At 39.5% G+C, this 540,926-nt stretch overlaps 5 protein-coding genes across 17 annotated transcripts; 1 reads left to right on the forward strand and 4 right to left on the reverse strand.

Annotated features, from left to right (window-relative positions):
- Nucleotides 1-119,042: 119,042 nt before the first annotated feature.
- On the reverse strand, nucleotides 119,043-257,851 carry TTC7B (tetratricopeptide repeat domain 7B). Of its 4 annotated transcripts, XM_057413371.1 has the most exons (23): nucleotides 257,649-257,851; nucleotides 240,817-240,971; nucleotides 239,503-239,671; nucleotides 227,074-227,204; nucleotides 224,848-224,969; nucleotides 224,441-224,464; nucleotides 210,724-210,802; nucleotides 209,582-209,754; nucleotides 204,982-205,045; nucleotides 199,744-199,881; nucleotides 196,526-196,609; nucleotides 195,356-195,460; nucleotides 193,900-194,017; nucleotides 193,650-193,707; nucleotides 191,747-191,819; nucleotides 190,301-190,461; nucleotides 174,119-174,235; nucleotides 169,353-169,450; nucleotides 166,160-166,324; nucleotides 164,322-164,372; nucleotides 158,080-158,220; nucleotides 151,254-151,456; nucleotides 119,043-120,043 (listed from the first exon to the last, which is right to left on the reverse strand). In XM_057413371.1, the coding sequence occupies exons 1-23, from the start codon at nucleotides 257,767-257,769 to the stop codon at nucleotides 119,822-119,824; spliced, it is 2,772 nt and encodes a 923-aa protein (XP_057269354.1). In that variant the 5' UTR covers nucleotides 257,770-257,851; the 3' UTR covers nucleotides 119,043-119,821. The 4 variants fall into 4 exon arrangements, with proteins under 4 accessions (XP_057269354.1, XP_057269355.1, XP_057269356.1 ...); XM_057413372.1 differs by lacking the exon at nucleotides 224,441-224,464; XM_057413373.1 differs by lacking the exons at nucleotides 164,322-164,372; nucleotides 166,160-166,324.
- On the forward strand, nucleotides 227,344-411,497 carry DGLUCY (D-glutamate cyclase). 4 transcript variants are annotated; one of them, XM_057413385.1, is made up of 13 exons: nucleotides 227,344-227,349; nucleotides 384,220-384,331; nucleotides 387,486-387,639; nucleotides 388,334-388,532; nucleotides 390,194-390,344; nucleotides 391,620-391,742; nucleotides 393,649-393,846; nucleotides 395,932-396,192; nucleotides 396,644-396,743; nucleotides 398,387-398,535; nucleotides 403,110-403,229; nucleotides 404,371-404,522; nucleotides 411,350-411,497. In XM_057413385.1, exons 2-13 carry the CDS (start codon nucleotides 384,229-384,231, stop codon nucleotides 411,491-411,493), a joined length of 1,854 nt encoding a protein of 617 aa, XP_057269368.1. In that variant the 5' UTR covers nucleotides 227,344-227,349; nucleotides 384,220-384,228; the 3' UTR covers nucleotides 411,494-411,497. The 4 variants fall into 4 exon arrangements, with proteins under 4 accessions (XP_057269368.1, XP_057269366.1, XP_057269367.1 ...); XM_057413383.1 differs by lacking the exon at nucleotides 227,344-227,349 and adding an exon at nucleotides 362,981-363,227; XM_057413384.1 differs by lacking the exon at nucleotides 227,344-227,349 and adding an exon at nucleotides 376,897-376,947.
- RPS6KA5 (ribosomal protein S6 kinase A5) lies at nucleotides 273,242-359,043 on the reverse strand. Of its 6 annotated transcripts, XM_057413379.1 has the most exons (18): nucleotides 359,027-359,043; nucleotides 358,484-358,737; nucleotides 346,690-346,761; nucleotides 334,819-335,037; nucleotides 329,960-330,075; nucleotides 329,360-329,467; nucleotides 303,976-304,059; nucleotides 300,697-300,800; nucleotides 292,052-292,202; nucleotides 290,691-290,852; nucleotides 289,335-289,460; nucleotides 288,502-288,635; nucleotides 282,380-282,473; nucleotides 279,921-280,091; nucleotides 276,507-276,698; nucleotides 275,734-275,893; nucleotides 274,625-274,788; nucleotides 273,242-273,637 (listed from the first exon to the last, which is right to left on the reverse strand). In XM_057413379.1, exons 2-18 carry the CDS (start codon nucleotides 358,554-358,556, stop codon nucleotides 273,398-273,400), a joined length of 2,370 nt encoding a protein of 789 aa, XP_057269362.1. In that variant the 5' UTR covers nucleotides 358,557-358,737; nucleotides 359,027-359,043; the 3' UTR covers nucleotides 273,242-273,397. The 6 variants fall into 6 exon arrangements, with proteins under 6 accessions (XP_057269362.1, XP_057269360.1, XP_057269359.1 ...); XM_057413377.1 differs by lacking the exons at nucleotides 358,484-358,737; nucleotides 359,027-359,043 and adding an exon at nucleotides 348,032-348,129; XM_057413376.1 differs by lacking the exons at nucleotides 346,690-346,761; nucleotides 359,027-359,043 and having other exon boundaries at nucleotides 358,484-358,601.
- A 4,055-nt stretch (nucleotides 411,498-415,552) lies between the features above and the next one.
- On the reverse strand, nucleotides 415,553-416,987 carry GPR68 (G protein-coupled receptor 68). Its single transcript, XM_057413340.1, has one exon. The coding sequence runs from the start codon at nucleotides 416,903-416,905 to the stop codon at nucleotides 415,829-415,831; it is 1,077 nt and encodes a 358-aa protein (XP_057269323.1). The 5' UTR covers nucleotides 416,906-416,987; the 3' UTR covers nucleotides 415,553-415,828.
- Nucleotides 416,988-444,483: 27,496 nt separating this feature from the next.
- Nucleotides 444,484-539,803, reverse strand: CCDC88C (coiled-coil domain containing 88C). Of its 2 annotated transcripts, XM_057413304.1 has the most exons (31): nucleotides 539,447-539,803; nucleotides 539,261-539,361; nucleotides 530,849-530,957; nucleotides 500,053-500,122; nucleotides 490,169-490,227; nucleotides 488,442-488,525; nucleotides 487,652-487,792; nucleotides 486,825-487,009; nucleotides 486,164-486,245; nucleotides 485,556-485,714; nucleotides 479,439-479,585; nucleotides 478,957-479,101; nucleotides 476,077-476,258; nucleotides 472,501-472,638; nucleotides 470,071-471,141; nucleotides 467,613-467,740; nucleotides 466,587-466,728; nucleotides 465,798-465,986; nucleotides 465,264-465,425; nucleotides 463,895-464,172; nucleotides 459,273-459,416; nucleotides 458,499-458,685; nucleotides 458,127-458,272; nucleotides 456,388-456,477; nucleotides 455,346-455,587; nucleotides 451,486-451,668; nucleotides 451,018-451,086; nucleotides 450,298-450,366; nucleotides 449,210-449,511; nucleotides 448,001-448,216; nucleotides 444,484-446,788 (listed from the first exon to the last, which is right to left on the reverse strand). In XM_057413304.1, the coding sequence occupies exons 1-31, from the start codon at nucleotides 539,504-539,506 to the stop codon at nucleotides 445,778-445,780; spliced, it is 6,291 nt and encodes a 2,096-aa protein (XP_057269287.1). In that variant the 5' UTR covers nucleotides 539,507-539,803; the 3' UTR covers nucleotides 444,484-445,777. The 2 variants fall into 2 exon arrangements, with proteins under 2 accessions (XP_057269287.1, XP_057269288.1); XM_057413305.1 differs by lacking the exon at nucleotides 448,001-448,216 and having other exon boundaries at nucleotides 539,447-539,802.
- Nucleotides 539,804-540,926: the final 1,123 nt, after the last annotated feature.

A 540,926-nucleotide genomic window follows, 5' to 3' on the forward strand; every position in this document is an offset into this window, starting at 1 on the left:
AAACTGGAGAGCTCTGAGCATGCATGTCAATACTGGGGAAATGTGTAGGTTGCTTATGTTTTTTTAACAGGTTATAGAAACTAGTTGGAGAACTTAAACAGCATGGACTTTATTGATACGATTCAAACATGCAGAAAATGCATTTCTCTGCCCACCCACAGAAAGAAAACAAAAGGGTATTTCTTTTACAATATGCTTTGAAAAAAGAAAAAAGCCCATTTCCAAAAAAGGCTTTATGTCTTGGCTTCTCAAACACTTGCATGAATTTCGTGGGGTGGAGAAGAGGACTAGGGTTAATTTGAAAACCATCTTGTTACTTCTGCTTTGCATGCACTAGCAGTGCTTAGTCATTCCAGGTCTCTGAGTAGGTGTTCTCTGATCCTTCAGCTTCCCCATGAATGAGTGGCAAAGCAGCCATGTGCACTCTTCTTTGTCTGAAAGAAGAATGCCTTTTTTAATTTTTTTTTTTTTTTAAATAGCAGAGCCTCCATGTGGCAGGCTTCTATGCTTGGGAGGGAGGGACAGACTACAGCTTAATTACTTGACTGTAAGTTTGTTTCCAAATGTAACTGGAGTTGCAAACCTTAATTGCTTAATTGCCATTGGTTTTGGAGAGTGTTGATGCTATCTCTTGAAAAAGATGCAAGTCTCCGTTCATCCTGTCTAACTGAGGTGCCTGTTAAGAACTTGGTTGCTTAAAATACGGCTTTGCTCAGTGGGGGTTAAGAGATACTTCCAGAAGGCAATTGAGACTATTTGCCTTCAGTGACTATATATTTTATTTATTTATTTTTTCTGGGAAGGGGTGGGAGGAGTTCTGGGTGACTAGGGACCCAGACACCTTAACAAAGTGCCTAAAAGTTAGATGGGCTGAATGTAGGCAATTCTTTAGATCTCTAGTTGTTGCAAAGGCTTTTTTGCTGTGGCTGCATATGCTGTCCTAGCAAATCTGGCCAGGATGATGGGAATGTCTGACTACCGTTTGAAAGTAGAGTCTTGCATGGCAGCTGCAAACCGCTACTTTGGTAGTGCTTGAGAATGGCTGCACTGATTCTGTAGACCAGCTTTTAAAGAGAATGTGCTAAAGCGACAGGCAAGGTAGGAGCAATGGTTGCTGCTCTGAACTAATTACTTCTTCTGCCTGAGTGTGCAGAGAGATCTGTCTAGTAGGTAAATGTTTCTTACCATCTTATCCGTCATTCACTCACGGTTGGTAGGGTAGTTCATTTAAGAACAGCTGCTTTTAGCTTATTCAGTGTGCTCTGTGCTTGCTAGCAAAGGGGCCTCATTGCTGCAAGAGGTTCTTGGCTTGATTAGAAGTTGTCTGGCAGTGTGCAGTGTTGGTATGCCCTGTAACTGAATCTGCCTGGAGGTATCTAATTATTAACTGACTTCAGTACCACATCAACCTCGAGTAGATGTATCCTCTGTACAGGACTTTAGCTTTGTTCCCTTCTGCATAGTGAATATGTAGAGAAATGAAATGGTGTCATCAAGGACTTCTTTTCTTTTTTTTTTTTTTGTTTGTTTGTTTGTTTGTTGTGTGTGTGTGTTGTTTTTTTTTCCTCCTGTGAGTGTGTGTGTGTGGCTTTTGCTTTTTCCAAATGTGAAAGTGTGGGCTGGATACACTTGGTGCATGGCTTAGAAACATGGGACTGGAAAGAACTTCCTGGGTCATCAGATCCAGTCCCCTGCTATTGCGGGCAACCGTGTCACATAATCCTTTTAATAAACTGATCAAGCTTAACCACCTGCTTGTAAGTGGCTTGTTTTCATGGAAGTTCTGTAACTCATGTTGCTTTCAACTGATGCAAGTAATATATGAAATATGAAGTTAATCAAAAGGTCCTCCGGCTTAGCTTTAGGTTTATCATTACACTTATTTATCTGACTTGAACCTGTTATTCTTTGCACAACACTCAGGAAAGTGTTGAATCTTTACACCCCCTTGCTATGAATAAGAGTTGGTGTGCTTGCTTATTTTTTTTAATGGAAAAGATGGATGTCTGGCTTGTTGAAATTTGTTAGATATGTTAATTGTCAAGGCAAGAAGCAATTGAGTTACTTGTATTTGATACATAAATTTAAGGCTAGAGTATACATAACCATTTTTAAAACACATCAACTTGCAGTGTAGTTTTATATTTAATACTGAAATTGTACTGCTAAAATTTAAACTGCTGTTAATCATATTCCTCTTCTGATCATAATGAAAAAATAAAGGGTAAGAAAATGCTTAACATAGATTATTCATTATCATGCTTATTTTATTAATAATTCAGGCTCTGAAACATCTCCAGGTATGGGGCATTTATTTTGTTTGCTGGGGGTGGGGGGAGGAGGAGGGTGTGTGTGAGGGAGTAGGTTACTGATCTGGTAGAAGACTCTTACTCACCAACCATTTGTCACAAGTGTGCAGCTTCAGAAACACAGATGCTGTCAAAAACTGATGAAGAAATTACACTACACTTCTGATGTGTTAGATGCATGTGTGGGCAGCGTACAGTGCTGGCACTGCCAGGTCCCCACCCTGCCCAGGTGAGTGGGGAGGGGGGAATGAGCCTGTACCTTCATCCCTGCACTGAGTACATGTGATGTGAATGGAGATCTGTGCTCCAGTGTGATGCCATCCTAAACTAAAATTGCAGTCTTGGGGTTTAGAAGCAACAGAGTTAATACAGCTTGCTTTTTACCGGCCATGAAACTTAAGAGGAACGCTGTCTTACTGCAATCTAAGTAGTTTTTTTTTTGGTGTTGGTTTTGTTTTTTTGTTTTTTTTTTTTTGGGGGGGGGTAGGGGTTTTTGGTTTGTTTGCAAAATTTAGTTACTGAGTGAAATCTGTCAGAAAGGACTGTAGCAGGGCTGCAACATGACTTTTGACCATAGACGTCTAGCCACCAAGTGAAGATGGGCAATGAAGGCTGATGCCATGTTTCTACTGACTGATATTTATTGTAAATTGTATACTTGCATATAGAGCAGAGGGACCATTAAAATCAGTACGACAAACACGTAAAATTGGGGGGGGGGGGGTGTTCACATAACAGCAGTGCAATTCCAAGCTATTGAAGGTGTGGTTTGGGGTTTTGTTTTGGGTTTTGTTGTGTTTTTTTTTTTGTTTTAGGTTTTTGTTTGTTGTTTTGTTGTTTTTTTGGTTGTGTGTTGGCTTTTTTTTGCTTGTTTTTTTTTTAATCCGAATAAAGATTTTTTCTTTTTTTTTTGAGTAATATATCAGATGATGAATTGTGTATGGATCTGGAGCTCCAAAGATTCCAACATATTATTTGCTATAGAAAATTTGTATGAAGGCTTAAGTACTTAAATCATGTTTTCTAAGAACCCCTATCAGTGGGTATCCTAGGAAAACATTGAGAAGATAGAAGCTTCATCGACTGGGAAATCTTGTACAGATCTCCTCCAAAGAGCCACTTTCAGTTGCCTCATAAGCCAGCATCTGCAGAAATACTGAAGGAATTACTCATAGTGCAGCCTTTTCCTGGCAAAGACATCTTCTAAGATAATTAGTGGTAGAAATACAACATGAAAACTAGGCTAATCACCTAAAAAGTAATCAAAATGTTTTCTGATTTTTTTTTAATTATTTCTAGATCTCTATGATGTATTTGAGAAATAGATTCTTGAACAGAAGTTCTACTTGCCCTACCAGTTGCAGCACATAAAATGAGCACAGTATTTGTGCAGAAACCAACAGCAACTGAGAAATCCATAAAAATTATTAAATAGCATTCCCCATTTTACTAGTTTGCAGTGGGGTCAGCAATAGTAATGCTGACAGCATAGTAAGTATTCTGAAATGGGATAGGATAAGAGCAAAAAGAATACCTGTGATAGGACTGCTTTGTAGTCTTGTCTCATGGAGTCTTTGTTGTCCATAAAGCTATAAATATTTGACTGTGAGCTTCCTGGGCATTGAGATTTTCTAGCAGCAGTCCTACCACTCAGTGTGTCTGCTTTTCCTCACCTGTTCCTGCTCTGTGATAACTCTATGTTTACCTGACAATATGCAACCTGGAAAAGTTAGTTGTAAGCCTGCTGCAGTTCAGAATTTGCCAAACATACCCTGCTTATTCTGAGAGTTCTTTACAAGTACACTAAAAAGAGTAACTTCCTCCAGACATGCTGGTAGGAGGCAAAATGTAACCATGATTTCAAATAGGTTTTTACCGAGTCTCTTTCATTAATTATTTTAGCCCAGAGTATTTAGCTCCCTAGGAATCTGCGTGCTACATCACCAAAACTAGTTTCTGAAGGACTTTGACATAAAATTTGAAGGATATTTTCTAATTACTTGTTTGTTTCTTTAGATATTAGTAAAATAAAAATTCCTACACACATACACCAGATGCTCTGGCAGGTAATCAGTGTGCATGATTCTGTCCATCCTACGTAGCTGAAATAAAAGTAGATTCAATCAGTAAATCAAGTCAACATATACAATATGTTTTCACTACAGAAGAAGATAACTTGCTCTACACCACAGTTACGAAAACATAGCTAAAGTGTGAAAATTGCCTTGCTGATTTATTTTCCATCATATTAATTTGTAGAGGAAGGTAGATAATTGCTTCACTAACTTCGGTTATTATTCTTTTCTATCTTAAACACTTGCAGATACGGAAAATATTATAGCAAAAGAATGGTCCTCGGGCTGCAAAGCTAAGCACTCAAAATTTACAAAAATACCCAATTAAGGTTGTCCATTAAACTTCAGTTCGGCCTATTCCAAATGTGATTGCAAAACATTATGCAACTGTCTTGTTCATACTACACTGCCCACAGCATCTTTTGCATCAGTGTATTGAATATTTCATTGTAGCTTTCTTTTTGAACGCATTTTATTCCATACTCTAGTCATTACCCCCTACCCAGCTCTTGTTCCAAAGACTGAATTACTAGTTTCTTCAATTTTCCAATGGCACTTAAGTATCTGAGTACTTCACAAATACTGCTTTCTTTTTAGGACACACAGTGAAGTGAGGGCATGCTTTATGCTCATCAAACAGAAGGAGCTGAAGTGCAGTCACTAAAGTTCAAAGCAGTATTTCTAAGAGCTCAATCTTAGACATTTTTATTTGTCAGAATCATAATCATGCTTTACATGTGGTATAAAGACACCTCATTGGTAGCAGTATCCTTTGTGCCTGGAAATCAGTCTGAGGGTCAGGCAGTTGTTGACTGATGTGCTTAGAGGAAGTGACCACCTATAGACAGCTGAGCCCAAGCAGTCAACCCACCCCATGCAAGGATTTCATGCAGAAACCAAAAGTGCTTGTTTTCCAGGGCAGCAGTAGCATACCTAGTCCAGCAGGTAAGCTTCTCTTCTTCCAGCCCCTATATCACTCATTATACTTTGCCTAATTTCTGCAACAGAATAGATGAACTGTGCAGTGTTTTTTCATTGCACCATGCTGATTCACAACCAGAGCAACTCCCCTTGTGCAGAAGGAGAGAGGGAGCTGAAATAAAAGTCATTTTGTGCTAGGACCACAAAACAGGGAGGTAAAAGTGAAGTAGAGGAATAAAAGTTGCAAAGAAACTCAATTTGGCACTTTCTGACTTTGAGACATCACTGTGCTTTCGCTGCTGTTTCATTTCTATACTTTAGTACTATGACAGTGAACGCAGAACTATGGCCCCAGCACAGGAAACTCCATTGTCTGGTGTCACAGTGACACTGTCACCATCTGAGCCCCTGCCTTTGGGTTCAGCACAGACCATGATCTCCCAAGGTAACAGGTGGATAGCAAGCAAAACTTCCTCAGCCAACCCAAAATGGGAAAGGAATACTTTGCCCATGGGTTTGCAGGGGAAAGGTGGTTTTGGGGACTGTGGGAGCAGCTCAGGGCTCTGCAGGAGGCTGTGCTTTGGTGGTCCTGGGCTCTGCCATCCATTTACTGTAACCATGACCCCATACCTCTCATCTTTTCTATTTTATTCTCTACCCTTATCAGGCCAAGGTTGTGCTCAGACTTATCTAGGTTTCTTTTTCCCAAGGCCCTTACCCCTTTTTCATCTTGTTGTGGAGTAACTCTGGTGGGCAGCTCAGCCCCACCAGCTGCTGGCTCATTCCCCTCCCTGGTGGGATAGCGAGAAAATCAGAAGGGCAAAAGTACAAAAACTTGTGGGTTGAGATAAAGACAGTTTAATCGGGAAAGTAAAAGCCATACATGCAAGCAAAGCAAACTAAGGAATTTCATTCATCACTCTCCATCAGCAGGCAGGTGTTCAGCCATCTCCAGAACAGCAGGGCTCCATCACACACAATGGTTATTTGGGAAGACAAATGCCATAACTCTGAATGTTCCCCCTTCCTTTGTCTTCCCCCAGCTTTATATACAGAGCATGACATCCTATGGTATGGACTATCCCTTGGGTGAGTTGGGGTCAGCTGTCCTAGCTGTGTCACCTCCAAATTTCTTCTGCACCCCCAGCCTACTCACTGATGGGGTGGTGAGAGAGGCAGGAAAGGCCTTGACTCTCTGTAAGGACTTCTCAGATACAGCTAAAACATTCCTGTGTTATCACCACTGTTTGTGTCACAAATCCAAAACCCAGCACCATACAAGCTGCTATGAAGAAAATGAACTCTTTCCCAGTCCAAACCAGTACATCAGCCCTTCTATTTCTGTCTCTGATCAGGGGTGCTAATGACATATTCTTCCAGATCTCTATTCCCACAAGTACCCACTAACTTTTTGTTGGTGCTGATTTCTCACCAATTTTCTTCTCTGTGTTGCCTAAGACAGGTTGATCGCTGAAGTCAGGGTGCAGAAGAAAGCCTTCCTGTGCTCTGCTCAGGCCCCAGGTTGTAAATGCAAATTTGGACCTTGGCTTGCTTGCAGCAGCAGAGAGATATGATTGCAAAAAAACCCATAAAAAGCAGGTTGCCCCAAGTGTCGGGTTGGAGGTACCTGATATGGGAGAAGGTAAGCTGCTGGATTTCTGCCTTGGCTAGGAATGCAGCTGTGAGGGTGCACTGCACTGCCTCACTGCTTTCCTGAAATCCTACTTTCATCTCAGAAGAATTACTATATCTTAAAATATCTAGTGCACCACTCCCTCCTATACACAGATACACACAGGTGTACTCGCATCCAAGGAGAGCTTTGCTGTCCTTTTCTGAGCAGAATTATGTTAGATGTAAGCCTAAGCAGTCACTTCACCCACCACTGACATCCGACCATCCTGAGCCTAAAATGTGGTAGATTTTTAAGTGATTGTTTTTGCACATGGGTTGTTTCCAGTGGAGATCGATGCATCATGTTTTGAACCTGCAGCAATAGTGTGATGCAGGATGTATGTAGTTCTGAGATAGTGAGGAAACTGGTACCAGCGAGAGACCCTCCCAAGACACTGGGGTCCCTCCTAGCCCTCTTCTTCCTCCAGTTCTCCTCTCGCTCTCCCCTTCTAACCTAATCTCCATCTCTTCTTAGACTTCATGAGGCACAGTTTACTTATTCTACAAAAAGCACCTTACTGAACCTAATTCTGTTAATAGGCAGCTTTAGATTAGGAGATCAGTTACTATTTGCTAAACTACTGCAGGAGTACTTACACACAAGCCCCACAAATAGGAAGCTCTCAATTGCAGAAGTATGCCTGCAGAAAAAGTCATATAAAGTTTGATTGCGCTGATATTAAATTATTATGGTAGTTTGAAGTTTTATGAAGCAATAGTTATAATAATGTAGTTTTAATATTCTGTACTTAGACACATCAGAGCTGCTTCCATACAGTACGTAGTTACTATCTGGGGAAAAATAACCTTCCTTCTCTGAGGTGGCAAAAATTTTCTTTGTATCAAAGCTATTACCATTAGTGAATATACATAAATGAAAAAGGTAAAATCTAAGAAAATATATATAGCAAGGTACTTTTTTTTTTAGGCTTTTGCAGTACATTGCTTACTATGAAATAATGGAATGTAGTTTAGCACTTCTTGTTTTACCAGGTTAGGGAAGAATTCAGATTCTTATTCATGATTAATGAATGCAAGTATCTTCACATGCCGGTGACTTCACACTGCCAGTCAAATGATGATATTAATTCAAGGATGAGGTATGAAACTAATCTGCTAGCGGATTGTTAATTACTGAAGCAATACTGAATCTCACATGTAGCTTTAATTCCTAAGCTATTACCCAGAGGTTATAGAATCTACTTGTAAGGCAATGTGGGTATTTTTAGTGATTTACAACTTGTAAGGCATTGTCTTGATCAAATTCCAGATTAAATTAATATTAACAGGTAATACAAAAGCAATTGGAGTAGGCATTAAGGTCATGTGGCTGAACTGGTGAGAAAATGTAACCATTGTTTTTTTACGACTGTTGCTGGCTGCACACTGTTGACTGCTAGTTTTGGAATTTATTTCTTCAGTCTTACTTTATTAGATTGGCAAAGTCTTTTTACATGCAGATTTTCTAATGAGTTAAGTATAGTTCCTTCTGAGTGAATAGGTTGCTGTCAAATGTTTCAGCCTGGGATTTGACCCATATTGCAAATTTATCACCTTACAGCAAATTTTATCCTGACTTTATGTTTTCAAATACAGAATCTCCATCACCTTTTTCAATGAAAATCAGTGTAAACATCACTTTACAATCGCTGTGTTCTATTCCTGCACTATGAACTCAGTGCCCATGAACTCTGGCAATAAGCAGGGTTAGCTGAACAAGGCAGATTTATCATTAGCTCAGAATTTCTTTGATTCTGGAGATGTAGGTCACACCAACTTTTACAAACAGAGATTTTGTAGATTCATTTAATTTTTATTATACCCTTTGCAAGAAACAAAAACGTTTAAAAGGAAAAAGGCAGGAAAGCTGGACTGATGGACTTTGGGAAGAATAAAAGATGAGTGCGTTTGATGATGAGGCATTTCTATAGCGCCAGCTCTGGGAGAATCGCTTCAGGGAGAGGAGTGGGGGCAGAAGTGTTTGAGGGGAGATCTAAGATAAGAAAAGGTGAAACATGCAAATGGCTTTGGGAATCCAGCCTGCTAAAATTATAGCAGCACTGCTGCAGTAGCAAAGCCACCAAGGCCTGCATTAAGCTCCCAGACACTCTGCATGGGTTGGGGGGGGGGGGGGGGGGAAGTCCCAGCACGGGAGAAGAATCAGGAGGGACCTCTTTAATGTGAACACTGGAGGAAAAGTACTGAAAGGTGAGAACCAGAATTACTGCTGGGAAAGCTGTTCCCCTGTACAAGCTCTTTTCTATGCCATGCTTTTCCCACTTGTCTGGAACACAAGCAGCTGAGGACCACATGGTTGCTGTCGCTAGACATCACTGTGGTCAACCCTGGGATCGTGCCTTATACTCTGCCAGTCTCGAGGCTTTAACTACTTCACTCTGGGATGCTGAAAGGCACCTCCATTGTGAGGGAAATCAGTGATCCGAGCCTGCCTGCAGCAAGGGCTGCACTGGCAGGGCCACCCATGATGGTCACATGGTTGTTTGTGATACGGGGGACAGATTCTCTCCATCCCTGCACAACTTCCCACCTTGCAGAGAGTGAGTGCCCACCACTTGGTGTAAAGGAAAACAACATGGACAAGCAAGTACATCTCTTGTTTCTTGTCCTCCCTGGAGACAGGAAAGCTCCATCTCAAATCTTTGCACCAGCAATGCTGTGTTCAGGATAGTGAAGCTGCCAGTGGACCTAAGGCTGGTGCCCAGGACTGTGCAAAACACCCATCATCAAACAGACTTGGGACCCTACTGCACACAGGTCCCAAGAGGGCAGGGACTATGCTGGATGTAAACGTTGAAGCCAAGGAGCTCACAGGCATGTCCAAGAACTCTGAAAATAATGTTCAGCACCATTGCCTTTAGGCAGAAGCTGAGCAACAATTTAGGGGACTGTGACTTGGGAGAAGTGGGACACAATCCTTTTGTGTTTCCAGTTCCAGCAGTGACTTTAGCTGTGGCTTGGCTTGAGTAAGAGTCTTTAAAGCTGATCTTGTTTCCTATGCTGCAGTCCAAGCTGGGTACTGTTCCTGTGCAGCAACCCAGCTGTTACCAAGCTGGGTACTGTTTTTTTAGGGTGTTTTTTTCTGTCCAATTATTGCCCATATGCAGTTCTCCTCAATTTCTAAAATATTAGCAGGACATACTTTCAAACTGAAGCCTTACACATGACTAAGCTTGAATATGGACTATTTGATTGGCATCTGTCAGGTGAGAGCTTTTAAGCATACCTGGAACAGTTGTGAATGGTTTAAAATACATTAAAATATTTTCTAGCTCCTTGCTTTAACCTTTAGCCCTTATTTTTTATTTCATCACATAGTTTTAAAACTAGTGAGATAGAGACTACAGAGAAGGTATAGTAAGTCCTAAGTTAAGAGTGGCAAAATCATATGCAAACACTTTCCTCATTTTCAACAGTTTAGCATATGGTTTAGAAAAAGGAATATGGTGCAGAGCCATCCAGCACAAGTTCATCAGTTCAGATGCAACCTGCAAGAAGTCAACAGAAGTTATTGCTGCCAATTGCCTGCTTGGCAGTCTGCAGAGGAGTGTTGCTTGTGTCTTTACCCTATGTAAGTACTTGTGATTGCTGATTTCCCCTTCACAGGTGCTGGTATGATGGGGGAAAATACTCAGTCTCCCAGCCTTGTGGTACTCCAACTGCTAAATAGATGTCCTTGTGTTCAGCGGGCTGAGCAGGCACAGTTCTGAAGCTTGAATAGGTGCCTGTGCAGGCCACCCTGCAAGTAGACCAAGGCTCAGTGTCACAGTGGTGACCACGGGCTGCTAGACCAGCAGGGGCTGATGGCTGCTAAGTGTCCTCATTGTCACCCTTTGGAGGGGACCAGGGCTCATTGCTGTGGAAGGCATGTGCTGGCCTCGCTGAGACTTGGGCTCAGGTACCTGCTGGATATCCACCACTTCCCAGGCAGGTTCTGCAGCCCATGCTGAGTGCTCTGCTGTTCCGCTGGTGCTGGCAATTGATGAACCCAGTTTAAACCAGCTGGGAGAGTCCTACACAATGCTTCGCTGCTGCGCATTACATCCTCAAAGTTTACTCTGGTGCTCCACAGGGCTGGGCTGAAAAAAGCGATTTGTTGTAATTATTGACATAATTATTGGAGCCAACAGGCTGGTATGAGATCCCTGCTCTCTACTTCATATTGCCATTCACAAGGAAGTCAGCTGCAGAGCTGGTTCCTTCCCACCCAGGTGAAACCTCCCTGTGCCCATGGGAGCAGAGCAGCTGCCAGGCCAGATCCTGTGCTGCCAGCCAGGAGCCAACCTGAGCCTGGCACTTGCAGCTCACTGGCAGATTATGCCCCCGACCACCCAGCCCAGATAAACGTGATGGGACATTTGCATTTCAGCAGGGACTGGAGGAAACTGGTCTCAGCTCAGCAGCTTCAGTTGCTGCCACCAGGGATGTAAATACAGGTAAGGAAACATCTTACAAATGGATGAGGGCAGTACATAGTGATCTGCGTTAAATGCTGGCAGCCAACACCCCGACAACTTTTAGCAAACTCTCATTTAAACTTTGTCAGTGGTCTGTATGTTGTTAATCAAATGAACACCCCCATTTCCGTCTCACCCCAAAATGTAGAATGTTTGAAATTCAGAGTCAGAGAGGGAAATTTCACACCTTTAAACCTTTCTACCCCCCAAGTTGTTTATAGCATGCCAAGCATACTATTTCTTTTTCATTTATTTTTCTCTTTCTGGATCAATATGAACATCTTTAATACTTTTTATGATTGGTCTCTATAAATATTATCAGGAAAACTGTCATGGTTTAAGGCCAGCTGGCAACCCAGAACCACACAGCTGCTCGCTTACTTCCCCACTTCCTCCCTACACTCCCAGAGAGATGGGGAGGAGAATCAAAAGAATGTAACTCCCACGGGTTGAGATAAGAACAGTTCAGTAATTAAGGTATAACACAAATCACTACTGCTACCACCAATAATAATGATGATAAGGGAAATAACAAGGGAAGAGAATACAACCGCTCACCACCTGCCGATCAGTACCCAGCCTGACCCGAGCAGTGATCTACCCCTTCCAGGTAACTACCCTCAGTTTATATAGTGGGCATGACATGCTGTGGTATGGAATACCTCTTTGGCTAGTTTGGGCAGGTGTCCTGTCTCTGCTTCCTCCTGGCTTCCTCTCCTCCCTGGCAGAGCATGAGGCTCAGGAAGTCCTTGGTCAGAGTAAGCATTACTGAGCAGTAACTAAAAACATCAGTGTTATCAGTGCTGTTCCCAGGCTGAAAGTCAAAACCACAGCACTGCACCAGCTACTAAGAAGGAGAAAAAATGACTGCTACTGCTGAACCCAGGACAAAAACAAATAGAAAAGAAGGGTCATTTAAGTCAAAGGACAGTTCCGGAAGGACAAATGGGTAGGAAGGGGCCAGGGGAAACCTATCTTGGAAAATGAAGGTTTCCTGGCATCAGAAGAGTGTAGCTGTGGAGTCCCCACTCTGTAACTAACCATGTGTGGCTGCTCCATTCCTGGAAGTGTTCAAGGCCAGGCTGGATGAGGTTGGTCTAGTGGAAGGTGTCTTTGCCCATGGCATGAGGGTTGAAACTAGATGATCTTTAAGGTCTCTTCCAATCCAAACCGTTCTATGATTCTATGGGAGAAAAAGAATTGCCTAACTTTTGCTCAAGCCTTACCAATGGGAAAAGACAACGTGATTACCTGAATCTCCCAAAAGCCAAACCTAATCCTGTCTCCCGTCTTCATAATGGCACTTGCAGTGGGGCTAAATAGCCAGGACTCTTTATTATAGTATATTTCAGGAAGAGTTTTATGGCAAAACTGATGTTTTCCCCACCATCCAATCTCTCTGTTCCTCACTGAAGAGCTTTCCCATTTTTTGGTTTGCATTTTGCTGCAGTTTCTAAATATTGTTTAGCAATTACAGATCCTGCTCATTATGCCCACAGCAAACTAAGCAAAAGAAGAGCTTTCAATCAAATCCATTGAATTTTGGGTATGTTGTGCAGCTCCCTTGTGTTTTTTTCCAGTTTAAAACCTCTGAAAGTTTTGCAGCAATGCTGTTTAGTGAACTGCCTGCCTGCCTGCATATAAACAACATTACCACATTATTTCCATATGTCCAAATTATTAACTCAGCTTCTGCCCATCATTTTATAATTTTTTAGATAACTAACAAAGTTTGTTCAGTGTTTACTCAGGGCAATAAGCTCAAGAGCTAATGCTCAAAGAGGAAGACATATTGGGAAATAAGCTCAATAAGGATTTATGAGCCTCTTTCTGGTGAGGTTGAAGCCTGGTCTGAGGCAATAGTGACAGGTATGTTATCAAGTATTTCATTTTTTGTTGGAACAAGTTTGATAGTGACAGTTGACTTCTCCCAGGGCAAGTGGCCTCTTATTACCTTCACTGTCAGCCTTGTTGGATGTCTTGAAGGACAAGCTGAGAACTAGCTGGGAACTGGACAGCAAAAGACTCATGCATAGGGATGGGCCCTGTGCCATGGATAGGTAGGGTAAATAAACATGGTGTTACCACATCCAAGCTCTATCTGTTACTGGGTAATTAGAAAATTTTGATCTTCATGGGTGCACAAACTCTGTTATCCTTCCAGTCATCCTCTGAATTATTCACAACTCATTTAAAAAGATAAGGGAATGAAATACAGGATGTATGCAAATAAATCATAGTGAGGTCTTGCCAGTATGGTCTAGAATGAAACCAGCTTCTATTACAAGCTCTTTTTCTCACATGTTCCTAACTTAGAAAACAAAAATAGAAACAGCAACTTTGAAGCAAATATATTTGGTTTGGCTATTTTTCAAGATTACTATTTAGGGGAAGCCTGACTATCACCTTTTTGCCTTCACCCAAAAGTTTTGGGGGTTTGTTTGTTTCTTTTTCCTTTAAAAAGAAAACAAAGAAGTTAAACACAATCTTCAAGTTGTCAAATGCTGGGATATGCAGAAGAGAACTTCCTAATTGCTTCATTGTCTGACACTGCATTTTGTATTTCTCTTTGTGGGTTTAATGTAAAGTTAAATAAAATAATATCTGTAGCTCAATTCCTATCTTACAGACTATCTACGGGGGCCACGTTTTCAAAGCCAGCAGTGGCTCGGTTGAAAAGAGAACAGGAGCTGCAGAAAGGGGAATAGTTTTGGAAACAAAAACTGTCTTCTTTTTTGAGTAGTCAAGGCTTCCCCTGATGAATAGAGGAGGTGTCACTCTCCCACCAATTTGCCCCTCTGAGTGATGTTGCTGAGATGGCACTGGTTGTGCGTCTTGAGCTGTAAAAATTTTCTGCAGTGCAACAGTTTGAAATTGTTTATGTTTTCTCAACTTGATTAGGTAATATACAGTGCCATGCTGAAAAAAGGGGAATTTTGCATTCACAGGGAATAAAACGATCCATTAGAACAATACATGCATTAATGTAGAATTTCAATGAATATTTAATATTACAAGAATGACACTTTGAGTTACAATTTACTTATACATGCAATTCCATTGACTTTAATTGAAGGAAGGGTTTGCTACTTGTCTTTTCTTTAACAAATTGTTCATTAAATGGTTGTGAGTTCTCTACTGAGCCGTGTGACACTTGACCAGTATCTTCATTGCTCGTTTACGATTTCTGCTGAAAGTCTCCATTAGAGTTGCAATTTTGCCTTATGTTATCAAAAGTACTAATGGAATTACCCTCTTTTGGGCCACTTTTTACTTTGCAACAAGAGTTTCCATGTTTTGTTTCAATTTTATTTCTGCTCCTTCAGGCCTGTTTTTTAATGAGTTTCTCTGTGTGAGATGCAAGGGCTTAAGTGTCTGGATGCTGCAGGCAATACAGTGCGATTCTGTACATCCAGTGCTTACTTAGATGGTGTTAGAGGATGTGAGGTCATAGACCAAATGCATTTAACAAACTTTCTGTGTAATAATCTGCTCCTGTTACAAAGCCATCAAACTTCACATTACTTAAAACTGATTCTCTAAAGGTTTATATATTCCATTTTGTGATTTTCTGCTCCCCCTTGTCTCGCAGTGAAATGCATACAGCATCTTGTTGCTAGTAAGAAATCTGTTAATTAAAACAAGAAAAACAATTGGAATTGGGTGCTATAAAAGTGGTCATAATGTGAAAGAAGGATTAGGGTCTGGGATTTGGCTCAGGACTTAAAGACAGTTCACAAAGCTCTGTGGATACTTTAGAAAATTCCTAGGGATCAGCAGTATTTGTAGGCAACAAGATCGGTGGCTTTGATATCTGTACATATTTGATGATATGAAAATATTGTAAAATCATTTTACATGGTTTGATCCTCATGGCACTGATGATGATACTTTAATTGATGGCTTGAGTGGGTGCACCCTTTTTAACCTGGTAAAATAGTAAAGGCATTCATCAGTGTTTGGGCCAGCTCTTACTGTATCCCCTTTACTCTGATTTATGTTAACAGCTGATGTGGACACTGAGAACTTGGAGTTTCTCTTATGGGGTTGATGTTACCAGATGTGCAGTGACCCTGTAAGATGCTGGAAGATTCCTAATGAAGTCAGCAAGAGGCAGAGTGTCAGCTCCTGGGTGGCTTGATGCTTTGCAGAAACAAATTAGGTCCTATCTGCTTCTCTGCACTTTTGCTGAAAATGCTCGCTCTTTCATGCTGGGTAGTTATTGCTCTGTTTTATTATTGTTTATGACAAAGCAATACAGTAATCAAAGTCAGTCTTTTTATAATCATATTGGAGTAGTGATTTAGTGGGACATCATATATTTCTGGGGGGATTTTACGAAGCTTGTTTTAGTCAACTGGAATGGGAACACTCAAAGTGGTGCAGGCCCTGTACCCAGTTACAAATCATTGGAACAAATACACAACATCATATATATAATAGATTTGGACAGTTTCTTTATTTGGAATAAAATAGTAAACAATTGCTCCAATTAGAATGATGTTCGTCCAGACCATCTTTGTTGGTCTTGAAAAGAAAATACTGTGCTCTTCTTGCTGCTCTTTTCTGGGCATTTCTTTCTTTCCTCACACTTCTTTAATCTCCTGGCTTGCTTGCTTTCACAGGTACTGCAAGCCATGCAGTTTAAGAAAATACCTACAAATTGTTGTATTTGTTAGTATATATATGTATTCAAACAAAATAAAGGGCACTGTTTAAAGATAGACCCTGCTGACATTACAGTGGAGGTCTTTCTGAGGGCCTGAAAACCTGTCAAGTGTATGGGGCAAACAGAAGGACCCGCACCTTTTTTCTCCACTCTTTATTCATATAGCAAGCATCAGGGTTTTTGCTCTGTGTCTATCAATCTCCTCCTGCACATGAACACAACGTGCAAGACCACAACAGGAAAAGATGGCATGCTCTTGAAACTGAAGACAGGTCTTTAAGAAGATAACAGCCCATGAAGATGTTGCCTTTCTGGCAGCCAGTGTGATCCTTAGCATGAATAGTTGGTTCCTGGTGCCTCTTTCAAATTCCTCCTGCTTGCAGCAATTGCTTCTGCTGCCAGTTCCCTGGTGTCTAGCTGTTTGAGCTGCAGCTGCAGTGGAGGTCCTTGCTCTGTTGGTCAGTGTGGATTGCAGGTTACAGCCCTGCAGAAAGAGCAATCCCAGAAGTTTCCTGGGAGGTACACAAACTGAAGGGCTGACAACATTTGTCAGGAGAGGGCATGGGCCTGGGAGGTGCCTTACAGGTGCTTCATCCTGATTATTTCAAGGTAAATCATGGCAGAGTTCAGATTTAATTTTGGGTTGGTTTTTTTTGGTTGGTTGGTTGTTGGTCTGTTTTTTTATTTTTTCCCACACATCATACTTAAATTTAAAGCTTATTGCTAACTGTACTTGTTTCTCCTATGTAGAAGCGGAGACAAACATTAATGTTCCCTGAAACATCGGGTGATGATCTGCAAAGACCCATAAGCTGTACAAATAATAGCTATAAACCTCCTAAGACTCTTGGCAATATTTTAACTAGTCATCCTTCTTCAGGCTAGAGAAAAAAAACTGCCTCACCCTGTGTCTGCACACATAGCACTAGTATGATTCATCATGCTTCCCTTCTTTCTCAGAAGCTGCCTTCACAGCCATTCGATCCTCATATGTTCTCTCACAAAACTGAACTGGGAATCTTTTCAGAATTACAGAGCAAAATGTTCACACCATAACCAGGAGATGGAAGAAGCTGGGTTTTTTTCAGGCACTTGGGCACATGCATTTTTTGTCCTGCAATATATTTCCAGCTTCAGTGGTGGATATGGTACTCACAAAAGGGTTAATGACTTCTCTGCAGTTGCTAGGTAATGCTGTCTTGTCACTGGGACCACTTCTGAGTTAGTGACAGCTTTTCTGATGATGTAATGCTTAAATAGTAATTGTGGAGTGCATGAAATTAGCTTTTTATTTTTCATGTTTCCTTTAGAAAGCTAGGAAATGAAACATAAAAGCCTGCAGCATTATGATATTATGGCTGCATGGATAAATCAACCAAAACCCAGAAAACACGGAAGCTGAACATTAGTCTAAGGAGAGAGCTTCAGCTCTGAAAAGAGTGAGCTCTCTTGCTAATGTATTGTAATACAGATTTTGGTAGAAAGTACTGTTGCTTTAAAGTTCTTGGACCAATGCAGACTGAAATGATGGGTCCAAGTGAGATGGGTCACTACAACAATAGATACAGGAATGTCAAACAGGCTATATTGCAGTTAAAAATTCCTTTGCTTGCTTCCTTTTTCTTTTTCTTTTTTTTTTTCTTATTTCTGTCTAAGTCAGCAATTAGACACACTCTTATAAAACAGCAAGCACTGTTTGGGTTCAAATTACTTTTGGACACAGACCAAACTGCTCAAACTCACATGCAGACCAAGGTGCAGCCAGAACCCACGTAGTCAGGTCAGTTCCAGAGGTGAATTCTTTGGATATCAGATCTGAAGTAATGGCTGATTTGTTCCAGGAAAACACATTGAAATGAATACAAGTATTCAATAATAATTTCATTCTCACTTCTGCTCATTTCATTCAGCCAAATGGTCCAACCGCAGACCCAACCTTTCCTAGTCTGGGAAATATTGGAGAAGGGAGCTGAGACTGTCTTAAACACTTAAAATCTTCAGAGCTTGCAAGGCATGCCCCAGTTGTGTTTCCTCTCTCTGTCTCCTGGGATCCTCTCTTCCAAACTCCCTGCCCAACCACAACTTCGTGTGGACCAGGGCTGATTTGCCCTAAGGTTTCACAGCCCCAGCCAAGGTTGCTTTAAAGTGAGCACAGCGCACTCAGGCTCAGCAAGTGATCCCAGCTCAGCATGCCAATGCCTTCTTTCACATGGCCTTTTAATTTCCTCCATGAACATCTCAGACCATGAAATAGCACTGGGAGGCTGGGGACTTGGGGTGATTACAAAGTGTCTATCTTTTCATGCAAGCAGGGCAAGTCCATTCGTGGATGCCATCCTGAAGGCAGGATCTTACCCTAGCTTTGAAAGCAAGCACATAATGGAGAAGTGGATATTCATATAGCTGGCACCATACAACTAGAGAGAGAAAGGCATGGGTAAACACCATGTTCCTTTTTTAATCCCTTTGCATGATCATTTATGAAACCTTTGGTAACTAGGAGAAACTGCACATTCACTCAAACCTCTGTGGTTGTGCTGAGCTCAGCTGATGTGCCTGGATGCTGCTGACAGTGGCTGCCTTAACCAGCAACAGTGGCAACCCTGCATCTTTGTAATTCCCATTTGTCGAATTGAAAGGTCCTGTTTCAGGCTTTCCCTTATGTATACTCCTACAGTGCTGTGTTAAGTGGGCACATGAAAGGAGACCAGTTACTCTCTAAGATGTGTGTGGGATTCAGTGCCAGGAGAGAATGAGAAGTCTGCCTGCTTCAGCACCCAGCTTTTTTATGCTGCCAACAAAACCAGCAAGAATAACATGTGCAGGCTGAAAAGAAAAGGGAATTAATTGTATCCCTTCTCTGTGTTTTGGGACATACAGTAATAGTAATGGTGGATACTACATAGAAAACAATACACAGGATGAGGTCATAGCTCATTCTTGTAGTCAGGTTCATTACAAGCATTATTTACCAGAACCACACTGTAGAGAAACTGCAGGGCAAGTCTCTCCTATGACAGATCATTCAAATGCTTGTGGCAAGCACAGTGACTGCTGATATGAAAAAGTGATAGCAGGAAAATAACTGAGTACAGATTGTGAACCACTGTAGATAGAATAAATTATACTAAGCCGAGTTTTCGCCTGTATGTAGGTAGCTATACTATAATAAGGATGGTGAAGTGTAACCGTAGCTGGGAATGGCATTCAGTCTCATTTTATTGCGTTTGATTAGATAGGAGTTTTCATCCTACTCACTCATTTGTCTCATCTCAGAAAATATAATCCCCTGACAGAAATACCTGCTATTTAATGCATCATCCCAGCCAAAGGAGCATGCACCCTTGAAGTTGTCCTGTTTTGCACTCGTGTTTCTCCACACACAGAGCAGGTGGTGGGTGAATGCCTGTTGCAGTGCCAAATAGTATCTGTGGGTACTGCATCCATTATGGAGGGCTGACAGATGTGTGCATGTGAGGTGAAGTCTGGTCTACTGATTTGCTCATTTCTCCATTTCTGAGCCCATTGTTACAGCAGTGCTGTGTCTAATGAATGGGAAGCGTTTGAGAGAGTTACAGGAACACTGAACTCATTCATGGAGGAAGGTTTAGCTCCACAAATCAAGGCTTTCAGAGATAATCCCAAGATCTGTCATTGTCTTCCACTAAAGTAACAAATTCACAGCAAAGACTAATACAGGATGGTAAGAGACCGCACTACGTCACTACTGAAACTGAACTATAACTTTGGTACTCTTCAATAAAACATTTCCCCCTAAGGATCAGTGCTGTCTGCAAATATAAGTTTACACTTATAACCGTGCTGACTGAGCTTCCTGCCTGTGATACTGGCAATCCCTACTACCTCTGCCTTCCAGACGAAGGACATAGCATGCCAGCAGTCCACTTGTCCTCTCCCAAGTATAAATCTTGGCACAAAATGTGGCCCAAAGTCATTTGCCTGGTCTGCGGTCTCAGCCACAGATAACTACAATCACCTGAGTACCACCTGAAGCAGGCCTGGCAGTGCTGCTCACAGGGACTTGTATGCGGCTTCTGCACTTGGATCTTCACAAGCCAGCAGCTTTCCTCTGAAGTTTTCTTTGGTTTGGGAGATGCAGAACATTGTCCTCATTCACTGGCTTTGCTGGAGCAGACTCAGTCTTTGCTTCAGCTAGCACAACAAACGTATGGGTCAAAATCAAATGAATAAATACGTATTTCTCAGTCTCCATTTCCTATGTTTATCTGAGCTTAGGTCAGCGTATATTAAAGATCTTTCCCCACACATCGTAGCTTCTGCATGAATCCACGAATCTTTCTCCTTCTTGCAATCATTTCCTTTGCCCATGGCTTATTCTGCAAGTGTCAAGGTCTCAGCTAGTAAAAAAGCCTTCTCCAAAGCTTTCCTTTTCTCCTTACATGCACCCCGCTAGGTTAATGAGTTCCAGCACCAACCTTTGGCTTCTGTGTTCAGCTACCAGCAGTTTCTGACCTCTGCTGCAGTCAAAATGTCCAGCAGCCCTCAAAGAGCACCCTGCACAGGAGGGTGGAGTGCAGCAGGGCTGTGTGGGGAGCTGGGAGATCTGTGTATCTGAGACCAGTGAGTCAGAGATATCCATGGTTCCGGGCAGAAACAGGAGATTCAGTGTCTTCATCTTCCTTTGCCTAGTGCTGTGCAGGCCTAATTCTAAACTGGGGATGTTTATTTTGTCCTCCTCCCAGTTCATCAAAAGCCTTACCAAAACCCTCTTATGGTAGCTTTATCTGCAGGATGGGGCTCCTAACAAGGTATTTCTATTTCACGCATGCCCTGGGGTGTTCTCATCAAATGGCTGCAAAGGTTTGTTTCTGCCTCTGCCCTCCTCAATACATCTGCAGTTTGGAAAGCAGTTTTCATCTTGCTGATTCTGCCCAACTGTTTATTATGCTGGATTTCTAAGGCACTTATGCTTGGCTTGCTGGTTCCTTAGAAAGGGAATGGTGCCTATTGTAGTTAACCCTGTAAAATGCCTAATGAATAATTAAATAGCGTGTTGTCTGTAATTCAGCTTTGTCAGTTTGGTCAGTCAATTGCTGGTTGCTGCTCCTATCAGACAAAAACCTCACTGTGAAGCTTGCTTAAAATTCAGCATTGCTAATTAACATTGTTCTGAATGTTATTCTGAGTGCCACTTCTTCAGGCAATTCAAGAGGGCAATGTAAAACTTCAGTGTCTCTATGGAGACCATCTATAATTTAAAAGACAGAAACAACAGTTTAATGCCTTGTAATACTTTAAAAAATCACCAGTGGCTCTTTCCAAAATGCCCCCAAAATACAAATAGAAAAAGTATTGTGCTCTACTAGTATACGAAGCCTATTTGTTGAAGATCAGTGAATTGTGATAGAGATGATTCAGTGAAACTAGTCGAAGGCTACATTAAAGCACCAGGATCAGTCTCAGGGGTTTAAATTAAGTACTGAATAAATATTTAAAATGCAAGAGATCAAATCATTAGGAACATTTGCCAGCTGTAGGAAGGTAAAAGCATTTTGCTGGGTTTGTGCACAGAAAGACCAAGAAATGAATTTAACAGCCCTGCTAACCATCTGGCTCACAGGATGATAAGCCGTGACTGATCTTGATTGCCAGGGCAGAAGCGAAGTGGGTCTTGCACTGAGCATCTTGCCTCCAGCAACGTCTTATATCCAATGCTTCAGAGAAAAACAACATTGAGCATGGCAGAAAGACAGGGCCTCCTGTAAATAACCAGCAATCACACAGGTGAGCTCCGATGAATGAATAATGCAAGATGTATGTACAAGGCTGTGCCTCTTCCTGTATAGAAGTGTTATCATAGAATCATAGAATTATAGAATCATAGAGTGGTTTGGGTTGGAAGGGGCCTTAAAGGTCATTTAGTTCCAAGCCCCCTGCCATGGACAATGATACCTTTCACTAGACCAGGTTGCTCCAAGCTCTGTCCAACCTGGCCTTGAGCACTGCCCCCTGCTCTCAGGGCATCCACAGTTTCTCTGGGAAACTTGTTCCAGTGTCTCACTGACCTCATAGTGAAGAATTTTTTCCTAATGTTTAATCTAAATCTATCCTCTTTCAGCTTAAAGCTATTCCCCCTTGTCCTGTCACTACATGTCCTTCTAAAATGGCTTACCAAAGCCTTATAATCAGCCTTATGGCTGATCAAAATGCAGTGCTGAAGCTGGTATTACTGCAGCACACTGGGGAAAGAGCTGACTGCTTGCAGCAGGGCACTGGGATAAAGACACCTCCTGGAGCTCTTCAGGCTTGCGGACATAACTCACTGATGCTTTGGAAACTCTAAAATCATGGACAGAGAACAGTGCTGGGTACGATGTGGGAAAATTATGCAGAGAGGAAAAGCCATGTTCCCTGTGACTGAGGCACAGAGTAAAGGTGAAAGATGACGAGGCAGAAGAGAAGGTCTCAGCAGGTATGAAAAGAGCCCTCTCCTGGCCCAGACTTACTCTTTTCAATTGGCAGCTTTGGGGAGCTTCCTTGTTTGGTGACATGTCATGAAAACAGCAAGGAGCTGGGAAAGGAAAACCAGGAAAGGAGGAAGAGATAGGGAAGAGCCTGGGCACAGCCCTTGTCAGAGTTGCATTGGAGGCACCATAAATGAGGAGGAATAAGCCTCATCCCATGATGAATGAAAAACACAGCAACTTGCAAGGCCCACTGTACAAGGAGCTTTTGCACAGGCTTTGTGAAAAAATGCTGTGTGCCCTGAATTTTGCAGGTAAAGGGGAACACAACGAGTACAAATCTCACCATGCAATCTGTGGGAAGAGGTGGGATAAAAGGAAGGCTACCCTGCCTGAAAAGAGTAAGAAGCTAAAGAAAACTTCTAAACCTGAGGTCTTTACTGCTCAAATTTCTCTATACCTTTTTCAAGGTTGCCTTGCAGTTGAGAGCTTCTGCTCTCCTGGTGTGAAATATCCTAAAATAAGTAACACTATCTTCTCCAGTGGTGCATTATAATCAGAGTAGGAGTTTTTAAAAAGCCAAGGGGAAATGTGTAGTCTAATTTCTAGCTGAGTTGATCAGTTTTCTTACATTTTTAAAAGTATTTTAATATAGTAGGTTTTCTTATTATACTTTGTTAGATTGCAGGAAATATTTACTACTCAAAATTGTTAAGGAATATATTTTACCTTATTCATTGTCTTATTTCCTTTGCCCCTTCAGCAATTATGTTCATTAGTATCTGTAAAAATAGAGATGCTATGATTATAATTCTGTGTTTACTTCGTTTAATTGAAGTCTGAGATTTTCTTCCTGGAGTACAATATCTACTTGGTGCTTTTTTTCTACATTAGATACATGTTAACTACACAAGTGGATAATAACAGTGGAGAGGGATTTCGTACTTTAATGCCAATAATTCTAATTTTTTTTTCTTACCATGCACTCACTGTTCCAGCTAATGTCATTGGAAGGACACATATAGGAAAAGTGTGATCAGACAATTAAATGCGCTTCATATTTCATGTGCAGCAATATTTTTCTTGAAGAAACACATACTTTTTGCACACCAGCTTTAGTTTTCAGTTGTTTTTTTGTGATTTATTGTCTTGCAACATCTTCCTTTGGAGCACTATATGCAGACATGGGACGAAAGAAATGCTTTGGTCATGGCAGTTTCCAGAGGTCTTTCTTTGCATATGATTAAGGATGGCTCATTCTGCTGCTTCCCTCACCAGCTCAATGCTCAGTTAACTAGCTTTTGCTTTCTTTTTCAGATGTATTTTCTTGCTGCCCCAATATGCACTCATTGCTACATGTGACTAGTTAACAGAGCCTTCCGCAGTCATCTTGAAATACTGAAATCCCACTCCTTCCAGGTGATAGGGTGCTGGCGCAACCAATGAGCTGTACACATTACACCTGTTAATTATGGTTAATAACAGGGTGCAATTCTGCAATCAAATGTCCCTCTGCCCCAGCAAAGGTTAAACCAATAGTCCATGGCTGCAAAACTGTAGGTTTGAGTCTTCCATCACAACTGTTTGTGAGTTAAAGGTGGTGAATAGCTGGAAGCTCCATACTTCTTTCTCCCTACTAAACAAGCACGTGTATCAGGGGCACGTCTGGTCATACCAAGCCAAACAACAGTAGAGGTGGATCAAGGCAGGTATATTTTGTCCAGTCTTACCCCCAAATACCAATCTTTCTTAATTAACCATTTAACATTAACATTTAACCTTGTCATCACAGCCACATTTCTGTTGAACTTTTTTCTTTTCTGGGGCACCAGCACTACCTGATTGCAAAAAGAAAAAAAAAATAAAAAAAAGAAAAAAAGAAAAGAAAGCAAAGAGATACTGCATCAAAAATGATACCTCCTTGTACCCCAGCTCCAGCAAGGGAATTTCATGGATCAATGCAGCTGGAATCAGCTGGAGTTTGTACCACAAAGGCATCTTGTCGCCTGGAGCCAAAGAAACCCCACCTCTCTTATCAGACATGCATCCATTTTGAAAACAAAAAATTAGGTTGCCCCTTCATTCTGCTTACTTTCTGTCTGATGGTGTAAATAGATATACAGCATATCTTTAAAGTCTGCATGATGCCTTCTGACCAACTGGATTGGGTCAGATATCTGCTTTAGACCTCTCTTTTAATATCACCTGAAGTCTCTTCCACTTCAGACTAGGTCAGCTATTATTGTGTTAAGAATATTAGAAGTGTTTTCAAAAATGTTGTAAATTAAACCCTACCATTTCTTATGAGTCTCTTCCTTTCCAATGACATTGTTTGGGCAATACATCATAAAAAACTCCTCGCTACAGTGATGTATGGCACTAATCTATCATGCAAGCACTGTCTTTTTGGTGATATATTAGAACAATTAGAAACATCACTGATGGAGATATATATTATACAGCTAACAACTGGCTAGCAGCAGCATATATATGGGGATTTAGATGGGTTCAATGTATTAAATCAAAAGTACATGGAATTAATTCTAAAATAATAATAGCTGAATGCTGTTAAGAATGGTGTGGAGTCATATACTAATAGGTATAACGAGAGCTTCTGCAAGACATTTCAATTAAAAAAAAATGCAATTTTAGTGAAGTGGTGGAAGGTGCCCTTCTGCCACCCACATTGTTTTCCTGTTCCAGAATGGGCCAGAAAGGAAAGAAAAAGGCAGAATGAAAAGATACAGGGCAATAGTCCAAAGGCATTACTGCCTCCCACAGCTTTGATGGGAAATAGGAAAAATAATAAAAGCAAGTGAAAATTTAAATGGAGAAAAGCGGTACCATTCTTTTCAGATTGCTGATAGCTTTCTGTCTTTTTAATATCCCCAACTTTGAAGTTAAAACAGGGTCTCTGACAAACCAAAGTGATGTGGACCATGGATGTGGGCACTAATAAAAAGAATGAAAGGGAAGCATGACTCTCTGTGATTCATTAGTTTCTAGAAATTATGTGGCTTTGTCCTGGAGCATTTGTTAAATTCTCTGTCTTTTTCAAGAGTGATTTCCATTGCACAAATGAAAATATGGAGTCACATCTGCTGAGGAGAAACTGTGTTGACAGAACCTTTTGCAGACTATTTCCACTTGCGCCGGAACATACACTGCACCTGCAGTTTCTGGATGCTCAGTTCTTCCTGAGCCCCTCATCTTCTGCAAATATTCAGGAAATAATTAAGGGGTCAGGGAGAGTCTGTTGCATTCTTCTATATGGGTCCTTTTTGCCTCCAACTGCAAGCTAAGAGCAAAAGCTGTGCTACTAACCTGCTCTGATTTCTTTGTGGGGATGTTTTTGGTTTTGTAGGGGTTCTCAATGACCTGAAAGATTTTTTTATTTTTTCATCTCCTTCTCATTTCTCATGGTAAGAATGCTTTACATGGTCAGTTATTTCATCTCATAATACACCTCTGAGCCATAGAAAAAATAACTTGTTTTTCAGAAGCTTGTTACAGCAAAGTATGACAACTGTTTTATCCAAGCTCAAGGAGCATATTGGTGTCAGAGCTGAGATTCCTAGACTTAAAACCCTATTTAACTTCCAGAACTTCCAGAAGTCCTTCACATTTGTTAACTGTTTTTATCAGACTGATTCCTTGTATTACAACAGTACTAGCTTAACCAAACTTTCAGGCCCACTATCAGCACAGCAGATTCAGCTCACTAATATACAATATAAATCACTTATTCCCAATCTATCTTTATTCCTAAAAACCAAAGTGGACAACTATCCCACAAAGAAGCATTCTGTGGACAGGGTTTGGAAAGGATAATCCAAACTCTAGAGTAATCTCAAAGTGCAGAGGTACCCTGCACCTTTGGTCTGCAAAATGAGAAAACTACCTATTAATAGACTGAAATGAGCATACGTTGTGGTTCAGTGATGAAGCTGAAAATTGTTCAGCTATATTAACAGAAGGAGAGAGATAACGGGAGCAGGAGACGTAGGTTCAGCAGCATGGGGAAACCACTTGGTAGCATTTTGTAATGACGGGGAAGAGAGGGAGTGTGCTTCCGATGACTGAAGAATCATTTTACAAAGACCTTTCCCTGTCTACAGCTTTGAGTACATCCTGCACTCCACCAAGGCATTCAGCATTGCCAGGCATTGCGTTATCACATGCCCTATAACTTCCAATAATTAATTTCCCTTTCCACTGAAATAATATGTTACGTCAATGAATATCATTGACACAGTGAGGTGTCAGGGAACGTCCTGGTTCTGCTGCTAGTGATGCAATGCAGGACAGACAGAAAATAAACTGCTTAGTAGTTTAAAGATATTGCCTGGAAACATGATGTAGATGTAAAAATTCAGTAATACAAGGCACCACAAACTCATCTGTTCTTTTTGCAGTTCAAGCAGTATTTTTTCTTGTGGCTTTCAGCAAGTCCCTCAGTTTTTCTAAGCCCAGTCCATAAAATCATCCTTACAGTCTTTTGTCATGTGCCGTATAAGGGAGCACAAAAGATTGATTCATTCTTTTTGAAAATTGCTGTGAAGACGAAAAGTGCAGTATAAATTCTGCCTATTGTTCCAGTGGCCTCTGGATTTCAAAGGCTGCCAGGGTTAAAATGGTAGGAGACTGATTTAAGTGGAAATCAAGACACAGTGTGGCTGATGCAGGAGTCAGATAGAACATGTTCACCAGCAGCAGCCTGAGTGGGAATGATGCATGGAGGAATGATACATAAAGCTCTTCAACACCATAAAGGTGCACATAAAAAAATTTCATTACTGCCTTTTGGACTCTCTAGCCACTGTTCCTACAACTCTGTTGGGCTCTGGCAGTAATGAGAAACATGTTAATGAAACAGAACTGTATCTGGGCCATCTGGGAAGGATATTGTGTCAGGTTGTATGATGAGATACACAGACATCCTTTGGAGTTTGCCAAGAGTGAGACAATAATATGTATGCTTAGAATAAAAGCCCTGCCTTTGGAAGCAGATAGCAATATATCAGAATGGTAAAGATGTGGAAAGAGAAGCTCACGCTGTGACACACAGAGGCTCTGTCAGAACTCATGAAAGAAGCTAGCAAAGACTCCATCAATGGCTTTCATAAAACCTGTCAAGGTAAGAAAGAGACAAGTATCAAAGTAACAGATACCAGTGTGCCTGTTTTAGTCAGAGCCAGAGCAGAAACCCAGGGATCTACCCCACAAGGGCAGCGCAGCTGCTTGTTGCTGTGGATGGGAAAACCAGTGCAGGAAGAGTCCAGAAGCTTTCACTCAGGTTTTCTCTTTAAGAAATGGAACAGCGAAATTAAAGGGGTTAATTAATAACCTTGAAAATCCACCATTAATTAAAAACCAGCACTGACTCATTGAAGACAAGGCATATTGGGCACTCACAGAGTGGATGATGATACCTGAGACAGAGACCTAGTCTCACCTAATTGAACTCACTGCTGAACTGGGCATCCTCCACAGCAGCACTGAAATGGGTCTGGGAGTGGGAAGGGCTCCAGGTGGTGTGCTCGCCACCATCACCTGTAAGAGAGTTGAAAGCCACTGGCAAAGCTGGGGCAATCTGAAAGCAGCAGCTGACCAGTGAAATCTGTGGAAAGGGACACATGGATAAAGCAAAAGATGTTCTAACTCATGCGTTACTGCGTCATGGCTGTGTCTGTTGAGGTAGCCTGTGACAGGGCCCAATGCTCTAGGTGCCATACATACCCATTGTAAGAGGCTGGCCCCACAGGTTGGAGCTAGATGCAGTTTTGTCCAACAGCCTAGGTCTATGTCAGACCTGAGGCCCAGGATAAGATGGAAACAACAGAAAAACATGCTGAAAAATGCCATCCAAAGAGTGAGAAGCTGCAAATAAATCAGTGTGTTATTTTACTCTGTGGTTTCCTGGTGAGTCCATGCTGTTGTGCAATGACAGAGTGTATGGGAGCAGCCTTCCCAACATACACAAGAACAAAGTGGTGCAGGACAGTCTTGTAACCTATCAAGGTTCCACTGTGCTCCCTTCAACAACTCTCTCCCTCCACACATTTAGAGGACCAATAATAATTAACTAAAACATTGCCCTTCTACACTGCCTTACAGTCATAGCATTTTATAAACATTACCAAACAAAGCTTCCCAGCCCTCCTGGGAGGTAACAGTGATTGTGAGCCATGTTTTACGGCTGGATAAGCAAAGGCCGGGGGAGATGAAAGACTGATTGCACCCAGCCTGGCCTGAGCAGGCCAGGGGAGAGGCAGAGGCCAGGAAACCTTCCCTTTTCTCTTGCATGGCATTTCCCAGCACAGCTGTCTCTCCAGTAAAAAGCCCAGCAGCTCTGGGGTATCTGCCTGTCCCTGTGACATGAGGGCTTCCCTGGAGAGATCGGACTGTGTGTCTCATCACATAAGTGCCTGCAGGAAAAGGACTGCTCACTGGGACAGAGAAAAAGGCACATGCTTACTGAGAACCAATTTGCTCTACACTAATAGGGAATTTTTGGGGCTGAGGACTGGTACCCAGGACTCTCTGTGTCAACTTCTTCCCTGCCAGGGAGATGGTACAACTTGGGGGTAGCTGAAATGAACAGTCTGTAAGTAAGTGGACCAAACGTTTTAGCATCTAAAAAAGGGATTTGATCAGGGTCAAGAGACTCATAATCAAGCTGTCTTATTAGATTGCTAGCTCCAATTTTGGGCTCAGATGTTGCAGCATATAAAAACTGACATATTACAGAAAAGCTGCCTTTGGGCTCTCTAGTGTCCACTGTCAGCAGTGCACACAGTCATTTGCACGTTTCCTTGGGGCTTTCAGGGTAAACGCTGCTTTTATGTAACATACGTACACACGTGTACATACATACAGAAGGGTATGGGAGCAGTTTCACTGAATTCTGTGCGGAGAAATTAGTCTACCTGAATGCCATGTCGAATTTCATTGCACTCGTTATCACTGCACATCTGGCACAGCTGTGCCCCTCTCTGGGAGATTGACAGTCTGTGCCTCCTTCAGTAGCTATGTGGAAAAGGCTTTCTGTTTGCAATGCTGCCTTCTGCACCCCTCTCCTTCTAAGAAGCTTTAGATCATATAATACATACCTCTGTTTCACTTGCCCCTGCTTTTTCTTCCAGCAAGAAAAATGATCATGAACACTTTTCCTTCCTCTGAGCAAAGCCTCCTCCATGTATAGTGAAAATAAATATTCAGACAAGACAATCAGCTCAGAAAATATCTAGGAAAGCATTCACGCTATTTTAAAAACTCCTTGCCCAATGCTGTAATTGCAATTGCCACTGAAAAACCTATAAAGGAAATAAACAAATATGTTCTCTCAATTCAGAATCAGAAGAAAGCAATAGTAATGCTTGCTATACTGTAACCACTTCAAAATCCAGAAATAAACCAGCCAAAATTGTTTTCCTAGTTATCTTTTATTACTTTCCCTAGGCCTTTTCCATAAGGTACCTAGTAGAAATGAAAGCAGTAGTTTTATATAGATAAATCCATAGCACTGAAAAGAGACTGATCTCTTTTCTCTATGTGCTCAAATGCTGCACCAGCCTATATAGTGTTTGAAAACCATGTGGGAAGGAGATCATTCTCTCTTAAATTCAATAGGGTTTTAGAATAACATTTATTCATTTTTGTAGAGTTTTTCCATATGGGATTTCAGAGCCTTTTACACAAGAAGGTGCCCCCTTTTCTCCTCTCTCTCTTTTCTGCGTGTTCTTTCACCAGCACAAAGCTGAAATGAACAATAGTAGACGCTTGGCTTTACATCCTGCAACATCCAGAACTCTGAAGAACAAAGAATAAATACCCAGCCAAAAGGGCTAAAGATAGCAAGTTCAGTGTGATTGGTAACTCTGGCTCCAGGGGAAAGCTGTGGTGCTGGTGGAAGAAGGTTCATTTTAGGAGCCAAAGAAACCACATACTGAAAACTGGTTCTGATGTGGGCTGGCTATAAAATCCCAACTGAGTCACTGCCTCTCCAAGCTGCATTTTATACAGCTGTAAAATGGGGTTTTGGCCCAGAAGCCTGGGTAATAGATTTATAAGCCATTTTAAAGGACTGCAAAGAATATAAACAAATAACTGCTTTTTTCATGTGGGAGGGCAAGAGCAAAGACAGAAGGGAAAAAAAGCAAATACACTGAGTGGGAGTGTGGGGACAGGAGTTGGGACAACTTATAACTGGGTTTCCATCTCATTCTGGTAAACAACTTACAGCTGGGTGAATCTTCTTTTTGGTCACTCTCTGCCTGATGAGCATTTCCTCTTACTGTGTCCCTAGCCCCTGATACGTGCTGGAGGCTGCCCCTTGCAGCCCTGCCTGCCACCACCACCTCCCTTGTGGTGCTTGCTCCTACCTCAAGGAACTGAGCCTTCTTGGCTGTCCCCCATTTTTCTCCATGAGGGTAGCTGGGGTGACCATGACTTCACATCCTTCTGCCACTGCATCATCCTGCCTTCCCTTGGTCTGAAAACTGGTCTGGGGAAACATGTCTTCTTCCCCAGCTGGTTTGTTATTCAAGGGAAAGGGGAGCTGTTTTTTTTCCTCAGCCTCAGATGTCCTTCTGGAGACTCAAGTGCAAAGTGGAGGCCACCTGTGAGACTTGGGAGAACAGCGAAGGGGAGCAGGGCAGGTTAGAACCCTGTGCAAAGCCATAAGGGAAAGACAAGGTCTTACTTTTGCCCCCTTCTCACTAAATCTCTGAGAGACCATGTCCTTGCTTGCCGCTATAATCACTGATTACACACCATTTGCCTGTTGTATAAAAGCTGCTTACTTAATTAATATAATTTTAAAGGGCAGTCTTGGCATGAGTGACACAAGCTGTTTTGAACTCCAGTAAACACATTTAGTATGTGATCATCATAAGCAACTCTGCAGCCTTTCTATGATGAGCAGACAGAAAGCACTATGAGTTAATGAACTGTGTTTTAACCATCTGATGCTGGTCAAAGCTTTGATCAGGTTTAAGGTGGGGTGGAAGAGGTGAAGCAGAGTGCTACTCCATGCTCTCCAGTACCACTGAAACTGTTAATCAGCCTGCTCTGCAGTCTACTGCAGTTTGCTTTATTAAAGCTCCCTGCTGCCTGTACACGTTCACTGGCACAGACATTGAGAGGCAAGCAAACACTTACCCAAGTGCAGAGTACTCACTGCTGCATTGCAGAGTTTACTGGCATAAAATGACAGGGGTAGGTAATTGCAGGTGGAAGCTTGGGTTCTCCCTCAGCCTGCTGGCATCCACAATCTTGTGGATTTCTCCAACAGGGGATATGTAGAGGGTTGGGGCAAAATATTTTTTAGGTCTCTCTTTCCAGCTCCTAAATCTCTGGATAGCTGACATTGCTTATACTAGTCTCAAGTGTGGTCTGTGCTGTTTAATGTGGTTTTTATTCACAGTTATTTTATAAAACTAAAAGTTCATTTCCTTTGAGGTACTCAGCATAGTTTTATTTATTATTATTATAAACTAACCTTGCCTCTGTCCAGAAGTCCTCTGTAAGGCTGAGAATGCTGTTTTGCTACTGAAGTATTCAAAGTAAATTCAGCTCCCTTTTCAAGGAGCTTGCAGCCTGTGTATTAGAGGCTTTCTGGTTTTCCTATAGGTTGTCTCACATAGAAGCTTGAGCAGGGTGAAGTCACTTTTGCAGGAAACTGCACGTGATAAATTCCGTGTCCGTTTCCCCCCCCCCAGTAATCCTATCTGCAGGGTTATGCTTTTTTATTTTTTTCTTATGCCAGCACAGAAATATTTGATTATTCAATTTATTTATGGAGGATTGATACCAGATAGGTGGTCTGTTTTGTAATATCTGTAACCACATTGGATTTGTTGTTTTCAACAGACAGGGTTTTTTTCTGGAAGAAAGCTGGTATTTGCTTAAGAATTGCTAGACAGTTTCTAATCTACTGCTGTAAATATGCATGTGGAAATCTAATGACGGTTATTTTGGCATTTGTGAGCAGATGATTCAGGATTTCTTACATACCTGAGGAATACAATGGGAAATAGCTGCTTGCTTTTTTTTTTTTTTGATGGAACAAGGATGGCTCAGATTTCTTGTCCCTGTATGTTTCCTAGTGCTACAATACTGCAGTCTCTGCCTTACTCAGCTTATGTCTAATTGCAGAGTGTTTAGCAAAAGAATTCATGTGAGAGTTTTAGATTTGAAGTTAACCATCCATTGTACTTGGCTTTGTTAACAGATGTCAGCTGAACAGCAGAATCAATCTAAGAGAGAGAAATTCATTCTGAGGCCTATATGAAGATGGGTTTGCATCAAGAATTTGTAGCTTGGGAGAGTTTAGGGAAAAGAGAATATTTTTAGCTGTTTTTCATCAAAAAGCCAGGATGTTTCAGTGCAAGTGTGACATCTGTGGCAGCACTGGTTATTGACAGTCTTCTGGGACAAGCTGGCCAGCAGGACTGGGTATCGTGGGAATTAAAGCTCCATGTTCATACGGCAGCTTAACTGCCAAGTGTACATGTTCCAAGGGAAAAACAAAATTTACCTAAAAAGAGCTACTGGAGCTTGATTTCTGGAGTTGTTTAAGATCCCTTGACTCCCATAGAGATTGGTGAGAGCCTTGGGTACCAGGTACCTCCAAAACCAAAGTCTCATAATCCTGATGAAGATCATAAAAGAGAAACCAAACATGATTTCATTATTATTTTAACCTCCAACATCCCAGTTTCTATGCCAATAAAATGAGGATGAAATTTTACTACTTTTAAGGAGTTTTAAGTGTTAATAAATAATAATCTTAGGCATCCTGCAAAGAAGACGTTGGGAAGTGACAGAGTTGTTATGCTGTTAAATAGCTCAAAAATGGCCATTTTCTCTCAAGTCCTACTTTAATTCACTTCCTCCAGTGACACTTTCAGTGTTAATCCACCACACAGAAGTGTTGCAGTTTTAATTAAAAAGGAAATCTCTATCTCACTAAGCCTAGTCTGCCATCTGATCATGCAGTATGGTTTACTGGCAGTATTATCTGTCTAATTTACTTCATAAAAACGTGACTTAAGCAAATCAGAACACATTGGCGGCCCTCAATAAATAATGCTGCTCTAACCAAAATCAGCTATGTTTTAAGCAAAACTGTGCTGCGAGAAGGGAGATGTGAGCACATCACGCATGGTGCTTCATATGAGGGTTACAGGGACACAGAGAGCTCAGTGGGATACTTCATTAAAATGAAATCTCTAAATTGAGTTTGGAGCAGCTTCTGAAAGTATATGTTCCAGTTCAACCACAAGATATGAATTTGAGGCAGGATTTCCTGGATGAAATCATTTGGCTTCTGGTATAATGAAGGCTAGTGGTCCCTACTGGCCTTTAAAATCTAAGATCTCAAGTACTGGAAGTGATTATGTCTCCGGTCACTCAGAACTCTTTAAATCAAACAGTGAAGTGAATTGCAAAACTATGAACTGTCCTGAGGGCCTGTATGGGGCAAATATTCACAGTAGGCTTACTAATATCCCCAAATCCCATCAAGCACAAGTCCAGGACTCTGGAAAAAATCTCCTGTTAGCTGTTCTTAAGTAATGCAGTTGTCCCAGGACAATACAAGGGTGAAGAGCAATAAAACCAGTCTTGCGGTTTGGCTCTCAACAGCACTGGCACATCAAGGTAGCAAACATGATCCAGGAGTTATTGAACAAGAACAGAGCCAGCCCTACAACAATTGTGTTTCACATTACTGTCAGATTTTCAAAACATTGTGGGAGGAAAGCAGTGGGGGAAGGAAGAGGAGAGAGAACTGAATCTTGTATTCCTTATTATAAGAGGAAGGAGAAAGGCACAAGATTTGTGTCACACTGTAAGCTGTTTACCTTAGAGAAAGGTGAACTATGCCTGGCAGAAACTAAATGTTAATGTGTCAAATCATGTCCAAAAGCACACAAAGCTCATGGGACAGCTTATGATACTGTCATGGTTTAAGCCCAGCCGTAAATCAGAACCACGCAGCTGCTCGCTCACTCCGCCCCTTCCTCCTCCCACTCCCAGAGGGATGGGGAGGAGAATCAAAAGACTGTAACTCCCACGGGTTGAGATAAGAACAGTCCAGTAACTAAGGTATAACACAAATCACTACTGCTACCACCAATAATAATAATGATAAGGGAAATAACAAGGGAAGAGAATACAACCGCTCACCACCTGCCGATCAGTACCCAGCCTGACCCAAGCAGTGCTCTAGCCCTTCCAGGTAACTGCCCCCAGTTTATATAGTGGGCATGACATGCTGTGGTATGGAATACCTCTTTGGCTAGTTTGGGCAGGTGTCCTGTCTCTGCTTCCTCCTGGCTTCCCCTCCTCCCTGGCAGAGCATGAGGCTCACAAAGTCCTTGGTCAGAGTAAATATTACTGAGCAGTAACTAAAAACATCGGTGTTATCAGCGCTGTTCCCAGGCTTAAAGTCAAAACCACAGCACTGTACCAGCTACTAAGAAGGAGAAAAATGACTGCTACTGCTGAACCCAGGACAGACACCTTCTGAAAACAAGATCTAATTTAACTTATTTGCATATCCTTATGCCCAATGCTGCAAATTAGCATCAGTGGGTTAACGTACTGCTACCATTAGGCTCCCTTGAGGTTACCAGAAGACTGTTTTCAGCAAACTGTGAGCACTGAATTGAAGTGTCTGGTCAGGGGAAAACAAATCAAACTATGTTGTCTTAATTGTGACCTACTTTGGGATGCAGCACAGTGGCAGCAGCCCTTGCTAAAGAGAAACAGTATATTGATTTTACTGAGAACCTCATCAATCACTGATTTCAGTGACCCACGGATCATTAATCTCATTAAAAAGTTCAGCCTCATGGCAGAAGTAGTAGGAGGCACACCGAAAGTGTGTAAATTAGACATACTTTCACAAATTTGAATGGCCCTGGATGGCAACCCTGAGGAGAACTCCATTTCTAGATTGGGCAAATTTCACTGACTCTAGTTGAACTTCAGCCATTTACTCTGTGTCACATATTGTCTTTAAGGCCTGTGGAAACTGCCCAGAAGCTATCTATCTGGCCTATTACTGAGCCAAGTTTATAATACTCAACTCAGGGAAGGAAGAGCTGAGTCAATGGGCATGGTACATCACCTCTTAAGTCTGTGATCTTTTTGACAACAAATCTCTCTGCTGTCTGAGCTCTTTAGATGAGGTCATTGGTAAAGAGTCTGGGAAACAATATCTGAGAATACACAGACAACCTTGATTTTCTGTGAATCCAAGGAGTTTGTGTTGTTTTGAGGATGATGACAAATAGTAAAGGAAGTCAGTGGTTCATGTTGGTCCTTTTAACTAAGGCAGAATCTATTGCATCACTGAGTTGAAGGTTTTGTTGTCTTCCCTATTGGCTGTCATATAAAAAAGATGAAGGGTTCTTTTTGTTAGATGCTGGACTTTTGGAGGGGAAATTGCTTAATACTCCCTAGACTATTTCTCATCAGTACACCTGTTCAGCATGTGGCCAAACCAGAAAGATGCTATTCTGCAAGTTGGGATGAGCTGATTCAATGGCCACTGGATGAGAAGGTTCTGCTGTCCCCTACTTTCTTACATTTCCAGCTGTGCACAATTGCTGTTCACCTTATGTCAGCACTGGTGCTTGTCAGACCCACCTGCGATTTACCACATTTGCTAATCCAGAACAAACCTAACCCAGCAAAATGAAAATGGATAGTTTTCTCCTGGCTTGAGGAGATGCTTGAGCTCCTTAATGAATGTTGAAGCTTATATGAGGTGGAGGGGTAAGTAAATGGTTGGGAATGGGAACGCAAAAGGGAAAGAAACCTGAGGAGGTGGCTGGGTTGCAAGCATAAGCTTGGCATCTCACCTGCTCATGGAATCAGAAGTTATGAGAATTGGGTTGAGATTCCATCAGTATATGGATCAATAACTCATTTCCACTGTTTAGAGTCAGTAGAGAGTCCCAGTTTTCCAGTAACAAGATGCAAACCAGTGGAGTTTAAAGCTAGTCAAAATATCATTAGTCAATAAAAGAAATTGGTTGCCATATGCCTGATTAGTTCCTCTCTTCTTTCATGGCTTTATTGGCATGCTCAGGGTAAGTGGAGGGGCCCCAAACATGCTTCTCACATTGCCCCTCATTCTGGTAGCTCTCTTGCCTAAGTTATGTTTACTGGAGAGTAAGAGTAAATTGTTATGTTTAGTTACAACTATGTTTAAAAATGATACTATGTGTGATTTGGGCATTCTTCCAAATGGATAAAGATGGGCAGCTCAAGGGTTGGGAGAAAAGATTCATCTCACCCATGCCTTGAGTACCATTCACATACAAACACACACATGACAAGCCTTTTCCACCAGCAGCCTCCTATCCTTGTTTGCCAACAATGACATTCAGGCCCAGAGAACACATCCATATAACAACTTATGTCACAGCTTGGCTGGCAGCTAAGAGCCAGGCATATAATTAGGGCAACAGCAGTGCACAAACACCATCTGGCCAAAATCAGCTCTAACAGGCATCTGTGTGTAGCTTTCCATAGCCTTAGTTTGAACTGGCTTTGCCTTCACCCCAGTGTGTGAGTTTTCTGTGGTGGGACTCTAACATCGTGAGCTAAGGAAGCAATGGCAGTAGACACAGTCATAGCAGAAGCAGGCAGTGTGTTTCTGCAGCAGCCTCTGCATTCATTTATTGGGCTTAGTCACTTTATGAGGAGGACGCTGGTGTGGTCTTCTGCTGTACATGAGACAAGTACATTCTGACCCTGATGCTGGGGTGGTGTGGGTATGCTCACCCCCAGTTGCAAAGAGCAGTGGAGACTGGTAAAATGCCAGGTTTGTTCCCAGAGCACAACAATGTTGTTATGGTTTACATGTTCCTGAGGGACACAGGCCAAATCATATTGGGCAGCCAGGGGACCAGGGCTTGCTACAGGGATGAGCTTGAAAGGTAGTGTAAACAGGCTTTTTGTCTCCTCTTAACAGGGAGCCAGCGCATAATGCTGCATTTGAAAACAGTACATAAACGCAAGGCTTAATCATGGCTGCAGGGAAGCATACCATATCATTGCTTCCTAGACTGTTGAGTTAAATGTGCAATGCTTAATGTTAATATTAACCTATATACTGAATGGTTTAGAAAGTACCTATTTGTACTGAGCTCTCCCAGCTGAAACACTTCAACTGCAGAGTTCTCTGTGCAAAACTTGTTATTCTGAAACTTGGTTTCCCAATTAGCTGGAAAGAGCCTGATTGTTTTCATCCTTTGGATCACATTTTAACTCCTGTAATAGCTTTACCTGTGATAGATTGATGAGCAGAGATTTCTTTAACAATGCTGTGATTACAGTCTGATTACGCTTTCTGCGTGAATGAAACCTTTGATGTAATTGGGAAATTTATGGAGAATTTATGGAGAGCCTTTAAGAACTTCATTAACAATTCAGCTGGGTTGTCTCTTTTGACTGGTACAGCTTGTATCTGTCACAGGAGGGTATTTCATTGAGCCATACACTTTATTAAATGTAAATATGTAAATGTAAACTTAGACCAAACTGTAAGTCATGAGTCTGCTTACACCCCGGCATGAACTCAGGGTTTCTGTTATGTAGTTCTGCCAGCTCCAGCTGGACATGACTAACCCCTGGCAACCCTATACATCGTTAGACATGTCTGCCTCATCCCTTCCTGATTAAAGAGTAGGTTATGTGATCCCAGGTTATTGCCAGCAACTTGGACAGAAACTGCATAGCTCACAGGTACAGCATGACTTAGCCTGAGGTCAGACTGGTGCTTTCACCTTGATATTGTTGGCTTTGTCTATAGCTTGCAGAGCTTGCAGAATATCTGCTCTGCCTTCACAGGTTTCCTGGGTTCAGCAGTAGCAGTCATTTTTTCTCCTTCTTAGTAGCTGGTGCAGTGCTGTGGTTTTGATTTTCAGCCTGGGAACAGCGCTGATAACACTGATGTTTTTAGTTGTTGCTCAGTAATGTTTACTCTGACCAAGGACTTTGTGAGCCTCATGCTCTGCAAGGAAGGGGGGGAAGCCAGGAGGAAGCAGAGACAGGACACCTGCCCCAAACTAGCCAAAGAGGTATTCCATACCACAGCACGTCAGGCCCAGGATGCAAGCTGGGGGCAGTTACCTGGAAGGGCTAGAGCACTGCTTGGGTCAGGTTGGGTATCAGTAGACAGGTTGTATTGTACTCTCTTCCCTTGTTATTTCCCTTATCATTATTATTATTGGTGGTAGCAGTAGTGATTTGTGTTATACCTTAGTTGCTGGACTGCTCTTATCTCAACCCGTGGGAGTTACATTCATTCAGTTCTCCTCCCCATCCCTCTAGGAGCAGGGGCAGGGGAAGGGGGTAGTGAGACAGAGACTGCATGGTTCTGATTTACAGCTGGGCTTAAACTATGACAACAGGCAATACACAATGGAGATAAAGAGGTTCAGAAAAATGTGCTTTATGCTGAAAGACTGAGAAAGTTGAGGTTGTTTTGTTTAGAGAAATGTTAACTGAAGAAGAAAGGACAACTGTTTTCAACTATATAAAAGGTCACTGCAGAGAGGAAGGGATAACCTGTTTATTATATGTGCTATGAACAAGACAGGAAGTAAGGTGCTTGGATTGCAGTAGGGTATATCAAGAGAAAGATTCCCTCTCAGTAAGGAGGTGAAGGTCAGAAATCAGTTATCAGGAGGGCTTGGCATTTCTACCATTTCACCAAATACCTGTCATAGGCAGGGGCAAGGGCATTGGCATAGCAGACAAGAGACAGGCTGGGTGTGAAGGGAGAAGTAGAGCCTCAGTACCCATGAACAGACCTCATGTCACCATTAGCAACAGCGAAGCAGCTCACATCACTTTGCCCCCTCCATTAGTGGGGTTGCGTGAACATCTTCCACAGGTATAACTCATTCAGACTAATTTTCTAAGTACAGTTATTAAATTGCAGAGCTGAGAGAGCACAGGTAATCTAATTCTTCGTTATCTATTCTGCCCACTGGACCACAAATACCACCATTCTCCTGAAACGTTATATTAAGCCAGGCTAGTAGTGACTTTTCAACATGTGTTCAACACAGGGGTGTTGGTAGCAGCAACTCCAAGGCTGAGGGGACCATGGGAGTCCTTAATTAGGAGGTGTGGATTTTTCTGGGGAAAGTGATTTGGTGGCCTAGAAAGGTATTCTTAGTGTCCTCCCATGGATGCAACTGCGAGCAATAAATGATCTTTGTGCCAATATTTTTGTAGCAGGTCATATTTTTGTGGTGTCAAGCATGCTGCTGTATTTTCTGCAATAAAGCTCACCTAATCAAAACAAGTCAGAGCTTATCTAAGCCCCTAGCCAGAGATATCTCTGTGGTGGCTACAGAACTGGGTTTCCTAGCAACCTAAAAGGCATTAGACAGGGCTTTGTCGACATTTATCTGTAACACACAAAGCCTCCCGTTCGAATAATGTTATGGGTGTGACATCAATTGACAAAAGCCAGGAAATTCAGAGCTGGGGCTGGTTTTCTATCCTTGCTGCTCATCACACTGAAAAACAAAAGGCACAGTCATGTGGGTGATGAACAGAGCAAACCAACATTTATGTTTCCTGGCTTTTGTCCAAAATGAGATGCCATTTAAATGAGGTGGTTGATATTAATTTCCTTTGCTTAGGATAGATTTAATTCTTACTGTAGGTAGCATGTTGGCAAGTGCTCTTAGCTTCCCCACGACCTACTTTCTCCTTAGGAGGGGCTGGCTTGCATGAAGAAAGAGATACCCCAGCCCCTCTGTGATCTTTGGTTTCTTCACAGTGAAACCAGTTTTCAGACCCATGCCTTCAAAGGCAAAGGCTGTGAGCATGCTCTACCAGGGCCACCACTGCATCCTTTGGCAGAAAAGATGCTCCATCACTATTAGCCCAGGGTGGAGATGGAGAGGACGTACAGGTTAAAGACGTTTCATCCTTCTACCAGTGCTCAACTTTATAAATAGAAAGATGCCTTTTATAGTTTTCAAGGAATTCTTGGTATGGATCTTGGAATGGATCTTGTTATCAAGCATTATGAAAACAATAGGTCAGGAGAAAAAAGCATTAATGTAGGTGGGTTTTTTTTTCCCAGACTAAAAATATACTGAGGATTTATGAATGGTCTTAAAAGTGATACTTCAACGATGTCTTTTCTTTCTCCATTTATAGCAATATAAGTGTTTAAAATCTTACAGCTTGCACTTTGTGGAGGAGACTGATGGAGGAAAGGATGGAAGAACTACCATTGCTGCTGATTGCCACTTCAAATCCTTGGGGGAAAAGTCCTCTGGGAGTGAATGGGAACTGATCACCTCTCTATAGGCTTCTTGAATCATCCTGAAGAATTTAACAGAAAATAATTCTTTTGCTTCAAATTACTATAACGTGTCTTAAAAGTGCTAGAAAATGTATGTGTTTATTTTCACATCATTTGGGGTAAATTAACTTAATCTGACTTCTGTGCAACTCTGAATGTATACCAGCTCAGTCTCTACCTACATATCTTTTCATATGTGTATTTGCAGTGCTTTAGTGGTTTCATCTCTGAGTCTTTCACACAAAAACAACAGCCCCTTTTTACATTTGTTTGAGGTCTGACAGGAAGGGCTTATCTCCATGTAAATTCTTCCAGCCTAGCTGTGAAACCTCTGAAATGGTTTTTAAAGAAAGTTCTGATGAAACTTAGCTATAGTTGAGTACTCCGGTGTTGCAAGGGAAAATCCCCTGAATTGCTGTCAGTGGGTGAGCAGCCAGGCTTTCATCCCCTTCATTCTTCACTGTAATCTTCATTTACATAAGAGTTGGTGTTTTGCTCCCCACTCATGGATGCCATACTGTTTGAACTCCAAGGGGCTAATGGAATAAAGGCACATATATAGACCTCTCTGCTGACCACAGCCAGCATTTCCTTAGCAAGCTTATCATGAATATATACGGTAGGTATACCACAATGGAGAAGAATTTCTGTGCACAAGCTTTTGAACGAAACAGAAGCAGAACGAGATTCTTGCACTTTTTGCCAACATCACCCTTACTGTCTATCCATTTGTTCTGCATTTGGCCTTCCTACCAGCAAAGACTCTATTATGTGAGTGAAGGAAAGACAATGGCAGCCCACTACGCTGCAAATGCACACATCATTGTTCCACAGGCTCCCTATAGAAATCCCTGCATTTGCATGATCTGTTTCCAAAATTTGGTGGTTGATTTTTCTTTTTTCTGAAGGCGGAGGGTAAGAGGAAGAGGGACAAGGTCTCACAGCTCTATGCAGATTAGTGGTATGTTCATGTCCATACATTGAGGTGGATAAAACAGCCATATTTTCCCAAAAAGTGCTTATTTGTAATGCATGCATGAACTTGCTCAAGAAGCTTAAAATATTTAGTGTACATTGAGATGACTGGAGAGTGGAGGGCGGGGGGAGGATACAAAAGTAGCGGAGATAATTGAATACACTTAGCAACCCTAGCAGCTTTACATAGCTGTATCATATTGGATGGATAACACAGCTGGGACAATGCGATTCGAGTTTCAAAATATCTAGGGGTTTCTGTCTTTATTTAACAATAATAGCAAAGTTTAGCATTAAACATTTTTAGCTCTGTTACAATATATACTTCTAAATGCATGACAAATTAATGTAAAATAGAGAACATTTTCCCTTTGTCATTTTTTCAGGACTCAGGTAAGCAGCAAGGGTCTCTGAAACACAGAAAACAAAATTACCTCAGATTTGACAGTGTTTAAAATGCCAAATGAGATCTAGGAGACAGGTATGCTATCACACAGGTTCATATGACCTCTAAAACTGGTAAAGTCCTTCAGCATTGGAGAATATCTTGCTAGATCAAATCGTATGTTTCCAGCTTTATTCCAACTGAGCTGAAATCTGTACCTTTGCCCTTGTTCTGGCTAGGACCAGGACCTCAAACTCACAGTCTGCAGCAAAGCATCCATTTCAGCTCAGACCTAATTAACTGTTTAATTAGAACAGCACTGGGGAAACTCTGCTGTTTGGTTTCCCTTTTTCTCTGGTGCCTGATGACATTTGTGGCAGGCCACGGTTCAGCACAAAGCATTCAGGAGGGTTGAGCCTTCTGATACACAGCAGGTTCAAGGTGAAAGTCTCCTCTGCTGGGGCATTTCTTCTCTCTTCTGAGATAATTGACCTTAATGCCACCACAAAGCTCTGCACCAGGTTGTACCACTCTCACCACAGTCTTTTCTTAGCTGGTGCTGGTGACTAGTGCCTGGCTGTTTGATTTGGAAGAGCAATATGAAGGTCACTGAGGAAGGTAATACAGTCCTGTTGATTGAACATATGGATAAGGGCATCACAAAAAAACTTAATCTACTTTGATGGGGATGTGATAAATCAGGTTTTTGTGTGCAGTTGGCAAGCAGTACTTCGGAGTGTTACTTCATCAGATAATCCAGACAGCAGAGTAATTATATATTCCTCTGGTCCCCTAATATGGCTTTAATCTAAGGATTAGGTCATTTTCATATTTGTAGGGTTTTATAAAATAACATTGAATATAACTCTTATTTATTTCCTACCTGTTTCCTGGGTTTTATTCATGAAATACTTATTCCTGTAACCAAGCAGAGGGTCCTGGTTTAACATCAAATGAACTCTAAAAAATTAACTCTATCCCAGCTGAAACCAGGACACAAAGGTAGTTTAAGGGGAAGATACCTGATATTCCAAAGGGTCATGAGCGCCATTAAAGAGGACATTGGTGAGGTCTCCTCCAGAATAGTATGCCCAGGTCTGGCCATCCCCTGCTCCAGAGAAATTAACTCCAGTAGAAACAAATGCAAAGAATATATGGAATATGGACAACCTATCTGACAAGAAGGAATTAGATGTGTGAGTAATTATTTGGCAATGTGAAAAGGTAAGAGAAAAGTCTTGCTTTCTTGTGGATAGCAATTGTTTTAAACCAATCAATGTTCAGGCTGTTAACACAGGGGGTTTTGAACTCTCTCTGCTTGTGCTGCATAGTCCTGACACCTCCCTTGTCTCAATGCTTATGCTTAGACAACTCATGGTTCGGGTATCTTTTCTGAGTTAATTTTCAGCTAGATGAGTTTTCCAAGACTGGCTGACCATGAGGTCAGCAATAGTGTGAGCACTGGGGCAAAATGGAGAAAGAAATCTGACTACCTTGTCAAGATGCAGGCTGTACCCATGCCCCTGCCTGGAGAGAGGTGAGAGAATGCCTGTTTGGCAGCAGGTCACACATAGAATCAGCTTAAGCTAAGCATGAAACCAGAATGGAGAGGTTAACATCATCCAGGGAGAACTATTTAAGCTATGGTACAAGGCTGGCACAAGAACAGGTGGACATATGGCTATGAATTAAATTAGGCTGGAAATTAAACGACTTCTACCATGGGAGGAATGGGGTTTCAAAATAGCCTTCCAATGGGAGTAGGGGGGTTCAGAAAAAGTCAAACAAGTGTGATATCAAGCTTAAGGAGATTTTCATCACACAGTTGCTGTGATCGTGAAGAACCAAGGCTGAAGAGCCAGGAAGTATATTTCCCCCTGTCTCCCCTGCTTGTTTTCATTTTGATTTTCTCTGTTACTCTCCTTACTCCTTCTCTTTTTTCCTGTTCTTTTTTCTACTTGGATGACAGGCCAGAAAATCCTCTCTCTGCATTTTATCTGTTACTTTTACATCCATTTGACAGAACAAAGCAAAGGCAAATCCCGTTCTGGTACATTTCTGTGGGCCTATTGAAATCCACAGACAGAGCCAGTGTGGTGCTGACCCTTTGGGCCCAAGAGTTGGGGCTGTGGGAGACCATGGTTCCCTGATGACACAGCAGAGTCCTTGTCCTCTCAGTGCTCCTTGCTGCTGTGCCACAGACACTCTTGTGCCTTAGCAGGCCGCTCAGCAGCAAAGCACTTGATTTCTGTGTGGGGAAGCTGATGACACAGTATCTACCTGAGAAGGTTGTTGAGAGGTCAGATTCATTTAGAGGATGAGATGCCCTGAGATGTCCAAACACCTGCATAAACTACTGTTTCTGTGGAGCCAAAAGGTCCATAACACATGTACAGCTGTAATGAACATTGCTGTAATGAAGATTACTGTAAACATGATGTTCTGTTTAATTGCAAATGAAGAGGCTGACTAGGTAGCACTTGCTAGTGAAAACAGGAGATGCCCTCAGAGCCTGGTGCCGGGACCTGCAGGGCAGCTGTGCCTTGCCCTTCCATTGGCACCAGCTGTGAGTACCCACAATTTCTGGAGTCTGGTCCTTCTCTATGCTACAGGGCTGGTCTGAGAAGAAGCAGCACAGTGTCAGGCTTCCTCTCCCATATCAGTGGTGCTGTCAGAGCGTGCAATTTGATCCTGCACCTCTAGACTCCAAAGCTGAGCTTTAACGTATAACAAATACTAAGATGGGCTCTTTGGCAGAGGGTATAACGTTTCCTGGCAACAGGTTGCTTCAATTGCACTGGTTCCCGCTTGCAGTCACTGTATTTTGCAGCTTGCAAACAAATGTCTTGCTTTTCACAATATGCTGTACTATACAAAGTAAGCATGTCTTGCAAGAAGTTGATCAATTAATACAAAACCAAGTAATATAGATGCTAAGTAGACCAAGTCAATTTTTTTCTTCTGTTGCACTATTGCAGCAGATGTTTAGGTCACAGGCAGTCACCTAAAAAGTTGCCACAGATTAATTAGTTGGCATTAGTGCCTTCATTTCACTGAAAGAAAATTTCTGCTTTTCACAGTTCAGGCTGTAATTCCTCAGCCATATTATCAGCTAGTTACCATGGTCTTTCTCTCACCCTGGCCATGGGACCCTGCCTCCTCCCTCAAACACTTCCAGTACTAACCAGCTCTGGTGCCCAGCTACTTCAGCATACTAAGCTGACAGAAAGGTACTCACCTTTTTTTTATGAGGCCAAAGGGGGCATGTTTAAAGTCATGGGAGCTGCTGAAAGAGCATCCAAGCCTGAGAAACCTGCAGTTGGATGGATTCAGGCTGATGAAAAGCAGCAGCATCCGTGTGTTTCTCACAGTTTGTTTGGAACACTTTTAAGAAGCTCTGTGGCTTAATTCAGTTGGGGTGTGATCCTGCTCGAACTTTCCTTAATTGCCATAGTGATGAATTTAACTCCTTTCAGTGAAATCCAGCCATTAGAGATGATCTGCACCTATGTATATACCCATTAAAATGCAATATTAACAACTGAGTGAAGGGAAACATTAGAACTACTGCAGTTTTCTTCTCTTGATCAGTGTTATGTGGGTTTCCCTTGCTGGAAAAATAAGTTAATACTCATTAAGATGAAAGCAGAATAAGAAGTGGAAGTTTCCAAAGCATCTGTCACTTGTGTTCGTGCAAATTACGATGTCTCATCTACAGGAAAACCTGGACCTTTCTTTCTTTCCTGTAAATTTTAGATTCCACAATTGGCACTGTGGCACAAGATCATAGAATCATAGAATCGTTAGGGTTGGAAGGGATCTTAAGATCATCTAGTTCCAATCCCCTGCCGTGGGCAGGGACACCCTATGCTAAATCATATCACCCAAGGCCTCATCCAACCTGGTCTTGAACACTGCCAGGGATGGGGCATTCACAACCTCCCTGGGCAACCTATTCCAGTGCCTCACCACCCTAACAGGAAAGAATTTCCTTCTTATATCCAACCTAAACTTCCCCTGTTTAAGTTTTAACCCGTTACCCCTTGTCCGGATGCACACTGTTATGTTATTCAAAGCCTTTTCTGCCCCCCCCCCCAAAGTTTCTGATGAGTCTTAAAAACGTTTTATTTACAGCTAATGAACATAGAAACTTGTTTGTCTGATTGAAATAGAAATAAAAGCCATCCAGTCCATTTTTATGCCTGTATTCTGTGCATACAGAACTCCCTGCTGACTGCTTTTCTGGGTTATTCTTGTAACATCACCCATTGCTATTTGGACGGATTTTGTTGTTTTTTCCCTCACACACATGCACACGTGGAACTTGTGTTTGTTTTGGCCAGAGAATCTCTCTGCTCAACTCATCACTGGTCCCAGAGGTTGACCCAGTGTGTTGGGTGGCTGTGCCTTTACCAGGTGTTTCACTCTACTAAGGATTTTAACTGAGCCTGAAGGAAATGTTCTTAGTGCTTTAATCAGATCTACGATTTTGGAATAAACATATTAATGCCTTCTGGTATCAGTTCTCTTGCAGCAGTGGATAAAGCATCAGATCTTAGAGAAACACTTATGAGTTACTTCTCATAAAAATCTGAGCCTACAAGTAATGAAGTTCTCCCTTTTCTGGAATATCCTCCATTATCATAATCCAGATGTATCAGTACAACCTGCAGGATATATCCATGCACATAAAAAATTTTGCATGGTGCCAAAATATCTCTGTAGTTGGAGGGATCATGTAATAAAAAAGAAGAAATTGTCCAGCATGGTAGAAATCATCTGCTTAAAATGAATCATGATTGAACATACTGCCTGAGGAATGGAAGAAGCTCAAAAAGTCATCAGAGCCCATGTTCTTGGTGCACAAGAATGTGGGGAAGAATTTAGCAAATGTGGTAGCTCAGTTTGCTGAGTGAAGCTGTTGATATGTTTGTCTGCAGACCTTGTTTCTGCTCCATCCTGCTATCATGTTCATGGCTGTTCTGCCTTTGCAGGCTTCCCCTCACCTTCTGGGGTCTTCTCCAGACATAGCCAGTGCTGCCTCAAAACCTGACTGCCCAGCCACTCAGTTGACTGTTGTTTGAAGCATCAGTGTGGAGTGCCTTTTCAGAAACCATCTTCTGGGCTTCTTATATGAGGTTACTGTTTCAGTTTTATTAATGTGAGACCAGAATGAGCTGTGGATCTGTAGATGGTGTCCTGTGCTCCCCTGACTATTTCCTTATTGGATTGTAGCTTCACAAGTACAGTTTCATTTGAGAGACCTGCAGTGGAATTTGACTTCTCAATTTTTCCTGTTTACATGATACTGCTAATGAGTGCTGGACAGAATCATCTTTTTCTTCTCTGCATTCCCAGTATCAGACACTTATAGATGCATAGAAGCCACTTTGGTCTATCTTTTCTGTACAAGTTCTACAGGACTTCAGAAGAACACATGTGTGCTGTACAAATTTTACAGTATTATGTTTTGTTTTGGAGCCTTAGTGTTAAAATGGAATACAGTAAAGTTTTTAAAAAAAAGGTAATATTTTTCCTACCATGTCAATAATCACTCACACTAGAAGAGAAAGGAATTTTTTTTTCACTTAAAATCAGTGAATCACTTAGGTTGGAAAAGATCTTTAATATCATGGAGTCCAACCGTTAACCTGACACTGCCAAGTCCACCACTAAACCATGTCCCTAAGCACCATATCTACACCTCTTTTAAGTATCTCCAGGGATGGTGACTCCACCACTTCCCTGAGCAGCTTGTTCCACTGCTTGGCAGCTCTTTTGGTGAAATTTTTCCTAATATCCAATCTAAACCTCCTGTGGCGCAGCTGGAAGCCAAGCCATGAGCAGCCAGTTTCTCCAGGAAAATGCTGGGGGAAACAGTGTCAAAGGCTTTACTAAAATCTAGGTAGACAACATCCACAGCCTTTCCATCATGGACTAAACAGGTCACCTTGTCATAGAAGGAGATCAGGTTAGTCAAACAGGATCTGCCTTTCATAAACCCATGCTGACTGGGCCTGATCACTTGCTTGTCCTGTACTTGCTGTGTGATGATCAAGATGATCTGCTCCATAACATTCCCTGGCACTGAGGTCAGGCTGACAGACCTATAGTTTTCAGATCTTCCTTCCAGCTCTTTTTGTAGATGAACATCACATTTGCTAACTTCCAGTGAACTGGGACCTCCCCAGATAACCAGGACTGCATATAAATGATGGAAAGTGGTTTGGCTGGCTTCTGTCAGCTCCCTCAGTCTTCTTGGGTGGATCCCATCAGGCCCTATAGATCTGTGTGTGTCTTAGTGGTGTAGCACGTCACTAACTATTTCCCCTTGGATTATGGGGGCTTCATTCTGCTCCCCATCTTCCAGCTCAGGGGACAGGATACCCAGAGAAAGACTGGTCTTCCTATTAAAGACTGAGGCAAAGAGGTATAAAGTACCTCAGCCTTTTCCTCATCCTTTGTCACTATGTTCCCCCCTGCATCCAACAAAGGATGGATATTTTCCTTAGCCTTTTGGTGTTGCTGGTGTATTTATGGAAACATTTTTTATTGTCTTTTACAGCAGTAGCAAGATAAAGTTCTAGTGGAGCTTTGGCCCTTCTTATTTTCTCCCTGCATAACCTCATGACATCTTTGTAGAGTCCTCCGCAGTTGCTGCCCCTTCTTCCAAAGATGACAAATTTTCCTTTTTTCTCTGAGTTGCAGCCAAACCTCTCTGTTCAGCCAGGCCAGCCTTCTTCCCCACCAGCTCATCTCTTGACACATGGGGACAGCCTGAAAATCTAACTTTTTTACTCTGGTGTAGCTGCTTGGCTTCTTTTTCAGCTAGCTGATACGTGGTACAGGCATATGCAAACGCATATGAAGAAATTTTCTATTCCTTCTGATGAGGTTGGTACCATGTTTTGGCAACTAACTAGCACTGAAGAGTCAAACTATTGAAATAACTAGTTTTGATTGATTCCCATAGTTCTATAATTCTAGATTCTGAAACTTCACAGACTGAAGACAGACTTGAGCATAATGTTAGAGTACCTGTTCGATCTTCTATCTTGCCCTAACCATTGACTTTTTTCTTACTATATTTAGTCTCCAGTTCAAGTATATACCCACACACTATAACATTGAATCAGTTCCTTAAGGAGAAGACACATTTTCGGAGCTGGAATCAAGTCAGTGTGACTAGAGGTGCTTGAATATATGCTGCATTTGGATTTCATCTATTTTTGCTTTTTACATCCCTTTCCCTTACAGGTTTCTAGCCTGTTCACTCACGCAGGTTGAATATTTTCAGTAGCTGTTTGGAAAACAGGGTAACTTAGATGGGCTGCAGCAGACCTAAGGTTTAGATTCAAGAACTTTCTAGTGTGTTTACCTACTGAAAGCAAGGAGCAAAACAGCAGGGATTAATTTATTCAGTGGTGACTGTAAACATATTTTCCTCTTTGCCTATAGTTACCCAATTCATTCAGAAACCACAGAAGCAGGAATTTCTAATGATAAAAGCTGTGTTAGGTCCCCTAGGTCTCTTCTGTGCAAACAGCAGGGCAGAAATGAGGAAAAATTGATACTTGCATGAGTACTTCAGGTACTGGCTACCACATACACTTCGGACTTAAATAAACACAGTTTTTTTATTGCTGTAGAGTCTGACTTTGAATGTCCTTGAGGTCTGGTATTGTGCGTTCTGGCAAACAAGTAGAGAAATGAGCCAGATACATCAATTTAGTCATATAGGGAGGTTTCCAGTAAAATTCTGCATAATGGGGTAGTGACAGTGTACTTAGTAAAGCCACATGCTTTTTAAAAATAGGGCTATTGATTTTGTTAGTGTGTGTATGAAATGTTAGCACATTCATTAAAACAGCAGCCTTCCGAACACTGCTGTAGAACAACCAGCAGGCCTAGAGTCGATATGCATCTGAATACTGGCTCTCTTTCAAAGGGCAACTTAAAATTAGGGCATTGACTTTTCGTGTTATAAAGAAAAGATTTTAAAGGGAGCATTTATCAAATAGAGTTAAGAAATATTTACCAAATACAGGTGGGCTGCAGATTCTGTTTGAGCAGGCAGAGATGTGTGCATATAACCATGTACAGCACTACCAAAACAACACAATATATGTTTATACATCTAAATTAACAACTAGGGTAGTGATCTAGTCTAGATACATGAGAATAAAGAGGAAGACATTTGTCGAAGGAAACTTTCAGTTCTAAACTCCTGTGTGGGTATATTGAAACATCACTGAGTAGGAATGTAATGTGTTATAGTGATTAAGTAAATACTGTGTCTGCGTCCTTATAATGTAATTTTTGTACAGTGCTGTGAACAGAGCAACACATTAGGACAAATATGTCCTTTGTTGGCAGTAGGTTTACAGAAACAAAATACAGCTTATTGTGTCTTTTGAAAAACAGCAAAGATGACATAGTTAAAAACTTTTTTTTTTCTCTTTGTAAGAATGAGAGATGAGGGAAAGAATATGAAGGTCATTCCACTTTCATAGATTTACTATGAATTTGTGACTTACCTGTTTTTACTTTTCCCTTTTGTGTCTGTTCATGCAACCTTTCAAACTTTCATGGCTGCTGATAAAAGGTTGTGCAGAATGGGCTTAGTACCTGTTGTGCACCTCTGTATTCTTAATGTAAATCCACAAGGATGATTTATGTCTCTGGAGAACAAATGTACCCACTATCAGGGCACTGCTTATTTCCTCCACTAAACCAATTAGATTTATCTAATATCTGTAGGTTTTATTTGGTTGATTGGTTGGTTGGTTTTTTCTCTTTTGGCAGGGTTTCTTTTAACCCACATAGGATCACTTCATTGCTCTGCTGTCAACTACCTACCTGTGATGGTGTGGGTGCAGAGAAGAGGAGGTTGAGACGTCTGATTACACTGCTTTAGTTGCCAGAAAGAAATGGCCATAGGAACAAAGTCAAAACCACTTCCTGAAGCACACTATTTCTCTTTCTTACTTGAAAGGGACACAAGAACTTCAAGGGCCCTAACTTTCACCTTAGGTGAAAGACAATAGGCATTTTCACAGTTATATAGAAATTTTAGTTTTGTTGATTAACACCTCAGAGATGTGTCCATTACTGCTGTGGTTGCAGGACAGTTTGGTGAGGTGCCTGGCGCTGGGGTGTTCTGCTATGTCCACAGTGGTGGTTCCCATCTGGCCCAGGGGCATCTTCTCTGAGCTGGGATTGCTGCTATGTGTACTGAAATCAGTGAAATCTTCACAAAATTCCATGGTAATCTATTCCTGCTTCCCAGCCACATGCTGAAAGCACTGAACTGCATTTTCCCTTTTTTCTGTATTTTCCTTACTTTCTCTTTTGTAATGCAGAGCTGCAGTCTAATAGGATGACTTCATTGTTTTCATTGTTTACAGTTCTTGTTAATTTTTAACCTGCTTGCCATTGTGACTTGTTTGGTGAGGTCTGGGTTTTGCAAACTTCTCTTAAGTCTCGGCAGTCACACAATGGAAAGTGCTTTTGTGGTGTTATTGTGTGGCAAGCAGTTAGAGTAAACAAGTGTCTCAGAGAAACTCTGTTTCTAATGAAAACAAAATGTAAAAAAGACCCATCTCTATTATTCCCTCCCTTCATAGTTAGGACTGGATGCCTCTTTCCAGTGGATATTGTATTTTGAAACAGGTTCAAGTGTTCGTAACAATGAGAATTCCCTTATTTTATTTTTATTTTCTTTTAGGTTGAATACATTATCACTGCAAATGAATTTTACTTTTGTCTCAAAATGCATATCCCAAAGATCTTTATTTCATGCTCCAAAAAGTGAAGCTATGGTTTTGGAGTGTCAGCCTGTGTAAAGCATAGTTTTAGTAGTTTTATTGCTCCTTACAGATTATGACCTCTCTGAAGTCCCTCTGAACTCCTGAATCTCCTCCTACTATTAACACTGTGACCAAAGAGTGGCTCTGGGGTCTAAGGGGTCACCCAGGGATCCTTATCATTGTATGATGTATTTATCTTCTTTTCTTCTTTGATGAATGCCGAGCAATAATTATAAACTTAACAGGAGGATTGGTTTTCATCTGTAGTTGAGTCACTCCAAAATAAATCCAAGATAAAGTAATGAACCCAATGAGGGAATGGAGTATCAAGGAGGAAATGTGAGGGGCACAGTGGGTTTCTCAGTCCTCTTTGTTGTCATACCACCAAAAAAGCACTGTTGCAACCAGTGAAATTAATTCTCGACTTCTTTTCCTCTTAAACCACCAGTTCAGTGGCTTTAAATGAATCTCTATGAGCTGTAATTCACAGGTGGCAGCAGATTCAGGGTGAATTTAAAACATTGGTTTGAGAAATTTGGCCCCTGCAGCAGAAAAGTTCCTAAACTGTGAAGTGTCTAAAATTTGGACTCATATCTATGTCTGATTTTATAAAATGAGACTAACATTCTTTACCATGTTTTCAAAATACTTTGGATCAAGGCTTGCCATGGATGTGCCAGGTCTTAAATTAGACTTATTTAGGTAACCCTTCTCCTCCTTAACTTTCTTCTTCTTCCTCTAGTTTTGGGCACCTTGTAGCTACCAGTGACCCAGCTAGGGTCTGCCATGTGAATGCTCTGATAAATCCCAAGTGTAGACACTGTTTGGAAATTTACCAAATTGACAAGCTCAGATGATTTATAGAAAGCTAGAATTTTATGTCCTTCTTTCTTTCAAAACAATCAGGTCCTTTTTGGAGCATGAGAAACAAAAACAGCAGCGCTAGTTAATCCCCAAACTTCCCTTTGGCTATGTCTCCCTGTAAGTAAAATGCAGTTCCCCAGAACTGCTTTTGCAGAAGGAAAATGTTCTCAGGTGTCCATGCAGATAATATGAAAAAATGTTTTTTGAAACATTTGCAGGCAAAAAACCTCAGAGGATCTCCTTGCTGCTCTGGTTGCTGGACACTTCCCATGTGGAAAGATAGCAAAATGCAGTCCTGGCTACCCTCAGCCTACGTAGCAGAACCTGGGCCCATTTTTAGGGTGGGTGTAACATCCCCAGCTGGCATGACTGTGCCAAGGGCCACTGTTCACTCTTTGCCTTCTGTACGGACAGACACTGCAGTGAGGGTGAAGTGATCTATGCACATCCAGCAGGGATGGTTGGGCATGAGGCTGAAATGGAAGGGATGATAGAAACGTGCCCAGAAATCAAGAGAAGTTCTGTATATTAAGAACCTGATTTGTTAATTACCTCCAGATTATGTATATTCAAAAATGGGCTCCTTCCTGACTACGAAATTATCTATTTGAAGTCTAAATGGATTTAAGATTAAACAAAAAAATAGATCTCTGGATTTAAAAAAATCCATTTTAATTGGATGTTTCAGCCGTTTGGAATTTAAAGAAACTGAAATTCTCTAAAGCGAAACGGCAGACATATTGTTTGAAATTTGATGACAAATTTGTCCTTAATTTTATTCAATTATATTAAGAAGTCTTTCTGTTACAAAGTATTAAAAAGCACTGCTAAGTCCAGAGAGGTGCTAGTAAAATCTTTTTTTCTGTCATGCAGAGCCCTGTACAGAATTGTGTGGGCTTAAATAAAATGTATCTTGATAGTTTACCTTAAAACTCTCTGTCCTTTCCCTCGGTTCAGCTGAATCCTATGAAATAGATATGCAGCTTGGAGAAGCTCTTCACACCCCCACAAATGCTAAAAATGGCCCTGATACAACATGTATTTATGTAACAAAATCATCTGCATTAATATCTTCCTTTCTTTTCTGCAAGAAGCACAGGACGGGCCCAGGCTGACACATTTTCATAAAGCCCCTTCCATTCTTCTCCTTGCATTTGGGGCTGTAAGTATAAGCCATGTTTTCCCTTGAAACACAGGACACTAAATAAGCAGGAATATGATGTGACTATTAATAGAGTGTTCGGCTGCAAACCCGCAGCCCAAGCTTTTGGGCTCTCTCCCTTTGAATATTCAGTACCCTGTTATGGATCAAAATTGCTTGGTAACAAGAGTTCTGGTCACTGTTGTTATCCTGATCTTCCAAACTAAAGGAGACAAATGTTTTAGTTTAAAACCAAAACATTTTAAAACCAAAACATTTCCTCTACTTTTACTGAAAATCCGAGATACTGGCTGGCTGATGGGATCGAGTGTGATATGTCAAGCCTCTAACCTCTTCTGCCTCACATCTGGCAGAACAAAGAGAAAAATGTTCCTACTTGGTAGCTGTTTGCTGTCCCATTTGTCACCATCATATACAGGTGGACTTCTACTTCCTAGATCACAGCTTGTCCCCAGGCATCTTGGCAGGTCTGTAGCCTGTAAAGTGGGCTGAGGTGCTACATGAAGAAAGAGAGGGGTTTTATCTTGGCCTCCCAGGGCTGGGTCCTGCAAGCCATGCGGTCAGGAAGGGGAAGAAGAGGGAATTACAGATACTGTTGCTGCCAATACGGTCAGATAAAGTCTTGGAACTCTTCTGTAATGAGCAAAATACCAGGGAAATTCGACACCAAACAAGCCTCCCTGTTTTTCATATGGAGACTTATGAGCTAGCTCTGCTGCTCCCTTATGGATACTGACAGCCAGTGGTTCTGCAGTCTTCCTTGAACCACTGCTGGCGATGATGGCTCCCATCTGTGAGCCAGCTCCTTGGTAGGGTGTGTTATTCCCAAGGGGCTGTCCCAAAGAATGACCTCCTAAGCCTGTTAAACCAATACGTGCTGCCCCAACCTGCTGCATGTTGTGGAAATGAATCCTGACCAGCAGTGAGAATCAAACCAATATTCTCAGCAGCAGCTGTGAAGTCAATAAGCTCCCTGTCCTCCTTTCTCTCCACTCACCCCATCTCTCCCTTTGGTGTTGAAAGAAGGCAGAGACATGCTGAGAGAAGCAGTGCAATGCTCTGTTTGCAGGATAATATGCAGACCACATGTATGCATTAAATGCTGTATGGAGTTATAATGAGCCAGGAGCATTTAAATGCAAGCCAAGGGGAATTTGCTATTCTGTGTGGGCAGATTTCAATTGTAAGGTTGGCAGCTCTGGTATCCTGTTCTCTAATGCCATGGGATGAGAAAAAATAGGCTTTTCTTTCAGAGCAGTTGATTATTGAATCCGCACCAGCTGTTCACCCTAATCCAAGATTTCTGTGCTCACTCCTTGTAATAGAGGCATCCCTCACCCGACCATCCATCCATCCATCTCCCTGTTCTCATTTTCATGGCTCTTTTGTAATCTTTCAGAAAGGTGGATAGCAGATATCAGCAATCTAAAGCAACATAAGCATCAGTACCAGGCAAGGGTTATAACTAATTAATGAGAGAAGAAATGCACCCCCGGCCACATATTGAAACTCAAATTGTATTTCACATCCAGTGCAAGATGGCAAAAAAGCCATCATGAGCCAGGAGGCAGAGAACCATTTTTTAACAGTGACACCTGACTCTGTGCCCAGCAAACCGTGTGGGACCAGAACTGGAGTGAGCGGCTGTCCCTCCCACTGTGCTGCTAGCTCAGGAGCCTGCAGCCAGGCATGCAGCACCATGCTGCAGGATGGAAGGAGGAAAATTATCCTCCTTTTTTTCCCCTTTTGGTTAACTATTTTTTTCCCCCATAATAAGGAGGAGGAAAGGGTGAGATAAGAAGCGAGCTCCTTCTAGGTGCTTCTCACTCAGCCTGCAATGTTATGTAAGGCTGGCACAGCTAATGCCTGCTCTGCTTCGCCATCAGCCTGGCTGTTTCATCCCCACTACACAATTATTTCATCAGTCTCTCCTACTAGACATCACAGTGTTATTGTGATAAGTCACATTTATTAGGATAGTGGCTAAAATAAAATTAGCAAGTACAGGGGCCCAGTTGCACAAGGGACTGGGTGAACACAGCTCCAACAGGTCGCTGCCCCAGAAACATTCAGATCTCCTGGAGGAGGACAAGGGACAAGGGGGTGACACACAGGAGCCAAAAGAGGAGTTTGAAAGCAGCAGGAGAAACGCTGTATCCATGAAGTGCTTTGGCAGGGGAAGTGGGTGGGAGTAAGCTGACTAGGAATGAAAAGCAGCAGGAGAAAGAACATTGCAGGGCAAATAAGGTAGAGGAAAGGTAAAACAGTAAGTGACAAGCTGAAGAGCAGAGGTTGATGGTGGGAAAAAAAGGTTGCTCAAAAAGGCAGCTAGTACAGCAGATCCTCCATGCCTGCATGTCTCCTGCCCATTTTGTCTGCTGATAATGCTGCTGCACATTTTGGCCCTTTGTCCAATTCCCTTACAGTGCTTCAGAGTCTGAAAGAGGCCTACTTGTCCTGGGCTCAGAGGATTACCCCACACTTTGTGAAAGGGCAGCCTGTAGCATCCTTTCTGGAAATCTCGGTTGAGTTTCAGAGATTGAGTGTAATGCTAGAACCATGCGAACTGAAAAGCTGCATTAGCGCTGAAGATTGTAGTTCAGGTTTGGAAAACACAGATCTAGGATGCTCTGGGACATGATGGGGAAAGTGAATTGCTTGACCTGAGAAGGGGTAGAGAATTTGCATTCCTGTATGTGTCCTGGATTCAGCATATAGGCATACAGATGGAAAAATGAGCCCTTTAACTAACAACTTGAGTTCCAGTAGCCAGAGATACCAAACGGTGTGTGTGACATAGCTAACAATTTAAATTAGTGTATCTGGACAAATTACAGATAAATATTCATAAAAGATTGGTTTGGCAACTCGTTAACTCGCAAATGTTAATATGAAAAGAGGTCTGAATGTGATTCTTGCATGACTAGAGAGAGGAATAATGACTTGCAATAATGTGACCTTTTCCTTCGCAAATGGCATTGACGACGTTTCTCATGGACTACTGGATAATGTTTGAGTGTCCACATTTTCAGCAAAATATTGAAAAAATGATGAAGTTGCAGAAAAGAGTTCCAAAAAGGCTATGGGAAAATTAGAATTATAATTTGAGATAATACTTTCTAGTAAAAGACTCAGAGTGCTTAGCTTATTACATTTATCAAAAAGAATATTGAGAAGTGGCTCGATTACAGTGCAAGTAATAGAGTGGGGAAAATACCAGGTATTAAAAAAATCTTTAATTTAGTGGAGAAAGGCATAGTGAGAAACAATAGCTGCAAACTGAAACTGACCAGACAAATTTAAATGAGGCATTAGGGATAACTTGTTTTTTAACAGTAGGAATGATTTCTGACTGAGCAAATTTTAAGTGCCAAATTCTTCACCTCTGGATGTGTCAGATGAGGACTAACTCCTTTGTGAAAGTTTCAGTTAAACCCGCATTTTTTGTGATTCACGGCAGATGATATTGGATGGAAGCTGATGGTTTGTGGTATAATCTGGTGGTACTTTTTTCCCCTAGAACTCAATGAACAGCCTGTTTATCTGCAAGACCTCAAAGCTTTTTATGCTACCCCCTTGATCTGATCAATTCCTTCTTTACTAGCTACTAGGTAGAAAGCTGATGGATCTGTAGACATTTGCATAGCAGTTAGCTCAAATCCTGGAGATCCTCCAATTCACATGCTAAATAGCTGTAATTAAGATTTAAAACACAGCCTCAGTTTCAATCAAGACTGACTTCCAAGGGTATTTCTGGGGACTGACAGCAATGGGAAGGCATATATGAAGGTTCTACAGGTTGGGTGAAAACTGATCAGAAGTGAAGTGATGATTTGACAAAATGGAAAGCTGCTTAAATCTGGCACTCAGTGGGTACCTAAAATGGTTAACACTGACACAGTTCTTTTCAAGCACTGTCAGAGGGTGGCTGATACAGTGCTGGGAACTGCTTGGTGTAAAGTAGATGCCACCTGGACTCTTCTGGATTAAACAAGTATTACATGAAGCCTGCAATCATGACTGGATTCAGTAATTTAGTCGCTTCAAGTCATACAGTCCTAAAACATCTGCCACTGGGCTGTGCTGGTAAGCACCAGCAGGAGCTCTAATCCAAACGCTCCAAACACATTTGTACGGACCAGTGTGAGTCTCGTTGTGGACACTCCCTGAGTAGTCTAACAAGGGAGCTGGTTGGCATGAACCTTGGTGTCAACAACAAATAAGGGCAAATATGTCATAAATTTAGAGCCAGAGATTTTAATAGTTACAGGACTTTATAGGACTGCTGAAAATGAAACGCAGCTGCCAAGCTGTTTTTCTCAGCAACTTCTACCACCCCATGGGTCCTGTGAAAAAAAAGGGAAAGAACACCCCATTTGAGCAAAAGCCTGGTAGGTGAATCAGTGCAGAGCCCTTTAACACTGTGGCCCAGCCCCACTTGTGGCAAATTTACCCCATGATGAATCAGTGCTAAAATTGTCACATCTCAGAAGCCTGTCTTTCTGTGCACAGCCTGCTCCTTTCTCACGCTTTCAAATGCACAGCCAGCCTGTTTTGTACACAGCTGCCACGGTGTGATTTGCTTTGTGTTTATGCCTCAAGCTTTGCCTCTCTGTTTTTTCATCCTCAGCCTCAGTCTAGTTTATATCATCCTAGCTGGAATGCATACAAGAGAAACATCCCCTTCAGCCACGTGTGAGGGCATCAGGGCTGCAGTAACACCATAGAATTGGACCTGATTTTTCTGATTGACTCCGGGCACTGTTGTGGGTTGAGGGGGTGCTCTCATACTTGCCAGCTCAGCTATTCTTGCCTGGCACCCCATCAGGTATGGCTGTGCTGTGGGTCCCAGGGTGTTGGTCTCTGGCAGCGCTGCCACTGCATCCTGTCCATCATCCAGGGAAGGTGTTGATGCAGCATGGCAGGGGACAGACAGCTTGGCAGACACACTGTGGCACCTGGCCCTGGCACCCTGCAGCTCCCAGTTCTTTTTTGCACAGGCATCACAGGTTCTGATCTGAACCTGGAGCCATGGTGCAGATGCTGTGTGGTAACATGGGTGTAAATCAGGAGCAGTGGTTTTGAAGTGGGTGATGCAGTATTGGTGTGACGTGGCAGTACAGAGGCTGCTTTACTTCGAGAGAAGGGGAGAGGGGGAGAAAGGCAGGGAGCACTAAGGTAACCACAGAAACATGGTATCCTTGGATATCCTTGGATATTAGCAGTCGTGACCTACTTCTGGGTATTCACTCACTTTTTTAGAGATGTTGACAAAGGAGGAGTAAGATGGAGGGCTTAAAGCTCTAGGGAGAAAAAGGATTTTTCCATCATTTTCTAGGATCGGAATTATCCATTATAATATTCAGCTACTGTAAATCTTTAACAGTTTTATTCCCGTGCACATCATACTGTTTTCATTCCTTTGTATACAATAGAAAGTATTTTAATAATACATTACTGGAATATGATTGACAGAGCTGTATTGTTATGTGTAAGGTGTAGATTGGACTGACTGACTGGGGTGTCATTGTGCATGTATAATCTTTCTGCTGTCAGTGGTATTAATCTTGGTCTGTGTTTGATTTAGATCAGAGAGAAACTCTTCTTCACACATAGTACCTGAGCCTGCAGGGCTCCTGGGGACCCTGCTGCAGCACAGGAGAGATCTCAACTAATATCAGAGAAATCACACTGTTTTAAATGCAGGAAAAAACAGGCCCTGGGTTTCAACTGAGTCTATTTTATGCCAGATTAAACACCTCTTTCGGGCCAAAAAACAAATGACAAGGAAAATGACTGTGGAATTCACAGTCATTCCTAAACTATCAAAGGGGAGGGCTTTATTGATAAACAAAACCAGATGGGAAGACAAGAATGTTGCCTGCTTTTGAACATTAAATGTCCATTTTAAAGAGCAGAAAGTACATAATTTAGGGCTTCAACTGAACAATCATTAAAACTTTCACTTCGGTGGGCCACAAGCCATTGTAGTGCAAAAAATCTGTACCTGGTGTGTTAATAAAGGCAGAAATTGAGGTTTAAATCTATAATTTTAGTTTCTAGTCTTTTTTCACTTTTGACAATTCTGTACCAAAACCCCATACAAGTTAATGAATCAAGGCTTGTTGAAGTGTTTTTAATATTTTTCTCTCAGCTGCAGTTCCTTCCTGTATACACAATTTCAGACATTAAGACTACACTGGCAAAATGAAACTGAAAGAGAATAATCTGAAAGTCAGTGGTAGTGAAAGTGTAGCTTTCCAGGTTGACTTTTTATTAACTGTTAAGTGAAGACCAGATTAGCTAACAATGCTAACATAATGATGCCTGAATTCTTCTCCAATATTGGGTACGTGCACAGCTGCTTTCTCTACAAATTGAAATCAACAGGTATTTTATAGCTGTATCTCATGCAGAACTTGAATCTCAACAGCAGGATACTGACTAGCTGCAGGGCTTAAAGAAGTTCTGTATAGCCCTTCATCCAAATGAGACATGGCTCAAGACATGCTGTTGATTCTTTTTGCCTCACTCTTCACTGGCAAAGGCTCTGACCACACCACCCAAGTCTTGGAAGGCAGATGCAGGGACTGTGAGAATGAAGACCTTGGGCCCACTGTGGGAGAGGATCTGGTTCGAGACCATCTTAGGAACCTGAACATGCACAAGTCCATGGGACCTGATGAAATCCATCCATGGGTCCTGAAGGAGCTGGCAAATGAAGTTGCTAAGCCACTGTCCATCATATTTGAGAAATCATGGCAGTCAGGTGAAGGTCCTGATGACTGGAAAAAGGGAAAAGTAACCCCCATTTTCAAGAAGGGGAAAATGGATGACCCAGGGAATTACAGACCAGTCAGTCTCACCTCTGTGCCTGGCAAAATCTAAGAGCAGGTTCTCCTGGAAGGCATGCTAAGGCACATGAAAAACAACAAGGTGGTTGGTGACAGCCAGCATGGCTTCACTAAGGGGAAATCCTGCCTGACCAATTTGGTGGCCTTCCATGATGGGGCTACAGAACTGATGGACAGGGGTAGAGCAGTTGATGTCATGTACCTGGGCTTGTGTAAAGCGTTCGACATTGTCCCACATGACATCCTTGTCTCTAAGTTGGAGAGACATCAATTTGATGGATGGACCACTCGGTGGATAAAGAACTGGCTGGATGGCCTCACGCAAAGAGTTGTGGTCAATGGCTCAATGTCCATCTGGAGACCAGTAACGAGTGGTGACCCTCAGGGATAGGTGTTGGGACCGGTCTTGTTCAACATCTTTGTCGCTGACATGGACAGTGGGATTGAGCGCGTCCTCAGCAAGTTTGCCAATGACACCAAGCTGTGTGGTTTGGTTGATACCCTGGAGGGAAGGAATGCCATCCAGAGGGACCTTGACACGCTTGTGAGGTGGGCTGATGCCAACCTCATGAGGTTTAGCCATGCCAAGTGCAAGGTCCTACACCTGGGTCGGAGCAATCCCAGGCACAGCTACAGGTTGGTCAGAGAAGAGATTCAGAGCAGCCCTGCAGAGAAGGACTTGGGGGTGTTGGTTGATGAGAAAATGAACATGAGGTAGGAGTGTGCGCTTGCAGCCCAGAAAGCCAACCGTATCCTGGGCTGCATCAAGAGGAGCATGACCAGCAGGTTGAAGGAGGTGATCCTGCCCCTCTGCTCTCGTGAGACCTCACCTGGAGTATTGTGTGCAGTTCTGGTGTCCTCAACATAAAAAGGACATGGAACTGTTGGAACAAGTCCAGAGGAGGGCCACGAGGATGATCAGGGGACTGGAGCACCTCCTGTATGAAGATTGGCTGAGAAAGTTGGGGCTGTTCAGCCTGGAGAAGAGAAAGCTGCGTGGAGACTTCACAGCAGCCTTCCAGTATCAGAAGGGGGCCTATAGGGATGATGGGGAGGGACTCTTCATTAGAGACTGTAGTGATAGGAGAAGGGTAAGGGGTTAAAACTTAAACAGGGGAAGTTTAGATTGGATATAAGGAGGAAATTCTTTACTGTAAGTGTGGTGAGGCACTGGAATAGGTTGCCCAGGGAGGTTGTGAATGCTTCATTGCTGGCAGTGTTCAAGGCCAGTTTGGACAGAGCCTTGGCTGATGCGGTTTAGTGTGAGGTTTCCCTACCCATGACAGGGGTTTGGAACTAGATGATCTTAAGGTCCTTTCCAACCCTAACTTTTCTATGATTCTAAGTGCTCAGGATTGATGATTCCCACTTTGTGGGTTGAAAACTTGTATTAATGGAGGTTAGATAATTTACCTAGTGCCACACAATAATTCCTTTAGCAGGACTGCTTAGAAAGTCATGAATTCCCAGTCTGCAAAGTACAAGACTGAATCCTTCTTGAACTGATGACAGAAATAGTGAAAACTTTTGAGTCAATGCTGGTAAGAGCAAGGCTTCATAGTCATCTGGTTCCTGCTGATGATTTAAGCATTGTCTCATGTAGACTAGCTTTGATAAGACTTAAGAATGTCTGTATTTAATCTTGGATCAACTGAGAAAGAGTCTTACCACTGACACCAATGGGTTATGATTAATGAAACTACATCTCTGCCAGTTGCTTTTAGCAGGATCCTTGTCTATGTTACACGGTAGAGCCTCACATACACAGTGCTGCCTTGGCAGAAAACATCAGATGAACCTCAGGTGGAAATAGCAAACCTGGGGCATGTGTTGCACCCTTCCTGCCTCCCATCATCCCCCACCATCAGCACAGCTATCCTGGGGAGGGTGTTAAGCAGGCACAAAGCAGCAGACATGGAGTGGGGGAATGTGTCAGTGGACTGTGGATAATGCAGAGTGCAATGTGCAGTTTTGCAGTGCTGTCTAATACCCATGTCCTTGGGGAAGTAGACTTTCTTATTTTTAAAAAGGGCTTGTGCAGCAGGTTCATGAAGGTTGTTTCAGAAAAAGCTGGTCTCAACAACCTAGTAGCCTTATGACAGACTCAGAGGTATTTCTTAAGCTGTTAGCTTAATTTATTGTGTTTTTACTGGTTAATCTGAGGGTTCATTTTTTGAGAGAAGATCTTTTTTTTTTCCTGTTATACTCAAAATTGAGTGTTTTCCAATTAGAAATACATGACACAGATTGACTTTCTGGTCATATTTGTAATACCTCCCCTGCACCATACTATACTCTGTCTTCTAGTTCTATTCATTGGATAGTATTTTCGACAAGCCTGTAAATTTCTTCATTCATTTAGAGTTACCTAGTCTTTCTTTACTCTAAAGCTGAACTTAAATGAGATATAATTTACATAACAAGTCACTCAGAGCCTATTGTATGTCAAATAAAAAAACCTGCCATATTTTACCCTTTCCAGCTGATAAGTAGAAAGGAAAAAATATGTTGAAAGGGATATACCCATTTTTAAGGGATTTTGACAGCATTTTTTATTTTTATTTTTATTTTTTTTGATTTTATTAATTTAGTGAAATGCCCTTATCATAAACTAGGATATTCAAACACAAAAAGATCCTGAAATATTAGACTACTATCTGGGCTTTATTCTCAAAAAGAAGCAGAATTACTAGGCAAATGGCTTGTAGGAAGAAGCTACAAGAAAAAGACAAAACTAGTAAGAAATGCATGGTGGACTAGAGACCCAGGAAGCTGGTTCTTGCATTCCATACATGAGCAATTCCACTGACTTTAAGTAAAACATTGTAATACTAGATCCTTTAATTCTTATTTATCTACTTGAAGTTGAAGATGGGGCTTGCTGCATGGTATTCACAGTGAGGAGTGCTTTGAAAACCTGAGTTGTAGGTAATTAGTAGAATCTGAGCTTATAATTACCATCAAATACCTGAAGCTCTATGGAACATTTGGGCAGCAGTAAAGCCTTATAACCTATGAAATGCACAACTGAGGTCATGACTACCCAAGGATATTAAATATCCAAGCAATTTTCTAAGCCTAGGAGTCGGTTTTGGTGTACAGGTCACATTTCAAAGCAGCAGTAATCTGCCTATGGCAGTTTCACCTACCTCCAGTATTATATTCTGTCTCAAGCCACAGCATGCATTCTTTTCACTGATAAAAAGGCTCCTGATCTTCAGCTGAACAGTGACAGTCTCTCACTGGACAGTGACACTGATGTGCTGCAGTCAAGATGACAAGGAAATATTTGTGGTGAAGACAAAGATGTACATACAAGTTTAACTTTGAAGACAATGTGTCTTCTGTGTCTTGACCTCACCTGTGAGTCCTCATGGACAGGAGGGTCTTAAATCCTCTAGCGTCTAGGGCTGATGAGTCTGTCCATGGCATCTATCAACAGTAGCCAATTCTTCCTGGCATCCCCATGAGAAAATTAGCCCTATATTTGCAGCTTTTTGCCAGTGATGGGATCAGTGGGACCACTGGGTATCCCACTGGGGAAAATCTAAGAATAACATTATCCTTATAAAGTCAAACATCATCCAGAGCCTTTCAGAAGCAGTAGAAGGGACATGATACATTCAGCAGATGACATGGCAACTTGAAAGTGCATGGACAGCATATGCACAGTGCCACTAGATGGTATAAATACTTCTCTTAGCACTCCATGCCAGGCTCCCTGTCGATACAAGCTGTTCACACAAGATTCAGGCTAAACCTATCCATAGACAGAAGAAACCCAAAAGGTTATGTTTGGGCCATATCCCCACCTCTGCTAAGTGAGAACAGCACACACATTAGCACTGAGTCCAGCACCACATCTCACTGCATTGGGAAGTACACAACATGAGGGGAAACAAGCTGTGCCTGCACAATGAGACTCAGCAGGAATCCCCATCAGTTAAAAGGCCTTAATGCCAACTACTATCCCCAGGCATGGCCTAAATAATAATAAAAAAAAAAGATGTTATAAAAGTGCCTGCAACAGGACCAAAGTCATAGGGGAGATCCTGCAGTCAGAGGGTCCAGCTACATATGACTCCATGCTGGCCTGGAAAGCCATCTTCTTCCCTGTCAGCTCAGCAAAGTAGAGAGTATTTCTGCCATGTATTGCAATGCTCACTGACAACACTGCAGCAACACATTATGCAGGCAAAGATGAGTAAGAACATGCTGGAAGTGCCAGGCAGCTATAGAGATTTGGAGTGTCTATCATTTTATCCCTGTCATGGGATGCAGGTTGCATCACCCAGAAATTGTAACTGTCTCAAAGGACTGGCTGCATAATGAGCCAGTACATGGACACTGCTCTTTGGATATTGCCACCTCTTCCTAAAAATCCCTGGTTTTCCAATACCATTATTTGGTATTTGAAATCTATTTCTCCATATATTGTATGGAGAAAGCAAGCACAGCTTGCTTCCCCTTATGGTGTGTACTTCCTAGTGCAGTGAGATGTGATGCTGGACTCAGTGCTAATGTATGTGGTGTCCTCACATAGGTGGGGATATATTATATGAAGAAACAACTTCTCTTTTTTTTCAGTATGCTCTTAGTAGTATGACAGCTGCAGTACCTCTGCTGTTGGGCTACCTGATCATTTCTAAAATGGAAAAAGGAAGGGCTTGCATTCACAAAGCCCATCATTGTGCTGTGGATCTCAGCAAAGAGTGAATGGGAAAGGGGCATTACTATAGCAACACATAATGTGAGCATACAACCATAGCTTCTAGAAGCTCCTAGAAATTGCATAGGTCTCATTTTCCTTTGGACAGCTCTTCTTTTTCCTAAAAGAGATTTTGTGGGAAGTTGGCTGTAGGGAATGTACATCTGGTTTACCTGCTACTGGTAACAGAAACAGTGACTAGAGGCATTTGCAGATGATTACGCTTTGAAAAACTGGGTTTTGCACAGCTTAGGAGGCTATATGGTAACTTGGATGCTGAAAATGCTCTGGGTGAGCTTGCATATGTTACTTAACCACTATACAGATACACTAGTAAAACACATCTTTTCCTTATAAGGTTTTTGTTAGAATAAGAATAGAAAAGATTGTAAACTACTCAATGTGATGTGGTGGACAATATACATGTAAGAGAGATATTTTTCAGTTGATAAAGCGTGGGTCTTAGATGATGTTATTTGGTATGCTTAGTCAAACACTGAAATAATCAGTGAGCTGATTAAAAGTGTTCTGTATAAACTTATTGAGGATGTAGGAAGTTGTCTTAACCATGCTTGTTTTGGAGAGTATCTTGGTAGAAAAGGACCTTCCAGATCAGAACCAGAAGCTTTCTGTACAGCAGCCAGGTCCCAGTCTCTATTCCTGTGCTACATTTATGTCTTGCTGTAGTCTGGTTCCTTGTGTGCCAGGATTTTCAGAAGTGACTATGCATCTTGGATCCTTCAATTTCTAGAGAGCTCTGAGGTTCCCTGCTGGTGCCCAGATACTCCTGTCACAGGCTGCAGGTACAGAAGAGCAGGAGATACAGACCCAGAAACAGTCTCAGAGTTCAGTCTCTTTTCTTCCTAGAGCTGCAAATGTGCAGTGCAGGAAATGAGTACAAGCCACTCCACATTTCTGTATGTTTCTCCTCGTATGCATCCAGCTCTACAGAGCCTAGGAATACATACACACACATATATACATATATATATATGGGGTGCTAGAATACATAAAAATCTGCATTCTGCGTTTTTTGAAATCCCATAACATATAAAATACAGATATGTCTATAGCAAACAGACCTATTTATCCTTGGTAATCGTGTTCACTTCATCCCTACGTATTGAAGGACTTTAAGGAGTAAACAATGTGCCCGTGTAAATACATGCCCACCAGCTTGATGAACTGTTTTGACAAACATGGTTTGACTTTTGAAGAGTACAATACAGAAAGGAATAACAGATAAATGATCAATTGCCTTTTGGTTTTAGGAATAAGGATTTTAACCCTTCAACAAAGTTAGTGTTAATCAGTACTCTGCTTCTGGGACTATACCCATTCAAAGATCAGTTCCCTTAGGGGAAGCCATAGGGAAATGCATTAAATGGCTATGGAATAATCTGCCAGTAGGTGAGGTTTCTTATACTCCTACTTAGCATTTAGCCTAGACTAAAAACATCGGACTGTATTGTGCTTTAAAATGGTTTTAATCCTGTCTAATACAATTCTGGACATTTTTTTTTCATTCATATCAGAATGTAAGTCATCTTCTCTGTCCTTTCAGGATGAAAAGTGTAACTCTGGCATTACAGTAATGACACTACCTGGTCTCCAGAAAATGTGGGGCATTGCACTGAACTCAACCGCTCATTCTTGCTATGCCATGTTCTTCCCACGCAAAGAAACTAAAGCACAGAGCCTGGCTGCACAACTGTTTGCTGCAGAGAGCAACAACTAGTCGTGACATTAGAGTGGGACCATGAGTGGCCAGTCTAGAAAAGAATTGAAGCAGTGCTATTGCCACGGGCCCAGAGTCCTGGTCCACTCCCATCCCATGTGTAGGCAGTTATCATGGAGTTACCAGGGCAGGAGAAGTCTGCAGGATACCTGGCCCTGCCATACTCTGTCGGAAACACGTCAGTCTCAAATGGCTTTAGTCACCTCACCAGGCACTGGGAGAAACAGGTATTACTATCCCTTTACCAGGTAAAGAGACCAACAGACAGAAGTCCAAAGAGTCAGATATTCTCCAATGAAGTCCCCCTTCTTCTGCTGTATTTTATTATGGTCTATTAGTTTTGTATTGAATTCTTGTTCTGAATGAAAAGTCTTTCCTGGAAATGAAGTAAAAAAAACAAGGCCAAAATGGGCTCCCTTTGTCTACAGCTATTATTGTTGATGCAATGCCTCCTTACAGCAGTATCCTTGGACTATGATTCCTATAAACCCGGGCCTGATGTATGTGTAACCAGACCTACATAGTCCTGTGCTGTCCAATGTACTCTGCTGGCTCCTAAAGAGATTAATAGTCCCTGGATAATGACTGAAGAGAAATACAGAGAATATGTACACTGATATATTTAATGTAGAAATATAAGATAAAAGCACAAATATAAACCTTTCCCTTTTCATTCTTTTTTCTCTCTTTTATACCAAGCCTTGTTGAGATTGGTCTTCTTTTAAATATTTTTAGAAATAGTGAAGTAACTGATGTGATGTGTTGTAATCCCAGTAGAGGCCTCACCACTGTACCCTCAGGCATTGCTCTGCTATTTCAGGCTCTGAAAGAGTGCAATGTAATAGACTGAGAAGATCAGAAAGCTTTGTCTTTGTCCTGACTTGATGTCTGAGTCCTCTAGGATCTGCTCAAATGCCCTGGGATTTCTGCTTAGTTCTTTTAAGAGTTATTACAGTGCTGTAAGAGAAGACCCTTGAGCTGGGACCGTGCTTCATCTCCAGAGGCAAAGAAGCTTTAGGGTAATAATTTCATTGCTTAGCGATTTGGGGGAAGTTTAAGGCATCATTATGCCTGAGGATTTCATGTTGTATCAGGGACCAGAAGAGTCGCTGGCATACATCACAGCAGTTTCCACAGCCCAAATCAGCCCACAGCCTCCAGAGCAGTATACACTATAGAGTCTTTTCTGCTCTTGGTGTTTTTCCTTTCAACCCTACTGTCTTTGTTAGGCCTCATAAAACATCAGCCTTGGAGCCACAGCAGGGATTGTTCTTGTTTCTTAGTTACTCAGCTCTGGCTCACATGTGCCTGCAGAAATGTACTCTAGGACCAGACCTCGGGCAGAATCTGCCACTGTTTGGCTGGATTTCCAATGATTTTCAAATTGTGACTGATGCAAACTCACTAAAGAAAAAAGCCAAAGGGATCTAATGTAACATGAATAATTAGTTACAGTCATAACAGAACAATTGTTACGCAGTGTGTGTGGCTGTGCATCTGTTTCTATCTTTAGGTCATCAAACCAACATTAGAAACAGAAATTATATAACAAATAGGTAATGAATTTAATAAAAATTTCTCAAGCATAGTCATTCAGATTTTAAATGAATTTCCATAAATTATGCGCATGCCTTTCCTCCCATCATCAATGAATATTTAAGGAAAAGGTTAATGGTCAAAAGCATTCACAAAAATAGCTCGTTTTAATTAAGTGATGCAGAATATTCACAGAAGTGCATTTCCTATTCAAAACTGTCAAAACCAGACCGGAAACCTTTCTTTAGTAACTTTGCCCTCTCTGGCAGGACATGGAGACCTTCCACCTGACCTCTGTGTGCCACCAAAGCTCTTGAGCTTTCTACATGCAGGAATAGGCCTTTCTACTCATTTTCTCTTTGAAATTCTGCTTGATGCTACTCCACATCCACAAGAATCTGAGTATTTTTAAATATTGTCCTCTACCTTCTTATCTGTCTGACATTTGGCATCAATGCCCCTTTGTTGAGCAAGATGATTTAAGAAGCTGAAGCAATTGGCCAAAGCAGTGGCCGAAGGGAAAACATGACTGGGGACTTGATTTCTGTGAGCAAGAATATGTACTGTAAGCAGAGGGAAAATTCAAACTAATGGTTACCTGTGGCAGAAAGCCAGGAGCATGCGGAAGCATTTTAGTGCAAGAAAACTAAGAAAACTGCCTTTTTATTAAATCTTACTGTAGCTGTGGATTTTGTGGACGTCCTTTGTAACTGAACAGGGATCTGTAAAACCCAGTTGCCATGCACAACGTGCAACCAAAAGGCATAATAGTTCTTATCTTGTCAAAAAACACAGGTAGGTGTTAAAAAGCTGGTATTTAGCTGATATGTCTGCACCAAAATAAATAAAAAACAAAACAGGGGAGACTGAGAGAAGAGAATATGGAAAGGGTAAAGCCAAGGCAGAGGAATCAGTGGGGCTGGGATGGGAGGTTGGTGGCAATGCCTGTAGGTGTCTCTGGAGTGGTTGTCTGCCCTGTGGACTTAGGTACTCTCAGAGTTGCTGGGCTGAAAAAGTAAATGGAGGAAGGTGGAAAAGCATTCTTGATCCACCTCAAAAAAACCTGTGAAGCAGTGCTTTGCTTCTTCAGACCATGCATCATACCAGAGGCAGGGGACCAGTGTGTAAGTGCCACAGAGCAGACAAACATGTCTTTGCCTCACTGCCCTCTGTGTTTGCTTAAGACAGAGGAGGGAGCCCTTCTGGAGGTGCTTTTAACACAGGTTTTAATAACTCATTTCATATGAATTTCCTGCTAATGTGAGAGGAAAGAGGAGCTGGGCCAGGCTGTGCTGGGGAGACTCGTCAGTATAGAAATCGCATACGCCCAGTCATCTATTTAAGAAACGAGTGAGTGCCGGGGTGGGAGCGCAGTGACAGAGCAGGCAGCAGCAGCAGCAGCAGCAGAAGAAGAGGTTACCTGCCACAGCCTCCATCCCCACAAACCACCCCCATCTGCCACCCTCTGCCATCAGAGGCTAAGAGGCACCTCTGGAGAGCCACTGCTGGGTGGACCCACTCACCCCTCTTCTCCACCAGGCTGTGGGAGAAGCCTGCCATAGCACACTGAAGCACACTGGGGACAGTGTGGGGTATATGGGGCATGGGGACAGCTTCCTTCCCTGGGAGAAAAGTTGATTTACAGTTGTGACCTGGAACAAGGTTTGCAATGGGGTCATTTTGGCATTGTGTGGTGCCCAGTCAGCCACCAAATTGGTAGAACAGACAGAAGAGGTAGGCTGACCAATTTGGTGGCCTTCTGTGATGGGGCAACAGAACTGATGGACAGGGGTAGAGCAGTTGATGTCATATACCTGGACTTGTGTAAAGCGTTCGATACTGTCCCACACAACATCCTTGTCTCTAAATTGGAGAGACATCAATTTGATGGATGGACCCCTTGGTGGATAAAGAACTGGCTGGATGGCCTCACGCAAAGAGTTGTGGTCAATGGCTCAATGTCCATCTGGAGACCAGTAACGAGTGGTGACCCTCAGGGATAGGTGTTGGGACCGGTCTTGTTTAACATCTTCGTCACTGACATGGACAGTGGGATTGAGTGCGCCCTCAGCAAGTTTGCCAATGACACCAAGCTGTGTGGTTCGGTTGATACGCTGGAGGGAAGGAATGCCATCCAGAGGGACCTTGACATGCTTGTGAGGTGGGCTGATGCCAACCTCATGAAGTTTAACCATGCCAAGTGCAAGGTCCTACACCTGGGTCGGAGCAATCCCAGGCACAGCTACAGGTTGGTCAGAGAAGAGATTCAGAGCAGCCCTGCAGAGAAGGACTTGGGGGTGTTAGTTGATGAGAAAGTGAACATGAGGTAGGAGTGTGCGCTTGCAGCCCAGAAAGCCAACCGTATCCTGGGCTGCATCAAGAGGAGCATGACCAGCAGGTCGAAGGAGGTGATCCTGCCCCTCTACTCTGCTCTCGTGAGACCTCACTTGGAGTATTGTGTGCAGTTCTGGTGTCCTCAACATAAAAAGGACATGGAACTGTTGGAACAAGTCCAGAGAAGGGCCACGAGGATGATCAGGGGACTGGAGCACCTCCTGTATGAAGATTGGCTGAGAAAGTTGGGGCTGTTCAGCCTGGAGAAGAGAAGGCTGCGTGGAGACCTCATAGCAGCCTTCCAGTATCAGAAGGGGGCCTATAAGGATGCTGGGGAGGGACTCTTCATTAGGGACTCTAGTGACAGGACAAGAGGCAATGGGTTAAAACATAAACAGGAGAAGTTTAGATTGGATATAAGGAAGAAGTTCTTTCCTGTTAGGGTGGTGAGGCACTGGAATGGGTTGCCCAGGGAGGTTGTGCGTGCTCCATCCCTGGCAGTGCTCAAGACCAGGTTGGACAGAGTCTTGGGTGATATGGTTTAGTGTGAGGTGTCCCTGCCCATGGCAGGGGGGTTGGAACTTGATGATCTTAAGGTCCTTTCCATCCCTTAACTATTCTATGATTCTATGATTCTATGCTGATCGCTCACATGGAGCCTGAGAGCCAGGGCTGGGGCTGCATTTTTCTTCAGCACAGCTGGTTGCACAAGGTGCTTCACTAATAGAAACTCCATTGCCAGTTTGTGCAGCTAGGCAGCAGCAGGTTTCAGCAGTCTGCCAGGTCTCACAGGGTGGTGTGGCACACTGGCATGGTGCAAGGCCCAGGGAGCCACAACAGCTGGTGGCTTCCCCATCTCTGCTGGGAGACCAGCGCTGGAACATGTCTAGCCATAGGGTTGCAGGTCTCAGGCAGCAGCTCATCGGCAGGGTGTATGCAGTTCGTAACCCCTCTGGGTTCAGTGTTACTGTAAATACAGTAATCGAAGGTGCAGAGCCCCTTTTTCTTCCTTCCTGCACCTTGTAAGGTAAAATGAAGCAGGCACTTATGCCAAATACTGGCTTAAATTAAAAGTAATGAAAACATCTGATTATTAATATAAAATTGTTATATATGATCAGGTAGGTCTGGGCCAGTCTTATAGAAAATGCTACTGAACTTGTACCTGATTAATGGATAGTCACTTAAAATTGGTTTAGATTGTTAGTTTTCCTCTTCCAAAACTGTCTTCCAGAGATCACTTAGGAATCTGGAGCAGAAGGCAAGAAGTGACCATGTCTGGATGGTTTAGTTATGATACGGCCTGCCTGGGGATGCTCAAGACACTTTAAGACAAAATGGATTTTAATGTTAGTAATGCATATGATTTATTATACTCTGCCTCAAAAATCCTTTGAGTCAAGTTATTCATACCTAGATGTTGAAACATGGTAAGATTAACATTGTGTCTCATGTATACAAATATTGCAGATTTGAAGGATTAATTACTTTTTTTTTTTCCTGAAGAGAAATAACATGTGAGCAAGAACAACTTTCAGAAGAGAGTTTGTGTTTTGCAAAGAATCATGTGAATCTAGTCTCAAAAATGGCACTGGCTGCAGCGGGCCATCAGTTCAGAGGCATAAAACAACTAAATACAGAAAACAAACAAAACCAAACTCAAAACTTTCCTGACTAGCAACAAAAGGACTTCATCAATGTGAAGGAAGTTATGGTTAAGAAATTTTTCAGAAAGTCTGCTCAGGAGGGCGCCACTCAAGTACTTCTGGCTGTAGGCTAAGTGTGAGAGCCCTAAGGGTTTATTTGAAGTAACAGTCTCAAGAATAATACCATTGCTTCCCAGAAGGATAACATTGAATGTAATAATTAACCCATCTATAACCAGTATTTCTCTCCTAATAGAGGAAGGGGGTGGAGAACAGCCTGTCAGAGTGTTTGTTTGCTTTGTTGTTGGCAACGTACCCTTGCAATGGGTACATCTAGAGACAGTACAGGATAGCACTAACTGCAGAGCAGCTGGAAGGAGGGAAAAAAATCACTTGATGGAAAGCTGGGAACATTTATAGCCAAATGGTATTTTTGAATGGAGCTAGGAGGAAAATTTTCTTGCCTTTTTACCTATAAATAAATTACTAGTAATAGATTCAAGTGCTGGTGGTACAGCGCAGTCCCTTTTTCTGCCTCTCAGAAGGATAACCTGGCTATATGGAGGACTACCACTGTCCTGTATTTTGTTTTAGGCAGAGAGTCTCAACAGTTGCTCAGAAAACAAGTTTAGATTGAATAAAATACAGTGAGTACATATTTTGGTCTCAGAGACCAAATTCAGTCATTGAGAATTCAGTTGCCTGTATGCAAACCTCCAAACAGATAAACTCCAAAAGTTGCTGCCATTGATTGTTCCTCCTGAACTCCATGGAGGGGCTTCACTTTCTTAGGATGGGCTCAGCTCTTCCTGGAAATCAAACATTGTTGAAATGCTACTAATTTTGCTAGTGCTCTTGCAAACCCCTGCTCAAATTCTCCCTTGCTTAAGTACCCCAAGAGCTGGTATTTTTCTGGAGTCAGATAAGGATGAAGCCTTGTTTCTTGACTTTGATAAGAAGGGCTGACAGTTAAACAAAACTTACTGATTCAGCTCACCCAAGTATCTCCCAAGAGGAGTTGCCACACCCTTAACAACATATCAGTGTGGTGGTGTGCTCCTTGAGGAGCTGAATGCATCCTAGAGGGAAAAAGCCCTTCATTTTTCTGCTTGCATCTATGTAACTTTCATGGGGATTTTTCTTAAGCTGACTGCTGGTTTTGGTCACACTCTGTCACAAAAAGAAAGGTTTGTCTTTGTTGCTGCTGAATATAGATGTCTTTCCTTTGGCCTGTGTGCTGGTTATTGGGCCTCCATAGCAGAAGAGAGAAAGGGGGAGGGAAGGGGAGCAAACCTTCAGTACTACCAGCTTTGCTTGCTGATGCCCAGTATGCTGGAAAGACTGGAGCCACTGCAATAGGCCACTTTATGTCACCAGCGGTTGCTACATGAGCTATGGATGCTGGAACACTGTAATGCCACAGTGACACCTCTTCTGCAACCAGTGGTGTCTTTAAGCCATCTTCAGTCAATTCTGCAAGCAGGGGCTTATTTTATACAAAACCAAGTTTGTTGTTTTCTTTGTAAGACCTGCCAGACTGACCTTCTGGCATGATACACTTTGCAGCATATCTCTGTTACAAGTCCCCCCTTCAAACATGGTAAAGATTCTTTCCACTCTGGTACCTGAAAACATACAGTTACTTGAAAGTGGGGTGACAGCTCCATGCCTTGCAGCGAAACCTGTGTAAGGTTCTGTGCTCTTGCCGTCAACAAAATTAAGTAGACTTCTGATACTCTTTTCCACATTGAATCAGTCTGTATTATTCTAACCACTGTATGTTATCAGTGCTTCTCAACAATGTACTGAGCAAGATAGAAAGTCTTTTTATACAAGAAAAGATGTTTAACTGATTATTTTTGTAGTTTTGTAGCTTAATTCTACATACCTGAAAAAGGTGTGAGCAAACAGGATCTAATCTGCAACTGCTCTGGTATCTTTTGTCTTTGGTTTTAAATGCAAGCCCATAATTAGAAGGAGGACTGAAATCTGAGCTTTGATTATTAAAGGGCCCTTGGGAGTCAATACGGATAGCCAACTAAATGTGGTTTGCTCCAAAGAGCATGAGGCAAAAGCCTAACCTCTGTATACAAAGAGAGGGATCTGAACATCAGGGCAATTTGTTCTGAGTATGGCACCAAAAAAGAATGCAGTTTGGAATCTGTGATTTTGTGAAGAATCAGGAAAGAAAAAAAAAAAAAGAAACATGGTAAATATGCTTGATGAAGAGATTCCTAGTGATAAACTGGATGTGTTCTTAACATTATGAATCTGTGGACTACTAACCTGAATGTGACCTGGATGGAATTGCATCACCTGTGCTAATTGGGAGACAAGATTAAATAGCTCTAATAAGCTCATTGGCCTTTACAAATGTTGTGATAGCTGGTTGGTGTTGTTCCTGTCATGAATAGGACAGGCAAAGGAGTGCCCAGTTCCAGAACAGCAGAACTCGTCTGCCTCAGGAGCAGCCAGCAACTGTTATCAGATTGTACCCTGACTTTAAATATTTTATTATGACTCTTTTGTACTTCCATGAAAATAATTGTAAGATTATGGACTATGGTCAAAATTGGCAAATAGGCATTATTCACTGAAGGAGGTGTGATTCAGCTGCCATTAAGATGTGGTGGACAGTTAACTGAACTGAACTTTTGTCTAATGCCAAGAGCTGGTATCTAACATTTAAATGTTTTACCATTAAAAAAAATACACCAAAACAACAACAATAAAATCAAAAACCAAAAACCCATGCAAGCAGTTCTTAGATTAAGGAAAAAACCACAGATATTTGGCATTTGCAGCACAAGCACCTTGGTGAAATACAGTTGCCAGTTTTCCTTGTTTAGACTTTCTTGTCTTTTATACGTAAAACAGAAGGCACAAAAACCTCTTGTGATGAAAGAATGACTCTGCGCATTCTGAACTTTCCTATTTGGCAAAGATGTGATTTAAATACGTGAGGAAAAACAGAAGCAGAGCAATAGAGCTGTAAAGTGGCAGGGGCAGGGGATGATTAGGACTCACTGAAGCCAGAATGTCCTGGTTTGTGAGACTAAATCTTCTCTGATAGCAAGCCAAAGATGAAATTTTTAAACTTAGATTTCTGAAAATTACTAAAGAATCAGTTTCTCTGCCAAGCTTGAGAAAGAAGTTGAAAATTAATTTGGATATGAAAGCATAGCTTACAAGAAGTCTGCTTTTAGAAGTGGCTATAGTATCTTTGATCAGAAAATCACTTTCTAATTCCTGAGCCTTCTGCTATATATAGATTTCTAAGAGGATGACTTTTTCAGATGCACTCAGCAAAGCCATCCATGAAGTTAATGAGAATGCAATGTTGGTGAATTTTGCCTTTTTTAAGACAAAGATTTAGCTTTCATAATCATGGAGGAAAAAAATGGAGAAAGGAAGGATGAAAGCTCAGAACCCAGGAAATAACATAAAAATATTATTTTTATTTGTCAGATTTTATGATTTTAAGGTAAACTGTGTGATTTGTAGACAGCCCAGTTCATGATTAATTCTCCTCTCCCCCTGCCTATCTCAGAATCAAATGTAATATCGGGAATTGAGAATTGACTGTTTCAACCAGAAAATTGTGGTAATTTTGGTGCCCTTAGAGCTAGTGCAAACCACTGTTTTGTTTCTTTTTCTGAAAAATATTCATAATAGTTGAGAACAATATAGCTTGAGTTTTAGTGGGATGGTAACAACACTGGCATAAAATCATAGAATAGTTAGGGTTACATCACTGAAGCTCAGCACAAGAGTGCCATTTTACCCAAGCCCCTTCATCAAACTCTGTCAATTTTTGCTTTTGCTGTTATAGGACACATTTGGCAAGCTAATAAACTTGGGTGTTAGCTAGATTTCCTAAGTAAAAGAAGGTTGAGACAGGTGTCTGTCTTTTGATTCACCCTGTCTAGCTTTTTAATCCATGTCCAACTGTAGCCAGTGTGACATAGTTGACTTTAAATTTAAATACTGTAAAATCTCTGCATGATTTTTAATGCATAGGGAGGGGAGAAACACTGATAACATCTCCACTGAGAAGGATTGCATTGTAAAGCCTCCAATTTTATACACCAGAGAAGTTACACAGGAAAAAGCAACCATGAACTTCCTGCAATTGATGCCAGCTTTGCTCAGTTTGTGCCCTTTAGGTGTAATATATACCAACCACGAGGCACAAATCCCTATGAAATTGTGCTTTCTTATTTCTTGTGTTATAGAATTACTCTCTTAGTTTTGAGTGGTAAAGCAAAATTCACATCTGTGTGTTCTCCTCTAACAAAGGAGTTGCTCAGATAATGTTTGCAAAGTTGTGTTTGAAGAGTAGTTGGTACTGTAAATGGAGAAGGACATGGGCAAGAATGCCAGCAGAGGCAGGAGCCTGGGCTGGAGGGGGGCTGGGAGCATGCTGAAGGACCTTGTTGAAAAAAGTTGGGAGAGCATGGAGAAGGAGAGGCAGGAAAATGAAGTAAAGACTTTAATGACATAAGGAATAAATGTAGATGCCCAAGGAAAGAAACAAAATTTTCTGTGAAGAGACAGAGTTTATGAAATCCTTTAGATGTGTGTTCTCCACAAAATTTTCCAGGTCAACCTCTTACACCTTTTACCCAGCAGCTGGGAATCCACAGTATGTCTTTCCTGGGTGGATTCCCTGCATCTGAACAAGGGCTGAGCTTCAAATTAAGCACTCCTTGGTGGGAGAACTAACAAAATCTAAGAGGGGATTGACAGGAACTGTTAGTGCATTGGTGTGGGTTTGCTTTGAGCAGGTGATTTATATCTAGTCACTGGATGGCTTGGACATCTTTCTGCCTCTCATCTTTCATCTTGGACATCTTTTCATCTCACATTTATGAAGTCTTTCTCTGCAGTAGTGCCTAAAGTAGCTGTGAGAATACATGTACTTCACTCATTTTTCCCACTAATACCAGACCATCCACACCCAGACATGTTCATCCAAGGAATAAATAAAAAATTAATAATAATAATAAAAATATTTATACCTATCACACTGGGGTTGTCTTATGCTGCTACAGTAATCATCAAACTCTCAAGGACGCCGAACTGGGTTGATAAGAGTGAGTGAACTTTATTTACCAGTTATTTCAGAGGAAGTCTGGTCTTGCTCAGCCTCCAGACATGGTGTGGAATCAGAAGCTTGGCAAAACATTAGTTTTTTTACGTTTACTTAGGTTTCTGGTTTTGTTTGGGTTTTTTTTGTTGTTGGTGGTGGTGGTGGTGTTTTTTTTATGTTTGCTTGGGTTTTTTTGTTTGTGTGGGTTTGTTTTTTTTTTTTGGTGGTGGTGTTCATGCTTTCCTTCTTGTCCCAGGTAAACTATTCCCCATACCATAAAGCCCCTTGAGATACGTCAGGGTGAAGACAGTGCTGGTAGGAAGCAGCAGAGCAGCTGCTTGTGGTGCCTCCCTCCATCCTTTCCATCCCCATCAGCCTTCACAGGCAGCTGCCATGCTTTCCCTACAGCCCCACACCAGGGTGAACCTGGGGCATCTGAGAGCTCTGGTGCCTGTGGGCCTCCAGGAGAAATCATGGTGGGACACATGGGAGGCTGAGGGGTGACAGCAGCACATGTCAGGCACTGCTCTGGGCCCTGGGTCACCTGTGGCCTGGCAGCACCTCGCAGAGGCTCAGTGAGATGCCTTGTAGGAAATGCTGCTTCCCCACCCAGCGTTGCCACAGTGATGGGGAAACAGGCCTGTTTCATGCTCTTTTCTTGGCACCAGTGTCTGAAGGGAGTGGCCAATGTGTGGTTCATAAGTCAGCCCTGCTCCACATGCTGTCACTGTAATCATGCATACACATGCGTATAAAAATAGATATACACACACTTTCTTCTTTTTTTTTTTTTTTTTTTTATAGAAAGCCCTCACAGAATCTGTTTGAGGCAGCAACTTAGAGACATAAACCAGAAAATCAAGGGAGCAGCTTAGGTAAGGGAAATCCTAATTCTGGAAAAAACTACCAGTCTATTGTTCACTGTTCAGTCTGAGGTGGCATTTGGTTCTTTCCACTGCTGCAAGATGTGCCACAGGCATGGGAGAAGCCAGATGGTCAATGCAGCAGTGTTGGATGGGGAGGCAGCTCCAAGGTGAAGGGGTCTCCATGGAGCTCCCAGGAGCTCCTTAGCCACGTGCAGGAAAGTGCCTCTGGAAAGAGGCGGGGGCTCGTTAGGTGAAACACAGGACATCTTAGTGTGCCAGTGATCCTACACTCCTTGTGGTTGGCCTTGCAATTTTCATTCCACCTTTCAGCTGGCAGGAGATGCATCTCACCTGAGTGAAGACAAAGCACTAAGAGTGACCTGCTCTAGCACATTGGCTACAGGAAACTGCATTTGAACCATTAGTGTTTGTGGCCTATTGTGGCCCTTCTACTTGCTTTTGCAGAATTAATATAGTGAGATCTTGCTGGTTTTCTAGTTAATTCTCTTCTTGTATATCAGAAGACACATACGAAAGTGACTCTGCAGTAATAAAGTGAGTTGTGCTTCAGTAGGAAGGATATGGGAATAATACCTATTCTGCAATGTAGGGATATTTTCTCTTTTGTAATGCTGTGCTAAGGTACAGTGTTGCTTTAGACCGAGATACTCCAAGGACTTTTCAGAATACAGTGAATTGTGTATTCCAAGATTGGTTTTTATTTCTTCTTTAATCAGGTGATAAACTGTAGATGCGTTTAATTTTGCATTTGTTCCAGCATAAATCAAGAGCATTCTGTTGAAGCTGCCAGAATTTTACTGATATAAAACTCTCCAGACTTTCTGACCTCCAAATAGGTACCAACCTTTGCAATTTCTGTTGGATAACATTCGCCTTAGACAAGGCTTTTGACAGACATCACCGTGGTTTTGTTGTTTAATATGGCTCGGTAGACCAGTTCCAAGTAACTTACTATAGGATTATGGACTACTTGTAGATTTGAAAGCCACTAAAATAAAACCATAAAGTAGTGCCATCATTGGTCCTATGATAGCAATAGTCAATACCACAGAAATGAGATGCATTTAAGATTAGGACAAAAGAAACTGTACAAATTGCAGAATAAAATCTTCTTTTTCCCCCCCTGTTGTTTTTCTTCCTTACAACATACCTCCGAGATACATTCCGGGAAGAGAGGATTTCTTTCTGGTAGAACTCTGCAGCTGTTTCAGTTTCTAGATGAAGAAATCAGAAATGCAAAAGGGAATTACTCTACTGGAATTTGGCCAGAATTGCAGCGAAGTCAGATGGTAGAATAAGATTAAAAATCAGCAAATTAAGACAAAAAGGAAATTTAAGGGAAATTTAGCTACTTTGGATTTGCTCAGTGCACTATGCTTCTCTGACATTGCTGATGTCTCTGAACTGTAGAAGATATGTGTTCATGGAATCCCCTTTATAGCAAAGAGAATTTGGGGCCCTACTGTTCTGCCCTTATATTTGGTCTCACTGTATCAGGGATGCTTTCTTAGTGTTGTAACTGTCAGAGTCACTTCTGTGGGAGTGTGTGAAATACCATATAAATATGTCAGTTCATATTTAGACTACTACTATAATTCATTTTGCATGCCCTTGTGATCACTTGCACGAGACATTTGTTATTTCTCCCAACTACCTGAGCAGCACTTGTCACTTCATTGGCTGCTCTGTTTCCTATGTAGGGTCGGGTGAGGTTTTGGCTTCTACATTAGAATTGCCAAAGAATAGGACAGTGTGTTTCCTTTTTCTTCCTCTCCTCCCATTTTCCCATTTTGGAATAGCGCTGTTTCCAAAGTGGCGTTTATCTGATAAGCAGCAAACGTCAGGCCTGAAACCTAACACTGTCTTTTTATCAGTGTATCACCCAGAATGCATAAACTGTTTGACAGGCACTCTGTGATTTCAGGTTCACTGTGCCATATACTCATCCTGCTAGGGACAGATGCTATGGATGTGTGAGCAGAGTGAGCCCTTACTTGGTTGGGTAACACAGTTAGGAATTTCTTGGGTCATCTTGGTGGAAAGGCAGAGATGGGAACAAAGCTGAGGACTTGGCAAGGCTGAGTTGGGATCTGCAGAGCTGGAAGTTGATACCTGCTGTACTGGCAGTTAAGGACATTAGGGGTCTGGGCAAAGCATTCAGAAGACAGATCCTGGCCAAAACATAGCCACATAAGCCCAGCATAACTCCAGTGATTTTGGAGGCAATAGTTCCTTGAGTCTGAATAATGACTTGTATCAACTGCATCCTAGGGGAAAACATGATTCTCTGTCACTGTGCTGAGCTCCCATTGCAGAACTTTGCCAAACTTGGTGTTATACTTTTCTTCTTTTCTCTCTGGAGCTTGTTTTCATGTTATGTGCAGAATGATCTAAATTTACTGGGGCTTTATTACCTGCTTCAGGAAGAAACACCTCCTTTTTCTCACTGAATCTGCAAGTTAAGTATCAGTGAACTCCAAGCAGCCAGGGCAAGCTGCATACACTGGAGGCTCACATAGTCAGTATGCTAGTGTATCTAAGAATTAAAAGATATAGTTATGCCAGTTACTGTTCCCTGCAGAATTTTCATTTCAGTCTAATGCTGTGACACACATAAACTAAGCTGCTTCATAGACTCACTTTGCATCTTTCTCTTCTGGGTTTTCAATTTTGCTTTGACATAGTCTTTTCATTGTTAAATATTTATCATGGGGAGGGTGGAAACATTTTAATCATTCAGACTTTCATTAAGAATCTTTAAGTTTCAAACCAAATGCATGTTTACTTGCTTGGAAACTCGTTTGTTGCCACCCAGACTGCTTGTAGCCCTCTGAGGGCAGCTTTTTATGTCCCAAAGCTATGTTTTCTCAGCAAACTGCCCTGGTCCTGGACATGGTCCTGCGTATAAGCCAGGAGGGGCCTGAGTGTTATCAAACATTTCCCAGATTCCCTCTAGAATGACAAAATATGGGGTTGTAGTGCTTTTTTTCCTGATTTTATTTTTGTTTTTTTAAATGTCTGCAGTATTGTCAGCTTGAAGGCTGACAGTACAGTAACAAATAAGAACAAGGAAGTGGAAGTGATCAGTTTAGTTTTGTGTTCTAGACATAATAGAAAAACAAAACAAAGTAAGCAGTATATACAGCTAAGCTTGTTAAAGTAACTATAAAACATACACAAACCTGTGTCCTGTGGAATTTATGATATAAAAACATTGCAAGTAAATTGGATGTTTAAATCTAGTGATTGTGATTTGGAGTATTTAAGGGAAAATAACTTATATGACACCATATGTGAATAAATATGTATATTCCAGTAGTCTGATATCTTATGGTTTGAGAGGCAAAACATTTTGATAATTTTATATTCACTATACCCTGTTAAACTGAAAGGCATCCTCACTTGATGTTTTTCTTGTTGCGATTCAAGCTGGTTTATTTTCTTGCTGCAACAGGAAAACCTCCCTGCAACACATGCACACCTCATTCACTTATCTAATTTACTACCTGAGTAGTCTAATTTGTCAGGGTGAGACAACTCTGGCACATTCATCACCACTGATCCACTATTGAACTGTTGCACTGAAAGTTGACTAATATTTTGTGATGCTCTGTTGTTTTCAGTAATGGTAAAGAGATTTCTATGGCAGATTGTCATTTCTGTTTTCTCAATGTAATTAGTCTCCATCCCCTTAGACGCAACATATAAAAACATAATGTTTGATTTTTAGAAATGTTCAAGTTGGTATTTCATTTGGACTACATGTGGAAGCAAAACAACTGGATATCTTGAAATCAGATATTTCAAAACAGTGAATGAACCGTTCTGAAGAGATCATCAAGTTGCTGTATATAATATAGCATATCAGAAAGACAGTGCCTTGAACAGAAAAAAAATCCAGTTAAAAGCTGCCTCAGATTAAGATCCTGGTGAAGGATTTCTCAGCTACAAGGCAGTGTGGCAGTCTCCTTGGGTCACACACTGATTCTCTAAAACTGCACTCTCCAGTCCTATAAAATGTCAGTCAATTTTTACCCTTTTACTGGTGTGTCCAACTTTACAGAGCAGCATGGAGCTTTAGACATTAATTCTGAACCTGAATGATATAAACTAGCTGTCAGTGGCCTAAAGGAGAGGGGCTAATTATGAAAGATTCCTTTCTGAAAGAAGGGTTCCTTACTCAGTTTCAGAAAAGAAGCTCATCTCAACTGGCACTACCATGACCTCTGTGCACAGTCATGCTGCTTAGCACTCCTCTTGCTCACACATTATCTCTATGGCAGAGCAAGCGGATATGCATAAACAGCATTTATAATTGCAAAGTGTTTACTGGAGATTTGGCTTCCATTGATGCTTTGTCTTGTGTCTCTCAAGAGTTCCTATTCGTTGCCTTTCTCATTTCCCATGCCTCTTTGAAGAACTGTCCCAGATAAAAATTCCCTCTTGGTATCCGAATTCTGTGGGATCTCATCACCTCCTTCCTGTCTTCCCCTTCCTCTGACAGCAGCTGCCTCTGGTATAGACAGATACGGTATGGGCAATTCCCATATTTAAGTGGCATTATTAAGCGTAAACTCTTTCACAGTAAACAAACCACAGAGGCCAAGATGGAGAGGGAATATGGCCTCCTCTGCTGCAGGCACAGCATGCTGTTGTAACAGGAGATCATTCATGTTTGAGAATCTTCCAATCCAGTAGGCTGCTGACTTGGCCTCCTTACAGAAAGAAATACTGAACTTTTTCTGGGTATTAATTATTCACCACTGCAGAATGATTTAAAACACATGGGAATTCTCTCAGCAAGCAGTCCCTAGTAAATATGTGCTCTGTGAAATCCTGAATTGGTTGTGTTGATGGTAATATCTGTAGAGATTTCAAAGCGGCTAGAATCTAATCTGGACTTCTCAGTTTAGTCAAGATGGCATGGTCATCAGCTTCTCCATTAAGTGTGATCGTGTTTCTATAGGGCTTGTTGTATGTCTCAACTCCTGTAAGCATTCATAAGGCTCCCATCACTACTGCATGCAAATGTGAACTAGACCTTACATAAATCAACTTAGTGGATCTATTCCTGATTTATAATGGCATCAATTAAATCAGAACTGAATCTTAAAAAAACCTCTGCAGAGTGCTTTGAGTGATATTCAGAGTCTTGTAAGAGAGACACAAAGAAAGGCACTTCTTGCTGCAAGTTGAACAGATTTACTGAACTGTTGCAATGGAAACACAAACATCTTACAACTGGGATACATTTCCTCAGACTCACTCCAGTCCTGGGTACAGAACAAGGTGAGCTAAGTAACATGAATGAAATATTTTATTTAGTCTTCTGACTTGCTGCCACAGAGAGAATTACTAGTGAGTGTTGAGTGACAGTTCTCCTCAAAGGATTGTCTTGAGAACTTTTTAACATTGATAAAATGGCAACTAACATTTCAGAGCTGTTACAACACCGCACCTGCAGAAAGGCCACTCCCTGGGAATCAGTCCAACACAGAGAGTGGGAGCTATGAGAACACAGGAGAAAAAAGCCCTGCGGAGTGAAGCAGCAAGGACTAATGAGAAATCCTAAATATTTATACATGTGGAGTAGTCCTATCTCCCCGGTGCCAAAACCAGTGTTTCCACTACAGGCCAGTCAGGATTTGCTCTGACCCTGCTCTATGGCTGCCCCGGCATTTCCTGCAAGAACAAAGGTGAATCTGTGTAAGAAGAAGTTAAAGAAGTGGGGGGCTGCACAAGATGAGTCCAAATCTGCTGTTGAAGCAAACCTCTCCTTCCCTAAGCCCTCAGCTTTTTTCTCCTAATTCACCAGCTGTTCATAGCTGCCTGAGCTGCCAGTTCCCTTGCTCAGCACTGCTGCTGCCACTTGTACGGTGAAGCAATGTAGATCTCGCCTGCATATTTAAAATTTTAAATTCTGTATTTAAAATGGCATGCAAGACACACACAGAGTGCTGAGTGCTTGTACATGCTGAGGTTCTGGCTTTTCACGTTCACAGCTACAAAATCAATAGGCATGGTGTCCCAGATGATTTGCAGGGTGGTTTTATCTTGCTTTCCTGGCTACCTTTCTTACCAGTTTAATTGGAAGAAAGCTTTTTTGTTTTGTTTAATTTCCTACTGTAAACTGTGATAGTAGGTCTCTGTGTGTTTTGCTGTAGATAGGGATGTTCCAGAACCAATGGTCTTCAAACCTTAAATACATCCATTACTGTGTAATTCACCTACCATTTATCTGTGGTAGGTGAATTCAACCTGCTTCGGACCTTTATCAAGGAACTGGAAATTAAAAATCTATCCAAGAGTCTAGGTCTCAAAGGTTTTATTTTGGTTTCATTTTGTTGTTTGTTTGTTTTTTTTTTTTATTTAATGATGTATTCTTGGTTCATGTGTTGATATTATTTATGAAAATAAGGAAATTTCCAAGCCAGCAAATTTTGAACTATTGATGAAGAAAAGCCAAAAAAGGTCTGAATACAGTATAATAGTAGCCTAAAATCTGCTAGCTAAATGCAGATCACTGTCTTCTACAATGAAACAGAGAAAGGAGCTTCAAAAGCAGCTAAAGCTATTGAAACTGATGTTGCAGTACTGAGGCCTGTGGACGATGTCAACTGTATCAGTCATTTCTGCTGTGAAAACATCGGTCAGTCCACAAGCACAGACATCCAAGCATGTTTCATCTGACAAGTTGTCGGTGCGCTCCTTCAGAAAATGTCCTCACTTCAGTTGGACTTGACTGCACAGTCCTGGTAGTTACAAGTTTCTCAAAACCACTGGAAATGTATTGTCTCTGTTCTGCATCATCGCTTTGAAGGTTCCTGGTGCATAGAAGTAAGTCTTTCTGCAGCAAGCTGAAATGAATTCTGTTATCCTAAAATGTCTGTTGACTGAGCTAATAGCAGGTTGCTCTTCTGAAAGGTAACAAATGGCATAAAGGGGCTGTGACCTGTTACATTGGTAACAAACCTGACTTGCGGTACTTCCAGGTTACTCTCTGGAGGCTGTTGCACAGCCTGTTAAGTCACCCGGGTTGCTACTGATGTGTGAGAGAGCTGGTTTCCCTTTGTTAAGTCTTTGCAGCTACCTGAGTACTCACAGACCTGTCTCTCAGCTGCTGTAGTGTCTTTTGGGGCTTTGCACAATGGATTATCTAAAATGCATTTCTGGCCACGCTTTAAGCAATAAACTACTTTCTTTATGAGATTAGTGATGGGCTATTCTTAATAAATAATTATTCGACAATAAGTTACAATGTGTGGGCAAATGCAGTGCATGTTATCATTACTTGTGTCTGAAGTTTGGGTGCTGAAAGGAAGAATTTGGAGAAAATCTGATAGTAAGCAGGATGGACTAAGATTGATTATTGGTAAAAAACCCCAAGGAACTAGAAAGAGAACTGCTCTAAAAGTTTTTGGAGCAACTTGCTTCTAAAAAATGAGCAAATAAATCAATGTAGACAGCAGCAAGCTGAGGAAAAATAGGTTTTGGGGAGATTTTTCTAACTTACAACATTCTACTAACCACAAAGTGCAAATTTTTAATCTTGAGAACAGGCCTTATATAAAGCTAGTCCAGGTGACTGTTAGCAGAATAGTTACCTGGGACTCCAGTCTGGAAGATGGAGTAATACAACATGATGGAGTAATCTGATTATGACCTGAAAATAAGCAGGTAGACCAATGAGGCTATGAAGGATGAACCCATTCATGTTTAGATCAGGATTATGTAGCAAGACAGTGTTGAGTGACGTGGTAACTGACCCATGCTTCATAAAAAGTTGTTGATAATAGCACTGCATTAGATGAAACCAATTAAGAAAGTGATGAGTCAGACAGAGTTTAGGGAGTTATGACTGGGTCATCTGTTCATGCTCATGATAATGAAATACCAGGTGTGTTTTCAGTAGCATCTTTCATTACAAGAGTAACATCTCTTTAAATGTATTCCTTATTCTGAGTGGGAAATTGCGGTGACTAGCTCTGGAAGGAGAAATGGTTCTGTGTGCCAAGTGCAGTGCAGTGAGGCACTACCCATTAGATAAGCAAGCTGAAAAACTATGTGTGTGTACATAATAGTACTGTAGACTACCTTACAGTATACCAGCGAAGCATGCTGTTGGATTTAGCTGTTATTTACAAATCTAATTCCTTTTTAGTCCTGTAAAAGCACAAAATACCTTAATGCTATAGGGATGCTTTTAACATGTACCAACTGGAATTGTGTAAGGAAGATAAAATGTACAGCTAAAAGAAATAGTTCAGACAGACTGATAAACAGTAGATACTAAACCTTCCATGCTGGATTCTCCTAGGAACTGTACCACCTACCCCAGCTATTCCCCATCCATAATCTTTTGCTCAGCTCTAGGTCATTTTACAGTCATTCTGCTTCAGACAGACCTTTCTGCAAACAAATAAAATATCACAAGATACCTTTAATACTGCACAGGGGAATAAGACAGGGAAGAAGGAAGTTTCTCCTTTCTGAAAATAATGGATCAAAATGGATTGGTGCTATTGGGTTAGGGGTCTGATCTTGATGGTTTAAGCAAAATTATTCAGATCTATAGATAAATGAGTTGTGAGTGGTTAAATCAGCCACTGAGAGAAACTACTGAATCCTCTTTCCTTTGATTCAGTTCAACATGCTTTTAAGGGACAACGTCATTCAAAAAAACCCCAGCTACTATACAATATAGCCATGCTATGTGAGGTATATATTATCTCTGATCATATCATCCAATCTGGACAGATTTTATCTGGTTGATTCTTTCTGCAAAATCGTTCCCAAGAAATGTCATCTGATGAGTTTAGATTTTTTTTTTTAATTTATTTTTTTATTCCTTGTACTGACTCAGTTTCCTCCAGGTTGGCTTCTTAGTCAACCAGTAATCACTGCCTGAATAGCTGCAGTTCATTGTTAATGATGACTGGTTAATCATACAACTGCAATTCTGGGCCCTCACTAAATATGTTTGGATGTTTGTAATAGGAGTACTTGAATATCTGTGTGTCTCAAGCATATACGGTCATTCTTCTTTTAGTGCTAGTAAGTACCATGTGACCTAACCTTGTCTGAGCAGTAGGAACAATGCGCATTCATTGGAATTTCACAATTCCCTCAAACAAACCTGCCAGTAAACTACGCATTGTGTTACTAACTGTCACTGAATAGAATGGAAATGTAACATGCTTCGTGTGTGTCCAGCAAGCCCATGCCAGAAGGCTTTAGAAATGATGACTAGTTCCTTCTTGATTTGCTATAAGAAGTGTGACTTCTTAACTCTTCTGTAGATGAGGTATGGAATGGGAGAACCTTGTTGACAGGTTTTGAAAGAAGAGAAACATAAAAATGACAGTCTATCCAAGTTAGCATCCTATTTTTGACAAACTCATGTATCAGTTATTTTGGGTAAAAGTTCAGGTGTGAGAAGTGCACTGTAGGCAGATAGGAGTTTAATTTGAATATGGTTTTGTAGTAGTTAGTTATTGGCATCAAAGGCAAACCATGAATTTAATAAAAATACAGAATGTCTCTAGCTTTACATATTAGACATAATTTGATACCGGTTTTATATTTAACATCAAGTGTAAATATATTTAATATATTTAACATTAATGTGGCTTTTAAAATAGAAATTCTGAAAGATGTCTCCAGGAGTTTTGCAGAGTGCTGAACCATTGACTGTGTAGGCAAGGGAGGCCGCCTGGAAGGCAGAGGGAGAAGTGACTGACTTCAGAAGTGGGGATGGTTCTATGCATTCCTGTCTAAGCTAAACAGGGGAGACCTTCACTGAGCAATGGGTTTTAAAAAAGTGAATTGAAGAAGTCCTTCCAGTTGCAAATCACAAATGAAAACTGACACTAATGCTGCATATTCAGAAAGCTGGCACTGGTGAGAGACTTACATTGCCTGTTCTCAAATGAAAGAGGTCACTCCTTTACTCATTTGTTTGGTGTTTGTCATAATAACTGTAATTATGAGGCACTACTGTGATAATTTAATGTAATTTAGCACATAATTAGTGAACAAAAATCCTACACAATCATTCTTTCATGGAGCCATGCTGCTACTAATAAATAGTGGCATTCAGTGACATCTTTCCTGTCAATGTGCTCATCAGGCTTATGTAGCCTGTAGTATTTTTACTTGTCAACATTTTTTTGAAAACGAGCACAAGTATCACAGCAGAATTACTGAAATGAGAGCTGCAAAAAATACTCTGCCCTTTAGCAAAGAATGCTAACTTATTCATCACCCAGTGAGTACAGCTGAAAGAAGAGTGTCCTATGAAAGCTTTATTGTCCTTTCCACGCTCCACTGATGCTCAATAAGGTCATCATTGCTGATTCCAGGGAAAAATACTTCTACCGATGGGAGGGGGAAAAGTGATTTTAATAGGCTTTTCTGGTGCAGACTCCTCTCAGTTTATCTCTAACACAAGAAACTCTCTGATGTTTTCTCTTTGTGTAGAAGAGGAAAGGCTTGAACTGAGGTGTTTTGTGACTACTCTGCATGCCTGCCACAGAAATTTTGGACAATGCAATTGACATGCTACAATCACAAAGCTGAATTAAAAGAACCAAAAAGCCTCTCTTCCAAAACCCTAATCGCTAGTTTGACTGTATAAGCAATACTTCGTGTACTTCTCAAGGGATCAAGTATCTGAAGCTACTAGTTTTCCAGTCCCACAGCTTATCTTAGAAGAGTGACTTGATGCTTTTAAATCAGATTTTATAATACAAAGACTTCATTAAAATCATATTTAGCCCGGAGAAGGCTGGGGGTGAATCTTATCAGGGTGTATAGCTACCTGATGGAAGGGAATGAAGAGAAGGGAACCAGGCTCCTTGAGTAGTTCTCACTGACAGAACAACAGGCAATGGACACAAACAGAAATGCATGAGATGGTTTCACCCAGGAAAACAAATTTTTACTGTGAGAGTGGTCAAACACCAGGACAGATTGCTCAGAGAAGTTGTTAATCCTGCAGCTGTAGAGATATTCAAAACCCAAGTGGACACAGTCCTGGACAGCTGGCAGTAGCTGACCCAGCTTGAGCAGGGAGGTTGGTCTTGATGATCTCAAGAGGTTCCTTCCAACCTCAACCATTCTGTAATTCTCTGATAAGGTTTTTTGGTTTTGTTTGTTTATTTGTTTGTTTCTGAAACAAAGCTTCCCAAGCTGTCACCCAGCTTTTTACTTAAAGAACACACTTTATGGGATTGAGTTGAAAACTCAGTCGGGTTAGGATTTAAGATGATAAAATTTTGCATGCTGTATCATCTACCTTAGTCCAGCTACACCACAGTGATTTTCACTGGCAAGACTGTCCCTTCAGCAGTCATTTTCAATAGCATGCCAGAAACAGACCTTAATTGTCACCCTAGATTTTTGGCTTGTAGTGCTTTGTATGTTATAACACTGTAATTGCAAGAAATTCTGTAAGAATTAAACCTAGCAGTATTTCTGAGAGAGGGCAATCGTTCTTTATTTCTGTTTCACGTAGGGACAGAGTTGAATCAAGCAGCTTTCGTGTCACTGTGGATGAATGTTGGTTTTGTGTGGGACCTCCTGTCTCTTAACATAATCTAGAAATGACAATGATCTCTGGAAATCTGTAGCTGCATGGAGCATCTGCAGCTGAAGTAAATATGAGGAGAAAGGTGAAAGGTATCCCAGTAGGGTTCCCCTAACCAGAAGTTGATTGCCTTAAAAAAGAATGGGAGAGCACAATATTTGCCTCTGCAATGTTAGCCTGCCTGAGAGCTGGAAGAGTGTGAGCTGGTAGTCCCCCTTTTCCACAAATCTCTTTTCATCAGCTCTATTCAAAATCTTTCATTCTAAAGCTTAACCCTCATGGTCCTGCCCTTTCTATATCAGCCTATTGTATGGGGATGTGGTTAATCCCCAAGCCCTTGACCTTTAGTGATTTGTACTGCTGTCAAGTTACATTATACAGCTTTCCAAACTGTTCTGCACTAGAGAAGAAAATGTCCTCAGCAGGGTTCTTTTGTTTAAGCTACCATGCAATAGGTACCGGTTTTATAATGCAAACATTTTCTTATTTTTCTTCTGCGGAGAAAAACCTCCCCCTTCCCTCCCCCCTTCCTCTTCTCCAGAAGAGTTTCAGTATGAAAAGCAGAACTCAGAAGCTAGAGAAGGTGTAGGGGAGCTGTCTGTAATTTGCAAAGCAGTGAAGATTATGTTATTCCTGCTGGGGCTGAAGCTGAGAGGAAAATGTGAGCTTAGTATTAATACATGGGAGGATGATGGCTTGATTTTTCAAAGAGAAGCATAATTTCTGAACCAGCCTAAAGTTTTGACGAAAAATGTGTTGCCGGAATCTAGGAGCATGTGGACCTCAGCTCTAATCTTCATGGGTTTGAGTGAATAAGTCTATGGAAAGGTGTAGCAACTAGAGGGTGTTCTCCCTTTACCCAAATAAAGACAGCAGATGTATCATATATATAGTCTCCCAACCTTGAAGTTCCTTCATTCAGTGATTTAACCTTAGATTAGCAAGAACAATTTTTTCTTTCTGCCAGTTAAATTCTTGTCTTTTTGTGGATTTCAGCATGTGTCTCAGCTGGACTAATGGGAGTTTTGAAATGGACTAAAAATAGCAGCTCATTTCACAACCGCTAGTGATGACTCTCAGCCATCAGCGTAAGCTGCCTTTTGATATGGAGCTGATAGAAGAATAAGGACTTGGATGTATTAGAAATTCCCATGAAAGAGGTTAAAGACAGATTTTGCTTCTGAGATTCACCATGTTCTGCTTAAGAACACCATTCTCATGCCAGAGAGAGATTTCATACTAAATCATAGAATCATAGAATGTTTAGGGTTGGAAAGTACTTTAAGATCCTGCCCTCCCTTAAGAGCCCCCCTGCCATCAACAGGGATACAGGGTTCTGCCTGTCTCTAGACCATGTCGCCCAAGTTTCTGTCCAACCTGGCCTTGAACACTGCCAGGAATGGAACGTTCACCACTTCTTTGGGCAACCTGTTCCAGTGCCTCACCACTGACTGATGGTCTGATTTTGTGAACGAAGATTTGGGAAGGGTTTTACCCACGCTTACTACAAGTGCGCTGATGACTTAAAAGGCCAATGTGGGACAGGCAAATCCGGTTGCAAAAAGCACCTGCCATTTCATCCCTCACCTGTCGCTACAGGGCTTTGCAAGTGTGAGTAAACCCTTTGGGCCTGACAATGGATGTTTCAGGTGAGGCACAGTGTGAGCGGAACTGGCCCTCCCTTTACACCTGAGCGATGTCTGCCAGGGCCTAGCGAGCTTGAACGGTGACAGCAAAGTCCTCAGGTCGTAGATTTGGTTAGAGTATCCTTCTCTTAGGTGGATGGCCTTACAAGGCTAAATGAGCTCCATCTGCCCAGGTTTGCAGTTAGAGTTGTCCTTCTCCTAGGATGGTTGCCTGAAGGCTAGTGAGCCCATCCTGCCCTTGGACACACTTTGTGTGACCCTTCAGTTGAGACCTATCTGGCATGGGATACCCTACCAGAGGCATATGCCACCACCAGCATAGCTCTCAACCTCACAGGAGCACGCAAGCTCTTTCACCACAACAAGGGTGCGTCTGTGCCTCACCACCCTCACAGTAAAGAACTTCTTCCCTATATCTAACCTGAACTTCCCCTGCTAAAGTTTAAACTCATTACCCCTTGTCCTGTAGCTAAAGTTCCTTACAAAGAGTCTCTCCCTGGCATCTTTGTAGACCACCTTCAGATACTGGAAGGCTGCTATGAGGTCTCCACGCAGCCTTCTCTCCCCCAGGCTGAGCAGCCCCAACTTTCTGAGCCTGTCTTCATGCAAGAGGTACTCCAGCCTCCTTATCATCCTTGTGGCCCTCCTCTGAACTTACTCCAACAGTTCCATGTCCTACTTATGTTGAGGACACCAGAACTGCACACAATACTCCCAAGTGAGGTCTCACAAGAGCAGAGTAGAGGGGCAGGATCACCTCCTTCGACCTGCTGGTCACGCTCCTTTTGATGCAGCCCAGGATCCGGTTGGCTTTCTGGGCTGCGAGCACACACTGAAGCCAGCTCATGTTCAGTTTCTCATCAACCAACACCCCCAAGTCCTTCTCTGCAGGGCTGCTCTGAATCTCTTCTCTGCCCAACCTGTAGCTGTGCCTGGGGTTGCTCCGACCCAGGTGTAGGACCTTGCACTTAGCATGGTTAAACTTCATGATGTTGGCATCAGCCCACCTCACAAGCATGTCAAGGTCCCTCTGGATGACATTCCTTCCCTCCAGCGTATCAACCAAACCACACAGCTTGGTGTCATTGCCAAACTTGCTGAGGGCACACTCAATCCCACTGTCCATGTCACCGACAAAGATGTTGAACAGGATCTGTCCCTTTAAGAATGAATTCTCACATCAGCTTGTCAATAGAAGCATTTACCTTACATGGTAAAGGAGATTAATACCAGATAGTTAAAGAGGACTGCATCCTGTAACAATAATCTTAGCCTTACATGGACAGTGACGACCTTTAGACTAAGGAGCGCAACTCAGGAAAGAAATCTTTGATTTACAGTGGGTATTTCACTGAAAATTGTATCTCAAAAGCTGTTGAAACCACACATAGATATTTGTAAAGAGGAACCTAGGTGCAAACCATGAATGCACCATTGCATAAAGCCATAGGCTGATGATGTCTGGAGTAGCATCTGCTTGCAGGTGTAGTTATTCAATCTGGCAAGGGGAACTGTGGGACTCGGGCACACTAACAAGGGTAACTGGGGTGACCATACATGAGCAACAGCTCTCTGCATGAAGAATCAAACAGCCTCCAGTTCTTTTTGTTGTAAAAGAGATGACTGGGTGGAGTAGATAGATTTGATGTTATCACAGGTGTTGTGGAGAAAGTGAGTGGAAAATGATTATTCATTAGCCTTAGCAATACAAGTTATCTAATGATGTGATCCATTGGCAGATATAAAACAGCTAAATGAAGTCTGTTTTCCCCGCACAATAGTTCCGATATTAAAACCACGAGACTCATTGCTGTGAACTGTTGTGGAGGGCAAAAGTTCAGAAAATAATTAGACAACTTCAGGAAGGGTAGGTCTGTCAGAGCCTATCAGGTATCAAAGCCTGGCAACAGCCTCTAGCTTAGAAAGTTCCTAAACTGCTTACCGCTGAAGCTGAAAGGCTGTTGCAGCAAAGGGATTGCTCTGTCCACACCTTGGTTTGTTTTTTCCTGAGCATCCTCTTCTGACAATTGCTGGGGACTGTAAGGAATAGGTGGTAGGCAGACCTATAGTCAGACCCTATCTATAATTATCTATGCAGCTTACTGCCCGTGGTGTTAAGCATGTCTATAGGTGTTACAGTCCTGATAGCCTGGACAGAAATGCACAGCAACAACAGCATGGAATCTTCAGTGAAACACGCCCATGATTCGCACTTTACTATTGTAACAAAGGTCTTGCTGTGATTCTGCACAGTGCCACAGCTGAACCCTGTGGTTCATGTTTCACTGTGATTTGTCTCTACACTGATGTGTTTTGTAATTGTACTGCAGGGATTTCTAACCAGTGAAAATATAGTTTTCCTGTGTTCTCTATTGCTGCAGGCCTACTCACCAATAGAGGTTTTACCAGTTCCCAAGTTCCTAAAAACACACTTCCTTTCATTGATTTTTTTAACAGCTGGGACCTCTGATTCAGCACCTCTTCCAATCCCTGGCTTCCTCAGCTCCATTTGTGTCAAATAAATATGGTTTTCAGAAAGGAAAGACCTGCCTGGCAAAGGAAGAGGTGGGACAAAGGGGGAGAAGGACAAGAAAGGGGAGAAGCCCTTAGCTAAGGACAGATAGAGCTTTTCTGGGGCTCTTGCCCAAGATAAATTCTGTGTTCCTTTGCAGGGAGAGAAGCAAGCAGGAAGCCACATAGCCTGCAGCATCAAGAATGAAAATGTGATTAAAACAAGGCTGAACCAGGCTGGCATGATCACAGCTGAGAGTCCTTTTTAGGAGCTGCAGCTGTACCCCAGACTTCCACATCATGAATGCATTCCTATGCATTTTCTCTGGTGCTTATAGAAGGGTGCGTTAGCTGAGCTCAGCAGGAGCTGGAGGTCTGAAGGGAGTAGCTGCCTCTAAGAGACCTGGCTCGCAGTGCTGGCCAGACCCTGGATTTGGCAGGAGCCATCCTACCCTTGAAAGGGAGGCTTCTCTTACTTCCAGGGCCTGTTCCTAAACCAAGCTGAGTCTCAAGATGGTGATAACCATCTTAAAAAAACTGATGACGGGTTTTCTTAAAAACCCTGGACTGTGACAGTGAGATAGTGACCAATCTGTGACCCAGCAGTGTGGAAGATTAGGAAGGCTGGATGCTGTCCATTTGCTTAGAAGCATGGAAGATCCTACTGAGCGTTCAGGTGGACTTGTAACCCCACTCTGTTGTCACTGCTGAGCATGGTAACCTGCAGTCCAGGGGATGCCGGCTGTCAGCAGTGTGAGATACCTGCAGTCAGCCCATGGGCAGTACACTGCTGAAGTGAGAAACGAATCTGGATAAGTCACAGGGTTGCAGTGGCTGGTCCTGGGCTCCTGTGGGCATTTTCAATGGAGTTGTCATGCCGCAGCATGGCATGACACTTGCATTCAAAATCACACTTGATGTACAGTCTCATTTCTGTGTGTGTACACACCCAGAGAGCTGCAGGAATACCTTGTTGCTGAGTGTGCAGAGTTGCTTGGGTTTGCAAAATGATATCAACTGACAGAGCAAATTATTAATGGAACAGGCTCTGGCAGGGGCAGGGAGGTTTGGAAAGCTCATCAGGATATTCATCCACCCAGCTCCAGCCACATTACCTCCTTGCACCTCACGTCTGTGGTTCCAAGCTAATTTATAATCCATTGCAATAGCTCTCAGTCTCTCATGCGCTTTGAGTCTGCAAATCAGTCTGCCTGTCTAGAGCCGTATCAAATGTTTCCAAGCGGCTCCACTCTTTCACCCCTGTCAACCATGTTGACTAGATGAGTAGGCTCGGGAGTTGGGCAGGACCAGCAGACGTGACCTTCTCTGAATCAGCTGCAGACAGGCTCCATCTAAGGTGACTGGAGACACTCTCCAGCAAAGCTTGCCATAGTAATTTAAGACTTTACCATCTGCAGCTCCCCCTTTTTTAGGACTTGCTATTTCATAGTGTAAGAGAAGTACTTGATCCCACCTTAACTTGCTTGTTCTGCATTCCCCTCACCAACTTGAGCCAGCTCTGAAAGCCAGAGCAGTGGTCATACTGACACAGGGCCACTTCTGCTGTCCCTGCCATAGGGTGAGTGCTTAGTTTGCCACAAGATTTCCTCCAGTTTTCCATGATGGGCAGAAAATCATATCACCTATTCAGATGTGGTCTTTGCTGAGAAATAGGTGACTTCCATCTTGTTTGTTTTTCACAGTAATTAACAGAAACAAGATCCTTTTGGTTTGCTTTGGGGGCTACAATAGGAAACATCAACTCTAGCTGCTGGCTGCAGATGAATTATTATTTTTTTTTTTATCCCCTGGAATATGTAAAGTGAGGTAAAGCAGCACATTTTGTAAATTAATCTCAATTTTACTACATTTCTTCAGTAGGAAGGAACCCTGAAAAAGCCTTTTAAAACAGAAAAGTATTTTGTTGAGATGCTTTCAAATATTCTTTTCAGTTGAACCAATTTTCCTTGCAGTTTTGAAGGCTCAAACAAAATATTCTGGCTCTTGTTTCTTTGAATAAAAAAGAATTCCCCACTCTGATTTGCACAAAATGTGTTTTGTCATTGTGGTTGACCTGAATTACCAACATAGATTCGATTTCATTAATATTTTTTAACATGAAGGAGCAAAAACATCAGCCATAACTGATGTTATGAACACCTTAGAGTTCATCTTGCCTGTTTCTCCCGCAGTAGAAACGATGCTGTCCTTTGCTTCATTACACCCTATTTATACAGAGTCTTCTTGTGTTGCCCTGGCAGTTTGTCTACCTCCTCTTGGCAGTCCTCACCTCTCCAGGCCTTTCTGTTGTATCCTTGTGCTCTATGTAGGTCACTACTGCTCTTGCCTGAAGTCTCTCCTTGTTGTTTCTGAAATGCAATGCTTTGTTAGCCACTCTCCAGTCTTCTGACATTACTGACTTCTGCAGTCAGCTTGCAGACATCTCTGCTAGTGGCTGTCTTCCTCCTTTTGCTGTTTGCCCTGCAGAAATGGTACCAAATGCATCCATGAGTCAGAAACTCTGGGGAATGCCTATTAGTGTGCACTGGGTTTCTCTTGAGTGTGTTTCACACACTGAATCTTACGGAACCTCATTATGTTTTTTCTGTAGTTAGACACTTGGCATAGCTAATATTTGAGGAGGACAGATATAAAGTTTGAACATATTTTTAAAATCCCTTAAATTATTGTATTTTGGGTTAGAGGGAGGAGATTTGCAAATAAGAAGCAGCTCTACACTTACAGTTCAGATGGCTCTTATTTTATACTCCAAGAAAAAGAAAACTAAATGAAGAGGAAGAGAATTATGTGTAAGTCTATGCAGCTGTCTGCCCCCTTCAACAGGAGTACTGGAAATGAACAAGGCATGGCGGCTGGGAAGACACATTTCAAAGGCAGGAGACAGGGAGAACAAAGCATACGTGTTCCAGAGCTCTGCACACCATCACCAACAAATAAGCTTGGCAGCATCTTCGTTTTCTGTAGGAGTGTGCTCTATACAGCTAATCCCCTCGTCCTGAGTTGCCATCTGGAGTATGCCATGAGCAGGTCTGTGTAACAGAGGTGTTGCAAGTCTGCGACAAACTGGGCAGCATACTGAGGGCCTGCCAGCAGCCATGGACTGTTCTTGCTCAGTCACACTTGTAGTCTAATACACAAAATGTACCCACTGAAGGGCAACTGCCTCTTGTGAGGTCTCCGGGATACAAAAGCCTGCAACACATCAGCAGTATTTCCTTTCCACAATTTGGGAGTGGGATGTCCCTCAGCATACCACTTGGAGCACCATTCCTGTGTCAGGGAGACTTTCTGAGAGTAGAAATTGACAGCAAACAAAAACCACTGAAGCCCAATGAGAGCATGCTTGGCTCCTGCTGTGCTGGAAATGGCCTTTCTCTAGTCTGAATGCCAGGCAAAGGCCATGTGGCAGCCAGGAGCTGTTGACTGCCCTGTAACCCACCCATAGTGTTCATTGCTTCTCATCACACACGACCTCTGTTAACTGTTCATCCCAGCCAGCAGCATCTTAGCATCCCCAGTTGCCCCATATGCTGGCACAGGGCAGCTGCCAGAGACCCAGCAGCTCAGCTGGAGAGCCCCTTGGCAACCCCATCTTTGCCGCACCTCTCCCCTGGGGAACTCTGCACTGTCCCCCACTCTTCAGCAGCCACAAGTGTCTTGATGGGGTGATGGGGAGCCTCTGTATGGTTTTTACAGCTATTGCTGTTTCTACTTTTGCAGGATGATATGTTTTTTTCATCTCTTCTGTCCTTTCCCAGCTTCATCAGCATCCTAATTGTGCTCAGCTCCCTTTTATGGCAGGCATGTGTAGGCAAGTGCAAGTTTCCAGACTCCTGGCAGAGCTTTTTATTGGAAAAGAAAAAAAAATGCTCAAAAAGCTCAGCCAAGCCAAGATGGCTATAACTGTGCAGGACTATTTGTCTCCTGTTTTTAGGCCTGCAGTCTGTACTGGGCAGTGAGAGCAGACACAGCTCCTGAAATGGGGGTGCTTTCCACCCAGTCATCTCAAAGCTGTCTGCTGAAGAGAGGTAGACTTTCACTAATCACACTTCAGGGATACAGTGAAGGAAGAATGAAGACATGACATGATCTCCTACCTGCCCTGCCTTGCTCCTGTCTCACCTGGCAGCTGCAATTTCTCACCACCTTGAGACTAGGGCCCTTTTGTCACACAAGAAGTAAGAAATCATCCATTAATCCTCTTCATGTTTTTTCCCCAGGAGCTGCTGTATTTGTTCAGGCACCAATGCATTTGCTTAGAAAGGTGAGTGCTACCCATCAGCAGCAGCCACCCTTTCTCTCCCCTTTTCTGGAAGGCTTTCCCAGCAGAGAGGTGGCAGCAGCCTCCTTCTTGATGTCCATTGCTGGTAAACTGACAGATGGGTCACCCACCATTCCAAGAAAAAAGCACTGAGCCCCTTTGTTGACATTAACCTCAATAATGAAAGGTGAAACTTCTATTTGTAAAGAAAAAGAGAAAAAAAGTCAAAGGTGTGCGTCATGTGTCCCCCTGCTCCTCGCTCCAATGCTTTGATCCATTTTGGGCTTTGGGCCAAAAGCTCATTGAAAGGAAAATACAGCCAAGTATTACTCTGAAAGAGAGGAAAAAATGGCTCATCCATTAAAAGAAAGACAAACAGTGTCAGTTACTGGTTGCTAATTTGCTCTCCCCAGCAGACCTGCTTCTTTTTAACCTGAAGAGTGTTTTGCCATGGAGGGATGCTGAGTCAGCCCTACCCTGTCTTACCCTGGGCTTCTCCCTTTCTCGGCATGAACCCAGGGCAGGCATCTGCCATACCTTTTGACCTCTGAAGTGATGGATGGACATTGCTTGGGGAAGAGACACCTCACCAATGTGCATATTGCACCTGCAGTCTCCTGCAACAGCTGGAATATGGTGAATGCATTACAGATGCATCCTATAACAGCAGTATGGTGGCAAATAGGTAAATTCAAAAGAGAGAAATCAGTCTGAACTATAATTTGGTTATTCTATTAGTCTGGACTAAAGGTGGCTCAGTGGAGACCTTACCACTCTCTACCTGAAAGGAGACCTTAGCAAGGTGGGTGTTGGTCTCTTCTCCCAGGTAACAAGCAATAGGACAAAAGGCCTCAAGTTGTGTCACGGGAGGTTTAGATTGGATATTAAGAAAACTTTCTTCACTGAAAGGGTTGTCATTCATGGGAACAGGCTGCCCAGGGAAGTGGTTGAGTCGCCATCCCTGGATGTATTTAAAAGACACTTAGATGTGGGCCGTAGGGACATGATTTAGTGGTGGATTTGGCAGTGTCAGGTTAATGGTTGAACTCAATGATCTTAAACATCTTTTCCTACCTAAACAATTCTATGATTCTGTAAGAGCCAAGTAAAGAAAAATAAGTCATTTCTTCAAGTTTTTTTTTTAAAAAAACATATTTCAGGACAACACTTATTGTATCAGTGCTACCAACCTAATAAACTGGTCAGGGCAAGGACTGTAGAGAAAACTAGATGAAGATGCAAATGTTGCATGACAACAAGGAAATTGGTTTTGTCCCAGAGTCATTCAAAAAGCTTTTGAGCACAACCTACTGAAGATGTTTAGTTGCTATGAGCACTAGGGAAACGCTAGGAAAGTGGACAAAAGACGACTTTTTTACTGATAATTAAAGAGTATAAATGAGACGTCAATTCATGAACTTGAGTCCAGGCCAAACAATGGAATAGCTGAATGGGATTCTTTATTAAAAAATGAAGGGAGAGAGGGCTAATAAATGGGTTAATAAAGCTCATTGTCAAACTGGAGACCCTTTCTTTGTTGAGATAATAAGTAAGGTAAAAATACATACACGTTTAAATTCAGTTTTCAGCCAGGCATTTTCTTTGTGAAAACACACTGTTTTGATTAAAAAAACCCCAAATGATACATAATTCAAAGTTTGAGCATATTCAGTGGCTGGAAAGTGACTCGCTACCAGAGCTCCCGTGTAACCATAACTGGGGAATTGTTTCAGCAGGCACATTTCCAGCGGGGTCTTGCATGCAATTGCAATGGTAATCTTGGCTCTTATCAATAGTCTGAATGACAACACATGAATCCTGCAATGATTGCATTTGCAGGTGATACAAAAGTTGGAGCCTGGTGAACAAGGAGGTCTGCTTACTGATACAGCACAGCTAAGACTGCTCAGTGGGATGGGCACAATGTGAAATGTCTGCTTGGCAAACGCACTGAAGGCCCTGCCTCACTGTGGGAGCTGCTGGGATCTTTGTCTCTCTGGTGAAATCAGGCTTTCTATCTACAGGTACTTCCATGAGGAATATGCCATGGTAGGGTTCCTCAGGCTGGCAGGGGAGAGCAGAGCAACCTCTCCTCTAATGGGAGGATGGTCCATCTCAACAAATTCAGCCTGGAAGAAAAGCCCAGATTTTTTATGGTTAGAGGAACGTCTCCTCGCCTCAGTTTGCCAGAGGCTGTGGTCACTGGACACTCAATGTTGGGAATAGGATGTTTCTTGAAATGCTGGGTTCATGTTCAAGTGGGGTTGATTCAGGGAAGGCCTGTGGTCTCTGCTGGTAGTTTTCATGCCCTTTTCATTTAAGGACTCCAAAATTTTTTGCCCCTAAAAATGTAGATCCCTTAGGAATGTCATTTCTAGATTGTAGTGCTTTTGTTATTGAAGCTGTATATTGAAGTTGGCCTGTTTAGTCAACTTTCTGATATTTTAGAAGACAGCCTGCATGGGAATTGTAGGCCAGCTGTCACAGGGTAACCCTGGCAGTCCTGTCTAGCTCATCCAAAAACTGGTGCTTGTACCAACTTATTCTCAAGAGAAACATTTATCCCCTAATATGGCTTTAGTCAGCAGTCTCCCTTACTTCAGCAGTTGCTATCATTGGAAGGAGGTCTGCTTTAAAAAGTACTATTTGAGTCTTAGGGAAATTGAGCAGGGGTCAGCTCTCACTGTCCTGAGTAGGAAGCTGCACTCCCACTTTCTTGACTCTTTCTGGAAGATCTCGACAGTCCTCCCCCTCCTGCCTTTCTGTCACTGAGCTGCCTGGGAAGTGAAACCTGCCCTGGCTCCCTCAAGAGCCTCTGAAACACTCTCAAAAATGGCCTCTCCCAAACCTCAGCTGCAGGGTGTCACGAGGATTTTTTTTAACCTTGGCTGCTCTCATCTTCATGCCCATCCCTTACTATGTGGTTCCTGGAATTATGCAACATTAAGTGCCTCCAGCTGGGGGACACTGGGCTGAGGGCTTGAAGGGTGGTGCAAAATACTCCACAGCTGTGGCCTGCCATTAGCACCTCTTCCTACTGGGTCACCACCCTGAGAAATGCACACTTTGTTAGCTTTAAGTATTATTGTTTTTGCTGCAAGTTGAGTGTTACTGCTTAGTAAATTGATGTGTAATGCAAGGCAACTATGATTTAATCCCATATTGCAAATGGGGAAAGTTTAATCCTGTTCCTGTAAGTGATGCTACAGAGGGATGTGGCAAAGAGCTGTGTGAAGAAGTGGGCTAGTTCTGGGGCCAGCTTACCAAGGAGGAAATGGCTGAGGATACTTTCATCTTAGCATAGCTGCGTGTGTGCGTGCTTCATAAGCAGTGCTTGAGGCAGCGCTTCCTCCCACCAGCGCAAGGAGGAAGGAAACTCCAATGTGATAACATACAGTGGAAGGTAGTGCTGGCTCGCAAGCCACAGGGAGGATGTGACTCCACATGTGTCACTGGAGTTGGGGCAGGAGCTGTGCCAGGGAAGTTTCCAGCAGTGATAGCTACTGTGCTAGCAGAGAGAGGGCCTCTGCAGCTTGGATGCCATGTCTGGCTAAGGAGAGACCCTGAACAAGGAAAAAGGGCTTGACTGACCTGGTAGAAACAAAAACACTGCTTGCACTATCCTGTCGAGGTAGGGTGGAAAAACAGGAGGGAGAGCTGATTTAGAAACCTGCACACTGGCTGCCAGACCCAGTTCCCTGTGTGTTATCCTTCATTCAGGGTTCCCAAAGCTGTCTGCAGTTCTTGATTAAACTGGTGCCTTCCAGAAGTATGTAGGCAGTAATAAGAACGAGTATCATGTGATTATATACCTTACGTATATATTTTTTAATAATCTAAAACAATGTTAATTTTTATACCCATTGAAATACTGCTGGCTCTCTAACCTGATGTGAGGAGGGAACAAAATTGGATTCTTGTTTTCTGCATTTGCAAAACGTGTTTATCCAAGGCTAGTAGAGAGCTGTGCTAACACCAGCTGCAGTTGTTGATTCTTATTTTGTTAAGGGTGGCCTTGTGCCTCCCATCCTAAGCCCCCCACATGGGCAGCTGATGGCCCTAGTGCTCCAGCCTCTCAGCCACACAGTGGACAACAGGCAGCTCTGGAAAATGGGGTGGCACTAGCAAAAGCTGGCAGATCCTTGCTGCACACATGGCAATGTTGCATCCTCTGGGCTCATCGTGGCTGCTCCAGACAGGTTGCCCAAGTGCCCACACAGTGCAGCAATTCACCCTGCTGCAGCTGAGGCAATGTTCCCCTGCACTGTTTGGTGGATTCATTTTTATTTTCACTGTGACAGCTTTTATATGGAGAAGCCAAACTCTTCTGCTAGCTAAACCTTTATATTATTCTATTGCACTGCAATAGAAAAGTAGAAGGACTACTATTGTCTGCAAACGCCTATACCTACAGTTAATGTATTATTAGAGAATGAAAGAGGAGGCTCCCAATTCTTATTTTTAAGCAAAAATGATATTATGATAAGCTCTTTAGCATGCTGAAGGATTGGGTGTAATGTAGGTACTGCGAAAAAGTACAGGGGACGCTTGTAGTCCTTCTTCTGAAACCTAGTCTTTAATTCATTTCCATGTGGTTGTTCTGCCAAGCAGGACACAGTATCTCTGTGAGCAGTGAGCACAGAGAGCCGTCACTGAGCGTCACCAAGCATAGGCAATGGCTACTGTGCACATGTCAGCTGGATGCCTCTGCAAGGTGGTCACAAAAACTTTGCATTCCCTATGTTGTCTACTCTAGAAACAGATAGATATGAGCAAGCTAGAAAAGATGTAAAAGACAAAATCTCAGACCATGTGTTACCATAGTTGTAAGTGGAAATATTCCTGCTGTTTTGGAGAGATTTCCCCTAAGCAAAATTTGTTTGTGACCAGATAGTAGCTTGCCTGTGAGCCCAGGTAATCTATTTTGAAACTGCATTTCTGATGAGACCTTATTATGTTGCCAAATGACAGTGAGCTGGTCTTCCAGGGCAGCCTTGGGCAGCCTTAGGCAGCCAGGCACCACTCTCAGCAGTTAGATGATTTTCCTGGTCGTGTCATGAGTGCAGGGTCCAGTGACCCTTTAACAGGGCACCAAGGGCAGAGGGGAGGAAGAAGGTTGATGGTATTTGTGGATGCAGGTGGAAATGGAACAGGATGTGCCGGGATGCGATGTTGCATTGATGCAAATCCCTGGCCACCAGGGAGCCCTGGGTTTCTAAGACTTTTTATTGAGATGATGTGACATGTCCCAGAAGACTTCACATAGAAAACTGAGATGTATTTGTGGTTTCCTCCTCCTGTTTCTATGAGCCCATTCTTTATTTTCACCACTATGGAGAAGTTAATCACAGGCATGCAGCAGAAATGATTGCAGTGTGTAATAGGTGCCAGGGAGAAGGTCAGGCTAGGCACCCAGACCATGACAGGAGAGGGCAAGGCTCATGGCTTGCTGCTGCCTCCCCCTGACCTGAAGACCTGATGGCAGAAAAGTGACCTGCAGGAGCCAGGTTTGGGATAAGGATGCCAGTGAATGATCCCCACTGACAACACATCAGTGTTTCCATAACCTGAACCTGTAATGGCTTGGACACCATACAAATTGATGACAGGCACCATGGCTGTACTCCAACATGAAGGAGAATTAATAGTGGAGTTGCTCTTACTGCAGTAAGTCTAAAAGCAGTATTTTTGTGGATGCCTGGACATATGTGGTACTGCATTTCCCTTCTTGCAATGAAGGACGGACCTAAAAATAAAATCCAAATTCAGCCGAGAGTGGATTCCTCCAGAATATTGCTTTCAGCCATACTGCTCTGAATTGGACAACATCTGGAAAAGCTTCTGTGTCCCTTGACTAGCTAGAGAAGAAAATATGCTTGATCTTGGCAAATATCCCAAGTCTCTTCAAAGCACAGACTGCTTCTCTCCATTTTGACCTCATTGCTGTTGGACTCTTATGCCAGCCAGAGTTTAGAAGCTCTCACTTATTGCAACAAACTGAAAATGTTTGGTAGCTGAGTTCAGGACATGCAGGAATAAGGTGGTTTATTCTTTCTCCAGAAAGGCAAAGAAGAGAGGCTTTTTCCAGCCAGGCATTGCTCACAAATGGTATGAAGAATAGATTTCATCAGCTTCAGCTCACACAGACTGCCCTTCTTAGGAGGGAAAACATCATTCTGTACCAAGTAAATTGGCATTTTGCTCTGGGGGTCAGGAGGTCTGTCTGCTGTGTACACAACTGGGCTGCTGTAGGAGCTTTCAGTAACAACATGCCACCTAATTTGCCCTCCCAGAGAACTCAGCTCCCCTGGGTTGAAACACTTGGGTTAGTCATCATTACCTTATTAGCCCACTCTTCCATGACGTAGTGTGCAAGTACATTTTTAACTACCATTGTAGTGCTTCGTGGTATTTATTCCATTGAAAGGCAAAGGAGCAACATCTGTTTTGAAAGCAAGTGCAAGTGTGGGTAAAAAGTGCCTCCTCTATCCATGCACAGTAAAGGAGCAGCTGCAGCTGCTGTGGTCTGGAGCTGGCTGTTGGGCTGGGCAGAGGGAGGAATCTTTCAGTCCACTTGTAGGGCACAGGAAGGGCACATCCAGCCCCTTTGGGAACAGACATGAGCAGGGTGTCTGTCTCCCTGTCTGTCAACATGGCCTTGCCAGTGCTGGAGACAGACAAGACAAGAGACTCTGCATTTGACTGTGGTTACTCAGTAGGATGATTTGCCCAGTTTCCCACTAACCTCCTGCTTGTGTCCTGATAAGGACAAGAATTTGATTTCCTGGCTGTTTCCTAAACAGTTCCCAGCCAGAAGGGGTGAATCACAACACCACTGTCCTGCAGCCAAACTGGTGCTGAGTTGATCACTCGTCACCAACAGCATGCCCATGGAGCAGGCTGACTCCTTCACTCCCTCTCTTAACATCCCCCAGACTCCGGGCTGGTGCAGTCCCTGCCTTATTGCTGACCTGGTCAGGAAACCTGCAGAAGGCAATTCAAAGTACCTGGGTCCTCCAAATTCGTCACACTTTTCACTACATGATAGGGAGTGCTAGCTCATACAAGTTGCATACCTACATCAAAACAAAGTGAAGAACCTTTTTCACATCAAAAAGGCTACCCATTTTGTCTGACATGGCCTCCCCTTAGATATACAGGCTTTCAAATGTAGGGTTTTTTAATTTAAACTTGATTTTGAGAAAGAACAAGATGAGCTCCACCGCGATAGCTCTAGAATATTACACAGCATTAATCTCACCAGTGAGTGGGAGCAAAACACTGAGGGATGTGCAGCCTGAGAAAACTTGAGCAGGCTTAGTAAGTAGCGGGAACAGATAAAAGCTGACAGCTTGGGAAGATGTTTGGAAGAGAAATATCAACATAAAGAAGGCAGACAGGAGAGAACCCAGGCTACTTCCAGGGCAGACCTTCCAGTGAGGGCCAGCAACTCTGTGCTGCTGGATGTGAAATTGTTTTATAGGCTTCTCTCATTTCCAGGCTCTTGGAAAACTATTGTCTAGTGCCTGACCTTACGGGAAGTGCAACAGCTGAACACAGGGAGCACATTCAAGAAAAAATTGAAAAGCAAAAACTTAAATTCAGAGGTTGGCTTTTCCTATTTTTAGCTTGTCTGCAAATTATCTGGAGATGTATGAAACTTATTTTGGAAGTTCCAAGAAGCAGAGGGTGTTGCCAGTTCTTGCAGCATGAAAAACCAAATGTACTGCATTTCTCGTGACAGATGATGTGCTGCAAAAGATACCTAAGTAGGCAGCGTTGTTAAGGGAGGCTGGTTTGAGATGGTTGCATTAAAGCTGAAGCAAGTGCTTCTCTATGTTAAAAAGAGACACAGAGAGAGGGGCTGAGACTAAACATATGCATAGTTCTGTGGCTGGGGTCATAGGTTGTGTAACTGCTCAGAAAGTAATGAATTAGGCTGCAACTGTATGGGCTGGTTGCATTTCCAAACCCTCCCATACAAGGGAGGTTGCACTCTCATTGGCAAAGATGATTTGGCAGCAGGAGTCTTGTCGCTGGAGGTTTACCTATGTTACAGGCAGGCTAGGTCAAAACACTGCCCAGGACCTGCGGTCTCATCCTGACACCATTAAGCACTGCTCTTTTCTCTGGCCTGACCCATCAGTCTGAGCTCCTCAAAGAGCAATCCTGAAGCTTTCATTGAACTCCCACTTCCATTTGAAGTCCAGATCACCCTGGAAGGGGAACAATGGTCTAAGCCCAACCTGTGGCTGCCCTGAGTCTCTCCTCTGTGCCTTATTACATGGACAGGAGGAACTCGATTTTGTTTTCCTCTGAACCACTGTTGCTCAGACTCCCACTGAGCTACTCCTGATGGAGAGCTAACACTGGACCTCACCAAACACAGGTATGCCTGGTACACAAAGGCTTCTTCTTTCTTTCAGCTGCATTTAGTGCTAAGGGCTCATTAGCTCCCCAGTACATTTTCTTCTTCCTGGTCAAAGAAGGAATCCATTCCCTTGTGTGAGCTCAGGATCCTAAAGGTAAAGTCACTCCAGAAGGTCATAGCTGAGGAATTTGTGTTCTATTCAGCCCGGAGGTTGTTGTATGCTATGCTCAGGCACTAGTTACTGACAAGACTATGTGTATGTAACACATCTTGTTTCTAATCACTCAAACAGGTATTTTTCTAGCCTTGGCACTGGCAGCCAAAATGTGATTAAAATCCAGTGAGTTTCCCCTTCTCCTTAGTACTGAGCATTCCGACCAGGCCCGGCCAGGGCTGCAACCTGAGCAGTAGCCTGGGCAATAAATTCTGCAGAGGAGGATGCAAACCTCCGGGAACGGCCTGTTTCCTTGGAAGGTCTGCGGAGCCTGTTGCATCACTTCAGCAAGGAAAAGGCAGTGCTGCCCCACAATGGACAAATGGGAGGCTGTATCCCGAGTTTTCTTTCAGAATCAGATGCCCAGCTTCAAGGGAGGACGGGCTAAAAAAGAGACAGATACGTCTCTGCTGATCCTTCCTGCAGTCTCTTGAAATGCCTTAAGTCAGTGCATTAGGGCTTCTGCTGATCGTCCGTGAGGTCAAGCAGGAATTGCTCAGCTCCTTGATGCAGACCTTGAATATGGGGGAGTTTGTTGTTCTGTTATTCCTGTCTTTCAGTGATGCAGAGGAGTGTGGCATCAGCAAGTGACAGCATGCAGAGGGGCTGGGTTGTGCTCCCAGCAGTGTGCCTGTTAATACCCGTGGGGTTTTGATGATGTGCAGGAGGAATTGTATTTTCCAGACTAGGTTGATGGAAACCATTCCATCTTCCCTGACTGCCTTCCTGCCTGCCTGCCTTCATGCCTGCCTACTTCCTTTCCTCTTGGGGAGGGTGTCTTTTATTTCCTGTGATCACTGGCAATTGACAGGAACAAGTTCCCAGGCTGCCACAAAGGACTTGAACATGGGCAAGGCCCATGGGGCTCCCTCATGTGCTTCCTGCATGCAATATGGGTTTGACTTTCATCAGCCTTCTGTAGACTTGGGAAGTGAGTTGCGATGCCCCCATGACCCCTTGCTAGTCTCTTAGCTGGTCTCAGCTAAGAGGAGTCCAAGCTTGTATCCCAGGTGGATGCTAATATATTCAGGAGGGCTTGCTCCTTTGGCAGATGTTCTGCATTTCACCACTTCAGAGACTCAGCCGTTAGCAGAGACAGCAACATGCATATTCAGGACTTCCTTCAATGTCAGCCATTGCAGAGAACCTCTGCTGCTTGAAATTCTGAGCGGCTGCTGGTAGGACACCTTGGCACACTGCAAGTGTGGGAGCTCCCTTGCTGGCCTCTTGAATCTCACTCCATTTATTAGAAGGGCTGATTTCTCTGATCCCTGCTCTGGGAGACTTTTCACTAGTGAAATGATGGTGAATTTACAGTTCATCAGGCTTCTAGTTTGAGCTGAGGAAACAGGAAGTATTTAGCAGGTAAGGGCTTGAGAGCTCTGCTAATAGCTGTGAAATGGGAGTTCGTGCATGTGCAAGAAATAGTTGATACAGCTGAAGTACCATCTTTGTGATTTGGGCTTTTATTTACTCAGGCTTCTCAGCTTGTAATTTCACCTTTACCAAGTGCTGGAGGCGTGTGGTGGAGTAAGGAGCCTGGAGCATGTAGTCAATTTATAAATCCAGATGCTGTTGGCATCTCATGGGTGAAGACTTTCTCAGTCTCGCTGGAAGAGATAACTGGAATCACTGCAGTGTTACTCTTTCAGGCTGCTCCAGACTTCTGAGCACATTAGAAACTACCAGAAGACAGTTCCTGGAACTATCATAATATGGCATCATAAATTGTTGCTGGAGCTGTTAGCTGAGACCTGGGCAAAAGCTGAACTTTTTATTTCCGCCTGAGGTTACGTTCATTTGTGGGTATTTTATTCATCCGATCTAGAAGGCTGAAGGGCTTCACTGTGTCACAGTGGTTTCTTTAGGGTGCTGCCTAGTTACTGCACTTCTCAAGATTATCAGGCTTGCTTTTCCTGGCAGGGGTCAGCCAGCTGCCAAGTGTGCCAGCCAAGCCATGTCAGCCAAGAAGAACATAGCTGTGTTTTGTAGAACATCATATAAGTGTACGTACGGACTGACACCCAGAAAGTCTTTCACAATAGCAGGGTCAGCTCACATTAATAAGTGTTCCTGGTGCATTGTCTCACTGCAGATTCACTATGTGGGACAGTCCTGCTACACAACACTTTGCAGCTCTGGTGGTAGATGTGTACAGTCTTCAGCCATTGCACCAGTAAAAGGACTGTAAGAGCTTTGTTGCTAAGGGATGGCCTCAGCATGAGTTTTGATTATGAATACTGTGCATCTATCGGACACAGTGATCTGTACAGAGCAGTGACAATCACAAGTCGTCACCAGCTGTGGCTGCCAGTGCATTGCAACTCTCCAGCAGCCTGTCTGCCTCCAGCCCTGGAGCAGGAAGCTTGGAGTAGAGTAAGGTGGCTCAGCTTAGCAGGTACCTCCCTTTGGGGGCATCAGTGAGACCTCAGCCAAGCATTTTCTGCGTTTCCACACTGGGGTGATGGATGTGGGCTACCTTTTGCTATACCTGGCATTATCTTGTGAAACCTCTCAAGCAGGTCAGCTTGTGGATTTGAGGACTGAGAATGTCAGTGCCATTTCCGCTCCCCACCCAGTATTTAGGGTTTAGTTAACAAATCCTCATCTCCCTTGATGGTAAGCTGGAGTTAACACAAGCACCAGCGAGCCACCCAGAAGAACACACCATGAACTCTAATTGAATGTAGGTGACCATTCAGCAGAGCAACCTGCACTTCCAGGGGTCAGCAGGCTTAAAGCACTAAAAATCCCAGTGCATCTCCTGGTCAGTACGGAAGTTTGTGTGTCACATAAATTGTGCACCAAATATAGGCAGTGGTGCTCAGGTTGGCCATGTTAGATTTCTGATTCCTGCCCCTGAAGCTTCAGCACTGCTTTGCTGCAATCCCCTCAGGCTTTGTGTGCAAATGTGCTCAGACCATAACTAACATGGGACACCAGCACAGCAATAGCAGCTCACAGGCATGGCTGCAGTGACCTTTGTCAGCCCCACTGGAGCCTCTAGCCAGGCTACAACAGCCCAGAAGTTACAGCTTCCACCCAGTCAATAGGATAGTCCAGGTCTTGTCTTGTCTTGTCTAACCTAAGCTGGGAGTGTTTGGACTCATGGCTCCCACATCATAGAGGAAGGCAATCAGCAGGGTGAGGAGAATTAAGGAGAAAGCATCCCCCTTTTGAAGCTATCTGTCCTGCAAGGAGGAAGGCAGGGTTCACAAAGGCTACACAGCATACAGAGTAAGGCCCTCACCAACAGCCTAGCAAGTGAAGCTTGGCAAGTTCACAGTCCCTGACTTGCAGAATACCTACACTTTTTTCCTTTTTTGTAAGTCAATGAGTAAGATTAAGCTCTAAAAGTCACGGTCACTGATTGATACGGCAGTAAAAGCTGCAAAAGGTTCAGAAGACTTGAATTTTATCAAATGAGGAATACTGGCAATTTCAGGACCATCCAATACAACTCTGATACTGGCCAAAGCAAAGCTTAAGAGCCAAGCTGAACCTGCATGCTGCAGCTCTGGGCATAGCACCATACCATGTAATTTTTCTTGCCTCTCTTCTTGCAAGCTATTTATACCACCCCCTCTCCATGTAGGCTGCAGCTGCCGCTGTGCCTGAGCATCTCAGGCAGAGTGAGCTGCTCTCTGAAGGATGCTTTCTTCTAGGAATCAGGACACAAAAGCCGCTGAAGTGTATTGTTCAGCATGTCCCAGTGAAACAGGAAATTCAGGATGGAGAGCAGGATGGAGGCAGTGGTTGTCACTGATCCATGTTGCTCTTTGCACAGGACGGAGGCTGAAGCATCTGAACATGAGAAGAGCATTGATATATGCCTAGTGGGGAGCAGAATATAAAGGAAGCAGAATCTACATCTGCTTTTGAACTGTTTACAAAAAAGCTAACTCACACTTCCTGCAAGATGGTGGAAAGCCCAGCATTCCTGGAGCATGTGCAAATCTCAGGAGAACTCATTAGCTGACTGATGGCTGTCCACACTAAATTAGTGGGAATGGACTTGAGCTGACACTGAATACTTCTGAAAATGTATTATTTTCTCACCTTTGATTAGAGCCTTTTAGCATGTAGCTACTGGGTGGGTTAAGTACATCTGGTGCCTCATTTCCCAGATAGAGTGAGGCTGTCTGGGCAAAGCCCTTGCTTGCCATGTGTTCATTCACAAGGCTGTGTCCTTTCTGTTAGACCTCTGGGCATTACAAGAACATGGGCTTGTTGTGCACCAGGATTACCATTTGGAGAGCACCACTAGTGTAGGCAAGGCTTGGCACAGGTCTCCTCTCTTTCAAACAGGGGTAAGATCCACCAGTGGCCTTGCTTTCTAAACAGAGATAAGACTGCATCCCAAATACCACAGTGTACCACACCCAGCAAAAACCCTGTTAGAAATATCTGTGAAGGCTGATACTGACAGAAATATCTCATGGGCATTGCTAGACTGCTGGGATTGCCGGTCCATTCTGTGCCACAGCCTTATGTTAGTTACTATTGGCCTAATTTGGGCCTATGGGGGGAGAATGATTAAAAAACTACAACCCACGATATGCAGCACTGAACGTTTGGTGGTGATAATGGCCAAGAATCACAAACTTTGGCCATTTTGGGGCCAGGAGAGGAAATAGTTGTGCAACAGCATCACCTCCTATCCAAATTCTCTATAAAACGGGAATCAAGGTCTGAGATAAGAATCACAGCGTGAGGCTGATGCGCATGGAGGTATGTTGGCCATGAGAGTTGTTTTGAGTCTTCTCAGTTGTGACCTATATAATACGTACTTCCTTCTCTCTGTAATTCTAACAAGGCTGGGAGCTATGTGTCTAGGCTACTGTTAAGGCACCAGCTTACGAATTCTCATTTGCATTTCTAAGCTACAGTGAGCAAAGTCCGCATTACTTCTGAACAAGAACATCCACATAAGCATGTAGTATATTTTTATCTATGTTACAGACTATCAGCATCACGTTTGTAATGATTGCATTTTAACTTTCCTGACCATCATTATTCCCACCCAGATCCTATTTTTCAAACTAAATGCTACAAGAGACATTGGTAGCATAATACCTCAGGCTACTATTCACAGCAAAGGCATCTCAGCTGGGAACAGAAAGCAAACGTGCTCTTTCCTAGTGTTTTTCTTAGGGAAAGTGTGGTCCTCTGCAGCCAAGACAGGAAAACTACCTTGCAAGTACATGTGGGTGGCACCTAGCTGGGAGCTGCCAGATCAACTAACTTGCCCCCTGCACCCTGTATCAGCCTTTATTTTGATGAAAACAGAGAGGAGAAACAATATAGCAGGTTCTCAATAGGCATAATCCCACCTACCTAATTGCTAGCTAGTTCTGAAATGGGCTCACATCACCTTCCCACTTTTACAGCCTCCTCTGCAGTAAAATAACAACCCAAAAGTATGAGCACATTGAGTTCCTTTGACTTGCCCTGTAGCCCCACAATCACCAGACATAACAGGAGCAAAGCAAATGTAGGTGCAAGGTCTCCTGCTCAATAGCAGCTGCTGTTGGTTTGGGTCAGGCATAAGCTGAAGTTGCACCATAACCTGACACGCCATAACATGTTTTGGATAGGCCTTTCTGTTGCTGAAGCTCAGCCTTGCAGATCCTTCAGGTGAAGCCTCTAACGCAAAGGAGCAATGAAGAACATGCCAGAGCTCTCTGACAGTAGAAGATGGAAACAACAAAGGTTTGTCTGCATCTGCCGGTGGGCCTCTCCAGGGCTTTCCATAAGCCAGAGGAGCTTGTGCCTACTCTCTTTTTTATTTTTAATCTCTGAGATGCTGGTGCTGGCTGACTCAGTGCCCATCATGAAGCAACTGTGTTGTGATTTACTGCTTCATGCGGTGCTGCCACTCCATGCAGCTCCTCTCTGGAGAGTCAGGGGTGGTGGGCAGGAGCACCTGCCCTAGAAACCTGGCTTCCTGCAGGCTGGCCACCACTGTGGGGAAGTACCACAGAAGCACGGCAATATGATCCACAAGGAGGACTTGCTCCTGAAGCACACATGCGGGAAGAAGTGATTTTAGCCTGAGACTGGGCAGGTCCTACGTCAGTGAAGGCAGTTGCTGGATGCTTCATTGATTGGACCTGCCCCGCAGGTTGCAGGCTTCCCATTCCAGCACCCAGGAGTTTGTTGCCCATAATATTTGCTTGCAAGATTAAAAATGAGAAAGAAAAAACCCCAAGCCTTCTGGAAAAAAACTTAAACCAAAAAAAAATCCTCAGTCAGAAGATTGTTCTACTCCAGATAAAGAGCTATTTTTGCAAGGCAGTCAAAAGGAAAGCAAATTGTTATGTTTTATGGCCTCTGTTGCCCCCTCCAGTCCTACATTAGTAGTTGGTGCTGTTTGGAAAACAACAGTCCTGGGAAAACCTGCCCTAACAGTAACATCTGAGGCTCATTATTTGATATACATCTGACACGAACTGGAAGCGAAAATTGAGATCAGCATTTCCTTTCCTGGCACTGCCAACTTTGTATTGGAAAACCAAAGCCTGTTTATAGAGGAGACAGCTTAATAGGAGCTGAAGTGAACTCACAGAGGAATTTGGAGTCCTCTCAAAACTTTCTGCCCTAAGTGTAAAACACACCTATAACCTGGTCAGTTACCTGTATGCACGTGTGTAGAAACATGACACTTAAAAAAAGTGTAAGCATGTTCATTTCTCTTTGGTGGCAAGCCCATGGGCACACACGATGATGTTTGATCCTCAGCTGTACCAGTGGGAGGGAGCCCCAGCTTTACTGTCCTTGCAGAGGAGGAGGGGCTCAGCTATAGAAACAAACGGAAAAGCACTGTCTCCACACCTTTTTAAAGCCACATCACTGTGGTAATAACCAACAAATCCGATCGTTACTTTATTTACTTGACATCTGGTTCTTTTTTCAAGCCTTATAGATGGGGGGCCTTCAGTAATTTCATGCTGAGGAGTGGCACTTTCTTGGGGAGGCAGTTTTAGAGGCAGAGAGGGAGCCAAGAGCTAGTCGCTACTCCAGGGCAGATGGGGGGAGCAGGCTGTAGAGATACATACCTGGAAGAAGCAAAGGTGACCTCTCTGTTACAGAGATGCCCGTCGCGTGTAGAGACAGAAAGGAAAAGAATTCAGCACACCAGTGACACGATTGACGCTTTAATGTCCAAAACAGGTTTTTACACTCAGTTCCTCCAGGTAAGTTTTCTAAGTGAAGGCGCATTTAGAAAGGCAAAAGCATTCTCCCTCTGTCCTGGGTTCAGCAGTAGCAGTCATTTTTCTCCTTCTTGGTAGCTGATGCAGTGCAGTGTTTTGACTTTCGGCTCAGGAACAGAGCTGATAACAAGGATGTTTTGGTTTGGCCAAGGACTTTGTGAGCCTCATGCTCTGCCAGGGAGGAGGGGAAGCCAGGAGGAAGCAGAGACAGGACACCTGACCCAAACTGACCAAAGAGCTATTCCATACCACAGCACTTCATGCCCAGGATGTAACTGGGAGTGAGCCAGAAGGGCTGGGAGACTGCAGGGTTGGAGGAGGTATCAGTTGGTGCTTGGTCGGGCTTGGGGGGCGAGTTATTGGTTGGCTGGTGGTGAGGTGCTGTATTCTCTTCCCTTGTTATTTCCTTTATCATTATTAATATTGGTGATAGCAGCAGTGATTTGAGTTATACCCTAGTTATTAAACTGTTCTTATCTCAACCCATGGGAGTTGCATTCTTTTCGATTCTCCTGTCCATCCCTCCGGGAGTAGGGGGAGGGAAAGAAGGGGGGGGAGTGAACGAGTTACCTGACTGGGTTTAAACCACGACACCCTCCTACCTTCAGGAGCTTTGCTGTGTACTCCTGCCATGCTTTACAGGCTGCATCCAGATCACACATCAGATGTTGTACTCTGAAAATGTCCTGCTAAAGATGACAGTACAGTGGTGTCTGGGTGCTTGTCCATCCCATGACTGAGTATGTAACAGGAGCCTTTTTAAAGGATTTAGAAATGAGAGTTTTCTGTCTTTGAAATAACAATTAGACAAACCAGGTACTCGGGCTACAAAAGTGCTTTAAACTGGGAACTAGAAAGGCCAGGTGACCAGGGTGGTAGCAAACCAGCATATCAGGACCATGCATACCTCAAACTGGAAGAACAAAGTCAGACCAACACCCACTCACCATGCACTCTTTTTCCCAGGAATGTTTGGTGTTGCATTTCTTTCCAATGCTCTTCAGGCTCGATCTCACTGTCGCACCTCTTCAAGCCACTTGCTGGCTTTGCAAGTATGAGAGACTCCTGTCAAGTTCCATATAATCAGCACTGACAACCACGCAGGCCAGAAACTGAATATTCATTACCTATCTTCCTTATTGTCCATGAGTAAGATTCTTACCAGCTAGTTTTTTGTGACAATAATAGCTGCATGTGGAAATGCAATACATTGCAGCATAGCCCACCAGTGGGAACTGGAAGGTAATTTGGAGATGATGAGGTTAAATAGATGAAGTAATGGAGGAGTGTACTTTGCTGAAAGCATATTTTAGCATACAAGGTTTCTAACTTGATGCCAGAGGACAGAGAGGATGATTGCCAGATTGATAGTTAAGAAAAATGTCATTTTAACTGACAACTGAACAAACAAAAAATTAATGAGGTAAATCTGGAACTCCAGAATACCCAGGCTTATATTGTCATTCCTGAGTAGAACAGTCTATTCACGAAAAAGTGAGTTTTCAAGGAAAATCATAGTATTTTTAAAAACAGCCTTTGATGTTTAAAATGCATACAATGTGACAATAGTTTTCAAACATACAGTCGGATTATTTCTGCTTGGATTGGTTCTCTTGTTCCTGTGATTTGCTATCAATCATGAAAGCAAAAAAAGGAAGAATTTGTGGAGTAAAATTGGTTATCTGCACCAAAATTAGACATGAACTTTAACCAATTACTTGAATGATACGTTTTCTTGTAAGCACTACAGAGTCAGACCTCTTATCATGTGCAACAGACTGTTGTTACACTGTAGCATGTGCTTAATACACCAAATATTAATCATTTTGAGTAGCACAAGCACACTGCAGAGTAAAGGAAGTCTCTAAAACCTGCTATTCCAGAGAAGCGGATCCGATTCTGGTTGAAAGGCTGGAGCTCTCAAGCTTGTGCAACTTGTCATTACAGTGATACAGTTAGAGTACTTGGCAACACAATTTAATAACCATTTTAAACTGAGGCAGTACAGGCTGCTGTGTGGATGAGAAGTCCTGTCTTCTTTTTTGCATGTCAGTGTTTCTACTTGTGCAGTAAATCAGATGAAAGAACTACCTGAAGCCATGACTAGGCTTCTACCCAAAGCTTTGTAAAACCCTGGGACAAGGGAGCAAGTGAGCAAGGGATCAGCCCCTGATTTATCTCACTATTCATCTGAAGAGCTATTATTTCTGAGCCAGGCTGGTGCAGTAAGAGCACACATAGATCTGCGTATCCACATAGAGGTTTGGTTAGCCACAAAGTCCAGAAGCAATCCTCATGCAGATGACACTGACCCACTGGAACCAAGAATGCTGCTTCCCAGGTGCAGGCTATTCACACTGGCATTGCTTGCCTCACTCCTGTGACTGAGACACCAGAGCAGTCTGACAGCATACTGCAAAAGGCAGATCTTTCTGTGTGTCAGCCAAAACAGATGTAAATATTCCTGGCCTTCTTACTTGATTTAAAAACAAGGAAAAAACATAGCTGTAAAACCTAGTAGCTTTCTTTCTTTGTTGAAAACTATGTTTAAATAAGTGTTGCTGTTTAACTCATATGCTGCAAGGATGCTCCCTTCTGCCTGAAAATTCCTGAATGTAGGGTCTTACAGCGATAATCCAGTTTTAAAAATAGGTAGCTGGGGCTATTCCCAAGAGGAAGAAGCTTGTGGATTTACAAGGAAACTGATTCCAGTGTAAGAAAAAGGAAGCAGATATTCAAGCTCACCTGATATGCACAACAGCGATGACACTTCCCCACTGCTGAAAGACAAGGCACAGTTAGATTGCCAACCTTTCCACTTTGGGAGTTTACCTAAAGAGGCCAGAACTTTAGATGAAATGAGACAAATCAAAGCTAAATTCTGTTAAAAAAAAATTCCAACTCTCTACTTTTGTCTGAAGCTCTCCTAAGAAAGGCCACCATCTCAGATCTAGGTGCAAACTGCCTTGTTAGAACAGCTTTGATATTATGATAAAAGGTAAATAAAAATGGTGAAAGAGCATGCCTGGAAAATGTGTAACAAACTTGTGTAGCTGAAGCAGAAAGTCTTGTGAGGAACTGAATTAAACAAATAAAGGGTTTGCAGTATCTTGTGGTATACCGGGTATTGTACAGTTGGTGCTGAAAAAGAGCAGGTGCTGTCCCAGCTCATTTATGACCTAGGACTAGAAAAGAGAGAAGAGCTGGGGGGGTTGAGGTGGGGAGAGAACAAAAACCCCAAGGACAGTAGGAAGAACACATGCAAAACAGAGGCTTTAAAGGGGAAGGAAAACTTTGATGGCTTCACAGTGAGCAAGATGACACAATTTCTATTAGCTTTTAAACAGATTTGAAAACACTACCTATTACAGGGGTCTGGCTCATTTTACAGAGAACATACAGTCCAAGCAGTAAGCAGTTACAATTTTAAAGTAGTCTCAGCCTAACTGGCACATGAAATGCCAGTGGGAAAAAGCAAGAGGCAAAACTGTAGAGCTCCCTCAAGTTTATGTCTTCTGTCATTTGAAGATACCCACTGGAGCACACAGAGCCTATATCACAGTGAGGACTGCCATGAATTTGAGGTGAGTTAAGCTCTCTGGTGAGTGACAAAGTAAAACATTTGCTGTTATTTTTCTGAATCATCTGTTATCTTGTGCTAAGCACTTTAAAACTGCTTCTTGTGACAAATTAGGCAAATACCAAGGAGCACCCAGTCTAATGGCAAACCTGGAACTCTTCCCAGGCTCCGTATGAGCCAGGCGTTGTAAATGAGCACACACTAGACTACTGTTGCTCAGGCATCCTGAATAGTCATTGCAACAAATCACTCTTCACCATGCATTCCAGAGCAACTCTGGCAAATATTTGTCTACTAAACATTCGGTCCTATTACTACTGATATGGCGGTAACCTGTTACCAGCCAACTTTTCCTTCAAGGGACATAAAATGCAGAAGATGTTGAGGAAGAAATCCTGAAGAATAGTGTGTAAATATTTAATATGCTTTTCCTAAGCACTACCAAGGTATATGTAAATGACCATGTATTATGTAGAGGCCAAGTAATCTGCCTTCATTCAGAGCTGGAGTGGAAGGAATAAAAAAGGAGAGTTGAAGATTGAAGGAAACCTGAAATGTAAGATAACAATACCATTGGCAAGGAATATAGCAGCTTCTTTTCATTCAGGCCATTTCATTCTGGTGTCATTCCAGTTGAGGCCAGCCAGCCACAGGCCACACATCATAAAAATATGTTCACAAGCAATCTATTTCCCCCCTGGGTTCTTAACCAGCACACAGGAAAGGTTCCATTTAAAAATCATTTTATTATTAACATAATCTTCCCATTTAGCCAAGTGTGGGTTACGTATAAGGAATGTTGGTAAATATTCCATTTGAGGCTTCTTTTTACATATCTCCATTGATAAATAAACTCTGAATTCACATAAAAAAGTTAAACTTAAATAACTAATATATTTTTTGTAACAGGCATACATTGGTAAAATATAAATATTCTTGTACTCAGCTTTTGCTCTAAATAGAGATAACAATTAGCTACACATCACAGTTATTAACAGCTGAAAACGAGAACTCAACTGATTTGCTGGCCTGGACTAAAATAGAGATGGAAACAGAAATTTCATATTTTGACTTTGGGCCAAAAGAGGTTGAGAGGCAGGAAGAAAACAGCTTTATTAACAGCCTTGTTAAAAATAGCCTGCTCTGCCACTGAATTCTAACTTATTCTACATTTGGTAGTTGATTCCATTATAACTTTATGTAACACTCAAGTATCACTGACAAAATATGGCACATCATCCATGAACAATATAACAATGTTTTAAAACTACCAGGGCAAAAACATAAGCAGTATGAGTGATTTGGTTCTGGCTAGTCATTTTGTCCTCTCAGCCTAATGTTAATATATTGCATCACATTACTGTTTTGGCCGCTCTCCCTCAAAAGACTGGAATTTGTTACCTGTAGCTCTAAAGTTTTTCAAACTAACCAGTTACCAGGCAGCTTGATACAATGAGTTTCCTCACCTGGAAGTCAGACCAAAATCGGTTGATCAAGGTGCCCTCTCAAAGGACTCTCGGAATAATGGTAAAAGGGACCACAGGGCTGCTAGCTTCAAGCTCTAGTGCTGTCAGGAAGCATTCGGTTGCGGCATCATCATTGCCTTGAGCCTGCAGCACCTCCCCCAGGCCATTCCAGACCTCATGGGCTGTGGAATTCACCTGGACGGCATCTCTGAGAATCTTCTCTGCCAAGCTATAGCGCCCAAGCTGGTGAAGTATCAGAGCCTGCAAGAAAGCAAAGGAAAAATGGTTGAGATTGGCCACTAGGAGTTTCCAGAAGCTCAAATGATATGTCACAACATAAATAAGTGTGGTAGTTCTTGGGTTCAAAGTGTTAAGGGCTATATAACAATTTTTATTTTTTAGTTTTTATTAGAGAAATAACCTGAAGCAGGACTGGAGAAGGCTACTGCACACCAAGGAGTCAAGTGCCTTTGCATAGGAAACAAAGACACGGAAATTAAAAAACCTGAGTTGAACAATAAAAACCCACCCAACCACCAAAAAACAGTAAGTACTTGAGATTCCCATGTCAGAAGGCCTACTAAAGCATGTGCCCTGATGTGTTTGTGTCCTGCCTGCATATCTCAGCACCCAGTTCATGTCTTATAACATCTGAGATTGTCCACACGACATCATCAGCTTTCAGAGACTGCAGTAACAGAACCAAGTGGGCAACACCCATTGCATTTGATTCAACCTCCGAAACAGGAAACGTGCTGGGACTAATATTGCACCAGCAGTCTATAAAGGTCCAGCAGGCAGATAACTTCCTAAGAAGCTTCCTAGACACAGATTCTCTGTCTTCCTCTGTGGGATGGGATCCAATTCAACACCACATGATCCAAGAGGATGTCCAAACCCACTAGGATATGGGCTGAATGAGGCAGTGGAAATCTCCATCCAGCATATTCAGCTATGTGGAATGACCCTGTGAGAAAGATTTTTTCCAGGATTATAATAATGATGTTATGCATTTTTACCTTGTAATTCCATATTGCAAAATGCTTATGGACCACAAATCTTTGTTTTATAGAGAGTTCTGATTACATGCTTACAGATTCCCTCTCAGCCCCCACTCCTTGGACCATTTCTCTCTGTACCTCTGTCCCTCAAAGTATTACCAACCTAAATGCCGATGATTAGAAAACAGCGAAATTCTATGCAACCCATGAATTATTCACCATACATTTCTGGAATTCTGCCAGAAATGACTTTCCAGGCTGACTTTCAGCATGGACTGACTGCTAGCTCCATCCTATAGAGAAAGAGAGCAGACCACACTATGAAGAATAGTTAGGGTTGGAAAGGACCTCAAGATCATCAAGTTCCAACCCTGCCATGGGGGCTGGAACCATCTCACCCAAGGCTCTGTACAATCCGGCCTTGAACATCGCCAGGGATGGAGCATTCACAGCTGCCTTGGGCAACCCATTCCAGTGCCTCACCACCCTCACAGTAAAGAACTTCTTCCTTATATCCAATCTGAACTTCTTCCTTATATCCAGTCTAACCTTCCCCTGTTTAAGTTTGAACTCGTTACCCCTCATCCTATCACTACAGTCCCCAGTGAATAGTCCCTCCCCAGCATCCCTATAGGCCCCCTTCAGATACTGGAAGGCTGCTATGAGGTCTCCACGCAGCCTTCTCTTCTCCAGGCTGAAAAACCCCAACTTTCTCAGCCTATCTTCATACAGGAGGCGCTCCAGTTCCCTGATCATCCTCGTGGCCCTTCTCTGGACTTGTTCCAACAGTTCCGTGTCCTTTTTATGTTGAGGACACCAGAACTGCACACAATACTCCAGGTGAGGTCTCACAAGAGCAGAGTAGAGGGGCAGGATCACCTCCTTCGACCTGCTGGTCACGCTCCTTTTGATGCAGCCCAGGATACAGTTGGCTTTCTGGGCTGCAAGCTCACACTAAACCCAGCTCATGTTCATTTTCTCATCAACCAACACCCCCAAGTCCTTCTCCACAGGGCTGCTCTGAATCTCTTCTCTGTCTAACCTGTAGCTGAGCTGCCAAGTGAGTCAGCATTTCCAGAGCAAGTTAACAGTACTTCCAATCCAAAAAATCAGGTAACTTGCAGGGTCACTGATTTTTCCCTACAGGAAAGTGATTGTCAGTGACTAGTAGGTATCAGATGTGAAACTACAAAAAATGAAGCAAAGACGTGGAATATATAAAGGTGGTGTGGCTGCATGCACCTAACTTTAGTAAAATTAAAATGTTCTTAATTTTTGAGACAAGATTCTCCAATTAATTTTCAAAAATCTTCTTTTTTTTTTCCTGTGTGCATTTGTACATTTTATACTAATGAAACATGAGTTCTCTGAATATTAGTACTACTTTTTTTCCAGCAAATAAACCAGTCAATTTTCCCCTTTTGCTAAAGATACAAGCTGTTCTTTTCAAGTTTAGAGGAAACAACCAAATTTTGCAGACATAAGCTTGTTGATGGAAACAGAAACATGTTATGTCACATCTGCCCTATTCTGTACAGAAAAAAGTGCAGCTGAGATTTTACAGGTGATAGAACTAGAGCAAATACTAGCTGTTTGTTTGCTGTTACTTTTTTCTAAGAATGTAAGACATTTAGCACTAGTGAAGGAACCACTCTTGCATGAGCAATCAGGTCCCATCCTGTACCCTCATGTTTTGAAGGCACAGCTTTTTAGAGCGAGAATCTCTCAAAAGTCAAGTCTTTCACTGGTGTCTCGGGCTTGGATGGTATGAAGACTCCTGCCGTGGGTAGCAGTGCTAGCGCAACGAGCTTTGCTTCCCAAGAACCAATGGAGAGAAAACAGGACTTGTTTCATGCAGAGCATCAAAAGGACATTGATATTTGACCACTTATCTGTGGGCTGAGCTCAAACAAGCAGTCTAGAGAAAGAAGCCATAATACCCTCTGATTCATTAACTCTCTCAAAATGGTGGCCAGATGTCATGTATTTTGAGCGTCTAGTTTGTAATTCCCTTCCTGGAAGACTTCATTAAAATTCTGAGACATAGAACATTTAAAATTGTTTTCAGTCCTTGCCTGACTTTGCTCTATTAAGCATTACACTACAGACCACAGGCAGAAGGAGCATGCATGCCTACTGAACAGCAACATCCTTTAGTTTAGACTTCACACCATCACCCATTCAAGAAAATTGACCTCCAGTTTACCAGCTGTCAGCATATGCTTGATCTCTGTACTGGACCCTTCAGGAACAACAAAACAAAAAGCCCCCAACCATTAAAAACCAAAACATAAAAGAAAAAAATCCCTACATTCCACCCCCTTCCCAAGCAAAACTCCTCTAAGATTTCCCAGAAATCAATACAAATTATCCTAGTCCTTCACTGAGTATTTTCCTTTGCTTCCTAACTAGAAACAAAATCTTAAAGCTACCAGTTCTGGTGTTTACCTATTTAGCAGCAGATGCACAGACAACATTTATCTGCAGAATAATGTCAGGTCTCTCTATGGCTGGATATGGGCTTGAACAACACATCAACTGTGCAGAAACACAGAGGGGTATCTAAGTGACATATGGCTCACACCTTCAGACTTGCCATGTTAATTTAAATTAAAGGGAATGCCTTTTTTGCATATCCTTCTTATAAACAGGCAAGCAAACTTTAAAAGAAAAAAATAGGGAATTTAGAACCTGAATCAATTAGGAAAACTGCTTTATTATCATTTGAGTAAACAATAAGAAAGGTTACTAGGAAAATACCCACTCTACAAAAGATGATGAAAACAGTAAGTTCCTAAGGAATCACACAAATCTAAGGCAATCTATTTGTTCTTTGTACATTTTTAAAATGCCACAATATTTGACAAAGGTGTTTAAGACAACTGTTGGCATCCCGCTAGGATAATCTCCACTAGTTCTTTCACATGAAGACCAACAAATTTACGCCATTTGCTTCTAACAATTATAAAAGCGTCTAAGGTGTGTTGAACTCTTCATTTTGCAGCCCAGTACAAGTTTTGTTTATTACTTTACCATGTGCTTGGTTTGCTGTGAATTTTGGGGTTCTTTTGGGTTTGTTTTTTTTTTTTTTGGCAAAGCACTGATTTCCCCTAAATGTGTTATGACTTCCAGCTTTAGTCTGCTCAGGATGTCTTTATGTTGTAAACTCTCTCAGCAAATCTTACTTTTCTTTTAGACAGTTCTACATTGCAGAGGTTGATTTTGTAACTCAAAAAGCTCTAGTAGAAAGCTCTAATCAGAAGTGGCACAGGCAGAAAAGTAAGAGAATCTCTGAAGAGACTTCTGTGTCATCATCACAAGAAGTGAAAGCAGTGCTTCATCTCTCCGACTCACTGGTATTAATATTTGCATAATCAACAGTACTCAGATTTGTGGAGCTCAGATGCTGGCTGCTCAAGGAAAGGTCAACAGCCCTTCTACAGTGCCCAGGCCATCATCAGGGCTCAGCAGTGAGTAACAGGGAGTTTTCAATTTTGACAGCCTACGGGGGCTGGCTTTCTGTAAAAAGAGTACTCCTGTGTGCTGCCTGCGACAGGGAGGTTCTGTAGTCACTACAAACAAGGTTCTACATAAGCTTCACATCAGAACAGAACAAAACCCTCTAGGAATTAATAAAAAGAGGGGGAAAGTGCTTCCGACTTTCTTCTCTACCACAGGTTATTTTCAAGGTCTTGATGATTCTTTCCTCATTCAGTCTGGAGTCACATGCCTCCCTGCAGTTGGGCAGTGAGTTTACATGTTTCCTTGCTCAATCATCACCCTTGCTCTCCATTTTATACTGCCCCATACATACAAACTGCTATTCTTTGCTTATTTTGCCAAAGCATCTGCCCAAGGATTATTTTTATAATGCTAAGCCAAGCAAGGCCCAACCCCTGACTGAAGGCCCTTGGCACTGTTGTCAAAACAGAAGTAATTTGTTATTTATTACTCAATATCTCCTAGGTACCTACACAAATACAGCCCAGAAAAACAGCTATTGAGTCTGAACAGACAGATATATCTTACTGTACCATCCAAAACATCTGGTTGAATAACCTTCATTTATACTTAGCTTGCATGAGTCAAGGAATAGGGATTATATCTTCTGTATTTTGGATACTGTCTTGGGACTAATCATGTTTAGTGTTTAAATTAATAACACATCACAAGAATTATGAGCGTAATGATAGAATAGGAAAACAAAAAGAGGATACAATACAGAAAGCAACAGGCTGATCATGAGAACTAGGAAAACAGAAATATGGCAGAAGCCAGCAAACCAAGGTGGAAAATACCACAATGGTAACACAGTTCTGCAGCATGGTAGAAGCCTGTCAACCAAGCAGCTTGGGACAAATACTTGGGTATATGAGGCAGCCACAGGATGACAGCGTGAAAAGGTGCCAGTGTGAAAGACTAGAAGTGACATAAGAAGTTGTTTCCAACAGGGAGGAAGACAACAGTGACTTTAGCAGCTGTGCTGGACACAGCTACAGCAGGGCCTCCTCTGGCACCTTGTGTAGTCTCCTCTATTCAACAGAGGTCATTCAAAATGGAACAGAAAATTACTGTTGAGATGATCAATTAAAAAAATCCTAATTTACAACAGGAGACTAACAGACTTAGTTTGTTTAACCTAGCAAATCAAAAACTGAGAGGAGATGAAGTTACTTGCTATAAAAAGAGTAGAGAGAAGAGAATAGAGAAAACCTATTTTAGTTAGAGAATAATGTTGGCACAAGAATACATACGTATAAATTGGCTGTAAGTTTACAAAAAAAAAAAAAAGGTGAAAGCATTGCTGGCAATTGGAGCAGAGAGATTTTGGCACAGCTTAGCAGGGCTCAAAACGGTGTTAAAGACTACGTCCCACAGGAAAAGCTTGAATGCTTTGATGGCTATGAGGAGAAGATTTCTCTAAAGGGTCCAGGGAGCTTCCACTACTCCTGTTCCAATACCAGGTTCTCCCTCAACTGCATTGAGAGTGATAATATTTTCATGTCTATATAATATTACTACTTGATGCTTCTGTTGCAAGAACAACTTTCTTTTGATTCCTTGGGTTACACTAAAGAAACAGGTGCAGAGAAATGTCCAACTAATGAATAAAAAGATTAAAAAGCAAAATTATGGTAGGTATCCATCTTATTTCTGAAAGAAGAAAACTAGCATAACAAAATTAATGGATTTGGAAATCTTCAAATCTACAAGGCCTTTTTTAAAAAAGCAAACAAGCCAAATCCCTCACCATATTCAAAGTCTTTTGGGCACAAAAAGATGCATAATGGAATTTTCAAATGCATTAAGATATCATGTTTAATCAGAATTCACTTCAAGAGGACCTAAATCCTTACTCCACCTAGGTAACTTCCAATATGCCATTACATATCTATTTGTATCCTAGATAAACAAGATATCTTTAAAATTTGATCTATGCTGATAGCACAATAAAACCAGTAATTACCATTAATACCTTCTTCAATAAGCCAGAATTATATTTTGCTATGTATCGGACATGTCAAAATTGTATTTTGGCATAGTTGTTTTTCCCTTCTACATGTTATTTTTCATTAGCTATAGGTAAGCATTTTTAAAAAGGAAAGCATTCAAATGGATCCTAATTTCCAAATGCAGCTTTACATAGTCTCCAATAACCCTCAGTTACCAAATACTTCATTATTTATTAATAAAATATGATCTCTTAGAATCTGAACAACGTGATAGAGTAAGCAATTGTATAAAGCCATAAATGCTTAAATGAGTGTGCGGCATAGCCTTCATTGAAAAGAAGTCTTTTCTGCAACAGGCTTTCCCTCTTTTCAAATTAACTTGTCATAATTATTAACCAAAAAGTCAATGGAAAACACACATCTAGAAAAACAAACATGGGACAGAAATGGAAAACTACTTAAATAACTAATTTCTGATTTTGAAAGCATGATAAAACCTCGCCATTTAGAGGAGTCCAGTAAGGTCATTTTTTTTTTTAGTTGCTTTCAGACAAATGAGAAGTTAACATTCAAATTTTTTTCCAGGGAATGAACTTCTAAAAAAATTAAAGCCACAACTGTCACCCAATTGTATGTTTCACCAACCCAGAGCTTTATTGTGCTAAACAAGATTTGCAATAACTGCCAAAAAAAGAGAGGTAACACTACAAAGACCCCTGTAGTTTCTTCAGTGTGACTAAAAAGTTTCTGCTCATGAGGTGGTTTTCTTAATGTTTAATTGTCTGAATATTCTCCAACCCCTCCTAAAAAATAAACAGTTCTCAATCTCAACAGAAGCACCACTTGAGATTTTTACCTTTATTCATTTGATTTCAAGTGGAATAATTTTATTTTCTCTAAGAAATATATATATATTATAGGCTGGAGATATTCTCAAAACCAATGCAATGAGTACAATTGATTTCAAAGTGGAAAAAATATAATGGGAACTTGAATCATGAGTGCATTTGCACTTTACTTTCTCCAGGGGATGCCGAGCTCTCAGCACTGAACTCTCGTAACTCTGCAGAGAAGTAAACTGGCAACTGAGAGAAGGGGACAGTATGAGAAAAAGGAATGTGGCTTACCTAACATGCAAAAAACTGTCAGAGACGCTCACCATGTTAAAAAATTGCAGCCTGTTGACCTGCAGAAGACTCAACAATGGAGATTTCATATTTGAGATTGAGATACTAATATTATTTTTTCCTAGTAGGTCTACTACATGACCGGTAGGGCTTCTGAATTTGTATAATGCAGACCTTTTTTAGCTAAAAAATGTACCAGAGCTAAAAGTTGCCCTTGCAAAAACAAGAGCTAGAAGAAAACATTATAAGCATATGAAAATAAAAAATGGACTGATCTTGCTTTTAATGATGAAAGCAGAGAGACAGAACAACAACAGAAACACCACTTGGCTGGTTCACTGATGATCTGCTCAAGCCAAATAAGCTAGTAGCTGCAAATGTATAATTGGATATAGAGCTATATAGATGTGGAAAATAGTGGTTTTTTTTGAGTTACTACAAAAAGGCCTAAAGAACTCAGTATTACCCCCAGTAATTTTTCAGGTTCCTGTTTAATTTTTTTTAAACAAGTCACAACCTGCCTAAAAGAGAATCAACTTTCTACTGTGGTATGCAGAAAGATGTGATAGAACAACCCATCTTACCTAAAAAACTTGAAAATCAAGGATTATGACCATAACCAGTTATGAAACTTAATATGCAATGTATGCATTGCAAATCCACAGGCACTGTAATTTTAGCATCTCAAAACTGCCCCTTGTTACATGCTGCTTTTTCAGCCTATTTTGCATGTGTTAAGGTGGTTGCTATTTTCAAGCAAATCTATCAAACTTGAAGGTTTACCAGAGACATGACACTGTTATGCTATAATAATGAAGCAGAAGTGCTAGAAAGGCAAATAAGAATTTATCATGACATATGGAAAAATAAGTAAAATTCTGCAGCTGATACTTCCCATCCTCTGTGATAAAAATACGTATTTTAAATGTATTCTATAATCAATATTTTACACTTATGTAAAGTGAAGTAGCACAGTATTTATATACTATGCTCTCCTATTTTTGTTTTAGCTGATGAATTTCTGTTGAAACACGTCCCTCTAATGGAAGTATGACTTTGCACAATAAATCATTTATTAACTCCTTCTTTCAAAGGCATGTATACCAAGAACAGTTGCATGTTTAGTCATTGTAAGTAACTATTCTTTGCAAGTGAGAAAAAATTGTGACATAGTGCCATTCCAAAAAAAAAAAGATGAATAAACATAATTCTGTGCCTGTAATTACAGACACAGATGCATTCTAATGCAAGGATTTTGAAGGGTGTTCATATTATAAGGTTTAAAACCAACTGGATTGACTACCAACATTTGTAAGTAAAGATAATTTTCTGTAAAGAAAGAAATCCATATTTTTTTTTAATTGGAAAAGAAACTGTATGCATGTAACTTGTTTCCAAAATGCAGAATACAAACCGATTTATCTTGCTTTCTCTAATAACACAATTCTTTTGACTCATAAAAAGTGTGTTTCTTCAAATATTTTCACAATAAAACTTCCTAGCAGCTCAGTATGGATTTTTTTAAATGAGGACAACCAGCTAATACTACTACAGCTGATCACTCACTAAACCAAACCAAAGCAACTGATAGGTGGTGACCTTGGTGGGGGGGTTGGGACAGATGATCTTCAGAGGTTCCTTCCAACCCTAACAATACTGTGATTCTGTGATGAATTAATATGAACCAGCACCTGCAAGTGATAAAAAAGCCAGCGCTTTTGTTCATTGCCCGTCCCAAACCACTGCCCGTTCTGTGTGTCCCTTCCTGCCTGTCCCCCCACTTGCCTCCCTCACTCCCAGCACCCTGTGTCAGTGCTGAAGCAAGCTCTCAGCCCCAGTTTGTTATTTCTTTACCCTTCCCCCAATGCCAACATGCCCCCTGAGGTATCCAATTGCTTCCCCTGCTGCAAAACACTCGTTGCTAGGAGAAAACCTACTGCTTGGCAACAGGCTTTTAAAACAACAACTTTGGCTTTGTTACTCACTGAACTTTACATTGCCAGCATGAAATAACGAACCTGTGTCCTTGTTAGCACATCTGTGTATTTATAACCCCTTGAAAATGACTGACCCCTTACAAAAGGGATGTGCTTGCCTTTTAGTTTGTTACCGTTCACAGCTGATAATGCAGAAAGGTTCAAAACAAACGTTTTGGGTTCTTTTTTAACTTGCTGGTTGTAGCCTTCCACTGAAGTGGAAGCTCCTGGGCAGGAGCTTGTTAGGACAACATGATCTTGCAATAGTCTGCTGTAATTTTGATTTACACTTTATGTGAACATTCTAACCGCTTATAAAAACATTCCATGACCATCACACTATATTGTGAGAACTAATTTGACTAGCAAGCATGTTGGAAACAAAACATCTTACTAATGGAGTGAAACAGCAAGTGACTTCAGAGATTATCTAACTTTTCACCTCCATCTGAAAATTACAAGTCCCCATTTTTCATTAATGACAGTTTTTCCTAAAAAATCACAATGAACACACTGGTGATATGTGGCTGCTGGAAACAGTAATTAGAAAAATTGATCAAATGTTCTAATGAAGAAATCAATCTGAAGTCAGTGGAATAGCTTGTGCATTAAAGAAAAATTAGAGCTGTAGATCCAGTACTAGGTTCTGTAGTTCAAATTTGTAACTAGTAGAACTGTCAGGCTTCAAATTGAGTACTTAGGAGATCTTTAGCTAGATTGTCACTAGTGCACTTGCAGTCCATACTTACACACATTCAATGCTACACAAACTAGAACTTGTCTGAACTTCTGAGACTATGGAAAAGGAATCAGAAGTGAATGATACACTTCTGAAGTACTTTTTTTGCATTTAGGCATGTGCATTTCTCTCAGATATTCTGACAAATGCTGTATTAAATACTCAGAGCTAGAATGGCAGTATAAAAGATGACCAGTACTTTCATTACCAAAATAAAACAGAAATTCAAAGATTAAAGCACATTATTCATATTTTTATTCCTTCTGCCCTTAGCCAAAGAGACTTTTGCATATACATGTATATGCTATAACTACAGTTAATGTCACTGTTTCAGAAGTGTTGACACAACAGCAGCGCATTCTACACTGGGATTGCAGTAACCTCTAAGAAGAGGAGGTTATTTTTAATATAGGATTAATAACTATATTTTTATAGCATCCCAGGAAACGGACCGTTTCCTCCCCCCCAAAAAAGCAGATGTGAACTGCCATCTGCTCCTCAGCCTCAACACATTAAAATGGGAAAAGCTCTCCTCACAGAAGTTTGCAGAAACCTCCCTGCATGAGAGAGAATGCACCCTCTTTCTCCCTTCCACGGACTCTGAAATGAAAGGCAGAAGTTGTAGGTAGCCTGCTAACCTGTCAGTCTGACAGGACAGCTGCCAGCAGGCCTGTCTTTAAGGGAAGGCTATTTTGAGCATGAAGTGAAGACATACCTCCCATCTGTGCACCATCAGGCAGAGATCAGAAGAGCCAAACCCTAACCACTGGTTAAGAAAGGACTTTTAACACTTTCAGAAAAACAAAACAAAACACTTCTTTATATACCAACTTAGCTTTCACAAAACCTGAAGTTAAATATAACAAAAATTAAGGAAAAAAGTGGTGGACAATTAAAGAGAGAAATCCAAACAGCAATATTTGAAAAAACATGGCAGTCAGGTGAAGTACCTGACAACTGGACAAAGGGAAATATAACCCCCATTTTCAAGAAGGGGAAAATGGATGACCCAGGAAACTACAGACCAGTCAGTCTCACCTCTGTGCCTGGCAAAATCTTGGAGCAAATTCTCCTGGAAGGCATGCTGAGGCACATGAGAAACAACAAAATGGTTGGTGACAGCCAGCATGGATTCACTAAGTGACAGATCACTGGAACAGGTTGCCCAGGGGGGTTGTGGAGTTCCCTATATTAGAGATATTCAAGGCCCGCCTGGACAAGTTCCTGTGTGATGTTCTCTAGGTTGCCCTGCTCTTGCAGGGGCGTTGGACTAGATGATCTTTTGAGGTCCCTTCCAACCCTTGGGATTCTGTGATTCTGTGACATCCTGCCTGACCAATTTGGTGGCCTTCTATGATGGGGCTACAGAACTGATGGACAGGGGCAGAGCAGTTGATGTCATCTACCTGTTCTTGTGCAAAGCGTTAGAGACTGTCCCACACAACATCCTTGTCTCTAGACTGGAGAGACACAAAATTGATGGATGGACCACTCGGTGGATAAAGAACTGGCTGGATGGCTGCATGCAAAGAGTTGTGGTCAATGGCTCAATGTCCGGCTGGAGACCAGTAACGAGTGGTGACCCTCAGGGATCAGTGTTGGGACTGGTCTTGTTTAACATCTTTGTCGCTGACATGGACAGTGGGATTGAGTGCGCCCTCAGCAAGTTTGCCGATGACACCAAGCTGTGTGGTTTGGTTGATACGCTGGAGGGAAGGAATGCCATCCAGAGGGACCTTGACATGCTTGTGAGGTGGGCTGATGCCAACCTCATGAAGTTCAACAAGGCAAAGTGCCAGGTCCTACACCTGGGCACTCCTTGGCACAGGGCAATCCCAGGCATGGCTACAGGTTGGGCAGAGAAGAGATTCAGAGCAGCCCTGCAGAGAAGGACTTGGGGGTGCTGAGCCGACAGTGTGCGCTTGCAGCCCAGAAAGCCAACCGTATCCTGGGCTGCATCAAAAGGAGTGTGACCAGCAGGTCGAAGGAGGTGATCCTGCCCCTCTACTCTGCTCTTGTGAGACCTCACCTGGAGTATTGTGTGCAGTTCTGGTGTCCTCAACATAAAAAGGACATGGAACTGTTGGAACAAGTCCAGAGAAGGGCCACGAGCATGGGGGACTGGAGCACCTCCTGTATGAAGACAGGCTGAGAAATTGGGGTTTTTCAGCCTGGAGAAGAGAATGCTGCGTGGAGACCTCATAGCAGCCTTCCAGTATCTGAAGGGGGCCTATAGGGATGCTGGGGAGGGACTATTCACTAGGGACTGTAGTGATAGGACATGGGGTAACGGGTTCAAACTTAAACAGGGGAAGTTCAGGTTAGATGTAAGGAAGAATCTTTACTGTGAGGGTGGTGAGGCACTGGAACAGGTAGCCCAAAGAAGTGGTAAATGCTCCATCCATGGCAGTGTTCAAGGCCAGGCTGGATAGAGCCTTGGGTGACGTAGTCTAGTGTGAGGTGCTCCTGCCCACGGCAAGGGGTTGGAACTAGATGATCTTAAGTTCCTTTCCAACCATAACTATTCTATGACAACAATTTTGGAAAACAAAACAAAACCAAGCCAATATTAAAAACAATTTACACCCCCGCTTAAATTAAGGTAACCCCCCCTAACATTTATGTACCTCAGAAAATCAGCTTTTACTAATATTGATCTGGAAGCAAACAGATAAATACAATTAAGTATCACCTACCTTCTACTATTCAACTCCGTATAAGCCTATCAGGTTTTCTCACAACTATGTTTTTGGGAATCATTGTTAATTTTTTATTTAAAACTTGTAAAAAATAAGGCATTTTCCATTTAATTAACATCAGCTCAGAAGAGCCCTCTTAGGTGATTCATTTTGCTCCCTTGTTGTTACAGAAAACCTAAGCACAGCATTTCTTGTTCCACAGTGTTTAGACTATAAGTGCTAGGAGTCTCTCCAAATCATCTACCCAAATTTTTCCCTAGCCAGTTTGTTTTCATTTGTTCCAGTGCTAAAGTCACCTAGACTTTTTTGATTATGCATATTCCTCTCATGTCTACAAGGAGCATATATTATTATTAGTTTCCTGCTCCTCCCAGGAAACGCTCCAGAGACCTTCCAGTGCTACAGTTCAGTCACCTCAGTGTTCACTGTGTATAAAGATAACACTGACACAAAGCTACGGGCCAGTTTTGTCATCCAGTCACTTTACTTGGAATTACAAGAAAATCACAGGGCAAGCATGGGAGGAATCCCTAAGTGAAACCTATGCTTTAGTTCCCACTGAGGGCATACATGCCCTATTGTCCAGCCTCAGCTGGTTTTACAGGGAATGGCAGTCTCCATATTCTGGGGACAGGAAGTAACCAGTGGAGCATGAACGCCACCATCTTCCATAAGGGAAGGAGAAATCTGTAGGCTTACAAGATTAATGGTGAGACTGCACTGTTGACAAGATGATAGCATTGGTAACTGCAGCAACATGGTATATTCTGTTGGGCTCGGCCAACTCATGAACAATGAAGATGTAGCTCTTGTAGAAAAATGGAGCTATAGCTCAGATTAACTAGTATCTCAGCTTTTTGTCCTCCCCTGTAATTTCTATACCCAAGTCATCTTCTTGCATTTTGTATTTGTTAAAATCATCATATTTCTTTTTCTGAAGGCTCTGCAAGTCTTACTTTTAATCAAACTGACACCTTGCTCCTGCAACTGCTCTTCCCAAGTAGAGGTAGCATATTAACTACCCTACAATCTTTTGTTAACTTAGGTTTCACTAAATATTACTGGTCTAATGAGATTTGCTATTTCATCTACTAGTTCTTCCAGAATTGTGGCAAATTGCCCCATACTCTTCCACCAGCATGTCCTTGACACCATTTCCATAACTGCATTTCCACTACTAATTTCATCTTTGCCATCTGCAATAAACATTACACTCCTGTTACAGATTGAGGCAAAACATGAGTTTAATGTCGTTATAGTTTAAAATGGTTACCTGTCATTGCACTGAATGACACAGCATGTGAAATCATATGCTGTGGTTGGTTTATGGCTCATGAATTCCAAACTGCATAATAAATTAGCGCATAATGTTGGAATATGCAGAAAAAGCATAATTCCAAACACCATTTCTCTCTCAGTCCTTTCCTTTGGCTTACTACTGTCAGCTGACAAGCAGCTGAAGCAGATTTGAATCCTGCTTCCCAGAATGTCAGAATCTTGTCCATTTCAGTCACTTTCTAGTTCACTGGAGCACAGTTGGCAGCAAGAACACAAGGATGTCAGAAAAGACACTCCCACACAAAGCTAGGATTTGATCAGAATAAGCAAACTAGAAGCTAATGCTCACTGAGTGAAGAGCTCAAATACCGAGTGTCAGCTTCCATTTTCAAGGGTAAGAACTGCAGCAACAGCATGGGTTTGGTGTGGAAGGTGGGAATTCCAGAACGTAAGGTGCTCACTGAGTCTACAGCACAATACAAACATTTTCTACTAGCTATTGTGTTAAACATTCACAGATTTTATATTCAGCAAAAATATTCATATATAAATGTTACGTTAAATCAAATCTAATGCACATGACAGAAAAACTGCACCTACTAATAAAACCTCTTCAAATTTTAAGAAGCTTAGGGTTTGATTCTGCAGCAGTGAGATGAGTTTGGATGCCCAGGCTAAAGCTACATCATTTATTTTCAACAAAGATCACCAGCTGCTCACGCTACCTTACAGGAAGTTAAGTTTGACACATCAGTTATTTTAACAGATCTGACAGCATTCCATACTGTTTTAGACTTTATATTAAGAACAGTTATTTCTGGCAGATGTAACCTACCAAATTCTGGCTAGGCATTCAATTAACATGACAAAGCATCAGCACACTGCAATTGTGTCATAGCATTTCATTGCCCTCTGGTAAGTCTTTGGGTCCATGACCCTCATAATGCCATCTGTTCTGATGCCATTGTGGTTATCACTTTTTCAAATGGTCATAAATTAAAAACCAGACAGAATCTCAAAGAAGCAATTGTCAGCTGTCAGGACAAACTGTAACAAGGACCATGAAAAAAAAAGGAAATTGAAACACCTCTGCAGCTAATAAAGGTTCACTTGTCTTTAACATTTGTAACCACATCTGCCTTAATTTGTTACATCCCCCCTTTAGCAAAAAATGGTCTCGTTTTTAACTGAGAGAATATACTTTTTTAACTAAGTATTTATTTTAAATTACTTATTTAAAGGTAGCAAAACTAACTTACCAGCAGAGAATGGAAATAGCAGTCCTCTTTTTCAGTAGGTAAGATCACCTCTGACAGAAAGCAAGTATTTTTCCAAAGTGCTAACACAATCTTTGTCCATGTAGATTTAGAGTTCAGAAACTATTTTCACACAGTGTATTGTACAGAAGAAATCTTGAATCATAGAATCAGCAAGGTCGGAAAAGACCTTCAAGATCATCAAGTCCAACTGTTCTCCAGCATTCACAAGCCCTCCACTAAACCATCTGCATGATTTTTTAAAAATGTCTATTTCCATAGCCCTTTACTGATAAGGTCTTTATAATGCAATTCACTACTTGGTCTAAGTATGTTATGCTAACTAAAGTAATGTAGCAGAATACAGCATGTATGTTCTGGAATAAAGTTAACTTTTAACAGCTACCTCCAAAAGCACTGACTGTAATAAAGCCTGGTTTGGTTTTCTAATGACTGTGTCTTTTATCCCTGCAGCAGAGAATTTACAAATTCTCCCTCAAGTGTATTTGCTAGTATCTACTAAAAACCTGAAATAATGAAACAGCCTCAGTAGTCTGTGCTCCTGCCTCTGTTTTTGTTATACTTGCCCAAGCCCAGATGACCCTTTTTTATTATTAGCATTTTTATTTTTATATCATTCCTTCTTCCATCCAGATGAAACTGGCTAAAGAATTGAAAAGTTATGAAGGCAAAGCTGACAAACACACACACAAACAATGATTTCCTAATTTCCTAAGGATGTGGTCTTAAACAGCAAGCTCAAGATGTGTGATCTAAACAGTGTACCAGTAGTGGCTCAGGGAGATTGAACACACTGTGCTGCAATGAATTATTTCACCAGCATCACTGATTAAAAAGACTAATCAAGGAATTAAAACCCAGAAAGAAATTTATCTCGAATGTTAATTTTAGATATATTCATAAAGGAAACATTCCTAACTTCATTTATGAAGTTTAGTTCCTGGAATAAAAAGGAAGCATTTAAGAACTCTGGGATTTTTCATCAAAGTATTAAAAAAAAACCAAAAACCAAAAATGCAAAGGATCAACTGCCTGTAGCCTAATAGGCCTACTACACCACGCTATATTGCTCAAGTATTCTGGGTAGTGTCTTTCCTTGCAGTGCTTAGTTTTTAACAGTGTGAACAATGTTCATGTTTTTATGTTTCTGCCAAGTAAGTGCTTTGCTAATGAATTACTTTGCTTGGTTCATCTGAGCAGTACTAAAAGACTGAAGATTCCTTCCAGGTCAAATGTTTTATGTGAAGATACGTGGCTCTTGAGCATGAACTCTCCATTTTTCTATTCTATTCTATTTTCATTTCTCCATTTTTCAACTATTCTATGATTCTATGATTTTTACATCTCACTATTTTGCTAATACTTACTTTTCCCTTCAGTTCTATGTCAGTTCTTAAGAAAGAAAAGCTGGTTCTAAAAGCATCATTAAATTCAATGTAAGGGCAATTTCTTGAAAGCTAGATTTCTTGAATCACCACAACAGTACCTATTATAATGCAGGATCTCTCAGATTTGTGTGAAAAAGCCACATGTATAAACTACATATTTCAGGTCAGAGCTTAGCAGAAAGAAGCTGTAATGCATTGTTATGTGCAGAGCTTTTCCAGTTTCCCAGACTCTGATAAGTGCATCTTAGTACAAAACTACATTCAACTTCAACATCTGGAAAATAACAAGTATTTATAGCCATTCTGACAAAGTTCAAGGTATTAAACTACCCTCTCTTGTATACCTCCCACTAATCACATTGTGGGAGTACAGAGTTACAGTTTGCTACATCTTACCGAAGTGAACTCCTTCCCCAGAAGGTAATAGCCCTCTTCAGGAAAATGCTGACCTGAGAAGTCTTACTCAGAACTGTATTTATTGCATATAATGCTAATTACATGAGCACTCAAACAACATAACAGCAAAAGGAAATTTATTAAATTAGTTCTCCAAATCTAACTCATGCTACACATGAGTAAATATGCAAGAATTATATATGCACTCACCAATTCATGTTAGGGGCTATAATATCCTCCAGCTTCCCCCCACAACATAAACTAAGACTTAGATCTTTTTTAGTTCAAACCCAGGTAGGAGTCTGATTTGTAAGACAGGACAATGCATCAAAGCATAGACCTGGACAGAAGACCCAAGAAAAACTAAAAACCCATTATACTGAAAGGAGCATTCCTTTTCCCTTCAGATCTCTATCCACAGACTTCATATTTACTGCTGGTTTGAAGTTAGCTTTTCTAGAATTTTGAACTTTCTACTGAGTAATAATGTAAGGAGCAAAGATCTATGGAATTAGTTTACCTTTATTACCTATAAAAGTATATTACTATAAAACAGTGCTAAGCCTAACTAAGCTCTCAAAACCAGATAAAAAAGGAATCACAGGAACAAAGTACTGATGCCATAGATACTTCTGAAAGTCCGCTCTCCAAACAGCCATCTTCATCAACTTTATCAGCTGCAATGACTTAGGAAATATATTCATTGAGCAGATCAAAGACAGCATTGACAAAATCTTCCAGAAAGGAAGATAGTGGGTGGAAAGAGAGATGTAAGTAAATGAACTGATTTATTATTTAAAAGTATTGAAAGTTCTGCAGTGAATTTGAGACAAGGGCTTCATTTTACTTGGTTGAGCTTAAATGGCTATCAATGAACTGCCACATATTCGTTCACTTAAACTGCACACAAAGGCAATAACTGTCAGAAATGTAATTTTCAATGTTAAATGATAGAGCTGTTTTAATCATATACATTTTAATAGGAGGTCCATCAGTGACAGTACTAAATTTAAGTATCATAAGGGAAAACCCTCCTAAATTCTGCCAGTCATTTGCAAGTCAAAACCCAAAAAAGACATCCCACAGGTTCCCTTCAGCAGGCAGTTGGAAAATTGATGCTGCTGCCCTAACAAGATCGACTAATACATTTGAGAACCCTGTGGGGAAAACGATTTTCTTTCGAGTGCAAAAGCACTGGGAAGAATAAATACATGAATTAAATGCGAGTCCCATAAATGTGATGCTCAGAATGAAAAATCAGGAGGCTTGTATTGTATTGTATTTAAAGCTAGGGAAGTTGCAGCACCTATGCCTCAGTTTCTCCCTTTCTCGACTGGGAATAAATAATACGTACTTCAGAGCTAAACATATTTCAAAATTAACATGTTCACCACTCAAAGTTGTTATGAAAATAAACCGTAAAAACCTTTTTAAAATATCTAGACTTTCAATTTAGAAAAAGAGATTTCAGTCCTTGTCTTACTATCTGCTACACCATCTTAAGTTGCTACACTACCTGCAGCTGCTCAACTTAACCACTTACCTTTTATTCCTCTAAACTTGCTTAATGCTTAAAAATATAAGGAGAGCTGAAACTAAAAAATGCAGCTATATGGCCAAATATAAAACAGTGAATTTAGGATATAAATCCACTCTTGCTTCAACAATGTAAAAATTCATAGTACGGAGGTTAAAAAAAAAAGACTGTAACTGACAGTATTTTTTTCAAATGCCTAGAGCTGTTTGCAAAGTCAGTGTTTTATTAAAATGCACAGGCAAAATTTGTACATATGTGATTATCTGTGGAAACTAAAAAGCTCTTATCTTTTGTCTGTCTATAAATTCCATGCATATTAATACCAGAATTAAAAAGGTGCAGATCAACACTGCACTGCTGATAGAAAAAGTGACGAAAGCCCAAAACAGCTTCCTGTTTTCAAGTTTAGCATTTCTAAGTCTCACTCATTATGTATTTTTCCACTCATATCAGTTTAGCTAAGTAACTTACCGAGATAGAAGCAGCACTAAAAGCACTAATAACTGTAAATCTGCATTCACTATTTTTCATGTAGAGTGAACTTATATTAAACACACAGTTGGTATGTTTACTTACAGACTGTGAGAGTACTGGAAAGAGTCTAGTTTTAGAAAACATTCATTCTTGTGCTTTTACACATAGATAACTGGATAAAGCAAATACACTGTACAGCACAGCCTCTGATATAGGTGTACCCAGCACCCAGGTTAAGCATGGTCAGGTTCAGTGAGCCTGCAGGGCTGACCAGACTGTTCAATCATTACCCAATTAAGTTAACATAAATGGAAACTCAGACCATAGTCTCACAATGCCAAAGTTACAGCATCAATACCAGTTTACCGAGACACTGGCTTATAAAATTAGTGTTGATGTTAACATTACATCACATCATACCAACACCATGGAAAGATCCTTTATGCTCAGCAGAACATCAGACTAAAAAGACATCCAGACTTTCTAAGTAGAAGTAAAAGCATTTTATTTTCCAAGACAATATAAAACTAAAACCAGAGATATCAAGATAATCAAGTTGTGAGAACTGGATTATCTCCATCCTAGAACAGAAAGATGAAAGAAACCTAGCAAGTTAATAGGGGAAGCATTTTTTACTACCAAAAAGTAGTATACTCTTTGTATTTCAGAAAGAAAATTATTATTTCAGTTTTCTTTAATTACATGCAAAGCCTTAGAACAAATGTTGAAAAAAGGAATGGTTAGCAGTATAGTAAGAGAAAGGTAGAATAAAACACAGTGTGTGTTTATCACTGGTGAGACACTAAGATACACTGTACAGTATTTCATTAGATGGATTAATTCCACTGAAAAAAAAAATAAGAAAAAAAAGTTGTAGAACTAGTATGTCTGGATTTTAGTAAAGTTTCAATAAACTGGATATAGGAAAACAAACCAAATTAGAGACAGCATAGAGCAGCACAAGAATATGAACATGAGTTAAGAAGTATCTTGCAGTAGGTCTATCCCACCAATAGGGATGGAGGACGTAAGTAGACCTCAGGGTTTAGCCTCAGGCCATATTTTAGTTAAATTTATTGTCTAATCACATTGGTATCAAGAGTGCTGATGAAATTTGATTGCACTGAAGTTCACTACAGAACCAGGCCATCCAAAGTCTTTTAGTAAAGACTTTCTAGTCCACAGCTTTGACCACAACGGTTTTACTTAATAGATCATCCTCATCTCCTATTCCTTAACTCTAGTTACAGAAGACAGAAGTCCATTTTATTCAGAGAAAATATGTCTTTTTTAGTGAGATGCAGTACACAAGGTGGCCAAACAGCATTCTCCTCTCCTCTACTGAGAAATTAAGAAATGGCAGCTTTCTGAAGAATAGTGGCTGCACACAACTTTCTTCATACCATTTGTTGATATTCATTGAAAAAATATCCTCTAAGTGAAGAATAATGGAAAAATAACAAACAATCATTGGAAAGAAACACAGTTTTCAAAGTCACACAAAACACACTTCAGATTTGCTATGAATTAAAGCTCACTGAAATAATTGTTTTCTCTGTTAGTTTGATCATCTAGATTTAGAAAATGCCCTGACATAAAAAATAGCCTGGCACTAACCTTAAAGGCCATTTCTTTAACTCCATTTAAAACCAGTTAGCTACCAAAACCCACAGTCTATGCTTAAAGAAAATGAATCTTGGAGAAATTACATTATGCTATTTGCACATAGTAAGTTGATTGAATCCTTCCAAAGTGCAAGGTTCAATTAATCTTTAAACTGAAGATTCATGAGGAGGGGAAGGGCTGCTAAGTACAATACTGGCTAGCAGGAAAGTAAAGCTTCAGTAAATGGAAGAGGTCTTCAAATGAAATTTAAAATGAGATGAACTGGAGAGATAAGGGGACATAAAAAGATTGTTCCAGACTGGGGATTTGCAGAAAAAACGCTGGTAGAGCAGACAACTTATCTGGGGAACACAGCTGTTTGACATAACCCTGGCAAAGCAAGCATTAAAACCATCTCCTCAGGGACAGTCGCTTCCAGATCTCTAGTTTTGCATTAACATAGGCCACTTTCTGCATGATGAGGACAAGATAAAGCACAATTTTAAGAACAAGTTGTTTATAGTTCATAATCAGAAAAAAGGAATCATAATTGATTAGGTCACTTCTGGTCCTCTCTAGAGCACTCTGTTGTATGCCAAAGCAAGTCAAGCTCCCCTGTGACAGATGTAAAGCAAATGCAAAAGGTAATTTCACTGCAAGAGATTTACAGCAAAATACATTTACTGATAACTCCTGTGCAATTTTATAATAATATGCTACTATAAGAGACTGATAAAGAGCTAGGTCTCAGACATATAGCTATAGTGCAGCAAGTTTCTGGCACACATTTACTAACAACTACTACTAAACCACATAGAATGGTTCACCTCATTCAGAGTCCTGTTGATGGTAGCATTTAGTTATATTTTACCAGTATGCAAAGTTATGCAGCATAAGAAAGAAAAAAAAAAAAAAAAGACTACATGTGCAGAAGACTTCACGCCTCAGATGTTTCCTGGGGAGTTAATGAGTTCCTACATACAGAATTCTGCAACAGAATCTTTCTCAGGAAAAGGAAAATAAAATTCCTTTCATTCATTTAAAGTTGAGGATGGCTGCTCTCTCCAGCCTTTCCCACATTCTTTATATTTCCCCCGAACTAAATGTTTAAAAATATTTATTAATTATATGAAATTCAATTATAAATCATTAGATTCCAGATGTTGCCTACAAGCAAAAGCCCTTAGAGACAACATGAAAAGATAGCCATGCATACCAGGTGCCACATAGCTTTGATTGCTGTTTAAATTCTCAGCTCTAGCTAAAAAGTAATACTGCAATAAATTCAATGAGCACAAAAATGCACAGGAAAGCAAAACAATTATAATTAGCTCAGTGCATACTGCAGCAGAATGACCTAATTTAAAAAGTGTTTTGCAAAGCAATTCTCATATTGAAAGGCAAGTACATAGAGCAAAACAAAAATTGTAGTTTTGAGATCCATGCAAGAAAGCACCAGAAAGTACTCACAAAGGGAGAAAGCAGGGAATAGCACACATTTTCCATTTCTGACAGGCTTCTCTCATTTTCCTCGTTTGTATTTTATTTTTAAACAAGAAGAACTTCAATATCAAGAGCAACTGTTAGCACTTTACTGACATAAGGCCTCCTGGCCATCTGAAGTACTGGGACTAAGACTACTGACATTTTCATTCTGTTACCTTACTCTTGCTTGTTAGTATATTTCCCCTAGTAAAAATCTGCATGTTTTTTTCCCTCCATTCTCTTCTAGACGGCCAGTTACCCAGCAAAAGGCATGGAGGAAAAGGTAATAATTACTTTGGATATCAACAAAAACCAAGTGAGGATGACTTTAACATAGTCAACTCTTTACAAAGTAAAAGGATATGGAAAGACTATGGGAAGACTTTTAATAGCAATTACCCTCTCTAACACCTACAAAAGAGCCTGGAAACATAAAATTATGCTGTGATCAGACGCTTTTACTAGTTTGCTGGTCTAGTCATCATCTCTACTTAGTACTATACTTTCCACCGGAATCATAAATAATTCTTTAAATAATATTAGACACATTTGTCTATAGAAGTCTCAATGCAAATCATTAAGGAATACTTGAACCTCCCATGAGAAAACCATCAAGAGAGACAGAAGCCTAAAGATTTAATTTTTTGAAAACTCCAACTGAGACTTTTCAAGTTGCATTGTTTTGCCACCAGCACATCTATATGGACATTCCCCAGCCATATTGCATAAACAGACTGCATGAGGAGCATGACTGGAAATATTTTGGAATCAACTGGCCATGCACCCAGTTGCATTATTTCTGCATGCTTAATAGAAAAATAATGATTAGAGCACTCAAGTATTAAAAATTTTAACAGCCAAATCAAGCATATAAAAACATCGGACTGGCAACAATAAAAAAAAGGCATTGTTATTGACCAGCTATCAAAGTATGGGCAATTTTATTGAACTGTGGGATACTGCAATGCCTGCAAGAGAATGACCAGTTTATAACATCTAGATTGCATGGCACATGGTTTGGCTACGCCTCACTTTTACAGTGGAAAGATGGGAAGATGTACCCAAAATATTAAGGCAGGTTTGTAGCAGAGAATATGTATAAATACATATATATTTATTATACATGCATGTAAGACAAGTGAATACAGTTGAGAAAGATACTAAACTTTCACACCTGCCTTCCATGACTGCTACGGGTAATGTACCATGGAAATGAGGGAAGAAAGAACAAAATCTGTACTTCATAGATTTTTACCACTGATAAAAATAAGGAAAGTCTTGTATAACAGGAAGACTATAATGAAATTTTGTCCGCAAACAAGTGTTCCCATCATGCTGTCTAACAGAAACCATTACCTCTATCCATAAACTTCTCTTGCTTGCATTCTGAGAACTGCAGGATTACTGAGGTAGGAAGGGACCTCTGAAGCCTGCTCCAAGTCTGAAGCCTACATCCAAACTTGAAGCAGAGTCATACAGAGTGGATGGCCAAGGGCTGTGTCCTGTCAGTTTGATTATCTCTAAGGGTGCAAGACTCCATAAACTCTCTGGGCAAGTGGAAGGAGCTTACACATATATATGAAACACAGTTATCATCACACAAAAGGTATGTGATTGTTCTCCTGTTCCCCAGCTCTCTGCTTGTCAATTACTTGAAACAGAGTTGTAGGGCAGGGAATCCCTCCGCAGGTGCTTTGTTACCACATCGAGCAAAACCAAATTCCTGATCCAGACTGGGCTGTTGTGATCTTTGGATTTTATTCCATGAACTTGAAATCATACTTGGTTGTTACCTACGAAATTATATTTAATCTGTACTTGCTGTACGTGAAACAAATTGATAATAACTCAGTTTTAATAATAGAACACAGTTCAAAGAGTCTATGCTATAAATCATTAATCGAAGCTTGAGATGAACAGTACTTGTACTTTGAAAAGTGGAGACAAAGATTCTTAAAATCTCTCAAGCAAAGAGAAGTAACTTTGGAGTAATACTGCACACTGTAGACTGACTTGCTGCAACAGCAAATTGTGATGAATTATCTGATGGGTGGAATTTTACCAGGTCCACACAAAAACATTGGAATGAATCGTGACCTACCAAATAAAAGAGGAGCAGCTCTAGCCAAAGCATCCCTCCCTTCTGCCAGCATCTACCACTAATTAATTTTCCATTTTTTTTAAATGGGAACAAACAGAAGTGATAAAATGGTTTCTGGCAAGCTGAGCCTGAATTGACGAACTGTGGAATAATCTATCATGAAGATAACACAAAACCAGATGAAAACAGAAAGTTAAAGCTGAACATACCAGGCAAAAAGCCCTTTGTAAAAAAAACAAAAACAAACAACCAACAAAGCCCTCCCCTACTTTTCAGTTCAGGGAGAGACTCTTTCAAACAGAAACCTCAGGAAAGTTAATTAAAAAAATAGATCTAAAAATCACTTAAGAAAAAGTGACAGAAACTGCTTTAACCATTGCTATTAGATTGAGAATAAATACTATACCCCAATGGCTTAAGATTCTCCATCTTACTCCAGTTTCGTTGAGTGTAACTACAGTGCATGCTGCACAAAATCGGAGTACCTTTGCATTTGCAGATCTTCACAGGCTGTCTAAACCAAACAGCTAATTTAAACCTAGTTGCAGTATTCCTCTTGTAATGGCTGTAAACTGAGGACAGCACAGACAAGTTGAAACCTGTTGAAGAGTCTTTATAGAGCTCATGCTCAGTAAAAAGCATCCAATAGGGGAGATATTTTCTTGTTGAAAGACCTGCTACAGCTGCTTTAAGCCATTTAGAGTAAATACAGGGTAGTGTGAAAAGAAAGTCTTTTATGAAGTAGGTCTTACATTTCATCAGCCCCAAAACACCACTTTCAGAACAAGAGTTTGCAGGGGATCAGCACTGAGAGTCCTGCCTGAGTAAATGGAAACTCACTTTTTCAAGTTATAAACAAAATTAAGGGCAGCAAATACCTATAGTCACTTTCTGTTTCCAAAAGAGTAACTAAATTCTAGTTTATACTCAAAGTTGTAGCAATTATTGTTGGCTGTCAAATACTGAAGAAAAATGGATCTGCTTTAAAAAAGCACTGTAAAACTCGGATAAAGCATCCAGGAATTAGGAATTTTACTGATCTTCATCTAATGGCAAACTTTAAGATATGAATCAGTATGAAATGGTTAACTACTGTAGTTGAAATGGTATACTTTTCATACTGTAGCTGTAGTTGTTCATACAGTATGAAATACTGTAGTATGAAATGGTTAACTACTGTAGTTGAGCTTAATAACACTAAAAATAAACAGGGAAACCCTCAAACTTTTTTGATTATTCACCTTGATTAACACTTGATTATGTTCAAAAGCTAGTGACTACACAAGTTGGTGCTACATACTTTTTATTGCACTAAGCACTGATGGTCTTCTAAGGCTAAGAGCTTTGAGGCAGAAAAGAATATAGCCTCCGAGTCCCACATGGTAGGTGAAGAATTTAAAGCATATATTCAGATGGTCCTTGAGTCACTTGAACTCAGTGGGCATGTTCCATGCTAAAATGCAAATAGAACCACCATTTTTTTCTCGAGTACAGAATGCAACTTGAAATATTTAGATGTGACAGTGGCCAAATAACAGTTAAAATGCTTTCTGTAAGGAGCAGTAAGTTTGTGGCTGAACATAATACCCTGCTTTCCCTACTTTCTATGAAATAACCTTGAAGTTTCTGGAGGGTAAACCCGTAATATTTTACTTATGAATCTAACAAAACCAATTACCTTTATTTTCCATTCTTCAACCACTGTGTGCATAAGGATGCGCTTAGAGAGCAAGTGAAATGAGTGCCTGGAATTTGCATGAGCATTTAGCTCTACCAACACAAGCCACCCATGAGAACAAGCATAATGTGCTTAGGACGAGCCTGTGTGGCCTAACCCAACAATTTTTACAGTACAGCAGCCTGACAATGAAAATAAATGAGTTAGTGAATGTTCCCTCGATGAAGTCCTTGTAATGAAAAGAGAGAAGAACACTAAATAAGGATAAATACTAGAGAATACTGCCTCACTGAAGGAAAAAAGTTAATTTGGGTGACTGTGTTTAGTCCTTCTTTAATTCCCATGACCCCTTCAAACAGGGTCTGAATTCAGGTTTCTAAAGTCTTTTCTGCTTTTCCTTTCCTTCAGTCAGCTCAACACCCTTGACAGGCTCATAAGCATACACTACCTACATGTACTGCCAGGCTTCTTTCCGGCAATGTGCCCTTGGGTTGAAATAAAACGTATGAAGTCAATTTGTTTAGAAATAAATAACAATGTATTTATAACTGAGGTCACCCACAGTTAACATAAGCCTCAACAGATCTAACTCAGTTCTGGATAACTATAGGAAACATGTCTAACAGTGTGGAGAATGTAATTCTTTAAGACAATGCTGTTTGAAAACTGATTTCTACATGAGTAATATTGGGTAATTTCCCCCTTTCTCTTTTAGCTTTCTAGTCTTAGTAGCTAAGCTACTAATAGGATTAACTGGCAAGTGCCATGATGAATTACTTAATATTAAAAAAATACTACGGTTTTCCAGGATTATAATGATATACAGATATTAGAAAAACTACCTTAGGGCAAAGCTACACATAGCTAAGAAATTTTCAGCCTGAGAGAGAATACACAGATTTTTTCCTGGACAATGGGTCGAAATATTCATTGCTATTTCAGGCATTACTGAACGATGGCCTGTTTCAGGACTTTTCAGATGCCAGGAGTTAAGGGGTAACTTTCCACAACAGCACTCTGACTGTAGGAGATAAAAGACTGTTTATTCTTTTTTTCACAGGGGAGGGAAACAATGACAAAAGCAGGAAGGCAGCAGTAATGCAGAAATCTGGAGGTGATGATAAAGGGTAGGGAGAATGAAGAAAGCTGTTCACATAAATCCATTCTGGCCAAAATCAGGCAGGTGACAACCAAGTATATATGACATTCAATTGAAGTGCGAATCATCATTTTTCAATCTAGTGATGAAAGAAAATTTTTGATTTTGTTGGGTGTGACAAGTGATTTGAAATACAGAACACAAACTGAAGTTTTCAAACCTGTGGAACACAAGGTTGTGTTGTTTTCCCTGAGAGCACTATACAACTCTTAAGACCAGAAGGGACACTGCATTTGTCCAAAAGCATTGCTGCTGCACTCTGAGAAGTACACTTAATTGATAGTGACACATTCCTGCTTCACTCTCAACATCTTGCAAGCAGACAGAGCTAGCCAAGTAGCAAGCTGGTATAACCCCTAGCTAGGAGAAAACTTTAGATAGTGACAAATGGTAAAAATTAGTACCTGAGAGCAAGGCAGATCTTAAAATAAGAACTGCTTAATAAAATACAGTGAATGAATGTAAGGATATAAACATTAACTGTATGAGGAATAATTTAGCTGCAGTAACAGCTACAGAGAATTCTAACAGCATTTCTCTTCGAAAGAACAAGTTTTGTTGTTCAGGAGATTTAATTCATACCCCCCCAACATTTTAGAAGGGACTGAAACAGCAGTAAGCAAGAACATAAACACAGTGCCCCCTGCAGCCAGGTCTCTTTTTAATATCTCATCTTGGGTAACCTAACAGTATAACCCAATCAGTACCATTTCCCAAGAAGTTTAATTAAGCAGAGCACAACTAAACAAATTGTTATTTATTAGTGGACCAAGCCCCCACCATTTGACGTCACACTGTCTGAGGCATTTCATTACTAAGACAAATACAGCAAGAGTTAACTTCTCCCCTCAAACCCTCCCATTTATCATTATCATTTTGTTGGTGAACAGATCTCTTCCATCACTCTTTACTGCTCCAAAACTTTCAGACCATCGCCAAGTCTTCCTGTTTTTCATTTTAGCAAATCTTTAAAACAGGAGTGAATAAGTAAAGACCTCAGAGACAGTAGCATAATTAAGAATAACTTGTTTCTTTAGAAAATTGTGCTTTTAGACAAATAGCCTTTTATCAGATCAGAGCACCCAATAAAAGGTAACTGCATTGAGATAAAACATTAGATTTCTGCAAAGAGCATGTTTAATGTTCACATTAAGAGAATATGGAGTCTGCACTTGAGACAAATACAAGAGCATTTACGCAGAAATTCCAAAGTACAACACATGCTGCAGCTCACAGGAGAAGCACATCAGTTCTTAAGCCCCAAGACTAAACTCTGTGTGAAGTAGTCTTCCTGTGAAGAAGACTTTCTAGTCTTCATACATTTCTTCAGTAATTTAGATTAATAAGGCTGTTTCTGTGTAGAAACAGTTGAACATATTCAGGAATAAGTAGTTAAAGAGTTAAAGCCAAAAATTTATACTGAAAACCAGTAAAGCTTCAAAGTTTAATTTTTCATCATCATTAAAAGGATGGATTACAAAAAGAGGAATCTTGCCTATTCTTTGCCTATTTGTATTCTTGTTCATAGAAATATAAACAAATATTTTATTTAGTTTTTGTTTTTCTCTGGACAACTTCAAATAATCTCAAATCAAAGATCCAGATTTCCAAAACCACTAGCATTAGGAAATTTCACTTATTGTCAGATGTTGCTCATACTAAAATTTTAATTAAAAAGAAACCCCCTTCAAAACTGATTTCAGGTTCAACTACTTCAAGTAACTTTTCTTAGAGAGGCAGGACTGGATAGGTACGCTATATGTTAGCACTTGTACCATCCTTAAATTGTATTTCCTTTTTGTTGCATTTTATACATAAAGTTATTATGACCTATACTCGATATTTGCCCCCCCCCCCCAAAGAAATTCACCAAAGCTTATTGAATAAATCTAAGCTCTTCTAAGGTAACTCTCATGCTGAAACAGTAGCATTTTATACTGCTTTCTAAGAATTGCTAGAAAGCCATATAAAATATCTTTTAAATATCAAATACATCACAGAAAATTAGGTATTTTTTCACAGAACTTTCGTTCATAAAGATCTTAGAATTGTGAATACAAATATTGCAAGTTAATATTTCAGCTGTTGTTATAGAGGCTGGTACCTCCACAATGCTGTTGCTATAGCTCCACTGCTACTGAGATCATATCTCTTTATAATGAATAGGTAAATATACACAAACAAACCGTTGAGATACACAGATACTCATCTATAAACCCAGGCAAGAGTAAACACTGAAAACTTCCTCCTCAAAATACTTTCTGCAGTAGGTAAACAATTAAGAAGGATACAGAATCTTGTACATTTTCCCCATGTGGAATTATTCAGACAAGTATTTTTACAGCACACATCTTTACTGTTTGTATATCAGCAGCATAAGTCTCTCACCATCTTAGAACATCATCATACAGAAAAGTCCTGGAGTAAAAGACAAATCTTAAAAAAAAAATATTTAAGTTACAAGAATGTCTAAAATGGACTGACCAATCCAATGAAATGAGACATCCAAGTGAGACCTCACTTGGAGTATTATGTGCAGTTCTGGTGTCCTCAACATAAAAAGGACATGGAACTGTTGGAGTAAGTCCAGAGAAGGGCCACGAGGATGATCAGGGGACTGGAGCACCTCCTGTATGAAGACAGGCTGAGAAAGTTGGGGCTGTTCAGCCTGGAGAAGAGAAGGCTGCGTGGAGACCTCATAGCAGCCTTCCAGTATCTGAAGGGGGCCTATAGGGATGCTGGAGAGGGACTCCTCATTAGGAACTGTAGCGATAGGACAAGGGGTAACAGGTTCAAACTTAAACAGGGGAAGCTTAGACTGGATATAAGGAAGAAGTTCTTTACTGTTAGGGTGGTGAGGCACTGGAATGGGCTGCCCAAGGAAGCTGTGAATGCTCCATCCCTGGCAGTGTTCAAGGCCAGGTTGGACAGAGCCTTGGGTGATATGGTTTAGTGTGAGGTGTCCCTGTCCATGGCAGGGGGGGTGGAACTAGATGATCTTAAGGTCCTTTCCAACCCTAACTGTTCTATGATTCTATAATAGTTATTCTCCAGCCTGCACTCAAACTGAAAAGTTCATTAAATGGGAACCAGATTATAAGCACAGTAATTTTCATCTCACATGCTTCTTAAGGCAGGTAATTTCTCAGACCTTCTGAAGAGCATTGTGTACTTACAGACTATTTATTCCAAGGTGGATTCAGAGGAGGAGTAAAAAGATATCTGGAAAAACATAAGCTTTCATTTTTCTGAGCTGCATTGCTTTAGGTCAGCTGCCTGTGCCTTTAGAAAAATGAACCTTCTGGCATTTGTCAGTAGGCCCAAATACTGTGAAATGCTGAAAAGGTGAAAGAAAAAACTTTCCCCGCACTGCCTTCCTATCTGATCTTTTGTCTCATATGTTCCCCTCAGGGATGTACAAGAAATTTCTCTGAATAATTTAGAAGCACCTAGACAGAAACCAGCTTCTACTTCTGAACAAAAAGACTGGGTAAGAAGCTGACTGCAGCTGTTCTACTCTGCTTTATCTGGAAGAAAACTGGATTAAAGAAAGAAATTTTCCTAACAGAGTAAGTATCGAATACATAACTGTATATAAACAAACTTCTGCATTTATGCTGGGGAAGGCACATTCATACTTAAGGCTACACACTCCTTTGAGGGCAAGATTGATTCTCTATACCTTTTGAAAACCCAAGAAATCACATAGCATGAAGTAATCAATCAACATGTAGAATTCAACTCTTAATTTGGAATTAGAAGCAGAACAACTGGTCTTTATTCTAGACTACAGTATCCAACTCTTTTCTTACTATGAGCCAACTTTATTTCCCAACAGCACTGAATATTAGGCAGATACAAATGACTTTTCTGCAGTTTCTGTTAGGACTGAAATAGTCTTACTGCCTGCAGATCCTTTCTATGTCCCAACACACAGAGAAAAGAGAATAAAAAGTCAGAAAAGACTGTTTACAAAGCTATTCTGCTAATATGCACCCAAAACTCATAAGCCATGGGTTACCCATACCAAGTTCAGATTTTCACAACAGTTATCATCAGCTGAAACAAAGTACTTACAAATGTGGGCTCAAGACTTACCAGCCTCTGCATACTTTTCACGTGGGTAGGACTAATAGATAAGGCCTCTTCATACCAGCGTTTGGCTTCATCAATATTTCCACGAAGTTCAGCCACCTGACCTCTCATGTAGAGAACATAGTGCGACATTGGAAAAAGATTAGCTGCTTCCTGGGTACACGCTGTGGCCTCAGCAGGCTTCCCAATTCCTATGTAGACTTCAGCTGTGGAAGGAATGTGAGGACCAATTAATGATTCTTGCCTCATCATACAACGACTAGATCTTGTCACTGTGCTGTAGTTGTAAATAGTTTCATTCTAAATAAAGACTATTTCCCCCCCCAAAATTAAGAGAAATTATTACACAAATTATTTTAAATTAATTATTCTTCTAGGAAAGTTGCTTTACTAAATGTGATAGGAATTTGAACCTCTAAAAGGCTGTTTTAAACACAACAAAACCTTCAGAGTTTGTTATACTTAACTGAAATCTAGGATTTTTTTATTTGTTTTATTTTTAAGATGTGAGCATGCCAGCACTCCAGTACTATTTAAGAACAGAAAACCCAACACAAAACAGCACACAGAGATCCTTACAGTAGGCAAGAAAACCAAACTAGTTATGGGGTTTTCTGAATTTCACATGTCAGCCATTAAGGAAGCAGTAGCAATTGCTCCAGCTACCAACCACTAAATGGCTAGTCTGGTTCTAAGTTTCCTATCTCAGAGTACTATTATAATAATATTATGATAATGAAATATAATGTTATTTGATATGAAAAATTGCCACGTTAAGTTAGCATCAGGTGTGAATTGCTTAATTGGTGTTCTGATTTGATATCATTTGTTCGTATTTCCAAGCATTTTATCTACAATATCCTCCAGAAGCTAAAAGCATTTAACTCTGTAGCTTGAATTTTTTAATTTTTTTTTTTTTAATAAATAAAGAAGCTGTATTTAATTTAACATAAATCACTCCTAGAGGAAAGCAGATAAGTAGCCTGCCACACACTTGTCCAAATCAGATTGACTAGAAGGGAAAAAAGGTTCATTCAGTAAGAGATTAACAATTTACAATAGACGTATTTGCCTTCAATAGCTCTTATGACACTCTTCAACACTGCTATTTCACTACCCTACTGGATTATCTTAATCTCTTGCTGGAAGAGTAGGAGAAGAGAGGAATAAAGAAATACTATATACAAGAAAAGGATGATAAAGGTTCTGGCTTGGGTTACCTAGTTCTTTTACATTGGTATAGACCCTAGAAAAACTGAACCTCAAAGTAATTGTATAAGTGCATTCTACTGTATCACACTGTACAAGTCTTCTAGATTAAGGTTTGAATCTAAATGCTCCATCAAAACAGCAAAGTGATCTATCACTGTTCAAGCCATGCTTCCTACTGTACAGTACAAGGCCACCCACCTTGGTTTAAAGGCTATCAGATAAGGATCTCACACTACAGTAGTGGATTTGTGATTATGCCTAAAACTCTGAATGGGACTAATGTCTGAGTGCCTTTAAAGAAGCTCTATTCTGAGATAATTTTATCAAATTTAATAGTATCCCTAACTAGACAATTTCAGTACAGCAGAGAATATAAACCTTAACTTACAGGTGATACCTGCTAAGCATATTTATAATTATTTTAATAAAAATCAGTTTGTAATGACTAACAAAAAGCAGACTTTCAGGAGCAGCTCGTGAGTACAGTTTAAAGGTCCTACTAATTTTCTTTTTTTTTTTTTTTTTTTAACCAATTTTTGTAGGGTTGCTGGATTAGATCGTATTCTTTCTCTAAGAACTTATCTTACTGACGTGAGAACATACATATTTTCTTAGCAAAAGAGTTTTATTTTGCTCCTAAGTTGACTCAGTGATTTCACAGAACATGTTCTACATAACACAAACAGTACATCCGTATGGATGTAGGGATTAATGCAGTATATTTTTAGAAACTAATGAAATGTTTTTAATGGAAAAATATCTCATCCACATGAGGAACTAAACCATGAAATTGCAGATTCCGCACCACTTGGATTTTTCCCCTAACCCTAGAAGAACCGCCTACCCTAGTCAGAGATGATACTGTATGACTGAAGAATAGCAAATTAATATTTTCTAGGATTTTACTTTTACTAGCTGCTGGTGAAATCCAAAGAGCAAGTTGTAGCCATTATTTGAGAGCCGGACATACAGCATAAAATCTGAATTGAACCAAGAGGGCTTTTTATTGAAAAAAAACAAACAACCAAAACAAACCCTAAACTATTTTGGAAAAGCTTCGGGTACTTCATTCTTGAGTGCTTTTCTAAAAGCTATACAGTCAATATACTGTATGAGAAAGAAGATTTTAGTGAATATAAAATACACTACATTATTTAAATGCTAACCATTGGAGCTCTCCTGGTGTTATTGTCTCCTCTCCAGCATCATCAGACTTGAAACACTTTTAAATACACACTCTCAAATTGTTTAGTGAAAAGATATGAGAAATATAACTTACACAGACTGTAAACATACTAAGTAAAAGCCATGATTATTAGAAAATAATATGTAGAAACTAAAAAATTACTTTTATTTAGTACCACAATAATTCTAGACTGAAAAATAAGTAGAGATTAACTAATTTAACAGACTGCAGTTGAAATTCTGTATTCCTTGAGGGGAAACAATTATGGTAGCAATGGCTTTTAACATTAGCCAATAAAGGCTGCAGTACTGCTTAGAAATTATTCTTAGGCTACTGTAACATATACTAAATCTTGCTTTCTTGCTTACTAACTGCAGCAGATAAACTTGACAGTTATTAACAGACCTTCCTAAAAGCATTAGACAAAATAATTCCTTTATTTTTGAAGCTATTATAGGCTTATTTTAAAAATAACTCCTCTTCTCCACCAAAAGTTATGATACCCCTATAGAATATAGAGCAGGCTTTTTGAAAAAAAAAAAACAACAACCCAAAACAAAGTACAAAAGAATGAAAGTTGAGCTTGTGGCTAGGTGTCAAGCTTTAAAGTTCATTCAAGAAATTTCCGAAACTGAAGGAAAACTGTTCATCCTGAGATAATGACTTCAAACTGAATACAAATCTTAAATGCCAACATGGCAAATTCAAATAAATCAGTTGCGGAAAACTGACAAGTGCCAGCAGATTTTGTAGGAAAATCTCAGACAGGAGCAGTAGTCTGAAGGGAAAAATGAGGTGCCAAGTCTGATGTGCTCTTCTGAATGTACCCAACTAGAGAACATGAATAATGCCTTCTGGGTCAAACCCCTCCAGCATTTACGCTTGCATTTTATTGAGAGATCAGTCTATTTTCCAGTCAAGCTGCATAGTTCAGTCCTGCTACATTTCTCAAAGGACCATCACAGCCATTGATCATTTAGGGAAGAGGTCTGGCTTTTAATAATGAGTTACTTGGGAATGCACTACATGTAGAAGTAATTTCATTTCACATTTTAAAAAAAGCTTGATTTTCCACCTTTACATTGTATGCTCAGAAATGAAAGGCTGAAACAGTCCATTAATAAACACAAGATGAAGAATTAAAAGCCAGTTACTGTGTTGTCCTGGGTTTAGAAGTAGCAGTCAATTTTTCTTCTTCTTAGTAGCTGGCGCAGCGCTGTGTTTTGACTTTCCATCTGGGAACAGCACTGATAACACCGATGTTTTTAGTTGTTGCTCAGTAATGTTTACTCTGACCAAGGACTTTATGAGTCTCATGCTCTGCCAGGAAGGAGGGGAGGCCAGGAGGAAGCAGAAACAGGACACTTGACCCAAGCTATCTAAAGAGGTATTCCATACCACAGCATGTCATGCCCAGAGAGGTAACTGGGAGTTACCCGGAAGGGCACTCGCTCTCTTCGGGGTCGGGCTTGTTTCAGCGGGTGGTGTCGTATTCTCTTCCTTTGTTATTCCTCTTCTCATTATTATCATTGGTAGTAGCAGTAGTGGTTTGTGTTATACCTTAGTTACTGAACTGTTCTTATCTCAACCCCTGGGAGTTACATTCTTTCAGTTTTCCTCCCTATCCTTTGGGGGGGGGGGAGGGAAGAAAAGAAAGAGGGGAGAGTGAGTGAACGAGCTGTGTCGCTGGGTTTAAACCACGACAGTTCTTTTTGGTGCCCAACGTGGGGCACAAGGGGTTAAGATAACGACAGATCTGACCAGAGTGTGTCTACTCGTATTTGTGATAAGCATTCATTGTTTTAGATTAATAGTCACTCGTCACAATGCTCATTTTTTGGCTCTCAAAGTTGTTCTCTTGATCTCACAGTTTCAGTATATCATACCTTACTTAGAGCCGGTATTTGCTGTGTTAGTGTTTTTCAAGTGTGGGGCTTGGGCTAAGGTTCTTGTCTCATTGTACTTTATGGTAATGACTTTTAATGCAATAGAATCATTGATCATGAAACTGATCTGGCTTATGTTCCCAGTGTGGTCACCACCTTTATAGTTTGGGAGGTATATAATAAAAGTGCTTAGCAATTAAACATCTTTTTTCTCCTTCTCGGGTGGTCAACCTGTGAAGGAGACATTCTTTTACCCTCCCTGTCAAAAATCAACTTCTTAGGACTGAATATCATATTAATTTACACTAATGACAGATGGAATGACATGGTGTATCTGTAAGAAAAAGTATCTTCTTTCATTTTCACATCATATTTATTACTTTGGGTAAATATATTCCATTAGGCTTTGCATGTATTAGAACTCTTCCTTGTCTCTATAATCATACAGGAATAATAAATCTCAATTGTTGCATTTTAAGACTTAAAGCTTATTAAAATTCCTCCTTTCTTCCCCCCAGGAAGTAAAACTATACAGGGTGTAAAAATACTTAAATGCGGCATGTGTCTCAAAAGGGAAGCAGTTTCCCAATGCTAAAGCTCACTTTTATTTAAAGAACATGTGCTGTAAAGGTGTTAAGTAATTTTATCACTATTTTCTATACAAATAACCCTTACATACTGATGAAGATACCTTCCAGAATATCAGCTTTTATACGCTCCTGGGAGGAAAATTTATTCTGAATGTTCCTACAGTAAAGAGCCTTTCTCAAGGCTCAGGGCATTTAGTGCAGTAGGACAAGTAACTGAATAGCATGATACCCAAACACTGAAATGCAGCACAAATTGCCAGCAGAAGCATCAAGAACAGCATTGTTCCAAAGTAGAGAGGAAGTAGACTTCAGGTTGCAGTACCTTCTCTGAAGGCAAACAGCAGCTCCCTTTCATTTCTTGTTTTTTTATTTTAATTGCTCCACATACACAGAGTCAGAGCACTCTTCATACTTTGTTGTGTCTGTATCCTGGATCTTTAACACTTGAGTTCATTCTCCAACCCAACTGTCTCCTACTTCTCACCTATGCTTCCTCCCACTTGGAATCACAAATATGGCCTACAAAACCATGCTTTCTGAGAGAGGTATTTTTGAGAGTGGAAAGTGGTCTGTGCAGCAGATTGCAGCAGCAGACCACCAACATGTATGAAAACCTGACTAAGATGTGAGCTAAAAAGCGATTTCCAAAGTGTGTCCAGACCTCTCCTTCGTGGGCAACACAGCAACAGTCACTTGCATGGACTGGATAAGCAGCAACAGGACATGACCAACAAAAATTAAGAAACAGAAAATAATCAGTGGAATAAGGTGCCAAGGAAGGCTGAGAAATTACCAGCATTATAGATGCTAAGAGTTACTGTAGATGGCCATCTGTGATGGTCTATAAACATTCAAAATCAATGATGCCATGACGCAGGGCATGTGACAACACTATGCTCTGGTGGACCTTGCCTTGCTCTAATTTGTGTTGCTTTCGAGGAGCCCTTCCACCCTCAGATGAGATCACTATTATTAATCACTACCATTGCTCTTTCTTTCCAATCTTCTGGGCTTTAACCTACCATACTAATTAATAACTGGCAGACATTGCCTGTATGACTTTCACACAATAAAACTGTTAATGCAAAATACTTAAATTAAAACACTAAGAAATACATCATTGTTTTGGTGAATGTAAACATGAAGAAAATAAATAATTATGTCACTGAAAAATGCTCAGGTCTGAGAGCAGACCAAAGCAGAACAATCGCTGACTGATTTCTAAATTACACCTTTCTGATGCAAGTATGTGTACAATGTGTACATTTTCAACTGCGTAAAACTACACTGGATCATCATTTTCTGCTTGAAACTTTATGTAACAGCCACTTGTGATATTGCATTTAGCTTGAGGCTTGAAAGAGCATAACAATACTAAACCCACTCAAGATGAATCCACATTTAGAAAAACAATCCTGGCTCTTTGACGTTAATGAAGCTAGAAGGAATAGAACTACATGAGAGCTCATCATTGCAGCTGCAAGACACAGGTTGCTCAGTAGTACTACTACCCATTATTTTTTTTTACATATGCAGTTATTTTCAATTAAAAACTTCTAATAGCAGGAACTCTATTCAATAATCTTACAAATATTTTTTTCCAACAAACAGAATTACGACATCTCAATTTCCAAATACTAAAATACTCAACGTACTTCAGAAACTTAATTCTTCACAGGAATTCTCTTCAAGAAGAGAGTGTTGCCTTTGTTCTACATAAGATATGACGCCACTGATAGCAGCTGCATTATAAACTTATGTCTTATCTAAATGGAGCAGCTCTAATATGCTTTGTCCTTCTTCACTTGCTCCAGGGCTACACATACACCTGGGAAAAATCTGACCTGACAAGTGATAACAGGTTCTGAATGAAATCAGCAGATTTCTGTAAGTCCTTAGGCTAGCAAGAAAGGGGAGGTGAAAGGACAAGAAAGAATTTTACTGTCACACATTACCTGCATGAAGCCATATTTGAGCCAGAGTCATCCAAGGATGCAGAGGTCCCTGTTTAGGGGCACTGCTTTGCAGAGATGATGCAACTTCAGACAGTGCTTGCTCCACTCTGGAAGCTGCTATTGATGTGGCATGGACTGAACCTGTAGAAGTAATAAAAAATTACCATCATAGAAAGAACAAATGTCATACACATTGGATAAAACATCTAATTGTAACCTCCTCAAACTCCTCAAGATTTAATTCACATGAACTGTTTCAGAGAAGGTTTTTGAAATGTCAGGTTAATCTTCCTTGTTATGAAAGCTTTTATACCGATCTGAAAGACTATACAGAAACCACACTAAACATTGTTAACTATACCTGACACACTTTTGGGTTGCTACTATGAATACTCTCCATTAAACCTGACACCTCCTTTCTGGCAATGTATGATCCAAAAAAAGGTTTGTGATGGAATCATAAACTGAAATCTTCAGGTTGCTGCATGCACTTTGATGCTAGTAATTGCTGTGTCTTTACAGAGAGTGCAATTAGAGGATTATTTTAAGACTAATAACAGTAAAAAACCCAGCAACCTAAAATACACAAGATCACATCATACCCCACCACAAATACCCAATTAAACTGTACTAAACATAAACCTTAGCTGATCAAGAAGGCCGAGTTAAAATGCCTTGTGGCAAAAAAGTACTTTGCATAAAGAACATTCCCAAAGTATACTAAATAAAGGATAATTCTCTTAAAATTAAGTATTTACAATTTAGATTAGAATCTCATTGGCAAATACTACCCTTTTCAAAGTAGTGGAATTAAAAAAGCTTCTGTACCTAAAGAATATCTAATGGCAACTGTAATTTGGATAGCCAAGTACTGACAGCACATTTAGACTTTTTTTTTTTTTAAATCAAATCCATGAATATTTTCAGCTACACTCCTTCTTGTCATCTAAGCTTCAATGTATCTCTAGCTGCTTTAGAATTACATATTACAAAATCTCAAACTAACTAGGCCTAATTGGTAAATAATGGAACTGAAATATTTCATATTGGAATAGATGAGAAGCCCATCAGCATATCTGTAATGGTCAAGAATGGTAGGCACCCCAAAAGAAAGTACTGAATCCCATACAGGTTGAACTGTACCCCACAAGCTCATCCTCATCACTAGCAGTTAAGAAATAAACAAAAGCGTCACTCTTAATATCACAGGCTTTCTAAGAATTTTAACAAGAAGGGATTTGCCACATAAACCATACATTCTTAAAGTGTGACAAGATAAATCAGCAAACCAAAAAAGCAGAAGAAATTCCTAGTAGACAAATCAGTGGAAAGAGAAAAGTTGTCTGCAGGTGTGCAATCCTTAACTAACAGGAACAAGGGGAAAGCAACATAGGACATAGTTAGCATTTCATATTTCATTATGAACAAGCAATTGCCCTGAAGACCTGAAACAGTATCTGGATATGGAGTTTGCTTTCCTATACTGGCTAATGAAATGACTCAAACTCCAGCCTGCAATGTTGAACACTTCTTAAAGTTCTTGTTTATTGTCTTTAAGGCTTAACTTCTAAAGAAATATAAAAGGGAAGTCTAAGCAAGAAGCATGTGGAGTGTATTCCAAGAAAAATACCAGCAAAGGTTGCAATAATAAGCATCACAAATCCCTTTTTTGTCTGAGATCCATTTCTCTAAATGCACGCCACTGCAGCCTGTCACTTCTTAGCCTTCCAGGGACTAACAACGAAAGAGTCTCCTCATCTATCTAGAAGAATTTGTAAAGAAAAGATGTGATTCACTGACACAAAGGATATCATCTAATCCTTTCCTTCTAAAAAGCAAGTATTCAATTTAGTATTGAAAAGGGCCTATATTTTCTATTATTTACAGCAAAGACTCTGGCTGCTGGCCAGGCCACAGGTAATGTCATCTAGAAAGTGTGCTGTTAGATTTCAAGCCTCTAGTACTTAACCATAAACAACATATGGTAATATATTATTAAAACTTTTTATATATTAATTTCTATATTAAAGGAGAACTATGCTGTGATAAATTTCTTATGAGTTCCAGTACCACATACGTTGAAGTTAAAACAGAGTGGATACCAAGTGCTTCCTATAGTAATTAACTCCTATCCTGGACTTTATTCCAAGTGGTAGAAAAAAGAAAAAACATTTAAAAAACAAACAAACAAACAAAAAAAATCAATCTTTCTAGTTTGTTTGGTTTTGTTTTTTTTTTCCAAAGTGTAACTTTTTGAATTGCTTATGTTTCCTATTTAGGAAAAAGGTATCTCTTAACATATTGCAGCAATTAGTTCTCTGAAGAAAATACACCTATATTCAAAGTAATAGTCTTCAAGCATCCTTCAATAAAATTACTAGGAAATAGTTACTTCCTATCTTTCACTAAATTAATACAACTGACATAAAAACATATTCTAAATTAATAATGAATATTAACAATCTAAAATTCAACATGGACCAAGTAACTGTTCTAGAAATCCAGACAGTAGATTTTCCAACACAATCAACTAAATTTAAGCTACCTTTAAACAATACCCCAAATAAATGGATTCTGGGAGTTTAATTTTAAAGACTAACGTTAATCAGCAGAAAGAAATGTAGTATAATCTTCTCCAGGGCTGTTTGGAAATCCAAGCCTTTGAAATCCTTCAATGCTTCACTTCTATTTGAAATGTAGAAAACTTAAGGATGTTGAAAAACAGCAGAAGAGCATCAATAACTGTTTTTTTTGTTTTGTTTTGTTTTGTTAAAACCCCTCCTTGCAATGGCTATTAAGATAGATATCAAGCACAAGCCTATACAGTTTCCAAAAGGAGGAGGGATAACCTCTACCACAGCCTTGCATATGTAATCAGCACAGCCACTGTACCCTTAATCACACTTTTACATCTTTTCTACTAACTTTTTTTCATTAAATAACAGTAGTCTTTTGACACTGCTGAATGGTGTCTTTCAGCTACACTGTACTCATGCTGATAGCTCTAACCCATACTCATTTCTGGTCCCTTCAGTTAAAACACAATTAGCTTTCATTTTACAGACAATTAAAAATCATTGAAAGATCAATTAAAATCCTGTCTGCTAAAAAGCTTTTTCCTATCTTCCACCAAATTTTATTAAACCCTTTTCTTATTTAAACTAACTTATGTGAAGTATCTGTTCGTTGTTCTAACCCAGACAGTCACAGATTCAGAAATTTACAGTCGCATTACATTCTAAAATGTATAGTAATTTCAACTATAAATTGTAAAGATACATAGTGGTTTGTAAGAAACTAAGGGTAAAGAGAGGATCTCACAAATCTGATGTAGCCAGTTACTTATTTGGAGGTTCCTTCTTGATTTGCCATAATCTCTGCTCTTTCTTCCCACTCTTATCTGTATTTTTCTTTTTCTGGTCTGCATTCAGTACTTTTAGCCAAACACAAACATATCCTCACTGTCAGTGTTACAATTCACTCAGTTGTAGCTTCCTTCAAATATTCAGATAGAGAGTAGCAGTAATTTCCAGTTTAAAATTTTACCATGTCTTTCACACACACAGGTATCCATCCTCCTCTCACACAACTTCCAGACCTGCTGTTACAGCATGATATTAAAGGATAAAAAATAAATAAATTAAAATACTACAAGTAGTAAAGAGAGTTTAGTTTGAAATATAACAGCATGAGGTCTGGAAAAGCAAGATATCACCAAAATGGGTCCTGGCAACTCGCTTGCATTTATTTAGTCTTCTTCTGAAGCTTGTCTTCAAGGGACCGTCTTTGCAAGGTCTAGAATTCACTACTTAAATTACTTACTGATTATCATCTGGAATCACAATCACATTACACACTGCAAAGTGTGACAGAAGGTCTAGGTCTTAATCATAACAAACTGTTTCTAAAACAACAAGGTATAAGCTCCCACTGAAGTTTCCTATAATGACATTTGTCCAGAATTTACAGTTTCTACTCACCGTATTAACACAGCATCTGCAAGAATCATGGCTATAGAATCATTGAATCATGGAATGGTTAGGGTTGGATCATTCAGTTCCAACCTCCCTGTAATAGGCAGAGACACCTCCCACTAGACCAGGCTGCTCAAAAGCCCCATCCAACTTGGGCTTGAACACTGACAGGAATGGGGCATCCACAACTTCTCTGGGGAACCTGTTCCAGTGTTTCACCACCCTCATAGTAAAGAATTTCTTCCTAATGTCTAATCTAAATCTACCCTCCTTCAGTTTAAAAGGATTCCCCCTTGCCCTGTCACTACATGCCCTTGTAAAAAAGTCCCTCTCCAGATTTCTTGTAGGCCCCCATCAGGTACTGAAAGGCTGTTCTAAAGTCTCTCCTGAGCCTTCTCTTGTCCTGACTGAACAAGCCCAGCTCTCTCAGACTGTCTTCATAGGAAAGGTGCTCCAGCCCTCTGATCGTCTTTGTGTCCCCTTCTCTGGACTCACTCAAGCATGTTCCTCCTGCTTTGGGTGCCCCAGAGCTGAACACAGTACCGCAGGTGGGGTCTCACAAGAGCAGAGTATAGGGGCAGAATCACCTCCCTCAAGCTGCTGGTAATGCTCCTTGTAATGAAGCCCAGCATACACTTGGTTTGCAATTCAATCTCAAATTGAAAACTTCTCAACAGCCTTCTACAAACACAATTTAACCAAGAAGTCTTCTCACAGTAACTTTTCTTTTCCAAGTCACACCTACAGTGCAATTTCTGTGAAAAACAAAGTGTTCAATTTATTCCTTCAGGCTTTTCTTAAGATAAATATTACAGTAAAGTCTTCATGAAACCCATTTTTTCAAATATTATTTATCGGTCACCCTATGCAAATAAACATGTTATGACTTCTTCAGTTGTCTCCTTGGTCATTTCCCAATACATTCTTCAGAAAATAGCCTAATGGACATGAACTAAGACATGGACTCTATCAGCACTTAGTTGGCATGCAGACTTGCAGGAACACAAAATAAATTTGCTATGTACATCACATTTTCATTCTGAATAGACTGTCATCCTTGATGAAACACATTAATATCAACTGACAAAACTACTATATTAGGATTTCTTTTTATATCATAACAGAGAATATTACTAAACGGTTTTACATTCGTCACATTTTCAATGTTTCAATGTCTACACAAAATAAAAAAAAATGCTTTAACAGCAATGCTCATGCAGGAGAAAAGAGGAAAACCCCCATGACTTTCAACTTTACATGCATACAAAGCTGGCAGTAAGAACATTAGTGGTGTGACGTTCAGAGAAGTCTGTGCTAAAAAAGTAATTGCATGATGCAAAAAGGCAGTACCTTCTGCAGGACTAATACATCACTGAAGTGCTGCATTTGATAAGATAGAGCAGCAAGTTTAGCCAAATTAAAAATTTTTCCAATAAAATTCATTAAGTGTCTGAGACACCTTTCACAATCACAAATTACAAAGCTAGCCTAACTTATGGTACAGAGTTATGCATGGAGATATTAGTAGTCAGGTATGGGCAGCACCATTTATACAACATCCTCTCAGCTCTTTGAAAAAGATTTTCCATGCTCAGCCACTGTCAGACATGCTGGTTTATGTAGTTTCTTACTTTTCTCCTCTCCACCAAATTGGTCTCCTGTGCTACCTCATTAAAATCTATGAAAAAATACAGTAATAAATGGGAAAAAAAATAATCCTAGGTCATTATTTCACATCCTGGTTAAAGTAGCAGTAACTTCTATTGATATATATTCTTCATTCTCCCTTATTTAGCTTGGCTTCATCATTTCATTATTTTAAAGTGTACTCTAAAGAGATTTATTCTACAAACAAAATTTGTACCAGAAGAGAAAGCAGTAGTTTATTATGACTCATGACAGCAGTTGCAATGTTGCATTCTGCACCAACATACTACTTAGGAACAGGAGTGGCATAAAATCTCTAATAAAACATTCTGGCAGCTGGCCATTATGCTATATAAGACCTTCCTAATATATCTTTACTTGCAGTCCTCTAGAAATGAATACTGCCTCTTTAATTATTCAATGCAAGTATTAGTTGAGTGCATTCAGATCTTGTAAGGTCACAGCCCTTGGGGTGACTGAATGGGCAAAGAGCATCAGCTTTGCTTTACACACTACCAAACTTCCACTACTGATGGACAAAACATATATGTTTTGTGGTAAAGCAAAAGGTGATTTAAGTCCTTAGGAAATTAATAAAACCCCACAGTGAACACTACTTACAAACTGAAAAAAGGGAGTAAAAACCATGAAAGTAAGCATCTGATGGATTGCCTTTGAACAGATCAACCACAAATTGAAATCCAAAGTATGAGGGAGGGGATAACCCCCTCAAAACAAAAAACAAAAACAAAACAAGATAAAAACAAACAAACAAAAACCCCAAAGCAAAAAAATCCACCAAGAACTCCAAGAAAGCCAAAGGATTTTTGATAATCTTCAAACTGTAAATCAGGTTTAGAGCATTTTAAAAGATAAAAAAAAAAAAAATAAAAATAAAGAAGATTACTGTTTACAATAAATATTTTCACAGAGCCTTCGCTACATCTCTAAAATAATGTTCTGGTTCAACAGAAATTGGAAGTTAAGTCAATAATACAAAATGCATTTTGCTTCTTTCACTAGAATAAAAATTGAACTAAGCAAGATATAGAACATGAGATTTTCAGGTCTGGTAACTATACTAACATGCAAATCTCTACTTACTCAAAGATAGAAAGCTTTCACTTTCATCAATTATTTACACTATACAAAGGACTTCAATATCTGGGTTTTTTCATGGTTTCACTGCTTCTCATGCATACGATGGAAGCTCCTTTCCCTTAGGACACAGTAGGCTGGAAATAGAAAACTTGGGCTTTACATAATCTGTGCTTGGCTTCTGCATTCTTTCAGTTTGCCTTCATTCTTGAATAGGTTTGTATTAACTTGTAGCTCTGCAAAGAATAAGTAATTTAATGCTAACTGGGATGTAGGTCTGCGCAAGTTCAACTCAACAATGCCCAAACCTGTAATAGCAATCAATCAGCTAATCAAATGCTTCAGAAAGAATGTCAGACTTCAACTACTTAAACTACCATAAGGCAAAGATTTCCTGGAAGGAAGCACTTTCCTTAATTTCTATTTACATGCTTACATGTGGGCTAGTGATTTCAAAACTCTCATGTCAGCTATTTTAACAAATGAATTTTGCTAATACTCAAAGATTTATTTTCTACATTTTGTTAGGAATTAATAACTTTAAAATGATATCAGGTAAATGCTAGGTGTCAAAAGCTAATTTCTTAAAATTGGATGATAGTAAATGCAGTGACAAAACCAGCACTATGCATAAAGCATAGGAGAAGTTCACAGAAATTAAAGAGTTAAAAAGAAATGGCTGGAAAACTATGCTGATTTTACCCTGCCACCTGAACTACTCTGGCAGCCTTACTGTACAGTTTGTACAGCATGTTTAAATTGGCATCATTTCAATGAAAAGAACGGTTCTTGACTTGAAACAGCGCAATGCTGATTGTCACTGTTCTAATACCTCTGAATGATTCCAGTATGCCTTACCTGCAATATGAAAATACATGTTGATATTTAGGCAATTTTTTTCCTTCACGTGAATTTTCAGGGAAGGTTTTGGATGCAATTAGCTAAAGGCTTTCTGAAAATAAATCATTAAAAACCATACAGATAAGAAAGAAATTCTGTGGAAAGGACAGGCTTCTTAGGCAAAAGATGCCAGCAATGTAAACAATTTACAGCAGTAGGTGCTACAAAGCATTCTTGGCCAATAACCTCTTTCACCAAACCCTATCCTTTTCTATAACAGTCATGAGAACAGAGTACCAAATACATCTGTAACTTTACCTCTTTTGGGGTCAATATGACAGTCTGCTCTGATGAAACTCTTAAAACACATTCAGTATTGAATGAAGAGCATCTGAACAGCCAGATGTCACTGACACTTTGTTGAAACTTCAACTGTTTAAACATGGTTTATCAGTTATGAAGATTATCTGAAAAACACAGCACAAACTAGCACCCCCATCAGGAATAGAAAGCCACTTTACAGCGAGAAGGTGAACAAGGCTCAGGAACTTGGTCACAGCATGGAGAGGCTGCATGGGGCCAGACAAAGGTATCTGGTTTAGGATGAGGATGAGGAAGATGAGAAGATACAAACAGCTGGAGAGGAGACTCTGTTCTTGAGAGAGAAGATGAGGAAGTATCAGAGGCTAAAAAGCGAAACAAAGAGAATGATAAGGGTGTGGCGGGGCAGGAAAGAAAAAAGATCCAACAGGGTTTAATGGACTCTAGGATGCCAAAAAAAGCAAAGCATTTATTACACCATTCAGTAAGATGAAAATGGTTTGTACATAAAATAAATACCACTTTCTCTGAAAGCAATGTAAAAAAAAGAAAAAATAAAAATGCCCTGTACTCACATTACTCTCCTTCCATCCTGAACTAGATAACCCCCCCCCCCCCCCCAAACCAACAGAAAACTGCAACCAATACACAATGAATCAAATAATCTGTTTTTTAAAAGACTGAGTACAACTTACCTTAACGAAAATAGCCAACTGAATCTCAAATGATTTGCATATGGATATCTGCCTTTGGAAATGTGATTGTTTCCCTGTCAGATTTTACTTCAGTGAGCAAAAAAACTTTTTTTTTCTCCATATTTATTTTCTTCAGCAATAATACAAATATGGGTGCATGCCACTCATGACAAACTAGATGAAATAGAAGGCAAACTTAAAGTAGATTTGGCAGTTGTCAGTCAGGGTATCAGAATGTAAGAGTCTAGCCTTGTAAAAAATCCAAAATACCCTTTTTGGATACTTCAATGGTAACACAAATTTGAACTTGAATCATTTAATAATTTCTGATTATGGAAATGGAAAGCGCTCCATAAAAACTGTTTTGAAAGACTTTTTTTTTTTCAAATTCCAACTTCTGCTTAATTGATATACTCATTACAGCTAAATGCATTTTTTTAAAGGATTTCAGAATTCAAATTGCAAGTACACAGTACTTCATATATGAATTTTAGTTTTCATTTCTTGGAGCTCAGATTGGCCAAACTCAGACTACACAGGCATCACCATCATCATCATCATCACAGGTGGCAAGCAAAATTAAGAAGGGGAAAATTTCTTATGTATATACACACATAAATGCATATACATGGTAGCATTACACTGTATAAAGAGGAGGGGAGCAAACATTTCTGTCCTAAGAGAACTTTCCACAATACCCTTCCTGAATACCCCTATTTTAATATTTATTTGTCAAATTCCTTATGCATTTCTAAACACTGGGGAGCCACAAAATCTGCACAAGAGCTCTTTCAGCCTATAAAAGTCTCACATTTTGACCATCTATCGTTTCTGTGATCTACCATTTGTGAACAATGTTTTTTTGAGAGTCTGCTTGAAGTTTTCTCATTCAAACACTGACAAGCTTGACTTCTTTTATTCTTATATTACCGTAGCCTTTTAATTTCTGCAAAATTTTTACATAATGTTCTACATGAAGAATCTTGGATAAAACTTGGATATGGAGCTATTAAATGTATACTGCTGTGTAGATACAGTACATAACAAAGCTGTAGTCCTTACCAGAATTTGAATATGGGAATTGTAACCAGGTTTCTTCCGCTAAAATTAACAATTAAAACCCAAACAAACAAACCCACCTCCCCAGCAAAATAGAGACACCCCTTCCCCATCCTCACAATTGTCTTTTATAGGAAATATAATCAAATAGGGACACCATATATTTAATTTCCCACCTTGTCCTCCCTGATAGTAGAGTTAAGCTGCAACAACACAGCTAAGATTCAGAAAAACAGACTAATTGGAACTTCTAGAAAAATCGGAACATATGTATAGATTAATTTTTCAAATCAAAGTATTGGCTGCAGGATCTGAATTTGGGGCTTCTTGGAAAGCTCAATCTTTTGGATAAGGGTTCATTTTTATTTAAAAGCATGCAGCCTTTAAAAAGCACCAATTCATTATGCTCTCAACTGTGGCAGATATAAAACAGGACACCCCAAAGTGTGTGACTACATTTGTAAAAAACAAAACAAAACCCCCAGAGCTAACCACAAAACACTCCCACAACATGCCCCCCCAAGAAGCACTCTTTTGAAGGCATAAAATAAATTGCTTATTTCTACCTATGTATGTATCTGTAACCTTTAAAATCTATTTATGTCTATAAAAGGAAACTATGAACTAGATTAGAACAGAGAACAATCACTGAATGCTAGAATGTTATTGCATATAATTATATCTGTAGGAGAAGACAGAAACTCCACACCAGGGCAGCAAGGTACACTATGCCATGCTTCAGACCATGTCATAATGCAATTCTTTGAAATCAGGTCACCTGATCTTTGTAATCAAAACTGTTTGCCACTATAGCAAGCACAGAACACTTTCTATTTATTTACATGATTTCAAAATTGAGTGAACATTCAAATCAACTTCAACTTTCAGAAGTTAAATATCTAAATCAGATTTTTTTCTACTGCATAATTCTGATATTAAACAAAGAGACACATGACACATTTCGATGCATATCGATTGCACTGTGATAACTGAAATAGGCAAATTATATATTAAAATAAGTAAATTACAGGTTAAAATAAGAAAATTACATATTGTAAATGTTTACTGATACACAATAATCTTAGCTTTTGTGTAGTGCACCTGTGCACCATGACTTTTGATGTTTATCAAAATGTCACAGTATATATGACTTTTAATAAATTATTTTTGTTCCTAATGTCAAAGCTATGTCAACTCACCCATGTAATTATATTTTAATAAATATCAAATATTTTAATTAATTTAATTAATTTAATTCAGGTTTTTTGATATTAAAAGTTTTCTGACATTTTTTTAATTTATGTTTTAAAATAAAATATGTGCAAATACTGAATGGAAAGAAATGCATAGGACTTCAGCAAATAGGCCAATTCAGCATATTAAGTTTGATCCTTTGCCTAAGAATATACCACTAAACTCGGCAAGATCCATACTATAGATATTTTAATTTACAAAGAACATAGTGCTTCATAAATAAAAAAAGAAAAAAACTTACACTGCACAATATCTATTTCCACTTATATGACAACATTGAAAATACTATTTCATTTTGCAAAATAAAACAAAAAAAAGAACATATGTAAAATCTAGCTATAGCCAGACCATTTTACCTATTCTATTTTTCATATGCAGTTCTTACCTGTTTCAGGATCACTGAAATCTGGTAATGTAATTGTATTAAGCTGTCGTCTATCAGCAATAGCTCTGTCTAACAGGCTGCTCCCACGTCCAGAATCACTGTAGTGGAGAAATTGTAAGATATTAAAATATAAAATTATATACTGAGATACAACTTGCATGCTACCCTCCTCCTACAAAGATTCTTTCTATAAAAGTTCTTGCTATGAACAAATTTAGCACCAAGCACCACTAACCACTCACTGTGCATTAAGCCAGCTGCACTAGAACAGAATTAAGCTGAGCAAAACTAAATCCATATTTACTTCAGCAATTCCGTGTTCATAATTAATACAACCATGAAAGGAATACAGGCTTTTAATTTGATTCATAGCTAACAGCACTACAGAAAGGATTTATTGTACCTTAAACCTTTGTATAATACGAGGTACAGCTCTCATAGAAACCCAAGATGGGAGATGCGAGTTTGAAAACCCATGCTTTTCCCAGACTGAATAGAAACACTAAATTCAGGACATCTAATTTTAGATAAAGAGGTTATCAAGATGTCATAACTACATAAAAAGGTATCAATTTTATCTGTAGATGTTTTTTGGGGGAGTGTTTAGGTTGGTTTTGTTGTTGGGTTTTTTTGTTCTTGCTGTTTTTTTTTTTTTTAATACACGCACATATTAACTGCCTAATGTTGAATTTGATCCTGTTAGCACAGTAGGGGCATTTTGAACACTTTCAACACCTCAAAACCTAAGCAGTGGTTTGCACTGATTGCTTCCGTGGACAAATGCACTTAAGTTTCTACTTTAGTTGTAGCTCAGTATCAGTCGCTCAGGCTTCTTATTGATACACTTACTGAAAAACTAATTGCTGCTAGAACTACTATTAAAGACACAGCAGAAGAACAGGGACTGAAGAACCAAGTGCTCCTTCTCTTTAAGAAGAGGTGAGTATTGAAACATGTTAACAGAAGAGTGTGAGGAAGCACACATGGGCACTCCTCCTTTAACATTATATAGTTAATACAGTAATTTCATTTTTAGGATTATAAATCAGGAACTACTCACATTCAATTAATACTTATTAAAAACCCTCATTAAAAAAAAAACACACAAACTTAAAAATAATTAAGCTTTAAGGCAACTGGGCAGTTAGCCTAACTTAGCAGGCTGCAAACTTTCATCGGATCCTCACCAAAGAGAAAAACTCCACAAAATTCCTAGCTTTAAGGAACGCCTGACAGACGTTAATCTAAACTGCAAGACTGGAATTCAGTGACTCTTTCCATTTGCCCTAATTTTACAATCTCTGCTTTCCAAATTTGAACTGAGAAGGCAAGAAGCCTTTCAGCAACTCTTCATAGTTGCACACTTCAAGACATAATCTCCTCTCGTTGTACAGCTGTTACTAAAATGGTATAAATAAAATTTTGCATTACCCTAACGTTCTTGCATGAATGATTTCTTTACAAAATGATACTATTACAGAAATCCACAGGAAACACAAGGGAACATTCTGGGACACACACTATCAGCTATAGTTGTTACATCAGTTGCTGCATATTTTCTGGTAACCGCTGTGTTAATTACTTCCTCAATCCACAAGGAATGACATGCCAAAAGCTGCTGACAAGGAGAGCCAGACTTAGCATAAATATCATCTAAGCACAGCACTGGCATTGTGGTTTGCTTTGTTTTCCCAATACAAACTAAGAACTGGAAAAGAATTGAACTATTTTCTGATGAACTTCAAGCAGCAAGCTAAGGATGAACATTTAAACCTTCCAAGCCTTGTACCACAATGTAAGTTTTAAATTCACTTTAACTGCCTCATGAGCAAAACATTTGTATGGCAATGAAAGACAAAAAGAAATTGTTCTAAATCAGCTGAACAAAACTAAGGCACAGTGTTGCACTTAGCCCTTACTTTATGTGGTATATCTAGTAATACATAATTTATTTTCATTATTAAATTATTGAGGACACTGAACTCAAATTTACTCCACAAAATCTGATTAATTGCAGGAAGAAATATTTAACATAAAACACTGCTTATCAAAAAAGTTCTTATCTGATTAGGAAAATGAAACGACAAAATTAGTTTTCAGTCTAAATCAGAATAGAAAAAGATGATTCAAATAAACATAAAAGATACCTAAACCTTTGAAAAAAAAAATCCAACATTCTATAAGGGGTTCAAATTATTAAAAGACCTTTTATTATTGGCACAGAGATGTATTAAAAAAAATCTTCAATTATTTCCAGTGGGAGACTGGATCTTCAAACACTGCTTTTAAAAAAAATTAACAACAAAAAGTGTGTTAAAATTACAGAGGCTGGGAAATTTAAGTTTTCATAATAATCCTGCATCATCATTCTTCACTACATCTGGAGTGCAGTTGGGTGAATAGAACTTCCCAGTCACATTTCAGGTCCGAGTGATTGTCATTGTTTAAACCCTGTTGTCAAATTAGCCATGCAGTCCACTCCCCCTCCCCCCCTCCCCCAGGGGGATGGGGAGGAGAATGGAAAGAATGTAACTCCCACAGGTTGAGGTAAGAACAGCCAAGTAACTAAGGTATAACACAAATCACTACTGCTGCTACCACCAATAATAAGGGAAATAACAAGGGAAGAGAATACAATACAACCCGCCGAAACGAGCCCGGCCAAGCAGTGAGTGCCCTTCCGGGTAAGTCCCAGTTACATCCTGGGCATGACATGCTGTGGTATGGAATACCTCTTTGGTCAGTTTGGGGCAGGTGTCCTGTCTCTGCTTCCTCCTGGCTTCCCCTCCTCCCTGGCAGAGCATGACACTCACAAAGTCCTTGGTCCGACTAAACATCTGAGCAGTAACTAAAAACATTGGTGTTATCAGCGCTGTTCCCAGGCTGAAAGTCAAAACCACAGCACTGCACCAGCTACTAAGAAGGAGAAAAAATGACTGCTACTGCTAAACCCAGGACAGTGATAATTGTTATACCAGTCAGACAGATCTGACTGGTATTCAGCCCTTAAATTTTGCATGGATCATCCAAAGAAAGGCTACATGCACTATTTGTCATAATTCTGAATATGTGATTCAAAAAATCTGTCTCCTTTCATAACGGCACCTATCCATATCTCCTATCCGTTCCATTCCAATTTGATTTTAATTTGTACCATTAACCAGAACTTCAGGAAAAACTTTAGATGTCAAGATAAAAGAAAAAAAAAAAACCCCAGTAAAAACTATCAGATGCAAAGTAGTCCTTGTTAACTTTTCCAGTTACATGTTTTTGAAGAAGAAAGTGAATTGAGAGCTTGCAAACACTGCTGTTTGAAGCTGACATAGCCAGAGTAAATTTTCACTGCTGATGTCCGCGGGAAGCTTAACATGTATTAACACAGTTACCACAGGAACAACAACAGAAAAGTAACGACGATGATTAGAGCCCTGAACTGTGTAGAGGACGTAACAGCAGAGATGGAAGGTAAAAAGCTGTGCTGGAATACATGCAAAGCCTCACTCAAATTAAGCTTACATGTAAATGGTAACTATTCTGCACATCGTAGCATGCTGACAGCAACTCTTAAACCCCCATCCTCACACATACAACCAGCCAACTAAAATAAAACACCACCCACTAAATTTGAAGATAAGTTCTCTCCCGCTGCTAGTTCAGTGATTTTGAGTTGAAAATAATTCAGCTCAAATCTTTCTAGTTGTTGATGTACTTGCTTTCTATAACCCCTGGGTTCTGTTCCCTGCTCCACAGCCCAGTGTCAGAATCTCAGTGCACTGTGGCTCATGCAGGTCTCTTCCTAGGCTTTTTCTTCCACGCACTCCTGCTCTGAACTACTCACTCGCTTGCTAACGAGAGAAGCAATTTTCTCTCTATGGCCACCTCCCTCATCTTCTTAAAAAGATGCATGTGTTTATGTAACTCAGATCAAAGTAAGAGCAAAAGCTGAACAGATAATGTTCATTATACTGCCATACAGGTATCTGATGCCATCTGGAACAAAGCTCTTCTGCTGCAGCATCTCTTCTCCAGAAACTATCAACCCTTCAAACAACCAAACAATAGGAAATTCTGCTTGTTCTCTTCTCCAGGTACTTGATAAACGTGTTGAATACTACCAGCATAGATTTCTGCAAAGTGGCCTCCCTGTTTATTTCACAGCTTATATATATATATAGATGGCAAAGGATCTTCACAGAAGCATTTTGGAAACCCAAACAGGACAACAACAACTTGTCTAAATAATTCTTAATGCCTTTGAAGAACTTACACAGGTTCATAAGCAGGACATCCCTTCAGAAAAGGGCCATGCTGGCTCTGCAAGCACATCGTATTTATCCATGTGACCTCTGATGTTTCTATAGTCTTAATTAATGCCTAATCCTCCCACTTTTTTTTTTTTTTTTTTTTAAGTCCTTGAACTAAATTTCCACTATGGCAATCTTTCCACTAGCCAATATAAAAGGCTTTATAATCCATACTGCGGAAAATACCCCAAGAAAATACCAGCACATTGAGTCCCCATCCCATAATCAGTCCTCATCGCTGCAGAGTTTATTAGCTTTTGGTGCACCCTACTTCACAGAACTCTGGGTAGTTCCTGCATGTCTATCAACAGGTATCTTCACACTTCAGTCTCCAGATTCCCAGAGGATTAGTTTGTTCATACGAAATACCAGACCAAATAAAACCAAGACTACTGACCTTATATTGCCCTGAAAGGCTACTGAGGAAGGCATTGAGCAACCTAAAATTCTACAGCATCTTACCTTGGGTTAGTGAGATTGTAGCACGACTTCCAAATCTGGAGCATATGTTTGCAGGTAAGGAGTGCTTCATCTGGGCCTCTGCACAGAGACTCCAATTTGACTTTTGTAAACAGTAATCTGGTGAAAACGGAAAGGAAATTAAAAGAGAAAGAAAAGATATTCCAATTCAAGCAAAACACTTTTAAAGATAGCCAACAGCACACCAAGCTGGAGAAAACAACTTCAAATACAGTGTTAATTTAAATAATTGTTTCACAAAGTAATTACAATAAGGTCAAATATCTAACATCATCAAAGTACCTGTGCTTTGTCCAAGATGGCCTATTCAACCAGATAGAAACAACAGTTGACAGGATATTTTACATTTTTTTAAAGCAAGATAATATAGCTTAGTGAAATCAGCAGGACCACTAAAACCAGTACTTCATACATCAAAGGGAAAAGAGACACCTTCACTAAAGAAAATCTTAACTACTTTAATAAAAAAGGAAATTATTTTCCATTAACTGCTTCAGATGACACTTTTATAACATATAACTCACAAAAGAAAACTCAGTACTGATGCAGATTACTTCCCTATAATATCAACTTGTGCTGGAAAAGGCTATACTGAAAATGGTAACAGTAGAACAGACAGATTCATGGGAGGTACTCGGCATTGGTAAGGTCAAGAGGAAAATGCAGATACACTCTACAATATGTTTCAATTAGCAGTACTAAAATTAACATTTGACTTGAATTTTGAATATTTTCAACATTTACAAGTGGCGACCTCAAGAAAGCACATCATTCATCAAATATGCAGTAAACTATTCATAATGGAATCAAACATGTTTCCTGAAAGCCACTATAAATTAATTCTGATTCCAAAGTTGATGTTTCTAATGGCAGCAAGACAACTGCATAACCTCCTAAGATGATTGCTGCATATTCCTCTTACATTCCATGTATTAGAAGGTTCTTCATAGAAATTAACTTAGACGCCTTCCTGAATAATTAAAGAATATAAATGCAGTGTGACAATAAAGGAGTTAGTCAATTGGAATGAACTTTTATAGGACCCACAGCATCTGGGAACAAACAACATGCTAGAAAAATAATAATTTAAAAGCATTTTTAGTAAATTGCATGATTAAGGAGCGCAAAGCAGGAGGAGAGTATGTAAATAAAACTGTTAGCCTACTTTCTGTTTTTAAACCAGGTGTATTTTACATTTTATTCCAGTACAACCTTAATCATACTAAGTGAAAAAATTGTATGATTGGTCATATGGTTTGTGTGGGAATACTGAGAAGGGTGTAGAGGGTGGGCATGTGTGAAAGCTCAGTACTTTCCTATCCCAAATACAAACTTTGAGGCTGCAAATAGTAACTGAAAACTGCCAGAGGGTTTTCTCAAGAAGAAATGACATCAAATGCCTCATCAAGTTACAGTAGCTAAAGCTTTAGCGTTGCACTTAAAATCCTTTGCAGAAACTACCCAGCATGTAAGTTGAAAAATGAATCACACTAATTGTATAATGTGGATCTGAGGAGGAAATGAAAGGCAGGTTGCTAAGTTAGTTTAAGAAAATAAGGAGTCTCACCTGACATGATGTAGGAATGTAGAACAGAATAATCAGTTACACTAGTTTAGCTTTCCTCCTATCAATAGACAATTTATATTTCATTTGTCAGAGCAATCTTCTCTACATGTTTAACTGTGACTATATCGCTGGAAGTAAAAATGTCCAGATCTGTCCACAATTTTACTTAAGAGAGAAGGAAACTCAACAAATCTCATCCTCCTCCACTATTATATCTATTCTACCCTTAACACACACACACACAGACACACACACACACACACACACACACACACACACACACACTGCCCAAACAACAAGACCTAGGCATCAAAACCCACATCCAAAATCACAGGAATCTACCTCATACAATCCCTTTCCTGTTTCTCTGTATGTAAAAAGAAGACAGTACTTTCTACAGTTTGAAGAGCCTATAGAAGTTGAATCTTTTAAAATTTGTGGTCATAAAGCATTACAAAAGTTATGGAACATAATACATTCAGAAGCACTGAATTTACAAATTATTCTAGGAAGAAGATAATCATAATATATACTTTATTATGCACAGTTTACAGATCAACTGAATTTACGTTAACAAACTTTAAGAATTTAAGACTTTCTGGAATCTTGTAGCAGAGAGAAGGCACATGGTCAGTAAATCACTAAAATTCAGGATGCGAGAGCTGTTATTAAGTGGGAGATACAAAGGGATGGGATTTGATTATTATGAAATGACTTAAACACGTGTATGAATTAGCAGGACCCTGTGCAACAAAAATGTAGAAACCTGGACTGCTAGTGCAGGATTAAAGGGCAAGATAGCAGAAGACAAATATACTTGGAAGAATTAAAGCAACACATCATAATTTGATGCTTTTGGATGCACTTGGTACACATGAAACATCACCCCCATTTGATATGCATTACAGCAGTCAAGGGGACTGGATGGTTGCATGTTTCCTCAAAATATAAACAATAAAGTGTGATTGAAGAATATTTCTAATTCTAATAAAGGCTGAGCAATTGTATCTAATGGGCAAAAAGTACACTGGTGTACGATTATAAACATTAAAAAATAAACTTTTGAACAGAAAAGGTTGCATTTATAAAGCCACATGGAGCAGTTTGCCTGGATCCAAGAATTATTTTTATCATAAATCACAAAATAACTAAGACACTTCAGAAAACTGAGATGGGATGTCCATTCACAAAATGAAAACCTGCTAACTAAACGTTTACTTCAGAAATGAGAGAAGGAAGGGATGAAAAAGGAAGAAGACAATGGGCAGAAGGAACACCATGCGACAAGCAGGTCTCCCAAATTAACTTCTTTCTTCTGATTTCCCCTGAACTATGGCTGGAGGTACAGGTTGATAGCTATCTAGATAAATAAGCAGCTTAGGGACAAGTATTATCAGGAGAGGTTTAGAAACCATGAGGCAGATCATCTGAAAAAGCATTTTCTGAATGGCCAGCATTAAGCATCTGTGGAAACAACTCCTCTGGAATACAATCTGCACTATGGATACAGAGACTTTTAAACTTTACAGGGGCATTTTCATACTCATTTTTAATACACCATTAAATTAATACACTATTACTATTTAATACACTATTAAATTAATACACTATTACTCATTTTTAATACACTATTAAAAATGTTGCAGAAAGGATAAAAGAGATAGGATGATGAAAATGAAGCTGTACATTTTGTAAGTATCATGAATTATCTGTTTTTGTCATTCACAGGTTTAAATTACTGGCACACAGCACAGAAAAAAACATGACAGACTAACCACAGCATAATAGGACAGCACCCATGACTAAGCATGCAAGTACTGAGGAACAGACAATATTCAAAATAGAAATGAAGAGTAGAACAATGTGTATCAGCAACATGTCTAACTGGAATAAATTTAAGAAATAACAAGAACAGAAATCTGTTTGTGTCAGATCCTTTGGGAAAGGGAATTAGATAAAACAGGTTCTCTTATAGACATTATAATAGTGGGGCATTTGTTACAGAATCAGTGTTTGATAATGGATGCAGATCTTTAACATTAGATAAAAATAAAGTGTATTGTATCATTTTAGGAGACTAATTACCCAGACACAAATCAAACTCTGAAGTGGAAAGTCTAGTGATTCTTGGAGCTAATAGCTGATAAATTTTTGAAATAGCTACTGAAGCAGCAAATTACTCCATTACTTCAAGACTGTTCTCACTAACTAATGAGGACATTATAAAACAGCTGCTTGTAACCCAATCCATGTATTGCTGGATTTTTATTTAAATAAAGACTGAAAAATCCCCAATGGGTTTATAACTAGGTCCTTGAATTTCAGTGGCCTACAGCCACATAATCTGGAAACAGAGGGTAGCAAAGGCATCTGAGATACAGCAGAAGCCTAGCATTTAACACAAAGATGCTAAAATGTTTAAAGATCCGCTGCTCAGTGTATACTAGACAGAGATGAGATGAAGATTAAGGATAATAAGGAATGAACCTCAAACCTCCACCAAAGTCCTTATCTGTTTTCTCAGATATGAAAACAATGATAAATGGAAAATAGGAACACTTTCACAATGATGAGAGTTCATGCTGTCAAAGATAATCCACTTCTCAGAATTACAAAAAGTGACACAGAAGATTAGTAAAAATTAAAAGAAAATATCACTTCTGTAATGACTGACAAATAGTAACTATTTCACTATTTCACTATTTTTTTTTTAAGAGGAAAGGCAGAGATGAATATATCTTAACATGCAAAAAAAAATAATCTTAACATACAAAAAATAATACAAGAATTGCATACAAAAAAGTGAAAGGAGTACCAGATAACACTGTTAATGGAAAAAATGGGTTATAGTTCAAGTTTAATAAAGAGATGTTACAAACAACCTTTGTAAGAGTTACTCTAAACCAGAGCTGCTAAAAGCCAGATTCATCAAGGTAAGACAGCCGTGAAGAGTGCAGATGCAATTCTGGAATGTATTCACTGCAGCAGAAAGAGACAACACCATTGTACAATATCCCAGTGAGACCACATCTGGAACATTATACACAATTTTTGTTGTAACAGAAACACACACATGAGAAATTTCAAATTGGAGCAGCTGCAGAAAAAGGCTGCAAGGGTGACTGGAGACTGCAGCCAAGAAGAGGTAAAAATTCTATCTATAAATACAGATGAGACAAGCACCATGAAGGGAAAAGAACAATTTATCTAGACGATAATGTTTCCACAAAAAAAGAGTACATATAAAGGCCATACAGACTATTAAAACATTAAAGGTAGAAATTAGATCTTAAGATTATAAATGAAGTTGTAGAAAAGACTGCTTCCTCACAGCTTGTTTTGGATAGGTGATTTGCTCTACCTCTTCTGCAGTCTAACTGTTCCTAAGATACAGCTGGTAAGTTCATGAAAAGTATTACAGATAGGACAGCTGTAATAAGGGAGACTTGTGACTTCCTAGGTTCTTGCCAGTGCTCTATTTCCTAATCAGTACAAACTAATCCATTAAATCATGATCTGAAGCTTTCCCTATCAGCCAACTAGTGTAATTTGTAGCAGGGTTAGAATTTGTGAATCTCCAAAATAAAACTGGAGATCTTATTTTCAGCCAGCCTGTTTCACTTTTTGAAATAAAACCCCCAGATGCTTGTGATGGTGTGCTCTCCCTGCCACCTTTTCTGCTTGAGCAACAGCCACCAGTGGTGGTCCTGATGGCTGCATCTGGCTTAAAGGCCATAAATCTTGCTCAACAGCTAAGGGCTAGTTGAGCATGTCACAAACCAAAAGTATGGCTGGTATGCAAACACAACTGTAAGTCAATCATCTTACTCCATAAATAGTGGACAGCCTAGGGCCCATTACATTCTCCTGCATGGTAGTGGGCTGCACACCAGGATGCCCCCTTGAGTAGGGACACCTCACAAGGTTACTCCTTGAGGTTGAGAGAATCCTTACCATAACAGATAGTAAGTGATTTACAGCATGTTAAACTTTGAAAACATAGCTACGTTATAGAAAGGACTGACTGCATACATATAATCCATTATAAATAAACTACTGAACAAGTCTGGACTAAGTCAATATCCAGCCACACCTTCTGAGGAGTTTAGAAAGCAAGGGATTCCTTACAGAACCTCATGACTTCAACCAGAAGGTCTCCCTGACAGTTCGTCTGATCCTGTCCTCTGCAGTAAATAAGCAAGTATACCTTACCATAGAATTTTGTTAAGTCACTGTCTCATTTACTATCAAACTCAGTTAAATTGTTTTATTTGTATCAGCAAATATACTGCTACGTCTCTCTTATGAGTGAAGTGTCACTTCTGTGACGATGCTACAACCACCAGTTCCCTTCCACAGCAAAACTCTAATGTCACAACATCAAGAGAAATGAATTTGTCCAATACTAGTTTATTAAATAAACTTCTGTTTGGTAGAATGAAGCAAAAATTCGAAGCAGTGAAGACCAAGGTCTGCTATGAGACAAATATCACTATTAGTGAACACTACTGAGAACTCTTAGCTCTTTCAATGAACTTCAGTCATTGCTCACCTTAGGTGAAATTTTTTAACTGCCTGCTTTGCATTTGGGGTCAAGTAAGCAATTTTTGCATGTTGCTGTGCACCATATGAGAATGCCAACTTGGATCAGCCATAGCTGGATATCTGTTCCACACACTACTTTGTGGAAGAGACCCGCCTTTCATTCCCCAATTCTTTCTTCAAATCTAGCAATATAACATGCTATGTACCATTCTCCACCAGATCTACCTGCTAGCAGTATCACAACACAGTGATGATGAGGAATCTCCATAAAGTCCCTCTGAATAAGAAATCTCCTGCGAACTTTTAACTCCACTAGACTTCTGAAGGGTCTATATTCCCATATTCTGATCCCAGCTTCAAAGAATGCTCTATTTTCAGTTATGATTGGGAGTAAACGACATTAATATTTTCTTATTATTTAAATTATTTCCACTGTTTACAGCTTGAAGAACATAAGGTAAAGCTGTGCATAAAACTGAAGGTATGTGCTTTAAAAAGTATTAGTGCTTCAGTGTAACACACCCTTCACAGTAGCAAACAGCTATTCCACTTGAAGAAGCTAAAATTTAAAAGGAGGCATCAAATCCAGTAGTTTACAACAAAGAATTAAAAATGCAACTATGTTTAACCTACTTTGAGTAAACTTCCTCAGTTTTTAGAGGACATTTTTGAGCAATTTAACAGTCTGCATTTCAAACTTCAGCTAACAATATTTTTACATGATAATCAACTATGAAAAAACAGTAGGAGAGTAATAAATATACTGGAAGTCCCATAAATATGGGAATAAGCAATAACCAAGCCTTGCAGAAAGTATCGAACAACAGCTTGGTCTCCTTGACAACTACATGAATCTTAAATATAAGAATAAACGTTATATATATTCAACTCTGATAGATAACCTTTTACTTATTAGAACATAAAAGACAACAAAAACCAGCTCTGTGTAGAGTTACATAATATTTCATTTTGGTTTCACATTTAAGTGCCCATTTGTATATTCCACAACTTTAAATCCTGGAATGTTTGGAAAATTCAAAAGAAGTTTTCTGCTTTTAAACCTAGGCACTACACTTAAGAAGAAAGAATCACAAAAAACCTCACCAAGTCTAAACACAGGACTTGTGAAACGCTAGAGTAACCAGTTTTGCAATGACACTGTATATAAAAAAAAAGGAAAAAAAATCACAGAAAGGGTGACACAGAATGTAACACTACAGATAGAAAGAGATTAAAGTCTGAAAAGAACCTTTTAACAGACAACGTAGGCTTCTTTTCATGTAATCTGCTTTTAAGGGAAAAAAACAATGGTCTTGATGTAAAACTTACATTCACATGTATACTTCATACAGTTGCATCTCCTTTCTGTAACAAATTGTCATAGCATCAATTGCTGGGTAAATTAAATCAGGTTAACTGGCAGACCCCACAGAGTAATTAAAGTGGGAAAGCAGTACACGGAATGCATAAAATAAAGTCGGAACAAATATTACTTAATATTGATGATTTAAAAGAATCTCAATCTGTTCACCTTACCTAAATAGAGCATTAGCAACTCACTTCTTGCACTCAACAATTACATATACAGGAAAAACTTCCAATGACTGTTACAAGAAACATAAAAGAAATGAGGAAGTAGGAGGAAGCCAAATCTTAGCAAATTCAGTTTCTCTTAGTACACACTGTACATTACAGGACTGCCCTACTGACAGCCTTGTAATTACTCAAAAATAAATAGTTTAGAAGAAAAAGATTAAAATTAAGACAAAATCCTAGAGTTCCCAGCATTTACGTCATTCACAGTCCAGAATTTGACAAGTTTACTGTATGCAAGTTTGCAGCTTCTTTTAAAAGGAGGTAGTTCAGACCACCTTAAGACCCTTCCCTTGGGAAATCCTCTTGAATCCAACAGGACTCTAACCTATGCATAATATACTCTCCTAATGAAAAGATCCTTGTAACAGCCCAGTAGGAACATTTCCAAACAGTTTGTTCAGAAGCACGGCTTATTAGCTTTCAAGCTGGATTTCTTTTTAAAAACACAGTATATAGTTATAGGAACAAATACAGTCTTTACACTCTAATGTGGAAATGAATCATAGAAATAACTGACGAAGAAGCAAATAAGAATGTCAGCAAACAGGTAGCTGAATATAAGCCCAATGAAGCAAAATAATTAACACAATCCTTTCCGACAGACATGATGCAGGTGATTCTCTGTATAAAGCAATGATAAGTAATACTGAAATATTTTGTGCAGGGTTGGTTTTTTTCCTCTTTTTTTATTATTATTTTTTTATTTAATTTTGTTTACACATCATGAAAACAGGCTATAGTTCTATAGTGCAACAGATAACTGAAAGGTCAGAGAATGTGCCCTACTTTAAGCAAGTATGGTGATGTTCTCATCAGAAAGGACATTTGAAGACATCAGAGTATGAAGTCCCCAGTATTACAGTGTGCTTAGTAAAGAAATATTTAAAAAACAATGGCTGGACACAAATATGGGATAAATTGAAATTAAGATCAAAAATGCAGTATAAATACTGCTCTCTACTCTGCTCTTGTGAGACCTCACTTAGAGCATTGTGTACAGTTCTGGTGTGCTCAACATAAAAAGGACATGGAAATGTTGGAACAAGTCCAGAGGAGGGAACAAGTCCAGAGGAGGGCCACGAGGATGATCAGGGGACTGGAGCACCTCCCTTAGGAAGACAGTCTGAGAAAGTTGGGGCTGTTCAGTCTAGAGAAGAGAAAGCTGCGTGGAGACCTCATAGCAGCCTTCCAGTATCTGAAGGGGGCTATAAGGATGCTGGGGAGGGACTCTTCATTAGGGACTGTAGTGACAGGACAAGGGGTAATTGGTTGAAACTCAAACAGGGGAAGTTTAGATTGGATATAAGGAAGAAGTTCTTTACTGTAAGGATGGTGAGGCACTGAAATGGGTTGCACAGGGAAGTTGTGAATGCTCCATCCCTGGCAGTGTTCAAGGCCACGTTGGACAGAGCCTTGGGTGACATGGTTTAGTGAGAGGTGTCCCTGCCCAAGGCAGGGGGGTTGGAGCTGGATGATCTTGGGGTCCTTTCCAGCCCTAACTATTCTATGATTCTATGACTGCAACTGAAACACTGAAACAAGCTACGACACCCTGCAACAGTTTTTCCAGTTTATGTGTTCTTACCAAGAGTAATGTCTTATGGAAGGTATGCTTTAGCTAAACCGGTATTAATACAAAAGCTAAAGTAAATTTAGCAACTTCTAATGCATAGGTCAGGGAGGTTAAAAATGGATCCCCTTGGCTTCAAATTATTAATCTGAGCATCCAGTTCTGACTGTTCATTAAAGCTGTTCCTTTAATGCTTGCTGTAGAAAGCTTATGGCTTCACACTAGTCACCTCCAAAACATCTGCATGATCCTCAAAACACAAAATGACCCGACTGTAAAAATTCAACCTACAAGGGGGATAACAAGAAACTAGGCAGACTATGAAACACATGTAATTTTGTAAAGGATTTACTTACACATTCAGTGATTTTAGGTGCATTGCCTCTATCACCATGACAATCAAAGTACAGAAAGAAATTCATAGAAGTGTCTGCTGCAATCGCAAAGCGAGCCCTCATACAGTCCATTTTGAGTATCCAAGGAAAAATATATGTATGTATATAACCCATTCACTACAAAACATGAAAACCTGTAATTTTAAGTTCCTTGAAATAACTTCTTGCATGACTGAACAAATTAATTTTGTTTCCCAGTGACTTCTTTTAAATTTCTGTGACACTGCTACGCAATCAATTTCTGCCTTATCCTGAAGCCAGTTTCCTCTTTCCTAATTAATCATATCTGCTTCTCATTTTTATTCAAAGTGTCAACAGTCAGGAATGACTCAATTATCCAAGCTGTATTCGCAAGCCAACAAGACACAATTAATGAGAAGAGGTTATCAAACACAACCATCAGCAAGGTCCACTTTTTTTTTTTCCCAGCTACTTCTACCAATCCGTTTCCTTCAGGAAATCCAATTGACAGACTCACTGGATGCCCAACACAGGCAACAGGAGGCCAAGCAACTAAATCTATTTTTTTAAAAGAACTCCAGAAAAATAAATTAATTAAAAGAGTCTTTAATTAAAAAACTTAATTAAAAAAATTAACTGTTTCTCAAACAATCATTAAAGGTACCCAAATGATGTGAAACCTGTTCCAAGGGATCCAGGAAAAGGGACAGATTTTTATAGTGCCAATATTAATCTTATACATAGACATATACATATAGTAACATAAATGAAGTAAAAATAGGCATTTCAGATTGATATTTGATGCCAGACTCTCCAGCAAAGATGAAACAAAAGCAGCCGTAAAGCCGGAAAATAATACAATTTTGTGGAAACTATGAATAGGTATCCCTGGTGTGCACTGGATGGACCCCACCGCACCCTTTGATTTATTTTTGTTCACCCCATATATTTGTTCACAAAGCAATAACGTTGCTTCTTTGCCAGGAAAAGCAGCACTCAGTCCTGTCAGTTTTTGCAGAATTTGTTTTACAGTAGAGTTTAACTGGGACTCTTTCAATTAAGTTTAAAAGAATCTACAGCCTAGGAAAATAATTTAAGGATAAGACCCTGAGGCCAAGTACCAATTTGCTACATAAAGTAGTATCTACCTAGCAACAATGCCTTTTTTAATGGACCATTCAGTAAAAGCATATAACAACAACAAAAGGGGGGCAGGGGGAAAGGATAAGCCTATCATGAAAAGAAAAAGCACAAGCAACTTACACTGTCTTTCCTGACTTACATAAAAATCATTCCTGAGAACAAATTCATTTAATTCCCAAGATAGACAGGATCAAAATGGAATAGATTTGAAAAAGCATATTGTCAAATGTTGAGAAGAATGTATACACCAACCTGAAAGACATAATTTTGACAAGCTTAGCAGATCACTACTTCTTGTCCAATCACATATTACTTTCCTTTCCTCAAGTAATTCCCAGTACTCTATCAGGGAACAAAGTAGAAAAGTGCAAGTTTAACCAGCACCACACACTGTAGCGCAACTAAAACAGGCCTAGGGATAATAGAATAGCTTAGTCTATTCCCTGTAACTGATAAATCCACCCCCATCTCACAGAACATCAGTGTATGTATCATCATACATTGCGTGCACCAACCAGCTCTTCTGTTATGCCTGCCCAGACAACTCCCAGAAGGAAACAAGTTTATTAATCAATGAACTGAGAGGGATGTTAAAAGCTTCTGCAATTCTGGGAAATCTACTGTAGCTCAAAAGAGCCTTTGAGGGTCAGGAAGGAAAGGATTTAATAGTTTTCAGAAGAATGACATATTGGTCTGATGCTTCTGTGAAATATTCTTGGAAGAAAAAAAATTCCATCACACTTCAACAAATGTAAATGTTTAAACTGTGAACTTAGTCTTCAGTTGTCTTCAAACCTGTTACCATATGTCTTTCCTTTTTTTAAACATTAAAATAACACACTTGCACTCCTCAAATAACCCATCTGCTGTTTCCTAATTCTGCTGCTTTAAAAGCTTGTCAGCTGCTATCCACTGCAGTTGAATTTTCAGCATAAAATTAGGAATTAATATGTTATTTATTCTGCCTAATTACACTAATTTCAGGCACTATACTCATCTTTAACTCTCCCAGCATTTGAAATAATGAGGGAACCCCAAAACAGCTAAGATTAAGAAAGCAATATCACAAGTATTTCATTAAAAAAAAAAACCATCTCCCTTGACTGAGAATCTACTTCTGACTAACCATGAGGCAGAAACAGAAGTGTTGTTTCAAGATTTCTTATTATTCAAAGGACCACTAAAATACAGATTCCTGTAACAAGAATATAAGACAGGAATGAGTCATGGAAAGGAGTTTGTAAATAAGGCTCCTCAGGTAATTGCACACATAACTGTATTATATTTATTGCACAAGCTCAATATGAGCCAATGCAACACAAACACCATTCATTACCTTGCATCATCTTGAACACACCTTCAGACTGTAATGCACACCTCTGGGACTGCTTATACTTTCAAAGTAGGCAATCAATGGATTAGAATAAATAAAACTCAAGGAAAACCCAAGCAACTCACAATTAAGTACTCTAGTAATTTAGTATATATTGTGCCTCCTTCTTGCCTATTCTCCTCGCATTCAGGGCAGCATGTCCATAGCTCTGTTTCAAGTGGAGAAATGGATCATCTTATCCAGTCTCTCACATAATTTGAGGGTTAGGATTCTGAGCTGCATTATCTGTGGCTTCAAATCCTGTCATGCTGGAGAAGAACTGAACTTCACATTTCTACTACAGGGATAAATTGTCTCATGAAAGGTGGGGCAAAACAGTGTAATTTTAGAGGAATTAAAATGCAACAGGACCTGATTGAGATTAATTATTCATATTTTTTGGTGCTGGCACCTTACTCCCACCCATCTCACCAAAGCAGGGTAGTCACAATCTTTTTGGTAGTATTAATCAGTTAACTAATCTTTTTTCTTGAGACTTTTTCTTTTCTGGATCAAAGCACCCTCAGATTTCAGGAGGCTTCATGGGTTAGCTAGCATTTAACAGCAGATTGCTTATATTGCTCTGAAAAACACAGCTAATTGGTTTATAAGTAAAGCAGTTACAACCTAGAATTTGAACCTTACAAAAGATTTGAACCAATAGTGCTATAGATATTAAGCAAATACCTTGCATTTTGATTATTTCTGGAAAACATTAGTACATATCTACTTCCCTTTTAGAGGTTTCTTATATTTTCACCGATAGTTTCTCCAATATCCCTTAAGGTCTCAGAGCAGATTGCTTTATTTATGCTGCCAATGTAACAAACAAAGGAAGAACAATCAACTCTGTTCAAAGAAAAAGCTGTACCTTGCTGCTAACAGCACAATGTGATGTTTGATCATTGCTTCCACTCCTTTAGATAATGATGGGACAGAATTCTATGGCTCTGAGGAATTTCTTTCTATATACTGAGCTAGAGGTGCTTAGGACAAAATCATTATCTGATTGGCCTTATTTCTTCAGCAAGTTTCCACCTTTATAGCACAGGAAGGTTTATACTAATTTAAGATAGGAAGGTATGCTTGCTGTATGCATCAAATACTGAATATGAATTCTAGGAGTGCATCAGATTTTCAAATGTTAAAAACTGACAGACCTAGTATTTACTAATTGATTACAATAGAAGAGTGCTGGAAAGTATCCACCTCTCAGCATGACTCACAGTGTATTCTATTACTTCCTTGCAGCCTTTGGCATTTTACAGAGATGTAGTGTTATAAACTTCAGAAAAATTAGGTTCTTTTCAAAGAAAAGCAAACCAGAAAGAACATACAGCTGTGAATAGGAAAGGACAGCTCTCAGTGCAGTAATAAAATAGTAGCATAGAGAATTATATGGATAAGAATAGTAATAAAAGAAATAAGAAATAACACAAATCACAAGCCCTATGTTTTATTTTAATATTTTTCAAGTATACAGATTTATTATGCTGCATAGCCACCAAAGTATCATTTGGCATAAGGCTGAGGTAATGGATTCTAATGGAAATACAGAGAATACCAGGAAAACTCTTGTACTATTTAGCTTACTGGGATTGCAACATAACTGAAAGATAAAGATATTTGAAGTGTTTACAAAAGACAGTAATGTACCATAGGCAAATAATCGAGTGTTTCAAAATATCTAAAAATTAGCAAGCCTTAGAGGAACACAAGAGGATCATTTCCCAGTTGGCTAGGAGGCACTCTGAGACTGTACTGTTTACACAAGTTGCAGAATAAGAAAATGTAATCAACATTACACTAAGCACCTGTGTTTTGTATTTTCATATATATGCACATACATACCACCAACCATTTCAAGAGCACCAGAATTTACAAGATTGTACAAGATTTTACTATCAGTAAAACTCAAGGTTTTACTGATAAATCTTTGCAAAAATAACCCAGTTACATGAAGAAATCAATCCAAATTTATCTTATTGACCAGATGCTTGTGTCTAGCTGTCAGTATCAATTGCAGAAGAATACAAGAAGAATACAAGAAATCTCAGTCATATTCTTGACTTCTCTGGGAGCTAGAAGTAACTTAACAGCTCTAAAAACAAGACTAAAAGACTGTCTTGAGATATATAGCTATGTTTCACCTTGGATTCTTCAGCAATTGTTGCCACATCTGATGGCAATTCCTACTGCCAAGATATTCCTCTCAAATTTCCTTATCTGTACCAGCAGGTTGTAACATAGCACACTGTATCACCATAGTGTTTGTATTATACAACAGGACTAACAATTTAGAACCACTATTATGACTCATATGATTAATATACACACATACATTAATAGACAGATTTTATACATTAATCGAAAGATGAGTACTTTTTAAAACAACTCACGCAAACTTTCAAACACAAGATGCAATCATAAACAAGTATGAAAAGGCCCTGAGCCATATTTTAAAAACCCAAAAATATTTTCTGAATGCTCACAAAAGTAATTTTAAACATTTTACTAAATGATCCTATGGTCTTTTAGTACAATAGGGGGAACAGTTTCAGAAATACTTCTAGTCTATTATTATTCTGAGAGATAAAGCAGCTTCTTTGTCATTTACATTGCCACTAAGTGGCAGAAGATGGAACAGGAACAGACAGAAGATGATAGATCATGGGGTTTTGAATTTATTTAACAATAATAGGGTATAAGATTAGGCAGCTGATACTGCAATTGCCCCCGAAACCATGACTTACTGACAGGTCCCTCAGACCTGAGGAAAGCACAGACAGGTTTGGCAGAGGAACTGCTAGGTAGTTCTGAAATTGCGAAGCATGTGTCTAAACTTAACAAGAACAGAGACAAGTTATACAGGCATTGATAAACTAGGAAGTGAGAAACAGCAAAGGTTTCACAACAAAAGCAGTTGCACAGAACTGTCTGTGAGCCACAGAAGTTCTGAGAAGAGACAATATCAACATTGGTCCTGGTCAGATAAGTGAGGAAAAAAGGCAACAGTACTTTATATAGACAGCCAAAAAGAGGCACGAAATGTTAAGAAACAGTAAGGTAAAGGGACCATAATCTCTATTTTCAAACTAGTAATTCTTAGAGAAATCATCTTTTTCTGGTATGTTGATACAGTAATAATTTTTGATACAGGCTGGTCATCTAAAAGTTAAGATCGCAATACTTCGAAAATTGTCTAAATGAGCATTTAGGATACTTGTAATACTATGGATTACAACATTAGTGACTGTTGGGAAAGCATCAGAATGGAACACTGGAAGTTAATGGAAGCTGTCCCTGAGACATTTCAATATAAAGCAGCTCATTAGGTTATCATAAGAATAGAGTTTCATAAGAAAATAAATAATGATAAAAAACCTTACAAAAGTAAAAAAATCTAAGTGTATATACTCAACACAAAGAATAAATACAAAGAATGATTTCTTTCTTAAGAACGTGATTTCTTTCTTAAAAGAACATCTACCAAACATTGTTCTCTGTTCAACTGTTTAGTTATCCATCAGCCAACTTCAGATGACTGGTTGACACATGCAGATACAGGCAAAAGAGGAGACTCTCTGTTATGAAGCATTTTACAGAATAAATTCCATATAACATGCATAGAGTTATCTGTAGGATGATAAATCTATCCTAGCTAATAGGAAAGTCTTCTTTTTCCTTCTTAGAATACTGCATAAAACCAAAAGACAGACATTACTCTAAAGCACAAAACAGGGAGAAATAATCTAAACAAAGAATCTGTAGAAAAAAACCTTAGCCTCCCTTCCAAAATCAAATCCTAAATCACTATTTAACAAGGCTTTAATAAAAAGCAGACTTCTATTAAAATGAGCAGGGAAGAAAACTGTTGAGGAAAAAGAAACAAAACAACAAAACAACAAGAACAGAGTAATCCTCAAATCCATCCCCTGTTGAAATGAATGAGATATGAATCTAAGAAAAATAAATACGAGAGAAAGCGTAGAAGGCAAACACAACATTCACTCACATAAAATTTTCTGGATATTCACTCAAGGCCATATCAATGATATTCAAAGCATCATGATAGTGTTTCTGGGCTGATAGCAAGAGTGCAAGAAGATGAAGAGAGTTGGCATCATCTCCTTGTAGCTGCAGAGCCTGACGAACATAACCCAAAGCTTCTGGTATCTGATTAAAAAAAAGGGGGGGGGGGGGGGGGGGCAGAAAAAAAAAGCACACCACAATTATTGCCTATTACTTGAGTTCATGTCCATACAATTTTCAAAATATTCATCTCAATATCATGCAGATTCTATCAACTCCTGGAAGACACAACTCAGAATTTTGAAATGGACCTCATGCCTTACAGTGAACAGAAACAATTAGATAATACATTGAAAAAAAGATACACATTTTAACACAACAGTTCCTTTTACCTCTTTAAAAATATTCACTTACTATGCTTTTTCAGGTATTGGTTGTATTTCTGTATGATTTGAAAATACTTTAATTGTAGTACTTTTAACTAAAATGTACATCTAGACAGCAACAGTAGCTTTTCTTCAAGTGGAATTCTGCAATCTCCTCAGCTGAATGTGTTTTTGCTCAAAATAAGTATACGAATTGTTAAGAACAGCACATTTAATTAAGCAAGATGAGAATTTTGAAATTCAGAAGTACAGTCATAGCCTGCCACTAAAAAATATTTTCTAGTATGAAAGTGACAATCCATTCCACTCTGTGACATAGCCCAATATCTCTGCTACTCCTTAGCAACGAAAAGTAGTCACCTAGAGTATGTAAACTACTGTGCTCAAAACTACTTCCTAAAATAAACATGACACAGGAAAAGACTTACCATGATATACACAAAGCAGCTCCACATTATCCAAATACATGTGATATATGGCAGAATTCTAAATCCTTTAAACATAACAGCTGTTTAAGCTGGACTGAGCTCAGATCTCTTTTACAGCTTTAAAATGTTTTTCCAGTTTTCTTAAAAAAAAATTTGGAATTTTGTTCACAATAACCAAACCTTCTACAAGGGTTCAGAAAAGACATAGATCTTAGCAGGTAATGGAGATCGGAGATCTGCCAAGATCATTAAAGACAAGATTCTAGTCCTACTCTCCAGATAACCTGTCTTAGCAGAGATTACACATAATAGCTAGAAACAGGGTAAAAATGGATTTTTTTTTCCCCTCTTCATCCAGCAACATAAATGCTGAAACAAAGAAATTTAATGACTTATGTCTTATATCTGATCCTAGAGCTGGAACACTGTGGCAGAACTCAAGGTGTTCAGAGAGAGTATTTTGGGTCTTCTTTTTTTTTTAATATATGCATGAGGAAAAATTATGTTTGCTTGTTTGTTTGTTTTTAATTGACATCTTCATCTATATCCATCAACAGATACACATTCTGATCTTCATATGATAGTGTGAGGCTACAGTTTTAAACCACAACTAACCTGTCTGGATATGGCAAGCTGCAGTGCCAAGTAAAATGCTGCCAGATGATCTGTTGGGGACAAACTGTGAGCCCTTGAAAACAAAGAAACAAAACAAAACAGATTTTTTTTCCCCTGTTAATACTGGTTAGACATACACACAAATGCATATATTCATGTATTCACATTCAGATTCACACGTATGCTCATATTTTGATGTAAGTGCTGTTCACTCCAGTGACTTTCGTCAATCATGCCTGATTTAAAAGCAGCACTTTGGGCTATTAAAGAGTAATTTTAAATATAAATTAATTATGCAATTTCACTATAAAAATTTAGCAATGTAAAGAATGACCAATACAAGAAGTACCCAAGCAATTGCAGGGGCCCTGACCAGGATGGCTGTGAAGCACAAAACTCAAGAGGAAGAGTAGCCACAAAGTAGATAAGAGTTCTGCTCATTCACTTTCACTCTAGGAAGCCAGTTACTTCTTGACTATGCTGCTTTGAGAATAAGTTAGTAGAGCAGGTTACAATGTAGCAATGATAATCCCCTCAGATACAAAATCACAAACCCAAATCTGAGACTTTGTATTAACATTGACGCATAAAACCATTTCCCTGAAGCATTTAGGCACATCTCAATGAAGTAGGGTTTTCAAGGGTATATAAACATAAAAAGAGACATATTTAGGTGTTGCAGCACTTCTGCCAGGTTTGCCATCAAGATTTGTTTCTTCTGTAATTAGGGTAGAGATGTTCTCATTCACCTGTTTATTGTTATTTCATTTGCAGAGTTGAAGCCTTGACACTGAACTACTGTCATCCCCAATAGCACTACTTCCATGTAAGACACTTGGAAAATGGGGCATTTGCACTGTCACTGCCTATGCTGTTAACTCTCCAGACAGATTTATTTCTTTCCCCCTAGCTTACTACTTTACTACTTGCATTTTGCCCCACATGCACAGCAGCAGGGCCTCAATTAATTGCTCTGGCTCTACAGAGATAATTGCAAAAGCCTGCTTTACAATCTGATCAGCTATCAACTCTTCTAGAAACACTATTACAGTGAACTATGACTTGAAATCTTTCAGGTCGAAGGAGGTGATCCTGCCCCTCTACTCTGCTCTTGGGAGACCTCACCTGGAGTATTGTGTGCAGTTCTGGTGTCCTCAACATAAAAAGGACATGAACTGTTGGAACAAGTCCAGAGAAGGGCCACGAGGATGATCAGGGGACTGGAGCACCTCCTGTATGAAGACAGGCTGAGAAAGTTGGGGCTGTTCAGCCTGGAGAAGAGAAGGCTGCGTGGAGACCTCATAGCAGCCTTCCAGTATCTGAAGGGGGCCTACAGGGATGCTGGGGAGGGACTCTTCATTAGAGACTGTAGTGATAGGACAAGGGGTAATGGATTAAAACTTAAACAGGGGAAGTTTAGATTGGATATAAGAAGGAAATTCTTTCCTGTTAGGGTGGTGAGGCATTGGAATGGGTTGCCCAGGGAGGTTGTGAATGCTCCATCCCTGGCAGTGTTCAAGACCAGGCTGGACGAGGCCTTGGGTGATATGATTTAGCGTAAGATGTCCCTGCCCATGGCAGGGAAGTTGGAAATAGATGATCTTAAGGTCCTTTCCAACCCTAATGATTCTATGATTCTATGATCATATTTTTTTCCCTTCTAGATCAGAATATTTCTTTGAGCAAATATTTTATACTAGAGAGCAACACCGTGGAAATCTTTAGAAATTTATTTAGATATTTCTGACAGAAAATGAGAAGTAAATGCTAAAGAAATACTTTCTGTACTCCTGGAGGTGAAACCCTTATTACACAATCTTTTGCGAGTCCCTCTTTGTAACATATAATAAAAGCTTTTTACTACATGTAGCAGAATGAAATGAAAAGATTAACACTCACTCACCTCTGAAATGCAAGAAGTGCCTTTCTCTGCAAGACCTCTTGCATCCCTCGCAAAGATGCTAAAAAGGATATATTTAATCAGCAAGATGAAGAGATTTCAATCCACATGCTCATTGAAGAAGTTTTAATACATTGACTGAGACAGTGGTTGCACACAGAAGCTTCAATTTTGAGTCTAGCATTCTGCTAGGTATTCTTTTTTTTTAGGCAACGTGAGGATTTCCAAATACGAATGTTTGTTCTTATCTTACCATCAGTAGCCTGGAGACTGTAAGTCAATCCCAGTGCCAAGTAGCCTTTTGCTTTGAACTCTGATGTTTTGTCCCCAAGATCAACAACTGTTTTGGCAAATCTTTCAGCTTCTTCCAACTGAAAATATTATAAAACACCCATGTAAGTCTAAAACTAGCTAAATCTTACATTATAATGAGAACACACAGCATGTGTATTATGCACACTGAGTATGTTGAAATCTCAGCCATGACTGCTTTTAAGGACTACTTTGTTTTACATTAGACTAAGTTTTCCTACAAATACTGGGTAAAGAACACAGATTTTAAGCTGAAGCACCCATTCCTATGGTTGAGAGAAACTGTGGCATGTAACACACAGATCATTCTAAAGTTACTGTGGTTTTGCCCCCTCTTTTTTTTTTCAATTAAAAAAGTGCTCCTGGTCCATACATGCCATTTAGCATTTTCTGTATTTCACAAATCAAGTTATTGCCCTATAAATTATTTCTGTAGGAAAACCAGTCACAAAAACTAAGGCTCCGACCCTGAAAATACAATGTATAGCCACCCAGAATTCCACATCACATATGGTATTGCTGAATGTATACAAAGTCATAAATAGACAAGCATGTAAAAAAATTAAGGTTTAACTGCACAACCATGTTAGCACACTATTTAACAACGTAGAAAGAAAAAAAGAATAATCAACCAACATTTGGATCCATTCCAGTAAGTGTAAAGGCTAAGCACAATAAGCTTCTCCATACAGAGTCAATCCATAGAGAACAGTTTACAGACAAAGGATCTGTGTTAATTATTAAGACTGTATTTCTGTCAGCCTCAAAAAGTCATGTTTCTGCTACAGCACTATTTTCTCAATTTGTGATTTTGACATTTCCTTCCTCTTTTCCTCCTTTTTAAAATATACTAATTCTTCTAAAAAATACACATATCTTGAAAACCACATGATAATGTTTGATCACCTTAATGTTTTTTGTACAGATACACCAACTTCAAGGTTATCTAAAATACAAGTAACCCTTTTTAAAAAGACACTGTCCCTACTAGGAATTCCTAAACCCCAGCTGCCCGCAAACATGGTATCTCGAGAAGTCTCCTGAACATAAGAGATTTGTCTCATTATCTTCCAAAAAAAAGTTTTCTCTTGCAGAGAAAACACAAGTCTAAGTTGCATTTTTAATCTCTGTATGCCAGTTTTAATTTCTAGTACATTTTTGCTATGTCATAGATCACTATCAAGATATGCTACCTTGACAAACATAACTATTGCTCTCAAATATTTTAAATGAGCCATTCAAACAGGGATAAAAATACAGCACAGATATGCACATGTGTAAGAGATGACCAACTGTATGCAGTCACTGAGCAAAATTATTTGCTACATCCCTAAACCAAGATTTTGTTGCATTTTAGCACAGCTCTTACTGAAAAGACAGAGAATTACCAAACTTACCCAGTGCAGAGATCCCATACATAGCTTTGCAGCAAGGAGTGGAATAGTTGCATCATCTGGTTTCAAACGAATACATTCCTTCAAGACTTTAACAGCTCGAGCAGACTGTTAAAAACATTTTCTATTGAAATTACTAAAAGCATAAATAAGTTTCACAAGCAGAAGATTCCTATTTCCATCATTTATTTTTCCCATTTGGTTGACGTTTTTTTCACAACTCCTCATGCAAGAGAAACACAAGACTTCAGTCACTGCTGTTGTTATTTAACCCCAATGAACTCTCATTAAGTGTCCCCAGTGAAACATCTGTCCAGAATGTCATTCCAATGGTACGTGATTCAGAAAATAGTTTTGAGATGCGTTTAAAAAATCTGATAGGCCTGTAAGCTCACAATATTTGAAATGAATGAGCAGGAGCAGGACAGAATCTTAGGGATAACTCTGATATAAGACTGCATAACAGACTGGCACTGCTCCTCTTTTTAAACTTCATTTTCTTCAATCCAATCATGGTTTAGAAAGTAAACAGAGAATGGGAAGAAGAATCAAGTCTCTTCAAAATCAATATAAGTCTAAAAATAATTTCTAAATAAAATACAAATTGGTTTTTCCCATACTGAAGATAAGCAAATTATGCCAAGAATGATTTTTTAGAAAATTAGTATTATTTACATTACACAATGAAAGTGATTTATTTTCCATAACATGACAGGGAAAAGCAAAAAGAACTGAAAATATAAATTTGCATATGCTCCTAGGTTATATAAAATAAAAATAAATAAAAAAGAACAGTCAGAAAAGAAAAAACAAAGCAAGACTACCATGAATCAGCAATAATTTGTACCTAGGCATAAAATTCATTCATCAAAACATCACTTAAATAAGTTGTTACTGGATAATACCAACTGGTATAACTCACTATTAAAATTCAATTAGTTTAGCTTAAGCTTTTCGGAAAGATAGTTCTTGCCATCACCTTTCAGTCTTCCCAAGTTAGAAACTATTGAAATAACAACATTCTTTGTAAACCACTAGGCAGGACTACAGTCTACTTAGCTCAATTAAGGATTACGATTATTTAAAAAAACCTCCAGATGAAATTATGGAAGTGCCAAATGTTGTTATCAAAAGCCATCAACAGAAGAATTACATCCAAAAATTAAGACTTACTTTTCCTGCTGCCATCAAGGACAATGCAAATTGGTACCACAGATGGAACTCTTCAAACGCAAACTTCATGGCTCTTTCTAAACACTAATTTTGAAAGGAAGATTGTTATTTAAGGGAATATTTTTCAATTTCTAGTAAGATACACTAACATAAAATTTTTCTTACATACTTACACCTAAAAGACACATAAATCCAAATTTAAATAACTCAAACTATCTGAAAAAAGCTGGTAAGTTCTATATGAAAAAAAAGAATTGAAAACTGATTCCTAATTTATTATGTTTGACTAAATACTCTTGCTGCTACTGTCCTATTCAGAAAGAAGGAATAATAAATATCAGCTTACTGAAGGTAAGTTGAATGTACCATCAAATACTTTCAGCACTTCTTCCAAAACTCTGACCTACAGCAACTGTATAATCTCAGAGATTCACACAAACAAGTGGTGCATGGAAAACTGATACTTAAAGTCAAAACATGTTTATAAATTTTTAGGCTGCCTAATCATACTTTCTTCTCCCATTTTTACATATTCATAAGTGTATGCATGAGCATTGGAGAGGTACTTGTTCACAATTACAAAAATAATCATCTTATTTTATATGCTTAATTAAAAATTAATTGCCAATTCTAAGTGGCAGAAAATAAAGAAATTGGAGAAGTTAATACTTTAGGGTTTTATAACTTTGTAATTGTAGAAACACAACTGTAGATTATTTTAAAAGGCTTGAGTTTCAACATACTAATGATCAATTTACTACTAATTTTCTTTGACTTCAAGTTATATTTATTTGGCTTCATTTCTAGTATCATGGAATACCAGGCTGGAGAAGACCTTAGGTATCACCTGCTTCAACCTTTCTTGGTAAAGTATGACCTAGACTAGATGGCCCAGCACCCTGTCCTTTCAGTACAAAATATGACAAGTTACATGATTTTTTTCTCCATTAGATCAAAAAATCGGTGACCAACATGTGCGGGGTTAAGGGATTAGCTGCGCATATATGTGTATGTGACCTACACAACAACATGAACACCTCATAAACTAGGTTCTTCTAAACCAAGTAACAAGATTTCAAGAAGCAACAGGCTCCAACAAGAAATCAAGAGAATACGTAACGAGCAATGGTGCCCTGGAAAACTGCAAGTTAAGATAATGTTCAGGATAATGGCAACTGTCTTAACTAACTGAAAACACATTCAACACAATCCCTCTCCTGAAAGGCAGAAATGCTACTCTTGATACTGCCTTTTAAATAATCACAAATCACTATATGAACACGTAATGTTGAATACGTCACTGAATTTTGTTGATTAGGACTACGGTATCCTCCTGAAAACAATATGTTTGAAGTTAGTTGAAAGATGAATATCTAGGAAAATTTCTGGTCTGGAAAACATCTTTGCTATTAGGACATTGATAAGCTCAATACATCATACCCTACAAAGCTTAAAAACCAACTTGATGACTTGTTTAGGAAGGAAATATGATAGGAGACAGTTCTTTGATTTAGTTGAGAAAGCTGTAAGAACCTGAAAGCTCAAACTCCACAAAGAAATGAGACCTTTTCAGTTAAGAACTGAACAAATGACTCAGCATTAGAAAAGTTTAATATGTATGAGACAGATTTTTCATATTTTAATGTTCTCATATCACAACTAACTACTTCTTTAAGTGATCAGCTATAGCTATACCAGAAGATAACAAGTTATGGGAACTGGTGGGTAAATACCATTTGCGGAGTTAGAATAATGGTGCTTTCTGACTTAAAGCTACAACAGCTGCACTAGAGCAATCATAATTAGCTCACAGAGAATGAAGACAGCAAAAAAATATGCATATTTCATAACTGAACAGAATGCTTTTATATTTCTGAATTGCATTTAATGTAATAGTCTAAATTATAGAAGTTTCAGGCTACTGACTGCAGGTCTTGGGAGCAGATACTTGCCAATCAATGTCTATTCTTTAAAAAGTTCTAGACTAAAACATATGATTCTATGACTCCATATGGAGAGTAATCTCTTGCAGCTCTGGTGTAACTGCCTAAAATTCCACGAAGGTGAAAGTGTCTGTAGTGGCAAGTAAATGGGAATATTCCTGATTAGATTATGTTCTAGGGTTACAGTCCTTTATGAGCTTTCATATTTCTTAGTTTTGTGAAAGTCTTGCCATTGTACTGAGTAAAAATGACTTGTACACACAACTTGCAGTTACGAAGTACCCAATTTAACATTACAGGAGATGCAGATTAAATACTGACTACCTAAATAAACCAGAGAAGAACGGATGCAGGTTTTCCGAGTTTTTTTTTTTTTTTTTTGGGGGGGGTTCTTTGTTTGTTTGTTTTGCTTTTTGTGGTTTTTGATGTGTTTCTTGTTTGGTTTGTTGTTTTTTTTTTCTTTATTACTGCAGGGAGAAACCATTTTCAGTAAATCAATCCATGGATATGCTTTTCCACCACACATGCTGAAGTATTCTTTCTGGATACCAATAATTAATCATGGTCAGAAACAGTATCCTGCTGCTGGGTGAGCACTGCTTTTAGCAGCAGAAATACCTGTTCTGCCCAGAAAGCTCTAACTGCTTCTTAGATACAAAGCTGTTAATGATACTTGAAAATTTCCCGAACAACTAAGACACCACAATCTAACAAAACACATGCAAGTTGCATAATCAAACACAAGACATTTGAGATAGGGATTTAACTTTCCTACAGACCTAAAAAAGTAGAGTTCTGTTTTAATAACTTCAAAGCCATTTTACAAACGACAAGGACTTTGAAGCACTCCAAATATTATGAGGTGTAAAAGAAAGTTTTCTTTAGAAATAGAACTTCACAGATTCTTTTTCTAGGTACTTAAATCTATCACGTATATCCTCAACAGCTTTTATCATTTGCTGTTCCTTCCTGCTGTCTCCATTTAATGTATACCCTTTTAAGCAGATCCATACCTCCCCCCAAAACCCATGTGAACTTCTGTGCCATTAAACATTTACCACACCTTTCACAAAATTTCTGTGCCTGACCATCTCAAGCCACTTGTCACGCAAAAATTTAGACAGTAGACTTTTTGGGGTGGAAAGTACCTACTGTATTTTTGTAGTAGTCAGAATTACAATGTCCTGTATTTGTTTTGACTACTACCACAAATTTACATAATTAACAGAAATAAGCAATGAAGACACAGTTGAATATTTATTATTATCAACAAACCTCTGACAGCATTTCATACTGGCCTCTTCTTCCCAAGGCTATAGTAAGTAAATCGTAGACTACAGATGCACTTTGCAAACTGATGATACGATCATTTTTGTGTTCTGGTATTCGGCTCAGTACAGCATCACGGTTGGCCTGAAACATACCACAAAGAAAGAAAGAAAGTCAGCTATTGTAATTTAATCTGTATTTTCAAACAAGTAATAACCATGCTATTCAGACTGACAGTCAGCAGTTGATATACGTGATATCCAGAGACAGTATCTGCTACTAATTTATAGATTGACGTTTCTGTATGTATCTATTTTTAATTACTCAATTCTAATTACATAAATTAGATAATGTATTTAAAATTACTTAAGAGGTCTCAGAAACCAAATAAGTTTTTATTTAACACAACATATATTTAACTTTAAAAAAAAAATTTTATTTTTTGTATGCTAGTAAAACATGTTAGAAGGATCTTAAAATCCTCTATTCCAGCTTTTGTAAAATATGGCAATCGATTTCTTCTCTCTTCATAACATTTTGACACTATCCTCTCACTTGTGATTGGTAACCTGCTGGGATAACCATACAATCACTATCAGGAGTTATTAGTGAGAAGCAAAAACTGCCCCTGGTTCTGAGCAGTGGTTTGGAATCAGGCCATGTTTGGAGCAAGGCTTTGTACTTTCAATCCTGTTCTGTGACAGGCATATTGCCAACCTACTTCTTTAATTAAGCTTTTTCCTTTTGAGAAGGAAGAAAACTGAGTTAGAACTGGATTAAGTTTGGTCATGTTCACAGGCAAATCTTGTTAAAGAGCAAAGGATAAAATGCAGGTCTAAGAGTAACTAAGACCACCTATATTGAACTACACAGGACTTCCCCCACCATACCATAAAGCCTCTGAAAATATCTCATCTTGATATCTATTTCTAGACTTTTTGACGTTTCATATTCCCCTGGTACAAATGCTAGCATATCCAGTAGTTGGAAGGCAGAAGTTAGAGATCCTTCTCTCTCCTCCTAGTCCCCCCACCCTTTTAAATTTAATTACACAGAGCATGGCCCCTTAACACATTTACTTAAATACACTAAATTTTAATGGACAGATTATTTCCTCCTTTTTCAGAGGCAAGGCAAGGCAAAACACACATTAAGGGATACTAAATTGTTTCTCTGCTTCAACAAGAGAACATTTTAAGCTCTGAGCATACTCATTACATCTTTAAAATCAGAAGAATCAAATACTAAAAGAAATTTTCAAAGAGATCGTAAAATGCACAGACATTCCAAGAATTATCACTGAATAACCCACAGCTTGGTTTGAAAACACACACCCCAGCACACACACCCCAAAACAGACATTTTGCTTTCTTCTGACCATGAAGTCTTCAGCTTTTCCTTTCTACACTGCATAAATATTTAGTCAGCTTCAAGAACTTCTTCCTTTTTAGCTCCACATTTAATCACTATTTGTCTCAATTCTCTGCAAGTATAGAACAAGCTATGAATTAGCACTTCTTGTGAAAAAATGGCTGACAATGCCAAAACAGTATTATAGGAGAGGATGCTTTGTAAGTATTAAAGATATCTTACATATTTGAACAACCATTTTCTGCAGAACACACGTACAAGCTGCAGTGCTCAGTGTTTCAGAATTGCCATGGTCTCAGACACAATAAAGTGGTAATCAGTTAAACTGCAGTATGTCAACTGGCCACACTTACTTTGTAACATACATTAAGCCTAAGGCAAATGCAAGCAGTGTAACTTAATTCACCAGTGGAAGAAAGGATATGTTCAGCCATTTTACCATCATCGGCTACAAATAACACATGAGGCTGAGCTCAGGAGGTAGTGATCGGTGAAACGAAACCTAGTTGAAGGCCAATAACTAGCAGTGTACCCCAGCAATCAATACTGGGCCTGATCCTGGTCAAAATCTTCATTAATGATCTGGATGATGGACAGAGTGTATTCTCTCAGCAAGTATGCCGATGATACAGAACCTGAAGGAGGAACTGATATGCCAAAGGACTGTGCTGCCATCCAGGGGGACCTCAACAGCCTGGAGGAATGAGCTGACAGGAACCTCAAGTCCTGCACCCTGGCACCACTCAGTACGTGCTGAGGGCCACCCAGCTGAAAAGCAGCTTAGCAGAAAAGGACCTGGAGAACACCAGAACCCAGGAGATCCTAGTGGACACCACGTTGAACAGATGCCAACAATGTGCCCTTGCTGGAAAGAAGGCTAGTGGTATGCTGGGCTGCATGAGCCAGAGTGTTGCCAGCTGGCTGAAAGGGGCAATCCTTCCCCTCTGTTGAGCACTGGTGAGGCCACACCTCTGGTACTGGGTCCAATTCTGGCTTCTCCAGTACAAGAGAAACATGGAGCTGCTGGAGACAGTCCAACAAACGACCACAAGGTTGAATAAGGAACTAAAGTATCTCTTCTATGAGAAAAAGCTGAGAGAGCTGGGACTCTTCAGCCTAGAGAAGAGCATGCTCAGCGGGGGGAACCTTATCAATGTGTACAAATGCCTGAAGGGAGGGTACAAATAAGATGGACCCAACCTCTTTTCAGTAGTACCCAGTGACAGGACCAGTGGCAGTGGACATGAACTGAAACACAGTTCCCTGTGTTCCCTCTGAACACCAGGAAACACTTTTTTTACTGGAGAGTGATTGAGCACTGGCACACATTGTCCAGGGAGGTTGTGGAGTCTCCCTACTTAGAGATACTCAAAAGGTGTCTGGACACAGGCACAGCCTGCTCCAGGTGGCTTTGCTTTAGCAGGGCTTGGGGGATGGACAAAACAACCCCCAATGTCCCTTCTAACCTCAATCATCTGGATTCTGATGCTGCAGCTCAGCTGACATGCAGCAACATGTACATGCACTGTAATGTGAAGATGTCAGTCCTTTCTACTCATTTCTGTCTAGCTAAGGAAAGGCTGGTCTAGACTTTGTTATATTCTAGCTGTTATACTTGCAATATATTACAGGAAGAGCCTTGGCAGAGTTGCAGCTGACTTTCCTCATTAGGCATGACAATACACTGTAGCATGTGGCTAAGAGACATTTTGTACTCTGAAATGTATCTGTAAGAGAATCAGAACACTTAAAAAGCACAGAATTGTCTTTCTCATGTCACTGCTTTCATAAATACTACATTTTAAATCTTACTCAAAGCATCCTTTCTGAATTTGGAAATTAAGAGAACTCAAGGTGACACAAACATAGCATTTGTAATAGCAAGATTCAACTTTTTGGATATATGGTGCACTAGACCTAATTCAAATAAGAAGTTATGATGGAAGAGCGCACCACTTCCCTGAAACTATCAGCAGGATTTAGGGCTCATATATACATAGTGATTTGCTCACACAAAATGCTACTTATGTGTTAGATCCCCATCCTGTTTTAAGGTATTTATTCGAATAAGTTCTCGAAGGACACAAGCCTTGAAAATTTATCTGTGTTTTTAACTAATTCATAGACAATGCAAGAAAAAAGATCATACTACCTTAATAGCACAGTACCATCTCAAAACACCAATGACTACTCAATCTTTTGCAACTACTTTCTTTCCCAAACACTGGTTTCAAAATCATAAATCACATACTACCTCTTAACTACTACAGAAAAAGAAAAACAAAACCAAAAACAAAACAGTTAGCATGCACTGAAGCTGAAGTAACAGCTCTCAACTCTCAGAAAGATAGGTCTGTTGCAATTGATTTTTTATGCTCAATCTTCCCCTTTTGCCTCCAAAACTAATACAAACAAACAATTTAGCCAAAATAAGCCAATTATGTGAAAGAAAGAAACTCTTTTACTTCAGATAAACTGCAACAACTACTTGTAAAGAAAAAACACATTGGAAGCTTGATAAGGGTATATGCTGTACAGCGATAAGCATTTGATATAATCAAGCCAGATCTAATTCACAAAGAAAAAGCTGTAAGTTACTTGAAATGAGGGGCAGTACTTTTGGTTTTTTTGCATCTTCACACAAGGAGTACATGTGTAAATACAGTAATCCATAGTCAAATCCTGAAGAACTGGGACTACTACCATGACCCCTGTTCACATCAGAATTCTGCAAATCTCCACAAGCAGCTCAGGCACTTAAGGAGGCACAGGCAGCCCTTTTCAGTGGTAAGTATATACTGCAGCAAAACCAACACATGGTATATGGAAATATTTGCTCAGTCTAGTTTTTTGGTGACAGAGTCTGTCATGAACACTGCAATGAACATCACTAGGAATGTGGAAAATAGTTTGCACTACAATGTGAATGTTGGCACTTTAGTTCAAATAGGACAATGTTCACTAAAATGTTGCGTTCCTCTTTAACTGTATCAAAACAGAAATTATGTCAGAGCATGAATCACAGAATCATAGAATTGAAAGCAACTGAATTACCTATAGAACTTAAAAGACTAAGTCTCACTGTTGTGTGGTGAGACAGATTGTTACACAGCGCCTCAGGTTCTATAGGTTCCACTCCTCCAGTTAGAAAACCAGCAGAAATTCCAGCTTCAGCTTTTCATTTCTGCCATCTAAGAACATGTAACTGGCCTGGTATAAGCATGTCAGTACGTGGTGGTTCAGAGGTGACTAGTAAAATTACACTAGAGGAAAATACAAAAGGCTGATAAAAGGCACAATTAGACCACTGAAAGGAATCGCCTACTGTGGAAATGAGGACATAAAAAATGAATTAATAAATCCAGTAGTACCAGTATCAAAAGCTAATGCCACTACCATTAAAAATAATATACAAATTCAACTTCTATCTGAGATTGAATGCACAATGAATAATACTTTTTGGCTACGTTTATTACGCTCATCTAGTAGTCCTTGATTTGTTTTTTACAACAAAAATAACTTAGGTTTTGAGTCTGTACAAATGGCAACTAGCTGGTATAAAGGTGGGTCATACTAATAAGTAATGCAAAATGAATGACCTGTCTTTGTGTTCACCTGCCTGTGGTTAGAAGGAGGCTACATTTAGCCACTCTAATGGAGAAAAACCATTCATAACACCTGCAGACCTCAACTTGCTAGCTCAGAGGAACAGAAGCTTGAGTTTCAGAAGTAACTGCCTGCTTTCCTAACAGAAAATGAAACACTAGTCATAAAGTAAGGCATGACAAAAAAAAGTTCTATTTTCAATTTATTAAATACCCAAAGAAAACATATATGCATACACCACATGCACATTCACTCTATTTTACCTACCATAGATTCACTAATAAGCAGCAACAGTAAGGCTTCTTCTGTATTTTCTTGAGGACAAAAGATGCTGTTCAAAACGAAAATGTAATTATTTAAGCAGAACATATTACTTTTAGGAGTAGCTTACACAAATACAGTGAGAGTACTGTAAAAACTGGAAAATTTCCAGGAAAGAGAACAGAGAGTAACTTGCATAGAAAAAATGACTGGTTAAAACACATTTCTTTGTGATGCTTCAAATTTCCATTTTAGAAAAGCTGGCCTAACAAAACAAGAGAATGAAACCACCACAGTTGTAAGAGGTGAATGCATTCAAATACCCCTAAATAGCACGTGATTTGATAACTGTAAACGCTGTACCCATAGTTTAACTACCCTCTGGCACCTAATCTATGTGAGCTGAATCTACAGCACTGATTCAAAGGTCAGCAACAAGAAACTCTCTCACAAGAACAAGATAACTTTCATACTTTAGACAATATGTGGAGAAATACTTTTATTGGTCTTTCATGAGATATGCTTGAGAATGGTTCTCTTGATGCAGTCAATAGCTGTCAGCATGCAAAAAAAAGAGCCATGCAATCTCTACCTGCTTGCCATAATCACTGTTACTTCCAAGCAGTTAAAATATTTGTTTTTAATGAAGTACATTCTTTTATGACAATATTACAGGTTTGCATAGGACTAGTTCGTAAACTTTTCTGCTTTTTCTGAACACTAGGTGCTCTCTGAATACTTTTCTATGCTGGTGTCAGACAACAGTAATCTATAATTGGTACATGACTGATAAGAAATCATTCATTCATTCTCTCTCTCACACACAACACAATAGCTACTGTTTTAACTTTTCAGATTTCTTTCTCTAAACCACTTCTGAATTAGCACAAGTACCATCTCCTGTTAATTGAGACCAATAATTCCAGAATTACCTGTTTAAATGCAGGAAATAATTTCTTCTTGTTAATAAGCAATTCCTATAGTCCAAAGGGTACTTAAACTACAATAAATTACAAATGGGAAACAAAACTTGTCTGAGATCAAAACACCTTTTAGGGTTTTTTAAATGCATTAGAAATCTAAGCAGTAATTAAATGCCTGCAAGGAAATGAAAACTAAACCAGGTCTTAACTCCAGGTGGTTTGAAAGCAGCATTGCAAACATATTGTGGTAATACACAGCAGCTCAGACCCCCGGGCAGTTATTCTGTTATTGGATTTTTATTAAATGCATGTTGCTTACCAGATTTTGAGCAGTATTCTAAATCTTAGAATACTTTTATTTTTACATAACAAAGAAATTTCAAGGCACAGTTACGGCTGAATAAGAACCACCCAGGACAGGGAATGAGAAGTGAAAACGAAGCATTACAGAGCTGCCCTTTCATCTATCCAGTCTTCAATGAAGAATTTAGCAACTTGGAAGCAGACTTAACCTGCCTGGCAACCAGTCCCAGAAAGCAGAATAATGACTGGAAGTTGCTGAAGAAATTACTTTTCCGGAGAAAAAAAAGGGAAGTTGCCTTGAAGAGAACTACAGAGAAGTCATTGATCAAAATTAAAGCAAACATTTTCTCCGACAACTTTGAATATATTTTGGTTAATAAGTTGATGTTTGCCTCAAATAGTGAAGATCCTCTTAATGTAGAAATTACTATAAAATTTCTTTGACCTGTGTAAACAAAAAGCTCAATTTAGTTGGCTGAACACAGACTGTCTCCTGACAGATGCAGGCATACAAGTAAAGTAATTCCAACGTAACAGGGCAGAGCAAAAGAGGCAACTGGAAGCATAAAAGGGCTGCCAATCAAAGGCAAATCAAGAAGTTTAGCAGCTCTTCAACTAAGGACTGAGAAAACTGAAGAGGCAGTAACACAGAGATCTATGAAATCATAAATGGTATTAGTCAAATCACATTCATCATCCTCAAAAGAACACAATGCAGTTACTTAAGATATCAGGCAATATAACTAGAAAAAAACAGTACATCTCAGACTCAGAGCTGATGGTCAGATGAATACCTAGGAAGTATTTTCCTACATATCTGCCTTGCTATTCATTGCCTTGTGTACTTACTTTTAAACACTGCTGGAGATAAGATACTTGGCTAGACAAGTTTTAGTTGATCTGGTATTAATCACTGTGATGTGACAAAAGAAAAGAACTTAATTACATGCTCTGTTGAAATCATGGAATTTCTCGCTTGCATGTCCCAAGAACAAGAAAATTACATAGAACAAAGCTCCACTTTTGCCAGGAGGCATGGTTCTACAAAAGGCTGAGTTGAGAATGAAGACCACAGGTTGAAAGACTGAGTCTGAGAAACCTGCTATTAAGTATTCTAGATCAAGGAAGAAGATCTGCAAGAAATCTTTGAATATAAAGGCCATTCTACTTGCTCATAAAAAGTGACACCATAATAATATGAGCTTGCTGCTGTATAAAGTATTCATTATGGAAATCTGCAATATATGCAGCTAAACAACTCAAATGCCTGCAGTGGGACAGTATTCCATGTTACAATATAAAGACCCTGTTTTCACTAAACCAAAATATCTCTGAAGAATCTAAGGTAGGACTACTTCTATAAGCAATCTAATAGAGAAGCAGACCCTTCTGCACATAACAACAAGGCCACATTATAGAAAGAAGCTTTCATACTAATTAAAAAGGCATGCATAAGAGGGGAACAGACTCTTCACAATTTGCTGTGTGAAATGAAGTAGTTCAAATGAGGAAATGTGTGACCCTGATTAAAAAAACTTCCTTGTTTATATTATGTATAAATGCATACTTTTTAAGAGCAGTGATCAAGGTGTAACCACAAACCAGGTATTTCCTTTGCAGCAAAAAGGCTGCCTGCATGTACAGTTTGTTAATTATGTGCTTGCAGAGTTGTTTTGGAAAACTGAATGTTCAACTCTCTGCCTGCATCTTTTCTTAAATCTCAAAAGACTGCTCTCTAATGACTTCACATCCTAGACATAGTAGGACAAAACTGAAATTAAAAGACAATGCTTGGATTTTAATCCAGCCAGAACACAACATAAAAACAAATTAATAAATTCTTTAGAGAAAAAAGGTCAAAATTTCATATGGAACAGAAAACAATCTCCTTGAGACTCTCAGATCACACCAATTTCAAAGACTCACAGGACAGTTGAGGTTGGAGGTGGTGTCTGGCGATTGTCTAGTATAGCCCCTCCACTCAAAGCAGGGTCAACCAACAGGTTGCCCAGGACCATGTCCAGTCAGATTTTGAGTATCTCCAGTGATATTCTCCAGCTCCACAACCTCCTCTGTATTTTCCTTTTTTTTCTGAAGCTTAAATAGAATTTCTGTCTTCTCCATCTGCATAACTTAGCACTGTCCTCCTACGGCAAATCATAATCTTGGCTAGATCATTATCTCCACTGCTCAGCTCTCTGGCTCACAGTGCTTTCCAACATGTATCAAAACAAGTAAACAATAATTGTTGACTATATTAAATACACACACACACACACACACACACGTACAAAATACACAATCCCACAAAGAATTGCATGTAGAATACAAGTAGTGCAGTGGAAAAGTTGCTGATTACATAAAACAAGCATGCAATAAAATTTCATCAGATCAAATGTAGTATCAATGACAAAAAAAAAAATTAAAAAAGGCAATGCCAAACGGTTAAGGTTTCACCAGCATGCTTTGACACAAACATGTAACTTTCAGGTAGCAAGCTACACCCAGGGACTTGTAATTAAAAGCAAAATTTTTTCAATATATATTTTGGCACTGTCAGAGTGTGTCCAAGGAGAACAATTTGAACCTTAGAAACCATTTTACATTGAATCAGATACAAACAAACAACAAGCTATTAAAATCTCAGAAAAGTTCAAATTCAAGAAAATGGCTATCCACATTTAATAATAATACTAATAGCTAATGTGGTTTAAAAAACCTCACACATTTTCAAGAAGGAAGGCATACACACCAAAGCCACACTAGAATTAAGCATGGGATACGTGACACAAACATCCATTCCATACCACTTATTTGAATCAGTGAAAGAATAAAACTCAGCAAAACGGTAGCATCATGAAGAAATGCCAAAACTAACCTAAAAAGATTAGGAGGTAGCTGCTTTGGGAAACAGACTAAATTAAAATTATGAGACAAACTGCTAGATATCTTTTGGGTTTTCATAATGCGATGAATTTTAACCTCCATATTCCTAATTCTTTCCTTTTTATGACAGAGCAGAACAGAGATCTAGAAACAGTACGCAACTTTTAAAATGTGCAATTTCAGATTTGCCACACAGTTCATGTTTTCTTTTGTATCCCAGATATAATTAAGAGATACTGACTATCATACACCCCAATATAGAATAAAAAAAACATTTTGTGAATTGAGAACAAAAGGTCTTGTGTACACTGCTGCTTGGAGAAGCATGTTGCTCCCCTAGCTCTCTTCAGGGAATATATATATCTACACACAACATGGGAAACATTCACATTGTGCAATCCCTTCTACATTTTAAAAAATACAAACTAAATTACCCAGTGCAGTTGGTAACAATTGCAAATATAGAAACACAAGAGGTATAAACTCAGCCATACTTTTCTCCAGTGTATACCCGTGGTCTTCTGCTGAGTGCATAATTCTTAGTATTTGAACCTTTTCGAAGTGGATCATCTAGGGGTGATTGGTGAGGAGGATCTTCCAGTGGATTCCAATAACTCTGTTCACACATGCCTCGTAACAAAATTTCAGCCAGTTGTCTTGCTATAGTCTGTAAAATTGAAAGATAAATATTTTCCTTAGAAATGCTGAATACAGACTCTTATAAAATGCTTGGATTACTTCTAATAAAAACTAGTCAGGTAGAATATATTTCCTGTTATTTTAAAACACCCAAAAAAACAGGCATACTGCTGATTGAAAGTACCCAGTAAAATTCTCTAAACACAAAGAAAATAAATGGCAATCACAAGCAATTTTTCAATTATATCAGTTAAATCCAGATACTTTTGAATAGTGTAGATCAGTGTCAAAAAGTTTATTCTGACCAACTATTCGTGGCACAATATATTTAAGCATAGAAATACTTAAAAGGTAAATAATACTGGTTTAAAACTTTTAAATCATCCTACAATCCATGACTATCAGGTTAATCTTCTCTTTAATGTTTAATACATATGCATACAAGTTGCATGACTATATATCATGATGATGAAAACTCAAGAGATTAGCACCAGCACAACAGAAAGAAGGCAAAACCTACATTTCCACAGCATTGGCAGTATTTCCCAGCAACATTCACCACCAACAGATGCGTAATGTTTAAGGCGCAGAAAGAACAATATGATAGATCTGCATTTTCCACCTTAATGCCAGTACCTTAAGAAGCTCTTCATCTTTGGTTCTATTAAAGTTTGCAATATTATCCCTCTCTAAGTCTAAAGTCTATTGTTTAATAATTTTTATAACCTTACTAGGAAACAGTTATTAAATTAATTAAGAAACCAACTACCTTCCTTATTACCACTTTAGAAGTTTTAAAAGGCTAGTATTAGGAAACTAATCTAGGACATGTTGAAAATCATTACATTAGAGCAAAAGATGTAAGGCTTGGCCTTTTAGTATAAAAAGATGCAAAAAAGATACATCACTCTTTTGGTAAAGGTTTATTTTCTGACAATATAAATAAAAAACATTCCTGAGTTAGCTTTTATCAGGAACATGGTTTAATATAACTTACCATTCGCAGATTTTGTGTAGTTCTTGTTTCGACAGCTCTTAGTAACTCTCTAAATCTACCAACTCCTCTTGTCAAATTCCTGCATATAAATATAGAATTTGACAGTATTCCAACTTGGATTTGGTAACACCTTAATACATTACTCAGTAAAGTTGTTAAAATCCATGTTATCCTTTCCCCCCACCTTACTCCCCGCACATCATTACCTTTCTGTGAGATATATATATATAGGCATGGAGAGAGATATATATATATATTTATATATTCATTTGGGAACCCCACTGCTGATTACTACAACAACATTACCTGCCAGTTCATTGAAAAAAAGAAACATTTTCATGATCAGTAGATAGTTTAAAGAGAAAGCAAGAAAAAGTGTAAGAAGTGACCACCCAAAAAAAGGAAAAAACAATACTGAAGTTGGTCTTGCTATTACAGCTATTACAGCAATTATCAATTATATTAGGCTTCAAAGCATAAACTTTGAGGAAAAAAAAATAAACAAAACAACAACAAAAAAATTATATTTTAGCTGCCTCTTGACACCTTAAGATAGGGAAATAAAAAAGCAGTAAATCTTGTAATCTTCAGTGAAAATAATGTAAAATTTTCTTTTCCCTCTCCTTTTCAGAGAGAAAAGAGCACAAACACAGCAAAGCCCACTGTGTGGACAGAGGAGGACTGGGAATCACGTGTTCTATTCTTGACTCCAGCTGGCTTTTGGTGGAGCTTCTGCAACTCAGGTTTGTTTCTCCGCCTATGCTTCAGCCACTTCTGCTGCCTAAACAGCTTTTGCAAAGAAATTCAAGAGCCTCAGATAGGAGGCGGCATTCACACAAACACTTTTTGCAGATCTGAACTTTCTTCTCAAACAACAGATTATTTTGTATGGTCTTACAGCTTTATTTTTTTTCTCATATATCTCAGCTGTTTTTTTATTGCACTTAAAAGCAGTTGAGAACATTTTTATTAGTACAGTTTGTCTTTAAATTGGTGAATGACTGGGTTGGCTTTTTGCTGAGCTGAACAAATGTTTTCTGCAACCTCAATGTACAACATATGACAGCCATTTCACTATTCGAAATCTAGTTGCAAAAGAAAATTATTTAATCAAAAGCATGTTTTGCGTTAAATCATTGCTGCTATGTCATACAGTTGTACTGTCTTAAGATATGATTCCATGTGCAAGTTGCATAGCATTTGCTAACATGGGCTCAAAAGAAATGTTACACTTTATGTAAGCTTCTCATAAGTAAAAGCTCTACTGCACTGCTATAAAGCTTGTTTTAAAATGCCTTCTTTATTCTGAGGTCTTTATTTTCAATTACGTCTAAAATACTGATTTCTGAATTGCGACTCTATACAAATTCAAGAAAAGCCAGCATTTTTACACAGATTCTTTCCTTAACTTTAGTTGCGGAATACCTGAAGCCAGTGTTTGATGTGAGATATCTTGCTATAGAACTGTAGAACTCTTTATCACTTTACTTAGAGGCCCAGTCATTCAGTTTAGTCTTCAGATTTCATGACAGAGGTCATCTCTGTTCTATTTTATATAATCAAGGATTATGAGTGTATTGCAGAAATTTTAGTCTCCAGCACACACATCTTTCACTAGCACAAGTTCACCTTCTAAAATACTTCTACATAAAAGCACATTTAAAAGGAACTAGCATTTCCAAATAACAAAACCTGTACATACAGGTTGAAAGTTATGTCAAAGTTGGTTAAAAAGAAATAATCACCAGTCACACCAGAAATAATGATTGTCTGTAAAAACTCCATGTTACAGCAGAATTTGACCATAGAGTGCCATTTAGTACATTTCAAAGAAAATTAATCCCGTGTACACATCTAACATGGAAACAACTGCATGAAAGATATTTATTTATATATTTCATACAGGCAGGCCTCTTAATGACTGTTACCCCAACTTCATATACTAATGAAGTAAGTACAGAAAGAAAACTTCTGAACTCAGTGGAAGCTGGATACATTCAGCACCTTTGGAAAGCTAAAATACATACCATTTAGTAATACCACATGCCAAATATTTTAGAGAGCCAAATCCAGACCACTGGAATCCCAGCTTTAAGTCCTTTGCTCTAAGTGCATATTCCCATGAATGGAGTTTTCTCTCAAGGACTGTAGTGCAAAGTCACAGACTTGCCAAAAAAATGAAATGTTCCTTGCAAAATTATCAGAAAAGAGCATGAGCAAGAACTTGGCAGTTTGAAATACTAATTCCCAAGTACAGATGAAACATAGACTATGTAGCAGAACTTCAAATCACACTAATTTAAATCTCTATGAAATTTCAGGAATTAGCATTTTTTCCACATGAAGTTTGTGTCTTTCAATGTGTTACAAGAACCAAAAAAAACCCTCTTTTGAAAAAGTATGCAATCTTTAAATGTCCTTAAGAATTTCATGACAGATTGTTATTAGTAACCTACTGCATTTCTATAAACATCTGCAAGGGACTGAAACTTGTGACTGAAGTTCTACCATATCATGGAAAAAAGCAGGAAGACTGTACAAGAAAAAAAAAACCCAAACACCTTAAAATACAAAATTAGGTTTTGCTTCATAAAGCATTTAACACTGATCCACTGCACAAGCGAAGACAAACACAATACAGATTTGTCGAGCATCTTCTAAAGGAAGTATAATAAAAAGATACACACTTCAAAGCTACAATCTAAATCACGCAAAAAAATTGAGTTAAATGCTTTGAGACAAGCACTGAAGCAAAACATACCATGAACAATACGGTAGATCTCCACACTGCACAGCTTTTAGCAAAGTACATTTCCTGTATTTGTTAACAGTTTGTAACACTGCAGAGAAGCGGGTGGTGGCTATTCTGGCACATACTTTTCCTGCCTAGCCTAGAAAGCAAACAGCTTTTACCTGCTTTTCACTAAGATGGGCCTTCATGCTAGCGGCTCCGCCCGTGATGATTGAATGCCAAAGCAAAAGGGCAGGTTAACTGAACAACATCCCACAGTGTCTGTAAATGACTTTGAGATCACTTCCGTTCTTGAGACAAGGAATTTTAAGATAAATTAACATACATGGAGAGCTGACATGTTTACAGTGATTTCACACACAACAAAGATAACCCACAGAGAGATACTGCTAGTTATGTTCCTGTTTGTATGTCTGCCTCCCATCAGGACATACTCAAGCCCTCTGAATTGCATCTTCCTAGTTTTAAAGACTAATTAAAATGTTTGGCTGCCTTGAATCTTCAAGGAAAAAAAACAACAAACAAACCAACTAATTTGACTCTAAGTAGCACTATACCAGTTAAAGACTGAGAACCAGGATTTAAAAGTACAATCTACTATTGAAAGTCTATATGGATTGATGCCCTTAGTGCTAAATCTGCATCCTTGTGTCTACATATTCACACCCTACACCCCAACTGCTTATACTGGAACATAATTAACTACTCTGCTGCAAGATCAACTTTTATGCTCCTCTGAAAATATTTTAACTGCATCTATCAAAGGTGCTCACTCTTAAACAGAGAGGGAAATCAGTAACTGTAGGTATTTTACAAGGAAAGTACAGAAAGACAATTAAGGGGCAGTAAAGACAAACTTTCAATGCAGGATCAGAAGACCTGAATATAAGCATGTAGGCCAGCAGTAGCAAAGTTTTGATGCAAACATTATTTGCCACCATCACCACCAAGAACTCTCTTGGTTTTAAAAAAGCATGTTTGGCATCAGGCACCACAGTGCTTTGGCATTAGTCGTCTAGATAAACCTGACACCCCAGAAAAATACTGTTTAGCTTTGTGTTTTTGAACACCTCCCCAAAAAGTAGAAAAGAATTAAGAAACTGCTCAATGACAAGCAGTCTATATTTGAAAGATGTTAGGATAAAAACCTAGCAAACACTGTTCCCTATAATAACAAAGGGAGTGAGATCAAATCACAATATGCCAAAACAGGCTACAAAAAAATGTTTTAAATTTAACCACAGAATGGTTGATAAGATTAATTTAATTTGTATTTACAGTGTATTTTGATAATACCTTCTCCATTAGTGTGAGAATGGCTTTGTCAGGCATTTCCTTTATGCCTATCAATTAAAACACCCAAATATTTAGTCTAACATTGCTTTTTATAGATCAAACAAGGAATTAGAAATTTTTGCTTAGTGAGCTTAGACCAAACCTCACCTGCTCTGCAATTTGACAGCTAAATTGTAATTTTCCCCTTTAAGAGAGAAAAGTATATTCCAGAGCCATACCAGTGAACAGGCTAAGTTCACTTATACTAGCCTATTACCTCATTGCTGAGGCTTACTATATCCCATTTTAAAAACATCCATTCTTTAAAAAGAAGGGCAATCAAGAACAATGAGATCCAGATTACTTGATCAAAGTGATGAAACAGAAATTGCTTTTGGAATTGAGTCCACTTTCCAAATGTGTGTTCACCCTTCTCTCTAGATATATATTTATATACAGAAAAAATAATGGCAATTTTTATAAACTCAGTGGTAGAGCATAATTTTTAAAGTCTGAGGCTTTGTCCCAATAATTCAAATAGCAAGAATAGAATAGGATTTGTTTTAAAGGGAAGAAGTCTGGGCAGGCAAAACTCTTGATGGGCATGCCTATCAGAACAGCAGCATTTTAGTAGCTTTGGTATGACTAACATGTTTACAAAGAAATACCGATTTAAATCCATACACTCCAGCTAATAACTTTTGGCCAATTAAGAGTAACTTTAACAGCTTTAAGATGAGTAATTATTTTTAATCAAGTTACTATATGAGCAAAAGAAAAGAAACGTGACAAATCAAGAGATAAAACTCTTTAGCAGTAACAGAATAATATCCTGAGACATGCCAATTACCATACTAGAGCTTTTGCTTTATATACCCCTACAATTAAGAAGAAATGAAATCTTACGGCTTTCTGCAGTAACTTTATTAAAGGTCTAACCAAATGGATGAGGCTAAGTCTTCTATGCAACTGATAATGTTTCAGGTGTGACTAGTATCTGCATCTGTTTTCCCTCAGGTCTAAGGAGAGGGAGAGCATGGAAGCATAATTTTAGCTACAATTAGAAAGATGATGGATCTAATGCAATCCAAGCCACCTCAAGAAAACATCCTCGTACGGTTTAGATATTTATCTCCAAAAGGCAACACAGTCTGAACACCATCAGTTATGTGTTCTGTCTCACCTTTCCCTCTCTTCCTTTCATACTTATACTTTGAAAATTCTCACAATACTGTATAATTTCTACAAAACATGGATTTTCGCGGGTATTACTTTCTGAATTACATGTGGAATATCTTTTCCTGCAAGAATCTAAACTACTCTTTTTTTAAGTGCACTTAAAGTAAAGAAAAAGCATCATGATACACTTCTCAATTTTACCCACTGTTAACTCACGCAGAAAAAGAAATCCCAGGTATCTCAAATTCACTACAGATCATGTTTGCTTGATGCTTGAAGGTTCTTGATTGATGTTTGGGCTTATAAATGAAACATCTTCAGTGTGCCATTACACATACACAAGCCCAATCAAGCAGCAATTCTTGCATTCATGCATTCAAAATGGGAACACTTACTGCCTAGAATGTAGTTCCACTAACAATTAAGTCTACCCAATGGTTTCCTACTGAAAGTGGAAGGTCTTACTCTCCCCATTATCCTCTCTTTGTGTTTGTTCCCTTTTTCCACCATTCTTTCTTTTTCACATCTTCCAACCCACACTTGCATGGTCCTATCTCTTTTCTCACAGCACCACCAGCAATTATCAAACCTTCCAGCAAAACAGTTCAGCTCACTAAAATGACAGAAAGCTGTCATTTCCTTGCTGTTTATTTTCTGCTGTTTTGGAGAAAGAATGACTCCACAGAAGACTCTGCTGCACATTTTGTTTACTACTTCTCTTGACACCATCACCTCAGCTCCTCCTGGATGTTCTTTCAATTAAGCGTATATATACAACACACTATATACACATATATATGTGCACATGTATACACTAAGTACCAGATTCAACTATTACAGCACAAAGACCAGATTCACAAAAGGCTTCCTCCAGTTACTGGAAACAGTACATTAGAAGTCTTGCCCTTTACCTCCTATAATTTTTCAAGTTTCTTCTTTCAAGCAGAGATTTAGTCAGAAGAAGAAATAAGAGTAGATTAAGATGGTGTCAAAGGAAATCATAAACAAAACCAGCTCATTCTTGAACTCACAAAAAAAAGTGCTAAACATGTCAGAAAGTTTTACTAAGGAAATAAGTTAACCGAGGAAATAAAGTAAATAGAATTTACTCTGGTAAATACTTAACACTGTATTACACATAAGTCAATTTGTACTGTCATACAGTTATTTTACCTTTTTTAAAACAGATCAGTAAGGAGGAATATGCAGCATCAACAGTGTTTTTGTTTAGAATATCAAACAGAAGACATAGGAAGCCACTCAGTTTAATATCAATCTTAAAAAACCCATGGAGAACTTCAGCAGTGACCATGAGCATGGTTTCACTACCTGTCTCAAAGATTCAAAGGTCAGAAATCAGAAGCAGAAATCATAGAGGGAGTATACTCTGATAAGATGCAAGATTTTAAGCATCAACAAAAGAGCAGGGATGCATCAACAGAAGTGTAACATTGGTAAAACCCAAAGATCTAATCTAAAGCAACACATCAGGTACTTAAGACAATACTGAGCAACAACAAACAAGGCCAAACCCTGAGCACTGTGTGTAGGTGAGCCCTCCCAGTGGTGACACCAAAGAAGATTGCTGTATCTTGGATATGCTTGTCCAACTTGAAAGCCAAAGAATAATACACTGGACTGCCATGTGAGAACAGCACTATGATAAGAGTGAAAAGTGATAGTGAAAAATAATCAGGAGACGAAGAAAAAAAGAAAAAAAAACAACTTAAAAGGTTATCTAACCTTCTGATTTTCTAAATCTCGTGGTAACCCCTGGAGGTGTTTGATTTTGAAGCTACTGCTTCTGGTTAGCTAGAGATGTCAATATTGGAAGAACACAGAGTCTTCCACCACTTTAAGTTGTTTATGTGCCATTTATTCATCAGTGTTCTTAATAACAGTTTTGTCCTTGCATTGCCTTGTATTGCCTTGTATTTGCTATCAGGCTGTTATATTAAACGAAAGTAGAACAGAGGACAAGATTTCCTTTCGTCTTTTGCATGCAATAGCAATTCTGAACATGCTTACTGAGCTGTCTTTTATTTTTACACTCTTCAAATTTATTATGAACCAGTGTTTACTGTAATTGAATACATTAACTTGGGGAAAGGCAGGGAGAAACAGAACTCTCCAAACTCATGCTATATACAACACACAAAATCCACTTTTACCTACAAACAGGAACAACACTTTCTGGAAAGAAAATCCTGTGCAAAACATACAGAATAAGTAACCACCTTTCTTCATACTCCTTCTCTGTTCATTCATTGCAGGTAGGAGGCATGCAGCATTCCTAAGCATGAGGCTTACAGCAACACTTCTTCCAGGAAGGAGAACATAGGAACACCTCTATAAAACACCCTGCCAATAGTCTTATAAAAATATCACAGTGAAGTAAAAGGTTCTGACCAGACAGACATGCATCTGTTTGCATGTAATTTCTGAGGAGCTACTTGCTTCCAAAGAAACTATTTTAAAATATCCATGTTCAGTAAGGCAGTGATTTGGTAAACAGAAAGGCACTGAAACTTGATCAAAATTATTTATACATACATACTATGCTTACACACAGGTCCAAAATAAAATGGACAAGGCACCATACACCTAGAGAAGAAGTGTTGCTTTTACCTTCTCATGCTTAAAATACAGCCTATCAAATGGGAATTGAGAAAAAGGTCTTTCGGGAAAGTGGGCCAGCATTGGAAGGAGAATGTGAGAGGCAGAAAAGGTCAGATTTAATAGGTGTACTGAACACAAACAAAACTATTTCATTACAAACCCAAACAAAACTTTTTCACTACAAACACCAAAATGCCTACATGTCTACAAAAAAACCCAAAACACACCAAACCAAAAACCACACACGAAACACAAACCAAACCAAAACCCCAACACAACAACATTACAAGCACTCCTCAGTAAACTGGCTGTATAGCACTTTATCCTGGCAGTTACATATTTTATAAGGAAAGGACATGTAAATCAGGGGGAGGGAAACAGGAATTTTTCTGTATTCATCTGAAAGCATACAAGGAGAGCTTGCCTGCCTTTCAAACTTCAGCTTGTGGCTAGCTTTTCTGTAACATGTATTATGCCTCCAGAGTATTCACAGCAATGAATACTCAACCATGGTCAGTCTAATACTGTTTAATATCTTAAAAAATATTAGAAATAACTTTTTGAATTGTTTGGACAATGACAAGGAAATAATATGAGTAATGAAGACTTTGAAAGAACTGATGAGTTTTCAAATGCCTTTAATCTCAATAACAAATGAAACCAGACACACACAGCCTCAAACACCTGCACAGTATTCAGCTTTTCTCAGCACTGTATTTGTTCACTGATTTTTGAATATATAAACATGCTTATATAACTCAATTGGTACAGTACTGTCTACAGCTTAAGAGGAAGTGTTTAACACTCGAAGTAATCCGATAATTCTTTGTAAAAATAGTTTATAAATTATTATTATTTAAGATAAAGATGGATTGTCCTTTAGTAGTAGGGGGTTTTGGTGGTGGTGGTTTGTTTTTTTTATTATTATTATTGTTTTGAGGGGTTTTTAGTCATTTGGGGTTTTTTTAGAAGGTCTGAACAGAATTAGACTCCTAGTTCTTCCAAGAGCCAAGTTCCCCTTATCACTACTGTGATGAAAACACATGCAGTATTTCCTTAGAAAACTTACCTTAAGGCTTAGTAAAATCCTTTCTACTACTATCATAAAGAAATCTAGCACCAATTAGTTCTCCTACCTGCTAGTTTGCTCCTTTTGAAGTTAATAATAGAATCAATGAACATTTTTGCAGTTAAAACTGGCAGCTTCCATCATTTTGAATCAGTTCAAAACCACAATTTCAATATGAAAAAAGAACTAACATAATTATTAATTAGTAATTCCAAATACTGAAAACCTCCATGTTAAACTATTACTAAAGCTTTAACAGAAATGGACACATACTACAATCAGAGAACAAAATCTTTTGGTGAAAATAACTATCATACAGCAACAACTAACTGCCCTTTAGACTAAAATCAGTATTGAGAGAATGAAACTCAAAAGACTTAATTAGTTGTAAGCTAATTAATCATCTGCAGCTCACGTTCAGGTGATGTATCTCACGAATATTGTTCACAAAACACCTAAGCCCCAAACTTATCAGAATTTGAAACTCCATCTTTGGCGGCACACAGAAAAACTGGCCAAGGTCTTGAGCAAGCTGCTCTACACTAGCCACAATTTGAGCAGGCGTTTGGCCCAGATCGCCCCTCAGAGTCCCTTTCAACCTGCGAGATCCTATGAATCCGTATCTTACAAGTTGCAAGGGAAGAAACAAAGAGAATTAAAAATAAAAAAAAATAAAAACTTCAGGCATAGCCATGCCATGTGATACCTGGCATGTGAACCAGTGTCCTTCAGACCAATATCAAAACCAGAGGAGAAAATAAAACCAAAAGCATTAAATATAGCAGAAAAAAAAACATATTTTGGGGGGGAGCAGGGGAAGTACACAAAATAATCCTTCCCCAGCTTAAGGATCCAATACAATTTTGTTTGCTGCCCATCACAACACAACATAAAAACAAAACCTTTAATTTGAAGCTTGCAAATGTGAGCAACAACCACATTCAGCAAGACTTGTAGTACATGGGCTAAAAACCTCCAAGTTATCTTCTTGAAAAACGCGAGCTAGAGTCAGAATTTCAACTGCAAATTATTAAAATTATCAAAATTCAACATCTACTCAGATACTAACATTACTCTTTCAGTGTGCTTTGTATATCTAATTGTTACAAAAGTTATTTGTGATAATCTCGAATAAAAGTGATTCCCTTGAGTTTACGTCCACCTTAGTCCTCCATGTATAACTGCCAGATTTTTTACCTATAACTTAACAATGCAATCGTATTTTAAACTCTTGAAAATAAGACACAATTCTGAGCAATAAACACAAGTACTGAAAGAAAAAGCATTCTGGATGATTTTATCTGAGGGAATAATAATTTCCCCACACATTCAACTGTATTCTGTTTTTCCAATGAAAACTAACAGAGTAAGAACAGTATCTTAAATAAGGACAATGAAATCATCTGATATCCCATATATTAAAGTATTCTTTGAAAACTCATTTTTGTTACTGATTTGAAAATAGTGATTTTTGTCTCTATCTTGAATGTATTCTGTTTTATTTTCTTAACCCCACGAATGTGAGAGCAGTTATCTCCAGTACAAAGTTGTTTTGAAAACTGCAACAAAGTAATTTTGTTAACTTCCCAATACAGCAGTGGTATCTCACGTATAAAGAATGTGATACTTTGTAGGATTTCAGTGTTTTTGAATTTCATCTTATTTTCTATTCTTCACTTGATGACCAAATTGTTTTGGGACTGATGTAGAACATGCAACAATATCTCAAGAGATTCAGAGAGTGATGAGTATTCTAATACAGCAGACAGCTGGTCATACAGTGTATTTGCCACACGTTTACATAAATCCTTCTCTTACGGATTTTGTCAGTGCAAAATCTCCAGCTGTGAGCACTGTATCAGTATATACATGCAACAGAAGCACTTACAGATTGATTTGTATCTACTCTCTCTTACTTACTAACATAAGAGCTACATTCCTACACTATTCCTATTTGTGCTATGGTGGAAAAAGAAACACAAGTAAAAGAAACAACTTATGTATAGGACTTGTCTATGCAGGAGTAACTAAAGTGTTTGTTTGTTGTTTTTTTTTGTGCTCCTCAAACATTTTGTAAGACAATAAAAATCAACTATATGCAAAAAAATGGTTGAGGATTTTTATTTAGATATGGGGCTTAAGGGGTTAATTTTCTATTGGGGGAAAAAGACCATCTCTAAGAAACAACTTCATGGAGAAGACTGTGAAGGTCTTGCTTCACTGCAGCTGTGTCAGAGCAGCTAATGGCACCATGAGGAGTACAGATCTGGTCTGGGTTTGTCAAGTTTTGATTCAGCATGTGAACCATGATGGAGATTAGACCAAATTGCAGTCTGGATCCTGAACTCTGACAGAGCGATATCCTTGAAGAGGGTGTGAAATACTGGAGGAGACACAAACAAAAGCTCTGAAAGCTAGCTAAGTCTGATTTTCACTTGATGGTGACCTTATTTTAGACTTCAACCAGAAAGCTCTTTTACTTTAAGAGCATACACTTCTAGTATCTTTCTGACCACTACTACCTCAAAACCAAAAACCTACTTATTTCATAACATGAATAGAAAGCAAATACTAGGAAAGAAGAAGTACTGGGTACATAAAAGGCTGTCCTTTCTCTCTTAGGGGCATTTTATTTGAAAATAGCTATGTTAAAGTACTAATTTCGAAGTTCCTGTGCTCATGGTTTTTCTTGGAACAACATCAGGACTTTGAATTCCTTCAATATGAAATTAACAAAGCAGCTACTAAATTAAATAGAAGTGGCTTAATCAACCTGAAAGATATTTAGTTACATATTTTAAAACTTTCTTTAAAAAGCACATAAACCCTACTTTAAGAATAGTTTCTTCAACTTATGTTATGTATTTCCAAGGTGAAATGCTCCTCTTCTCTCAGGTGAAAAATGGGTATAGAGTTTGAGTCTTTACTAAAATTCTGTGCTCTTTGCAATAAAACATTAATTTCAGATTTGAGTCTTGATAGAGCACTAAAATAACTTCTTCCGTTCAGACTATTGAGTCTTTTGCGGTTTTTTTTGCGCTGCACTATCAAGAGCAGATTTAGTCTGTCTGTAAAAACAGAGGCACACTTTTCTCCTTCTCCCCCATTACTCACAAGGAGTTAAACTCTAGTGATTCCTTGACTCCTCCACAGGACTGAAGACTTTTTATATGTATAGTTTCAATTGAAAAATAAAGTTTATTTAAAAAAAGTATTTCCCTTTCTAAAGTGTCTATATTAAAGCTAGCTACATTTCCTTTCCTTGAAAATGTTCATAAGATCTTTACAATTTTAGATTACATTCAAATTTGAAGTATGTTGCAAAACTTAATGGAAAGATCTTGAATCTAATTTCTATAAACCTAATATTAGGAGAGATGACAAATTTAAAACCCATGCACAGCATCCTTAAATGTACTAAAAAGCATGCTATGTATTTAAATTTCTGTTCATTTCTGGAGAACCCAAGTGAAAAATTTAAATAAATAAATAAAAACCCACAAAGGCAGCAACATAATTTGCAGCCTGGAACAATGACCCTATTAGGAAATTTTGAAAGAATTGGGATTGGTTCTAAATTAAGAAAGGAAAAGAACGGATATAATGGCAGGAATATGTAAAATAACAACTGGCACAAAGCTATTTTTCCTAACAGCTCACTTTCCCTCATACCTCAAAAAGAGTAGCACTGTCCAATAAAATTGTAGGAATAAATTGAAAATTAAACATGCAATGTGTAATTAGCTAGTAAACTGCAACTGACCACTCTACGATAGACTGCAAAAAAGATTATATGCTTATGTAGGAGTTAACAAGAAAAGCAACAGCTTCATTGTGAAGGATTAAAGTATACATGGAATAAAATCAACTTTTCAAAGTTCATACCAGACCAACTGATAAGGCCTACAACAAACACTCCTATAAGCTGAATGTTCCTTAATAACCCACTGCATGACTTTTTTTGCATGGTTGAGTTTTGTTTTCTCAGCTAATTTTAATCTGCTCTGTCTATTGCTGATTGCTTTTACACTCAATATGTGAGAGTAAATGGACCATTTCCATTCCTGGCCTTCAATCAAAATCCTTCAAAATGTGGAATTTTTGGCTTATTCTTAACCGTGATTGCCACTGGGATTATTGCAGTAAGTATATCTTATTTATCTTTTGTGCAGGCATGAAAACAGAAATTTTATTTTTAGCTCTAGTAAATGAAAAAAATTAACTTTCAGAACATTTTATTCTTTCTGCAATTAAATGATGAAAACAGAACTAAAATGTAACTCTCAAGATCATGTGTTACTGCAGCACTACTTACTACTTTAAGAATGAGATTTCAAAAGCTTAGTGATCATTTCCATGCTGAAAACCCTGAACAGTTTGAAAACTTGCATAGCCTTTTGTGACCCTACCATCAGCACAATAAAATCTCGAACTCTTTACAGACACTGCACCATTTCCTTTCATCTCCTGCTTATGTATTTGAAAGGATAAGAGATATTTTTGGTCAAAAGAGTAGTCTTGTCAGGAATTCTGATATTTCAACCAATTTCTGTTTCCTAGTGAAATGAGAAGCCCTGTAAGGAAATTTTTAAACTATGTGACTTCAACAACAAATGTCAGAAATGTACTTAAAACCCACTTGCGCCAAGCTTTAAAGCTCTTAAAAACTGAGAGTTGTATTCTTTTTTTCATTTTCAGTGATGTCTGAACTTAGTTTAAGGCTTATAAGGGAAGCCTTACTTAAACTATAAAGGATCTCCCATGCATAATCTAAAAGGATCTATAGAGCAGGTACAAAGGAAATTGTATACTTGTATACATACTGTTGATCTTCATGCACATTTATCCTGCAGCATAATGTTAAAATAAGTGATAACTGAAGAGATTTGGAAAAAAAATTACAAAAATCAAAATTATAAAAATAAAGAGTTTCAATATGTTGTCAATCACTTTCTAACAGTGAAATTTCAAAAGGATAAACATTATGGTATTTTTAGTTCTCACATTTAATGAGTAAAAATACAAAATACTTAGTTTAATATACTTTGGAGAAATTATTTTACAACATGTAAATAAGAATAATATGGGCAGCCTTCCTATTTCAGTTAAAATGATACCACTTTTAACAAGAGGCCAACCCACAATTGCTAAAAGTTATGACACCAATTAGATCACAAACACAAAACGGAAACAGAAAAGCAAACACGCAAAAAGGAGACTCAAATCTTACCCATTCTTGAAATATAAAACATGTGCTCTTTGAAGTCCTGTTTCCAGGAAAAAACCAAGTTCTTGTTCATGTGTAGTGGGCCCTGGCTTAGGGCTTCTGTTTTGTATATTGGCATTAATCACCTAAACAAACAACAAAAAAAATGTTTTCGAAAAAAAATAATTGAGTTTTGAGGACTTTTACACAGCGCTAATATTTAATATTGGAGAAATCTTTTTCATTTGTAGATGCTGGCTAGCAGAATATTTCTATCCTTACCTCCATTCCCTCAGAAATATAGATCTTTTTGCTCTTGGCTATTCCCTTAAAGGTAATTTTTTCACCAAGCAGAAATGCTATTAAGGAAAATTTTACAATAATTCCTTAGAATATTTTGTGAGGAATAGTATACAGAAAATAAGTATATGAAATGGCGTATTTGTAACCTTAATCAATAGCAGGAGGTGATGGTTCTCAATATCTAAACCCCTGTTAGGTAAAAAAAGACTGCTGCAGAAAGCACTAAGAGGGTTAAAAGTAATCTCCAGAGTAATTAAAAAAAAAAAATTAGAAATAATTTATAGAACATCAACATTAAAAATATTGCTTAAAATGGAGAGCTATCAGCTTTCATTTGCCATCATATTCACCACACATAGCCTACCAGCCGCTAAAAGACAGTAACAAATCAAACAAAAAGACTAAAGAAAAAAAACTCAGAAAATAAATGTTTATCTATTTAAAAACCACTGTGACTTATTTTTCTTTCCCCTTCTCAAAGTTTTCTTTCTATTTCCTTTTGCTTGTGTGTCCCTAACTGATTCCAATAACCCCTTTAAAAACAACTGTCAAAGGACAAGCCTGGGTCTTATAAGCAACAGGTGTGTTAAAAGAGGGTCAGATTGATATTGCTAGCTTGCTTCAATTCTAATAGTATTAACAAGCCAAAGAATAGAGCTCCAAGTGTACTGTATTTTGTCCAGACATATCTGAAAGTCTAAATAAAATGCAATAGTACGTAACTCCTAGAAACAAATTTTCTTTTATTAAAAAAAAAAAAAAAGCATTTATAACACTTAAAGCTTACCACTGCTAAGTAGTAAGAAACAGAAGATAAGGTTAATGGTGTAAAATAAAATAAGAGGAGGAAATAAAATAGCCTATGTATCCCTCTGAATTCAGATAAAGCCTGAAGCTTTTAAATCACAGAGCATTATGCTCTTTACAAATAAACTGCCTAACTTGAAATTTCCATAATTCATAATCCATAACTTAGAAAATGGGAGGAAAAGAAATAACAATAACCTGCCTAATATTCTGCAGAGCCATAAGTTGTATGTTGTCTGACATTATGAAGCCCAGATATATAAGCTTTCATCAATAAAAATCAGATCTCCTACATATCTAGTACGTCTGATTTTAACAGTATCTGTAGTTGCATACATACAGTGAGTAATATATTAGATAAAGTGAAAAATAGGCCATCAAGTCCAAGAATACTGTCCTGATCCCATTTACAAAATTATTAAGATTTATCTGAAGTTCATCTATGTTTTAAAATCATACATTTATCTGGCTATGATATCTGATGGTTTTTTCCTTGTCATAGGATTTGGCCTATTAGTTGAAGCAAACATACTTTCAGACGATATTCTGGACTCACGAACAATACCCTGAGTGTCTTGCTGATAGGTACAATGATATTTCAGAATGTTACTGCCAAGTAGTTTTATAGAAGAGGATTTAAAAGCAGTTAAGTTATTGGCTCCAAATAAGCAACAAGATCAATTTTCAGTCTTCATAGTTTCATTCTCAATTGACTTCTTTTTAAAAATTACCTGAAAATGTTAGTGAATGTATGCAAACAATGTCCATATTCTGATGTGTATTTGAAAGAAACCATAATCCCATTTTCATACATGAACTGCCACAGGGTAAGAAGAGGCCACAGATGAGCATCTTGAATATACATGGCAGTTCAGAAGAGCTCTGTCGCTTTTTAGACTATTAGCACTATTTTCTAAGAGGTCAGAATGAGAGAACATTCAGAAGGACAGCTACCAGACATCCATTAAGGCACATTAATTTATTGTTCAATTGTAAATGTGCATTGAAGTCCTAAGAAAAACCGTATCAGATGTCTTTTATTTTTATTGAGTTGAATTGAGCTACCAAAATGCTGGTAACACCACATCAGTGAAAAATGAGCCACACAATTCTTCAATTAAGCAAATCATCCCAGCTTACCCTTTCTATCTCCTGAAGGTACAGAAGAGCTATATCCCCGGCCTTCTCGTAGCATGTAACGATTTCCTGTTCGCGGTCCACATGGAGGTTGCTGGCTGAAGAAGAAATTGGCAACTTCTCGAGACAGAGACCTGGGCAGGGAGGGAATAAATAATAAATAAAATTTCAAATGAAGTGTTCAAAAAATAATGTCATATAGTAGCACACCTAAAGATTAGTACAGGCTAAGACTCTTTGATCAGGAGAAGAAACAAATTAAAAACTAAAAACTTGAAGGTATGGTCCTCTGATACAGACACTAATAAACATATAACTAATAGTGACTAACCTGAGTAATTATAAAACCAGAAGCAGCAATGTTTTAAGTGATTTTAATTTAAAAGACATTATGACAGTCTACCACACAAAAAAGCCTAGTGTCTTTCTATACCAGTTTTAAATTGCTGAATATCTCTTCACTTTTCCAGAGCGATCACAGAAACCGAGGTAGGGTGAAGAAGGGTACTCAAGGCAATATGTCAAATTCTCCCTTATTTCTCTTTTCATGCTTCCCTGTCAGGTAATCCTTTTTATCTCCTTCGGACACTCTCTGATTACCTCTCTTTTGACTAACTGTGCCAAAACTGGATACACACCTCCAGTCAAGGTCTCAACAGCACGGAGCAGAGAAGATTCCTCATTTTGATATAGGATACTTAAAAATAAAAATGAAAATACAGATCAAGAGAACTTTAGTGCCTTCCCTTATATATCAGTAAAACATTGCCTTCTGTTTATGATCTCTAACAGATTAACAGATCATATCCTGCAGGCCAGCTGCCTCATCAGTTACCCCATCTTGTATTTATTTGAATAATTATTTGTATTGAAATATAGCACTTTATACATTTTCTTAAGCAATTTATTCCAGGTCATTCTTCCAGCTTGTCAGTCAAACGGCAGATATCAAAGAGGCTTTTTGTTAACTGTAAATCATAGACCCAAAAGCAGCAAGATTAAACTACAGAAAAAGGTCAGTTATTCTGGTACTGTAGTATGCATGAATGGACCTTCTAATAAGATCTAAATGCAATGTTGATGCTCGATAGAAAGTTTGCCATGTTCTACACAAAAACCTCCAAACTGACTTAGAGATGGCCATAAAATACAATAAGTGAGCTGCAATAAAAATGTCAAATGACTGAAAGCATGAGATAGTTGTTAAGCGGATCACTCCTCCCCACCCCTTCTCTCCCATGACATGAACGGCCAGTGCCCCACAGTAATCTTCCACTACATGAAACTTATTACTCAACTGGCTATTTGTAGAATTGACTTGGATTTGTTATTTCTATTTTTATACTTTATGGTCACAACTATAATCTTTTTAATCTGAAAAACTCACTATAAGAACATTCTCTCATTTTAGCTGAGAATTTTCTTTAAGACACAATCTGGGAAAGTATATACATTTTAAACACGCAATGCTTTGGAGTAGGAATTTCATTTGGAGAACTATCCTGTAGTGACCACTTAACAGGATGGTTTGGACACTGTATTTGTTTTGATGATAGAAGGAATAATTACAATTTAATACTGTATTGAAAACTAAAACATATCAATTGGAAGAAAACCCCTGAATAAATTATGATTTCTGTACCAAGTTAAAACTAGAAACCCTCCAGGTTACCTGTTCAATTTTTTCTTAAATACAGATTAAATTTAAGAAATAATGTATTAAAGTACATACAAGTATAATTTAATTTTATACAGATATAAGTAGCAACACAACAATGACAACCACATAATATACTGCCCCTTTCTTTGTAAGAATACTGAGAGATGATTAAAAGTTAATTAAAATAGAGATTATTACATTATGCCCTTAAATAAAAGAAAAAGCAAATAGTAACATACAGAACTGAGAAACACGAGTTTCAAAGAAATACAAATCACTGAACTATCTGCTGATGACTTTTTCATATAGTCAGACAAGTCAGGTCTACTCTTTGTGCTTGCTCCCACACCTGCCAGACAGGAATCTTAGCTATTCTCCCTCAAAAAGGCAAGAATTATTTCAACTGTTTATAAACTGCCTTGAGATATTTGGGAAAAGAGGTACATATTACAGCTACAAAATATTGCATTTGTTGTAAAGGTCATAGCTGTTGGCTTGTTTAACTTTTAGTGGTTATTTTGTTTTATTCTGCATTCAAGAATATCACATCAATTGATATGATGACTTTGATATTCATGGCTTTTAAGTCTCCAGTCAAAAACACCTTCAAGTAAAAGCTTCCAACAAACTGGGTCAGATTTATTTTGGGAAGACATTTATCTTATACATATCTAGTCCTGATATCAAGTAAGCTGACTCCTAAGGGGAAAAGAAAGTGAGAAGGAGTGAAATGAATTCAAGTGTGTACTAGTTAAGCTCACACATTTTGCAGAGTAACTCCAAGTTGTCAGAAGAGCAAAACAGCAACAAACAGTATTTGTACAAAAAAAGAGTACACCTGATACTTAAATTACATAATAGCATGCAAGGTTTTCTTTATATCTTAAAAAACTTTATAAATTACCCATATTTTTGTAAAAGTTTCAAAAAGCAAACAGTAGATGGTTTTATCACTTATTCCAAGTGGCATTCTCATGTCTATCACCTCAGATCAGTGGCCAAGTTTATGCCAAGTCAATGATTTAATTTTTTACAAATACAGGAGCAGACCAGCCCTACCACAACATACACACACACTGACCACTACCCCCCAAAAAAAAGAACTCATAAGAACAAGTAATAAACAAACAGGTTTTAAGAAATCTGCATTAATATATTTGCTTATTCTTATCATTTTTATGTTAAGGACAAGGACAGTGATTACTTTTGACCTACAAAGTACTTTAAAAAAAAAAAAAAAAGGCAGACTTGAATGTTCTGTGGGAAAACCTATTAACTGACACTCCCATTTCATCATACAGAGGAAAACAAAAATTACTCCAACATCAAAAGGAAATCCACAGCACAGCTCAGATCTTTGCCAAGTATTTCTACCACCCAGGCAACTACTGAGACCATTCAAACAAACAAACAAACAAAACCCACAAGGCTGGGAAAAGTCTGTCACATTTACTGCATTGTATATATGAGGATTTTCCATGGTGCCAGCCAGTACCTTGTCAGTATAAATTTTAGAGACCACAAATAACAATAGACCATGGTTTATCTCCTGTTTTCTGTACATGAGCCAAAGGACAGAGTTAAAACAGTGAAAGACTATATATACTTAAGTATAAGAAACATGTATTTGCAAGAAAGAAACAGTTGCATCAATAGATAGAGATTTCTGGGTTTGCTTCCTGTTTTCCTTATATGGACAAATAAAAGCCAAGTGTGTTTGAGTACACAGCACTTATTCTTCCCTATACAATGTGCAAAGCAACACTGTTAAGTTTTCCAAGCTAAAAACACACAAAATAACTCCCTTTTAACTCCTTTTAAAAAATACTCTGTATTTAGCTTATATATTTAGAACAAACATTAACATGGACTATGGCAAACATTAGTAATTTCAAAAAAGGAACTGAACCCGAGTTACTGCTATCACAGAACTCCCACAGTTTATTTCTGAGCTTAGAACAAACACTGCTAATCTTACTGAAGGGAAGGAACTATTTCTAGAAGTCCTCAAAGATTGTGATTTGCTTCCAGAGAACTTTTAGAAAGCAAAGTGTAAATGCTTTTCAATTCCCTACAGGTGTTTGCAAATTATTGTAACAGAAAGGAGGAAAAGTAAGAATGGAGAGTAGGGAAACATATTTATAATGAACTACCACTTACTTTCACAGTTACTGCAGATACACCATGTTAGGCAATTCCTACTATTTCTTTAGACAAGCTAAGGAAACACTAACAATTTCTTTGATTTTTCAAGTACCTTGGATTGCCGCATCCCCCCATGCCAAGATACAGGAAAAAAGGTCTCCCAGAGTTGTCAGGAGGCAGGACCTCCTCTATGGCTAGTTTCAAACCGAATTGGCTTTCCTGAAAAAGCATCGGAAAGAAGGTCAATGTCCCCTTCTCTCAGTGTACTTAAATTTAAGGGAAGCTGCTCTGACCAGCCACTCTTTCAAACACAGACTACTTCGAGAAAATTAAATTCCATTCCAGATGACACTCAGAGCAACATAAACATAACTTTCCAGAGTTGAAGACGGCATTTTATTGCATATACTCATACTGCAATGTCATTTCATTAGTAGGACTTTTCTAATGCCATAGTTATGCTAGTGCTTCTAAGTGTCTTGAAGTTTCTCAAAGTAAAAAACAAAACCTAACAATATTTTGTGATTTCTTGAAATAACAAGAAACAATTGGTTGCACTTTTCCTCTCAATGTCATGGCACTCAAGTCTTTGTATCTTCTGAAGAGTACAATAGTCTTTTACAGTTATTTTTAAAATTTAGGGAGATCAGTATTTTCACATGTGCACTTATTTCTTAAGAAACACGTGCCAGACAATTCTGGCTTTACAGTACAGCCCTTTGAAAGACAAGCACCTTCTAAAGGCACTGAAAAAGTTCAAACTAGAGCTAAAAGGAGTGAATAAGACTGATAATTGTAGATGCTGGAGTGAGTGAATATCCCTCAGAGGAACCCTCCCCAAAGCAGAAGAGCTACACACCAGTATAAGGACTAGACATCAAGGAAGCTGCTCTCTCAGAAGAAAGGAGATGGGTTAACTATGGAATTTGAGGTATTTTGCTGTATATTGTCAGGACTGTTCCTACAAGAACCTCTGAGGAAAACAGACCAGGCTCCACTGTGACACCAGTTCTTCCTGTGTGTCGTAAGAAAAAAGGCCAGAATCGCTAATCTTTCACTCTGGCCCAGCATTTTCTTCCTCTCCTCACTCTTGCAAAGGCAAGACCCTGAAGAACGTCTAGTGATTTGAAAGAAACTAAGAACTAGAAAAACACTAAAGTCCTAAAGAAGTCTATTTTAATATAAAATATATTGTTTTCATTCAGTGTTTGGACTTCAAATACCAGAGCTAAGAGCAGAACTGTGACAAGCAGGACAAACTCCTGGGATCCCCCTAGTCCCTGCTCAGGCAGAGCAGAAGTCATAAAAACAGACTGGGGAAAGACAACCTTTAACAAAGTTTGAATTATCTATGGCACTGGCTACCTAGCTGTGGCCTGCAAACTGCCTCCTGACAGGCTGCAACATTTGCATAGCAACACGGGAGGAGGGAACTGGAGTTGAATTCTTGACCCATTGCCTAATGAGGCTAGAGATCCCCAGCATAATTACTAAACCAGCTTTTGTTTAGCATTCTTCAGTGAAGGGCTGCTTGGTGTTTGCTGACACAAGCTAGCAGCGTACAGGACCCCATTACAATCGTATACGGTTAAAGTTAAGTGCAGCATCTTTTGCTAACCGCACAGTAGCAATTCACATGCACCTGACACTTCCAGTGAACTTAATGAGTATTTACATGTTTCTGTAAATAGAAATAATTAATAGCCAATCATTTAACTTGGTAAATAAAACATTAAATTTGAATATGGGTCAGCAGCAGTAAAGACAGTCTCACCTTTCTCAACATACATCATCTAAATATAAACACAGTTACTTGAACAGGCAATATGAGACATAAAATGGCCTACAGCAATAAGGCTACAATCCTGTAATGTCACAGTCTAACTTATAGATGACAACCCTCAAAAACTTAACAAGAATTTGTTACTGTAATACAACACAGCCATCTTGACGGATCCCTGGAGTAATCTACTAATGTTTACACTGTATTAAATATAAGTTCAATTTCTTTACTAAAATCAAGCTTCCAAAGTTGCAGACTTGAAGAAATACCAGACCTGTAAATTGCTATGTTCATCTATGAGCATTTGTAAAAAGATTCACTAATTTGTAACATCAAATATTGTAAATTCATTTTTCAATTCTGCCTTTTGACTTACGCAGCAGTATCAGAATCACATTCAGTAAGTTTATTTCCTAAATACATACATACATATACAAATAAATATATATTTCAGAGTTACCGACAAGTTGCACCTCCCCAAGTTAACACCTCAGTATCCCACTGTGCATGCTTCTCATCTCTGCTTCCATAAGCAAACAGAAATTGCTTTGAAACATAGCAGATATTGCCGTGCACAGTATTTGAATAATGCCTATGTGTGGTTTCCAGTATATTACCTCATTAGTATGCTGCTGAAAACTTGCAAGAAATTAATTGTCCTGTTCCCAGAGGCCATATCCCTAGGAGAATATTAGCTTCAGTCATTATTAAAATGGATTCTAAATATAGGCTTCAGTATGGTAACAGCATTTTTTCGGGTTGGTCTTGTAAGGAAGGGGAATAGGAAAAGCTGGAGCTAGCTACACAAGCACAATATGAAAAAGGTGGAGGGGGAAGCCAGACATACACAGTCTTTAATTACTTCTTTACAGATTCCTAACTTAGCTTATTTCAATTCTTGGCAAGTTAAAATTTTCCTTAGTGTCAGAACAGAGCATTGCCAATTAAACAGATCTAGTGAAGAAAGTAAACAAATGGATACTGGAGAGACAAAATTAACTTCTTATAACAAGGGAACCTGCTACTTATCAGAAGTCATAAGAAGGATGTGGACTTGTTGGAGCAGGTCAGGGGAGGGCCATGAGGATTATCAGAGGGCTGGAGCACCTCTCCTAAGGAGACAGTCTGAGAGGGTTGGGCTTTTTCAGCCTGGAGAAGAGAAGGCTCTGGGGAGACCTTAGAGCAAGCAGCTTCCAGTGCCTAAAAGGGGCCTACAAGAAATCTGGAGAGGGACTTCTGACATGGTCATATAGTGATATGACAAAGGGGAATGGCTTTAAACTGACAGAAGGTAGATCTAGATTAGACATGAGAAAGATATTTTATACTGTGAGGGTGGAGAAGTGCTGGCACAGGTTGCCGAGAGAAGTTGTGGCTGCCCCATCCCTGGCAGTGTTCAATGCCAGGTTTGACAACGCTTTGAGCAAGCTGGTCTAGTGGGAGGTGTCCCTGCCTAGAGCAGAGAGGTTGGAACTGGTTGATCTTAAAGATCTCTCCAACCCAAACTATTCTGTGATTCTATGATTCCTAAGCAGGTACTTAAATATCAACTAATACAGCCAGAAATACGCAAACACCACTACATTTTGCTTTAAACCAAGATTTGCCACCACAATCTCAAGACTGTCCTTCTCTCTTCCTCCCCCTGCCTCATTTCTTAACTTTGTCCCTGCTGTGTAAAACAGCTCTAACAACTGGGACAAATGTCTAAGTTACATCTGTGGCAAAAGAAAAAAAAAAAACCTGCTTTTACTGTGCTGCTTCTTTAAACTGCAGATTAAGACAGTAGGTCACAGGAGTGGAGCTACCTCTAAGTGCTACTACAGAAAAATGAAGGGCAACAGCTTCTGGGAGCTGGTGCCAGCAACATTATTACACCTGCTTTCAGGCTAACAATTTGTGACAACAGTCATACAAACCTGCCCATCTCCTCAGCAATGTCCTCCTTCTATGTCCATCTTTCTTTCCCTCATCACACCCTCTCGAAATAACCTGGCAACTCCAAACATAAGACATTTTGCTTCAGAAAACTGCTTTATCAGATGCTTTTCCTCTGCTATCATGTCAAATGTAATTAAAAGCAGATGGGGGAAAACCTAACCAATCAATTCAAACAAGTAGTCTCTTATTTTCGCAAATACTAAAGTGGCCTATTCATTTGAAAAGCTCCATCTTTTCATTTCACTGTTTTATAGGACATTTGCCCCACTCAGTCTCTTCAAGAAGGTCTGAATCGAAGAAAATTCTTTATTTAATATCAAAACCATGATTTTATTAATACTCTATCCCACACAACACCTTCTACCATACACATACAGAGTCATTACTCAGAAGTACTGCATCAAAATCAGCTCTTCTCTTAGAATACACTAGATCTAATCTAGAACTGTGTTCTATGGTTACACAGAGCAAAACAATAAAAAAAAAAATGAGTGGAAAGTCCATGCTTGTCCATGAATTTAACCACATAAGAAAACATCATCCTCCACTACACATCTCGTTTTGACTTGAGAATTTGAGAGAATGGTGGAGAAAGGCAGGAACATGTTGGAATTGCACTACATTATGTGTACTCTGTGGAAGTTATCTCCTCACAACTTTTGCATGAGGGCTATCTAAACTGTGCTGAATGCTGACCTATGATATTCAAGTTTCTGAGGCTTTGCCTCACGCATATTCATATGGCTGATCTGTTGGCTTAATGGACACAGCAGCAGACAACTTTTCAGCAGACCACTCCTGCATCTTCTTCTACTCAAGGTAAAGCATAACTACTAGCAGCCAGAGGAAAACAAACATACAAACAAACAAACAAAAACCCAACCCAACCCAAACATCAAACACAAAAAATCCGCACAAACAAAACCACCACCATCACCAATAAAATTGAAACACACAAAACCCCAAACTTGGTCTCATTCCTTAACTTTCTTTCTGAACATTTTTATTTGTTTTCCAAAATTATAATCAACTGGCCATGAGTTTTTCTTGGTGTGATGATATACAGCAGTGCCTTTATCACCACATTAATAATTTTGATCATTTTCTCTAGGAGCAACAGACAGCAACCACTTTCCAGCACTGCTCCGGCACTGTGGCCCTGTGGTTCCCTGCACATCACAGGCTGGCAAAGAGCTGTGTGTAAAGGAAATGGGAAAGTTTTCAAAAGTAAATTGATGGGATTTTCTTAGAATTCCATTGAAATTTTACAATGTTGCATTTTGACAAAGCTATCAGAAGCTTTCTTTGGAAGATTTTAAGCAGCATGTCACCAACTAGACATTTCCAAGAAAAAAATAACAATCATTTAATCTTCCTTTCTGGGTTTTGAAAGCCTTTGAACCCTTTGTTTGACTTACTATCATTCCATATTATGCCTCTCACTTACATTCTTCTGAATATGCTGTCCTCACATAAAGCTATAAACAGCACAGAGAATTAAAAGCATTCTTTTAAAAATACATACGCATTTAATCAATTTATGTAATTAAAAAAATTTTAAGTGCACTGCAGGCAGTAGATGACTTTAGTTTTTTGGTTTAATGACAAAGTTATTCCAAGTTGAAGACTGCAGGGGCAAAAAGACATTAAATTTCATATTCTGGAATATCATAATGATGACTTTTTCAGTGAAGACTATTGTAATTTAATGAACATTTTGCAGTAAGGTTTACAAACAGCCTTGACAGATAATGCATTCAGACACACTCACTTTGGAGAGTCTGAAGAGGCAGTAAGAATACTCCTTTTGATTTTTGTCACATCTACTTTCTAACAACATAAATACATACAGAAGTATATTTATATATGTATGCATACACACATATATATACATACATAAATACATACACACCCTCCACAGTAGAGCAAGTGTTTGGGGATCTTGCTTCCCCTGCCATGTTCTGATTCTATTTTTTCTCCCCACAACTGTCACTACTGCTGCTCCTCCCCTCCTTTCCAGCCATCAGTAGATAAAACTCCAGCAAAATTTAGCTTGAACCTGACCTGGAACCTATTTTTGCACTTTGTTACATCCATACACATATCCTGAATCTTCCTTTGCTGTGAAGAACAGAAAGACATATTTTGTATGTTCCACAAGCAAGAGTAAGATGGGACATATGGGAAGCCAGTCATTTCTAAGGGCTTCTTGTGAACTGTTAACTGCCTACAGCTACAGCGTAACATGCTCCCTTAGGACCCTGAAACAACTATATAAGAACAAGCATGTTAACTCAAGCATCCCACTCAATCTATCACTTCTGAGGTCATAGAATGAAACCTCAGAGTGAGGAGGTAAGCACATGGAGGTGGTCGCACCTTAAATAAGAAAAAAAAAAAAGAAAAAAAAGGCTATTAAAACCTGCCATTAGTTATCCGCCCTATGCCTTTGTCAGAGGTAAGTACATCAGTTTCAGACCACTACACAACAGCATGCAAGACTGCAAATTTACTGGAATAGTATTTGCCCCAAACTGGATTGAAACTGAGCAACAAAAACCAGGTAACTTCAACTGCTGCTGTGCAGGTGGGCACACTGAATAGAGCAGCCACGCTCACGTTTGCCAACCTGCAGCACAAATACTTCCTCACTGCTTAATAACATGGTGCTAAGTTCACGACTACCAAAGAAATAAAATCTAAATACCCAGAAGAATTTTTATCTTTACATAATCAGGTTATCCTTGAACTTGCAAGAAGAAACACAAATCCCAGGGAAGCATAAAACCCAGTATGAATAACTTGTATTTAGCTGGGTAATAACTACAAGCCTCGATCACATCCAAGGAGACTCTTAATCAGACTGAAAAGTTTAATAGTCGACTCTTATAATAAGAAAGAAGAAACACCTGCAGAAGGGGGAAGAGAGTGAGAGTTAACTGTACATTAATTATATGGGTAGAAACAAACACTGTTTAGCTATCAATTACTCTAAACTTATATGGACTTCAAATAGCAAATTAAGACTGCTCAGTGATTTCTACTTCATGCTAGAACACATGAAAACATTCTTCCAACCTGCTACCATGGGAAGAAGGGATATTAAACCTTTCATTCAAACTGGAAATGTAATCACAAAAAAAGACGATTATGAACACGAATAGAAAAGCAGATCCTCAATAGTCTGCTCAGTTTGCTCACATAAACTGGTAGCCAGTCAGCCAGTAGAAGTGACCAAACGAATGAAGTCTGATCAAGATTAGATGAAGATTTATATGACAGATTTAAATGTTTAAGTATAACATTTGAAATCATAAGCAAAATCTGCTCTGTGTCTTAGCAGAAAACATGCCCGTTTTTTTCTCCCTCCTTTTTTTTAATAAGCTGAACCTACAAAATATATGAGGGCAGGAAAGATACACATTTTACTATTTTCTAAAAACTATTTTTACATTAAATAAAATCAGTATTACTAATCCTTCCTGCAAAATTGATCCCTTCATGTTTCAATTTTTATATATCCTTACGAGGTCAAATAAAAACGAGCCAGAAGAGCTGAGCTGTGGGAAAAGAGTCAATTAAATTACAGGGATTCCTTGGAGATATAAGCAAACTCAGGTACTTAAAGTTGATCATGTCCAAGATTGCATTTCCATAGAAAGAACATGACAAATTCAACAGATTTCCTCACAGATAAAACAAACAAAAAACAAACAAAAAAACCAAACCCCAAACAAAACAAAATACAGCCAAATATCACAAAGCTGAGTCAAAGTCTACCCATACCAGACACTGCCAAAAAGCACACAGAGATGCTGTATGAGAGAACTTGGCAGACTTATGTCACGTATAAGATCTCCACATGTACTCCCTTCCCACTTGAATCTAATTTGCTCAGATTTAGGAAGCATCCTTGTGTCTCTGCTATCAGTTAATTCTCTTATTTCCCTGACATCGCTACAGAGAATGATATATGCTTATCTAACATTTGCTAGAGGACTGTGTTGGTGGAAAACAGTCACTCTCTTCCAAGAGTAATATTAGAAACCATCCTTGACTGGTTGTCAGTGAATGCTATTAAAGCCTCATAAATTGTATTTGCTGATTCTGAAACTCCTCTTGCCATAACAAGAAGTATATGTCCAATCAAACCCAAGCTTAAACACCAGAAGACCAAAGCAAACATTTAGAAACAGTTAATCCTAATAAACCTACAGCATGCAAACTGCCATTTCCCTCAATACGATGACCCTGCTTAATCTATTAATGAATTTTCTACGCTGAAGTGGCACTGCCACCTTAAGACACAAGGCCAGCATTACAATTTTCACTATACCAGACTAATTAAAAAAATATTAACTTCACTTTCTTTAATATATTCATGTAAGAAAAAAAAGAAAATAAAACTGCATAAGAAATGAACTGTTTATCATGTTATTACTATTTTTCTCAATTAACAGTTTAGTTAAGCAATTTAGCTTGGGTTGAGCATTTTAACATTCAGTAAAACTCATCACCAGGAATCAAGGTTCTCCAATTCTGCTCACAGCAAATGCAAAACTGCACAAAAAAACTGCACTACTTTTGTAACTCCAACCTTTCAGCAACAGCGATAATACTTCTGGTACCTAGCCACAGTTATTGGGACATTTACATACGGAAGAACTTGTAAATACACTTCTAAAAAATTGATTTGGTGGCAGCACAGTCAGAATACTAATTGAGGTTCAAGTCTTTTCAAACCTAGCACAAACGCTGAATAACTTAAAGCAGCCAAGCCATACTCTTATTTATCTACAAATGTAGTACTCCACCATGCCAAAAAATTCTTTAATATTTGACAAGTTATGAATTAAATTAAAAAAAAAAATCCACATTATTCTACTGGAAAGAGTGATCTTACCTTTAGTAGAATATGCTTCAGCAATCATCCGTAGCCTATATGGTGGCACTGCAGTTAGCTGCAAGTCATCAACTCCAACTCTGGCATATGTGTTCAGAGCTTCTTTGTAATCACCTTCTACATAGTTTAATTTGGCCATAATTAGGTTAGCTTCTTGTAGGAATTCTGGCTAGAAGGAATAAGAATAGAGAGGGATTTTTTTTTCGTGACAGAACACACCTAATTCTTTATGATAACTATTTGGTCTGTTTTCTGTATATATTCACTATGAAATATCCCTCAGGGTATTTCTTGCAACAGAGCAAACCAACAAAATTCTATCTTCATGTAATATTTGGGAAGCTTGGGTAAGGGGTGAAACCACAAAATCTCACTCCACCAAGCTACTGAAAAGCAATCATTTTATATACTCACATATTTATTCACACATACATCAGAAATACCTCTAAGTCAGAATCCAGCTTTTTCGGTAACTAAACTATTTAAAAGCAACCTATCATTACAACCCCTCCAATGAGATTTTCTAACACCACAAGAACAGTGGAAAATAACACAGCATCAAAACTTCATTATATATGTTCCACGCCCTATATATTTAATTATTTAATGATTTCAATCAGGGCAGAAGAAATGTCTTGGAAAAAAAAAAAAGGATTTGTGGAAGAATGAAGAAAGAAAAGGAGAAAAGGAAGAGAAATTAATACTCCCACACATCACAGGAAACAAAACACTACAGATGACTGTAAAACAAGGTTCTTTTGAGCTCACAAAAGGTGGACATTGAGTACAGAAAGGATAAGTTGATGTAGCAGCTACAACAATACTTAAGTACAAGATGGGCCAGAAAGGTTAAGAACATCAAAATGTTATGGCAGAAAATGCTTTCAAGTATTAACCTCACTTTTTGCACCCACAAACATAACTTAAGGAACCTTTTCTGAATATTTCAAAGTACTACAGAAATCTGTGAAGTATTTTGTTTTTAACACTTCTATTTAATGCATTACAGAGAACAATATAGTTATATACTCCAAGAAAAACTTCAAAACAAGTTCTAAGTACTTGACTTAAGCATCCAGAAGTCAATAGCAATTTGCTTATTCTTCTACTGGAAAAATATTTGGGAAATTTAGCTGAATAAAAGCCCACAAAGACACAAAGAGCCATGAAATTGCATACTGCTGATGATCTTCTGGGAACAGCAATGATATCATGAGATATTAAACATAAGCGTTTTGCACATTTTTCTCCATGATCAGCAGAGTACTCCAACCAGTTTCAGCTTTTTTGATACCTCTTCAGACTGACACATACCTTTAGGTTTCCCCTATCAAGCGCTGCCGTGAGATGTTTCCTGACCTCAGTCAGCTTTGGCCCGGGCCCCCGTGGACTACTACTCTGTTTAAGAGCATTTTCCTTCAAAAACAGTTCTAGCTTGGACTCCCCAAGAAGAAGCTCTGCCATGTCATCTGTAAATAAAAAAAAACAACTCATGAAATACTAGAAATCATTTTTTGTTACTAACATTTCAGTGGAAGCAGCCATTGCCTGAATTCAGATTAAAGAAAAGACACAAGGCACTTTGTTTTACTTCTCAGTTTATCTTTTACCTGTGCGATTCATTGTAGAATCAAGTCTCCCGTGTCATAATGAATTAGAACGTTAAACTGAAGTCAGTATTTTCCCCTTCCTCCTTAAAAAGCAACACTTGACTCAAAAGCCTTACGTAGCTTTCTGAACGTGACAAAATACACTTCTGAAACTCACTTTATACAAAAAAAAAAAACAGGTGTGTTTTTCACAAAACACCTATTTTAGTTTCAAGTATGAATACTGGATTCAAATAGAGTTTCAAACATGAATACTGGATTCCTTTATACAACTATTTTTAAGTTACATGTCCCTCACAATGTCTTTGATCACCAACTGTATCTCAGCTGTAAGAAAGTAGATAGCATTTGGAGCTTGCTAAGGCTTAAGCCATCCCAAGTCTTCAGGATGAAAGTCCATTTCTCATCATTCTCACCATTTCTTAGGAGGCTTACTACCACTTATCAGGCATAACGGCAGAACATAACACCAGGCTGCCCAGTAAAGCTGCAGGTAGCACGTTTGCTGAAATTCAAGAAACTGGTCATCCTCTACCTTGCCCTTACCAGGACCATGAAAATCATTTCACTGAAACATGTCGAGTACTTCCTCTAGTGAGGAGATGGCTGCAAACATCATCACCTGCCTGTCTGGGTCTTGACAAGACCAGGTCACATCTGCAAACAATGTCAGAATAACCCCCAAAATAACCTAACAATAAATAAAATAGACTTTAAAAAGCGGAAAGGCAAAAAGCTAACAATCAGAAAAGTACTCAGCACCCTATAACCTTTAGGACTGTGTCATTATGGGTTATGGAAATGGACAGAAAGACCAGGACATGCAGAAGTCAGTGTTACTTCCTCAGAAGTATAAATGCATCATCATTATTTCACCTTTAAAGTACAGCAAATTTCTGTCTCATGTCAGTTGGACTAGTATATGACCCATGTAGAATGCCATCATACAGTAAACTATAAGGACCAGTTCTGTAATATATCCTATCAAGCAGAAAGACAAAAAAACTAGAATAACTTTTTTCCCTTAAAACCTCCAGCTAACTGCTGATTCTTTAACCACGATTTCTTCAACAGAGAGTTTAAGAGACCAGACAAATAGCAAAAGCATCAAGGGAATACTTCTTTTTCCATCTATGCTTTTTATCCGATGTTCTGGGAAAGACAGCCAAAGTAATCTGGACATTTATATGTTCTCAACTCCCATTTATTCACATTTTACTGTTTAAACACTGCTGCAGAAGGGAAAAATGTCAGCATCCAGACAAAGACAAACCATGCCACAGATGCAGCTTGGTTATCAGCCTGCTCAATTTTCTGGCTTTCAGGCCATAGTTGTCAAATTCATCAATGTCAAATTTGCAGTAACAGTTCCATTCCTTTGCCTGCCAAAGTTTCTCATGATATTTCAGCTATCCTCATCTCTAGGTCAAACACCAAGTAATCTGAAGTATCATTTTCTACATACACTTTCTTCTTTTAAGAAGACCTTTATGCCTCTTCATACACATTTTGTTTTGCCTAAACTGTCTTTAATTCTGCCCAATTTAACTTCACTACAGTAAAGCAGCACTCCGGATACAGCTTTGATACATGCCAGTGAAAAAATGTTGGTTCCTTGAAAGATATGGAAGGGGGCAGTGGGAAAAGTACCTTCCTGGTGCACTGTTACTTTAGAGACATTTGAAAAATTAATGATAGTTGACATCTTTCAAATACTTTCAAAAAAAAAACAAAACAACAAAAACAACCCAACTAAAGATAAATAACATCCAGTTCAAAATAAATAAATAAATGACTACTACTCGATAATACAGCTAAAGTATAACAATGAAATCTTATTACCCATTAATTTCAACCATACTCAGCATCTATTTTGTTACAATTTACTTGCTGCATGTTCTTTTCCTTCAAACAGAAATCTTAGCATAACTGATAAAAATCAACAGCTTACACAGCTTCAGTTTCAAGCTGCAAACTAAACAACACATTAAATGACCAAATCTCCTTCCTTCCAGCCTTATTCCAAATTTAACATTTCCTTAGCATAGCCACAGTATTATTATAAAGAACTAGTAAAGTCAGATACTATAACCAACACTACCCTGCTCAATGAGAGCTTTAGCACAACACTCTCTAGGACTGCTCTTTCTGCAACTGTTCCATCTCTCTGAAAATCAGAGTGTAAACTGCATGGACAGAAAAGACAAATGGTTTTGTACACCGATGCAAGACAGGTTAGTCTTTGGTGTAAGGAGTTTAACATGTGCTGAGTGAAAGGGTCTCAGAGATTAGAGACCTGCTCCAAACTGACAAACTGTGCTTCAGAACATGTTCACAGGATGCAGTTATTTGCCTTACAAAGAATAGGTCACTGAGGGGTGACCTTCAGCACAGGCATTTTATTAACAATACTCAGAAGACTCCAGAGAGTGTTCCAAGTAAACAGTTTTTGTTTATGAGACTCTTTAAAAAGGTGACTAAAAGAAAGAATGGACCTTGAAAATAATACTTGAGGTGAACATAGTAATGTCCTACTTTGGAGAAGAACAATGATTTATTTTGCTAATTGTAGTTTTAAAGCTAAGTGGTAACTTAGAAACAGGTTAAAATATGTCAAACTGATTAAGTTTTAAAGGGTGTGCAACTTGATACTTCCTCCCTGATCTGTACGCATTAAAACCAAAGTATTTCATTCAACAAGCAACATTCCTCTTTGCTTTTATTCAGTTTAGCACTTCATTGAGCAAACTTCATTTCCAAAGAAGGCTGAGGAAATACAAACACTAAACATAACAAGGAATCCAAACTGTACTCTAAAACCAGTGCTTTGGTTAGGGAACTGAAATATCATCAAGGCTGTCTGCAATGAGAAGAGTGAAGTCTACCACTGATATTCTTCAACACTTCAAACAGCAGAACTTCAAACATCCCAAAGAAAAATGTATCACAAATACCTTCCCTCTCATATGCATTCCCTTAAGTAGGTCTCAAAAATTCTTCTGGCCCACATCCCTGTAACAAGTATTTCTTTAGTTAAATACAGTAGATGAAGAGACAGGTAAAAACCACTGCTAAACTGTGCATGAGCTACCAGAGATGTTTTGTTTATTATATAAACTGCAAAATTGTCATGGAAGCATGTGAAACAAGAAGTTTGGATGGTTACAACAGATTAGGGGATATCTTGAAGAACAGGTTAGACACCAAGGAAAAAGGAAAAAAACCCTTGCACTGTTAGGTGTGAAAATGTATTCCCTGAGAAATAAGGATTCTTAAGAGAAAGTGCTGAAACAACAACTATTACTAAAGGGAAATAGCTACCATCCCCTTAAGACATCCTGAAATAAATAATGTTTCAGAAGAAATTGCTTATCTCTTTCTTCCAGCACAGTATGAGTAATCTAGATAATATCCTTCTACGAGACATTTTGCATCACAGAAAGAGGAAGACCAGCTCTAGAAGTTCCAGTTCTCACAGCCACAGAAGAACAAGACAGGCACAGACATAGATCCACAGCACTCTGAAGAAGGTTTGTAAGATTATTCCTCTTGGACACAGCACTGGGAAAACTGAGAGAAGAAAAACAAGCTGCTGCCTTTGGAAAATATAATTTAGCCTCTCTCCCTCTCGCTCTCATCTTTACCATTCTACCCTAAGGTCAATTTCTTTTCTCTGACAATAACTTGAAAAAATAGGATATTGACTTTAAAGACAGGACTCAAGCAAGAGCAAAGCTTAAAATTCATTTTGGCACATACTCTGAAATTATCCAGACATCCTGAGTTGAGAATCAAAGTAGTCTCTAGCATTCAGATAATTACTTCCCATCAATTGAGGCAAGTTAGAAAAGCTAATGATCTATATATACACTAGCTAGGGACAGCCATAGTGCAGCAACATGTATTACACATACTTTTCATCAGAGAAATGGTGGGAGAAAACAACAGCCATGACTTACAGATCCAACTAAGCATCAAAACAAAAGCTGTTCCAAGTGATCCATACAACACAACTCACCCTTTCCCTGTACCGTTGCTATATATCATGAGACGGCAAAATAAGAGGAAGAGCTACTGTCAGACTGACTTTCATCACAGAAGTGCTGCACTCGCTCAGCTGCTGGTGACTAACACTGGAAGACAAGTCACAGAATGCAAAACATGTAAGTTGCTAAAGCAGAATTTTGTTATTTACTGAGTCACTCATCTGCTAAGTAAGTTGGCTGGTGCAACAAATCAGCAAAACTGGTAAAAGTTTTAAATCAAATTACGACTGTGAGAGTGCTTTATTGACAAAACAGTGGCTTGAGGCATGTCAACCATTCTGTGCCAGTGAGATCAAGCCCAATGGTCCTTGTAACAACATTCCAATTACATGGACATTTCTGAAGAAGCCACTTATGAAACAATAGCTCTAGTGGAGTTGTTCATCAGATTTAGCTATCTCTTAAGACATCCTTAAATAAGTAATGTTTGAGAAGAAAATGCTTATCTCTTTCTTCCAGCACAGTATGAGTAATCTAGATTATATCCTTCTATGAGACATTTTATGAAGACATAATTAAACTGGGTAAAGTCTTTCAGGTACCTTGAAGGCTAGCATTCCTGCAGCCAATCTAGATGTTTCAGAAGAAAAAAAAAAAAACAAACAACAAAATAACCAACTGTAACAGTTTTCAATACCAGGGAACCAATTTACCAGTTTTAGAAATTAAAACAGTTATGGTTCAACATAAAATTCTCAGTCAAAGGAAAGACTCCCACTTATTCATCCAGTCTTTGGCTGAAAAGTTCATCACCAACAATTGCTTGGTAGAGTTACAGAGTATTTTACAACTTACATCACAACTGCATTTCAGAGCCACTTCCTAACTAGACAAGGAGGGTCTGGCTTGCCTGTCTGTTTCTGCAACATCCCAGTATCACTGAAATAATCCACCTGCCCAATGGGCTGTCCTCTGCTCATAACTAAAGACAAGTCTGAGCACTTTGGAACTGCAAGACAAAATGAAGAATGCTTTAGGTGAAATATCCATTTCTGTTAGCAATAAAGCAAAAGTAAAAAACCCAGACACTTCTACACAGGCAAGCTGTTTTCTTTCAGCTTAGAGAAAGTTTAGACACACTCATACCAAATGCTTTGAGAAGAACTTTGTGGTTCATGGCTATCCCTCTCTGCAATATGGATCAACCCTAACCATCTTCAAAATGAGAATAAAGGCTGGCATAAATACGGAGTGGGGGGAAAACACACATGATGACGTGTCTCTGTAAAATAGTGTCTAAAAATACCATAATGACAGCTGCACGGCTACTCGATTTTTAACATCTGCTTTTGAAGCAAAATTGTTACCACACTATAGACATCCAAAGCAGTTACTTGCAGAAAACCAGAGTATTAAAACAGAGGATTAGTCTTCATTTATCCTGGGTCAAAAATTATGAAGCATTATTTCTATCAGTTTAAAACCACGGTCCATCTTGAATCATCCTCTGAATTACAGGCAAAACTACAAAATAATCACTTTTCTGATAAATGATACTACAACCTCCAAGCATTTGTTGAAGAACCCAGGTGTTGTCAGCAGGCTAGGTGAGAGGAATATGTAGTTCTAAATTCATTTCTAAAAGTAACTTTAGAGAGATGGGGATTAAAAGGAAATAACAGCAACACTGCACACAGTTCAAAAAGAAAAAACTGAACAAAAATAAAAGCCCTAACTGAACACAGGTTAGGAGCAATTCTCTGGCCTGCAGAATCCCTCTCCAAGAGGTGACTTAGAAAATTCATTCAATTCCAGAGTACCCTGAGATACATCCATAGCGAATGATAAAGTTTTCTCAACAGAACCAATGAACCTGCCACCAGTTGTTCTATAGGGTACCAAACAGCTGCCTTGTTAAACTATTACCTTTCCTGTGATGGTTCAACAGTTTGGATAAAAACTAAAGCAGAACACTGAAGGTTATCTAGGCCACAACTACTATCTATGTGGTTTCTCAAGTGTTCCTAATATTAATGCAGTAAATGTAATATTTTTTTAAAGGGCCTGATAATTATGTATTTCAGTTGTATTTTTAACATCACAAGGAAATACTTGTAAAGGTACAATGCAAACATGCCTCTCACAGATACCATAGTTGCATCACCTCGACAACTATCAACAACCCTGATCTTGGTATAAAGGTTCCATACACAAGATGCTTTTCTACAATGAAACACCTCTGTCATACTGCTTTGCTACACTGGCAAGAATACACATGATCCTCTGCTAACAACAGTAGTTACACATTATGGACCCTCAACAGCTCAAAATCTGAAGTGCAAAAAAGTGTGGGGAAAATTGGTGTTTTCTTTATTGTATGCCAAATGGCATAGATTAAAATAATTATTTTTAGTATTTCATGTCACTCTCTTCTGAACAACACAGCTGCAAGAAAAATGTACAGAACTAGGATAAAATCTCCTACCACAAAGACTTAAGCAAAGAGGCTCAACCTCAGACTCAAGCCCAGAGGATCTTAATTTTAAGAGGAAGTATTTAGGAATATGAAATACAGAGCAAACCAGCTACAGAATCAGAGGTGACTGGCCAAACAAACTTTAATCTTTCTTTGCAAGTGAGCAGATAAAAATCTAGAAGCATGTTGTATCACCTCACCCACTCTCTACCAAAATCTTCAGTACTTTAGGTAACATATTTTTGACTCTTAAAATGCATAATTATCCAAATGCACTAAAGTCAAAAGATCACGGTTATCATTAATTCCAAATAAAGATTGATCTCACACGAGGTGACATCAAGTAGATAAAGTTGTGAGCACAGAAGATGTTGCTGTTTCACCTGTCCTGTACTGGATTCCAGAGAGAGAAAAATATAGAAAACTCAAGTCTTAAGTCAGGACTAAAAATAATCATTGAAAAAAATAATAAGGGAGGAAAGGGTCAGGGGGTAAAGAGGACAATTATGAGATTTCCAGTATACTAATGGCACCATAAGTTGATGTGCAGGATTCCAGCAAGTCGATTGCCTTTTAATCTCTGTTCTGGTGCTTCAAATCTTCCCAGAGAGAAATTAGCTTGGGAGTGAGAAAGGAAACTTCTCCTACTCAAACCCTAAACCTCTTATTCTCTCTAAAGGTAAAACTGAAGGTTCAGAGTACCTGAAGGGCTGCATGTTGCATCATTTTGAGAGGATTTTTCCTCAGACTTCCTAAAGCAGTTCGGACTATTGTTATGCCTAAACCTAAAAAACAAACTAAGGAATTTCTACCCAGGAATTAGATGGTTTTTGATCCCAAAGAGGTCAATTGCTCCACACAGTACCCAGGCAAAAATTTCAGAGTAAATCATAGAATCAGAGACTTGTTTAGGTTGAAAAAGACCTTTAAGAACATCAAGTCCAACCACTAACGTAGTGCTGCCAAGTCTACCACTAAACTGTGTCCCTAAGGATGACCTTAAATACCTCCTGGGATAGTGACTCCACCACTTCCCTGGGCAGCCTGTTCCAACGCCTGGCTACCCTTTTGCTGAATAAATTTTTCCTAATACCCGATCTAAACCTCCCCTGGTGCAACTTGAGGCCATTTCCTCCTGTCCTATTGCTTGTTAGCTGGGAGAATATACCAACAGCCACCTTGCTACAACCTCATTTCAGGTAGCTGTAGAGAACAATAAGCCTCCTTTTCTCCAGACTAAACAACCCCAGTTCCCTCAGCTGCACCTTATAAGACTTGTCTCTGTAAAAAACAGCTGAAAAAGAGAAAAATCTTACAGCAGCCCACAGAACATTTATAAGAGAAGGCCATTTTGAAATAGTGCTTTCTTCCAGAGCAGGATCTGGAAAACCTGGATCCAGAGCTGATTTCATATTCATATGGCAGAAACAGCATGAAACACATGTTTTCTAACAGAGAACAAGTTGACCGACCATACACTTAAAACAAAAACATCTGCTTTGTTCATAATGCATGTAGCAGTCATTATGAGCATTGGCTGTATCTGTTAGTAGAAGTCTTGAAATATTCATTCAAGCAGCTCTGACCAGAAGTTACTTAAATGCTAAAAGTAATTTTTACACTTATACAAGGTTTACATTAAAGAAAAGAGAAACAGTACATGGATACACGGATGTCACTTATGATTTCACTACTGGCCATTAAGTAGCAAGAATTCACAGCATCATAGGATGACTGAGGTTGGAAGGGAGCTCTGGAGATTGCCTAGTCCAACACCCTTACTCTAAGCAAGATTAGAGCAGGTTGCCCATGATCTTGTCAGGCAGGTCTCTAGGGATGGTAGAAGAGCAGCCAGAGAACATGTGCAAACCAACAGGCACTACCAGCAGAAAGGCTGCAGACTAATGCAGACAATAGGCACGTAACACCAGAAGTGAGCTGCTCAGAGAAACTTCTATTTATTAATGCCTTTATATTATACATGGTCATTTATTCCTCTGCCTCTTAAGTACACAGGGAGCATGGCGTTTTTTACTTTACAGCTATGCAATGTCTTGGTAATTTTCCTACTTGACAGCCAAAACTTGCTTTGAAGAAAAACATTATAGGCTTCCCAGACTATTTATGCATATATATAAACTTACTTCCAAAGTACCATTACTACAGAAATTTATTTAATTTTTATATTAAGAGCAGAAAACTGCTGCAATTATTTAAAATTGTATTATTTTTCTTTTTTTTTTTTTAAATATTCAAGCACCCAAATTTTGTGAAATGTTAAGACCATCAAAACAGTAAATATTCAAGCCAGGAAAACCAGGACAACAGCAATGTATTGTCTAGATTATTGATAATTTTATGTTTGAATTAAACATAGCCCATTCAGTCAAATGCAATGCATAACCAAGAAAGAATGTGGGTCATATCCAAGACTGGTAAGCATGAAGTGTGGAAAGCAAGATCGCCATCATCTTTGGGTGTCTAACTGGAAACAATTCTACTACAACACTGAAGGAGAATGATCAAAATTTAGCTTCTTTCTATTTATGTTTTGTTTAGGTTTCAAAGATCAGAGAGTGACTTGGAAAACAGGAAAAGCACATACTGTGGTAGTGAGGAATTCTTTTCAGTCTTGTTTGTTGACATGATTTGTTTCTCAAAGGACAAACCAGTTTTCCTGTCACTACCAACAATTAAAAAAAAACCCAACTAGAGACTATTTAGATGGAAGGCAAAACCAAACCATGTGATGGGGACAGTAGCTCTTGTTCATGCTCTACCAAACAGCTGCACTGCAGTACAGTACAATTTGTCAGATGGATTCCCTTCTCTTGAAGATAAAACGAGATTATAGTAAAGGATTACTGTCTATGCATACATGTTTGGAGTGGAACCATACCAGTCATAGACAAATCATCAGTGGGATGGGAACTTGCAGAAACTTATCCAACATCTCTTGAAGCAACAGAGCAACTGATAACATCTCTGATCAGAGTTCACTAATAACTACCATTATGCACCTATCACGCTTTTGCTGACACCATAGAAATGTCCAGATTCAGCACTCCTCCTCCAGAGCCTGGAGCAGAGATCAAACATTCTCCAATGATTAAAGGACTTGCTACCAACAAATGCAGAACTATCAGCCAGACATCCTCACCCCCTCCAATTTAACTCAACATCCTGCCACCTGGCTTTTTACAAGTTACTGTCTTCAGTCACTTTATCAAATCAACAATTAAATCGTGTTCAGTGCAGAATAAAAATGCAGGGAATTAAATCATCACATTCTATAATCTGATTATTTACAAGACAGATTTGAGAGGAGGGGGAATGGCCCAGATCTGGCATGGTTAAGGACCTTCTGCTCCCTTCTTTACTACCATGTGAATCAAACTCAAACTCAAACTCAAAAAAGTGGTATCAATGATCCTGAGTTTATGCTAATGAACTTGTTTTCCTATAGCAAAGTTAATACTAATCTTTAACTCTTGAAGTTAGGTTAAAGAAACCTAGAGCAGCTATAACACAAGACATACCAGTACTTATACACTGGTAAGTCAGACTATCGTTTCTTCTCATAACTTTAAAACAAAGCAAAAGAGTGCAGTCCACCCAACATTAACATATGAGGTATCTAATTTCTAAAATAATTACATTTATAATACATGGAAGTATCCTTATAAATGTAAGCAGCTATAAGCTTCAAATTCCCAGAAATGCATAGATTATTCCCCTCAGACCAATTACATGCTTTTCTCACAGTGGGAGAAGAAAGTTCATCTTGTCTTTGCTTTTCACTGTGAACAGTGGCTGCTGCCACTGTTCATATTCCACTGTCTGTTACACTCTGCAGACCCCTGTGAGAGGCAAACCAGCTCAGTAAGCCTGCAGAAACTAACCCCAGTAAGAGGAACACAGGGTTTCCTGCTGTCCCAGCACAGTAAATTCCACCTCTGGTGCTTGTCAACACAAGAGACCAGAACACATAACCAGGAGGAACTGCACAGAGAAGGAGAAGCTTAACTAAAGACAGGAAGAAACAGCTCCTCCACATCACTGCAGCAAGGTGTTAGACCAGCCTGGTTACTTCTGAAATCATACTGAGTATGCTAGCATTTTCTCTTCCAGATGACAAGTCAGTTGGAATACAAACACTACATCATCACTTACATTCTTGTAACACCCCTGGCTACCTGAAGAAAAAAAACCTGTCAGTCAAAAATAAGACAACACATCTTAGTACTGCCACAATCTCTGGTCTTCATTCAGAAAAATGTGTGTCCTTACTAGCTTGTTCTGTAAATATGATAGCGAACACAGCAGAAGAAAAACAAAAAAGCTAACAAATCAAGAGAGAGCTTCATTTCCACAAAAGTGGAAATGCAAACGGCATGTCACATCATGGTCTGCAAACTTTTCTGGTAAAGATGTAGATCTCTTCAAAAAGCTTTGCATACATAAGTTGCAAGACATGTATAAAAAGCAAACAAATTTGATAAACACCTTCAAAGCACGGCATGAGTCCCAAGAGGTTTAGAAATCCCTGGTTTACTAAAGGATAAGCTTTATCCATACATCTGAGGTCTTGTATTTCAAAAGGAAACAAACCAAATGAAAACTGGTAAGATGTTTCTATTTTTATATTCTACTTATACCCAGATACAGAAGCAGCATAGAGAGTGACAAATAGGAAACAGACATGTAAAATACTTTCTGATCCTTTAGCTTTCCTACTCTGCTCCAAACTTCTCTCTGCTCCCTTATTCTGTAAGGCTAAATGCGAGGAAAGATATAATAGGAAAATATAGAAACAAGGTGTCGAGAGGAAAGGCAGTCAGAGAAAAGATCCACACAAAACAACAACAAACAGAAATGGGATAGCAATGGTAGCATGAAATTCAATTGGTAAGAAAGCAGTGTGTTAAAAGGCTGGTGAATGTCCAAACTTGATACCTGTAGGTAATGTTCTATTTTCACGGCAATGTCACAATGCTCTTGGTAGCACATAGATCTGCCAACTTCCAGGGAGTGCATTCTCCTTTGCTTTTCAAGCAATGAAGTTATTTCACACTGGCTGGGGTTTCTACAGACCTACAGCATTCTAACTCACTTGAATTATAACGATTGCAGCAACAGTAAATAGCCGGAAATACCTGTGGAAATTCATGGATCCTTTGTTTCATCCATTCAGCTTGCCACTGAACTGACCTAAGGTTTCCTCACTGTGTTTCCAAAGGAAGGAAAGAAAACATTAGAGCACTGATGTCCTGAGAACGTTCTAAGCAGACACAACCTTCATACTGAAGTCCATTGTAGCCACTTCCTTCAAGATGCTACTGTTTTATCAAAAATTCATTAAACTCGCAATCAGCTTTGAAATGTGACTGCTAGCTTCCAAAATTATCACTCAAACACCACAAAATCCTAAGCACCCTGGGAATCCCAATTTGCAAAGCTCTGAGTGAAACTGTTGCAGAGAGGTTTCAAAACACAATCCTCACAAACCTGGACACCTGAATAAAATACATGAGTTACCTGTAGGACCAATGTGCTATGAAAAACTTACTGAAAAAGAATCATCACTGGTACTTCATAGCCCTTATTTTCAATATTCCAGAAAAGCAACTTAAGAGATCTCTTATATTTAAAACAAAAGCCTTTAATAAAAAAAAAAAAAGAGATATTTCAAATATATGTGAACATCAACACCAAAGCACTGAGGTCATCACTAGCTATTTTGGGGACTGCTACACTAATCTGTGAACTTAAGGGAAAATATCTCTCTTACAGCATGTTGCATTTCATTCACACAACTGTGTTTTTGATGCAAACCAAGTTTTCCAAGACAAAGTTGTACAAGGTTCTCCTAAGGACTAAGGCCTTTATTTTACAAAGTAGTCCATTCAGACTGGCTTAAAAATGAAAGAATCCTATGACCATTGTTTCCCAATTCTGGGTGCACTTTAAAATACATTCCCATTAATTTCAGATATTCAGCATTTACTATTTAACCTCTTTCAATAATCTGTGAACAATTAATTCTGTACTTGGATCTTTTGCTAACTCTCATGACTGTGCTTCACCTCCATGCTTCTCATTTGCACTGTTAGACAAAATACAACAAACAGAATCAATATTTCTTCAGATTATTTTCTTAGAAGAAACCTTTTTTGGTTAGTTAAACTAGCTGGGAACACTCGAGAAGTTTTATTAGTTAAAATTGCTTTAAGATTTTATTTCTAATAACATGGGGTTTGTCTCAGTTCCACTTGGGAAGTGATACTCAGGATGTAAACACTTGAGGATGGCACATTTCTTGTGACCAAACAGCCTACAGACTAGCCAAGAACCACATCTTCGTGAACCTCAGAGTAGCATGATGATTTCTATGTGAGGTAAACAGCAAGTGGTAAACTACCTCCGGCAGTTGCGGTTGCAGAAGTGGCCCCTATGGGAAGAGGGCAGGGGCTGCCCTGTTCCAGCCCAGCTGGCTCCAACAGACACAGCAGAACCCAGCTGAGCCCCTGATCAAAGCTCTGCACCTCTGGAAAAGCCTACTTCGGGAAGGACAGAAAATGCCACAGAGAGGAGGAGGGAACAAAAGGAGTGAGAAACAGCAAAGGGAACACCAAGGTCAGAGAAGGAGGGGGAGGAGGTGCAGATATCCACCACTGCAGGTGTAGATGACTCAAGCTCAAGCAGGTGGAGATGCCCTGAAGGAACCACGGCACATGGACACCCTGTGCTAGAGCAGATTTTTTCCCTGGAGAACTGCAGCTGATGAGGAGACCACACCAGAGTAGAGTGAAGTGAGAAGGCAGGAGCATCAGAAAGAAACCACCTCACAATGACTACAACCCCACACCATGCAGGAAGGGGTACAGGAGTTTGGAGCACTAGAGTGAGGTTAAGCCTGGGAAAGGGGGGAGGAAAAGTCTTGCTTTCAGGTCTGCCTGTTTCTTACTAGTTGAATCTATTTTAACTGACAACCAATTAAATTAATTTTCCCCAAGTCAAGCCTGTTTTGCCCACAGCAGTAATTAGTAACTGGTCTGCCTCTCTTTATCTGAAGCTACAAGTCTTCTCATCCTATTTTCTGCCCACTTAGGAAGGGGAGAGACTGAGCAGCTGGGTGGGCATTTGCTGTTAGCCAAGGCTAAGCCACCATACCTGCACAAAACAGTTTTGACCCAATCTTTGATAGGAATGCTGATGAAGCAAGAGCTCAAACGGAGATTTGTGTTACATGACATGAATCCCATTACTGCTGCTGAGTCCTGGTTCTGAAGGCAAGAAAAGTAATACAAACTGGGTTAAGTGCCTAACAATTCTGAGTTAGGTTAAAGACCCTGATTTCATCCATCTATCCTTTGTGAAAAACAGCGCAAGTCAAAGTCTTGACACAGAGCAAACATTTTCCACGATCCAAATTGTGACTACTACTTACAGAATAGCAAATGCAGTGACCAATCCATTAACATTTCTCTTTCCTCTTTATCTTAAAGCTCAGAAAGCTCACAAAGTCTTTCAAATTCAATCCATCAGATACAGAAATTGGTTCATTTTTGTACATCCAAAATCCTGCATAAACTGTCATTTATATTTTCTATTGTTATTATTATTAGTTATACTGATCCACTGTCAGTTTTTATACACACTCCTAATTCTATAATAGAGCAGATAAGATCCATTAGCAGAACAAAATAGCATAAAAAACACAATAATGAAGTCCACTCAAAATACTGCACCTCTCAAGTGCTGCACTTCTCCATAAGTATATATTATTGCCTTATGCATCCACACAGACCTTCATCCTGGGAGCTGTCATCGCTATTTCTTCCTCTATCTAATTTGGGCTGCAAGGTTCAAGGGATGGGAACTTGATAATAGGAAACACTGTATCAATGCAAGACAGCCCAAAAAATAATCCAGCACATCAAAATTTCTGTCAAGTTCTCCAATACCCATTTCCAAACAGGAGGTGTAATTAAGTCCAGGCAAAGCTACAGTCTTCTCATTTGAAACAGTACAAGACTGAAGAGATTACAAGAGGGCTTCCCTGAAGGATTACTTCCCATCTGTGTTCCAAGAGCAATAAACCCTATTCCTAGCAATGCTGATATCCCCACTTAAAATGCTTCAGATTTAAGAGTCGGAGCCAATTCCCTGACAAACCAATAAAAACTGAACTTTACTACAAAAGAAAGCGGTAAAGTTCTGAGTACTTCATCTTCCATTAATTGCTTCAGATTAACTGTCAACAGGAATACACACTGGAGCACTTTTCAGTTCATATCTCTCTTCACAGGAAGAACAAACACATTGCCTCTGCTGCATAGTCTCACTAGCTGATAACCTTGGTCTGCAACCTGTACATCAGGATCTAAAATACAAACATATTTTGAGACAGCAGGGGCATGTATTTCATTAAATAAATTACTCTCTTCCTGTGTTACCCCACTACAAAAGAAGAATTCCTTACACTCACTTAACTTACTGTTGACATTCTCAAGTTAGCTAGAACTTGGAAGCCACAGACATCAATTTAATCATTCCTGTGCTGTCAGAAAGAGACAAAATCTGCAAGTGATACTTGCCCATGTTTTAAAGTCAGGAAAAGCTTCAATAATTTGTATTTTGACTGGTAGAGAATCTAGAAGATATCATAACAGGAAAATCACTGAAGTGTAAAGTTATTGTAATCTTCTCTGATATGCTCCACTTAGGCAAAAAGTACGCAGGTCAGAAAAATTTAAGTCAAACTGCCAATAGCATCTTCTGCCTAGGTCTCCCTACCTGCCTGCAATATCTTAGTACATCTTAAAACTATGAAGGCCATGCTTTTCAACCAGCCAGTCTGCCTTTCCTTGAACTCATCTCTGACTAATTCATAGTCTATAATCAAATGAAGCACATCCTTAAACTAAACATAATACCTTCCACTTTTTCACTTGCATTTATTTTTAGTTAGTGTAATACCAGCGTGTTTCAGGATCATCACTCAGTTGTTCTTAAAGCCAACACATGTAAGGTTATCTACTACCCATACATCTATTCTTAAACTTTCTCTCTTTAATTCAGACTTTTCCTCTTTTAACTGTATTTCCATACACCCAAACCATGTCATTTTCTTCCATACCTGAATGTGCAAAGCTATCACTGCCTTCACAACACACTCCCAGGGATGCCAACCTGATACCTCATCCTCTCTCTGTACTATCACCTCTGAATTCAACCCAAGTGCTGCCTCTGCAGTGTTGACTTCTATCTTCTTCTCAGGTCCACCTCTGCAGATGAGTGAGGCCAGAGGTAGATGCTATTCCCGTGTCGTTTATCACATACAGAATGAAGGCACCCATGCCAAAGAGAACTTCCCTGCAGCTCCCTTGTTCATCAGGCACTTCCATACCTCAAAACGAAGCACTGCTTTTCAACCTCTTCAGTTAAACATGTAAAAGTTTGTGATACAAGAAATAAGAGACCAAGGAAACCATTCACAGTTTTTACAAAGAAATAAATGAAGCTGCACTATATTACTGAGGTATGTGTTTAAGGAAAAGGGCAAAAGCCCTCATAGGACAAACGGTGTACAGGCACCTCGGCTGCACACAGAAGACATAAGGACATTTAGGGCTTTATGCATGCTGTCAGCATGTGTGCCTGCAAAACTGCAACGCTCACGATAACCCACCAGACTGCTCAGCAGCTCGGGACGTCTATAACAGGGCCCCGCTGCCGGAGAGGAGATGCGGCCCCCCAGCACCAGAGGGGTGCTCAGTGGAGCTGCGCGCCCCAGGTCTCCGCCCGGGCGTGATTTCCGAGGTGCCCTCCGGGTCAGGCCCTCGGCGGCGCTCACCTCCCCGCCGCCCTCCACGGGGCTCCCGCTCTGCGCCGCGCCTCCCCGCCCCGCTCCCCGCCCCTCCAACGGCCCCCGCGTCCCGCCGCCCCACGGGCGGCCCGCAGGCCTCTCCCGTCAGCCCGCCCGGCTGCACCTGCCGGGCCCGGGAGCCCCAGCGGCCGCTCCCCGCTGGCCCTGACCCGCGGCCTGCCGCCTCCCGCCCCGCGCCGCACCGTTAGCGATGAGCTTGGCCGAGAGCTGCTTGACGAGCTCGGGGATCCGCTCCCACTGGCACTCCGAGCGGCACCGCTCGATCTCCGTCTCCAGCCGCGAGCCTGCCTTCTTGGTGGCCATGGTCGGGCCGATGGGCCCCGCCGGAGAAAGGGGCCGGGGCGGCGGGAAGGGAAGGGGAGGGGAGGGGAGGGGAGAGGCCGGCGGCGGCGCGGCTGGAGCGGCGGAGCACGAGAGCTGCGGCCCGCGCCGCGCTGCGCTGCCGGGCGCCCGGCGGGAATGGCGCCACCTGCCGGACAGCGATGGGGCAGCGCGGGGCGGAGCCAGGAGGCGGGGGCGGCCCGGGGTTGAAGGGTCTCGGGTCCCGCCTCCCGTCCGGCGGCGGCTGGGGGCCGCCCTGATAGGGCGGGGTGAAGGAGGTGAGGAAGCAGCCGCGTTGGTGAAGGTGGGCGCTGGTAGCAGGGCCGGTAGGCGGGCAGGAACCGCTGCTCCTTAAAATGATTTGCCCAGTGTCATCCAAATTCATCCAGTCTCCTCGTCACACAGGCTAATGATGAACATTCACCATCACCCCCTCGGCTATACTTTTCCACTTCCATAAAATGTAACACCAGATCGGTTCTTGTCTGTTAATGGTTACCTCTTCCCTCACTTTGAAACCAACCATCCACACTCAGTCGAGGGGGTTTTAATCCCTTTAAGGGCATTCTCCTTTTTGTCTTCTGTTTCCACACCTCACACCATCCTTTCTCTATGGTCTCTGGTAGCTGATACGCTCTGTCCCATCTTGTCCCATGGAAAGGTGACCCCCAGTGTGGCCCACCAGCTCAGTATGCACTTGCTCCCTAGTTGAACAGCAGAGGGTAGAGCAGTGCCAAAAATGCACGCCCTACATAAATAATGTCCTATGTTTCGAGAAAATAAATGCGCTCTGAAGCATGCAAAAAAAAAATACTTGTAAGGGTTTCAATAAATACCACGTGTCTTTGTCAAATGCTACATCAAACGTGACATGCTAGTGCCACAAACTTTCATCCACCCCAAAAAAACAGCCACCATGCCTGATCTTCACTAGAAATGTAGCAAAGAGACCAAGACTACGTTTAAGAAAAATCAGATGCTGTTAGTGCTCTTACATGCATTGCACCCCGCTGGACCTAGCACGTTTATTCTTCAGAAGTATCAAGATCACAGAAGTCAAATATGGGCAAACGTAACATGACCAGCCTGAGACAGCTCACTCATTCTTTTATAACTGTTAAGAACAATCTGTCTTACTCCCCGAACTCTGTTATTATGATCTTCAAACTCTTAGGGAACAGTAACATCACCAGGTGTAACATCTATGTGGTGTTATATAAATAGATCAGATAAATGTAAAGGTGACATGTCTGTGGGCCCTGAAAGGGTCACTGCCCACATAACAGAATTTCTAACCAATTTTCTAGCTAGTGTGTCTGTCACGCATACTACTAAGGAACAGCTGCTTCCTCGAGTTTCACATGGTTTTTATCATCAGGTGAAAGATCAATGAAAGGGTGCAAAGATGGGAAATCACTGCCATCAAATCATTAATTGGTCATGAACAAACCCAGGCTTGTGCAACGAGAACCTTCTCCAGCTGTATCCTCAATGTAACAAACATTTACTTCGTGCAAATCTTGCTTTGCTTCTATCAGACCATCACAGGTGTTGCAACTCTGTGACAGGGATCAAGTGTCTTAGTGTTTCAACCAATTACTCCTCATTCTCGGTGCTACTGAAAGCATAATAGCACAAAATTCAGATACTGTAATCTGCTTTCTTATCACGTTGCTGTTAAAGCACTTTCAGATTACAGCCCAACTGCAAACAAAGTATCCTTCAGATTTTTAAAAGTGGAATAGAAATAGTAGCAGAAGGCAACAGCATTTAAGAAATACAGTGGAGTATCATAGGGCTGGAAAGAAGATTTAATACTGTAACAAAAGCAAAAGCAGAAATGTGTGATAAAGCATTTTTTGCTTACATGAGGTTTCACAAGATCCAGAGAACATTAAACTGAGAATAGCAGGGTGTTTCAATGGAGAAATAAGATAAATTAAAAATAAGGCAGGAAAGTAATGATAATTCAAAAGCTTCGATATCATAACTACTAGTTCTTTTACAAATAGGATGATGCAAACTAAAATTTCAACTGAAAAGATTTAATTTGCTTATGAAGATTATTCATATTTATTCACAGCAGTTTTAACACATTTTGTTAGCAATGATCACATCATTTCAGGAAAAGCTACCAGCAAAATAGTATTAAAATATTTACGTAACAGTTCATCAGGCTTATTATCTCAACAGCTACTATTTATGAAGTGAGACATTTTTGCAAAATTAATTAGTATATTTTGAAATGCATTGGAACAATTAGAAAATCTGCTTTGACATTAATGAACCTACCTAAGACTGCTCTGATTCCATTGTAGATGACCCATAATCGTTAACAATAATGCATCCGGAATGAATATCATAAAAGTGATGTAGAAAATAGGGCTGACCCTGCATATTTTGTCAATTGCCACTTATTTTCAAACTGAAACAAAGTGTTAGTTTCTGGAAATGGCCTATTTAGTAAACGGTTGGCACAGACTGAAGCATGCACACACAAAGCAGTAAGAGAAATAAGGGATTATTCAGTGCAAATTCATGACCCTGGTATGAAGAAATGGGAACTTTCAATACACACCACTCTGATGCTTCTGGTAACCTGAAAATAAACTGGAAAAAGCAGCTTTCTGTAAATACTCCCTACATAACTACGAGAAACAGAAGTGATGGCAGCTTAAACCAGTATAATGTAAAAGTTACAGAGAATATAAACTGACTTAAAATAACATTTTAATTACTAAGATCATAGAATCATAGAATAGTTAGGGTTGGAAAGGACCTTCAGATCATCTAGTTCCATCCCCCCTAGACCATGCCACCCAAGGCTCTGTCCATCCTGGCCTTGAACAACGCAAGGGATGGAGCATTCACAACTTCCCTGGCCAACCCATTCCAGTGCCTCACCACCCTTACAGTAAAGAACTTCTTCCTTATATCCAATCTAAGATGATATTAAAGATTGTGTTACAAAGACTCAGAAAAAAAAAATAAATCAAAAAGTACTTGCATTTTTAAAGGTCACACAATCAAATAGAATGTTAGGAACTCACATGAGCAAAAGAAAAAAGAAAAAAAAAGAAAAAAAGGCAAGCAAACTTACAAGAGCACTGGATTTTATTCTAAATTCAGTTTCTGTTTTTTGCTGGGCAAACACTATTCACTGCTGAAGCAGCAGGGAAGGAACCAAATCTCACCTTTTTCCAGCTTTCTGTTAATCTAAATAAATGAATTAATTAATTAAAACAGTAGTTTCATGACAGCTTTGCGGAAGTCAGTTCAGTGGCATGGAGGCCCTTGTAAGAATCAGCTAGTCAAAGCTTAACACCCAATTTGTGTCAAAGGCTGTCAGTTCTTAATGGCAACTGTTTTTGCACTATTTTCAGAAGTGTTTAATACATAAATTTACCTACTACTTGGGTTTTAGTCTGGCACACTGACCAACAGTTTGGTTTTTTTTTCTAAGTATGGTTTATCTGAAGCTGCTAATCAAACTGCCAATTATTGAAACTATTTTTTTCCTATGAACTTTTTTAAGGTCAATAATAAAAAGAAGCTTTTGCTCAGCACAAATCCTTATTTTGCCAATTTCTTATTTTTCAATTCGACAACATTTTACTATTAAGATGTCAAATGTATTCTATTGCAAGTGATCAGAGATGCAATTCAAATATTATTTGTATTTTAAGTCAATGACATTCAACTCCTGCTACCATGTGCCATTTTCTCAAATGTGAAGTGCAAAAATTTTTAGGCCAAAATGCATTGAGGTGAGAAGTAATTTCTGTACAAGAAAGAGCACAATTGGTAAGCATTATAGAAAAAAATAAAAAAATAAAATTACTGGGATCAAAGTCTTTTTCTTCAGTTAGCATAATGCTTAGTAAAATGAGGTAACTGCAGAGTTCTCCATTGCTACTGAAGCCAGTTATCTGTCTGAAATTTAGAGCAGGCCATTTAAAATTGTTAGAGAAAATAATTTCACAGCCAAAACCAGGACACAGGGACATTTGGTTCCTTTTGAGAGTACCACAATGCAACTTAAATAGAAATTAAGTGAAACTGAACAGCATCTGCAAAATCAACAGTTTGGCACCATGCACATTATAAAACCTGCAACTCCTGCCTCATGGCAAGGAATAGAGTCATGTAAGAAGTGAAATATACTTCATCAAAAATATTTCAACATTTCAAGGTTTTGTACTAGATGAATTTATTTTCTTAAAGACAAAACATCTGTGAATGTACATTTTTTGTAAACTATTAAGCCCTTACTGCTGTTTGAACATTCAAATAATACACAAAACAGTTCAGGAAAACCTAGGAACCTGGAAAGCTTTTTTTTTCCTTCACAATGGACTTCTGATTTTGTAGTTTGCTGCTTTCAAATGGATTCAATTCCTACTGCACTTGTAAAATAACATGCAGCACAACTGATACTTTAAAAGGAATGTATGTCTGTACAATCAGGAAAACATAAATTTTCCCTACTCTACAAAATCTTCTGATGTTAATTCTCAGTCTTTAATAAATGAGAGTGCTAATAGACATTGCTATTGAGAGGCTGAATCAGAAATTTAAATTACTAATTGTGCTGCAAAAGATAAAAAGTCAGACTCAAAAAGATACCCTTTCCAAGCCCCTGTATGATAAATGGGAACCACCATTGCCAAGGAAAAGACTACAATGTGTATCACTAAATTGGCAATATATATTAAAGTCACATTGTTCCAGCCCAATGCAGTTTTAAACCTATGCCATACTGCATTTTAAACCTATTTAAACTGCTTCTAGAAATATTCTCTGCATCATAAATGCATAAACACACAAAAAGTCACCTCCCAGAATTAAACAAAAGCACTTCATTGGTGTCTACAGGATGATTAGATGTATTTATTTCTGAATTGCTACTTGTTCCACAACTGTACTTTTACAAAGCTATGTTGCCAGTAAAATTGTTATTCTGTATTAACATGTAGTAACTAACAGGAAGCAAAATGGGAAGAAAGAGACCATTGTTTGCTGTTTGTCACATTTATTGTGCCAGTTTAAAACTTTGCAGCCTTGTTCAAAGGTCTAAACATTTCAAATAAATGCTTTGACTACTTTTAAGTTCATGGAAGAGCCAAGGTAAGGTCTAAGCATGGGTCATCACTGTGTTACATTTACAGTAAGCCTCTTGTTCTGCTGTATTTCAACTGTTATCCCACACAGTGATGCTCACAGAGCAGCAGGTAAAGAGGGTCTCTGCACTGGTTTCGTGCAGTAACAAAACTGACAGACACAGTTCAGCTAAATTCTAGATGTGATCCACATCCTAGCTTAATCTCTCATTCGATCTCAAAAAAGAAATCTTCCTAGACACATTAAACCTGAGTGGCAAAGCCATTTTCCTATCCTTTTGCAAAAAGTGTCCAGAATATAACTATTCCAGACTTTTGAAAAACAATTATTTTTAGAAAGATGCAAGCTTCTTACACTGCAATTAGCCTACTGAACTTCAGTTCTCTTCATTCTATCCAGCTCAGAAAATAAGCCATGTACCATTTTTAACTAATTCTACCTGTTACATGTCAGGAAATTAGAAAGCTAGATTTTAGTAATGAACATCTTCAAATATGAATCTGGATAGTCTGTTTAGCTAGCAAAAGAGACTAGCTGGCTGCTCTTCTCTCTGTAGTACAACTGTCTGATTTCATTACACTGTTGGTTAAAATCATACTTTGGCTTTATTCCCATATCAGTTTCTATCTACAAAGGAATCACCGTCTTCATATAATTGCTGTTTTAAACTGCACGTCTGTCACTGCTTAAGAAAAGATCAGGTGTTTCTCGCATTGTATTTACTGAGTGCAGCAGTTGAGTTACATCCCTTCTTCGGTTCCTAAGTTCAATCCCTTTAAATAAATTAACTTGTTACATAGAAGAAAAACTTTGAATTTTCACCTTTTTTTTTCCCTTTTCTCAGAGTTCCTAACTAATTATTGGTAATTAAAAATATTTTCCTTTATTAATAATTATCAGTATTTTCTCCATTGCTATTTAAATGCATCTGGTACAAAAATGATGGTTAAATTTGAAGCACCTACAGTGTCATAGTGCGTTCAGACATTTTCTTTGCTGTAACAGCAGCTAGACGACTTGCTAACCACATTGCCAGACCACCAGAGGGAGTCGAAAACTACATATAGCTTCTGAAAGGGCCTCAACCTGTGGGCTTGGAGAAACTGCTTTATGTTGTGACTATGACAAATGGGAAAGAAAATGAAATAAATTAGAGATATTAATGGAGATCAGGAGTTGCTGAGGATAAAGAGCATGAAAAAATTCTAGAAACCTCATCAATTTGTTACTACCCAGGAGTAAGAAAACGCTTGTGATCTAGAAGCGTTCAGCAAAAAGAAGTGTTCAGCAACTGCTTTCTGTTCTGCGTTTGTAAAACCCAAAAATATTTAATTTATATTTTTCAATTACATTAATAACTGGAGAAAAGTCTTACAGTAAGTCCAAAATTAGTACACAGAAGTCCTAAACCAAAGGGACAAAGACCCTTTGGTCTCATCATGTATGTCTCTTTGAACAGCTCAGGGAATGTCAGGGGTATCATGAAAACACTAGGCTTGTGCCAGAGGAAAGTAGAAAACAGTGTCAGAGTATAGCCTGCCTAGCCTGATGTGACCCTGAGAGAGACCTGGCCTGTCAACAGCCTCTCTCTGCCATAGTAACTGGCAGAACCAGTTAACCTTCATGTAAAGAAAAACATTTACCAATAGATTAATAGAGAAAATGAAATAAGAACATAAATTTTGAGACCTGCAACAAATTTATATGAGGAATTAGATCTTTTAAAACCTCTCAGGGTAATTAACCATTTGCTCAAACATTAAAAAGGCAGTGGATTCCTCAAGTCTTGATGTCTCCAAAACAAGGCTGGATGCTTTTCAGGTAACATGACTTGGTCAAACACAAGTTACTTGCTCTACTGAAGACTAACTGATTTACATTTGATACCCTGCTCTACACAGGATGTCAGATAGCAAATCACAGATCCTTGATTCCCAGTTCCCCCAGATCCTTGCTGCACTGTGCAGTGCCTGCCTACAAAACACCAGGGACCACCGGGAAGGTACTGAAAAGAAAGCAGCGCACATCATTCTGCTGCCCTGTAAACCATGGCATGTCTGCATCTTGAGTGCTGCATGGATTTTTAATACAACTGGTTTGACTCAGTCAGACATCCCTTATGTTCTTGCAGTATTCAGTTGGCTTTACACACTGCAACTTATTTTATGTGGCCCTACTCAACCCTTTAGAACTCTACTGCCTAACACTTGCTCTCACTGGCAGAAAGAAAAATTCTGCTTGCATCTTACAAGATTCTCCAGAAATCACAACTTTTCCTCTTCATGTACTCTGCTATTTCATAGCTTCTTTCTTACTACGTATTTCCAGGGAAGATTAGGACTGAGCCTATTATTTAAAATACAGTAACATGATCAGAGAAGTCTCCAGAAGGTCTAACATTTGCCTGAAAACAACAGATAATTTCCAGTCTGCTTCATTGTCCTGGATATCATTCTACCTATTACCACAGACCAAATTACAACATATGTGCTGGTTTTAGCCGCTTAATGAAAACTGAAGTAGAAAGCAGTAACGTCACTCTTGACTACAGCTGGTTGGGGATGGATGTGAACTATCATTCTATGGGCTTTGTCTACCTTCAGTTCACAAAGAAGATTCATGGGAAAAGTTTCTGGGGAATAACTGCCAGCTTTCAGCCTCTTAGTACTCCTGCTGGGTCCAAGTACAGGTTCTCAAAAACCTGAAGTTTCACATCTGGAGGACAAAGCAGATTTCTCCTTCATGCCTCTGACTGAACCCTACTTCAAAGTGCAAGGGGCAAATCAGCCAGCCAGGTGGGACACCTCAGAGTATGTTTAGGTCGAAGTTTGAAGGTGCCACCTGAGTTGATACTTTTGGTTTGCACTCATTCTCAAAAAAAAAACCAGCAACCCCAAAACCCCAAACAAACAAACAAAAAAAAAACAACACAAAAAAGGTCTCTTTTTTGTGTATGTACTTTAAAACCTGCTCTTTTTGTACTTCCAACACTATTCATTCCATTTATCAAATGAAACAGTTGTCTGAAGAGTAAGATAGCTATACATTAACCAGTGTATTTTAAGCTAGGTATTTCTGCACTTCTGATAAAAAAAGAAGGGTTTGTTGCGTAGGCTCCCTTCATATTTTTATTCTTTCTATATATGGGACACTTGACCTTGCAGCTCTTTTGATCCATGCATTGCCTTTCAGGACAAGCAGAAAGACTAGAGAAATCAAAGAGATGAGTTAACAAACAGAAATCTCAGGAAAGGAACAGACCCAAGTATACAATCTGGGGAGTAAAAATACATAATAATAAATTAAAAAAGCCCTACAAACAAAACCTGCATAACCTATTTAACCCAAATATACACTAAAAGAATGTGGTAGTCTTTAGGTATACTGACAGCATTATACCACAGGACTCAAAACAGGTATATTCACACATTTTCCTCCAAAAATGAGCTCCTGGCAGTCCTGGAGATCTGCAATAGCTCAAATACCACCAGTCTGTCTTAAAGGCTTGTTCAGCTACTTCTCCCTACTGCAACAGTTGTGCAGAATGCAACAGCCAATAAACATCCTTCATTATTACCTACAAAACTGACATCACCCAAATATCATCTGCCTAGCATTCAGATGTTCAGCTTATTTTCCAATTCTGTGAGAAGAGTTCACATCACAACTTCAATAGTCAGAAAAACCATGAACAAGCAGACCACAAGTTATCCAAGGGGAATACCCAGGCTACTGCTCTGCGCTGTGTACAGCTCTGGCAAGAATCTCTTCTAAGGAAAACCAGGGTTGACTTGGATAATAATGACATGATGTACTTCTCCAGATTGTTTTGCATTAACTTTGAAGCCACGACAGTGGTTAACCACACAATTTAGGGTAACAACAACAACAAAATTTCCTATTTCTGAACACCATGGCCTGGAGAAGAAAACACGCTGAAAAAAGGTGAAAGTCTTCATTACTGTTATCATTCCAACAAAACTAAAGAATCTGATTTGCCAAACACTGTTTATGCCCTACTGGGGAAGTACCTCCAACCCAGAAGCCCCAACAGCAGATTTTCATAAATCTGTGGCTCCAACAAGACTGGCCAACAACAGGCTGGGCTTGCCATCCTCCAGGCCAACAGTTAGGCTTTTACAGCTCCAGATAGGGGTGGTCAGGTGACTTCTGGTTTCACAAATCAATCTTCGGTGAGTTCTAAGCAGTCTTCCAGAAAACAGCTTTCTTGTATCACCGGTGAAATCACAAAGTGATCCAAAATCAGAAGCCTATCTTCATTTTTTTCCTGAGTATCCTGGTATTGGGTAAAATAAACCATTGCAATTACTTATCTTGAGCTTTGGTAATTTCTGTCACAAGGTTTTGCACTTTGTGAATGTGTCTAAGAATCTTAGAGAAGCACATAGTTGCTGGGAAGAAAACTTCACTGTTGATAACTGGCTTAGACTGAGCTAAGAAATCATGTTTCTGTCTTTACCAGTTGAAGATGACTCCATTTCCCTCTGAGAAAAAAGCTGACAGGTTAATCTGTTTGGTTGTGGGTCTTTTTGTTTTGTTTTTTCTTTTTTGGGGGGAGTGTGTTTGTGGGGTTTTTTTAGAATTTTTTGTTTTGTTTTGTGAGATTTTATTTTTTCATTTGTTTGTGGGTTTTGTTTTGGTTTTTGTGGATTTTTTTGTTTCTTGTCCTTCAAGATTTGAAGTTAAATGTGTAGACCATTATTTCTTCAAAAGCAATGCCCTCTACATTTTGGTGAGGCAAAGCACTCGGCACTCTCCCCATTTTGCTCCCTCCCCTTCTCCCTGCCCACACAGGTGCAAGACACAGGTCACCCTGTTCCACTTATTGCAAATTAACACAGCCTGCTCATTACAACCAGCTGTCAGAACCTGTCACCAATTCATTTGCCTATACAGCCTCAGAGGTAAAGGCAGAAATTACGGATGATTTCTTCTCCTGGACTCTGGCAAAAGATAGCTTTTTCCGACAGGAAATAATTTTGCTGTTTTTTTTTTTTTGTTTGTTTTTTTTTGGGGGGGGGTTGGTGCTTGGTTTTTTTTCGCTTTCTTTCCTGTACACGTGCAGTAAGTTGTGTGTAAGCATAAAAATTTGCTGAGGTAGCATCTTAATGATAAGACTGTAAAGGTTGAAAGCCAATGCCAACCTTTTATTAATTTTTGTAATTCAGATGTAGGTTAAGATTAAAGGCCTGTTCTCACCTTGGTGGTGATCTCCAGTTCTCCTTTTAATCTGACAGGTTTAAAATTTAACTAGATGACCTGCCAGGGTTGCTTACGGATAGTATGCATCACCATGTCAGTCAAAGTAGAACAGCACTAACACTTGAGCATAAAAGCAGTAGGGATATAGCAATTAAAGAAGAGTTCTCTGTTTTTCTCAGCTTTACTGTTGGCATTTCAAAGGAAGTTAACAGACTTCTGCATGAATGCTTTATTACTACTTTTACTTTGGATTAACTATGAAATCAATTAATCCAGTGTTAACCAAAATGCCTTAACTAAATTAATAGAACACTTACTTCCCCACCTCTGCTGGCTGAGAGGTGGATACAAAGACCAGAACCAAGGAAAGGGCAGAGCACCTATCAGCAGAAAGGACTTGGAATGGCTTGTGAGAAGCTGGCAGAACAGCCCGTGCCATCTCATCTACCTAAATGTTAACCAGGGATTTCCAGGCACTTGCAGACTACCCTTCATATCACACAGAACATAAAGGCTGTCAAAATACATGGGTTTTCTTCAAATTTACATTATTGCAGGTGTCTTTATATTTCTCTGCTCTTGCTGTTTCTGGGTATGAACATACAAGACTGCTCCAGCTGGTCTATGTTTTATTTACTAGTGCAGACCACAGGAGTCATCCTAAGTTTTTGGTTTTTTTTTCCTACGAAGGTATTCTGAACATCCAGAATCTACTGAAGAAGGATGGCAAGCGAGAGCTAGCAAACAGCTCTGCAGTTCTTATTTCTTATGGAATCCAGGGCCCTCTATGTCAAAGGAGCAAACCGAGAAATATTTCTCACAGGTAGAGAAAGATTAAAGCACTTTAATCTTTTTACAGCAGAAACAGCAGAAATGTTACTTCCTGGTCTCTCAGTCCAGAATATTCAGTCAATTATCTTCATTGAAGGGAGAAAATGTCATGTTTTGCAATGTAAAAATTGGTGTTGATAAAAACTGTCATATCTGCAAGGAAAAAATGAACACCACTAACTTGGTGAAACCACCTGGAACAATACTTGAAAAATAAAAAATTCCACCTGAAGACCATAATGACATATACACACACGTGTGTAGACAAACACACATGCACATACTCACAAACCTGCAGAGCTAGGAAATGTGTTTATGCTGGGTAACTAGCAAGAAAGCTTGCAATTCAGCACTGGTGAATATTACATGCTGTGCTGGTTTTGGCTGGGGTAGACACTTGCACATGGAGATACTGAGAGGAGAAATTTACCCCTGGAAACATCTTCCCAGAAGCCTCTCATCTCTGACTTCCCATACCCTTCATCCTCTTCTGTGGTAGCCCCCTTGTCTGGTCCTTTGAATCTGTGTGAGTCAAGAACTCATTTTTAAGTACAGGTTCTCTTAACAAAGGCGTATTACTTTAAACTGAGGCCTAGACATGCAATAGGGTATGTATCTATATACATACACATAATACATGCACATACTAAAAAATACAAGACACTTGTGCAATACTTTACCACAACGAATAAATATGTATCATCATCCTGTGGATATTTTCTGCCAAGAACTATTCTGTTCCTAGATGAATGCTAGGGAACATGCCTGTGCAGGTTACTGTTACCTTGTTCAGAAAAGTAGCCATGGAAAAGCGCTAAGAAAATATATGGGGAATGCCAACTTGAAATCTCAGTTCCATTCTGATGAAATACTACATTTTTATGTTACCCCCAAAAAACTGCTTAATAAGGTGTTTTAATGTTTTTTTTTCACAGCTGTGAACAATACATATGGCAAATACACTGATCCTTCTACTAAGAAACAATAAATTTTTCAGCTGCTTTTCCTTATAGGAAAGTGTGGAAATTTCACTAAGGCAGAGGAACAGTAAGTCAGTCATGTTACATCATTTGTACTCCTCTAAATCCTTTAGCAGAATTACCGCTTGAGGACTAACCTTTGTTTCTGAAAGTATTACAAAAAAATAACTTTACAGAATATTGATTATTTTAAAGATTAGATTAATAACCAGTTATTTAAATCTTTACTGATAAGAAATCTGATTTTTCCAACAAAACTGCCCGCATTATTGGGAACTGCATTACTTTTCTCACAGCATAGAGATATCAGTACTAGACTTTAAAGTTGACTGACGCATAGCAGCAGCGTGAAATAAACCTAATGTGAGTATATAAATCTAATATACAGTCTAACACCTCTTTACCGACACAACACAAAGTATTTATAGTACTAAGGAAGATTGGCTTGTGCACCTCAGATTTGGAATAGTGGTATGAGGATGAAAAAATTAGCCCATGGTCTTTACACGACCTAGAGGGCCAGCCTGGACAACAGAGTAAGCTGAGACAACATTGTTTCACCATGAGTAAACCCGCCTCCTGCAGGAAGACTAATCATCTGAGCAAAAAGTGAACCTGCTTTTGAGCTGCCTAGTTTACAACTCAGTTTTATCAATGTAAAAGGAAACTTCTTGATGCAGTTGCTTACGTGAAGATGTTAATCTAAAATTTCAGACAGCTTAGTGTCAAACACACCTCCAGAGCTCTGTTACCTGGAGGCAGCAGAAAGGTGGAGGTGATAAACATTTCAGCTACCCCAGGTAACCGGTTCAAAGCAAATGCAAGGTGACACCTAAATGTACTTACCCCTGCCAAAAAGAATTACCCTGTTTTTAAATTCTTATTTAATAACTACTGTTAGAGCACAAAGAGGATACAGAAATACTCATCTATAAAAATTGTCTTCAATACAAGCGTTGAATTCTAATAATATTCTAAATCCACCTAGTATCCAAAAGTTTCTTACGGTTAAATGAAATCAAAATGAAAAAAAGCCCTTTTATTTTGTTTTCCTCATCCTGAAGACAACAAATTCCATAAACTCCTCAAGTGCTAACTTCACAAGCAACTTGTTCTACAATCTCCCAATTCATCTGTACTGTCTGCATAGCAAGTATTAATGGTGGATTGTTTGTTGTATTTACAGCAAGTTTATTGGGGAGAGGAAAAGTATTCTTTTACAAATGAGCCATGTTCACTGTTGAGATTATTTCCAAAAAGAGCATTCAGAAAGCAAACCTGAATATATTACATTGACAATTATTTTTCAATATTTTAACATCAGCCACTTAAAACTGGTTGGGTTATTAGCACATATACTGATCTTTAAATATACTACTTCTACATAAACAGTGCAAATCTCAATATTCACATCAACCTGAAATTAATGCTGCAATTACTGTTGACATTCACATCAAGAAAGTAGTAAACTATTTCACATGAGCAATTCCAAAACCTTAGAATGCCATTATTAATATTAAAGAAACACAGAACAAACACATGGGGCTTCAAAGCCTTGTTTTGATACACACAATCCCTGTAAACATGGATGTATTGTACTTGTCAATACTGATATGATATAATTTTATAAATAAAACCATTGATATAAACAATTCCTATAACCATTTTTTGCATAGGGTTTGGATTAAGGTTACTTTAAGACAGAGCAAGCTGTTAACAAAATCCTCTAGTCAATTAGTCTTCCATCACACAAATTCAGGCATATGATTAAACTTTACTCAAGGAGTCTCTCTGACTTCAGTGAAAACTTACACATGTAAGCATATGCAAAACTGGAGTTAACATTAACACTGAAGTTACCCCTAATCATTGAGAATACAAGCAATAAAAGAGCTCTCCATAAATTTATAAAATATACCAATTTAAAAGTTTATGCTGATGTTTCTGTAAGTCACATTTATGATTCCAAACAGTTATGTACATACTATACTATCACAGTAGGAAATATTTCACTGTAGAACGCCACAGTGAACAAGTTGTGAAGCACAGTGTTCAATATAATTTCCCTTTAGTATTCCCAGTGCATAAGTTGTTAACATCTACACTACACAAGGTGCCCAGGTCTAGTATTTGTTATGTACAATGTAAAAGCAAGATAGAAAGAGCTTTGCATTTTAAAGTAAGGAATGAAAACAGTAGGTAATATACAGGGATTCACTCCTGCAAAATACAGAATTCTCCTTCACAATGACCACAACCACTGAATATGGTGGATTTCAGGTCATTCAACCCAGTAAAACAGTGCTCAGCACCTTGTAGGAAGAGAGATCTGAGTGCACTTTATTATAAAACATCTCCTTTCGATGTCATAAAGTGCAAAAAACATATATCCTAATATTTTACAGTCACTATTAAACTGCCATATTTGCACAATGCAAAATTCAGTAACTTCTTATACATTTTGTATGGACCCTATAATAACAAATGTTGAGACTGGAGTTTTGCATCTCTAAAAAAATTCTTAGTATTTTAAAGATATTGTGTAAATATAAAAAGAAAATATAAATTATAATTAATTCTTGAAATAGATATTTTAACATGTGAACATTTTCCAAAGCATTCAGTATGAAATTTCACTTTCTCTTACAGCATTACATTTTAGAATCTGTAAAACATTTTAAAAGCCTATACCTTGAAAAAGTAGAAATAAAAATTGTTGTATCACAGTACCAGACACCTCACCTCATCAGACATCTTTTACCCCAGATGTTTCTAAAAAATTAAAATAAAAAAAAACCCAAACAACTCAAGACTTATATTCCCAGTTGTTCAGAACAAAATACTTGGAGTTACTTCTTAAAAGAACGTAAGAATTGCATAAATTCATTTCGCTCTTCAAACTCAAACAAATGGGGTAAATCGTAACGACAAATTTAAGAGGCCTTAAAATACTATACTGCTTTGGTGCATTGTACCAGTGACTCTTTACATGCATGAAGAATCAAATTTTATGACATTCTTCACAAAGCTGGGTAAAAGCAGAAGTTTAAAGAGTTTTATACATGTTACAGAGCTTTCCTTTCTTTTGAACACTGGGGAAGAAAACAGGAGGAAGACTGACACTGAGAAACTGTCTTCCTCCAAGCTGCACCATGAGCATCATAGCTCCTGACCTTGGGCTTCACTGCACAATAGTAATTTAGCCCTAGGAGAATACAGTGTTGGTTGTATAATAGTTTTATACCATATCCAGTGATACCAAACTTAATGCTAACAAGAAATGTATTGAAATACAAAGGTAAAAAATGATTGAAATATATTTTTAAAGCAACAGACACATTAATGTAGCCTGCAAACCACAGGGAGTTTGGGGGGGGGAGAAGACAATATAGGTTTATAATAAACTACCAAGTTTATGACCACTTAAATCTTCAAGACAGGGTATTCTCTGCTTTTCAGTCAGAGAACTGGAAGATGGTTTCTGGGTTATTGCTGTCTGTGGGGTTTGTTGGCTGCAGTGTCTTTGTAGGTGTAGTTTTACCATGAGAATGAGAGGAAGAAGAATGTGAACTTTCACTGGAGCTGCTACGTGTCTCTGTGCTTGTACTTGTTTTTTTCATTTTCCTTCTCTTTGCAAGAGGTGCCTTGTCAACATTCTGCAGACAAAATCCTTCCCTTTTGTACTTGTTAAAGGCCTGTTTAAAAATAAAAGGTAATTCTAAGCTTTCCAAGAGGCTTAAGACATTTTATGGCTTGTAGTTTATTATGAATGTTCTATGGTAAGTCATAAGATAAACTGTAATCTATTGAAGGATCTCTATGAATAACTTTAACAATAACTTTACTAGCCTTTAAAAGTATTCAAGTGCCAATACATAACATTATTAATTCACATTATCATCTTGTTGTTTTTAATGTTTTCTAATTGTTTTTAATTTAGAAGTATTTTTAATTAAGCCTTAAACCTATTTAGAAATACATTTTCAGGAACCATGCTTTGTTAAACTTCACTGGTTTTCTTTCAGCCCAATTTATGTTGCATTATCAGGACCTCTCCAAGTAACAATTATTTTCTTTTTCTCTTCTTGGTAATAAACATCTGTAAGTATTTCAGCATAAATTTGCTCAATTACTGTTTACTCTCTGCAGAAGGGAACTTGAGAATCAACATTATGTTTGTATAATACAATTTCAGTTCAAACATTTTTAATAAATATACAATGGTAGACAAGCAAGTCCATTAAAAAAAAAGTATCCATGATTTTAAAAACATGAACTAGGTATGTTTCAGAAATGTTACCTCAATTTTTTAAGCATAAGGACAAAAAGTCAAACAGTCACTTAAGTTAAACAGAAAGAGTCTATTTTTTTCCTAAGTTTGAAGACCTTTTAAAATATTTCTCTAGGAAACATTTGCAATACCTACTTCATGTACAGCCATGTGTCTGTCCCTAAAACCCCACTAATATAAATCTCTTAAAAAAATATATTCTTGCCTCATCATTCATGTTTTCACTCTACTTAATCACAGATGTTAGATACCGCAGAAAAAATTGCAGCTATAAGCAACCACTGAATTATAAGCACAAATACGTATTTTTAATTAGGAGAAAACGTACGAAAAAATCTACATTAACACATTACAAAATTTAGCACGTGACAAAAGATTTCTCAGAACTTACATGAAAAGTGGCTTTGACATATGTGTGCACTGCAGCTCCTGAGGAGCCTAAGTTATCAGGAGTCATTAGAGGGTTGGACGACAGCTGGCTGCCATCCTGAAGCCATTCGTTGTATCTCAGGCTGGACATTTTTATTCGTTTGTTTGGATCCACTGTTAGAAGTCCTAATAGGAATATATTACATTCTCTTAAATTGTGAGCTCTTTATTTTCTTTTAATAGAAAGTTGGATTATTTTTTAAGAAAATCTCATGTATTGCTTTGGTAAGTAAATAATGCCATTATTTATCTTAGGTATGCTAATATTTATCCTAGGTAAGGCTCACACCATGTTATACTGTCATTCTCTCCAGAAGAATCATTAAATACAAGAAACTGCCATTTAATTGTTTGATAATTCGCATATCTTCACATTAACTCAGAACTACCAATAATTTCTTCTCTTAAAATCTCTCTAGGATTTAGTTCAGGAGGGTAGACTGAATGTTGAAATGCCTACCTTTTTGGCAGAAAAATTACTTACAAGTCTGCTTCTAAAGAAATTCAGAACTCAACCTCAGTTAAATTAGGACTGGTGCCTATCTCATGCTGAAAATATAATTAGATGCTCAAAAGCTATGGGGAAATCAAAGCACGGCAAATGTGAATGAAGCAGCTCAGAAATACAGCAGTTGTGGTACATGCATTCAAAACCAGCCAGAGTAAAAGTGACAGGAATACATTCATTTTCTGCAAAAGCTCAGCTTTTAAAACATCTCATAACTTGGTATTTTTACAAAGCAACCATAACATAAAAGAAGAAATCTGCTTTTAAATACGTTTTAAAAGAGTGACTTCACTTTTTCTGAAACTCTTTGGCTACTTTTAACCCCACACACCTTCCATCAGCATCTCACTATGTTAGAAAGCTCTCTGCTAGGTGTACAGGCAAGTTGTAGTGCCGTTCCAATGTGTCCACCTTTATTCATAACTTGAATTAGGGGCTCAGTACATAGCTTAAGCTGTGGATACTATTCGGTCAGGTTAGACACTGACACATATGCATACTTCTCTAAACTTTATCTTTTGAGATAAGAACATAAGATACATTAAATATTTGTGAATACGTACCTTGAATTAACTCTTTAGCCTCTTCAGAAACATTTTTCCAAGCTTCTCCTTCAAAGGAAAATTCTCCCTTTTTAATTTTCTTCATAATTTCCAATGCACTGGTACATGTTAAACTTTTGTCTTGAGACTGAAATGGTACCTGTCCTGATAGCATTGTATACTGTCATAAGAACAAAAGTAGTATTAACAAACACAGTATATTTGTTGACAGTCTTATTACTAAATACGGAAAGCTTCTGTATGCATCACCACTGCTACACAATAAAACTACCACTAGTGTATCTCTGAGGGCTACAGAAACTTAAAGTATGCAAGACTTTCTTTGGAGTCCTTGTTAGAACAAAACAAACAAACAAACATTCATGTTTCATGAAAATATCTGCGAAACACAATGGTATTTCTATCCAGTTTATACCTACGGAAATTAATTTTCTGTAAATCAGAATGCAGGTTGGTTTCTTCTCTGAAATGAGTATGTATGAAGATGGATGCCTGCTAGATCTTCTAACAAGATCATCTCTTTTTAAGAACCAGATCATATCAAGTACTTTTTCCATTCCCAGAAATGCTGAATTTAACTTACTGCTTTGGAAAAAACATCTCCATTCCTAGAAAACATCAGTCTCTGGAATCTATTATTTGTGCAGAGTATTTTCACTTCACTTGAAATATCATCTATCCAATTCAAGTCTGAAATTATGTCAAGTCCTTTGCATTTTAACAAAAAGTAAATACATAAAATGAAGTTACAATTGAAAACCTCTATCACTCACCAAAATGACCCCCAAACTCCACAGATCACAGGACTCGTCATAGCCATTGTGATTCAAGAGCTCTGGGGCAGCATAATGAAGAGTAAAACATGGAGTCTTAAGAGGCTGATTATCAGGTGGTTTTAAACGAGCAAAGCCAAAGTCAATTATTTTTATTTCTGAATTATCAGTTTCATCCGTAAATAACAAATTCTGTAAAGCAAAGACAAAATCAATACCAGCATCGGGTAGAAAATTGGTTAGAATACTTAAATAGTTATATTTTCCTCCACATTTAATGCTGCAGAAATCTATCTAGGGAAAAGGGGAACTGAGAGACACTGGGGGGAAAAAATGGAGAAGTAGGAATAACGGTACTCTGGGATGTAAGAAAATACGATGTGTTTATCCACCTCCTGAAAATCTGCAAGTTGAGTTAGTTCTGTCTGAGATTATTAATGAAAATGGGTATTCAGCAGAGAACAATAAGGAAAATAATTTGGGGAACACTGACAAGGAAAAAGCAAAAGATATCAACATAAGCGGAGAATTGCCTTCTTCCTCAAAGTATATTTTCTTTAACTTCTTCTTCCTTCTGGCATGCTCCAAAGGACAGCTTTCTTGCATGTGGAACTCGTTACATGTCTTGTCTTGCAACTGAATAGTCTTTGGTCCTCAAGTAGTAACACACTGTAGCCATATTGCTATGGGCACAATGACGCAAAAGAAAAATTTGCAAGTGAAAGATAGCGGACCGGGAAGTTCAAGCACTGAAGGTCACAGAGCAGTTCAACCTCTAACCAGTGGCCTACTCCTTACACCAAGGTAAAGAAACTTTGATACAGTAGTCCCCGAGAATTCCAACTTTACAGACTGGAACGTGGCATCTAGGACTTGAAGAGAGACAAGTTGTTGTCAGTTTGGAAGAAGATTTCAGACAATCTGTTCTTCTTTTCCCCTGAGTATTTATTTTTGTCATGATAAAAAGACAATGATAAAAGAGCGAAGCTAAGTTTTAAGAGAACTGGCGGAGGTCAAGATGAATTATAAAATATTTCTACTCCCCCTTTGAACTTCTGAGAGAAAGAGAGCAAATTATTTTTTGTTGCCTTTGCTGTTTAACCTATGCAACACTAGAAAAAGTCACAATATTAGAAATCCTATAGCCTATGCAAATTTGTAAGACAAGAAGTGAATTACTAATTTCAAACTCATTAAGAAGGGGGAAAGAAAAATGATTGCTAGACTGCACGCAGATCAGTAAGGACAACCTGAGAGCATTTATTATGGATAAAACAGAATAGCTACTACAAAATTTTGCATTCTGTACTGCTGTTATACATTAATGCACTATTAGAAAAGTCAGTTTTCTGTATTAGAATGTTGTGCAAAATGGATCTGAAGGAAAACAAATTTCAGTAGAAATATTAATACAGTGAGGACAGCCAATTAGTACAATCGTTCTTTTTTTTTTTTTTTTTGGTTTTGGTTATAAAGCCAACAAGTAAATAACTGCAGTGACATTCAATTAAAAAGACCTTTCCTAAGACATGATTCTTTCTTAAGACAAAAACGAAACTGGTTATGTACAGAAAGAAAGGTACAGTCCAAATGTTCTAAGCCATCTTCAGACTACTTCATTTATCTGGTAAACACATAGTGTTACATAAAAACCACACTAAATTATCTATTTTCTATGTACCTTTTCCTCTATTTTGCAGAGCAAATACGTGACCTAATGACTATTGCTTAGATCACAAAAGCCTTCCATCCAGTTCATGCAATTAAAAAAGCACCTCATCCTTAGCGACATCTGACCAGCTGTATTTTTTAAAACAGACTTACCAGTATCACATTAGATGTAAAATCTGAACATCAAACAAATCTGACTGAAATTGTTAGAAAGGAAACAATTTCCTATATATATATATATTTTTTTTTTTACAGAAAGGTGCACTAACCACATCTATATTGGGAAGCCTGCATATCCCATACCAAGTTCATGTGGAAATCTAAAATAGCAACTTTCAAAACAACAGGCAGGAAGGAGACAAGCTGGTTAAGTCCAACTTTGTGGAGGCAATGCATTCTGCAAGCTGTTTGCTAACCCTTCATTACTTGGACTTCCCAGACTTCTGTTCTTGAACATGATATAGAATTGAAGACTACCTAATTTACCATGCAGCTGAAGCTCTGCTTTACAGAATCTGGCCTTTACATTCAAAATGGTAATAAGGCTAGAATGATGAGAATAGAAGAAAGGATTTCTGGGTTTTGCCCTTTAAATAATCAGTTTCAAAAGCTGTTTTCTTTCCTTGATGCTGTCAGCAGAAAAACGTTTTCCAAGAATCACATTTTTAATTAGCACATTAGAATTTGACAATAGCCCCTCTTCATTTAATTGTTTATTTAATGCAGAGACTCCAGTACAGATTTGTTTTCAAACATGTATTTTGGACTAATTCTGGAAAACAGTTATACATACAACAGTTATAATACCAATACCTAGCAGACTTCTTCACCTGTTGAGCTGGGATTACGATAAAGGAAGTAAGTTTGTAACACACCAGAAGGTATGCTACAAAAGCAAAAAACATTGGTAAGAATGGTGGATCATTTTAAACTCCAAATACAAAAGCAGCAGCTACTTCCTGAGGTATGATGACTGTAATCACCAGTACAACATCCTTACTGGATGAACTAACATCAAACTATACTATTTGTGGGCTAAAGATAACTAACACGTATCCAAACCCATTATTGCCATAGGAAAAGGAGAAAATACGGGCTGCAGAAAGAAGAACAAAGTCAATGGTCAGCCTTACTATAGGAAACTGAATTGCCTGGAAGGCAAGCTGTTGCTGCACAAGAAAAATATCAGAACAAGAAACTATTGAAAAATACATATTAAATGATTGTATCTTTTGGGAAACCACTAAACTCACTAAACTCAAATCACACTTTTTGATTAGTTGGCTGTGATAGTTTGTGGTTCATTTTGCATTTGACTGAGACAGAAGACAGTACAAGGGTGTTGCAGCTACCTCCAGAAGAACCTCTACTGAGGGAATTAAGATCAAAGGGGGAAATGTACAGGCAAAGTACCCAAGCAACACAACTCTGCTTGTGAACTGTTTCATACAATAAATACATATTTACCACTAGTAAAAATTGTCCCCAAATAGGCAAAGAATGTCTCAGAAAAATGTCTACAGAATTTGCTGTTCATAGGTAAAAGGAACTGTCAGGAGTTAATTTTTCACTTTAAGCAGTTTACACTGTAACTTTTTCAAAGTAAAAGTGATTAACATTTTATTAAAAATACAGAAGTAGAAAAAACTAATTAAAACTGCAGGAACAAAAATAACATCACATTTCAGATATTTAATAACGTAATGTCTGAATATATATACGTATATATGCAAGTCACTATACCTCGGGTTTCAGATCTCTATGGACTACTCCTACATCATGCATATGGCTCACTGCTGAAACAAGTCTGCGCATAATATGACTCGCTTCAGTCTCACTGAAATGTTTCTTTTTCTGAATACGCTCAAGCAATTCTCCTCCCTTCAGCAATTCCATTACTAGAAATGTGTGAAGCTGAAACAATGAAGAAAAAAAAGGCGTATTAGAAATTTAACATTACAAACCAACATTCATTCAGGAGCTAAATGCTATTCTGATAGGTTCTTAAAGTTTGAAGAAATAAAACTGCTGCTCATAGTAATTCATAACGCCAGTAAGCGGCACCAAATTGAATCTCAGATGACATTTTCCCCATCAATCTCACTGAGACTGGATAATGTTGATGTCTGTCCCATGTCCACCCACACTTATTTACAAAAATGCAATGCCACCATGTAAAAGGATAAGTTTGGATAAGGGAGACAAAATGCCTTTCTTTTGGATTACAAAGCTAGAAAAAAAAAAAAAAAAAAAATTCTGCTGTTTAAACCTGTTCTGATGTAGGGATAAATGTCTATCAATATGCATAAAGAGGTAGACTTTAAATGTTACCAAATGCTTTAAAAGCACCATGATATTTTACTGTGAATTCAAAGACTATCTAGAATTTCTTCTGATTTCATCCCCTGCAGAGAAGAAGCCAAAGCTACTCTACTATCAGAATCACAACACATACCTTCCCAAGCACTATAGAGTACTTTTTAAATTAAAAAAGTAATGATTGTTTAGATGATTGCTCTTTTCAAGATAATCAATAAGAAGTGACTTCCTTGATTATATGGCAACGTTAGCACATAATCAACTGTAATTCAAATGTCTTGCCATTAAGCAAAAGGCAGACTTCTCAGGATAGGAAAGTGAAGTTAGCATTCTCAAAAGGTAATGGATATAGGCATGGGATGGATTCTACATTTCTTTCTCCAGAATGATAGTAACAAAAGTAATACTTCAAGTAAAGAAAAAAAAGTTCTGGGAAAAGGTCAAAGAATGAAATCAAAAGAAACAGTCAGGAACAGAAGGTGCACAGTATTTAGGTATCAAAGAACACAAGCAGAGCTATGCAGACAGAAAGTGGCAACAGAACAAAGCGCCTCCTAGTCACATTTCTAGTAATACTTGTAAGATATCCTCTCCTGCAAATTTTCTTTATGTTTTGGGAGTAGCCAACAGGAAAATCAGGAAGGATAAAAAGACTTTTCTCTGCTAGAGAACTTCTTGTGGCTTATCAGAAGAGACTGCAACTCTATGGGTGGATTACTAACGTAGAATTTGATCAGACTGATATCGGAGCAGGTTAAAAATTGAATTTTTTTTTTTTTTAAGACAAACCACAGAAATGTCAAACTAGAAAATTTAGAGCTGTGTCAGTCTTCAGAATATTGTGCATAATTAATCTGGAAGATACCATCTGGGAACCACCAAGAGCAACTAAAAATACAATAGTTAGGCTGGTTGAGAGTAGCTTATTCAGTTGCAGAGCAATCTGAAGAACATATTTTTTTAGATATTCCTGAGTATAGTAATTTTACTCAAAGGAAAATGAAAAAAAGTGTCCTGTTCTACACATGCCTCATATTGTACATAAATGTAAAAAACTGCTTCCTTATCATTAAAGATTAATGTACAGAGTTTTCATCTTCTCATGCTCCACATGAGCACCCTGCTGGTCCTTGTATAAATAGCATACTGGGATAGACTGGGATATGTGGAGAGGCAAGAGAGCCCATAACAAAATCTAGACTAGAATCACAGAGTAGTTTAGGTTGGAAAGTACCTCTGCAGGACAACTGGTCCAAACCCCTAGCTCAAACCAGCACCAACCTCTAAGTTAAATCAAATTATAGCTTATTAGATGCTGTGGAGCTTGCATTATACTAAGAAAAAAGACAACTAAGGACTTAAAATAAACCCTAAACTAATCTCAGTATGTTTTCAAATAGAGGCACTACTTTCACATTTGGCAAGTTAGCAAGCTACAAGGTTATCTCCATTAATTTACTAATATGCCAGAAAAAAAAATGCAGTATATACGTAATCTTCATATGTAAAATTTCCAAGTTATTTTACAAAAATTATTTTTACAAATACTATTTTAAGATTCATGACATCCACAAGGGAAGGTGATTATCTATTCACAGGTATGGAAACTAGGCCATGAATATAATGTATGACAATTAACAAAGTAGATCAAGGACAGAAATAGAATCCAAGACTCTTAATTCTTCCAAATACTTTATTGATTTGGTAGAGTAACTTCAGAATGTAGAATGCAGAACTTCTGCTTCATCTTCTATACTGACTAGACAAAAGCCCTAGGGAAAAAAGTTGTCTCCACTGTAACAGTACGCTTAACTCCTAAAAGTTCCTGGGAAAAGACATGGCAAAGTATTTGGCTAGTGCTGATTATAGTTTCTTCAAAATACCTGGTCCTGAAAAACTTCATGCAACTTCACTACATTCGGGTGTCCTTCGCAGAGTTTCAGAGCTGTTATTTCTCTCTGGGTGTTGGCTTCCATTCTGGAAAAATTGAGCAGTCATTTTGTACCAGTTTTACTGGGCAAATTTCACTGAGCAAATTATTACTACTCTTTTTGTAATTACTTGCAATCCAAATTTTCTTAATATTACAACCACTTAAACACAATGATAAGCATATTCAAAGTAAGCTCAGCAAAACTCTCTACATAGCCCTGCAAGTTAGGACATAAAAAACCACACCCAAATAAACAATGTTTTTAATGCAACTGCAACTTGTTGCAGCAAAAGCTGAAATGATATTATAGAATAGTTTCCATTCAAAAAGTCTAGGGCAATTTGACTTCACCTCTGTTCCTACAAGTATTTATTAGCTCAGCTTTATTGTGAAGACTCAAATTATTGGACCAATCCTTTTCCATTCTTATAGGAGGCAAGTACTTCCAAGGCTGTATGGAAACTATGAACTCCTCACAGAGAAGAGTAACATTATCTACATATGAGCTGTGTTATACAAATGAACCCCTAAACAGGCCATTGTAGCAATATGAAAGAGATAAGAAGAGTAGCTGAGCAACAAAAATCATCTCACAAATTTTCTTTCAAAACTGAAAGCTATAGCCAAAAAGTTAACATGGTAAACATTATAAAACCTATGTGAATGGGGACAGAATAGAACATTTTGATTCCCAGTAAACATGGTGACTTATCTGGGGCAAATAATGCCTGATTTTTTTTTTTTTAATTTTTTTTTTCCAAAATTTTCCTTAAGAAAGGCTACTCAAGTAGTGACTTGGAGAATGGCCTTCAGGATAACGCAGATAAAAATCGCTCTCACACGTTCTTAATTTTTGGTTGCATTCCCCACAACCCTCCATCCCACAAGAAATTAAAAAACCTGATTCAAATAATCTTTTCCCCCTAAGCTACTATAAGGAGAACGTGGGCCTAGGAAACAGATGAAAAAGGTTCAGCATCATGAACATCAACCTTTCTGCATGGACTTTTCTGAGTATTACCCCTCTGTAAATAGTTAACCCTGTCAGATTTTAAACAGAAAATATCATGAAAAACAACTTAGAATCTCTAAAACAATAACTCAATCTACTTTACTGTTTCATTAGCCTTCAGACACATAGATAAACCTCAAATTGTTGGATGGAGCCAAGTCCAGCACTACTAACAAAGTAGCACCATAGAGGAACTCTTCATCCAAGCTTTCACTTCAACTATCATGAAAAGGTTTGCCTAGGTGTGGGATTCACTTTTGTGGCACCTCTGATGGGCAGGAGTGAAAGACTGACTGATTTGGAGGCAAAGAAGTTACCAGAAACCTATTATACTTTTCCTTTTAGCAAGAGTTACTAGAGTGGTCCTCAGAGCAATATTATTTACTGTTTAAAAGCTTCTTACTGAAGGCTGGTTTCTGTCCAGCCATTCAGAGTGTGGGTTTACTGCTCCCTCTAAATACTGCACAAACATGCTCTGAGTCTGCTCACAGCCTGCAATCCTAAAAAAAAAAACAAAAAAACAACAAAAAAAAAACAAAAAAAAACAAAACCACAAAACAAAGCTACTTAAAATATCTCTATTGCACGTGGACCACTTCTTTACCTTAATTTAGGACCTAAAAAAAGCTAGGAGGATTAGCCAGGTTAATAAATGCTTAAAAGGGTTGTGTCATAGTCAGGGGTTTGGGTGTCTTGAACATGGGACCCAAGTTTGTAGGCCAGGTCTAGTGGGGGCTGGTGGAGCTGGTCTGACAAAGGAAAGAGCACTTTTGGTAGGAGGCTTGCCAGACTGGTCAAGGAGGCTTTAAACTAGATGTGTTGGGGAGGGAAGCATCATTCCATTCCAACACACCCAGTCAGTTGCCAGCACCTATAATAAATGCTTGGAGCAATGTAAAGATATCCCAGCTGCTCCAGCCAATGAGCCGGCTTCAGTTGGAGCTCAGCTCAGATGCCTCTATACAAATGCCCATAGCATGGGGAACAAACAAGAGGAATCAGAGATGTGCGCACATCTACGGGGGTATGATATAATAGGCATCACAGAAACATGGTGGGATGGCTCCTAAGACTGGAGTGTTGGAATGGAAGGTTACAGGCTCTTTAGGAAGGACAGGCCTGGCAGGCGGGGAGGGGGAGTTGCCCTTTATGTTAGGGATAGGCTGGAGAGTATGGAACTCTGTCTGGGGACAGGTGATCAGTCCACAGAGAGTTGGTGGATCAGGGTTAAAGGGAATATAGCTATGGGAGACATTACTGTGGGGAACTCTTACAGATCACCTGATCAAGGAGACCCGGCGGATGAAGCACTCCATAGACAGACAGGAAAAGCCTCACGGTCACAGGCCCTTGTTCTCATGGGGGACTTCAACCACCCTGACATCTGTTAGAAGGACAGTATGGCCTGGCACAAGCAATCCAGGAGGTTCCTTGATTGTGTGGAAGACAACTTCCTTCTGCAAGTAATAGAGGAGCCAACAAGGAGAGGTGCCATGCGTGACCTCGTGCTCACCAACAGGGAAGGGCTCGTTGGAAATGTGATGCTCCAGGGCAGCCTTGGATGCAGCGATCATGAGATGCTCGAATTTGAGATCCTCAGGACAGTGAGAAGAGCGTGCAGCAAGCTCACTGCCCTGGACTTCAAGAGAGCAGACTTTGGCCTCTTCAGGAACCTGCTTAGTAAGGTTCCATGGGATATAGCCCTAGAGGGCAGGGGGGCCCAAGGCTCTTGGTTGACATTCAAGGATCACCTGCTACAAGCTCAGGAGTGTTGCATCCCAACTAGAAGGAAGTGCAGCAGGAGGGCCAGGAGACCTCCTTGGATGGATAAGGAGCTGCTGAGGAAACTTCAAATGAAAGAAGTGAAGCAAGGACAGGCGGCCTGGGAAGAGTACAGGGATGTTGTCTGGGAAGCTAGGGACCAGGTTAGGAAAGCTAAGGCCCACTTAGAATTAAACTTGGCCAGAGGTATTAAGGGTAACAGGAAGGGATTCTACAGGTACATAATGAATAAAAAACAGACTAGGGAGAATGTAGGCCCCCTCAGGAAGCTCTCGGGAGAACTGGCTACACAGGATTTGGAGAAGGCTGGGGTTCCGAATGACTTCTTTGCCTTGGTCTTCATTGGCATAGGCTCTGACCAAACCACCCAAGTCTTGGAAGGCAGATGCAGGAACTGTGAGAATGAAGACCTTGGGCCCACTGTGGGAGAGGATCTGGTCTGAGACCATCTTAAAAATCTGAACGTGCACAAGTCCATGGGTCCTGATGAAATCCATCCGCGGGTCCTGAAGGAGCTGGCAAATGAAGTTGCAAAGCGGCTGGCCATCATATTTGAGAAATCATGGCAGGCAGGTGAAGTTCCCGATGACTGGAAAAAGGGAAATATAACCCCCATTTTCATGAAGGGGAAAATGAATGACCCAGGGAATTACAGACCAGTCAGTCTCACCTCTGTGCCTGGCAAAATCTTGGAGCAGATTCTCCTGGAAGGCATGTTAAGGCACATGAAAAACAACAGGGTGGTTGGTGACAGCCAGCATGGATTCACTAAGGGGAAATCCTGCCTGACCAATTTGGTGGCCTTCTATGATGGGGCTACAGAACTGATGGACAGGGGTAGAGCAGTTGATGTCCTGGACTTGGGCAAAGCGTTCAACACTGTCCCACACAACATCCTTGTCTCTAAATTGGAGAGACATCAATTTGATGGATGGACCACTCGGTGGATAAAGAACTGGCTGGATGGCCGCACACAAAGAGTTGTGATCAACGGCTCAATGTCCAGCTGGAGACCAGCAACAAGTGGTGCCCCTCAGGGATCGGTGTTGGGACAGGTCTTGTTTAACATCTTCATTGCTGACATGGACAGTGGGATTGAGTGTGCCCTCAGCAAGTTTGGCAATGACACCAAGCTGTGTGGTTCGGTTGATATGCTGGAGGGAAGGAATGCCATCCAGAGGGACCTTGACATGCTTGTGAGGTGGGCTGATGCCAACCTTATGAAGTTTAACCATGCCAAGTGCAAGGTCCTACACCTGGGTCGGAGCAATCCCAGGCACAGCTACAGGTTGGGCAGAGAAGAGATTCAGAGCAGCCCTGTGGAGAAGGACTTGGGGGTGTTGGTTCAGGAGAACATGAACATGAGCTGGCAGTGTGTGCTTGCAGCCCAGAAAGCCAACTGTGTCCTGGGCTGCATCAAAAGGAGCGTGACCAACAGGTCGAAGGAGGTGATCCTGCCCCTCTACTCTGCTCTTGTGAGACCTCACTTGGAGTATTGTGTGCAGTTCTGGTGTCCTCAACATAAAAAGGACACGGAACTGTTGGAACAAGTCCAGAGAAGGGCCACTTAAACAGGGGAAGTTTAGATTTGGTATAAGGAGGAAATTCTTTGCTGTTAGGGTGTTGAGGCACTGGAATAGGTTGCCCGGGGAGGTTGTGAATGCTCCATCCCTGGCAGTGTTCAAGACCAGGCTGGACGAGGCCTTGGGTGATATGATTTAGCATGAAGTGTCCCTGCCCATGGCAGGGGGGTTGGAACTAGATGATCCTAAGGTCCTTTCCAACCCTAACCATTCTATGATTCTATGATTTGGCCTGGTCCACCAAGATGAAGAAGAAAGAGCAGAAGAAACTGTATCATCTAGAAACATAATTTCTAAAAGTTCTATGGCTAAAGTCAATACTACTTTGCTCACTGTTACCCAGAAACAAAACAATGCATTAGCTTAAGATGAGACGGGAATACTGGTCCGCAGCTCTGCATGCACCACAGAAAAAGCTTTTGAATGTAGACACAAGGCAGGGATTTCCAGAGTGAAATACCCAATGCCGTGTCAACTGCATACTATGTGTCTAAGGTCTCATTACAATGAGTGAAATTCTACATAATTAATCTTAAAGGGTGAACTACTTCACTGCAAAATACACACCTAGAGTAGGATTCAGTGGCCTACGCATAGGAGAGCCTGGAAGACCTCGGCCATGAAGACATGTACATAAAGGCAGTAATCACAAGACAGAGGGGAACTGGAGAACAGAGAGGACACCAACAGATGCTAAAATGGCACAATGGAGATGCCTATGTTTAAGTTACTGAATCCCACAGCTAGAGTCTAGTCATTTGAATCTCTGTAAGGCTTCACTAATAGTTTTGAGTAGGCCTCCATTAATCATAGCACACCTCAGAAAATGGACTCAGACAACTATAGTTAGGTGTCTTATTCTTTGACTTTTCCTATCCAAAACACGTATGATGAAACGCTTAAGGCTGGTAGACAGTTACTTCTAGAGTCTGGAAAAACAGAGGTACAGCCTCTATTTTGGAGAAGAGATCACCATGAACTATCATTCTGATGGCAGAACATCTACACTTTCTCTTCCCTACCAGTATTCTGCAAGACACTGGGACATATTTACTAATGAACACTGCAAAATGATGCTAAAAAATCCACCCACTCATCAAATAATCCCTTATCTTTATTCTTCTCTGGACAGAAACTGCTTGAAGTATCTATTTTGGAAGAGGACCAGATGGTCCCCATGTACAAAGCAAGTCAGCTTCTTCCATTGTGGTGATGTCATTGGGACAACCAGGAAACGACACAATTTACAACTCACAACTCCATAGTCTAATCCCATTTTACACACACACAACTTGATCTGGGGTAACCGACACTAACAGATCCTTCTTTAAAGCAGTGTCCTAGGCAATCAATTGGGCTGCTTAGGAGAGGAAGCTATCATAAGCCTACATTCTGTTTTCTTATGTCTAGAGACAGGAGACCCTTATACCTTACTCTGGTCAGGAGCAAAATTAGGGGAAATTAGGGTAGAATACAACAAGGAACCAGAAAAGTACTCTTTAGGTTTCTCCTTGTGTCCTCCCCGACAAGAATAACATTTTGCTTCAAAAGACTTTCAGAATCTTTTAAAGGCCATAAGGTTAATAAAAGTTTCTGTAAATTCTACAAAAAGGAAAGAATATAAAAGTTATTCTTCTAATCCATGGGTGACAATAACAAAGAAAATATTTTTATTGTGTTATAGAATATTTATACCTTTTGCTAATTATTTTTACTGCATACTCTTGGGTAGTTTTCTTGTGTAAGCACTTTCGACAAATGGAAAAACTTCCTTCTCCCAATGGTTTTTCTTTCAGATCCAATTCATAATGATGATAAAATGGAGAGTCCTGTTAGAAAACTGTATTTAGTTCTGCAGAATACTTTTAGTATACACAGTCAAAAACAGGGTAAAGTTTTGTGAGAATTTTTAATCTACATTTAAAATTGTAAAAAAGCGCTCTTTTTGATAAAATATAATCTTAACTTCTATTTCATAAAACGCATAAAATTTATTCTGAGTAAATCTTATGTTACATTAAACTTAAACACTAAATAAATCATTACTACCACAATAGCTAATAATAAAAAATATTCAGACAAACAGGCTCAAAGATGGCTGTACATACATTTATCCACAAAAATCTTCTTTGAAGACATCACAATAGCATGTGCTCTTATAACCCTTCACACATCTATCCATGCTTATGGGTAAATACAGCATAGAAGGAATTCTGATATAATTAAAGTAGCTTCAAAGATATCTAAAATGTTTGGCTGAGTAAGAACTATCAGAAGTCAAAATAATATTACTACTATACTTCAGTCTTCTGGAAAGCACGACAATCATCTCATTTTTCAGATTAAATTTAAACTACATCTTAATAGTACCACATGCAAATTACAATCATCTGAGGAGCCATTACAAGGAACAGATAATTCAATAATGACTATTTTGTAATCTGTAGTCTAGCTTGTGATTGCTGCTTGGAAATTTATATGTAGTTCCAAGATAATCAAATCAACTCAGCTCCTGATATTATTATTACCTTCATCATAGCACTTCTGGCAATAGTTGTAGTTCCAGGCCGCTCATCCCCAACATAAAACTGAAGAGGATCTACTGTAGCTGCATTGCGTTTAAACAAAATAGACGGTGCAACGAAAGAATACCCCTATGAAATTAAAACATCAGAAAAGAACATGGCGTGAAATTGTTGCACACAAACTATGATACTGCATATGAGGCATAAGAAGTTTCAGAATTTTTTTTTTCAAATAAACTGGAATTTTCATAGTGATTCAGAAACTGTAACTATGTCTTTGATGGGTGGAAGGTATCACTCTGTTCAATGTAAACAAGTATCTTTCTGAGATTAGTTATATGATTCTTCACAGTAACAGATAAAAAAACAATACAAAAATTATGGTAAATTATGCTAAAAATATGGCTCAGCTTCAACTGTATTGCAATATGATAAAGAGTCATAATGCAAAGTAGCTAGCTTCCTAGAACACCTTTAGTTTAAAGCACAAAATAGTTATGTTGTGATGTAAGCATCAAACCATTTTAAATGGCAAAACAAAAATAAGCTTCATATTAATGGATGTGCTCAGTTTGGGCATTCTAACAGGAACAGCTATGACTACCAGAACATATTATGACATGCATACATTGCACAGTACAGTCAAAATTAGTACAATTCTAGCAAATTCCAAAATATGATGTTACATTCTTGTACACTAAGCAGTATTAAGCAGCTCAAACCCAGACAATAAAAACAACAAAGTACAAGGATGTGTTGGAGAAAAAGCAATCCAGACTGCTGTTAACCTCTGCAGCTTTGGTACTGAGTTGGCTGCACATAAGCTCCTTCTGCCTATTTGACATCCAGACTGTGCAGTCCAACAAGGGATATAGTAGTCTAGTAACTGAAGCACTCCTACAGCACCCAGAAAACCATCTTTCAGCTCTGCAGTTAGCTCCTACTTCCCAAAGGAATACCCCAACTAGAGAATAACGCAGACATGGACAAACTACATTGCTGCTGTTGAAGCTGGTATGCCAGGCTGATGGAGTCAAGCTGACAAGATTCTTAAGGTATGAATACTTGATAAAGGGCAGCCTGACTTTAGTCCAACAGGTAGGACACTCATCTGGGAACAAAGGCCATGCAATTTTTTGTTTGCAGTAGGACTGCTTCCACCTTTCTCATTTTGCAATTGCTGAATGAAGCCCTGAGAACTAGCACTGTAAATTACATAGTTACCAGGAATTAACTTAGAAGGCAGGAAAAAGAAACAAAACAAACTAGCTATACACATGCAATTGTTCAATAAATTATTGGGTTTATTGTTTTTTGGTTGTTGTTTTTTTTTTAAATTAATGTGAGTTCTTAAAATACCTGAAATATTCTTTCTGAAGTCTGAGGGGTTGCTGCAGGAGAATATGTTGGATCCATTTCTGTAAACTCTTCTGCAAAATTACTGACATCCAGCTCGTCTTTGATTACTGGTTTAAATGGAGCTGGTACTTTTTTGGCAGCTAAATCATCCCAATTCATATTCTAAACCAAAAAAGGAAAATAAGTTTGAATCAAATGAAAATTTAAAAGAAACAAATATTGGAAAGAGGGATTTGTTCAGAAACAGTCATAAATACATTTGCTATCGTCCATGGGCAGATGAAAAACATTCAAATTCTGCCCTACTAATCTGCTTAGATAAAGGCAAGAAGTATCATAATCACTGGCAAGTAGACAGAATCCCAAAACAAACAAACAAACAAAAAAATCAACACAAATTTAAACAGTGGAGATAAACGAAAACAGCCCTTATATTTCTTGGGGAATAACGTATTTTTGTAAGCCGTGGTGCATGCATGCAGTATCTTCAGTTTTTCATTGCTGATTTCTATACTTAATTACTAATCTTAGCTTCCAGAGCCCTGAGAACAAAATGCCTTCAGATTCTTACTTAAAGGCATGGTTGGAAGTAGAACATAAGTATAGATACAGTAGTTATGAGAAAGTGGCCCTATTATTGTATAGGAGTGGAAATGAAATGAAGTCAAGATTAAAAAGTTTTGTATAAGGAAAAAATGTATCTTCCAAAACAATCAGTGAATAAAGAAAGTTCAACGCTACTTTGCCAAACTCTCTTTTAAGAGGAAGGAAAATGAAAAGGAATGAGAAGAAATTCGGAAGTTAAAAATCCAAGATATTGCCCATGATGATTGTTATGATAATTAAATTGAAAATACTGATTTGAAAGGTTTAATTTATCAAATTTTATCAAATATTAATAAACTGAAATCTGAACAGAATTAAAATTTACTAAACAAGACTAAAGAATGAATTAGGAAAAGGAAAATACGTAAGAGGTGTTTATCCCCAATAGGGAACTTTATCAATATGCAAATTTTACTAACAACATTAGTGGCAAACTTTCCTTTAAAAAAACAACACAACATAGAAGTGTTTTCCATTAGACTTTCTGGTTTCAGTAACATGCCTTTTGGCTGCTTCAAGTTACTTTTACAAATAGACGGAATACATTCAAAAAATCTACCAACCCTTCTTGTAGTCCACATAAAATCCATATGCATAAAAACATGGATACCCTTCCTAATTCAGTCCAAGATTATTCATGCAATTAACACACTCCTAAACTATTATGTAATAAAGCCAATAGGATTTCTTTAGACTTGGTTTTCAAAGGCACTAACACAGACTAAGTGGTATCTGGGGAGCTTTGTTTGTTTTACCTGGAAAAAGGGATGCTGTTTGATCTCATCAGCATCAGTGGGACCACAACCTAGCCTCTTCTTGGGGTCTTTCATCAAAAGACGCTGAATTATATCCTTTGACAGTGCACTCATTTCTTGCGGATAAGGTGGCTCACTTTTTAATATTCTCCTGTAAAACAAGTATTTGCTAATTACTTAAAACTCTTAATCAAAGAGTTACCATTCTAATGGTAGCATTTAACTTTCAACTCAAATTAAAAAAAATATATTTGAGGAGATAAATTGCATAACTTAATCCACAAAAGAAAAACAAACCTCATTTCATACATACTGAGGTTACTGTTACTATTTAAATAAAATCTCATAACTACAACAGGTAGCTCCACTGAGAGATCACCTTGATTCCTAATAGCAGTCAAAAAAACCCAAAACCATTTCTAATGTTACAAATTATTAGAAAACAAAGATAAAAAACACACTTGGGCCATTTGAGGTTTACCTGCACCTTATATATTGTGTACAATGCTCATACAGAATGTGCTTCATATGAAGATCTACAAAAAAGGCTAGGACTATCTAGCTTAGGCAAATGGGGAGTTTAGGGATCTGGGCATAATGCTCCCTTCAAAATGATGAACAGCGAAGAGAACATGGATAGGGACCTCAATGTCTATTTCAACACAAGAACTAGAAGCCACCAAAGACAGCAGAATTTCAAAATCTCGGAAGCCTAGAGGAGAATGACATTTCAATACCTATCTCTTATATGAGTAGCCCCTGCAGTCTTATACAAAGAGGAAGGTTTGGCTCTGGGTGTTGAAATTTTGGGGGGAGAGAGGGAGAAAGGAAGTGCATACTTGATTTGTGGGTAAAATGAGTGGTGAAATACAACTGACAGCAACTTTTTTGTCATACAATCACAGGATGGAGAGGTTGGAAGCTTTCTGAGTATCTCCCAAGAAAAGACACTCTGCACCTCCCTGGGCAGCCTGTGTCAGTGTTCAGGCACCCTCAGAATAAAAAAAGTGTTTCCTGATCTTCAGAGCAAGCCTTTTGCATTTCAGTTTGTGCCCATTACCTCTGGTCCTGTCACTGGGCACCACTGAAAAGAGGCTGGCACCCTCTTTTTTGCACCCTCACTTCAGGCATTTACATACATTGATGAAATCCCCCTGAGCCTTCCCTTCTCCAGGCGAAATAGTCCAAGCTCTCTCAGTCTTTCCTCATATGCTTCAGTACCTTCAAATTCTTACTGACCCTTTGCTGGACTCTTTCCAGTATGTCCCTGTCTCTCTTGTACCAGAGAGCTCAGAACAGGACCCACTCTCTTAACTGCTGGTATTTTGTCTAATGCAGCCCAGGACACCGCTACCATTTCTTTGCCAGAAGAGCACATTGTTGAACTAGGTGTCTATATATGCATACTCTCAATGTGGTTACTTCAGGAAGCATGACACATAGAAGGAGGGACTTAACTTTTAAGCTAAAAGAGACTCCAAGGCTGAAATTATATGAGGCTGTGGCGGCACTAAAATCTTACTTGTTATAGGTCTCTGATGAGTTGATCACTGCATGACATTCCTAAACTTTGTTTAAAGTTACTGCATGACATCCTTAGATTCAGCTACCTCATGGGAAAATTTGTATCTTGAAATATGCAACTTCTTGGATAATTCCTAAAATAGATGCAGATTGTTTCCTAAATAATCCTGTCCTGTCAGTGTGGAAGGACAAAACCAAGTTCAATATGCACATATCCTAGGGTTTGTTTCTACTGACACTGTATCCAATTTCGAGCAAACAAAATGACAAAACGAGCTAACTTCCTGGTTTAAGCAACACTGAAATGACTTAGGAAAATACAGCTCTTAAAAAAAAAGAAGTAAGACAAAATTGAGTTTTAAGATGGACTGCGTCTTTAAATGATGTAAGGATCATCCACAGTAAGGGTCTAAATTACAGCCACTCTGCTAGCAGAAGTAACAGCAATCATAAAGCCTTGTCTTCAACTTCTGGACACAATTCACTTTACAGAGAAGGAGAAGAAAGCACAGTACAGCCAAATGATTTCTTAATTAGGGATGTCAATACCAAATTTAAACATCACTAAACAAGAGGATTCTTACACTGTAGGACTGGTGAAGAAGTAAAGATTCAGCCTCTTCAGAAATCATCCAGTTTCAGAAAGGGGAAGCAGGTAAGGAAGTAAGAAAGCCTTCCTGTTGTAAGACATAAGACAGGACATCTTGACAGCAAAATTACTTGATTTATAGGAGGGCCAACAAAACCTGTAACATCTTCTTAGCCTGGAAATCAGTTCAGTTAGAGGAGTCAGAGAAAATTTATTTATTAACCTTTCTGATGTGAGAATCAGAAGGGTATGTAACAAAGATCTTGGGAAGAGACAAGCTCTCTTTGGGCTCTCAGAAGGGAGAAAAAAAAAAAACCAACAAACTCAAAACCAAGTATTTTTTTAAATGGATTTCTAAAGCAATGAGATTGAAACTCTGGGATGTCCTTAGAATCCAAAAGATAAATTCTTAAGCATTTTCCTATCTGAAGAATGTCAGAGCTTTCAGATTACCAAATCAGATAAAATTTTGAAAATGTCTCTGAGAAAAGGTGCTGAATTGGGACAATTAGTAACATGGGTAACAGAACAAATGAGCACAATTTCTCTGTGCAGCCTAAGAAGATCAGTTTCTGTAGTAGTGATGCTGGTACGTGCTAGCAGTAAGATTTTTGCTCCTGTCTCAGGCTTCTGATGCAAATACAAATAGAGTGAAACAAACATAAGCAGTGGAGAGTCTTTTACAGAACTCTGCACTGCAAGTTACCAGAAAATTCTTACCTAAAAGAAGTACATCTGCAGTAACACTAGTAAGTCTATGTTAGCCAGGACGCTGATAAATGACGGAAAGCGGCTTGGTGAGCATTTCTGCCAGCTCCCTCAGACACTTGTGGGGATCCCATCCATTCCCATAGACTTGTGTGTGTCTCAGTGGTGTAGCAGGTGGCTGACCATTTCCCACTGGACTATGGGGGCTTCATTCTGCTCCTTATCCCTGTTTTTCAGCTCAGGGGGCTGGGTACTGGAAGAACAACTTGTCTAACTATTAAAGACTGAGGCAAACAAGGCATTAAGTACCTTGGTCTTTTCCTCGCCCTTTGTCACTGTTTCCTCCCTTACAATAAGAGATGGAGATTCTCCTTTGCTTTCTTTTGTTGCTAATGTATTTATGGAAACATTGTTATTGTCTTTTATGGCAGCAGCCAGATTAAGCTCTAGTGGGGCTTTGGATCTTCTTCTTTTCTCCTTGCAAAACTTGACAACACTGTCCTCCAGAACTTCTTCCAAAGGCAATAAAGTCTTCCCCCCCCGAGTTCCAGCCAAAGCTCTCTGCTGTTCAGCCAGGCTGGTGGTCTTCCCTTATCGCTTATCTTTCGACACATGGGGACTGCCTACTCCTGCACCTTTGACTTCCTTAAAGAATGCCCATACCTCCTGGACAACTTTGTCCTTCAGGACTGCCTCCCAAGGGACTCTGTCAACCAGTCTTCTAAAGAGGCCAAAGTCTGCCCTCTGGAAGTCCAAGGTAGCAGTTCTGCTGATCCCAAACCTTACTTCTCTGAGAATCGAAAACTATCGTTTCAATACCTCTATGGCCAAGTCAGCCTCCAACCATCACATCACTCACAAGTCCTTCTTTGTTCACAAACAACAGGTCCAGTGGTGCATCCTCCCTAGTTGGCTCCCTCACCAGCTGTATCAGGAAGTTACCTTATACACCCTCCAAGAACCTCCTAGACTGTTTTCTCTCTGCTGTACTGTATTTCCAGCAGACATCTGGTAAGTATTATACTGAGGGATATCTCCCATTTGTTGACCTTCTTACAGCTCACTGCAGAGAAGGTAGCATTTTGTCATGCTGTACAAGCAGACTCCATGTAAGCTGCATTTATACATGCCAGTGGCATTAGCTCAGAAATACTTTTGAGGTTCAGAGGTTCATAGATACTGTAAAATATTCATGATGCTCTGGACTGTTTCACAGAACCACACTATAAAAGTAGTGAAGAATGAAGCCAATTTCTTTAGAAGTTCCAGGCACTACTTACAATTATAATGGAATTTAAGTATGTGAAGCTGTGTACACATTATTTAGGATGAAAAGAAAGCTGCCAGAAAAGACAGACCATATGGGATCAACATGTGGAAAAGCAGAAACTGGTGAAAACTAATCATGCAGCTTGATCAAGTAAAGAGTCTGGCTTCAGTATCACACCACTACTGTACCAGTAACCCATAAAGTGTTCAGAGGAAATAAGCTGCATGTGTCAAAATCCTTCCTGGTATGGCTGCGCTTCTCAAAAGAAGCTACAGCCTTTAGCATCAACCTTCCTTTCCTTTTCTGAATCACCTCCATCCCCTAGCATATTTCATACTTACACGGATCAATAACAAGCAGAGAATAAAGAAAGGAATCCCAGTATGCACCTACTATGCATCTTCCCAACAGTTTTGCAAATGAAAGGATTCTTGCAGAATCATGGGCAAAATATCTTCATAGTATCTAACGGATGGTCACATTTCAGCCATCCTGCATGAAGTTTAAGTGAAGTCTAAGCAACTATGTCAAATAAAGAGCACAGGCTGTTAGCATTAGTGTGTTCTACAGATTATTTTATAGATGCATATACGTATAAAAATGGAGAAAGACAGATCTATCTATTCATAACCCTAAAGGTAGAAATATTTTTTAAACTGCTGCACAACAGCAATATACTACCTCAAAAACTTCATGCTTATTTTAAATCCCTGTAGGTATGTCAAGTTCCTAAAAAGTCAACCCCTTAAAATGGACTTGCCTCTCAAGTCAGCACTACAAATAACCCATGATCAAACTGAAAATACTGAGTTTGTAATCAAATCCAGCCCTTGGCTATGCTTTTCCAAGATGGGGCCCCCATCCACAGCTCTGCAGCAATGGAAGTCCAGAATTCTCAAAATGAATTGGAAAGAAGCAAGAAGAAAGGAGAGAGGGCATACTAGAAAAAGAGTTACTTGAACAGTTCTGTGATATTTTTTTTTAAATGAGGTTTAATACCCCAAAACACCAAAAATGTGAACAAAAAGTCTTCAGAGACAGACACAGAGACATAAGCAAGTGCAAACTTTAATTTCCCTTAAGTTTCACTTGCCATGAAAGAGGAGTCCAACAGTTGTCAAAAAGCTTACAATAAAAGGACTGAATACAATCCCTCATCAGAAAGAGTGAAAAAGATACAAACCACAAAGTAACTGTTCCTGACAGAAGAACTGAACTGTTAGAGAGATACTTCGTAATAAACTCTGTGGTCACAGTTAACAGCAGATAGCCATTGTGCTATGCAAAGGAATACAGTTATATAAAAATATCTAAAGATTACTTCCCATCAAGGTAAAATAAAGAAGGACCTGGATTCACTTAGAAGACGACATTTTTCTTTAATCTCAATAAAATCAAACGCCATGGAAACTATGCTTTCAGGACTTGTGACTGGGTAAAAGAAAATTAAATTCTTGAAGTCTGCTGCAATCAGCAAGTTAAAGTATATTTAAGTTAGGGAACATAATTTGCTTAGAATAACTCTGCCATCAAGAAAGAAGTTTATACGAACTCATATCTCTCTCTCTGCCAGTGATAGTGATTTCATTACCACTGTCAACTGTAAGTATCTGATGAAGTTATCTGCAACTCGGATTTTCATCAGTTCAGAGAGGAAACGAAACTAGAAAGAGCAAAGATAGTCACAGAAAGAATGTGGAACCCATTTAATTATAGGTATAAAATTACCTAGCATCTGCACCCCAGTTCAACAGAAAAGGTTGTAAACATCATTGAAAGAATTAATAATCAGACAAAAATGACATTAAGTGTAAATTGCAAATGTATCTTCAATGAGAAAATTATCAAAGGTAAGAAAGGAAATAAAGATCACAGCTTCTAGGCCAGACAGGCTCAGAGTAAAGATAGGTACTGAAAATTCAGCTGTTACTTCTTGAAAAACCTCAGTGTACTCATGCTAGCAACAACTAAAAGGGGGGGGCATTTCTGAAAAGCCACGAATCTGGTAATTTCTAAATTTAACAAGGTAGCATGTCAGGAAGGGCGAGTCATTTCTTTCTTTCAGGCATGCTTTCAAGCAAGCAGCTCAACAGCTTCCCAATCTGCAGCAAACTCTACATAGCTCTTTTCAATCCTTAGAAAAGGGGGTTCTTTCCATCTTCTCTGACAGGTACTTCTGCTCCCTTCTCACCCTCTGCTTTTGCTGCAGGAGCACTACAGCCTCCTGGTATCTCACACATATTATGCTTGCTCTACTCTACCCTCACGGGAAGCCCCACCACACTCCCATTGCTCCCCAAGGCTCACAGCAAGCACCATTCCCCAGAAGGTTCCACATGACTCAGTGCAGCAGCCAGGACACAGAAAAAAAAAATCCACATTCTCATATGCTAAGCCACTCTCTTAAAAGGAACATAACACTCATTAGATAATAAACGGCAAACACACAAAACGGATGTCATCCAGGCCAGAAACTGCTATCAATGGAAAGGATTCGGAAACCATGGGTCTTGTAAGTACTGAAGTAACAGAAGATAGATGAAATAATGTCTGAATAGAATCACAGAATGGTTAGGATTGGAAGGGATTTTAAAGATCATCTAGTTCCAACCCCCCTGAGAAGGACAGGGGCACCTTCCAATGCAGTCATAGTTGGGACTAATGAGATTTCAGCTATATAGTAGGGGCTTGTCAGTTAGAAACGAGAGAAAAGAAGGAATTAGATCTATCAGTCCACCACTGGCATGAACAAGACACCACCACCACCACCCACTCCCCCAAAAAGGAATATCTTTTTGTTCAGATGGTGAATTATTACTTCCTTTAAACAAGATCCTCTTGAAACATCAACAGGAATAAACCTTCTATATGTAAGAAAGAACACCACAAGCTGAGTTAAGAAAAGGCTTTTTCAGAAACAAGAAGACTGGGGAACATATTTAAATAAGGGAAATTGTAAGAATTTGCCTTCTGAATTTATCAAAATAAAAGCTGAAAGATTATAGGATTGCTGTCTAGAAATGTGTAGCATAAACAATGACCAGAACAAAAGCATACTCTTCAGCAACAGAGTAAATTTGTCACAACTATATTTAGATCAGAAATTAGGTTATTAGCCATCAGAGGATGGATGCTGACAACCTTGCAGTTTCTAAGCTTTGAATTTAATCTTAAATTATCAGAAAGATTAAGATAGTAAAAAGCACATAAGGACCTACCAAAAGACAGTCAAATCCTGTGGAATACATCTCTGAAGTTACCCAGTTTTGGAGAAGAGTAAGATCTGCAAAACTAAGGCCAAGATTCTCTCTAAAAAATTTGGAACCCCTTCACAGTTCCATTTAGGAGTCAAGTAAGCAATCAGTAAAATTTCTAACCCTAAATATGTCAGAAAGAGTTAATTCAAGTTGTAACTCCAGCACAATAACCAGAAAGGTGAAGCTCTGAATTTTATTAACTGATTCCGCTTCCCCACACCCCCCTCCATTTTTTCCAGTGGCTCTCTAAAGTTTCCTGTTCTCGTAGAGACCTAGAAACCAATAAACAGATCTCAACCTTCCAAGAAGTTGCAAAATTCAGAACAGAAGTAAAATATATTACCTAAATAATTGATGTGTGTTTTGTTGCCCATTATAACCTTAAGTATCAAGTGACTTCAGGGGAGGGTCATAACCATAGTAATATATTCCAGCAGGAGCAAGACTATTCTTAGTTTGGGGCCTGGACTTAAAAGCTGATCTTGACAGCAGTTAACTTATTTGTGCAATTTAAGCCCTCAACTCTCCATTCCAAGAGAAAACCAGTAATAGGAAATGCTAATTTTTGGGGGAGATTTCAGTAACGTGTTCTGGGCAAACTTACTGCTTTGTCTTTTTAAAATGCTCCTGTGCTTTTCCCATGGGCATTGAAAACAAACCTTTAAAGTGTAAGGATTACTGAACATATCAAAGCTGATAATCAGGAAAAGTTTACAAAAGAATGGTACAGGATATCTCATTTCCATATGTAACATATTGATTTATTCTCAGATAGGCGAGTATTGCTAGAAAAGATCACGTTGTTTCACATTATACACTAATAAAATAAACAGTAAATGTGACAAAAAGGTGGTAGCAGAGTACATCCTGAGAGTTGAAATCTGTAGCCTGATGGAAAGATCTAGCAAGAGCTGACAAAAATCTCACAAGCTAAATACACATTTCATTACGTATCAAGATCTTGAATGTGATAATTCTATTTAGATATATTTCATTTGCCTTCCTTTTCAACAGTAAACATGCAGCAGTGCTGAATATCTACACAACTGTCATTTCACTGCAGTTTACACGAAACAATCTTATGTAAAGGTCAGTTGCAATGTTTCAAAAACCTGCTGAGGTTAATAAAACCTATATGCTTCTAGAAGTCATTCTGTTAAACAAAAGAGGAGCACCTAGAATGCTAGGCTGGCAAAACTTTCTTCCTAAATTTTAGATTAAAACTCCTACAACACATATATTCTGGCATAAGCATCACTGTGAGCAAGAATGTATATTTTACTGTTTTGAATCTTACCTAGAAATCTCTGCTTGAGAATTCTTCTCTCCATCAACTGTAAATGGTGATGCTCCAGTTAATAATTCATACATAAGAACACCAACACTCCACCAATCAACAGCCTATAGAACAACAATAATTGTATATATTACGATACACTGCAGTAAAATTGTTAACGAAGGAATGAAACAATGCACCTTGAAAGCAACTAGCAATAGAAGAGCCCACCTATCAATACAAAGGATACAATAAAGCATGAACAACTACAGTCCTGATTGGAGGTATTTTCTAAATTAATTTTGTTTTGCAATCTCTCCACTTCACTTCTTCAACTAATTTCTCAAGCTGAACTCTTACCACTCACTACTAAAGTTACACACACACATGCACCCTGCCACCAGAATTCATTTTTATTTGTGAAGTTATAATAACTCTAAAAGTACACAAATTAATACAACTTAAGCCTTACTAAAAAGTAGTGGAACCTGAGCTTTTAGGAGCTTGAGAATAAAACTAAGGAACTTTCAAAACACACAGTTTAAAAGCACAGACCACAGTTAATCAGGGCACCCAAAAATGTGATGGAATTTTATCTTATATTCTCTGGTAACAGATGTGATCTTTGGCTTCCCATGTGTTAGCAATATTATTTGTGCCTCTGATACATCATAACTTACAAAATATTTCTCTCCTAAAAGAAAAGATATTGCTATGAATAATAAAGGAAGCAGTTTAGTAATTTCAAAAAAATTAATTTAACTACGGGTGTTTCAACTTCTCGATTTTACTTACAAGAAATTTACAAATCAATGAAACTGAAGTTTTGTTTTACTCATGCTGACAACAGTAACTCATATAGGAAGATAGTTCCTGAAATTATGACATTTCAGGTTTTTTGCTTCAAGATACACAAAATTGGATGCTTTATGTATTCAGCCAAGAGTGTCCAGAAGAACTGACTAAAGAAGTCTCTGTACTGTCAGTAATTATTTTTGAAAATACACATCAATCAGAGAAAACAAAGAAAAAAAATTTCTTGGCATGTATTTTTTTTTCAAATAGAAAAGGAGTATCTCCAGATTCAGAAATGAAACTTTAAAAACATAAAAGCTGAAATAATAGTCATTCTTTTAGACAAACAATAAAGCTATCTAGAAGAGATCACAAATCAAAAACATTGATAAGAGCACAGCATACTAAAGCAATCTCATTTCACCTTTTTATTTTAAAGATAAGATCTTTGAGTTGCTAGGTACGCAGTACCTAGTAATCTAACACTGCATCACATCACATCCCTAATGATGAGGCAAAGAGCGTGTGGGGTAAACGGCTACCATTACATACATAACTGCAAAATCACCCTTGCTTATCAGCTAACATTTGGTATCAAACTGCAAAGCTATTGCTTATAGAATACTGTATGGCTGTACACTGCACCTAATGGAAGATGAACCAATCAAAATAACAGAACAGAGATTCCTTTTTAAATCAGCCGTATGACTGAATTGCTAAGCACTTCAGAAGACAGAATCAGAATTCAAAGTGATGCATTGGAGACATGCTCTGAAATTTGCAAGACTAATGCAAAAAATAGAAGGTAGGAAAGCTTCAATACATAAGTTTGTAAAACTCAATTTTTAATAATGACTAGGCAAGCAGTACAGTGGAAAAAAATGCAGCTGTTATAGTGGAATACAAAGTAGGTGTGAGACAATGACAAAGTGAAAAGACAAAGCACATTCCATTTTATGCTTAAAAGAATAATCAGGGAAGTAATCGTTCTGCTGTACTTCAAACTGACAACTCTTAGTTGAAAAACTGTGCCTACTACAGTGCTCCCTACCTGAAAAAATATACAGGAAACTCAAACCAAAAGGGATACAGAATGTATAAAGGAAAAGAAAGAACATTCTCACATAAAAGTTTGACTGAGTCGTTAGTCTAGAGGTTATGGTGTCATAACACTTTCCAGGGCTTAAAAAAACTGTCATAAGAGGAACTGTGATCAACCATGTTCCATGACCCCGACAGAAATACAAGAAAAAGATATTATATATTCCCTAAAACTTCTCAGCATAGTGAGCAATCAAAGAATTTACTTAGGAATATAGTAGAATTGGAGAGTAGGGTTTTTTTTGTTTCAAATATCACCTGTGCATTAGGGTTGTCCTGATCTTTCCCATCAATTACTGACACTTTAATTCATAATAAAACTTGAGCCTCAAGCTAAACAGAATTATTTATTTTATAATCTGAGAACATAACATTTATAACCCAATCCATGCTTCAAAAAACATAAGCTATCCCTGATATACAGAGATTTTAAATTTAAAAAAAAATATATATATATCTGAATTAACCACAAAACAGTAATTTTTCCACTCTGAACTTAAATAATTTTATAATTAGAAAGACGTGTCGGCTAAGTATTTTTGTCCCACTGCACATTTGGAACAATTTTTTAATAGAACACAAATAAGTCTCGATGCCTTCATAAATAAGATTAAAACCTGAAAACATATTGCACTGATGTTTTTAAATGTAGGTAATAATCTGTTAGGACAATCTGAAATGAGGCACGCTTAAATAAGACACTATCACATTTTACAAAAACACCTCAAGCTGAACAACAGTGTTGCCTAAAGAGTTAATTTAGATAGAACTATTGACTTGTTGCTGTTGGTTGACAAAAAGCTCAACATAAGCCAGCAGTATGCTGGACTGCATCAAAAGGAGCGTGACCAGCAGGTCAAGCGTGGTGATTCACCCTCTCTACTCTGCTTTCATGAGACCCTACATGCAGTACTGTGATCAGCTTTGGGGCCCCCAACAGAGGCAGGCCACAAGGATGACCGGAGAGCTGGAGCACCTATCTTAAGGAGACAGTCTGAGAGGGTTGGGCTTATTCAGCTTGGAGAAGAGAAGGCTCTGGGGAGATCTTAGAGCAGCCTTCCAATGCCTAAAGGGGGCCTACAAGAAATCTGGAGAGGGACTTCTGACAAGGGCATGTAATGATATGACAAAGGGGAATGGCTTTAAACTGACAGAAGGTGGATTTAGATTAGACATTAGAAAGATATTTTGTACTGCGGGGGTGGTGAGGTGCTGGCACAGGTTGCCGAGAGAAGTTGTGGCTGCCCCATCCCTGGCAGTGTTCAAGGCCAGGTTTGATGGGGCTTTGAGCAACCTGGTCTAGTAGGAGGTGTCCCTCCCTATAGCAGAGAGTTTGGAACTGGTTGATCTTTAAGGTCCCTTCCTAACCAAATCATTCTATGATTATATGAACTTAAAACATACCTTGTCATGTCCTGTGTCTCCTCCTCTTACAATATCTGGAGCCATGTATTCTATTGTTCCACAGAAAGAATATGCTCTTTCATTCTAGAAAAAAAAAGAAAAAAAAAAAAGAAGAAAAAAAAAAAAAAGAAAATTCACATAAAAAAAATTTGTATTACACAAATCATATGGGACAGATATGGCTAACAGTTCCAAGATGCTGGTAGCAATTCTTCTCCAAATAGCTCAGAACTGCTAGCTAATATTCCATCATATGTAGAGAGGTATCACATAATGCTACAGAATATATACAGTCTTCTATGAAGAAATAAAATATCATAGGTTTGTGTGGCAGTCTAAGGTAAGCACACAAAAAATAATGTATTGGAATTTTACAAACTTCCCCAGATGATACAGACACATATTCTGAAGGGCAGTATCAATAGTCAACAAATGAAACCTTCTAATTAAAAGAACATTTCATTGTAAGATATGCAATTTGACTAAACTGCATACAAGATCCTTTGGGTTCACCATATTTAGGAATTTATTATGACCTCTAGAAAAGTAATTTTCTTTTGTAACAGATACATATATAAAACCACAACATTCTCTCAAGAAGAGACTTGGAGAGAGGCAAGAGAAAGAAACAGAAAGACAGAGATGTAGATTCCATTTTATTCTATACACTGAAGTTATTGCCTTGATTATGTTCAAAACTAAGCTGCTTTCACAGGCATGTATAATTGTTCCCTGGTAGTGATTTACCTTTGAGGTCAACATGAGGTCATGCTGTACCTTGCTAATGACGAAAGCACATGTGTTTGGGCCATGCAACATTGTTCCTCCCTTATCCTTCAAGCTTCTAGCATTTTGGGGAGAGATCCTGACAGGTCCTTTAAAGAAGAGTGTTCAAAAAAGCAAATATTTCAAAAGTCAGGTTTTACATTTGTAGATTCAGATTTGGAGTTTAAAACAGGTGCTATATAAGAGAATGTACTACACTAATGAGAAGAAGCTTCTATCACTAGAAATAGTGCTCAGTGCTACCCTGAGGTATAAAAGTTAAGCAGTCCAACAGCATTTTATTAAAATACATATACTGTGACTGGTTTGGAGGGACAAAATTCTGAGTTCAAAATAGTTATAGGCCTCATTTTGATCAAATCTTATCTTGAAATATTTTCTGAGACAAAACCATAAAATAATAAACTTTTCATAATTCCAAAAAATTTCTTTTGACACAACTATTATTTCTCTTTGATGATCTTTTCCTGTACCTGTTATCTAAAAGAAAAACAGTGTGATAAAAAAGCAAAAACAAAAAAATAATTTCACAAATTCCTAACCCTTGACCCTGGCATTAGCCAATCTAAAGCTACTCATATATCCCTCTGTTTATTTTTCCTTCAGCTGTGAGGAGGGAGTGGGGAGAAGTAAAAGAAGGAAAAGAAAGGAGAGTGAAAAATACAAAACACTGTTCTTCACTTGCTGCCTCTCCAAAGAGTAAAGATTATGCAACCAAGCTGAAATTTATTAAAACAATTTATAATCCTAATATATCAAAAGAAAGAAATGAAAAGTATTAGCACTTAGCTGCAAATTCAGCAAATCCACAAAATCATGTCTTTTTTTGTCCTCATGTTGTATAATAAAGCTAGGCTACAAGAACTACAGTGACAAGAAACAGACTGGGGAATCATCTGTGAACGTATACAGAGGTACAGCATAACTCTTATCATCTCAGGTATCTCCTGCTGCTGAAAAGGCCCACTAAAACCACTTCAAAACAAGCAGAATTATTAGTAGTAACTGTTTTGAGAAACTCTATGTAATTGGTGGTTCTGATTTTCAATTACATTTACTTTTAACCTTTTTTTTACCTTTACCACTCATTATAGCTTTTGATATGAAAGATGGAATTTATGAAACAATATTTGCACATTTATTTTATTTCTTTCTTAAATTCAAGTCTTAGGTATTTTCTGTTCTTTGTAAAATTCAGTGTTTAAAACCCCAAAAATAATTTTGGAGGTTTAAAAAAATTGGTGTACTATTAAAATAATTTCTTATAATTAAATTTCAACATGAAAAACTCATACTGCAAGTCACAAACAGGCAGTTATATGTTTGTAATAAGGTTTATAAGAAGTCCAACTTCTAATGCACACAGGTAAGTACCTTTACCTTTAGCTATTGCTTCATTGTGTAGAATGTAGAAGTGGCCTACTGCTAAAATTCAAGGCTGAACCAAGCCAAGAAGCAGCAGATGATTATCACAAATTTAGCAATTTCTTAGCAACAAATTTAGTATATTGGAACTCAGCATTAGGTAGGAAAAAAAAAATGACCCTCTGAGCATTTTCATAATCAACACTGATTTCCCATTACATGTTCCAGCATCATATTCCAAAAGCCTTGTTAGAACCCTCTTACGACTGTTACAGGGTGATCATTAAGAAAACACTCTGGTAACAACTATATATCATTTCCTATTTAACCACACCAAAAAGCTCAGAGGACTACAGCACTCCTCAGAACATCAATCAAGCCAACTGTCTGAAATCAAAGCATTCTGACTCAACTAAAAATTGGCACAGATTTAGCTTCATAAAACGCTGTACAAGGTCCTGACTTCAGGTAGTTGAAGTCACAAGATCTGGATATTTATTTGTTAGACACCTCTGTCTATGTTGTGTTTTATTAAATTACAATCCACACCAACTATATCTGTTACTTACAGAATACAGTTTTTATAGTATTTTCCCTAGGAGTACTTATGTGAATTTGTCAGTTAAATATGCCTCTTAGAGGGAGTCACTAATAGTCTTTACTATTATGCATAACATGAGGATTTAAAACCATTTTCAAAGAATGTTACCTCCAATAAGTTTCCTTTTTTGTCCTAAGACATGGACTTACTGAAGAAAGTCCAGCAAAGGGTCACTAAGAAGATGAAGGTACTGAAGTATATGAGGAAAGGTTGAGAGAACTGGGACTGCTGCACCTGGAGAAGAGAAGGCTCAGGGGGATTTCATCAGTGTATATAAATGCCTGTAGGGAAGGTGCAAAAAAAGAAGGTGCCAGGCACTTTTCAGTGGCGCCCAGTGACAGGACCAGAGGTAATGGGCACAAACTGAAATGCAGAAGATTTGCTCTGAAGATCAGGAAACAACTTTACTGTGAGGGTGCCTGAGCACTGGCACAGGCTGCCCAGGGAGGTGGTGCAGTGTCTCTGCTTGGGAGATACTTAGAAAGATTCTGGCCATGGTCATCGGCAACTGGCTCTAGGTGACTATGCTTCAGCAGCAGGGTTGGACCCGATGACCCCCAGAGGTCCCTTCCAACCTCATCCATATTGTGATTGCATGACAAAAAGTTGCTGTAAGTTGTATTTCACCACTCATTTCACCCACAAATTAAGTATGCAGGCCACCCACACCCTCCAAAAAAAAAAAAAATTTGAAAACCACAAGCAAACCCTATTCAGCATTTTGCCCCCTAATTTACATTTCATTCAACTGGAATGTATCCATGAATACCAGAACCCACATTATTAATACTGTCAAGATATAAGATGTAAGACAAGAAAGGAAGTTGATAAACGACTGAACTTTGATTACCAACAGGTGAATACTCATTGAACACACACGTTGCAAAATACTTAAGAATTTTTTGCATAACACAGAATGCTCATTTTCTTCCCTCACTTCACATGCACTGCGGTTCCCTCTTCCAAGTTGTAGAACAACAGCAATCAGACACTAATGTAAGAAAACAGAAGTGTGACTAACCCATCTCCAATAACTAAATATGCCAATATTGACCTTGTCATTGAAAGACTGTCATTACATTTGTTCCCAGTTGGCAGTGCTTCCATGTTTACAGATAATCTAGCAATAGTCTTCAGTCTTCTAGCACACAACAGCTGGTTTTAATTAAGTTTTTTTTTTTACCCAGTTCAGCATCATTCTTGAATGTTCATGCAGTAACATAGGTTTTAGTAAAGGTAAACAAAGTGACTACTTCAAACCTGTTGGTTGCTGAAGAGTGTAACAACTTTTCATGAAGCCACTGATATGGAGAGAGTTTTGTTACAAGATTTTTTGATCAGTGAACAGAGACAGCTTCACCTGGACAGCCAGGCAGCTGACTTTGATAAACCATCCCTCTCTTAAATTGGAAAACCAAGTTATATTCCCTTAACACTTATTCTTTGAGATGAACAGCACACCGACACTGTGGATGTGTCTATACGTAATACCAGACTGTTTCTAATAAATACACTAGCACTACATTTGGGACAGATCTCTAAGTTTTTCTGCTCCACTGATGGCAATATAAAAAAAGTCAGTGCACTGCCCTCTTTCCAAATTCCTTGCAGTCATTCTGACTGATCTGAGAGGATCCCAGTGAAATGTAACTGCTTCAACTTATTCAGGCACTTTCAATACCATGTCTGTATGATCCCTGAGGCCTTTACTTCAGATCATCTATTTTAGCATTCCACTTTCCTTTTTCTTCATCAAAAAATAAAGGGCACTAAGCAGCTTTAGGACACAATTAGAATTTTGTAGCTGTCCAAGATGGAGAGGTGTAACATGGATTAACATTTGCCCTGAAGACAGTCACTTCATCAAAGAAAAAAAACTTTGCAAAAATGACAGTGCTCTGAGACTATGTACACTGACCTTGGCAGGTTGACCACAACTACACCATTTCCAAAGACCAAAAAAAAACAGTTCCAAAATTCAATTAGAAGTGCTGACGGAAGGATGATGGTCTTGAACACCCACGCTCTTGATGACCTTGTGGTATTGTCACTTGGCCTTGCTTTATAAGCAGGGAATGCTAGGCAGGCATTTGAAACTACATGAAGCCATAGAAAGCACATGTGCAAACTTTTCTCCTCAAAGACATAGAGAACTTAAGTAAGCCTTAAAAGTTCTCTAATGAGGGCTCCTCATCAAGTACAAAAAAGCATGTTACCAGTGGCAGAAAAAGCAAGACATACATAATTTTAGGGAAAGGGCACTGTGAATATCTTCTTTGCTCAGCCTGTAGCTGTGCCTGGGATTGACTCGACCCAGGTGTAGGACCTTGCACTTCACTGTTGAACTTCATGAGGTTGGCAGTGAACTTCATGACCTTGGCTAGTCACAGCACACACCCAGCCCCACTTTGCGCCCCACCCTGATTGACCCTGTAAGACCCAGCTATGACCTAGCAAGACAGAGGAATGCTTAACTGTTGTTGAAGGTACTCTGAAATTGCATAGCAAGTTTAAACAACATTTTTAACCTAATACAGATATGGTCTTTGTACGTAAAAGTCAAACACAAGTCCTCCTTATTGCATGGGTTGTCAAATTCTCTATACCAACTTTCAGATCAGGCATATAAGTGAAAAAAAAAAATTGATGAAAATCACAGTTTGGCTAAAACTCTGCGTTTCTTGCATCTTCTCTTAAAAAAAAAAAAATCACCTAAGAGGTTGTACTTCATATGAATATGTACACCAAAAGTCATGTGAGCTATTAGTATTTCTCCAACTTTATTAAAATACTCAGGGCTGCAGGTAAAACCTACCACTTTGTGAAAATGCCTCTCACCTACAATAAACTGGAGGCAGTCTGCTTGTATTACATATCACAAAAAGCCTGTGATCACAAGAAGAGTTATATTTTCAAACCAACTTTTTGGAACTGGCAGTTACAACCTATATAAAGAACTTGTTCTGAATTCTATTTAGTGAATAAACATTCTAGCACACAAAAATCTGTAATCTTGATTGTTATTCATAAGTATTTACAACCCAAGTTTTCTTCTCCAATGGACAGTAAGTCTTCTTATACTGCCATGTAAATGATGTGGAAATTTCTTGGGAACAAGAAACAATTTCTATGACTTCTCATATGCTTCTGCTCACACGGTCTTCACTTTATGGGGTGAAGTCTGCTCTTTCTTTTGCATCAGCTACAAGACCCTAGCAGAAGTCAGTCTGCTCAAACAAGACACACACAACAGATGATATTCTGTTCTGAAGGTTCAGTGATGTCAACTAACATAGTATTATGGAGCATCTAATATTGTATTAAAATATTTAATAGCTCCTGCCACTAACTTAAATTGAACATGCAGAGTCCCAACACCTCTTGCATAAATACTTGTAACTGATACCTGGATAGGACTGTAACACTTCACCCACTGATGAACATGTCATCCCAAATGAAACCTGCATGTTACACTTCCACAGAAGGTCTCACTCAAGAAGGTAGGTCAGAAAAGCAAACTCAAACTCAGAACTAGAAATGGCAGCAAAAGGTAATAGTACTGGAAACATGGTAAGTAGGCAGCACTGAGTGTTATTATTCTTTTGAAGAATAACACTAATATGCTTTTTGTGAGGCTCCTGAAATCTCCACGATGCGTATTTATCAGTATCAGTGTAGTAGGAATAGCTTCAGCCACAGTAGCATGCCAAATGACAGTCCTATTTTATAGTTTTACCAATTTATTAGTTAGTAAGGAAGAACATTTTAAACAATACACACGAAATTGTCCCTACTGATATTTTTAATTTATTCAATGCCTATTTGGTAATTCACAGAAACATAATTCAATCTCTTTATTTTTATGAAGTTGTTGAAGAAAAAAAACTAATCAGTTGAGAAATATGCAGATTCAGACAGTAAACGCTAGAAAGGATATATTATTCTACAGCATTCAGGAGTAAGATTCAGGCTTAACTAGGGGTATGGGCCCACCTAAAAAGTTTCACAGGTTATCAAATGTAACTTTCTTGTCCTTTCAACAGGAATATATAATCCACTTCTTTAAATCCTTAAATGCCTAAAGTGTTAGATCATTTCTAGGTATGAACATATGCCAGCATTTGTACTGTGAGAAGTCTCACTGTTGCTTTTCATTTGACTAAACCAGGGAAACATGCTGGAGTAAAACTACCTTCCTTATCTCTAAACAAATGTTTCAAGTCCAAAGTTGTCTTTCTTCCTTTGCTAAAGGAACTTCAAAGTCAAAATTAAGTTCCAGGTTACATTAATTACACCCTGTCTGGGCACTACCAGTACTGTAGCAAGTAAGATCAACCAGAAATAAAAACATAGAGCACAATTTCTAACAGACAAAGCACAGTACCCCTGTTGTTGCTATCTCATTGTCATGGTTTAAACCCAGTCAGGCAACTTGTTCACTCACTCCCAGTGAGTGGTGCTGGGCTGACAACAATCGATGCTCCCCCCCCCCACCGGGGCTCTCCCCTTCCCCGCTCCCGGAGGAATGGGGAGGAGGATCGAAAGAGTGCAACTCCTACGGGTTGAGACAAGAACAGTCCAGCAACCAATGTACAACACAAATCACCACCACTACTACACCTACAACAATGATAAGGGAAAATAACAAGGGGAGAGAATACAATACCACCAGCCAAGAAACGAGTCCCACCCGGAAGCCCGTGTCCTTCCGGGTAACTCCCCCTTGGGCATGACATGCTGTGGTATGGAATACCTCCCTGGCTAGCCCATCTCTGTTTCCTCACAGCTTCCCCTCCTCCCTGGCAGAGCATGAGCCTCACAAAGTCCTTGGTCAGGGTAAACATCACTTAACAACAACTGAAAACATCGGCTTCACCAACACTGGTCCCAGGCTGGAAGTCAAAACACAGCACTGCACCAGCTACCACAAAGGAAAAACATGACTGCTACGGCTGAACCCAGGACACTCATACAGCCCTTATTCATACCATTCACGTCGTGCTCAGATTCCACATTTTCAATACACCATCGCTCTCCCACATATATACATCCATATACATACAGACCAAGAGAAAAAGATCATTTTCTTAGTGCATGGACCAATCCCTATAATGCTGCCGAGTCCATTCGGCCCATGATGTTCCAAGCTCATTCTCTGTTGGGATGATGGCTGGAGGGAAGTCAGGGCCAGTCGCTGGTGACCTGGAGACATCTAGTTGATGGGCTATAAAAGTATTACACAGCAGGCAACAGCATACAATTGAGTTCACTGGCTGTTTTCCCCTAAAATCAAATCCCCTTGAGGTATACATCGGACTTCCCCATCTTCCCGCATTACCCACCAAGTATATCCAGGTCCCTGAGCAAAAGCAATCCCATGAGTGGGTCTGCCTTTACCTGAAGCAGGAATAACCCAGACTGTCTTCCCCAGCAAATTCTTCATATGCACCACGGGAACTTTGTCCCCCTCTACAATATGTAAAAGTTCTGACTGGGCTGGGCCGGCCCTGTTGGCAGATCCTCTGGTGTTGACCAACCAGGTGGTCTTTGGTAAGTGTGTATCCCAATGCTTGAAAGTTCCCCCACCCATTGCTCTCAGTGTAGTTTTTAACAGCCCATTGTACCGTTCGATCTTCCCAGAGGCTGGTGCGTGGTAGGGGATGTGATATACCCACTCAATGCCATGCTCTTTGGCCCAAATATCTATAAGGTTATTCTGGAAATGAGTCCCACTGTCTGACTCAATTCTCTCTGGGGTTCCACGTCGCCACAAAATCTGTTTCTCAAGGCCCAGGATAGTGTTCCGGGCAGTGGCATGGGGCACAGCGTATGTTTCCAGCCACCCGGTGGTTGCTTCCACCATGGTAAGCACATGGCACTTGCCTTGGCGGGTTGGTGGCAGTGTGATATAGTCAATCTGCCAGGCCTCCCCATATTTATACTTCAACCATCGTCCTCCATACCAAAGAGACTTTAACCGCTTGGCTTGTTTACTTGCAGCACGTTTCACACTCATGAATAACCTGGGCAATAGTGTCCATTGTTAAGTCCACCCCTCGATCACGGGCCCATCTATATGTTGCATCTCTGCCCTGATGGCCTGAAGTGTCATGGGCCCACCGGGCCAAAAATAATTCACCTTTATGTTGCCAATCTAAGTCCATCTGAGCCACTTCAATCTTAGCCGCTTTATCCACTTGTTGGTTGTTCTGGTGTTCCTCAGTGGCCCGACTCTTGGGTACATGGGCATCTACATGACGTACCTTCACCACCAGGTTCTGCACCCTGGCAACAATATCTTTCCACAGTGCAGCAGCCCAGATGGGTTTACCTCTGCGTTGCCAGTTGCTCTGCTTCCGTTGCTTCAACCACCCCCACAGGGCATTTGCCACCATCCATGAGTCAGTATAGAGGTAAAGTACTGGCCACTTTTCTCGTTCAGCAATGTCCAGGGCCAGTTGAATGGCTTTCACCTCGGCAAACTGACTCGATTCACCCTCTCCTTCAGCAGTTTCTGCAACTTGTCGTCCAGGACTCCATACAGCTGCCTTCCATCTCCGATGCTTTCCCACAATACGGCAAGAGCCATCAGTAAACAAGGCATACTGCTTTTCACTTTCTGACAGTTTATTATATAGTGGGGCCTCTTCAGCACACACCGCCCCCTTCTTTGGTGACATTCCAAAATCTTTGCCCTCTGGCCAGTCCATGATGACTTCTAGAATGCCTGGACAACTGAGATTTCCTATTTGGGTTCGTTGTGTAATTAGTGCAGCCCATTTACTCCATGTAGCATCAGTTGCATGATGTGTAGAGGAGACCCTGCCTTTGAACATCCAGCCCAGCATGGGCAACCGGGGTGCCAGGAGGAGCTGTGCTTCAGTGCCAATCACTTCCAAAGCAGCTCGAACCCCTTCATAGGCTGCCAGTATCTCTTTCTCAGTTGGGGTATAGCTGGCCTCAGATCCTTTGTATCCCCGACTCCAAAAGCCAAGGGGTCGACCTCGAGTCTCCCCTGGAGCTTTCTGCCAGAGGCTCCAGGTAGGACCGTTCTCCCCAGCTGCAGTGTACAGTACATTTTTTACATCTGGCCCAGTCCGGACTGGTCCAAGGGCTACTGCGTGAACTATCTCGCGTTTAATTTGCTCAAAGGCTTGTTGTTGCTCAGGGCCCCATTTAAAATCATTCTTCTTTCGGGTCACATGATAGAGAGGGCTTACAATTGAACTGTAATTAGGGATGTGCATTCTCCAGAACCCCACAGCACCCAAGAAAGCTTGCGTTTCTTTCTTATTAGTTGGTGGAGACATTGCTGTTATCTTGTTGATCACATCTGTGGGGATCTGTCTACGTCCATCTTGCCATTTTATTCCCCAAAATTGAATCTCCTGTGCAGGTCCCTTGACCTTACTCCATTTTATGGCAAAACCAGCTTTCAGCAGGATTTGGATTATTTTCCTCCCTTTCTCAAAGACTTCTTCCGCTGTATCACCCCACACAATAATGTCATCAATGTATTGCAGGTGTTCTGGAGCTTGCCCCTGTTCCAGTGCAGTCTGGATCAGTCCATGGCAAATGGTAGGGCTGTGTTTCCACCCCTGGGGCAGTTGGTTCCAAGTGAACTGGACACCCCTCCAAGTAAAAGCAAACTGTGGCCTGCACTCTGCTGCCAAAGGAATGGAGAAAAATGCATTGGCAATATCAATCGTGGCATACCACTTGGCTGCCTTTGACTCTAGTTCATACTGAAGTTCTAGCATGTCCGGTACGGCAGCACTCAATGGTGGTGTGACTTCATTCAGGCCACGACAGTCTACTGTTAGTCTCCATTCTCCATTAGACTTTCGCACTGGCCATATGGGGCTATTGAAGGGTGAGCGGGTCCTGCTGATCACCCCCTGACTCTCCAGTCTACAGATCAGCTGACGGATGGGAATCAGGGAGTCTCGGTTGGTGCGCTATTGCTGCCGGTGCACTGTTGTGGTCGCAATTGGCACTTGTTGTTCTTCAACTTTCAGCAACCCCACAGCAGAGGGATCTTCTGAGAGACCAGGCAAGGTGGACAGCTGCTCAATTTCCTCAGTCTCCAAAGCAGCAATACCAAAAGCCCACCGGTACCCTTTTGGGTCTTTGAAGTACCCTCTCTTGAGGTAGTCTATGCCAAGGATGCATGGAGCCTCTGGACCAGTCACAATAGGGTGCTTTTGCCATTCCCTCCCAGTCAGGCTGATTTCAGCCTCCAGCACAGTCAACTCTTGGGATCCTCCTGTTACTCCAGAAATATAGATGGGTTCCACCCCTTGACAGCTTGATGGCGTCAGGGTACAATGTGCACCGGTATCTACTAGAGCCTTATACTTCTGTGGGACTGATGTGCCAGGCCATCTGATCCACACAGTCCAGTAAATCCGATTGTCCCCTACCTCCACCTGGCTGGAGGTAGGGCCCCTCGAATGGTCATCACAGCGTTGGACACTTGAGTCGTGGTGAAAGGGATTTTTCTTCATTATCACAGGAGCTAGAGTAAAATCAGCTCTTCCACTCCATCTGGGAAACTGCTCACCAGAGACTGAAGCCGTAGCTCTCATGGGACGATCAGTCTTGGCCCTTGCTCCCCTCTTCAGTTCACTCACCCGTTCCTCCAAAGCTGAAGTAGGTTTTCCATCCCACTTTGTCATGTCTTCTCCGTGATCCAGCAGGTAAAACCATAGGGTACCCTGTGGCATATACCTCCTGTATCTTCTCTCTTGAACAATAGGACGCCTTTTGTTAATAGCTGAGACGTGTGTTGGTACACGTGAGGAGCTGGATAAATCAGGTAGATTGTCCCTCAATTGTTTGAGGTCCTGGGACAGTTTTTCCACAGCTGAGATGATGAAAGGGGTGAGATTGTCTTCAAACTCTCGGAGTTTATGAACCATTTCATCCACTGTTAGTGGTACTGTGTCATTCCAAGTTCCTGTTGCCAATGAATGGGCATAGGATGACGGTGCATTCCGTGTAAGTTTTTGCCACATGGGTCGTGTACATTCAACTTCATCTGGATCTATGGGTGTATCCCCGTTATTCAGCTTGATGTGATAGATCATCTCTACGATGGCTGATTCCCTCAGAGACTGGATGCCTTTGTCTATAGTAGTCCACTTGGCCGAACGACTCGTAACATCGTCCTTGTATGGAAACCTTTCTTTCACAGCTGCCAAGAGCCACCTCCAAAGGCTGAGGGACTTTTTCTCTCTTGCAATCGCTTTGTCAATTCCCCCTTCTCTAGCAAGTGATCCTAGCTGCTTGGCTTCTGTACCTTCTAGTTCGTGACCATCGGCCCCATTGTCCCAGCATCGGAGTAACCAGGTGATGATGTGCTCCCCTGGTTGATGGCTAAAATCTTTTCGCATATTCCACAGCTCGGTTGAGGTCCGAGGTCAAGAAGTTACCTCTTCTTCTTCTTCTTCGTCATGTGATGATGACCCCTGATCAGATTCTAGACCAGGTGGTGAATTCATTGTTTCTTCATCTCGCTTCACCCTTCTTGCCTTTTTTTCGCTTGTTCTCTTGCGTACAGGGGCAACCGATATTGGTACGAATTGGTCCTCTGGTTTGGCTGCAGTGATTATCACTGTGGTTTGAGTAGCAACTGTACTTGTTGCTGGGGGTGGCGCAGCTGCTGTGCTTGGAGCTGGAGTAACCGCGCTGTCTGCTGCAGTCGAAGTTTGAGCAGCTGCTGTACTTGCCACTGGGGTAGCTGCGCTGTTCATTGCAGTCAAAGTTTGAGTAGCGACTGTTGCTTTGCCCTCAGATCCGCTGACATTCTTTTCCTTTTGAAGGTGCTGGATAGTGTTGAACAAGGCCCTGTAAGCATAGGCCAAGCCCCAGCACGTTGCCATGATTTGTCCATCTCTGGTATGGCCAGAATGACCACACACCTCATTTAAGTGTTTTACTAATTCTTCTGGATTTTGCAGTTGTCCGGTAGTGAAATTCCAAAGTACTGGAGGGGCCCACTGACCTAGATACTTGCCCATACTATCCCACACACCCTGCCACTCATGGCTGTCCAGCCTCTGGGAAAATCTCTCGGTCCTCCTACATCGTCGTTTGACCCCAGACAAGACCCAAACCTGAATCTGCTTAACTCTTGAAATCAGTAGTGGGCAAAACACACTCTGTATGCGTGCTAGCATGGTGATTCCCATCACCATCAGCAAACAAGTCTCAACAGCATTAAAAGGCCATTCAAAAACTTCAAAACTCTCAAATGTAAATGGTCGGGGGGGAAGACTGTGAGGGTAAAAGGATGTCTCCTTCACAGGTTGAGCACCTGAGAAGGAGAAAAAAGATGTGTAATTGCTAAGCACCTCCATCATATACCTCCCAAAGTATAAAGGTGGTGACCACACTGGGAACATAAGCCAGATCAGTTTCATGATCAATGATTCTATTGTATTACAAGTCATTACCATAAAGTACAATGGGACAAAAACCTTAGCCCAAGCCCCACACTTGAAAAACACTAATACAGCAAATACCGGATGGAAGTAAGATATGATATACTGAAACTGTGAGATCAAGAGGAACAACCTTGAGAGCCAATAAATCAGCATTGTGACGAATGACTATTAATCCAGTCAGATCCATCGTTATCTCAACCCCTCTTGACCCACGTTGGGCACCAAAAAGAACTGTCGTGGTTTAAACCCAGTCAGGCAACTTGTTCACTCACTCCCAGTGAGTGGTGCTGGGCTGACAACAATCGAGGGCCCCCTCCACCACCGGGGCTCTCCCCTTCCCCGCTCCCGGAGGAATGGGGAGGAGGATCGAAAGAGTGCAACTCCTACGGGTTGAGACAAGAACAGTCCAGCAACCAATGTACAACACAAATCACCACCACTACTACCAACTACAACAATGATAAGGGAAAATAACAAGGGAAGAGAATACGATACCACCGGCCAAGAAACGAGTCCCACCCGGAAGCCCGTGTCCTTCCGGGTAACTCCCAGTTACCCCCCCCCTCGGGCATGACGTGCTGTGGTATGGAATACCTTCCTAGCTAGCCCAGGTCAGGTGCCCCATCTCTGCTTCCTCACAGCTTCCCCTCCTCCCTGGCAGAGCATGAGCCTCACAAAGTCCTTGGTCAGGGTAAACATCACTTAGCAACTACTGAAAACATCAGCTTCACCAACACTGTTCCCAGGCTGGAAGTCAAAACACAGCACTGCACCAGATACCACAAAGGGAAAACATGACTGCTACTGCTGAACCCAGGACATTCATACAGCCCTGAATGGGTGTAATTAGAGTTCTAAGAGATGTAACTTAGTTTGGCTATAGGCATAAAGAATGAAAACTTTCCTAGGATAATCCTGTCAAGGCCCCAGGCTTATCAAGAGACTGTAAAACCTATTTCTCCAGTCCTAGGGTTTACAGCATCTGTGCCCAAGATCAACAGTGACTCAATGCAGCTGCGTAACCTCTGTGGAACCTTGTCAGGGGCCTCCTCCACTTTCAGCTGTGAGCTCAAATTCAGGCTCCCATTCTTGATCCTTCTGTCATCTGTGCTGCAAGTATGCCTGTACTTGCGTGTGTACCTCACTGATACTGATCCACCAACTTCAAATCCTGGCTTGACCTCAAGCCTCCCTCCTTATGACAAGTTTGTCTAATAACCACTGGACTGTTGTCTGAACCAGTCTTACTGCCACTAGACCTGCACCAATCTTGTTTGGCAACTGTGGGACTGCACCACTGGTCAGTGACCATACTGATCCATGCCTGCCTTGCTGTCACTCGTCTCCCAGCTCACAGGTGGAGAAAAGTCTCCGCATCCTGCTGCTCCCTGACATACTAGTTCAAAAACCACAGTTCCTCTAGAAACAGATTACAAGACTGAAGAAATTAAGCAGTTGAAAAATTCAACAGTATCAGAGTCTCATATCAGCTATCAGCAAACTGTCTATAAGCTACCAACTAAGTGATCCATTAGCGTTCCCTTGTAAGTTTAATGAGAAAACTGTAGGATAAATCAAAAGAATACTGACTAAAATGGAAATTTACTTGCAATGCTTTAGAGGCCACAAAGCAGAGGTGCTACTAATAAGTTGACCTGCTGAATGGATTTTGCATTTCAGGAAAACCACCACAAGTCAAGATTGAAAAGCTTAAATTCCATGCAGAAAGAGGCCTTGTAACTTCAGTCAGGCTTCAGCATCCTATCTGAAAATGCTGTTATTGATATTTACATCAAAAATCAAAATGTGCCAAGAAAAAAAGCTGTTTCCATTGAAATCAGATCTATAAAATTATTTGCCATCATTTTAATTGTCCAGAATAACAATAATTATAGTCTCAAGGAAGGCATATTGAAAGAAAAGCCCTCTCATGGTTCAAAGACCTGATATATTTAAAATTAAAAACAAAAATCCTGTTCCAATAAAGTGCTTGCCAGACCAATTTGTTTCTTCTTTTTTCTCTTTTTTTTTTTTAATTTTATTTCTCTTGGGAGCCTTTATGGTTGTAATATCTAGGCATAACACTGGGTAATTATGCTGTCCATTTCAGAAATGGTACAATTTCACCCAAAACATATGTCAGCTCTAGAATGTTGCTTCTGTAGCTGTAACTTATATTAAGGACCAAAAGTATGATCTCTGTAAAATACAGAGAAGGAAAAACAAAATCAGGAAAAATGTTTAGTGGAACACTAGTTAGACTGCTTTGCTGTATACAACGAAATCATAATGAAGATTGAAGCACGAAATTAAAGGTTTGTTTAGACTACCCCAGAAACAGTTGCAATATGGCAAATTAAAGTTCCACTAATTTCAAATGTCATCTCAAGGAGAATTAATAAAGTGTTCACAGTTATTTGGAATTCTTTAAAAATCCTATCCTTGTGGCTATTCCTACTTGAAGGAGCTAGCTAAGTCAAAATAACATGCTGGTTATCACACCTCACACCAAAGCTAGACACACTAATGACTTCTGCTTCCAAAACAGACATGGAATCACTCTATTGAATTTTTCAAGCATGAATGAGATTTGCCTGCCAGCAGCTGCATCAGAACAAGCACTTTTTTAAAATGGGAGAGCAAGAACAGCTAAATCTGGCACTGCATATCAGCCAAGAAACATGCAATCTCTACAGCTGTGGCCCTACAACATATCTCAATGCAAGACTATGCCTTCATCTAATGTGAAATGAAGGTGAAAGAAACCCTCTTCACAGATTTATACAACAGCTATGTTTGCTTTTCAAGAGCAATACAATCACAATTCCACAAGGGATTCTTTAAACCAGTTCCTGATAATGGATTTGCAAAGCAAATAACTAAGAGAAAACAAAAGCCTCAGTTCTACAAACAAAATAATTCAGAAACAGCACATTATTGTGTGGTAAGAATGCAAGTATGTACCACTGTCATCCCAGATGAATATTTTGCACTACGTCTTCCCAAAAATCTGATTTCTGGAAGACTTGTTTTCTAAAGCACCATCTTTTGATAAGAGGGAGGCAAAAGTACCAAAAGAGAGAACAGCATAGAGAGCAAAACCTGAAAAAAACCTCTTTCTTCATACAGAGGCAAAATTATTAGGGATAAAAGAGCACAGATTGTAGGAAGTATTCCACTATCTGTCATTGCATACCTTAAAAAAATATTTTTATAACACAGAACATAAAGAAAAAAATGCATAAGAAACGCCAAACACATTTATAGTATCAAAGAGCACAAAATTTAAAAGGCAGTGGAACAGGAGCAGACAGTTTTGCTCAAATGCAATCCATCGACTTCAAAATTAATTTTCATATGCCTATGAATTCCTCATCATGTAAGTTTTTCACACCTAGTTGCCCAAGTTTCACTGAAGTAGTTAGTTATTCACAGTAATTCAAGAGGTTTAAAAAATACCAACAAACCCTATGTGGAAAATAAAAATAGAATAGAATAGAATAGAATAAAAAATAACATAAACTAGATGAGTTGGGGGAGGGGGGCATCATTCCATCCCAGCACACCCAGTCAGTTGCCAGCACCAACAGTGAATGCTCGGAGCAATGTAGAGATGTTCCAGCTGCTCCAGCCAATGAGCTGGCTTCATTTGGAGCTCAGCTCAGATGCCTCTATACAAATGCATGTAGCATGGGGAACAAACAAGAGGAATTAAGGGTGTGTGCACGCCTACGCGGGTATGATATAATAGGCATCACAGAAACATGGTGGGATGGCTCCCTATGACTGGAGTGTTGGAATGGAAGGTTACAGGCTCTTTAGAAGACAGGCCTGGCAGGCAGGGAGGGGGCATTGCCCTTTATGTCACGGATAGGCTGGAGAGTATGAAACTCTGTCTGGGGACAGGTGAGCAGTTAACAGAGAGTTGGTGGGTCAGGGTTAAAGGGAGAACAGCTATGGGAGACATTACCGTGGGGATCTGTTACAGACCACCTGATCAAGGAGAACCTGCAGATGAAGCACTCCATAGACAGATAGGGAAAGCCTCACGGTCACAGGCCCTTGTTCTCATGGGGGACTTCAACCACCCTGACATCTGTTGGAACAAAGGTACGGCCCGACACAAGCAATCCAGGAGGTTCCTCGATTGTGTGGAAGACAACTTCCTTCTGCAAGTAATAGAGAAGCCAACAAGGAGAGGTGCCATGCTTTACTTCATGCTCACCAACAGGGAAGGGCTTGTTGGAAATGTGACGCTCCAGGGCAGCCTTGCATACAGAGATCACGAGATGGTCAAATTCGAGGTCCTCAGGACAGTGAGAAGAGCGTGGGGCAAGCTCACTGCCCTGGACTTCAAGAGAGCAGACTTTGGCCTCGTCAGGAACCTGCTTAGTAAGGTTCCATGGGATATAGCCCTAGAGGGCATGGGGGCCCAAGACTCCTGGTTGACATTCAAGGATCACCTGCTACAAGCTCAGGAGTGTTGCATCCCAACTAGAAGGAAGTGCAGCAGGAGGGCCAGGAGACCTCCCTGGATGGATAAGGAGCTGCTGAGGAAACTTCAAGGGAAAAAGAGGCTTATAAAAAGTGGAAGCAGGGACAGACAGCCTGGAAAGAATACAAGGATGCTATCTGGGAACCTAGGGACTAGGTTAGGAAACCTAAGGCCCAGCTAGAATTAAAATTGGCTAGAGATGTGAAAGATAACACGAAGGGATTCTATAGGTACGTAGCGAATAACAGACAGATTAGGGACAACGTGGCCCCCTCAGGAAGCTATCAGGAGAACTAGCTACACTGGAGAAGGCTGAGGTTCTTAATGACTTCCTTGCCTCAGTCTTCACTGGCAAAGGCTCTGACCAAACCACCCAAGTCTTGGAACGCAGATGCAGGGACTGTGAGAATGAAGACCTTGGGCCCACTGTGGGAGAGGATCGGGTTCGAGACCATCTTAATAATCTGAACGTGCACAAGTCCATGGGACCTGATGAAATCCATCCGCGGGTCCTGAAGGAGCTGGCAAATGAAGTTGCGAAGCCGCTGGCCATCATATTTGAGAAATCATGGCAGGCAGGTGAAGTTCCCGACGACTGGAAAAAGGGAAATATAACCCCCATTTTCATGAAGGGGAAAATGGATGACCCAGGGAATTACAGACCAGTCAGTTTCACCTCTGTGCCTGGCAAAATCTTGGAGCAGATTCTCCTGGAAGGCATGCTAAGGCACATGAAAATCAACAAGGTGCTTGGTGACAGCCAGCATGGCTTCACTAAGGGGAAATCCTGCCTGACCAATTTGGTGGCCTTCTATGATGGGGCTACAGAACTGATGGACAGGGGTAGAGCAGTTGATGTCCTGGACTTGGGCAAAGCGTTCAACACTGTCCCACACAACATCCTTGTCTCTAAATTGGAGAGACATCAATTTGATGGATGGACCACTCGGTGGATAAAGAACTGGCTGGATGGCCACACGCAAAGAGTTGTGGTCAATGGCTCAATGTCCGGCTGGAGACCAGTAACGAGTGGTGTCCCTCAGGGATCGGTGTTGGGACTGGTCTTGTTCAACATCTTTGTCGCTGACATGGACAGTGGGATTGAGTGCGCCCTCAGCAAGTTTGCCAATGACACCAAGCTGTGTGGTTCGGTTGATATGCTGGAGGGAAGGAATGACATCCAGAGGGACCTTGACCTGCTTGTGAGGTGGGCTGATGCCAGCCTTATGGAGTTTAACCATGCCAAGTGCAAGGTCCTACACCTGGGTCGGAGCAATCCCAGGCACAGCTACAGGTTGGGCAGAGAAGAGATTCAGAGCAGCCCTGCAGAGAAGGACTTAGGGGTGCTGGTCAATGAGAAAATGAACATGGGCCAGCAGTGTGAGCTCACACCCCAGAAAGCCAACTGTGTCCTGGGCTGCATCAAAAAAAGTGTGACCAGCAGGTCAAAGGAGGTGATCCTGCCCCTCTACTCTGCTCTTGTGAGACCTCACCTGGAGCATTGTGTGCAGTTCTGGCGTCCTCAACATAAAAAGGACATGGAACTGTTGGAACAAGTCCAGAGAAGGGCCACGAGGATGATCAGGGGACTGGAGCACCTCCCATGTGAAGACAGGCTGAGAAAGTTGGGGCTGTTCAGCCTGGAGAAGAGAAGGCTGCGTGAAGACCTCATAGCAGCTTTCCAGTATCTGAAGGGGGCCTATAGGGATGCTTGGGTGGGACTCTTCTTTAGGGACTGTAGTGAAAGGACAAGGGGTAATGGGTTAAAACTTAAACAGGGGAAGTTTAGATTGGATATAAGGAGGAAGTTCTTTACCGTATGGGTGGTGAGGCACTGGGTTGCTCAGGGAAGCTGTGAATGCTCCATCCCTGGTGGTGTTCAAGTCCAGGTTGGGCAGAGCCTTGGGTGACATGGTTTAGTGTGAGGTGTCCCTGCCCATGGCAGGGGGGTTGGAACTAGATGATCTTAAGGTCCTTTCCAACCCTAACTATTCTATGATTTTATGAAAATAAAATAAATAGAAATAAAAAATAAATGTATGAGGATTGGCAGCATTTGCCCTCCAAAAGTTACTTTTCCCTCCCATTGGAAAACAGAAACAGAATTTTCCCCAAGCTGATGGCAACATATTACTCTAAGACCTGATAGAAGATATGAGGGTATTTAACACACAGATCAGTACTTCTCCCTAAAACATGATTTTTTTTTTTTCAATTGGAATATTACAATAAGAAAACAGTACCCTTAGAGCAGTCACTGTAAGAAATCATGAGCTGTCTGCAAAAATTCTTAATGCACTTTAAGATTTTGGCATCAAAATCTGGACAGAATACATTTTGTGCTCCAGTCTTCTACATTACTGCTCCATACAGGGAAAGCACAATCATCTTTGTGAGAAACACTTAAAAAGGGACACCTCTTAGGTTAAGGCACAAACATCTGGTCACTGATGATCCAGTTTTGCAATTAAATTGAGTCCAGTTCAGTAATGTGCCTTCAGAGTGTTCTCAGCATTCAGCTAATATGTTCTCAATATTCAATTTCAGGACAGTTAAAACATCAACAGAGGTACACCAATTAAAGCAAAATGGTTTTGCCATTGTTTCATTTCCTTTTCCAAAGTAAGGGAAATAATGACTAATTATTCAGACAGATCTATAACCAATGTTAACTTCTGTGGCCTAACTTATAGAATCATAGAATGGTTAGGGTTGGAAAGGACCTTAAGATCATCTAGTTCCAACCCCCCTGCCGTGGGCAGGGACACCTTACGCTAAATCATATCACCCAAGGCCTCGTCCAACCTGGTCCTGAACACTGCCAGGGATGGAGCATTCACAACCTCCCTGGGCAACCAATTCCAGTGCCTCACCACCCTTACAGGAAAGGATTTCCTTCTTATATCCAACCTAAACTTCCCCTGTTTAAGTTTTAACCTGTTATCCCTTGTCCTGTCACTACAGTCCCTAATGAAGAGTCCCTCCCCAGCATCCCTATAGGCTCCCTTCAGATACTGGAAGGCTGCTATGAGGTCTCCATGCAGCCTTCTCTTCTCCAGGCTGAATAGCCCCAACTTCCTCAGCCTGTCTTCATACGGGAGGGGCTCCAGTCCCCTGATCCTTGTGGCCCTTCTCTGGACTTCAGAATTTAGTTTTTCTTACTTTTTCCTCTTTGCAGAAATGTTACTCCTTATAACTGCTATGTTTACATCACTGAAAAATTGTTTAACTGAAATTCAAGCAGACAACAGTAAGTCATCTGCAGTATGGGTTATTCTAACTCATCTTCACAAGCAAATGCTCAATGCTCAGAGGATTCACTATCAAATTTCAATGATCAGACATTACCATTTAATTGGATAATTATAAAGGGTCTTTTAAAGTTAAATGCACGGGTCACTTAAGTGAGATGATAGTTCATACAGCACCAAAAAAAGAGACAGATTGTAGTCACTTCGCTCTGTTCTGGACTGTTTTTAAACTGCCCCAAGAATGTCCACAAATCTCTTCCTACTTCATCTACTAAAATCCATTATGAACTAACCACCTTTTAATCATTTTTCCTCTAATGAAATTTCCTTTAAAAATCTTTTAAAATTACATACTAATTTTCTTTCCAGAACAAAATGTTCACTCAACCAGCTAATAAAACAAAACCAAGCAGCAATTCAACAGTGCAAAGCATCTGACCATTATAACTGAATTTGCAACTCTGATCAAGAGATTTTCAGATGGAAAAATAATACTGTATATGAACTATTCATTCTACACATTAGTCAGAGGTACACAGATATCCATCTAACAGACTTGGACTGCAATTCAGTCATCCCTCTTACAGAATATCTATTCATTACTAAAGCATTTGTATACTCTTAAATACATTGTTTAAAGACTGACAACGTTCAGTATTTACTACATAAATTTTTTTTAAACTTCATTAAGCAAACTTAAGCTAATGCAGAAGACAGGTGCCAAGGCAAAACTGAGCATTTCACTGTACTATGAAAGAAAGGGTACTTTATGCATTTCATTAACGAGAGAAATGCTAATTGTTATGCATGGTCCAACAGAACAGATTACTACTACAATAATTCAATGAATGTGTTCAGATTATTTTTTCTAAGACATCAAGATCTCCATATATGCTAAACTATGATTTTTAGTGTAGTTGCAGAAGTAGACAAAAATGTGAGGGGGATAGAAAGATTTTTAAAAATTAAGTAGCTTTTTAACAATAAACATTAAAACGAAGACCAGATCTGATGACTAGGTTAAACTGACATTAACCAACTCAAAACAATTCCAGCATACAAGTAGAGCTATGCGTTAAAATGATAAAAATATCCCTAAACCACAAATGCAGAAGATAGAGCTAATACACATGAAATGAGATGAGGAAAAAAAAACAAAACCAAAAACAAACCCACAAAATAAACAAACAAACAAAAAAACAGCAATGGAGGGTTCTGGGGTTTGTTGGTTTTTTTTTGTTGGTTTTTAAGATAAATGAAATGCAAGACAACAAAAAAAACAAAGGATAGCAACACCAAAGTGATTGCACTTATGCAATGAACAAGATTCTGTTGAATAAGTTTCAACATGAAGTCTGGCCCTGATACTAATTTATATTAATGTCATGTGTAAATATATTCTACATCCCTGTTAGCAACCCAACTTGGTGGACGAAAGCATAAGGCTGGAAAGTGTCGTCTTCTTTTACGCTGATTTTCTTTGTGATTCAGCTGAGAATTAAAAACCAGAAAGACTAGCCTTAAATTCATCATGGCGGCTAAGAACAACATGCTGTAAAACTTAATACTAAAAATGGTACTATTCATTTCAAAGTTTTAATCTATCCTATTCTATGGTTAAACTAGTCAAACTGTAGCTCTTCATGAGCTATTCTTCAAATAAATAATATTTGAATACCAGAAGTCATTTCATACCTAAATACCTTGTGATACCTACTTATTCTATGTGAAAATTCATTTTTCTTCAACTAATTTTTTATTAGTTTTTTTCTTTTTTGCATGCAAATACAAGCTATGGATTTCATTTTAAAGATAAACCAAAGGCAAAACCAGACTGCCATTTCACTTGTACAAGACAAATGTCAGTTTTTAGTGAAACAGTAATAGAAAACACTTCAGAGCTCTTAAAACCACACTGCTTTGTAATTCTTCTATGTAATAAGCACTTTCACATAATAACTGTAAAACAAAGAGGACACTTGACAATGCACTCTTCACACCCATGTTTCAGTAGCTGCAAGGCAGAAATCAGTAGGTTCCTGTTTCCCTAGAAGTCACATGGATTTGTTTCCTTTCACTCAAAAAATGCTTAGGAAAAGCAGCTTCCCACCTTCTTATTGTTGAATAGTCTATCTGCTATAGTTATTACAGTCAAGAAAATTTTTATTATAAAACGACTTGTTAGATTCTATACTTGCTCAGGTACCTGGAAATATTTAGCACCCATCAGATAAAAGCAGGAATAATGAAAACATTGAACTATGACCTTTCCAAGCGAGTATCCCTAACTACAAAACCAACTGAAATTCATAAATACATGGTAAAGAATTCTAAACACAGTACATGCTTGTAATTGCTGAAAGTTTTTATGCATTCTTAATAACTATATCTCATTTGAGAAAATACAATTCAAAGAGGGGAGTTACTAGAATAAATTGCATTTGCATAAGCATACTTTTAATGGCAAAGTTCTTGAAGAAGCATGATAGGGCAGAAGTGTGAAGAAAAGGGGAGAAAGGAAAGCATACTGATCCGATTAAACTGAAAATGCTACACACTTATCTGACTTATGAAGTTGTGTAATTTTATTTAAAAGTGCTACCCAATAAGCATGCGGACAAATATAAAGCTATGCAGTTATACAGGCAATTTTTACCTTCTCTAAGTACATGGTTCAGAAGCATAAGTTAAGTATCTTTTGTAATGCAAATTATAAGTGTTCTAGTAGTAGCTGAATTGTCTAAAGAGAATACAATATGGAATGTCAAGTTCTGTGTTTAAATGGGTCATTCTAATCATGTCTAGATTAAGTACCTAAATCACCACAGCATACATGAAAACTGCAGTCAAGCTCAGACAAATTCTTAGATTTCGAAAGCGAACAATAAAATTACAAGAAACATTAGAAATGCTGAGCTTTTTTAACACGGAAGAAAAATATAAAATGTGACGGAGAATATGAGAACAAAAATAAATCTGAGGTATATACTGAAAATTGAATGGATTAGAGTCAGAGGAACCAACATTAAATGACAAGTGGCAAGACTGCTTTGTTTAATGTCTGGTGAAAGAGGAATCCAATTCAGAGTATAGGAAAAGCAGAGAGGCATCTCTGATGCTTATCCAAGTCCTTCCCTTTCCTTGCACTGTTTATAAATGACATCCCAAAGGTGAGCACAGATGAGGAATACCTATATTTCCTAAAACCATCTGTACTGAGACTTAAAGAAGGTCCTGATTCATTATGACATTCTTATCATAGGGAAGATTCCAGCTTCATTCAACTTCAGCTCAAAGGCTGGAGGACTGCTCCTTTTCTCTCCCATCAGCGCAATAATACCATTCCTCACACTTTTTCTCTTGTGCCGAGTGCAGCTTCTCTCACAACTATAAGAAGGTCCTAGTCTTCCTAGACACACCTTTTACTATCTATCTTTCCTGCTGAAAACTGCATCTCTTGCTACTTCCTCCCTTGCACTGGCCTGGCTGCTAATACCCTGTCATGCTAGTTGAACTTCCTCTTGTTTTCATGCTATAATATAAAAGAAACATACTCACATTATCAGTACTATTTCCCTCCTTCAGAAAGTAACATTTTGTAGCTCTTAAAATGGTACCTCCCAAATCCTACCAGACTCCATTTGAAATGCAAATATTCTAGAGGAAACCACGAGTTATCTATTTTTAGAAAACCCTTCTGCTGCTTCTAACAAAGACTTTTAGATCTGCATTCCCAGATTTCAATACCTCTGATACCTGAAGTGAAAGCCAAAAACTAGCCATTTTAACATTTTCTCAGAAGTAAAATCCTGCGCAATTTTGACTCTCAGAAATCTAAAAAGTGTATCTGGAGATAGAACTCTACCTTACAAATAATTAACAACTAACATCAACAGTCAGAGATCACTATGTTAAGTACTACGCATATATTTAATAAGATACAAGCTTTTATCCTAAAAGCTCTACAATTAAGCCTATTAAAAGTGACACAAAGACAGGAGAAAGAGACAAGATAATAATACATTAATTATTATTAGCATAAAGAAGAGTCATAGCATACTATTTGCCTAGTCACTGCAAAGTATTAGCACAATCAAGCATTTTTTAAAAAGCATCTGAAAATGTTAATGTAAGTGGCTTCTCAGACTTATGGGGATCTCTCCTTTTTTTCACATAAAGGGCAGCAGGAGGGAGCATGGAGGTATTTCAGGGAAAACTGGAACAGACAAAAATGTCTGACAACATTGGCAGGCCAAAAAGCAATGAGCTGAAAGCTCAAACCCCAGTAAAATAGACTAGTAGATTTCAATCTATGAAGAATCTAAAGGCAATTTTTTTTTCTCCCCTCTCAACTGTGTTTATGATTTCAATGAGACAGAATCTGACTTTGTGACCTTGCTGGATTCTGTCCACGTTTACCGGAGATTCAAACACTCACCTCATCAGTAAGAAACTCCTTACTCAGACCGAAGTCTGTCAGCACCACATGGCCATCAGAATCAAGGAGAATATTCTCAAGTTTTATATCCCGATATATAATTCCCAACTGCAAAGAGAATAAAAGTCTTTCCAAATCAATGTAAACACATCAAGGAGACATTTTTTAATGTATTTAAATAAAACACAATGCTAGTGAATTTCCTATTATTAAGGTAATTTGACCCTGAAAGTTGCACCTCAAAAAAGCACAATATTTAAATGTCTTTGAAAAAAATAACTTCGAGCAACTTAAAAATTCTTAGAAATTACACTATGCATGAATACCTTAAAACTTAAAGGACATACAATACCCTTTGAATCTAAAAGTGACACAAAGCAACACTACATGCTGCAGACAAAAACATGCAGTCTTAATCTGGTGCACATGAATAGACACTCCATTAGGAAGTTTTTATAATTATACAACTAATGTTCAGTTGCTACATAAAGTTACTTTGAATTTAAAACAACTTTAAAAAAATAGTTCTTCTTACTAACTTTATATAGTGCAAAAAGAATACAGTTGTAATCCCACAAAATCAGGACAAAGTTACTTTACCTTGTGGAGATGCTCAAGTGCCAAAACAATTTCCCCAATGTAAATTTGCACCTCATTTTCTGAGAATCTCTCTCTCTGTGAAAGGTGAGTAAACAATTCTCCTCCATTTATATAGTCTAAAAAGTAGAACAAAGAACCTTTTAATTTCACTTTCTGACAACTTAATTTTCTTACTGGAATATTGATAGGTACTTCGTAAGCTATTAAATAACATGTTCTGGGATCAGATGCTGTTATTTCATTGTAATTCAGTAATTCACCATGCTGTACAATACTCAATTTTCTTCTTAGAGGACTAAAGGAAGAACACAACCAATGTTTTAACAGACAGCAAAACTATAAAATAAATCTCAACTATCCATGAATTAGAAAGATGAGTATTTTCTCCAAAATTGGACTTTCAGTTATTCAGGAATATTAAAAAAAAAAAAAGGAGTACAAATGATAGCTACAAACAGAATACTTTGTACACTCTTATTTTGGAGCAACAAGGCAGACTGACGTAAAGGCAATTCAGAAAACAGGTATTAGGTGAAATAATGGGCAATTACAAGTTTCACCCTTTGTAAGGTGAACTTTGATAGCAAAACTTACTGGAGAAGATTATTTCTACATATATTCCCTCATGGAAACCACACTTCGATTCTCCGCAGGCTATGACACAAGGGTTTTGACCACAGTCAAGGTGGTGGTGGTGGGGAAATAAAGTAATTTTTACAACAAAGTTCCACTGCAACACAAATATATTTTGTATGTACAGCTGTTTATGCTAGCATTGTACATTAAAGCCATTAATTTGCTATCCCAAATCCCCCATATTGTATTTAGAGTCTACATATACAGAGCAAGGAATGTGTTCCACATCTGACTTAACATTTCCTTCAGTATGGTTTCTAAAGATTCACTGGTATAATACATAAATCCATGGAAAAGGTCCAATATTGTTATAAGTAAGTAAACACCTGGAAGGAGAAAGCATAAATACATAAATTATAGACATTCTGATCTCTTTTCTCTTTTCAGCACTCCGAGTCTCTGTTTGGGAAGGGGTATTAGTGGAATAAAAGAATGTGAAAAAGGTAATTTATCTAGATCAGCACACATTTGAAAAAGAAAATATTAAAGTATAAATAACCCATATTTTACAATTGCTTCCTTCTTAATAAAAAAAGCAAAACACACAACTCCGCATTCTAACCATGAAGAAAACATAAATAAATAAATAAATAAAATTAAAAAATATTTCTAGTCAGTACTGCTAACTTGGTACAAATCAAGAATTGAACTTCCTGGCACTGCTCTAACGACTGTGACAGATATGAGCCAAACTGCCACAGGAGTGGCAGAACAAGCCTAATTCTGTTCAGGTTATAACACTAACCACAGCCCAGTGAAACAGCCTGCCTTCAAACTCTTGGTGCTAAATCAAATGCACCACTGACACAAGGGAAAAAAAAAACCAAAACCCCTAACTACCAGTTACTTCAATCTAAACTCCAGCTGACAGGTCAGATTGTTTTATTAATTTTTGTTTGAGTATCAGTAGTTTAACCTCATGTGACAAGCTTTGTAGAGAACTGGTTGTAGAGAAGTGGTGCTCACATAGATACAACGCTGTTCTTTCAATCATAGCTTAAAGTCAACCTAAAAAATGGAATCGTTTCCAAACCCTGCATTTGGGGAATTTGGCAGAAATGCAACAGCATGTCTGCACTTGATCCAGACAAAATTCATACAGCTATGGAAACTGACAGAACAAAGAATTGTATTAAATATTGCACTGAGGCTCCAATTTTAAAACCTCTTGAAACTCAAATGACATGTTGCTCATACACCAAGCTCAGCTACAAAAACAAAGGCAAAGACTGGTTTCCCCAAAAATTCAGAAGCCTCTGAAAAACAAATTCCAACACTAAATCGAAGAAATTATTTACAGAGATTTATATAATGAGATATAATAAATTTGCAACAAACAACTGGTTTTTTTTCTGTCAGGGAAGGTATGAAGGCCAGGGACAAAGAGAAAGTAGCTTTAGGCCATGTTATGTAGGCGAGATTTTCACTGTTACAAAAAGTGACTAAAAGAAATTTTTAATACCACCCTAATTATTCACGTTTTTTGCTAAAAGGAAGGGGATAAAAGCACCTTTCTGGCCTCAACTGATATTCTGAGAATGGGTTCATGCAGTCTTTGTGTGAAAGCAAAAAAAAAACAAACAACAAACCAAAACACCTCTAATGATACAACAGATCTGAATTTCTTACTTTAAACACCTTAACATTGTGTCATGGTGGGTGTATACCCAACCTGCACTATCTGCTATGCAATGCTCTTCAGAACAACTGGGCTTCCTACTCTTTGACTCTTATGAGAATATAATGTAAGCTTTTAACTTGCCCTTCATGTAAGCAGTTCTTCTGGCCTTCTAATTATCCTTGTCACCTAAATTTCTGTATAACTGTGTATATATTTTTAGGTAACTACATCCATTTTGTGTGAGGACTGGTTTGGTTTGGTGCTTTTTTTAATATATTTTAATGGTATCTAAACTGCTTTCTAACCAAAAATATCTGGATTTAAAGAATTGTACTACAATATCTATAACACATGTTCACATTCTCATTTTGTTTTTCTTTTTTTTTCCAAAATTCCTAACCCTAACTTTAATAATGAAGATTTTTTTTTTCATTTGTATTGAAGGTTAGCAACAAAGCTATCAATGTACTTCTAACTTTTTGTGTCTTTAGCATTTTCCAGCCAAAGACAACAGCTTACAGATTTCTTTGATGTCCTACTCAGAGGAATTTGTAAGAATCCTTACTGAAAATGAGAGTTGAGAATCGCAAACGAATCTAGTGAATACTCTATTTAAGCTTGAGCTTCTCAGACACCTGTATTACCTCACTGCAGCAAATGAAGCTAAGGTATGTGTATAGAACACCTTCCTAAGAATTGACAGACAGTGACATAGATTTATGTAACATTAATAAAATTTTATTAATTTAATGTCTAAATCAGCCACCTAATAAAGGTTTAATAAATTGAAGTTACAAGCTAAAAGGAAGCGCAAAACTTGTACTTCAATTAAGGGACCATTCACTTCTTCAAATTTTTCACTCCAAAAATGTATTCTGCATCCAAGCATTAACTTGATTATTCACTTTCCAGTTCCAAATACTGTAAGTAAGTGGCCTTTTCAAACTGCTTGTAATTTTCTTACAAATACATATGCATACCAAACACAAAATTTGTTGCTGATCTGAAAGGTAAAAGTATTTCTAATTTTAGGGTAGTACCAAGCCTTATGAATAAGCTGTACTTTCAGCATATAAATGTGTGATTTTGGATTGCCTCTTAACATCCAAAAATCAAAACATGCAGTATCTCAATACTCAAAGATCAAAATGTTTCAAAAAAAAAAAAAAAAAAAAAAAAAAAAAAGGTTTGGCAGCAAATGCTTCCTGAACCAGTAAGGTTAAGAGTTGATTTTAATACTCTTACTCCAGGAGCTGGAAAAAAAGTTCCTCATGATCAGGAAAAATCCTTCATCTTCCTGAAAAAGATAGGACTCTTCAAAAGAAACGTAACTGGGGAATAAAGCAAAAGGAATATAACTCTCTAATCTCAGCCTCTTTCCCCAAAATATTACTGTCCTAAAAAAGGATAGTGGTAGGGAATAGCAACATATGCACATATGGAAATTATATGTTAGTTGAAAACCCTAGCAAAATTCCTGATAAGTCTTTTGCCAGCCTTGAAACTGATGTGGTTCTTCACATCAAAATGGAAAGCAAATAGTAAGGATAGAAACAGAATAAAGAATGTTCTAATAAGGCTTGCCATCCAATAGTTCATTATCCAACATCTCCTGTAAATGCAGGTTTACAAAAGTTACTAGTAGAACTTGCCAAAATGAAGTATCACAATGCATAAAACAAACTGACCCACAATACAAGTATTTTCACCAGCATTTTACAGCAGGGAGCCATACCAACAAGATGTAGATTACAGCGTTGTAAGGAATTTGACCACAAAAAAGCACAGTCATCTCTAACTGGCATTGCCCATGTTTGTTCAGAAGAAAAGAACTGCCTCACACAGTCTTTAAGAATGCAGCATTTCAGCGTTAAAATGGCATACTACTGATTAGCATAGTGATAAAATAGCCCTGTCCTCTCAGACAGATGACAACATTTCGAAAACACTGATCACAGTAAGGACAATATACAACATGGGTTTAGAGTGAAACATGCAGTATGTTTGAAGGCTTTCTGCTGCTTAAATACTCCTTACTTTTTTTCCCACCAGCTAATCCTAGTAACAAAGTCACGTTTGGTCATCCCACCTTACTAATAACCTCTGTGCCACATACACAAAAGCAACATGCAGAAAATATAAAGTAACTCATTTTAATGCCCATACTCATACAGATTAAGAGCATTCACAGTAGCAGTTTGTGACTTAGGCGGCATATAATAATGGTTTAGAAAGTACAAATAAAAATTTCTTCTGCTAGTCAAGTTCAAGAAAACATTTTTCTGGTTCAAGTCCTTATTGTCCTATACATTTATTTTTGATGCATATAAGTCACATATACTTCCACCCACCCTAAGTCAAAGTAGCACATTGAATTTCAAACAGGAAAACCACAAACACAGACACTGTTGCAGATTAACAGTATTTTACTTCCTATAGTCTCGCATGCAATCTCCAAACACACGGTACTTAAGACCACAAGAAAAAAACACCACAAAATATTAAGGAGTTAAAAGAGCAGGGTTTGGTTGTTGGTTTTTTTTTTTGTTTGTTTTGGGATTTTTTCAATTAACATAAGACTTAAATCCTGAAAACTACTCACCTAAAATGAGATGAAGCTTTGTATCTGTCTGGAAGGCATAATGTAAAGTGACCAGAAATGGTGATTGCCTAATGTGCTCCAACACTTGTCGTTCTGTCCTTGTGTGTTCAGTTGTTTTGGCTTTTTGAACTATTGTTGCTTTCTTCAGTACTTTCATGGCATACAGCTTTCCAGCATCATGGCCACTTACTTTCCTTACTAGGAACACTTTTCCATAGGCTTAAAGAAAATGTAGGGAGACAGAAACAAAACAAAACAAACAAAAACAGTCACCTCCTCATACCACAGGTCTGGTTGATATAACTATTATTTTCAATTACTCACTGTTAAGCGTTACTCACAGTACCCATTCAGGCTAAAATCTTTCAGAACACTTTTGTTTCAGACTGGCATTTTCTGAGCAAAACTTCAACCAAATAAGCTTAGTAACTGAACACAGCAAGAGCAGGAAAAAAACAATCAGTGTTTCAGGATTGAAAAAACATCTAAAAAGCTTCCTTTGTAGTAACCTAAAACTCACATACATAGAATTTAAGAAAAATGTAGAGTTAAGAGAGATGCTATTTTTTTTGTCCTCAAAACAGTCTGTTCATATTTGCACAACTTACATTCTTTCATTACTGGCTTTACAGCACTGAAGTTCAAAAAACTCACAGAAAAGCCAATGTATTTAGTACACAGGAATTTTCTGAGGCTCAGATACTGAACTTAAATGGGTATATCCTAGAGAAGATATCTCAAAAAGAAAGTTTTCTAAACAGAAGCAGTAAAAAGAATAGTCACCAGAACGACAAGGTAGTCTTCCCAGAGTTTTCAATTATTGAATCTACATGTTCAATTTGGCTAAAAATACTCTCCATACTGGAGTACTAAATGACAAATACGGACTGTTTGGTTGGGGTTTCTTTATAAAACAGGGCTCCTGGGAATTGTACACAAGTAGATTTGATACCTCAGCTAGGGAAACCTGTACAAACAATAAAGGCTAGAATTAGTAGATACACAAACAGGATACTACATGAAAAAAATGTTACTTTTGTATATGATAATGATTATTTCTATTAATAATCATTCAAAGGAATCAGGAGGCAGGAACAATGATACGGTTGACTTATTTAGATTTCCAAGATACTTAAGTTCCCTTACCAAAGGGTCTTAAAAAACACTAAATAGTCATGGTTGCAAAGAAGAGGGTCCTCTTATGAAGAGCTATATTAGCAAAAAAACCCACAAAAGGTTAAAAAAAAACAAAAACAAACACTTTTTTTTTGGTGAAAGGAGGTCACAACAAGAATGATTCAGACATATATGAATAGTGAGGAAGCTGATTTTCTTGGTTTAGTTATTCATCCACTGCAACAGAAAACAAAGCTGACTGCTGAAAACTGTACCACAGTACCAAAATATTGAGAAGCTGAAAAATAAAATGGCAGATAAAATTCCAAATAGGAATATAATTAATATATTAATTTTATATATAATATAAATATATAAATAATAAATATATATAATACATAAATAATAATTAATTGTGCATAGAGTTATAACTGAGAAAAAATAATAATAAGAAAATAGAGTTACCAAATAGGTAACTACCATATAAATAGACTTTACCCTATGAGAAAACACCAGTGGTAATCCAAAAAAGCAAAGAGAATATTAAAACTTCAGAGAAGTACTGAAGGGGAAAAATGATACAAAACGTACTGACTTCCAAACCTTCAACACAAAACTAGAAATCCCTTATGCTCTGGTATGAAACTTTTGTGTGTTCATATCTTGAATGATGCACACCTTTTTGGTCTCTTTTCTTTCCCTAGCTCTGCCCTGCCCCCAGTCATAAAAAAAAGTATAGAAGAACTTTAAAAAAATACAGAAAAGATAAAAGAATTCTTCTAATTATGAAGGGAACTAAGCACGCTTAAGACTTTTTATTTAGCCTGGAAAATAAAGAGTATTTAAGAATATGCTAAACAGTTAAAAATCAAAAATGGTATGAAGGTAAGTGAAGAACAATTTTTCATTATTTCCAGAAATAAAATACCTAAACTAAATCACCGGGTATCAAGATTAAGAAATGCCCAAAACACACAAATAAATAGTGGTTAAGCTGTGGAACAACTCTTCCATTATGCTGCTGATGTCAGAAACCTAGATGAGTTCAAAATGATTATACAAATCTTTGAGGGAGAGGAAAGTACACCAAGAACTGCTAAACACAAATGAGAATCTCTGGCTCAGGCAGACCCCAAACAGGATGCTACAAGTTCACTACGGAAAACACCGTTGTATGCCTCTCCACATTTTGAAGGATCTCCTTAAGCCATCATGAGAGACAAAAACCAACCAGCCGAGTGTTTTGTTCAATCCCTATAATTATCTTCAATTACTTTCTCAAAGACAATGCTCACTCTTTTCAAAATTGTAAATACACCAGATAAGGTATACTGTCCTGACATGAGACACACAAATTTAGTTGGTCTTTAAAAATGCTATGGCATACACTGCTTCCAGTAAGAACTGGGTGGAACTCCAGATACTTTCCATTTTTTTCCAGGCAGGTAATAGAGTTACAAATTATCAAATTACATGTACTTTCTTCTTACAACAGAGTTCTGCTTCATTCAATATACAAAAGTGATATTGCTCATATAATAAAAAACTCTTTTTAAGTTCTTTACCTGACTCATCACCCCCTAAGGAATCATGCTTGCCTTCTTTACAGAACTCGTTATTCTCAATACGAGCTTGCAAAAAATTTTTCACAACAAACCTCTCAAGAATGGCAAACAGTGTCAGGACAGGTTAGTGTAAACATATCTGTCTACTTTGGGAGGCAAATGGGAGATACCCAGGGCAATCTTTTTCAAGATGTTCAGTATTGTATCACATTCCCCAACTTTAACTGTAGTTAGGACATCTCAAGTGTACCTAAGTCAGATCCAGTGCTCACCAGCTGGTCATCAAGAAATGGATAGCCACATAGATGTAAAAAGCTTTTTTACTTTAGTAAAATAGGCATGGGCTATATATATATCCTGTCAAAATGTACAGACACAAGTGATCTGAATCAAGGTTGTACAGACCATAGTACTGTGACCACAGTAATACTGTTATGCATATACACATTTTTAATGTTATTCACCTATTTTTTAAATATTGGATGTTAAATTATTTTTAGCATCTGAAAACCAGACCCCTATTACTGAAAGCACTGGTATTAAATAAAAACTGCTTTTTTAAGGAGTTACTTCTCAAAAAAATGTACATAATGCTTCTGCATTCTACCACCATGCAACAAAAACAGCATGGAGAATGGCCTTAGCTTGCATTTCTGAACTGTTTATGGGAGCAGTCCTAGTTTTCACTAATGTTCAGCTGAACTTCCTTGTGTCTCTCTGAAAAGTTCATTAAAGCGCATTAAACAGAAGTTTCCTTGGATTCCCAGGAAACAGTTTTATCAGGAATGCTGGATCCAGAAAATCACTGCATTAAACTAAATTAAAACAACAAAAGCCCCTAGATCTTACACACTTGTCTACCTGTATCATAGAATCACAGAATGGTGAGTGTTGTAAAGGACCTTAAGATCATCAAGTTCCAACCCCCCTGCCATGGGCAGGGACACCTCACACTAAACCATGTCACCCAAGGCTCTGTCCAACTTGGCCTTGAGCACTGCCAGGGATGGAGCATTCACTTCTTCGGGCAACCTGTTCAGTGCCTCATCACCGTTACAGCAAAGAACTTCCTTATATCTAACCTGAACTTCCTCTGTTTAATTTTAAACCCATTGCTTCTTGTTCTACAGATGCAGTCCATGATGAAGAGTCACTCTCTGGCATCCTTGTAGGCCCTCTGTATCTTTAATCATACTTAATAAAAACATCTGGCATCTTAAATGGCAAAACGCCAGCAGTATATCAATAGCACCTACTAGAGCTTTACATACAGCATAGGAGAAAATTACCTGCCAAGTGTAATAGCTGTAAGGGAAACTCTAGAAACTATACTAGCGTTATCATAAAAGAATTTGCAACATAGAACTTTACCATGGTACAACTTGTTTCTTCAGCTATCTGAAAAGGACTGACAGAATGACGATGATTCTCAGCAGTTTTGATGAGAATAAATCTAAAGTAGCACTATTTTAATCAAATGACTCACGATACATTCAACACCAGGAATGTATCTCTGATAACACCACAGAAAATCTACTTAAAAGACAACACTGCAAAAGCAATTCATTTGAGTGGCAGCAAGAAGGTACATAGGCTAACTGCAAGAACACCCTTGCCTGATAATCTTATTTGAGAAATTAAGAAGGCTTTCCTGAAGAAGCCACATTTCAGTGTTCATTCTCGTAAAATCTCATGCACATCTCAAGCACCTCAAAGGCAGAAATATTTAGACAGCATTATATCCCCCATAAAGAAACATACAGAAGTCCCCAAATATTCACCCCCAAAATTCATTAATACTTTAAATGATGAAAGAACTAGAAGTCTATAGTCTTCTGTATTATTTATATAATATGTATTATACACACACACAAACTATGTTAGACTGACCTTGCAGTTTATTAAGGTAATTAATATAAAATTAAATGTTTGAGAAAAAGAAATTATTAGTTGCAGACTGATATAGATATTGGGTCAGTAAGATGAATAAAAGATTACATACCAGCTATTTTTACCAAAATTCCACTTAAATTTGTAAGGCAGAAAAATATAATTGTAGGTTAAAACTTTCGCTTCTGCCTTTTTCATGAATACACATGGCAGTACACACCATAATAAGTAGCAATTCAGCAAGTCATTATAATATTCTAAAGTACACACTTGCTGAAAGACAATGAATTAAAAATAAAAAGTATTATTTGCTGCTTTATCCTTTCTGTATAAATGCAAGCACATTAAGCCACTGCATCATGCCAGTTAATTCTTGCAGAAAAAAAGTCAAGCAATTCTCATTGTTTATTTCACACAAGGATGGGTTATGCAGACTTCTAAATACATCAAAACTTGACATTTGCATACAGACAGTTTTAAAGCAATGTTTTCAAGTGTTACCATAAGCTACATCCCTTTCTTAGATTACTTACACTGACAGTAAAAAAGAGTAATCATGAGACAACAAAGAAATGGCTCAGATATGAAATATTTAAAGATTTGAATAAATTTCACTGAATTCTATCAAGATATATGCCTAATGACCTATTTTCACCTTTTATTGTTAGTCTTTAGATTTAATCTTCAAAAAAATGTAGATGCAGAACTCATTGTGCATATATTTGTCCATAGGAATTGAAATTTGGGATGTGGCAAAGTCAGAAAGGCAGATAGCTCTAGCAGCTAAAAACAAAAAAAGTCAAGCAAAAACCTTAACAAAGATCAAATAATTATTTTTAGACACTCCCTAATGTTGGCTCACTTTCCTGATCACAGTAACCTCACTTCTTCCTTTTCCTTTTATGATGGAATATTTTCCATTTTCTTCGAGATGCTTTGAAAGGAGCAACATAATTTCACAGTCACTGGCTTCAAGGACAGGTTGGACAAAGCCTTGGGTGACATGGTTTAGTGTGAGGTGTCCCTGCACATGGCAGGGGGGTTGGAACTTGATGATTTTAAGGTCCTTTCCAACCCTAACTATTCCATGATTCTATAAAAAAACCCAAACCAAAACAAAAGCCCAAAAAAAAGAGAATACTTTCTGACCTCTCAGATGGAACTTCATTATACCTTCTTGTATAACAAGATTTTGAGCTGATTATTTAAATCTGACATTCATCCTACCAATTTTCTTCCCTTCTTATGAATATATCCTTCAGATTCTACGTATCTTCCACATACACAAGAATATCCTTCATATATAACTGCTTAATCCCAAAAGATTATGTAAAAGATATTGTTCTTGTTTCTGATTTTTTATCTTTACCAGTGGACTGGAGTTCAAGAAGTAGACCAGCTTATTAGAGCACATGCTCCAGAACCACTTGTATTAGCTCTTCTTAAGCACAGCTGAAAGACTGAACAAAAGCAGCATTTATTAAAATCAGACAAATCAACAGTTGAGTAGAAAAAGCAGCATTTATTAAAATCAGATGAAGCAACAGTTGAGTAGAAAAAGAAAAATCTATATGTAGAAAAACGCATGACCCAGAATGCACTCTACATTCACAACTTTTATTTTAAAAACACATTTCCAAACAATAAAGCTAATAAGCCAAGCAGGCATGCATAAACCAAAACAGCCACCTTCTCTTGTTCCCTTCATGACTTTGGGAAGCAACTAGATTACTTTGCTGCAAGAATCCTTATTCTACAGAATAGACACTAGTTTTCCATGTCACAGGAAAAAAAAAAAAAAAAAGCTTTGACCAGATTGGAGGGAAACATGGATTCAGTGGACAGGAAATCTGAAAATTCCAAATTGGCAGGCTATACAGTAACAGCAGGAGAAAGTGACTTAAATGAAAACGAGACTAGAATTTCAGAAAGCATATACTGAGTAGAACATGTGCAAGTCAAAGATGTCAAGTAAGCAGTAACTCACTCCAAGAGCAACAAGTACATTATTGATAGCTTTAGTAACAGTAGCATACTGTCACATATTTTGCTTTACCGACGTAAAGCGTTACTGATTGCTTCAATGGGGAATTTTAATACATTATTAGCTCTTTATGCAACATAAAAGGATCCAAATCAGATTAAAAGGCTACTAACTTAGATTTTTTGCTTCCTTGTCTTTTCCTGTGAGACTCAGGTCAAAAGAGAAATGCGTACGCTATGAAATTCAGTTTAGCTGGCGAATAAAGTTGCTAAGCCACTGTCCATCATATTTGAAAAATCATGGCAGGCAGGTGAAGTTCCCGATGACTGGAAAAAGGGAAATATAACCCCCATTTTCATGAAGGGGAAAATGGATGACCCAGGGAATTACAGACCAGTCAATCTCACCTCTGTGCCTGGCAAAATCTAAGAGCAGATTCTCCTGGCTAAGGCACATGAAAAACAACAAGGTGCTTGGTGACAGCCAGCATGGCTTCACTAAGGGGAAATCCTGCCTGACCAATTTGGTGGCCTTCTATGATGGGGCTACAGAACTGATGGACAGGGGTAGAGCAGTTGATGTCATCTACCTGGACTTGTGTAAAGCATTTGACACTGTCCCACACGACACCCTTGTCTCTTAATGGGAGAGACATCAATTTGATGGATGGACCACTCAGTGGATAAGGAACTGGCTGAATGGCCACACGCAAAGAGTTGTGGTCAATGGCTCAATGTCCAGCTGGAGACCAGTAACGAGTGGTGCCCCTCAGGGATCGGTGTTGGGACAGGTCTTGTTTAACATCTTCATCGCTGACATGGACAGTGGAATCGAGTGTGCCCTCAGCAAGTTTGCCAATGACACCAAGCTGTGTGGTTTCGTTGATATGCTGGAGGGAAGGAATGCCATCCAGAGGGACCTTGACACGCTTGTGAGAAAATGAACATGAGCAGGCAGTGTGTGCTTGCAGCCCAGAAAGCCAACCATATCCTGGGCTGCATCAAAAGGAGCGTGACCAACAGGTCGAAGGAGGTGATCCTGCCCCTCTACTCTGCTCTCGTGAGACCTCACCTGGAGTATTGTGTGCAGTTCTGGTGTCCTCAACATAAAAAGGACACGGAACTGTTGGAACAAGTCCAGAGAAGGGCCATGAGGATGATCAGGGGACTGGAGCACCTCCCGTATGAAGAGAGGCTGAGGAAGTTGGGGCTGTTCAGCCTGGAGAAGAGAAGGCTGCGTGGAGACCTCATAGCAGCCTTCCAGTATCTGAAGGGGGCCTACCACGATGGTGGGGAGGGACTCCTCATTAGAGACTGTAGTGACAGGACAAGGGGTAATGGGTTCAAACTTAAACAGGGGAAGTTTAGATTTGGTATAAGGAGGAAATTCTTTCCTGTTAGGGTGGTGAGGCACCAGAATAGGTTGCCCGGGGAGGTTGTGAATGCTCCATCCCTGGCAGTGTTCAAGACCAGGTTGGACGAGGCCTTGGGTGATATGATTTAGTATGAAGTGTCCCTACCCATGGCAGGGGGGTTGGAACTAGATGATCCTAAGGTCCTTTCCAACCCTAACCATTCTATGATTCTATGATTTGGCCTGGTCCACCAAGATGAAGAAGAAAGAGCAGAAGAAACTGTATCATCTAGAAACATAATTTCTAAAAGTTCTATGGCTAAAGTCAATACTACTTTGCTCACTGTTACCCAGAAACAAAACAATGCATTAGCTTAAGATGAGACGGGAATACTGGTCCGCAGCTCTGCATGCACCACAGAAAAAGCTTTTGAATGTAGACACAAGGCAGGGATTTCCAGAGTGAAATACCCAATGCCGTGTCAACTGCATACTATGTGTCTAAGGTCTCATTACAATGAGTGAAATTCTACATAATTAATCTTAAAGGGTGAACTACTTCACTGCAAAATACACACCTAGAGTAGGATTCAGTGGCCTACGCATAGGAGAGCCTGGAAGACCTCGGCCATGAAGACATGTATATAAAGGCAGTAATCACAAGACAGAGGGGAACTGGAGAACAGAGAGGAAATCAACAGATGCTAAAATGGCACGACGGAGATGCCTATGTTTAAGTTACTGAATCCCACGGCTAGAGTCTAGTCATTTGAATCTCTGTAAGGCTTCACTAATAGTTTTGAGTAGGCCTCCATTAATCTGTGCAAAGTGTTCGACACTGTCCCACATGACATCCTTGTCTCTAAATTGGAGACACATCAATTTGATAGTTGGACCACTTGGTGGATAAAGAACTTTCTGGATGGCCACATCCATCCAGTACTAGTACTTGTTCTAAATGATGCCTTACTCTTGTACAGTATCATTTAAGACAAGGCCATAGTAACAGCTTGCTATTCCAAATATTTATGACTTACTTTATTGTGATTATAGTTTTCATCATGCTTCTTCTCATTCCCTCAAGTAAACATATGTTCTGCTACAAAGAACTGAGAAGTCAGAGTTGTCATACGCACTTCCCAACCTCAATTCAAGTATGAGTGCAAGATGTTGCAGGCCTAAACAGGACCCCACAACTCATGACACAAACCACTTAGGACCTCGTATCAAAGTTTGCATGCAAACAGGTGTTTAGAGTCTCATGAAGTTTTTGAAAAATAATCTCTCTGCTGTGGAAGTTGTGAGGAAAACAAGGTACATTATACAGAAAAAAAAGAGAGTCCATAAAATAGCTAAATAATTGAATGTATAGCCCCAGACTTTTCACATGCAGCAGGTACAACATGCAAGTTGGTTTTCTATACTTCAGAGTGAGTGCTTGCACTATTAACTCTTGGCATAGGCCAGGTAGTTATAGAGCTTCCTAAAAACTAAGTTTTTATAAAGGGGTTTGTATGTTATTAAACTAACAGCATGAAGAGTCAATTTGTAAAAGCTCTCTGTTGTTCAGTAACAACAAGAAATGCCTTAACACAGTTATATTTTATTGTGAAATACCATTCTTTCACAAACTTCTTAGAAGAATGAGGGGGGATTTTTACATACTGATATCCCCAGAATGCTTTTCAAGCTTGGAAATTAGAAGTCCTTAGCAGGAATATCTAGGAAGGCTGCAGAATCACTACTACTGCAGTCTTTTAAGAATTAATTGTTGCCAGGGATGATGCAGATATAACCGACTGTCTTCGGCCAGGCAATTAGAGGTCCTCTTCAAGCTTATTCTAGTTCTGTTTTCAGTGATTTCATGCTATTGCAAACACTGGCAATTCACAGATGGTCACTTTCTCAAAAGCAAACAGAACTTCCATTCTGACCAGGTCACTTGCATTTAATGCCGTCCAGCAATTGGAAATCAATAACCTTTGACACCATCTAGCGCACTAGTCTTAGCTGTGATACTCCTAAGACTGAACAAAGCTTCTTGACTGCTCTGATGGTCTAGATTTCCAAAGCAAGAACCTCAGGCTGTTTGAAGTTATATATTAAAAAAGTGCAACTAGCATTTCCTTGTCAAAAAAAAAAACACAAAAGAAAAAAACAAAAAAAAACTATTCTTTCTACAAATGCTATTCCATGATACCCAAGGTGTCCTTGGGTTCCTGAAGTTTGCAGGAATAGTCTAGTAAATTCTTCAAATAGAACTGTCTACTAAGACAGATGTTTTTGGAGCAATGTGACTACTAGAGCAGGATGCGGACGGACAGGTATGCTTCCTCAGCTTTTTCACTTATACACCATCCACTGGTAACATCCATTGTCAAGCCACTGCAGTAGCCTTTTCTGAAAGTGGTCACCCAAAAATTGCCCTATTAACCTGAGTGGATAGGATAGCTTTGCACTATGAGCTTAGGGGCTATGTGCTATGATTATGAGTAGCCCAGGCCAAGAGAGATTTGGCTGATCTGTTCATGAAGAGAGGGCGTGGAAGGTAGCAACAAATGAAAGACAGCAGTCTAACAACAGCTAAAGGGCTATTTCAGAGGTAGTGCCTAGACACTAAAAGGTCAGGCTACTACTAGTCTGAAATTGAAGACCGACACTTATGAAACCACCAAAACTTATGCTCTATTCTGAATGCAATAGCTGTAATATCAAAGTGATCTCAGACTAACAGCAGTGGTAAGGAAAAAGGAGAAGTAGTTCAGGTATGGGACTGGTTTTCACACACACACACACACACACACACACAAACACATATAACTAAATATTCAGACAATGTTTCTGTCAGCAGAACAGAAATAAATCCTCACATAAATACAAAATTTATTTCATTTTTGGCAGCCCCACTTAGAACAAGAAGTGGTCACACTTCTTAACAGCTGCTTCTACCTACGAATATTAAAGCGTCCTCACCTCTAGCCCTAACTACTAAAATACAATAGCAAGGGTTGAGTCTAAGACTGTTAAAATTCAAGTTTTTTAAAATTACTTCAGAAACAGAAAAATATACTCACAGGTGACTTAACAGCTTAATGAATTTAAGAAAGAATCTGTATGACAGCTAAATGTGAAAATCAAAACCCTTAGCTCTTTTCAGTGATGTAGCAGCTTACATAATTTTAGCCTCTCTACCAGCTAACGGCTGGTAACACCCAAAAATTGGTATTATAAACTAACTTAAAACTCCTACAGACCTTGATGATAGTCCACCTTTGTGATTATCCCAATCTACTCAACACTGCATCTCATGTTAATACTGAATATAAGAACCCATAAATACACAAAGAAAAATAAAAGCCATTACTTTTGGTCTGTGTACAGGCCTGTGCATGCATCCCTTTAACAAAGGGGAAACAAAGCTTTTCTGTTAGTTACAGTCAGCAATCCTACAACATCGTACAAAGCCCCAACATTGTGCTGAAATCTGTAGTACAACTGTGAACATTTTCCATCTTAAAAATTACTGGGATTTGAATATGATAGAAAAAGACTAGCCAAGCCATCGCCAACTCTGAAACATACAGTTAAAAGAGTCAAACATCTTATTCAATAATATACTAACATTATTGTTTTTCTCCATGTCTTAAAATTTAATGAAATTACCAAGACCATGCCTTAACTAAGATTAGACTTTTCACAAACTGTATTAAACTGTCACAAATCTCAGGCCACTTATTTTCCTTTTTTAAAGTGTATATTCAAAAAGGGCTGCAAACTAGAACATACTACCTGCAATTTAAACAATATTTGTGAGGAAAAAAGTGAAGAAAATTATGCTAAACAATACAAAAGTGATATATCTTCCTAAAGAATGTTTCAATTACCAAAACCTCAGCTAGAAAACAAAATTATATTTTAGAGTAATACTTCAAACATTCAACTTAAACAAACAGTGCACCTTACCCCCTGTTCCAAGAACTTTCAGGAGTTCGAAGTTTTCAATGCCAACTTTCTCTGCATGGCCTGTCAAATTTGCTGAAGGCCAAAAAAAAAATAAAACTGTTAGATATGCAGTACAGTGAAACATCATTCTGACATAATACTGTAGCCTCAGTGACAACAACTTAGTAGATGAACAAAATACGCAGCAGTAAAAGGACATTCAGTTGCATTCTGTAGTCTTTTAACTTAAAAAGCAAGGGAGAACAATTTTCTTGCTGCCATCAATGATCCTGGAGGTCTTAAAATCACAGAATAATCACTGAAGCCCATCTAGCTTGTAGACACTGTCCCAACACTAGACACCTCTGAAGACTCCAGTTTCACCTTGTCTGTAATCTCTAATCACATAGTTATAGACAACAATCTGGTCACCCCTTAGGCCTAGCACCCTGAATACTCCCATGTTACAGAATTATATGGTGCTTGAGATGATACAAGTAGAGCTCCAATAACTGTTTATGCATTTAACATTGAGTAGGAAAGATCCTGAGTCTACATTACAAAGACATTTGCTAAAATCTAACCTGCTACAAAGTTGTTCCATTTGTTGGGGAGTTTAGGAGGAGGAGGTTCTATGTTTATACAAATCTACAGCACAGAGACTAAGTTGTTGTTTTTGTTTTGGTTTGTTGTTTTTTTTTAATCTAATAGACACTTTTACAAGCAGGGAAGTTAAGAGCCCTCTTTTTAAAAGGAATTCGGGGGGGGGAGTAGGTTTGTTATTTTTTGGTTAGGTTTGGTTGTTGGCTTTTTTTTTTTCCTTTTATAAGCTGCTAAAAGAAAGCCTTAAGCAGTCCTTGTTTTTTTTCCTTTCATTCCTATCATAATATTATCCTCATTTGCATCAATATGACTGCAGGCCATTCAGCAAAGCTGCTCATTGAAATGACCCAGGTTAAAAGCAGGAAGGTTTGATTATTCTTAACCAAGATCAGCTCCCTGATCCACTTTATTGAGCAGCTGCATAAGCAGTTTTTCTAGCATAATTAAAGCTTCAGCATCAAGCAGCAGAAGCTGCATAAGCAGGCATGGGAATGCCTCACAAAGAGCAACTCCAAGCTACACTGTATGTCTAAAGGCGGGGGGGGGGGGGGGGGGAAGAGAAGGGAGAAAAAAAACAGTCTTAATGCGAAAAAGCTTTCAGTAGCAGCACCACAGATTTAAAATACAATGATGTCTTAACCAAAAAAGGAAAGCTCTTTGACAGGAGATGCTGAAATTAGCTTACTCCGTTCTACAGAAATTCTCGTGTGATTTGACATTTCTAAGAAACTTTATGAAGACAGTGTGCTTTCTGAATTACCAAAATGTATAGTCGGTCTCCATTCACAGAACTGCAGTAACTCAACAACTCAAACAAACAGAAACTTAAAGCTTCAGAAAGACATCTCTCTGCAAAGGAGATAGAAGTATAAAAAAAAAAAAAAAAAATCAAAACACTAAAGAAATGAAAAAACAAATTGGTAGCTTATTCCAACAATCCTAGGAATCTGCACACATACACAAAATGCATCTAATTAGGAGAGGCAAACATTAGTGCTCTCATGTAAGGCACTGATGAAATCTCATCTAAAATATTATTTTCAATTGTTGCCATTCATCTTTAAAAGGCATTAATCAAACTTGGTATAAGCGCAGAGAGACCATTTCAACTTTCTGGGAGATTAAAAAGTCTAAGAGAGCTTCCAGGATATTTTCTTGTACAAACAGAAGTACAGGACAATGATTTTTTGTGATCAGTTCCATTTGTACTAGACAAGACAGTACCAGAATCATTAACCATTCAATGAGGCAACATGCAGCATACAAGTTGAACTAAAGCTTGCTGTACTATTTTCACTGCAAACAGAACAATTACTGTTGCTAGTGCTACATCACAGTCCTCGCTGAAGTCAGCAGTAAGGAAGATGTACTCATGTGCCAAGAAAGGATTAATAGCAGGTAAGACAAATCTAGACTAAGTGTCTATATAATTACAGTATGTCCTGTCAGAGTCAGAAAGCAGCCTGTCTTGAAGCAACTTAATATTACATATTACTCTTCTTAACAAGTACTGAGAATGGTACTGGATGTATACAGTTTCAAAACTGTGTCTTTCCTGCCAAGGACAGCATGAGTCAGAGGCTACCTAAAGAGACCAGACTAGAGTGTCCACAATTTTAATGAAGCAGTGGATGCCACTGAAAAGACTCAGGACATAGAACTTCTCTGGATATTAGCTGAGTAAGTGCTGAACTCAGAGTGGGAAGAAATCTTTCACTGAGAAATCACCAATTTCCATCTTCTATTACAGAGTACTACAGAAAGGTGTTACCATCTCACATCCTTTAAGTGCTGTCAGCAGAAGGCTTTTCAACTGAACACCCTTCTAAAAAGCAAAACAGTCATTTAATCCTGCCATATTCTTGGCACTGAATAGGAAGATCGAGGGAGTGGAATACAGAGAAACACTGTGTCTTCACATGCTGAAGATTTATAGCGCTGGCTACAATCCTAAAGAGATACCAAGTCCTAAACCTAATCCATTAATCTAAACTGTGCCACAAACCCAATTTAACTTGTATTCTGCATTCAATAACATTAGTAAAACCTTTCTCATTTTTTTGAGGTTACACAGTAAAAGGCTGAGTGATACCTAGTTTGAATTATATGTACTTGTTTCAATGTGAACTATAATTCTGCACTATCCAGTTAATGCTATTTTCACTTCCATTTAGGATGTTTAACTACCTTATCGTTAAAAAAAATAATAAAAAAGAAGTCTTCAAGGTTATTGTAACATTATTTTCATAGTAAAAGGAGAAACTATATCACAAATCAGCATATAAGCACTATAAAATACGCCCCACTTCATTCTTTTTCGCATTATACTGAGGAAAAAAATCCGTCACACAGATCCGACAGCTAAAAAGTGCTGCATAATGCACAGAGGTATGATAGGACATTTTATAAACTGTCAGAATTACTCCTTATAAAGCAAGAAGTAGGGTCAAAAAAAAAAAAAATAAAATTCAAAGCTACAAGAAGAGATTAACAATTCCTTGAAAGTGCTTCTCCCAACTTGCCATGACTGGCAATGGCTTGCTCCACAGCCTGAGTTCTGCATTCAGTCCATCTCTGAAGTATGCCCTGAGAAACGCAAGCTTCAGACCTTGTGCCTGTGCCATGCGCTTTCCAATAACACTGCTAAAGTAGTTGTCTTCATCTACTGAAACCAGATGCAGCACTTTCTGACATTGTAGCCGAGATGAGATGCAGTTTCTCCAGAATTACCGTTGTCACGCCAACATTTCCTTCAACTAGCTTTCAGAAGCATAAAACCCAAAGATCAGTTTTTTCACCAGTCACTCCCCAAAACCCAAATGACCATTGCCAGAGGACCTTTCACAAGAAATGATTTCTGCAATTCTAAGACAATTGTTCCAAGTTAGAGAAGCTTTAAAAGATTGTGCTGACAGACGAGTGAAAGAACTGTGATCAGAACCTGATCAAAAATTGTCTGTGCAACCTGCATGAAGGCAACCTATCTGTCAAGAGTGCAACAGGATCTATACTCTGTCATGTAGCCAGCAATATTTCTAGCAAATAGTATAACAACATTTCAGTGTACACAAAGATGCCACTCAGAAAACAGCAGCTTTGGGAAAGGTCTTAAATAAAGAACTGAGCACAAGGAAAGTAATTTTGGAAACAGAAAAAGTACTTCTTCATGCCCCTTTTTTTTCTAAGTCTGTTGATACATAGGCTGAAGAGTACCAATGAAGGGAACTAAGCTTGGACAGGAGGAAAGTACTGTCCAAGTCAACAGGACAAGCGTTATTCCACAAACAATCTGAAGCTATAAGTGACACAGCAGTATAAAGGATGGTGGTACATCATGGAAAAAAAACCTAAACAAACAGTAAGGTAATGGGACCCTCTAGGAAACATGCTAACAGCAGAGATGCACAATTAGAAAAAGTTTCTACTTACTCGTGTTCTACTCTAATTCATAGCAATCAGCACTGGACCAACACAGTATGGAGAATATGCAGGTGAGGGCAACAGTGACACACAACTGATCAACCCAAAACCAAAGACTGAAGGGGACGGCCAAAACATCACAGCATCCATAAAAACAAAGAGGAAATGGTGGAACTATTTCACTACAGATGAAAGGCAAAAGAGGAAGCAAATACCTAGGAATATTCCCATTGCAAACCTTCACATGCAGAGACACCAATGCATGAAGATAAGTGTTGCCGTTCTCAGCCCCCCTGGAAGCAGGACAGCCTGCTTAACTCTGGGAACCAGAACGAAGTATTTCTGCTTGATGGAGGATCTCCAGATGACATAAGAGATGTGACTGTCGCCTGCACTGTATCTGAACTTTGAGATGGCCAGCTGTGAACCAAGAACTGTGGAAGCCGATACTGTGCAATTACTCTGTTTGCTTTCAGTTGTAGTTTTATGATATTAAGAAACAGTATTTCAACAGTGGCTTTTTTCAAATTAAGATGTGCTGTGTCCTCTGTTTCTGGACTTCATTGCATACAGGTTTTTGAAGCAGACAAGAACAACTAGAGCTTCCTCTATTGAACTAGATTACGCAACCTTCAAAGACAAGCTCTGCCTGAAAGCTGTGACTTGACTACTATTCTCTGCAACATCAAACCAGCTCTGCTGTCTTACTGAGCAGAACAATGAACCTCGGATAACTTAAAGGAGAACAGAGAAAGTTAGAAGGAAAACAGGACAGCAGACATTCTGTAGTATTTCAAACTACTAGGTGTCCAGTGCCTGGTACCAACATCAACTTCATTCTAACCCATTACTTCAGAGAGTGGCCCATCTCCACTCACTTAACATATCTATTTTAAGTTACTTCAACAAAATATAGATGCTGTTTTCAAAGTCATATGAACACAAACTTGAGCTTATTCCTTACTCAGAGTGAGGAGTAGGTGTTTTTCCTTGAAATTAAGCAAAACTGGCACATTCCTTTTGGGAGGGGTGCAGCGTGATGACAACAAAGCGACACAAACACAAAGCCACCCTCTAACAGAAACCACACAACTGTTGCTAGACACTGAAGAAAATGCATCTAAGATGTTATACTAATTTTCTGCTATATATAAAGTTATGCTTTGACTGTAACTGGTTACAGCAATTGAGAACTGTTAGTGAAGGGAATTGAAAAACATTCCAGTCCCTGAAATCTGACAGTACATCACAAACTAGTAATTGTCATGTCACTGAACAAGAGTACCGTTTAATCAGGTCAGGGATCTATTTTACAAACTTAAAAAGGAAATTTACAAAGCATATAATCTCAAGGACTACCTGCATTTTTCTTATGTCAAATGAAGAATTTGGAGAAAAAATAAAACATGCACACAGTTCTGAACTCGCACCAAAGAAGAGAAAATGTAATTCATGTTACTCTGAACCCTAGGATCACAACTAAATAACTGGGGTGACAACTGTTCATTCTCTATAATATTAGATGCTTAAGAGAACAACCATATGAATTGATAAAATATTCAAGATCTCACAAAGCTGCTGATCCCATTCTAAAAGGCCCGGAAGCCAAAACTTTACACAGCCAAAGATGACAAAGACCTCTGAAGTATCAGCTAAGTGGAATACATTATGTAGAAATTTGGAAGCACTAAATGCTGACGGGAACATGACAGGAAACTATCATTACCATTATGTAAACAGATGGAAGCTGCAGAAAACTATCCTATCAAATTTATCATTTACACATCAGAAGCTGAAATAAAGATAAAACTGCAGACATCAGAGATTAGCAATCCAGACGTACAATAGTCTGAACTGGAAAATGCTTCATGTTAAGATTCGTTTGCATTCACTGGCAGTGGCCCTTTTGCTATTACAGAGGCAATTTTACTATAAGGTTTATCATTACTGTGAGATGCATCACTATGAGTTAAAGAAGATTCAACCTAGAAGCACCTCCATGGTTAGCTAGAAGCTTAATGTGCAGTAACACTATACATTACGTCATTGTCAAAAAGCCCAAAATGTAATTGGGCAAGATAGTAATGAATAAAGCTGGTACAGATAATCTAATGCTGAACAGAGTTAAATCAGTCAGATCAAAGTAATAGATACCTAACAATTGTGCACAGTTTTTCAAACAAGAAATTATAGCTAAAAAAAAATATTCAAATCAACTTCGGTCTTCCCTATCATGAGAAATAGTACAACACTTCAAAAATACACTTTATTCAGTCACAGACACTTTGGAAACAGTGTTAAAAATAACAGAAGGTAGATTATTAGCAAAACAAGAGCAACTGACAATTTAAATGTTGATGGAAGGTATTTACATATTAGTCTATGTAGACATTAACTGGGAAACTTAAGAATTATCTTCAGAATTACCCTCTCTCAGGTAAAGCTTTGTCTGTCTAAGCCAGCATGAAATATTTTGACATCAACTAAAAATGGGCAAACAGTCACAATAGATCACAAAACAAAATACAAAAAACAATAAATAAATAAAGTGACCATGTGTAATAGGAGTCCTCTGTAAATCAGGTCATTTGCCTATCTATAGAATGACTCAGAAGCAGAGCTTGCACCACATCATTAGGATTGTACAATGGGGGGAAGGGAGGGGGGAAGAGCACATCCACAAGGAAGAATGTTTACCATAAGATATCAGATGATGACAAGCAATAAAGGGATCCAGCAAATATTTATATGAAGAATATAGCTGCAAATCACACCTCAGATAACCAGTCTTCCTCTTATGTTTAAAGAATTCTGGCAAGTGTTCTCTGAATTGCCTCCTGAATAAAATCCTGAAGTGTATTAAAGTGGCACATGAGCCTCCTAACTTTTGTGGAATCCAGCATGAGCTTTTAAACCATCACATTTAGAATACATTGGACAAAGCTAAACAACAGGATGACAACAGCAACTGTGACTACTAGTCCTCATTTACATTAGACATTTTATATCACTGAAGCAATGACAGCAAAATAAGCAATGGTACCAGGCCCTTTTACAAATTATATTAGCAGGTTTGTTAGACTCCAAAGCCTGAAAAAAAAAAACAAACAACGAAAACCCCCACAATAGATCAACAGTCACTCTTCTTGATAACCAAAGGGTATCATAATCAAAGTTACCAGAAGATACTAACAATAAATTCTTACAGTACAAAACATTTTTAAGAATTGATTCTGTAAAGAGTAAAAACTAGAGATTTAAGTCATAATAAGGATGATTCATAAACTTAGTCTCTTAAAACACTTTTCATACTTCCCACAAGAATGGGAGCACATGTATTTTAGTGCTGAAAAGAGAAAAGTAAAAGCAGTCCAAGTTTTTAATATAGTCAACTATTAATATCTCCTGATCTCTAAAAAATATCCAGAATACAGTCAAATTTTAAAAATAAGTCTCACACAAAGTATTATTTTAAAAGTCTTTAAAAATCTTTAAACTTTCATAAGAACATTTCCTTTTAAAAATAAAAAATAGAGTACTGTAGAGGTGCCGGATATAGCTCCATAGTGAAGGCTGACTACTCTATTTAATGCATGATTCATCATGTTTTTTAGCCATAGGAATTTTCACAATGCCTTACGATATAACACAAACTTACAATTTACAAATAAATCTACTCTAGTTTAAGTTCTCATTCAAGAAGGAGAAAATAAAAATTTGCAATATTAAACCCTTCAAATACTCTATGTATTTATGGTCTGAAGCCTTTTATGTTTTCATACTGAATTACACGTTCAACTATTTGACTAAAGTGGACGTTTCAAATTCTTCTGCCTCTGAAGCCTTGCAGCCCATTGTTATGTTGATTTCTGGGCTGTACATGCCTTTCTGCATGTATATGTATATATACATATATATACATACAGCCTACCACCCATTCATTCATGGAATGTCTCAAAAATTCCCTTCAAGATCACAGTTCTGCTTCTCTCTGCCTCTCACTGGGCAAAGCAGGTAGTGCGCATACCTGAGACGAGTGACATCCTCTTTAGATTAAGGATCCTTCAATCCTCATTTTATTTCTTTTCCCCCAAAGCAAGAAGTAGGACAGAAGTCAAGAGAAGGTGGTACAAAATCTCATTCTTAACCGTCTTACCTGCCTGCATCGCAGTTTTTTCCTTCTCTGCCCATATCCCTCCCTATCGCACAAAAACTCTAATAGGCTTTATAGTTACCATTGTTCCATTCCACGTCATCACCAGTAAACAGAAAATGTGAAGAGGCAATGACATACTTTTTTCACCGTAAATAATACAAAACTTCTTAGGTCTCCAAAAAGAAGTTATACAAACTCTAAGGTTAGCCTTCAAAAAATAAAACTTCTTCCTTTACAAGGTTCCGGAAATAGATGCTGCAGAAAATTTCTTTTTCTTAGTATTTTCACTGGAGAGCTTCAGTGAGAAGCAGAGACAGACACCACTTCCTACAATTTGATCTTTGGGATATTTTTTTCTTCTGCTTCTTGAAAACAGAAGATGATTCCACTTTCCCAAAAAAGTCATTTCCCTCCCGAAGTGAGAAAAGATGGTGACTCTTCTAAAGTGGCTGAATTACAAGGTTTCTGCTGAGGAAGAAATGGTTTGTGTGACAGGAGAAGGGGGAACAGGGGGAAGTTGCTATATATATATATATATATTAGGAGAAAATCATTCTTAACTGAAATGTGTCCTGGAAATCACTGCTGTGTCTAATCTGCAAAATAATCAACTGAAGGAACAACCATTGAAGCACATGCTTCACATACATTACAGCTTCCCCAGCAGCAGGGGAGCATTCTTATTCTTTGCATCAGGAAAATAAAATATATATATGTATACACACACAGTCAGAGCAGTGCCCAGTATCTATAATACAGAAAATCACATGGCAACTCACAGAGACACTCCAGTATTATGCATCACAGCTCCCTCCCTATCACAGGCCCAATCTTCATGCCTATGAAATGATGTTTTTTCATTAATTGCTTTCTGGTCATGCAACACAGGACTTTCAGGGCCCAAAGAATATGAGATATAGGGGCAAAATAAAGATTTACCCTACATATCAAAGCCAGCACTGTAATTTCAAAGTTTAAAAGAAGTCAAACCATGGTATGACAATCAGCTCTGAGCTGTGTAGAAATAGCACTGCACTGCATATGCTCTAACTGTGCATTTTCGTATGCCGCAATACTTGCGTGAAGGTAACAACAATCATCTGTTTCATTCTTGAAAACACTTATTTCATCTTAAATTCACGTTTTATAGTATGTTCATCTACTTGACGGTAATCAGTGCCTGTGTCTGACTTATTTAGTATTTTTAGAGCAATTCCAAGACCCAAGTAATTGCAAATTATTAAATGATTTGAATATATAATTTTTTGTACCCTTGAGCTTGTTATCAAGAGGTTCAAGCAACAACTTTCACACTATGAAAATGAGACACTCTTCTCAAAGAAGCCACTATTTTCTACCACAATAGTACATTCTTTCAAAGCACTGTGGAGACTGACCTCTTTTTCATCTGTCAACTGACAGCTACTTTCAATATGTAATTCTAAATCAGGCAATTAGTCACAGAGCTAGCACCATGAAAGAACACAGAGAGGAGAGGAACACCAGAACCTAGACAAATCACACATTGAAAGGATATTCATGGTATACAACCTCAGCATTTAAGAAAAACTAAGATCATCTGGCTCTTGCATGTCCCCTCACCTTTCTTTCCAAAATAAAGCAAGAGTGCTGCACAATAACACTGTGGTGGGTTGACCCCAGCTAGCAGGTAAGCACTCACCCAGTCAGATCCAGTACAAAAAAAAACCCTAAGAAAAATATCTAAAGTATCCTATAGATTATTTATATATTTCTGTATCAGCAGAAGCTGACTGCAATTTTTCTCCCTAAACTATTGTATCTCTGTGTATTGTGTGGAGACAAGTTCTGAAACGGTATCTTGATACGTCTTGCATAGCAATGACACTATTGACATCTTCACGAGTAGGAGTCTCCCAGGAGTACATGACAGAGCAGCTCCCTCCTCCACCCTAATGCTCCAGAAATAGACAAGCCATTGCTAGAAAGCATTTTTCAGAAAGCAGTTTTTTAAATATTTAATAAGGAGAAGAGAAACAGGAGGGGAAAAGCAACTTAATCCTATTTGGTTGAATTTAGAAGCTTGAAAAGACACGAGGAAGACTGAGAATTCTGAAATGTGTCAATACTTTCTGTCAATACTTAAGACCAGGATCAAAATGAAAAATGCTTATTACGTTAGATTAGACAGTTCTTTGTCTAGTTGTGTGTGAGTGTGTGTATTCCTCAAACTATCTTTAAATAACAATCCCCCGGGGATATATGCTGTCCTAACTTTTATAAAAAGAAATCTAGACACAGCTAGGTAAACATACTGAATAAATGCGTTCCGTTTCCTTTCCCCTTCCCCTTTTTTAATGCTGCAAACTAAAATTTAGCAGCACCCAACGAGAAAAGTATGTTTTCCACGAGTCTTTTGCTGCTTCTTGAAAGAAGGAAACTACAGTCCCTTTGGTTTCTGCGTAGCTATCAGAAAGACGGCCTTTTTTTTTTTTTTCCCTTCTATTTAAGCTGCAGTGATAGCTATGTTCCGCTGGGGCACCTCCGCCGAGCCCCGAGTGACAAGAGGACAGCAGGCTCAACGCGATCCAAGAGACCCAGACCCAGCACTTGAGTTCCCCATCGGCCCATGAGCCAATGTCAACTACATTAATCCGGGGGGCGGCTCTCTCAGACTTTTAAAATGAACAGCATCACGAACAGTATTTACTTTTACTTCATCATGGAGAAAAAAGATTAGAGAAAAGGAACAAAGGGCATGAGTTAATAGTATCTCCGTTGTTAACAAATACAGAGAACATACATCCTGATTATATTTTACATGCATTTCTAAACTGAAAGTAAAATCTAGATTTAGCGCAGTATTCAAGTTGCCTGGAAACTTCTAAGAAGCACAGAGCACCTATTAAAAATATATAAAGATCTTCCCCAACACACCAACCTACAACAGAGTATTTCTGCTGTTATCTTGAAACGTCATATGTATTTCATGTGTTGAACTACCTCTCCAGAGGGTCTTCAAGTAACGACTGGGCTACAAGAAGATTAATAGGCTGAAAAGCCAGCTAACTTTGCGGTTACATGATGGCACATTCCCCTCCCTACAATTCCGGCATTTCACCGAGGTCAGAGAAAAGCTGTCACAGACAACGACATCATTTAGGGCTGTAACAAACAGCCCCCCCCCCCCCCCCCCCCCCCCCCCCCCCCGCCGACATAGCCATAAAAGTCAAACACACAAATTAAAAATAAAAATAAATAAAAATGGAGAGGGGGAGGTAAAAAAGCAAGGACTTGGTAACACTCATCTCCTTCAAAAGCATTAAATACCACCCGGGAAGTGGTACAGGGGATCCAAACACTTACAAGTCCAACTGAAATACTTTTATCAAAAATAAGAGACCCCCTGCCCGCATCTCACACACCCCTGCCCATGTCTTTCAGCTCATCCTCTGGGTTTTTTCCTCACCGAGATTTCCCCACTGGTGCCGATCAACTATCTTGAACCTCCTACCTCAGCACTTCTTACCCAAGTCCCGGCGGCCGGACCCCCCCCGGCACCCTCCGCAGCCCTCCCCTCAGGCGGGAGCGCTCCCCTGGGCGCATCCCCCTCCCCCGCCATGACCTCCCGCAGCCGCCCTGGCCCGCCCCGCTCACCGTTCCTCAGCTCGTGCTTCACGGTGAGGAGAGGCAGCTCCCCCTCCTCCGCCGGGCCCGAGGGTCCCTCCATGGTCTCGCAGGCGGGCGCTCCCGCGCCCGTGCCGCTGTGTGCGTGTGCGTGTGTGTGTGTGTGACCGCGGAGGCGGGGGTATGTCACCTGGCCCGAGGCGGGCTTTATTTTCCGGGGGCGCTCTGGGGTAGAGGGGCCATGCAGGCGCGCTGGGGCGGGGGGCGACGGTTCTCCCCTCCGCCTTGAAGGGGAAAAAAATAAAACCCCCACCACCCGCAACAAACAGTTGTTAAAATACAGGGAGGCACACGCACGTCGGCTTCCCTTCCCCGGCCCTCAGAGCCAGCCCATGTCCTTGCGGCTCCCCTCCCCCTTGCTCCGGCCGCCCTCCCCGCCCAACAGGCGAGAGCGGAGCCGCTCGGCACCCGGCCGAGCCCGGCGCGGCCCAGCCGGGATAGGCTGCGCGAGGCGGGAGGAGGGGGTGCCGGGAGGAGCAGCTCCTACTCGGGCTCTCGCACCCCCTCCCTCACCATGCCGAGCCCTCATTGGGCGAGCGAGCGCCCGCGAACCCCAGCGGCTGTTGGGCAGAGAGACGTTGCACGTACCTCCCCCGCCCTTCCGCCGAGCCGCGCGCTCCCCATTGGCTCAACGGCTGCGCTAACCGCTGGCTCCAACCCCCCGGTTCCCCCTCCCAATTCCTCTACTCCCTCGCCTTGTTTGTAAACATTCCCGCCCGCCTCAACCACCCCGCCCCCGCGTGGGTTGCCTGGAGAAAAGGGAAGGCGCTGATTGAGCATTGCTACTGGCAATCACCCTGAGGGAGCGGCGGTGTCGGGTTAGGGGTTGGCCCCGTCATATGGGGATAGGAAGCGGTTGTGGGTGTCCCCCTTCGCAGTGATAGCAGGGGGCGGCTGAGCGGAGCTGTAGTTTGACGCGAGAGGACGCGACGGTGGCTGGGTGAGGGAGCAGGGTAGTCCCTCGCAGAGGGATGCGACGGGGCAAGGAGGAGTGAGGCACAGCTAAAGGGGTTGGGGAGTGTGCGTTCCGTGTTCCCGCTGAGCCTCCGCCTACCCGCACGGCGCAGGAGGTGTGTGCAGGCCCACAGCCGTGGCCTGTCCGTGCGGCTCGGCGCGGCTCGGCTCGGCCGCCTCCCTGGGCTGGGGCAGCTGCAGAGCTGCCGCTGTGAATGTGGCACGTTGGTAGGTCCGTCTTTAGGCCAGAGCTCGGCAGCGGGGGACAGCGCCGCGGGTGTGCTGTTAGCGTTCAGCTGTCGCAGGCTCCAGGGCCACACAAGAACGGGGTTGTGGGCGGCAGGGCCCGGGACGGAGGGTGAGCGCAGGCCTCGAACTGAGCCACGCAGAGGGGGCTGGGGGGAGAGGCGAGACGCGTCGCCTCTGGCGCGGCCTGCGGCCTTCGCAGGGGCCGGGAGGCCCGGCGGCTCGGGGTGGGGAGCAGGCGGCATCCGCGGCCTGGCCTCGGGGTGGTGAGTGGGGCCGTCGCCTTGGGAGGGTGGAGGGTCTGAATTTTCTGGAAGGTAAACTAATCTTTATGATCGCTGAAGGGTCACGAAGCAGAGAGGCGCTTGGTTGGTTATTGGCGCAGGACGTGCTAGTTTGGGGTGTTCCTGCTTTGGTGTGTTGTGGGGCGGGAGTGGGAGAAGGCTCTGGGCAACTGTGCCCTTATACCCGACTCAAGTTGCACTGCTTAGGACGTTTACCTTTGGTCCCATTAGCTGCGTGGGACACACTATCCTCACAGCGTGTTTTGATTTCGTTTTTAAGGAAGATGTGATTTGAATCATCTCAGTTAAGCCTCTCAGACTCCTATGTTTTGGAAACAATCTGCCACGTCTAAAGCAGTCCACATTTCCTTAAGACATCACACAAGTCACTTCTCGCCATCTCTTACTTTACAGTAATTTCTGATTTGTTGCTTTTGAATGCTGTTTCTTCCTATCTTATGATACTGTATAGCAGGGTGCTAATTCACAATGCCATGTCACATACAGCAGCTACATTCATGCACTGATTCTTGTACATCAAACATTAAATAAAATGTCTTCTGTTAATCTTTTACTCACATTACAGCATTATATATTTGTGTGTGTGTTTGTACACACGTGTAACATGTACATATATACACAAATTTCAGTAGTTTCCTGTAGAGAGATTGGCTTGAACTATTTAAAGTTGGTAAGAGCTTTCTATTATAGAATTGGGTTTAGGGTGTTTTGGGGATTGATCTTCTTCACACACGAAGTAAAAATACTTTCCAGGGGTTTCAGACTACTCTCAGTAAAACTTTTGAAGATGTTTTCCATTAAGTAGTGCAAGTGTTCTGTTGAAGTATCTCCCCGTAGCATACAGTACACGCATAATTTCACTGGAAGTGTTCATCCAAGCCTTTCTGACAGTGTTATGTCAAGACTAAATACAGAAAGTCTGATTAGAGATGTTTTCAAACTGAAAAATAATTGATTGCCTAGCTTTTGTCCCTTGATTTTAGAAGCCTATTACAGAGATTAATGTTACATCAGCATAATATTAAAATACAAAAGGGAAAATAATGAAAATATTAAAGTGATAAAGTTCATTGTTAAATATTTGTAACTAACGGCTCCTTTGTACACATAGTGGGAAGCAGCAGTTTTACTTTACAACTTTTTTTATTATTCTGTGTCCCAGATGTTACATTTTAGAGAGACTGGTACTGTATTTCATCCAGTGACTCTTACTAGCCTGCACTTTGGACTAATTGTCCCTGGCAGCTTCAGCAGAGAGAAACTGAAATTTGACTCCACTATGTTCCTTACTAGCACTCAGTGTGAGTGGAGCTGGCAGTGATTTCACAGTCCTTGCTAATTGTTTTGGTTCCAGATGTTCATAGCTTGACAGACTTTATATGCTTATTTGTCTTAGGCTGAAACCTCTTCGCTTAAATCTCAGCTAAAACAGCTATAACCCTAAAACATCAAACCAAGGTTAGTGATCCATTGTGGTAACTGCTGACTATGCATATAGCAAGATGATGGCTACCCTGTATATTTCAGTTTAAATTGTGACTGGGTGTGGAAAGTACAGTTGCATGAACTAGAAGTTCATTGTTAACACTGAGGAACCCACTGATTTTCTTGCGTCTTGGAAAGAGTAACTGGGCAACATGGTCATCTCTCCAGTGTTAAAATGGCTTGTGCAGTGGGTGACATATGCAGAAAAGAGCAAACCAACCCTACTGAATGCTTGGAAAGGATCCCACCTTTTGACAGGCAAAAGAGCTATACTTGCACTCAAATACTAAACCACCTGTCAGTAGTCCATTAGTACAGGACTATGCTCAAGCTTTCATTTAAACTGAACTTTTGGGAGCAATGGAGAATTAAATTTGATTGCTTGATTTAAGAGTGGACCTACCTTCAGTGGAATGGTCTAGGCTAGTTTCATTACCTCTGTCACCTTTGTCTTTGAAGCAGTTATCACGTGGCTTTGTGGATGGTTGTAAAAGGATACAGTTTTGTCAGCCTTAAGAGTAGGTAGGATTTACAGGTAGGTGGAAACATACAAGCTACATCTGTACCAGAAAATAAAGAAGATTAGGACTTGTTCTTTAGCTGTCAGTGCAAGTGACATGACATAGCATGGCATCGCTTATATGTAGACAGCTAAATTCTTTCCCCTTCAAAACAGGGTGTCCTTTTCCATATTGCCTGCTAGATTTATATGGATTGCAGTGTGTTACTGAGTTATGCTAGCCCCCAACTTTTACAAAGGCATTGCCTGGGAGAGTACTAGTCAGAGGCCCAACCATTCCGGAAAGCGTGCCAGCAGTCAGAATTATGGATAGTCATGTGCCAGCGCTCAAATTCTGCCTTTGTCCCATTTAAATCACTAACACACATGGTCACAGAGTCAGATGAGGGAGGAAATTTGGCTTGAGCCTGCAGCCAAAGCAGGCATGTGAAAATACAGCAGTGATGGGCTACAGACCCACAGGGAGTACAGAATGGTCTGTAAAATATTCGTTTATAGTTTGTAGAAGTAAAACCACTCTTGTTATGTAAACTGTTCTGGAAGCACAGCTCTGAGTGCAATTTAGCTGACTGAAAACATTATTTGCATTTTAAATATTCATTTATGTGTGTGCTATGACACTAAAAGAAAATACTGTTTGTATGATGTACCTTCAATAAATTACCTCTCCAATGAAAAGGAAAAATATTTTATGTAAAAAAGGATTTAATACTATGGGGTGATGCAGAGCCACTTTCATAGTGTAAATGTATTTTTATTTTTAAGTAGCATTTTCTTATTCATGTATATAATAAGAGCAACCTGACAGGTCAATCAACCAACAGTTCAGTGTTTGGGCTGAGTGTGTGCTGCAAGTTTTGGAACATGGAATAACAGAGTTCTAAAGATAGATGTCCCTGCTCTACCCCACAGCACAACTGTTCAAAAATATGTGTATTTACTTGCCATTCCTAATTGTGAAGAGAGGGAGGAAAAAATGTTGTGGGAATTATCCACATGGAATGATATTATTGAACTTCAATTAAGAAAAAAGTGTCACAACATTTTCTTTCTAGCTCTAAAAGAAGTGGTGTGCCAAGCTGGTTTGAGGGCTGAGGTGAAATTGAAGTGCTCTGTGTAAAGACTTTGAGTGGAAAAGAGAGAGAGAAGAAAATGAGTGCTGTAGCTGCTTACTTCCAGGATGTAACTGCTTTACAGTATTGAGGTACTTGATTTACTTTCTTTCTGAAGGGGAGCGGCTTATGAAAAATGTAGTTTCCATGGGGCTTAAAGTTGGAGGTGTCTGGCGCTTCCTTATGGTCATTGAATTGTTACAGAAATAGGTGTTAGTTTCAAAGTACAAATGTTGCAAAGCCCAATGATACAAAATGTTCCCCTTAATCACTCCACAAAGAACGTTTGCCTAGCCGGGGAAAAAGAGGATCAAATTTTGGATAGCACAAAATGAATTTAAGGAAGAACTCCCTTTGAAAGACAGTCATGACATGAAACAGCTTTTGTGTGAGGTTTTAGTACAGTATTAGTTCTGGTTTCTAGTTTACATATGTTCTCTGTGTTTGGTTGTTTGTTGTTGTTGTTTTTTTTTTTTTTAATCTGCAGTTGAATATTTTGTGCTTGGTAACTGTCAGGAAAGTAGACTGGGTAGGTAAATTTGCTGTTTAAAGCATTTTTGTATGAAATTGTTCTGGCCAAGAGTTTCGTCTGCCTAAATCCGCTTATGTCTTACCATGAAAGGAGAAGTTATGCTAAGCATCTAAGCCCAATAATTCTCTTAACAGAAGTGGTACAACTCTGTCAGGAAATGGATCATTTCTTGAAAGAGAGCATGTAAGTGAAGATGTAGTACTGATTCTAGGGTTACATCTTTGATTAAACCTAAGTCCTGTTTCAGTTACTATTCATTTCTTTGCTAAAAATGCATTTGTTTGTCTTTTCTTCAGTTACAGTAGTTACAACTAGTATTCCAGGCAGCACTGTCAAAAGTTTAATTGTTAAAAAGATACATAGCTATGTAAGACAAACAATGAAAATATTTGTTACATTACTCAGGTTTGGATGAGGAAAAGAATAGCTCCACTATCTATTAAAACAGAAATTGGAGTTTATTTCAATTTCTGATCTGCTTTAATACGTAAGTTAGCAGAGATGGAATTTTAGTTAATACAAAGAATTGACTTTTAGATCCTAATCCTCACAATAATTTGAAATGATTTTCAAATTTATTGGCAGAAACACAGAGGGCTGTTCTACATAATGGTATCATTAAACCTCTGAGTAATACTGGTTGCAGTGTAATTAAGCTCAAAATCCTTTTCAGAATACTCACATGTGAATCCTCATTATTTTGAAAATTGACTGTAAATGTTGGAGAAGGGGACTTTAGAAAGGAGAAGCTAATCAAGATGATCTGAAAGCTAGAAATGAGGAAATTAAAACTTTTAACTCAGCACAGAGACCATGAGTACATCTTGGTAGTTGCAGAAGCCATACATCTGCTTTCCACCCCTAAAGAAGGAAGCAAAAACATGAGGGAAAAAAGTGATCAAATGTCAGTTTAAAGGTATGCATTGTAGTTCTTAAAAAGAACCTATGGAAAAGGAAAAATAGTGCTGCATAAAATGAAAGCAGAAAGGCAGTTTTTGAAAAACATAAATGAAAACAAGTAAGTTTATTTCCACAACTGTTTTTCAACTGACATATTTAAAGATATTGCGTCTGTTAAATTACCATAGAGAAAAAAAACAAATTGTATAGTTATTGAATTTGAACCTACTCTTTTAAATTTAAAAAGATAAGATGCTCTCATGAATTGAAATTACATAAGAGAAAATCCTGACACATAGATAAATTGAGAAATATATTCCAGATTCAGATGACGTATCTCCTGGAGTTTGGGAGGAGCTTGGAGCTCCTCAGAAAAAATAAGAAAACTCCCATTCTTTGAAGTACTATATCAGGTGACTGGAAGGCACCTCTTAATATAATGTAATATGATACTATGTACTACAATAAGAAGTAATTTAATATAGGCAGCATTACAACTAAAAAGTTCTTTAAAAGGACAAGGAAAATGTTTTGACAAAAATCTTGAAGTATTATCTTTCGTTTCAAAGAATAATAATAAAAAATTATAAAACCAGTAGATAAACATGATTCCATGAACACACACCAGATACAAATTCTTAAATTTTCATCCCATTCTGATTTATGAGATTGAGGATACAAACTAGGGTATATCTAGCTCAGTATCCTGTCTCCAGCACTGGCCAATAGCAGCCTTCTAGTGTCACAGCAAATTCGGGTAAGAAACTTCTGAGGTTTAACTGTGCAGTCGATGAATAAAGACCTACATTTGTTTCCTTTGACTTTGCCACTTCTAGTTTCGTCTGATGACCCATAATGATTTAGTTTTAAAAGAGAGTGAAGAATTGTTACCTTTTATCTCCTCCATGCTTTTGTTGGATCTGCCTCTTTGATAGGCAAAATCAGAATGTGAAGCAATAGTTCCCTCACCCCAGAATGTCTAGTGACGTTTGCTGTAGGTACAGGTTATGCAACAGGGGCTGCGATTCTTTGAGCTTTCAGTAATCCGTACACAGCCTAATTTCTTTCAGTTTTCTTAGGTAAAGAGCTTATAGGGGAAACATAGGGTTAGTTAGATGTTAGAAACCTCAGTTTTAGTACACCTGTTTTCTAGTGTAAAGTGTTTGATGTGCCAGTCTTTCAAGAGCAAATCAAAACCCCAGCTGGTCAGAAGAAATTTTGCACTTCTTTTGTAAATTCCTCAGGATTTGTGTTTCCTCTGAAGTGTTAGACTTCTATGCAAAGAAATGTCCCATTGAACAATTTTTCTTTGGCTGTCATTTATTCAGTCTAGCTAGGAGTGAGGTTTGGCATTCTCCTTACAACATGTCACATTCAAAGTTGTGTTTTCTGTTGTGGCTGCTGGTTACCATATTGATGGAGAACATTACAGCAGTGCAGATTATTGACATTTTGAATAACTCCATTAACTGAGCTACTTCAACCTCCTCAACCCCCAACATTTTCTGGGATTTAATGAAGATTAATACCACATCTCTCTCCAGCTTCAGAAGAATGCATTCCTATCCAACCAGGTTTTATTACACCAAATTCACCATATCATTCTAGAAACTCTGTAGTAACTGATTTGCTTCCCATTGGACTCAGTGTTCCAATGACTCTAGTGGGGAGTCAAATGAGGCAAACCCCTCAGATTCTTAGAATTACTTGTAATATGTAGAGAAGGTAGGGTGTGAATTCAACTTAATCATGCATTCTCTGAATAACATATATCTGCAACATGGCTTTACAATGTCTTCCCATCAAAAGATTTGGGTTTAGGTGGTCGTGAGTTGTTATGAGATGCTTTCCTTTATTTTCTTAAGTCTTTAGATAAATAAAATGGTTAAACTGTTCCACTGTGTGACAGTTTTTTTCTTTAGAAAGCTATGTGATTGAAGACAGTAGACAAGCATGAGCTACTGGTTTGGTTACACGAGACAAAATAATTGCTTTTGGATAACAAGTAATAAAGCAACAGAATTATGAATTGTTTGGGGTTGAACATGAATCTACTGCAGTCCTGGAGCACTACCCTTTGATGGATAGACAGAGAGGAGATGAAGGGTGTCATGGTTTAAAGGCAGCCAGCATCTAAGCCCCCCACAGCTGCTTGCTCACTCCACCCCCATCAGGACTGGGGAGAGAATCAGGAGAGTAGAAGTTGGAAAACAGATAAAGACGGCTCAATAGGTAAAGCAAAAGCTACACGTGCAAGCAAAGCAATGAATTCATTCGCCATGCCCCACTGGCGGGCAGGTGTTCAGCCACCTCCAAGACAGCAGGGCTCTATCACACATAACAGTTACTTGGGAAGACAAATGCAATCACTCTGAACATCCTTTGCTTCTTTCTTCTCCCAGATTTTATTGCTGAGCATGAAATCCTGTGGCATGGAATATCCCTTTGGTCAGTTGGAGTCAGCTGTCCCAGCTGTGTCCCCTCCAAACTTCTTGTGTACTCCAAGCCCTCTTGCTGGTGTGGTGCTGTGAGAAGCCTTGACTCTGTGTAAAGCCTACTCGGCAGTAATTGAAGTGCCTCTGCATTGTCAACGCTGTTTTCAGCACAAATCTAAAACGTAGCCCCACACTAGCTACTGTAAAGAAAGTTAACTCTGTCCCACCTAAAATCACCACAAAGGGAATTTCTGCAAAAAAATATTACTCTTCCTACTTTTGACAAACGCAGAATATTAATCCCTTATTTAATCTTGTGCTTCAAGCCAGACCAGGATCATGCTTTCTGTTGCCTTTTATATACCCTTCTGACTGGAGACATCCTATGAAAGAGTAATTGTTCCTCCTCTAAAGCAGCAGTTGCCTAATCTTCCCAGTGCCTCCCTTTCTCTGCAGAAGTAAATGCCTTCTCACCCCACCCACACACCCCAAGAGAGCAGCCTTCTCCCCCACTCCCTGCCTCTGCTACAGTAGCAGCAACATTCATTTGTCTTCAGTTACAGAGTCAAGGATGCTATTGTCACAGCTGCAGGTAATGCTCCACATCTGCACATCATCACTCGTCTCTTCCTTTTAACGCTTTTACCTCTCTGCGTTTAAGCTTAACAGTGCGTCCTCTTATGCAGTTGAAGTTTTGGGCTACAATTCAATCTATTTTGGCTGTTTGGTTTTGGAAACTTTATTCCTGTTGAGTTTCTTAAAAGCGATCCATATAGAAATCATACAGTCTTATTAAAACAGCCTTGCCTAGAATAACAATAAACCCCAAACATCTAAGGAAATCTGCCTATCTTATTAATAATCTTAGTATCCTGTGTTCACAGAATGCTCATTGCTAATATTTAGCTAAGTACTGGAGGCTTACCTCTCATCTTTCCTGGTTATTTATTTGTCTTGCATCTACCTATTATTATTTACTCATGCAGTAAATACACCAGCAGTCAAGTTACTTACAATATTCGTAAGCTGTTTCAAAGAAGCCACAAATGTATTCTGATTTATTAAAAAAAAGATTTAATGAATTAATTCTAAATGTTATTACATGATATGTGGTACTGAGGTTATTTCAGCAGAAGTTTCAATCTATAACTGAAAACATATGCTTATGTTTTAGTTACAGGACAAGTGTTCAGTGCAGGTAAGAGATTACATCTCACTGCAGTAATCCTGAAGAGCCCTTCCTATATATTGGCATTTCTTGATGCTGAGCAATATACAGACCCAGAGCAAAAAACTGCCCCCAAAATTTCTCATTAATAGGCTACAATGAAAGCCCTTTGAGCACAACTGAAAACTGGGCAAACTTTGACTTCTTCACTGAAGCTGCTAATTACTATAATGGTAAACCACAACATGGTCAGAAATTAGTTGTCCATCAAAAATAAATGTCTATCAGGAGCAAAAAGGGCCATCTGTAAGCATGGTGTCCTCTCTATTCCTGTTTAAGATATTTGAGGTATGTGACTTCTGCAGAGCTTATGAACCCAAGGCCATTGAAGGTAGAGGCATTTCTGTTAATATTCTTAGCTATTTTTACTATACGTAGATTATATTCAAACAGTGCCCACTTAATACACTGGTTTGCGTATTTTCTTTTGTATACTTAGTAACCATGGAAAAGTCACATGCAAATCATTCTATTCTTTGAACTGTAAGATATTCTTTTTGGACTGTCTTTTATTCTGTTACGTTTATGCAGTCTTGAAATAACTCTTCAATGGAGAACAGTTTGCTTTATGTGCTCAACCATGGAATTAATGCACTTATGTTATATATATGTATGCACACACTTTTTTTTTGTTTTGCCTTGGGTTTGAAACCAAGTACTGATCACAAGAGTTTCCTTCTTCAAAGGGAGTGGAAAATATTCTGTAATAATGGGTCTGCTCAGAATGTTTGGGCTTAAAACTTTCCAGTAAACAGGAAAAAAAAAACAACAACCAAACCACCAAATGAAAAACTCCAAACATGTTTATTGTTTGATCAGGAGGACACAGATTTGCTGGTTTTTATAGAGAGTTTCATATTCTTTTATATGATTTCTGGTAAACTGTATTTTTGATGTCAAGCAGGGAAGTCTCACTTCTTTCCAGTCTTGTATTTTCATGCTCCAGTGAACTTGCATTATTTCTGACAATTTTCCCATGGACATGATGATTGCATATCTCATATATCTGCAGTTTGAAGTACTTAACAGATTCAAAATTAGCCTTGTATACCAAATTTCCATATCAAAGTTGGTTAATTTACAAAGACAAGTATTATGACAATAGAGATTTCTATAATGCAAATCTATCAGTAGAGAATGCTAATGATGGTCATTAGCTACCATCATCTTTTCACATATTTTAGTAGTAGTAACTATTTGTTTTTAATGGCAGTTTTCTTCTGCTAGATCAGTCTGTCTGGAAATCACACCAAGTTCTAGTAACTGATGCCTGTTCATCTTCCTTTTAGCTGCTTAAAATCCTCTCTTTTCTTTCTGTAGTGAGAAACACCTTCAGCCTATGTTCAGATTGTAATGTGCTTCTGTCTTTGCATACTAAAAATACGCCAATAGGTATGATATAGCAATATACCATACAATATACCCTGCTCTGGATGATTTTTTTGTTTGTTTTTATAGATTTTTCTCGTTCTCTCCAGAAATTCTGATCCTAAATACTCGCAGTCCCAAAAACCTGTCTTCGTACTGATTAAAAGAGAAGCTACATAAATATTAAACTGTGTTTGAACCGGTCACTACTTTTTTTCCCTCACAATCCAAATCCCACACATTGACTAATCAATTTGAAACAAAACCCATAGCTTTTCACAGTTCAGTTTTAGCAAATGTGAATGCTCTATTTTAATTGTACATTTAGACTTAGAGCCCATAATGCAAGCTCCTGAGTGCTTTTAATTTGTCTTGTATTTTTTCACTGCATATACTGTGTAGTCTGACCCTTCTCTGGGAGAAGACACTGCTGGTAACTGCTAATTAATTGTATTTGGAACACTCTTCTAAGATGCTTGTCTCAAAAATATATATATTTATGGAATTAGGATGAAAGGAATGTCTGTGTTTGTAGATTGCATTCCAATATAATGATAGTTTAGTTGTATTTAAATATATTAGCTTTGGAACTGGCATCTTGATAAAGCAATCCATGCAAAGTTCTTGGTTTTTGTCTGGATAGACAGTTCCCCAAGTAAACTAGTTTAGGAGATAACTAGTGGAAACCATATGATATGCTGCAAACTGCAGTTATACGAGATAAAGTCCACTTGAGTATCAGTTTTTACATTAACCTCTACAAGCAAAGAAATCACCCTTAGCTCCAAAGTTCCTTAACCACAGGTCATGGAATACAGGAAGAATATCCCAGCTAAGCTTTTGTCAATGTCTGCTCTGAATTTAGGTGTGAAATTAGGTATGCATCTTCCTTAGGTATGCATTATTGACCACTATCAAAGTCAAGATACTGGGCTTGATGTAGCTGTAATCCTATTTTCTGGAGAATACTGTTGTAATAATATTTTGAATTATTTTTACTTTATTCGTGTATTAACCCATACCATAAAACTCTTAAGGCACTATGATGAAATGGAAAGTAAAAATCCATTTCAGAGAAGGAAGAAAATTCAGCCAGATTGAAACCTAATGCTCTAACAAGCAAAGAGTCTTTTCCTGTTTTAAAACAAAATAAAACAAAACTTAGCACACTATCTATACTTAGGATATGTAATAAGTGAAAAAAATCCAAGAACAAAAATGGTTATTCAAAACTTAGTATCTTAAAGCCCCCTTCTAGATAGGTTGAATACAGAATGTTAAGGTACATTATTGCAGTTATCTGTGTGGCATGTATATAGAAAACAGAGAAAAAAAGAAGAATCAGTAGTTGCTAAACAGACAAAAAAAAAAAGAAAATAGAGCTAAACCTTATTTCCAAACTGTATGGTTCATCGATACTAATTGTAACTTACTTTTATATCAAGGCTGTTCTCTTGTTCCATACATGTGCTTGAAAAAACATGTATATTGCTTATGTGCATTGCTTATATATTTTTCTGTGTTTAACTTTTCTGTCACATCTTTCTTTACTGTGTACTGTATAATTTATCTTTATACAGTGTATGGCTTGTATGCAAACACTTATGCAGATGAAGTACAATACAACAAATGTTTAAGCACTTTATCTGTCCTTGAACTCAAGAGGACTACTAATCTACTTATCCCTGTTACTCATGTTCATAGAAGTAGTAGAGGTTTGATCCTTAAGCTGTAAGCTTTGAGGCAGAGTTTTGTGCATATTATCTCAACCATATTTGGGGACAAAACCCTAAATAAATAAACAAGCACAATAGCTTAAATTTTGTTCTATTGCTTCTATATGAAATACGGGCTCAAATCTATATTAAAATGGAATTTTGGAAGTACAGCACAGACACACCAATCTCTGTAGCTTATTTATATTTAAAAAATATAAAATGTGATATAAAATGTGCAAGACACTTTTAGCCCTTACCTTCTTATTGTTTGGTAACGAAAATCAAAATGGTGACATTAACATCTCTTTCAAGGCAGCTAACTGATGCTGCAGCATTATGAGTCATCTCTTTAACACTGAGCTGGTTTTTTAAAAAATATATTTTAATACTGATAGAAGGTACGAGGGTGATAGGCCTACAGGTGCTACTCTATTTACCCACTGAACATAGAGAAAAGGAACAAAAGATCAGGATTAATTCTAGGAGCCAGAAAGGTGAACTGTGTATCTTTTTCAACATTTCGAGTTTGCTGAAACTGCACACAGAGGTAGCACTTTGAAATAGACTGTCTGCTATAACTGGGTTGAACACAGTAGTGTATTGTGTAAGCCACTGAACAGCCAACAGTATGACAGCATTTAGTCATCTGATACCTGATCTAGACTGTAAACAGAAACTTGTATGAGAAGTTCTTCACATGACCTGTGTTAAGACTCAGGCCTAGCAGAGCTCCTAAACTTCTCCCTTGCACTTGCTGCACAGCCATGGTGCTGCTGTCACCAGTGGTGACACACTGAAGATACCATGACAGACTGACGGTATCAGAACCATCCACATGCTGTGGTTCTGGGCAGCCTTATCTAGTTGAAGATGCCCTGCTCATTGCAGGAGTAGATGACCTTTGAAGGTTTCTTCCAACCCAAACTATTCTGTGAATCTACGATCTACACTTAATCTTGGAAGTTGCAGTGAGGTATTCTTGCAGAGCCTGCCACTGATTCACCTGCTTATCCAAATAACACTGCTTAAGCCAGTTCCATCAGGGAAATGATAAGTCAGTCCTTTTGAGCTGTTCACAGTACTTCTTGGTTTAAGACCTGAAGGAAGCAGAGGAACCATGAAAGTCAGCATCTCCATCACAGATATTTGTGGAGGCAAAGATGTTTGTTCCTAGTAGTGTTTGGAGAGGTGCAGTTTACTGGAGGTTCCCCAGACACATCCTACTCAGGCACGCACATTTCAAGGACACTATCTTTGTGTAAATGCATGGGCTGCATTTGCTTGCAGTTGCAGAACCGCTTGGTCAGGAGCAGTGGATGTAGTGATTTGGCACCTGCTTGCAGATGTGAATGCAAAGGAAATGGCATATTCTGGTGGAGCCTGAATGACCTGACAACAGGAGCATGGAACATTTTTTTCAGGAGCATGACACTATATTTGTGGTGTGTAGGGAGCAGAGCATCACTCAACTGCTTACCTCCAGATGGAATTCCTTGGGAGAATGGGCACCCTGTCAGCCCTATGACTATGCATGATGTGACTGGGTATAACCTAGGCGGTGACATACTTTCTTATCAAAATAAGCACCTGTTGCTGCTGCCTTGCAGTCAAAGCAGTACAAGCCACTGGACTTCTGTCCTGTGGACTTCCACTTTCATACTGCATGAATAAGACTGGGAAGAAAAAAAATATCTAACTTTAGGAGTTTTTTCCCAGCCAGTACTCATCATCTCAGCTCCAATGCGCAGTACTCTGCTAACTGGCCAGTGCTGCTTCAGGGGGCAGGGGAGAGGCTGGCACTGGTGGCTTGTAGGCAAAGCCCTCCCTGCATCCTTTGTCTGTCTCACTGCCAGAAGAGGCCAAGATGGAGAACTGGTGGCTGGACCCAGCCCAAAGGATTGTGGAGCAATTCTAAAAATCTTCTGTAGCTCAGTGTAGATTGGAAAACTGAAAATACCACCCTCATGGGTTGTTTTCAGTTTGCTGAAGTTGAATAAGCACTTGTTATCTTATACGAAAACAACCTCTGGTGGATCATTTGCTGTCTCTCTTACTGCAGCTGGCCAATATTCTTGTCATCAGAGTGAAAGGCATGAAAGTGGCATTTTTAAATCTTGATAAAGGTCCTCATCACCTATTATGTGTATACCTTACCTTGCCAAAGGTGCATGTAAATGAGGTGGCTGTTCTAATGCTTGTTGATCATGTATTTTTGTAAGATGATGGAGCAGGGTATGCAGGTATTACAAGGGGTTGGAAGGGTGCATGAAGTTCTGAGGCCTCATTCTTTGCAGGACGAAAAAGCCTTAAGAACTGAGATATTGCATAAATTGTGCCCATGAAAGGGCAGGGCCATGGTGTGAACTGTTCTCTAGTCTTTACCCACATTTCTCCATCTGAGTAGAAGTGTATTTTGTCCCAGAGCAGATGCTGAGTGTAAAATACTACAAATGCAGTGGTGGAAGTTCAGGGAGGCTGTGCAAGGCACGTCACACTAACATGCAGCCCTGTCTGAAACGTCTGCTTTAGAACTGGTAGTTGCTTTCTGTTATTTGTTCTTAATATACTGGGAGAAACTAAACGTTGTCTTTTTTGCATGTAAACAAGATTGCATCAAAGATACATTGATTCTATCATCAGTATCTCATCCTGACACAATCTGCAGGATCTTGAGCATAGGCTAGCTGCTTTACACAGCAGAGAAAAAACTAATAGAAACTAATTTAAATTTCTATTTGCAGCACTCATCTAAAGGTGCACAAACTTCAAAGGCAAATACACTGTATTTCAAATGTAAAGTCAAATCTTAATTTGCTGGTTGAGCTGCTGTCTGAAAACACACAAAGCACTTCCTTTTTGGAATGATACACAAAGCACTTCTGTGCTTTGAAATGATTCATAGCAGATGGGGAGAGAAAGAATCATTAATTGATTCTTCAAATAAAACATCACAAGTATAACAGAAAGACCTGGTTGGAAAATCAAAGTTTATGCTTTTCACAGAAGTTTCTTGGCAGAATTTCAAATCAGTTTGATGATTAAACAGCAGGACATTTTACACCATGTTTACGTTAACAAACCTCTCTAACCATATTCACACTAGGGCAAGGCATAGTACACAAAGGGTTTGTTAGATTATAATTAGTTTAGATTAGTTTCCATTATCTATCAGTAAAGGCAGCCTGTGGGCTGGCTCATGTTTCAAGTTACCCTGCTGTTCCTGTTAGAGCAGCAGTAGCTTTGGGTAAGTGACAGCATCTAAAAAAATATGCTCAGCAGTGTTAGGTAGTGACCCCTGCACTTTTTTGGCCTATGAACCTGTGCATGCCACCACCCATTGTCATTATCAAACTTTAAACTGAACTAGGACAAAAGTGATATAAACAATGTAAGACTGTGTTTTGTAAGAGTCTTTTGGCTCCTTACAAGCAAGTCTCTATGATTACACTTCGAAAAGTCATGGCATTAAACCAGATTCTTATTAGTTTATCAGTACCACTGGAGAAACAGACCTGCAATCTGTGACATCAGAAACTGGTATTAGCTACTTTGAAGTCTTCAAACCAACTTGTTACTCTTATCATGAGTATTTTTTACAGGCTGTTTATTCTCAGATGATTTTTTTTTAATACCAGAGAAATATGTAGGTTTAGTTTTAGTTCATGATTTTTTCTTGACATGTAAAGGTAAAGCAGTCACCCTGAAATTTCTGAAGGGTGTTTTAATCCTTTTGTGTTGTTATATAATTTTTGATTCACTTTTATCTGGTGTGGTTTAGCACAGCATTATGGACACGCCCACTGCATCTCAAAGTATAATCTTTCTGACACTTAAATGACATTTTTCCATTTCTTGGATAATGAATAATTTACAACGTGGGCCTGTAAAGAATCTATGTTCATTTTTAAATATCTATGAAATTTACAGGTTCACTTTTCCATTTTGAAAACTCTAGGGTAACACAAAGCATTTCACTTATTGCACTTCCTTCTTTTTCTCTAAAGAGACTATGCTCTGCAGATTGTAAAAATGCTTTATAAACTATAGCTCAATTGACAATTTAATGTAAAGATGCATAACTTTCAAGGCTAATTGGTGGTTGCACTGTAAAAATTTGAGGAAATTATTAGAAAAACTATGCTTAATCCAAGCCTATCTGTAATATTAAGAGGAGATATATCTCTCTATCTACATATACAGATATTGAGGTTCAGAGGAGTCTGCATCTTACAAGGTAGGAAACTGCATTTATTGTATTTTATGATTTCTAAAGTTAGATTATTTTGTCTCAGACAGAGAACAGGAAAAGCTCATTTAAGACTGAAATCTGAGACAGTTCAAGGTACAATTGAGAGATACGAGAAGTATATAAATGAAAAAGAGCTAGTGGGAGAAGAGAAGGCATCCAAACTCCCACATTGCCAGAGTATGCAGTCAGACAAACCAAGGAAGCAAGCCCAACAAAGGCATGTCCAGCTTGGAGTTATGGAGGCCTGAGCTCAGGGAGGGAAAAGACAGAGACAGAGGCATACTGTAGACAAAGAGGAAGGAAACAAGGAGTAGCTTGGGACATACAAAGAATAGAGTTGTGCAAAGAGGTTACTATGTCCAGCATCAAGTTGTCTAAAAGATAAGGCAACCTCTTTGTAAAATCTTGTCTGCACCTGCATTTTCCTTGCTTCATGTTGGATTGCATTTGGTAAAGGTGCCTGGTATTGGTCCCTTTTTCCAAGCATTACTGTTGAATATTCAATTCTTACCTCACAGTAGCTAACTTTGTTACCAGACAAGGCTTAAAGATAGAAATTCCTGAATCTCTAAGTGATATGACAGGCAAGGGAACGCCTCTTGAGAGCAGCAGGATTTTTAACATGATAAAGTAACATTCCTCTCAACATGCCTTTTTCCTACCATGAGTTGTGAGAAACAGCATATTTGTTACAATCCATTACAAAGATGAGGCTTAGAACCAGTTCCATTGCAATCACCTCAGCAAAGATCAGCACCTCATTGCACACAGTCACCCATATTCAACTAGTGTGCCAAGAACAGCATGTAGAAATGGTTAATAACTTACAGCTTCACATAGTGACCACTGATCACAATTTTGGAATAAAAAAATATTCACCCTACAAATCTGGCCTTCCTAAAAATTGCTTTTGTCTAGGTAATGCGGTATTTTGCAGATCAGCTGTGCCAAATTTATCAGGTATTGTGTATTGCCTTAGCTCTACTGGAGTAATGCTGCACATACATACTAAATGAAGATGTCACCTAAGAATTTTACATCAGTTATTAAATCCAGGCCCAAGATCTGTTTAGAACTTTGCCAAAGCTGATACATACCTATACTTCCTGACCGCCACTTTGATAGAAAGAAAAGTTTCTGAATGTATATATATCTTTCTACTATTATGCCATTTCAATACAATATTGTTTCTAACAAACTGGTTCATCGTTCTGAAGTTCTGATGTGACACATGCCATACCACCAACACCATCTGATCACCCAGCTCCTTACTCTGTTTTTACAGATATCGTCCTTCTCTTTCCAGCTTTGAAGTTTCATTACCCTTGTTAAGATCCGGAAGTGCACCTCAGGATGTGGTAGTGCCCACTAACCAATAGTGGGTAAGTGCCATCTTGATGTGTCGAATGGCAAGGGATTTTAATATTTATTAAGTTCAGTGTGTAAAACTCAAGTTACATGTAAAATACATTGAATCTTCATGTAAACCTCTAAAAAGAAAAGCGTTTATTGTGATTCTAATGTGAAACCAAATATTTAAGAAAAGGTTCTTTGAGAGTGATCATGACACTTCAATGCTGTGAAGCTTTACAATATTGGTTGTTGGTATTGTAAGCCAGGGAGTCTGATGTGAGCAGCATGACTTAGAACATGGGTTCTTTCAGATAGTAAATTACCTGATTTTCAAAACTGGTTACCCAGGACTGTGTCAGTCTCCTTTAGAGTTTCATTCCATTAAAGACAACCCAGACTAGAAAGCCAAATCTTAAGGGACACTACATAGGATGGCCTCAGGCATGACAGCTGTCTCATAAGCTCTGTCAGCATTTTCTCCTTATGTCACTTATCCTGCACCCTGTCTTTATCTGCATCATGATTCAACATACCCCCATGAGATAACGTTATCTGAAACTATCTTGGAACAAAATTAAAGGGATTGAAAAAGCTCTGCCAGGCAGTAGATCCTCATAACTGATGAACAGCTGTACCAGACTGTTTAGTTAGAGTGCTGCTTGAGGGCCCCATGAAGCCAGTGTGAACATTTCATTGTGCATCCTGATAGGACAAAGTGAAAAAGATACTGTAAGACTTTAGTTATCTTGGTACTTCTCTCTCGTTATGGAATGATGACTCCAACAATTTTCCAGGAGTTCCTAGAGATGACTGGGGAATCCAAACTGACACTCCTCAGCTTATGGAAATAACATACTGCATAGAAACTAGCCATTCCTGAGGAAGTCAGATAGGAAGAGCTGTAGTTTTACTATTGTCGTGGTTTAAGTGCAGTCAGTAACCCACACAGCCTGCTCGCTCACTCCCCCCTTTTCTCCACACACCCCCCCCGCCCCCCACCACTCACGGAGGGACAGGGAGAATCAAAAGAATGTAACTCCCACGGGTTGAGATAAGAGCAGTTCAGTAACCAAGGTATAACACAGATCACTGCTGCTACCACCAATAATAATAAGGGGAATAACAAGGGAAGAGAATATAGCCTCATATATTTTGGGAATAAAACGCTTATTTTTACTGTTGAGTCTCATGCCACTTGTTTCATCCATAAGCTTATGTATGTTGAAGTCTTAAAGAAAGGGATTATTCTTCTCTATCACAGGAGCTAGAGTAAAATCATCTCTTGCACTCCATCTGGGAACCTGCTCACCAGAGACTGAATCTGCAGCTTTCATGGAATGATCAGCTTTGACCTTTGTTCTCATCTTCAATTCACACACTCGTCCCTGCAGAGCTGAGGTAGGTTCTCCATCCCACTTTCTCATGTCTTCTCTGTGATCCCACAGGTAAAACCATAGGGTGGCCCATGGCGTATACCTTCTGTATCTTCTCTCTCGAACAGTAGGGTGCCTTTTGTTAATAGCTGAGACGTGTGTTGGTACACGTGAGGAGCTGGATAGATCAGATAGATCGTCTCTCAATTGTTTGAGGTCCTGGGACAGTTTTTGCACAGCTGAGGTGATGAAAGGGGTGAGATTGTCTTCAAACTCTCGGAGTTTATGAACCATTTCATCCACTGTTAGTGGTACTGTGTCATTCCAAGTTCCTGTTGCCAATGAATGGGCATAGGATGACGGTGCATTCCGTGTAAGTTTTCGCCACATGGGTTGTGTACATTCAACTTCGTCTGGGTCTATGGGTATATCCCCGTTATTCAGCTTGATGTGATAGATCATCTCTACGATGGCTGATTCCCTCAGAGACTGGATGCTGAACCCAGGACACTTTGTCTAAAGTAGTCCACTTGGCCAAACAACTCGTAACATCGTCCTTGTACGGAAACCTTTCTTTCACAGCTGCCAAGAGCCACTTCCAAAGGCTGAGGGACTTTTTCTCTCTTGCAATTGCTTTGTCAAATCCCCCTTCTCTAGCAAGTGATCCTAGCTGCTTGGCTTCTGTACCTTCTAGTTCGTGACCATCGGCCCCATTGTCCCAGCATCAGAGAAACCAGGTGGTGATGGCTAAAATCTTTTTGCATATTCTGTAGCTTGGTTGAGGTCCCCATTTTCAAGAAGGGGAAAATGGATGACCCAGGAAATTAGACCAGTCTTACTTCTGTGCCTGGCAAAATCTTGGAGCAAATTCTCCTGGAAGGCATGCTAAGGCACATGAAAAACAGCAAGGTGCTTGGTGACAGCCAGCATGGCTTCACTAAGGGGAAATCCTGCCTGACCAATTTGGTGGCCTTCTATGATGGGGCTACAGAACTGATGGACAGGGGTAGAGCAGTTGATGTCATCTACCTGGACTTGTGTAAAGCGTTCAACACTGTCCCACATAACATCCTTGTCTCTAAATTGGAGAGACATCAATTTGATGGATGGACCACTCGGTGGATAAAGAACTGGCTGGATGGCCACACACAAAGAGTTGTGGTCAATGGCTCAATGTCCAGCTGGAGACCAGTAACGAGTGGTGTCCCTCAGGGATTGGTGTTGGGACCGGTCTTGTTCAAAATCTTTGTCGCTGACATGGACAGTGGGATTGAGTGCGCCCTCAGCAAGTTTGCCAATGACACCAAGCTGTGTGGTTTGGTTGATACGCTGGAGGGAAGGAATGCCATCCAGAGGGACCTTGACATGCTTGTGAGGTGGGCTGATGCCAACCTTATGAAATGCCAAGTGCAAGGTCCTACACCTGGGTTGGAGCAATCCCAGGCACAGCTACAGGTTGGGCAGAGAAGAGATTCAGAGCAGCCCTGTGGAGGACTTGGGGGTGCTGGTCGATGAGAAAATGAACATGAGGTAGGAGTGTTCGCTTGCAGCCCAGAAAGCCAACCGTATCCTGGGCTGCATCAAAAGGAGCGTGACCAGCAGGTCGAAGGAGGTGATCCTGCCCCTCTACTCTGCTCTTGTGAGACCTCACCTGGAGTACTGTGTGCAGTTCTGGTGTCCTCAACATAAAAAGGACATGGAACTGTTGGAACAAATCCAGAGGAGGGCCACGAGGATGATCAGGGGACTGGAGCACCTCCCATGTGAAGACAGGCTGAGGAAGTTGGGGCTGTTCAGCCTGGAGAAGAGAAGGCTGTGTGGAGACCTCATAGCAGCCTTCCAGTATCTGAAGGGGGCCTATAGGAATGCTGGGGTGGGACTCTTCGTTAGGGACTGTAGTGTTAGGACAAGGGGTAATGGGTTAAAACTTAAACAGGGGAAGTTTAGATTGGATATAAGGAGGAAGTTTTTTACTGTACGGGTGATGAGGCACTGGAATTGGTTGCCCAGGGAGGTTGTGAATGCTCCATCCCTCGTGAGTTCCAAGGCCAGAGCCTTGGGTGGCGTGGTTTGGACACAGCCTTGGGTGGCATGATTTAGTGGGGTGTGTCCCGGCCTATGGCAGGGGGGTTGGAACTAGATGATCTAAAGGTCCTTTCCAACCCTAACTATTCTATGATTCTATGATTCTTCTTCACCATGTGATGATGACTCCTGATCAGATACTGTCCCGGGTGGTGAGTACATTGTTTCTTCATCTTGCTTCATCTTTCTTGCCTCTTTTTTGCTTTTCCTCTTGTGTACAAGGGCAACCAATATTGGTACGAATTGGTCCTCTGGTTTAGCTGCAGTGATTATCACTGTGGTTTGAGTAGCGATTGTACTTGTCGCCGGGGGTGGTGTAGCTGCTGCGCTTGGAGGTGGAGTAGCTGTGCTGTCTGCTGCAGTCCTAGTTTGAGTAGCTGCTGTACTTGTCGCTGGAGTAGCTGCGCTGTCTGTTGCTGCCAAAGTTTGGGTAGCTACTGTACTTGTTGCTGGGGATGGTGTAGCTGCTGTTGCTGGGGATGGTGTAGCTGCTGTGCTTGGAGCTGGAGTAGCTGCATTGTCTGTTGCTCTGCCCTCAGATCCAGGGATATTTTTTTCCTTTTGAAGGTGCTGGGTAGTATTGAACAAGGCCCTGTAAGCATAGGCCAAGCCCCAGCACGTGGCCATGATTTGTCCCTCTCTGGTATGACCATGACAACACACCTCATTTAAGTGTTTTACTGATTTGTCTGGATTTTGCACTTGTTCGGTGGTGAAATTCTAAAGCACTGGAGGGGCCCACTGACCTAGATACTTGCCCATACTATCCCATGCACCCTGCCACTCATGGCTGTCCAGACTTGGGGAAAATCTCTTGGTCCTCCTATATAGTTGTCTAACCCCAGACAAGGCCCAAACCAGACTCTGCTCAACTCTTGAGATCAGGTGAAATGGTAAAACACACTCTTTATTGCATGCCAACATGGTGATCCCCATCACAATCAGCAAACAGGTCTCAAGGGTATTTAAAGTCCATTCAAAACCTTCAAAACTCTCAAACGATGCTGTAAATGATGGGGGGGGGCTGGGAGTGTAAGAGAATGTCTCCTTCACAGGTTGACCACTCCAGAAGGAGAAAAAAGATGTGTAAGTGCTAAGCACTTCTGTTATATACCTCCCAAAGTATAAAGGTGGTGACCACACTGGGAACATAAGCCAGATCAGTTTCACGATCAATGATTCTATTGTATTACAAGTCATTACCATAAAGTACAATGAGACAAGAACCTTAGCCCAAGCCCCCCACCTGATAAACACTAACACAGCAAATAATGGCTGTAAGTAAGGTATGTGCTGAAACTGTGAGATCCTGAACAACAACTTTGAGAGCCAATAAATCAGCATTGTGAAGAGTGACTATTAATCCAAAACAATGAGTGCTTATCATAAATACAATTATGATACACTCTGATGGTCAGATCTGTCATTATCTCAACCCTTTGTGGCCCCACAGTCCGCTCACTCACTCCCCCCCCCCCTCCCCCCGCTCCTGGAGGGATGGGAAGGAGAATGGAAAGAATGTAACTCCCAGGGGTTGAGATAAGAACAGCCCAGTAACTAAGGTATAACACAAATCACTGCTGCTACCACCAATTATAATAATGATAAGGGAAATAAGGAATACAATACCACCCATCAATACCCAGCGCAGTGAAATAGCCCTTCCGGGTAACTCTTAGTTACATCCTGGGCATGACGTGCTGTGGCATGGAATACCTCTTTGGCTAGTTTAGGTCAGGTGTCCTGTTTCTGCTTCCCCCTGTCTTCCCCTCCTCCCTGGCAGAGCGTGAGACTCAGAAAGTCCTTGGTCAGACTAAACATTTGAGCAATAACTAAAAACATCGGTGTTATCAGTGCTGTTCCCAGGCCGAAAGTCAAAAACACAGCCCTGCACCAGCTACTAAGAAGGAGAAAAATGACTGCTACTGAACAACCCAGGACAACTATAAACATCTATCAGTTTTTATCATCTATCTAAATTTAGCACCTAATAAGGAAAAACAGCAGCAGCATCCATCACTGATACTGTATAACAAATAGAGAGGTCTAAAGTTAGAATGTTAATCTTACTGGATTTTCCCTGTAGTTTAGTAAAATCTCCACTGGAACTTCAGTGATATCAAATGGTCATAAGGTGAGTTTTATTTCTCATCTGAAAGAAATAAATCAGTCGGCTTTCATACAGAGTTAATGTTTAAATTACTCACTTCTTAACCAGTCACCAGCAACATATGTTGCTTTGCAGCTAGGGGCTAGGTTCACAAATAGGAGCTACAAGCCCAAGTGTTTTTGTAAGGTACTTACAGCCAACATTTTGGTATTACTGACATTCACAGTCCTGTAGCTTGGTATCTTTAAAGTGTGTGTTTGAAATTGTGTATGATTTTATAATGCAGATTTTTTTGTGTGCCACATACAGAGTGATAATGTAAAAGCAGAAAAGATGGAAAGAGTTAGAGAGTAGTTAAGTTAATGTTCATAAAAAAAAAATCAGACTGATTTCTTTTGGTTGACAGTGTTGTACAAAGATTTCAGAATTACGAATAAATACAAAACCTACTCTATATTTCAGTGCACCAAACTTAACCTCTCAGAATTCTGCAGGCTTTGGGAAAAAATTTGGATGTCTTTGGATACTTTACGATGAGAGTATAATTTCAGTCAAAACATATCACTGCTCTTACTTGAAATTAAGGAATGAATTGCTCAGAATGAAATGTTTCACTTATATTCTGCTTCACTGTCAGAGTGAAACTGTACTATCACAGAGTGCAAAATCTGTGCGCCTTTAACAGAAAACTTAACTTTTGCTAGAAGGTTGTAACTTCTTATTGTACATTAACTTACTGGCACCTTTTAAAAAAAGCAGCACAGCTTCTATCATATGTATTACTTCTTGTGAACAACATCAAGAATGGCCTCTTCTGAATTAAAGAAAAACTTGGAGGTTGGTAATTTGATTATTTGGAGGAGAAGTTCAGTTTCTTTATTTAGAAGTAACTAAGGTTAAAATCATAAGCAGCCAAGTTATTTTACCTTGAGCTATGTTTTACTTTTTCCTTATAGTGATGTAATAAGCCCTTTTTAGTTATTAGATAGTTGAGGTTGAGGGAAAAACTTTGTGTGAACTTTGACCAGATTGAAGAAAAAAATATCTTTAATCTCCAAAAGACGTAAAAAGATTCAGATATTGATTGTAATTAGGGTACTTATCTCTGTTCCTACTCCAAATTATATGACAAGTGACTTGAATGTCTATACATCTGCTTTCCCAGCGGAAGAATAGCCAAGGGAGTATTCATTTCTACATAATTAGTATTTGAAAAGTATAATACATGTGGAACATATTAAAATGACATTTTCTGAGTATAGTTCTCTCTTTAATGCAAGGTTGCATTGTTAATTGTCTAAAAGCATTTTGAACAGGGAAGTAATATTACAGATTATAGCTTGGTAGGTTAATCCATTTGTGCTTTTGCAATTTTAAGTTTACAGTGAACTTTGGAAAAGTGAATACTCTAGGAAATGAATATTTATCAGGGAGGAAATAAATCTGTTTCTTACATTACAGGCCAGCAAAATTTTGCATTTTGTCCCAAATGCTACACTACTCTGGCTGATTTATTGAAAAATTCAGTTTGTATTTAGTAATAAAATGTCAGCAAAATAGCCTTTTGACTATGATCTGCCTTTTGGACTATAATTTAGAATTTCCTAGTGAGAAGACTTTTGGTGGAGCCAAGGAGGAAACTTAAGCTAAGTTCTCTAACAAATCAGAATTTAAAATGTAAATAAATAAATATGCCTTGTGTTTAAATTTATGATTATCTTTTTCCTGTTAAGGCTGAAGAAATGTTTTTGACAGGAGGCTTGAAATCTCTTCTTCCCCATGCATTAAGACGAGTAATTCGATGCAATAGACTCAATATTAGGAATACTTCTGGAATAGCAGAGGGTAGGTAAACCTAACAGCTCTAAGTGCAAAAGTGACTTAATTTTATATTGAAAGTTTTGTGGTTTCATTTTTGTTTGTAAGGGAATGTAGGAATATCAAAAGCACTGAAGTAAAACAGAAGAAAATGTCAAGTTGACTTACTTACATTCTTAAGTCACTTGGGTGTTTCTGAAGTCACATTGTAAGCACCTGACACTGTTCTTATATCATAAAGCTATGTCAGAGAAAATATATCCTCTTACCTGTGTAAAGTACATGGACTTTGTTTTCAGTGCTTGCAGAGCATCATCGCTCAGCTCCCAGTTAGGTCACTGAGAAATTATGACTGCAGAAAATATTTGAGAAATCATTAACCAACTCTAGCTTTTCTTGCTTGTGTTGTTAGCACATTGTTAGGAATATATACTACGTTCCTCACAGAGACCTTGCTTTACTTAGTGCATCAGATAGACTTTGGGGAAGAATTAGAGACCTATAGTTACAGAACTTTTTTTCTGCTTCAGTTGTTGAAGTTTGAAATTCCTAACTCGGCAAGACTGGGAATTAAAAGGGGGAGGGAAAAATAGTTTTATACTCAGACAACTGAATGCATTCTGGAAAATAGGTATCTCTGTTGCCTCTCATAGCTCAACTTGTACAGAAGCAGAGAAGTTTCTGTCAAGTTCGGATTAACTTTACAATATAACTTAACTGAAAACACTGTAGCAATTAGCTGATCAACAAAGCTGTGTGCAGTAGCATTAGTGTAACATAAAAACATTAAGGATGATTTTATAGAATCATTTCATGAGTCTTGAAATTATGGATTTCTTTTCCATCACTACACAAGTTGAAGAATACTATTGGAAAACATGTTACAATGTTTGTAATTTTATATATATATAATATTATGTATATTAATACCTGCATTTTGCCCCAACTGTATTTTTAAGTGCATTTATTGCTGTGATAGTTTTAACATTTGAAAAAAGTATTGTTTACATACAGAACAAATTCAGACTTCTAGCCATGAGCACACAGTTCCATTATGCAAAGACTAAAAAAACCCTAGGGTAATTGGAATTTCTTAGAATCCTTGAAATTGTCTTATGTTGCTGGCTGATATACAAGTAAAATGATTATTTCTTACTGCTGTTATTCACCAAAGAAATTAAAAGCTCTTTCTAAATTTCTCTAAACTGGAACATGAATGTATTGAATTAATGCTTGGGTTGATCAGCATGTCCAGGTCCGCATATTGCTTGTGAATATATTCATAATGACAGATACATAATGCAAGTGTATACCAAAGGAGAAGGGGAAAAAATAAGGGTAGTTAACAGAAAGAGCAATAAAGTTCTCAAAGAGTCATAACAAAGTTTCCCAGGTTTATAGAATACCTGAAAGTTACCTGCAGATTTGGTCTATCACCTGTGACTAGCATTTTAAATTCAGTATTGTTTGAATTGAATGCACTGACTAAACCCAGAATTTTAAGAATTAATATCACCAGCAAAGTAGAAAGTGCGTATGAATTTCACAGGGAATGAAGTTGAGGGGTAACTGAATGTAGTATTTTATTCAGCAGTAAATTTAGTTTTTTGTTTTGTTTTTTTTTAAAGTGTTTCTGTATTTAGCAAGAAACTATTTCTGTATTTAGTAACTTTTGATAGTAATAAAATGAATTTTTGTGCTGACTGCTCCCAAGAGAGCAGTTTGTGGGCACATTCAGTATGCAAATACAGGCTTACCTCAGCCTTTGCTTTGCATTTTTCCATCAGGAATACAGATTTATCTTTTGATTTTCTGTTAGCTTTGGTCAAGAGTAAGATTTGGCTGGTTTTCTGAAGCCTTTTAAGGCAGATCATTGATTTCAGCTAAATGACTGCCTCTTGGATGGAAGACTACTGCATTATTTAGGGAAAATTAGACCACCTATGCAGCCTTTTACTGTCCTGTCTGATATCTTGTCAAGACAGAATCAATACAGGAGTTAGAGATTGTTAATTGGTGGTTTTATATGCCACACAGTAGTTGTACTCCAAATTTCCTTTCTGTATTCGAACAGCTAATACCTACATGGTATTTGTATTTACTACTGTTCAGAAAGTAAGTTTTTGCTAAGTAAATGTGAGCTTTCTTCAGTGATACTCACTGCAAAGTGTTAATGTCTTTAGAAGAGATCTCATGGTAGTAGTTAGCAACCTTGCAAACCAAAGCTGATTCTAAGTGAAGAAAGTGTAGCAGTTCAGTTCAATTTAGGTTTTTTAATTAGAAATAATGGAAACAATTGAGATTCAGGGAAACAAGCAAGAGTTTATTCCTGAGCTGTAATTATGTCTGTTAAATTTCAGCCCATGATTCCATAGCCAGCAAACTTTAAAGAATGGGCTACATAACATCATAGGCCTCATAGCAGCCTTCCAGTATCTCAAGGGGGCCTACAAGGATGTCAGATAGGAAGGTCTATTCATCAGGGACTGTAGTGATCAGACAAGTGGTAATAGGTTCAAACTTAAACAGGGGAGATTTAAGTTGGATAGAAGGAATAAGTTCTTTACTGTGAGAGTGGTGAGGTACAGGAATAGGCTGCCCAAGGAAGTGGTGAATGCTCCATCCCTGGCAGTGTTCAAGGCCAGGTTAGAGAGGGCCTTGAGCAACCTGGTCTAATGTGATGTGTCCCTGCCCATGGAAGGGGGTTAGAACTGGATGATCTTAAGGTCCTTTCAAACACTAACTATTCTATGACTTTGCGAAGATACCAGGAGTTTACTGTTGGATTGGCTGTTATTGAAAAAAAAAAAAATGCTGAAAGTGTGGTATGCAATAGCCTTTCTTTGGCTCTATGATAACATTTGCAAAGTAAAGCATTTTCCTATAGAATACTAATTTTTCAGGTTATGTAATAAATTGTGTTTATATATAAATTAATAAAAACATTTATTAAAGTAATTACGCTGTCTTCATATTCTAGTATGACTTCACATACAGAGTGAATAGCTATGATTTTAAAAACATTCCATAAAGTTAATGTAATTACAGAATTTTGAATAAAAAAAAAAATCTTTCAGGTATTTTTTATAGGCCATCTAAGGGAATCTATACAAAAAAGTTACTGTTTCACAAACAAAAAGCTGAATTAATAATCAGTCATTCCTACCTTCCACAATTTCAGGCTACAAACAGGCCAATGTTCTGATTTTGCACAAGTCCCTGGCTGATGACTTTGAGAAGTTTTGCCATGCAAATGAGGGACCCCTACCACTACTGTACAGAAGTAAACCAGGTGATTGGAAATGTCCTTCCCTGAGTAGTGATTCTGATATCAGGTAACTACAGACCAACTCTGCTTGTCAAACTTCCGCAGTGAATGCTAGTGGTGGTCAGGAGGGTTTCAGGGAACAGCCAGCTTACAGCGTTCTACATTTTGAACAAGTTTCTTGGCTTTATATATTTGAAGGAAAACTATGCATGAGTATAACAGATTGTTTTGTTCTTGAGAAACAGGTTATGATAACTGAAAGTATTACAGGTATTTCTCTAATGCAAAAGTGAAATTTTGTCTAATTTCTAAACATTTTTCAGTCTGAGCCAGCAGAATTAAATACTAGGGGTTTACCTTTGTTTTATTTAGTAGTAATGCAGGCATGGTGACTGCAATGCTATTTGTAGAGTCTCTGAAATTTGAAAGATGTACTCTTAAGTGTAGTAATAAACACTAAAAGCAAGATATAAAACAGCTCCTTAATTTTTGAAGCCCTGAAAAAAAGGTACATATAAGGGACATTTACCTATGAAACCTAAAAATTATCAAACTAACATGTTCCAGTTACTGGCTTGTTTTTGCGCAGAATAAGGTGTTTGTGTTTATTTCATGTGTTTGTTTCATTGTTACTCGGGAAGAAAATAAATGGATAAAGTAGGCTGTATCTTGTGGTTTGATACTGGGTTAATATCAATTCAAACAATTCACCTTGTTTTCAAAAAGTATGATAAAGCTATGATAACTTCTTGTTTCACTAGAACTGACTGCCTACAGTACAGAAGATATGAGCATGGAGTCTGTACTGGATCACTGAAAAGCCTGGGGGAGTATTCTGAACAACTTAAGAACATGGTGACCTTTTATTTAGGCTGCAGCTTCTCTTTTGAAAAAGCAGTCCAAAATGCTGGCATTCCTGTAAGAAATGTTGAGCAGAAATGTAATGTAAGCATGTATACGGTAAGTATATGAAGACACACAGTCTTTCTTGTGACTTTGCCTGGTTTTGTCTGCATTCACATTACGTGCATATACCTCTTGCTCAAAATCAGAACATTTTTTTCTATCTGCATGGTAATATTAGTTATATGCTAGTGCTGAGTGCTTTAAAATACAGGGTAAAATATACCTAGCTTCAGTTCAGTGCTTTTCTCAGCTTCCTGCAAAGGCAGTCTGCTTTCTTATTCGTTTATGGTGACAAAGTTTTTCCTGTGTGCTGTGGATTCTGTTTGGATTTCATTTGGATTCTGTTCTGGTTTGCCTTCTCTGTTTCAATTGATGGCCTGTGCACTATTCTGACCATGCCATTATGCATGGCTTCCTCTCCATACCAGCTCCAGCTTGCAAGAGGAATATTCCTTTTATGACCCATGGCAGTAGCAGTTTCTTCTGCACGTATGACAGCCACATTTCAGATTTTTCCTGGACAGTAGAGCCTTTAAACTGCATATTTGCTATGTACTGAGACCTCTGGGACAGATGTTCCCAGAGACTTGAGGTATCTTCCATAGCACTGAAAACTATAACTGTGCTCAGAGAGTTGATAGTGCAGATTTTAATGTTGTCAGATGTCCTAGAATAATTCTGGCTCCAGTAAGTAGGCTCTTTAATATTAAAAATGCTTAAGTACACACCTGCATGTCTTTTTCATTTAGTTCAGATGCTTTTCTATTAGACAGTAGTTACTGTTGTTTTCAGTATTAGTATCACAATCTTTTTGCTGTATTCCTAGTGAACATGAAGGCACAAATCTGTTTCATACATGAGTTCTACCAAGCTTAAAGAAAAGATACAACTATGTATCTGCTTATAAAATTTCAGAATTAGGAAAATTTTATAGTTTGTAGCACATCAATACTGTGAAGAATTGTACAGTATGTTTCTTCAATGAAAGGTAGGGTTTTTATAATAAATATTGTTAATGAACATTTGCTATACAACTCTAGATGTCCACATATCTTGTTTATGTTCAGATGCAGCTTAGATATCTGACATTTTGATCTGAAAAACTGGACTGCTTTATTTCTGAATAGGAAGGGTTCTTCAGCATCTCAGTCAGTGACGATGATGATGATTCCACAGAACCTCTCTAGAGGCACAGAAGATTTTATCTGTGAAACTGGCATGCTGCTTCTGTAGACGTGGGTACTGCCAGCAGCAGAAGTTCCCAACCCTTGCATGTTGCAGAGCACTGTAGCTCCCTGAATTCAAATATAGAGGGTATATTCAGACCAAGTAGATTTGTTGCTGTGTGATACTTAATAGCTTTTTCCCTTTCTGTATAGAGAGCACACCATTGTTTTCTGACTATTCAGAATATACTGAGCTCACCACACTATATGCTGCATGTACCGAAGTGAGAAAGGCATAATGCTGAAAATTCTTGTGATCTGTACGAAGAAGCTCATATAGAGGATGGAATGCTTCACTTCTGCACTGCTGGATCTTAAAAAGAAAAATTAAAAAAGGATACTAAGAAATTACTTTTTTTAAAGGATTTAAAATGAAAGTTAGTATGTGGCCTTTTTAAACTCAAGCACAAAGACGTTTCAGACTTATTTCTTCTAATATTTTAATAATAATAATACTTTAACATTCCTTGGATCTTTTTAATCTGCTAGACAGCTGTGCCTTGCTACAGTGTTTCTACTTTTTGCTGCAACTTAGTAGTCACAATGAGACCTATTCCTGAGAGCAAGTTGGAAGCAGCTGTATTAGCCACATCTGAATTAAAAGAAGCCCATGGAGCACCAATTCACATGGGTGACCCTGGTCAGTGCTTTTTATTCTTCACTCTACGTGCCCTTTACTGTGCATAAAAATGGAGGGGGGAACTTTACTGTGCATAAAAATGGAGGGGGGAACCATGGGAAGTGGTCGGACTGAAGCACGTGCGCCAGTGAATTTATTATGTGTTAATCTTTTGTAATGGTCAAAACCTTTTTTCTCTCCCCTCACATAGGAGTGGGGGGAAAGAAAAAAAAAAAAGAGTAAAAAAAAAAGTATAAAAAAGTGTTGAACAAGCTGATTTCTTCGCTAAAAGATAGCTGTCTGATGTAGATAAACTAAGTTATATGGCAGGGGTGGTTTTGGTGAAGAAGTGTAATTGCATTTTCTAAAATGTATGCAGTTTCATTTATATGTGAATACTTTCTTGCTGTCAAAGATTGCAGTGACAGGATAGCAATGATTGACAGCATGGGGAGAAGTATGTGTGGATACATTCTGTGTCTTAGTGGATGACTGTGAAAGTAAATACTGCATTATTTTTTTAACCACTGTTATAGGGTACATTGAACACAACAGACAGAATAAATAACAGTATGATAAGAATGGATTTTTTAAAAAGCAGCTCAAACAAGTGTAGACCTGTTCTTTGCAAAGGAAAACAGGAAAAAAACAAAACAAAACAAAAATCATAAATCAGGAGGCTGTTTGGAAAAGAACAAAACCAAACGTGTAAGATGAAGACAATTCTAGAGAAGACAGTGGTATATTAAAGCATATGAAGAATTTAAAACCACAGGAAGATAGCAAGTGCTTAGAGTGATCCAGGATATTACAAGTGGGTATTCGAATAAAGCAAAAGACAATTTAGTGAAAGCTGGGTAAGAGTGAGATGTAGTTATCTAACCCAGAGAAGTAAAGAGCAGTTGCTTATTTCTCTAGCTAAAGAATGTAGGAAGCTAAAGCAGTAGAAAATGTATTCTAAGATGAACCAGTTTTGCATTGCAGTCATTTATTCTTGTTTGCCAGTGTTATGAATATAGTTATTCTGTTGATAGGGAAGCTTTATAATCTCTTGAAGACTCGGTATGTGTGTCTAGCTTGTATTTTATTGCAGAAATAAAGTGAATACAAAAAGGGTAAACAAGTCAGCTCAGGTTCTGGGGACACTCAAAGGCCAACTATGCCACTTCGGTGGGACTTGCCACTGTTGCAGTCCTAGCTCAGTGTCATTGAACAGTGTCTGGGGTCCACCCCACCAGCTTTGCAGTAATACTGCTTACTGAAATCTCTCACAATTTCATTTTTTATCAATTTCAGATCTGTTGGGAATACAAGATCTTTCCAAACCAGACTATGGAGATCCAGTTCACCTTCACCCTGGTGATATTCCAGTGTTTTGGGCCTGTGGAGTAACAGGAATAGAAGCAATCATCAACTGTAGTATGTGATATGTTTGGAGACTCTTTTTAAATTACTCTTTAATTTCTTTTTCTTTTCTGAATGAGTTGGCTGATTACCAGGCTTGATTTTAGAGTGAGCTACTCCTCTCCTACTCCCCCACCCAACAAAAAACATCTTTGGCAGGACTATTTTCCATTGCAAAATACAGGTCTACCGTAAAGGAAGTTCTTGCTGGAATTTCATCACTTTGTTTCAGTATTTTAAAGCAGACATGTAAAGCTCTGGCAGCACCAAAACATCTTTTTTAAAAAACATTATTGAAAACTAGAAGTCCAAAGGCATTAATTTTTAAGCTTCTTCCTTTTAAAATATTTTTATTGCATTGTAGTAAAATAATAATAAGGGGAAAAGAAAAAAAGATGCAGCCAGAAATCTTTCCAAAATATTGTCAAGGGCTAGCAAATCAATTGACCTAGAAACAAGTTCATAATTATGTCATGAAGAATTTTGAGCTTTTCAGTTTTGTAAATGTGACACACTTTGCATAACTGAAGCTTTGTCCTCTACACAGAGCTGTCCTGCACTTTGACCTGCATTTGTAACAGGCATAAGCACAAAGGGCAAAAAAAGAAACTAAACTGTAGTGACAGCATTTTATACTGCATTAAATCACTAGTGTGGAATGAAATCTCATATTTCAGTTCTTACTGAAAAAGAAGCTTAATAATCATAGGCAGTATAATTGGAAGAGCCTTGGGAGGTCATCTGCTTTGTCCTTCTCTCCTTGCAGGATCTGCTACACCCTTCTGATTCCTTACAGATGTTTATCTGAACTGCTTTCAACACCTGCTGTAAATATGTTCAGCACTAGGTGCAAAGATTTCTTTTTCTTTCTTACATATTATCCCTTTTCTCCAATCCCAAATCCAAGCTGAAAATCGTGCTATTTTCCAGCAGTGCTATTAGTCTTCCTCATGCATCTTTTTTTGCAGGGGAAGAGGAGAAAAAAATTGCCAACTTCTCTACAATCTGTTGTCCAAGACAGGTGTCTATCTTACCTTTGCCTGGAACTTTCGTTTATTTCTCCATTTTCTATATTAAAAACAGTTGTCATTAACACACTCCAAGAACTTTTGGGACAGTTGGTATCTAGCTGTGCTCCCTTCTGAGCTAGGTAGTTAAAATTCTGCCCTATCAGCAGTACCCATACTTTAGATAAATCTGCTAGTTTCTCACAAAAAATATTGTCTACTCACATGGTTTAATGAAGTATATTAAACCTCAATAACCATATCATCCCATTCCCCCCCCTTCCCTCCCCAGCCACTGCTTTTAAATTACTAGCCATAGACTCCCAACAAATCTAGCACAAACCAAGTACATATCTACTTATTAAAGAAATATTTCCTCCCTTTTCACCACCCTAACAAACTAAGGCTTTGCTTGTTAAAGTAAACCAGTTGTGATTTATCCAACAACATACCAACTTTGCCAAATCAAGTACAATTTAGATCAAGACTTCTGGAATTAGTAAACAAATTAGGCAGCAAATATGTTCAGCCTAGGGACCTTCTATGTTGTGAGCTGTAGATAAACTTATTTTTCCCCAGGGTTTTAGATGCTACTGTAATTCCATTTCATAAGGCTTGTTGGTCACCTTTTGTCATTATTCCTTGGGTGGCAAGACACCGTGCAGAGATTATAATCCGCATTATCTTAATCTGGTAAAAGAACTACTCCTAGCCAGCAGGCAGTAGTTGAAATATCACTTTACAAGGACATTTAGTGGTACAAGAGAGACACTATAGCCTTCAGCAGCACTCTAGAACCTGGAAAATTAATTTATTCTTACAGAAACAGTATGACCAACACACTGTGCAAACTTAAACATTAACTTGTTCTTCTTTCATAGAATCATTAATTTAAGTTTTTTCACCCATTTTAGGAGCTCCACTAGCTTTTACTCATTCTCCTGGCTGCATGTTCATTACTGACCTAAAGAATGACAATGTCACATTCAGATCATCAAGAGAAGTCCCACAAGTTCACTGCATTTCTCAAGATCCTCTGCATTATAGTATTGTGTCAGCAGAAGCAGCTCAAAAGATAAAGACTCTAGAGACCCTAATTGGAATAGATCCAGGTAAAAACAAAACCTCTCTTTGTTTAATGGATTTGCTATGCGGTAGGTATGACCTACCCTGCGTTTTTTAATATTCACAAAGTTCAAGAACACAGTAAGAATCTAAATGCAGTTTTAAGATTTTAAAATTCTTTGTGGAATACAGTGAGTTAATATAGCTAGGTCATACATTTTCTGTTACTATGCTAAATATCAGAGTCTGGACAAAACTATTCAACTTTATGGGTAATAAAGTATTTGATCTTGATGTCTGTGTACTCTCAAAGTACACAAAAGGATCAATGTTTACAGCAGACTGGAGAGCACACAGGGCATAAGAACTCTTACTGAATAAAACCAAAATTGGCATGTAAAATACTGGACACCTCAGCATGCTTGTTATAGCTACACAGGTATTCACTGTTGAGCGAATAGCATGTCTCTTTATATACATTTATGACTACTGTGCTCCTACCAGAAAATTCTAGTAGTTGCATGGGTTTTCAAACACTCCTCTCGAATGGTGGAATTACATCAAGCTTTGCTAACATATTCATCACTGAGCTGTCACACGATGGGCTAAAAGGACCTGTTCACCACAGAAGGCTGAGAAGTAGGGCTGCTTGTGCACACAAGGAAGATGAGAGGGAAATAAGTGCAAACTGAATAGCACAGCCATTCCCAAAATACACACTGAATTAGCCCCTCTGTCTGCTGTAAATTTTGATCTCAGTTTCCCATAAATTTTCTGAAATCCTCTGTAGGCAGTAGTGGAAAACAGCTTACGCCCAGCTCAGCTCTCCCAAGCTCTGGGTTTGGGCTGTGTGCATATGTTTGGGTCTGTTTATTTTTACTCAAAAGGCCTCTCCTTTTCCCACTCTTTGGAGTTCAGCTTGGCACAATGCCGTGCTCTGCAGAAATACAGGGCCTAACATAAGAGTTAGCTCATTTTATTGCTAAAGGAGAGTAGATACTTTATTTTAGTTAATATACCCCACTTCTCAGAGATTAATATTCTCTCTTTCTGTTGCTTAAGTTTTGTTCAGAACATTTTTGTTCCCACTATCTGTATATCTTCTGTATGTTATTGAGGAGGAACAGAGGAAGAAATGGCAAAGGAGAAATTGAGGGCAAAAAAAGGAAAGTGCAGGGGGGCAGAAGGAGAATGGTGAGAAAGATGAAGATTTAAGGAGGCTATGTGAGGCAGTGAGGACTTACCCCTCACTATCAGCCCATAAATACCAGCACATTGTGCTGGTATTCTTGGTTTTCAGGAGTGCTAGCAAATCGAAAGGACTGTGTTGTGAACTTGAGTTTCTGAGTACCAGGGAAAAGAGAAGGGATACAAAGTGTTTGAACAATGGAAAGACACACACAGACAACACAGCATTGCCTCTTTAGGAACCAAGCCATGAGAAGAGAGATATCTGTTAATATCCATCTGTTTCTCAAGGTCATATAACATGGTTCTCTACTAGATGAAGGGTTACAAGATCTTTTAACAGTCACCTAGATACCACTATATTAACTGAGCTTACAACTTTCAATGTCTCTGAAACCTTGCTTGTCTATTTTCATTAATAATTTCATTAAGTGGAATTTATTAGGAAATTAGCTCTTCCCTAAGTGGATAGAGTTAAATAGAGACAAAGGACCAGCTTACTCATATAAAGTCTGTATCAAAACTTCTGTAAAGTCTGGGATACTTCAGTTCCAATCCAGCTTCAGTAGCTAGACATGGAATATTGTGATTGTCACCACAGGTCAGAGGAAAGCAAAGGGCCAAAGGAAAGGAAACAACATGCAATAAGCTCTCAGAAAAGCTATTTACACCAGTACCTAGAAATGCTAGGTATAGTAATTTTCAAAATCCAGTTAACTGGAATTCTTAACCTGGAAGCAGAGACCATTATCTTCATTACTCATATCCCACACCTTCCTAGGTTTCCTGAGGAAATTACCCTAATTCCTGCCTTGACCAGAGGCTTTTCTTTTTTTTATTAACCCATTTTATGTTATTAAAGTATGCAGGTTCACTTAGGCAGAAACTTCAAAAGCCAGATGATATACTGAAGTGTACTGCTCTGTTTTAAAACAATTCTGTAGGAGACCGGGGTATAATTCATCTGCACCGCCAGGATGAGCTGCTGAAGGCTTGCCTGTCCATCTCCCATGCTCAGTCTGTGCTGATAACAACTGGATTTCCTACCCACTTCACTTACGAGCCACCGGAAGAGAATGACGGGCCCCCAGGAGCCCTTGCTATTGCAGCTATATTGCAGGCCTTGCAGAAAGAGGTTGCCATAGTAACAGATCAGAGAGCCATGAATCTGAATAAAAAGATTATTGAAGAGGCTGTTCAACTAGGTAAGACACACACCTTTTCAGTTTTTAGCTTGCCAATTTGAGCCAAGGTTTGCTTCAGTTAATGTCACTGTCACTTATATAGCATTTTTTTCCCCCAGAAAATGAACCAGAGTTCATCCTCTAAGCTCTGATCAGCACTGCTACATGACATCCTGTTAAACTAGCTGGTATCAAGTTAATGCTTATATGTCTGGGTACTGATTCTGGATGTCTTAACTTTGTAGACCTGTTTTGTGTTGCAGTGTTCCATTTACAAATACTAACATCCAAATGATTTTATTTCAAGGTAAGGAGGCAGGGATCTCATCAGGAACTGTGTAAAGAGTCTGAGTCCTTACTATTCTCACTATTCTACTTTCTTTTTTTTTAAGTTACTAAAAAATTAAAAACCAAACCAAACCAAAAACCCCAGGACCATCTAGTATCTTAATTGTATTTGGTTTTCCTGTAGGAATCCTGAAGAGACCTGTCCCTCTATTGAGTTATCAAAGCAAAAGTGCCGATTCAGCTTTAACATTTTTGTGTGAAAATGGGAATCCTAGAAGACCTAGGTATGTGTATTAAGAATGGGTCACACCCCTACTGTGTCAAGTTATAAGAAAATAATGACCATGATCTAAGAAGGTGTAATGGTTACAAGTAAATCCTTAACAGCTGGACAAAAAAGGAAACGATACTTCATATATCAATAGCTCTTTTCCTTGGAAAAACTTCTAAAAGCATTTCAGCTTTAATTCCATATATAAACACACACACCCACTATGTAATTTTACCAGTTTTCAAATCAGTCAGAAAGTCAGAAAGGGGAAATACTACTTCTAAGTTTGTGAAAGAACTGGGAAGAGAGCTGTGGAGCATGTTCACTTTCTAGAGCTTTGGCTCAAGTCTGACAACTGGGGAATCTGATCTCATTTAGTGTCATGTGTTTGTAATAGCATGAAGGTGATCATCTTATTGTTTTTAGGCAGCCAAAAACAAAATTACAGATGTATGCAAGCACTTCTCAACATTGATTTGAACTGTTTGCATATACATTATTGAGTATACAACATTAGGCAAAAATTCAAAAGTATATGAAGTGTGTGATTAGGCTCTTAATGCACTGGAAAATTTGATAAGTAGCTGTATGCACATTTCATAACTTAGCAGGCAAATTCCATCCCCTTTAAGTAGGCATATGTTGCTCATTTTTATTCATCTTTCCTAGTAAAGCATTTTAATGTAGTTGCCTTCAGTTGATTCTGAAGCCTTTCACCCTGGTATTTGATTCATCAACACATTCAATTCCTGTTTTTTTCCACAGGTTAGTGTATAATTGTATGCTGTAATAGTATGCATGATATGGTCTTCATTTTTTATATTTTGTTTTTTAAATGTTGCTTATAGCTATGCATAATCTAATTACAGTTTCTATTTCATTTGATCCCACGGTCCCCAAAAGCTAAAGCATTTCTTTAAAGCAGACAACCAGTTTAAAGTCTCTGAATCACTGTAGATGCCTGCACACAAGAACATTTGATAATTCAGGAGAACTGGTAAACTCTTGATGGTAAAATTGGAGAAACAGAATTCTAACATACAGTAGCAGAACTGAGTACTAAAATTCTGTTTAAAACCTAGGGCATCTGCAGTACATCTATTTTTGTAACTAGCGAAGTAGCCACAGACTTAATGAAAAATCCCACAAATCTGAAGACCCAAACCAAAAAACTCCTTAACTAGAAACAAATGAACATTTGCCAAGAAATTCACTGTAAGCAGAGACTATATTTGCACTAACATTACTTCAGAGGCTATATTTGCACCAACATTACTTCGCCAGTGTCTTGTTTTCTTTACAAACACTTACAGAGGCTATTGTCTTACAAGATATTATGTATTTTAACATGAAACAGCAAGGCCAGATGGCTGACCCCAAGGATTGCTGGTTAGGAAGGTTTCAAGAGCTTCTCCATTTCTTGGTGGTAAATATGGCTTGAGGGAGTTTCACTAAAGCTATAAAGAAACTATACAAACATTTGAAAATAACAGAACTACACTCAGAAATAGCAAAACAGGACCTAACTTTTACTTTGGATCCCAAATGGTCGAAAAGCGGAACAAAGCAGAGCAGGAGGAACAACCAACAGAAGGCTTTGTGATGTGAAAATCAGAACATTGACTCCTCTCTCTTTTTTCACTTGTCTCTAACCAGATTTGATCACCTGATAGCAATAGAGCGTGCTGGGATGGCTGCTGATGGCAATTATTACAATGCCAGGAAAGTTAACATTAAACATCTTGTGGATCCCATAGATGAACTATTTTTAGCTGCCCAAACCCTCCCAGGAGTCACAACAACAGGTATGTGTGAGTTTGTGTTATATTCTGAGAAACAAGAGAAGCATGAACCAGGAACTCTTACTGGAAGTGAAGGGGAACAGGAGTCAGGTGCTGAATAACTGCTTGCAGGCTACAGCTGTTTGTTGTGGTTGAATTTAAAGAGATCGTTGCTGGAGAGAAATTGTAAGTTTCTATTGAAAGGATCTCACAGCCACAAAAAAGGAGTTGATTTCAAAGTTATTTAAGGATAAAACCCAAGTCCAGATGTGTGTACTATCTACATGTCACTGTGCGTATATATGCTTCTCTAAGTGTAAGTTTTGGCACTGATTTTATTCTGTATTTTATGCATGAAAGACAGCACAGAAAGAAAATTACTGTTGAATTGAAACACTACATATTAAAATATTATAGTTATTTTTATGATTGTTATACCTGTGTTGAAACAGCAGTCTGGATAGAATCTGATTTATTTTGCCTTTAGCATTCTCTTAAGCATGGATTTCATATCTGCATCTAGTATGATAGTGCCTTCTCTAATAAAATGTATGTATACAGTAATAATCTTTACATTGTCTTTCTTGCCAAAACTACATTAGCATTGACTAATATGTCTAATAAGAATGCTTTTGTCGACATGGTGCTCCTCTTTTTTGTCAATAGTCCTTTTTTTCCTGAAAACTTACCTGTATCCGGTTTTGATCAAGGTATATAGATGAAGTTTTGTACAATGTTTTTGTACAATCAAACGTTTCCTGCTGCGCTGCTGGGAGATACATAATCTATATAAATACTAGAAACAAAATTAGAAGGATCACAAAATTAGAGCTAAGTACCCATGCCAGGCTGATTTCAGTCACGAAAGAACATGTCTGCTGATCTGGCTTTTATTCTTCTTGTAGTGCTGTGGACTCACTCTTAAGCATTACCAAAAGCACGGGTACTTTGACTTCTCAGTTTTGGTGTTTTTCAAGCAGGGGCTCCTGCAGAGATAATGCATAGTCTGCTTTCACTGGTTTGGAATAATCTAAAAGCTGTACCACAGAAGAGTTCACTGTTTTTGTTTGGTTGTTGGGGTTTTTTTATTACCTTAAAACTGGCAATCTATTTTATTTAGATTTAATTCAATTTTTTTCCTATTCCCAGTGAGTAACTTTCAGCATTTCAAAAGTAGCACTTTAGATGGCACACTATTGGCCATCTCAGCAAACAAGGTGAAGATTGACTGAATAAGGATACAAAAAACTCTTTCATAAAGATGTTTAGAAAAAAGCCTCAGGGTGTTATCAGCTGCATTTAATTTCAGTTCTTGTCCCCGATTTTAGATGGTTGATACAAGGATTTCTGCATCACATATATGACATCACATCCTAATTCCTTTAATAATACCTTAACCTTTTAAAATATCCCAGAGCAGGTCAAAGTATATTATTGATTTCGCAACGTTTTGAGTGTTATGCAGGTTGGGAATTTGAATCTGTTCATCAGAATTTAGTTTGTTTTAAACATTCTCTGAATATTCAAATATACTAAGAAGTGTCATTAATTAAAAATACCACCAGCCTTTGAATAATAAGAGAAGAAGCAGTTATCTAGATTCAGTGTGTCCCACCGCTGTGAATTTTCTCTAGAGATGTCTGCATAGAAAATGATTTAACATGTCATAGTCTTCAAAAGATAATGAAAGTATCTGCTCTGATCTCCCATGAAATACGTGTACGTATTTCTGTGCTGGAGAGCTAATTGACTGTCTATAGAAAAATAATGTAGTTGTTTCTTGGATTGTCTGTTACCCAGTTAACATTTCTTATTTGCCTATCACACTAACTTTTTGTGTCTGTTTTTAAATTTGATTACAATTTTTGGGATGGCTATTGAATTTTTTCAAGGTATTCCTCCAAAGCCTACCTTTACAAGCCATCAGTCTGGGCTGTGGCCTTTGCATCTTGTCTCTCATTACTAAAGTTAATGTATTGCTACTAATTATGATATCAGGCTACCTTTGACTTTCTTCATGGTCAATAGGAATTTGAAGGCGTATGTCTAGATCCAAAATAAAATGCAAATACTGTACAGCATTAGGGCAGAGTACTTAGATAAGTTTAGATACTGGAAGAGGATACTAAAAAGATGAAGTTTAAAGCCTACAAAAGTCTTTATATAGTGTGCTCAGTGGCAAGACATGCTATGTTAGTAGGTGGAGAGAGAAATATTAGAAGGTTGATGCTGATTAATTGCTGCCAAGTTTTGGATTTAAAACAGTACCTGTGTTTAAAAAAAGCATCTGATCTAGGAGTCTGACCACAGACAAATCATGAACAATGCCCACAATTGTATGGGTACCGATATGAAAAGCCATAGTAAGCAGCAACCTTCAGGCATGTACAAAATAAGGCATGAAAGGCTGAGGTTGGGAAGACTCATTTTCCACAAAAGACTGGAATAAAAGATTAGGAGATGTCACCGAAACCACATGCTATTTTGTTCAGCTGTCACACAACTGACATAGCTATATGCTATTTATATAGGAGCTAATGAAAAGCTTTCCAAAGTACTGCATGGAAAAAAAAGCAGTTACACGTTTCTCTTTCATACAAATGATTTTTAGCACAGAAGACTGACATTTCCTGGATTTTTCATGAATGTAGTTTCAGAAACCAATGTAGTCATGAAAACTTGTGTGGAAGATAGACAGAACTATTTTTCCTCTTCCTGGAAAGCGCTCAGGCCTTTAGGAGAAGAGGGTTCATCTTGTCTATTTTCAGCCATCTATATTTAAGATATTTGCCTTGGGGTGAGATGAACCGAATGTTTGAAGGGTCTGTTTCTCTCTGCTGACTTTAAAAGAAGTCTAAGTGACTGGCTCATACGTAGAGATGGCTATATTTTGTCAGGTGAATCTCACTCTGGAAATCTGCAGTAGAACATAGTCCTCTGCCAATGTGTAGAAGAATAAGAAGACAAATGGTACAGGAAGATATTTGGTGTGGTGTTCCTTTCCTCCCAGTGTAATGCTAATGGGATACATCTATAGCAGTAGCTCTACCAACTGCATAACCATCCTGGTGACAGGACTTCCACAAAGACAAGAAAAAACAAAGCAAGGCTAATACAAAAAAAACCCTGAGCAGTGGATTAGTATTTTTGAGTTAAACTGTTGATAATCTTCAAAGGACAGTAGTTCATTTGAGCCTTTTAAAAGAATACTAAGAGCAAAATTTTGGATTTTGAATATGAGGAAAATTAGAATATGTGGGTTCATTCAAAACCCGCACTGCAGTACAGCAGTAACTACCATATGTATATACGAGGTACATGATTATGTCATTACCTATTTGAAAAGTACTACCAGCAAACAGATTTTAGAAATTCCAACACCAAAAGTGAACAGAAAAGAAAAAAAATTAGCTGTTCCATGGCAAATCCTTTCATGTTAGTGATGTGTCACTCAGTTATGCTTCCCTTAACTATACAGAATTAAGGATTTAAATAAAAAATGCTGCTAAGAAATAACTTTGAATTTCACTTAAAGAAGGAATTTGCTACAGACTTATGTGAGATATTTATGCATGTTAAATTTATCATTTTCAGGGCTTGAAGTGTAAATTACAAATACTGCAATTTCTCTCCTGTAACACATGCTATGCATTAGAGCCCAGTCACATTTCAAATTCAAATACGTTGCAGGGAGGACTTGGAGCTCTTCACTGTTCTGTTTCACAGACATTAACCAGGGTTTTTCTGTAAATTCTTCAAACTTGAGAAGATGCCATTTATCCTAAGAGGTGAAAGAGAAACATTAATTGCCATTTAAGTGGATGTTTTGAGTTGTTCTTTTTATACATCGTGTTTTTACTCAACCAACAAAAATCAAGTTCCCACACCCTGAATATAAAACACTTAAAAAAACCCTCCAACAAACAAACCGAAAGAACCACCTAGTAATTTTTTTTTCATAAATTACTAGGAAAAATGAAAGCAGTAATAGTACACAGGGTTGGGTCTTTGTACTCTCTGACACAATGATAGTGATTGGTGTAGAAGAGATTGCCAGGGCACAAAGTTCTACTTCTGCCGAAGTTCTTATGTATATTTTTGCTTATCTTTCTGCAATAATTGCCACTTTTACTCTTTTTTTTTTTTTTTTTAATTAAAGCTTGTAACAAGCTGAAGTTTCCCATGCTTGCTTTATTGTAGAAGAGCAGGCTAACTTCTCAGGTTAATTTTAGATTTATTTTCTAATTGTCTAATGTCCTTCTGATAATGCATTATATAGAACTCTCATTTAAGGCCTTCCAGAGATAAAGTTTACTGTCTTAATTCTGCCTGCAGTTCATGAACAGTTGATAATTTTGATTTCTTTTGCATGCACGAGTGCAGCATACATCTCATTTATATACTTACAGGTTTGCATGTGATAGGTATTGTGCCTTCAGCCATTTCATTCACTCTTCTGGTTTTAGACACTTTTGTTGAAAAAGGATAAAACAAGCTACAAACTGCCACAGCAGCTCTGCGGGAGACACTGGGTGCTTTCTGTGTGGATTGTTATTTATGCTGGGTTCATACTCATTTGGTCTTCTCTTTTAATAAAGGTGTTGGAGATGGAGGAAATGAATTAGGGATGGGCAAAATAAAAGATGCTGTAAAGAAGCACATAAAAAATGGAGATGTTATAGCTTGTGATGTTGAAGCTGATTTTACTATTGTAGCTGGTAAGTGATCTTTTGGGGGGAATGGGAGATTTGCTAATGTTTGAGAATAGAACTGACATCTGTCTTTCCAACTAACTTGTATTGGCCTTTTCTTTGTGTAACCAAGTCATCCCTGGCAAACAAATCTGTCTCCATGTTATGTCAATCTTCTGAAGCAACTACAGCTCCAGGAGGACTAACTGAAATTGAAGATGTTCCCTGAAGAAAGTGAATTTAATTGGAAATATCTGGGCAAATCCTGAATATTCTTGAAAAAGTCACACCTGAAATAAAACAACAAGGAGGACTGCAGGGAATTAAAATGTGTATGCACATAGGAATTTTCAGTATAATTGATGAGCTTCTGTGGCTCTGACCCTAAGTCAGTCATATTGCTCTTATCTATGGTGGCTGTTTTGGCAATTCTGATGGTTTTTACTTTGAAAGTAACTGTCACACCCAGGTCTTTCAAAGGGAAGTGAGAGCTTGGACATGTTTAAGCACAGAAAACTAAATGCACTAAACCAAATTTCACAAGAATTCTTGCATCTCTGGAAAAGGTTAGCAGGCAGCAGAGATAACTTCTTACATCAGGTTTCAGGTCTAACGATCTCCAGTACAGTCTTGACAAAGAAGGTGTCAAAGATTGCGTAGACTAATTTGATAACAGCACACAGAAAAACTGTGGGTATTAACTATGTTAGAATGTCTTCTTGTATATGATACTTATGCCAAAGACACTGGTTTAAGATACTTTATCAAAACCTTCTACCTCTCTGTGTTTAAAAGCAAAAGACACCAGGCTGTAGCACATGACCTCACAGTTCATGGGCTTCACATTAAGCCAAATGGAACTGTGTTATAGTCCATGCCCATTTGAGTTTTTACTTTGTTGGAAAGACAAAACAACAAACTAAGCTAGATGGGAACTTACAGAAATTCAATCTGAAATACTACTGAAAACATTTTAATATGTTATGCAACTACGTATTTCTGAAATGTTCCCAATTCATGTCAACATTTAGTTCATAACCGTGTGCCATTTCACTGTCGCTCCATGAGATTCGGTTGTACATGCCTAGCGCCTTATTCAGGTCAGGTATCTGCAATAACTGTCACGGGGTTTTTCACAATTTGGTTTCATGGTGATGTTCTTTTGCAGGGGTCTCTAACTGGGGAGGCTATGCCATTGCTTGTGCTCTGTATATCCTCAGCACTTGTGAGGTACATGACCGCTACCTGAGGAAAGCTGTTGGGTTTCCACGGCTATCGAACAAGACGGTCTGGCTATCGGCACTTCCATCAGTTACCAAGGTAATTCTGGAGGGCCAAGGAGTTGTGACTTGCTTATGACATGTAGATGGAATTGGCTACCAGTTGTTAAATCCTGCCTAGTCCAGTTCAACAGCTTACTTTCAGATGGTCTTTAGGTGTATTTTAGGAATCCCTGGTGAACAAGCAGCCACACTGTACTTAGAATATTCCTCAAAGGATTCAAGAAAGATTTAACATAAAAATCTTCAAAAATGAACGCTATGTGCTGTGCCTTCAAGCAAACACAGTGCTACAGTTTTATGGGCAGTACAAGAAAACCCTGTATTGCAATACAGTGACTAAAATTCCCAGTTCACTTACTTAGGCTCATTCATGATTTATAAATCTGTAGCTGCCTCTCTTCCAAAGTCAGAAGTCATAGTTCTAATACAGAAGCCAATTCATACTTCTGATCTTTGCACCTGTCCTTCTGGATCTTTCCACCTTTTCTAGTTATCATCTTGGAAACTTTCTATAATTAGTTTTGAATGTTTCTCAACTAAAGTTGGAGGAAGATTTGCACGAGTATTTTTAAATGTGTTTTGACTAACACAGCTTGGAACAGCATGATATTCTGGGAATGCAACGGTTTCAAGACTGAGAAAAAGTAAAATAACTGAGAGGGGTGAGAAATGACTGTGATCTGTGTTCATCCTGCTAAGCATGTGGCTCCATTTTTAACTTGGGAATGTTTAAAATATATATACAAGTGCACACACTCAACAATCAAATAACGTTTGTTCCACCATATTTATAATAACTTAGGAACTTCAAACTTCACTTTTATTGGCAGAGTACCTCTATAGAGACTAGGACAAAACCATTAAGTTTGTGACCTCCAAGAATACTAAGCAAAATGTAATCTGTTTACCATAGATGTTGCCCACAACAGTGCAGTATTTCTCCTGAGATGAGAGTATGTTCTGTGTGAAATTACAACAAAGCACCTTAAAGTATTTCAGAGTAGGTCTTACTTTTTTAATTATTACTATTTTGAATTTTCATCCAAAGGTCATAAAACTGAAACCAATCCCAACATTCAGCATAGCCATATAAGCCCCTTACCCTTTGACTTAACAAAGCATATGGCACCTTTCTGTGCAATCTTTTCCATAAACAGGTAAATCACTTTTCAGTGTCTTTTTCCAGTTACATCTACTGGTTTTGCCATTTAAATTAATGTACCCTAAAAACTACTATGATAAAAATTCCTGGTAATAAGATACTGTAATTAAATGTGATGTTCTGTAAAGGAAAGCCTTCTTGCTTTTGTTTTACTAAGCTACACAGCTGGAAGTATTGATAATAATAAAGGAATGGGCTATTGAAAGTGCAATAGTAAAATCTATTGAGATAAAATTAATGGAAACCATTTTGTGGTGGAGACAAAACTACAAAATGTCTGACAACAGAATATGAGATCCTTAATTATAAATCATACAAGAGTAAACAGTGCAGAAGATTGAACTCATTAGTGTTCACATACTCCATTAGGATAAAAAAATTCAAACCATTTATGTTTATATGGCTACTTCCTGCCCAATCCAGTTTCTTTTAATGCTCTAATGATTACCCTAGGAAGATAAAGCGCACCACCACACGCACTCACCTTGGTCTTTGTATCTGTCTGTAATTGGAAAGAAGACATTTGAAGGAGTGCTTAAGCACCAGACAGCTTTCTTATAATCTTTTATTTTTCTTCCAAAATCAGCATTCCTTCTGTGAAAACTAGAGATCATACTTGCTAAATGAATACTTCCCCTGAAATGTTAAGGTTATTTCTCTGCAGCCTCATGCTCAAGCAGTGTCAGGATCACAATGCAACAAAGCCCAGAACTGTGGAGCTCCCCATTGCCATTGAACAGAATGCTGAGGTTGTTCTAACTGTGTGCATTGGTCTTTATGTGTATTTTAACAAAGGGTACTGCAAAGCATTAGTTCCTTGTTGAGAACTCAAGGAGCAAGAAGCAATTTGATCTAAACAATCTTTACTTACCTTTCAGTTGTGGAGTTGAAGCATAGTTATGTGGTTTCAGATGTTTGTGGTACTTTTATACTAAAATTACTGTAGGGAAATATATTAATTCATACATATACCAATGTAATTAATGCTAAACGTTCTACAGTCAACTCTTCATTTCCTTGCATCTCCCAAGCAGGTTAATGTATCAGGCAGCTGTTCTTTTACTGAATATTTATTAATGCTAATAACTAAACTGTATAGTATTTATTTTGAAATTATGACCTATAAGAATATGAATTTCTTTATAAATGAGCAATATATAAAGATGACATTTATTTTAGTATTTTTATTAGTTTTCTCATTCACAAGGGAGTTTTTTCCTTGCATAAATTGCAAACTAACAATTTTTCTATTTATTTATATTTCTAGTTACCCACTCCTAACATAGTTACTTACTAGAGAGAATGGTGAGAAAATTGCAGCACTTTACAGCTAAAAAAGTGTACTGTAAATTGTGTATGTTCCTCACAAATGGAAACAATAGCATTTGATGATATAATATGGTTTATCAGGCATAGTTAGGTTATTAAGCAAGCAAGCAAGCAAGCAAGCAAACCTTGTTTCCCCACATAAGCATGTAAGCAGAACAGAGTGCTCGAATATGTAGATATGTAGGTGAAACAAAATTAGAAATGATATTTTGCATATCCCATTCAGGTGTGTCTTCTGTGACATAAGAGATTTAATTTGCCATTTTGCATATAAATAGTGCTAAGAAAAACCTCTCTCATGCAGAAATAGCAGGTGCTTACATTTGCATTCATATATATGATCATTCATATCACAGCAGATGAAGTATATTTAAAACTTTATAAATTATAAAGTAGCACTTTTATGCAACCAGTGTATCCAGATCATTTTCTCAATAACTGTATCATTGCTGTATTGTTGCATGATGTCAAGACTGACACCATGTAACTGTGTATTTTTCTCTTTAGTAGAAGACCAGAGCTTTATTTAACTTTGTTGGAGCTAAGAACTAGGATGCATTACCCATAAATATAAGACAAATCTTTATAAATCAGGATCTTGTGTGGTAGGACCAGTAGAATAGCAAGTAGAATTGCAACCCTGGACTTTAGCAGGGCAAACTTTGGCCTTTTCAAGCAATTGCTAGGGGAAATCCCATGGGCAAGGCTGTTTGAAGCTAAAGGGGGCCAAGATAGTTGGTTGGCATTCAAGGATTGCTTTTTCCGAGCTGAAGATCGGAGCATCCCAACACGTAGGAAGTCAAGGAAGAGGGCCAGGAGACCTGCGTGGCTAAATAGGGAATTGCTGGGTATGCTCAAGTGGAAGAGGAGAGTTTACAGGTCATGGAAGGAGGGGCTGGCCACTTGGGAGGAATATAAGGCTGCTGCTAGAGGATGTAGGAAGGCAGCTAGGATGACTAAGGCCTCCTTAGAATTAAACCTGGCGAGAAGGGTCAAGGACAGCAAAAAGAGCTTTTTCAAATACATGGCAGATAAAACTAACACCAGAGGCAATGTAGGCCCACTGATGAACAGGATGGGTGCCCTGGTGACAGAAGATACAGAGATGGCAGAGTTACTGAATGCCTTCTTTGTCTCTGTCTACTCTGCTGCAGGCAGTCCTGAAGAGCCCTGTACCCCTGAGACCTTAGATGAAGTCAGGTCGACGGAGCGGTTTGCCTTAGTCGATGAGGAATGGGTTAGAGACCAGTTGAGCAATCTGGACATTCATAAATCCATGGGTCCAGATGGGATGCACCCGCGGGTGCTGAGGGAACTGGCGGAAGTCATTGCTAGACCACTCTCCATCATCTTTACCAAGTCTTGGGAAACGGGAGAGGTGCCTGAGGACTGGAGGAAAGCAAATGTCACTCCAGTCTTCAAAAAGGGCAAGAAGGAGGAGGACCCGGGTAACTATAGAGCGGTCAGCCTCACCTCCATCCCTGGGAAAGTGATGGAACACCTTATCCTTGGTGCCATCTTAAGGCATATCAAGGATAAGAGGGTTATGAGGGGCAGTCAACATGGCTTCACCAAGGGGAAATCCTGCTTGACCAATCTCTTAGCCTTTTATGAGGAAATAACACGGTGGACGGATGATGGCAGAGCGGTGGATGTGGTCTACCTTGACTTCAGCAAAGCATTTGACACAGTCTCCCACAGCATCCTCACAGCTAAATTGAGGAAGTGTGGTCTGGATGATCAGGTAGTGAGGTGGACTGGCTGAAGGAGAGAAGCCAGAGAGTTGTAGTCTATGGGGCGGAGTCTAGTTGGAGGCCTGTAACTAGTGGAGTGCCTCAAGGGTCAGTACTGGGACCAGTATTATTTAATATATTCATCAACGATTCAGATGAGGGGATTGAGTGTACTATCAGCAAGTTTGCTGATGACACTAAGCTGGGAGGAGTGGCTGACATGCCAGAAGGCTGTGCTGCCATCCAGCCAGACCTGGACAGGCTGGAGAGTTGGGCAGGGAATAACTTGATGAAATATAACAAGGGAAAGTGTAGAGTCCTGCATCTGGGCAGGAACAAGCCCAGGTTCCAGTATAGGCTGGGAAAAGACCTGTTAGAGAGCAGTGTAGGGGAGAGGGACCTGGGGGTCCTAGTGGACGACAGGATGACCATGAACCAACACTGTGCCCTTGTGGCCAAGAAGGCCAATGGCATCCTCGGGTGTATTAGAAGGGGGTGGTTAGTAGGTCGAGAGAGGTCCTCCTTCCCCTCTACTCTGCCCTGGTGAGACCCCATCTGGAATATTGTGTCCAGTTCTGGGCCCCTCAGTTCAAGAAGGACAGGGACCTGCTGGAGAGAGTCCAGCGCAGGGCAACGAAGATGATTAAGGGAGTGGAGCATCTCCCTTATGAGGAAAGACTGAGGGAGCTGGGTCTCTATAGTTTAGAGAAGAGGAGACTGAGGGGTGACCTTATAAGTGTATATAAATATATAAAGGGGGAGTGTCACGAGGATGGAGCCAGGCTCTACTCAGTGGCAAACAATGATAGGACAAGGGGTAATGGGTACAAACTGGAACACAAGAGGTTCCACTTAAACTTGAGAAGAAACTTCTTCTCAGTGAGGGTGACGGAACACTGGAACAGGCTGCCCAGGGAGGTTGTGGAGTCTCCTTCCCTGGAGACATTCAAAACCCGCCTGGACACATTCCTGTGTAACATTATCTAGGTGTTCCTGCTCCGGCAGGGGGATTGGACTAGATGATCTTTTGAGGTCCCTTCCAATCTCTAACATACTGTGATACTGTGTGATACTGTGATAAAGTGCATTCAGAAAGCAATTACCAAATTATACTAGTTTCTCAGCTCATTGGCCATGCAAGGTGTGCTTTAATCCTTTCAGAAATGGTTGCATTTTTTCCATATACTGCATTATGTAAAATACAGCCATATTGTATCTAAATTCAGATCTAAAGTTGTATTCTTTATGGTTTAGAAGTCTTCCTAGGGAAAAAGATAAAATAAAAAGGAAAAAAAAGATAACATTCAACACGAGAATATTGGACAGTTTAACTTTAAAAGCCCTTCATCGGTAATTTATGTCCAGGACTTTGCTAGAGGTTGTTATATAGGAGTATGAAACAAGAAGTATTTAAACCTATAAAACTGCTTGTCAAGGTCACTGGTAGGGCTGTTCCAGTAGGAATTTCTGTCGAAGAAGGGTCTTGCACAAATGGAAACAGAACAGTGCACCAAAGACCGGTAAAGGCATTCCTAGCACAGGAAGGGAGAAAGATGGAGGTACATGACTGTTTTGATATCTTCTGTAAATTACCACAGGATATTGAGGCAGGGGGAAGCTAGGATGGGAGTAGGCTTTTTATTTTTCTTAGAGTGTTATTAACAGAATTAGAGAAATCTCTTTGTAGTAAATGCTAAGACAGTAGAAAAGAGTTTTACTATGTACATTTCATGTCAAATAAAAAGCACAGCATTTTATGTTAGAAATTCTTTCATCTGAAACCTGGTCTTCTATTTTCACTGTTCATAGAAACAGTAGGGTTTTTTTTTCAGAGCTGATTTTATCCCATCTTTTCATCTCTCAATGCTCAGTGGACCCTGGCTCACAAATGGGTCTGTTCCTGCGGTGTACTTGAACAGCTCAACTTGAAACATGCTTTGTTATCTGCTTACATTACTGTTAAGCAAGAAAATAACTGTTACAAACATGAAATTAAGTTGCAATTCTAAATAAAGTATTTGCTATTTCAGACAATCACAAGGAAGCACAATTTCAAGGTTTCTTTTCCTCGCCATCCCTTTCCTAAGCAACAAGAACTGATAAAATCAATAGAAAAAAAAAGGACAAAGAGAAAAGGGCATGCAGAGATCACAGAAGTAGCAGGAAAGAAAAGCGTTTGTGCCGTCCATTCAAGTACTCTCTCCACCTTTTTTTCCCCGATGCATCCCCTTTCCTTCTCCTCTTTTTCTTTAAAGATGCTGCCAGCTGCTACGCTGGGGAAACTATAGGTAGTTTTTTGAGATGCTTTGGTGGAAGTTCCTCCAGTTCTGATTTGTGCAATGTAGGAACTTGAAGCCAGGCAAAAAAGGATTCCTGTTTCTGAACTGACACTAACATGTCATTTGAGGGAGTCTGGAGAACAATATAATTCATTACTTAAATAGTAGTCAAGAATATAAGCCTTTTTACACTCCTCGAGTTCCAAATGCTATACATACTCTTTGGGGCAAATAAAAAATGGTGCTAGCAAATTGCTGTCAAAACAAATCTGGAGGATGTGCTCAGAATTAAAATAAGTCTTGATGAATGCTCTTGTTTGATTCAGGATTTTAATTATATTATACTTATTTGGCTTATAAGGAGGAAAAACTTCTGAAAACACTTGTGCAGCATGGAGTCCGCAGTGGAAAAACTGCCAGTCTAGAAATGGAAGTGGATGGACTGCCCTTCTACAACACCCATTCGCTTATGATTGAAAAGCTCCGAGAAACAGCACAGCAGTGACTGCCCCTAAGTCAAGAGTTGCTCCCATGTTCTTGCCTTCTAACCTAGGCTTTCACAGGGTGTACAAGATCATGAAAAGGTGACTTCTCATCTCTGGTGTCTTGGCTACACACAACCTTTCACCACTGTTACCCTTACAACATCTCTGTGAATCATCGTGATGATTTGGTCTACCTTTCTTTTCTGTAATTTTATAATGGAGAATGGATATTAAATCTTAGTATAAACTAAGAGGTGACCTGGTTTCTACAAAGAAAGCTTCTCATTAAAATGAAATATTATTGCATTGCTGTTCCTGTTTTACTAACCTTGCAACTGCAACAGGAAGTAACTCTTGTAGCAGCTTGGATTTAAAAATACCTTGTGGTGGGGAAAACAGCCGCAGTGGAGAGGGAAGGTGCAAACCAAAAAACCCCCCAGAAAACGTTACAGTAATAAAAGTTAAATACAGCTCCCTTGCACACTCCCTGAAGCCCCTCTAACATTGTCTTCTTATGGTGGTGGGTAGTTTGTGGAAGTGTGAGAAGGCAAGGGAAGCTTTACCTGAAGTAATAACAGTAAGGCCAGCCTTGCAGGGCTTCTGTAGAAGTTTTAAGCTGTGCCATTTGCCTCCTTCCTGGTAGTAGTTTGCCATTTGTATATTTTGTCCTTTTCTAGGTAATACCGAAAGGTTGTAGACATTTCAAGGTATCCTATTGTTAAGAATAAATTAATTAAATACATAGTGATTAAAAAATAATGCTTAGAAATTAAAGCATCATTAGAAATTAAAAAAAAGCATTCAATACTAAATAGAATTATGTAAATGAACATTTACATGAATTCCAGTTATAGAAATTCAGCTCCTGACAAGAATGGGTGAAGCAGAACTCAGAGGCCTAGTAACGCTGAACCAGTACATGACAACTGATTGTGAATTCTGCCCGATTCCTGTCATTTAAAGCTGTGATTTTACTTTAATTCCAGATGAGTGCCAGGGCTGAAGTTTTGCTAGTCATCAGCCCTCGCAGCAGGGAGGACAGGGTATATTTGACACTGCACCTCTCAGGCACCTATGCTTTAGCAATATAAAATGATTATAATTGTACAAAAGGCAAGCATCAAGCCACTGTGCTTTACCAGAGTAAGAATGGCAGTTCAGTTTAGCCACTGCCTTTTCCAAAAGACAGTGGACTTCCAGCAGCGAACAACACCTTTTATCTAACATTTCTTTCCAGCAGGTGAGTTTTATTTTTCTTCTCTTATGTAAGGCAAACATAACTTTTTGAGAATGAGAAAAACCAGTTTATACCACAAACACTAGCACACTTTGAACATTAATCTTCTAAGTCCTTGAGGATACACAGCCTTTAAAGACTTAGAACAGTTGAACATGTATGAGATAAAGAAATCTTAATGCCAGACTTCCTGCTAGACATTAAGATTCACCAAAACTCCCAAAGTTTATTTTATACATTGGTCATTTTTTTAAGATTCACTTTACTTAAAGCCTTCTTGTAGGAAGTTGCAGTAAAACTATCTTTGAAGCTTCACAATTAGAAAACAGGTTTTTTTAGAAATCTCCAAACTATAACTATTAAGTAAAATATTTCTTATGAATACCTGAGCTTCTTGCCAAAGGCAGTAACTCCCAGGATGGCATTTATCCACTGCTGCACAGAGCCCACAGAATGAAATTGGCATCATTTAAAAATGCCTGACTGGGAAAAGACGCAGCCGATTTTCTTCTGTGTGCTACAAGCTTACTTACATGTTACAGTAACAGGTACCATGTATCTTATTCTTTCTGAACACTAACTTTTGTCAAAAAATATTAATTTAGTAAGCTTTTTCTCTTTCTTTCCCTCAAATACAAGTTTTAGCAATCAGATTTTATTAAGAAATAGAAAATATAAAATGTAATAATTTATTTCACTTCTTCTATAATGCAGGTTTTAAAAATCCTTTCTTGTGCAGTCCCAAGTGCTGTGTTTAATCCAATTGCAATGTGTAGCATAACTCAAGCAACCACAGTAGGACCCTTAATTGATTAGGTTCTGGCTGCAGTAAAAAGAAAGGCTGTGAGTGAGAGTTACATTTTTCCCTACAGCTCTGCAGCCTAAGGCTAACAGTTACAATACAGAAAAAAAAAGGGAAAATATTGCCTTCATAAAAATAAGAAAACAAAACCAAAGCAGCAGCTCCTCTTGTGGGTCAGCAGGTTAAATGTTGAGAACTGAACAGAAATATTGGACTGTTACACAAGTTTCCATCTGATTTTAAGCTGCTGCAGCTGACCAAAAGCTGATCACGTCAAAGAACCAACTCAAATAAACCTTAATCCCTCAGATGACAATTCCGTGTACTATGGCATGCTCTGCATTCCAGCTGTCTAATTTAAACAACATGGGTAGCTGTAAAGAAGTAAGGCGTAAACAGGACAATAAATATTTCATCCTAGAACAAACCACGTGTGCGTCTCACAGCCTGCAAGGTCATGGGAGTCCAAGTGGTTGGCTCAGTGCTTAACAGCACAGTGGCACAGCACCAGGATAGCTGGGAGCCCCAGCCTTGCCACCCCACTGGTACACACAGGAGATTAGAGGAAAGACTAAAAGAAAGTAAAGCTAAACAGCACTAATAGTGAAAAGAAAAAACATGCATGTATAAGGTCATTAATCCACCTTGGTGAGGGGTCTGAGTATAAAGAAATGTAAAATAATTAAACAAATCAAATGTTAACCTAAGCAGACCTAATCCCCTCCTGGGACTGGAGACATGAACCCTTTCTGCAAGAGGGAGGAAAAGGTTTGCAGTCACACAAACAGAAACTGCAAGCCAAAGACATGAGACAGTTATTTCAAACACAGTGTTAACAAATACAGCAAGAAAATAATAAAAGCATTCTTTATTAAACACATCCCTTAAGTACTTCTAATATTGCACTCTCAACACTCTCAAGGTTAGACAACCATTAGAATATATTCCTTTCAGAAACTGATGACAAGCAGAGCTGTTTTATAATGACATACTTGAGACACCAGCAATAGATTGGCTGCCTAGAGAATCTTTTGACATTTCACAAACAACCAAACAACCCAAACCTGATCGTCCTGTTGGAAGTTATCAGCTCCAGGCTGCAGAGACGGAAGTGTTTCAAGAAAGGTTTGAAACCAGTGAAGTGAAAGGACAAAGCAATACTCATCATGTAACAGTTACAGATACAAGAAGGTATGATGAGCAGAAGTATCATACAGGATTCATTAGTATAATACAGGAAAAAAAACCCCAAACAAACTGAAGAGGAGATGGTGGTAGAAACACTGCTACAGACCACAACATGCACTAATTGCCATTATCTCTGCTCATTCCTGTATTTTGTTTGTCTAAACCAGAAAACACAGATCATTCATACATCATATTTCTGATACTGCATTTATTGAACAATGACCAAACCACAAGCTATAGTATCTGTGGTAGCAGAACCCATTTACCAGTTTCCCTAACTGTATTTTTATTTAATTGCCTGCATGGTCTATGCTGCACAAGACACACAAATTGCAAAGGACACAATCAAACCTTAGCTAGGTGTAGCAGAATTCAGATGTAACTAAATCTGTCTTTGAACACAGTGACTCAGAAAAGCGCATCAGCTCAAAGCACCTCACGTACTAACAACCTCCCAGTGAACAGATCAAATTATTTATCCCCCTTGGAGCCAAGAGTTCTTACTTTGGAAGTCAATAGGAGCCTTATGATGAGGTTCAACAGTCAACCAACAGACTAAAGGACTCAACAGATACGGGGCGTCTTCTCCCAGAACATCTCATATTATTAGACTGGCGAGTTTAGGAGGCTGCTTCTGGCACAGTCTTTGCAGGCCTCACAACCAGCTGAAGGAGAAGTTATTTCAGAGTTATAGAAATACTTTTTTTTTCTTTTTAAAAGTACATATGGGGACATTTAATTTGTTCTGTCTCCAGCCTTCTCAACATACAATGACAGCTTATAGAGAATTATTTTCTCTAGATGCTACAAGGGCAAACAGAAAGCAGCTAAAGACAAATTCAACAACACATACCATGAGTACTAGCTTATTCCAGTCAATGGAGTCATCAGAACAACAGTTTTTGAGTGGTGCCACAAGGACAACAAAAACATGATTGGAACTGAACTGACCCAGTGCGTGCTTTCCTCACTATTGCCAAGGCCTAGGCATATCCAGAAACAACCTTGCTGTACTGCATTTCTAATAAGCCTCTGGGAGGTAACACTGTAGTACATGGATGACTCAGATGGATACACTCACATGGCCATAGATGCAAATTTTAGATTAATGTTCTTTTTTGATGACTGCTATAGGCTGCCCATGTTAGTTGTGGAGGAGCCCTTGATTTCAGCACCATCAGATGATACTTGTAATAACCCTGGCCGTTGCTCATGCTGTAGCCTGTTGGGAGGTTCTGAAGTGTTCAGTGGATAGGATTCCTTTGCCTCAGGCTTCAGATACCCTAAACATGTTAAACACGAGTCTCGCATCTTGGCAAAGTTCTGGTAAGTGCTTTCACTGGAAAAACAGTACAATACTGGATCAGCAACACAGTTAAAAGTAGTCAACAGGAGGGAAACATGGTAAATATTAAATATTTTCTCAGCAAATGAGCAGCTGTTCTCCAGCAAACTTCGAACCACAAGGAGGATGTGGTATGGTCCAAAGCAAACTAAAAAAATGAAAACAGTGCTTGAAACCAGGCGTTTAATTTGGATTTTCTTTTTCTTTTGAGTTCCGGGACTCTTGTGGACAACTCGTAAAATCCCACAGTAAGAGAAGGCCAGCAGGAAGAAGGGGAAAAGGAAGCCAGCAGAGAAGCGGTAGTAATTGACATTATGCTCCCATTCTTTGATGGGGTAATGCTCAAAGCACACCACATGGCTATCAGCATCCATACTGACCTCCCCGTGTGTAAAGACAAAGCAGCATGTCATGATTTCCTTGGTCCAGATAATGATGCTCACAATCACAGCAGCCTTTATTGTCCGAAACTGCTGAAACCGAAAAGGGTGCACTACTGCGAGATAGCGGTCAATGGAGATGCAGCAGAGGAAGCCCACACTGATATAGATATTCTCATACAAGATGATGCCGCAAATCTTGCACAGCAGCTCATCATAGGTCCAATTGTCATGCTGTAGAACATACTGAAGCCAAAAAGGCAAAGAAAATATGTAGAGCAGGTCTGCGATAGTCAAATTGCAAAGGTAGATACCCAATTCATTTTTAGCCTTGATCTGTAAATACCCATAGTAGAGTGACAGGCAGTTAGCTGGCAAGCCTACTATAAATACAAATATGTACACCACAGGAGATAACATCTGGTGGATATCATGATTAATAGTGCACTTCTCAGTTGCATTCTCTGTGAAATTCACCATCTTCTACCTCTTCCTGTGGATAACTCATCAGGATTCTGAGTGAATAGATGTAAAATTTAATTTCATCTGGTTTCATATGTCACTTCTTCCATAGACCTTTAGGCTGAAGTGATGTCTTGCTGCAGGATGTTAATAACCTGAAGGTAGAACACATGAAAATCTTCAGAAAGGATACGATTGTCAAATATATAGTACGGTTTTCAGTAAGCTGCATTTTCCTAGCCTTATATTTCTTATAGTCTCTGATAGAAGATAAAGCCTCTCTGGAGTCATGATTCATATGAGTAAGTCTTAGTTCTTACCAGAAAAGTATCAGAAAATTGTGTGTTCAAGAATCCCACAGCAAATGACAAACATTTGTTGTTGTAGCTTTGCAAGTGCCTAAAAGGTGAAGAAATATCATCTGCTTTGCAGATGAAGCACAAAACCAGTAATTTGATTTGTCCATGATGGAAAAAACATCCCTGGTGAACCAGCAGTCCACTCAGACTTCCTCAGAAGATGCAGGGTGCACGAAACGGTTGATTTTAAATTTCCATTTCTTAAATTTCCTTTTAGATACCATGGAATAGGCAGTTGAACTCATCAGGATGAAAAATATATAAAAAAGGAATTTTTAGCAGTTTCTCTTACAGTTATGTAGAAGCACAATCCTGAAAGCAAGCTGTCATTCTCTCCCAAAAGGACCCTGTAAAAATCTGGCACAAATTACTCCCATGGTCTCAGTCCTACAGGATAGGCTATTACAGATTCCTTATTTGCCATCAACTGTCATTTACTGCTACTACTTACATAGCTGTATCTTTCCTTTTCATCTTCATTGAATATGAATGTAATTGTTTTCACCTGGAGAATCTCCTTTAATCCAAGCCCATACCCATACAAACCATTCCCATAATTACACTATTACTATTTAAGACACAAAACCCACTGTTGACAAGGCGTCAACACTGAAGTCATATAGGAAAAGTGTTCAGCCTTGAGCCAGCTCACAGTGATTAAAACCCAGACTAAATGAAGTATCTATCACATTCAACATTTTATCACCTCATACGATACATTCACATTGGCACAAATACTCAGAACTGGTAAACAGCAAGGCAAACGGTGCCCAGCCTGAAGGGGATGTGTTTTACCTGATGATGCAGAACAGCAAGACTCTTCCCAGAAAACGCACAGCTGTGATGTATCCTTTTGTAAGGTTAACAATTTGTGTGCTCTTCCTACAGCTTCAGTTAACATGGCTTCAAAGGGAGACAGCTCTATCCAGGACAAAGATAAGGTATAAGGCCTTGTTCCTTTTTTTGGTTTGCCATCCTAATTTACAGTGTTGGCATCATTTTCCGTTCTGTCTAGGAACATGGTATTTTTTCCAAGGCAACCCTTATGAAAATATGACCACACTGCAGTAAAATTAATGTCAGCTGCATCATTTGAGGATATTGATGTCCTTTTTATTTCTTTAATAATTTTTTTTTTAAGCAGTGGTGGGCTCTACTCATGTAGAAATTGAGAAGAAAATCGCTTTGTTTAGGTTAGTAAAGAATTGCCCAGCTGAAGTAAGTGACCAAACCTGCAAAGACTTCCAGTGTTTCTGGTTTCTTCAACCAGTGCAGCACAGTTCCACAGAAATCACAGCAAACTTAAGGACACATGTAAATATTTAAGAATTAGAATGTTGTTTTCATTCCTTTGCTTATCTTTATTCTCTCACTGACAGACAGAACACTGGCTCTGGGTTTGGTGGAAGTATTCTTGGGGATCTCAGTTGCCTTCAGTCTTGAAACAACAGGCCAATATAAGCTCATCTCTCCGAAAACTTCTGACTTCATTGTCCAACGCAACTTGTATGAAAGACCAGTAAAGTCTAGGACAGTGCAACCTCTGTTCTCCTCCTCTCAATCTCACACAGCTTCTCTAGGGGTTAAGAGACACCTCTCCACTGCGGATGGCACAGCAACTAGATAATCAAGCACAGCAGCAGAAGGGCTGCTTAAGGGACCCAGTCACAGATACTCATGGTTCAGTTCAAAGTTTTCTCCAAGAGATTGCCATAACCTTCCCATGAAACAACAATAATGTTATCAGCTCAGATGTGTAACACAGAAATTAATCACTGATGTACAAATTTCCCAGTTACTAAATAGCTTCATAACCACCATGGAGCTCTTCTGTCGCCAGGAGACCTGGCTCCTCATCTGCAAGAAAAGAGCACAGAATCTTTGCTGAAGCACGTTTGATAACCTACTTATCCCATCCTGCCTTTTCCACTCAGAGCTCCTGGCCAAGTACAATTGTATTTGTGTTTAATACCACTTCATTTATGTATAATAATTTGGCAACTTTCAGTGTAAGATTTTGCCTGCACAGGATGATTAGCACACCTAGTTGTAGTCTAAAATGCCTAAACATATGGGATCTATCATCTAATCTCCCAACTAGAATTAGCCAGTCAGTGTCCAGTTCCTGTTGATGAGGTCAACTAATAATTCAAAAGCTGTCAACAGTTTTGAAAAGTCAGAACTGTCTTTATAGGTCTAGCATTGTCCAGCAGCTGCGAGTTCTGTTCAGTATAACCCAGTGAGTCAGTATGGATCACAGGATGAGAAAAAGCAGATGTACTCTACAGTTGCACAGTTTTTTGAAAATTATCCTTTTCCTCTAAAAACTCAAAATGTTTTTATTAAATTATGTTAATGTCATGGAGAACATGGCCATAAAAATATTTTCTGATTAGCTTAAAATTCTTGCCAAAATGCCAAATGGGAAGGAGACAGCAAAAGTCTCATTGATATGGCATTATGCTAATATTATATAAACTTATGATTACAGCATCATTTCCTGCTCCAGGAGGAAGTGCTGGAGTGGGCTGCTTCAGGGGGCCAGAAGAGAAGGCTGGCCGTTACAAATCAATTTGCCTTGTGCTAACAAAACCTCGCCAGTTTCAAAGATGAGAATGGAAATACTAAGGTCCAGATTCTTGCTTGTGCAACAGCTGTCTCATCCTGCTCTTCTGGTCAGCGGCAGCAATGAGCCAGGAAATCCTTCCCTTCTTTCAGTCTCCTCTGCACGTGGGGTCTAGGACACCTTTGTAACCTCTGACCCCTTGTGCCTGGTTAGGGACAGGCTCAGTAGCCAAATAGGAGATATAAAGGCAGTTCACCTTTCCCCAGCACCAAGTATGTGAAGCATAGCTCTGCACCAGCCAAGGGAGTGAAACTGAATGATATGAAAAAACCTGGTATCAAAGTACTCAATGGCAGTGCTAAACAGACGGGTGTGGAAGAACCCACCCGGCTATTAAGAACGTAACACACAATACCTGACAAGCTCTCTGGAAAAGTGGAACTAGAAGGAAAGGTGATGATGGGAGAGAAAAGATGAATATCTCCCTCATTACTTACTGACCTCCTCTGGATAGGGGAAGGAGAAGGAGGAAAAAAACCTGCTGTATGAAAAACATCTGGGGTGCAGATACTCATAAAGCTGAAAGCATTTATGAACAGGAACACACACAGAGGCATTCCTTTTAGCTTTAATATGGAAATAGTACAGCTGTGTGATTTTTTTTAGGGCATAGTTTATGTAACACCTTCAGCATCATGGGGCTGCAGACATTTCCAGGCAGTATTTCTCTCTCATATATGCCCACATCTTTCAGTTGATACCCATTTAAGCTCAAGTCTTGTAAACAAGTTAGAAGACTCTCACCATCTACATAAGCTCCAAACAATTTTCTTGTTCCTGAATTAAAAATAGAGCCAAGGATCCCTGGGCTTCAGAGTGCCTCACTTGGTTTCAACAGGCCAATTTTCATTACTCAATTAGACAGTTCAACAACAGGTTCTTTTCTTTCTCAACTCTTTTGTGCTTTAACTGTTGATAAAAATATGACTCCCCCCTGCACCCTGAACCATGGAGCAGCTCACATGCTAAGCCCTGTCTGCTGGTGGCGGCACAGGAAATACCTCGGAGCCATTTTCAGCAGCAGCCTCTTCAGCTCAGACCCTGTATTAGCATGGAGCCTGGGTGGTTTCTTCAGTTTCAGAGAACATTGCTACAATTTCCCTCATAAGAAATCTGTCTGCAATTAGACCTACATATTTTTTTCAGAGACAAACGGGACTATGCCAAAAGACTTCCTTGTAGGAATTTGCAAAAGTTGTGCACACAGCTTGTCTCATCCTCACCCATTTTCATGAACAGGGAGCGTAACATGGTCGTGTGCCTTTATGTGACAGTAGCTCTCTCGCTGTTTAATCTGTCCCTGCAGCTGTCATACACCACAGATAGCCCTGAGTCACTGTCATAGCAGGAACTGAACTGTGCTGCATATCTTGGAACCAGAAACCTGAGGCTGTTTCATTTTAGGATTTGGCTCAGATCATTACCTACACAAACACCAGCCCTTAAATACACACACTAAGCTTCCACCCAACTTTTGAGGGTTTGTCAGCTTGGCTTGATCCTAGTTCACAAAGCCTGGAAGAATAAGGGTGGGTAAAGAGTGTGGGAAGTGATGAATAGCAGAAGAAACTAGGAACCGGTCAAACAATGAAAAATGGGCAGAGACTGGCTAATGGCAAATTTGGAAGAAAAAAATAAAAAAGGTAGAAAAAAGTGGAAATCAGGGTGCATGAATGAGTATGAGGAAATGACACAATAATATTTAGATTCAATTGGAAGAACTATAGTGTAAAAGATGGACCTGTTGTAGCAGGCCCAGTGGAAGGCCACAAAAAAAGGTCAGAGGGCTGGAGCACCTCTCCTAGGAAGTAAGGCTGAAGAAGAAAGTTTCTTCCTATGAATAAACTCTCACTGTTCAGCCTGGAGAAGAGAAGGCTCTGGGGACACCTCATTGCAGTCTTTCAGTACTTTAAAGGGGCCTATAAGAAAGATGGCGACAGGCTTATTAATAGTATCTGTAGCAACAGGACAAAGACTGATGGTTTTAAACTAAAGAAGGGTAGATTCAGACTAGATATAAGAACAGGTGGCCCAGAGAGCTGGTAGATGTCCCATCCATGGAAACATTCAAGGTCAGGTTGGACAGGGCTCTGAGCAACCTGGTCTAGTGGAAAGTATCCCTGCTTCATTGCTGTGGGGTTGAACTTGAAGAAGTAGAAAGAATCATAAAAGACAATGTAGGATGCCTCTACTAGCACACAAGAAAAGTAAAGGAAAAGACAAATACAACGAGGCACAAGTATGAATTATAGATCTAAACATAGCTGAAATACTTAATGTTAATTTTTATTCTAATCTTTAGAACCAAAATTGTGACTCAGCATCTAACAAAATTGTTTTTAATAGTAAGGATGGGGGCATAGAATAAATAGATAAGCAAAGGCTAACAGATATTGCAAAAGTCTAGGGAATTAGCTAAACCAATTTGTGAACTATTGCTGATGATGTTTCAGAAATTATGGTGGATTGTGGTAAAACAGACATAACTTTCCGTGAAAAAGAGTAATTGAAGAATTACAAAGTACTCAACCTAGCTTCAACCAGAACAAGTCATCAGACAACCAATATATATATCCATGTATTTACAGAAGTGACTCACAGCTGTGGAGACTCACCTCAAGTGAATTCTGCCATACTTTGAGATAAGATTAAGTTGGGCTGGGGTTAGCAATTGCACTTACTTCTCATCCTACCTCAGAATGAGGGGAGAAGCTCTGGCCTCAGTCCTACTTGCTTTCTGTAGGAGGACCAGCACAGGCATGGATGGGCCCTATTTTACCTGCAACATGCAGACTTGCCAGGCTGCTGATCACCCTGCTGCTTTTCTGCTGTAAGCAGAAAGCAAAGGGGACTCAGGAACAGTAAAGGACAGCAGTGGAATCTGGTCTCATCTTGCTTGATTAATCCGTGAACCTATTGCTTCCCCTTCCCTGCCGATGGACAGTCTAGCCCTACACTCAAGTATTTGAGTGTATCTAGCACCACACTCATATATCATCCCATCATGTCAGTTCCTCAGCTTACAGAAACTACCTGCTGCACCTTTGTGCCATCCCTGTCCTCATAGCCTCTTCAGCCTGATTTCAGATGTGACAGCCTCCTCCTCAACAGCTTCCTGTTCCTGTGATGCCCTAATAATTTCCTTCTCACAGAGAATCCCCACACAGTGGGGGTACTGATGCATGAGGGAAGGCAGGACTTGAGAAGGAATAGAGTCAGCAGCTGCATTTCAGGGCTGATGAAAGTTGGGGGGAGACACAGAGGCAGCAAGGGCAGCAGCACTGCAGTCAAACAGCTTGGGAGGCTGCTTTAGAGATGCTGCTGCAATAACAGATACATGATTCAAGAAGAAACTAGTGTCAGATCAATCTCACTTCCTTATTTGATGAGATTTGTGGCTGAACAGCTACAGAGGAAGCAACAAGTGTCATACACCTTGATTTTATGAAGACTTTTGACACAACCTAATGTTCATTCTCATGTTATTTGTAAAGGCATTATGTACTGCCAGATATGTTAAACAACCACATTCAGAAAGCAGCCACCTTTAGATCACTGTTGATCTGGAATGATGGACTGAGATTAGTCTGCAATAGTCTGCCCTTTCCAGGATGCTAGTCAGCATTTTCATCTATTTTCAATTTTGTAATTTCTATCCCATTCAGAATGGGATAGAAAACGCACTTACTAAATCAGCAAATGATACTGACTTGGGAAGGAGTATGTAACACAAATGGGATTTAAGATGGCCTTCAGCTGAAAACAAAACAAAATCCACTGAGGGCAAATGCAAAATTACCAACCTTGGAAATTAAAAAAAAAGATTAAAAAAAAGATAAAAATCAGATTGTCAGTATGAAATGGGGAATATTGCTATGCAGCAGTTGAATAACAATGCACTTAGGTTCACTCTGTTATTACTGAGAAGTAAAGAATTACAGTGGGATGCAGTACTTAAAGGGCACAAATCAGGTGTTCTTTCTACTCACCATTGGTGAAGTCTCTGAAACTTTTTGCACTCTAAGAGATACACAGGCAAATTAGGAAAAAGTCCAAATATTCTGGGAACCAAACTATGTAATCTCCATTTCTCTGTCTTCACAAATTCAAAATTACATTCCCTTACAAACAAGAGTTTCCTTAAGACAAGTTGATAGTGAGTAGGACACTGTGCTGTGAGGCACTCAAAACCCATTCAGTGTTTGTTAACTTGTGAGTGGACACTTCTAACATGAATTCATGCGTATAACAATTATTATTCTGTATCTCTTTCAATGGGAGGAACCCATGAAAATATTCTGTAAATTACAAACAACTTTACTTTTGTCATTATTGTATGACTTCATTTATAAACTTTTCGTCAAAGAAGGAAGCCAGCAACATTTTATCAGCACCCACATAAACAAAAGACAAATTAGTCACTGATGTCCGATTTTCACTAACAGACATGCAATTATTCACAGCATTGAGTAAACTGCTGCCTTTCCTTGAACTTTGATATTCTGGGAATTTGTCCCAACTTCTTAATTTCTGCTCACCAAATTTCTCCAGAGTCTGAAGTAAGCTAGATACATTAAATATCTAAACAGTAAAACTTCAGATGCCATCTGGCCCACAGTGGTGGAATAGTTGAGGGTTTCACGGGACTCAGGCTTGTTTAGTATAAAGAAGACCAGATTGAGGGCAAACACAGCAACAACCTTTAAAGGAGTTAAAAATTGCTGCAAACATTAGAAGACGCTGGGTTAGATGCCATGAAAATCTTTCACTAACAAAGGCAACTGAAGCACTGAGATGGACAGTGCATGGGATGTAGGGCTGCCTTCACAGAAGCTCTTGAAGTCTGGCAGACTTTAGAATGGTGCAGGTGATGTCCCTCGAAGGCAAAGAAACGTTTGGGGAACTCTCAGGACCTTCCACCTTCTGTTCTCCACTATCGTTTATCAGGAGACGTGGCGCAACAAGTCTTCCCTAGCAACATGCAATAGCATGTAAACTAACTGTATAAATCTGACACAAAGTAAAGTAATTTGCACAGACAAATTTTGTTTTGAAACAAATCATCACTTTCCAATATTTTTTTATGAAATGTTTTTAATTTTGCGAGATTTTTCCTAAGAATGAAAGCTATATCCAAGTGAAACCTATATGACTTCACATGCACAAAAACTAATACAAAACATCCATGTTCTGCTGCTGTAATATTTCATTTTAGGTTTTTATGACTTTGGAATTCTCAGACAAGGCCTGCACATCTAAAGGACAACTTGTCGGGAAGAGTAAAGAAGGCAGGTAGGATAAGCACAGTCAGTCCAATACCTGAGTACTACTTATTCTTGATCTAGGATTAGGGCCTTTTTACCAAATGCAAGGTCTGAACAACTGGCTGAGCACTAGGAGGTGCTGAAAAGAGCTGACACTTTGGAAAATCCCTATTTATGGTAAAAAAAAAAGAGTTCGTACAATGTGTAACTTCAGGCAAACAGTCAAGTGATATCAGGGAGGTGAATCACGTAATAAGAATTACTCATGCCTTAGCTGCCTCGCAGCTTTTAAAAATGACCCTCGTCTGCCCCCTCCTTCCTGCTGTTAAACATCACCCAGGTGGATGACATGACCCACCAAATATTTCACCACTAAGTTTTGTGACTAGCTCCTACCCACAGGGGACATCTCCCTGAGGCTTTGCAGATGACTTGCTTGAGTACAGGACAGTGGGTGGAGGAAAATATACCACACCACTTTCTACAGAAATCTTAAATCCCTGTATTCTTCAGATAACAACTCCAGTTCTTCCTTTATTCTCAACTAAAACCCCAGCCAAGCCAACCTCCCTCTCCCTGACAACTCTCCTTGACACAAAAGCCAAAGCAGCATCCTGTCTCTATTGCACAAGCAGCAGGCAAGTAAGTAACCATCAGTCATAGCTAACAGAACTGTTTATAATCCCTAATCTGTGCCCTGATCCTCATTTAAAATGACAATGCAAGAAAAGCCAAGATCATGCAGATCTTGCTGATTAGAAGCTAAACAAGCCATGATCAACATGCGATATTACCAGTAAGGAACAATGACTGGAACAACTGTGTTGTAGCTTGGGATTGAGAAATAGGAACTTTACCCTTCTGAACTAAATGAGTCTGATTCATTTTACCATCTATAGCATCGGGGAAAATCACTCTTCTGATTCATTTTCCCAAATTCTGTATTACTGCCTCTTCTGATGCTGCAGCTTGCTCTGACACCAGCACTATGCTCCATCAGGCAATACCAGATATCTCACATAGAAAATCAGTGATTTAAGGTTTGGGTCATCTCTGTATTGCATTTTGATGATTTTTAACTTCCTTGGTTTGCTCGCATGCCCCTCTAACCCTGGCACTGCCATACAGCTCTTGCTTCACAGAGCAACTGCCCAAAGAAGTCCTGGCTCTGTGAGAGTCACCCCACAGATTTCTCTGCACCTAAGCCAGGGCCACTCATTTACACCATGTGGGCCACAGCATACTGCCAGCATCCTGTACAGGTCAGCATCCACACACCAAGGCTGAGCAAAGCAAACCAGCTGTTAGCCTCTGTCTTCAGCCAGATGTTAACGGCACTATACAGACACAGTTGATGTGTATCTGTACCCATATGGTCTCACAGAAAGGGGAGAGGTTGCTGATGACATGCAAAGCAGGCCCTTCTGTCAAGCTTCCCCAACATCACTCACTAGTTATAAGGAAAAACATTTGTTCAAACACTAAGAAGTTGGAGACAAAAGCAAGGACCAAATTATCTTTCATAATGCCACTGCCTCCAGAGAGAACAAGGTATAATTAAATCCAAGTACCAGCACATCACACCCTCCAAACAGAACCATCTTATTAACCACAAGTAGTCTGGAAAGCAGCCAAACATCCATCTGTACAATTTTTTCTCCTCTCCTCCTTTACCAATCGTTCAGTGGATTTTGCAGTGCTGCTGAGAAGCAGTAGCTTGAGACATCAATAATCAATATCTGATTAACAAAATCTGACAAATAACAAAGGTTGAGAGAAAGATTCTGCTTGCTAACTGAAATGTGGTTGAAACAATGCCATGTCTAAAGATACAGAGCACATCTGTTCAAGGAGAATGTTAACATTTCCATTATTCCATACAGCAGCAAACAATGATTCAATAAATTAATCTCTTTTAAATGTTATTTTCTGAATATATGATTCAGTATATGATTAATTTTGTACAGCAAAAGTTTTAAGACATGGTCAAGTGAAAAGCTGTTTCAAATATCTGGAGATTTTTCCCTTCCTCACCTCATTTTTCTTTGACTTCATTCTTTTTCTTCTGTTTGGATTTATTTTAATCAAAGAGATGAAATATATCAAAAATAGGAGACCTTTAAACTGAAGCACCTAGCATCTTGTGCACTGTCGCTATTTAAAACTAGAATAGCTCTTTTTGTGCCTTTGTACTATGTTTGTTTATGGCTTACATTGATCCCCATTGTGCATTTCAAACATGTTCCTGTTCTAGATCCAATTCTTTCTAGTCTAGCACACCATCCACCCTTCCACACACTGCTGCTTAGCTGTGCTCATTTCCTTTCAGAATCAGTTGAGGTTTTTTGGCTCCTGTTCTGTATTTCTGTATTTACTCCTTGGATCCAGTATGGAGCGGGGGGTGGTGTGTGTGTGTGTGTTTGCGTACATATACTTGTGCATGTCTTCAAATAATCCCCCATCTAGCCTGTAGAGAGATTCAACTCTTCTAAGCTATCCTTTTTTACTGCTGTTACTAAGCTTCCTCCTTTTTTGTGTTTCCCTTTTGGAGACTAACCAAGTTTCCTGTAGATGTGAGTCAATACTCGCATGTAAGGCATGTTCTTCAGCGTTATTTCTCAGACTTGTCACAATTATGTAGAAGCAGTGCTCCGTGCAGAAGGTCTTCCTGTGTTCTTTCCCTCGTTGTTGTTCTTGCTCCCTAGATGACACTGAAAACTTTGGTCCTTCCTTTGGGTTTTTGTTTTGTTTTTTTTCACTTGAGGGTACAGGAATCCAACAGCCTAGTCCCCACTGGATAAATCATCCTAAACAAAGTGCTGGCACCTGTACATGGAGGCTTGCTTACGTTTTCGTTTCCTGAAATTTCATTTCCTCAATTCCCTTAATATAAAATTAAAAAATCCTTTTAGTATTTATATATTTTAAGTATTAGTGTCTTGATTTCATTAACATTTAAATAAAGTTTGGCCTTCCTTCACGTCTGAGTGCCCTTGTTTCCTGCTGTATATGAATGTCTTCCTCCTTTTTCTTCTTTTGAAACTACCTTCCTTTGAAACTACCTCTGCCTGGCCTTGCATATAGTGTAAGATATGTTCCTCAGGCACAGCACTCCTGGATTGCTGTTCTTCAGTGTCCTGCATAAGAGCCTAAATGTTCTTTCCAGCACCTCTCCATCCCACCCTTTGGATGACATCACCACCCACATGAGCGATGACTGTCCACTTTCCTGTGTCAGAGCCCACCAGGTTTGCTACTGCTCACCTGGAAGACAAATCCCAGCATCCTGCCTGGATGCACTAACTTAATCATCCATATGCTTGTGAACCAAGTGGCCCTTCTTACATGTCTTCTTTTAAAGAAAACTGAGTACCAGAGAAGCAACTCAGCAAAAGCAACAACCTTACTGTAAACAACTCGTGCTTCCCAACATGCATCTGACTCGAGAAAGGGAGAGAATCAAATGCTCTTTACAGGGCAAGTTCTAATGAACTCTTAGTTAATGGAAATTCCAAATTTGAGAGCCGTTCAGAAATTTCGGTCCTGCTCTGGGGTAAAGGTGGAAGACCACCCCTGAAATTTGAACACAAGTTCAAATTCCAAATAATAATGTCCTGACATAACAAGGAAGGGAACTTTTGTTTAAGCTTCTTGTGAGATTAAAAGACAATTTCTATTTTGAAAGGTATGTCTGATCAATTTTTGAACATGGAGCATAAACCAGATACATCCTCTAATTAGATACATGTGTAGATACAAAATCATTATCCATCACAGAGTAAAAATTTTCCTTCCTTTGGCAGATGGAAGACAAAATGTTTCCAGATATAAAATGATCAAATTCAAATTGTTAATAAAATATTGAATTATAAGAAAGCCAAACCAGGAGATCTCTGTAATAGTATTTCCATTCTTCCCTACTGATGTTGCCCATTTTAGCATTTCATTTGGGTGTCATTAAAGTGACTTAAATTTCATAGTTAGATTGCATTTACTTTTGTAATACAGTCAGTTTTGGTCTTCCTTTCCTCTGTTAGCTACTAACCTCTCTTCAAAACTATGTGTCTTTACTGCCAGCCCATAGCAAACAATGTGAGAGAAAGGAAGCTTGAAAGCTCATGGAGTAGAACAATGATGTTCAGAAATGAGAGACTAGGCTCATTCTAGCAGCAATAGCTGTCTGTAGCTATTTTTGAGAGAAGAATGCCAGGACATCATTTCTAACAGCAGCAGAGTGCCCCCTCCATTACCAGAAGACCAGATAAGTTTGAATTTCTATTTGCCTTTGGCATGGTGACAGATCTGAGCCTAAGCAACCCCAGATCAAAATCCAAGACAACCCAGCTGGAAACAAATTTGTTGCCACAGAAACAATTTCTGGCAAGAAGGCTCCATAGAAAGGAGCAGAGTACACTTCAGGTGAGCCCATTTCTCAGTCTACATCTAACAGTGTTTTAAACCTATTATTTTGTGTCCTCCACCCCCCCCCTTTTTTTTTTCCCCAGACAGACTAACTACAGCTTCTGGATGAAGTGCCTAAAAAGTTCTATTTTCACTACCCAGCAGATTAACAGAATTCAGAGCATGGTTTCTAGTGGAGAAAAAGGAATTAAAGTGGATGCATCCCTCGGAGAATAAACTGCAATGCTGTTCTTAGCTGCTGATGATTACTAATACCTTTGCTCACAATTATTGGCCAGTTTCTTCTAAACATTAAAGCTGTTCTGTGTCTTTTCAAAACCAATTGCTGTCAGCTGTCAGGATCAGCAGCTCTGCAAATGCTTCAGCTGGCAGAATAATTCATAACAAGCATTAAAAGCCACTCAGAATAAGCTTTATAGGAAAAACAAATGTATTAGAGGAGACATTCAGCTAATTATAAGGTAATGAGTCTTACAAGGCCACCATTCCTGGAGTTCTCTTTCAGCAGTTCTTTACCTAAAAATAATCAGCAAGTTGTGTAAATGTCCTTGTGAGTGCAAAATAACTTTTTATTTAGTTATCATCACATTGACACAAGAATAGTCAATGGGAGTGAAGTCCCAGGGCAACACATGTACAGCCTTAGGGTAGGTCTAGAAAAACTGGCAGGAAAAAAATTTTCTTCTCCATACATTGTTCGATGGGATGCCAAGAAAACTTGCAGCATCAGCTGGTTAACCTGAGTGACAGCATCCACAGGGCTGGTTAGGGGAGGAAAACTTCCATTAATGCCCACACCTTTGTACATCTGGCCCCACAAAACTGTGTTAAGCCACAGGTAAGAAGTTTCTGGTTTCAAGCCTCAGGAAAAGCCTTTTTTCCCCAGGCTCACCTTATTCAATGACATCTAGTATGACAACACCTAGTTCAGCTGGGACTCATTTTCCTCTTTTCTTTCCCCACATCTCCCTTCTCTTTTCCCACTGTCTTGGATTGCTTACACTTCTCAGGTCCTGGCACAAATGGAGTCAATTTTTACCTGCCAGCCACAAAGTGAGATGAATACACCTCACTCAAGACATCAAGTGACATGAGGTTTTGTATGAATACACCTCACTCAAGAAATCGAGTGACATGAGGTTTTGTATGAATACACCTCACTCAAGACATCAAGTGACATGAGGTTTTGTAATGAGATATTGGAAACACCACATCTTTATTCATTCAAAACTGCAATATTCAAATCACAAAGCTGTGATGTAGACATTGTCATACCCCAGCTGTGCTCCACTATAACAGAACATCATATTGGTCTTATCCTATTAGCCCAACATTTTCTCACGGTGTACTCCCCAGACCCTGGAAAGACTCCTAAAGCTTTCGAGTATCTTCTACGTTATCATCTTTGGAGTATCTTCTATGTTATCATCTAAATTACAGCTGTATAGCACTGAGTGTGAAACAGCTATCTTCTGCCTCTTCCCTCAAAACAGAAAGACAATTGCATGTGTAGAAGCCGCATGATATGGGGGAACAACAACATATTAGCAAGAAGATGGGGAGGCAGGAAGGATACGGGTGAGGACAGTTAAAAGATTTGTTTCCTCAGAAAAGGAATGGAAGAGTGAATGTTAAATGCACAGGACTGACTCACTTTGACTGGCTTCTTGGTTAAAGCAAGCTTGAAAGAAAAGTAGCCAGACACCATACTCTTCAGGAGCCAGTGTGAACACAGGATGCTAATATGGAAAAAGCCACAGAGGGAGATGATTAACAGACTACTCAGAAAGTCCTGGAATGCTCACAATGACAGTGTCATGTCTTATGAGCCTACGTGTAGCTATTTTCCTTGCCTCACTATTAAGTTTCCTTAATTTTTTATTAATATCTGCATGCGTTCTGAACAGAAAAAGGACAGTACAAAGCAGTTATGTTCTTCTAAATTCTCTATTTCTTAGCTCCCCTCCCCATGCACCCATGAAGCTGATGGCTCAATGATTTACTTTTCTTGTTTCTTTACAAAGACTGTACAGAAAAATGCACTCATAACACAGGCAACCTACAATAATGAACAAAGGCATTTAATCCTATATATAAAAAAAATGTTTCTGACCTAACGGATTTCATTTCACTAAACAAGCCTTCACATTTCAAGTTTCCCAAGTCAGGTTCTGAACAGCAGCAAGGAATGTGGTTTACTCTTTGGAAAATATAGTAATGCATACTTTTGAGATACAAAGACAAATCTATACAGGTGTACACAGAGCACACACACAACAAGGTTTGTGGTTTGGTGATTTTCTGCTAGGCGTAACTTTTGTTTTGTGTTCTCAGGGGAAATGACATATTTAATTACTTATTAGTCATTCAAAATATGTCAACTTATACAGTCCTACTAAGTTGTCTGAAAATGACTAATATAATTTATCTACTGGCTATTGCTCTGGTTCTCTGCTGCAAACATGAAACAGTTTCTTGGTTTATCTTAACAATTCCCTTTCATCAATACAACATCAACATTCAGCTCTCCTTGCGCCTAAGTGGAAGTCAAGAAAGTTTTTTTGGAAGAACTTTTATTCAAAGTTCCCACTAGTGGGAACTTGCCAAGGAAATTAATTTCGAAGTTGTGATTTTATTTTTTTTTTTTTGGAACACATTGCTTTGGAGTTGAGTCCTTGGACTGCCTTCTTGTTTTGCTTTAACACCATAGCCAAAAATCTGCCCTACACCCTTCCAGGAGTCATAACCTTGTATAATCTGGCTCGATGGAAAATCAACTTCCTTTTAAGAATGAAAAGATAAAAATAAAACTCACCTGTGAGCAGAGTTTATGCAAAGAGGCTTTCCCTGCAGTGTGAAGAGCACAAAACTTCCCAGCTCCTGTTCAGGCTGCTGGTAAGGCTGTCCTCCTCCCAGCTGTGAGCAAGACTGCCAGTGAAACAGCACAGGGAAGGAGGAGGAGGAGATTGTGTTTCAGCTCCTGTGCTCTTTATGGTTCAAATGCAAGGGAGTCAGCCCAGCCCAGCCCAGCCCTCTGCTCCCTCACCCACTCATTCATAAATGAGAGATGAGAGTGCCAAAAGCAGACACTAAATACGGAGACTGCAAAGCACACAGAGCAGTGTGCACACCCGCACCTACCATCACAGACACGAACCAGGAGATAACTGCACCGTGATCACAGCAGCTGGTGCAAAGCCCAAATACTGCAGCTTACAGCTTATCTAAACACACACAGATGTTGCTTTGCACAGACATACTACAAAGTACACAGAGACTTAGTCTTGTTATTGGTATTATTTACAGTAAGTTGTTTCTAGGACTTGCTGAGATCAGACCTTCATCGTGTCCAAACACAGCAGAAGCTGATCTCTGCACAAGGGAGCATCTTTTCTGGCTGTGCAAGAGCAAGGGCTGCAAGGCGGGGTTTCCTTCCTCTCTCATCTATGCAGCAAGACAAACCGAGGCATACACAGATCAAAGGGCTTGTCCAAGGTCATTCAGGATGACTGTAGCAGATGTAAAAGCTGACCCCCTGCTAACTCACATCACTACTTTTATTCCCACAGAAGTGAAAGCTACCCCATGGGATATGTATTAAAGTGTCTATCATCCAACCTGAAATGTAATACTCAAAAAAAAAAGCTAGATACAATTTACACCATTTAAGCTGGAAATGAAAGAACTGGTACACAACTACCTTATGTAGTGCTCTGCTGCGCTGCTGTAGGGAAACCAGTGACTGCACTCTCAGTACAGCATCTGTGAGAGTTCCTGTCTGCTTACTGTAATGGGGCAACAGTGCTCCAAGGGTGGACAAAGATGGTAAGTTTGGAAATAGGAGTCTTGTGCAGGGTACTTCGAGACACGTTCTCCATTTCCAACCTGGTGGAACGCAAAGTGACATAAGCACAGAAACAAAATGGGGAAAAAAGGGAGGATGGGGGTGGGGAGAGGATACAACGACATTTACAAATCTTGGAAATACTCCAGGAGTGCCCATGGCTAACATCAGAACCAGAATAAAAAATAACTCCTTATTCCAAACACAGGCAAAGGGCTTTTCAGGTATGACAGGCTACCATATGGCAGAGCCATTCCTCTGCCAGAGTCTCTGGGAGATCAGAGATCTAAAATTATTTGCAGGGCTAAGGGACCTCTCTGATTTTCTGAGGAAGGATGCTAGAGAAAAGATAGGAAATTCTTGAACATGGCCAGAAAAGGCTGCAAAAAGCACAGAACTGTCCTTTGCAGGTTCACATGCAGCTCAGAGGATGTCAGAGATGCAGACAGCATACCTGGCTGAACAGGCAAGGCACAGGCTCCCAGGAGCGCAGCCAGAGGCTGGACAGTCTGTACAACATTAAAGAATATGAAGGGTTGGTATGAAATTGATCAGGCCTACTTGGAAGGCTCCCTTGTTTCATTTTGGATTTTTTGTTTGTGGGACTTTTTAGTTGTTTTTTTTTCTTTTTTTTCAATTTATCACTTATGTAACATTATTTATTTAGTAGTTATGTATATAAATACATAGAGAAGCACATACATTAAGAAAGTCACAGAGACTGGGATCTTTCAGGAAGCAAAATAAAACACTTATTCCAATGCCTTTTAATCCACAGTTGTGTATCTTTCAAATATTGCAACTCTTATTAGATAAAAAGAATTTCTAAAAAATTACACTAAGAAAATGAAGTCCAGTTACTTCCTTAGTAATATGTGCACTACTCTTCAATAAGTGGCAACAGGGCATTACAGTGGATTACTTGCCTTCCCCAAGAGCCTGCCAGGGTCAGAGATCACTTTGGTATCGATGTCCCATTGGTAGCTGCAGGGAAAGCTTTTCCACCTCCTGCAGCGTCCAGGCTGCAGATGGGGAACAGGTCCTGAGTAGGTCCACAGACAGTGATTACCCCTTTGGGAGCCAGGGAAATAAGAGACAACAGTAGCAGTAACATCACAGGCAGTATCACTTTCTTGGTTCCCACATGTTTGCAATTCTCTGTCATGCTGAACTGTGAACATGCTCAGAAATGTGTTAGAGATGACAGATAAAGGTGACCACAATAGCCAGAAAGCACAGCCAACGTCTTGGTCATCAGACACTACATATATATGTATATACACACACACACACACACACACACATATATATGCCTATCTATCTATTTATCTATATCTCAGGTATATCTGATATACATATATCAGAGTGTGCTTAAAAGGCAGTACTTGACCAATGCAACTGGTAAATCAGGTCTTGCCTGGAGCAGAAACAATCACTTCTGTAATCCTCCTTTTCCAAAAATTCTGAAGCAAAATAAACTCAGAAAAGTCCTGGTTTACTTCTCAGTCATCCAGCCATTCTGTTGTGCCTGTCTCAGCATGCAGAAGCTGTAGAGCAGGTTGCTAAAATAAAGGAATTTGGTGGCTTGGGTCACCTGCCCTCATCACTTCCAAGAGGGGGCAGGACAATGTCTGCTGCACATCACGGCCTCCATCACACACACTCAGCAACTGCACATTGGGCTGTATTTAAAACATTAAAAATGAAATGACACTTTTTGCAGCCTTTTATCTCCATGAATTATACAGTAGTTATTAAAGCTGACAAATAGCTATTATTCAGTGCAAGTGGCAATTCTTGCTTTTCACTTGCTTTGGTCAAATCATTTTAATGTGTATGATGATTGAGTAACTCCACTGAATTGAATAGCTCCTGGCTTGCATGTGTCAGAACCAGAAGCAGCAGGCTTCAAAAAGAACGGAGCTAAATTGGCGTTATAAGCATCACAGATGAAACAGAAATACAGCAGGAAGGGAGGTCAGGCAGACCACCTCCTTGCTCTGAGGCCCAATGAGGAAAGCATTAGCTTCTTCTCTTAAATTGCCATCAAGGAAAATTCTGCCTCTCCTCCGGCAATATCTCCATCCCCTGGCTAGCCTTGTTCTTTAAAAAGCTTGCACTACCATCAAAACCTTAATCTGGCATGTTTCAAATTCATTATGTTTTTTTCTTGTCCTTTCGAATGAACATGGAAAAGACTATCGCTACTTTTCTTGATTTTAATCATTTGAATGCTCAAGGATTAATCATGCTGTCCCCTCTTGGACTTTTCTTTTGCAGACTAAACAACCCCATATTTCAGTCTTCTTCACAGACTACGTTTTCTGGACTTCTGCACACTCATGTTGGTCTTATTTCCAGTCATCATCATCCCTCTCTAAGCGTATTCCAGCAGATGTCCTTTCTGGCCATGTTGGCTCCATTAAATTCCAATTACCTGATCTACACTTTGTCTACAAAGGTCAACTTTCCTACAAAGTTTGATTTAAATTCTTTCAAGCACCCATTTTTTTCTTTTGTGAGGATAGGAAGAAATTAAGTAGCTTCTCTTTCTCTCTCTTGCAGTGATAATCCATGCACACATTCCCATTTTGTGCAGCTGGCAAACAAAAACTTGCCACTTCCATCCTGCTACCACCCCTAGAGCCCTTGCAGCTCCAGCTCTTGCACTGCACTGTGGTGTGGCTACGCAAGACAATGTTTTACCTGTTTCAGCTGCCTTGTTTCGAGAGGAAATGCTGCTGCTGACTTCATTGCAGCATCTTGCGATTTATCTGTCTCCTCCTATTTTCTCTTATTTCTGTTCTTGTCCCAGTCTGCACTGCATCATGTATCATTTTTAACCTTTTCCATAGGTCTCAGGTTTCACTCTACAGGGCTCAGGCACAGTCCTCACATTGGCACTCCAGGTGGTTTGGGAAGATACATGGACCAATGTCCTAGAATTTACTGGGCACATTATCCCAAATGTCCCAGAACGTACCCCAAGTGGTAAGTTTGCCTTCAAGAGTTCCCAGTGGAAAACATCATCTCACAAACAAACCCAATCATCCACACCACCCTTCTACCTCCAGAAGAAACTTCAGGTGTCTGCCCTTGTTGCTGTGCTGGCAGCTGTCAGGTAAACTCACTGTCCTCCCTGTCAGTATCTGACTGCATGGGATCTCCCAGCTTCTCTTTGGAGCCTGCAGGTTTCCCATTCCCCCCGAGTCAGCACAAGACATACATTTGTCTTCCAAACCAGCAGAAAAGCCAAGCTCACAACCACAAGAAACAAAAAAATAGAAGAACCTAAATGCTTGCTAAGCAGAGCACCACGTGTATCTGTGCTCTGCCACCAACATGAGAAGGCTTTGACGAAGCCAGCACTGACGAAAAGCACTGGCCTGAAGAAGGGCTGCTGATACCATGACAGTATGCAAGGCCTGTGGCTGGGGTCACCTGCAAGCAACACCTTGATTATCTTCCTGAGGCCTCTCACAAATGACACTGGCTATTTAGGAGCTTCTTGTCCTTCAAATGGTGAGTTTCTGAAGATGTACCCAACTCTTAACTATTTTAAAGGCTTTCATATCTGCTAGTGATGTCTGCTGACCAGGCTCATCCCCAGGCTCACTATCATGCCCCACAGAGGAAGAAACACAAGTCAGGATGCGCAAGGGGAACCCTTCTGCAGCCTCTGCTGCCAGCAAGCAGTGCCCTTCAGATGACTTGGTGGGTTAGTACCTCAGTTTTATCTCACACTGGCTAGCACAACTCTGGCTGGGTATCAGCCAGGCTCTGCAGGGATAGCAACATCATCTGGAGGCAGGTAATTTACCTTAGGGTACTGATGTTTTTATAATTCAACTTACCTTATCTCTTTCCAAGAATCCTCCTTGTGAGAGCATCCTTCAGCAGGTCTAAAATCTCTCCTGGCTCATTGGCTTTCAATCGGCACCTTCAGCAGCTACTTTCTGGAAGGTGGACAAAAGATTTGCAGCACCTTTGGGAACTCAGAAAAACTGGGGAACTTCTGCCACAAGTTAAAGCTCAGCATAGACACACAGGCTGAGACCATTTCAGCTCATCACAGGAACATGTCACACCTTGTAACCAGCTGGAAATTATCTCTGTCCTCACCATGCTTGTGTTTCCCAAGCTTCTTCAAAATGTAAATCCAGAAGTGCTTGTAATGTCCTACTTCTGCAGGACAGTGCCCTAATGCAGCATGGAAGATGGGGCCTAAATGTCCTTGAACAGATACTTCAAAAGGAAAAAAGTCCCTTATCTTCAGTAACTGCAATAGATGGTCAGTCAAAGCATAAATGTATGTAGTTCTCCAGATACTGGCTTTTCCCATGAAACATTGTGACAAAGGTATTGTGCTAAAAACAACAGACAGGAATTACTGAGTTAGTTGATTTTTTGCCTTTTTTCTCACTTTCAGTTTCAGATTTGCTTGTAAGTATATTCTCCTCTTCCCAATAAACACTGTCTGTTAAACAGATATAACCTGGTAGGAGTTTAACACATGAAAGGAACATTTCATTTTAGTTTAGTTACAAAACTTTACATGGGTGAAACTTGATCCAATAAAGTCTTGTTAGTATCCGTTTTCATTCATTTGCCTGATTACATAACAAGAAAACAAACGTGTGTTCATATAGGACAGGGTGGGAGGCTGAAAGGAATTCAGGATCTGCCAAATGGGACTCTGTTACCATTGATATGGCTGGTTAAATAAACAAGGAAAAGGATCTGTGTTCACAGGAGCAGCATGTGGGTAATGGGACTGGGCTTCGGGAATTTGAGGTTTTTTTCAATTAAAGAAGCCAAAATAATCAAGGAAGGAAATTCTAAAACAATGAAAATTATGTGGAAACTCATTGTTAAAAATACTCACAACTACATAGAAACAGTATTGTCTTGATAAGCAAAAAGTGGTACCTACCTTCTTAAATGTATCTCTCATTCTATTAGCATTATAAATGGCTAATAAATTCTTACAGAACTGTCAAAGACATTTGCTGGTCCTAAAATATGTAACAAACAAGCTTAGAAATTGTTACAAGATCTTGCATTGAAATCCTGCTACAGGCAGAATTCTGTATTTATTGTGATGAATAAACATTTGACAGAAAGCTCAATAACTAGGTAAACAGATTTTGAGACTTGAAAACAAGACCGACTCTAGCTCTAGACTTCATGTGACCATGCCTCTTCTGCACCACAAATACCTGGAGTGATTTGTAGCATATGGTGTATTTCCCACCTCAAGGGTTGGCCATCATTTCTCACAAACAGAGCAAAAACGGAGCAACACAAATGAGCTAAAGGAGGCTGTCAGGAAGAGGCAAAATGAGAAGACAGTGACCACAGTGTCACCATGGAGGAATGTGAGGGAAGAAAGGACCCTTGAACTGATGGTATTTGGGCATCAAAACTGGTGTATTTGGGCAAAATGTTTGAGCAGGATGCGCATGGATGAGGCAAGGGAGTGTGGGGAATGTCTGAGACAACAGTGGATGGAGAGCAGAGGAAGGATCAAAAAGAATGGAGATGAGGACTACAAACTGACCTCAAGACCTCAGAATGTAACTGTGTAACAGAGAGCCCGGCAAGAGTGGAGAAGTACAAAGACAAGACAACAGCAAGAAAACAAATGAAAAACATGACAGCTTGCTGTAGATGATTAAAACCTTTAGCAATGCAAGAGGAGACAGAGTAGAGAAAGCTGGAACTAGATCTGGGGGGAAACAGGGTGCAAAAAGTGAACTCAAGGATAAGAAATAGTTAAAAATAATTCTCTGTGTTGAAGAACAGGAAGATCTCTAGTGCTAAAGAAGAGAAGTCATGAGGAAAGTTGCTGGAGATAACATGCTTGGCGAGACTGGTGGCTTGTTGCACTATCTGAGCCTAAGGGACAGGATCTAGCAAGAAGGTTCATTTGTTTGCACATTTCATGCAAAGAGTTTTCTGCTAACACACCACGTGGTTGTTCTTGGAAGAAATTACTTTAAAGGCATGCCAAAACATCAAAAATATACTGTTCCCCATTAAATGTACATTACGCACCTCCTCTAAGCTTCAGCTATTCAGAAGCAAGATACTACTATGTGGAAATGTAAGAACATACCAACAGCAGAGACATCCTTGCGTCAATGGAGGTACCAAAGCTGCATTACAGAATGTGCATACTGGTGCCTCACTGGATGCTGATTTTGCGCCTTGATTGAGAACTAATCTACATGGAAGAGGAACAGATAGCTGGGATGTCTAGTGGAAAAGGACTACATCAGCTGTACAGTCCTTGGCTTACACAGTGCTGTTAATATAGCTCTCTAAAGTATTCTACCACTTTGACTCATTTATTTATGGAGCAAAAAAGCTGTGAGCAAGTTCAGAAGTTTGAGGAAACTGAAGGTTACTAACCTTTACTTAATTTTAGGTAAATCCCAACTAAATCAATACAAGGTCTATCCAACACATGTTGTGAGTGCCTGTTTTCTCTATTTGCCTTTTTACAAAATCATAAAATATCTTGAGCTGGAAGGGACCCATAAAGATCATCAAGTCCAATTCCCTGCTTCTCACAGGACTACCTAACCTTATGACTAAGAGCATTGTCCAGATATTCTTTGAACTCTGACAGGCTTTTGCACTGCTGGAAGCAAGCAATCCTTGTTTAGGGGATTGAAGTTGTAAAATAAAAAAAAAATTCCAAGATTTTCCCTTCACAGATATTTCCCTGATTCTCAGTATTTCTTCTACTTTCATTCATAAATAGTCAAAGGGCTCCTACAGGAGCACTCTCAAACTGATTGTGAGTTTTCCACCTCTGTAGATGGCTGAGATGCTGCAGCTGAACATACCCTTGTAACCAGCAGCTCTGAAACACACACATCTGTGGCTCAGGTATTTTATGGGCTCACAGTGCACACACATGGAAATTCCAGGTTTTGGGTAACTAGAGGAAAAAATCTTTCGCAAAGGTGCAGAGAAGCATTTTCCATGGGTTTAATAAGAATAGGATAATTTTGGTCAAAGATATTTAAAGCATTAAGAGAACACAGACTTCCACATCCCCTAACCTTCAAAATACCCGTCTGAATGGTAAAACAATCAGAGTGGGAGCACTGCAAAATGTTCACTTTAGTCCTTTGCAGACATACTTTCCCGCTTAGTTCTTGCAGAAAACTCCTTCTTCCCTCCAAAGCAAATCTCTAGAGGTGCCTCTGCAGTCCACTGGGGACCTCTGCTTCTCCAGCTGGAATATCCTTCTCACACTCATGTTCTTCCTTAGCTGTGTGTTCCCAAACACAAACTGTGCTTTACTTGCCATTAATACGTGTCACACTTCAGAGCACACCAACTACTGAAAAAGTGAGTGAGGTGATCTTTGACTTGCAAATTTTAGGGCTTTTCTTACGGAGAAGATGCCTGTTGTTCCTAGTATGATAGCCCAGCTCCATTCTGAATCTGAAGGCAGGCAGAACCTGATGTTGGAGAGAAGAGGGAGCCTCTTATATTTTATCTGATGATGTTTTCTTAAAGCAGAGGCTGTTTAGCTGTACTGTAAACTATCTCATACTGTAAATCAAAAGCATTAAAATACTATGATACTATATTAATCTACCTGATTCCATAACAGCCTGGTGCAATGAGTCTAACCAATAGCTCCATTTCCCTCTTTTAGCATAGAATCATAGAATAGTTAGGGTTGTAAAGGACCTCAAGACCATCTAGTTCCAAAACCCCTGCCATGGGGGGTTGCATGACTTTGAGATCACACCACAGAGTGTCATTCCCTGAAGAGGGAGCTGGGCTCCTTATGTTTTACCCTTTGTGCAATACATGCTTTCTACAGACTAATGCCAATGCTTAGATCTATTACTCTTCCTCATTCTGGTATGTAACACACATTACTCACTTCAGCATAGCCTCACCATCAGAGCTACATAATCCTCAATCATGATAATTTTTGGTCAAAAACAAGCAAGTAGAGAGATGATCAGAACAGCATATGGGAACGATAAGAGAGCTGACATTAGTTTCCATGACATTGTGTGTTTTGTTTTGGACATGTTTTAGATTCTCAGTTTGTGTGGAATAACCGCATTTTCATTGTCCTGTTGTCAATAAAACCCAAATTTGCTCCTGTCTCACTATCCTCACCAAAACCTCCAACAGTCAATAAACTGTCTCCTCCATAGGTTCAGCAGAAGTAAGTACAAATAGTCTGCCACTGGGGTGCACACTCATCTGTGTTACTCTAACAATATCCCTTATAATCCTCCAAATCTGAACTAACCTCAATTTTGTGTCACGCTTCATCAACTCACATTTCACCATCTTTAGGACCCAGTTAGCCTTTTAAGGACTCCCACTTGAGAAGCTTTTTAAACAGCAGCTCTCTGTTGTTTATGGTTCTCTTCATACTTTTGAAGAAATCCTTGTGCCTGGAAAAACACAATTTAGTTTTGCAAATCTTGCCAGAGCTTCTTCCAGTCACCTTAAACTCCCGGCAGTACTCTTAAATCATAACTTTTTTCAGCCCTTTCCAGCTGATGCCATTCTCTCAGTTCTTATGGCAGTCTCTAGCACCAGCTTTTGAGATAGGCCTTCACATCTCAGTCTATTTCTCCAGTCCACTAACCCTTCATAAATACAACTTCATCTGTTATTTCTAATAACTGAAATATTTCACTTTGCACTACTAGGTCAGGTAAATTCCACCTGGTACTGGTGATGTGTAAAAACATTCCTGAGTTTTCCATCTTGCCTTGAGCATCTCCAATGCTGCCAGGATCTGTTATTCCACAACCCTTTGAGGGCAGAGAAGCAACTTTTAGGACAAAATTTCTTCGTGAAGCTTACCACAAGTGATTCCCTCCCTCCACCATCTAAAAATGCTAAACCACAATCCAAATGCTCTCAGCACAGCTGGGTTCATGCTTAACAGAAACAACAACAAAAACATGTTGATCTCTCTACATCCATGTAACATCCAGGTTGTAGCCATTCCACATAAACTAATGATTTTTGGAGCATTTCTTCCATGTTCTTAAAGTCTTTCTTAATGTCATAAAGTCTCAAACATCTGGATGATCAGAAATAATTTCAACTACATAGTGCTCCTTGATGACCATTTTTCTAAGCTAAGTACCAGCCATTTTTACAATGTACTTACACTTGGAACTTCCCTCATTACAGAAAATAGCAGATTCTACTTTTTAATTCTTCTGGAGGTTTTACACTCTAAACTCGATTAACTGAAATCAGAAAAGATCTGCCACTTCACAATCAGCTCCCAAATTTGAGGAACAGTTGAAAAACACCTAGTAGGAAAAAGGTTTCCATGACACAGTGCCTCTGTAAAGGACCTGGGCTTCAGATTTCTTGGCAAGAAGATACTGTCACTGCAGAGCATGCGACTCCCTAGAAGCCACTTCCACAGCAGCCATTTCTTTTACTTCAAGCAAATACCGTCATCATACAGTGCCTGCAATTCCAGGCAAAATTTGTCTGCTTGTGTCAAGCAGCTTCACTGACTTCAGGAAGAGGGTGCTGCCAAACGCACAGCCCCTTGGCTTCCTCAGAAACCTACTGGCAACTTAGCTGCCCCCTGGGGATGGTATCCCCATTCACATGCTCTTTGATAGAGAACATGATCTAGAGAATAAATGAGGCATGTATACAAACTGAGGCTCTCCATTATTGAACACTATCACTCGAAGTGTTATGTCCAGAAGCATTCACAGCACTATTAACACACATAACTAGCAATACTTTCCCCCATGTCATGAAATACTAGCATCCTACAGCCCTTTGCCACACAGAGCTGGGACAAGCCAGTAGGCTGAAGCCCCCTGCAGGCAGGTCCTTTCTCCTTGGCGGTCAATGTGTTCCTGGTTCATGGCGGCCTGCAGCTTGCTGGCAGCACTGCCAACGGCTGGGCCCAGCTGGCTGGGTTGATCTCAGCAGGCTTTGAAGTTGTGCAAATTGAAACAGCTGCTATTTCATCACAGTTCCCCTTTTCTTCTTGGAAAGCACCAAGAAGCCTGAAACGGCCTGGCAGCACCGCCCCCTCCACTGCTCCCTCACAGAACCACCTCAGGAGCTCCTGCCGCCTCACCAAGGCAGTGCCTCACAGCAGCTCCTGCCCAGCTCCACCAGCATGCAGGCAAGCAGGGTTTGCCAATTACTCACTGTCCCTAAACACAACTGACCTCTCCCGGATTAGCTTTGACACATGGAAACACTCATTTATCCTATCGATGACTGCTCTGAGCACCCCAGAAAGGCAAAGAGTAGCAGCAGCTTATTTACAGGCAGGCCTTGTCCTTCCACCCACCCCAGTTCTTACCTGGCAGTGCAGCGCAGCACACGCGGGAGTGCACAGATAGGTCCATTCCTCAGCAGTCCGGCATGCAGGGCAATCGAGCGCGCACCTCCAAGGAGGAACTGAAACAAGGGAGAAACTGCAGTCTTCCACTTTCAATGATCTGGCCAAGAATCAGTGTTGACGGGACATTTCTGGAAGAAGAATTTGAGTTTACTAAAAATACGCAGCATGTTCTAAAATTGTTGTAGAGCACATAATTTTAAAATTGTTGCAAATCTGTGGCTTACAATTAAAACAGCAGAGAAAGCAGGAAGGTCCTTTTGCTGTTCTCTTCATGCTCAAAGATGAGTAATTTCTCACTTTTGTAGTGCGCCCTGAGAATTAAGCGCAAAACTGATGGTACAAGATGCAAGCTTGGACAAAACTGACGACGTGCTTGGGCACTGTTTGAAGTGGTCAGAGAAGCATAAAAATTTACTGGTCTGATTCTACAGCAATCTGGAAGTCATTTAATTTGCATGAATGAATCCTTCTAAAGCCTTCAGTAAGGTTACAATCAAACAGGAAGATTTCTGATACCCCTTCTGTGGCAACAACAGAAAACCCAACACAACTCTGCCACTCAGAGACTCAAACCAATACTGAGGCTCACACAAAGCTATTGCAGACAGATTTCCATTCAGCACCATAAAGTGTGTTGCCCCCGCCCCCCCACCAAGGAAAAAAAAACAAAAAAAAGAGTGCAACATCCATCTATTTTATCTTAATCTTTATTATAAACGCTTTTGTAGTTTCCAGAACAGGATCACTACATACTAGATAACAAAAACATCCTCAGATGGATCAGTTTTAGCTTTTACTAGATTAAATCAGAACCAGCAAAACAAGTATTATTTTTTAAAGGATTTAGTCTATTGCCAGAAAAACAGCTTTAAACATGAAACAGAATTAAAGATATGCATTTGATCATATATACACAAGCAGCTGATGACACCCTGGACAGAAACATACAAGGAACCTTTTTTGCACATAAATAGATTTTTAGAAGTATATTTCCTTCACATGTATACAAAATTATTTTGCTTTCCATACTGAGCAAAACTCTTAAGAGACATAAAAAAGGATTTCTAAGAGACAAAATCCCACATACTGCTTAGGACGTGGGCTGTCATGCACAACAGGATGTAATAATACAATTTACATAGCATTCCTATACAATACTTGAACTTCTTATATACATACTTACAAGACACTTTTGTACATGAGATGCCACTTTTACAACTGAAATGGCATCTCTCCTGAAAGGTTGCATTAGTTCCAGTGTTTGTATAAAAGATAAAACAAGTTTCAAAAGGCAGCACCACTTGGCTTGCAGAGTCAAGGATCCACTGAGCTGCAGCTGTAGTGAAGGCAGGGAGGTAATCACACTGGCCTTTCTGTGTTTACAGAGTCCCATTTGGGAAGGTCAAGACGTGACCCTTGAAGTCTACACATTACCTCTATAAAACGTGGCTGTGGCAAGAAGACTTTAACAGATGGCTAAAGCCATGCAGTTTTGCTCTTCAGCTTTATTTTTAAGCTACTTAAGCCAAATACCTGGGGTTCTGCCTCTGGGGAGGAGAAGTTTGGCTTTTATTTGACCTTTTCAGTATGGTTAAGTTATCAATGGCAGGGCTGGGTTCAGCACACACACATGACCTGTGAAACTCTTCTCTACTGAAGGTAGAATGGGTGCACACTGCAGCAATGACAGAGAACCCTGCTAAGCTTCTGGAGTGCAGAATGCTCAACGCCTATGAAAATCAGGTGTTAAGCCTGCAGTGACATCAGACTTCCACTTTGTTTTAGGCACAAAAGTGTCAAAAGAAGGCCTGCGGTTTTGCTCTTTGTTTCTCTGAATCATACATTGGTCTACTAGAAAACAGGACATGGAGAACACTCAGAGCAGCATGCAGGTGATGCCTTTTAAGACCTGGCACAGTGTCTAGACAAATGCTACCTGGATGGCAGCAATGCCAAACACACATACTACTAGCTGACCCTGTGGGTTACACACACCCATACTCATACCAAACCGTCTGCTGATCCCTCTGGGGGTCTGGAGACCCAGGAGTGCTGTTGGAGCTGTTTCCTCTCATGGGCTCCTCCATAGCCCCAGCACTGCCTTCTGGCAGCTTACCCTGGCACTTGCTGAGTAGGGCATCACCCTGGCTTTGCCCTAGTGAAATACTTCCCTCAGTGCTGCAGGAAACAGTTCTGGCAGGAGCCACTGCAGTCACCTCCCCAGTACAAGGGGCTGGTTTGGGTTTCATTTTAGAGGGAGTGTGAGATGCGGGTGAGTAGTGCTGCCCAGAGCTCACGCGCTCTTGTTGCTGGACATGCAGATTGCTGGTGGATGCAGTGGGTGAGGCAGAGAGCTGATGGAAAGAGACTGGCCTCTCATCTTTTGGTGGGGCCAGGGAAAGGCGCCTTGCATCAAGCTGCCAACAGCGGGAATCAACACCTTGCAAGGAACCTCCCACCTTGGCAGGCTGTGGTCTCTCTCTTAAGGTTACCTGGGAGCTTGTTGGCACTGAGGCCCTAGCTGTCTGACTAACAGCATCCTTGCCCCCACGTTGGTCTGCTGCTGACTTCTGAGGACTCTCTTGCCTGTAGGTCTCCGGGCCAGTGGCTCTGAGGAGGTCTGCAGAGGCTAAGCTAAATGCCCTGCTCAGTGATGTACTCCTCCTGCTCGTGGTTCCAGGCTGCTGAGGCTGTGCCATCTGCCTCATCCCACTGGCAGCCTGGTGCTGTGGTGTGTGAGGAAATTTAAGAGACCCCTGGGAGTTCGCCAGAGGCTCAGGTTCTACTTGTTTAAGGTTTGGCTTTGTGTAATTTCCAGGCTTAGCTATTCTTCCTTCTTCATTGGCGATGGTCTTTACAGTTGCAGCCACAAGACTACTGGGCATCTTAGCACCCTCCTTTCTGGACGGCTGAATCAGCAGGTTCCCAGTAGCTGAAGGCTCATTTGTTCTCTTAAAATAATCGCTGAGCAATTCATCTCTGTTACTGGAGGTGTCCTGGTGTAAGAAAACATGCACATGCCATATTAATGAAAACACTTGTTTAAAGACTCATGCAGAAGCTGTGTTATGATAATCTTCCTTCCCACTTCATTCAACCCAAACACAACTCTAGATTTTATATTTTAAGTGGGGAATAGAAGATATAAATGTTTACAATGGGTATAAATCCAAATCAAGCAGTCATGCTCGTCATACTTAGAACAGGACAGCCTTGTTTGCCAGATTAATTGTCATAAAATTTAAGTTTCATTTCACTTGCAATCTGGGCAGCACCTCTTTTGCTTCCTTTCACACCAGCGACTGTCACTGTAACATCAATATGATATTAATAACATCAGCCATTGATATCAGCATCAATGATGGCCTGTCACCTTCCAGAATACAGTTCATCTGATCAACACTCCACTTTAACTTCAGGAATATAACAGGAGATGAGCTAGCATTACAAGAAAGTTTCATCACTTCTCCACTGATTCCCCTCACCTCTCCTAGTCAAGATACTATGCATGTCAAAAGCTAAGCATGTACAATATAATGAAATATACAAAAAATCATTACACAAATGGAGATACGATTGCTTGCCCACAATTAACTTGCAAATTTCAGGTCAGACAATTAATCTGGCACTAAAAGAAAATATACAATGAATATTCCATGGGGATGGTCCATGCAATCCAAAAATGGTGATGTTTGATCAGCTGCCATCGGACTATTAGTATGAGGCATGCTCAGAATAGTTAAGGGACAGGCTGTCTGCACAAAAAAACGTGCTGAAACAAGCTCATAGAATTTGTTTCTTTACTCTTCTCTAGGGAGTATGTTAAAGTTTAATACAGTCATTTCACTAGCATTCCAAATGTTTCTTCCAGTCACAAAACTCATTTGCCAGAAGTGAACACCATTAATGGTAACAGTGCAGTGGGAAGATTTCTATGCTCACCTAAATGTTAAAGTGTTAAGGTTAATTTTAACTGCACTTTAAACATTAAAACATATGCACATTAACACCACAGAATGACTACTCCTCAAAACCACACATATTTTTGAACAAGCATTGGAAATACTTTACAATTAATTAATGCAAGTGATCTGGCAGCCTTTAAAATAACAGGTAAGAGTTACAGGATGCTTTTATAGGTATTAATGTGCTAGCAAAAGCTGTTATAAGCTGGAAGCTGTTGCTTTCATAGCAAGAACAATGGATACCCTGGGGATATACAGTGAAGTAGATCTCCTATTTCCCCTGACTGCTCTGTGCCTCATGCTGTTGGGACATGAATGACTGAGGATCGAGTTGAGTGACTGTGAAGGTTCCTGATGGAGGGAAGGACACAAGGAGTAGCAAGAGGAATACAGTGCATCAGCTTCTAACAGAAACTGGTGCAATGAAATCATTTCACTCTCATTTAAACTGCGCCGACGCTGAAAAGGAGCAAGGATGACAGAAATAATGAAAATAGAGACATGGTCAAGTAGTTACAAACAAAAATAAATAAATAATTAAAAAAAATCTAACTTTAAACATCTTTCAAGCTAAGATTTGTACTTAGGATAATGAGGGAATAGGAGGTATATTTAAATATTACTCTGAAAATTTAAGGACCAGAATTTACCAATGCCATTAAATGGTACAGATCTGTTGATTTCCATACTGTTGCCAAGGCATTCATGAAACAGAAATATGTGGCCACTTTCACTACCAATGAATTATTCTTAAGATACTAACACGCTTGATACTGTACTGCCTCGCTACTGCACAACACGTCAGAAGACAAATGCCATCTAGAAAACAAGCATTTAATATCTGACAAAGTGCTTCGATTTGTGACGTTTTCTTGCAGTCACTGAGCCAACAGCACAGTGCCAGTCAGCATACAAACATGCAGCATGGTGAAAGCATCGGGAAGTTCCTGAGGCAACAGAAATATTCTCTCTCAAATGCACTCACGGTAGTTTCAGATTAGGAGATGGCTTTAACAACTGTGTGTGTTGCACTTCAATTGCAACATACCATTAGGTTTCATATCTAATTACAGATTTAGCAGCTGAAAATAATACAGAAAACTTATCAGTTCACAAATAAAAATACCTGGATCTGAGAACTGACAATATAACATGAAACCTTGACCCCAAGCGTTTGATATTAAAAAGCTCCAGCAGTCCAATATATAGTACTTGAAGTGAATTATTTGCATAAGCTGCCATAGCTGATACAGCATGTATCAGCTGTGTGATAGTTAATCTTGCCTTAGCTCTTTCATTCGTTTTACAACATTCCACAGTTCTCCGCAAGTTCCACACATATGAACAAGAATCTTCTCATCTTTCCTTGTTTCCCTATCCCCACATCCCCCTGAATCAGCTTTGAACGGTTACTTGACATCTGAGATGGGTCAGCTAGCTCTATTTACTTACACTTGGTGGCGACAGTCTGTTGCTCTCTTCCAAGAACTCTTCCAAAGTTACCATCTCACTGCCAGGTGAGGCAGACCGTTGTCTGCCCGAGTAAGACTGGGATGGAGTACTCTTCTGAGGTATATCATAAGAGATCAAACCATTCTTGTGGGAGGAGGATTCATGCCTGCTGCTAGGGCTTAAGACATCAGAAGCAAAGTGAAAGGGATAGCTGTCACGGAGCAAGGCTGGTGCCTCTCTGCTTGGCACCGTATCTTCACTACTGAGGCTGTCGGTTCTACCATGGATATGATCTAAGGAACCTGAGGAGAAGCATAAATATTGTTAAAGGCACTGTTTTTCATTTCAGATTTCTCACTGAGGTAGGAACTTTATCAGCCAGGGCCATTTCCACACTAAATGGCATTTCCACAGACTAGGTGGCATTTTTTACCTCGCTTCTCCCACAAAACTCAAGGCAGTCAGAACTTTGAAACATCAGGGCTAGTAAATGACTTAAAATACATACTTTAAGACCCTGTGTTAAAAAAAGCCCAACTACTTGTCCAAAAAACAGTAATAACACAGACACTAAGGGGTCCTCTTTACAACCTGTGTGCCACTAGATCTCCCTAGTTTTGGCTCTGTGTGTGACCTGAAAACCGAAATCTGTAAGTGGGAAAGCAGGAAGTGGATTTTTCCACAGCATCAGGTCTTCTGGTATCCTTCAAGCACACCCAATTTCAGCAACAGCAGATCTCCAGAGCACAGAGATTCCATACACAAGCTGTGTGCAGAGTAAGAACAGCAGAGACTGTTGTTGTAAAAGGAGTCTAACAGTAGCATGGTACTTCCCACAATATGATGCCAGTCAAACTGAAGCAAAACTAGACTGCCTGCCTTAAAAGCTATCACTTGCCAGAATCAATCTCAGAAAAATACTTCTTGCCAGCAGTTTTGATTCCCAAGACAGCCACGTTCAGATTGCATAATCATTATAATTTCAAAACAGCAGTCTTCAGATTTAATTGGAAGGAAAACAGCATTTTGTACACAGTTTCACGGAATTTCACTTCCTGTTTGTCAGAACTCAGTTATAAAAGCTTTACCTTTCAAATTGAGAGGTGAACTACTGCTGGACGCATTTCTGCTGCTCTCTAAACTGTTCGGCCTGGACACTGAAAACCACAAAACAAGCACTGAATAAACAGATCCCAAGTTCCTCTGATTCTTTAAAAGACTTGCCTACAGTATGCCTTCTGAAAATAGAACCATGCAACTAAGTCACTTTGAAAATATTAACAACATAATATACACAGGATGCCAAAGTCTGGACAAAGTAGAAACCATTTTCATTTTTCAATTCAAGTTGTTCAGGATCCATTTTGTTTTCCCTCACTTTTTGCACAAAGAAATATATTCTGGGCTTTTCTTTTACAGCAACTATTATCAAAGTAATGTAAACACTGAGGAAGTTTGACAATAAGCTGCTGTCTCTTTCTCAGTTTATTTCTTTGGAAGGAGGTGGTAACCAGCCTTCAGATTAAGTGTTCCTTAAATTGCTAAGCAGGCAGTGCTGCTTCTGCACCAGTGTTCTCACTGTGCATCCACAACCCCCCACCTCTAATTTTTTTATTGCTGAGTCACTTCCTTAAGGAAAGAATTAAATATTGTCCAGAAAAAACAGCACGAAATCTGTAGGCCATGCATTAAAAAGTCTGTTTCTGAGGCAAGGCAACTCATCTCAATGTCAGCATTATTTTTGAAAACTTATTTTAGGAAAAAGTCCATATAGAAGTTCAGAGTGTTCATGCATACTACAAGCTTACCGTGCTGTCTGGTGCTTGCAAACTCCACCTCAGGGGACTGTTCACATAGATCATCTTCTGAATTACAGCCTGAAAAGAATACAAAACTTAAAAGGCAATATTAACACAGGAAGGTTAATCCTTCAGGTCAGTCTCCAATGCATGCTAGCAGTGTAGAAGACTGAGGTGATCAAGAGGGTTTTACAGAGCCAACACTGGAAAAGCATCAATCTTACAACCGCTGCTGTGAACCACTGGGCAGGGAACCACAGGAGAACTGACATCCAAAGGTGGTCTGTCAAGCTGATGACATGACAAGAGTGAAGAAACCCTGTATCTGATCAATTAAATAAAATAGGAATGAAGATAACGAATGGTCTGGTTTTATACTTCAATGGCACTAGAAGCCATGTTTCACCCAAGCAGGAGCTACAAAGTAGCCCGAGTTGTAGTAACAGGCGGTATGCCAAATGCACTGCCATTGCACACCTTTTGGTCTACCCTGCAGCCTGGAGATGGGAGTGGAAGTCTGTAGATGAATAGCTGAGGTTGAGTAAGTCCTAGTACCCATCTCCACACAGGAGTGTTTTGTTGCAGAGTCTGCTGCAATTTCAACGTTCTCATTGCTGCCTCCATGACGGGAATTCCTCTTTTGCTTTAGGTCCATTATCACTGAGGGGGAGAGAGGTGAATAAATACAAGTCAATGAAAAATAGCATTAGGAGATTTGTATTTACTTGCCTATACAAACATGACAAGCAGGCACAAAGAAACTGCATAACAGAGGCACCAGTTTTGCAAGCTTTTCCATAAACAGTTCAGTATTGGATAGGAAATTTCTGCCACCAGTTTCTCAATCACGTGTGCTCTCTGTAAAGTGTGGGAGTGACAAGGGCTGCTTAGTGCCAGTGGGAGGGCTGATATTATACATGCAATAATTACCGTGAAAGGAGGAAGAAAAGGAGCAAAGACATGAATGCAGAAAAGTGAAGTGTGAAATTCCCATAACATTATTCCTTGCAGGTACATTTTATAAGCACTTACTTCAGTAACAAAATAGAATAAGGAAAGAGTGACAGTAGTCACGCTCTTATTCAAAGAGAAATAATGCTGATTTGGAAATTATCTAACACGACCTGCACAGTAAGCTAATTGCTTTCAAGTTTAGATCTTTGCTGTGGAGCAAGAGCTCAGTCTTCACAAAGCTAAAATTTTGCTGCTCTTGTGATGTTCTGGTGCATGATTTTTAAGTGAAATTTCTGGAATCTTAGCATGAGAACAATGAAAACTGCCTGCTAGAATATTAGACTCAAAAAGCTGAAAACATGTTTCCTAGTGATAAGGTAGGTTAATTCATTTCTTGTAATGCGAATGTAATGTTTGAAGGTACACGAAATAGAACAAAATATAAAGAATTATGCAGCAGAGTGCAGTGGTAAAAATAAGCAACTTAATAGAGACAATGGACAGACAGTTCAAAGCACAGAGCAGCTGCAAAGCTGCATTAGAGAAATGGACCAAAGCACTGACTCCTGGAAGCTGACATCAGAAACAACGTCTTCTGCCACAGTGTGCATGCAGAGGCTCCACAGCACAAGGCTGGCACGTTCTCTCAGAATTTAAGTTTATGGCATGCTTGTAGCATTTACTGGCTAAAGCTTGGCATGCAAATCTGTATTTCTAATTGACGTTGTAGATGCACTTAACCCCTTCTGTATATGCCAGAATTATTAATTGCCCTGGAAACAAATATTCTACAAATCCCAAAATAGGCAAGAGGTTTCTGTGCCAGTGTCCTTGTTTCACTACAGAGAGCCAATTCTCAGAGTGAGAAGGGAGATGAGATCTTCTGGCCTCTTTGCTGAGCTACCTGTAGCATATTGCCTGTGCTGCATGTGTCTGTATAAGACAGAATGGGGACTGGAACCACACATTAATTTCAGAAGACATTAGGTCGTGACTATCAGGTAGTAAGAATTCTGAGCAATGAATCCATGATGAAAGTTGTTCCCAATCTCAAAAGGACAAATCTACTTTCTTCTTTAAAAAAAAAAACTGTCAAAACTGAAGCAGCAGAAACTGAAACTTTAGCTCAATTTGGGATGAATTTTCATAGCTGGAAGTGTAAAACCTTACTAAATAGCAGGTTTGAATGCAACCGTCAAGACACTTTGCAGAGAATAATTTTCCCAGTAGCTACCACTCTATATTCAAAGCCAGACTACTTAAAAGCAATGATGCTAAACTGCCATTTTTAACATTTAGTGGCATAGAATACTGGAAGAATCTCCAGGATTCGAGACTGCTTATATATTAGAGGTGTATTTTAGTAGGACTACAACACTGTAAAAGCATAGCAACAGCAAATCAGTTCAACACTGTAACTGGACACGATGCAAGTATGTGATTGCAGGAAAATATCTAAGCACATAGCAACTTCACTTACTTACAACATACACCACAGCCAATATACATACGCAAACTGTATGTCATGAGGTCCCCTAAAAATATGCTGCATCGAAGAAACGATCCACAGTATGCAATTCATCTTCTATGGGAAAACTTATGTCCATGTTCACTAATCTGTGCTTGTATTTAAAGTATTGTAAAGACATGCTGAGTGTTTCTATCAAGGTATGTGCTCTTCTAAGACGTGGGATTTTTTTTGATTTTTTTATTTAAATATTTGTCAGAATTAAATGAAGATAAAGAGAATGTGTTAGAAATCTCCCAATTCCAGGAAAGAAAGAGGTTCATTAGGAGAGGATGGGATGTTGGAAGACGACCAGAACCGGAGCCGATTAGAGAGAGACTGATGATTTGATGGAGACTTAGGAGACTTTTCTTTATCCTTGATTTTGCTTCTCAAAAAGGCAATCTTTCTGCGCTGCGTAGCTAAATTGTTATCACCCAGGTATCCCGAAAAGAAGAAAAAAATTAAAAAAAAAAGCCTGGTAAGTCAAACTTAAAAGTTTCTTAAAACAGATTAAAGACTACACAACTAGTAGAAACAACAAAGGCTAAACAAAGACTAACGCATATTTGGAGGGTTGATTAACATATAATCACAAATCATCTGTCTCAGATTAAGTCATAGATTAACATATATACATAAAATATAATAAAGTCCATTCAGAAATTACTGATGATTACCCAAATTTTTTTTATAAAATAAAGTAAAATCAGATAGGTGTGTGCGTTACTTGGTGATAATATGCTCAATATTTCCTAGATGTCTTCTAGGTTTTAATACTGATACTCAGCATCTCAACATAAGCACATTCAACAGAACATCAAAAAGAACAAAGCCTCAGAGACTTTCTCATCTCTGGCACTCCATGAGGGCCTTTGTTCTGTGGAAACCCAAATCTGAATTCCCAGGTTGAACTCTGGATGCATGTTAAACATTTAATATCTCCTGAAATTATCTGAGACATGCATTTTTAAGTGAATCAATGACCTTGAAGAATTAGAATGGATAAGAGGAAATGTAAAACCCAATCAAAACAAAAACTTCAATCAGACAGACACGGGAGTTTATAACGACAGCTTTACCTTCCTCAGCCACTTCCCTTCTGTTCCCCACTCCCCAGTGGGAAGATAAAGATTATTATTTAAGGATTAATTTCAAAACTGCTTCTTGAAAAGTATCCCTGCAGGACAATAATATATATATAGAAGCTGACAGAAGTGATCTCAATACAATAAGCAAACCTTGAGATATATATTATATTTAAGAAAGGCTTTGAGGAGCTTTCTTTTAAATTTCCCATAATTAGGAAGCAATTTACTGTATGAACTAACTAAATAGAAAAAGAAATTATTTCATCTTCCTCACATTTGCCCTTAAGTGTTTAAAAAAATCATTTGATCATTTTAAATCAAGCAATCCTTAGTCTGAGTCAAAGTCAAAACACTTTATCATCCCCCAAAATAACCGGATTACAGTAAATTAGCATGTTCGGTGTTATTTATTTTGCATGTGCGCCATCTTCTGGCAGTGTCTGCAAGACCAGTTATTCCCCATTTAAGGATAGTTTCTAGTATTACACGGTCCAACTTTAAACTGCTTTGTTGCAAATCCCAGTAAATGAAGTATTTCTACCAACTCATTCAGTAACATGCAATACATTCAGGCAAACCAAGAAATCACATACAAAAGCTGAAGGGAGAAGCAGAAGGTAAAAGAACCAAACCAAACCACACTAAAAGTTCATCTTCTTAGTTTAGGGGGTTTTTGCTTACTAAAACTTTAAGTTTACTAAAAAAAAAAAGTATTTTTAAAATCTTTCTTAAAAGTTTTCAAAAAATAATGTTCAGGTCATATATTTAGGCTGAGCATTCCCTACCTTTGTTTGAAGAACCTCCAGGGTTCTCCCTCTCTTCCAAGGAGTTTGACCCTTGAGAGTTATTATCCTGAGTCTCTTGTTGATGTTTCAGTTTTTGGGAGGCAGATGGAGAGTTTACAGTCTTTGCAGGATCAGAATGTGACTGAGGGCTTTCTGCTGCGGCTTTCAATCGCTCCCTCATAGTCTCCTTCTTTGGCTTGATTAGTTTGACTAAGGCTCTGGCTCCAATCCAGTGGTTTTTCCTGATAAAGTAGGTTTTGTGAATGGGATTCATAAAACACTACAAACAATACCCCCCAAAGATTTGTTTACAGCTGTGCTAACACCATCAAGCCTTCATACATTCTTATTTGCTTACTGACACGAATTGGTTCAAAAGACACAGAAAGAATTTCACAGAGCTCAAGATCCATCTCTCTCCCAAAGTCTAAACTATTTTAGAGAAATATTTCTTCAGCATGAGAAATGTGAGAGAGACAACTGTTGCCTCTGCTAGAAATATAAACTACATACATGGACACATGTAAGACATGAATGGTGTCAAAAGCTCTACTGCAGGAACAGTCAGAGAAGGAAAGAAATTAAAACTGCTTTAAAGATGAACGCCTCTCTTTGCTAAGGCTATCAATCAGAACTCTGTGTGGTGGAATTAGCTTGGCGCGTTTTTGTTGTTTTTTATGTAATTTAAGTACTTTCTCCCGGTGGACTGCTTTAGCTCCTTTGGAAGAGCAGCTCTGGAAGTTCCTGCTGCTTCTTTGTCACCATAATGGGGGTCCGTCTCCGCCTGATGATGATGTTCATCAGGGCAAGGGGCTCTTTTCCAATTAATACTGTTTCAGATTCCAGTATTAAAACAGAGGGCCCCACATGAGGTACTGGGCTCTATATTAACACAACTTGATGCTTCCAGGAATGGCTCTTAGAGTGAGACAGAAGTGGAGATGACACTGTCCTTACTTCAGATGAAATTTCTATTATCTCCAGTACAGAAGGTACTTTCTTACCCTCAAGAACAGCAGAACAAAACCCATAAGGGACTTACTTTTTGGGAGTAGGATCATAAAACTTGTACTGATCCATTATCTTCTCTTCAAGTTTTTCCTTGTGTCTCCTTAAGGCATTCAATTTGTCGCTGTGAGAAGGAAAAGCATATTCTGAACTGTATGAAATTAATCATCATGAAAAAGCTTGAAGACCAAAAGCCATCAGATCACTGACAATTGAACTTCATTGTCTACGTAACTGAGTATTTTATTCCTGTGTTGCTACTCTGTTATAAGTAGAGAAATAAATAATGTTAGATCTTTTTAAGACTACTTTGGTCTCCTATGAGCAACGTCAAAGCACTTTCAGGAGTGCCACGGAATCTTACTATTTCTTTTTACTCATTTTATTAGCCTGTGCAACGGATGTTAGCAAATCTCTTTTAATTCAAGTAGTAGGTCTAATGTACCTCAAACACAGAACTGTCAGGCACCTGGATAAATAGTCTCTCAGTACATCTGAACTGTATTCAGCCAATTTCAGCAAACAGTTTCTAACATTTCAACCATATAATCCATTACTAAAATAAAAGTCACTAGCTCCCACATCACCCTGAAGTGCTAGACTAAAATTCTTGGGATTAAGAACACTTTTCTTCCTTCCTTCATACCTATAAGAGAAATTCACTGCAGTGAGAACAGGATTCTTTGTAAATGTACAGTATGTTTAAATAGGGTATCTCACTTAAGCATTTCACCCTGTGCTTGGGGTTGCAGCAGTGTATGTTGACACTTGCACCCTTTATAAACAACACCAAAAGAGGTATTTATTAAAATCCAAATGACAAAAAACTAGAGGAGTATGAATATTTGCTGTTCTTCAGGAATCTAAATTTAAAATGACTCTTATAAGACTATATTTGTGTCGTAATACAGCTGTTTTCCAAGCTGTCCTGGATTCAGCAGTAGCAGTCATTTTTTGTCCTTCTTAGTAGCTGGTGCAGTGCTGTGGATTTGACTTTCAGCCTAGGAACAGCACTGATAACACTGAGGTTTTTTTGTTACTGCTCAGTAATGCTTACTCTGAACAAGGACTTTCTGGGTCTCATGCTCTGCCAGGGAGGAGGGGAAGCCAGGAGGAAGCAGAGACAGGACACCTGACCCAAATTAGCCAAAGAGGTATTCCATACCACAGCACGTCATGCCCACTATATAAACTGGGGGCAGTTACCCAGAAGGGTTAGATCACTGCTCGGGTTGGGCTGGGTATCGGTCAGTGGGTGGTGAGCAGTTGTATTCTCTTCCCTTGTTATTTCCCTTATCATTATTATTATTGGTGGTAGCAGCAGTGATTTGTGTTATACCTTAGTTACTGGACTGTTCTTATTTCAACCCGTGTGAGTTTTTGATTCTCCTCCCCATCCCTCCGGGAGTGGAGGGAAGAAGTGGGGGGGAGCGAGTGAACAGCTGCATGGTACGGAATTACCGGCCTGGCTTAAACCACAACACAAGCTCTTCAAAAACCTTTGAGAAGTTCCATCTTTCATAACTCAGTTTTCAATATGAGTTTGTCTATATTATTTGAAAAGAGCTGAACTTGTCCACAGACCTCCTGAACCACCCTCTGTGGTAAGGCAATGCGAAGACATTTTATCGCTTCTCCCCATTACACAGTATCTCCATAGTATCAAGCAGACCTATCATTCCCCTGCTTGTCCTACTCCTGATAATTATTTTTATTCTAGGTTTGTCTAGATGACCTTTTCAGGTTTCACAAATCAAATCTCTAGTTTCTTACATGTATTGTTTCTGTTCTTCGTGATACTGCTCCTTGTTCTCCATGTTTTGCTCCAGTAACATCTGATTCTGCTGGCTCAGCATCTGAATCTGACTCAGAAGATGATGGTTTTCTTCTTCCAAATTTTCTTTTAGACGGGACAGCAGCTATTAAACAAGGTAGATTAATCTCTCTTTTACATCTGGATTCCCTAGATGTGCACCATAATCAAGCTAACAGAATAGCAGAGCAACATAAGATACCATGAGAAACTTAAAAGAATATGAGGGTCTCAATTATGACCCCATAACTTGACTGTCTACCACGTGCCAGAAACTTCACACAATGGTGTCTAACAGGGACCCAGCAATACACCTACCTACAGCTACTCACCTCACAGTGGTTATCCAGCTTGGTCAGAGAGATATCCATGGACTGGTGCTGTTCTTTCAGCTCATCATAGCGAGCCTGCCAACGATTCAGATCCAACTGAGAGTTGTTCAAGGAAGTTTTCAGCTCTTTAGTATGTGCATGTAGCCCTTCATATTCTGCCTTTAGCTGGCTGTGAAAGAAATTCACCCTAAACACGAAGACGTCAACAGGCTTATGAAGGACACTTCACAGAAAGTACCCCACATTCAAAGACCATACCACCAGTGTGCTGCTGTCACTATAACAAACATTCAGTTCCAAAGACTAACTCCTAAAGGCATTTTTATTCTAAGCATATAATAAAATTTAATTAAGAAAGTAGCACTAGTAATATATTTCAAATCTACCAAAGAATTGAAAGGAAAATAGATTAAACATGAAACTGATCTTTCCTCAGTATGTAAGAAACAGACCACAGATATCTGAGGCACAATATATTTAAGAGCATTTGGATATAAACGCAGCTCTATTTGGCACAACTAAAGACAATACACAGAACTTCTTTCTCGATGCATGGAATACAAGCACTAATATGTCCTGAACTGTGAAACACTGTAATATTGTAAGATGATACTGTGGCATTCTTTTATACCGTTTGGTAAATCTAAAAATGTCTACAAAACATGAAGGCATAAAATTTGAAGATTAAGTTCTGTATCTGCTGACAGATCAGCTAAGCCTTGCTGTCTGCCAGCACTGCAATCAGCATACAAGAATTTAGCAAGAGAACCCTACCTGTCCAGCTCCTCCCTCAACTTCTGATTTTCCCCAGCGGTTATTGCATTTGATCTCCTCTCTTGCTGAAGAACCTCTCTCTCAGTTTTTAAAACTATTTCCAACTCTTCCAATTCTGCCTTGTGTTTCATTAAACTGCTGTATCTGCAAAAAGAGTAGCAGCATTTAAATAGCTTTGTTTTAAACATTTTTCTTCCGCTAGTTAAAGATTTTTAATAAGTAGCATCACAACAACCAGAAAAGATTTTTTTTTTTCTTGCCTGCTTGGCTTCATGCACATTTGTGTGGTTAAACATCTACCTTACTTCAAGATTCCGATCATTTGGTAAAAAGCACACAAGTCTCCAGGGTGAGTGCTAACTGCACCATTAAACTGCAATCAATTCACAAATAATTATCAGTGACAGGTTTCAAAAACCTGTCTAAAAAGCAGAAAATAGCAGTCATAAAGCAACACAAAAGCAGTAGAATGAGCAACATCTTATTAGGTAACAAACTAATGCAGATTAGGTTATACACATAGCTAATGGCATCATGGATAGGTAATAATCTCCTACATATTCCTGGCAGATGATGAGGCTAGTATCAGTGAGCTGACAGCAAAACACCTTTAAGCAGAAGCTGACCCACCTGCTTGAGTGGCTCTACTTGTTCACTAGTGAGAAACTCAAGAGCAACGCTGGTGTTCATGCTCAGGCTTCCACTCTTACTCGGTTTATACAACTTGCGTGTGAATCATTCAGGGTGGAGAGACAGGCAGATACCACCAACTATGTCTTTGATTTACATCTCTGGAATGCTACAATAACAGGTGTGTAACAACTCCCCTGATACTTGACACAGGCATGGATTAGGCAGGCTCAGCTTCCCTGAGCTGCTACACTGCTTGCATTTGGAAAACACTGCAAAGAATGAAGTGGCTTAAGACTGCATTGCAAAACAGCAAGCTGTTCTCAAATGTTTTTTTTTTTCCCCTCTGGTGGCCTTCTTTAGGGTCTGTGCCTATACACTCATGCCAGCAAAAGCCGCTGGGGACACCTGTGCAGTGAACATCAAAAGTCATCAGCACATTTTTCTGTGACTGTGATAAAAGAATATTGCCCCAAAATATCCTTGGCCAGACACACCTGTACCAGTCATGGAGAAACATCCTTCTAAGCAATTTTAAAACAGCAATTAGATGGAAGATGCAGCATTGCTTGGAAAAGCTAGAGAACAAGCATTCTCTATCCGTGATTCTCATCCCAAACCAGATGAATGCAGAGCAAAGCTACTCTGCAGCCATGAAAACTTCAAAACAAAAGCAGCAGACTGCACCAAATACACTGACTCCTGCCAACTTGTTCTCCTTTCAAGCTACCATTCTCTTCATCCTGGGGTCAAATTACAGCCTGTCCCAAATTCCAGTCCATTTAAGGGCCACACAGAAAAGTACCTGCCTCCCAGACAAAAGCTGCTTTTTGCTATTCATTCCCACTAACAGCAGTGAAGTTTAATTAACCTCATCTATTTGTTTTCCTCCTCCATTCAGCTCCAGGACATTTCAAATTCAGTATCTGTACACCAAATAGAAGAACTTGAAAGCAGAGGAAGGTTTCACATCCAACTCCAAGAAATATTTAAGATAGCGTGGCAATCCAGAGTCTAAGAAGACAAATTCCACAGTCATTTGGCAGAGATTACCATGACTGCCTCTGCAGAAACCGTGTTGTGAATTCTTTTGCCATTTCTGTATGATAGGGCTATTCTGTTCATTTTTAATCAAGCCCTCTATTTTTTAAAGAGGACTGCTTGGAGGGAAGCAGTATACTGGTCCAGTTATACCAGCTTGGCCCAGATCCACATGCTGCCTTTGAGCATGAGAACCCACACCTGAGGTAGACCACAGCTGCTCCCCCAGATATTCAGTGAAAGGTAAAAAAGGAAAGATTGCAACAATGCAAGTGATTCTGTATCTCTGAAGCCCTAATGAAATCTCAAGGCAAAATTTTCTTGTAGTCCAGATTCAACATGGTGCCTGCTATTTGAGCAAGATTTGTGCAACCTGACAAGCTCTAAACCACTGGGGTCAAGGTTACCCATCCTGTAGGCAATTCAACACGCGTGCTCACACCACTTTAGGTATCAGGTACTTGGACAGAGGGGTTTTTAAAAGATTCTTATGCAAGCAAATAAAATCCATTTGGCTCTGGAGCAATCCATTCCTGGGACTAAACAAACATATTCCTCTTTACTCCTTTTGGTTTTCACTCTGCTGCTTTGTTAGCAGAATTACTGTGGGTAGGCATTTGTGACTAAGAAAACTTTAAAAATGCTCAGCTATGATAAAAATCATATGGTAAAGAGAATCCAGAAGAAAATTATCAGCCAGCAGTGGTAACATAATAATTAATACAAGTCCCTGCAACATGTAACCCTCACAGCAGAGTCATTTTGGGCTTTTTTTTTTTTTTTTTCCTTCGAGATGAATTTTCCCAGTGTCTCTGCAGGATTAGGCTTCTTCAGAGTAAGCCACAAAGAAAATGCTCAAGGATCTGCTAATGAATTGTACTGAGTGAGTTATTACCTCCCCTTTATAATGTGTAACATGTAAAGCAATTTAAAAAACTGCAGCAAAAGAGTCCAGCCTTTCTGTGTTTGCTGAGATGGTCAGTCAAACACCACGAAGCCGAGAAACGGCTATTACTGGAAAATGACCCTAACATACTAACTCTCCTTTTCTTGTTAAGTCAAACCCACATGTCTGTGGTTTGCTGGGCTACGACAGGCCATTTCACTGCAGTTACACCCAACCCATTATTAAATCCCCACTGCAGTGCTAATACTGTGCATAGAGAGCTGAAGGAGGTTTAATGAAGTTTGCTCAGGTGCAGAAAATATTCTGTGGTTAGAATGCATCAGAATGAACTACACAAACCTTGGGGACCTTGGTTGTACACAGTGTTAAGAGTCCACATGCTAACTAAAGTTGCTGTGAGTTTTTCTAGACAAGCTGCAGCCAGAGGTTCGCGCAGGAGTACCATCCTGCCATGATTACACTGCTGTCACCAACTGAGCTAAAACAATTACCTTGGAGTTGCAACAAAGAAAACTCATCTCTTAGATGCAGCACAAACTTCTTGGCTGCACAAAGCTGCTCTGGGAAAATTTAGCAGGTAGAGCACTCTATCTGAAGTTGAAAGTGAGATATTTCATCTTAGCAGTTAAATACCTCAGTAGCAGAAGAAAACATTTTCTTACAGCTGTTTTTCTAACTTTCTCCCCTCAGCTCCCTCAGCCAGCTGAACTGCACACAGCACATGATGGAGGCAAAACAGAACACACAGACAAAAATTAAGCTTGTCTCCTTTTTCTGCCAGCCAAATGGAGACACAGGCTGTCCTTGGACAAATCACCTTGGTAAGTATCTTTTGAGACAGATCTGCTGAGGAGGACACTGTGCTCTTAGAACTGCCAAAATCAACCTGCTTTGAGTACAGAAAAGGCCACCATCTGCTCCTCTGCAACATCTCTCACTAGCCATCACACCTCAGTAACAGACAGTCCCAACTGTTAATGTTTACAATGATAATCTGAACGCTTTCACTAGAGATCAAAACCTGTTTTCTAAAAACAGGTTTTGAAGTTATTCCCTCAAACTAAAACTACTTAAGAATTGGTACTCATCAAGAAAAGAAAGAATCCACCAAACTGCCTCAACACACCACAGTGTGATAATCTCAGGCAAAGCCTGAATCAATGAGAACCATTAATCAGTCTGAAAGAGACTTGGTAAGCAGGAACAGCATCTGTGTAATCACTTACAGCTCATTTAGTTGACAGCCAAGCAGCTGTACTGTCACACAGCCTGGTGGATATTTTAATCACAATAGGCTTATTTCTACACTTTATCGAAATCCATTGCACGTTGTATCGCCAGCTCCTTAGTGTTTGGGAAAGAAAATTTTAGCACCAGGTTTCACTCCACCCTCAAAGATTACCACTGAGTTGCTCTGAATCCAGCTTATGGTTTTGCACAGAAACTAACCTAAATACAAGTACTTTGAGGAAAATCACTAAGTTATATAAGAAAAGTTTTGCGGGGTAGGTGAAGCAACATTTATGTAGCAGTACATCATATGTCATCATATATCATACTGTTGCACAGCTGATGCCACACACAATCTTCAATGACTTAAACTTCACAAAATATGTACTACTCACACAGGTAATTACCTAGGTGACTTGCAGACCTTACTCTATGACTAGAAAAGATACCCCACATAGTAGATCCGGGAGAACTTTTTTAAGGCTGCATGCACCATAAAGGTGCACTGCTAAGGCTTGTAGCACAGATCCTTAAACACAGGAAAGGCATTCATCTCTGATAAAGCATCCCCAAGGCCTAAGCTCACGTTCGCTAAATTTCATCAGTCATTAAAGGTCTACCACCTTTAGAGGTCCAGAATTTACAGCTTTGCAAGTGTTTTCATCTAATCTCCTAATGACAGCAAGAATGAAAAGACACTTTTCTAGGAGAATGATTTAGTAGCTTCCATTTGTAATTGGAGACATCCATTTAAGGCTAAAATTGTAACACGGGCACATTCCGGCTATTCTGCGCCCCTGGGCAGTAATCATACCTCTCACCAAGACCTTTGTGCTCCAGGTCCAAGTTTTTGTGTAATGTTTTCAAGCAGCTGTGCTGGTTTATTAGGACTTCATATTCTGCTGACTGCCGTTCATGTAGTGAAGCAAGGTGTTCATGGTCCTGAAGCAATGACTCATACTCAGCTTTCAGCTGCTCCTTCTGTTTCAGTAGATTTTCATTCTCATTCTCCTTGGCTGTCTGCTGATTTTGGAGTAAAGTATTCTGGGCCATCAGTGAAGAACTCTGGGAGCTGAGAGTTGAATTTTCTACCTAAAGTTTCTCAAATAAAAGCAGGTATTACTTATTTACACCTACTAGTACATACAACAAACATGTAGTGGCAGCTTGTATCTGTATAGAGTTATTCAAGAATGCATCCGTTGCTTTGTAGACTTAAGACATTTAGACAATTAGTCATTGTTTTGGTATTATTGCTGGTAGTGTGCACCACATAAAGCCATGCTATCAGCAGTCAAAAAACAACAGGATAACCTCTAAACTGAAAAACTGTTGTCTTAACAGTAGAAGCTCTTGAGCCTGGAAGACCAAGATAAGCCGGAATACTTGCAACTGAGCTGCATCTCTGAATCATGTACAAAGCTAAGTCACCTGATGCTTGTGTACAAGTAATGAAAACTTATGTTCATGCAAAATCAACAAAATTATCTGCACCACTTTGCATGGGGACATAGAAATCTGATTTCAGTACACAGGTAGTGCATTGACTTCTCATGTTGTGTACATATTTCAATTACAGGTGAGAAACAAAGAGAACAAACGAAAAACATCTGTGAAGATGCAAGAAGCAAAGCTTGATAAGAGAAAGTCACAGTAAAAAAAATATAAAATCAGACCTAATCCAATACTGTCCTTTAAGACTCTTCTATCTCTCAAGCTATTTTTTCAAAATTAATTTTTAAGACTATTACTTTTCCTCCAGCAGCTTTGACATTTTGTATGAAAATATGAAAATTGTGATTGGAGCTTATTGCTACAATGCCTCTTGGGAGCTAACTTGTGTCCTCATTTCTTCCAAGCTCTTTCACAGGCATACCATTAACTGAAAAAAAAGATCTTTTATTCCAGAAGTGCAGCTGGAGTTTGCTGGATTGACTTTAACAGCTTTCCTCTAAGTAACTACCTTCTTAATGAAAACAGCTAACAGACATTAGCTACAGAGCTGATTTCCCTTCTAGCTTAGAGAAGTTTAGACCTCAAACTAAGCTCCACCTTATGGACCTTGTCTTTACATCACTACATCCAGCCTACCAATACAGATGTTTTCTTATTAGCTGCCATCTTCTCCACACTACTGTAATCAAATCCAGTCTCCTGGCAGAGAGGTGCAAGGTTGTCCTGACCTGGAGATTAGCTGTCTGTGTCTGCAGGGCAGTGTTGTGCTCCTGAAGGAAGACATTTTGCTTCTGCAGTGTCAGGATCTGATTGTTGAAGGACATGTTCTGTGATTCCAAATGCTTCAGCTGTTCTTTAAGCAGCTGCTTCTCAGTATGTAGAGCTGCATTCTGAAAGAGAGATGGCACTGAATGGGTGACAGGAAGGAAAGAAACAGCTGTCTTGATCACTTGGAGTCCTATCAAAGGTGAGAACCAATTAGCAATGATCATTCTGCAACAAATGTGCAAGAGCAAACTCTTCCCAGCATTAAATAAAGGTAGGACAGATGTTATACAAAGAATCAATCCTGGCAATGATGATGTACATGACACATATAATAAAAAAGTCCTATGTGCTCCTAAGATACCCGAAGAATTTGGTAGACTTAATGAGCTCCAGAAAACCAGAAGACTTGTATAAGCTCAAAATCTAGTTCCTAGCAACCCACTCATGATTGCAGGGGAAGTCTGAGAGATAACAGGAAACAGGAGAAGGCTTACATTCCTTTCCAGTTCAATTGCCCTATCCTTCAGTTTCAGCAGCTCCATGGTAGCTTCCTGGTGCCCCATTTCCATCTTCTCAGTCATTTGGTGGTTGGGAATGAGTTTCTCTGCAGAATAACTCAGTGACTTCTGAGCATACTGCCCATCCTGTTTAGTCTGCTTAAGTGCATCAAAGTCCTTCTTTACCTGAAAAGCCAGCAAGTAACAACCTTCAACACTGATTTAAGTAGGATTTTATATTACTAATGATGGGATATGCAGTTCCACTCTTTCACTGCAGGAACTTTAACAGACTTAACAATCATTACCCTCACTTCACAGATGGGGGAACTGAGACACAGACAGGCGGAGGAATCCATGTCTCTTGGCCTCCAATAAGGCGCCCTTTGACTCACTGTCACCTAACAAGCAAGCTGTTCTTAGGTGAAATCATTCAACTGCAGTCTTCTTCAGCCTTTCATTAAACAAGGTACAAAACAAAGGCCATAGTAATGAAAAAGCCATAGGGAAACACAGATCTGCAAACAGTGGTTAAGCAAAAAAAAAAAAAAACGAAAAAAACTAACACCCCCTTGCTGTGCCCCCAGCCCAACAGCTTTCCTGAAATTGGTGCCATTATATAGAAAGGGACAAGAGAAAGTAATCCAGTCAAAAAAGCCTTTTGGGAAATGCATGTGTAAGGGTGAGGAAGTAGAGATAATTTGTTCTGCTGAGTGAAAAAGAACAAAATGCATGTGAATGCATCTAACCACATAGTGAGCAATTAAAATTCAGTTAACCTCTTACCATATTTAGATCATTCTGTAACTGCTGGTTCAAGTTCAGAGAGTCTTTCACTTGAGCTTCCAGCATTGCAATCTTTTCCTCTTTCACAGCTAGTGCCATTTTTAGTGCTGATTCGGTTTTGCTTTCCAGAAACTTGTATTTTCTGAAAGACATGAGAACAGCTTTCCAATATCTGCTGCTAGGATATGAGCCACCATCTATACAGGGGACTTCACCTTCACCCATACCAAATCTCACCACTTTGTATTATATGTGTTTGCTTCTTCAGGAAAATTATTTTCTCTACTGCCACAGATTGCTACTGATATATTATAGCTGGGGAACTTGCCTTGGGAAAACTTTAATAGAAGTAGCACCAGCATAGCTCCACAGAACTAAGAGCTACATAACTTGAAAGAAAATAAGTTTTTCTTCTTTTTTGCCCAATTACACTACAGAAATTTCTTCTCATGGTTCTTTTGTACATTCAGGACAAGAAAAATCCACAGTAGATTCTAAAGACTCTTAAGACATGGGTATGTTTCTCTAATTAGATCTTACTAAGAGGCCTATATACAGATGGGTTGTGGGGGTTTCTTTGTCCATTACTATAGGACATGCAAAGGAATTCCTCGCAGTCAGGAATTTCTTAGTCAACATCTATGTTTATATTAAAGGGTGGTTGGATCACCAGTTACGTGGAGTAATGACAGCCACTGTTTATTAGACACTATTTTTACATGTAAAGAGAATATAAAGAATACACACTGAAATAGCTACTTGGCTACTCTATTGGGTAGTAGAGTGGGACTGTGGTAATGAGAGACAGAAAATGGCATTTTTTCCTTCCACTGAAGAAAAAGTTTTGCAAAACCTGCAGTATATTGCAAGCTTCCTACAGAAAAAAAATCCGCTTTATATCCAAAACTGGTACGGGTAATTGGAGTGGGACAGATGAGAATCACAAAGAAAGGTAAAGGGCTTGAGTTAGGCTGAGTAAAAGCCTTCAGAGTCAAAAGAATGACTAAGTTAGCTCAGTTTTCTTACGTGTCGTCATTGCCATTGTCATCCTGTAGCAGCAGGTCTTTGTTCAAACCTATCTTCTCCAGTTCCCGGCTCAATTTGTCCAGCTCACTAGACAACTGTTGACTCCTCAGCTTCTCCAGGACCAAATCCTGTAACAGCACTATGATGATTAGTTGCTGTGCAAAGGGTGGTGCTAATTTACCAGCAGTGTATTTTTTTAAATAAAGCACTGAAAAACTTACTGGATGAAATCCTAGTTCAAGAAGGTCAGCTACAATTCTTTATCGGCGACAGCCGAGTACAGAATTAAACTGCTTTTATTTATAATTTATTTGGAATAAATCTGAAGAATGCCTCTTTTGGCCTTTGGCTCACTCACTGTACTGAATTACTTCTGCCAATACTGGCATCCTGACTGCCTTCAAAAATAGGGGGGAATGTGGGCATGCCAGGAAACATCCTGTTCTTGTGCCACAGAAGGGATATGTGCAGGTCAGGAGACACCAGCAGAGGGAGTTCCCACCTCTCAGCTAGGACAAAGCGCCCTGCTGAAAAGCCAAGCCAAGACGGGCGCACGCAGAGGAGTGACAAGATTTCAGCATGCAAGTTTCCTGAAATAATATGGTTAAGATGTTATTACCAAGTCCCCTGGTAATCGTGCATTTTCACGACTGACCCTGAGTTTCTGGTAAAATACCGCCAACATTAAAAAACCCTAATTACATTGTCACATAAGAGACAGGACAGCTCTGGAGACTGGACAGCTGTGATGGTATTTACTGGCCTGTTCTGGTTTCGTTTAGGTTTCTTCAAAAGAAACTCAAGCAGAACCAGACAAGGAAGTCATATGAGGAGGAGATTTGATGGAGCTGTACCAGAAGGTTTACTAGGACAACACTTTGCTGTTATGCCAGTCAAGCGGTCTGTATGGAAATGGCCTGAAAAGACATAATACCTGTCAGCATGTTTAAAAAGGACAAATCATCTTTGCTGCATAGCCAAGTTCAGATTCCTACCATTCACTGCATTCTGAAATGCAAATGTACTTTAGAGAACTACATTGCTTAGCTGTCTGCTCAAAGTTTTCTTAAACAAGAACAATGAAGAACAACAAAGTTACTAAAGCACTTCAAGTAAGAAATAAAAATATCCTGGATAGCAAATAAAAGCAAGAAAGAATACACCTCCCCCAAACAAAACCACACTGTTAAACATAAACTGCAGATATTCAATAGTCATCTGATATCACAAATTTAGACACGTATTCATTCATATGGCAAGGGAAAAAAAAAAGGTAAAGTTAACGTCAGTGCCAGGCCAACGGTCTGTAAACAAGTCCTTTAACATCCATGGATTCCTTCTGTAGAATCTATAGAAATTAACTAGGGAAAAAAAGATATGATGCTTTATGGGTCTGCACCACTGGAAATTTGCAGAAGTCTGGGAAGGGAAAGATTAAAAAGGAGCCTTCTCAGAAATTATATTATTTTATTTATTTTTAAGGAAAGTTGGATAGAAACACAACTTCGGACTGCTTCAAATGTTTGTGATTTCTTTTCCTCCTCAAAATTACACTAACGTTTCAAAAACTAAAATAAATCTACAAGTATGTAATTGCTTACTACATTAGTCTTGCTAAACTTATTCTACTCAGCTACCACAGCACCAACTGTTTTCCCTTGAATGCTCTTTCACAGGAAATACTGTTTCTGGCAAGACAACAGCAGCTGGGGCAGGCAACAAGAGAAAATTGCAATAACCTGAATATGCCCATGGGTCACTTGAAGTACCAGGTTCTGGCACATATATCACTAGTTTGACAATGTCATAATGCTAATTGTGTATTTTTAAAAGATCACTACTAGGAACATTGAGATTACTGCATTCTGCAGTTGAGGGTGATACTGGAAGAGATCACTGCTGCTTATTAGCATGCTCTCACTCTGCAGGGAAGCTTTTGGGAGGAAAAAGCTGTAGGTAGTTATAAAGCAAAAACTTGGTGCAGCTGCTATTGAAAGGGTTAGGATGGTCATCTGGGATGGTCCTTGTCTTAACTAAACCTGGTTTAGAACAGAGATATTAATGTGTCCTCAATAAGTCCTCTAATTTCTATGCTTAAGAGTCAATCTTGCCTGCTGGCATCATGTTAGCAGTTAACAGTTTTGTGGTCATGGGGGTAGAGAAAGTATCAAACCTTTCTGTTTACAGCTACCACGTGGGAACTGTGTTAAAACCCTACTCATCATGAAAAAAGACGGCACTTAGAGACATTGTGTTTGTGGACACAAAGTGCTACGTGGCAATTCATGGCAGGTTCCACTTTGCAAGGCAACACTATCCAGTGATGGCTGATAAAGCTATGAAGATCTCCTGGCTCATGAATTAAACAGTCATGAGATAGATGACTTCCTCTGGTACTTCACAGAGCTGAAATAAAAAACCAGCATTATATCGAAACCAGCAATATTATTTTGCTTACCTCTCTCAATGTAGCCAGTGTTTTTTTATCAATTGTAACTTGCTTTATGAGATCTTTATTGTCCTTTTCAAATTCTTTCAGTTTGTTAGATGAATCTCTGAATCGAGCAATTTCCTTTTCTAGTGTCTTGTTTTCTTTCTCAGCAACTGCCAACTTTACTGTACTATCATCCAAAAAAGCATCTTTCAGCTCCACTTGCTGCCAAAGCCGTTTTGTTTCTTTCTCTAACATTTTTTTGTCTTTCTCAAGCTGAGACATTTCTTGTTCCAGGGCTTTGTTCTCCTTTTCCAACCTCTCTAGCTGTTTGGCAGAAACCTTTAGCTCCGCAAGGTTTCTCTGGAAGACCTGATTCTCACTCTCCATTTCCTGTACCTCTTTTTCTAACTCCTGTATCCTTTTGCTGCTGTTCTCTACAATTTGCTGAAGTCTCTGGTTTTCAGAGCTGACACTCTGATAGCTTAGCTCCAGCCTCTCTGATTTTTTGCTCATTGCTTTTAACATTTCCACGTTCTTTCTTAAGTCCTCTTTCTCCCTCTCCAACTCTTTATTTTCTGCTTCTATTTTTGCCATTTTTGCGCTGGTAAATCTCATCGTCTCCACCACTTTTCTAAGCTCCAGATTTTCTTCATCCAATTGCTTATTGTCCCTTTCCAGGTCCCCAAGCCGGATGGAAATATTCTGCAATGTGTCCAGGGATTTTCTTAGCTTCCTATTTTCCACTTCCAGATCCCCATTCTCCTGCTCAAGAACTTCCACTTTTTCCGTCACTATTTTCATCACTGCTGCCTTCTTTGTGAGCTGTTCATTCTCCCTCTCCAGCCGATGGAGCTCTTTTTCCATCTCTTCCACTCGTTCCACTTTTTCTCTAACGTGGTCAAAGTTCTTTTGCAATTGTTTCTTCTCAAATTCCAGCTTGCTCAGTTTGCTACTTGTCTCTGTAACCGTTTCATGAAGGATCTTGTTCTCTTTTTCAATATCTTTTACTCTTGCCTCACTGCTCACTTGAGATCTTTGCCTCAGCGACAAAACCACTTGATTAAGGTGATCGTTTTCTTGTTTAAGGTCCTTTATCTACATAAAAAAACCACACAAATGTTACTTATCTACCTTACAAAGAGCAGCGTAAGTTAGTCCTGAAGCAGACAGATGACTGTTAACAAAACCATATCCACTTAATTCAAGACCAATTTCTCAATAGTTTTCCCTGACTAAAACCAACAACCTAAAGTGATGAAAAAAAAAGTTACCTCTGACACCCCACGATTCTAACAGATTAAAAGTGGTGCTATATTCGTGCTACCAGCTAAGAAGTTCAAGGCAGAAAACACCTTGGAGAAGATGCTTTGTAAGGAATTATTCCTAATAAATGGTATCTTTCTGTCTAGGTTTACCAACTCCATAATGTTTGAAACTTTTGAGAACTTACTTATAGATCTCATTAAGGACACACTTTCTGTAAGAACAATACACTTAACCCACTGGTCAAATTTCAGCTGAAGCAATTGTGATTTACACTGTAATGCGCATTAGATTCTTATCTAGACAAAATCCACAGAAATCAAAAAGGCCTGAGACAAAGAAAGAATTCAGAACCTGCCCTTTCTGGTGATTGAGGGTACTTCTGGTTTTACTTCCTGCCCTACCTGTGAAGCATTCATTAATTCTTACCACAAAGAGTCTATATGTGCTCTAACTGAAATGCAGGACTTTGGGGGTAAAGTGCAGTTTCCTGGGTAGAAGTCTGGGTAAGAACCCTTCAAGATGAAGAATGCTACACAAATAAGGCATTTTGTTCTTTAACCTTTACCCACAAAACTTGGAGCAGATCTTAATACAGGGTGAAAATATACAGACCACTCTCCAATGATCTGTGTCTGCCTTTCTTCACTAGTCAAATTAATACAGATGATACCTTGCACAAACCTGTAAGATAGTTTCAAGGCATTGCACATGAACTGCAGCACAGTAGTACAAACTGAAGGGCATTTAAGACATCAATCCAGAAGACATAAATGCTTTCTCATCACCTTTTTTGAAATAGAGCAAAAATGGTTGGATGGCTAAGAAACCCCCAACTAAATCAATCATATAGGTGTCAGAAGACCAATCTTCTGCAATAAACTGGGGTTTTATTTGTATATGTAAAACCAACTGGTATGCCATTTAGTAAGACCCAGGGCTTTTCTCCCCAAAGAGGGAAGGTCTATCTTTACAACAGCCTGAAGATCCCCGTGGCAACAGGAGCAGTAGCTACCATCACATGTTGTTATATTTCACTTGAAGAAGCCTTTCACCTACATTTGAGTAAGTTCAACCTGCACTTGAAACCCCTCAAATTGCCCCTTCTCCCTGAACCACATGCTTTAAATGGCATCACTAAATTACCACTACCGAGCACATGCTTTCATATCGCATCTGTGAAGTTTGCACCTGTCTGTCTTTGTCAGCTTTTAGAGTCTCCATGATGACTTGTAGCTGCTCTTTATCTTTTATCAGCTCCTCACTCAAGGTCTCCAGATCTTGATTACTTTGCTTCTCTTTTTCAATTTGATTTTGCAACTTCTCAATCTGTGTGGAGAGAACACATCGAAACACATCAAACACAGCTTGACACAATGTATGTCTGAACTTGAAGATATTTTGAAGATCAGAAAGGAATGAGATGAAGACTATGGTGGAAAGATGTAATCTTTCCCTTCTGCATCTTGCCAGTCCCACAGGAGGAAATGGACTGTTTTGTTTTCCTCATAGTGCCAAGAATCTCCAAGCCTAATAAGATCAGAGCATGCAAGGTGCAGCACTAAGAAATGCTTCACCTGCCTGGCTGAATACCCTGTTGTGCTCCTGTCGTCAATTATTTAAGTTTCTGGTGCTCACCTTTCTGAAGGATTTGCCTTCTAGACTCTCCATCACTGATGGCCTTAATCTACCAGTGTATGAAGAGAGAGCTATTAAGACAATTTAGTGAGCAACCGCATTAAAAAAAAAAACCAAACTGTCAGAAACAAAGGACAATCACTGCAGCAATAAACACTTCCAAGTTTACCTTCTCTCTCCCTGTGCTCTGTTGGCTCTCTCTTCTCTCCATCTAGTGACAACAGTGTATTTAAAAGATTTGTGAATAAGGTCCCAGTCCTACAAGGAATGATTTTTTTTTTACTCCCTCCTTTTGAAAGTCGCATTTATAATTCACTAAGCACTGAAAAGCAGTAGATTAGAAACAAGAGGTTCAGAGAGTTAGGCTCCCCAAGTCAAGAAGTATTCCTTTACTGGCTTGTAGAGTACTGTGAGTACCTACAGCTCTGCACAAGCATCAGCTCATTTTTGTGTGTTGGCATTATGAACTCTGCCAACAGTGAAAATATCAATGAAAAGGTATTAACAGTAATTCTTACAAGTGGGAAATAGCTGGAGGCTGGGCTCTGCCTATGTCAACACGTGCCTCATTACAGGAAGTGTTCTAACAAGCAGGGGCTGCCCAGATTTGAGATCAGAAGGACTTAACAGTTAGAAATATAATCACATTTAGGTTCATTAGTCTCAAAGGAACTGTTCATGGAAAGCTGGAACAAACTCAGTAGCTCAGCAATATCTGGTCTTCATTAGCACCTCAGAGAAAACTGAAAGCAAGTAAGAAACTACTGTTCACAGCTTGTTTCAGCCCAAAAAAAAGTCGGGAATGCAAAGAATACAGACAGGTACTTGGACTACTATTACTTGACTGTGCCTGAAAGAAGGGTTTTCTATTATTAGCTCCTCTGAAAACCTTGCAAGAAAGGAAAAAAAGGTGCATGTGACCTTCCATTTATATTATCTCCTTTGTACCACCTGAGTAACACTGTTCTGCCTACATGATCCTTTTAAGCACTAGATCAGCAGATAGCCAAACATCTGGATGTTAAATGACTTTCAGGATGCAAGATTTTACTATGGGTATCTCAAGAAAGCTAGAAAAAACCCTGAGGCACACAACATTTGAGGAAAAATACTTCTTTATCTTGTGACTTTATATGTGCTTATCTTTTAACAGTCCTTAGAAACTGTTGCCCTTTCCTTGGTCTACTGTAGTAAACACTCTGCAAAGAATCAGAGTGACTTCCCCTATTATCTCCCTTTCCCCCAGCACAACTCTGTGTTCATGCATACCCTCTAATTAAGTGGATATATGCGTGAGAGAAATACAAAAACATGTTAGAGAAAGAGAAGATTAGAAGAAAATTCAAACATCTCAAATCAAGACTATTTTACACATCGTGTATCAGGACTCTGTATGCTCTGTACTCTGTAGTAGACTACAGAGTGCTGTCTGCTACCTTTTTCTCTCCCAAAACTTCCCTGAACAGGGGGTGAAGTCTACCAACAGCTTGACCAGCCTGTGGTATTCAGTCAATGGCTCCCATCATACTCTGCGCTCTCTGGTGTAGAGTTCATGCATTTCAATTGCTCTTAATAGTAGTATTTTTACCTGCCATTTTTTCCCCTCATTGATCTGATACAAACAGTGCCCCCCTTTCACCATTCAGGTATTCCCCACTACTGGTTTTTGCTTTATTTAACTACCAGACCTGTATGTGACCTCCACCCTGCCCATCCACTCAACATCAACATCAGACTAATTCTGGAATCACAGCTGTTGACACCAATATAGTGCCATAACAAGAGGTGCCCACATAAATCTGCCTGGGGCAAAGCCAAAGTTGACCACAGTTGTTCAAGTGCCTTAAATTGATGTACCCCACAGTTATCTGCTGAGTGCTTTATATGCCTTGATCTCAAATTTTAAGCACGTAAATTAGAGCTGGAGTGAATTACTCATAAACAACAGGCCATAAATGGTAGTGTGGAAGGAGTACAGTGAACTGAATATTTGCATTTTTCCTTGCTCACAGAAGACGGGCAAGATGCAGAATTGGTCTCTCAACTTGGCAAAAGTCTTTCTCCAGAAGATGGAATGATGCCGTGATAGATACCAGCTCTCCTCAGCAGAGGAACTGGCATTCTGCTAGTTACAATTTGGTGATCCATGACCAGCATTTCTTTCTTCCCTTGCCCTTTAAAGCATTCAGTTAGCCCATAGGCAGGCCAGAGAAGACTGAAATCTTTGCATCAATGCCTCAGATACAGAGGTTACAGCAGTAATGAAAAAAGGAAAAATGAGCCTTATATGCTGGATAATTTAGCAAAAGTAGGAATGTGGAAAAAACTGACATGGAAATTTTTCATACTCAGACTAGCAAGTATCATCTTTCGCCACCAGCACTTGGCTCAATTAATCAGAGTTCAGGATGCAAGTTACTAGCCAGACAAAAACAAAGTGAGTGGTTGGAGGTGACTGAGCACTGTGTTTCACAAGGACAAGCACTGAGCTGGCATTTCAGCTGAATATAATAATGGTTAATAATAGAGTACAACAGGTGTATATATAAAAATAAAACTAAAAAGTGATGATCTGCGTGTTTGTTATAAAGTTTAAAAGAACGCAGGTCTTTGCAGAAAGAGAACTTCCAATAGCCAAAACGACAAGACAAAGATGAAGAGCTGATCCAGACCTATGGACAGCAAATACAGACTTCCTTTAAACTATACTAACCTGAGTTCACCTGTGTGATATATTTCACTTGCATGGAAATAATATTAAAACTTTCAAACACAATAGTTCAACATGGCCAGGGTTTCCTTGTGTAGTAGTGACTACCATAACATGACAAAAAGGGGCACAATCAACAGTACAATCTGACAGGGGAAAATGAGCACTGAAAGATAGCTTTTATGAAACAGGACCAGTCGCTTTTGTTTACAATGATGGACGTAAGTAGGCTGTGAAGTAGAAGGCAACAGAATACACTAATGTTAGAATGCAATTGAATAGATGGGCCTCTAAACATACCCAGTCTTCTGGTGAACATGGATGAATTCCCTTCAATCCCTCATCGCTCATGAATGCCGTACAGCCCTAGGTGCACTGTGCTTAAAAGCTGAAAAGCTCTGTTCCTGCAAGCGAATTACCTTTTTGCTAAGCTGTTGATTTTCCTTTTCCAGTTCCAGAAACTTTAGGCTGCTCTCTTTGGATGTCAAGGAAGCATCTCTCAGCTCCTGGATTGTGTTCTGCAAGCTCTGATTATCCTTCTCTAACTTTAGTATGCGACTTGAAGCGCATTCATTCAACTCAAACACAAAGGACTTTCTGGCTGTTGAAACATAAGAATCAGAAGGTGAATTCAGAAACATCTCCCTTCCTAGGTACTCAAGATTCACCTGTATGAAGATAATTGCAGTCAGATCCTTATCATTTCAGCTTAACTGCAAAGTAAACACTTTGTTAAACACAGAACCCATTTTGACAGACAACAATTAGGACCTTTAATAACTAAATATTTTAAGAGATAACCATCTTAAGTTACTTTCCTAACTCTTCTTAAAGTTGCTTTAAACATGTTAGCAACGTGTTTAATGTTGGTAGCAAAATACACTTTGATACCCTCTCATACTTCCATCAAAGGAAATAAATAGAGGCAGAAAGTAGACCACCGTGACATGTTTGCTAAACCAGAAAGATGGTGCACTTCCAAAAGCAAGTGAAAACTTACGTATTCAATCACATTTAGCCATGAAAACAAAAACCTTACAGAAGTGAGTTCCAATGCTCATCTTTACAGATACTTCATCAAGAATATGCCAAGTCAGGGAGGGTATTTTACTATCCGATAAGCCAGGCACAGGACATCTATCAGAATGTTGATTCCAGAAAAGTGTCCAAAGTTGAAATCTCAGAACTAACAACATTTACGCAAGTTTTACAACAGAGATGTTAATTTACTCTAAATGTTCGTAGATCAAAAGTCCTACTAACTCTCAGCCTTAAATCCCAGTACCAAAGCCTCGTTGTTCTGTTCATTTCTCTGCTCAGGACCTGAAATAATTATAAGAGCAACCCTCTGTTTCACTTGGAATAACTGCTACCCTTCACCTCTAAACCCCATTTCATAAGAAATTATCTTGAAGTCTCAGAAGATTATTCACTCCTGCTAAACAATCAGCACTATTACATACAGCACACTAAATACTTTAGAACAGTTGGATTTCTGAGAATGGTACTATCCCATTTGTCTCTTTTATGGAGCATCACCTAGAAAGTTTTGGTCAAATGAAGACTGAAATAGTAAACATTAACTAAATAATCCATTTGAGTTCTGTCCTGAAGCAAAGCCTATCTAAGTGACTTTTTTCCATGCCTCATTTTAATTATTTTGAATAAAATATTGCAAACTAGCAACTAAAATCTTCTGCTATCTGCCACCTTTGCAGACTTAACTTGAAATCCAGGAACAGAAGGTTTTCCAAAAGAGCTTTGCAGACTGACGCAGTTTGTACAAACAGCAACATGTATTGAAATGGAACTTCTTAAGAAGAATCATTGTGAAAGTAGGACAGCACTTCTGTGAGCTAGTTTAACATTTTAAAATTTAATGGGTTTAGTGCTTTTAAATGAGGCTTCCTTCACTAACTTTTTTTTCCTATTGAATATAAATGGTTACTTTTTTCTCAGTTCCTCTTACTCTCTTTTCTTTGGTTAATCAGAGAGACTCTGAAGCTCCAGTGCTGAAATGCTGAGCAGGGATAGACTCTCATCTTTTTTCTTCCTTTTCTTTTATACCACTCTGTTGAGCAAATTTAGGAAGTTATATTTGACAGAAATGAATAAATAGGAAATAATAAAACAAAACAGGCATCCTTCTTTTTATTACATCACTAACAAATCCAAATCAGGTCTGGGGAAAAACTTGCTATATGAAACAAGACAGAAAATTCAATAGCTTTACAATTTCCTGAAATACATTTTATCAAACTTGGTAAGTTTTGAGAGAACTGTATTTTTTTCCCCACTGGCTAATATAATAAGAAGTATCTTTGATTATACATAAGGAGAAAGAGTGCCATTCACTTCCCAGGCTAAGGTAAATCTGCTTTGCAAGATTGTTAATTAAAAACAACAAATAATTAGCTATTAATGTTATTAAATAGAACTCGGATCATAGACAGCAAGCAGATTTGGTGTCAGGCACACATTCAGTTATTTCACAGAACAAAGCTATTCTTCTAGACTGCTTTACTGAAAACTGAGCATCTGCTTATTCTAATACACTCCTTTGTCTTCAAGTTAAACTGCTCCTGGTACACAAAGCCATACATGCAAGTCTTACCAGAATCAAGTGAGTAAATAGTAAAAGCTGCACATGGAACTGCACAAAACAGCTTATATTTTATATGCAAAATTCCATTTTGCATTGTTATTTAGGCTGGTATTATAGACAGAATGAATGTTAGACACTGAAACCAATGCTGAAAACTGAGTAGTGAAGGAAGCATTAGTTATGTTTTTGATAGTCACGGAAATCAAATCAACCATTCAAAAAAAATAATCAGCCCGTTATTTTAACTGTACACATTTTTCAGCATCTAGTAAAAATAAATGACTTCAGCACACAGCACTTCCTGGGACTTAAAGACCACTAACTGTCTGTACTAATTGTACTAAAGAATACTAAAGATCACAGGCTCCTCCCAGCCATTCAGTTAGAAATATCCAATGTGACATTTCTGCTTGGTCATTTGCAAAGCTTCTTTAAAATTTTTATAATTTTATTTAAAAGTCACTCTCTCAGTAACAAACAAAATATAAGGAAAACATTTTAATGCTTTCAAAAGAAAGTGAAAGAAATGAAAAGAATACATTTTAGAAATTCCACAAAACCTAAGTTCAAAATCAGGTGGCTGAATGAGGGAAATTCTCAGGCTTTGATTCAAATTCTGTTCCCACCTTAGTCAACCAAGCTGCCTATTCTGGAACAGACCACAAACACAACAGCTACCCCAGCTAGTACTTACTATCTGCAAGATCTGTGCTTTTAGACAGTTGTTCTAGTTCCCAGCCTAGGTGTGCAGACTCATTCATGCTCTGTTTCTGTGCAATCTCCAAGACCATGTTCTCCTCCAAAAGCTCTTCAATTCTCTTCTTGTCTGTGTCCCGGTCCTGTGCAATACACACGTGAATGAAAAGGCATGCTGAGCTCTTGCATAAGATTTTTCTGTCAGTTGAACTGCTACAACCACAGCACATGTAGAGGGTAGAAGAATCTCCTTAAACACTGTGTGCTTTTATTCTGAAATACATGTACAGCATTAAATGTTTGCTGTTGCCTACCATACATGCCACAGAATGCAGTGCAGAGACACCCAACTGGCCCTATGGAGTCAGCTCCGGTCCATAAAGCACCTGTAGTGAGGCTGACTGGAGTGAGAACATACTGGGCCATGACAGGGCTGATACAAGTCAAAACATTAGCATAATGAAAAAAGAGAGGACATACCAGCTCTACATCATGAAGTTTGGATTTCAATTGCAAATTTTCCTTCTCTAATTCATGTAGTTTATCACCACGAGCTCTTGCCATTGTTAGCTGCTCTTCTAGCATGGCCTTTGTTTCAATTAATATGATGTTGTCCTCTCTTAATTCCTAGGGAGAAAACATAACACTGTTAATCTCTTTACATAAACTGACTTTTCAAAGATGAGGTGACTTTCATAAACTGACATTGCAACACACAAAAAAATCTTGATATGATTCTGTTTCATAAAGAAGGTTTTACCTGGTATTTTAGTGGGAGATGATAATACTATGTTTAATTATCTGTGAGTCATTAATGCAAACTGCAACACACAAAAAAATCTTGATATGATTCTGTTTCATAAAGAAGGTTTTACCTGGTATTTTAGTGGGAGATGATAATACTATATTTAATTATCTGTGAGTCATTAATGCAAACAAAATCTAATCTTTTTTATCCCGCTCCAAATTTTAGATGTTTAATGGAGTTGGTTTTGCTTTATGTGAGGCTAGATAAAGAGGTGCAAAGAGACTCAAGTTACAGAAAATCAACTGTATCCATATCCCTGCTTCAGTCCACTTACATGTAAATGTTTGCTTAAAAAAGTTTATTTCATGAATAGAATTTTAATTAATTTAAACAAATGAAGTTGTTTTATACTTACCTCTTAACACACACCCTGCCCCATCCGCAATAAATACATGAGCATTAACTGCACAGACCATGTTGCTTATCCACTACAGCTTCTGGATCTGTTTTTACTGAGTAAAAATTCAACCTATTACTCTGCTGCAGACACAGCATTAGAAACAAGCCAGTCATGCTGCACTCCAAATGTTCCTTTCAAAGTAACAAATGAAGCTGCATGCATTCAAGAATCTTATCTCCAGAAACATGAAATGTCCAAAGCATAAAATCTGGCCATGTACTCTTGGTCATGTTTTAAATGCATTTATTAAATGATGTCTATTTCAAGTTACAATACCTCACTGCTAGCTTTTACTCCTCAGATAAGTCTTGAGTCAGAGACAGAATTCTCTACGGCAGGAACATAGCAGCATTTAAAAAAAAATTAAATGGACACAGGAAGGATTTTTGCCCAGAAGAGTTATAATGGGGCAAGAAGCAGCTTATTTGATTCTCTGAAGAAATGTGAAGTCTCTGCTGACATCAGTGTTCATCTCTGCTCTCTCAGACCACAAACATCCAAACCAAATAGATTCCTGAAAGATCACCAGGCATGAGCAAATCCCTTTCAGTGCTAAAGCAGCAACTGCCTACTTATTTTTGGGAGTAGGATCAGCCTTAAGATGCCTCATGTGGCTCAATTATTAAAAAGAAAAGAAAAAAAAAGAAAAGAAAAAAAAAAAAGAAAAGAAAAAAAGATAGCTGTAAAGCACAAGTTGAAGAGTGTCTGATGACAGCCACTCCCCTTGCCTTCAGATACTACAGTGGGATGTGATTTAATAGTCTTATATAGCCAGTAATCTTAGTTCCTTCCTGCATCTTGACTGTAGATGGCATAATATGGAAAGTCTGTCTTATTCAGTACCATACTGCCCTTGGTTTCTCAGTGGGCCAGCTACCAGCTTGCAAAATCTGAGAAAAATATTTGCCTCCTACAGTGCCATTAAAAGGACAACTATATGTTAGTGTTTGTAAAGTGGTTTACCACAATTAAAATGTCTGAGTATGTAAGTAACTAAAACAATTATAATACTGAAACGCTAATTTTACAGAACAAGCATTTTTGACCAAGTCTGGTCTAACAGGGTCACTTGAGAGCAGGCAAACTAAAAAGGCTGACGCTAGACTTATGACAGACCAGAGGAAGTACATGACAAAAATATGCTGGGTGTCATGGAAAGTGCCAGAATACCTGTAATGGAACAGCGACATGACAAGAGTTTATCTTCCTAGATCATCACACTCAATCCGGACCACAGCCCTAAGAAGTAAGGTGGTGTCTAACCTCAAAAACATGACCTCAGAACTATCCCCAAAACTGCCTACCAAGCAGGAACTTGTTATTTTAGTGTCTCATGAAGAGTCAAGCTATGTGCCAAGTAAATACGCATATCCAGGCTCTGGTACAAACCACACATCACTGGGAGCTGCAATATGTGGAAGACTGAAGCACTATCCATTGAGAACGCAGGAGCAGTGGACAAGTCAGTTCAAAGCAGTTCTGATGAAATGTTAAATTAATAATCTGGTGGAAATGCCTGCTATGGCAAGGTCAACATTGCTCACTGGTGTGCGCATGGTTTGAGGTCATCTTAATATACAAAAGATCATATAATTTAAATAATTACTCCATGGGAGCTTTGTAGAGTTATTTCTCAAGGACTGGAAGGTAAAGCTATCCTAACTAAAACATGTCAGAACTAACATCTCCCCCAGAAGTCACTGGAACAACATAATTGACCTAAAAATGCATCTGACTACAAATCCCACTTGGTAGACAATCAGCAGGTGGTGGCCATGGGGTGGTGGTGCTTCCACTGAAACAAAGATTTATTTTTTCTTTAATTAACAAACACACCAACATTATTTTCTAACTATGAGTTTATTTTTAAACTGACAGTAAATTAGTTGGCTTTGGGTTTTTTTTTGTTTTGTTTTTTTTTTAAATACACTGAATTTACTAGGCAAGGGACTAAAAAAAACAACAAACCTTTTGCTTTATATCACTTAAATTGTGATGGTTTAATATCTAACAAATATAATTCTGCTTTTGTGATTTCTAAAACAAATTACAAATTGTGGTTTGATCCTGTATCACTGTGCCCTGAAATAGCTTTAAGAATATGCATTGTGTACTCATATGGTTACAATTAACTCTAGGGCTCAGTGGCTGCGCAATCAGGGTGTGTTACTACTGGAAAACATTTTAAGAAACCTAAAGTAGTAATCAGATTGTTTAAATCTGAAACTAGAGAATCTGCACACATATTCAGACCTAGTTTTTAAAGAGAGTTCAAACCTCTCCCTTCCTGGCAGTTCAGAAGCTGCCCCTACTGAGCTGCTATTAACACAGTTAACATCTTGTAACAATCAAACATTGTCTCGGACAGCTATATGAAAACATACAAGAGCTACTTTTGCTTTAACATTCACATAAATACCTCCTGTCATCCCACATGGAAATGTGAGTGCAGTGAGAAGGGGGAAGAATGGGCAAGGCAGACTCCCTGGCCTCAGAAAATAACCTGATCTCCTCCTGGAGCAGCACAACATTTGATGACGAGGAATGCTGGAGGGAAGCTTCACATTGCAGAGAAGCATCTCCTTGGAGGAAGCTCTGCATTAAGCCTGCCCCTCCACATTCACACTTATGACCTCATTAAGCTACCTCAGCAGGAAGGACTCCAGAGCACATTCGTCTTCAGGTTCTTTGAACCTCGGTTGAACTAAAATGTCATTTCATAACAACTTTGTCAAGACACACAGAAAAGGAAACAATACACACACCTAAATGTGTTACGTTCCCATAGAGAATTGTTCTTTCTGCACTCCTTCTGCAGTGGCTCTTTAAACCTCTTACCACCACTGCTACTGATTTTTACTATGTGCTTTCAGAAACTACTTGTAAGCTTGCTCACAGTTCCTAAAGCTTGTCACAGCGTCGTACATGGAGCACAGCCCTTATTTTTTGCTCAAACTACCCAATGTGTATATGAACTACAAGAGGGAAAAGATTCTTAAGTGCTCATTTAATAACTTTCTGCATTGATGCATGAAGGTAAACCCACTTTTTTCTTCTCACCAATTTGGCACCTCTTATTAACAATCCTGTCAAGACACTATGAGCCCTAAGGTATCATGTTACCATAGAAAAGTAGCTTACGGGGTACTTTATGTACCTATATTTTCATTGCTGTGCCTCTATAAGGCTTGTTCATGTTTTAAGACTTGGAGCATAGGAAGCCAGCTGCAACCAGCAAATGCCATATGAATCAGCACGGTACTATCTAGTAGTAAAAATTTCTACCATGTTACATTGCTGCACAAATCTTACAACTTGGGAGTTGTAAGCCAAACAACGGGAGGAATCTGAGCAGACACGGAACTGATTCCAGCCATTAAGCTTTCTTCTGAATGAGTGGGGGACTTGAGACAGGGAAGACAGAAAACTGAGGGACCACAGAAAGTTTGGTACTGGCCACTGTGCACAGCCTTTGGTCTACTCCAAGACCATAACAAACACAGAATAGCACACCATGTGGAATCCTCTGAGTGTATCAGCATGAGACCGGTCGAGTTGGCCTCATGTTGCCACTGCAACACTGGCGGTCCATGGCTGTGCCAAGGCTCAATCAATGATGGAAGAGGGAGTGGTGAGAATGTGAAAGTCTCTAGCTATTCTAGACCACAGAGCAGCCTGCAAACAGATGGCAACCCTGCTGCATATTAGAAGAGCTCAGCACCTGCAGCACCACCAATGTTTGCTACAGGTCACATTGCGGCCCACAACTGGAGTAGTGCCATATTGAAGGGAAATATTCTTTGTCCCACTATTGTATTTCAGGGAGGTATCCCTGGAGAGCCAGCATTTATCTCTGACGCTCAATACGTTCACCAAAACCTGACATGGTTGAAGAGGGAGTGAGGAAAATTGGAACAAATTTGAAACTGAAGTGTAGGTCTCTTTACTGAGTGGTACGTTAAGCAAGATAAGCATGCAGACGGCACAGCAGGAAACTGCTGGCTCTAGGACAAGCAAGGAGGCTGAGAACTCAAAACCAGAAACAGCTACTCCCTTGATCTCAGATGAAGACAAGACTAAAGAACTCCTCTCCCAGCTCTGGCTAAATTATTTGAGCAGAGGTAGAAGCTAACTGATTCCAGTGCACAGTAAAAAGGTAAATGCCAGGATGCCATGGTGATAGCTAGTGTGCCAGGTTAACGCATGACTGATTTGTCAGCTTGAGGGAGAAAAACAGAGCTTCATACTTCCTAATGTAAACCAGGAATTACTGAGAGGGAAGACAAGCTTTTGTAGTCTATCACTACATTTAACAACCATGCATTTTAGTGAACCTATTCAGAAGCAGCAGCAGCTAGCTGGCCCCTTAGGTTAGGGGTAGAGGAGAATTGTTTACAAAGAGTTTATAGAGCAGAAATAAGGTTTGTGTTTTGGGTCAGAGGCCTGGCAAATGACAGTTACAACATCATTCTTGTACCTCAGACCTGGGATTTTATTTAATTACAGTGAGACTGCCAATTACTGAACCTCCATGTGTTCACCAAGTCTGGATATTTATTTGACTTTGGCTGAAGTGTACATGAATTATTGAGGATTTAGGTGAGGATGGCTCAAAGAACTCAAAGGATAGAAAAATAACAGCAATCTGGCCTAAATTTAAGGTCAGCCATACTGTGATCAATGACTTGGTCTAGATGATCTGCAAGGTCCTTTCCAGTCTAAGTTAATTAATTAATTCCAGGATGGGCATAGCTGCAGGTGACTAAGCTGAGTAACCGGCACTACTACTGGATCAAAACTATACATTGCTCATTGATACACCCTACTCAGGGCACTACAGAAGATCCAGATTGTCTCTCCTTTATACTGCAAGCAACAGTTGCAAGAAAGGGGTGTCAAGAATTTGCCACCTAAGTCATGCTTAAAAACACCCAGATATTTTAACAACAGTTGCATCTGCTACAAATCCCTAAGGAAAAATACAAAGGCATTCATTTAGCTAGTTTATATATTAAATTTAAAATGTTGGTCAAAGGAACAACTCTGGAAGACACAGCTTTTACCTAAGAACAAATTTTCAAGGCTAGACTAAAGGTCTGGATTCTCTAGAAGCAGCACACAGAAAGGTCTGTCTTGTTTAGCCACATAATGTTGAAACAGTGTTTATTAAAACTAATGGGTATTTATTTTCAGTGTGCACCAAGTCTTTCTTGCCACTGACAGAAGCTGCAATGTTGCTAATTCAATAACTATGGTGTATGTTAGGAAATTTCTACTTGCTCTGATGTTCTGCTACAGTCAGCTCAATGACAAATGACACAGGGACTGGTAACACAAAAGCCAAACACTAAGGATTACTCAGCAAATATTTCCCCCCATTTTTACTTGCCTCCATGCGAGCTTTGTAAAAATCCACATCATGAAGTTTCTCTTTGCACCGAACAAGTTCCATCTCAAGTCTCTCCACACGGTTTGCCCTTTCTCTCAGAGAGTCAAGCTCATCTCTGTATGCTCGGGCAGAGCGAGCATCTGAGGCCAGGTGGATATTCTGTGAGGAGTGAGGAGTAAGTAGGGAGAAAAATCTTGGTTAATACTTTAATGCATGTTCTTTAAAGTTTATTTCTATTTATTTAGTACTTTAAGCGTAGGCAAACAGCATTCCCCTGGTTCAGGAGTAAGAGAATTGTACTATCTAGTAAAAATTCTCTACAAGACATAGAGGTTCTTCAGGCTGTTGGGACTCTGACATTTCTAATACCTAATGCTGCATAAGCTTCAGGCATTACTAGACTATTTGCAAGCTTAACAAAAGAGACTGCTCTCAAGAGGTTAAGTGGAAAGTGTAGCATTGCTATGCCATAGCCATAATCATCAAACAGCTTGCTGGAGTAACTTCATTAAAAAATGGACATAGTAATATTTTTAGCCTCACACAGGAAAAGGCTTTTTTTTTTTTTAAATAGGGAAGACTGTCACAGTAAAATGAGCCCATCTTACCTCCTGTTTTATTTTTTGCAGCTCTAGTGTGAGCTGCTCGACTTCGTGTTTTGAATCTACAAGCTGCTCAGACTTCTCTTCTCTGAAAACAGTAAGAAAAACCTTAATAAGAATTTCCCCCCTCCACAAAACAATATTGACTATATGGACACTCCTGGGAATCTGGAACAGAAGACAGAAATCTCCTATATTCTGAACATAAGAGTCTCTTTGTCATGACAACTTCATAAAAGCAAGGGATTTTTCTCATGATATAGATCCGAGTTTATAATTTTTTTTTTCAGTGAGTACCTCTGTTTAAATTTCATTGGTGCTACTGCTGCCATAGCCAGCTTCACTGGCTTCTGAACTTCCCACTGATAATTAAAAAGTACAGCCAGTCATTGGCATTTTGAAGACAGGAAGAGAGAGATGAGACACAAAAAGAAAAATCAAAGTAGCCATCACTCTGTGTTTAAAGAACAATTAAGAAAGAAGAAAGATGGAACACCCATACTAGCTTCCTACTGCTATGAATAAAAATTGTGTTGAATAAAAAAGTTGTGTTTCTGAGAGCTCCCATGGAGGCCAGTATACCGAAGCCGATAGGCACTTGCATTTTCATGATGCTCAAGACTTAATATACAAGTCTCTCTAGAAGCATAAATCACTGGTGACTCACAGCTCCTGCCGGATTCTTCTCAGTTTAGCCTTCGTGTCTGCCAGCTCGACTGCAAGGTGCTGCTTGTCTTCATTAGAAAGAGGGTTGGCTGGGTTTGGTGAAGAATCTGGACTCGGTACTTTCAACGGACTTGGTGGTTGCTGAGACTGCAGATAATCTCTCTCTTGAGTGAGATCTACAATGACCTAGACATACAGAGAAGCATGCAGTGTCAAGAGATAAATAGTATAATAATAAATAGTTTTTAAAGTATCTAAAAATTATTTAGAAATGTAGAAAATTATTAGCCTGGCAGTATACAGCATTCAAGTGATAGCCAGGAGTGAAGGTTACAAAAAGGAAGAAAGGATCTCCATTATGTTCAGACCACTTAAAAAAAGTTTCTCCTTCCAACGCTCAAAATCAGCGGCTGCTTGGAGAATTCATGAAAATCAATAGCAACTTAGAGTTTTAACCAACACAATCACAGTCAAAAACATGACAGAAAATTAACAGGTTAAAGAAGGCAAGAAGCTTCCTCCAGAGATCAAAAGCAAAAGGAACTGATGAGTCAGCAACCGATAGGGCAATCTTCACATGGAAAAAAACCTAGAGAAGACATTGGAACCCATGATGGTAGTAGACACCAAAGGAGAGACAGGTAAATAGTCACTCAAAAATGAATGACTGATCAATGAAACAGTCAAAAATCTTTCTACAGATTTTCAGAATTGTAGCAGAAAGGTGCAGAAGAAATAGAAATCCAATGCACAAGTAAGACAAGAGAAGGAAGGGAGCCTGCATCTGCTGCTTCACATGAGCCCGATATGGGAAAGAAGCCATCATACTTCTGTGCATTCATCTCTCTCATCAATAAGCCTCTTAAGGTGGAAAACCATATTCCTGGAGAGAGACTCTAGTTCTTCTGGGGCCATATCTGGGAGCTCCAGCCACTGCAAGTCGAAGACATTCTCCTGGTTGTGAGTCACCTGGGAAGAGAAACAAAGTCTTTGCACTGGCTGATTTGTAAATTTGTTTGCTTTATATGATGCATCCCCCAGGTTCTTCTACTGATCTATCAAAAAAAAACCCAACATATTGTGCTTCACCAAAATCAGATTGCAAATAACAAAAACAACTACCTTAATTGTAACACTACCCACCTGTTTCTGGTATTTAGATTTGTTAATCATTAAGGCTGATTTTTAAAAGTGATCAGATACATATTATGATCAACAGTATGTGTGCTTGCACTTTGCAAACATGCAAATGTCTTGCTGCAAAAGCACTGAGGTGGTCACCACAGGGATTTGAAAGGACTGATCCCACAGTGTACAGTTGGGCTGCTGTCTCAGTTTTCTGGAAATATTACATATGTATCCTTAAAACAATTATGTATCCTATAACTGGCAAGCAAGGCATTTAACACTGCAGATCTCAAAAAGTTCACTGAGCCAAGTAATGTTCACAATGCCTTTAATTTTCATTTTACAATCTGACTGCGGTAACACATTCAATCTTTTATTTTCATGAAGTTCATGAATCCGTTGTGAAATTCCAAGCATTAATATTTCATAACAACTTACATCAAGGAAGGGAGAGATAAAAAGTCAGAACAGACAATACTGAGAGTCTCACCTCCTGAATGTGTGACACAATGGCAGCTTGGGTTTCAATATCCAGTTGTTTTATTCTTTCAATAAACTCTTCTTTTCTTTCACACTGTTAAAAGAAAACAACACACCCTGAAACAGTGCTACATATCCTAAAACTTACTGCATCTTTTTTTATTCAATTAAAAAAAAAAAAAATTCAAAACCTCCTTACATTGCTAATGACAAAATTTTTAAGATCTACACTTTGTCACACCAGAAGGTATAATAACACTTCATTGCTCCATATGGAGCATGGACTAAATTATGCATTAAATTATTTAAACTTTCTACTGTCAGTACAATTAAGGCTAAGTTAAATGGCTGGGTTTGCTCTTTAAAAACAAGTTTAACATGCAGTGAGCTCAAGAGGTGGGGCAACTGTGGGAAGAAATCATCACAGCTTCATTAACGGAGCTCCACAAACATAAACCTCCATTTATGTTGCATCATTTAACCTGTTTGCTTTGCTGTTTTCATTTTGCTTGGTTTTGGCAATGAAAAGAAATGCATCACTTCAGATACTATTGTAATCAATGCATAATGCTTGTTAGACCAAATCGGCATGTGCTTTAGATAAGAAATGGGACTGAGAAACATTCTGGATAAAAATGACTGACATTTCAGATTAACAGATTTTAGTAAATCTTTTACTTGAGGCAAACATCTGCTATCTGTACACCTGCAATTGTACACTAACAACATTATTCCCTTCTTGTAACAACTGTGCATTGTGGAGAACTTAAGCATTGCTTAAAGTTGTTTTTTTTTAACTCATTTAAAGTGCCCTTTTGGGGCCTGGTTCTGAGTCTCAACCATTCCTTCCATTGGGAAGAACTCATTCTCATAAACAGGGACTGAGGATAAACAGCAGCTTGCTAAATCAGACCTTTATTCTTTGTGCTGCAACGCAACAGGGAGATAGTTCAGAGCAGTCATATTTCGACAGCCTTACTCTGACATAATTGACTTGACGTAGCCCAGCAGGATAAGTGTCCTAAGGCATGACAAAAAACACTAGACGGACCTACAAACATGGACAGTTATAAGCAAAGGCGAGCCCGCAACCATCTATTGTTTACCACCACAGAGGTCTGGTGGGCAGAACACTGACTTCTTTATCTGGTAACTGTCATGCATTTCTGTGGAGTTTCCCATATACATTGCCTGTCTCTTTATTTTAACAAATGCCGCATAAAAATCCCCACATGAATATACAAAGTATCTATTCATTTCAGATTTTCTACACATAATATTCAATCAAAAGATTATGCAAATAAAGTCAGCATTCATTAAACAAATGTTTAGACTGTTAGCTCATCTGTTTATTTGGCACTAATATGTACTGTCCAATCCGTATTTTAAAACGGTAAGAATGATTATCTTGATATCAAGACCACTGTTCAAAGCTTATCTCTTCCCACTTTGTTATCAAAGTGGACTACTTAGTTGCAAGAGTACATATCCTGTGGCTGATAAAGCACTGGCAACAAACTGAGGCTACTACTATCACAAAGCGTGCCTCCTTTTCTTGCATTTCTTTCATTCACCGATTGTGTCTTCTCACAATTTCAGCTCACAGGCTGTCTTGAGCTGGAGATTTGTTCATACAGCACTGATTTTCTGCTAGATTTTCTCACTACAGAAAAAATAACAGGTTCAAAAAAAGAGAAAAAAAAAATCTGATTTTTCAAGCCTCTAATGAATGTTCACCTGCACAGCACATCCCAGAACCAACAACAGCAGCTTCTTAATTTCATCCATACTTTTACCTGGAGAAGAAAAAAGGGAATCAGCATGTATGTACAACAAGTTCAGTACTTGCAAAATACTCCAAAATATCTGCCTGAAAAGAGAAATAAGACCTTTGAACAAGTGCCTGGACAATAAAATAAGTATGTGTTAATTACAACATTACCATGCTTTCCATATAACAATACAATTATTATGGAATAGTATCCCAGATCCAGCAGGACTTTTTTTCCCCTCTGTTTAGTATCCTCACCTATATTTTCTGAGTTTTTTCTGATCAAGATGTGGGGGGCAGGGGGGAAGGAACAAAAAAAATAAATAATCCACAAGCAGAAAAAAAAAAAACCCAAAACTAAAACCAAAACAGCTCTCAACAAACCAACTTTTACATAGTTCAATGCATACACCAGTTTTCTGTTTAACAGGGCTTAAAAAAAACCACCCCTTGTTTTGTGATTAACAGGGGTGCAAAAAAGCTCACCAAACCACCACAACTTCGCCCCACTCCAAAAAAAAAACCATGCTAAAACAAAACAAAACCACCCAGGGCAGAAGCAAAGGAGGGTTACTTTTAAGGAAACGACTTGTCCTAAATTCTCTTTCTGTAAAACAGTTGCCAGTCAGACTTCCAAAAGCTGAATGCCATTCTGTGCACGTAAATTCTCTTTGAGAGATGTTTTAGCAAATAAATTCTGCCTCTGTTCTGCATCAAAGCCCGTTCACACTTTGAAGCAGAAACCCCATGTGCTAAAAGGGATAAAAAAAAAAAAATGAGTGATGTAGAAGACAGAATATGCAGCTAACCATATGCTCTGGGAGCCGGGTGGGGAGGAGACACACGCAGGTTATTACTGCAGGGAACCCTGCTGCGACCAACAGCCCTGCCGGCTGCCTCCAAAGGTTAGGAGAGAGAAAGCTTCACAAGGGTAACTGGTGCAACTTTGAGCCAACTTGTTTCAATAAAATTAATGTGAGGATTGTTGCGTGGTAAAGAAACTTAAGTATATCAGAGTTAGATAAAGAAAGACAGAAGGCAAAGAGCTTCGATGAGGAAATAAAAAATCATCATGGGGTTAGGTCCAGGAAAAGCCTGTCCTCATCCACACTAGGAGAGAAGATGGAAGGAGAAACAGGCCATGCAGTTTTCTCTCATCCCTATACATCTGCAGGCTTCCTGATACATAATGCATAACTGTGGGATAAACACTTTCACTTTATACCCTGCTTTACTTGCACGTTCAATTGCTCCTATCACTAAACAGACAGATACTAATTTCTCTGAGTGCAACTGTGTTCCTCCACTAACCCCATGCCCTTGTAACACTATACTGGCAGAAGGTTAGAGGCATGTACAGGACCCAAGGCTGGGAACTGGAGCTAAACTGACTCATGAGTTAAGCTGCTGCAGCCCCGCCAATGCACGAAGGCACACTGACCTAAAATGCCACACGGGTTACTTCCACCCTCTGAAACTTGCAAGCCAGCACAGCCATGTGCAGGCAGCTTCAAAAATAACATGTTTTCTTCCTATTTCCTGATTTTAGAGCACACAATTGCCCTGAACCAGTCTCTAAATGTACCTTACTTGCTCAATAATTTTTCAATGACATTTTGTAATGTTGATATTTGAAACGTTTCATGACCGCCCTACAAAAGCTACCGGTATATGTACAAATCCCCACCAGAACTCTCAACATTGAAGTCCCACATTTGTAACCATTAAGATTTTGCAAGCAGAAATACTTCTCTTCTGCAGAGACGGACATATTTAAAACATGCTAGTTCACACTTCACCCTACAAGTACAATATTGTTAATTTCCCTGCAGAATATTTTTAACAATCATTCTTATTCTTTCCCCTTTACCTAGCAACACATATGGCTTGCTCTTCTCTGAAAATTACTATTTAATAGGTACATAACATTTCAGTCTGGAATTCTGATAGTTCTGTACAATTCTGAATAGCACAATGTTAAATTAGGTAGTGTCACAAAAAAAACCATCAGCAACAACAACAACAAAATCTGTTACTTCATGAACAGTTCATTTGAGGGCATTACTAATCCAAAGATTCAGGTCTGATCAGAAGACATTTTTACATGAAAACAAGTATTTATCAGAGTTTTGGCATCAGTTTCACTCTGCATCAGCTTCAGAGAAGATACAGACCAGGTATTAAACGCAGAGCACGACATGAAAGCAAGTTCCAAATTATGGAGGGCAAGTCCATAAGTGGACTTACGGAGCGCATCTCTCATTCTCCCAAACTTAGGCGGGGCAGAACATCTCCATGAGAGACTGAAAGAGTAGCTATCAGGTTGCTTGCTCTGGATCACAGACAACTGCCCTAACCCCTGCATGCTCCAATGGTATCTCATCATTGACCATAAATTCCAATCCAGGCACCATGGCATTACAGCTGTCCTCAAGGTGAGCCTAGTGGCTTGGAATCACTCATTTAAGAAAACATCAGAGTTACTTTCCAACAGCGAGAGCATCTATACCATCTGAAAGACATGCAAGCTACTTAAGCCATGCAAACTACACTTTACCTCTCTGCACCAAAGGTGCTATTCTCTCCATGAGATAACAGACGGACATCAGTGATGCTCATGACCCTGTGAGGTAAAACACCTTCAGCTACTACTGCAGACTAACTTAGCAAGGTCAAACCTGGTCTGGGTTGGTCAACTCAGGGACTGACCTTACCTGGAAACACCACTCTGAAACCCTGTTCCCACTTGGGCCCTCCCATCAGGAACAGAAGTCAAGACAGACATGGCAAGCCCCTTTGGCAGGGAAGTCCAAGCCAGAGTTTATAGAAAGGACTGAGAAATTAAAAGACTCAAGGTAACCGTGAGTGTTTGCTACTGTTTTAAACATAGCATTTGGCAGTCTGCTCTCCTCACTAGCAGCTTTCAAAGAAAACTTAGCTGTCAGGAGTTTTCCAAGATTTTTTTAAGAAGTTATTTTCTGCTTGCTGACATGCTATGGACATGTAATGAAAGTGAGATTGTACTGCCCACTAGAAAAGCTTTTAAGGTTAAAAGGTCTACCTAGCATATCTGCCAGCCACACAAATGTTTGATCATGTTGATCATGTGTGGCTGTTTTTTAAAAGAGATAAATTCCTTGGGCTTTCATTCAGAAGTTGCTTCCCATGGGGTGGAGACAGTTTGTTGGCATCAAGGCACTCCAAGATAACTCATACTCAAGTTAGGTTTCAGTAACATTTTAAAGCCATGTAGGATAACATCATTTACAAGAGATATTTAGAAGAAATGAGGTATGCGTGAAAAAAATCTATCAGACTGAAGAGCTTTGAAGAAAGTTTTCAATTGAAGAATTGAAGAAAGTTTTCAATTAAACCAATTAAACCTCAGAATGAGCCAGGAAGCCCTTTCATCTCACACACAAGAGAGCTGAGAGTGGAGTGCCCAAGATTACTAAGTGTATCAGAAGCACATCTAGGATTATCACATGGCACAGCAGCTAGGTTCCACACTCAGGACAGTATATTTATCCTGTAAATCATGTTGAGCAAAAAGAAGTGATCTTTGTTCCTTATTTAGTAATGCCTCCTGAACAGTGAATGATCCTGCAATGTTTTTTCAGAATGCTTGATTTGTGCTAAAATTCAATAAGTTGGTATAGCTCATTGTGCAACTGCATAAGAAGGAATGCACAGGCTTCCCTGTGCTGGCTCACTGGGATGACACAAGCCCTTCCTAGATGGCTGGGAAGAAAGTTTGCTGGGTCTACCCAGGCTTATTAGCTGACCTTACCAAGACAGTGTCCTCCTACAACCTGGAATGCAAATGCATAGGTCTGAGGCAGTGCCTGGCAGACAGGTACCTACAAGCTGAAATTAATGGACAGGATTCAAACTAGCACATAAACAGAAAGGTGCTAATAAAAAAAAAACCAACAAAACCCCACAAACAAACAAAAAAACCCAAACCAACACTCCCCCCCAAAAAAAGAAAACCAAACACCACAACAAAAAAAAAAAAAAACCAACACCATACCCCAAACCACCACCAAAACCCCAAGAACACCCCCAAATCTCCTTTCTTTTACACCTATTTCTGCCTGCAAGGGAGGTGTCAACCTGGGGCATTTCCAGAAAGACCATCTGCTCCCAGCCGTGAGAGGGGACCAGTGGTTTTTCTGGAAAACAAAGGGAGGGAAAGCCCGAGCACCACCTGTGCATCCTGGGAGCCTCCCTGTACCAAAGCCAGAAGACTACTCCGCTCTCACAGGACACAGAGGGTGGGAAACAGATGGCAGGATCCAGGGAAAAGGCAGGCATTAGGATTAGCAGACACAGCAACAAAACAAGGCGGACAAACGTAAATTAAAAAAAAAAAAAAAAAAAAGGAGAGTGTGCTAGGAAAGATGTCAGGGAAAACAGGAATGAGAGTGCCCAAGCATTCAAAATCTTGAGCTTTTGCCGCTTTCTTCTGTACATTTCAACTTTGACGTTCCCCCAGTGGAGGAGAGGGGAGCAGTGGAGGAGAGGGAGTACCAGTGCATGTAGTGGTACATAATGCAGTGGTGGTGGATGTGCAGAGAAGGTGGGAAGTAGTAAAACACACAAGTGCCATTTTTCCCAACTGTAGAAACATGCTGAGTGAGAAAAGCTTGATTGCTAGATTTACACTATTGACCCAGTGTTTTATTATTAACTTCATCTTTTATGAACCTTTGTGCCTCTGGAGAATCGTGAAACAGAATGAGGAAGGAAACCAGACATGAAAAAATACCCCAGTGAGAGTAGACATCTTTTATGATTTTAATGAAGTTTCTATAGACACTTTCTAGCAGGGACTTTGGGCTCCCTCATTCACAAACTTCATGTGCAATTTGAAAAGCTAAATGGCAACATTTTCTGAAGAGACAGAAATGAGCCTACTTCAGGCAAATAAAACCTCATTTCCATTCTTGGTCTGAAAATAAGTTAAAATCCCACCCACATCCTAATTAATTATGACTGTTTCAAAGGATTAATTGCCATCACTTTCCAAGTACACTCACTAGCTGCGTTAAACTAAGCATGTCTAGAAACTAAGAAATTAGTCAAGGCCTTTAAATAGATGTTCAGAACTAGTACTCTATACTGATATTCCTTGTGCATAAGGCATGCAAAAACCAGAGATAATTATAGAAATTGATTACAATGATGTATACAGATGATAAACTGATGATTCTCATATTGATCACTGGGGGATTTGTGGTGCAGTAATTAATTGAAAAAGCTGTTCAGTAAGCAAAAACACGGGGGAACACAAAAGCAGAGGAAATTTAATGGTAGTAGCTCTCCACCATACAGAGAAGGGATTAAATCCTGTAACATCAACTGCATCTTTCTGCAAGTCAGATTCCTGGGAAAACTTTCTAAATCCCGTAATTAAACTTTCAAGTTTCTTTTCAGCTCCCTATATTCTAGAAACCAGTCAAAGCCTTCATCTTCTTACAAATATTTTTGCCACAGAATTAAAGTAGACAAAATTGGCATGACCTGGATCAAAATGATTTACTGGACATGGAAGCAAGTAAAGCTCCTAAACTTAGCAGACATGTTCCTTCTCGTATGCAAAAGCCAAATTGCTATGGCATTTTTAGTGATGGCTACACTGTTTTGCCAATAGTCTCACAATCAAAGCAGAAATGCAGAAGCCCTCAATAGTCCCAACTGCTGAATGCCAAATGGGACCTAAATAGCAAGAACAGCATTCTCAGCTTCAGAGCTGTTCTGGTTATAATTTAACACATGTAACACCACTTTTGGATGTGTTTTAGAGGACAAAAGTAAAATTTGCAGATAGCACTGGTGAACACAGCTCAAAAACATGCATGACAACACATCATGTGTGCTTGTTAAAAGGAGTAAGCCGCTGAAGTTGTTACACTGTGAATCATATCGAGTGTTCTAACAGCTCTCTGCTCTTGGACCTATGGAGTCAATAGAGTGATTAGGAACCTTCCCAGCAAACAGTACAGAGCAACACTGTATTTGTTCCAGGAATGTGATTGTGGGATCAATTTTTCTTCCTTTGTTCAAAAGGGACAACTTACAGGACGGGGAAGGCAAAACTGAAATTTTACTGCTGCCTCTCACCCACCCCAGCCCCACAGACCACCTACGCCTCGGTCTCCAGCTCCTAGTGCTCCCCACATTGCCCAGTACTGCCTTTGCAGATGCCCCCTCCAGGACTCTTCCTTCCCTCTCAGTCTGTTTGGATCATTGTCTCTGGACTGGATCACTGACACAGAGAAAGTGGTTTCTCTTCTACCATTCCTGATGCTTTTAAACACTTCCCTCAAGTAACGGCCTCCATCATCTCTTCTCACCCCACTGCTGTCATCCCCTGCCTCCTCTCTTACCCATCACCTTTCCCTGGGGATTCTCTGTATTCATGTCAGAAGCACCACTTTCCATGCTGATGACTGCTTTGTCCTCACATCTCTCTATTCAATCTGCAACACTCCTTTAGCTCTCTCAACTGACTAGGGAGAAGTGTTTCACTTGTTTTTCCCTTCCTCTCACTCCTCTCTGACACATTCAGTAACAAGGACATCAACCTGATAGTCACCCAGTCATTGCTCACCCATATTGCTCACCACAGCCTACTTCATTCAGCTTTTTATACTTGTTTTACTAACTTCTCAGCTTTCTCCTCCCTGTTCCCTTTCCAAGCTTTCTGTCAATCCTCAGACAGGTTCCTCTTCCTGAAAGAAGTTCTAGTTCTCCACTTCTCTAACCATTTTTCAGTACATCTTACCAGTGATCATCTGCCTAAAGCTAAGACTGAGATGAGCTTCTCTTGAAATCCTATCCCTCAGACACTTTACTCCTTGAATACATTCTTTGGAGCAAGTACATCGAGTATTTCTTTGTTCACCACCCTCCTCTGTAGTCTCTAAGCTGGGACTGGTTGTGCAAAATTTTCTGGTTGTGACTAAAGGAGCTGGAAGACGGGAACACACGGATGACCAATATCCTTCCTACAAGACAAATCTTCAAAGACATAAAGATCTACAGCGCTGACAAAACCCAGCAAGCCAATGATGGGAAATTATAGCTAAATACAGGACAGCTTTCAAATATGCAGCTTCACCAGGAACCAACATTGTGGTTACTCCATTATGAGTCTCCTGCCAAATGTCGCTCAGGAATGGCCATGACAAGAAACCAGCCAGCATTTTCCATTGATACTTAGCCAGCAGAGATACTGCCTTGTTGGCCCAAACATCTCTATTGAACAGCATTCTTGATGCTAGCAGCCCAGGCTCTGCCCAGTGCCTGTACAACTGTGAAAAGCAACAGCTCTTGCATTTCTATTTCCTTCTTTACCCATAACAGTAGCCTGTACAGGAGAATTGAGACCAGCACTTCAGACTTTAATCTGCTTGCTGAACATGTGGGTGCCTTACTCACAGCTTGATTTTATTGCAAAAGTGCCAAAACTCTGAGTTTCAGTGATCCAGCATCTCCAAGTTAATACTACTGCTGCTAAGAGCAGCAAGATAAAAATCTCCCGTCAAGGTTTCTGCCATTTGTTTGCTCTAGAGATGCTGATCACTGTGTCATTCCCCATCACTGCTGACAAGGTTCATCCACTTTTCCTTTTTTGGTAAAAACAAATATAGTGTCCTTGATACTAGCACAGGGCTAAAGCATAGACAGAATGGGCACTAAAAAGATAATCAAAAAGAAAAGCCACAGCAATAAAACCTTTCATTTCAGAAAGGTCATTCTACAGAGAAGTCTACTTCATTTTCAGACTTAACAGGTTTCATTTTACCTCACCAAAAACACTGGGGTCTGGACAGGAGCTCACTGGCTTCCAGGTCACTTTTGATGTGACACCTCATGTGGCAGATGTCCTTGCCTAAACAACATGGCCAGACAGATGTTTTTCTCCTTGTCCACTCTCTTCACTTATTCCAGTGTATCATATATGTGTTTTTTCACCCCACCACACATATTTCGCTTCCCACACTTCCTTTGCAACAGTTCCTTCACACTTCAGGGCAATTCTACAAGACTCTTTCTGTGTACATATTGACGCAACTGAACTGATTATACAGGCATACAGGACAGAAAACCTGGAGGGCAAACAATTCTACTGCAGACTGTATCCTTGGTCACTTGCAGCAAGAAGTGAAGAGACATGTTAAAGTCCGAGCAGCAACTGCTTGAAAGTCAAGAACCAACTCATTATCACATGTTTGACATGCAAACACATATCAGATATTACATTTCTATGTACAGGTATGGAAATATAAGTGGTGTATATTATATATATTAAACTAAGACTCGGCAGTATTCAAATATTTGTAGTTTGGCTGCAAATATGTACAGTTTGTTTAAAAGCATGTTTCCAATTTGGCCTGTTTAGGAGACTGGTTGACAGAGTCCCTTGGATGGCAGTTCTGAAGGAATCCAGGAAGGCTAGACATTCTTCAGTAAGGAAATCTTAAATGTGCAATATCAGGCCATCCCCACGTGCAGAAAGATGAGCCAGCAGGGAAAACCACTGGCCTGGCTGAACAGAGCTTTGACTGGAACTCAGAGGAAAAAAAAAAAGGAGAATTTATCACCTTTGGAAGAATGGGTAAGCAACTCCAGAGGACTCTGCAAGGATGTCACGAGCATTCTCCTGAAGAAACTGGCTGCTCATAGCTTGGACTGGTATACCATTCACTGGGTAAACAACTGGCTGGATCGCCAGGCCCAAGGAGTGGTGGTGAATGAAGATACATCCAGTTGGTGGCTGGTCACAAGTGTTGTTCCCCTGGGCTCAGTACTGGGGCCGGCTCTGTTTAATATCTATATTAATGATCTGGACAAGGGGATTGAGTGCACCCTCAGTCAGTTTGCAGATAGCACCAAGTTGGTGGGAGTGCTGATCTGCCTGAGAACAGGAAGGCTTTACAGAGGGATCAGGACAGGCTGGACCAATGAGCTGAGGCCAACTATATGAGATTCAACAAGGCAATATGCCAGGTTCTTCACTTGGGTCACAGCAATCCCATGCAATGCTGCAGGCCTGGGGAAGAGTGGCTGGAAAGCTGCTTGGTGGAAAAGGACCTAGGGATGCTGACTGATGACCGCTGATCATGAACCATAATGTGCCCAGGCAGCCAAGAAGGCCAATGGTATCCTGGCCTGTATCAGAAATAGTGTGGTCAGCAGGGCCAGGGAAGTGATTGTCATCCTGTATTCAGCACTGGTGAGGCTGCACCCTGAATACTGTGCTTGGTTCTGGGCCCCTCACTGGAAGAGGGACACTGAAGTGCTGGAACAGGTCCAGAAAAGGTCAACAAAACTGGTGAAGGGTCTGGAGCACAAGTCTTATGAGGAATGGCTGAGGGAACTGGGGTTGTTTCATCTGGAGTAAAGGAGGCTCAGGAAAGACCTTATCACTCTCTACAACTACCTGAAAGGAGGTTGTAACACGGTGCTGGTCTCTAATCCTAAGTAACAAGTGATAGGACAAGAGGAAATGGCCTCAAGGAGCACCAGGGGAGATTTAGATTGGAAATTAGGAAAAGTTTCTTCACCAAAAAGGTAGTCAGGCATTGGAGCAGGCTGCCCAGGGAAATGGTGGAGTCACCATTCCTGGAGATATTTAAAAGATGTGTAGATGTGGTGCCCAGGGACATGGTTTAGAGGTGGACTTGCCAGTGCCAGGTTAGTGGTTGGACTTGATGATTTTAGAGGTCTTTTCCAATCTAAACAATAATATGATTATATTCTAATTTAAGGTAACAAAACAAATAGAAATTTTATTCAGCATTTCAGGAGCAAAGGGTTAAGAACCCAACAAACTACTCACCAGAAAGAGGATCTTTGCCAATCATCAAAACATTTGGTAAATTCATTACAATCAGCTGCTGGAGGACCTCCTAAACAAAAGAGAACAACAGGCAAAGTTCAGTGTGAAGGAATCCCAAACAATCACACCACAAGAAATAAAGAGCTCCATAGTTTACAAAGCTTTAAACATACTGGCAGGTCAGAGGTCACAAGAGGAAGCCCCACTTGAGAGAGAAATCACTATTTGAAGACCACATAGGGTTGCACAGCTAACATACACTAATCACCTCTTTTAACAATGGCTAATATAGGACTTAAGGAGCCCCATGGCACTAATCAGAACTAATGCATGGCCATGCCAGGCACACCAATCAGTCATGCCTTTACCCCAGGCATGACCTGTATTCAACTGATGTTCAACATACAGCTGCTGTCATGTTTCAGGGTGTATAAATGCAGCTGGTTCAAAGGTACCTAGGCCATTCTGTGAAGTCTGAGTAACTCAAATAACTGGTCAAATTATCTCATGGGTCTGAGATTTTAATGATGGGCAAGGGAAGTGGGTGTGGGGGAAAGCTATTGAACGGGCATCTGGCACTGCTCAGAGAAACTGGATTTAAAGTTCTAGTTTAGTTCTAAGTTCCCATTGTTTTTACAATGGGGGCTAAAACAGATTTAAATATGTCATGAACCTTGTTCAAAGGTCATTATATTTTGGGGGGGATACCACATACCACAGCATGTCATGCCCACTATGTAAACTGGGGGCAGTTACCCAGAAGGGCTAGATCACTGCTCGGTCGGGCTGGGTATTGGCCAGCAGGTGGTGAGCGGTTGTATTCTCTTCCCTTGTTATTTCCCTTATCATTATTATTGGTGGTAGCAGTAGTGGTTTGTGTTATACCTTAGTTACTGGGCTGTTTTTATCTCAACCTGTGGGAGTTACATTCTTTTGATTCTCCTCCCCATCCCTCCGGGAACAGGAGGAGGAAGGGGGTGGGGGGTGAGCGAGCGGCTGCGTGGTTATGAGTTATCAGCAGGGCTTCAACTACAGCAGTTCTTTGTCATGAAAGTTTGTTTGAAAGGGAGGTGCACTGCTTGGTCAGGTTCAACCTTCACATGTCAGGTGCCTGAAGCTACTCTGAAGTGACAGAACAGGCTTAAGGGATAGAAAAGGCTACAAGTCCTGGGACAGGCAAAATGCTGAAACACAGACAAATAAATACATTACAGAGGAGACTCCGCATAATAATTTGATCAGCCATGAACCCCAGTAACATACAGAGCACGAGAGTACAGTTGTTACCTTCAAACTACAGTTACCAGCACTCTCTTGTGATGATATGAATAAAACATTTTGTAGGCAAGTATTTATTTCACATAAAAAGCCTGGGAGGAAAATGGTGTGTGATTAAAACTCTGTGCTGGAATTCAGGAAACAAAAGATTCACACACAGAGCTCTACCAAATGTTTGGCATGTGCCTTTTCTTTGCTTGTCTCTATTCCCCAGCCCACCTCTAGGCGACTGGAAGGGCACATGCACTGAAACTTGCAAAGCATTCAGAGCCAGGGGAAAAGTACCGCAGCTGAGCACAGTAACGCATTTCCCAAAACAATCACTCATTCACCCAACCACTTCCCCTCCAAGTTACCCCATTGTTATTCCTCTGCTTTCACAGTTACTATAGGAGGAAAATTAACCGTGATTGAAAGAGGAAATATTTCAGTGAGCCTGCAGCATTTGATAAGTAATTAGAATGGATATTCAAAAAGAAAAAAAAAAGTTTTTGATATACACTTTACTCCCCCCCACCCCGATCCATACCGAAAACATACTCAACAGTTTCTCCTCTGAATAAGGCAGAAATATCTCAATGTTACAGATTACAGTGTTTTTTGACACTGTTAAGAAAAAAACTCTACAGACCTTTATGCAATGTGAAGTTTGGCTAATGCAGACTAAGCAGTCACTGAGTAATTAGCCAGATGCATTTTACAGTTTGTGCATTTGAGACATGTCAAACAAAGTTGCTTGCATCTGTTACCAAAACAGGTGCAAACCCCATTGAATTTAACAGCACATGGTTGGACTGCAATATCTGTTACGACAATACAGCATGGCACTAAGGCTTTAAACAGAAAATCAGAATTTGCATATACTGAAGTACTGAGCTTTAACCAGCAATTTCCATGGCAAAAAAAGAGAAAGAATTGTGCTTCTTGTCACCCAGTATGTGGAGTGGCACTGAGGCAGGAATGCATAAGGAATTTGTGTTCTCTTTGTGTAATCATCAGATCATTAGCTATTTAACTGGCAGTCACAAAAGGCATTACAGCTAACCTTTATGCTGGTAACATTCCCATGAGCTCCTGTAAAATTATGAGTATGACATCCAACATAACCGTGACTGAACGCCCTTTTAACTCTTTGAACTTAGTATTTTCTGGCAAGAAACTGACAGTCACCAAATACAGGCAGAATCAGCCTCAAGCCTGCGAAGAGCAATTTCTTAATTCAGATTGAAAGATTCAAATTGTTCAGGTGTTACTCTGACCTGTTTTGTTTTTTTTTAAAAGTTAGTTATTTAAATAGATAACTATCTTTATCGTTCCAAAGCCTTCACCTTCAGATTAGTGTTTGTGATGGCAGTACCTATCTGTTACACACTGCAGTTCACCAGTAGATCTCAACACTTTATAAAGGAAGGTCAATGTCATTGCCCTCCTTTTTCAAGATAAGGAAAAGGAGTCAAAGAAACAGTTACTTCAGTTTAATAAACTATCCTCTGTTAATAGAATGTAAATGAACTACCCACTCATGAGTGTGAGAAATAACTAAAAAAACTAAAAGCTGCTCATACCAAGGAGTTTAGCTTAGATTTTGTCTGGGGAAAAAAACACAGAAAGTTAGTAAGGCTCAGCTGACTTAGTAGCTAGGATAAAGTGACCATGTCTCAGGTCCATTGCTTTCCCACATTTGGAAATACAATCAAAGTCGCTCCCATCAACAGCAAATCATGAATTCAACTTCAATCGCTTACCAGTATTTTCTTGCTTTCCTTATCTGAAGCAGCAACAACACAGGCTGACAAGTAAAATGCAGTGCCTCAGTCTGGCCTCTGCTCCCCTCACATCTTACCATCCCACCCTGAAGACCCCACAAAGTCAAACTCGGGTTTCAGGCAGGGAGCTGTGCTGTGCCACACTGGACATGGGATTAATCTGGATATGGGTCCAGCCAGCAAAAGAAATGGAAGATAAACACACCGTTTCCCCATAAGGACAGCACGTTATTGTATTATACAAAAGGATGCCATTTTACTTGAAATCAAACATAACTGTGAGAAACCACAGCAGAGGCAGATATGGCACATACGCGTCATCCTGCCCCAGGTGACTGGCATGGCTCAGGGCAGCACACTCAAGGCACAAACTACTGGAGAGCAAAGCAGGGTTTCCAAACACTAAATAGCCTACAAAAACTCCAGAGTATCATTGCTCTCTGGATTATAGAAAAAAAAAAAAAAAATCAAATCTAATTCCTCTTGTGAGAAACCTTTTAATCGTTTTTACAGCACAACTACATCTTGGCAAAAACAGTAAAGGTTACAGCAATAACATATGGTAACAATTTCCTTGGTTATTGGAACAATTAGGGTCTGAGCTGCCAGCTTTACACCTAGACCACTAACCAACTCAGAGGCCAGCTACTGCTGCAATCACCTCCCTCTGAGCAAATTGTTTTTTTTTTTAATTGTTGCTAATGAGATTTCCACAAAAAAATAATGTTGGTATCAGAAGTGTTATTTAAGGAATCTAATTGAAAACAAATCCCCATCTGGCCTCAGTGCAGTGCCTGTAGGTGCCTGAAATGCTCCTCTGCTGATCAAGCAATTTTAAGCTTGAAGGGATCTGTCCAAAATCTCTGCGCTTTTGACAGCAGTGATGGTTGCAAGAATGGAAGCTTCTAGTTAGGTCAACACCACTATCACAAAATATAAAGATCAACAGCCAAGTCGTGCGCTACTTGAGCCAGACTCCCGAACTCGGTAGATAAACCTTACACAGGTTTAAATGCAGAGCTACATGAACCTATGCAAACAGGGAGGGCTTTTGAAGTGAAGATCAAACTGGGTGCTCAGTCCTGGATCACTCCCCCTCTGCTGTGCTGGCCCACAGATGCAGAGCATGAAGCAGGCCAAGACAACTGGCAGGTCTGAGAAACAAGGATACTGCCTAAGCTAGAGTTGTTTTTTTTTTTTTTAAACTCCTGCAGAGGCACTCCAGGATTGGTACCCAAGGATTCAAACACATTAAGTTATGTAGAAATCTTGAGGTTAAACATAAGTAAATGTATGTTCTCATTAGCAGCCTTCTGGCATCTAAGCCCTTGTGGCACACTTCACATTTGCAAGCTCACTGCAATCACTTTGCTAAAAAAGGAGCTTAAAAAAAAAAGAAAAGAAGAAAGAAGAAAGAAAGAAGAAAGAAAGAAGAAAGAAAGAAGAAAGAAAGAAGAAAGAAAGAAAGAAAGAAAGAAAGAAAGAAAGAAAGAAAGAAAGAAAGAAAGAAAGAAAGAAAGAAAGAAAGAAAGAAAGAAAGAAAGAAAGAAAGAAAGAAAGAAAGAAAGAAAGAAAGAAAGAAAGAAAGAAAGAAAGAAAGAAAGAAAGAAAGAAAGAAAGAAAGAAAGAAAGAAAGAAAGAAAGAAAGAAAGAAAGAAAGAAAGAAAGAAAGAAAGAAAGAAAGAAAGAAAAAGAAAGAAAGAAAGAAAAAGAAAGAAAGAAAGAAAGAAAGAAAGAAAGAAAGAAGAAAGAAAGAAGAAAGAAAGAAGAAAGAAAGAAGAAAGAAAGAAGAAAGAAAGAAGAAAGAAAGAAGAAAGAAAGAAAGAAGAAAGAAAGAAGAAAATTCCTCCACATTGACTCTAGCAGTCAAGGACCAAGGACTTTAGGGAAAAAAATCAAGACACATATGAGATGCAGAAAAAATTCTAAGCACCTAGTTAAGCACTTAGGCTTATTAAGAGCCTAAACAAACATATTCTTTTGCTCTATCTAGAAGTTTCTAATTAGTTTCTGGAGTGCTGAGGCACATTTTACCTACTTTATCCTTCCAAGATCACGCACCGGATGTTTGCTCTCTGCCTCAGATAAGCAGAAAAGATGCGGCGGTAGCTCTCAGACTCAAGTCGCCATGATCCCATTTTAACATTTTGTTTACCTGTAACAAGGTAAGTGGGCCCCCTGTAATTTCGTAGAACAAAGTCTCCTTGTTCCATACTACACCTCACTACACATTTAATTCTTAAAAATACACATGCAACAGCACGGAATAAAATGGTCTTAAGGTATTTTCTTAGCTGCACTTTTAAATGCCAATGTGAGCATACAAATGTTTTTTGCAAAGAATGCACTGCCAGAAAACGAGTAGGTAAAATTGTCCTTTCCATTGCTGAGAGACCAGGCAAATAAAAGATCTACACAAAAAAAACTTTCCCCTGCACTGCAGAACAACATAGCATTAATGCAGGGTAACTACTTGCTTCTCATGCAGAATTAAATTAGCCTCTGCCTGAATCCTAAAGAAGAAGAAATTACTAAATAAATTATGTAAGAAGAGCAGCAGTCTACCAGCCATTGTAATTCAACGCTCAAGCCAAGCGATTCCACTTAAGTATATTGCTTGGCTATAAAATGCTAATTGCCCAGCTGACTGGAAGACAAATGGTGCTTTCCTACTTAAAATGCCCATGAGGAAAAACCATCACCAGCTTTATTTATATCAGCAAAAGCAAACACTAGCTACTTATGGAATCTGGCTCACATTTCAGCTGCAACTCAGGCCAGCGGAGCAGGAAAGTTCAGCAAAGTCATATCTGGGCAGCACAGCCAACATCTTTCTCTGATAAACTTCAGCGTGGATCTGATCTCAAAAATCCTGGGAAACATTTGGTGAAGGAGCTGTTACATGCTTAGATAAGGTCTCAGCAGGAGTCAGTGGCCACCTGCACCAGCTCACACTCTCCTAGAAGGAGGATGGGGGGTGGCAGCTTTGCCCTTACACATCTTAAGGTCCCTTTGAATGCCAACACAAATACAGGTTGGGAACTGCATTTCCCAGGCAAGATATACTCCAATCCCATTCTGGAATCAGAACTTTAAGGAAGAGTAAACACTCAGGTTAATGAACAAGTTAACATTAAAACATATTTTTAAACAGCAAATTGAGACACAAGGGATGTTTTTTAAATATGTTTTTTCCAAGTTTCCAGTTTTAATATAATAATGAAACCAAGTTATTCTGCAGCCTAAAACAAGGAGGTTGTGTTTTAAAGGAAGAAAAAAAATATTTGTCTTCCTATTTATTTTTTTTTAAGTTATATATATCAGCTATAATTACCTGGAGGTATTGTGTGAGGGAAATAATTTCTAGCAAGGTTCTGTATACTGTATGATAGGGTCCCACAAAAGATTAGACAAGACGAACAAGTTGTTGCAGGGGAATGACAATGAAGTGAAAGAAACAGATCTTTTATGGAGATGTTTTCCACGTACATCTTACCATGCAACTATGCCTGATGACACTATGTGTGGGATTCAGTACTCACTTTCTCTGACAACACATTATATACATGACAAAATTTGGTTAAGAACTTTGCTCATCTCTGCAACAATTGTATTTATGTGACAGACTAGAGGATTAGCCGTCTTGATTTTTTTTTCCCTGAAAACCAGAAAGTTACAAAGCACGCTTCTAAAGCCCCTTCAAGTGGAAACCCAAAAGCCACTAAAATAACTGTTGCCTCATCTGCTGAAAATAATCAGTTCTGACAATCGTAGACTGGAATCGCAGTGGGAAGGAAATGAAGGAATCATACCTAACCTTAGCCATGCTCAGTCTGTACAGGGTGCAGACAACCTACCAAATGACAGAAGTACACTCAATGTAGATTTATACCATACAAGATCAGGTTTTAATTAAAAAAAAAAAAAAAAACACACATGCAATTTGGATGGCATATTATCATATGTGTGTGTGTGTATAATCCTCTCCCCCCTCAAAAAAACAGCAAACCAAACTTGAAAGGACCCAGCAACAATCATCCACCCAATTCATTGTTATGGCTCAGGTTTTTCTATTTTTATTAGAGCAGTAAGAGGTCCCAGCCAGGAGCAAAACCTCATCCACTGGAGCTGTACAAATGCATAGTGAGACATCTCTGGAACAAAGAGCTTGTCATATATATGCAGGGCATATATGTAGGTTGATGAAAATGTAGTAACAAGTAAGGGAGGAAGGAAATGAAAGGAAGATTCTGTGGTTATAATGTGATCCATTGTGCACACTCTTGCTGCTTTATGGACTGGTTAAATCAACTGATGCAGGCTAAAGCACTCAGGACGTCAGAGAGCAAAGTGACCAAGGCAAACCCTGATTAACAGATCTGCTTTAACATAAATTCAAATTGTTTACAGGGCACATTATCTACATTATGTACAAAAATTCTATATATATTTCAATGAAGTTATTTTTTATATATGCAAAAAGCATTTTTGGACAATTAGTTTTACTTCTAACCCAGTGGAATAAATAATGGAGAAGCTGCCACCGCCAGATACATCAGTTGCAGAGCAAATATTTTTAAAATCAAACTAAATAGAAAGCCATACATTTATTTCTAAAATCTGAAATTAAATATTCAATGGTTATGTAGCAGCAGATTTCCTACCCTAGTTTTACTGACTCCAAGAGGAATCACTTATGTTAATACAAATACAGCTCTATGGTTGTGTCTAGTGGCAATATCGATTTGACCCAGAGACGAGAAAATACAACTGTGGAGCACTGTGTTCTCCTGCTTTTATTGCCAGCAGCGCCTTTGACTAATTTACCCTCTTTGCTGAAAATAAAAAAGCCTACTGATTTATCCTCAACTCCTCTCTCCAAATGATGTGCAAGTGACTTCACATGTTTATAACAGTACCCAGACAAATTACTCTCAACTTCTATTTTACTTCACTTTAGATTTGTCCTGGGGTGGTTTATGCAGTAACAGGGAATACGAAATGTGTTGTGTTAAAGACCTGTCACTTGACATTACAAATACAGCCAGCTAAAATGTAATCCATCTGTTGAACACGCTTCAAGTTAATTTATGGTAGTCGCTAAGGACCGTAATAATTTAGCCTAACACACATTAAAAAGAAACAGCAGAAGCCATCAGAACAGACTTGAACCACTTCTGAATTCTCTGAAACTCAGCATCAAGCACACTCGTTTTAAAAGGAAGACAGTTTCCAGAAATACATTAGCCATGCAGAGCTCCAAGTTCAAAACTCTGCTCCACTGCCCTTATTCACAGGAATAAAAAGAAAGTACAATATTAAATACAGCTTGCCATCAAGAAACCACCACCAACCCAACTAAAGCATTTGTAGAAGGATTATGTATAATACATGGTTTTTATCTACTGTCTCAGTAAACCTCTTGATTTCATGGAGCCAGCTAACTGGGAAAAGTATTTTTCCCTCGGAAAGGTGCCATGTCTTCCATACATCTACACATCCTTGGAGCTGTTAAAATATAACACAGATAAGTGCTTAGAAACAAGCACAAATATGCTTGGTCTTTCCAGGACAATACTCCCCCAAACAAGTAAGATTTAATTCACATTGGTAAATCATTTTGAGAAACTTGAATGGATGGTACTGGAGAAATGCAGAAAATTACACCTAGAAACCAAGGAACAGTAAATACATGGACATCATTCAGTCAGTGATGAACAAAAGGGATTTTATGGGATAAGACACACAGATTATTGGTTAACACTCCTTGCTTTAAAACACATGAAAAACTTCGGGTCTGTAACTTGGGACCCCCACCCCCCCCAGTGAAGAAAAGGGTTGTGACAGTGCATAAAGAATACCAGAGAGAGAACTGAGTAACCAGTCTGTTAGCACTCATCCTACTCCCTGTGAAGGGGGGAAATCAAGTTTAAATTAAATTAAACTGATTAACTTCCAAAAAGCTTATTTAATGAGTTTCCAACAAGCTTAAATCTTCTTGTGCTTGGGCAGCTTCTGGGCAACCTAGCATTGAACAACAAATTATTGTTTCAGGAAGCATGCAGTCACTATGCCACTGGTTTATTATCTAATTCCAACAGAGGACAGCAGCATGGGCAGTGGTGGTCCTTGAGGCATTTGCAGACAGCCATGCAAAAATCCATGTCGGATTTACAGAAAAGGGAAGCTTTCAGCTGGTATGAAGGGAAATCAGAGCGTGACAAGTTATCCCACATCGCAAGGATGCCTGGCCAGACAGTAAGACACTATGGGACAAAGGTGGTGGTTGGGGAAGTACAGGGAGGGAAAGGTTTTATTGATAATGTGTGTAGGTTAAAACAAACCTTAACAGCTCATACATGCTATTAATCTGATTAAATTAGCTGCAACAACCTGGCTTTCTCATCATCGAGAGCTCTCTTGCAGGCAAATTTATGCTACCAAACAGTTATCAGGGCACCAAGAACTCAAATACCTGCAATGTTCTTGCAGTTAAGGCAAACCCGTGCCAAATACCTCTAGAAAGCTTTATGACGCATCATCATAGAATTTATATCTAACATATCACTGCATTATCATTATCATCCAATTTACTCAGTATTAGCAAGCTCAACAAACACCCAGACACAGTCCCTAGCCTATAGCAACAATCTGCAAATTTTTTCTTAAGGTGCGTAAAGGGAGAAGCTTCAGGTTCTTCCACACACAAATGTACAGTGGTGTTCCTCTTTACAGTCAGCAGGTTGCCCCAGGCAGGTAATATGCAAGGCATTTTGAAGGCTGTCAGTGCTTCTTGCACTGTACAGGTGGAGATGATGCACTAAATTTCACAACTTTCCCAAAGTAACCTGAGCACCCTTCCTTGTAAAAGCAAACACTCCCAGCATTTACTGTGTCAATCACTGTTAGCACTGTGCCACAGAAACTAGCCCCTGTAAAAATTAATAGTGAATAAAATGGGAGAGGGCAGGAAGGGAAAATGGGGGCCATGCCCTCAAAATAGCCTCTGGGCCTCTCATCACTCCCTGGATTTTCTATGCTCATTTGTTTTCAATAGCAAACAACCTTTCTATCTGCAGTTACTGTGTCCCCCTTGGAAGAGGGAATAATTATCTACCGGGAGAACACAGTCATTTGACTCTTGGCTATTCACAGGGTCTACTTGCAGTAATTTGCACCTAGGCAGAGCTGAGCCATGCATAAACCACAGGCAATTACCAGGTCAGGCTGCCAGGAACAGCCTCCCTGGTTTTCCCAACTCATTTTCACCAAGGAGGTGACAGAAGAGCCTCCACTTCAGTCACATTCCAAGACCACCTTAGCAAAGGACCAGATCCCTTTGTAAACTGACAGCCCAGAGCTACCTTTACAAAGGGATGGTGCTTCACTCCCAGGAGCCACCCAAGGCAAGTGGGTTCAAGAGGGTACCGGGGGCAGTCCCAGTACATGCTCAGCCCCAGGAGCTGGGTCCCATCCTTTGCCCTTCCCATATCAACCAAGTTCACTTCACAGAATATCAGCTTGTAAGAGATCTCAAGGCCCATTCCGATCCAGCCTTTCTAGGTAGAACATGACCAAGACTAGATGGTCCAGCACCCTGTTCAGCGAAATCTTAAGTGCTCAGCGTTGAGAAATCACCACTTCCCTAATATCACAGAATAACAAATATCTTACTGCTGCATTCAAGAAGAAAAAGTTATGCCCCCAGAAAAATATATAAAGTCACTTCCAACAGCTGCCACAGTTTCACCTAAACACAGAACAGGAAATAGCCAATGTCCTTACGTGGTAGCTGCTAGGCAAAATTTACTTATCAATGGTAATCCAGGCGATGCATTCACAAACATATGCATACTTGCACATGCAAACACTCTCTCAAGAAGAGTTTTCAATCTTGCCAGTTCTTAACAGTGCTCTCTTAAGTACCTGAAAAGACTGATTAACCCTGCTTTATATTATCTGTGTAATCTACTGTGAATCTTGCAGTAACTCATAACATTCATTAACTTGGCAGAGCTTTACCCTTCTTGCTCCCCCACCAGCCTCATACCACAAACCTCATTTTAAGAGTTCTCTTCCACAACAGCCCTAGCAAACGGCTTAGGCAGAGTTAAACAGCAGAGGCGAGCTTCTGATGTAGAAAACCTAGTTAAATAATTGATGTGCATTTTTAAAGAATACTTCCTCTCCCCATTTTATACTTTTCTTCATCAGTTGTTGCCAGTAGTCGCAGTACACTTAACACCTGGGAATACCCATGATGTATGAAAAAATGTGAAGGGTGTAGTTTCATCCTAAAAGAGTCTTTCTTTATGCCATCTGTGACAGAAACAGAGGAAACTGTGTCACTATGTTATTATTAACATTCAGGAAAGATTAACTTCTAATACTCCTCCTATCCCAGTTTTAAGGCTTCTGACCACTGGATCTTCCATGTCAACAAAACACAATTTCCCCTTAAGCTGTGATGTTTAGTGTTTTCCTGAAAGCAAATCTCATCAGTCATTTGTTTGTACAAAAACTTCACCTAAAACAGAAAGAGAAAGCATCCAAGACCTTTTATTTACTGAATAAAACCTTAAAAGTGGTCACAAAGATTTCAAAACCAGCAAAAGCCCCCAGACACAAGGAGCTACTCCAGGTACAGACAGAAAAAGCAGAACTATGCACACTACCAAAACCTTTCATACTAATGTCATTTTTCAATATACTTCATCTTCAGTGTCATTTAATGGCCCGTGAAGGTGGCAGGCATGTATGTTGCTAGGCAATTTCCAAGCTGCCTTACATGTAGATCCTACCCCTTACCTACATCAGCAGAGCTCAGGTTTACCATTTAAGGAACATAATCGAGAGAAACTTAATATGACATATCGAGTGACTTGTGCTCCCTATCAACCAGATCACAAAACAGCAGCAGTGCAACTCTGCCAGCTTGGCCTTTTCAGCTAGCTGAAAGCAGAGGAGGGGAAAGTAAATACCCAGGAAGATTACTCCAGGCAAGAGCAATTCAAGCCTCAGGCTGCAGAGAGCAGCAACACCTTCTCCAGTCCAGCACATTTGGGCTGTGTTACTCTGTAGAATTAAAATTTACCAGGATTTTTAAAGATACCGGCTACACAAAAATTTATGCTGTTGTTGCAACTACTCAGCAGCAGATCTAAGCTTAGCAGCCTTCAAAGTATGCCGAGCCTCCCTGGTGGTCTGTAAGAAGCCTAACTCCTAAAAGCCTCAGATGAAATTTTAAGGGGCACTATGGTCAGAGAAAGGCAGTATAAGCAACAATTTATCATCAGGGAAAGCAGTTACACCCTTCACCTGAGTGAAGAACAAAACCTTGGCAAGGAGATTCAGCTGTAGAACAGAGAAAGGAGCAATGCTAGTCCGCTGCAAACTCCAAGATGTTGATAATGTTAAGTGCTGGAGTAAGGACTCTTGTTTGGTTCACCTGCAGCATTTCACATAACTTATTAAAATGGTTCTGCGTCACTGTTTAAACACACTCTGATGGAGGTTTTGAGTTACTTTGCCAAACCTGTTTTTTGCAAAGAGCATGATGAATTAGTTGAATGATGAATGGCTGATCAGAAACTAGAGCTCTATGGGAATTAGCACAGTCACTGAAGAAACACTGCAGTAAAAAAATCTGTGCCTTCAAACCTACAGTAATAGTTTGCATTTTGTAGCTGGGCATCTGAATGAACGGTCTTTACTTCTCAGTGCTCTGAAAACAAGCAGCTCCCACTAATTTTAGAAGGAGAAAAAGATGCTTACTATTTGGACGAAATAACCAGAGAAAATCCAGCATTTATAATGCAGTACCTTAATGCAAGCCCAGATGCTCTGGCACGTCAGTAGCACTACCCAAATTCACTGTTCCTCTAAACCTCAGCATAAGCCAATGTTTGTAGGTCCACAACATTAAGACATATAGTAAATATAGGGCATTTAAGTTTGAATCTCCAAACTAAGCAATTTTTATTGACAGTGTAAATATGCAGATGTGCTGGGTCTCCAAAACTTACTACTGAACATTAAAGCACAGTAGTAAAAACCAGAATTTCCCCTGAGCTAATCTGCAATCACTGAGGTCACTTTCTAAGCAGCAATAGAATAACAGGCACAACCAAAACTGAAAATAAAAACTTTTGCTGTGTTTCAGATTAGTAGATACATGATTCCCTGTGAATTTTGACTGAAAGTCATTCTCACAAAGTAGAAGCAACAGCCCCTTTGAAATTGACTCAGCACAATGAGGGCAGAACTAAGCAAACTTCTTCAAACAACTCTGCCAACACCACTCAGCTCCAAGCTGCAAGAACTCCTGCTGTTTCAAACGCAGGGCCTCCTGCGAGCAGACTGCTGATTACACCAAGTTATGGTGTTTTGTGTATGGCAGATTTTTGATACATACATAGGGCAGAAGAACAAGAATGAAACCTGCCCACTGAATGTGTTAAATAAAAGATTTCACTCCACAATGAAAGGAAAGGACACTTTGTCATCTATTCATTCCCTTGTCCCTCAATAAGGGGAAATAAATAAATAAATTGTAGTACACTATACACATACTTCACTCATTGTGTACAACTCATGCAACTGTTACTGGACATGCTACGATCATGGAAAAGAAATGGGAGACAGCACAATGAGAACATCGTATCACCAAAGCAGATGAGAAACACAGTCAAAAAGAGGCAAGAGTGCTGAAGTGCAACACAGTGGCACATTTAAATCGGACTCTTTATTCCTAATTACACTCATACATTGGATTTGGAGCAGTCAAGGAAAGGGAATTAAAGTAACTCACCACAAGGATTCCATCCTGATTTTTATGAAAGGGTGCTAGAGGAATCAAACTTTTAAAAGTTTCTGTAGAATTCTGGCAGGGGACACCCTTGGGTACATCCCCCAGCAAGGGCTACTATACTGGGGAGCAGCCAGGTCACCCCATATCTCAGCTCATGCCTACTCTCAGGTGCAAGCCACAGGGAAAAAAAAAAACAACCCAGGGTTTGCAGAGGACATGCAGGAAGCTCTCCCTGTTCCCAGAACAGTTTGCTTTATTTATGAATTTGAGCAAAGAGGCCTTTGCTGCCTAAACAAGTGCAGCCCCCTTGTTGTAGCATCACAGCTGTGAATCTCCTAATTGGCACACAGAAGGTAAGAAAAGTTCATGGAAAGACAACATGAAAGGCTTCACTTTGTCATAAACATGGACTTTAGACTCTTTCCTCAGGGACTGGCCAGTACAGAAATCACATGTTCAGAATATATTTCTGCCCATATGGTTCAAAGTGATGAATCATACACTTTGGAAAAGAAAGATGACAAAAATAATAGAACACCGCAGTAAAGCACCCATCATATTAAACAAATAACAGGTGGTGACAAAAAAAACGCATTTTTAACGAGCACCTCTTTATGAATGCACAACATGCAAAGTGGTTTCCACTGCTTTGTAACAAGACAACTCATTATGGGTTAGACGTGTAAGCTCTTTATTTTCCTTTGGACATCTTACGGATTTTTAAGATTTAGAAGCCAAACATGGGTTGCCCAGGCAGGTTGTGAATGCTCCATCCCTGGCAGTGTTCAAGGCCAGGCTGGACAGAGCCTTGGATGTCATGGTTTAGTGTGAGGTGTCCATGGCAGGGGGGTTGGAACTAGGTGATCCTAAGGTCCTTTCCAACCCTAACTATTCTATGATTCTATGAACTTTAAATTCTGAACTCTTAATATTCACAGATTCTTTAATTAACACTAACATTTTCACTAGGTAAATTGGTAATTAAATGTTAGAACATTTCCTTTGATGTGTATTTTCAATGCATTTTCCTCATCAAATGCACTGTCCTTCTCATGTATACCATTAACTGAAGAAGGCAGTCCAGTGGTAAATGTAGAAGACAGTGTTTGAATTGCTGGGTTCAGACAAGTACGAAACAGATCACAGCAGTTCTTCAAAGTGAATTACTGTGCTCCCAAGCTCCTCCCAAACCAGTCTGCATAAAATCCAGTGGCCAAGAATGAGACACTACTCCACTACACGAGGTTATACCACAAGGTATTAAAATCCAGTGGCCAAGAATGAGACACTACTCCACTACAGGAGGTTACACCACAAGGTATTAAAATACCGATTAACTGGAAGCTACAGAAACTATAAAGTTACGATATTTAGAAAGCAAGACTGTTCTAAATGGACTGCTTCTGCAATAGAAGAAGTCTCAGAAAAAGAAATCTCAGATAGTTAACACAGTCAAGAAATGAGATAAGCTGTTACAGCTACAGCATAATAAAGTATGCTCAGCTAAATCTGTGTTTTGCTCTGTCTCAGCAGAGGAACCATATTATCTCAAGGATTGTAGCAACAGTGTAAGTGGTTACTCAAGTCTGAATCTTCCTGCACGACGGTCAGTGCTACAGAGAATGAAAATAAATGTATTCCTCCTCTCTCAAGTGCAGCTGCCTCATTAGTCTCAAAGATGACATATTCCTCATATATCAATCACCACTTTAAAGCCCTGATTCATACAGAGATACTCAGGGGCACATAGCAGGTTATTACTTCAGCAGGTTGCTTATGTATATGGAGCATAATACTCCTTGTAATTCTTAACCGCTTTTCCCCTCAAGGGCATACAGCATTATGTCTTGGGAACTGGAACAGACTTGCTCTCAATATCAAAGGAAAATTAATGACTTGCTATTAAAAAAAGGTGAGAGGTAGTTATTAAGCTCTACCCTCTCCTAGTTGGTTCCTTCAAAGGACAGTCATTTTCAAAAATGTTATTTTTCCTCTGTTAATCACTGCTTAGATGATATGCTAAAAAAAAAAAAACAAACCACAAACAAACACCAAAATAAACAGGTTTCCCCCTGTAGACAGAAATTGAGGCTGCTGTGCATTTAATATTGCATTACATTAGTCAGCCTGGTTGCTCTGTTAAGCACAAACTCCAATGGCTTCCCAAGTGCCAAGAAATCCGTTCACTCCATTCGTAATTTCTTTTTGATACAGCAGCAGTGTGTGCCAAAGATGTGCAACTCAAAAGGGTCTGTACCACACAAAGCAGGTAGGTGATGATTAAACGAACTGGGAGTGCTAAAACTGACACAACTCTCCCTCTCTCCCCATTCTCACAATAGTAAGTACAGTGAGCAGTCCTCAGTTGATGTTAAGAGCTTTTTCATGATCACCTCTCTGAAGCCTTGAGATTTACCTCACAATACAAAAACCTTTCAGATCCTTTCTTAATTTAAGATTAGCAGAAGGAGCTGAGAATACCCTTCTAGTAGAGTTTTCAGAGCAACCAGCAAAAACTACTGCACTGTAATTCCAGTGTGTCATTTGAACACTTCTTTGCATACACAGAGTAACTAAATGACATGTCTTATGCTAGCTAGCTACATACTGATGGTACATATTAAGGTACACTAACATAATAAGCTTTAGAGTTTATGTGTGGAGGAGCTGCCTTGTTGAAGCGGCGGACTGTGACTGCAGTTCCCAGCTGCAATACCTAGGGGAAAAAACCAGCTTCTGTCACTGTGGATGGCCCTATTAACTGTAGAAATTTAAGCCTTTAAGTGCAAGAGGAAAGTCTCTTCAATAGGAGCACCTTTTGCATTGGAAATCAGCAAGACACCAGAATAGAGAGCAAACACGCCTCCAAGCTCTGGTCTCTTGAGGCAGTATGGGTGTGAGCATTCAAAAGGGAAATGCCTTCGGAGTTTACCTTATCTGATGAGGGTGTCACCACTCCTGAAGGTGGATTCTCTATTGCCTTATGTCACATTCCCTATATGTAAATAACTGACTATGCTCACCAGTCACAACATACCCATCAGATGGGGAGAACCAGTTCTTAGAACCCGGCACCAACCTGATAGAAGGCTTGTAATGAAAGTTTTGGAAATTTGGGAAGCTGTACAATTCAGTTCATGTGTATTCATGCTTTAGGGAATTCCAAGTACTGTCCAACAACTGTCAAAGTTGTTGGTGCAATAACTGCCATGAACCCAGCAAACAAGATCCTATCTCAGATCTTACCCTTCTCCAAGGTAAATCTATCAACATCTAGAATGCAGGTATTCTGGAGTCAGGGAATTCCACCTTTTTCTCTGACAACTGTTCCATTTAATTTATTTCACATTCTTGACCTATTTCAAAAAGGCACACAGATGTGCTTTGATATAACTTTTCCTCATTTTGTAAAACTAGGTCTTCTGCTTTTCTGACAAGTGCCAAGTTAAACATTTAACCTGGTGGCTGGGGAGGTAGGAAGGGGGAAGGAGGATTTAAAAAAAATGACATCATGTTTCTAGTTGAACATGGAATGAGACAGCAGTTAAAAGTATCACAGTGTATGAAAAAGTTTAAAATCCCATGCTATTTATTTCTATCTGGATTTTTGATGCTGTAGAAACAAAATGATGGTTGAAATATTGAAGTGTTGCATTAAACACCTTGGAAACATCTTAAATCAGAACTGACCAGTATGGAATATTTAGCAGGGTTTGCCTTTTTCCTGGTTTGTTTGGAGGGGGTTTTTTGTTTGCTTTTTTGGTTTTGGGTTTCTGTTTGGTTGGGGGGGGGGGGGAAGTGATGTTTTTCAGTCTCAGCTTTCCTCCTTTATACACAAGTGCACTTCATTGTAACTCTCAGACTAACTTGACAATACAACAAATCACCATGGTAAGAAAGGAGTTTCAAGTACCTCCAGACTTGTATACTTGTGCCTTTCACTATTTGTTGGTACCTTATTAGGCAGGAACCATTTTCATCCCAGCGAAGAAACAGTGTACATACCCCAGCAGAAGAGTACTGCGGTAGTCTGCCACGCCCTATCATTAGCACAAGCAGACAGAGAAGATACAGGGAAGCAACTCTTTGGACACAGCATATACCAGCAGAGGCATTTACTGGTACTTCACAAAAAAATCCAAACAGCACACCACCCTCCCCACCCTCTCCAAACACACACAATGAAACCTACAGTTCAAAAAATAGCTTTTGATGCAAAGTTTTGATACATGGGGGTTGGGCTTTTTGGTTTGTTTTTTGTTTGTTTTGGGGTGTTTGTTTTGTTGTTGGGAATTTTGTTTGGGCTTTCAGGGAGGATGGTTTAGTTTGGTTTTTTTTTAAAAACAACCTTGTTTGGGGATGAAAGACATAAGGACTAAGTATTATCATAGAATCACAAAATAGTTAGGGTTGGAAAGGACCTTAAGATCATCTAGTTCCAACCCCCCTGCCATGGGCAGGGACACTTCATACTAACCCACGTCACCCAAGGCTCTGTCCAACCTGGGCTTGAACACCGCCAGAGATGGAGCATTCACAACTTCCCTGGGCAACCTACTCCAGTGCCTCACCACCCTAACAGTAAAGAACTTCTTCCTTATATCCAATCTAAACTTCTGTTTCCCAGCCTTTTCTTTCCTTATGCAGATTTTTCTTCTGGCAGCACTTCTCCACCAGTTACACAAACATAATCAGACAAACTGAGAAGTGCAACACTATATACTCAAAAAAAAAAAGTCTTTTACTATAATAACTATATGATAGCCTTTAGCACAGCACTCAGCATCTTTAGAATCTCAGATTCACCTGTGCAACAGTATCACTCTCACAACCAGTAAGCTATAGCCTCTGGTTTTGTGGTGCTGCAGAGGTACATTAAAAACTAGCATTAAAAAAGCTTACTTAAAACAAATGTGCTGAACACATTTGCTTGTCACCTTCTTTGCATATTAAATATGGTTGGTGGATGCAGCCAAGACTCCGGTGTACTCTGAAATTTTCAGTTAGGAAATTGTATTCTACCTGTTACAGAAAGAACAACATACCAGGAACTTGTTTGTGCCTTAAACACCATTTTGCAGCATGTATCCAACTAAAAAATAAACTACCCTTCACTATTAATTTTTTTGACTTACAAAAGCCTTTGAGGAATTAAGTGTAATGCAACATGATGGGAGGGACTTGCATGAATATTAGTAAGACCAAGGTGGTTTGGGTTTTGTTTGTTTATAGGAAGGGTGGGTTTAAGGTCTTTTATACTTACGATTATCCTTTTAGAGTCTCAAGAGGTTGTTGTTTGTTCTAAGTGTATTCCTACTTATTTGCAAACAAAATGAAAAGAAACTTCAAATTATCTATTCTTGATAAATGGGTGACAGAGTACAGGCCTGTCTGCAAATTCTGCATGCTGGAGGAGCACAGCAGTTCAGATTGTTATAAACACACCTGCTTTTTACTCTGTCACACTAAATCAGATCTCATTTGAATGCATTGCTCTTACAACCAGGTTTGGCATAATGATCAAAGCCTGCAAAACTAAACCTCCAAAACTAGGTGCCCTGCTAAGCTCAAGACTGAAAAAGTGAGTCAGGTTGGGTCCTTCTGCAGATATTCAAACAGTTGCCATAAACACAGCAAAATCTCTAAGTAGTACTGATGAAGTGTGATAAATACCTTGACACTGGTAAAGGCTGCAATATGCTGTCAAGGAGAAGAGCCAAAACAAGCCATGATCTGGCAGACAGCTCCAGTTTCACAATAGCCAAGGGTATCAAAGCAAAACTACTTAAAGACCCCACCATGGAAGATGGCTGGCATGTCAAGTTATATTAAGTCAGTGCCACTAAGATCAGGTCCTATGCCATACAAAGAAAATGCAACTGCAAGTTAACCAAGATGCTTTAAGAAGCAAGAGGCCAAACTATAGCTGCATCTTACAGAGATAAGTCTTCAAGCAATAACAAATTATTTGAAAATTGAACCCCTCAATTGCACAGAATTTCAACCCAGCAATTTATAAAGAGGAATGGCTAAGTGAAAAAGGGAGATCAAAAATAATCTTTCCAATCAAGATTTTGGCTCTGGCTACAAAGGAAATGCATACTGGAAGAAATGTGAGACAGCCCAACCAAGTTTGAGAATTACAGCAGAGCACTCTGGTTTAGTTTCCTCTGCATGACTGGAAAAGAACACTGGAGTGTAAGCAAAGCTTCTAATAATGGCAGCTTTTGTGGTCCTTTACTACAGACTCATTCCTTCTGCATGTAAAACTGTAAAGATACACCCACGTGCTGTTTGGATAAGCATTTGCCGCAAACACTGAAAGTAAAGACAAAGCCTTCGATACCGACATGCAGCTTTCTCATACTCTGGAAGATACAGGGTGGTTTGGTTTTGTACATTGGTTGGTGGGTTTTTTTTCCCCACTATTTGAAAGACTGAAATGGAGGTGACCTTGAGACATTAAAAGGGAACTCACTGTAGTTAAATTGTAGCTCTGCTTTGAAGTAACTACAGAGTTTTGAGAGACTCCTAGTAACTCAAACAGTAACCAGTCAAATAGAAGGGGTTTGCTGGGACTTTTTGTTTGTTTTTAGAGAACTGTAAAGCATGCTTTATTTTTAAGGTAACTATTCCTAAGGACCGATTCTGTTTCTTTGGAATCTGTATCCTAACAACTGAGCCTTTTATTATACATAGTAATTCTGCGTTTAATATCAAACCTCAAGATGAAATTCACCTCCGTTGAGTTTCTAGTGGTAAATCATTATGCCTCCCATGAGACTCCAGCCACTTAGCTTTATTGCAGCACAGCTGCTCCAAAATAAACCAGGCATTAACCTCAGTACTACCCTCCCCTTTCCTTCTAACACACACTGTGTGCCAAACAGGTCTTTCTGCAATACAGATTTGATGCTGCACTCCCCTACAAATACCTTTCTGGATATATTACAGATGGGATCGCCATTTACAAAGAAAACAACTCTTTAAAGTGCCGCAGGGAATTTATCTTCATTCTTTTGTTCTCAGCCTTGTAGCAAACAGCTTAATGTTTTCTGAATCTGTTCTTTAATATCTGGTGAATAAAGCTGACTTTTTCTAGACCACCACCTAACGTAGTTTAAAAATATTAATAACCCACTAAGTAATAATTTTCACAGGACAAGATGATATTCAAAAGGAATTTATACATTTTTCCTTTGTGCAAAGACCACAAGTCTCTCCTATCACCCCCAGAGGAGCAATGTCTATCACTTATCTTGGTCACCTAACAGTCACTAACAATGTCATTCTGTAAGTCTAAAAAAATCAAAACCAAACATCTAGAGACTCTTAATAATGCTAATTATGAAAGAGAACAGACAGTGACAACTCCACAGGGGCCATTTCAGCCCGCTGAGCAGAATTTTATTTAGGCACTTTTACTGGCCATATGAGGACCCAACAGAATTTAAACACTTAAATCCCTTCAGCTCCATCTCTTAATCATAATGGGAAACAGGAGAGGCGCCAGCTCTCGCACAGCTTACATTCAAACAGTCCACCTGAACAGCTATAAAAAATAAAAAGTTATTCTGCTTAAAGTACAGCATACACACATTAATTTGCTGCATTATTTGCTCTTTAGAGTTCGCAAAATGTGAGACATATGCATGGATCTGCAAGTCAGCAGTTCAATTTCTGCGCATTCATGATCAGGTGCCTTTCCTAATTTGTGCTGGTGTAAAGTCCATGCACTATGTAAAGCAGGGAATACACCCTTCCCTGTGGTTTGTCTTCAGCAAAGAAAGCAGTACACTGAAACTTCCTCCTGTCCTCATGTCTGTTGCTTCCTCAGGTCCAGAGGCCTGCTCCAAAAGCTAAATCCCATCATTCTTAACAAGGGTGGGTGACTCCACAACCTCCATGACTCTTTCTTGGCTTAATTCACATTTGCCAGAAGTACAAGATGTCATCACAAGCTTGAACAGACCTTTACTATGCAAACTACATTTCATTCTCAGAATACAACTGTGTATTTGGAGCTGATGCTCTACCCAAGATCTCCCACACATTTCTGAAACTAATAATCACTCCTTCAAAGCAACAGATAAGCACTGCTTTAAAAGACATCTCAAACATCAGCCTCAGATGAAAACACTCTGGGTAAGAATTGCTTACTGGTTTTGTAAGTCCTTAAGAAAAAGCAGTGCCCAAGAAAGTGAGAGTTTGTTACAGACCTTTGTAACAAAAGCTAACAGCAACCCTGCTGGAGTGAAAAGCCTAGGCAAGCTGAGTGATAGGCACAGAGAGACCTTTGCTCACTCCACACCATAGGGTCACAGATGTCACTGGAACTGATGGGAATGAGTCTTGACACCAAACCTTAACCAGAGTCAACAGCTGGGTGAGAGCAAGACTATGGACTGAACCCAGTGTGCCACAATATAGCATGTGACAATAAGCTCACTGTTAAAAGCACCACACTGGATTAGGCAACACTTGCATAGACAGAACGTGCAAACAGATTATAAACATAAATCACCTTCATTTGCTACCTGCCATTAAAAAGCAGAAATTAGTTCTTTGGGAATTGGCACGCAATTCAGGGTTTTGTTCTGCAATCCTATAAATTTGTGGATTTCATCTTCTTGTCTTTAAAAACTTTTTAATGAAAAGGATAAAATGACACAGAATTCATTGCAGAAACACAAGCAACAAAGCAATCTTTAATTTATTATCATCTTCTAGCAAAAATAAATCTCAAAGCTGTTTTCAGCTACAAGTGGCATGCAGGCTGTTTTCTAACTTACCCAAAATTGGTAGGCTCTACTAAACTTAGCTTCCTCCTTGGCAAAATTTCAGCTGACAAGAATGGTTCATCTGCCTGAAATGTAGGCAGCAGCATTGAACGTGGCTGTCTGGTGAGACTGAACAACATATTACATCCTAAATCTAATATCCAAAAATATATATGTAGTATAGGACTGAAATACCCTGTGGTTTTAGAACTGGTAATCACAGCAATAGCCTAGGAGATTAACATTAGGCCTTGGCTTCCATTAAGAAAAGCCTCACACACTCTCACATTACCCTTTTTTAAGCCATATAAAGGACACAGTGGATGTATTTGGCAATTCAGACATCCCAAGAATTGTTTTCAATTAACATGTCAGAGGTTAACTAAATACTGCTGCGTGGGAACCAAACAGCTATTCCATACTGTAAAAATTTTACAGGCCACCTCTTCTTGCCTCTGTATTTTAGGACACTGCTGCTCTTTTCTTGGCTCAGTTTCTTCATTTGTCTGCACAATGAATTCACACCCCTTTAGCTTATTAAGCAAAACAAAGACAAGACTACACAGACACATGCCAGCATATTCTGCCCTTTCCCATATTGTAGCTCCAGGAAATTACAGGCAATAAAGTAGTTTAAAAGCCACCCTATTCTCTTCCGTCTGTTTGAGGTCACCATTTCATTCTGTATTAAAATTCACATGGAGCCTCAGGAGAATAAATAGGTCTCTCTAAGTTCAGTTCTCCATTAAACCTTCAGACATAATTCAGTATACTGGCTGAAATGCATCCTAGAATCACAGCTAATAATAACCTCAGGTGCCCAACAGCATGCTACTAGCCATGTGATACGGTAGCTCTCACCAACCTGGAAACACTTTTAAAACTGATCTCTGCAGAAGCTTACTTCGGCTCTGGAGCAGCAATGTTTGTCTAGTTCTTCTGGAAATGAGCAAGATCATTTTCAGCCACAGAAAAAAGCATCAGTCTGGCTGGTCCCGATAAGCCACCTGTCTCAGTCTCTTTCTCACTGAAATAACTTGATAACAGGACCTACACAAAGTAAGCATGATCCTTCTCATGTTCTTATGTTTATTCCACTTGCAGAGTGGTACCACTATTTTCAGCTGAAGGACTAAATCAAAGACTAGTATCACTAGTTTAGCATTTCCCAGAATGCCTGTGCCAAGATCAATCATACCCTTGCCCTGCACCCACCACCACAATAACTGAATGTCTTTATAATACCAGTCTTACATGCAACCCTCATGTCTCATGAGCATGCTATTGCAGAACAGAAAATATAATTAAAAACATTTTTGTCATGTGCTTAATGAGGCTTTCTTGGTTCTGAAGTACTAGATAAATACATATAGACGGTCTGTGCCTGTAGCAAGTTTAAACTAAGAGTCAAATGAAGAACAGGAGTGGAAACAAATACAGAGCAGATAACGTCTTATGCCACATTGTGCCAGTGGCAGTTATTTCCCACGTCTGAGCCCACTGCCTTACTGAAACACAGAGCATCTCTACAATGGTACCTTAGTACTAACTTATTTATCATAGTTAACTTATTTATTGTAGACTTCTTAAAAAATAAAATGAGGCACAAAAGACACAGGTTTAGTGGCTGCTCACCACCATTTCTTTGTGCAGCTGTAACTTAAGGCCACTAGAACATGCATGCTACCTTCGGTAGCTGCAACAATACAATTGCCAATGCAGAAATGATTCAGGAGTTTGTATGCACATAAGCCGACTCAACTGTACAGAAAAGGGAGTTAACAGACACTTAAAAGTGCATGAGATCACAAAAAAATTTTGAATTAGAAAGAGCTTATCTGTTGAACCTTCTTATATATTGCTCTTGAGAAAGCTGACATTCTCAGTTAATAGTCTTGGAATTTAAAGCTCAAGATGAGGAGCTGCTAAACTAAGATCTCCAGGGAACAGGAATCAAAAGAAAGCATATTGCATCACTCAGGCATATTGGAGTTTAACATACCAAATAAACAAGGCTAGCAAAAGAAAGACTTACCTAATTCAGTAGGCAACTGTGGGTACAAAATCCCCCCCCTAAGAACAGAAGAGTGCTTTTTTACTTTAAGGGTGTGTGCCTTTATGTGCATTTCTAGCCCCTTGGTGTTTACTTTGCTAAGTACTGAATTACCAGCCCACTAGAACTAGCCTGCCTAGAGGGGAAAGATTTCAATTCACAAAAGAGGACACTGCTACTTCCATGACTCGATTTATAGCTTGAGTACAACTCCCAGTCCATAACTTGTGCCCAAATCTGGAGCTCCAAGTCTGAATTCCTCTTCGTAGTCCAGTCAAGAGCTCTAAGCCTGACTCCACACTTCAAATACGGAAGCAGGAGCCGTCTATTGACCTGAAGGCTACTGGTATTGCAAGACCTTTGCTGACCCACAGGAGAACCAGCTTTTGCCCCAGCCTGAAGACAGAACAGTCTCACACAGCCACAGCAACACAACAGCAGCTCACAGCCATACTCACAGCCACCTAATACCTTGTAACATGCCTGATAAAAACCCTGCTGCTTGTACTTGTTTTACACAAGTATGGAGCAGCCAAGTAAAAGGACACACGTCTGTAGAAACATTCCTTAAAGTAAGGCATCCTTGCTCACCATTATTTCTGACCCCAGCTAAGTGAGCTTAGGTAGGAAGGGTAGGATTTGTGGTGTTAAGTTTCTAAAAATTCAGTGAATGGTTTCATTTTTCCTCCCCACACCCTCACTTTAATGGAAATGCTAAGCATTACAAGTTTTTTCTTGAAGCTGCACAAGCCACACAGTCATAAATGGTTTCAGAACTGTGTCTTGGTACACTTTTATTTAATTTTTTTTTTTTAATTAAGATATATTTCCAACCTATTTAAAAACATGAAGCAATCTGCTAGGCATTCAGTGGCCACAACTGCCACTTCTTTTTCACTTTCTGCCTCAAGTTTTTCATGTAACTGGGAGGAATTTTTGCTTGGAACTGCAGTATATAGAAACATAGAATCGTTAGGGTTGGAAAGGACCTTAAGGTCATCTAGGTCCAACCCCCCTGCCGTGGGCAGGGACACCTCACACTAAACCATATCACCCAAGGCCTCGTCCAACCTGGTCTTGAACACTGCCAGGGATGGAGCATTCACAACCTCCCTGGGCAACCCATTCCAGTGCCTCATCACCCTAACAGGAAAGAATTTCCTTCTTATATCCAACCTAAACTTCCCCTGTTTAAGTTTTAACCCGTTACCCCTTGTCCTGTCACTACAGACTTTAATGAAGAGTCCCTCTCCAGCATTCCTATATATACTCCTATATACTGTAGGAGTGATTACTGGTATTTGAGGGTTAGCAAACCAGCTAACATCAAAACAGATGTTGTCAGAATTTATTTTTTTTTTATAAACTGCTATCAAAGTGATTTTTAGCTCCTCAGAAAAAGCCACTAAACCCAAGGATTGACACATGAGCAGAGGAAGCACAGCAGAGCCACTTCAAGCTTCCCCTGCCTGCTTGCCTTAGGCCTCTTTCAAAATTCTGTAGGTACGAGTACACTCTCCAAGTGTTGCAGACATCAGGACAGCTGCTCTTACATGGAGACTACAGGATTTAAATATTGTCCACAGCACAGTGAAGGCATAGGCTAACACCCTTCAGATTTTCTAGCTTTCTTGTTCCATCATAAGAAGTGACAGAACCAGCAACAATAATAGCTTGCATAGGTTGTTGAAGCTTAAGGGCTTTTTTGTGTGTGTTTTTTTTGTTGCCTTTTTTTTAATGATACCAACAAACTGTAGTACTAACAAGGTTAGTACTAACTCTGACAAAACCAGGGATAGTGCCACACCACTATGAAGATAGTTGCCACAGCTGTGATGGATCACCATTTGGAAAAGAAGCACAAGGCCCCAGGGAATTAAGGCCATAACAGCTCAGTGGCAACAACGGTCAAGAATGCTCATTTCAATGAAGCCAAGCATTGCTCAGTCTTGCAGTACTCCTGAACTATTTTCAAACCAATTTAATTGGACCAGTAGATAAGACTTAGTGGAACTCACAACAGAAGCCTTTCAAAGTGAAGACAGAGCTCAGGAATAGCAAGATGATTTCCTTTGTGTTGGACTGAACTAGCTAGTGTTGGTTTAAGGACCAACATTCCCAACCATGTTATCAACACAAGGCAGCAGATGACAGCTGGCGGTCAATCTTTTCCACATACACCAGTTAGCTGTAGTATGTAGACTTCACCCTTTGACTAGGATGCACAACACCTGCCCCAATGAGAAGTGGATCAGCACCTCTTCTCCAATACATTCAGTTCTCTATTGACTCTTTCAATCAACATCGTCACTGCAGTCACAGACAGTAGCCTGTAATTTTTTGTGCTAAACCATTTCTTACACAAGCATTTTGAATTCCAGTTTAAAGACAGCCAAGTGTCTGGATTCAGTCAGAGCAAGAAAAGACAAACAAAACTCACACCATGAGCAACGAACACATTCTGCCATGCTCAGCCCTTTTCCAAGATACAGCACCAACTGCAGAAGTTTTATGACCAGCCGTTTCTCCAGTGAACTAATGCTGTAACAGTTATTAAATGCAATTAATGACAGATTCTCTTGAATGCTCATGAAATCCCACAGCAAAATGAGTCATTTGCCTGGTCTTGGTTTCAAAAGTGGGACCTCTTGCCAATCACAGACATGCAAAGGTGCAACTGCTGAGAGAGCAGGAAACGCAGACATGACTGCTACCACTAGTAACAAATATTACGTACCCTATGAAAAAAAAAAAACCCACCACCAAAGCCTCAGCAACCAATATTGTCCCTCATTTTAACAGTCCTGACACTGCATTTTTCCTAGTAGCCACCAACAATCCAGTTTCATGCAGCTGAAAGCTGTGAGAATACAACTATACAACTCTCCAAAAAGTTTTTAATGATAACTGAATTTTAAAATTCAGTTATCAAACTTCTAAAAATTAGAGCTTATTTGAACTTAAAAATGCTGCTTCATTGCATTCACCACTCCTAAGTTATGTCTGCCAAAGCACAGGTAAGAACCAAACTCTATGGCTCAAATCAGAACCAAATTCCACTAATAACCTGGCTTGTTCATTGTCATTCCCGGCACAAACCCTCAGCCTGAGAAATCAGGACAGCCACAACACTGTGAAGAATGCCTAGACTCATGCTTCTGGATTAGACCTAACCTTATTTTCTGAATAATATTAATTTCAGATAATAATTAATGTTATCTGTATTAATGAGAATTTTGCTTTAACAAAGATTATCTACAGATACATAAGAAATCTGATATTAGATACAGATAAACTAGACAACTATGTGATCTGAAATATCAACTGCCTTCTGAATATCAAAGGTAATTTTAGTAGCCAGTTATGTCACCTTCCTCAGATAGAGTTTACAGTACCATGAATTTATGTCATACTCTTGATCAATCCTGCCCAGTGCAGAGAGGGGCAAGTATTGTTTCATACCTTCCAATGTCCTTCAATGAAGCATGAAGTGCCATTTTCCTAATTCTAGGAGACCTAGAATTTATGAAGCTGTAAACTTTACTTGGGTCCATTAAGTGAAAGGGAATGTAAAATGTCAAGGCCAACACTGTATTTTTGGAGCTTTTGTTTCTCTTGAGGAAGCAGCAAATTCATGTTCCTATTGTTTGTCAGGAACTTTTTTCCCCTCCCACTTCCAGTCTGCAATCAAATTTGACTATGTTTTCAGTCAGTAAGACACTATACTCGCTTTAACTTAAGCTAGTATATTAATACTACTTCAAACAATGCCCACAACTTCAACCTACTTGGAAACATCTCTAAACACTGAAGAGAGGCCTAACAATATTTAATATATCCCAAAGCAGCCACCTGGTTGCATGTTAAAAAAAAAAAAAAGTAGATTCTACAAGATCCTAAAATACAAAGAAATGTTCTGAACATCTAACAGACATTAGTACAGATGCAACATTACACTCCAAATCACTCAGAGCTTGGCCACAGCATAGATGGCCTTAACTCCACCCAGACTATGGAGAGTTGAAGGTTGCACAGTACCACATGAAAGGGATTCTCAGATTACCATCAAGACCTTGGATTTGCCCTGAAAAATGCAATTCTGACAAGGATAAGTACATTTACTATACAACATTATCATCACAAAAAATGTGATTTTATTTTAAACTTTGCTCTAATTACACATTTTCAGGACCAAATGCAAAGAATGATCAGTTCTCATGACTCTTAGCTTTTTTTACATGAAGTATATGTAGTCCTCAGGCAACAAAATGCATGGTACTTAATTTCCTGACTACAACAGGAATCTCACGGTTACGCTTGTGACAGCAAACCTCAACTACTGTTTCCCATTGAAAACTCTGTCTTAACCTATTTTAGTCATTGCTAGCTTTACTGAATTACGATTAGACAACACAACAGCTAGGTCAACAAAACACTAAGCAACATATCATATAATTATTAATAATTTTTCTCTTTTTATGAACCTGAGCTCTGCTAAGGTACTCTTTAAAGAATTTGTATTATCAGCTCCAAGACAAAGTAGTCACATGAATAAAAGGCTTGAGTTTCAACATCTGATGGACCAGACTCTTAGACTGTAAATCTTGTCGGGGTGAGGAGAGAGGAAGACAAACTAATCCTGTCCCTGGCCTTAAACAGTCCTTTTTCCTTGTAGACTCCATACATAGTTACACTGTTCAGTGGGTAACAAAGAAATAAAATACCCACATTCAGCCTCCAGTTATGACCAAATGGAATTTCGCCCTTGAAAAATCACAAGTCTCAGGGATGACATCACATTGTATTAGCATCTCCAGTTTTCAACAATCAAGACACGTCAGCTGTCTTCAGAAATACATGATACCCTTCTACATAATATCAAAACAGAGTTACACACTTCATTTTACTAGCAAGCTGCTGTAACTTGCACAGATGAGTCATCTACCCCATACAACTTCTCCACAAGTCCCTCTCTCTTTTAGGCTTCCTTGAACAAGGTCAGAAACATAGCAGTGGCAATAATATGGACTAGAAGTAGGCAATAACATGTAAGAAAACAGCATCAAAAAGGACTACAATAGTTAAGCATTTAATCTCTTCTGCGTGTACAGAAAAAATTAAGTATCCAAGATGAGCACACTGACATCAACTCCTACAGTTTAGCTGTTTTGTCCATCATAAGCTCAAGACACATACACAGAGGAGCATTTTAACAGCCCTCATTGGTTTCAGCCTGGTTTATAATGCACAGCATTCAAATCTGGCAAAAAGATGTGTAGAAGAAAATAGCAGAACATTTACTCCTCTCATTAAGGAGTCTAAATATACACTACAGTGTGTATACAGAAATTCTATTTAGAATAACTGAATTTACCTCTGTGGCTTCCCAGCAGCATCAAATATGTATCTAAGTCTGCAGAGGTTCTCAGCTGTCACCACCCTCATTTTAGAGGAACACTATTACAGCAGAGGAACACCGGCAGTCAGTTCAAGAACGATGCCTAAGAAGCGCACTGTCTGTAAGAATTTGCAGTAATTCCTGCACTTAAGTCTCTTAAAGGAGGAGTTTGGAACAAACAACTGCTTTAACACCCAAGAACAGGTACACAGCATACAATGTCTACCTTCAAGATAAGAACAGATTTTTCCTAATTAATGCTATAGCAAATTGACATTTATATTCTAGCATTAAGTACAGTTCTTCATAACCATTTGCTTGCTGGCAGCCCCTTTAACAGAAAGTCACTTGTTTTAAATTTTATACCCAAACCCATTACTCCAATGTCAGCAAATCCCTTCACATACACCGCCTGCTACCTCACCACAAAGGAGGTTTTTTACTACATGTACTATCCAAGCACTATCATAGTCTTTGAGCACATTTCTTCCTTGAAAGAAGAGGGGTGCCAGGAACCAGCCTCTGGCCGTGAGGGGCAGGTAAGGCAGGTGGATTGCCACTTCATAAGGAAAGCATGGCTGAAAGTGCTTTTACATAAACAGTTTCCTTTTGATTTCTTGTATCAATTCTTTTTTGAGCCACTAGCCCCTGCACCAGCTGAAACATTATAGCAATCACCACAGATCAATGAGCAGAGAGACAAAATCTCACCTGATAGTAAGTCTTAATGTTTCTGACTAAGATGGTCAGGTTTTGAACCCGAAGATAGGTGTCATTATTTACATGCTTGTTGACACACTGGTTGGTTGGTCGAGGATCTCTATTAAAAGAGGAAAAATAAAACAAAATATTACTATTTTACTCAGTACTAAGATTTAATATCTCAGTAATACACCATTAGGAAAACCCTTAAAAATTTACCCATTAAATGTGCTGACATAATTATATAGGATACATATATATTAATTTACAATGGAGAAAGCTCATTACCTTTGCCCATATGTATAACTTGGAAATTTCCATGAACACCACAAAGTATCATACTTTATAGTTAACCCACACAGCAGTTCAGGGCAGCTTCCCTTCCTATTTGTATTTCCCCAAAGAAAAGAGCATATTTAGCTTGTACACACTAGATCAAAGCAGTCTCTGATAATAAGGGGTTTATCTTATTCAAATAAAGGGAAGCCTAGGAAAGACTACCATGCCTTCCTTGGCTTTGGAAGTTTTTTGACAAGAGAAGGGTGTTAACACTTGATCAATGCAGAACCTGTATCTATTATACACTGAAGGGAAAAAGAAACATTGCACTTTCATTATACCATATCAACTCACTAGATGTTACTAGATGTAACCCCACAGTTGTTTCCATGTGAAAACTCATGTAAGCAGCAAGCTACTATGCCACTGTCTGACACTTACCAAAGTCTACAGCCAGAAAGAGAAAGCTTTGTACAGCAGAGAGATACTCATATATCCACTGTGCCTCATAAACACTCTACTGGGCTTCAAGATATGAATAAAACATAAACACAGGTAGAGATATAAGCAAAACAAGAAAAAAGTTGGTGTAAAGATTTTAGGAAAAGAAGCCTAAAGTTTATTTGATTTTAAAGAAAGCAAATCAAAATTGTACCTGATTTTTTTTTTTAATTTCTAAAATAAAAGATAAAACACAGGAAAAAAGCTGTAAATAATTTAATATGAATGTACACCTTCAGATAGCCTGTGTACACCCTAACATGCTGCAAACAAAAGGAACCTGAAAACCTTTATCTGCTAACACCTTAGATCAAAGTCTTGTGTTCTCCCTCTAATAAATACTCTTATCAGCAAACTCCCACACAATCCAAACACCTGCCTCCCAGAGCTCTGCTCTGTGGCTGTTAATTAAGCCATTCACAGCTCTTCCAGGGCCAAACAGTGAACTCCAGCAATGACAAGAAAATAAGAGAACTGATCCAATATTTGTTCTTAAAGTGTATCTGCCGAAGTTTACATAAGTACGTGAGAGAGCTTTTTCTATTTCTCTTTAAATGCACAGCCATCCCAAAGCGCCTCTTTAGTAAAAGCAGTGCTATGTGCATAAATATGACAGAATACATTGATATTCCAGAGATGAGAGAAAACCTCCACGGCAGCAGATAACATCAGACACAGTATTTATGCACCAGAGTTCAAGCAAACTGAAGTACAGATGACCACTGTGTAAACTAGTCACTGGTAGCAAGACCCTACAGAGCCTTTACAGTAGCAAAGGATTTTGTATACTGACTGGCACTGTAATCAATCACGAAAAAAAAAAAAAAAGAACAAAACCTACTGTTAGAAGCTTTTAAAGCAAAATCTGTAGTAAGTATTCCATTTTACTGATGCGCAGATACAGAAGTCATACCCATACACCAACTGACAGTATGGGTCTTTTGCAGCACAGCAAGTTGGAGAAGCATAAATGGCACCTGGGCTTCAACTGCGAGAGTACCAAGCTTCAGTACTGTCTGAGCTGAACCCTGAAGGAAGCTGGATGCTTAGCCTTTTTGGTGAGGTCATGACAACAAACCAGGAAGCCTAAAGGGAAGAAATGCACAATAAAAGAGAAGCTGGCCAAACAGAAGGACCACCCTACAGTTCTTGTTTCCATGGGAAAGCTCATGTAAGCAGCACACTGCCATGCCACTGTCTGGTACTGATCAACATCTACAGCCAGGAAGAGAAAGCTTTGACTGTACAGCAGAGCAATACTTCACAACCCATCTCAAAACTACATGAAATGGGGCAAAATTCCACAAAACACACCCACCAGCCACAGCAAAGGAGAGCAGATTTATTCAACAGCTGTAGGCAGTGCAATGCAGGACTTGGGTGAGGTTCTCCAAAGCAAGTAAGAACCAGAACAACTCCTCCTTCCAAGACAAGAACTGCTCATCTTTTGGCACAGTGGGGCTAGTCATCTATTACAAGAACACAAGCATTGGCAGAACCAGTCCCTCAGCAGTTCCGGGGCTTTTATCCTATCACCTTCATTAATGGTAATTGGTTGCCCCAAGTGCCCTTAATGCCACTGACCTCAGGGTCCTCTTAACCTGGAGGCAAGCGGCAGCATACAGTGTCACTCTGGCTGTCCTGCCCCCTCCTCTCCACAAACAATGAAGTTAAAAGCTTTTCTGAAAAGAAAACATAGCTCGAAGAAAATGACAGTATGGATTTCTGTATATGTTGCATAATCAACTTTATGCAGTCCCTCAGCTCACTCCAGAGAAGACGGTTTGCAGTGGAAGGCCAGCACAACCCACACTTCAAACTACCACAGGGCTTATTGTCTCTAGGTGGAAAGCTAAACAGTCCCTTCCCAATAAGCAATATCCCATTACTTTTTCATTTGCTGCCACATTTTTTCTTAATCCTGGGTCAGATAAGCTCATACTGACTACAACTGTTGTAGCTCCACAGACAAGAAGTTGGAGGACCTGCAGAAAGCTACTCTTGGAGGCAGCGGGACATTTCCAAAAAAAGATTTATTCTTTGCCATTTACCAGGTAAGCTCAGTTTTATCCATCTGAACAGGCAAAACATTTTTTGACATAAGCATGGAAATGAAGACTACTAATAAGAATCAAGGGTTTGAGGCATGCATTTATTCAGAAAGAATATATTTATTGCATTTTTCAAACATTTTCTGCGCCACTCCTGCTGCCTAAATTAACCGCGTCACATTATGTGAGGTCGGCTGGATCCCTCCTGCTGTCGCCTTCTCCATGTCAGTCACCTGTCCCTGAGACATCTCAGGGGACATGGAAGGGTTGAGGCAGGGGAGCTGGGAGAGGCAGCCCAGAGGACTGAGGCTACTTGCACTCTCAGGAAAAGAGCAAGCTGCCAGAACACCCACAGCCACACAGCACTTGCTGATCTCAACAGAAGTGAAAGGAGGCGGCTAAAAACCTAGAGAGATTGAGGTACTTGAAGCACTACAACCTATCAGCCTGATCTACAGCAAAGGAAAAGCGGAAAGGGGAAGCAGAGTCCTCAAGGAAAAAAAAAGCACCTGAGTAAACTTTACACTGTAAGGGGCAAGTTCTGTGTTTAGAGATTTTTCCACTATCAAGAAAACAGAGCTGTTGGTACCAAACTTTGACACATTCTAAGACCTGTTTGGTTGGTGAAACCTCTTCATGAAGAACTTACAGAAAGAATTTCCAAGGATCACACTGAAAACTAAAGATATTTTTACAACACCAACCAGGGAACCCATACAAATTCTTGAATGTATTTGAAAAATACCTGCACAGGACTTCAGTGAGATGCTTTTTCAGTCCCTTGATGTTTAGTATTTCCCTTACACACACACACACACACGTAATGAAAACTACAGCTCCCTTTTTAAAAATCACCTACTTGTAAAGATCAAAAAAGTTGCTCAAATAAGACGAAGGTGGCATGACTAAGAGAGGTACTTCACAAACAAGTAAACACCCAAGCCACATGAACAGAAGGAAAGTCTCAAACCTTACTACATACCCAAACATTTTAAAGAAGTCCTCTGGTTTTACACCTTCATGACTTTTACAGGAGCACAGAGAAAAGGAAGGGCCAGGAGGCAGAGGCCAAGTGATGAGTTCAGCAGGCATGGGGCCAGCAGCACAAGTGCTTGAAGATGCAATCTCTTAACCAATTAATAAAATAGAAATAACAAAAAAAAATTTAAAAAATGAAAATAATAATTCTCATTTGAGAAATTTCTGACATGGATTTTTCCATGATTAAGGGGGAAGCCCACAAACCAGGCCCAGTGGTTATGAGACATTAGAAGAAACCAGCTGTGCCCAGAATCCCATGGCACTTCACTCTGCAGCTAACCCGCCAACTGAAAATACACCATTCTTGGACCAGCCTAACTCTCCCATCATCCAACTTCTTCCTCTATCATCAAGTGGGATGATGCCAATAAGGCCGGCAGGGTTTCCAAATTGCCTAGAACATGGTAGAAAAATGCACCTCCAAATGAGATTTTTAATTAAACAGATGCATATCTCCAACCTTCCAGCATTCAAGCCATTTGCTGCAAATCACAAGAAGCGTGCTCTCACAACATGGCTGCTCCTGTCACACGGTTCAAATTAAAGCCACAGATTGACAGTACCACAAACCATGACAGCTGTGATTGAAATTGAAAGACCTATTATTGTGCATTTTTATTATGTGATTTCAATGCAAGCAGTTTTATCAGCTGTACTCCTAAGACATATTCCTATTCACTAAACATTTTGACAGCAGAGTCTACCATCAATTAGAAGAATTAGAACAAGTCAATATGAAAACATTTATGTGCATGTGTAAACCCCCATGCTATTTCCCAAATAAAAAGCTTTCTACAGTAAGTTAAACAGGACAAATATTTGCTTATGCTTGTAGGTGTTATGCCACAGCTGCAACTGTAACACTGAAGGCAGTCTAAGCAGTATGGCCACATGCTAGTTTCATACTGGAAGTGACACACAATCATCTGAAAAAAGTTTAAATTTTGTCCACAGAGAACCTCATTAACCTGATACATATAAATGCACCAGAAACACAGAAACTTGGAATATGGCAGTTCCACTTTGAAGATTAGCACAAAGTTTTGTATGCAGAGTTTTCAGCCAGTACTGCAAGTCTGCAAAAATCAACATGTCCTTTTTGCATTATCAGATTGAGGTATACACTTGGACAGCACACAGGAAAAAGAAACTAGTCTTTTAGAGCAAAATGACTTGAAAAAAACATTTGTCTTGTTTTAAAATATAGGTGGGGGAAACCAAACACTGCTGTCTCTTCTTATTAGCTTTAACTCGTTAAGCATCTAGGCACCATTATTGAGAACTAAGCAATCCTCAGTTCTTTAGAAAGGGTCTTGTTTTGTCAGGGATCAGTAAGCTAAGGAATCACCAGCAAAGCCCAACAGATGGTTACCCACTGATCACATTGTAGTCAGAATCTAGGTAAGCCCAGGCTGGGTTCACTTCTTTTGCTCTTGTGCCATGGCTACATTTGGTGAGCCTGAGCAAACTACATTTTATTCAGGCCTAGCATTCCTGGGGGCAGACTGTTTCTGAAAAAGACAGAGCGAAGACACAGCCTTGTTTTCACCTCCCGTCACATAGCCAGCAGGGACCTGTGGACAGGAAGAGTGGTAGACATCCCATATCTCTCCAGTGACACAGCTGCCTTGCTGATATGAGCCCACTGCCTAAAAAACATTGACTCCATAATTTCAAGCAGCTGGGATCTTCTTCTTGCCAGAGAGCATTTGAGCAAAATCCAACCTATTACAACAGAAATCAGAGGCTGATTGAACTGTACAGCCCACTAGCCTCAAACAGCTTCATTCAGCAACCTCCACTCAACAGGTATATCTGGATTTCTTCACAGATCCACCTGTCTCTTTGGCCATGGATTAAACTTTAAAATCTGCTTAGCTGCAGGACAAAGATGTTTTATTTTAATAATGAAATTCCCAAGAATTTGGCTTTCAAAATTTTCACTGAAAGAAATCTGCTGATCTGCAGCAAAGTACTGCATCACACTTGGTGTTTAGATGCAAGCTCACGTACCCACGTTACTTGTGTTCCAGTAAGCAAGCAAGCAGGTTATTTAAGCTAAAAACCTAGAAGTAATACGCATGCAAGGAGACAGCTATGACACCATGTGCCCAGCTCTTCCACTCTGCTACCCCCAGTTCTCTGCATGTGTGTGTGCATGCACACATCTGTGCTTTCAGGCAATCACCACTGTCATGGCATGGTATGTCAGATTCTAGCCAATTTATCAAAGGCCCTCATTAATACAATTTCAACAAGAAGTCTCAAGCCAAACACTGGAAGTCATCTTCAGGGATCAGGACCTGAAAAGCTGATGAGCAAGCATCTAAAATACATGCTTATTTCATTATTCTGAAAGCTTTGTGGGCAGAAATATGCCTTCAAAGGCTTTCCTGATTTACAGGCAAGCAGTAATTGCACTGCTACTTCTAAAGGTTAAGTCAGGAAAAAGTGAAGGTCGCAGCACCTTTCCCGAGTGCCTTGCTGGGTTGGGATACATAAATACAACCACAACCCTTCCTAAGTTAAACAGTCCTGGGCTCTCGGTAGAAAGCTCTTAGTTTCAAGCACCGAGGCACCATTTGAAGCACTGCCAAAGCTGCCTAAAAAGGAGGGGTAATGTCCCAGTCTCCTGCTCTGCACTGCTTGTGCGTCCCCCACTTAGACTTTTGGGAACACTGCTGGGAGACATGTTTTTTTTGGAAAAAACAAACTTACTTACCTGATTGCCCAGGGCAAGTAAACCTGCCAGGGCATTTCTCACAATCACATGGTACCTAACAAAAATGCCAACTAGAGGCACTGCACTTGGTCAGCCTATATGCTTATCTTCATTAATTCCAGGAGATCTTATTCTTCACTCTTTGTCCTCAAAGCATTGTTAAGTTGCTCCATAGACTTTAATAATTTTGTATCTCCTTAGACATGTTTCAACAGCCATCTACAGATGGCTGCTTGTTTGCGCACACCACTGGATAAATCACTTCTAAACCACATCACTCATAAGAGTGCCACAATCGTTCAAAAGCCACATAACTTCAGCCTATTTAACAAAATTCAAGAGCAACTACTAAATGAATTTTTCTTGTTTTGAAAGGGTAAGATTCTTTCACATGTTATTTAACCGTGATAGCTAAGTAAATGAGCAGCAGACTCAACTGCTGCTGTTCCTTGATAGTTCGGTTGGTCCTCTCCGTGCCAAGCATAATGGTCATAAATCTAAACCCAATTTCCCATATCTTGGAAAACTACAAGTCTGGATCCAACTGCTCATACTCAAGGCCCTAATTTGCAGAAAGTTACCTTTTAAAAGTGTAATTATTCCTTGAAAAATACTGAAATTTATGTCTTCTTTTTGTACCAGGTTTCCATCACAGCTAACACTTTACACCACTAGCCTGTCATCACCAAGTGGGCTGACTGATCTGGATTCTGTTCCAAACCATGAGCCTTCACCAGCTACACTAAGTTCCAGTTCACAATCTCCATTGTTAGCTTCCACAAACCAGAAGAAAACATGATTACCTGTCAGATGGAGCAGCCAGATACCAAAAGATAACAAAATCTGCCAACTTCACTGGATGGAGCAGGGGTTGTAAGTAAGTTACTTTTCAGGAATTTCACTTGAAGATTCCAACACAAATTCTTCATTTAAGTACTGGGACTCGGCCTAACGCTGCAAATCACTGAAGCTTCAATTGATTTTATTCACTTGAAAGAATGCAGCGCCAAAACTGAGGTATTTCCAAAGGCTCCTCTCTAGAAAGTCAAATATTTCTCCCTACAAACGTTGTTAGACACATTTCAGAACACTTAAAAGATGATAGAAAACAGTCAGGATCTGCATGTAGCAGACCATCAACAGGAAAGGATGTGGTTAAAAGAAACGTTCAACTTCTACCAACCATTCATTTCAACATTACAGTGTTTTCAGTGTTTGCTCTTTTAAGCTATTTATAAGTAAGTTTCCTGAAGACACATCCTTACAGTGCTGCCATAAAGAGATATCAGTGATGCTGGGCTTTTTTTTTTCTAAGTTACATATTTAATATTGAAGCTCACACAAGAGCAGACACACTTCAGATGAGATCCTTCCATTAAAGCTTCATATGATAAAGCACTTTCATTTCCTTATTTGTAGTAATGCAATATACCTTCCCCTACAGCATATATGAACAATTAAGAAAAAGTAACTGTTGGGGCTGGGGGGAAGAGGAGTAAAGGGGAAAACACCACCAAAAGAGAAAAACATTAAAGCATGTTTTAGAGAACCGAGTTCGCATGGGGTGTGGTTTTTTTTCTCTTTTTTGTTAATTTCAAAGAAAACCAAAAGGAAAAATGCAAACGTGGTGCTTTCGCCCTGCACCCGGTCCTTCCAGCCTGTCCGCTTTCCCAGCGGAGGATAAAGACGGCGCCGTCTCCAGCCGGACACCGCCATTTGAAGTGGCGACCTCTCCTCCGGCAGCCCCGGCGCCCCCCGTGGGTGAGGGCCGAGGCGTGCTCGGCGCTGCCCTCCCCCGCACGGTCTCTCCCTCCAGAGCCCACTCACATCTGTAGCATAATCTTGTTCAGGACGACGCCATCCACCAGGTCCATGTAGATGCCGAGGTTGTCCTCGTCCCCGCTCCCCAAGGCGCCGAAGGTTTTCACCTGCCGGAGAAGGACAGTTAGGGTTGGGGGATGGCGTAAGGGCCCGGCCGCTCACCGGCTGCCCCCCACTCCCCCCTCTGCTTACCCAGGTCACCAAGGGGCTCTGCAGGAAGAGCTCCAGGAGCTCAGAGACGGTCACGTCCATGTCGCCGAGTCCGGCTGGCAGTGGCGGGAGACTGGGGGAGCGGGGCCAGCTCACTCATGAGACAAAGGCGCGGAACCTATGCCCCGCCGCCCCGCTGCCCGTCGGGCGCTGCCTACAGGGGAAACAATGCGCTGCTCATCGCTCCCCCGCCCCGCGCAGGGGGGAAACTCAGGACCGCCCGCCGCCGCTCCGGTCCCTCCTCCCAGCAGCAACAGGCTGCTCTTCACCCGCCGAGCTCGCCCCGCAGCTGCAGGAGCGGCGGCCGGGACAGGAGCGAGCAGCTTCGAGAGAGCGATGCGAAGGGCAACAGCTGTCCACGGCCAGAGGTGGAGGCGCAAAGCTCCCACAGACCGTTCAGCCCCAGCGCCGGAGCAACACTACCTGTGGCGAAGCGCACCCTGACCCGGCAATTAGAGCCGGGCCGCGGCAGCGTCGTGACGGGCACGGCCCGCCGCGAATGAGAAGCCCGGAGAGGGTCGGCGCCGGCCAATAGACGGCGCCCCTGGGCGGCAGCGGGTGAGGGAGGGAGAGGGCAGACAGTCAGGCGCGGGCAGGATGCGGTGCGAAGCCGGGACGAGGTGCTTGTGCTTGCTGCACCCGCCCGTCGCATGGCCTGCAGGGAAGGGACAGGGGTTTCCGGCGGCATGTTGTCCCGTCTGCAGCAGGGCCCGGCCGGGGGTGGGGGCGGTTTCTATCCCCCCGCGGCTGCGCCTCATTGCCCCGTAGGCCGCGGGCCGGCCGGTTACAGCTGCTCTCCCCCTCCCCTTTCCGCTGCCGGGAAACGACCCAAGCGCAGATCGCTACACGCGGTGTGCAAGTTTGTGCGTTAAAAAGCAACAAAGTACGGACGAAGTGCTCCGGCGGCTGTTGGAGGGGTGCCTCGAAGCGTGTGGCATCAGCCCCTCAGCGCACCACAAAAACTCGAACCGCAGAGCTCCTGGAAGAGCGGGAGGCACAACCTGCTGCAGGCAACAGGACTCGTCCTGGGTTTAGTTAGGGAAAGAAATAACTTTCAGGAGGTACAAATGATGAGTGCTCCATCCCAGACTCAGATTTTGAGGAAATACCTTTTAGTCATAAAGCTGAACCGTTCTGTGCTTGGCGCTGCGTAGCTTGGTTGGGTTTTGCTAGGGTTCTCATTTGACAGTTTGCTGTTTTTCATGGATGTAGTCTTCACTCTTCACTCTACTTCTCCATGCTTGTGAGACACCACCCCCCCACCCCCCACTGCAGTGCTGAGTTCAGCTCGGGGACCTCTGACATAAGAAGGCCACGGACCTGTTGGAGTCCAGAGAAGGGGACACGAAGAGGGTTAGAGCACTTCTGCTATGAAGACAGGCTGAGAGAGTTGTGGTTATTCAGCCTGGAGAAAACTCTGGAGAGACCTTAGAGCAGCCTTTCAGTGTCTAAAGGGGGCCTA

Source organism: Pezoporus wallicus, unplaced genomic scaffold (assembly GCF_028554395.1).
Source record: "Pezoporus wallicus isolate ANWC-B61680 ecotype Strahan unplaced genomic scaffold, APGP_CSIRO_Pwel_v1 contig_3017, whole genome shotgun sequence".
Taxonomy (NCBI): Eukaryota; Metazoa; Chordata; class Aves; order Psittaciformes; family Psittacidae; genus Pezoporus; species Pezoporus wallicus.

Excerpts from the sequence above, each read along its gene's own strand:
- DGLUCY (XM_057413382.1), top strand. The coding sequence starts at position 383,291 with ATGGCCTCTTCTGAATTAAAGAAAAACTTGGAG. Across the intron at positions 383,324-384,219 it reads AATTAAAGAAAAACTTGGAG|GCTGAAGAAATGTTTTTGAC; the intron begins GTTGGTAATTTG and ends TTTCCTGTTAAG. Across the intron at positions 387,640-388,333 it reads AGTAGTGATTCTGATATCAG|AACTGACTGCCTACAGTACA; the intron begins GTAACTACAGAC and ends TTGTTTCACTAG.
- CCDC88C (XM_057413304.1), bottom strand. The coding sequence starts at position 539,506 with ATGGACGTGACCGTCTCTGAGCTCCTGGAGCTCTTCCTGCAGAGCCCC. Across the intron at positions 479,102-479,438 it reads AACTTCATGATGTAGAGCTG|GACCGGGACACAGACAAGAA; the intron begins GTATGTCCTCTC and ends TGTATTGCACAG. Across the intron at positions 458,686-459,272 it reads TTGAGGGAGGAGCTGGACAG|GGTGAATTTCTTTCACAGCC; the intron begins GTAGGGTTCTCT and ends CTTCGTGTTTAG.
- RPS6KA5 (XM_057413379.1), bottom strand. The coding sequence starts at position 358,556 with ATGGAGGGACCCTCGGGCCCGGCGGAGGAGGGGGAGCTGCCTCTCCTC. Across the intron at positions 330,076-334,818 it reads AAAGCTTCATCTCATTTTAG|ACTATATAAATGGAGGAGAA; the intron begins GTGAGTAGTTTT and ends TCTACTTTTTAG. Across the intron at positions 273,638-274,624 it reads ATGTCAAAGCCACTTTTCAT|GCCTTTAACAAGTACAAAAG; the intron begins GTAAGTTCTGAG and ends ATTTTTAAACAG.
- TTC7B (XM_057413371.1), bottom strand. The coding sequence starts at position 257,769 with ATGGCCACCAAGAAGGCAGGCTCGCGGCTGGAGACGGAGATCGAGCGG. Across the intron at positions 205,046-209,581 it reads CGGGTATACACTGGAGAAAA|CATCTTTTGTCCTCAAGAAA; the intron begins GTATGGCTGAGT and ends CGTTTTGAACAG. Across the intron at positions 190,462-191,746 it reads AGCTTGCCATATCCAGACAG|ATACCAGAAGCTTTGGGTTA; the intron begins GTTAGTTGTGGT and ends TTTTTTAATCAG.
- GPR68 (XM_057413340.1), bottom strand. The coding sequence starts at position 416,905 with ATGGTGAATTTCACAGAGAATGCAACTGAGAAGTGCACTATTAATCAT.